The sequence below is a fragment of the Strigops habroptila genome, chromosome 10, assembly GCF_004027225.2.
Source record: "Strigops habroptila isolate Jane chromosome 10, bStrHab1.2.pri, whole genome shotgun sequence".
NCBI classification, from domain to species: Eukaryota; Metazoa; Chordata; class Aves; order Psittaciformes; family Psittacidae; genus Strigops; species Strigops habroptila.
Genome location: NC_046359.1, coordinates 21,403,801 through 21,980,516, shown reverse-complemented (window position 1 = coordinate 21,980,516; position 576,716 = coordinate 21,403,801).

The window sequence follows — 576,716 nt, the reverse complement described above, 5'->3', positions numbered from 1 at the left end:
GTTATGGGCAACATACTTCAGATCCCAAAAGTTAAAAATAGAAATGTAGCAGTAAATGAGGGCAAAAAGAGGAGGAAAAGGAATTAAGATTAGAGAGCAAATTAAAGCTGATAAAATAGGTTTAAAAGGACAATGCTTTTCCGCACTGGCATCTATGAATCTAACCTAAAATAAGCTCAGCAGTCACTGGAGATAAACATTCAATTCACAATGACAAATGTAACTTTTTTTTTTTCTTTTTTTTTTTTTTTGGATTTATTTGCAGCAGACAACAGTGCCCTCCCCAGATTATCTACAATGGGAATGTATTCCATGCATTTTTTAATTCACTTATGGGTCACAAATAATTTGCAGAAGTATCATTATTAGATATTTAAACTATGAGCTGGTTTGCTTATTTCAGTAAGCATGATAAATCACACATTATTCATGTTACCTGATTGGATGAGCATGCAGGCAGTTTTTAATAAATAATGGATGGTCTAAAATATACTTCTATGAGCTCACGCCTGCATTTTTAAAGTTCAGCAAACATGAATGTCAGTAAATTTCAATTGACAAATAAATATGTGCTGGGGCTTTTTTCTTTTTTTTTCTTTTTTTTTAATATGTGTGCTGGAATATTTGTAGAATTTTTGCAACAATATCCTGCCAAGCTTTCATTTGCTACATAATGTATTTTTGCATGATCACTGTATTAGGCACAAGCTCAGTCATTTATGGGGGGCAAAAAAAAAGATGAAGCAAAAAAGAAAATCAGAACACACAGAAGATATGAACAACTTCACACATATTTTAATGATACTTTTAAAGAACAGAAAACAAACTAAATTGTTCAGATTGATACTATATTTTGCTAAATCTGGAAATAAACTAAGGATAGAGAAATTCAGCAAAAGCAAGAAGTTGCTACAGCCTTTGAATCACCAACGATCTGAACTATGTAATTAATGTAAAGTATGTACGCATTTCTGTGGAATGTAAGGACTGAACTGAATTAAAAACGTGGAAGAAAATCTGTGGCAAAAGTTTTTTATTTTTCCTTTGAAAAACTGTAATTTATGGAAGAAGGGTTTTTTTATAATTTCTATTTTATATAGAAAATATTTTTCCTTTCCTGTTGAAACTGTTGAAAGGTGGAGAGAAAAATGCATAAAGGCTAGGAGACCTAGGTACTCCTCCTAATCATCATTCAGAGCCCCTAAATTTGACACCAGCTTTGACTCTCTGGTACTCCTATTTCATTTCTGGCTTAAGCTGATCTAAAACTGCTGCCCTGAAAAGGAGCAGTCCTGCCTCCTCCCTCTCCATCCCATCCCGAACTGCTCATTCCTGCCCTCTCCCTTGCATCAGATATAGTGACTTGTGCAGGCATGGCGAGATCAGGTCAATCCACCGATGTTGCTTAAAACTAGTAATGTTTTTATGGAGTAAACCTTAAATTTACTTAATTTGGTAACAGAAAACCAGCAGCAGCAATGTCATGAAAGCTGGACCATGTATCTTGGCATTAGGCTGGGTTTAGATCAGCTTAAATTGATCATGAAACTGAACTTCACCAAGATGCCTGAAAGAGATGGTATGAATAGACAGCCTTTGGTTTCCTCACTAATGAAAACTGCTGTTAATATGAAATTTCTCAGCCAACTCTGACTTGGGCTTTTATTCACTTTTCTTGCCTAGTAATGTTTAAAGTCAAGGTATACATAGAATATTTTTGCATTGCAGTTTCTGCTACATCTGTTGAACATAAGTTCTAGAGTCATATTTACCTCTTACTTCCTCTGCTACAGTCCCTATTTTCAATCACTCACTTCACTATGGCGTTGCACTTTACATCATTGGTAGATACTACTGTCAAGGCTTATAGTGATATATATATTTTCCTATTTATATCAGAAATCATAGTTCAGCACTTAATAGAAAAAAAGAGATTCCACTTAACGCTCCCAAAAAAACCTCCTGAATCCTCCTCATATTCAGGCTCAGAGGTAATTCTCCATTCTTAGCTGGCATGTTTTCCCAACAAGCAACATTATTTTCCTCAACATCAGACAGGCCTGTGGTATAACTCAAGCATCTCTAAAGCTGTGCAGTAGTGCTGTGCTTAAATCCTGTACATTTTTCCATTATAGTATCTCTGCAATATGCCATTTCTTTGTACCTTGTGAGATACCTGCCATATGTCAAAACTGGGTTTTTTTTTCCCCTCTAAGCTTTACAAAAGGAATAGGATACATCAGAAAATCTGTCGCAAAGACTGTTCCTTGTTCCTGTCTTAAACTTATCCCCTCCTTAGCACATGGCCTCTGTGTTCTTCAACCCCTACAGTGCACTGTCCTGCTCTTCCCACACAGACTTCCTCCCACATTGTTTCTCCCACTCATCTCTTCAGATCAGGTTTAAGATCTTGCCTCTGCTTCCTGTCACGTTAAGATGCTAGCATCTATCATCCACTCGTTAACATTTTGGAATATGCCTTTTTGAGTTGGCTTCTCACACAGTGCTAGGTTTTGAAGGTTTTTCCTGTGAACTTACACAGTTACCATGTCATCCTCCTGTAAACGCTTCCTTAAAATTCTCTTGTGCAAAATTTCCTACGAATCCCCTGAGAGGAGCTACACTCTCTCAACTGCTGTCAGTCCCTCATATTGATGAAACTGTCTTTCCTGTTTCTTACATACATCCCATACCTTCATTAACCTAATTTCAGCAGATCAAAAAGATGCAGAGTCTAGAAAGCAGATGAGCTGGATCCACTGCCACATGTTTATTATTCACAGGGTTAGACCTGATTAGGCTTTTTGGTGCCAGAACCTGGTCAGAGCTGCCTCCAGGCTTCATTCAGACCTTTCATGTCAGGCAGGCCAGGTATGGCCTATGACAGAGAGCTTGGTGGCAAAGTGGTCAACACTTAGGATGTTATATTTTGAAGGGAAGGATAGAGGAATGATTTAACAGATGTATTTGTGCCTGCAGAAACTTATGGGCATGTTGATAATCTGTGCCAGGACTTTTGAGCTGTTGGCTAATATCCTTGCCAAAAGTCATGGAGCTCAGATTTACACAGAGTATATTTGTCATTAGGGTTGGTATTCATCAAATGTAACCTCGGTATCTTGTATTACTAGATGTCTTGATGCAAGTTGTTTTAATTTTTTCCAGAGATAACTCTGGAATTATCTTTAAAGCATTCAACATGCAACCCCTCCCTCTCCTGCTTTGCCTTCGCTCAACTCCCAGCTCTCTGTGTTGAGTGCGATTGGTAACCTTTCTAAAGAAAGGCACCATGACTAAAAGTTGCCTCCCTGGCAACATCCATGCTGTTAGGGCTTGGAGGTAATGGATTTTTTTACCACCTAAAATCTCATAAAAGTTTTGTCTTCATAGAAGATCACTGCTATAACGTGATGTCTGCAGCCTAAGGGGGTGGCCTCTGAGAGCCTCTGGCATATGGGGTTTATGTATTAGGGTCTGTAAAGGAGATACGACTTCCAAAGATTTACAGTGTGCCAGCACTGTGTGCCAGATGGTAAAACCCATATGAGTTGCAGAGTCCTTGGAGATACTTATTTTTTAGTTTGTTTTTGTTTATCATAGAGAATACACTTCTGGGTTTTAAAGTTTCAGCATGTTCTGCCTACTGCGTCATGGAGAAAAATATTAACTCTATGCTGAATCCAGGCCACCGGGAGTTATAAAAATAGTGTTTAAAAAAGGAGGTAGTCAGGCCATTTCCCGGGACAGAAAAAAATAGCTCTTTTAAAATACATTCTTGCTATTTTCATGCTAAAATGAATAGGTTGTTATTCTCTGAAGCAATTTTTTCAGAAGATAAAGCAGAGTTCTTTGAAACAAGTATATTTAAACACTCTGCTTATCCTGCTCACCTGGAAATGCAATATTGTTCTTGCTGTAGAGAATTACTTATGTTCAGGTTTGAGCATATGTTCAAATCGTATCAGAGAGGGGCTTTCCCAGTCTCAAGGACAAATACTTGGTGTAATTTAGTAAGAAGATTTGAGGCCACAGGCCAGGCAAGCCAATGCAATTCGTGGGACTCGCAAGATCTCCATGGGAGATCCTTCATGGGAGTAAGGCACACTGCGTCTGGTCTGTAGGAGAGTGATACGCCCAGGAATTCTAGTATAATGGACCTGCTGCAATAAAAAGGATGCACCATCAAGTTATTTAACTGGACTGTTCATCTTCTTCGAAGCCTGACAACTACTATGCTTGTGAAAACTCATCTAAACCCGTAATTTCTGCATAGGGAAGAAGACATGGGATGCACAGGCGTCCTGAGGAGATACAGGACTGAAGCGACCCTGGGGGCAGTGAGGACTGTGAGGGTCCAGCCCTGCCTCAGGCCGCTGGCGGGCGCCGGGCAGGGTCAGTCTCTGTGCACATCGCTTCCAGCCCCTGCAAACTGGGAGCTCGTCGCCCTCCACCGCGATGCCGGAGGGGTTCCAGCAGCTCGGCCCCCTCCTCAGCGGTCACCGCAGGCCTGGGCGGCGGCCGGCGCTCATTCAGGTAACGTCGGCTCCGCGGCGGGGCGCCGCCAGGTGGCGCCCGCGCGCCCGCTCTGCCCGGCCAGCGGCCTCCGCCAACGTCCGAGGCGCGCTGCGCCCGGGGGCGCGCGGGCGCTGTCACCGTGGCAACCGGCCGGGACCTGTGGGGCGGGGTGAGCCGGCACCATGTTTTCCTGTTTATTGTACCTCAAATAGCTGACCTTGGGAGGGACGCGGCGCCCGGCCCGCCCCGGTGTTATCAGCGGTCTGCTTTGCTGGGCTGGGAGGCCGAGAGCCGCGGGCCGAGGGCTCTGCCAAGTTCAGGATTTTTCCACCAGCCACGCTGGTTTATTTCTAGTCTCTCTTTCTTAGCAGTCTCTTGACGCACGGGGTGGGCCCTGGTTTAAAAATTTACATCGTCAGGGGTCCCTTAGGGAGCGCAGCGCTGCAGAAGTGATCAGAGCTGGCTCCTAACTACGCCCAGAATGCCCCAAGTTTATATGAAAATGAAGTAATCTTAGATTCAGCATGAGTATCCGTATTAAAATCCCCACTTTATGCTTTGAATCTGTGAGTCAGTTCAGCTATGCTGCAGCTACCATTGACATACAGGCTATGGATGCGATCCAGGAAAACAAGATATTTTGAGACTGGTGAAGGGCATCTCAAGTTTGTGTTGCTCTCTGGTAAAATTACTCATTTTTATTGGAACCCACAATTCCTGGCTCAACCACGCTGTGATAAACAGGGGTAAAATGTGTCTTGGTTGAGTATTAATAGTAAGCTGCATACAGCTTTGTGCAAGTGAGAGATCAGTGCTGCTTGTGGAGGCATCCCAGTCTAATCCCTGCCGTAGACAGAATTGACAGCACAGCTACATGGCATACATGGCAGATGAACTGCATGAATGCTTTACATTTATATTAGTCAATTCAAAGCGTAAATTGCTAGCGGGGATTCTCTTGTAAGCAAGAGAAGTTTCTAGGGTGCCGTTGGCTAGAAGTAGCTGAAACTTAGCAGAAATCTTTCCTTTACCCCTTTACTTCCAAAACTTGGGAAATGAACTAACGTCCCATTTACTTGCTTTTTAAAAAAACTAATGCTGTGTGTCATCTGCCAATGAAAATATTCTGCTTTACGCTTGAAGCTCTTTAATCTTGATCCTTGAAGGTGTTCTGGGCACAGCCTACAACAAAGACAGATACGCTAAACAGCTAAAACCCTGTGAATGACACCAGAAGTAACTACACCATGTGCCAGTTTCCGGAATCATCTTCATTTTCTTTCCTTTTAAATCCACTGCAGAACATGGAAGCTTTTAGTCACTTTCTCAGCCACTTCAGGGATTTTTAATTTTTCCCCCTAATCTAGCTAACACAGTCCTGGTTTTAGGCACCTGGGCCTAAGACAGTTCAATGCACATGGGCATTTATGCTCAGAATGCAGTGACCACCCTCATTCTACTTTTTGGAGAAGTAATTCTCTCACCTCAGTTTGCTGACTTAAATGTGCCATTTTACATGCTCCAGTGATTTTTTTTTCTTTCCTTTTTCTGTTTCTTTTTTCTGAAAACAAAGATTTTATCAGGCAAAACCAACTATTGCAGAAAAAGCAGCTGCTGTGGAAAGCACCTAGGCAACTCTCTCAGACACTAACTGCCTCACAGCTCTGAAAGCACGACATGGAAGAGGAGCTCCACACCTGCCTATTACAGTTTATCTGCATTCATCTTGAAATTAAAAGATATGTTTAAAATTGGTTGGGGAGTCTGTAAACCATTCTTGGCAGAGGTGGAAAAGAGGAGTGTGACACTGGCAAAATAAAGTACTAAAGTTAAGAAAATAGCAAAAGGTGGGGGGTGGGGACACTGCCAGATTTGTGGTTACAGAAGAAATTGCTGGCCATGTTGCTTAATACTTATTTTGAGACCTCCTGAAATCAATGTAAAGATTTGCGTGAATGTGGTAGGGTGTTTTTGTTAAGAATTGGCAAATACAGGATCTTACCATAGAACAGAATTCAGAGTTGTACTTAAAATTAAGTAAATGGGCAAAAAACTATTCTGGCATAATAGTGTATTTTGAAACACAGAGAGAAAAAATTCCCAAAGAAGTCAGGGGTAGTAGTTCAGAAATTTACTTTTGAACAGCAGAAATTACACAGGCCAAAGTATAAAGTGTCGAGAAGCTCCCAGTCAGACCCACACTTGCAGCTGCTGATCTAAAGCATTAAGCCAATTTTTGATACGGCTCTGCAAGGCAGTTAGTATGTGGGACAGACGTATATGTGAATGATTCATCACGCAGAAGCCCTTTACAACCGAGCAAGCAGATGCATCCTATATTTCCAGAAGGGAACAGAGCCATAAACAGAGAATCAAAGCAAGTTTATAGAGAGTAGACCTTACCAAACAAATCAGGCTGAGCTTTTTTTGGTAGAAAAAACTTCAGAGCTGTTTTTCAAAAGTTTGTGCAGGTGATAGTTTAGTTGGTTAGAAGGAGATTTTGGCTTTCCATGTAAGGTAAATATTTTCGAGGATCAAAGAGGTGGGAGACGGGGGTGGTTAAGAGGTAGCTACTCAGCTCTGAATGCACTATTATCCAAACAGGTATTGTGTCTATATTTGTGTCTGATACACAACTAATACTCTACCAATGAACAAAAATATATATGGACACATTTTTTGGAGAAGATGAATAAAACACATCCAGAAACCAAACCTTAGAAGTTCCTGGTTTTATGGTCTGCTTTCTTCTCTAGACTTCAAGAGGTATGAGGTCTAGCCTTATGTCTTGCCACACCTTTCTCCACTGACAGAAATGCTTTGAGCTTCATTTGCAGGGATTCAGGTTAACCACCAGCTAGAGGTTAAAAAATTCTACATTCATGTGGAGGTAGGACCCCAGTCTGAGCATTCTCCTTAACCTAGCAGCTGCACCTGGAGATTTGTCTTAAAAGCAGGTAGAAGGATCTGTTGGACAGTGTTTTAGCTGTCTTCTGTTTTGAGAGACGATCTTGGGATCAATGCAGAAAGGCAGAAACATGCATAAAACACAGACTTCTCAAGCAACAAGCAAGAGCAAGTGCCTAAGCCTGAATGCAACTCACTAGGGGTGGAGGCCCCTATGGTGGTGTCTCACAGCCCTTTCCCAACAGCCTGACCCAAAGTGACACTGCTGCACTGTACTGTAGCTGTCCTTGAGTACAGGCAGCCAAGCCCCAGGAACAGGGCAGGGTAGAGGTTGCAGAACATCTGACTGCATTCAGGGCCCTGACAAACTTAATCCATCATCTGCCTTTCCTGGACATGACAAAGACAATAACTGCACTGAGATTTTTACACTGGTCGTCGTCATTTTCTTCATATGTAGCAAAGAGGAGAGGGTGTAAGTTGTCACTGGCAGAAAGGAGGGGAAGAAAACATGTCACTCTTGTTATGCCTGCGAAGGCCTCACAGGGCTTTCAGCCTGAAATCTGACAGTTCAGTGACCATGAGGTTGCAAGGACTATCTCAGCTTCCTGCCCGAACTAAATACTTCCTCTAGATCCCCATGGTTTTTTTGCCTCACTTTCATAGGTGCTTGAGAGTTCCTATTTCTTTTTTCTGTCCTTGCAGCAGCGCCTTCTCTCAGTTTGCATTTGTTAGCCTCGGGTACAGATGTCCCTAAGCTTCATTCTGTGCTGGTCTGTGTTTATGGAGAGCCTCCTTTGAAATGATGCCACTCGTGCTCTTCTTCAGTCTTCTGCTTTAGGATTCCTCCTATTTAGAAAATCAACCAATTACACAAATGATGGCTGACCTGAGGGTCAGGTAGGAAGGCTTTTGAGGAGTTTTTTAGGTCTTGTAATATTTCAATGATAATTATGTATTAACATGTGTTTCTAGAATGGTTTAAACTTTGTATTCCCTTTTTTCACCAATCTCTTACTCCATTTCTTAATTTGTATTGTTACTCTAGATACAATTTCCATTTGATTTGGTCTTAAAAACATTTTCCTTTACTAAATAAAAGAGACAATTAAGAACATCCTAATTGTGACTCTAATTCAGAAAAGAGACAAATTAAGTATGTCCTAAAAAGGAACCAAAATTGCTAATGCTACTTGCAGTATAATTTTTGCCTATATAATTTTGTTACCTTTTTCTTAATTGTAAAAGATTAATACGCTTCTGTGGTTTAAGAACCTGCCACTAGCCTAGCATTTTTTCAGCTAGATATGCCAAAGGACTTGTGTCCAGAACTGGAGGAGTTCATATACTCCTAAAGCATGAAGGCACTGAAAGAGTGTCATGGGTTATGCAGAATTACTTTGAATAAGTAGGGTTTTGAATGAGCAGCCCCAGAAAATATGCCGCTTCCTGAGAATGCAGTTTGTAACTTTAATAATTGCTCTGGGTGCTAAAGTGACAGAAAATGAATGGGACTCAAATCCTTCATGGTGTCACAGGACACATAACTGAGACAGAGGTTACATCTGGAATTTGCGGAGATGGTTAATCAATCATGTAGTTAGCTATAACTGGTGCTTATCCCAGGTGTTCTAAACAGCACAAACCTTTGTTGACTGGAATAGTCTTTGTTCCCAGAATATCAAAAACTCATGGAGTGTTATTGGTTGGTTTTGGACTATCTGAAGAAATTGTTTGATAACAGTCCACAATTGTTTTGAAACAATTTCAGATACATTCACTACAGCATGTTAGAACTGCTGCTTGTCTCCCAGGATGAAGTGGGTATACACATACATTGTGTATACATTTGAAAAGGTACTGGACAAAATAAAGAAAAATTTTATTTGCAAATACAAACTCTGTATTGGAGCTCACCATTCCAGTACCTTTAACTGAAGTCTTTCTGGACTTTATGATTTATTAGAGATATGATTTATTTTGCACAGGAACTGGATGAACGTGGTAGAGGAAATAGAATCTGTAATATAGGCCGCCCAGACGTTCTGCATCCATCAGGAGGATGTGTGTAAAATTACAAGGGATGAAACAATTAGGACAAAGGTGTTGTCAAGAAGGTATATTACTGGGAGCATAGCATGGTTGCTTTTAGAAAAAGGGGCATAATGAAGAAATATATTGACCAGCTGTCACCAGACAAAAAGGTTTAGGAAGAGAAAAGTGTGCTGAAATTAAAGCTGATGGCCATGCAGTTACTGGGGAGGAAAATGATTATGCTTTTTATTGGCCTGAAGGGGATGTAAATGAAAATGTTACAGTAGAATGTGAATCTTTTAATACAGAGGAAGAGCTGAGGATGAACAAATGCCAGTTCCCCTCCTAACACGCCACCTTCAGCCATAGGGCAAATACAGGATAAAACTTATGTATGAACATGTACTGGGAACCATGTTAGGTGTATGTTACATGTGGTTCTCTTATTCGTGAATCCACTACAATAAATTAATAATGATTAATAAACATATATAACATATATTTATATATAAAGCAGACTCCTGATTTATGAAGATTTTTAAGTATGTGCTTAAACAAAGCTTATGTTTAAATCCCACTGAAGTTAGACATGCTTGAATCCTTTCTTGATCTGGGACCTTAGGCAGTTACTTTGCTTTTCTGGGCATCCTGTAATTTCTTGAAACTGGCTTTCTGTAAAGGCAACTCCCATTTTGCAACAGAGTCAATATGATATGTTACAGAAAACTATTTTCTCATGAAGACTTTGTTATTGTTCCCGTTTTCTTTCATCTAAAATAAAAATAACTCATGCTGAAAATGCAGTATTTGTATACTGGCAATTAAAAACAAATCAGGAAATCACTCTGCTGTATTAAATCACATGTGCCTAGTTATGATTTAACATGCTGGGGAACCAAATTGGGAAACCAAATTCCACCCTCCCATGGTATTTTGTGACAGTGATAGCAATGATGTATTTTTTTAGAAAGATTGATTGGAATACGTATTTAATGCCTTTAGTGCTTCAGCATTTATTTTTCCCTGTAAAGGAACATTTTAGGTGAAGTATCAAACACTGCTTTCATAAACACTAGGCTTCTCATTCAGAATATTTTTTTTCCATAATTATACCATTAATGTATGCATCCAGAGATTCCTGTGGAGAAAAAAAAATATTGGGTTGCCGACCAGTAAATACATGTGGTTCCTGTTTAAAACGATATTCCAGGTAACTTAAAGTGAGAAATCTTGGAGAGCATCCAGCTTTGCTTTTTCAAATCAAAGAAAGGTGTCTTGCAATTGGGTATGCTTCTTCAGTAAAAACGCAGCAGGAGGAGACATTAAAAATAAAGAGAAAGCAAGAGAGGGAAAGGGTATGTGGTGACCTAACACAGTACACTGGGTGCAAGTTCTGCCTTTGTTTTCACTGAAGCAACCCTGCTGAAATTGCTACTGCTGGAATTAAGCCTTGCTTTTTCAAGATATTCAATAAACAAAAAATAATTGATGTCGCAGTACCTCAAAGTGGAGAAAATGCCCAAAAGATGCTGACATCGGCCACTCAGACAAGCTTCTTGGTTGTTCGCATCAAAACAAATTTAATTCACTTGTTTTTTTACAGACCTGTTTCAACTGTTTCTAAGTGCTGAGAGAGTATACAGAGTTTGTGCAAAATGTTTTCTATGAATAAGCACAGAGTGATGAGGTTGGGATCCAAAGACCTATTATACATGTAGGCAGTTTGTGAAGTCTGTTATGGAGAATTAATATTGAAAAGGATGATGGTGGTTATTAATACTAACCTCTGAGGGAATACTGAAACAAGCCTAAATGTAGATAGCAAATTCATATGACTGCAATACAATATGACAGTAGAGAAGGGACATTGTAATTTGATGCTGTACACAGAGACACTGTATCAGAGAGGAAGGAGAGAGCTGCAGAAAAGTGCCAGTGCAAACAGTACCTGGAATTCTGTTTTTAGATTGCTGGCCAGGATGCACTGCTAGGTAGACGACACCCAAAGAATGGCAAAATACTTGGGAAATGTTCTAAGGTAAGTCTGCAGTCTTGAGAACATGTTGTTTTGCTGAGAACGGCTGAAAAGAAACATGTTTTAAGTTCATAGATGTAAATGCCAAAGAAATACGAGGATAACGATTAACCTATGGAGGGTCTCAATATGAGAATGAGAAGAAGAGCCTGGTCTCAGGGACATTTGGTGACTTTGTTGATCTTACATGCATTTTTCTGCAACTTTAGACTAGCTGCTAGGAATGATCTGACTGCTGTGAAGTATCTCAGGACACTCGTCATTTGTGATACTTGCAATTAGCCTCATCAAAGTATTAGAAATACAGACTGTAGAGGATATGTCTGGAGGCACAGGGGAATTATAACAAGTGCCATCAAGGCCTGTCTCAGTCAGTGAAGCTGGCGAGACAACTTATAAGCTGGCGCACTGGTGAAGACCCTCATTCTTTGGGCAGTGTCATTCAAGACAGACAGGGCCAACTTGCTGTGCAGGCAGAGTAGGCAGTAGCCAGCAGTAGCAGAGCCAACAGCTTTGCCTATGCCAAAGGGCACAAGGGTTGTTTGTAAGAGGAGTGCGTGCTGCATAAACAACAAATTCCTGTCTCCTCTTCTGCTGTGTGACTGAGAAAGGAGTGAGAGTTTGCCAACAGACAAGCAGCGCTAATCCCTGTTTCATAGACACCTGAAGAAAGCTCCACTGCTCCAACTAAGTTTGACCCTCATCCCCCAGGGCATCTCCAAATCCCCTCAGCCCCGCCGTCTGCTCCCCTGCCCATGAACTGCCTTTAAGTCCTTTTGTTCCGCCAGTGCATTGAGCTGCCTTGGTCTTTTCCCACCACCAGCTTTCTTGCAGCAACCTCCCTAACGCATTTCAGTTCTCTCTCTATAGTAAGTTGCTTTAAGGGATTTTGAGAGGCAGATGATTAGTTACATGAGGTTAATGTTTACTGCCCTAAAAGGACATCATAGCTTATGATGGATAAGTTGGTGTAGTAACTCTCACATGGTGAAAGTGACCCCCAGGCTAGGTCTGTATCAGCTAGCAGAACAGCTCAGGATAAGCAAGTCTATAGACCAAAACAGTTGCAGTTCCTTACGTAAATGCTTCATGCGTTTTGGGGGTTTGGACATACAATCTAGAGGTTAAATAGGCAGCAACATTTGAAGTATGACAGGTCTGCTTTAGGCCTGCATCTTCTGGTTTAGCTCTGTCTGGAAAGAAATCTGTGCATTCTGAGGCGACTCCACAATGCAACCGAAAGCACAGAAAGTGGGACCGTTTGAATTAAAACACTGATTTGGATGCACCCTCAGGCATATATGATTTCCAAATATTCTTAAGAGCCACTTCTAGAAGATTTGGGGCTTAAAAGTCTTCAGAAAGAACAAATAAATTGTATCCATCAGTTTACTTTCTTCTATCATTGTATTAATTCTGCCAAAGAATTTTAACAGGGTAGAAAGACATGTTTACTATTACAGAAGCTGAATTATTTAGTTCTTATCATTTTATATCAATCTGTGGTGCTTTGCAGCTCTCTATTCAATTACTGTTCTCAGCTGTTTTTCTTTGCACTGAAGTAAGAAAACCATAAACAGAGCCCACAAACACAATAATATTTACTGTGTAAAGCATCTCATTTCAGCCTATGAAGTGAATAGAGATTGTTTTATGGTGGAATTTGGAAAGATCACTGCCAGATTTTTTTGCCATCTGAATGTTTGTACCAACTCGAACAGAGAACATATTGCTGAATAGATGGCGAGAAAAAAATCTTTTCTTTCAGGGAGACTAGGAGATCAGATACTAGATCAGATACCATGTGGTGGTGGGCATTGATAAGAGTCATTGATAAGATAAAGGAATGAGCCAGGGCCTATTGCTGAGAAATGTTATATCTGCATGACTCTTGTATGGGCTGAAAATGAGGAGGGAGAAGGGTCCTTGGAACTGTACCACAAGAAAAGACTAAAACTCTGAAGCAAGAACTTCTCTTGAATATTAAGTTCATGCATTCTGATCAGCTTGTTGTTTTTCACCCTTTCTCCGGCTTCTAGAGATAATGTTCAGGTAAACAATGCTGCTTCTCAAAAAGTTGGGAGTTCCCAGGATATCCCTTTTCAACAGCTAGATGCTGGCAGTGCAGGGGCCTTCTGTGTATGCATGAAAACTTCAGATCTGTGACTGCTGGGGCAGCGAGTTGCCACTCTGGTCTGATGCAGTGGGGTACCCTCACTGCAGACCAGCTCAAAGGTATCTGGAGAAGCAGTAATTTCAATATAAAGGAATTTATGATTGTGAACATGAGAATAATAGGGGGGAAAATGTTGTTCTTTCCATGCAAGAGATGTTTTGCAGCACAAAAAAGGAACATTGGCAGTGGGTGAAATCTGAAGTGATGAGCTCTCAATAGATGTGCAGAAAAAGACGGCATGCAGTAGGCCGGAGAAAGAAGCATAGTTAATCCAGTAACACCATCTTCCACATGCATTTTATGTGGGGACTGCTAATTAATATTGATTTTTTTTAGGACTGATAAAACCAAATTCTGAAAGAAATCTGGATCATTTGTACTTTCTCTCCAGAAGCAGGAATGTTCATCTGATTGATAGGATATGATCTCTCTTTGCCATCTAGAATGCGTGATGGAATCCTCTTTAGCCATGTTTAAATGTATTGGTGAAAGCATAAAGACAACTGGAAAAATTGTGAAGAGAAAGTGCCAAAATAAACAGATTAAGTTTCATTAGAAAAAATTCTTAAGCAAGGCTTCAAGTGCAATTTAGGGCATCACACAGAGGAAATAAGATACAGGACAGAAGACAGGCCTGGAACTGTGGGAATGAAACTGTGTATCAGCAAGGTACAGAAATATCGTGCAAATATTTCACACAGGAAGTGCTGCAACAAAGTCCTGGTGAACTAATATAGCTAATTACTTTTATACTTTTTGGATGAACCTAATTTTAGGCCTATTTTAATAGATTCACAAATAATCTTCTGGGAATAGTATTAACAGTTCAGAGCATCTTACATTATTAAAGTTAGGAATCAATAGCTGCATACCAAGCAAATTTTGATATCTGAAAGGAATACCTCATGTATTTATAAAATTCTGGCTTGGTTACAATGTAAGGTGGTATTTTTTTCTCGGACAAGATTTCAGACAAGGAAAGGTAAAATAGAGATGCTTTTTTTGTTGAAGCCTAAGCCTTTGATTTTTGTGAGAGGTGCTGGTCTGTGAGTATGTAGAGTATCTCAGGTCAGAGAAGAGGCTGGAACAGAGATGAAATTCTGGTTTGATTGGAGGGCATTGATAACATGTAACCAATTCCATGACATGGGGTTCAAATGGCTTTATATCACTGGTTGAAACAAGTAATAAAGACAAACTAAGAAAGGGGCAGAAAGTGCAAACAAAATAAGATTTACCAAAACCAAAGCAAGCTCTCTCTTAAGTTTTTTATTTCTCAGTCTGTGAAAAATATAGCAGGCTTCTGGTAATACTGCTTAAAAAATACTCTATTGTCATTCTGAGAAAAACAACTCCAAAAAAACCTTGGACTGTCTAAAGCTGTTTGAAATGAATCAGCTAGCATTCACATTTTGGATCAGTTCACACAAATGTTGACAGGCACTGAATTCTAGCAAGTTTCTTATTTGACGGATTTGGGTCTTTACACGGAGTTTACACAGGTTATAGATTGAAGCCTGTTTGTCTTTTTGTAGCCATCTAAATTGGTTGTTGCCATTGTCTTCACACCTCTCACATTTACAGAGAGAAGGGTAAAAAATGCAAGCCTGTGAACTGAGGAAAAAACAGGCGAGCTAACTTTTCTAGGCTGCAAAGGAGGCAATAACCTAAACATGTTCCTGGTGTAATAACTCAGGCATTAAAATTATTCAGGAAAAGAATAATCAGAGATGTATATTTGTATGAAGGTTTCAATAGGACTTTTAATAATAACAAGAATACAATAATAACAGTAGCAACAATAACAATATAACAACAACAGTAATACTGAACAACTGCTTGGAAGGTGTAGGGTGCTCATATGGCCCACCTTTGGCAACTGGCCTGGATAAAAACACCTCAAAGATAAGGAACTGATGATATGTATGGAGTAATCAAACCTGCTAGGATGTCTACTCCAATCTGATCATCTGGGGATTTACAAAGAGACTTCTGAAACATAGTCAGCCTGAAAAGGCATATAACATAATCATTGTAATCTTCTGTTTGAGAGACCTTCAAGAGGATGGTAGAGACCTTCAGGAGGAAACAGCAACCGACATAACCTGATTTGACGCTGCTAGAAGACATCCTGTGCGCACCACGGCCTCTGTGCAGGACAGGCAGTGCAGCTTCTTCATCAGAGCTTGGGGTAGCCTGCGCCCAGTCGTGAGCCTGATGGCATGGTGTGCAACAACCAGAGGCTCGTGCCCAGGTTGTGCATGTATATATATGCTCCTGGGGTCTTCTTCACCAGCGCGTGCATTAATGGATTGTAGAGAGCACACACATGAAGTGACAGCACCCACATCTTCCTTGGGAGGTTTCTGCAAGTAGGGGAAGCAAGGTTCCCAGGAGAGGAGAGCTTGTAACCCATACCTCCACTGTATGTGTTCCTGTGTGTGTATGTGCATGAGTGTGTACCTCTGTGTAGGGGGGAATAGGCCTTCTTGAGATTACTCATAAAAGGCAGTTTAGACGCTTGTGGGCGTTTATTAGCATTTCATAAGTATATAGTATTATGGTTTGTCTGTTTTACTGTTGATATTGGTCATGAATGTATGGATTCCCTGATTCCCAGTTAATTATGTCATTAACAAATCAGTAAAACACTTTGATTCTAGTTTGGTTAAGCACTGAGCAGTTTTCCTCTCTGACAGGAGAAAAGAAGAGAGTTTTATCTGTTTCAGGATTAGGAGAGGATGTAGGTTGCCAAAGAAGAATGGGGGGGGGGCGGCCCATATTAGTAATACAAACAAAATGGCAGAGGGCTACACAGAAGAAAAAAATCCAACCAATAGAGGGCATATTTATGGTAGTGCTCCCTGCTGGGAAAACGAAGTTGAGGGGTGAGACCTGGAGAACTTTAGGACAAGCCCTACAGAAACACTTTCTCACGCATCTTGCTGGGGATCTGAGTAAAGGAAGTAAAGGTGAAACCAGAAATTTTCCTGGACCAGGCGGACAGTCAGTATTAGAGAGCTGCATTTGAAAGCATTGGGAAGATACGCCCTGAAGAGCTTGACAAGTTTAATAGAGCAACTAAAGTTGTCAGCTGAGGTGATGAATAGATAAAAAGAGCAAAGTGTGGGACTCAGTAAGGCAGGGACTCAGGAAAGATGCCGTGGTAAATTATAGGAAAGAGCAGAGATGGAAAGGCTCATTTCAGAAGTAGAGATGAATCTACTGTTGTTTCACATGGCTTTGGAGAGAACAAATGCCCGAGGAGTGGGCCTAAGCGATAACAGCTATGTTGTTGCAAAAAGAAGGAACATGACTGCTCCATATCCTTTGACTACGGCTGTACCACTGCTGCATCATCCCATCTTCATCTCTGCATGCAAATCTCTGGCAACAAGACTAGGAACTGAACCTTGAAGGAATTACAACAGCATGGCAATTTTCAGGAAAATTAGGGAGTGAATGTTATCACCGAGAATGTACCAGTAAAAAAAAACAAACAACAAACCTACAACTTTTTATGGCCATGTAATTTATGGGATGCTTTAATATTTATGTGGTGATATTGTTTATTATGCTTAGATTGTAGCTATTCTTGCTTCAAAATCTCCCACTTTTAATAACCTCCACAGATTCTTGGCTACACTGAAATATTACATTCTTGGACATTTTTTAGCTTCACCCAACTCTACCCACTGCAGGTAATTTCTGTAAGTTGATGGTTTGTAATTAGGCACTAATGATAGCATTTCGACCAAAAATAAATTGGAAAATATTAGGGGTTTAGTATAAAACTAATTGAAAACTGTTTTATATTTTGTACATGCTGATTTGGAAGTATGAAATAGCATACTGGGACTTTCAGTGTTATTTCTTAGTGTGATAGTATAAATACAGTGAATAATTCTCAACCATTTTTGAGTCATTCAATAACAGGAGAAGCCCCTTTTTTTGTAGTTTAATTTTTTTGACGTTCTGCATTATGAAAGTGTAAGTCTGACTATTTACCGGAATGTTGGTAGCTTTAAATCATGGAGGAAATTTATGGAGAAAACTTTTGAAGGAAAACATAGCATTATGGTATTTTTACATAAAGTGTAATTGGGAAGTTGTGATTAGATAGGTACGATAACCCTTATTAAAAAAAGTTGGCTCTTTCACCTATTCTTAAAAATCTTATGTCAAACTGGCAGTGACTTAAGTATTGTTAGAAGAAGTTGGTTCAGCATGACTTTTGGCACCTTTTGTTCCATGTCTGATACTTATTTGAGTTGAACATTTTTTTCCTTTACCAGTTTTATAAAAAGTTTGTTAGCTTTTATAGCTCTTCCCTTCCTATCATAAATTAAAGGGCTTAGGGAGGAGTTGCTCCCTTGAGTTACTTCTAAAGTTCCGAAAGTTTTGGCACAGCAAACTTCTTAGCATTCAATAACTTTCTAAAGAGTACGAGCTTTCTGAGAGACCTGCAACAGCTTCATCCTGTAACTTGGGGACTGCATTTACTGTTCCAGGGAGGGGTTGCCTTTCAATTTGGCACGAGGACAATGTGGTCTGATCAGTGTTGTCAAGTGTTTGGTGCTTGCAAGTTACTGGAATGGGTAGGTAGCCAAGAAAAGTTGCTATGGCAAAGAATTGTTTTGATTAAAAAAAAAAAAAAAAATAGGGAGGAGGGCAGCACAGACCTACCACCAAGAATAACTCTGTTGTAATGATGTATTATGAATCCAAAAAATGTAAATAACTGGGTTAGTAAACTGGCAGTTACGAAGGCAGTGGTGATGTAGTGGTGAAAAAAGATTAAGATAAAAAGAAATGAAAGGAAGTGGCTTGGGAATTAATAAAGATATGATGGAATATTTAATTTTTAGATCAGAACTTTAATTAATCTTCTATTGGTAGTGACTGAATTGTATCATATGAATGATAGTAGTTAAAAAGGGAGACCAAACACTGGGGAAGAACATAATGAAACTGTCACCAATTATTACATAGGTTTTGAGCCCACAAAATATTATTTCCTGTGGGAATTTCAAAGCCTCATTCTGTGCATTATTTAAATTTTATTTTCAGCTAAACCAGATTGTCTTCATTCTAAAATTGCAAGGTTTCTCACAAACTTACTGAAGCAGTCATCTTTGGGACAGCTGCCCCACACACAGTTACACAGATGTAGCGCTAGCCAGATAAACAAACCATCCTCTTTAAATTCAGTGGGGGTGGTTGTGAATCTTATTGTATTGGAGAGTGCTCTTTCTTTTGAAATCTTTCCTCATGGGGTGGGGAACCAAATCTGATGCAGTGACTGCTTCCTTGGACATCTGTGCAAAGCAGCATTCATCCAGTTTACTGTCAGCAGCTTGAAGTCATGCACATCCTTATCAGATGCTGTGCTTCCAGACAAGAAAATGCATCGATGCTTTGCTATTCTTTGGTTGGTTGGTTGGTTTTATTTTACCAGGCTGTGGCAGCCCTCAATAGAGAAAGTTAGGAAGCAGGAGGAAGAGGTTATTATCTCGGCTGGCATGGTGCAGGTGGTGCACTGGGTGCTGCCCTCTTTACCAGGTGGCACTACAGGGGAGTCAATCCTCTTGTGAGGTGCTCATGTCAGATAATGGAGTCTGGGAGGGAGAAAGGAAGCACCCATGATAGAGGAGGTGGGGGACTGAGGTATGCAGGAGTTATGCAGGCAGGTCCAGCTCTAGAATTGCCAGGAGTCTGAGATGGATCTTCCACCTGTCAGCTGCAGGAGACAGGAAACTTGGAACAAGAGTTTGGGCAGTGAATGCAAGTGAATGCAAGAGAAGTACTTTAGATGCCAAGAGTTTAATCTTTATTGTGATCACTGGTGTGGTGCAACAGTGAATAAAAGTAGACCAGTATCCACACAACTGAACAATAAATAAATAAATTACCAGCAATAGCCTGTACTTACACAGTGGTCTCCACCCATAGATTTCAAAGTTCTTCCCAAAGAAGCCTGACACTATTATTAATATTTTTCTGAGGAGTAAGTTGTGGTAGAAGACAAGGGAATGGCTTCTCCATGGTTACCCAGCAAGGCAGTGATACACATGGGGCAAGAGCAAAGCTCTCCAAAATGCCAGTCTACAACTATGCGCATGAGAAACCTGCCTTCCTGCTTGTGGCGTGTTCTTTAAAAGAGAGTGCAGACTTGCTGTTATTAAGACTCTGTCCTTGAATATTGCAAGATGAATAATAAAAAGTCCTGCTAACCTAAGAATTAGGATGGGCAGATTTCATGCTTGAGCATACAGTTAAACCAACCATCCTCACAGTTACTAAGAACTTGACCAATAAAGATAAATCCAACTTGCTTTTTCATTCTGTGTATCCATGTGATTCTCTAACAACATCTGTAGAGGATCTTTGGTAGCCTACAATCTGTCATTTCAACTTTGCAGTTAATTTACTGGCTTGTTTTTTTTTCCTGAAGTGTTTCAGGAGCAATACAGGACTGTTGCCTTCAGTAATTTTTTGTTGGTAATGTTGCAGGCTAAAAAGCCTGAACCCATCCTGTCTTTCAGTGGAACAGCAAGAAGGCTTTGGGCTTTATTTTTTCAATTGGCTAAGACCACATCCACAAAGGCCACTCCTTCTGAAGAAGTGAGTCAAAATGCTTCTTGCTGTATCTCCTGGCCATAGAGAATAGTACAACCTGAATCAGTATAGGCAACCAAAGATTAGAAAACTATGTAGAATTTGCAATGAACCATTCCAACAGTCATCCTTCTGGCAAAAATAATGTGCAAGAAAAAGACAACTGATATTAATTCATCCAGCTCTAGAAAGCAGTTACTATGTTTTCTTTGATTTAAATCATAACTAAGTGATGTCTATACAAGACTTTGTGTGTTCAGTGGGGAAGATGTAGCCTTGATCTGCCTAGAACCTCTGGTAAATCCATGACTGCCTTAACACATCAGTAACAGAACAGTTTAATACCTATAGTATTAAACCAATCAGATCCTTTGAAAGCCAGCCAAACAACACAGAAACTCATTTCCAGAACTGACTTCTACCTCCGTATAGTTACCCTCCCAGTCCTTTCCAAAAACTCCTGTATCTATTTGCTATGTGGTGAAAGTCTTGAATCCTTACCTTTTTGCTTGAATTCATCAGCAAATTCCCAAATTACTGTGCATATCTTAATTTTATGCTGATGTAGTCTGTGCTTTTTTCTTGTCTAGATGTTATTTATGCACAGTTACACACTTTGTCACAGGTGCAATCCAGGGTGTGGATCAAAATGGTCTTGCATTCTTGTGCTATGTGTCTGCTGTCCTGTTCTGTGCTCTCTTTGGGCTCGGCATTGATCAGCACGGTGTGGCAAGACTGTGCTCCAGATGGGCAAAACAGAGGAGAAGACACCACATGGGGAAAAAATGGGGGAGGCCTGGAGGAAATACGCCCCTAAGAGCACCCAGAAACATAAGCAGGCAGATCGTAGCCTGCACTCCTGCAGCAAGAGGTGTGGGTGCTATTGTTGACGGATTTGGGGAGCAACCCAGCCATTAGGTGTGCCTTTGGTATGGATGGGTTATTGCTGCCCAAAGGTGCTGATGGACAGTGCAGGGCCAGGACTGGTGCTTCTGGAGCCTCCTCTGCTTCAGCATCTCTTGAGTCCTGCTCCAGGCATGGCTTGACACTGCCACGTGTCTTACACAGAGGCTGTCAGCAGCTGTGCCAGTGTGCATAGAGCCATCTGAGGAGCACCAGGAACAGGTGGTATCTGTGTTACCTTCTGCATTGCAGCTGTTGCCACATAAGTGATGGCATCAGGGCAGTTGTGGTTAGTGCCACAGCATGCAGCCACTTCAGGCCATGGTAGGTTGATCTTACCTAGTGTACTTTTACCTCCCCACCACCTCATGCAGCCTCCCAAGACTTGGGGATGATCTAAGCCAAACTCCAATTGAACTCTGGTGACCTGTGTTTTTTAGCACCTGGTCCATTCCCTAGCGACTCATCTGCTTTTAATGGAGCTGCTTTCAATTCATTCCAATGCTAGTAAAACCTATAAAATCTGGCTATCTGAAGCAGAAGTGACAGTGGTTACTAGGGGGAAAGATAAGTGTAGGAGCCATAGACTCATCTGTTTTATTATCTTACCTAAAACTAGAGATAGGTGAATATATAGTAATGACAGTGCAGCTGAATTAATAACTCAGCAACATTAACTAGTGATACTGGTACACATCCGCCCCTGCCCCTTATGCTTCAAGATCTTAAGTCAGGATGTACTGGTTTCCCCTCAGTCAGTTGTTCACTAGCCCTGACCACTTTCTCATACATGAATATACACATGCTTGCTCCCTCTCCATCTGCTTCTCACAAGAACCCCAAACATTTTTCTTCTTTCATAATTTCCTTGATGTTCTATCTTCAGTTTTCTATTTTACCATCCAATTTAATCAGTTATTTAATATTGATGTAATTTAGAAAAATACCATGTATTACAGTGAGGCCCAAGCTAAGAAGACTAGAGCAGGGGAAGTTTCCTGATAGTACAGAAAGTGAGACTGAAGTACAGAAGCAGTGAGACTAATAGTAAAATTCATGCGTGTCTTCTGACAGGTTGCACAAAAAACACACTGAAGCAAGTATATAAAAACACTTTCTTTCCTTCATCTATCCCTAAGTAGTGTTCTGCCTTTCTTCATCTTCAGTTTAATTGACTAGCTTAAAAGCATGAAAAACCTATACTCTTTCTCCTTACACACTTGGGAGTGGCATCTTGCTTTCTCTCTTTCTGTGGGCTAGAGAGAGGTCAAGTTCCTTTACTGAGACATGTATCATATGTAGGAGAGAAGAATTTGGTGCCATCTGCAGCAGCTTGTACAAGAATAAATTATACCTGTATTAGATGGCTGTGAGTTGCTGTCAGATCAGTGGTTCTATTTTCCTTGTCTGTCTTCATTTTGCAAAATGGTAGGTGAGGACGTGAACTGGAAAGCTATTGAGAATCAGGTTCTTTATGCTTTTTGCCCACACATTTTGAGAGAGAGAAAACTATTTACTGAGGAATTTCATCTGAAACCTGGAAAACTGCTTGCCAAAGCACAAGTGGGAAGAAAAACTGAAATAAGCATTTTATATCACAATCTTTAGGAAGCATTGCATTTAGTTTGCTTTAAAAGGAGCTGGTTATTGCTGGATAGTGACAAGGCAGAGGGTGGTAGTGAAGGGGTCACCCTTCCACAAAGCCGTTTACCAATTTCTAATCTAAAAGCAATCTTTAAAAATAAATGAAAAGTGAATGCAGCCTGTATGAATTCAGAGATGGCCTAACACACAGTTACAGCTGCTTAAAAGAGGAGAACTGAGTGTATGTGTGGGATGCTGGAGAATTGCCCTCTGTTTGGATATGCAAAATAAAGATCTGTTTTGTAATGGAGCTGAGCACCTGGAACTTTCTTCTGGTATTAGCCTGCTTGTCAGATAAAACATATAAATGCTAATCTAATCAATCTATTAAATAATTATTTTTCAATGAAATAGAGACTAAAAGAAATCTTAGTAGCAAAGATCTCCAGTCAATACCTTTGCATAAGTAGTATGTGAGTACAGAATGCTAAATAGAGACTACACTGATATTTGTGTATATACAGAATATAAACACACATATACCTTCTCCCACCCATATTTATAGTAGTGAAGGAAAGAGAGGATAGCCAGTGTATGAGCCAAGAAAAACATTTATTTTGGACGATACCTTTTTAGAACTGACTTCTCTGCAGAATTCAGAAAATGTGTTTGAAATTAGAGAGGTCTGTTTATGGAGAATATAAAAAAAATAGATGGAAGAAGAAATCACTTAGAGAAATGCTAATCCCCTCCTCCACAAGCTGCCCTTTGCTATGACCCTGACCTTTATTTCTGTCACTTCAAAAGATCCTTAAATATTTGTTGTGATATTTTGGGAATAGACAGGTACAGATAGAGCTATATGCTGGCTCCTCTGACTCATTCCTTCCCTACAGATGAAGGTATAAGTAAAAATATATGTAAACATGCATACAGCCACATTATTTTTCATGCAGTAAAAGACATTCATGTTTAAATTAAAACAGTTCCTCAAACTTACTGATTTTTATTAGTGCAACACCAATCTCTGAAATAACACAAAGAAGTAGTGATTTCAGCAATCATCACATTTCTGTATTTTCTAACTACATAATCACTTAACTTCCGATACTATATGTGGTGACATGAATACGCACTTAGCCGAACATATTTTTTCTGTCACAGTCTGCAGTCATCTGTACTGTAGATGTCCAGTTTGTCTACACTAAATGTGATATGTTTCACACATGCGGCTGTGAGACATGCAACTGTGAGAACAGTTTCTACTTTTATTAACACTAACTGTTACCATGCCTGCAACTGCCAAGTGCTATGCAGCAATTACAGCAAGCTACTTAATATAGTGGCCAGTGGGAGAGGAGGAGACTCTTTCTCTCTTGGTGGCATAGTCAAATGCAGCAGCTGTTTTAGAGATAAAAACATGTACACAGCTGGCTTCTAGGTAGGTGCTTTTGTTCTCTAAAACACTCGCTGTAACTGTACCTAAGCAAAGCATGGATTACACATTCTTGGCATTATATTTGAAGATCTCTTGTTGATTTTTAGAGTGTGAGTTTCTGTTGTGCACTCCAAGATTTTATTTTATGAACATCAGACAAAGAACGTGTTGATTATGTTGATTATGTTTCTTAAACTCACCATTTCTGAAAACCTTTGAAATCTGTTCCTCTTTGTGATAATCTCAAAACATAGCCAAAACTCTTTTGAAAAAGAAAATACCTTGGAAAGGATATATTTGCCTAGTCCAAAGCATGTTGGCTGCTACCCCTTTGGGAATAAGGCTCCTTTCGGATGTGTTGCTGTTTGTACACCTGAAACTGCTGCTTATCTGTGCAAAAGTAAATCAGTCTGTTTAAATGAGTGACAGAAAACATGAAATTAATTGGATAACCTGTACAGAACACTGTGGGGGTTTTTATTGTTATCATGTCCATGTCATATCAGTAATCTGAAATTACTGGTGAAACAATAGCACTGTGCCACTCTGTGATAAATTTTTACATGATTATTTGGTTTACTGTAGGGATATTAGCTGGCACATAATACTTTCTTTAACTGTTTCTTTCCTTGAATTCAGGGTTAGGTTGTAGTATTTCATACCTGCTTTGCATGACCATAAATGATCTGTCGCACATGTGTCACTGCAACTTTATAACCTTTTAAGAAGGTATTGTGGCCTCGTCTGCTTATTTGTTGTGTTTCTGCAGTTAAAGTCTTACTTATTATAACTAAAAGATAGCCTTCATAAGCTAACTCAAAGCTGAAATGTGACTTGTCTTCTGTGTGTCACATGGAGAAATGTGCTATCTTTTAAAAATTAATTTATCTCGCTTTTTAGAATTGCTTGCAGCTATGCTGTGGAGATAACATAGCAGTGTCAAACATGCCTTCTGTCTCCAAGAGAAAACAAACAAACAGCTGGGAGTGATTCCCCAAACAGTCATTCATCATGCAATATTCGGAAAGTCATGAGTAGAGATGCTAATATAGTTCTCACTTTCAGGGTTACTCTACATATTGTCTTCCTTATAATTGTCTTCCTTACAATAGCAATTGGAAAACTGGAGCTTCTGCAGTTGTTGTGTGCTTATTTTTAACCAGTTAGTATTAACCAAGAATATCAGAACAAGTCTGATTGATAGCAAACAAATACAGTAAAAATGTGAGTGAAATTGTGATGTGTGTCACCAGTTTTTGTCTCTTTTTACACAAAAAATCCTCAATTTTTTCCCATCTCTGTATTCTCCTGAAGCAAGCTGATTCACAGACATCCTGTGCCAGTATCTTAGAACACACACACAAACACACACACTCTCCAAGTGATAAGATCTGGGTTGGAAAGATTGCATATTGATTAATTAGTTCTCTTGAGGCCTCATCTTTAAAGGACAAATGTTGATATTTTGAGCATTTCTTGAATCAGTTCTGGTGTTTTATAAACACTATTGTCAATTTAAAAAACTGAGGTTCAGTTACATAAAATACACTGCATTGAAAAATCAACATGCTGAGATTTTACCAGGAGTGAAAACTTACTTTTACTCTAGAGAGTACAGAGGCTTCTAGCAGTTCAAATAATAGAAAAAGCAGAGTGCTTTACTGGCATTTTTAGGTCATGTTTCAATACATACTGAAATATTCTCTTTTATTCCAGATTTGTTCCAGTTTGAATTATTTTCATATTTCTTCCAGCAAATTCTGTTACGGAGTTTCAAACTCTCATTAGAACTATGATTTATTTTCTCCTCTCAGTTGCGTAAAGCCGCTGGAACTGTGTGGCTATATTGGGAGCTAACTGAGTGGCAGCTGTACAGAGGTATAATTAATATAATACAGACCAAATGCACATCTACTGCAAAAATTATATTTGCCCTTAATCTAATATGTATTCATAGAAGGAGTGAGAGGAGGACTTCTTACACTTTCACCTTCAGAGTTTAAAGTCAGAAAATTCACTATGCGGGAAAAACACAACAGTGAATATAGAGCTCAGTAACATAAATGAAGGAGAATCCCCCTTTCATTTTGCACATCTATATATATATTTTCTTTAAAGAAGGCTGCTATTACAAGTGCTGTTATGTGTGGCTGTAGCAGCTTTCCAAGTGAGTCATCAGCCATGTTTGGATCCAGACACCTGCGACTTGAACGAAAGGATTTCCTACATCAGCTGGCATAAACAGTAGGTTTTTATAGTTTAAGGATCATCTGCTTGAGAAAAATAAGTAACACCCTGAAACAGTGAGTTGCAACCTTAGGAACCACTTTGTGGTTTCGTTTGGCAGAGCCTTTCTCAAAGTGGTGTGGCTGCTTGATCAAAGGGAGGAATGGATGAATTGGTTCACCTCTTGTTCTGCAAAAGGGACAACCTTTGGCTCCCCATTGCTCCTCAATAATAAATGCTGCAAATTGCAAAGTGAGGGGTCACTGCAAGGAGGTGGAATACCTCAGACGACTCAGGATCCCTTGCGTCAGGTCCGCTATCAAAGGCTACCCGGACCTGAAACATGGAGTAAAAGGATCTTTCCCCTATTCATAGAAATTATGTAGCTCGATGCTATTGGAAGTATCATCAGATTCCTACCTGCATATTGCAACACCTTTTACTTCAAAGAAATCTGTATTTCAACATCTGTTTTACCTGTGAAGAGAATCTAAAATAAAGGTAAACCAAGTGTAACCACTACAGAAGAAATTTAGTACTTTTATACAGAAAGAGAGAAGAATCTGGTTATGAGTTTCTCTCAACAGCTATTTTGAAGGATGATCTCTCTTTAGTTAAAAAACAATATAAAACCTGTTTTCAAAAAAGAAACCTATTTGGGTTTTGGCAAGCCTTTTTTTTTCCCTCTGATTTATACTGATTTTTATGTGAAGGGTTTTCTTCACTCTATGAAAAATCAAAATGGAACAAAAAATTGACATAAGTGAAGATGTCAGTCTTTTAATATGAAGATGTCACATGGTAAAAAAACCCCAAGCCACTTTCTGAACAGTTTTAATGAGATGGGAACTGTTCTGTTGATCACGGTGGAGTTTTAGTAATTTCGTGTTAATTTTGTTCATTTTTTTTCCCTGTAAGAAAGGGGATGATTGAAGATCTGCACAATTTATTGTGATTGATATCTCATTTTGGCTGTCAGTCAGCAGTGGGCTGTTCCTGGTGCAGGTCAGTTGTGAGAAGGCAGAATGACCACAGGTATGCCTTTGTCCTGGGCACTGGCCCAGCAGAGCTTGTCCAGCATTTCCAAGCCCACTGGCTTGGTGTCTCGTGAGGTGACTGTAATGAGATCTGGTCCCCTACACTCAGTAGATGGAGTCCTTTAAAATGAACCGTAGTAGCTAGTAATGTTTTTGTGTTCATTGGTCCGAATTTCATTCCTTGCCGATAGCCACTGTGTCAGTACATCTGCTCCTGCAATGTACTGTGCAAACGTAAAATTGCACAGTTAAGTAGTCAAAAGTTAGGATGTACAAGCAGAGCTATGCCTTCACTCAAATACCATTACCCCTGAGTTTTAGTAATTTCTTCATGGTTCTTAATCATACTTGGCTCTGATTGATTGAAGCCTTAAGGGCACATTTCCCTTTGCATGGAAATCTTATCGAGCTTTCTGTTTCATGCTGATTAATCTCATTCAGTTTATGCCTATTTCATTTTGGGATACATATCAGTCTCTGGGAGGGGAGAGTCCATCTGTGCCTATAGGGATTAATCGTTCGGGTACAATTAGTCTATACAATTCATAGCCTCAGATTAGTCTATATAATTCATAGCCTCAGATCACTCTGTAAGACAGTGCTTCTCACAGCTGCCTCTGACTTGCTGGTATGAATTCAGAGTCACATGGAGTTATTAAAAATTTCCTTGCAAGATCTGACTTTTAGCTGCTGGACAGAACCAAATGTTCATGTTTCAATTTCTGGGGCATTCCTCCTGAAAGGTTTGAGAGATTGCAGGAGCTTTTTTTTGGTTTTTTTTCCTCAGCTGTAAATGCAATCGTTTTGTAAGTAAAATGCTTTTATTATCCTGGACTAGGAAAAATTTTGTCAGAAAGCTAGAATTTTTTTCATTTCTTAGTTATTACCATCTTACACATTGTCACAATGTTGATTTTGTGTTTTCTTTCAGAGGCTGAAATCATACCAAAAAGCCCACTTCTTGATAGTATTTGAATTGATAGATACTTCAGTCTTTAACTCTGCTGTTACTGTCATGTGTCACAGACTATTTTTATTCAAAGTATAATATTGCTTATATAAGCAAAATTTTCCCACACTGTCACAAGTTTAGAGTGTGATTTTATCAATTTAGAGGGACCGTTTTAGACTCCTAGGCTAAATGAACCCATGGTCTGACATGCTTATTTTGATATCCATATTCAGACAACTAAAACGACTACGGGCACAAGTCCACCCTTACCTGTGAAATACAGGCTGTTTTCATACTCCAGACCAAAAAGTGTCAGATCTGTGGTATCAGGCTGCACTGATTTATTTGGTTACATGTTCCACTTTATGTAGTCAACAGATTCTGTATTAGGGAAAATACAGTGTGTAGTAGTCCACATATTCTGTAGAGCACCCATTTACACCAGGCACTGAAGTCTTGCATCTTTCCCTTCTTGAATTGCAATAGAGATATTCCACGTAAACCTGTTTTTGAAAAAAAAAATTAAGCTGTATGTCATACACCGATAAGACTTTCCTGCATGGTTATAAATGCAAGTGCTGTTCTGCTTCCTTGTAACACAATTTAATTAAGTTACACATCTGTGTCCATAGCACCAATTTGGCCACTCTGTTAGTCACTAGTTCAAAACCCACTCAGAGGCTTGTGACCCAGTGTAGGCTTGCTGTAAGCCAGTATCTCTAGCATGCAGAGAGACCAGGTTGTTTGAAGAGAAATGCTTTTTATTTTCCCAGAAAAAAGGGCTGTTGTTGAGGCAAAACCTCAAAGTTATACAAACTGTGTGTGAGTCTTGTAGAAAAAAAGTTCTTAGATGAGGATCATGTGGTCTGTGTGTGCTTACAAAGGGGTATGTTAGTGGAAAATATATTGGCAATGCAAGTAAAACACCTGCAAACAAAATTAACTCACAGTGTGAAACGTTAGGAAAATAAAAAGCAGGACACATCTAAAAAGTTGGAGATGCCTATTGGTGCTTCTTGCAAATACTGAAATAAAATTACTAAGAGAAAAATGGAAAAGTTTTTTTTAAATATTGTTTTGCTTTATCAACAGACTTAAGTAAACTACCAAAGAAAAGCTACACATAAAAAATATCCAGTCATAGCCCTGAGTTACCCAAGAGCTGGAAGAAAGCAAGCCAGGCATGTGGATGTTAGAGACTATGAGAAATAAAGGTGGCTGCTGTTCCTTTACAGCCCCACTCAAGGGCTGCAGGGAGGCGTGAAGGCGTCTGCTCCACTCCTGCTCACCAAGAGGGTGGAATGCATGGGCTGAGTGGTCACAGGAGAACCTTATCCTTTCTTCCTCAAACAGAAGTAAATATTCTGTGGCCTTTTTGTGTAATGAATCAGATCTTTGAAACACTGTCCTGAACCGTCTGAAGTATCACCAGACTGGCAAAAATTTCTTTGATTAACTTTTATGTTTGGTTGGTTGGTTGGTTTGTTAGGGTTTTTTTGTTTGTTTTTCCTTTTTTTTTTTTTTTTTTTTCCTTTTACCTAAACTGTTCTTTTTTGTCTCTCGAAGGCTGTATTGGGTGGCTGTTCATCCTGCAACTTTTGGCCAGTAATGGGTTTTCTAATAAAATGTCAGTGAAGCCAATGTAAAAAGAAAAGGAGACAGGGATGGAGGCTGCAACAAGAGGCTGAAAAACATCAGTGAAAGTAAATGGTGGGAGGTAAACTTTTCAGTGCATTTCCACTCCACCCAGCACTTTTGTGAGGCGAGGTCCATCTCACTCCCAGCCTGGAGTGAGTTCCTGCACTCTGCTTCTATTGGCGAAAAACCAATTACTCCTGGCACATCAGGCCCTGAGTGTTTTAAATTCAGAACAGAGTATTTTACACAGCTGCACTGTGAGATTTTCATTCACCCATATAATAGCTATATGCTTTGTCCATATAAAGGTGGTTTATGATTTTTGTCATTTGACACTATTGCCACTGGGCTTTGCAATTCTTAAATGTATTCTTTCCACAATTCCACAAAGCAACAATTATCTAAAAAGGAAAAAAGATACTTGTTATTTCTATTTGAGTATAAAGAGGAAGAGGAGAAACTTGACAGAATTTAATATTTTAATTGCCAAGAAGTCTGAGATTTACCAGGAGCATTCTGGTTTTGAGATTTAAAATCTAAATAGTTGGGAAAGCATAAAGATATTATTTTGACAGAATATTCTCCCTTTCTTATTTTCTCTCAGATATATATTTTTACTTACTTTTTTACTGAAATCTTAATTATGAAACTCATTCTGCCTAACAATAGTTTTAGCAAGTAGGTCATCAGCTCAGTTCTTTAGCAAATCTTATTGCTTACTACCATATTCTAGGCTATTGTGCAGATATTTTAGTGTGTTTAACTGGAGATAAATTATCCTGGAGGACATTCATGGTTGTTTTGGGGTGTGCACTGGAGCCAAAGCAGTATTGCTATGGAAAATCATTGAAACACTGATGCCTCAAACTAGAAAGTCTCCATAGCAACTTAAAAAAATAATGACAGCTGTACCAAGATATTTGCTAATAGAAGCCCTTGACACATTTGTCTAGACTCAGTCATACTTCATACTCATTAGAACCACTACAATGATTGTAAAAAAATGAAGTGTAGAGGAATAAATATGGATTATTGGCTTTTTCTGGCATTTCACACTGACTTCAGTTAAGTTATCTGACCTTGTCTATGTGCAATATAACCATAACAGTTAAATGTAAAAAATGTTATATAACATAGATTAATTACAACTTATTTTATTCTCATATGTACAGCATTTCATTTGTTATGTGCTATATACGTAATGGAAATTTGTCATTTACAAGCATAAAAGCTAGGTCTTCTAAAAACAAACAGGAAGATTCCCATGCTCATAATGTTAAAATTATTGACTGTTACAGTCTATGTTGAATAGATTGAATGAAAAAGGCAGCAGTTCGAGAGACACTGCTGTAAAATGGTCTCACTCAAGTCCAAATTACTGACCACTGTTAAAATAGAGAAGGATTCTGTAGGATCAAAGTCACATTGGTAAAGTGCAAGAGAGATTGCTAGCTTTCATCTGCTAGAAATGTTAAAATGTTAAAATACTAAAAACAATAGAAAAAAAGGCAATGGCTGTGCAACTGGTGAGCTACAGTATGTAGCAAGAACAAATATTTTTATGGGTTGACATCAGTTTGAAAGATGTGACATATGCTGCTGATTTTTAGGCACCCTTTGAATTTTTAAAGTTATACATAAAAATTTGCTATATATAAAAAAATTATCTAATGGGACAGAATTGTATACGGGACCTTATGAAGTGAAGAGTTAATCACAGAACTGAAAAAATAATAGATGAAACTGATTATATCGTGATTACATTTTTATTGTGAGATCTGCCAAGAGTACATATTCTCGGGGGTTTGAAAAGGACGATTTAATAAAGCTGAAAATAATTTTGAGACAATCAACTGGAGCAAATGTAAACAGAAAAATGAGAAATACAATTGTCCATTGTTGAATAACATTTTACTAGATGCCCAGATTGCATATTTCAGAATGATGTTGTTGCAGTGACTTAAGGAAAAAACAGTATGGGTCAAAATAAAATGAAAAGCATATATAAATCATAGTGAATGTAAAAAAAAAAAAAAAGCTGGAACAGTCATAATAACAACTGTCTTTTGGATTTTAGAAAGTAGATAGTGAAAGCAAAATGTTAAAGACAAAATCTATGGTTAGCAGATCTAAGTATGAAAAGGTAGTCAAGAGAGTTCAGTTGTACTGGGAATCCTGATAATATTATTGCTCTGTGACTGTATAATGAAAGCAGAACTGACAAGAATTCGTGAAAAGCAGAATCTCAGTCACTTGGTGTCTGCATTTGCAGAAAGCCAGATAGTAGAGTCATATGACATGATGATGCAGTCCTTTTAATTTTAGCAGTTACACAGCAGTTTATTAAAGTTAGACACTTTAAAATCTGCATGTCTAATTAACTTGCATCTGATAGTTCTAAAAGACCTAGCAAAAGACCCCTATGGGCATTTAATGTTGATGATTACAGTCTTCAAACAGGGGAATTTTCAAGTTGGGAAGAATCTCCTGTTGTGTCAGTATTTAGAAATGATAACAGGACTAACTCAGGAAATTAAGGGCCTATCAAATTGAGATTGCTCAAACACAATTAATGTCCATCAGTATTAGCTTCGCAAAAATAAATTTTGTCAGACTAATTCGATACCATCCTTTGATGAGATTACAGGTCCTTTTCAATCAAGATAAGATTGTTGATGTAGTAAAATTTTGAAAGGACATGCATTCATACCAGAAGACATTATGTTAAGAAAATAAAATCTAACATCTATGAATTTAATTAAAAATTAATAGGTCTTATAACTGTAAATAAGGAACCTTCATGGTGAGTTCGTCCCCTCCTTATCTTTATTAATGAGACAAGAAAACATGACATCTTGTTGGTGAAGTTTTCTTATACCACTAAAACTGGTGGAGAATTAAATGATAAATAAGGCTGGTGAATGACAGAGAAGAATCTGAATTCCTTTACAAAATGGAAAAAGGTGTTTTTCAGAAGTCTGTGCAGTGAAGAACAGTGTGAGCCACGCTTGTAGGATGGGAGAGACTCCATGCTGGGAAACAGGGACTGAAAAGGATTTAAATTTATGATGGATAATCAGATACACATGGACCTTCTGTGGTGTGCCACAGCCAAAATGCTAAAATGATCACTGGACTATGATCAGGAGAATATGAATAAAAGCAAGGAGCTTGCATTACTCAGGTCAAGATCTACAGTGAGGGAAAAGGGAAGGTGCCACACAGGCTGCTTGGTGAGGTCTGGCTTGGGGCTTTCTGCATCTGGTAGAGGAGAAAGTGGGGCACTGCACAGCTCCCTTTGTGTACCTGTGCTGGGATCCTGCCACCTACCACTGCCATGCTTCGTCACTGCTGACGGTACCCTGTTCTAAAGGATTTTTGTTGTCTTTATTTTATCTTTTAAAAATATATATATTATTGTCTTTTTTGTTTGTTTGTTTGTTTTGGTGTTTTGTTTTTTTTTTAAAGGGTTTGACAGGAGCTCTGGATTAGCTTAAAAGACTGGAAAATATGCCAAAAATGAGGGACTAAAGTTCAAACTCTTTGACTTGCTAAGGAACAGTAAAATGGTACAGATATATCTTTAATTTCTCTGACAAATATTAAAAAAATCCATTGCCTGGAATTAGAGAAATTTAGGCTTAAAGTAACTTGCCACAGAGAAGAGACCAGACCACTGGAAAAACTTACTGAAGACTGCAGTGGACTTTGAGCAGAAAATTTGAAACCATGATTGATTTCCAGTCTTGCTTAGCTGTACTACTGGTCTTCATACAGAAATGAATTTGGGGAAGTCCTGTGGATGTGTGATGAAAGGAGTCACATTAGATAATCAACAGATTCCTTCTAATACTAATATCCTTCAGTCAAAAATGTGAAATGGTATATATTATTCTGTTGACATGATCTGTGACAAGGACTTAATGGCATTCTTAAAAGATGTGCTTTGCAAATAATTTTAATTTATAAGCTAAACATCAGGCATATAAGCTATGAAATTTTCTAATTCACTACGTAATAAAAGATTGATTTTTCTGATTGATGTAAAGAACAGAAATTCACAGATTACAAAAACTGGTCTTTCGTCTCCAAGGAAGCATGTTCGGAGATCTTAATTTCTGTCTGTGTAGGAAGGGGAAAGAGTAATGCGCTACAGCTCTAGAGATTAACTCTGGAAGTTGGGAGGGTCTCTCCTGATGTGGGAATACAAACGACAGCCTCAGCTGACATGTGGGCTACCCTTGTCCCGCTTGCATGAGATCATGCAGAGATGTGTTAGGGCACGGGGACAAGGGGAGGAGGGAATGGAGGGGCTGGAGTAAGCGCATGGGTAGAGACTCCTGCCACTACTATGATTTTAGAAAATACTCTCTTTTATGCTTTCAGATGCCTTTATTTGCTCAAAGACTTTTTTTTATTTCTGGTCAATTCTCCTTTAAAGTACATATTAACTCAAGCCGTTTTGTTTCTCCTTTCTTTTTGCACCTGCTGGCACCTCTTTTGCCTCGGTATACCTGCTGGCATAATGTTGCTTACTATTGAGTCATAGCTCTTGTAGCTGATTTAGCCATCCATTCCTGCCATCCTGCCCTTCCTGCTTGGAGTGATTCAGAGCCTGGCCTTCGCACGCAGCCTCCACCAAGAAGTTAACAAAAAAGGAGGAAAACCTTTTAAAACACACCAACACACCCCGCTGCTCTTACAGTCAGTCATTTGGTCTGTCTTACAAGCATGCTATCTGCCCTATCAGTGAAATGACAGAAACCATGCCTTCCTGTACATTGTGGACAGAAATTCCAAGATGATCTGTACAGTTTGTGAACTCCAACTCTGCTAAAAGGGAAAACAGCTGAAGTGGCTGAGGAACAGTATGGAGTGGATTTCGGTGGGCTGGGGAGTAGTGCCGTGGCCCTTGGGAGGGGGCAGTGCTCCAGGTTGCCCCTAGAAAGACCAAACATCCCAAAAGATGAGCATCCTGCAGAAGTGACCAGAGAAGGGCGGGTTTCCCATGGCTTCGTCAGCTATCTGGTAGCATTCACAACCTCAAGAGCCAGGTCCCTTCAGAGGCTGCCTCAGAAAACATATCATATATTTGCTTAATTCTCTAGCTTTTAACTTTTTCCTATTTTTTTTTTTTTTTTGTGATTAATGCCCACCAGCTCTCTGAAATATCTGTAGAGTTCTCTTGGTTTACACTCTGACTTACAGACATTTATATGAAGGTGCAGCCTCAGCATTACTTTGCTTATATGTATGCTTGAGTGTGTGTATGTACTATCTACATCTGGAATGAGGGGCTGTATTAAAAATAAAATAATTATAAAAATAAAATGAAATGGCCTCATATGGAAAGCATTTGGAAGGGAAAATACCAGAGTAAAAATGGAAAAATAAGTACGTGTCAGGCCATCTGCAGGTTAGGAGCAGCTCTCTGAGAAGCCAGTGGGATTTGCTGGTGCCCTGCATGGGAAGGCAGAGGCAAAGTGAGTACAGCTGGCCTGCAGTACTCTGGTGACCAAGGCTTTAGTCATGCCTTCAGGAAGTCTTTTAGCTTTAACCTTGGTGGCCTCAGGAGTATTTCTCAGAAGCTAAAGACATCAGCTTTAGCAAGACTCTGCCCATAGATAGTAATGACCAAAAGTTTGATCCCTGGGGCAGGCAGCAGGAAGCTTTTGAAGGTGCAGGTGCCAGCAGATATCTGGGACATGGAGGAGCATCCATGCCTGCCTTGGTAAGAGGGCGAAGTTCCCCTAACAGCCAAATTCATATATTAAACCCATCTCACTTTATTCCTGCACAGGGGTAAGAGATCCTACACTACAAACAAAGCCATTGTACATGGAGTTATTTGCCAAGCTCTAAGTTAAGAAAGGATTTTAATACCTCCCTTCAAGGGATCACTCAGTTAAAGTTATGCATGATTTTAGGAACCTGAGAAAATCAGCCACCTGATAAACTCTCTGCTTCAGGTTACAGTAAAATACATTAAAAAAGCATGTTTCATGACAACCAACATAAAGAAGAGCTATTGTAGCAACAAAGCTTTGTCTTAAAAATTATTAAATCATTTGGCTTTTCAATAATTGAAGAAGCTTCATTACCATGCAAACAAAAAACAGGTTGGCTATTCACCTTTTGGAAGACAGCATTTGCATTGCTGTAATAGAAGGAAGAACTTTAGAAAAGTAATGAAGGAGCATAAAAATGCAAATTACTGCAGCTAATTGGTTGTGCCTTCTTACACCTTCTGAATTATTAATTTATGACCAAGTAAATCTGTCCCTTTTAAATAATATAATAAAGAACAACATTGTGTTCTATGCTGTTGAGTGGGTAGCGTTTGCTCCTTTAATTTTATGGTGAGTTGCTCTTGTTTGCACTAGCAAGATGCTTGCATTGTTCTGTAAAACTCTGCAGGTCCCGCACTATTCTCATGCTGACTGACGTCTTTATATTTCCTATATCTAATTCTTGACTGGAAAAACAAAATGACAAAAGATGATGCCATTATTACCATAATGCTAGTTTCATCTTGTGCCATTGGCACTAATGTTTAATCGGAAAGCAGGCTCAGAATCCTGCAGATACCTATTTACCTGCCAATATGTGAGTAATTTCATCCATTTCAATGTGTTAACTTACATTCATCATTGGTTGCTACCCAGGGGGTTGAAGAAATCAAAATAAAATGAAATATTTGATAACAGGGTTGATATGCATGCATTTTCCCCCGAATATTATTTCTTCTCTCATGTAGAAAATTTGGGAAGATTCTGAGAAGTTGTTTATTTTATCTGGGATTTCCATCCCTGTGATACCTTTTGGTGTACATGAGCACAATTTTTCAAGTGCTAAATATTCTCTCTGGCAGGCCCATACATTCACTGTGTACACATACTCATGGGGAGGCCCTCACATTCACTGTGTACACTCACCAATAGTCTGCAGGGCATGAGCAGCATGTCCAGTGCTTTCTGAACTTACCTTATATTGCCCAAATGCTCCACAGTTTTCCAAAATATTTTGGATTCACGTGTTTAAGTAATTCTGTGGGACAAGGGCTTAGAAAATAATCTCAGCTTGCATGATTTGCTTTTTCGCTGATGGCTTCACATATATCCCTATAGGATGCCTAAATTAAGCATGTTTTATTTTAATAAGGAATGTTCCAGCACTGGGCGCTTTTTCATAAGTGATGCCTGTGTGACCAAGATTGGAAGAATTTGTCCCAAGGGATGCATCATTGCTTTAGTGGACACAGGCGGCAATCACAGGCAGTAGGTGCGAATGCGTCTCCTTTCCTCCTCCTGTAAGGCAGAATGTTTAGTTTTAAAAAATCCGCCTTTTGTGTTGGAATTTCTCATTCTCCATTTTAGCCCCGAAATTATTTCTTTTTAAAATGTAGCCAAGGCAGGTTAAGTTTTGTTGCATTTACTTTTCTTTATCTGTTAGGATTTTTATAATTTGCACACAAGTTTTGCCTAGATCTCCTTTTATAGCATCCAGAATCCTCACTAGTATCAATGCATTGCCCAGGTGGGAAAGGAACATTATCACCAGTTTATAGAGGTGAAATTTAGAGATGCTGAGTAGGTAAAATAACTGCCCAGGGCTGCCTATGAAAACTTGGGCTGGAGTTTGGACTGCCATCCCACTTGCTGCAGAAGCCACTAAGCCATCTTTTTTGCAGACTGGATTTTCAGAGTGTTTTCTAAACCAAGGGGAAGAATAAAATCCTCCCTCCAGGATAACAAAAAGGCTTCTTGTGCACCAGAAACTCAGTGGCCATTGCATGCCAGTTTTTGTAGAGCTTATTTCCCTATGTCTCTATATATCACTGAGAAGCTCTCTGTAAAGGTTTGTGGAATAGTATAGTTCAGGATCAGGCTCAAACCTACTACTATTTGAAAGGGTCATACTATGCATGAGGTGTATAGTATGCATTACTTAAAATATTAATGGAGCATGTAATAGCTGTTAAACTAAAGCCAATAGGAGCAGTAGAAAAGATACCCTGATATATTACCCAGAACAGCAAGGAGGAAAACACCCAGGGATAAGTATTTTGGTAAGAGTCTATTGGTGGTCATTAAAGGCATTTAGGCACAAAAGGGTTTGGTCCAGAGAGATGTATGGGGAACAAGGCATTTACCTAAAACTTGCTGATAGTGTCTGCTTCAGCCATCTCTGAGCACCTGGAACCTATTTTTCCCTTAACTAGGAAGGAGAAGAGTAGCAGATGTGTTTATGCTCTAGGAGTTATTGAAGAAACAGAAAAAAAGACCAGGAAGAGATAATAAGTATCTGTACATCCACAGAGAGAATGAAGAGGAGTACAGGGACGAGTCATTTTCGTTTGTCAACAAGCCAAAACTAAAGGGTTTAGCCTGCAGCAAATTAGATTAAGTATCAAGGAAAAGTATGAATTAGTCATGAAGGGAATATTTTAGACTCAACATCATTGAGACTATTTAAGGCTAGACTTCCTAAAGCACAGCTGGAGATGGTTTAAGGTCAATTTAAGTCTCCCATCACAGAAAGGACAGTGGAGCTCGCTGGATATGCTCTCCTCTCACGTTCCAGCCACACATGGCCTTTGAACCTCAGCGAGGGTTTTCTTCAGCTTTCTGGAAAGTGACAGCCTAGTTGAGTAGCCCTCTCCCCTCCTTCATGTTTTAGCCCATTAGCTGTACACTTCAAACATTTCCTTATTAGCATCTGAGGAAAAGCAGGCCTCTGGAAATGTGCCATTCTCCTTGCCTTGCTGGGGAGCAGATGGAGATGTTCATTCACAAAGGCACGGCATTTTCTGCAGGATATATGAGTAGTCACCAACTGAGCTGCTTTAAGACTGGGCTTTTGGAGGTGAAGCCAGAGTAATACTGGTTACCCCGTGAGGAAAGAAACCCAGCATGATGTCTGTGAAGTGCTACACTGACCATTCCTTTGGGAAGAACCACATCAATTCCTCCCAAGCTTGCTCCTTCACTGCTAAGGCGGCTATTATTTACCTGTGCCGACAAAGATGTGGTACCATCTGATCGGGTCCTCACCAGCAGGATAACCCCCTCCTTTACTGGGCTGGGCATAGAAAGAGCACTGCTTCTACCATGCCAGGATGGGAAGTCCGGGGCGGGCGCTGGGCGCTCAGGCCGGCCCACGGCAGCAGTGCCACCATGCATCCCACCGGGAATCGCGGAGCGGTGGCGCGCTGTGCCGATGCCGGAGTGCCCTCTAGTGCTGACGGCACGCAGCGGCTCCCGCCCTGCCGAGGCGCGCAGGACACAACATGGCAGCCCTTAGGCATGGCTTGGGGCAGGCTTGCCTCGCTGGAGTGGGAATGAAGACAAGAAAGCACCTGGGGATCCACAGCTCCTTTGCCAAATGTCTCCTCTGGTACCCATCTCTGTGCAAAATGAGCCCGGGCTGGTCATAAGTACTCCTCTACTTGTTCTTTTGCTGTTGGGTATTCCTATTTAACCTTAATTTTCCTTAAAGCAGTTGAATACAGAAGATACTAAGTGAGGGACAACCCACACGTGCCATATTCATGAAGAATAAAACCAAAGCCTTTCAATTTATGGATATAATTTTATATTAAAAAAAAAAAACCCAAAACCAAACCAAAAACACCCATACCCTGGGCTGCATCAAAAGAAGCGTGACCAGCAGGTCAGAGGAGGTGCCCCTCTACTCTGCTCTCGTGAGACCCCACTTGTACTGTTTGCAGTTCTCTTGTCCTCACCACCAGAAGGACATGGAGCTGTTGGAGCAAATCCAGAGGAGGGCCACGAGGGGGCCTCATAGCAGCCTTCTAGTATCTGAAGGGAGTCTGCAGGGATGCTGGAGAGGGACTCTTCGTCAGGTCTTGTAGTCATAGGACAAGGGGCAATGGGTTTAAACTTAAACAGGAGAAGTTCAGGTTAGATATAAGAAAGAAGTTCTTTACTGTGGGGGTGGTGAGGCACTGGAACAGGTTGCCCAAGGAAGTTGTGAATGCTCCATCCCTGGCAGTGTTCAAGGCCAGGTTGGATGGGGCTTTGAGCAGCCTGATCTAGTGTGTGGTGTCCCTGCCTGTGGCAGGGGGTTTAGAACTAGGTGATCTTAAGGTGCCTTCGTACCAAAACCATTCTATGATTCTATAAACCCATTGGAATCTGTAGAGCATATTCACTAGATTTGGACAGGGCAGCTTGCTCTTCATAGTAGTGTCACTGTTGCTCAGCAACTTGTATACCTGGTACTGTTTGACCTAAAAGAAAATGATTTGGCTACATGCAGTGCAAACAGACTAAAAAGGAATAAGAAAAAATTTTTATTTCTTCTCTACCCTCATCTCCTTTCTGTTGTCATTTAACTCCACAGCTGGTGAGAATTTTATTTTTAAAATGACAAATGTGAGGCAATATTGGTAATTGTGAGATAATACTGGTCATTGCAAGGTGACTTCTGATGTCAAATCTCATCTTTCCAATTACCAAATCTCCTAATTTCTTAGTAGAATAAAAGTGAGATTCTCCACTTTGTGTTAAATTTAAGTCTACTACTCCCAGCTAAAAAACAAAATGACAAACCAGCAAACCTATCAGGGACAGCAGGACAAAGAAACCCATGTTTCGTGTGGTACCTGCCACATCTTCTGTGTATTTGTGTTTTCTTTTCAGAGAAGATGATGTTACCAGTTATGACCATTGTGGAGATAGACTTGGGGTGTATGTGCAGATCCTGTTGTGATTTGACACATAGGAAGATGGGTTTATAAGTAAGTTCAAGCAGCTTGGGGAAGTAGGTGGCATGCCTGTCTATCTGTCTGTCCATCATTGAAGAGCCTGGGTGAGCTCATTTGAGAAGAGCTTTAAATCTCTTCTCAAAAGATGCGCCAGCGTCAATTGCACTGCTCTTTTAATGACTGAGGAGGTTGCTTGACAACATGACTTCAAGCACTTCTCTGGTAGTGATTTCCATTCTGTGTTATCTTCAGAGTTAATCTGCTTCATTCCATTTGTCACTTTACTCACTCTTGTGAGTGAGGACTGCAACTGCAGTAGCCATCATAGCTACTACAGGTAGTAACCAATAAATCACTTAGGAGTAGGTGAAGACATGGTATTTTACCCTCACCAGGAACTTGCTTCCATCTGTGTAATTGGTACCAAAGTGTACCCGAAAGGTTTTTATTGACTTGTTAGGAAGCACCTTCTGGAATTTGAACTAGTATTTTAAAAAATTAATTATATCAATTTTTAAATGTTTTCAAGCATGGCATCTCACCACATATTTCATCTTTATAGCAGCAGAAGTTAATTGTCTCAAGTAGGTAAGAGCCTTTTGGGGAAGTAAGCCATCAAACCTGGTAATAATAATGATGAACATTAACATCTTATTGTTGAATTAAAATGCATATTCTTTTTCCCATATTTGAAATAACTACACCTCACATTAGATAACTATCTAATCTGTTACTTGGAATAACAGAGGGAAACTACAGCTTTAGTACCAAAGCATGACAGCACTTATCTTTGTATTGACTCATGGCAGAGCTCTAATTAACCAAATGATTTATTAGGGGAAGGGACTTTAGATGAATGACTTGAGTTACATGATGTGAAACACTGAAACAACTTCCTAAGATATTTTTCTTTGACTTTATCTAAAATTTCTTGAAGAATTAAAAGTTTAAGTGTCAAGAAGTCTACTGGCTTGTGAAATTTGTGAAGTGACAGCCAGAGTGAAGTGACTCAGAACTGAGTTCAGAGATTCCTATTGAACTAAATGTTTAACCTAGTAAAAACCAACCAACCAAACAAAAAACTTTTAACTAAAACATTTGACTAAAGTTAAATGCTTCCCAGGAAAGTATGTCAATCTGTACATAGCTATAGGAAAGAAATGTTGAGGTTACTAGTTTATTTTGGGGGCTTTGTATATGCTATATTGATGGCAGTGCTGTAAAAATGTTTGTAATTAATATTATTTCCAGAGGAACAGATTTAAATTGCTCTGTTATCTTTAGCAATTAGTTAGTGTCCTCAGGTTTCTGCTCATAAAGTTTTGCTTATGAATAGGCCATAAAGCATGTACAGGCCAGACCTGATTTCTGTAATGTTTAGAAAATGTTGCAGACCTACTTTCTTGAATGTTGTTTGCTTGTTTTGGACATTTGGAGTGCCATGTAAAGTTTGCTTTCTTCCTCTGAAATGGCAGAGTTCAGGACTTAGTTTAAAAATAACAGGTATGCAAAGTTTTGCCTTCAAATATCATGATCTAAAAATGCTGAGTAGTTCCATTTAGTGCCCGAGACCTCAGAGCTTTCGAAAAGTCAAATTACTTATTTTTCAACCTAGACACTTCCATTAAAAACCCTTGACAAATGTTCCAAAGGAATAAGTTAATAGAAATTAATTATCACCCTAAGACTTTGCGTTAGAAAAAAATATTTGTGTAATGAGAAATCTGGTCAAAAGAAATCCTACAGATAAAGGTACTTTAAAATGTGAAAATTATTAGAAACCAGTGAAAGCCACCTGGAAGCATTTCTTAACAGAGATAAATACAACCAAAAGCAGGATGGTAAGGGAAAACACCTCAGATTCAGTGGCGAGGCTCGTGTTATTTCCTAAGCAAACAGGAATTCTTTAAAAAATGGTAATTCTGTCCAGCTGAATGAAATAAAGAGGAGAAAAAGATGAGAATTCAGAGAATTCAGAAACTAAGTCTTCAAAAAAGTGGAATCAGAAAACCTGCCCAAAAACCTGTAAGTTTGCTGATAGTTAAAGAGAGTGAGCATTGCAGTATGGTGAAAAATTTGTCTTAATCTTTATCACATGGATTATTGGGGAATACATTTTCCTGAAGCCTGTTCTTTCCAAGGAACAAAAATAAAGGATGTTAAAGGTCAGGGTGCTGACACTTGGAGATACTGAAATAATATTCAGATATTTCAGATTGGGTTTCATTTGTTAAATTATATGTTCTCTATAAAAAAATCTCTATAAACAAGTTAACAAAAATCTAGTGATGAATGGGATGACATGTTAATTGAATTTTCTTTCCAGAAAATGCTTCATCCCTCATGAGAGGGGTGGCTGAGGAGAATAGGTGTTCGTGGAATGAGAACTGAAGTGCTGCGTCATCCTGACTGAAAGACAGGAAACTTCACTAAAGTGGTATGAAATGGTTAATTTTTAGTATGGGCAAAGGTTAATACTGAAGTGCCTCGGGCTTCCTCTCTGAATACGCATGTATTTACATGCATATTTTCTTTGAAAAGAAGGTGAACATCAGGATGAAAAATATGCAGTAGACAAAGTGGTCCAGGCTAGTTTGAACGGGAGATGACTGAGGAACACAGAAGGATGAAAACTAGCTAAAGCATGGTACAGTGGAAGCTGAAAAACATTACTGGGTAATGCAAGGCAAGGCACATGGAAAGAATAATTGGAAAAAAAACTACTCAGCTACTCAGGAAAGAGGAAAAACAAAGCGTTATTGCCATTTTAAGTGGAGGCCAAAGTAAAAAGAAAAATGTTGAAAATCTTAAGGGATAAAAAAATCCTAGGATGAATCAATTCAACAAATTAAGAACAACTTTCAGTCTCAGTTACGGGTGAAATTTTAGTGCTGGAGAAGTGGAAGAACATATCCTGCTGACAACTGTGGTGGCAGGAATTCACTTATTTTCATTTATAGTCATGCTTTAATCACAAGAATATTAAACACAAAGGCCAAGTTCAGTATGCAGCTGCATTAACACTGTGGTTGTTATGAATTTCACCCAGTGGACCCACTGGATCCAGTCCAGCATTATTATTCCTCTGGGAAGATAAACATTTGCTAAAATGCAGTTTAAAGAAAAGAATCTTATGCAAACATGTCACAGTTAGAAATGCTCAGTGAAGGTGTATGATAAATATATTGAAATGTGTGGAAAATGTTATTAATCTGTCACTCAGTTTTCATAACAGGGTGACATCTCCATGTGTTTTTTATCTATTTTTGAACTTCAATGCATGGTTTTACTTGCATTTACCATATTTCTATTGTTTTCTAAAATTGGCATGTTTATAAATAATTGTATAGCTTAATATTTGTGAAGTGTGAGTTTTACAGAAATGCAGCACACTGGTAGCTGTCACTAATATTACCTCAGTGTTAAAGCAGATAATGGAAAGTACTTCAATTTATTTTTAATGTAATAACCATGAGGCTGTAGGTGTGGAGCTGAACACAAAGCCAGTGTGAATCATCTCAGTTCCCCAGTGATTTGTATCATCTCCCTGTTCAATACTGATCCCTAGGCAGACTGTTGCTTTACTTCTTGCTGTTTGGTGCAATAGACACAGCTCATAACAGAGTTCTTAATGACTCTTTCAACTTTTACCAGGGGAAAAAAGGGCACAGTTTTGGCCTTGGTCTTGCCAATGTCACTACTCTGACATGTTGAGTTAAACATAGGCACAAAATCATAGAATCATAGAATGGCTAGGGTTGGAAAGGACCTTAAGATCATCTAGTTCCAGCCCCCCTGCCAAAAGGGGGACCTAGCTGAGACCTAGCTTTTCTCTAAGGTAGCTGTCTGAACAGAAAAAGGAGCATAGCTACCAAGTCACTTTCAGAAAGCAAAAGTGGCTATTCCATTTTAGCTTAAGCAAGAGAGAGATCACACCTTCCTCTTTTTCTTGTGCACGAATAAGAGAGATAAAAGAGAAAATGTAAGCATACGTTGATGCCGCTAGACCTGGGGAAAGCCGGCAGTGCTCTCTAGAGAGTCAGTTCCCTTCGTCCCCGCAGGAGAGCAGCCTTTGGTGCCTACCAGCAGAAAAAAGATGCTGCTCTGCTGCTTCACCAGGTGAAAGCAGTGCTCTGTGGGCAAAGCTTAGCAAAGAGGAGCTTGTTTATCTTAACATGCATTTCAGGCTGCAAGTTCACTGAGGTAATGGCATCTGCTGGTTTATGTTTCTGTAAAGTTTGTAAAAGCTCCCAGTGTGCATTTTTTGAACTTATTTCAATTAGTGGGAAGCTCACTGTGTGGAAACCCAACTCCTGGTGAAGCTGGACAATGCCACTTGCAGAAGTCATGTTTTGCAAGAGGTATTTCGCCTATAAAATTTTCAGTTTCCACTTAATATAATATCTAGCACAGTACAAAGGTTTTTATTCTTTTCAGGACTTAGAGGGGAGTCTGTGGGGTATAATGTACTCTTAGCTACCAAAACAAAACACCTCACTGGTTCTGAGGAGAGGTTTGTAATAGCACAATTTGTTCAAATACTGGAATAAAAGTAAAGCGGTTAATCTAAGGAATACTGACAGACAAAAAGCAGTAGCAATAAATGCTAATTGTCTGTTAGCTGCACGTATATTTTTATTGAGTGTTTCAATCCCAGCCTAAAAGCATATATTAAAAAAAGGCTCTGCTATCTTCACAGACAAGCAGCAACCGGAGCAGACTGCAGTCTCATTTCTCTCTATACTTTCCTTCCTAGCCCATCCCTCCTTCAGCTGGCTGCCTTCATCTAGAGGAGCTTTTAACGCCTCTGTGTAGGTCCCACTGAAGCTCTTCTCAGTCGCATCAACCCACAGCAACAGGGTGATTTCCTTACATTTCCATTTACATCATGCAATGCAGAGATTTAAGGAGGTGGCCACTGTAGTTCATATGTAGAAGGACAGGGCAGCTCATCTTCGCTAGTGTGATTTTTGTCACTGACAGAAAACATTCTTTACAAGGTCAGTAGCATAATCAAAGCTTTCATTAAGTATTTGACATGGTCTGTGTATGGCACATATTAGACATTTGATTGGTAAGCAGAAGACCAGCAGGTTTTCTGATGTACGCTTGTGTCTGATTGTGTTTAATGCAGCCTTTCAGCCTGTGCACCAAGAAATTAGTTGCCCTTTAAGATGAGATGCCGCAAATTATCTCTGATCAGCTGGGACTAGAGCCCAGGAGCTGCAGGTTTATGTCATTGGAGCCTCCTCAGGTTTTCCAATAATTTGTTTATTTGCCCAACAACAACAAAAGCCACAGGCTTCAATGATTTTATACTCCAGCCCCTACCTTAAAATAACAGGGCTTTGTTTTTTCTGGTATATTTATATTGATTATGAATAATAAATACATTAATTGATATTGCCCTCCAGTAATGAATCATGACCAGCAAGACTGTGTGCAGAAAAAAAATAAAATATAATTTGCTAGTTCAAGCAAGGGTTGTGAATCAGCTAACCCTTAGCAGACCAAAGATGGAAAAACTTCTTTTCCTTTAAAAGACTCTTTGTCATAACCCACATTGATCAGCACAGTTGTGACTGTACTGTATTTAGTTATTTTTATCTAACACCTGGCAGCAACTTGTGCATCACTACTGAAACCATCAATTGAGCTAGTAAGAAGGAAGACACATTTAATAGCCCCTGCAGTTCTTATCGCAGCAAGGTTAAGTCTAACAGTGATCTTCTTAATATCAGCACTGAATTTCAGTGCTTTTTGTTACGTTGACCTTGTTTCATTAGAATTCAGCATTCTTCAATCTACGTCCAAAACATATAGTTTGTATTTTGCAAGTTTTGTTGGCTGTCATGAGTGGACTGGTGTGGTCAGAAGACCAAGTGATGGTGTTCACAGAACAGAGGGAAAAATCAATTTAGCTTTAAAATATGAGCACTTACTGAGGGTAGAGAGGAAATAATGGAGGCAGGCTCCTCTGCCTAGCATGACACTAGGATCAGAAAGGAGAATAAGATGCAGAGTAAAAACAGGGTAAGCAGCTGGAGTGAAATGCCATGTTTGTTAGGCAGGAAATCAATAATCTGTGATGGGCAAATCTTATACAAACCTTTATTCTGGGCCTGCTATGTTTGGAAATTACAACAAAAGAAACAAAAGCTTGTTACTTGGAAAAATCCAGCCTCAGGTTACACATGTTTACCAAGCTGAAGGAGTGCCTGGAATCATTCTTTTGCAGAGGAAAAACAAATGAGAAGGATTTCGGTGGTGAGAGCTGAAGGCGTATTCCTCTGGGAACAGAAAACACGTGGATTTGATCACACCTCTTTCTTCTGCTTGCAGATATCTGCACTTGCTTGAAGAACGCCACTCTCCCTGGGATAGCCAAGAAAACCAGCATGGTCATTAACTTTTCCAAAGATAGGGATGGGGAAGCAGTGTCTTAGGCAGTGCAGGGGCTCATTATGTGACCCTCTGGACCAGGGACCATTAGGCCCTGGTGCATCTCAGAAGAAGGGCATTTCAGGAGATGCAGTCTGGTGGGGCCACTGGGAAGTGGACCCCAGAGAGCAGCTGGATTATAGGACGATGTTTTCTAACCTGCTTGGTCACATTGCAGCACTGCCAATCCCAGATGTTCACAAATCACAAGGGAAGTCTGAGAAAGGCCTGAGATTGGTTAAAAACTTAAAAATGAGATTTTAAAAAGAAAATAATTTTAGGGTGTGGTTTACTGCCTTCAGGTTTCTTAGCCTTTAGGGTGCACTTGAGCAATGTTTTGAAGTTTCTGTTTGCTACCACGAGGTCTAGGAAACTTAGTTAAAATCATAAGCCAAGATTCTCACCTAATCATTTGACTGTGGGAGCTTGAAAAATAGAAAATTATTAGAGGTGCAGTACTGACTGGTGGGGCCAGGCATATGGCAAGGGCTTGGAAAAGGCCTCTTGGAGAGGAAGGTGGGGCAGCCAGGGAAGGGAGTGCAGCAAAGAGGCCTGGAAAGTCAGTGGAGAGAAGTGTTGAGAGGCAGCCACAGGGGGACAGAATGGGCTCTCAAGGAAAGCAAAGTCTAGGGTGATGCAGCAGTAGTATGGACATGAGGGCTCTCACTGGGGCTTTTGCCTGTTTGGGTGTGCCAGGTCCAACTTCCAAAGGAAATGGGAAAATGTTTCCTACAGTAACCCCAATGAATTAACCCTTGTGAGTCCTTGGTGCAACAAAACAAACTGTTTACCAGATGAATTTGCTCTTCCGCAGAGACTATTTGGTTGATTTACAGAGAGAATATTGCAGCATAAGTGTTGTTACTTGGAGAAGTGGGTGCTTGTGCTGAGCAGAATATGCTGAGGATGATGAGTGGCAAGATTAAAACTAAGTGACCTGGGCAGCCCTCATTTTGTTATTCAGTATAGTAATAGAGTAAAAATCTTGAGAGCCTGGAGAAAGCTAAAGAGCAACTGGACTGAAAAGATGAAACCGTCTTAAGTTCGTGAACATTTACATTTCACAATTTCCATCTTTTAAGATATCAGGTCAATCCAGGAGTGGATTAGGGTATTGAAAGCCATGAAAGGCTTTACCTTTGAATTAGGCTCACTTTAGCTGTGGGATACTTCTGAAGTCAATGCAGAAGTGGCGACAAGACTGCCTCCCAGTTCAAGCATCAGGCGAAGATTTAGAAATTTGCAATTCTGTTGCCAACTCAGCCACTGATGGGGGAATGAGTATACTTGGTGTGAACAATTTTCAAGGTGAATGTAGGGAGCTATGCATGCAGACCTTAATGACTTCAGTGTCCTTCGCTGCAGAACAAAGAGATGGCACAAAGCACTCCATGATGTGTTTTCCTCACAGTTTAGCAATCCTTGCCTCTCACCAGAAAACCCTTGGCTGAATGCTGAAATTTCAGTTACATTTCTGCATGCTCTGTGAACCATTAGCATTTCCCAACGTTAGGCATATAACTCAATGGTCTGGTCTCCAACAAGCAGAGGAAAAAAGTTCTTGCAGGTGGTGAACATGAGCACGGGCTTCTGTCCCCTCTTGCAGTGCGGGTGGGGACTAGCTGACCACTTCAGATAGCTGCATCTGGGTTTGCAAATACCCTTTATTCTCCACCCAGAAGCATTCTTGGATGACTCTCAGACTATTCAGGGATGCAGGTTCTTTCTGTCTTAGACATCATTAAAAGAAGTGTTCTTAAAAAAAATACAAAAATAAGTAAAAAAGAAACAAAGCCATGCTTCTTTTTCACACAAATACCTACTCCATTTGATGATGCTTTTATTATGCTTACTGCTGTATTGAACAAACTCCCTGCTGCACTGAGAGCTAGTTGGGATTTTGGGTCGACTGGCTGATACTTACCAATGTCTTCAGTGGTGCTGCATACTGAAAAAATTGTGCAGATTAGGCACTTTTGAAAATCCCATTAGAAGTATCATTTCAATACATTTTGTTAAGAAACTTGAACTAAAATAGAACCATGAAATCAAAGCCAATCTAGCACTAATATTCCACGACAGTAAAAGTGGAGCATTACAGCCATCAAATCAAAAACAAGTCAACGAATTGACTGTGGCACTGGATCAAAATGAAATCAAATTGCCAACTGGATGAAAATCCACAGTGTTTATGAACTCTGACAATCTATGAAAGCACATGTCTGTTTAGCTAGAAAGTTCAAAAAGCACATTTTCTCAGAGCTGGACACAAATGTAGCACTGAGCTGGGTTATGCAATGGTGAAACCACCATTTCAGAGCCAATTATCTATCTTCCTTCGTTGGATCCCTTTTCTCAGCAAAGAGTAATTCCTACCCTCACCCTCACCCCCATGTGTGGCATCATATATAACAGAGGCTTGGAAGAGGGTGCTCCTGATAAACAGAAGTTGAAGTTGACAATTTCAGGTTTTTCAGGATTAAAGAGAAGCCTCAGAAAATACATTAAAGAGCAATTTTGTGCAACGTTATATATAATTTCTAAGCCTCAGGAACTTTCCTTCTCACCTCTTCTCTTTCTTAGAGAAATTTGTGCACATCTGGAAACATAAAACTACGCTTTAGCAATGGGAAACTGAAGAGTATAAAAAGACCTGGGTGTCTTCTACCTAACAAAGTAGGAAAGGAGGATAGATGACTAAGACAAATGAGTGTAACTACCTCTTGAACTCTCTCACTCCTTCATACCTACGGAGAGAGGTAAGGACTACAGAGGAGGAATGAAATGGCAGTGATCACAGCCCTTGTTGAGATGAAGGCTTTCCTGGTTTAGGGGAGACTAATGAAATCCTGATGCTGCTGGCCGGTGCCATAATTCCTATTTGGTAGAGATTTTAGAGGATCTGAACCTTCCAGCAATACAGGCTGCTGTCCTATAGTCATGGAGTCAAAGCCTGTTTGAATTTTCAGATGCGCCTCAATCAGTTTTGCAGCACGTTCCCACAAGGATGAGTTTGTGCTGGCCTTGCAGTTTGGCCCAACAGGGCTTGAATTCACTCTTACACAGCAAACTTCATTAAAAAAAAGCTGTTTAAATCACAGGCATATCGTGTTTTGAATGCCACTGAAATGGAAGCCTTAATGGGCTCAAATGCATCACACAGGTGGATTCAGAAGACTAAAATAACGGGAGCACATCTGGCTGCTTTTGAGGGAGCTGCCATTATCTTCAGTGAGGCAGAGGTCCCAAGATGACACCATGCCATTATGTTATGGAGCGTTCAATATTTAAAAGATTTTTTTTTAAAGTAGCTGTTTGGGGAAAGTAAACTACAGAACAACTTGGCAACAAGCAGTGTCAACAGTCTGTCAGCAAAATTAAGAAATAAAAATGTACTGTGTGTCTCATCACCTCAGCTACTTTTCAGAAGCTCTCACTTTCTGTTTTGAAAATGAACTGTAAGTCAGACAGCTTCTCAGCAGGAATCTTCATCTTCATATGCTTTATACAATAATATTTATCAATATGAAAACTTATGTTTTATCTGCAGTCTACATATAAGCTGGGTTTCTTTCCAAAACTGTATTTCAATCCCATATTTTCATAGTACCTTTTTCAAATTTGTTGATCCCCTTCATTTTTATTGCCAGAGTCACTGCTAGATCTTAAAATGCCAGAGGGCCAAACGCATGATCTAAAGGGCAGTATGGTTCTTGCCTGAAACCTAGCAATTTGACATCATGTGTGGCCAATTTTGAAATGTAAAATACTGTGAATTTTTTTTTTACTTTTTTCCTTTGTTTGGTATGGTAAACTGCGTCAGCAATGCTCTGTGGAAAAAAATGTGCAACTCCTGTTTGTACCCTTCTCACAGATAACATGTTTGCACACTAGAGTTGCTTCTCCCTTTGAATGAGCTCTTACACCATAGACTGATGCCTCCTATCTGTGTAACGGGAGTAACAATGCACATTTATTTCATAAGATCTACTGCTTTAATATTTGAGATTTAAGGCATTGTGTATATACCAGTTTCTTAAGAATTAAATTAATGTTTAGATTTGGAGATTTTTTTCCAGTGGACATGTGTATATTGTTTGGGTTTGGTTTGTTTTTTTGAAAACTGTGCAGAACACCGGGGAGGAGGATGACTGGAGAACTGTATGAAGAATGTGCATCTAAACAAGAGTAGCCAAAGAAGAAAACCTTTGGGCCAGTAATCTTCATTCTGATAAAGTTCCTTCAGAGTTAGGAAAGCGTCAAGTTTTCTTTATTGGCTTTAACACTTTAAGAGAAAACTCAGGATTAAAGTCAGCCAGTAAAAGAGAAGCCTGCCTTGAATCTTTTAATTAAGATCTCTTTTATCAACATTTTCACTCTTAAACTGAGTTTACAATTGAAGTTAGAGTGCACTGTAATGTTAAGAAATCTTAAATATATATTATCTCCAACTCAGAAATCCCACATCTAGAGTCGTTTTGAGGGGGAAAGGACAAATATCTGAGATTATTCGCGGCGTGGAGACCTCATAGCAGCCTTCCAGTATCTGAAGGGGGTCTATAAGGATGCTGGGGAAGGACTCTTCCTTAGGGACTGTAGTGGTAGGACAAGGGGTAATGGGTTCAAACTTAAACAGGGGAAGTTTAGATTAGATATAAGGAAGAAGTTCTTTACAGCGAGGGTGGTGAGGCACTGGAATGGGTTGCCCAGGGAGGTTGTGGATGCTCCATCCCTGGCGGTGTTCAAGGCCAGGTTGGACAGAGCCTTGGATCACATGGTTTAGGGCAAGGTGTCCCTGCCCATGGCAGGGGGTTGGAACTAGACGATCTTAAGGTCCTTTCCAACCCTTACTATTCTATGATTCTATGATTCTATTGGAAGTCCAGGACTGACTCCAACTCCAGAACACCAATTTTATATTTTAATAAAACTTGAAAAATACAGAGTTGAACTCTTGCTTTGTAGAGATCAGCTGAAAAAAAACCCCACCAAACTGTGACCAGACTGAGCCTGCAGGTTACAAACACGGTGCTATTATTTCTCCTACACAAAGTTTTGCATAGGAAATTGCAGTTGTGTATAAAATGCAAGTTCAAAAATAGGTTTCCATAAGGGAACATACCTAAGCATAAATATGGAGGAGTAAGTTAAATTGGAACTTTCAGGTTAGCATTTTTGGACTGAATTTCCTCTGTGGCAGAGAGAGGCAGCTGAGATGAGTGATAAAGTGACTGGGTAAAAGCTCTTCTCCCAGCCTGTGAAACCAGTGATCACAAACTAACTGTGATCACATTTGTAAGCCATCACAGCCTTTCCCTGTAACAGCAATTATGTTACATATTTTGATAAATGAAAAATTGCCATAATAGCTGCCTCTAATGAATACAAAGACTAACCCAGTGCTTTCTTCTCATCAGAAAATATTTCCAGCCATTTTAATAGCAGAATTCAGCAGATATTTTCATCAGTTGAAGCTAATGGCAAATTTCCTGTTGGCTGCAGCGAGGACCAGGACTGATTTTTATTACTTTTAAGATTTATCTTTTTTTTTTTTAATTTGTTTTTAATTTTATTTTTTTATTTTTATTCTTAGTTTTATCCTATTCAATGTAAGGAATAGTTAGAGAGGAGCTTTCTTTTTGAAAGCTTTTTCTCTTTTTAGAGAGCTGTGGGTCTCTCCCAGATTTAAACCTCAGGTCTGTCTGTCTCCTGCCTCCCTGGTGTAGCTATCACTCACATCATGTCTCTGATCAGAGAAACAATGCTTGCAGTAGTTTTTCAGGCTTTAACATATTTCCTTAAGAAAGTTCTACACTACAGATTCATGAACGTTTCTTTTGTTGGATGGGGGATGTCAATCAGCAGCATTGCCAATTTATGAACTGCTCCTATTTCCAAAATCGCTTCTATTGTTACAGTCTGACAAACTACCCAAAGAGTTCAAAAAATTGCTGGCTGCAGGGGCTAATTCAGCTCCTTTTTGTGGTGTTTCATTCTTTCCCCCTGCCATGATTACTGTCCTATTTTTTCTGATGGTTGTTAAATCACCAACTAATTATGTATTATCAAAGCTGTACATAACAGTGGAGTTTGTCTTGCTGTTGATGTATATAAAAACAAGCTGGGTGAGTCAGACAGTTGAGCTACAGATGGCTGTGCCACTCCACCTGGTGCCTGTGTAGCACTTATTCACGCCTTCCCTTTGTTCTTCTGGGCTCCTTTTACTTTTTACTGCACAGCTAGAATAGGTACTGACTGCTGCATTATGTATGCTTTAATGTTTTTTTTATTGTTACTATGGGAGAACAAAAGTGCTCATAAAGGTGTGCTTTCTTTCTGGGAAAATTTCTCGGTAATTCGGTAGCTTGTGTGTTGGGGAACTTGAACCTTGAAGAATGTGAAAAAGATTACTAGATGCCAACTTGGTTTCCCTGGTAGTTGCTCAGGCAGTTATTTGGACGAAATAGAAAATCCCTGAGCCTTCTTCCATGCTGGAGTTGGTTCAAGAGTCTGCAAATATCAAGGTGGAAATTTACATGATTATCCCTTGAGAAGCCTGTGCACATATGGTATTCTTTTGCAAATTATTTAATTAAAGCTCAAAAAGCATATGAAATCTGGAATGCTCACTTCCAAGAACACCTACCACATTAAATCAAACTCCCCAGGTTGAAAGGTGGAGAGTTTTTCTAAAATGTAATTTACTTTTCCTTTCTGTATTCTTATTTTTTCCAATCTCTCACCTTAAGCAAGAATGAGAGACCTACATTCCCTTTGGTATCTACTCAATTTCACCTGGTGAACCTGTGGAATACTGAAATTTGGAGGTTGCTACCTTACATGTGAACTCTTTTTTGATATAAAGGTATAAGGAAGGGTTTTCGTTATCTGCAGAGTCTTGTTCATGTTGGTTTATAGAAATTCTAAACTTTCAGGTCTTGATGTGATCTGACAGCATTCCTTCTATTATATTTGTTTAGTACTTGGCAGTTGAGGTAATACACATAAGGGAAGATGGAGATTTCCCGCTCTGGGGTAGGAGGTTTGGAATTGCCTACTATATTCAGCTGCCACTACTTGGAAAGAGATACTGTACGAGCCAGAGCACACTGCCTATGATTATCAAGCCTGTCAGTTTGATTTCTGCTTTGAATAAATTGGGAAAAAAGAAAAAAGCAATGAAAAAGCCCTAACCCTTGGTACTCATATCGTAGCTGTTCTTCAGGCCATATGCTATTTCATTTGACAAGACACTTACCTTGCTGCCTGAGAGCACTGGGAACAGACCCTGGATTTTCCCTAGGCTCTTCTCAAAGGAGCACACATCACCACATGGAGCTATTGCTGGCTTTGAAATGAACACCTGCAACCTTCATGTGAGGTTACCCACTGAGAGTCCCTCTCTCTGCATCTTGGAGGTGGGCTGATGGGTTGCCACATGTCTACACCCCTGTCTGTAGCGTGGTCTGCCTGGCCTCCTACTTCTCTACTAACCAAACCAGTTTGCAAAGAAATAGGATCAAGCCATACCTGCTTCTTCCATTTCATGTGTGGATTCAGTAACTTCTGCTCCTTGATTTTGCTGTCTTTCATATATGGTCAGAGAGGATCAATGTTTTTCACCCTTGGCATTTTTAACTGGGTGGTTTTTATCAAATTGAAAATGCCATTGTGTAGCCACGTTTGCTCTCTTGCCAAAGCTGGTCCTGATGTTCAGATGGACATACCCAACCTGGCTTGAAATGGATGATAATGTAACTATCGTAGCTCACAGCCAAGGTCTTGCCGAGTACTCGGCTTCCTGGGCAGTTGCAGAGCTCGCTGCCATGGCTGCCTGCCTGGCAGTGGTTGAAATAGGTGCCTGTAGACTAGCTCCTTTATGGTACACATAAGCTTTTGGCCAGCAGTAACAAAAGCCAAACCTACATATGTAGGGTTATAGCCATAAATACAAGAAAATGTAACTCATTGAAATCTCCCAATTCCACGTCACCACTTTGTTCCCCCTGAGAGTGTCCCTCTGGAAAACATGCAGCTACTTGTAGCTAGTCAAATTACTGGGGAATCTCATAGCTTAGGCAATTAACAGAAATTTCATTTTGATTACTTTTGTGCAGGTTTTGTGCAGAAAAGATGCTCTGAAGACTTGTTTTAGGGAGAATATTATTGTCTCAACATATATGGCAATTTCTGTCTGATATAGTAACTTTTTTGGTTTCAGTGAGGACACCACACCAAGACCTCCTCTTCCAGCAATGAGATCTGATGATCCTTAAAATTAGATTGGGAATGTGCGAACTTAATGATCACCTTCAGTTGTAAACAGTGCTAATTGTACAAGTAAAGGAATCATTAAAAGCTGTAAACAGAGGGTCCCGCTACATCTTTTCTGATTATACGTGCTGTAGTCAGATGGACCCATTTGGTTCTGGGACCTGTCAGTCAAAAACACTACTCTACAACATTCACCTAAAAGTGATGGCCCAGGGAGAAATAGGTTCGAACTTGCATGGACAGTCCTTGTATTATTTTCATGTGAATGGCAGAATGTAATAATTTGTGATTGTAGATAATGCATGAAGCAATTACCAGAAATATGGCATTTTGGCCCAAGGAAATTCGTGTTCAGGCAATAATTTCAAATGTTTTAAATTCTACACTTCTGTAGTAGGTGACACAAAATCCTGTTTTGATAATGATTATATCACCAAGTCTGTCCTTGCATGCCCTTCCTTGTTAGCTATTCAAGCATTAAAAAGATTTATGAACCTTGTCTTACTTTCAGTAGCCTCTTTTTTCCTACCTTTTTAGTTTGCAGTATTCGACATGTAAAATGTTATGATTTTTTAAACAAAGTGCTCCAAGTTATAAACTGCTGCATTTAAGATTAAATACGTGGCTTTATGTCTGCTCTCTTTGACCTGGAAAGGCTGTGCAGTTACAGAAAACCCAACATTTCCATCCCTGCTCAGACTACTCCAACTAGTAACTTAACAATGAAGCTGATAATATTAGATGCTCCAGAGGTATAAGCAAGATTTCAAAAATCAATTTAAAGAACAGTGAATGTTGAAAAATGCATTAAGTATAATGTGTGAATTTTTATTACGGATTATTGTAAACCTATCCAATGACTTCGTGAAAATTTCACAATCTAAACTAATAAATAACCATTCATCAAATTTTGAAATAAATTCTACTCTACAGTGGTAGAAGCGTATTTCTTTTATATCATGGAAAAAGTAAGTATTTAATTATTTTCTCTAAAAGTCCGTTATTAGATATATAATCTCTTACTCATTTCTCTCTTGAAATCTTTACAGTTTCTCTTCTTATGGATAGCATTCTGGTTTCTTTATCCTTTCAAAGTATATTTTCAGAGTCCTTCCTACCAGGACAATCTATTTTATTTATTTATTTTTTTAAAATAACATGAGTAATACAGTGTTTCATATGCAACACTGGAATGAAATAGAATCAAAATGCCAATATTTTTTCTCATTCCTTGTGCTCTCTGTATTTTGTGTCCTTTCATAGCTTCTGGGTTACACAGATGACTCCTAGATCTTTTCTTTCTGAATACTGCTACTTAATTTATGTGCATAATATTTGAGGAAACCAGAATCTGAATGAATCCAGAGCAGAAATTGAAATCAGAGGGAGAAATAAGTGGAGCTACAATAAATGAGCAGAGAAAATAAATATGAGATCAGCCAACAAAAACCAAGCTTTTCTATTATTTATACCTTTTGGAATAAAAATAAATTGGCTTTGAGGAGACATGCATCCAGATTTTCATCTGGTGTAAATCTTTGCGTTATTGCCTCCATCAGGAATGGGCGACCTGTGCAGTGACGTGTGTTGGAAGCACAAAGACTTTTTATCAGGGCCTGTTGTGATAGGATGATGGGTAATGATTTTAAACTAAAAGAGGGGAGATTCAGGCTGGATGTGAGGAAGAAATTCTTTACAGTGAGGGCGGTAAAATACTGGCAGAGGTTGCCCAGAGAGGTGGTGAATGTGCCATCCCTGGAGACATTCAGGCTGGATGTAGTTCTGGGCAATCTGATCTAGTTCAAGATGTCCCTGCTCAGGATGTATTGCAAGTGGGTTGGACTAAATGACCTTTGAAGGTCCCTTCCAACCCAAACTATTCTATGATTCTCTGATCTATGAAGGATGACTCATCAGTGGGAGAGAAGCAAGCCGCAGCTTCTCGGTTTGCAGCAAGAGGAAAGCCATGGGTAACGTTCCCCTTGGCCAGTTTTTTACATGACATGAGGTGGCAGTTGTCTACAGCAGCTGGTGTGAAGATGCCAGTACTAGTGGGAAGCCCAGCTGGCGTGGGCTCTCTATTGCTACAGGCAGTTTTGGTATACACCGAAACATGGCTCAGGTACAAGCACAGTAATTTTCTTTGAGGGTAGTTAGTGACAACTCCCATGCCTGAGGTTGTGGAAGTCTAATTGGTGCCTGAGAGACTGCAGGTCCAGGCTGCGTCCACACCACTGCCATCCCAGGTTGATGCTCTTCCCATGTGTCACTGCAGTGGGCTCCTTGCCACAGGGAGTGGATGTGTCATGCACACATCTGTGTGTCTGGTGCATATTTATATATGTCTGCATTAACAGGCACTCTTGAGGCAATTTTCCGGAGAGTGAACCTGCAAGTGTGACTCGTCAACATGGGCTGAAGTGCTTCCCTTCCTGGGAGCATGGAGGATGCAGCACTCTGGGGCACACCTGATAGCCCCTACTTTATGCAGTTTCATGTTCTGCCCACGAGCTGCCTGCAAGGTAGAGGCGTGATGAGTTGGGGATCATCCTTCAGTCTGCTGTGCTCCTGAAGGTGGCCTTCAGCAGTGAAGAAACACTGTTTTCGGGTCAAAACTGTGAGATTACTTATTTCAGCTTCAGCTTTGGTGTTAGAGAAATGTAGTGAGCCCACACACACCAAACACATGAGGAACTGGTGCAAAGGAGCCTGCATAGGCTGGCTCTTTGCTGCTGCCCTCTGGAGAGCACCTTACAGTGGAAGGGAGCTCCTGGTGCTAGGCCTTCTCCATACCACTTGGAGCAAGGATGTTGTCCTCGGATGGAGGAGAAACCTTCATCAGGGACTTTTCATCAGGTCCTGTAGTGATAGGACAAGGGGGAATGGGTTTAAACTTAAACAGGTGAAGTTCAGGTTAGATATAAGAAAGAAGTTCTTTACTGTGAGGGTGGTGAGGCACTGGAACAGGTTGCCCAAGGGAGTTGTGAATGCTCCATCCCTGGCAGCATTCAAGGCTGGGTTGGACAGAGCCTTGGGTGACATGCTCTAGGGTGAGGTGTCCCTGCCCATGGCGGGGGGGTTGGAACTAGATGATCTTAAGGTCCTTTCAACCCTATCTATTCTATGACTCTATGAACCCCTCGTCCCTGAGGAAGGTACCTGCCTTCCGCCAACAGATGGGGAGATACAACACACTCCTACTGTCCCCACAGCACAGGGAAAAAGAAATTTGGGAAACCACACACTATGGACACTCCTTCTACCCCAGATGGGGTGCTAGCAAGCATTATAACAGCACGTGCTATAATACAGCTGTCTGCCCCAAGTATATGCAGCATGCCTGGGTAGATGTTATTTCATGCTGACCTGATATCATCTGTAAATTTTCTTTGGATAACAGGAGTCGAGAAGCCATTCTCCCAGCTGTGGATGAAGAAAGAGCAGAAAATATGGCACATATTGCTTATGTGCTGTGGATGCGTTAACGTGATTTCTTCCCTCCCAGGAGTGATGTAGCGTGACAGGTTGGGGGATGTGATCAGTTACTGGTGTTACTGTTAGCTTTACAATAACGATCTTTTGATATTTACTCTTAAATTCTGTCACATGTTTTTATTCCATCTTCAACAGGTGTTAATCTCTTTGCAGAAACAGCTGAGCATTTGGCTTTACTCAGCTGTTTCTAATCAGAGCCAAAGGCAGTACTGAAGCAATCACAGCATTTCTCTTTTTAAATTGGCTATGCATATTTAAAAGGAAATAATGCATTTCTGTGCAGCGTTGGCTAAATGCGTTTCTTCCCCTGCCTTGGTAATACCTGCTTATAATAATGCAGAGCCAGCAGGAGACTGGTTGCCCAATTTTGCTCTTTCAATACACTCTGAATTGTCCAGGGGACAAGAAGGAGTGGAATACCAGCCAGTGAGCCTGCCAGAGAGCTGTGAATTGCTGCAGGGACCCAGTGCTCTACAGGGTGGTGGAGATGGACAGGGAAAGTCCCTGAAAGATGAGGTCATACGTACGCCGGTGGCAGCGGCATGCATGCTGGCTAAAGAGCAGGGTGGCGTCACTGGCTTTGATAACTGGAGGTTAACATACAGCAAAACATCTTCAATATCCTTGAAAACTAATCATCCGGAGAGCAAAGCATATATTGCGTATCTCTGCCACAGAAACACACTCTGTGGGCAGAAGCTGGGGCGATGCCTGTGCTTGCTGTGCTTGCAACTGACCTCAACAGTGCCACTGCCTCCTCTCCCCATCTGGTGGGTTCATCAGAGAGAATATCCCTGTGGGACCTTTATGGGGTGGCCTTTGGGGATTTGGCCACAAGAAGAAATTTCATCAGGCCTCACTGTTTGCTGACAGTACATTAAATGAGTTTTGGCCCTCACGTAGCTAATAACTGGTGGATTTTATGAACCATGGCTATAGTTAACTGACTTGCCATATGACGTCTGTATGTTTGAGCACCATGTTGTAACAAACACCACCATCACTGCCTGAGTCTACTAGAGGGGTATTTGACTATCTGTAAATCTCAAATTGCTTCACAAAGGAAATTCCAGAACATAAATCCAGGAAATTCACAGTAAATGTCAAACGTGGAAGAAATCCAAACACGTACTGGTATTAAAATGTGCATACGTAAAAAATATTATTAATTTGGTTTGCAAAACAGAGCATTCCAGTAAGTGGTCAGTTAGGCATTCCCCTCTAGTGATCAGCAAGCGTCCCTATGGAAAAACCCTGAAGCAAGGCTACCTCACCTAAATGGCTTGTGGTCCTGTGGCAAACCAAATCCTCACTTCTCTCTCTTTCCCACTGCAGCTGCTCTCTCCCTGCCACCTGAAATGCCTTGATTGCTTTCTTTAATGCTGAAACCCTGAACAAATCCTGGATGCTGCAGAGCCCTGGAGCTGCCCACAAGGAGCTGGGGAGGAGGCGGCAGTGACCGAGGCGCAGGAGATCTGGCATTGCTGGGTCACTGCCTGCCCTGAGACTCAGGGGAATTTCCCATTATTCGCCCTTACTGTGCATAGAAAATGTAGCATCCAGGAAATCATGATAGTAAAATGCGTTGTATTTGTGTTGCCTCTCTATGATAGTAGTCACTTGGGGTGGTTGCAGAGTGACTTACAGCAGCCCAAAAGATGTCCTAATGGGTACAACTATTTCTCCACCTCTGAGGTTTTAATCTGAAATGGATATGGCTGCAGTCAAAGTGTCCCCCCCCGCCCTTTTTTTGGTTTTGCATATTTTATATAGCATCTCTATAATCTCTGTGTTCTATATTAAATTGTATTAATCATTTAAAGTATTATTGAAGAAGTCTATTTTAATTTTTGTTACGTTCTGTCACACAGGGAAAATAATGTCTGTTGTTGTTTCATGTGGAGAGCAAGAAGGGAGCAGGGGGAGGATATTCTCGGAAAGCCCTGAGGGACAACTTGGGTATCATGACAAAACCCCTAATAAATCTTATCATTAGACAAGCAAATGTAGAGTCCATTGCTGAGATGTGCTCCACAAAATCAGCAGCGCCCCCACTGAGTTTCTGTATATTTGCAGGTGGGTTGCCTGCTCTGTGGCCACCAGCTTCTTCACATCACCCTTGAACTGGGGCCCAGAGGCGGACTTGGATGCCCAGCACGGCCTCACTGGTGCTGAGCAGAGCAGAGTTGTAACTTCTCTCGACCTGCTTAGCTCCCGGCCTGTTTTACAGTGTAGAGGGAGATGTTTTATCTCTCACCAGAATAAACTCATCCAGTGGTGGTGCCTGATCCTAGTGCCCACGGAGAAGTCTGCATTCTTCTGGAAGTAGGGACTGAAAATAGATTTTCATCGATTTATCCCAATCCTGCTGCCCCGTGGGAAGCTATATCATTTAGAGTAATGTGGTGGCTGTGCTAGAAGGGTTGCTTGAGTTAAGGCGTCAGTACACTGATTATCAATACTGGGGAAGCCTAACAATGCAGAGCAAACTGGTACTTTGCTGCAAATTGATGGGCTCTTTGTGGCTGTGTGGGAAATACAGACCTTTGGGCAGGGCTTGTTTGCCACTGACTGTGAAGCCTGCCCATGTCTAGTCTCCATGTCAACATTTACGCATGAGGATCCTGCTTACTAAGTCATTAGGTAAGGTCTTGAAGGGGCAGGGATAGAAAGAAAGAAAACCTTAACCTTTTTGCAAATGCAGGAAATAACAAACAACTGGTAAAGCTTTAAAGAATTTAACAGTATTTGCTTGTTTTCTTCTTCAAGAATTATTAAACCATCCAGTCTAATTATTTCGTTTTATCAGTTTGTAGGTATTGAACAAATAGGTAAGTAATGAAAATGTGCCTCCCCAATTAAGGCATTTTCAGCAGTATTAAAACAAAGGTTACTTCTGATCCAGTGTCAAGAGAAACATGTTACTGTAATACTATCAGAAAGAGAATTTTCCCATTCTTATTTCTGCTCAGATGTTGTACTTGCAAATGCTACACAAAGTAAGAAATGAAAGTTGAACACCATGGAGAACACATATGGTTACTTTTCTACAATAGGCAGCCTATTGGAAAAATCAATGTCTGAGTTTCTATTTGCCTTTTCCTCCTCCCTGCATCAAATAAAGCTATTAATTAGTGTTATTTGTGGTGCTGATGCCCTTTGCAAAATATACTCATTAAAAATGCTTCTTGGTTCAAATGGGGCTTCATAAATTATTCTCAAACACAGTTTACAAATGATATTGAGTTTGAAGCAAAAGTACATTATGTCCAATCAGACAACAGTTAATAGAAAAAGATTTATTTGTAGAACACGTGTAGCACAGTAGCATTATTATACTTCAAGCCTAAACAATAACATGAAGAAAATCAGTAAGTAGCTATTAGAATTACGTAGAGCAGCTCTAAAGGGTTGGATACCTCGTTTCAAGAAGCAGCATTATAAACCCACATCAAATTCCCCAGCTCAGCCTGAAGTTTGTCATGGGCCTTATTGCATACACCCATCTGCGAGTTAACAGGAGGTCTTATTACACAGCCCTTTGTGCTGGAGGGTTCTGGTCATGCAACACCTCAAAAATGGGGCTGGGGGCAAATTCTCTGAAATCTGTTTCTTTACCGATTGAGCAGCTGTCTTGGGATGGCTAGACACAATGAAGTGCTCTACATAATTATTTTGCCCATGGCTGAACAATGGCCAGCTCTGCCCGAAAGCCAACAGCTGTTTAGTAGTGTATAGTCACATGCCGTACCAGTCTGTTGAGGGAAGGGATAAATATATCATCCAGTTGATGCTTTAGGTCGGAGTTTAATAACCCAATTTGGAAGTGAGTCAGGACAGAGAGCATATTGTGATGGATTCAGAAATACCATGGGGCCTTGAGTAGCACAAGGTGTGCCAAGGTGATGTCCTTCACCCAGGTGGTGCCTGAGGAGCATAGTGTTTTCAGAGCAGTATCATGCTGAATGCTTGGCATCGAGCTGCTTAACAGCTGTGACACTCCTCTGAGCACTCTTTTGATACTCAAACATGTTTCATTCAGGGAGTGTGAGAGGCTCTGTTTGTCTTGCATTGTATTTGTATCCCTAGCAAGGCTCCTTGCTCTGTGTTTTGAAAGTACAAATATGTGTTTCCCAGATCTGGTCAGTGCTTGGTCCTGCCTCAGGCACAAGGAATTAAGGTAACTGGGTTTATTAAACATTTCCAAGTTGCTCTTCCCAGGTTACATTTGCAGTGACCACAGTCATGGGAGGGTGTGAGCAAGTCACATCTATGGCCTTTCTGCAGGTTAGTCTCTGTGCAGGACCTCAGAGTGGACAAGGGCTGAGCCTCTCCACCAGTTGTGCCTCCTCCAAAGGGAGGATGGAGAGGATGAGTGGGGGGCTGTCTGCTGCCCTGTGGCTGCCATAGCTGCCAGGCTGGATGCCCCCTGCCCTCTGGGCAAGGGGCAGTGGTTGGGATGGTTGCTTGCATGCCCCGCAGCAGAGTAATGAGGGGCTTAAAACTACAGCTACCTCTCTGATACTACCATTTTTTCCTTTCCTAAATTCAGTTCTGTATTCATTCATATATCAGATCCTAGTCTTAAAAGTAATAGTGTAAATTAGGTACAGGTACAGCCACAGTACTCTCTCCCCAGGAAATTGAACAGCTTATGGCAGTAGGTGCCAAGTACTACTGTCCTCCTCCTTCCCTTCTCCTGGTGTTTGTTGCATTTGGTCATCAAAACAAAGCAGAGGAAGGCCAGCCAGGTTTCAAACCCTTTTAACAGTGTGATGGATCCTATTTCTAATAAAGCTTTACTATATCAGTAAAGTAAAGGAAGGAAAAACCTGACTTTCTTGTCTCTTCTCTTTTACTGCTACCCATCCTGTCTTGAATTTCCTTTCCAAAGCCAAGGGGCTTGGATCTTATTCCTGTCTTTCTGTTCCATAAGCTATTGGCTTCCAGGAGGGAGACTAGCTTACTAGAAGCTGTATAGTTACTTCTATGATTCATTTACAAGGTGCAATGAGCTGCTTCACAATCAGTGGGTGAATCATGCTATGAGATAGGGTGAAGTTGTTAGCCTGACAGAGGAGCAGGCCAAAAGTAGGCTCTACAAGTGCTGCTTGAAGTTGCTCTTTTTTTTTCTATCAAAAGAAAAAATAAATTAACCTTCAACAAATGAATCTTTCAGAATCCAAAAAATCTATTCATAGAGTAAGAGCCATACACCCAGAAGGTAATGAAAAGTCACCTTTCAGAATTGCCATGGAACCGTAGTACCTTGTAATACATAAAGACTGTGTTTCTCTTGAATGATTTTTTTAAACTGAAACTATGAAATACATTATATTAAAGCAACTTTAATGCTAATCTGAAACCTACATGCATTTGTTCTCAGAAATATATTTGAAAAATAATGGCATTTTGATAATTCCCTGTTATGCTTACCATCGGCTAAGACTATCATATCAGGGTGTTATCAGTGTGAATAAAATGTCTTTCCTTTGAGAGAAAGGATTTCAGAACTATGATTGGTGGTTCAGTGTGGTAAACAATGGGAAAAGACAAGCTTCAGCATTGTCGTTAAAAAAAAAAATCAGAGCATCAAAAAAAAAAGAATTATTATCCAAGGAAAATATCAGGACAAATAGCCATTATTTTGCAAAAGGAACATTTCAGTGAGGTCTGTAGTATTTTAAACTACATTAGCTGATAATAATAGTTCAAAATAATTTAGCCTCTTTCATGTATTCTTTAGTGTGGGGTAATTTCTAGCTCTGTACTTCTGGTCCAGGATCCTGTTTGAGAGGTGATGTGAAAATACAGATTCTTTATCAACAAACAAAACTAAAAAATTTGTCACCTGAGCAAGGAATTGACTAAAAAGAATTGATTAAGATAGTCTAGGACACTGCAAATGTGCATGCTGCTGTAGAGCTTTATGTCAATAGAAGTATTGGTCTGCTTTTAATTGGATGCTATATTTCTATAAGGATCTCTGTCAGACAGATCTTGTGTTGAGATTGTACTCCTTTACATTAGCATAAAAATGGATGACTTTTGATCTCTTTCATGCAGCTTAGAGGAGTATTTTCACAAAAGAAGAATCCAGTCAGTGAATCACAGCAGCAAATAATTAGAAACGGAAATGCCCTGCTGGGTTATTCAGCTCTCTCCTCTTAAAATGCAAATATATTTCCTGTGATACATACTTTTTGGGATGAAGTTCACTCTAGAATGATGCATCATAACTGTTTCATCATTTTCCTGTGTGCATCATCCCACAGATTCAACTATTAAGTGCCTTACTTAAGTCTCATTAATCCTTGTTTTATCTCTTGGCTATATCCTTGTTATCGTATTCTCCAAGAATTAAGGAGAGCTGTGGGAAAATCTGTTTGTGTGAAATGACATTTAGATTTCTCCAAAACCGCAAATGTAACATTTTTGAAGTGCAAATATGTTTTGCTAACCTTTCATGTTTGCTCATCCTTTAAATTTTTTCATTTCTGATCAGCACAAAAATCAGAAATAGCAAAATACATCAAGAGAACTATTCTTATGGTATTTGAGGAAAGAAAAGGAATTAGTATCTCATAAAACTCCCTTTCTGTAAAAGGTTCTAGGCACATTTTGAGAACCAGAAGGAAAATAAATGAATTCTATATTCTTCTGAATATTAGCGGAATTATCCCAAGTAGTGTTTCATTTGGTGTACTGTTCCCCATATGGTGGACACTGGATATTAAATATGACCTATTCTTCAGAGCAAGCCTGGAAAACAGAAATAAGAAATATGCATCTCTAATCACAGACATGAAGATTATTCAAAATAAACTTTGTCCTCTTGGTTTGGAGATTCTCACCTGATAGAGCATTCTTGGAGGATGATGGTTTACTAATAGTCCTGGATACAGTTAAAAGAGTAAGTTAGGAAATTACTGGTGTACTTTCTTGATAATTTAGTAAAGTATTTTGATAATCTTTCTATGTAAGGTAGCTGTAGCCCTGATAAGTCTAAATAAGTTATCTTAATAGGGGAGATCACTGTGGCAGGCCTCAGGGAGATAAGTCCCTGAGGTGCTGTCAGGCACAGGAGTCACCGCCTGCAGCCGAAAGCAGGTTCAGAAGGACCTTGCCATGGAGACCTGGTCTGGTGGGGGGACTAGGCAGATTTTGTGGCTGCTCACTAGGTCACACAATCACTAAGAGTCAGCAGAAGCAAGTGTCAGCTCTGAAAGAGTGTTGCCCATGGAGAGTAAGAAAGGACTGTTGTCGGCTGCTTCGTACACGTTATGAAAGATACAGCTTTGTTTAGAAATCCCACAGCTCTTCTGTGGGCAAAGCAGCTATTCGTTTCGGGTCTGAGAAGTGACACCAAATTCAGGTCCTGCCTCTGAATTATTCATCAATGGTAGCTTTATTTCTCCAGCTCCCTGTGCACATCTTGTGATCCTGGAAGCGAGGGATTTGATATGCCAAAATCCTACCTAGCCGTCAGTGCAGAGGGCTGCCTTTCATCTCCTCTTGTCCTGAATGCAGCAGCTCACCGGGGAAGTGTTGGGACACAAGTTCTTGTCCTTTTGTCCAGCCACACTTGATAGTAAATCAGATAAAATTTAGTGGAGGTGATAATTACTTTTCCCACTCACTGTATTCTTATTTTTAATTTCATTGCTGGCTAATGATCTGTCTATTCTTTCATCTTGCATGTCTGCAGGGCTGAAGAACTGCTCCTCAAATTGCTCCCAGGCGAATACATTGGCAAGTGGCTACTTTCTGGGCATTCTGTGGTACTCCAGGACTAATTAAATCTATTTCAGGAGATGTAAATCAAGAAGGATTTTTATTATCAAGCACTTTACAGCTGCATATCTGAAAACTCTCTACAAACAGAAGGAAATACTTTTATCCCTTTATGACCAGTGAAGCTTCTTTTTTGCTGATTTCGTTTGTATCTCAGGTATGTATCTTGTAGGCCAGATTGATGTCCCTGTTCTTGGCCTCACACACAGGAATTGTCTTTGTCCATGCTCTGGACACTTCTGGGTTGTGGACAGGCTCGGTAAGCAACACAGATTGTCATTATTATGTATAATTTACAGCTGGAGACACATAGCTATTGCTGTTGGACAGCTAGGAGTACTGACTCAGGCTGCACTTGACCATGACAGCTTTGCTTTTGGTCTCAGCTCCTGTACAGACATAGAAAATATGTAAAGCCATAATAATTCAGAGATGGAGAGCAATACTTTTGAAATTATACAAAATGGACTTTTACTTGCAGGTTTGAAGAGGACAAAGTGCTCACCAGTCCAATAATGGTTTTGCTGGCTTTTCATGGAGTAAACCAGTTGTTATGGACCATCACTTTCTCTTTTTCAGTGTTGTGCTGCTTGAGAGCAGGGAGAGAGCAAGCTGAAAACAGCAAATGACAGAAAAATGTGCAGGGGTGTCTAACCAAGCTGCAGAAACCTTTGGAAACCAGAAGAGGTGCTTCAGAAGGCTTTTGAGAACAGACAGGGATTTTACTTGCCTTTTCAAGGAAGATTCTGGTTGTCCTTCATCATTAAAAGGAAAGTGGAATACATATCTTGACAAAACTATTCCAACCTTTCCCATTTCCTGCCTTCCCTATCTTCTAACAAACAGGACTCCATGGCACTCATTCACTATTTAGGGTACCTTGGTAAGGTAGTATAACCCTATGTGGCTATTACAAAATCTGAAAGGCTTATGTAAATATTAGTAAGACACACTTCTCCAAAATGCTGTTAGCCCACTGTCCCAACATGCAGCTTCCTGTTTTCCATTCAATATTCTGCAAGATACAGCCCATTTTTTGTAATTGATCACTTCAAGTTTAGGTACCTAAATGAGATGGGTGTTCTCACGAGATGAGGGATGCTTTCGTACATTTATGGAACCGCAGTAGAGGCTTGCCTTCTATTTCTGATCAATCTTCTGAAGATGAAGAAATGGGAATGCAAATTATTACTAGCATCTTTTCTGCATTTTTATTTTCAGAAAACTGTTTGCAGGAGAATTTGCTTTGATAATGAACTCTGAACAAAACTTTCTGGTCATCAAACAGTAAGGAAACTTGGGATACAAGAGAGAAAGAGACCAGACAATGGCAGCCTGGTTAGGGAATAGGAAGGGCTGATATTAAGACATGGAAAATTTACTTTGCCCTCTAACTTAGCCAAGGGAAACCTCTTTCATTAGGATTTGCAGTAGCAATTCCAATGTGCAAATAGTTTATATTGGTTTACTGCTGTTTTCTTCTAATTCTTTGTGTTCTTTTTCTTTCCTGACAAAAGCTCCCGGTAGATAAGCATGAAGTTCAAAGTCCTGCAGTTATCAAAACTGTGATTTGTTTTATACCCTTTTCCATTGGGCAGAGGCATTTTCTTTCTTCTGAGATTAATTACACAGTTTAACATCCCCTTGCTTCTGCCATTGCAAATGTTAGTGGAATCATGTTGAAGAGTGGATCAATGAAATGAGAAGCCAGCAAGTGCAATACCATGTTGGGAGTTCCCTAGCAATCCCCAAACCAGGATGATTAGTTTCTGCAGGACTAACCCAAATGAAGGGATCAATGATAGTGGGGAAGAAGGTTTTTAACTATGCAACCATCCAGGAGTACAACAGGGTAACTGATGAGATAGAGATGACTGGGAAGACTTGGTGATTTTTTTTTAGAAGATGCAGAAAGCAGAAGAGGGGACCGTGGTTTTAGATTAAATCCTAACCAGTAAGTCAGAGCAGGCTGCAAATGTCAGGGAGGGGGGAAAGGATGGACCTGCTGACTCTTGGGGCAACAAGGAGAAAAAGCAGCAAAACAGAGACCATGGGTGGGCAGAAAGTCAGATTCAGCCGTTTTGGAGGCTAGTTTGCTGAGATCCCTCAGGAAGCAAATCTGGGGGAAAGGAACTGAGGCGAGTTGGCTGCTGCTTGCAGAAACAGTATGAAGAGCACAGCTGCAACCCATCCCTGTGCAAGGAAGGTGAGGAATGGTAGCAAGAGACCCACTGCCTGAATCACAACCTGCTTGCTGACTCAAGCCCCAGAAGAATTTGTGCAGAAATTGGATACTAGGCCAACTTACTAAGGATGAGTATAAGCTTAGTACAGACAAAATAAGAAGACTCTATTATAAGGCTATAAGGTTACAAAGACTGCTTTGGAAATGAGAAAAAATAAAGTATGCATAAACTACACCAGAAGACTGTACTTGCCTCACCCTGTCCCTTGGTTATTTTTTCTGTTGTTCTGGAATATTTACTGAACTTATTTTTTTACCTTCTCATATCCCTGCCCTTTTTAAAAAAAGGAACATTTCCTGTCATAATCCTATATTAGTTTGGAACCAATGAGAGTAACTTTGGTACAGTGAAGGAGGGAAAATAATACAGAAATGAAAAAAACAGTGAGAAAAAACCCAGGATACTTAATTTAAGATCCCAGAGGAAGCTGGGTTATTTAAATTAAGCACTTGCAAAAGCAGTGCTCCTTTATAATCTACCCTCCAAAAGGGTGAAATGTGCAATGTTGACCTCTTATACAATTTCCAAATTTCCCAAACCAAAGCAAACATCTGAAATACAGACATACTTGAGCAACTTAAAATTCCCAGCTGTAGCAAAAGCCTGGGATAGACAAAGCCCCCACCGAAGAGTGCTCCTAAGGTAAATACATGAAAGAAGGAATGGGAAAAGATGTGCTCTAAGGGACTTCTATCTCAGCTGAAGTGTGAACCCTTCTCAAGGAGCAAACATTAGGGTTTCTTAGCCCTATTGCCCAGCCATCTGAGTGACCAGCCCCATAACCTGGCCCAAAGAGGGAATTCAATTTAGACTGAGTTCCATCTTCCCAAGAATCAGCTCTGTGTATTCCCACCTGTTATCTGTGACCTCCTTTGTAGCTTTCATCTACTATCTGGTTATCTTACTTTCGCTTAGCCTTCTACTGCATCCTTTTCTCTCCTGACTTGTCTTCACCCTTCCCCACTGTAATGACTGTCTCCAATGCCATGCTTGCTTGTCACATTATCTTTGACTTGCTTGGACTGGTCTCTCCTAGATGCCTCTTTTATTTTTTACTTCATATTGTTATATATTTTTTCTTTCATCCTTAGGTACATCTTTCTCTTCTTTTTTTTGAAGCAAGTACTTAGCAGGTAAGAACTTTGGTGGTAGAAGTTCACACCCTGTGAAGAGAAGATTGATTCTTTCCAGGTATGACTATGAAATTGGCTTTTAAACTCCAGTTAGGCAGAGAACTTTAGCTGATGCCTTATATCCATCCTAGTTTGGCAACAGAGTGGGTTCTGAACCTCAAGCACATATGAGTATCTGAAGTTGACATAGAAACTTGCATCCTACGCATTAATGATGTTTCAAATTTTTTTCTGCTCTTTCCAATGCCATGCCACCTTTTTCAGTGTTCTGGGTGGAATACGAATTTTATGGATTTTTTAATCTTTTTTTGGTGTCTGTGTAAAATAACCTATTCATGCCATTTATTTGAAGAATTGTGGGGACTGAGAAAATATCTTAAACTATTGTCACATCAATGGCAATGGAACTGAAGCAGAACCTGTTATTGGGAACGCTTGTCCTGTTTTCATGCTGTTTTTTATTTTAACAAGGGCATAAAAGAATGCTGCAAGCACAAGTTGAGTGTTACAGTGGAAGCTCCATTTCTTAAGCCTTCAGAGCTTCTAATTATATCTTTCTAGTAGCACGTGTTAATACCCTGTCATTTATTTCTTGATCACTGTGCTGTATTGTGGGAAGGGGAAGAAAAAGCTCATCAGATGAGTCACACACCCTGAAAACATAACAGTGATTTGAGCTGGGGCAAATGCTTTTTTTAAATGCACCCTGGCCTGCTCCTTCGAACACCTCATTGCTTGCTTGTTATTAGATGCCTGCATGTATGTGACTGTATGTGTATTTAAATAAAGTACAGATGGTTTGTGGAGACCTGCATTCTGTTATACATCCATTTATGCAGATATGATGGTGCTATTTATGTCATTCTTGGCTGTGATAATAAAGATGTCTAAGAAAAATAATAAAAAAAGCTAGGAGGGAGAACCAATTCACAGTTGAAACAAATATAAAATAGTAATTTACTATGTGACTTCAGTTCATACTTTTATTACAATGACATGACAACCTAATAATCTCCCGTTGCTTGAAGGTGCCTGGTCACATGGCTTCTTATAAATTTTGCATTTAGGTATTCATCTGGAAATGTTTAATCATGTTATGAATTTCATATAAAAATATGTATCTTTAAATGGAAAATTAATACGAAACATGAAAGACCCCAAACTAAGCAATCAGTTATCAGTTTGGATTCCTTTTATTTTTTTATTTTATTTTTTTACTTTACACAGTCTTTTTTTACTTTTAAAAATACGTTTGGATCCTGATCAGGGTGTATTTCTTTATGTGTTTTGTCTTAGCCTTTATTAACAGTAGAGAAATAAATGAATTTATAAATTACTGTTACAATAAAAATACTAAATTTTTCCTCCTGAGGCATGGTCCTGGTTGTCTTATGAGTGCTCTCCACCAGATGAAAGATCACACTTTATACCATGTTCATTAAAGTAAGACTAATGCTGAGTTTGAGTTCAATATTAAGCAATACACTAACACATTTTACAAAGTAGTCCTTGTCTCTAGAGGGGCAGGAGGGACAAAAGGAAGGTAGCTTGTGTGAGTGAAATGGCAGCAAGTCTGCATCACAACTGCTGCTCCTACCCCAAAGCCTTGTGTCTCACTACTAGGACATTTAACGTTGCAGGATAGCAGAAACCTGCCAAAATCCCCGAGCTTAATCACAAAATCACACCTTGCAGCAATCTGACTTACTCTCTTACCCAGTCCTGCTCTAAAACTGCCACTCTTCCTTAAATGCATCTCCAGTGTATCATCTTTCTCACCCTTGTCCAGCAATCATATGTATTTCCTCCATACCTCACCTGGTCTAATGTATTCTGCTTCTTTTGTGCCTCTCTGTTGTCTCCCCTCTTACCTCTCAGTTGTTTCTTACTTTCCTCTGCCCTACTGCTGGTGGGACAGTGTGCTTTCAGCAGTATCTCTGTGCTGTCTCCTTGCATAACCCCTCGCTCCCAGCATCTCTAACTTCCAGCACCTCTGTTAATCTTTCCTGACAAATTGGCTTCCTGTGCTTTTTCTCCATAAAATGCTCTTAATGAGGGAAGGGATTGGGACATTTATTTCCCCTGCTGTCAAGTCTGTTGCTACCTCTGAGAGCTTTTCAAGGCTGGAGAGGCAGAACGATACCCCTCTCACCTTTGGAGCTGTTGGCTCCCTTCATGTTTTTCAATTTATACATGATTCTTATTCCTTAGATCCTTCAAGCATTAAAGTGATTTACAGTTTTTCTTGGGAGGTTCTAGGATATTGTCCTAAAACTGAAAATCTATGCACAAAACTGATTGAAGAGCCCATGGGATTCCTTTTGCTCTTTGAAAGCCCTCAAGATCTAGCCCCACGTTTTCCAGCTTTTTGGGATTAAGTTATTTTCAATGCTATGCTGTATCCTCTGGAATATATGTCTTAAAATATGTGGTCCATGTTGTTTACCATAGATGAAAAGGTAAAATGAAAGGAGTTTCAGTCAGCTTTGTGAGCGATGGGGAATTGCTACCAGATCCTTTGGAAACCTGTCTGGAGCGAGGACAACTTCCACATTTTTGTTAATTGTCTTTGCATTTTCTATACAGTTTGCTAATTTCTTAGGCATGATTATTTATTTATTTATTTGTTTGCTTGTTTATTTATTCTGTTACAGTGATCATTTGCTCAAAACTTGGACAAATGACAATAGTGGCATGGGCAATTTAACCACATTATTTACAATGAAAGTTAGAATTTGCTGTCCAGTGTAATACTATTGTAAAAGAAAAAAAAGAAATATTTGAGCATCCTGTTCGTAATGGGTAAACTAATTTCAGCTCAGCTGCAGAAATGCTTTGAAGAATCCTTTTTATTTCATGGGATTTATGGCATGGAAACTCAGGATCTAGAGTCTCTTTCCTAAAAATGAGTCCAGTGGAGTAATTCAGAAACTGGTGTAGCTGAGAGAAGAATCTGATCCTTGTATTTCTGCTGGATTGTGCACTGGCAGAGAAGAATGGGAATAAAAGAGAAAACCATACTCAATTTACTAACAATCTGTGTGACACGATTTCCATAAATTCTGCTAATAGAGCAATTTATAAAAAATTGTGGTAGTATATTAAGGACTGCAATTTACAAAATCCATTTAGAATAATAAGCTAAGCATTGTTGGTAATGCAGCTATATTTTCCAATAGTGTTTATGTATAAAACAAATTGACTGACTGTTCTCATTCACTCTATGTTATGTTAGTACCAAGTATAGACAAGTGCAAATAATGAAACACTCAGATTTTTTGTTTATCTACAGATTGCATTGTTGGTCACCACATATTTTAGAAGCATTACACTTCGTTATGTGGAAAAGATTTCTCAGCTGGACCATCGCTGAGGTTTTCTTTGTGAAAACGACTGAAAAATGGTTTTCTGATATAGCTCAGCATATGAGATGAATACATTAGAACCACACTAAACACCTTTCAGCTAAGTGAAATGCTTTAAACCCCATTTGGAGTTTGGTTGACCCTCCCCACATATCAATGAAGATTTAATAGCAAATGCTACAGTGAAGTTTTGCCTGGCTGACACTGCATAAGGTTTGAATACAAATCCTTAATGGACAAAAGAAATGAAAAAGCTTCAGGATGTGCTGCTTTACCCCTGATCATGGAGGGATAAATCTTTCCCTGCAGTTCCTCAGCTTCTGCGGGTGGACTGAAGAATGGCCACAGTGTCCCAGGTAGTTGGGAGGAGCAGGATGATGTGGAGAAGTCCCAGAGGCACCAGAGTTTGCACCCCAAGTGCAGGGACTTCCATTGGCTGAGCTCAGAGCCACTTGAAGAGCTGACTCCACCCTGTCAGCTCTCTGCTGCCTCCACCTCACTTGCCATCATTTCCTGTAGCACCTTTCTTCAGTGTGTGGAGCCCCTTGGCTATGCAGAATGAAAGCTTTGGCTCAAGCTGGCCAGATGGTACTGTAAAGCCCTGTGCATATCTGGGTGCAGATTTGGCTGACAAAGCCAAGAAGAGGTGGTGGTGGAGACAAATCCATCTGCTACTTTGAAAGCAGCAGTGCACATGGAATGATCCGCCAAGGCTTGTGTGTAGGGTTTCTGCCTTGCTGAGCTCCAGAATGTCCAGAAGTCTCCCCAAGAAAAGACTACCTAATAGATTGAGTTATGTGTTGAAGATAGGTTTGGACTTGTTTGAAAGAAAAATATAGAGGCACTTATGGGATTTTCTTTCATGTTGTTTGAAGAGGGAAAGATAGACAGGAGGGCAGAGGAGCAAAAGTAGGAATTGAGGTGGGTTGGCATGTGCACACGTGGATATTATAAATATGATGATGTGCTCCAGGGGTGGGAGTGACGGTTTGCTGCTTCCCACCCCTGACGCACCAGGGTGGTGGAAACAAGTCCCCAGGCAATGCAATGCAATCTTTTCCTCCCTGCAGGGAAAGAGCATGCACAGACTCTCACTGCTTGTCAGTACAGTTTAACTTGCTCTTAAACATTCTGTCTTGAAGAAGGCTGCGCAGCTCTTCACCGTAATCTGCGCATTCTGCTACCACAAAATGAATAATTTAGTTAGAGCCCTGGAGCACAGAGCAGAGATTCACTATATGATTCTTAGTGGCTTTGTGGTGACTACTCACCTTACTCACCCTAAACCTGCTAAAAACTGTGCAAGGGATATTTTTTTAATAATAGGATAACACTGAAATATTGTGGGAGTAATCTTCCTTCTCATGCTGTTCTAAAGAGCTCTGCATCCAGCCTCGCCAATATCAAACACCTCAATTTTCAGCAGAAAATTTAATCTAATTCTTTTTGAAGACATTGTTCAGTTTACTTTAACCAAGTGGCAGAATAGATGACCAGTCCCTCATAATTCAAAATAATGAAGACAGGTATATTTGCATATTCTTTTAAAGCACAGCTGCAAGTGGACTTTTCAAGATAGCATTTTTAGTATAAATTAGAGAAATCTGTGGGCCAGCACATATGCCAGAAAAAAAATCCTACTAGACAGTGACATGAAGAAATACGTAAAGGCAATCTTTTTCATAGAATCGTAGAATAATAGAATCATAGAATCATAGAATCATAGGATGGTTAGGGTTGGAAAGGATGTTAAGATTATCTAAGGTGCAATGGGCAGGGACACCTCACAGTAGACCATGTTGCCCAAGGCTCTGTCCAGCCTGGCCTTGAACACTGCGAGGGATGGAGCATTTGCCACTTCTCTGGGCAACCTGTTCCAGTGCCTCACCACCCTCACAGTAAAGAACTTCTTCCTTATATCTAACCTGAACTTCACCTGTTTAACTTTAAACCCATTCTCCCTTGTCCTATCGCTACAGTCCCTGATGAAGAGTCCCTCTGAAGAATCCTTGTAGGCCCCCTTCAGGTACTGGAAGGCTGCTATGAGACCTCCACACAGCTTCTCTTCTCCAGGCTGAACAGTCCCAACTTTCTCAGCCTGTCTTCATATGGGAGGTGCTCCAGCCCCCTTATCATCCTCGTGGCCCTCCTTTGGACTTGCTCCAACAGCTCCATGTTCTTCTTATGTTGAGGACACCAGAACTGTACACAATACTCCAGGTAAGGTCTCATGAGAGCAGAGCAGAGGGGCAGGATCTCCTCCTTTGACCTGCTGGTCACGCTTCTTTTGATGCAGCCCAGGATGCAGTTGGCTTTCTGGGCTGCAAGCGCACACTGCTGGCTCATGTTCAGTTTCTCATCAACCAACACCCCCAAGTCCGTCTCTGCAGGGCTGCTCTGAATCTCTTCTCTGCCTGACCTGTAACAGTGCCTGGGATTGCCCTGACCCAGGTGCAGGACCCTTCACTTGGCTTGGTTAAACTTCACAAGGTTGGCATCGGCCCACCTCACAAGCGTGTCAAGGTCCCTCTGGATGGCATCCCTTCCCTCCAGCGTATCAACCGAAGCACACAGCTTCCTGTCTTCAGGAAACTTGCTGAGGGTGCACTCAATCCCACTGTCCATGCTGCTGACAAAGATGTTGAACAAGATAGGTCCCAACACCAACCCCTGAGGGACACCACTTGTTACTGGTTTACAACTGGGCATCGAGCCGTTGGCCACAACTCTTTGCATGTGGCCATCCAGCCAATTCTTTATCCACTGAGTGGTCCATCTATCAAATTGATGTCTCTCCAATTTAGAGACAAGGATGTCGTGCAGGACAGTGTCGAACGTTTTGCACAAGTCCAGGTAAATGACGTCAACTGCTTTGCCCCTGTCCATCAGCTCTGTAGACCCATCATAGAAGGCCACCAAATTGGTCAGGCAGGATTTCCCCTTAGTGAAGCCATGTTGGCTGTCACCAACAACCTTGTTGTTTTTCATGTGCCTTAGCATGCTTCCCGGGAGAATCTGCTCCAAGATTTTGCCAGGCACAGAGGTGAGACTGACTGGTCTGTAGTTCCTTGGGTCTTCCATTTTCCCCTTCTTGAAAATGAGGGTTATATTTCCCTTTTTCCAGTCATCGGGAACTTCACCTGAGTGCCATGATTTTTCAAATGTGATGGAGAGTGGCTTAGCAACTTCATCTGCCAGGTTTTCAATGCATAATGTTTGATTTCGTAGTTTGCAAAACTTTGGAACGCTGTTTTTGAAACTGAATAATGCCAATTTATCTATTAATTATCTCTATACTTACAAACACATGGCTGTCCCGCAACGTCGGTTTTCATGCCAATAGAAATAAAGTATCCATACGCTTTTAAAAGCAGTCTTTGCTCTTCCACTGATTGCAAGCTTATTTGATTTTGTTTACTTTTTTCTTCTGCACTTCAGTGTTGAAGAGATTTCTGGGCTGTTAGCTTTCCTGTTGTTGCCACTGCCAGCTCCTGACAATGACTGATAAGTGGACATCCCTCCAGTCACTGCTTTCTTCACACAGAGGGGTGCATGAGGGGGGAACAGAAACAAGACCACATGCACACTGTGGACATGGTGAAATAGTCTAAAGCAAGAAGGTGTATTCCAACTGCAAAGCCTGACAAAGAATGTGAAAATAAGACGAAGATGTAATGGGATTTTCTTATTAACTAAATGCAAGATGTTATCTCAGTGTAACTTTGAAGAGAACATAAATATATTGCTGAAGGCTATAGTTTTCAAACAAAAAACCCCTCGGACTTATCCTGTCTTTGACTGTCACACTGTCTACAGAAAAAAATCAAGATTTGCTATATGTTCAGTCAGCGTATTCATTTGAGAAAACATATTATACTAACACAGTTAAGAGCCTTATTTTCTCTTTGGTGAGAGTTACTGAATGGTCTGACTATTATGGAAGCATCTGATACAGGAAGGTGCATTCTTCCTTATCATACTGCTTTTTCAGCAGGTTAATAGGCAAAGATATCTGAACAGCCTAAGAAGCTTGGGCATTATAAGATAGAGAAACTATAATTAGTAATCTGTGTGTAAGATTACTGTTAATTCTGAAGTTGTCTTAAAGTTCACGTCAAAGTAACCATCTGAAATAAGTGGAGACCATGGGTAGTTGTCTTAGCATGTCCACAGGTTACAGGAGAAATAAAATGAGGATAGTGCATCTTTTACCTATAATTGTTTTGGGGAAAGGATGGGAATAAGAATATGAGTTCTTGGCTTTGTGTGGGAATGGGCATGGGCAGACAAAGTTCAAGAAAGAGACTATTAACCAGGAATAACGAATGAGATTTTGGGTCCATTGATTTGGTCCATAACCTCAGTCCATAAGTTGGTTGAGGTGCTTGTGATAAATCTCTCTCTCTTTGCTTGGTGTTATTTAATAGAAGCCTTAACAATAAAGTTCTTATACCTATGAACTGAATTGCAGATGAAGCTACATCTTTGCACATACCCTAGAAACTACATCTTTGCACATACCCTAGAAAATTAATCAGATGGTACTGGAAGATATATTTTGATAATGCCATTTGGGTAGAGAACAGAGTATTGAGAATAGGACACTCAGCCAGAAGGCAAAGTACTTATTCTCTATGGATGACCTAAACTAAAGGAGTCGCTCTTTGCCACTTCTGGGTTGAACACAGTCTGTTCTTTCAGTTGGAGATAGATTTTGACCTCAAAATATCCTTAAAGCATTAGATGAAGAGGCAGATTCCTTCACTGGTATAGCACTACAGTAGCCAGGGCAGTCACATTTTCTGGCTAGGTAGCAGGACGTCTGTGTCAGCTCAGAATGTCCTACGTATTGCAAAAAATCCCAAGAATTTGTTGGCTTTTACTATATGAACTATTTACTCCTGAGAGAGGATTGGAAGTCAGGCAACCACAAAATATTAACCATACCAAAAGATAATAATTATTTAAAGTAGCCAAGGTGGGATTTCCCATTTTTAGTGGGGCAATGGACATTTTTTTTTGTAATCTTTTTTAGGGAAAATAGTTGATTCAGGTTAATTAATTTCAATGGGTGAGATGGAGAGAACTGGTAGATGGTGTGACGGGGAGTAGTTTTAGGGAGAGTGACTTGCCTTGTGGAAGCATGACCAGGTACTCAAGAAGCACCACCTCCAGTCTGAGTTTTCAGAGGGCAGGTTGATATCACAGGGGGATAAAGGAGACAAAGAGTATTAAATACTATCCCCGTACCATAGATTAAAAATGGTGAGAGCTCCCGCACATGTGATCATAACTGCTTTCAAATAGTTCAAACCTTTTTCTTGAAGAAGGCATGGAGAGTATGGTTAGGCAGTAGTTTCTCTCAGCTAATGGAGCTGTGAGCCTCTGCTGTGTAGGCATGCTTTGGGAAAGGGATTGTGGATTCATGGGATATTTCGTTTTCCAGTGGAAGCATGATTTCTCCTGATTTTCTCCAACTAAAATGTTCATTTAATGGATATAGTGGTAACTGCTGCTAGCTTTATGTTTATAAATGTTTTAAGAGCTGGGCAAAGTGTTTGAAGGAATTTTTGTCTTATCAAGAGGAATAAAGGACTGCTTTCTATAAAGTCTAATGGAGTTGACTGCGGGGTGGGGGGAGCGGGTGTCAATAGACATAGTGGTGTAGGTGGAAGGAACATGAACCTAGTCATGACGCATGCAGCATGGTGTCGTCAGATCAGAGACAACACCCTCCCCCCGTTTGTTCTTGAAAGAAGGAAACACATCCACAGAGTGTGTATATCCCTAGTTCAGATATAATAAAAAATAAAATGCAGAAAATCTGAATTCTGCTCTCAGCTCTCACAGACTTCTTGAAAAAGCTCGGGGAATGCATTTTTCTGAAGCATTTAGAAAACAGATATCTGAGACAGGAAAGTGTTCTGAGCTTCTTGTCAGATAGAGAGAGTGACCAAATGAAGAACAAATAGGAAACTTCTACTAAATCCTTCAACTTGTTACAAGAACCAATGACGTAATTTATATTTCTGTAAGCTGGTGCTCAAATAACAGTCAAACCAAAACAGGATGGGATTAAAGTGGAAGGGTGGTAGCCTTCAGAGCAAGTATACATACCCAGCTACAAATAGCAAGTGACGAGAGACCGAAAAGCATAAGGCTGTTGTATGCTGAAGACACAGGGGTCTAAATGAACATGCTATCCCAAAACCATGAGAGATTCTTCACTGAGAAATGAGGAAATCACTACAGTACTGACCAAAGCCGTTCAAGGGACACTGGCACTCCTGACATCTCCTGGGTACCCCCTATTCCTAAACTTGCTCCTTTGCCCTGTGGCTTGCTTTGTAGAGCCCCTGCATTTGTTTCTGGGATGGGATCTCCTCTGTTCTTCCCTGGGTGCTCTCCTGCCAAGCCTTGCCATGGGCTGGTGGGGGCTTTTCTGCTCAGGCACTAGGAGTGTGCTCTGTGCTGAGGAAGTTGAGGATGTCCCTGCTGCTGTGAACTATGTGTGCAGTACTGGGAGCTGCGATCACTCATCTCAGATATATCTGGCTAGTGTTGGCTCATGTTTTCTATTAATGCAAAATAATAAAAATATTATTATTACCAAAGTCAGGCTCAATGACAGCCTGAAATAATGAGGGAAAATTCTTGGCTGCCTAGCAAAAAGTCCTCTTCTGAATAGCATAAAAGTATTTTTATTTTAGTTACTGCTTTATTCCGCACACAAGATGTGCCCTGGAATAAAGGGAATGTATTGTTTTGCCGTGACTCAACATCACATTAGCTCAGGAATTCTTTTTAATTTCTAGAAGAAAAATCTCGGTTCAGGATTTGAGAAAAACAAGCTAAGAGCAACAACAGCAGCAGAACCACCCTGAAATACCACACTGTCACCTTCTGGATTTCTGTGGTGGTTTTGCTGAGTACTCAGCACCTTGAATTTAATTGACAGTCGTCAGCAATCTCCCATCCTTCCCCACAGCTACACATGCTCAGTGTGATTAGCAGAGAAACTTTTCAACCATTATTTTTGTCCCCACTAAACAGCATTGAAAGTCTGCCACAGAATCAGAGGTGTTGGATAAGTGTTGCTGTGGCTGGAGGAGGAGCAGGCACTGCTGGTGGAGAGCTTCCACAGAAAGTACTGTCTGTATGCTGCCTCCCAAGGTGATCTTAGCTAGGGCTACATTAAATGCAGAGGACAGCTGGATTACTGTCAGCTCAGACATGGTGGTCTGAACCTGAAATGACTCTGTTGACTTCAATCAGATTTTGGCTATGCTGCTCTGCAGAAAAAGGTACAAAGTGCAGAGTGAGAACAACTGCAGAAGGGCAGTGGGGTAGCAGCAAGTCTGTTTATTAAAGATTATGGCTAGTGTACTTAACTGTTCAGTGCATTTGGTCTGCCCTGTGAATCCTTGCCTGAATTAACTCTGTGCAGAGTGAAGCCCAAGGTGCTGCTGCTAAAAGTAAATATTTACATCAGGACCATGAGTGAAGGAGACTTGAGAGTGATGTTCATGCTCAAGAAGAGATGGAAGTCAACATGCAAAACCACTGACCTGATCTATATGAATGGGAGGTGCAAAATCCTCATTACCCAGTTCTCCCATGTGCTGAACTCAGCCAGATAATGAACTGACCTGCTTCACACTGGGACAGAAGAAAAAGGAGTGAAATAAAACAATGTGGAGTGGAGGAAAAACAGAGACAAACTTCCCTTTCTGTTGCAAATCCCCCTATGTCCCTTCCAGTTATCAGGATTGCCAGCCTTCAGCCATGGAGTTTCAAGTCCCAGCCTGCCTTTTTGTCCAGTTGTGCCCATGTGAGGTAAGCACACGATCCTGGCATCCAGCTACCCCAATCTTCCTCTGTCTTCTCTGTGGGATCCAGGGTGCATTTATCTTCTCAAGTCCAAGCTTCATGTAGAACAGAAAGCTGTGGAAGTTACTGAAGGAACCTGAAGCATAACTTTCAGATAATTAATAGAATCAATAAAAATGAACATTACTATTCAGTGGGTTTCTGAATTATTCCTGCTTGTCGTTAGATGCTGTAGTTTGGTAGAGAATCCTTAGAGAGTATTTTGTGCATAAAAACTCCAAACAGGACTTAGAAAAATTAGAATTTTCTCTGGAATGGTTTTGGAAGCACAAAGGGAAATATAATAACAAAAAAGAAAAAAAAGAAAATAAGAGAATTAAAATTGCTTCTCATATTTTATTTTCAATTAAAGCATAAAGGCTTGGGACTTGTACTCTCAAACAAATCTGCCACAGGACCTGATTAGCATCTTTTGAAGGAGAAAAAAATATCTGTTTCTTAGATAATACAGTCAACACATTATAATTATTGCATTTAAATATGTGCCTTCCTTTAGGGCAGGTACTATGTTAGCAATTAGGATTTTAGCAATTTTTGCAAAGGAAGCTGCGTCTCATTATATAGTCTTTTATACTCACATTATTCTTTCATAAGGAAACCAGTTAGCTTGTTTATGGATTCTTGGGAGTGCAGAGCTGGAAGCATGAAGTATTTATGCAAACGCTTGGAAGTACACTACTGGAAATTCAAGCTCTTTCTTCTCCTTCTTGGCTTATTTCCTTTTATTTTTAAACCATTTTTGTTATACACAGAATGTTACATACATCTGTGAAAAACAAGCCAACTTTTCATTTACAGAAGCTATACACTAAGCCAAATCTTGTACATTTTACTCAGGCATAACTACTGACTTAGAATCTTTCCCTCTCAGGTTTCATAATAAGTAAATTTCAGTAATTAAAATAAGAAATCAAATCATTGGTATAAAACAAAATTAACTTTTTTAATATTAAGCATGAGAAAGGTGCCTCGTGTTACAGTGTTAAATTTGTATTTAGTGTCTTCTGGCAGTTCACAGAACAAAATGGAGAGGATTAACTCTGTTCTCAATTAGTTTAATAGGGTTTTTCAGTTACCTTCAGCTGAAGCAGAGTTAGAACAAAAGGGAAAGGCTTTTACCCATCTCTTGAAGTGCCCAGTCTCTGAATTACATTAGATACATTGCTGACAACTTAGAATTGCATCTGAAATGCTGCAAGTAGAAAATGTAGGGGTGGTGAAAGCTGTTTATACAGAGCAGACACTTCTCTGCAAATTCACACCAGAGTGAGTTTTATACACTCACAGTCTTTGGAACAAATTCAGGAAATGGTCATGCTCTTGAGTGACTGCTGGCACATATATACCCTTCTTTGCCCTGTGCTGGCCAGGTCATCCTGTTTGTTGTCCATCAATCCTTATCTGCCAGACAATATCATGAAGGATCACTGAAAACCCCAAAGTGTCACTGTCTGCCCAGAGATAGGGCACAACTCTGCAATCACTTCAGATTTCCCCAGCTGCTGTGACAGGGCCTGGCTGAGGAGCTTATGTGTGGGGTTTGCATGAGACAGCATAGTGTTTCTTCTCCCGTGTAAAATGAGAATACTGTGTTTTCTGACTTAGTGTATGGCAACTTGGAGCTTTCATTAAATACATTTTAGTTAATTTAAATAAACACACACTTTGCTCTCTATCTCCAAAGGACTGTGTAACCCAGAAGATACACACTGGGGCACTCAGAGTTTCTCAGGGAGGAAGTGGGGGCCGCTTTCCTCCTCCAGGTGAAGGTTTTCCTCCATTCTGAAGTTTTCCTCATCACAGGTACAACTGCAGAGACTGAAAATTCACGTCTTGATCCACACTTGCACCATGGTGCTACTTCGTAGGAAGTGAAAAAATACCAAATCCCTTTGGGACCCAGAGGTTCCAGTTCTCCTTATTTAACTATAGATGTCCATAAAGCAGTCATTTGAGTTATGCTGTGATCACTTTAGAATCAATGGAAAGAAAGAGGAACTCCAGGAACGTGATTTATTCCATCCTCATGTAGAAGTCAAAAACTGGTCTGATGAGACACACCCTAAAGTGTCTGTTTGCTTCTATTGATTGTAAAGACAAAGATTTGGCTGAGGCGTAGATCTCTCTGCTTTAACTGTCTAAGGTTAAAAGAGGTGAATGTGATCCCAAGTGACTTCAGTGGGCATTGGATCAGGGCTGCTATGTGCAGCAAGAACATGCATTTGAGACCAGTATTATTTGTTCAAATTTGCTCTTTTAATACCACTGCATAGCTTCAGTGCTTAGCAGGCTTTTGGAAGGAGGGCAATATAACTGTGACTGCTTCATTGATGAAGCTGCAGAGCAGACTTGGCTTAACCTAAAGGTCCAAAGGACAGAATGCAATTCACTGTTTTCTACTTCACAGTCTGCAGGTTAAATGGTTCCAGGGAGGGAGGAATCAGAGATATTACCATTTGTGATGTTCAGTGACCTCCATGAATAATATAGAGTCCAAATAAAAAATTTTTATAACCACCAAAACAAAGATTAAAAGGTATTTTACTCAGTTTATCTGGTAAATCCTCATGTTGAGATCAAAGTCCTATTACTTAGCTCTTGGACTATTTGAGAGAAAGCACAAATTAGAAACGTTTAAACGTCAGTAAATTTGCTTATGGGCAGGAGAGATAATGTTTGCAGGATCAGGTTTTTAATTTGGAAAAATAATACTATTCCCAAGGAAAAAATAAAATATCTCTACTGATAACATTCTATTCTCCCAACAACTGGCATGTAAATTCCATTTTACTGTGCACATAGCACAATGGTTTTCCAAGGTAGCCATCATAGACTGGAACCTCCCTAGATACATACATAAATGAGGGTTTACCTTAGTTACAGTACAGCAGTTTTCATCCTGCATATAATGTCATTTTCTTCATTCTGTCTATAATTGCCTTTTCTCTTTTAGAGTATGTAATAAATTACTTCTTATAGTCAGGTACTTTCATTTAAGTAAATTGAAATTTTATCATTATATTGCAAGTATTCATTAGACTTTACTTTCCCACAGGTAAGAGTAATTTCTGGCCTTCACTGAGAGAGGCTGCAAGCTGATGCTTATTGATCTAGGCTTTTCCCTGAATTTAGCCCTGCTTGCATACATCCAAATACTTGTAATCAGCCTCCTCCTTTGCACCCGCAAGCAATCATCTTTCACTTATGGCAGCAAGATAGGCCTGGGTCCTCCTCTGCTGTGTGGTAATGTCACGTAGCAGACTTCAGACATGATTTAAACTTAGTGCTGGTAAAATAGCAGAGTTTGTTGTTGAAGGTCTAAATTCTCCTGCCAGTCTGGGAGTATATTTAAGCTCTAAATGTGATCTGGATAGTGCAGCTATGTGAGTGTGTGTACAAATATATGCGTACCTGCAGTATTTCTAAGTATGGAAAATTGTTTGGGAGATATATAAGCACATACATATGGAGATTTTTATATATATATAAGTATGTTACAGAGTCTCTTGTAAAGACGTATTTTTTTGAAATTGTGTATCCCACTCTGCCCCAAAGAAAGAGGGAAAGAGTGATGTTCTGGAGCTATGACTTCCCTGCTATCTGAAGCAGAGCTGTTTCATAGCATCTGTTGCAGTGGAGGAGAAAAGGATTATGGGCAGGGTACGGAGGAAAAGGGGTTAAAAGGGCTGCAGCTCACCCACCGGCCCGTTGGCAGTGCACATGCCCAGCCCTGTGCCACGGTTGTGTTTGCTCAGACTGCTTGTTCATACTGTGTCTTCCCACAAATGATGCCTGTGTTATAAATTAGTATCTTACATATCAAGGCTCCTAGAGAGTCTAGTGACCATCCAGTAGCCTTTATGTATCTCTGTTTGCTAGGACTTTGTTTGCATTTTGTAGAAACTCAGTAAGTTAACACTCCACAAACTATCGAAAGGCTGATTTCTGTGATCATCCTTCGAATATTCCATGGGAATGAAGAAGTAGGTGCTTTTGTTAGTGATCGTCATAGATTTCAGGAACACAGAGTCTGTTCCTGAAATAGAGAAGTACTTCAGTTATATACAGAGAGCTTATTACCACAGCATAGAAAAATTGCTAAAACCTGTATGGAGGTTACAGAGACCAAAGTCTTGATAATCGTCTCTTGTACGTCAGAAGAACAAGGTTCTAACCTGACATTTCTGTTAAATACTGTCTTTATGAGGAATGAGGATATCTGTTTCCTCTAATACTGCCCTGTTTCAGTCTTTGCTCAAATGTTCCTTTACCTGCAAACAGAGAAATGTGAAATAGGATGTGATCATAACACTCCCTTCTGGCCTTAGAAATCCATGAATCTGCTTGACTGTGGTGACAGACTAACAAGGCATACCCACTCTTCTTTCTTGGGAGTACCAATCCTGTGCTGTGCTGGGCAGTGAGTACCACAGGGCTATGTATAGTGAAGAAATCCCACCATGTTGCAGCAACCTGTACTATTGCAGGCAGGCGTATGGAGACATGAAAATGCTTAAAAAACATCCCCAGGAAGTCCCTGTTGGGAGCACTGTTGTGTGAGAGGACATAGTTCATGTTTGCGTTGGAGGGGAAAGGTTCTTGGTTACTGAAAAGGTTCCTTTAATCAAATCCAACTAAATCTTACCTATATAGTCTACTGCATCCCTCTGTCTTTTCTTTCTGTAGGGTGGGAATTAAAAAGACAGATGTGTTTGAATCATTACATGCCAGTTTGGATATGGACTCTATTTATGTGTTTGAGGGAGCTGCATTGTTCCCTTTTAAAACTGCAGAATTGGACACACACAAAAAAGAGAAGTTTTTGAAAAGGTAGGAAGGCAAAGGGCTTTTGCCAGGCTTTGAGATGCTTTGCGTGACCTGTGGAAGTTTCTCTTAGAAGAACCTGTCTGAAATTTATACTTCCATTCAAAGCTCTGTAATCACCTGAATGCAGAGCTGAGGACCTCTGTATTTGGACAAAAAAATAGTTGGCTCTTTCTCCTGTTCTTGAACTCTCATGAAGTACCAGTGATTTTCCTGGAACTAATTTTTTTAAATTTTTTATCCAAACAACTTTAAACAAGTTTATCTGGTTTGTGGAAATCTGTACATTTGCATGCAGCACATCTGAAATTCAGTAGTTGCTTTTAACCTGATTTGTGATCTAAATCGTAGGATGGAAGTTCCTTTTTCTAAGCAGGTGTCCAGATTCAGTGAACAGAACAGCTGATTAAACAAATAATTGCAAGTTATTCAAGCAGAGCGAAAACTGCCTGAGATACTCAGCAAAAGAGACAGCTTGCCTAGGGAACTACAGGTATAGATTTCCTTTATAAATCTTCCCTGCACTTCATTGTAAATGGAAATATTTTTCATGATACTTAGAGGTTTCCATTGTAAGTGACCTCGACGGTTGCTTACCAGTTGGAGATGCCACTGCCCAGACTGGCTGATATCCTGCCTGCCCCTCTCAGCTGTGTGCGTGGAGTTTAGATCTTGTTTACTTTTACCACTATCACAGTAAATAACAATAATTTACTATGGTTATGTTAGTGGATTTTGGGCTCTGACATTTATTTAGCTTGTTCCATGTTATTATGCCAGGACTCTGGCCACTGGAAAAAGGAACCTGCTGTGTACTCCCCATACAACCAAACATGTCTGCCACATATGTGGCTCTAAAAAACCAGGTGACTATTTTATGTCACATCCTTATCTAAGCCTTTCAATTTATTGTGAACTTTATAAAGGGTCTGTTCAAGCACTGCTGTGCCTTTTCATTGAATTCATTGTAATAGAAGCAATGGTCTGTGGGTGGGCCAGCAAGATTTTTGGCAGTGCTGTTTGCTAGGAAAGGTGTTAGAAATACATTTAAAATAATGCTAAGTGGTTTCTTTATGACCAATTCAACAGACAAAACTGAGAATGATTCAGGTAATTGTGGAAAGTAGGTTTTACTCAGAAATAAAATATTTGCAAACCCTTTGAAAACTCTCAGCTGCATGTGAAGCTGTGTCTGCTGCCAGGTGAGAGTGGTGAGAGGGAAGCTTATCCAGGATAGATGTGGCTGGATCTCAGTCACATTTTCTAGCTGCCAGCACTTGTTCCTGTTTTTTACAAATCCTGTAAATTAACACAGGTGCAAGCTGTTGCACCAAATAGTTTTATTAAATGTGTTGCTTACTGGGATCATTAGCTACTGCTGCAAGGTAAAAATAAATAAATAAATGCAGCATGTTTACAATTTACCTTGTGCCTCTTCAAAGAATGAAGGAAGACATTGACCCTTATGCTGACCCCTTCCTTAGACTCATTGATCGCAACTGGAAACTAAAACATCGCAACTAGTGCTTCATAACAGCAGAGATTCATCACCTTCATTTGGCTCCCTTCATCATTCACTCTCTGCAATCTCTGGTGCATGTTCATGGGCAGGAAGGAAGCTGTCAGGAGTAGGACTGCATACCTGCCTGCTTCATCACCAGGCTATTGTAAACTGGGGGCCAGACTGCAGCAGTATCTATTTTGTATGGCTCACTGCCATGTTAAAGGTAATCACATCTGGGATCACACAACCCTATGAGCTCTGGAAGCCCTCATCTATAGCTCGTCTGTGGTTATTTAACATCTCTGCACACCTGCCAATGAAATCTTTGCGTTGGGACGCTGGACTCTTTATCAAGAGCACACAAGAGGCTATGCCATTAGGTAAGTATATACAGCCATGACCACCAAAAGACACAATGAAATATGAAAGCGCAGGAGAGAGCAAAAATAGTAGACATGCAGGCAAATTTACTGCCAGATTTGTGTGACTTATGGCTCTCCTGGTGTCTGTGAGCTTCTGGAAAAGGTCAAAAGGTTCCTTCTGTTTAGAAATTTGGACCTAGCGCTCAGGAAAGAGCTTCACATAAAGACTGCTGTATAAGCAGCATGGAAGGTATGGTATTTTAGTGAGGAGGTAAGGATGTGGGAGATAAGGAGGATGATTTTAGCTGCTAACAGTTAAAATGTTCCCTGATGTGAAAGGGGCCCAGCAATTCCCGTTGTCTTACTTCAAGGCATGGACTGAGCAGTGTAACTGTTGGAATACTTGGGGTGATTCTGGAAGCCAAAAAGCAAACGGATACTTCTGAAAGGCAATGTACACACAGAACTTGCGGGAAAATCTGCCTTGGATAACAGGGCAAATGTGAAAGTTGTTCAAGAAATGCAAATATAAAGCTATAGCTTTGTCACAGTCTTTTCAGCTATGCTTATTTATGTTGGTATAGTGGCACCAGAAACAAACCCTAACCTGAAGGAAATCAGGTAATAGTGAAAATGTATTAGTAATTTTTATTACTGTTGCAATAGATACAAATTCTTCATGCAGGATAATCTCTACTGTGTGACTCAACATAATATGCTGAAAATAAATCTGGGTTTTGGCTAATTCTTGAGCTGAGCAAATATTTTAGGTGATGTGTGACTGGATGCATTTTTTGCAGCAGGCAAAGCTCACAGTTAGCTAAAAAGAGAATTTGAGTAAATTTTGACTCTTGGCTTGAATACGATCTATCCTTTCTGAAAACACACCTGTACAAACTTTATACAATTGCTAGTACTATGAGATCTTGGTTTTTATATATCATCACCATAAAATATGAAATGAAAAAAAAAAAAGAAAGGGCAAGATTTTAGGACATTTTTCCTCACCGCTAGGTGCAAATGATTATTGCTTAGTTTTGCCTGCTCTTCTACCTGTATTCAGAAGTTTTGAATACTCTTATCATAAAAAAACATATCCTAGTCAATCTCTATAAATTTTATATAAACACTAAGCACAGTTATTTAATTATTTGGCTACCATTCAAGAAGTGTCATTTGAGAAGGAGGAAGAGGAACTGGCTGAATGTCCCATCATCTCTTTATTGGCTTACAAGCCGACAATTTGACATGGGCTAGAAAGAGAGCACATATACCATTGTTTTGTAATGGTAACAGGAAAAGTAGTAATAATAGTAATAGCACTGCCACCCAAGAGTCCCAGCTGAAGTCCTGCCCTAATTGTGTTTGTTGTACAAAATAGCAGGGCAGTTGTATACTGCTCAGTTCAGTGAGCAAAAGGTGAATGGCTATGATGAAGAGGTACAGATAATATGATTATCTGCAAAGAATATAGCATAAAAGAGCCTTGCTTGTAATTTTGTGTTGTAATTCTTTTTGCAGACATAGTTTTTACCCCCCAGCTTCTTTATATATTACTTACTTAGTGCTTAAATGTTTGCCTTAATATAATATTGCGTTTGGAATTTTCTGGGGCACACAATCTTCTGATCAGATACTACTGTATTTCTTCTGGAAAAAAGAAATGTAAATGATAATTATAGGTCTTGGGCACATCAGCTGGAACATATTGAATTGTTATCTGAACTTGTAGAGAAGAGTGTAACTTTTAGTATCTACTCTCTGTGGAACTATCAGCGTTAATTAACTAAAAAACCACGATATTCTGGGGAAATTTTCATTATTTGTCTTATTTTAAGGGTAAATTTTATGCAAATACAAGTAAAAACACAACGGTAATAGCTTAAGTGAATGAAAGAAACAACAAAAGAGCAGGAAATTAAATTACACTTTCTAGACCTAAAATCAAGAAAAGGAAAGGTCATAATTTAGCTCGGTTAAATCAAAGACATTTCTTCATAAAGTCATGTACTTTAGAAAAGTAATTCATTTAAGCAATGTAAAAATATGAAATAAGCACTAACATTTATTTGTACAAACATGATCCTAAGCATTTAATGAATGGAAACCTTTCATAAAACCATCAGAACTCTGTGTTTTAAAACTTCTTTATCATTGTTAATGGGATTTGTTTTAAAAGAAACCCCAAAACAAATAAACATGGAGCAAAACTCTGATCTTCAAAAATGTCCAAACAGTTCAGCATATACTTATCTTTCAGCACACAGGACACCCATACATATTTGGCAATGCATTTCAACATGCATTTACTTTCACATGTGTGAAATATCAGCTATATATATGCCATATGGGGATATATGTTGATCTTAAATTTAAAAAATGCATTGAAAATTAATCCTGTGTGTAATGTTTTGTGGAAAAGAGGCCAGTTCACAAGGGAAGCTTTGTCAGCTGTAGTATTAAAATGCTTTTGTTGGATACAAGGAAAAAGAAAAGACATCGGAAAAAACCCTCACTTGCTGGGGGCTTTTGGAAAGCTTTTGAATGGATGAAGTCGAATAGCCACTTACTATTTAGAGGATATAAACTTGGACAAGGGCATATATGAATTCTGAAGATCTAGAGATTCAAGGTATGGTGAGATATATTTCAGAAGGATTTTCTTTGCATGAAAGCCAAACACTCGCCTTTATTATTTGTTATACTAAATGAAACTTCCACGTAAGTGGTTAAGTAAAATGAAAATACTGTGGCTGAAAAATAACTGTCAGAGAGCATAAAATACCTGAATATACAGGTATATAATTGTATTTCCAGTAAATCCAATTATCTTTACAAATTTAATACATTTATGTAGACTTTTTGGATAGTTCTGTAGATTTAAAATGTAACAGAGTAAGCGTGAAGTGCCAGGAATTTCTATTTCACAGCCCCTTAAAAATTGCCTAGAACTATAATTTCATTTAAACAAACTTTCAAAAAATTGCCTTACAGTGCCTATAGCTAGGTAAAACTATATATTATTTTTACAAACTCTTCAGGGACAGAGGATCACTAAGGACTTTTTTTCACAAATAAATGTAACTTACATTTTGGAAACAACTTTTCAAACTTCTAGAAATACTTCCTATAGCATTGCCTCAGCCTTTCCAAAACCCCTACAGTTTTCCACATGACATGGTTTACTAAAAAAGATACTCAAACATTACCTCCATGATGCATCAACTACTGTTATTTAACCAACTAAATCAGGTTTATGGAAAGGGAAAAAATTCAAATTGTCTTGATCAAAATGGCGGTCTGCCCAATAAGTAGCATCTATAAATGTGCAAATAATATTTATGGTGAATGTTATACCTGATTTATATAACTGGTTTTAGAGAGGGTGAGACAATCTAATTCTGGTTCATCATTAGAGACTTGGTCACCTGTGGTGACAATGTGCAGCCTGTCCCCTAATACACCATATGCATATTCAACCATTGCGGTCTCTAATGTTGTTTTGAGTCTGACTCTGTAGCCTAGCTTGAAAGTTTTCATCTTCATCACTAGTACTTCTTTAGGCACGTGGGAGATCTTATAGGGCTGCAAGACAAAGCATTTTATCGTCCTTAGGTCTTCTGTCTCCTGTGAGAGTGCCAATGTGCAACCTCTCCCCTCGCATGCTACAGCAGCTTTGGATCAGCAGGCTTTGAGCTCCTTCAGTATGCATGCCTCAGCAACACATGCAGACTTAATGTACATTTAAGGAGGTGCACAGAGGTGCACAGGATTTCTTGCTTGTTTTTTTTTCTGATGAACCATTAGGATATCTGAAAGGCTGACCAAAGATGGTATCTGTATGAACTGCCTGCATAAGGCTTCCCACACTGCCAGACTCCTATGAGTTCTCACAGAAAGTGTTGTGCTCCCAGTGCATACATTTCTTTCTAAATGGACACGGCACTCCCTTCCTGTGTACGAAAAAGGCTTCCAAAGGACAATTAACAGATTCTTTCCTATGCTGTGGTGTTCCCAAGAACATTCCTGGCTATTCCTCTGCTCGAACGTGGAGTTCTGCCGGAAGGTAAAGGCAGGAGTTTTCCATGCCCAGCATCAGACAACAGAATTGTTTGCTGTGGAGTGTGACTTTCCAGTTCACTTAATTCAGAGAAATTTTGAGATAAGACCATTATTTAACTGAATTTGCCCCATTTTTTTTTTTCCATTTGTATATCCACAGCTAGGGACTTATTCGTCCTTACCTAGATTTGCATGCAAATAATTTAGTGCACAGGTTGTGAGTAGCCACCTGCTACTGAACTATTGCCTTTCAGGATAACATTTACATAAATAAGTGTACAAACCTGATCAAAGAACTAAAATTGAATAATATCAATCACAAGTGGACAAATGCATGTGCCAGTCTTACACAGAAGTCACATACCATAAGGATTAGATTATGTCTTCTGAGGTCATGACGCAGGAAGAAGGCACAGTGGCTGTCTTGATGGTGATATATAAGGGTGGAAGGAAGTGCCCAGATTCCAGCTTCTAAATAGCATTGTTGAAAGTCACACTTTGTACTTGCCTCAGTCAGACAAACTCAAGGTAAGCCAAGTGTGAAGTGTTTGTCCTAGACGACTTCTAGATCTACTGGCAGTGTTGGCCTCTCCTGAGGGAAATGGTGGGTCTTGGTGAGACTGAAACGTCATCCCTTCTTTATCTGAAACATTAGAAAATGCATCCTGTTCCTGTTGCCTTGGCAGCAGGTGCTGGGCGTGTGTCTGCATCCCAGCATATCTCATCTTTTTTTGTGTCTAGCATGCAAATAGGTCAGGCAAAGGGAGGGCCATGTCTGAGGGTAGCCCTGAAATGGTTTTTGGCCAGGACAGGGTGAATAAAGTGGAGAAAGATTAAAGCCTTTAGAAGACACATTCTGAAATCTACTCTTCTGCATAACATTTTTCATAGCAAACTGCAAAAGCTTAAATGCTTTAGTCATCTGAAACTAAATTTAACAAAAAATTGTGTGCATACTGTTGGTGTTAATTTTAAACTGTCATAGCTATGAACAAGATGACCTAACTGGTATTTGCCCTTTGTGGATGTTGAACTATTTGAGATGTTATAGAGAGTTACAGTCTATACTGTAGTATTTGAAACTAAATTCTACCATCCTTACCTTTATTTGGCACTCACCTGCAGTGAGTAAACATGGAAGAATTAGTTTCTCAGTGAAAAGCACTGCTGATGAAAACATTTTTAAAAATTTGCATCAAACAGGAAAATAGGAAGAAAAATACTATAGTTATTCTTATGCCACTTCTTCATATAAGAAACTATATTGTACAGACAGAAGGGGCATAAAGTGATACAGAATTCCATTTACTTAGTTGAGGACACAGTGCCACATAATATTAAGATTTACAAGGGGCGAAGGTTTAAAGCATTAAAACAGAGGAAGTAATTGTAAACCACTGATTGCATTTTTTTAAAAAAACTGGTTTTATATACCAATTCAGAGAAAGAATTAAGCTTCACATAGTGGGATACATGGGCAATATAAGAACTTTATCCATCTGTTAACACTGTTGAACTGGGAAAATAAAACTGTCAAAGTCACTTACAATTAAGGTAGCAAAGGAGCAACTTAATCAAATACAAAGGAACATACCAGCTTAGCTGCTCAAGACAATTTAGTGTTAGATATGGACTATTGAGGCTACTGCCATTTGTAGACATGGCTAACAGGACACTAGAGACCTCCTGAAATTTCCATGATGAACTACAGATAATAAAAAGATGACTCCACTAATAGGATTAGGCAATACCTTAGGTTTCAGCTAGTACTCAGAAAATAATCTCTGTTTCAATTGAAATGGAAGTGGGCCTCATAATTAAGATGGGAAAAAATAACAGCAAAACCAGCCAGACTCCAAATGTATATGTTGTTTATGTTGCTAAAAACAACAGTGGGAAGAAGTACTGCGATAGTAGGCTGTTATGTTCCTCTTTTAATAGAGTACAGTGTGTTTAAAATACAATCAATACATTTTGAAGAGAAGACAGTGTAATTCCTGCTTTGAGAGGCTTCAAATAACAATTTAAAAGAACTGCTGAAATCAAAATGCATTTATCTTATAAATATAATCTAGACTATCCGGAAACAGAGAGTTGATATTACACTGAGTAAATGTGACCCATGCTAAGACATGCAGCAGGATTTATGTCACATCTGATCACCGTTTTACTGGTGGTCTGCAGCCTGTTGCAGGAAACTTCTGGAGGGGTACTGGGTACTGTACTGGGTACTCCCCTGCCTCATGCCCAAAGGGTGGACTGGTGGCAGGGGTGAGCCTTCTTGGGAATGAATGTTGTGTCCTCACCAGGGCCAGTTCTGGATGTCTCATGTCTTCAGCTGCACTGCTTGTCAATCTAGTCTTGAATCTAACTTCAGGATAAACTTTATAGATACTGCTTGGAGTTATTGTTCGTGACAAAATGGCTATAGTTGGTTTAGAATAATGTGGATGTTCTCCAAACAGTCTGATATGGAAATAAATGTCTGTCACTTAAGCTCCCACAGAAAGAAAGGACAGACCTGACCAGGAGGACAGGACAGAAATTAGAGGGATCAAGGGCATAGGTGTCTTAAACCAAGGTTTAAGTAATGCCTAGCTGCTCTCTGGCTCCCCTGCGAGGTAGAAATGGACCTCAGGAGCTGTGATTTTTTTGCATTTTTCTTACTGAGAAACAACTGTATTAATTCAGTTCTGTACAAACAATTTACTGCTAGGGTGGGGACCCACTTGCCAAGATTTAACCCAATATGAATAAAAATGGCCACATCATAAAACACTCAAATAGGCAGGTCTTAATGGGAGCGCTGAAAGACCTTATGACCATTCACTGCAACTGCCCAGCTGGGTACCACTCTCTTAAATAGTAAAAGAAAACAGGCCTTTGGAAAAAAAAGTATCTTTATAAAAAAAGTTAATTATAAAGACACACGATCTAACATAAGTGCCTTTGGAACAAAAAAAAGTCATATTTATTTTTCTTTTAGGGATTCAGAGAAAGGCACCTGAGAAATGGAATTGAACAGAGCTCTCTGGGAGTTAAAATAAACAGCACAACTATTATACTGAGACCTAGATTATACACTTGGAATGCTTATGACTTTCAAGGAAAGTAAGCTCAAATGTGTGCTATTGTAGAAATGTTCAGATCCTGATAGAGGAGAGTAGTAAGATATCAGTCACCTGCAGCTTTCAAAGTAGCACAGTTACCATTGAAATAAGGGTTGCTTTGTTTTACTTTGGTAATTAAAATTGAGACTTACTCATTCCTTCCCTGATCACTGACAGCCATGGTTTTAACATAAATGCAAATGTAAATGTTCTACCGTTTCCCCACAAAGAAACAAATTCTGTTGGAACACAAAATTTATGCAGGAAGGATTACTGTAAAATAGTACCTGAAAAATGAAGTGTTTCAGTTCTATCTGAAAAATATTTGTTTCTCAAAGTGTGAACTTCCATTGGATTACCACTGATACAAATTGAATTTACATATATATATATTCTTCTAAAATTATTAGTTACTTTGGCAATCTTATATATAGTTTATAGTCATCTTACATGGAGCCTTAGCACTAAATGTTAAAAATGTTCAAAGGTTTCAGCTTTAAGCCCTCTTTCTTAGAATAATAAATTATTAAGACTGATTCATCTATGCAGATGATACTTTCTTTTCTTGGCTTCCATCCAAATGTATCTTTTTGAGGCCATGAATAGAAATATTTTTATCTGTTTTTAATCTGGCTAAGGAGAAAAAAATATCATTGTCCATCCTCTCAGCAAAGAAACAAACTCCACAAACCACCATATTATTTTAATACAAAATACCTAGTCAACTACTTTCCAACAGGAAACTTGACATTGGTATCATATAGACACTTCTCTCTGTGTTGTCTGGAAAAAGGAGATAGTGGCTAAAAAAGAAGCTGTTTGGTTCACTGCCCATTTTGAGATAACTTGCAAGAAAAGTTCTGCTGAGAGGGTATTGTAAGTACAGCTGTAGACCCCAGCATCAAATCTGAGCACTGACAATGTAAATTTGGATGACTTTAACATGAAAGTTAATAGAATATAGAAAAAAGTGCTACTAACAGTGGCTCAGATGTTCAAAGGCGCAATAACCAGCAACTTTTCACTAAATAATCACTGAAACAACAAGAGGCAATATTTCTTTTGACTTTATTTAGGTAAGCAGTGAAATGACATTATAGAAAATAACTGTGGAACAAGTGACCATGAACTAATCCTGTTTGAGGTAAGTGGCTAGACAAACACAAGTAAGACAATTAAGACTAGTAAATTGAAAAGCTTAACTTTGATAAAATAAGGCAGATAATTTTCGTGAGACCGGACTGGAGAATATAAGGCTTGAATGCAGAGGAGGCTCACAAAGCTGTTTGTATCATTAATAGTTTGTATCAGAAGTGACATGGAAAGATTTTCAAAAAGAAGCACTGGATGTAAACAGATAAATAACTACCATAAAGATATTGAGCCTAGGTACGCAGGCAGACAGAGAGCCTCTGAGAAATAGAAAAATTTTGTGATGAATGAAGAGAGCTGTGTGTTAGAAGTGAAAAATCGTAGCGCTGAGGTGAGAATTGCGAAGTCAAGTTGACTCATAACTCAGAAAGAAAACTAAAAAACCCCATGTTCTTCAGCAGCATATTTTTTTAAGAAAATAGTGAAAGAGAATGTGAAGTGGATTCAGATTCAGAATAGTCAGGTATTAGTCAAAACTCAAATAAATACTGCAACTCCCTTTCAGTAGAAGTGAGGTAAAGACAAGACTGACAGCAGGAATACATTTGGCAATGGATACTGGAGGCAGAAACAAAGCTGCAAGAGGCTCCTGAAGCCAATGAGGGGTAAAAACTTTCCCAGGATTCTGGCAGAACATGTACGTGAACTTGCTAGTCAAACTATATATTTCTTCAGGAAAGCTATCAAAGTGAGTTAGTATCATAAAGGTGGGTATTATCACAGATGATAGTAATGGAAATACATCAAATTTTGTTCCAAAGGTAACTTGCATTAAAATGGGTACTGTTAATGATTTAAATTTAGAGTGACATACCAGTCTTCCTTGATTCATGACATTGTTCTTATAAATGGTTATAATAATTTTTAATCTGGCATATTGACCATACCAAGTAATTTACAAATGGGCTTAGTTACTGACCTGTGTGGAAGGTTTGCATTTGAAGTGGAAAGACAACAGAAAATAATGTGAACTGTAATTGAATAAATTGCAAAGTAGCAGGAATTAAGAAGTATCTTGTTAGCTGCAGTTTTGGCTTTGTTATTTTTTCATATTTCAATGTATTTTCACACACATACACACACACACACTTACTTTTGTGCGCTGGGGTAATTTAGAAATAGCTAGTGATCTCATCGATCCTGTCAGGTGGTATACCGAAGTCAATAAGGCCATTTAAGGCTTATCTTTAATATGCAATATGTCATTTTTTCTGTGGGTCAAATAGCCCACAAACCTGCAGGGCTTAATATAATTCGAAGCAGGTTTAGTCCTGTCAGCCACTGGCTTAGAGTTTGAATCGAACTTTAAAAATTAAAAGCATGTAAGTCTTTAGAAAAATATTTCACAAGTATTGTATGTATAATCCTGCCACTTTCTACTCGGTTTTCCTGCAATATCTATTCTAAATTTATCTTTCTTTTTTTTTTTTGGTTTGTTTATTTTACTGTTGTCTTTTGATTTGCTATTCTGCAACCAAAACCTCTATGTTGCTGAGAACCCTTGAATCAGTTTTCCTGTATCTCTTGGAAGGTGCTTAGCATTTCTCAAGTTTAGGCTCAGTGTTAAAATCATCATGGTTTAGATTCGTTTCTAAGTTTAGATGCAATACCATCTTTTGTGACATGCTGTGGCAATATTTGTGAGGAAGGGGTTAGGATTTTGTTGGACAACTGTCTTCTCGCTCTCATATGAGAAAATCTTGCAAATCTCCTGAAGTTCAACAAGGCCACGTGCAAGGTCCTGCACACAGGTCCGGGCAATCCCAAGCACAACTACAGGCTGGATGGAGAATGGATTGAAAGCAGCCCTGAGGAGAAGGACTTGACCTCACAATGTGTGTTTGTAGCCCAGAAAGTCAGCTGTATCCTACACTGCATCAAAAGGACTGTGACCAGCAGGACAAGGGATGTGATTCTTCCCTTTTGTTCTGCTCTTGTGAGACCCCACCTAGATTCAGGTCTGGGGCCCTCAACATAAGAAGGTCGTGGTCGTGTTGGATTGAGTCCAGAGGAGGTAACAAAGATGGTCTGGGGGCTGGAGCACCTCTCCTATGAAGACAGGCTGAGAGAGCTGGGTTTGTTCAGCATAGAGAAGGCTCTGGGGAGATGTTATTGCAGTCTTCCTGTATCTAATTTGGTCCTGCAAGAAATCTGGAGAGGGACCTTTTACAAGGGCATGTAGTGATAGGACAAGGGGTAATGGTTTTATAGGGTAGATTTAGAAACAGGTAGATTTAGACTAGAGATTAGGAAGAAATTTCTTACTGTGAGGGTGGTGAGGTGCTGGCACAGGTTGCCTGGAGAAGCTGTGGCTGCCCCATCCCTGCAGTGTTCAAGGCCAGGTTGAACAGGGCTTTGAGCAGCCTGTCTAGTGGAAGGTGTCCCTGCCCATGCAGAGGGGGTTTTGAACTGGGTGATCTTCAAGGTCCCTTCCAACCCAAACCATTCTGATTCTATGATTTAAGAAGGGGGAGGAGAGGAAGGGAAGGGGTGAAGGAAGAAAGGAAAGGTGTTGACAAACCTGTTTCTGTGTGCATGGATGAGACATTTTGTGGAAATGTTTACTCTTGCTGATGCCTTTCAGTTCTGCTAGGTAAATCACCCTTGCTGTCTCCCAGGAGCAAGATGAACAAAAGGGCACAAGTGTCCCTTCTCTTCCCAACAAATAAGCACTCTACAAGATGGAATTTTAATAGTGCTTTAAAAAATGTTGAGGGTTTTAGTGACAATCAGTAACAGTTTACAAAAATGTACTGTGCAAGTAACTGAAGCAAAAGACAGAATATCCATAGGGGAAGGAAAGGTTCAGATAACTTTCTCAAAGCTGGAAGAAAATTCTCATAAGACTCAATAAATGCGAAAGTTATTGGTCTGGAAAACAGGCCAAGAATAAAAAAAAAAAGCTTTCAGTTTCCCAAAGGAGACCAGAGAGGGTTAATCCCTTTGAGTTTATTTGACCCTTCATTAGTGTATATTCCTCCTGTAGGAATTGAATTTTACATGAATGATGAGATCATCCAGAGTAAAGCTAATAGTGGTAATAAAAGGTTCCCACAAGGCCTAAAACTTCACATTTTGGAAGATGAGGAAATCCCTAAGACTTGGGAGCAGTGAGGAAAACTTCCTCTTTGCAGGAACTGAACATTTCAGGGGGCCTCTTGCACTGCTTTCTAAAGCGAACAGCCTGGACTCACCTTGAGGAAGAGATATTGGGGTGGAAGGGTCATCAGGTAATGTGGAGTGTCCACATGCATGTGAAGGTTCCATGTCTCTGTGACTGGTGTGCTCCTGACTGCTATACCTGCTCCACGCACCATCCACGGGGCCCCGTTTGTTTCAACATCGGAACAAACTTGATAGACCAGAAGAGTAGGCAAGGAAAACTTCTGTCACTCTACCCCAGCAATAAAGCATGTCAAATTTAGACAAACTTAGAAAGGGGCAATAATTCCTGCTGTCTCTCAGATTGTAAACATTCAGAGGCAAGGACTTCTATTTGCAAAGAGCAAAGAGCACCTGGAAAAAAGCAGTGTTGTGATCTCATCTGGACCCTCTTTGTGTTACTGTAATACAAATAAATCCTAAATCAATATTTACCATTAGACGTCCAGGAAAAGGTGGCCTCTTTCTATGAGCGACCTCCTGCTGTTTATGCTAAGACAATGAAGTTCAAAGAACTGTGTGTGTGTTTGTGAGAGGCAAAATCACCAAAGCCTAGAGGTCATTTTTGCTCAGCATCAATTGCTACAACACTTTCCTCAGAGGAACTTAGGAGGATGGGGAAAAATTACAGATACTCCAAAATAAGGGACTTAGATAAGACCAAAGGCTGACATTTCTCTTGGCTGTGGAGAAAAGATGTAATTTCCTAAATGATATCCCAACTATGCAGAGGCTTTAAGTCATACTACCACCTGCCTTACACTGACCTTAGCGTAAAGTCTCCTTTTCTCATATATTCTCTTTTTCCTATTCCATTAACTGCTTTTATCTAAACCATCACATGAACAGCTCTTCCCTTCCCTTTTCGTGTTAAGAGCAAGAGGCAGCAGGACAAACCTGGTGAAAAATGTCAAGGAGAGAAACTCAGAAGAGGCTCTTCCTGAATATTTCCCCCCTTTCAGGGTTGTTGCAGTTCTGCGGGCCATGTCTCTGCCCGAATAACACCATTTTTTTTCAAATCACAGCCAGTGGGGATGCAGTCCAGCAGAGAGTAGTAGGGATTTAGGAACTTGCCCATACTGGATGAAAAGGATTCTCCTATCAAGCTAAGGAGAGGCTGAGGTTGAAGATAGGTTTGACCTGTAACTTCAAAATATTTGAGGGAATATGAACATTGCAAAATTCACAGCCCATATGCCATCCTTCATGTCATACATACAGCCACCATTATTTGCTGGGTTGTAATGGAGCTTTTCAATACATTGTGCTACATGGAAACGAGGTTGGCATGTTTTTTGATTAATATGGTAAATAGTTCTCTTTTAGAAAAAATAAAATCCATTGGTAACAAAGATACCTATATTAACACCAGCCAAACAATTCTTCTGTGACACATTACTAGTAATGTTAGCCAATGGTTAAGTTATATTGAACTTTGAATACATTATTTCTTTGGCTTATCAGATTTCCAAAGAATAGCACATCCTTAAATGTTTAACACCAAACTTAATGAGGCAACTCTGTTTCATTCTTATATGCTATGGAGATAATTCAAAATTATATGTATATTTGTTATTCTAGTTGTAATTATATAACAGAAGCTGAATATGTTTTTATTCTCTACTTGAAGTTTTAAGATCTTAGTCGTAAAAGGTCCAGTTTGACAGTGAAGCTGTCACACAAATGTCTTTTGTGATATTTTGCAGCTTTTCTTACACCGACAAACCTGCAGCATGGCAGTAACTGAATTTGTAGGAAATAAGAAAGAAATTTGGTGTAAATTGTATGAAAACCCAGTTGGCAGAATAAAGATGCAGTAGCAATCTTGTCCTTTTTAGGGAAAAGATGAGGGAAAAGAGAAGTATTAAACAGCTTAGTTCAATATAAGCTTCTATGAAAGTAAATTTCTGGGCCAACCTGACATAACCAAGCTCCCTTTTCTTGTAAAACTAGGGATGATTTTGAAGAAATATTTCCCTCCAGGAAAAAAATAATCCTCATGGTTTCTCACAAACTCTTTTATGTTGAATGTGTTTCTGATTTTATCCACTTTCCCCACAGGCCATCCCCTCCCTCTCAGCATGTCTCCCGAGAAGACTGGAATGTGAAGGGATAAGAGGGCAGGAAAAAAAAATCAATTTACTAAATACTTACAAAACCCGATGACTTTTAACAGAAAAGAAATCATAAATACAGAAATTCCACTTCATGTTTCTTGCAAAATCCCCTTTCACACCTTCCTGTCTGATGAAGAGACCCACAGCCAACTGTGGTCCGATGCTTCACGGATGCTCAGGCTGCAGCAAGCTACGTAAACTGTGGGCAAAGTTCAGAACTCAAAAGTAGAAGAAACCCCCCAACCTTTTGATGGGGACCTGCCTCAAGCAGGCTTACCCTCCCACTAGGTGGGAGTTGAACCCTAACTGGGAGATCTACCTTGGCCCAAAGTGCCCAAAAGCTCCTAGGGTTTTCTTGGTGGGTCTTCTCCTCCTTATCAATGGGAACATCTTCATGGACAAGTATCCTAACAAAACACTGCAATCCACCAAAGTGCCAGGTGCCCAAGCTTTTACACATGACCTGTGTCAGGATAAGGTGGATCAGCATGAGAAGGGTGGTGTGTTATGCTCCACTCACTCAGCTGCAGATGAAGATCCAGTTGAGGCAAATTAGATGATGTGTTCATTTTCTGCATGTTTTCCTAATGCTTTCTCGGTTCTGTAAGCAAACAAATGGTGTTTCCTGAGAGTTTAATTTCACTTGGGTATGTTGCTCATCAGAAGACGACTTTTAGCAAGAAGCTGCTGGTCAGTTCTTGGGCATGGTTATGTAGGAGGCACCTCAGGAAGTCCAACTGATACCATTACAGCCCCACATACCCATTAATACCTAGGTGCTTTGAAATGCCACACAGGTTTCAACATCAGCCCATTAAAGGCTGCCTTTTATTCTAGAAGTGCTGAAGAGCAAAGGTTAATTGCAGCTGCTGTAGTCAATTTTCAGTGTGTGTGTGAGTAGCCTGAAGAGTTGGTAGTTGGTGGATGATGGTCATCTTCTTGGGAAAAATGGGAGAGGATGTGTAAAAATATAGCTGAATTACAGCCTTTTTCCTCCACGTCACTGTTATCTGTTACTGCCAGGGTCACTACTGGATCCTCTGGACTAACTGATTTTGGAGACAGTTATTTCAGATGCCTTGGGATGTCAGCTATCTTTATATGTACTCACAGACACATACTGACTTGCTGGTAGCTGGCTACTGCTGAAGGTATATGGGAAGAGACAGCAGGCTGTATTTTTAGAGTTTCTAAGTTTCTCTTTGGCTAAAATTAATTCACACTTTTAAATCTTCTCTTCCTTCTGGCTCTGCTCAAAGTTTGCCACGTTTCTTTAACACTCAGATTGTTCTTGTGTTTATTTATTATTATCACAAATTTAATTTCTAGGACTCTGGTACTCAAGGTAAAGCTAGGGATGGCAGCTAATCCTTTGATGAATAATACCACCATTAAATTAACCTTTATTTTTCCAGCCTGATATATTGTCTTTAAGATTACATCTGAACATCTCTAAGATGAGAAAAAGTCCTGTAATTTAATACAGACATTAAAACCACCAAAAGAGTGTCTAGAAGCTAAGCAAGTGAGCCTGCTCATCTACTGGAGGAATTTAATAACTCAGAAATCTACATAGCTGGCATTGGTTCCAGTTGTAATTAAATCATATTCCAAAATTGAGCAAATAATCCAGCTTCAAGCCTCAGTTACTGGCCGTTATCTCTGAGGTGGGGAGGGAAGTGGTCTCCAAGCTCTCAGATGCACAGGCTCCAACATTTCTCATGAGGGAGATGGAAGTGGTTGCCCTTGGCTGCCTGCCCTGCTACTCTGCCAGAGTAACTGACCCCATGTGGTGGCCAATGAGCATCCCATGGACCTGCCCCTCTGCTGTGGCAGTTTGCCATTCACTGCATCGAGTCAGACCATCATTTAAATATGCATTGAGCTTCACAGAGGATGTAGAAGTCTTTTGGATAGTAGTTTTAATTATTATTTTTTGAAATGGAGGAGAAAAAATTTTATGCAAGGAGTCAGAACAGGGTCCTGATTCTACTGACTTGGATAAGTATTGATTTGTTGGACTCCTTGATGGTACAGCTGCTGTGTTTGAGGTCATTCAGGTACCCAAGTGTGCCAAAGAATAAGTGCATGAAGGATTACAAGGATATGTTTCAGGTACTGTTCAGCTGCTTAATAAAATCACAAAAGGGTTCCCCCACACTCAGAGGACAAAAAGTCCTACAAGAACTGATACATCTGAGGGCTGAAAGGAGTGTATAAGCTTCACCAGTGCATTAGTGGAAGTGCCAGTGGTGATTCTTCTAAATGTCTTCAAACAAGTGCTGCTTTGCTAAGAGTCACATTGTGAATGTAGGACTTTTATTAAAGGCAACATTACTAGAGCGAAACCTGCAAAGTTTGGGATTATATATTTTGCATGAATTTGCTTTTCTCTATTTTTGTCCAGTTCTTTTCCATTGTGGTTTTCTTATAGGTGGCACGTGGTTGCACCATATGACAGACTTCTCTGGCTTTCCCTGGTCTGAGGAAATGTAGTTCTAAATGTAGTTATAAAGGAGGTGAGTTTGAGTGTCTCCCATGGTGATAGAAGCTGTGTGACAGGGGTGAAATAGTGGTCTATCAAAAGATACTGAGGCTGGTATTTGAAAGCAAGAATGAAATGTATGTATGGTAAACCGAAGTGGCAAAGCAATGTGGCGCATACATATGAACAAAATGCCACCGGAAATGTTTGGACGGTGAGAGTGAAAACGAGTTGAGGATTCTGATAGTAGAGCAGGGTATTATAAATCTAAATGGAAAGACTGGTGCCATGCTGCGTTTACCTGCAGGTTTGCTAGGAGATTAGCCTGTTAGTCAACTTGCAAGGAGGCAAGAGATTTGGAGTCTCTCTTGAAATCACTTTTGATGCAAAATAAGAGAGTATGTAAAAAGCCTGACTCTCCAGATTTCTTCTTAGTCCAACATCATTTGCCTTACCTGTAGAGGACACATCTCTCTTTGGTCCAGCTCTGTACTGTTTTCTAAATAGCATCCCTCAGTGGAGGTGTTGCCAATACTGGTGCAGTCTGTGTTACAAGCAGTGGCCATAAACAGCATTTGCAGAATCTTGTTGTGAATCTGCCTGACTGCCATTGGCTAAAAGAATTCACACATTCTCCCTGAGTTTCCTTCCCAGGAGAAATCTCCTCATAACATACAAGTGGATGCTGCAGACAGTATAAGAGAGAGAGACAGAGAAATGCATTCAGAAAAACGTGCATTTTCATGGTGAAAAAGAACAAAGTGTCCCAGCCTGAGTCCTGGCTTTTACCCTGTGTTGATCTCCATTTGCAGAACTGTGCAAGCATATAGGAGATTTGCCCAGACACATTTTAGCCTAATAGCTGTTATTTGGGAAACGGAAGAAAAATATTTGGCTGCCAGCACTAACTAGAAAATTGTAATCAGTAATCAAATAACTACCATCCTCCTCCCCCCAAAGTTAAGCAAGCATTAATTATTAGCTGTAATACAAGGCTGTATTTCATTACAATGACAAATTATTTGTTAATATCCCTAACATTTTGTCATAGCAATTAGTCATTCTTGTTTTACTTATCTGGAATTCTTACAAGACAACCATGAAATTGTAAAACATAATTATTGACAACATTGATAGCTGGATTAAACTTTTATGGTTTGGAGGGCAGGTTTCAGAAATATCACTATTTATTAAATATTATGTTAATAGTTTGCCACCCAAGTAAAAGAAATTCATGTTCAAAACAAAAATATAAATCTTTTTTTTTTTTTTTTTTTTTTTAGATTTTGGGAAGAATTTTGAATTGTGGTCCTTCAGGAAACATCAAAGTTTTGTTCTTTGAAAGAAAACCAAACAGACTATTTTGTCTGTATGGGATTCAGACGTCAACTCATCAGTGACCAACCCACCCCCTCACATGTTGAACTGATTAATTCTTTACCAGGAGGGATCATGAGAAACCTGGTTTTAAATAGCCTTTCAAAATTTCACTCGTCTACAAAGACCGCTGCAGTTGGTTTGGTCAGTCAGAAACCTGATATCTATATTCTAGTAAATACTAAAGAAGAAAAGCTGTATGCTTTATCACAATATGTGGTTCACTCTGATTTGCTCCTCCAGCTTGTGTTTTCTGTCTTGTGTGTGTTTGTTATTCTCAGATACAAAATAGGTGGCAAGGAAGAGCAGGCTTCATGGTATACAGTGGATGGGTGAAGGGGAGCAACTGGCATCTGAAATTCAGCCGAGTATGGGTCTGCTCCTTCAGGTGGCTTATACCCTGTGCTTATTTCTCTGTAGGAACTGGGGAAATGAAATAAGAACATTGAATGAGTGCTTCACATAAAGCTGGTGAATATATTAAGAACTTGCTCCTTGAGGTGACTAATTAGGATCTTCATGTGTGTCATCTTTATTTGTAGCTATTTGTAACATAATTCTCAAACTGTGGCTAGTTTCTTCTGGGGAAGATTTCAGAAGAACCTAAGCAAACTGTGAGTCCAGTTTTAAAATTTGACTTGTAATTCTACACAGAATCAAAAATGCCTAAGGAGGACATTGTTAAAAGTAATTTTGTATTGCAAAAAATATCTTACCGGAAAATGGGAACTTAATACCCGTTGACTTTTAGTGGTACTTTGCACTCATAAGTTTCTAATGTTCAGTGCATAGACAATGTCAACATGGTGCAGATACCTGTGATGGGCTGCCCAGGGGGCTTTCTGGCAGGCATGACCAGTAGCCATATAGCTGTCAGACTGCAGTGGGACAGTTTGCCTTCCTCTCTACTCTGTGCTACTGCAGAGACAGAGGCTGACACCTCCCAGGGACCTTTCCATGACATCCCCCTCATTGGGGTTGAACTGAAACGTATTTCAAGGATATTCAGACTATATCTTGAATTTCCCCATGCTGGCTTGTACAGTAGTCCCCTGCACTCCTGCCTCACCCCACTCCATGCTGGCCCCTGAGCACAGAGACTTCTTAGAAAGATGATGGCTTCATGCTTATCTTACTGGTATTTTTTTTGTGTCGCATGTGGTATGCTATAATATTTCTCTCTCCTGGATAAATGATGGAAGCCCTTAAGCAAAACAAGGTAACGGATGCCTGGTAGGAATATTTTATGGAGTAAACAGTTGCACTGAAATTTTAAGATTTGCAAGGACATGCAGAGTGCAGGCAAGACACCTGAATTCTTCTTTAATATTGAGTATCATGAAACTACAAATCAGGGCAGTTGAAGCCCGTGGTTTTTGTATGAAGAAAAATTCAAATGAGTTCTTATTAAAATTTTCATCCATCTTTAGTTACAGGAGTAATGAATCAGAAACAGATTAAGCTGAAAGCAAAAACTGTATCTCGTCATGTGAACATAACATCTGAGCCCCAGTGCCCATGACTATAACACCTATGCTTTAATTTGGGCCTGTATTTTATGTTTCACTTAAAGACATTATGTTAGTGCCAGATGATACATTTCATTTTTAGATCAATGTTTTCTCACCACATTGGACTCCCAACTATTACCTAGAACTTTTGCAAAAATACAAAGAGTACATGCTAAAGTACAAAACTATGAATCCGCTCCCAGATGCCTTTTATCAGCCTTTTTTTCCTGACATATTGGATGTGATATACACAGCCAGCTTCTCTAAAGGTGGGCTGAGAGCTCCCACACTTGATATTACTTGCACAACTTTTGTGAAAAGTCCTAATATTACTGATTCTCGGTTCCCTGCTTATTCGCATAAAGCCAAGACTTTACCTTAAGAATGTATTATTTCAGTACACTTGCAAAAAAGAAGTTTGTCAGACAAAGCATGTACTTATTCTGAAAGAAAACTGTATTTACAAATCCTATTGTTTCATTACGATCATAAAAGCTGAGAGTCCTTAAACACCATTCATTTTCTTTCTGTCACAATCACGAAAGGGCAAAGAGAATTTGCACTTACCTGTTTCAGACTAGGTTTTGTGAAAGCATGAGGACCTTCTAGAGGGGCTGATTGTAGAAAATTACCTTGCATTGTATGAGCATGAGTTGATTAAGTTTAAAATAAATAGACTCATTTAAGGAGGGCGAATTTGTGAAATTAGAGGAAGTGGTTAGTGAAGTCAACTGGACTGAAGCGCTCAGGGGTTTGAATGTGGAGGAGGCTTGAAGTCTCCCTTAATCAAAATTACAAAACCTAGCAGGAATTTGTCAAACATGCAGAGGGGAAAAATTGTAAGGAAAGGTTCCCAAAGCTATTTAAGTCAACAGCTATCTCCAAATGAGGAGTAAGCACATAGAAAATGAAGAATTATTACAGGGAGATATCAGCAAAGAAATCAGTTCATACAGATCAGAAAGCACAAGACAAAGTAAAAAGCACCAGATATCAGGGTGAAATAAACCTTCTAAAGCAAGTGTTAAGATGTATTTAAAAATTAATTAGCCTTTAAGTGCAGAGCTTGAGAAAAGAAGTAGGGGTGGAATATTTTTAATATGGGGTAGATGTTCAAGTTGATTGAATGTAGCTCAAATACGTAAGTAATATTTTTTTATCAAGAAAGAAAAGTTAAATATCTCCTGGGAATCAGCAGTGGCAGCAGAAGGCATGACAAGAGAGGTGGAAACCAGCTGGGAGGAGGAATTTTTTCCAGAATCCTGAAATAATTCTGAAATAACAGAATTCTGAAATATGCAGAATAACTGCATATCATATGCGGGAAATAACAAATTCAGTGCATATGTTGAAAAGAATGAGAAAAACAGATTCGCGTACCAAACAGCTCGTGTGGGTACATGCTCAGCTTCCAGAAAGCAGCCTGCAAAGTGCAGAACCAAAGAGGGTAATTTCGTCTGGCCTTACTTGTCCAAAGTTGCTGACTGCTTAGACCTTGCTGATCACCACTGCTCCTATAGGCATGGAAGGAGCAGAGCATGTGCCTGCGAGCTCTCTGGGATGGCCTGGTTGAGCAGCTGGAACCTCAGCCTTGGACCCTTCCAATCTCAGACCCTTTCCCAGACTCTGGACTATCAAGGAGGGGGCACGAGCGGGGCTGCTCTGAACTTCTGTTTGCAGCAGTAGCAGGGACCCTTTTTCCTGGAACTAGGTGGAGTGATTGAGAAAGATGGAGTTGATGCACTCCCAGCCCTACATGAGCTTGAGAGCTCTCACTGGAGGGCACTGATTTCTGCACATAAACGGAGGCTAAGGGCTGAGTGATGGATGCTGGAGCCAAAGCTGAGGAAGAGGATGCAATACAAAGACTTGAGCACATGCCACAGGCAAGAACAAAGAATTTGGCATGGGAAAGTCCTAGAGGATGGTTCTGGAGTTTCTCCTGATCTTTCAACATATCCTGTGGTTTCTTTGTGAAAGAGCAGCATCAGAAAACAAAGACAGGAATTGAAATTTGCCCATAAAAGACAGTTTGTTAGTCTCACTCAGTAGAAATTAAGAAACCAGTAGTGCCGAATTTTCTGTATTATAACTATGCTCTTTTTACACGTAGCCTACCAAATCTTTTAGGCATAAAATTCGCTGCTTTTCAGGCTAATGAATCACTAAGTAGCCTTCCATAAACAAAATTGAAGAGCACTCAGTGGGTGAGGAAAGGATTTTGAAAGAAATAATAGTAAAAACCAGAGATGAATGGAACAGAGAACATAATTCAATAAAGCCTTTTAAAAAGCAGTTCACACCAGACTAACCCAATATTTAAATGACGATAAGACTACTGATGTTCTAGAAAAGTGAAAAGCAGTACATTAAATTGAATCCCTATTACTATCAGTAGTATTTTGCTATCAGTAAAATATCTGGCATATGCTACTTGGGAAATTGTTACCTCATCTAGAGAAGATAGGGATTAGGGCAAATACTGTGCGGTAGCTGAAGACCTGGGTTCTGCTGAAAGGGAAACAGCTGTGTGGAAAATAGATGGTGTTCCTCAAGGTTCGGTCTCAGGATTAGTTGGATTTAGTGTTTTCATTAATGGTCTTGATGCAAAGAATAAGCCTGTGCTATTTTGAAAGTTGTTAATGATGCATGGCTGGGAAGCATCACCAGTGCTGAGGAGGACTGGACTATTGCATGGCAAGAAAAATGTCTTTGTGCAGCAACAAATTTGTAGCAAAAGAAAAAGTATGAAATGCAACAGTACAAAATCATGGAGTGAGATCCAAAATATGCACAGATATAACATGATGTCTAAATATTAGACTTGTAATTGAATTAACTTTAGGGTGTCAGGCATGTAGCCTGACTGTACAGTGAAGTGACACTATAGACACTTATATACTGTTGTATAGCTTAGAAGGACTTAGAAGCCATGACGTACAGCCAGGGAACACAAAAAACGAATTAGTAGAAGGTACAACAGATGTATCTGAAATGCTTTTTCTTGACTCATTTTAGGAAATCTATAACTGGGCTTTATGGCATAAATCCTCTAACAAGAAACAATCATCCTAATTAGGATCTGCTCCACTGTTTCAACAGCTCTTGAAAATGCAAAGACAAACCAACTAAATTTACTCAGTCAGAGAAAGAAGCAGAAAAACGAAAAGCTGGCCCAGTCACTTCTGATGACTGCCTTATTGTATGCCTGGTGGTAGTCTGCTGGGCAGGGAGCATTCTGCTGCTCAATTCACATCTGAAGACCCCCTGGCTGCAATGGCCAAAGCTCATCCTTTTGATCTTTTAAATCTGAAATTGCTCAGAGAGGACTGATGATGAAACAGAGAGCGGGGGGGAAGGGGAGGACAGTAAGGCAAGTACTTAGGCAAGGACTTAGATAAGCCCTCAGCCACAGGTCAAAGCTGTGGCTAGTTCTTGCAGCCTGTCCTCTAGTCTTGTAAACAAGAAGGAGGCCCGCAGTAAAGGTCCCCACACATCTACAGATTTATTAGAAATGCCTGAATGTTTTGAGCTGATTCTCTCTGTAAGCCTCATGGCATGCTGGGGAAAGGCACACTGCCACATTTCTGGCCGGAGCTCTAGAGGGGCAATGAATCATCTCAGAGGAGTGCTAATGAGCTGTGGTCTTCAGCTGCTGACCCATCCCTTCAGGACTGGGTATCTTGCATACCTCAGCTGGTTTTCTTGCAAGACCAGCTCAAAGTCTGGGCATCAGAGGCATCTGGGCATCAGACATTGTCTCCTTGTGTTTCCAAGAGGGGACAATATAACAGAAGATGCACTGATTTTCTAAATCCTTTTATGAGTTTAGGAGCCACAATGGAAACTTCTCATATGGGAAATGCTGAAACGAATTGCTTAATCAAGTACTTTTTTCTTCTTTCATCTTCTCTCCAGCACAACTAAATTTAAATTTTCATTTGGTGGTAGCTAAATGTTTTGCTGAAAAATATTTATGCAATCTCTCTGTAATTGCAGAAGAGTGACTTCCCTGGATCATAGTATTTTATTTGCTCTAGGTCAATGAAATTACCAGGTATTCATCTAAAGCTGATCTATCACGTTACCTTTGACTTCTGCCTTTCTTGCCGCTAAGAATTGCTCTGCTTTTCTTTATCAAAAAAGGCCAGGATACAACAAGTTGTAGGCATAGAATCATAGAGTCATTTAGGTTGGAAAAGACCTTTAAGTCCAACCATTAACCCAGCACTGCCAAGTCCACCACTAAACCATGTCCCTAAGCACCACATCTACACGTCTTTTAAATACTTCCAGGGATGGTGACTCAGCCACTTCCCTTGGCAGCTTGTTCCAATGCTTGATCTGATATATATATCATACATATCATATCTATCACACATATCATATATCATATCTCATATATATCGTATATTGTATATGATATATATGAAATATCATATATGATATATATCATATATCATAAAGAGGAATTTGAAGGAGATAAGAAACACCTTTCTGTCTTGATTCAGGGAGTGTGTGCAAAAGGATCAGTGAGGGAAAGTAGCCTGAAGCTTTACAGATACACTGGCAAAAAAGAGAGAAATATGCATTCAAGATTGGCAAAGCTGGAGCAGGAGAGCCAAGAATTATGTGATAGGAGACGTGATAAATGTAACTATTATGGTAATGCTGCTTTGGTCTGCTACAAGAAAATTTAAAGCTGTACATATTTTTATAACCCATTCGCATTACCTAAACTTTTTCAGATATGCCTTGATGTAGGGCAGGATGTTCTGCATAGTGATATTGAGAAATTCTGTTTCCCTGCAGCTTCCCAAAGGTGCTTGTAGATAATTTCTTAATCCATAACCAGGAAAGATGTTTGACACATTCAGTTGCATAAATTAAGCAGATGTAGGAATAGACGGGTCATTTTCCAAAAACCCTTCAGGCCTTTTTGAAGAGTCTGAGTGAACAGTTCCTGTTTGTTGTTTTCTTTTCTTTTTTTTTTTCTTAGTAAATAATAATGGGAAATGAACATTGCTTAGATTATTTATATATTTAGTTAGTTGTCAATTTAAACCCATTTACTCACAACCTTTTTTTTTCTTTCTTATTCCTGCTGATAATAACATCAGCTGTACAGTGGTAAAAAAGTGCCATTTTTGAGGGAGAAAGTACCTACTAAGAGTAAAGACATTTATCCTTACTATGAAATTATTATTTATTATTTACATTTTCTAATATATTGCAAATGCTTCATCAAAATTATTTTCTAATGCTCTGACAGAACCTCTGCATTTCCTGAAAATTATTTCCTTATTTAAAAATTAAGCCTTCCTATCTCCCATATTCTGAAAATAGATTTATTGTATGGAGCAGTATTTTCCAAACCATACAAAATGAATGGTTGTGACAAGCCTGCGCTGTAGTCCCAAAATCAGAACAGTGTAGCATAGATCTGATGCCCAGGTTAATATGGGTTTTAATACAAATGCGGTTGAGGTACCAGGGCTAATTTACTGACATTCGCATGACTGCTTTGATAATGCCATTGTTTAGAGTATTACTTCCAGGAGGGCTCCAGGAAGTACAAAGCTTTCTTACACACCCTTCTTTCAGCTGTCCCCAAAGAAAACCTGTTTTGAAAAACACAGCATACCCCCCAGTTGTTTTTATCAGTAACATTTGCTATTTGAAAACTTCTTATCAAACTGTGCTACAAAACACTCTTGTATATGCAAATAAATCTGGAGCATGACATGTTTCTCAAATGTGATATTGGCTCTGCCCTGAGGAAGTGTAAGGTATCTAAGCTCATAATGAACCATGAAGAAAACAAACCTAGCTCTACTTGTTGAATTTTTTTAGTAGTTTAATTTGAGAACACGTTCGTGTTATGATAACTGGAGCAGAATTTCCTGCATATATCTGCTACAAACATGATAATGTCTTTTTTTTTTTGTGCTGTAAAAGATTTTTTGATGTTGTCTTTTTTTTTTCACTGTACATGCTTTCAAAAAGAGAAGAATCCTTCTGAACTTTGGAATCATAAACTCTCATAGGGCAATGTGTACTAAGGAGAAGATTTTTCTTAGATCCACCCAGATTATCAGATTCGTGCTACATGGTATAGGTGATCTTTGATCCTTTTTAGCTTGGTGACATTTTTTAGTTAGAACCCTTGCTTTTATATGTTGTTTATTAACATGGGACAGTAATCAGAGATTTTTTTCAGCACTTGGCCCTTTTCACTATTTTCCAAGGACTTGCCCCAGATTAATCAACATATTTCCACTTCTCAAGGCCTCTGAGTATCTATTTGAAGAAATGCCTATTACTTTTCTTTTTTTTCTTTTTTAATTTTACTTTTTTGCATGTGGGACAGGAAGGGTTTGTAAACAAATTAAATAAACTCAGTTACTCATCTTGGCCTTATCCTTTTTGAAGATTTTTCCCGTATGATGGTTGGTAAAAAACAGGAAAATATTTTGAAATTTGGCTGCTTTACCCTCTCTGAGGATAAAGGATCCTCTCCAGAGCCTCACCAGGGGCTGGGAGAGCTTCTTTTCCATGGAGACATGGTGGGATACACAGACTGATCATTACAGTCACATTAGCATGTGCTCTCTGTCTTGCAGCTTCATTCTATTTTGTTACTAGTGGACAGCTTATTGGATGGGATTGAAGAGGCAGATGCAGGAGGACAGTTTGGTTCACACTATTTAGGAGCTCATTTTGGCTTTTAACAGCTGGCCTGCATTTGGGGGACCTCACAGCTGCACTGATGTAAACAAAGCCTTTCGCGGTTTTTGGCTGGAGGAAGGACAGCCTCCCCCACAGCTGCAGACCACAGGATGATGCGCACCCTGCACTATGTACAAAGCAGCAGCTTCATTGTCTGTTGGTTGGTTTAGAGAATACGAGACTCCTGTCCACTTTCCTTCTCACTCCCACACTCCCCCACCATGACTGCATGGCAGTGTGGTAAGGAGCAAATCTGTAGGGCTAAATCTGCATTGCCTTGAGATGATAACTTGGGATGACGCTTTGCGTGGCAGGCACATGTGATGCTGCAAGCGTGGGGTCCAGCTGTGCCCCCGTAGCTGGGGTAGCAGCAGGTGGGAGGAGACGGCTGTGCTCCAGGCACACCACCTCCTGCTCTTCGACAGCTCTGCAGAGGAAATCTTTTATGTCTTCTTCCCTGCTCCCTGCATGCTCATGCCATGGCCAGAGACAAACAATCTAACCATTATTGTATTACCCAATACAGAAAAAAACCCCAGCTAATCTTGTTTTGTGTCAAGGGAAAATAAAGTTGTTTTTGTTTTTTTAAAACCCAAATGAAATCATGGTACTTTATGGATATTTGTGTCATCCTAGGAGAATGATTCCATTAAGACTAAAACAAAGGCTTCTTTCTGCTAATAACCTTTGAAATGAAATTTGTTTTCTCAGGAGTCTTTCTTTTAAATAGAAGTATTTTCCTTAACTCTAGGGTAGAAAAACTGGTATTGTTTTACATAATTAATCAACAGAAATATGTATTAAGGTAAATATGTGGCTATGTTTTTTGTAATGAGCAATGACTAATGTAACTGATCTGGGAGATACATGCTTTTAAGTTAATCAACTCTTTGTCTTTAAAAGCTTAAGAAAAGGTAGTTGTTTACAGTTAGAGGTATTACGCTAAATGAACTGTAGCTAAATAACATTAGTGTGTTGAATTCAATGTGATCTTAGATAAAAATGGTAAATAATTTCTTTAAGCTCAGTACAGAAAATAATTTTTACACGCAGGAAATATGGTCATAGATTAAATTAAAAGGTACAGCAGAAACTTTGAAATTTGCTTGCTAAACAGGTTATAGTCACACAGATGTAAAGAACGTAAGAGCTATGTAGCTTTTAATCACCTCTCCTTGTGCTGTTGTTCTCAGTGTAGATGTTTGCTGTGGGAACAGCAGCTCCTTATGGGACTCAGCACCACAGATTACTTCCTGGAAAATTTGGCACAGGATGGCTTAGAGGCAAGTTTGCAAATTTTGGTTTTGTGGTGGTAAGTGGGAGAGAAAGGGAAAACAAAGTGTGTAGTAAATGAAACAAAAAGACAGACAACTTATACATCCCTTGCCAGCTTTTAGAGGAATAAAAACACTTGAGATTTTGCAGTGTCTTACCGGAATAGTTAGAACTACATAATATTTGGCATACTCAAGCCCAAGAAAAGCTTGGAAAGATTAAAGGAACGACATTAAATCCCCTGTCAAGGAAGGAGGAGCCTCGCCAGGCTTTGAGAGGATGCACATGAGGGAAGATCCGTCGTCTGTGCTGGATGCACTGCCTCGCTGCTAACAAATGCACGCAGATGTGAGAAATACAGCATGAATGAAAGCTAAAGGAAGACCCGTCTGGTGAAAAACATTTAAGGGAAAATAAAGTGGTGCATTTATTTGTTTTTCCAGCTTCCTAAAGGTCTGGTGATACAGGCCTCCCAGCTTCCACTTTTGTCAAACTGATTTTGTCACCTGGAGCTGTACAGCATCAGATAAGCACAGTGTGTTGGAATTTATAGGGGAGGTTGTTTGTAGTGTCTCACCTATCTGGTCCTGCTGCCAAGGGGTCAGTGGCTGCTTAATGACAGGAATTCTCATTTTGAAAAGCAAGATGACAGGCCAGTTTCTGATAGCTTTGTTGTATGCTGTGGGACTATTCACAAATGAGATTCTGGTTATGTCTTTAAGTACTACACACCATGAATAGCAGCAGAAACTGGATAGCTGGAAAATAGTCAGATCTGTGGTGGCAACAGTGTGAGAGACCCCAGTGTCTTAAACCCTGTGTTCAAAGATGGGGATGGAAAGACTGCTGGTACCCACAGCTCAGGAACAAGCCCATGTGAGGATTACATTCGAGATTAGACAGGCACTTTTGCTGTCTTTGATCTTGGTTTCACAGATGACAGCGGGTTGCTAAAAGCTTTGAGGCTTAAGAGCAGAGAAGATTTTTTATAGCAGGTTGAAGTCACACCATGTAAAAGGCAGAAGGGATGACTGAGTCTCAGCTGGTTGGCACTGTCCAGCATGGCGAGGGCTGCACTTGAACGCTGTTCAGATTTCAGCATCCCTTCTTTCTTGTGGCTGGATGAAACTGAATACTTTCTGTCTAAAGAGACACACTTTGACCAAGAGTTAGAGATAGGTGTAACTCCAGCAGTGTGTGGAGGGTGACCAGCTCCAAATATTTGCTCTGAAATTTTCTTTCACCCAGAATATGTGCCTTGGTTTACAGAAAATCTGCCTCCTTACATCAACAGTTGCCATCAACAGTTGCACAGGCATCTAGCAGAAGCACATGAGATGCTGATGGCAAACTGGCCCACCATCAGTCATAGCCCAGGCTCTCACCAAGCAGACCCAAACCAAAGTCTGTGATCTGAGTAAGAGAGAGCAAAGCTCGAGATGCTCTGCTGACTATCCTGATATTATTGTGGGGGGCAAACAGAGGTGACCCCTCGCCCTGTCTCTTAACCTAGAAACATTCTTTGGGCCAAAGTGTCAGTTTTTACAAATCCGTATTTTCTAGTCAAGAAACTTCGTAAAAGATTGATGGCCAGTTCCACTCACAGTGTCAAGCCCTGTTTGCCAACATTTAACTGAGACTAGAAAATGTTTGTTTTAGTCTTAGCAGACTTAGCAAGACTTAACTGAGGTGACAGAGGAAATGCTCTGATGCCAATTACCAGCTGTCATCTTGGTTTGCAGGGAAATGGACTTCAGTGGCATCCTTGTTTCTTTTGATGAGGGAAGCACACCTATGTTTGACCTACTGACATTCACTTCTGCAGCACTAGATGCCTTCACAGTGACTATCTTATACTTCTTTGTGCCAAAACCCAACACAACTACTGGAAATACGAGCCATGCTTTTCTGTTTAATGGAAAAGAGAGTTAACTCCTTTTCCCAGTCTCCTAGGCTAGACAGTAAGATATGAACAAATTCCTTAGTGCCCCCACAGAAGTTGGTAAGCTTCATTCGTCTCCAGTTGTGCTCCACTGCGCTGCTGAAAGCAAACCCTTTTCTGTCTGACTGCCCTGGACTGCACTGAAGAACTGTTTCCTTCACCACAAAAGCTTCATCGGAGAGCTTCAGACCTCCACTCTCGCAGTGATCCGAACTAGGAGACATCTTTTCACCTCTTGCTCTTTGTTTGGGCTGGCCTCTTCCCTGTGACACATGTTGAACGTGTGCTGGGTGAGCATTTTCCCTTCTAACATAAGTCACATTCCTGGTTCTGCCGCATCAGCAGCATCTGACTGGATGGGAGCAAGGAAGGAAATGCTGAATGCATTTGAAAAATCACTGACAACCAGGCAGCTCAAGGACATGACATATCAACTTTTCAGAAAATGCTTTAAGGGGCAGATATTCACTTAACCTCATCTGGAGCACATAGCAAGCTGTTTGCCTTTGTTGGTTCCTTTGGACAATTCTATTGATGACAGCACCGGATACTATTTTTATGAAGAATACCACGTGGTGAGCACCTGCATGAGTAATGCTCTCAGTCCACAGCATTTTGTCTTACATGCTCTTTGTAGTCACAGTTTCCATGCTGAGTTGCAGAGTTTTCACCTTTTAAAAAAAGCAAAATTGGTATTTTCTAAGAGTCTGTGTGGCAGGTAAAAACCAACTAAAATATAATAAAAACCCTGAGTACTGAGAGCAAATAAATTCTGCAAAATGTCAGATGAAAATTACTCTGATCCTGACAAATTCATTATGTTGTTCTCCTGTAATATCAAAGGAAGGAATGGTGAATAAAGCTGTGATGAACATCAAAAATATTTGGGTTTTGCCATGAGAGAGGTTAAAATGTGTTAACTAGTTATCAGGTACAGAGAAAGGATATTCTGCCAGGTGCACAGATTGGTGGGTTATAAAGTGATTTGGAAACTGAAGGTCATATAGATGGCATACTGCAAATTAGATATTTAAGCAGATGGCATGGGTATTCACTAGTCCACTTGGCTTGAAGAAGGAATTTTCCAATGCTGTACAAAAATGTCAAAGAAAAAATTAAACAAACAAACAAACAAACAAAAAAAAAAATTAGATAAGTGGGCTAAACTGTGCTAATTACTTACTTGTCATTTTCCACATTTCTAATCTTGGTCATTTTTCACTTATAACAGGTTTTTTTTTCTGTAACATAACCACTAGTCTAGTCATACCCAATACAACAAATCAAAAGCACCGAGGAGAAAATTCTGAGTGAAATTTCACATTCAATTAATATTGTATCTACCTTTGAAATTTTTCCTTTGGGAGGGGGGAAATAATTAAAATTAGAAAGAAAAAAAGAAAATTTAGATAGCTATTCTTGTACCTTGTCACTGACATTAGTGGCAGAGAGGAGGACACGGAAAAGTGAAAAGGAAGAGGAAAATAAGCCATGTGAGAAGGTCAGGATAAGCAAGAGACGAAATAATGATATAGAAAATATGACTCTCTAACTGCAAGCTCTCCCTAAACTCCCTGTGTGGAGTTTGTGCTAAGGGGAAATGCAATTTGGTTTGAAGGCAGAGCTAGGAAATTTCTGGCATCTGGCCCTTCCAATAGAACACACTTAAGATCCATCACTTGTCCATGTCACATATTACTCTCTAGCTGAGAGAAAGCCATCTTCCTCCCACCGTCAGTTCTTGAAACAGAGGTGGCTGTAACAGAAAGGGAGGGAGTTTTCATTAGCATCACTAAGCAATGGCCCATACCCTTTCTGGGGTGTGATTCATTGGCATTAAAATTCAATGGCAAGGAGCCACACTTAGACAGGAGACATGCATAGCTCTATGGGAATGGTTTATATATTCTCCTGTTGGTTGGTTGGTTGGGTTTTTTTGGTGGGGTTTTTTGTTTGTTTGGTTTGTTTTTTTTAGTCAAACCAAAGGCCCAAGAGGAAGTGTATGCTGAAGAGAGACAGTAGTGTCAGAGGGCTATGCTGCCACCAAGCAACACATTACTGAGGCAAAAACAGAGCTTCTTTCTTTGCTCCTTGAATAGTCTGAGTCAATTCCTGATAGCGGAAAGGTCAGAATAATTAGTCGGAAGCACTCAGTTTCCCATTCAGTGGTGAGAGCAGGGAACTCTGAGAGTGTGGCTTTGTGCTAAGAAAGGATGCATTGCTACATGTTCTTGTTCAACACAGTTCAAAATAAATCTCAGCTATAGAAGTACATGTCGTGGCCCAGGATATCTTTTCTTTGTTGAAAGAGTATGCAGCTATGGTAGAGATGAAGGCATTACCTAGAAATTGAGGGGTCCTGCTGCATAAAGGACATGGCAGTCCATGAAGTATGTGACAGAGCTGTTTTCTGCAACATCCTTCTGCTTGAGAGAGAGGTATTTTTTTTTCTCCCAGTTAACATAGGATTACTTCAAGAAGTACTTCAGAACAGCAAATGAAATTACAATGGCTGTTTTTGAGGACAAGCATTAACTTTCACGAGAAAAAAATACCATATTTTAAGGATTGTGCTGAATACTGAAGGAAAATAATCAACCCCTTAATATTTTGCATTTTTATTGAGAAAATTTTTCATTCAAAATGCACTTACATTCTTGAACTTAACTAACTGACTGCTAGCTAGTATAATGTCCTTTTTTTTTTTGTCAGCAACCTGACTGAAGGTGCAGCAGTCCTACTTGCAGGTAGATGGGATTCATGTGTTCTGGGATGTTCAATGTTAGCCATCAGAGTAAAATTTGACCTCTGCCTTCCCACCATGGTGAGATCTTAGAAGAAAAGGAACAATATGTTGGTTGTCCTGGGGCGGGCTAACAGTTCACCTAGTCCACTGCCCTGTCTCTGAGAGGGAGCAGGAGTGGATGCCTTGAGAAGAGCAGAGAGTAAGGGTCAGGCAATACTTTCCCAGAGCTCTCTCCAGCTCCCAGCAGCTTCCATCCCAGGTGCCCTGAACCAGGGACACTGTCCTTCCATTTGATGTCTCTCATTGAGCGCTGTGCTATATCACAGCCCACAGGAATGAATGTGGAGAAATTGCCGCTTTCAGACCAAACTGCCTGCAGGCAAGGTAAATGGGAGAAGGCAGGAGTAGAGGGAGCATCTCCCCTCAATTACACAGCCTACAGGAAGCTAAACTTTTGCTGATACTCCCATGTTCAAAATGTGCATATTCTCACCTTCCCTAAGGGCTGGGGGGTTCCTGGAGTGCTGGGCCATCTCTGAATGGTAAAGACAAAATCTTCCTGTCATCCTTAGAGGACACTCATGGTGTTGGGTGGTCCCAGAGGGGCATGAGGAAACATGGCCCTGCATGGTTGTCTGCCACACACATGGCTCCTGGGGTACATCCTTGCCCCAAGATCTAAAGCTCAGCCCTGCATCCAGGGTTCTGTGTCCATCAGGCACCGCAGAGCTTTTCCTCGGTAAAAACTGCATTAAATGTGTCTTTTGAGCTTTGTGCTTATTTTTAAAAGCAATATCTGCCACCAAGTGGAAAATGTTATCACTTCACCAATATTTATAGATTATTACCAGTAATAATCTCAGCATTAATCTCGTTTGTTACTCTGAAAGAGTTCAAAACAACCAGATAGACAGAAGAATGCAGCGCTGAAACAGCATCAGTCATCTTGCTGGTTCCTTTTCAGCAGGGATTAGAGACCTCGCTGAGGCACAGACTGCTGTGTGCTTAAACACGGAAAAATGACAGAGGGGCTGTGGCGTGGAGACAGCCTTTTGTTCTTGGGCTCTGCAGCCAGGTCTCTTGACACGAAAGACAGCTCTGCTGAAATACATGAACTGCAGAAATTCACATTCAAATTTGAAACTTCTGGAGCCTTGGTTTCTATTTCTTTTGCCAAACCTGGTCTGTTGCCTTGACATAAGCCATTTTCTACTAAACCTAGTTACAGGGTTTAGTTGCAGAAATCTTAGAAAGAGTACTCTGATGTATCACTGGTTGATGAGCACAACGAAGTGGTTTTTTTTTTCCTTTCCCACCCATTCTACTTTCTAGAAGACCTTCAGCAGAGACCAATGTATTGACATAAACACCTTGTGCTGCTCTCTGTGTGGGCCATTTGTCTGCTAATGAAAACTCAGTCTGCCTTGGGCTGAATTTTTCCAGATCAAGTTAAATTTCAGGCTTTCATTAGCTTTGCAGAGTTTTAGTCCATAATGTTAGCAGCTATAGGGGAGATTCTAAGTAGACTATTTAGATTTTTCTGTCCCAGCATATTACATTATCAAACTCAACTTCACAGCCTACAGAAACCAAGCTCTTGAGCCCAAAACTCGTTTGGGCTTTCCTCCCTCAGGTGGTAGTGTACCACCTCTTTCCCACCTTCTTCCCCTACGCTGGTCTTGAAACAGAGCCGAGACAGCTTCAGTTTCTGAGCCAGGATCTTCTTTCTGTTCTGCCAGAAGTGAGCTGAAACATCCCCTGCCCATGCCTTGCTGCTGGGAGCTCCCTGTCCCTCAAATCTTGGACTCCCAGTGTGTCCACCTGTGTGAAACATACTCTTGTATACACATCTTCCCAGTGTGTTGGTCTCAGCTGCAGTCTGAGCACTCACAGTGGAACAGTTTTACTCTGGTTCACCCTTTTTCAGGAGTGCCAGCCAAGCTTAAATCAGAGTTTCAAAATCAGACTTTTAAGGATAAGAAAGACTGGAACCAAATAAAAAAGGAGAAAAATGCAGTTTGGCTTAAACTCAGCCATCAGGTACCTTTTTGTGTTATGTAGTTTTTCCAGTCAAAGCATATCTCGGCTGCCAGATGTCAGCCCTGGGCTTCACTATCCACAGCAACAGTCTCCACACCAGGCAACACCCTCTACACCAGGCAACACCCTCAGACAGCTGAAGTTCCCAATGACACCTTTTTTTGGATAGTTTCACCCTTTTTTGGATATCCTGAGGACTGATGGCTCTTTCTGGAATTGGACATTAATTGGCTGCTTAGTAGTGGCAGTTTCCTCCTAGCCCTGGTTAGGAGATGCCATGAGTCTTCTCCCTGCATGGGCTCCTGGAGCATTAAAGATTATTTCTTTAGCTCTTAAATGTCCTGCTGTGTGATTGGTGTGAGCTGTCACACCCATGCCCTATAATGAAGTTACTAATAGCATTTATTAAACTTTATACAAGCAACAGGCTTTATACACCAGGAAGCCCATGGTCTCTACCATGGCACCTCTACCATGGTAGAGGTGACATAACCATGGTATGTTGTTAGCTTTATTTAGAGACCACACTTGTTACTAACATAAATGGCATATCTCATTAGAAGTTGTTTTGCTAGGACATTTCTGAGGGAATAAGGTTTTATTGAATGTAAAGGTCATATCACTCCATCATTCTTATGGCTCTCTTGTCAGGACCTTCCTACTTCTTAGCTTCATGATCTGGTTCCTCCACACCTTCAGGGGCTTTAGCTGCTGTTGCCTGCTACAGCTGTCCTTTAGTTTGTGAGGTGACTAGGATGTTATTTATTTTATTCTAATTGGTCTTACAGTGGACCTTCACTTCTTCAGGATTTTGAATGAAAATGAAGGCTCCCATCTGTCACAGAAGAGATGACATATTAAAAAGGAGGATACCTTTTTAGGTTGAACATATAAACAACATTAAAAATGAGGACAACTTCAGTAAGTGAAATAGAAAGGTTACAAGGTGGATTTATCTACTTCAGAAAATACTTTATTTCAACGTAAAAATGAATTTGAAAGAAACTGATTTCAGTTGTTTGATTTCAAGTCATCAGTCACACATTCATTTAAAATACTGCAAACAAATAATTCATTACTTGCATCAGAATATATTGATGCTTAAAAAGGTCTTTAAAAATTACCTTTCTGTCACATATTTCTTATGACTTATTCAAGTGTATGGGTAGACATTGTTTACAACATATTCCCTGACAAATTTTGTTTTTCTCTAAATGTTTAAAAACTTAAGGGAGCTCTGTACTGTATATAATAATGTGCAATGGGTAATCTTAAAAATAAAGCATTTTTCTTACCACATTTTGTTTAGAACTGCAGCTCAGTTTATTTAACATGTCAGCAAATCCTTTTAGAGATTATGTAGTAATTCTTATGTTCTCATGAGTAACCCAGAATTGCCATGCTATATAGTACTGGGAATTATGCAGATCTATAGGAAAGAAGATAGGAAAGCGTTACCATGCCAACTGCATATGATTAATGACAACAGTCTGCTATCAACCCTTCTTAGCCCCATGGTCTTTCTTAATTTGTGATATCTGTATACAGGCATTGACTCAAAGAGACTTCCACTCTTTTTTCTGTGGGAAAAGTTTCTTTTAAAATAAATCCCTAAAAGTGTCTTTATGAGTACTTATTGTCTCTCATTATTTTGACATTTGTATCAAGGAGCTGAGCCATCACTGATGGATATATATCCAATACAACCACCACAGAAGGTGTTCTGATTGTCTTTCTATGACCCACAGGGCTATAAGGTGTTTGCAAGAACTGGAGGCTTGAACAAGGTCCCTTATGCCGACGAAGAGTGTGAAGCTTTCAGAAAATCCATCCAAACTTGTGGTTTTGGGGGGAATTTTATGGTTTCTGTTTTTGAAATACAGCAGGGCAGGCTCTAACATTGCCGGGAAAACCACATCTAAGCAGCTGGGTGATTTAGTTATCATTGTTACAGGTTGGCAGCTGGGTGACCCAGAGGCCATCTCAGGCTGGCTAGAGCCAAAAAAATAGTGGCTTCCAGTTAATAATAGTGATAAGGAATTTTCTCTACTCTCCAAAATACTTCTTGCTTTCATCTTCAAAAAAGGCAGTCAAGAAATCGTGTTCTGCTGTGGTTTAAAATGTGACAGTGCATGATGATCAAAATATGACTATAAATATAGATATAGGTTGCAAACAAATTGTTGTCATTGGCTTTGTAAAAGACAGCGGTAACAGAATGAGAAAAAAGAATAAGATGATGGAGAAGACTTGCTTTTGCTTTACTGTTAATGATTTTAATCTTGCTGCCTTCTTTCATCAATCAATTAATGTCTGAGTTTTGTGTATCCTTCCACATGCCAAATCTGTTCATGGCAGAGATAGACTATATTAATGTCACAGATTTTGATAGCATCTCTGTACTCCTGCCAATGTGAATTCAGACTCGCGTTCAGCATAGGAATTCAACTGATGTATCATTATTCTTCATAAAGAGGATTTGGATATGTTTTTATTGCATTGAGCTAGTATTACTTAAAAATATCTTCTTAAGACAAAGAATTTGCTGTGTCACATGAAAATGTAACAGCCATATGTTGTTACATTGTCTTCCAGACCATTAATGAATATAGTAAATTGAATGAGCTCAAGAAATATCTGTGGTTAAATGTTGTTTGACCATGAACTTTCCTCTGCATATGTGACCAGTTTTCCTCCCCACATTTTAGCAGTTTCATGTGGACCAAGTTTCTCTAGCTTCTGTATTATGTTACATAAGACAATGTCAAGAGCATTACAAAAGTGAAGACATTTGATATGTCTTCCTCTGTTCACAGAGTTTCCTGTCAAAGAGGAAAATTGTATGGGTTTGGTTTGATTTGTGCTTGACAAATCCACCTGGCCTCTTACTTGCTTCGTTGTAGTCTTGGTTTTTACAAATAGTTTGTCCGATTTTCCAGCATTTTCTGGGAACTGATGTTAACTGTCTCCCTCACATTCTCTTCTTTTCTACCTCTTTTGAGACAGACTGCTTGTTTGACCTTTTTCAGTTTTCCAGTCCAATCCTTCGTGAAAACTTTCTCATAGCAATCAGTAATGCTTCTGCCACTGATTCACCATATTTAAGAACATGAAGTGAATTCCACCAGGCCTAGCAATTTTGGAAAAAAAACCCAAAACAACCCAAAACCAAAAGTCCAAACTAAAGTGCTCTGTAGCTTGTCTTTCCATTAAGTAACCCAGATTATTATTCCTCATGTCTGATAGCTTTTGATCCCATCTGGCATTATACTGAAGACCAAAGCAATGGAAGATGCTAAGCACCTCAGCCTTTTAGCTCCCTCTGTTTTGTTTTCTTTTTTTCTTTTTCTTTTTCTTTTTTTTTTTTTTTTCACTGCTAATGCACTTTTGGAATTTTTTTCCTCCCTTTTATATTTTTTCAAGTAATATTTCATACAATGACTTTTCTAATTTTAGTCATTCTAAATAGCCAGACTTTATTTCCACTTCTGTTATATCTCCTTCCTCTCTCTGAGGTCCTCATGGTTTACAAAATTGCTTTCTTAGTACCTTTCCTACCCATCCTACAGATTGGAATATTCTACATTTTTGCTTTTATTATCTCCTTAGGATTCAACATTTCTGAACTCTTTTTCCCTGTTTTTCATGAGATCTTATTTTTTAGTTCTTTGAGTTCCTCTTTGAAGTCCAATATCTTGTCTTTGCTTTTTCCCAGTTGTGGAGAATCTTTAACTCATTTCCTCATCTCACTCCTATTTTTACCTTCCACTCTGACATTTTCAAATAACTCTTCCCCACTGGCTATACTCAGATTCAGACCTACTTCCCTTCTGGTTGTTTTCACAATTTTCTGCATGAAAAAAATCATCAAACTTCCTACTCGGGAAGTTTCTGGTGAGGCTGCTGTACTCTGTTCCTTTCCCAAGAGATGCTTGGAGCTTTCAAGCTCCCTATTACTGTGAAGCCATGTAGCTTGGGGTCTTTCTCCTAATTTGTCACAAAAGTGTCTTTTGGTTGATCCTTCTGGTTTGATGGCTGACATTTGCCAGGATAACACCTTTGCTCTTTTTCCTCATTATTATCAAGATGCTTTTATATAGATCTATATCTTTTTACATTCTGCCATTCAGCAGCACCTCTTCCGTCCTTTTCCCTGGCTGAATAAGATGTTAAATATTGCAGCCATGGGAATATTCCCACCAGGTGTTTATTATAGTTGACTCATAATTCTGATCTTGTTTAAGGACTTCCAGATTTGCTAGATAGCTCCTCATGCTTTTCGCATTAATACACAGGAAAGTGAGATGTTCAGAAATGTGGTCTGTTCTTTCGCTTTTTGTTCTTCCTTCAGTGTTGTTCTCCTCTGTTCTGTTACCCTTGTCCTTCATCCAAGTCAGCATTGCTTACACTTAATTTTTTCACTTGTCCCCAGCTATCAAACTTTTGTCCCAAGATGTTGTTTTTCTTTTTTTTTGTGAGACAGATCCCTTTTCTTCTCAGAAACTCTTATGAGACCCTCTTGCCAAAGTTAGCTGTGCATGAAATTATTCTGAGATTGTGTCTGTCTATGTAGCTATTAAAAAAGAAAGAAAATGTCATTAACTTTGAGGTTTTAGCAGTGATGCTGCAAATATGTTTTTGTATTGCATCAGTTCCCACTGCTGCTTTCAGTTCCTTTTGTATTATTTCAGATATTTCCTGGGAATGTTCTAGTATCCTGGAATGAAGGTCTGGTCTGGTTGCATATCTGTAAGAGAGAGATAACTGCTAATAACTGTTCTTTGGAGTATATATCGTCACAACAGATCACTCATTCACCTGCCCACAGAGCTTTTTTCCCTAGGCTTATTTTGCTATAACATATAAGAATTTTATTCTCTTTATCCATTTTGTTCTCTTCACAGCCCTTCAAACTCCCACCTTGTGCCTGGAGTTTTTTCCACGACAACTTGATATCTGCTGTGCTGACATCATTTCGTACCTACCTAGGACAGTTGAATGCTTTCTCTTCTGCAATTTGGGTTCACGTAGAGTCATGGGGAAGTGTCCTCTGTGTTTTGTAGCATGACATGCAATTTTTCTCTGTATTTCTTTACCCTTTTCTATTCTCTTTCATGGTTTGGTTTTTTGATTCTAGCATGATGATTCTTATACTTTGACATGATAAATGTATTCTCAAATCTCTAGTTGTATTGTATGAAGTGCTGTTGGATCAGAACACTTGCTAACTTCTTCGAGACTATTTGTGTTTTATTATTACAATAGTATGCATCTATATGGCCTGAATCTTTTTTTGGGCATCTACAAAAGAAAAATAATTTATTTAGCTTTTGTAATTATTGCAATCTAAAAATGATTGTGTTTTGTATGTTTGTTTGTTTGTTTTCTTTTAAACCAAACAGCTCTTTCTAAAACTGAGAATAGCTTCAGAGAATACAATATTGGGGAAAGATATTTAAAAGATCACTTAACAGTTTGCTGTAGGTGTATTATACTGACCTATAGTAAAAGCAATTTTACTAAAAGGGAAAAAAGTCTTCTTGTTACCCCAGCGTATGTTGAGGTTTTTTTTCATTTAACCTGGAAGAGTATGTGAATAATCATTTAAACCAAGCACTGACATCTGCATGTGCTTTACTTGGCTTCTTTTTAATCAACAAACTGTCAGCCTATGATATTGCTGTAAGTGCACAGTTCAAGTGCCAAGAAATCAGAGGACATTTTAAGTCCTGGGTTTGGGTTGGTTAGTGAGTTAATAGAAGTGCATCTAAGATGTATGCCTCATGCCTGAACAGATACAAAGCATGCTTATTTTGGCTGATGATAGTACATCCTGGAATGTGTTATTCCACTTAGAACAGCTTGTTGAAAAAAAAGGAAGGAAAAAAAAAAAAAAGAAGTTTCTAAATGGCAGTTTTTCTAGTTTAGGTGTTATTAACCCACCAAAGTAGACTGGTACTTCATATACGACGATAAAATATATATAATAAATACAGAAAGAAAACCCAGTGAATAAAGAAAACAGGAGGAGAGATTTACTGCAGTGTTACTGTTGCATTAGTCTGTTTGCTCTTAATTTCCACAAACTCACTGAAGCTGCTCTTCTTTTAATCTGACATCAGCAGCTCAGTTTACCATTTCCACAGCAGCGCTGTGAGGCAAGGTCTGTTCCAGGTCCTCTGACTTGCTTTTGAAAGGCAGAAGCCAGTAGGCATGACTGATTTTGATTAATTGACTGCAGCATGATGGACAACCATGTTCATGAGGAAGTTGTGAATGTGAAACCCTCCCATATCCATCCTTTTCCTTTCTTATAGGTTCTTCCTTCTTTCTCTCTTTTCTACTTCTTTCTATCCCAGAACAGGGGGTTAGCAGGGCTTAGGAGAGTAAGCCTCACCTCTGCCTTCCTAGTCGTTTTTAACATGAGAAAAGTAAGCTGGAGGCAAGGTTGGTGTCAACCTCATTCGGTGCTGATCATCTAAGCAGCAGCAGGCTTCAAAGAAAGAGTCTGCTGGCAGAGCTTGAGTTAGCAGGGCTTGGGACAAAACTCCACCTCTCAGCTGATTGCCAGCAAGGTGTCAGGCCTTCAAGGCAAAGCTGGTGAAATTTTGTGCTAGGTCTTTTCAGATACTTGACCAGCAAGGCAGAATGTTACTAGCAGCATTTGAAATGCCAGATTGAAACTATGAGCTTCAGTAACTCATACCCATGGAAGAAACTGTAGGTTGAGAAATAGAGGACAAATAAAACAATCATTTCACGGAGCTCTTCTTTCATTTTCCAAGAAAAAGGAATTTTTCTGGGGAAAAAGAAATTCCTGAAAAAGGAATTGATTTCTGGGTGAAATATCGAGGGTGTGAATGTGATGCTGTATTGACAGGCACATGTATGCGAATAAGCAGCAGAATGGGAAAAAGATGCAGCCACGTTTCCCATTTAGAGAAGAAACACAAAATTCTCCTAAAATCCTGTTTTGAATTATCACAATGCATGGTTGAACAGATACGTTTCCTTCCTTACTTTCTTGACTAATGAGACATCAGGTATTATCTGTTGTCAGATGCAGGATGCTGGGTTAGGAATGGCACTGCTTGTGTTCCCAGGGGATTGCTCTGCTGGGGGTACCACTGTTTGCATTCAAAGAAGGATTCGAACTGAACTGATAAAGAAAACTGGCACAGAACATACAGTAACTCATTCTGTTAAGGATTTGGCATGGCATTCAAGGGAAACCAATTATGATTTATGTCAATACAACACAGATAATTTCCTATTGATTGACTGCCAGATCCTTTATAAAAGAATGAGTTAGGCCTGATGCCAGCTGTTCTTGGGCACCATCAGACCAGTGTTTCTATTTCAGATGCCCTTGACAGGCTTCTCTCAAAAATTTGTAAGTAAAGTGAGTTTATAAATTCTCTTCAAAAATGCAATCTCAAGCAAACATAAGCAGTGATTCCCTTTAGTGTTGGTGTTTTGTTTGGTTGGGTTTGGTTTTGGGTTTTTTTTAAAATACGTGCTCCTATCTAGGCATTTAGCTACAGGTCTGGCAAAAGTGAGTTTTGCATTCATTACTTAAAAACAAACTAAGGAGTTGCTCTGTTTGCTAAAGATTCCTCTTAGAAGATTACTGCATGCCTGAATTCAAAGTAGTTTTCAGAGAAAAATAAATCATATGTTCATGCCTGAGGTTATCTGAAAGTAAATGGTATGTCTTGAGGACTAACCAGTGGGGGAAAATCCTCTGTGCTTATGTAGGAGAGTCACTTGCAAGCTTTCTACTGCTGCAGCCCTGACCAATTCTGGTCTTTGTCAGTTGCTGTGCAGTGCATGTCCGTTATCCAAGAAACGCACAACTGGATTTTCCTGCCCTAAGGATGAGGAGAAGGGGTGCTGGACACTGCTGGGCTGCTTGTGGTGTGGAATGGGTAAGGAGCAGGAGGGAGAGATGCTGAATTTCCCTTTCCAGAGGTGTGAGTGGGGTGAAGGCACCAACAGCTGCTTCTGGAGAGGACATACCCACCCACCATGGGAGCAGGCTAGGACAAGTTATGTAAAAAAATAATGTTCCCTTAAAGCTGGTTGTTCCATAAGTACACCTGGCTTTGACCACAGTATTGTCCATGGCAGGGGCTGCAGTGACCGTTCCTCACTTTGCCTATAGCTGTATGGCTCAAGTTATTCACTCTGGTGATCCAGACCTTCCTCCAGCCTTCCAGCCTTTTCTTCTGAGTGCTTAATTCCCCAAAGGAAATTCTTGATCATAAAGCATGCTGTTGAGTATAGGTAGATGGCTAGTAGGGTGAGCCTCTTCAGCATTGCTCATACACTTTGCATGGTCTCATTGTTACTCACTATGAATAGCTGGTGAACACAACCCTTGATAGGCTTTGTTTGTGCTAATACTTGGATAATTCTGTTTTCTCAGTGCCAAACAATGCTCCAAAGCCAAAAAAACATGAGCAAGTTAGAAAGAAACAAAAAATGCCTGTTGAAGGATGATCCCCTTGTGCACTGTCTTTTGACTTTTTTCCAGAATTAAGAAACTGTGGGAGAACCCAAACAGGGAAAATAAACCTCTTGCCCAGCAAATGTCTTTTTTCACAAGGGATTCAAATTTGATTACAAGCATATGCACATGCATGCACACACACATGCATGCGTGTGCACATACACACAGACACACGCACAAGTATTCCACCTATGGAAGGAGACAGTTTCCAATGAAATTATTTCTCAAAAGCCACTAGTAAGGCTCAAGAGGCCAGTGCTGCTTACAGAGACCTGCAAAGAGCCCCTTTGCTGATTGTTGCCAGGGTGAAGCTGATCATGGAGCACTGGGCTGTGCCAGGGCAAATCACTGCCCAGGTCCCTGTGTAGGTATTGCAACAAGCAGGAGGGAATGGGCGGACCTGTTCCTGGTTCAGGCCCACTGGAAAAGCACATTAACACTCTGAACATGGTCCTGTTGTGGAAGGCGTGCTTTGGGAGTCTGTCCTTTACTGGCCCAGGAACCTGAGCTTTCAAGCTTGGCATCATTAGATTCTCCCCCATCATATTGGATGAGCCATTACAGCTTTCTCCTGTAAACCTGCTTAGGGCTCATTTAAAACTTCTCAGAAACAAATATCCATCTTTATATGTACCATCACAAAATGGGATCAAAAAAATGCATCAAGAGAACAGTAAATGCATATCATTCTGTTTGTTATACTCCATAACCTCTTGAGTACTATTGAAAAGGCATGTAGCAGATGCTTGCTTTTGCATCATTGGCAGAAGATGTGCTGAAGGCGAGGGCTTTCCGGATGCGTTGGGACTTTATGACAGAATAAAGGTGGCAGTTGTCTACATACACCGTGTCTGCTTAAAAAAAGCACAAAAAGCCAGGAAAGAATGCAAAAGACCAGCAAACCATGCCATCAGAATATTCTGTAAGCTTGTCTGCAGTTGTCTCCTTGTATAGGTACATTTGCATAGGATTTTATGCAAGAACTCTGCTTCATCATGGACTGGGAAAAAAGGTTAGAAGGGGAGCTTTATCCAGTAGCAGAAAGACTCAAATGCATTTCAACTTTTGTTTAAAACACCAGTTACTGCTCATGGAAAAGCCTCCCATCACATACAGTTTGGGAAGCAGATATCCTGAAATAATTGCTACATTTCAGAGTAGGTATTTTCCTGCTCCCCAGCTACACAAATTGCTAATGGGTAATTGGGATGCAGGCTAAGTGCTAAAATATGGTACCATTTCATTGAATGACATTCTATAAAATAACATCTATCTGTGTGTAACACAGGCTTAATTCCTAGCACACTGCCAGTCTATAATTAAAAGTGTACTGTAAGCACTGAACATACTAAAAAACATAAAAAAAAAAGGAAAGAATGAAGTAGAAATAGTTTGCTTTTCTGATAGAATTCAGGTAGGAAAAAGGCAGGCTTATTATCTTCCTGTAGTTTATAATGCATTTTTATTTTGTAAAGTGCATTTATACATCTGTATTTCTATTCCTTTACAGTTCTTATTAGGTCTACAGCATATATATATGGTTATGTAGAAATACACCCATATATGTGAATTCAAATGTGTGTATATATATATATTTAAATGGAGTTAGATCAGAGAATTAAATACTAATGCAACCTGAATTAAAGTCAGTGCAATGATTCCCACTGGATTAAATCTGGAATCAAGATGAGGCTGGAACTGACTCTAAAATATGCTCATCTTTCTTTTGTAATTTTGGCCCAGATCACAATACTAGCCTTGTTTAATTCTTTTTTTTTTTTCTTTTTTTTTTGCTACGCTCCCTCAAAGAGTTACTTAAAGCTTTTCGATATTAAATAGGCCACATATAAAGTACAAATAATATCTTGTGAGTACCATGTTATGGTGTACTTGTGTTTACAGATGATGCACAAATTTTGCAGTTGAATTGATCTCAGCCAGGGAAACCCAGCCTGTGCTGTGCAAAATACCAGCTTCAGCAAACAACTGTCTGAATACATATATTCAGAGATGGGGGTTTTTAGGTCTCAGCAACTGAAACTACAGAGCTGATGAACCAGTGGTGGAACTTCATCTAATTTTAGATGCCTAACTGCCAGAATATTTCCAATGTTGAAGTTCAGTCTCGGGTTTTTCTTTTTTTCCTGATTTCAGTTGACATAAGATAGTTTCCTAAGAATACCAGTACGTGTCCATACTAATAGTTATCATTTTTTCTTCCACTGGTTATGCAGAAGGACAGAAATAATGTCTGAATATATTCCTACATGACCTATCTTTATTTTTCAAAGATGTGGCTGATTAGTACAGCATTATCTTATCAACTAGTAGAACATCATCTAATAATGTGATCAGCTGTGACATATCCATGTTACATTTGAATAGATCTATTATTGCAGTTGCATCTGCATTCACATTTACCAAAAATTCATATTTTTTGGCATGTATAATGGAAAGAAATATTGATATGCGCTCAATGGTAAGGAGTAGAAAATGTTTTGGCACTGTATGAGATTACTGTTGGGAAAAGTTCATTATTCAAAGCCATTATATTAGTTCTGGCATCACAAACACATCGTAAAAAAAACCCCTGAACATATTAAAGAAAAAAAAAGAATGTCTGGAAAAATGATGAGAAGAAAGACGTGCTGTCATGACATTTCTGTATTTTATGCAGAAAAAACTATAATTTCTTAACAGAAACAAATTTAAAGGGAGATTCCCCCCCTAAGTGTTTTTCAGAAAAGTCTCATTTTTCCTAGTATGCGTGCTGAAACTTCTTATTAAGTACAATTTTATACAGAACATTTGACAGCCTCTGCATATACATATATATGCTAGGGAAGGAAAATGTAATTTGTCAGGTAACATGTATTTACTAGTGAAAAATGTTTTGTGAAAATGTATTCATTAGGCATCCCAGGCTCGGTGACACAAGCATGCTCCTTCTGTGTCCTCATGCATACATGTTACATGGCAGTCATTAATCTGGTGATCAAGTAGTATTTTTCTCCATGGGTTTCCTACTCTTCAAGGCTCAGCTGCTTTTCTAAAAGACACACTAAAATGAGGGCTTAAACATCACCCTTTTGTGGGAGGCAGGTCTTTCTGCTGCTCTATCACATGCACTGGCATAGGTCTTCTTCGTTCATGCATTTCCTTTTTGTTTTGCAACAAGATCTTAGCCCTCTCACTTTTACTCTCTGACATCAATGTACCTGGCAGTTTAGCAGCACTGAAGTCATAGTGTGCAGCTGGCCATCTCAGGTATGAAGTTACGAAGGCAGCAAGAGAAAGTTCTTTTGCACTGAGATTTCCAAACTGTTCTTTTAACACATAAACTGGTGCAGGTGATGTTTTTATTATGCAGACACGTACATATCTCAGGCATTAAATGGTCCTCCCTGAAGAAAACTTTAGTAGTCCTTGGTTTATTAAAAGGAATATGTAGACAGGGCAGTGAATGACAGTGTCAGCACTCCATCCTGAGCACTGCAGGTTTTATCAAGTTCTGATATTTCCGAGTCCTCAGAGATTTTAAAATCTTTGCTTGTGATGGTTAGTTTACAGAACTGTCTCATGTTGCTGCACAGACCACTACGGGAGAGAAAGGGAAAAGATTCTCCATCAGGTCACATTCACCCACACATCCCAAATTGCTCTCTCGAAAAAGAAGTCAACAGTAATGAGTCCTTCAGTCATTTCTAATGTGATTCTGTTTTCTCTTTTGACTTGGAAAATCCTGTTTATTTCATGTTTGAAGATTGTAAAAATGATATTTTATAATTTATTTCTCAGATTCCTGCTGCACATTACTATGTTTTCTCCATGTGTTACAAAGAAAAATCCTTTTATTGAAAGCTGCATACTCTGCTTTTCATATTCTTTAACTTGCTGTTTCCACTCAGAGTTTTTATTTGAAAATAAAATTAATTTTATTTTATCCATTCACAGACATATTATTACTGGGTAAAAAAAAAAAAAATCTAAAGTAATCTGAATTTATACCCAGTAACTGCTTAAACCCTAATGCTTGAGCCTGGAGAAGGGATAGAGATAAATTTGGAAAATCCAAGCCGGACCATTGTGTAGACGCAGCTACTTTGAACACTGCAGACATTTCAGATTTTAGAAAAAAAAAAAAAAAAAGCCAGTTTCATAAGTGACAATGAAACAAACAACAAATTCAACAATATTTCGGAAGAGGGGTGCCTGGTTTCTTGACGCAGTGTTAAGCAGATGGGCCTCAAAGGACAATTTATCTGCAGCATACAAACAGGGGTTTGTGTGGCTCCAGTTAATACTGAGAATACCCCAGGGAACTAAGTGTCTTTAAGATGGAAGCAGAATATCATACATATGAAGGTATTTCTCACAGTGGTGGTGAATGATCAGCATAAGACTCCTGGAGAACCCTGGAGCACGGACATCGGGATGGGAGAGGAGGAGGAAGACGAGGTAGAAGAGGAAAGGGAGAAGGAGGAGTGCAAGGCAGAGGGTAGGCAGTACAATACCCATCTGTATTTTTTGCCTAAGAAAGCATGTGTGTTTCTCTGTGACACAGAGAGTAGGGAAGCAGAGTGCTCTACCTTAATGTATTATGGAAGATGCATTGGAGTTTGAAGACCCACAGGGGAACCAGAAAGGAAATAAAAGTGTTATTTAATTACTCAGAGGCTCAATGTAAGAGCTAAATTACTCCGAGGCTTGGTGACAAGTAAAAGACTGAGGGCTCAGAGGTTGTGTCAGTAAGCACTGTACAAACAACCAGGGAGACAGACAGGATTTCAGTGAGGTTTCAGGAACCAGGACCCTTTCATCCTTGCCTGGGGTACTGGGAAGAGCTAACCCTTCTCATATCCCAGAGATTTGAAGCTCCAGATTAGGAGGGTCCCTGGTGTTGGCTGACAATCGAGGCTAGCACCCAGATGTCCACAGTGGTTTGCTTTTGAGCTTCAGTGGTGGATTTAGAGCCCCTGAAAGACAGAGTAGTATGGCATGGCTTTATTTGTTAGGTTTTATGTGCAATCTTTGGGAAAAGGTGATAGCACTTTTTTTCATTCATTTATGTTGGATGGAGGAAAATATTTGCTTAAAGCATATTTGTATTCTGCCTTTTACTTTAGAAATGCCAGAAACGTCAAACCTGATCTTCCTTGTTTGCAGGGTGGGATGGCGGACTTAGCTGTGACAAGTGCAGCACTGAGAGCTTTTTAAACTGCATTTATATCAAAACTTACATAGTTTCCCTAATATTAAAAAAAAAAAAAAAAAAAAGTTGAAGGCATTCTGAAATGTGCCATCAAATTTTACTTCTTCAATTCTGCTGTCATACCACCATTACTACTGATTTGAAGGTAGAAACGAAGATTTTCAGGATAGACTGAGAATGAATTTTGAAGAGAAAGAACCAGATGCTATTTTTGGTAACTGTAAAGCAGCACAGGTTCATATTTCCCCTCTTTTGTAGTTAACCTTGAAATGAAATTCCAGACCTTCTGCCTTAGATACAGAGTTGTCCAGATTTGTCAGTTGTATTTTGAGATTTCTTCCTGTATCTTATTTTAGATAATACTTTCGTTTAACTTGAGTTTTGAGAACAATCTCCTTTCATTTTAAAGCAGAGAGTTTGCTGCCTGCAAGGCTGGATTTGCTTGCCTGGTAATAATATTTCAACCTAATTTTGCTTGGCGGATAATTTGCCTTCATGGTGACAAATCTGTCTTCTTCCAATTGGCTGTTTTTTAAAACCATTGCTTTGATTTTAGCTAGTATGTTTTCAGTCATTCTCAGATTCGTACTTTTTAAAAATCAGTCCATAGCTGCAAACTGAGAAACTCAAAGGTTCCCAGATTTCCCCAGCCACAACTCCATCTTGGAAATTAATTAGGTGGAATTAATGTCCATCATTAATCGGCTTAGTGAAAATTCGCCCTTTAACTATATTTAGTGGACTATAAATAGCCCCTTGTTTTGTCCATTAAACAATGGGGTGTGCTTAACTGACATGAAACCTTGCCATCAGAATCCTGCAATAGCACGGTCTTCCTGATTGGAAAGAGTACTTCCCTTTTTCTCTTTGTCTAGAACATAGTGTGAGTGGATGTGCATCTACACTGCAACAGTAGGCAAAGCAATCACTGGAATTTGGTACGCACAGGAAAAGTAGAACATACAGAAAAAACAGGACTTGCAGGCCTGCATTTAACAAAAAACACCCTGGCTCTTCTGGTACAGGACCAAAGTTGCTAAAATAAAGAACGCACCAGCTATCATTTGATCTTAAAAAAGCAGTTTGCATGTTTTGGGTGAGAATCAGAACTTTTCTGGGGCAACCAGCTAAGCTGAGCACCCAAGTGCAAAAGATTAAGTTGATTGTGACTGGAAAAGCCCTGTAGCTGGGTCTCCCTCAGGACTTTTCCAGAGAAAGCCTAGAGTACAATCTTATGTCTACAGAGAAAGCCCAAGCTTCCTGCCTCCTCTACCTTCCTTCTCCCAGATGCTGTCCTTTCCCAGCAGCAGCAACATTTGCTCCCTACAGACAGAGCTTTGCTGGTCCTTCCAGCAGGAAACTCAAAAGTTTCATAGAGGAATGGTGGCTCTGGTGTGTTTTGGCAATGGTCATGTGTGGAAAAGCTGAAGGGCTGATGAATGTTAAAATAAACTACCATTTGCATAGAAAACTAACCTAAATAAATTGAAGGCTGAGTAAGTTGCATGATTTAATTGTCACAAAAGATGAGTATATCCACATGTATGTGGTAATGGCTTTCACATGCTGGATGTGCACGGCTGCCTACACTTTCAGGAACAGAACTGAGCAGAGGAGTCCCTTCTGGCCTGTAACTCTCTCTGCCTGAGAATGATGGGTCCAGGTCACCAGTGGTGACCAAAAAAGGCACATTTAGTGGTCTTCTGATTGCCAGCCTGCTCAGGGCTATGCTGCAGAAAGCTGGCAAAGCCTATGCCGGGAGCAGCTGGTGGATGCTGCAAACTCCTGCTGGGGTCCCACATGCTGCCATTAGCCAGGGGTCTTGCGCTGTGGAAGCTTAAACGGAACACTGTAAATCCTGCAGTGCTTCTTCAAGGTGGATAAACCAAGTTTGAAGTCTGCTTTATGTTGATGGAGCAGTGTAAAGTGACCATGCCATGGGCAAGGATCAAGAGCAATGTTTCATTCCTGGCTAGGAAATGCCTTGGTAACCTGTCCTACCTGAGTGCATAAAAATAGTATTTCATCATCCAGCATGAATTACTTTCCTTCTGCAAATTTCTATGCCAGGAAAATACATTCATGGTCAGGAAGTAATCTTTTATAGAATAAAATAAAAAGGGGTGAGGGGGACCAAAATAAGCTCCAAAAATAATCTCCAAGTTTCCCATCTCCTACTCACCACAGCTAAACAGCTCTTTGTAAAAACTTTCATCTGAATTATCCCAACTGATACATTGGGATATTTCAAGACCCTTGACCATCTTCACAGAGATGAAACACTTCTACATTTTATTCAGCTTGGGCAAAAGGGTGAGGAGTAATAGTTTCTGAGGGTGTTTGAAGATTAGGCCTCACTACTGGTGATTAATTGTCAAAAGACTATGCACTCCTTGCTAGACAGCTTAGCTACTCTAGCCCTTGATCTCTGTCGTCTTTGATTGCCACTTTGCCTTTAACCTCTGCAAGGACAAGCTCCAGGAGACTGATTTATACTCTTAAAGAGATTTGTTGACTTTTGACCTGTCACAGACTTTATCTGATCTGTTACTTACTTCTCTAAATGAGCCCAGGCATGGCTCTCTGAGGTAAACATGAATGGCATGTTCACAGAAACATGGGTCAAAGACTTGCTACCAAAAAACCCCAGTCATATAAAATTCAAAGAGGGAGAAAAGTAAAAACCTTTCACAACTTCAGAATGGGTTCTAAGAGGAAGCGCAGAGCCAGCCTGCACAGAGGGAAAGAATGCTAGTGTTTCATCTAAGAAAAAGATGCCTGAAAAATCCCATATCAGACTGGATGCCACTTCTGTGTTGTGCTTCAAACCCCTTTTCCATCACACTCTGAGATTGCTTTGCAGAAATTTATGGAGTGAAGGATCAGCTGCTGGTGGAAGGGGAGGGCTTGCTAGCCACATTGCCCTGTGGCTCCTTCAAGCTTCTGCCCAGGCATGGAGGGGAGTTCTGAAGCAGGGTGCTGGCTGGGCAGCAGTGCCATTAAAAATAAGGTCTCCCAGCAGAGAATGCAAGTGAGCTTGAGCAGAACAACCTCAGGTAATCCAGCGTGGCCCACACTCAGCCAAAGTCTGGGCTCAGTCCTGAGTTGCAGGGCAGTAACCGCAGCCTCTGAGCTGTGTGCTGAGAACAGGCTTGAGAAGAAACACTTCTGAGAAGAAACGCAAATTTGTCTACCATCTCTGTAATTTAAGTAGAAGAAATTCTACTTCCTTACTTCATGTACTCCAGCAAGAGTAAGATCTAACATGCATGTGTTTCCCTGTTATGGCTTACAAATGCAGAGCAAGTTGACTTTGTAACCTATCTGTTACTCAGCGGACATTGCATGGGAGCACTGGGCCTTGGGGCTGGCATATAAAAGGTGGAGCGAGAACCTCATCAGGAATTTATTGAAGTATAAAGTGCTTTATAACATTGTGTAGGATGAGAAAGAATTCAGGAACTTTAATAATGGTTCTTCAAGAGTTAGAAGGACTTGGATATAGAAGAGACCTTGAAAACACATGCAACCCATTACATGGATATATGGAACCTTATTTTTCAGCTCTCAGAGTGAGATTAATGGGGTAGAGTGGCAGTGAAAAACAGAAACTGTCATTAAAGGAAATATAAGAGTATTACCTTGCTGCCATGGTACCATTTCACAGACATTTAGGTATCCATTGACCTGCACAGGAAAGCAAATCACTTATGGCTGGCCCTAAATGAGACTGATCTTACACTAGAAAAATATGAAACGGACATCTCGGGTTGCCTCCCTTGGCTACTACAGCCTGAATGACATGGTTTCCAGGAGCTATGAAGGGATTTTCTGAGAACCTGAAATATCCGTCTCAAGGGCTGACTGTTTAAAAACATCTTCTGATCTCTCTAGAAAACTCAGTTCATAGATACTTAAAAGCTGGACATGGAAAAATAATTATAACACGAAGATGAACTGCTAAATGGGCTTGACTTGTTATTTGTCTAGTGACAGTGAGATCTTCAAATGTATTTCTTTAGACATTCACAGCCAATTTCCGTTACATTAACTAGAATTACCTGGGCATTTTCTGTAGATTTTGATCTGTTAAGTTCTAAATGCAAATTTTTTTGAAGAAAACCCCTTGAAATATGAACTTGATTTAAGGAAATCCTACATCTTGGAAGAGTAGTAATGATAGGTGCTGAGGTTGTCTTTGTGTTTGCCACTGCATTTGTCACAGTCATCTTGTGAAATTCTGCTCTATTGTTGCCACTTTCTGAAAACCAAAACTGTCATTTAAAACCTCTTCAAATACAATGAAATGACACAGTGGTCTTTTGCTAGAGTGCCAGTTTTTCTTCAAAAGATTCCTATATTATGAACAGTCAAAACATGGTTCTGATAATTAGTGGTGTGTTTTGAAATGCCACCAGAGGTGAATTACTCTTCTGCACTAACCTGCTCTTGAGTAGGAATGGTTTTAGTACTATTGTTCATACAGTGAACTGACTGTCAATAAACAGCAAATTATGCATTGTAGTGGGCAGCTATGGGAGTGAACCAAACTTCTGGAAAATGATGCTATTCTGACAGACTTTTCAAGCCATTTTTAGATAAATAAAATTCCATGCCTTGAAAAATTATTGTAAGCAGCATAGGCACATATCACTGGTTATAACCTTTTACATTTGCAGTAATACAGTAAGTTTTAGGGAGAGAGGCAAAGGTAAGGAAATGTAAAAGTGCTGCTTCTCCTTAAATTAACCCCTACATTGATATATAAATATATCAGTGCAGCATCTGCTATGTGGTGGAGCATGAAGGCTACACAGAGACTTTTAGTGACATTTAGTCCTGTCATCCCTGCAAACTGACTTGCATATGAAGGAGGTATAAGTCATAAACATTACAGAAGAAGACCTAATGAAAAGTATCCTGGATTATACAGATTGCAGATACTTCTGGGTTTAAAATTCCCCAAGTATTTTTGTTAAAGGCTTTGGCATAATCCTGTCTGCCTCTGTTGTGTGGAGAGGGGATCAAAGGTGCAGACTTTTTAGTCTCTCCTGATTTTCACCCCTCCTGGGGATTAGTTTCCTAGGGAATTCCTGAAAGTTTTCCTCTAATACAAACAAAATATCAGAGGAGCTGTTCACAGGGACTGAGAGTTTGAATTCACGGTTTATACAAGCACATATTAAAGAGGCAATTTATTCTAATGCAAAGTACAGAACCTTAGGTTAAGCATATTTCCCTTGTTATCATTACCAAATGCACATTACACTAAACAAATTATCATGTTAGACAGAAAGGGTATTTGCATTTTTTTAAGAGACAAAAGAAGACAAAGAAATCACATTTCAACTTATGCGATGCCTCTATCCTTTCCCCAACACACACTAAAAACTGCTTCTATGAAATTTCTCATGGGCTGTTGATTGTACTGGGCACATCACCCATTGTTATGCATTGATGGGGAAAGCAAATGTATGTAATATATGTTAAAAAATGCAAGGCAGATGAGATGAATAAGAAAATTATCAGAGAAAAATGGTATGTGCTTTCATAGTGAAATTTCAGCTCCAGAGGTATATTGTAGTGATACTATAAAAACTGCAAAGGGCTAGGAGGAATCTTACTCCTGTTTTCTAAAATAACAACATGCCAAGGAACCATATAGACTATGTCACGTATTACAATTCACAAACTGCACAGTGGGTTTCTGAAGTTAGGATAGCAATCCATTCTCCTGGTGTTCTCTTGCTTGTTTTGGGTGTTGTTTTTGGTTTGGCTGTTTTGTTTTTTTTTTTTTTTTTAATGACTAGTAAATTTATGCTATCCCACATGGCTAACTGATAACAGCAGATTTTTTGCAATCATCTACTACACTTTTATGATTTTGTTGTAAGGAAACGTTAATGAACCTCTTTCAGGTGCGTCAAGAGATGACTGACTCTTTCTGGAGCTGAAAGGGCTGATCCTGGGAGATGCTGAGTGCCTCTAATGCCGCTGAAGCCCTTCAGGTCCTTCTGAACTCAGTAGTGGATGAAGGGGCTCCATGTACTAGATGTCATGTTCTTTCAAATCACTAGGGAGAGGTGGCCCAGCTGTGATCATTGCTCCCTTTGATCATGCCAATAGTCACATTGACTTCATGATACTAGTTCTGCAAATATCTTGCCAGGATAGATTAAGTTTTTACAGGCTTTTGGGAAACTGTCCTTGAAAAGTTTTTCTTGAGTAAAGGCTTTGATTGACAGCACAACCTGTCAATACAATTCAGGCAGAAGGTATTTTGAGCTTCAAAAGATGGTAAATTGTTATTAATAACACCTCTTGATAATTTAACAATACAATGAAAATAATGGGCTATCATATGACATACAGTGGGCTCCCACTATCAATGTTACAAAACTCTGTAAAATCAATGTAAACATGACAAAAGAAACTGGATGATTTTTTGAAACTGCAGAATGAAATTTCAGGCAATTTAAAATGTAAATCTAGACACCACCAGTGTTACTCCTGTAACTTACTTCAGTATTTTTTTTGTCAAAATATTACTGTTTCCAATAAATCCAAAACTCTGAGATTTGGCCTGTAATCTGGTCCATGAGACTCTTGTGGTGCCATCAGGTGGTTACTCTTTGGTTAGTGATGCTGTTAAAATACTTCATACCAAGATAAGATGAAAGGGCCCACTGGGAGCCGTGGGGCCATCTGCAATTGGCCAAGTGGTGAATGAGTTTTGCGAGGCAGAAGATGGAAGAGTGGGGTCAGAAGGACAGCTGTGTCCTTTCCCATGTCCCTGAGATCTTCCCACCAACAGCACAGGGTCCTGGGGCAAATGGCCGGGGAACAACGTGGACCCTGTTGCGGTCTGTCCCTCCACAGTGACAGGAGAGGGAATTGGAGACTATCTCTGTCTTTGGCAAAAGTTAATTTTGTTAATTTTCTTGTCCTCCTAAAGCAGATGGAAGGCCTGTTGACATTATTAAATACAGACTCTTTGGCTAATGGATGCCCTGATCAGGTTTTTCTGTATTTTCCCTTTTCCATATCCCTGAGATGCTAAATTGTGTCTCACCAATGACCAAAGTTTTTCTTCTCAAGGAAGTGTAATTACATAGTTTTTCTTGATGTGATATTTAGGAGACTTCTTCCATAGCCCTCATTAGGTAGTAAATGTGTCTGAGAGTCAGAGATGTCACCCATTTTATTTGGTGAAATATAAAGGAGAACAAAGCATTTAGTTCTGTATTAATATTGACTGCTGATTCGCATTTTTAGCAGGCTATATTCCTGACTTCAGCACTCAGTCCTTTGTTACAGTTTAAGATCATCTGTTCTTTGCTAATTATTCTTTTCTGCTTAAAATGCTATTGTAATTTTTCTTCTTACTGTGACCAGAATCACTGATTTCAGTGAAGGCCACAGTATGAATTATTTTGCTTGCCCCATCCTGAATTATTAAAACCACCTTTCTAAAAATTCTGCCTTCAAAATGTTTCTCCATATTTATCAAAAAAGTGAAAAAAAAAACAACAACCAAACTTATTTAAGGTAATACAAATATTTTCTTCAGTATTTGCAATTTCCCATTTATGTTTATTTCCCCAATATTTCTTACTTTTACTTTCTTTAGTAGTTTCATTTTCAGTATTATTTTCTCAGAAATAGTATTTTTTCTAATACATTTGATACCATTTTAACTCTAAATACTTGTAAATTCATGCCATGTTTGGATTCATTGATTTGATGATAGTTCATACATACTGAAGTTAAAAACAGAACTCTCAAGTGCCAGAAATGTAACATTTATTCTTGTCACTGTTGCTTTATATACTTTTGTTCTTCCATAATTGCCATTTATAATTACCTAGTACTCAAACTAAGAAATTCTCAGTTCACTTAATCACTTCACAGTTCAATTGTTTTTAAATACAGTAGCTGGCCTATCAATCTAGTACTCTATAATTGATTCACTCTGTGCAATTTTTTCAATCCCAGTCCATGTGGATTGCCAGTGAACCATAAATCAGAAATAAATAGCAGAGCAGTGAGTGAGGTGAGTGTGTGTGTGCATGAGGGCACTGCATCTCTAGTGGATATGGCAAGACTCCTTGCATTCAGTATATCAATTCACAACCTGATAGGGAGAGCAAAGGTAGCCAGACAGGAATAGCAGATAACCTCTGTGACACCCACCGCTGCCTTCCTAATGTGTAAACAAGTATGGGTCACTCCTCTCTAGCAACCTAGGTCTCAGTCTTATATACCACCATGAAGTTTATTGTTATGAGTGAATTACCATAGCTTTAGAGTTTCTCTAAGTGCCCCGGCAGGAGGCTGATACCCAAGGGGCTCTAGGTCCATGTTGTCTAGGGATATCAAATGGTTTCTTAAGTGGCAATAATGATCTAGCAGAAGATGCAGCTGCAGAGGATGCTGAATGAGCAGGTACGTAAACGCATACTCCCAACTCTTGATTCTGGGCCAGCAGTGAGTGCATTGGTGCACCTTCCAAAGGACATTGCAGCACTTTGCAGTCCACGTCACCACCAACCAGGGAGCTCAGCAAACCCAGTCAGGACCTAAAGACCAGCCAGACACAAAGGCAGCCTGTCCTGGTCACTGAATTTAACCATATTAATCTGCTGGCAGCCAAGCAGCAGCAGTGTGGAAATTATGGTATGAGTCCTATAATACCAAAAGCTTTGCCTACACTGGAGCAGTGCAATGGACACAATTGCAGCGCAGGGTGCTACCACTTGCTATTCAGATTGGTTTTTGTTTTCTTTAATGCAAGATATTTCTATTGTGTTTGCTGCTACAGCAGCCAAGAGAAGATCACACAAATATCTGTATTATGGATCACTTGATACACCATCTGATAGACCTAGGTGTGTTTTGTGGCTTTCCTGGTGATGTTTTTAGGAAATAATTCCACAGAGCCTCGCTTTATCTTTCCCAGCTATCACAGATGGCTATAGACTCACCCAAACTGTTGTCGTGACCTAGCCAGTCAAACAAGATGAATCTTATGTCGCTCTTCACTGGCACATCATTTTTTCTGTGAGAACCTCAGCAAGAAGAAGGTACCAAGAGGTCAAATCACAAATTATAGAGCATCCTGCAAGCCTTAGGAGTCTGAGTGTATGGGCTATGATTGATTGCCTCATTTCTCTGTTGTCTTCTGCTGTAACACAGAAAGACAAAAGGGTGGATAATTTCCATTGTTTTCTTGAATGATACACATTTCTACATACATTTCTAATGTATATGTTACATGATTTAGTCTGCCACTAAGAAGTCAAGTAGGTGAGAACCTTGTGGTTAAATATCTAATAAATATACTAGTTTCAACTAGTTTATCTGCCTTTTACTGTTTTCTCCAGAAACCTCATTCAACACCGAAACTTTTGAGTTTCAAACTGATGCCTTTTTCCCCTCTTTGTTGCAATCTAAGATGCCATATATTTGTTTTCTTTTCTGAGCAAACACCTATATTTGTCCCTAAAGGTGTGTAGCCCTAGTGCCGGAAGATGAAGAAACAGTCCTGAAAAACTGTCAGATTCCATACATGTAAGAGTTGAATAGTCTGCAGGTCTACAGAAATGAAATTGGATATTTGGTATGACAGGAAGAGGATAATCCCAAAGAGACCCAGGATTCATTTCTAGCCCTAAGAGATCCTGAAACAGACAAATTTTCAGCTCTGAGACTGATATGCAGGCTTAATTTTTGAAGCATGTACTCCTAAGGTTATTTTACATAGCATGGCCTACTTTTGTGGCTTTCAGCATTTCTCTCTCTCCCCAGAGCTACGCCCAAGACATGATAACTACAGGAATCGCCATAGCCCTGCTATGGTTCACTCAGCATTACCTGGTGCTCATCACTACCTCCTGGTGGTAGGAGGTCTGCAATTTCTGCCAGCACCTGGTGGAGTGAGCAGACAGGTAGCCATCCTGTCCTCTGGAGACAAATCAAAGCAGAATCCTGATAAAAAACCCAGTATCCCACCACACTCTTCAGGTTGTCTAAGTGAGAAACACATATACTGGCTATTTCTTTTTCAGAAAAATTTCTTACTATTTTGGTACATTTCTTTCTTTTTTTTTTTTTTTTCCTTTCTTTTTTTTTTTTTTCAGTATAAAGATGTCTGCAGACACACACATACTCCTGTCCAAACACAAATGCACATTTATACAGAATATGCAGAAAACATAGATGTATTGCTTCGACAGAGCTCACCTGGTTGTAACTGTAATGCTCTTAAATCTTTACTGCTTGTGATAAATATGGTATTCCAGACTCTATAGATTGTATCTATAATGTGATGCAATCCATCATTCTGTATATTCCTAAATCATGCTTTAAATACTAATAAATGAAAACAAGTGATCCTTTCTTTTTTCCGTGAGTTAAGAATGTTAATATTACCTCTACAGCAAAACTAAACCTTTTAGGTCTCATTATGCGGTGTTTAGCACAGCACTTCAGAAAGACTTTCCTTCCTAAATTCTAACTTTCAGGATTTATGGATAAAAATGTATAATGCAAAGGCAAGGATTTTTTTATTTTTGTACCTGAAATATTTACATAGCCTAATTTATGAGCAGAAATATTTTCAGTTTAGTTAACCTGCTTCCTTGTTTTTATCAGAAACTAGATTAGATTGACAACTGAATTTTTCCATGCAGGCCAAATCATTACACAGAAATCTTTTTTTTTACCCAGTTTCTTCTTACATAATGTTCTAACAAAAGATGACCTTCAAGCAAGAATGATTATAGGAAAACAGGGGAATAAATGCTTTTCTTCCTTTACATAAGAAAAGAGTATGTTCGTAATTTTTTTCCACATTACAACCCATTTCAAGAAATAATATTCACTAGAAAATCAGATATATAATTGGTGTGAAGAAAAAAACCCTATTCAACTGTGTCTAACAGAGATAATTTTCAGACTTGTATTTTGGCAAAATCACCTTACTTTAAATCCTTGTATAGCTCGTATAGCTTGCAGCTTCGTGTTTAAAGGAATGTAGAAACCAAGCTAGTTTAGAAGGTGAAAGATCAGTACTCTACCTTGTCTGACCTTTGGCTCCCACGCTATCTATTTGTCTCTGCATATGGTAAATTTTCTATCAGTGCTTTGAATTAAATCTGTGCTATTTATGTTATTCTTTTTCTGCTTCAGAAATGATATGTTAGGGATCTGACAGGATTTTGATAGGATCTGTTAGGATTTTCTTTTGCCACTTGTTCTCGTATATTCCTGGGGTGACCTCTGGGCTTTCCAGTTTACCTGTAATTAGCTGCTGTTTGGCTGACCACTAGCACAGACAGGCTGGCCACCAGGTATTTTTCCTGGTCAGTTGTAACACATGAAATACTGTGCCGATCAGATTAGTTATCCAGTGACCTGCTTCTATAAATGGCCATTTTCAGACATTTCAGAGATGAGTGTAAGGATTTACATCCACATGTGATGGATACACGCAAAACAACTTAAAGTCAAAATTTCCCTCTGCCTGGAAGCTGTAGATGCCTAGACCTATTTCAGGAGTGAACTAGCACCTTGTAATCTATTTCTGATTTTTTTCCTCTTGTCCCCTGTACCTGTCTCAAGGTCCTATTTCCAGGAGGCAAACTGTTCCCTAAACAACTGTAGACTGACCCAAAACTTAACTGTCCCCTAAATGAGGACCAGCAGACTCCTCCATAAACTAATCCAGTCTCTGGGGGCAGGTCTTCAGAAATACACCCACCCTTCCTCATAGATATCAGCTACAAGTGTATTTATCCTCCTGGACAGACATGCCCAGTTAATCTGCTCAGCCATGCAGACAATAGTGAAGCACTAAAAGACGCAGACATAGTCACAATAAATAAGGGTCCAGATCTTCCCTGGGTGTAAACTGGGGTTGTTTCTCTGAGATCAAGGCAGTGACAAACTTTTATGCCAGCTGAGAATCTGGTCTGTAAGGGTCCTGCAGCAATATGAATACGGCTTTGCAGACTTCCTGACCAGCAAAACACGACTTGCTCTGCAAGGTGAAGGATTATATTTATTAACAGTATCTTTCCATATAGACTTGACTGGGTTTAATATAATAAAACAAGTCTTGGGCTGTGTAAAAAGGGGAAGCAGTAGTAGTGTGCATCTTTTAAACCACAATCTTTTGTCATCGCTTGAATATTATCTGAATATTATCTTTTATGAGTGTCCACAAGCCTTTTGCATGTTTGAAGTAGTTACTTTTTTTAAAAGGTTTTATATTGACCTAGGAAATGTATTTTTATGTGGGTTTTTTTTCCCTAAGAAGTGAGATCCCCATGAAATGTAACACGATGATTGTATTTTTGAGTTGGATAAAAGCCATTTTTACCTGGAAGAAATCCTTTTAATGACATGCTACAAGCTGATTCATCATTCACTTTTGTAGCTTCAGTGACAAAAGACTTTTCTGAATAGTTTTATCCTTTTTCATGAAGAGTTCCTCCTTTATTTTTTATTTATTCCTGCTAGTTAAATATGGTTTCCTAAATTGTATCTTTTAGGTGCATAATTTTCAGCATGAAACTTAACGCCTCCTATCTATTTTGAGTTCAGCTCTGCCTTTTGTTTTAGATTTTGCTTTCCTGTTATTATTATTGTTCCTGCTGTTATTATTATCACTGAAAATGTGTGGGATGCTTAGCACTCAAGAATGAAAAAGGTAACATATCTTACAGTCTGAGGACTAGATTTTCCTGTCTTTTTTCTTCCAACTGGCATTTTTTTATCCCTCTTGGGATAATGTGTTTTCAAAATCAATGTAATATTTTGCTGGTATTTTGCATGGTATTTCACAGGCAAACGTCAGCTCTCTGTGCTTACGCTCTGGGCCAGCTGGATGCTCCTCAGCATTGAAGGGGAAGACACATATTTGTGAAGAGCGCAGCCCTCAGCCTGCGTGAATTACCAGCCTGATGAGAGGGCAGATAGGAGCTCGTGCACAGCAGACAGCCTTAGGCTGCTATGTGGTTGTGGGCTGAGGCTCACTATGCAAAGCCACGCTTACCTCTGCCTTCTAGTGGCTATATAAGTGTACCCCCAGTCAAGCTATGGCTAGCCCAGGTGTAATAGGCTCAGTTCCGCAGAATAGAAAACTACAGTTTTGCAATCGATTTTGGAAGGCAGAACCCCAAAGGCAAGTCAAGTAGAAAGGCCAGGTCTCTCTTCAGTTCAGGAGGCACCCGGAGGGGTAAGTGATTCATGAGTCTTCACTGCAGAAGGCCCAAACCTCCATCATGTCCTCCACTACTGTTGGTGCAGTGCTTGGGAGTGAGAGGAGGAAAATATGCTCTCCTGTTAATGACATGTCCTGTCCCAACTTTTCCCTGCAATTTAATCATGATTCATTGAATAAACAAATAAGAATCCAGTCATCTGGATTTTTTTTGCTTTCTGTGTTTTTCAAATTATACCGGACACTGCTATATTCCCAGCAAGGCTATTGCCCTAAGGACATAAGCTTTATTTATAGGAAAAAAGCAATCTCTTAAAGCACTGAAAAATACTGTGAGCTTTCATTATTTTGAGGTAACTACGAACTAAGCAGACATCTAGGTTGCACTTGATTTCAACTGTTTTAACAGATTTCTGCAATGAACACCTTGCTAAGTATAGAGGAGTTACCCAGCATTGATGGCTGTACACAGACAATGAGATTTGCAATATTACATTTTTATCTTATTTTCCGTAATGAGTTTTCTTTCCTAATGGAAACACATGCTTACTTAAGCAGATTTTTTGACCATTATTTTGTAATTAAACTATGAGTTCAGCTTATTGTAACTCCAGCCTGAGCAGGCACTAACTTATCTGGAAAGAGTGGATATATTCTTAAAGCTCTTTTAAATTTCTAACCTTGAATAATTTGTCTCTCATGCTTTTCTTAATTATAATCCGTTCAGAATAAAAGAGGATGAATTTCTCTCCTCGAGCAAAGCCAGGATAAATTTTAATGTATCTGCTCTATATAAAGATTTCTTTTTCATTCTGCCAAAGTGAACACTGCATGCTAAACTACTTCATCGTTCATTAGTGTGCAATTAGGCCCATGTTCACTGGTATGTGTTGCCTGCGTTGAACTATTCTGGTAATTCAAACCGTCGTAAACTCGATTTAACAGGCTGGTTAAACCAGGTTTACAGCTGTTTTGTGTGGCTGGCTAGGAACAACATATCTAGAGTGTACTGGTAAATCTGGCCTATTGGAAAAGAAAGAACTTGCATTATTATTTTATCAGTTCTGAAACTGTCTATGTCTTAAAGCAGCCTTTGCTAGTTTTGATTTGCTAAGGTCTGGTTCTTCAATTTGCTGCATAGATTTATTGCATTTTCTAATTACGACAGAGGAAAAACATAAAATTAAGTTTAAATAAGCAATATATTACAGAAATACATTATAGTAGAGAGCATGAATTAGGAATTCTTCCTAATTATGGCAGAGAGGCAGAGAGGTTAATGTCAGAGAGGTTATATGTGGCACAGAGATTATATTATGGCACAGGGAAAAAAAAGACACCATCTCTCTCTCTATACTCCCCCCCAGTTTTACTAGTTTAGCAGTAATCTCCTTACCTGAGAATCACCGAGAACCTCTACTTCACCCTACAGCCCCCAAGCAGGTAGCAGCTCCTCCAGATGGCGTGGTTGTACGGAGGTAACCAAATGGTCATGGTACACCATCAGGGCTGCAACTTCTCAGCCATGCTCATCACACCTCTTCCACCAGAAATGCTTGTCTGCACAGCTCCTGAAAGACAAGCATTTCTGCCTTTCTGCCCAAAGTCCCCTTCCTCATCCATCATGCACCCTTATGGAGTGTTACCCTAGGATTGGGTGATGAGGATTTCAGTAGCTGTCTCCAACCTGATGGGAAATCCCGCTATGCTGGTGTCACAAATAGCAGTGTGGGAAGCTTTAGAGCCCCCTTCCATGGGTGCGACATCAGACAGGACCATGATGTAAGCAGGATGACTTTACATAAACTCTTCCTGTGTGTGACATGATTTGAAAAACAAACACAACCAAACTTCAACTAAAAGCAAACCAAATGACCTCCTTTCATGTTTTTCCTTTCACTTTTTCTCCTTCTCTGCTTGCTCAGGGCTTTGCTACATTGGGTTCCCTGTTCTTCTCGCCATAACGTGTACAGATTTTATTCTCCATCTCAGTCTTCTGTTTATGTCTCCCTTATCCTAGCAAGGAAAAACATCTAAGCAAAATATGAGTATATCTAAATCCAAATCCAATTCAGAACAAGAAATCAAAAATATTCAGAGTTTTTTCAGAAACAAATTGCTTAAAATCAAAGGGAACTGGTAATATCAGTGCATCTATATCAGCTTGACCTTGTATGCCTCGGCTTCTTCAATGACTCTTGGCAATATGGTTCTGGGTTTCCCTTTTCTTCCATTCCCAATTCTAAGTTCAGCTGAAACTCTGAGGATTCACCAGAGCAAGTCATCATCAGTGGCAAGCTCTCGTGCATCAGGGAGATGCAGCTGAAACAAAAAGATAGTTTCACTGGGGAGAATAGCGAAGTGTATTTTCTTGCTTCAATCCCTATCAAGCAAAATGCTGGTCTAATTGGATGCAGAAATTAATGTAAATGTAAAACAAAATATTTAATTGAAATTTTCACGATGGGAAAATTCCATAAAAATTGATAGTTCCCTGGAGATATATTGATTTACACAACCTCTATTTTCCCAACAGAAAATCTTTCTCTAGAAATTATTTCCATCAGCCTTTTTCATGCTTTTTTGCAATAAACAAACAGCTTTAAAATGCAAAAGTCTTTTATTTCTGATTAAGGTAAAAGAGTAATCTAAACCATGATGATATTCAATGCCCACTCTCTCTCGCTATCCTTTTGTGCCCAAGCTTACATAGCAAAGGTGTGAATTGGGCTAAAATCTACCAAAACCCACACTTTACTGATGCATGCCAGTTTGGGTGGAAAAGACACTTCCAGTAGCTTATCATGAGTGATGGAGTGCTGTAAAGGCAGATTAGACTGAAATCGGGCTCTCCTGTTTCGTGGTGTGCAAACAGATGGAGAGGAAGACAGCCGCTGCCTCCGCAAATGGTCTGTCTACACATTCCAGCAGGCAAATAGCATTAAGGGCAGCAGGCACTGAGGAAAGAAGAGGCTTGCTTCCAGCAGATCAGTCCAGAGCTGACATCTGGTAAGAGATGGGGCACTGTCCCCAGTTATCTGAGCACCTGATGACTACCCTCAGCTTGCATTTACTGGCTGTGCTGTGATGCCACCGCAGCCAGACAGCGTGGACATCTAAGGGAGATGGAAGGGAAAATGGAGGGAAAAAAGCTTGTTTGTTTGTTTGTTTCCAGAGTTAAAAACTAAAATGAATGTTTTTGTGCCTACCACTTTTTCCAGAGCCTGTAGGGCTGAAGGGCCAAGCGAAACATCCTGTAGGGCTGTCTCCTGGAAAGTGCATCCTCACTGTAACCGACTATGCCACGGCTGCCAGGGAGGTCATTTGGCAGTGCCTCATGCTTTTGTTCCTCAGCTGCTTTTTGAGATTCACCAGCTGCAGTAATATTTCCATGTAATTTTTTTTTCAAGCCAATAAAAATCATAACCATTTTCATTTTCAGTAATTACATTGCCATCAGCTTTGCTTCCAGTACCTTTTAACCTTGCTGAACCTTTTTCTTTTGGTAGAAATAGTCAATTATCTCTCCCTGTACCTCTACCAAATGTGTAACTACTTCTACCATTTTCCATATCCTATATTTTCTCCAATTTTCTTTGTTTGATAAGGTACCATCGAACCCCTCAGATCCAGGCATAAAATCCCGTAAAAGGAAAATTGGCTCATGTGTAGGTTTCTTTGACAAGCATGTATTTGGTCTAAAAAAAGAAGTTCTTCAAATTAAGTTTGAAATAAAAGAAACACACATTTCTTCTCAGCCCAGACACTTCACTGATGGCTTTTCAGGGTGGTCAGTTCCTACCTTGCACTGTAATGCAAAAGGTGTATTCCTGGCTGAAAATTTTGTAGAAGGAAATGAATCCAAACAATGTTTTTACACTATGTCACAAATATTTGCCTCTGACATCTAACTGTCCTGTCACAGACAATTCACTCATTGAGAAGCAGAGAGGAATTCTCCCCAAGGCCACTCCAAGTTGATACACATACTTTTGTCCATCAGAAGAAAATAACACCTTCTTTCCCTTTTCATCTGAATCCACTGTAGAACACTTCTTTGTCTTCCACTATGAACAAGAGAAAAGCATCTAGCTACCTGGCTGTTTACAGAGAACCAGGTCCTTTTTCATCTTCATTTTACTTCAGTGTTCCTTCAGATCTGATTTAAAATGCTGGTAGAGAAAGGCATAACTGTGTCTGCCATACAACTGAATAAACAGTCTCCCGAGACAAAGTGAAAGGAGTTGTATTTTCACCAGTACTTTTAACAGCAGGACAGGTGTGACGTTCAGTTTTGCCAGAACCCTAGTTCTTAGACACAACACCTTTTCCTCAGGAATGGGAAATGCGGTCCACTCTGGCAACATTGTACTGTGCCAGGCAATGGCACACAAGTATGCACACAAGTTATGGAAATAATGTTAAACATAGTGGAAAGTGGTTGCACACTTGCAAGCATCTTACTGTCCCGTCTGTCCTGACCAAGCATGTTTGAGGGGCAGCATTGCTCTATGTGCTTAGCATGTCTATTCAGGCATTTGCAGCATTCTCCTTTCCTCTCCCTAACTCCGTCTACTTTTTCCCACATGTTGTGTAACACTATGTCCTTGGTATTTTGCTCCAAAGTTTATTGAGCAGGTTGAGACCCAGTCCCATGGCTGGCAAGCGGGACTGTCTTGCCCCAGTGATGCTGACAGGCACACTGGTGTGTTCATACAGAAGCACTGCAAACCATTCAGTTTTCTCCAGGCAAGTATTTACCAGGAGTGATGACAGGCCCAGGAAAAATCTTTCTGTGACAGGAAGGTAAACAGGCAGCTCCGTCTGCCTCCCCGCTTGGCACATGCCAAGGCTGTATTAAAAGCCTATTAAAACCACAACAGCTCTTATGAGGTTTTGCCCTTCTTGCCCTTTCATAGGCTGATGTGTACCTGTTGTCTTTCCAAAAGCCAGAAATAACCAAGAGCTTATCTCTATCACACTGCAGTAGGCACAGAATTGTGTTGTCTGTATTTGCAGCTCTGATAGCAGTTTTGTCACTTTCTGAGGGAACGGAATGGGAATCTCTTTGCAGAAGGAAGGGTGGTATGTTGAGTTCTTTAAGGGTTGGTGATCAAAGGTATCTGGGAATATTAAAAAACCTTTACATGCTAATCTAAAAGAAGGAAGTTTCCTTAGTACTGATCTGTCTCTGATCTGCTTTATGTTGCTCTTTCAGAGATAAGATTTCCAAAAGTTGTGATGACCAGCAATGAGATGTTCAGAAAAGGCTTTCTCTTAACAAATTATAAGTTAATTGTGTGGAGTTTTAGAGGATCCCAAAACTCTGGACATCACAATGGGAAGTACCAAGGACCGAAGACAATGGGAAGAATGGACCCACAGAAAATCACATTGCAGTCAACAAGTGAGTGGTTGATGGCACTGGGATCACTGTTACTTCCGACAAAACATGTCATGTTCTGGAGAACGATGAAAGGCACCAATCCATTTCTAGGGGTTTGCGTTTGCTCCTTTTGTTGCATTCCAGAATTTTTCATAGCCTTATTGAACATCACATTTTTTCCAAGCTAATTTTAATATCTGAAAAAAAGAGTAACTGGAGATTTACGGTAAGGATTTCCTAATTTATACAAAACATTAAATTTCCACTTTAAAGTTTATCTTCCTTCTTTTTTTTTCCACCTAATTCTTCTTTGTATTATTAAGAAAAATGGTGTTAGACAATTTTGGCATTTACACCCTTTTAATGTCTCATTTGGCATCATTCTCTCCTACAGCAATAACTTAGCCAAACTCTGTATGTTAATTGACTACTAGCCCCCCAGCTACATTTGTCATTCTACTCTAATTTCCTTTTTAATTATCCTTATCTTATAATATTAAGAAGCACAGATATTTGCACATTTCTATGTGGAATCATAATAAACAGACTCTGCATTTACCTCCCAGATAACATCTGTAGCTTGATGCAAAATCTGTTTGCCATCACCAGTTATACACTTATATCTTGCTAGGAGCCTGGCCCAAGGCCTGCTGATGTCAGTAGAAATCTTTCTAATTATCCTGTTGATGACCTGTGGTACGATTCAGAAATTAACAGCAGGACATGTTAAAGCCCCATAGCTATTAAATGTTGTGTCACATACCTTTATGTGCCCAGAGCTTTGCCCTATGTAGGGCTGCCATTTTTCTTGCAGGACAAGACACTCCTTCCTCAGTAGAGGTTTGTCAATGAGTTGGAGTCCTGAGTAGATTAAACCTTTACTTCCTTCCCTACTTGCACACACTGCTAAAGCTCTCCTGCCATTGCTGCCACCCAGAGATCTTCCTCTTCTTGAGGATTTTCATTCTTGTTAACCTGCTCCAGCTCACTTGGTTAACTAGTTTGCAATTTTGCTTGGTTAAATCTATTGTGTGTGTGTGGGGGGGTTATTATTTTCTGCTGTTGTTTTCAATATTGCTTGGGGACTGCTTTTCTTCACACTCATAGGAATCCAGGCAAGTAAGAATACCATTTGTAACCCCTCTTAATGAATTTTATCAACATGCGTCCTTTAGGAGAGCAATGAAAGAAAAGCATATGACATATATCCCTAACTTTCATCTAGACACAATAAAGAGAAGACTGTCTCATAGCAAATATTTAAGACTGAAAAGTATCTTTAACAATCTGGAAAATTGCCAGGCTAAAATGAATGAACTAAATAGCATTTTTGTAGAAGACAGTTATATTACCTATTATCTTAATGAAGGCAGATAAAATTCAGGTAAAAGGGAAAGAACAAAATTATTACCGAAGAAATTAAAAGAAATACTTAAATCTTCTTTGTTATGCTTCAGGTTTTTGAATTGTTTATTTTATTAAAACCTACAGCATTTAGTGGCGTCTATAAAAAAGACAGTCTTCAGTGTTGTGTGTTTTTTTTTTCTCAACAGGTAACAGAGTTTTCCACTGACACAGTTAATACCTCGGGATTGTGCAGGAACAGTAATTACAGTGGCCATCAATACAGTTCTTACCTGACAGGATGTCACTGTAATGATCCTTCTGTGAACTGGACAATGCAGAGATGTTAGGAGAGGGCCTGTGGTTAGCAGGTGAAGATTTCTATTGTTCCTATAAAAGTGCAGACAGTACGCATCATTACGCGCAATCTGCCTGTTGTCTCTTAAGAATACATAAATTGTTAGTTCATGAATTTGGATATATGGGTAAGGTGACATTAGTCCTTACAATAGCTATTGGTGGGCACAGAATTGCTATGTGACCTGGTAATGTCACTTTGTCTTACACAAAACATTTGAAGAGCAAGGTCTTCCTTTTGTTTCTTTTTGTTTCATGTGTATTGATTATCTTTCTACAAGCACAGTTAAAGGGCAGATAAAAAGACAGAAGAGGAAAACAAATTCTTTGATTTTGGGATTGTTTGTTAGATGGATGGGGTAATAACATGCGGAGCCAGATTGTGGCCATCGTGCTCAGTTGTCAAAGTCTGACATAAAGCCCTCAATGTCGGTGAGAATTGTTTCATTGATGTAGCTGAAGCCTGGATCAGAGGAAGGAAGTAAGTGCATGGTTCACACCATTTTTACGTAAGAGTCTAATTTTGACCCTAGGTTCTGTGTATAAACCAAAGCAACCAAGCCACCCTTCAGCCTTGAAAGCACCAACGAAGTGCATAACCTACACAGCATAAATGTTGCACTTGTGCCAGAGCAAGTGATGCTGTGTTCGTACATGGTATAAGAAAAAGTGCAGGGAGAAGGAAAGATAATGAGAGAGTATACTCACAGGAAGGCAACCTAAGGATTTAAACAGTTTCTGACACAGGAAGAATACAAATACAAAATGTCAAAGCTTACTTGTTTAATGAACCCACATAAAATCCTTAAATAATTTCAGCAATAATTATTTTGTACATTTTGAGCCAGAACTTCAAACGATAGTCCCCAATCTAACACCTGCAGTTACAATCACTTGTGTATGCAGGTACCTGATTGCATCTGTAAATCAAATAGTTAGATGTTTAAGCAACTTCAACTGCACCTGAAAAAATGCAAATGCAAAAATGCAGTCCTTACTAAGGGCATGCTGGAAGTTTGGCCCTGCATTCCTGTTAGGTGCCTCTAATGAGGAAAAAAATTGCTCACTCAAAAAGTTGAGACACTTAAGAAGGCGTGTGACATCTTTTAATTGTTTTTGACAAACCTTCATCGTATCTAACAGCTGTGAGTTGTGTAGAGTGAAAGGAAAGAAAGAGAGCATGCAGAAACTATTATAATCTTTGGAACTTTGCACTATTTTTATAATCATGTTTTCTCTACATGTCCTCAGCTGATTTTCCAACTTACTAAAGCTTAAATTTTCACTATCAAAAATCAGCATTTGTTGAACAAGTGCTGTTAATTTATATGCCATGTTCTGGAGGATGTACTGAAATTTAAGCTTATCACAGAAAAAAATTATAATATGTTTTCATATCTTACCTAATTTTATTTATTCACTTTTTTTACCAGAATGCGAAATGCTTTTTTTTTTTCCCTCTATTTCTAAAATGGTGCAGGCATTTCTCTTATAACTCATTTTGTGCTTGAATACATTTCAAAGCATTATATGATCTTCATTAAGAAAAAGCTATGAGTATCACAGCTGAAAATGAGGTTTGAGGAAAAGTATTTCATGACAAAATTCATGCACTTTAAAATGCAATTATCAGTAATTAAATTCATTAGTGTTTCATGGCAAATTGATAACGTGAGTTACACGTGATTAATTTGCATGATTCACAAGAAACTCCTCTGAAATCAAAGCTATTACAACAGTGTGAACTTCATATAGGGGGTTCAGAACCAAGCTGATTAAGTACAAATGATGTGCCAAAGAATTTCCAGTCCAGCCGTTTCCGTCTGCAGGCAAGGATATTTTCTTATGGCATGCTAGGATAGAGTGGTATATTTAATTGACTTTCTCTCACCTAAGCAAGATACTGCAGAGTTATTGACATGTTCATTCCTTCTTAAAACGTCACAGCAAATCATTTTTCTCCGTACAATGAAAAGATATTGTTGCCAATATACCCCAGGTTTCGTACTCTGATAGAGATCTGTAATTACAGGAACCTTTACAGGAACCTTTTAATGGTGATGCATTCTTCGTTTATTTTTCATACCTTTGGTCTGCAATAGCTGCTATCAAACTGTCATCTGCAGATCATTAGGAAACATATGGCCCGATATGATTAATTTAGTCAGGAACAATTCTGACTAGTACCAGTTTGGCTGAAAGGACAAGAAATAAGCATTAACACCAGCTGCACTGTATGTCTCTTCCCCCATCTTCTCTTTTCAAGATCATTGTACATCTGTAAAGCACATACAGAGTAGAATATTTCCAACCCATATGCTGTGGGGCTGTATCATTTTTTTGCATTAATGAAAGTTTGAATTAGAAAAGATTGCTTATGCAATTACACATTCCTAGCTGTAGCATGGACTTTAAATTACATGTATTTTAGCATAAGGCAAAGAAAAAGGAACAATTACTTTAAAGTATATGCATCGTATTTAAGTGTTTGTGAAACAGCAATTTAGTGAGGAACAGGAGATGCAATGGCACGTTATCTTAGCTAAGGCAGTTTGGAAGAAGGAGTGATATAATGAGGTTTAATGCATATCCTCTTCAGTCATTTTGATAGGAGGTGACCTTAAAAGCTGGAACTAGGCACATGCAGCGTAATATCTCTTTATGAGTCTACAGACAACCTGAAAGAATAAGCTGAAAGTTGTATTGGCCCCATTCATTTCACTGGACTGTTAAGCTTGAGACATAAAGATGAACATTTGAATGTCATGATTTTTAATTATATCACCAGTGATTATTTTACGAAGAAAACCTAGCCATCTTACATTCCCAGTCAGTTTCTGTGCCTTCTATGTTCTAAAATGTCAATAGTAATCCTTCCATCCATTTGCTGCAATTTAATTTATTAATTTAATTTATAAGAATAACTACAAACGTGTACTTCACTTCCCCATATTTCTGGCTATTAATGTCCTCAAGTAAGGAATATCTGGTAATCAATACAGGAAGTTTTACAAAAATAAATCCTCTGACTATCTTCAGAGATTGTTTTTAGGCAAAAATGTTTGACTTTCACAGTGGTCTCATTAAAAAAATCTGAGCACCAAACCACATATTTAAAAGTTTTAGCAACACTGAAGTTTTACTAACTTCTTGTACTATTAAGCTCTCGCATATTGTCAAGTTACCAACAGAAAGTAGGCTCAATACACAATGGGTTATGGACACAAGCATCCTACTCCCTGAATGAGCTGCCAAGCAATTAGCAAACTTTTTTTTTTAAAACTTCTTCTCTTTGTGATTTTTCATGTGGAACAAGATCTTTAGACCCACACGAGGACGGAGCGATGGCCTAGCAACTTTTGTGGCTTGTAATTCATAAGCATGAACATTTGATTTACTGATGTAGGAAAAGAAAAGAAGTCTGTTCATGACTGAACTGCTTGCACTTTCTCTGCTGCTCCTAGTTTCTGGGACTTCTGTCATTGCCCATGACAGAGAAATACCCATCTGTGCTACTGATGTGAAGAATATAATGTTTAAAAAAATTGAATAACCAAGGTATTTTGAGATTATATCTCACAGTTAGCCTCCTGCTGAGACAACATGTCCTGGAAATAGAACAAAGTGACATCGGCACAGACACTTCGTTTTTATGAGATGGAAGATGAATAAAATAATGTGACTGCCTATTCATCCCAAAAATATGCCTTGAGAGAAGGTGAGATCCTGTGGATCAGTGTCAGAAATTATAAATTTAAAGGTCAGAACTTAACAAAAGAGTTTCAAACTAAGAAAGCTTCCATTCCAAAATAGTGACATGCTCTTCATTCCTTTGGGGTTATTCCAGAGTAATCTTTTAACTACCTCCAATTTTCATGCTTCCTGCTTTTACTTCATTATAAAAGATATTAGCTAACAGCATTTTAGCTAACAGCATTTTAAAATGCATTTTTTTTTAAGGGATTTTTTTTTTTTAATTTTATGGAAAAATATCAACAAAACTTCTAACACAAAAAATGAGAGCAGGTGCAGAAAATAACTTATTCGTGTGAAGTAATACCAAGGACACTTTATATCTGTGCTTCATGCCTGATATTAGGATCTGATATTCAGATAACATTCATCCAGTCACCACTACGAGTAATATGCTACCACCATTGCTGTCACATGGTAAACTTCCATTGATTTTAGTGGGATTAGGTTTTCCCTCTTACAAAACTTTCAAAAAAATTGAAGGCAAATTTTGGACAAGCTCTAGAAATGCAAATTATTTTTTATTTTTTTTTCCCTAAAGAGAAAAATGTTTTAAAAATTAGTCCTTTAAAATACTGTTTGTGAGAAGACAATTGTATTACAGGGCTTTCTTTGGGTTTCTATTTGCAATTTATATACAAAGACACATGAATTGTTTTCAGCCTGCACAGAGAGAGAGGAAAGATTTTTTTCCTGCCACACTGTTAACATTTCTAGTTAAGTGGAAGAAGACTTAAAAAGTACAAGCAGAACTAATACATAGAAATTTTGGGGATGTAAAAACAATTCTATCATTGTGATACTTACAGAAGCATAGAGATGACAAATATGACCCAGCTGATATAACTAATTTCTTACCTATCGCTAATATTTTCAAGTCTTTAAGTTTAGAGCTGTGAGATATTTCGAGAGGTTAAGAAAGGCCTTCTATATCTAAGCTGCTTTTAGAAGACCAATAAAATATTCTTTTTACACATACCTATGAAAAAAATGTGCTGCTGATAAACACAGTTGGCTACAGACATGGTTAGTTGTACATCCTCTTCAACCAGATGATCAAAGTTTCTGACCTAAAGGCTATTCAAAAGAAATAAAAGAGAGATTAGTTACAAAGGCTGTGCCTTTAGAGTTTTTCTCACACATGCACACAAAGGTAGAAATAGCTTTTTTGGACAGGACTGCTGTCTGGTGTTCTGCAGAAAAAAGAAAAAACACTAACTCCATGCACTAAGCTGCAGTGTACTGGATATTCAGCCTGTTCATCAGAAGGGAGTGTGGACCTAATTTAGTGTCAGCTCCTGGTTGGCTTAATTGCATCCGACACACTTAATGTCCCAGAAACTCTTTTTCTCCACTACCAAGTAAAATGTCTCTTTAACTCTATTAGTCTGTACTATCTTTGATTAACTCAAATATCATCACCAGCAGACTCGCAACAGTTGCCTTCTTCAGCTGAATTCCAAGTCCAGTGGAATGAGAAATTCTGCCAGAATTTCTCATTGAGGACCTCCAAGCAGGTAACCACATGCCCAAATATAAATTTCAACTGTTTTTCTGTGCACCGTAAGGAAATCTGTTAATTTCCTCCCTCAAGAGTTCGTCACAATCATGATTCCAGATCTTCTGTATTACATTATTTGCATCCGTGGCCACAGGTGAAACACACTGACAGCTGCTTGATCACAACAAATACATTTTCCGTCTGCACGATTCCAGATTTCCCAAATTCTCCATTGTTTTATGATTTTGGACTGTACTGGGCTGTCTGAACTATTGTCAAGTCTTTGTACTTTATCTGCTAGAATATTTTCTCATTGCTGTGTGGAGCTCCTTTTGGGAAAGCACTTGCTGCCTTGCCTCAGCTCTATAAGAGCTCCCACTGACGCTGTTGCCACTCATGTCTTATGGTGTTCCCTAGTGCAAGTAATGTCTTCCCAGAAATATGGAATGGAAATTTAAACCAGTCATCTTGGTACTGGCTCTAACCCTCATAGGGCAGAAGGCAATGGCAAAGGAGCTATGGGGAGCAGAGACCCCAGTTTTAGTCTTTTCCATCTTTGTCTTCTGTGGTCTGGAGGATAAGTCAAAGTTATTAAAAATATGCAAAAATAATGGTGTTTCATTAATTAATTAAAAAATTCATTCATTATTACTCAGGAAAGTCCCTAACAACACAAAGCTTAAAACCACAATGTGTCCCACAAAATAAGCTGCAGTATACCACCTGATGGTTCTCAGCATCCAGTTACAGGCTCAGACCTGCCTTACAGCAAACACTTGCCCACTGTTGTCATCATTACACCCAGATAATTTCAAGTTTGCCATTTGTAGTGTGCCACAGAGGCCAAAGATCCTGTTATAACTTTTAGTTAAATACAGGCATTTCCAAGGACTAGAATTTGAACTTACATGTATTTGCTTTGGACTGAAAATTGCTTTTAATTCTCATGTACAACTGGCAAGGTCAACAGCAGGAGGCTGCCACATAGAGAAGTCATTATATGCTTTATGGCAATTACCATGCTTATTACCAACTTGACTTACCTTCAGAAACTAATCATGTTAAGAGAAAATTACATAGAGAACATTGTGGGGTACCAGATAACAAACTGATGCTGTATTTCATGAAACAATGGCTTTTTAAATTATTTAATCGGGCATTTGTGGAGAATGGAGAATTTAAAAAAAATTTCAGTAATTCAATGTTTTCACTGACCTTTTTTTAACTGGGCCAAGCTAATACTGAGATTCAATGTCTTCAGTGGGACAGAGAGACACATGGTTGTGGAATAGGTAGGCAAGACTGGTTGATATGACTGAATTGCTAAGCACAGAGAAATAGAGTTAGATGGAGGTAGACTAGAACAGCTCTGGGTGTTTTCTCTCAGGGAGTAGCTGACAAGGCAGTCACAAGATGTAAAACCAGAATAAATGCAGTTTAAAAAAGGAGTTATGGTGCTGGGAACTGCAGTAGGAGCTCTGTAGCCCAGGGGGGTGAAAGAGATGGAGAGACATCTTGGGTATGCTGGCAGAAAGAGGTGAGTAATGCCACTGGGGTTGGCCTGTGTGGATGTTGTGGTTTTCCCTTCTACACCAAAGTCCTTACAGTGTCTTGTGTCACCAGGCAAATATGAACAGGCCTGTTCTGAAAATGTCTGGTCTTTGTCACTGAAAATACACAACCCTGTTAGTAGTCTGGCTTTGGTAAGCCTCCAGGAGAGGGCTTATGACTTCTTGGAACTATTTGAAAGAAGTACGGTGAGAAATGAAGGTGTGGAAGCAAGTGATAATCTTCGAGCTGCGGACTGTACTGTTGTAAAAATCTAGTGTGACTAGTATTACCAGCAGCCTAGTATTAAATGGTCCCCCTCTCAGGGTGAGCACATAAACGCTGAAGGCATTGCATCACCTGTAGATCCAATATGACGCCATGACCTCTAATAGGAAAGATATCTGGTTTTACATTATATAGAATATCTAATTTTCCAAAGAAGTTACATTGTGTGTAACAAGAGTTTAAATTACATACTACTTTGGAAACTGGCTGGTAAAGATGCATAGTGATGAAAACAGACCTGTTAATAATTTTTTAAGTGAAGAACATGTAGGACAGCACTGACTACCTCCAAATTGCTTATTGCACAGCTGGATGCTGATTGTATATGACAAGTGACAAAACCAGATCTGCCAGCCAGATCTAATTCAGTTGCATGCTATAATTCTGGCATTTGCTATATACTTGTGTTTAAAAGTTATAACTTCTTCCACATAAATACATGATTGCATTGCTTGGCATTATAATGGAGAGAGTTGGGGCAGAAGCCAGAAAAACCTTTCACAACTAACATACTGGAGTTTAAAGTTATGCAAAAGATAGCTTTGGAGGCTTCAGGGAATTCAGCTGACATCACGCAGAATTGTAAATGATATACTCTACACAAATAGCTTTGGGCCACATGATAATTAATAACTACTGTATTTAAGTAGCTGGGAACCCAGTTTCATTTATTATTAATTATAGCTTTGTTTAGCAAATGTTCTCCATGGTAATTGCCTGTTTATCTTGTCTGTATATGATGTTAGCTGATAGCTTGGATGGACGAACTGATTAGTAGGAGTCTTAATTGTATTGCAACAGTTGTCCTTATTCTAGCAGATAAAAGAAAAGAAAGCTATAAAGGAGACAAGAAAAGATAAATTGCATATTCCCAGCACTGGCACAAATCACTCAATTGACTGCTGGAGCAGTAAGGTCAGATTTTGTAAGCAAGTAAAAGTAAAGGGTAGGTTTAGAATAATTTAAATAATTTAGTTTTAAAAAACAAAAAAACCCAACCCATAAACTCCCCAGTGATCAGTGGGATTAACTGTGATTATGTAGGAGATGCATACTGGATTTTTGTAATGTAGTCCTAACAGTAACTGATGATCATATCTATAAACCCAGAAGGGATTCTCTGAAAGAGGACAAACAAGAGAAAGCACATTGGTAAGCAATTATTTTTTGATTTGCCATCTCTGCAAATGAGTACATCTGTACTCACAGATAGACTAGTTTCCTTTTGCAATGGCAATAAACCTTGCTGTATGAGCAAAGAGAGGGAATACATTAAAACTGTTTTACAGCTAATCTGGAAAAATAAGTATTTTTATAATCACTTACCAAACATCCACTGCTTGGTGCAGGCTAAAAACACTGATAAAGGGCTGCAAGAAGGTTTGATTACTTAGCTCTGGATCAAACCTGCTTTTCCTACCCAAAATCTCCTGAAAATACATTTTACTGGCTAGCCTTTACTGCCTTGGGATTTTAATTTTTTCTGGGTGGGGATGTTTCAGAAAAATCCTGACATTCGCATGAGAAATGGTAAAAATGAATGTTCTTTGTACCTAGTCAAGTAATAACTTATAATTACCTCAAAACAGAAATAAAAATGAGATTTACCAGAAACTGCAAGTCTTTCTGTGTGCAAAGGCAGAAATGTTGCTAAATGTGACAAATATTTCATTCCACTGGGATTCTTATAACAAGACATGCTATCATAATGATTGAGCTGAGAAATTAAGTTTTAGCAAAAACAGCAAATGGACATTAATCTGCATCACAAAGCACTAAAAAAGTGAACTTTATTTATTGTCCAATAGTATTGTCCAGCCATTTTCTTTAACATGCCCTAAGGGGATTTTCTCTGTGCTTTATGTATTTTTTCCTTTTAAATGTTACTAATGGCTTTGTACTTGCTTTTGAACATATTTTTAATTGTCAGTGACAGCTATTTCTCTCGATCCTGATTCTGCAAAAAGCTTGCATGACATATACCCAAATTTGAGCGTGTGATGAGTCTAGTTGGCTTTGAGGGCACTGTGCTGGATTAATGTAAACTTAAACTGCAAGAAATTCAGTGTTTTAATTAAATAAGTGGTCTGAAAACTCAATCTGCAAATGGACACCTAATTGCCACTTTCAGCACCGTATTTAGGCACCACAGAGCATCTCGAAATCCTCTCTCAGCAGCTACCTAAATACGTGAGCAGTAATTTTTCTGGTAGCTGTGCCAAGATCCTGGTATCACCATCATTAGCTAATATTTAAAGCTTAATGGAAGTCTTAAACTAAGCGTCTCTCTAGCTGCCGGACTGAGGTTGCCCTCAGAAACAGTGTCATCTGTGTGGCACAAGGGATAATAATATAGCACAGAAATGCTGGGAATGGCAATGCTGCATTGCACTGCTGGCTCTCTGCCTCTCCTGGTGATCAGGTTTGAGTTCTGGTTTAGAGAGAAGACTTAAAACAGGTCCCACAGAAACCAAGAGAGAGTACTGGAACACTGCCCTGGCGTTAATAATCCAGACACCTGGGCAGGAAGGGGAAGGTGACTATTTCCCTTTGAACCTATGCCATTCTCCGCAAAGGATTGGAAAAGGGGAAAGAAAGGTTTGACTCTCCTGCCAAGACGGTAGCAAACTGATGATGAAGGGAGGATGTCCATGTGCCTGTCCATGGGGGAATTTCAGCCATGGAGGAATTTCAACCAGGAAAAATCAAGCAAGAGGCATCTTTAAGAATTTACCACTGGATGGCTGAGATGTTCCTTTGGGGAGCAGGAGGCCAAGATCCACGCCCTGCTAGGAACCTGGTGGGCTTTGGTGTCTTCCCACTCAGCTAGCTAGCTGGGGCATGTCACCACTGCTCTCCACAATCTCCCAGGGGAGCCTGGGTACAAATCTTTGAGCTGCACACCTCTTTGGCACAGGGGATGTTCACTTTACAGCATTGTCTGTCTCCTTAAGTGAGTCTGTGCAAGTCAAAAAGTGATGGCACTCTGTTTTGTGACAGACGTTGCTGGCTTTGAAAGGGGTCAGCTTTTATGTCTGTGGAATTAAGTCAGGATCATTCCCCAGACCTTGTTCTGAGAAGTATTTTATATCTTTAATCTTATTCCATGACAAAAACCAAACCCAAACTGAAATTTAAACCACTGCAATTGACTGCATTTGGATTTGGATGTTGAACTCAGAGCCTATGGTCCAAGATTTGGAGCTGACATGTCTGATTTAGGTGAAGGCAGAATGAAGATGTCTGGGCCTACAATTACAGTTCTGACCTGAGCAAGGGTGAGTCTGAGCAGACCTACAAAACTAAAATTCAGCCTTTATTGTTGGCTGAATGAATTTCAGTGCTGTTTGTGCTCTCAGCACCATGATTGGTCACAGCCATCTGAGTCCCACAGATTTAAGCACTGTCGATTTAAACTGAAATACAGACTAACTGGAGCACATTTGAAAGACTCCAAAATTTGTCTTTGCCTCCTGTCTCTAATCTTTCAATCTCTTTTGGTGAGCTTTCTACAGAGTAACCATCAGAGCACCGGAATTTATGTGAAGCGCATCATTATGATTTGAACATCCCTCCTCTGCAAAATTGGCAGACACTCCTTGTCTCTTTCAGTGGTTTTCCTGTACCTCTGAATTTATGGGCTGGATGGCTGCAATTGTAAAAGAGCTTGAAGTCACAAAGTGGCCTTGAATGTCTCTGAAACTGCAAAGACAAAACTTGACTTTCAATCACAGTTCAGTAGCAGCAGGAAAATGGAAGGAAGCAGCAGGTATGGAGGTTATGTAGTTACCTGAGGGAAGTTAAACAGTGTAATTAATCTTGCTGGTTATCATAAAATACATGTAGCTGCTCTTTGAATGTCCATAATGTTTGCATTTAGCAACTCAACACATAATTCGCTTTATGTAGACTTTACAATATTTTATTTTCTAAACTGGTCAGGCTTTTGGCCACATCGCTTTCGCATTCTCCTCTTATCTGCCTGCCATTGAGACTTTCTATTAATTTTAGCAGAATCTAGAATGAACATGTTTCTGTGTAGCAGGGACCAGCCCAGTGTAATGGGCTGGTTTTTGTGTAGTGTATTCCAGCTATTCAAGGCATCAGTCATCACCTATATATATATATATTTTACCCTTTGAACTATAAGGAATGAAAAGGGATTGTGGCACTTCTTTCGCACAAGTACAGGTGCTTTCTGCCTTGTCTGAGCAGAGAATCATTGAAGATGTCACATTCACTGTGTGAACGCCACACAAAGCATGTATGTGAATTGGTGTCTCAGAAATCCTAGACACCTAATGAGCTGATCTGCCACTTTTTAAAACTTGAAAGAGTATCTGTTTGGTGGAAGAGCTGCCATCACCTCCCAAAAATGACCATGGAATAAGGTGCTGGAGGAAGGAGGCAAAGAGTTGATGTGTTCATGGGACAATGACATGGGTGAGATGTCAAGGCACCAAGTCTGGAGCACAGTGAAGAAAGCCAGCAAAACTCTCCTAACGCTTCCGCCACATGGCTGCTGCCCTCCACTTGGCTTTTTTGTGCAGGGACTGAGCCACTTGATGAGGTTCTGAGTAGCTGGGTCATGCAGCTCAAAGCTCTACATACTGGCGAGGCTTAAGCAATGCAAAGGGTGTGCGAAAGTTATGATCCTGGTTGGCAAAAGCTGTTCGGTTTCTGTGTCCTGGTCACATCTCTAATTGCTAGTTACAGGTGGATACTTTTCAGGCACTGACTGAAACATGAAACATTGACATTGATTTCTGATACAGCTTCTCTCCTTCTTGAACAGATGTAGAGGAAAGCCAGTGGAAACATGCAAGCGAAAATCAACTCTTCAGCTAGATCCAAGAAATTTCTAATTCAAGCAATCAGCAAGACAAGGTTATGTTCTTAAAACTACTCAAGTTTTTTATGGTAATTTCTGTTTAAGCATTTATTTCACAGTGTCATCCAGAGTCTCACATAGAATTAAAGTTCCATTATGTTTTAAAACAAATACCAGTGAGCTTATCCTGATTGAGAGGATCTGCAGGGTCAAAAGTGAGTTAACTAAGCATATCCAAATGCAAAGTGGCCAGGAAGAGTAAAGCATTTGAGTAAGCATCATTTACTGAACCATAAATGTCAGCTTACTGTCAGCGGAATACTGTCACTATTTAGACACAGTTTAACCGAAATTCCAGATTATAGGGACTAGTAGAATCTATTTTAAATCACTACAGATAATAACTCTTATAAACTTGCAAATTTTGTAGGTTGTAAATAACAATGGAAATAAATAAGTGATAGGTTTTAGTGTCCGCTCTTTACACTTGTAATGTTTTTTTTGCTTCTTTACTGCTGATTATTACTCATGGGGGAAGTGCAGTGATATAAACATACAGGAGCTGAATTTATTGACCTTTGTTTTAACTGTGATTGTATTTTTTTTTAAAGACATTAAGTGTGAAAAAATAAATGTTTTAAGCAGCATTAAAAATCTTTTCCCAGAAATCATATTTACAATTCAAATGTTTATTACACCATAAAATTATAGTACTCGGAAAATGGTGCTTAAGTTCCTGAAATAAAGTTTCAGGGAGGCAGGTTTTGGGTGAAATAGCTGATTCTAGTAATCAAATTCTGCCTGATGGCATGTAGCACTGTTGTTACTGTTTTGTTAATATATTTGGAAAAAGCTCATATGCCAGATGTTTTACTCTTTTAATTAGAAAATTGTGTTTTAATTACACAAAGAAAATTTGTGAATCTAAATCATATGGCAGTTTTCATTTGTCTGTAATAAAAATTTAGATTCCATAAAATGTGCCTCTATGGACTCAAAACCTCAGCCACTTTTTACACAGCTGGTCTACTGGGTACACTGTTTCTATCAGCAATCACTGTGAAAATCATCACTGTCCTCTATTTAATGCAAAAGCAAAAAGGTTTGTGATATGATAGAGTGTTTCACAAAGCTTGGGAAACACAGATGAATATTCTAGGCATGAAACCTGTATCCTTTGCTGTGGTTTACTAGTATGGCAAGTCTCAGGGCTCACAACAATGAAATGTTTAGCACCTCCTTGATAGTCCTGCTGTAATGTCTAGAAAGCATAGTTAGATCACAGTGGATTTTACAGCGATGTTATTTACTGTGCTCAGCATGTTGATGCTGTGTGACTTGCGTTCCCAGAACCACTTACAAATGCGCTTCTATTGTCCCAGATGCAGTGATTTCCCTCTTGAAGGGGGCCCTTCTGTAAGGCATCTGTTCAAGTTATGACAGCAAGAGGCAGGATGACTGACAGGCTGTCTCTGCCCATCATTTCCTAGGAAGTTACTGATGTATGGCACTGGAGATTGGGAGACTCAATAGCATAATGTCATTTCAAGAATAATAAAAAAATATTTTAAAAGAACCAACAAAACCCTCTGCTTGCAAAATTATGTTTTCCTTTTCTTGAGCAACTGCATCTGCAGAGACAAACCCTCTAGTTCATTCTGTGGAGAAGTATAGATAAGTTATCTATTTATAGAAATATGCAGAGAACAGAGAAAGATAGATATCTGTCTTTAAATGAACAGACATAAAGGAAATAAAATTGTGTGTGGAACTTTATGTTTTCAAGATTTAAAAATATATTGTGTAATAAAACCAAATTAAGTAATTTCATGCTATCCTAGAAACTGTTTTCTCTATCTGACTTCAAGCAGGAAATTCATTATGCTTTGGGGAGAGGCAAGATAGTTAAGATTTGCTAGAGTTGAAGTAATAGTTGAATGACACGGACGACTGTAAAATCATTAGATTATTTTGTAACGGCATGTATTGTGGACTTAAGTAAAATATTATTAAAAAAAAAGAATATTGAAATGCTTTCAATTATTCTGAGGCCCAGCTCATGTAAGACAATTAGTCTGGACAATTAGTAGGCTTAAGGTGTATTTATTATTGGTCGATTAGAGATGGATACTGGATCAGCTGTATGCTGATAGAAACCTCAAGTTCTATTGAAGATTAGAATTCAGGACTGGCTTCTGGTTGTGATAAATCCCAAAGTGTCTTGGGACAAATCTTGTACTCTCAACACATAGGAATAAGGATGATAGTTAATTCTTGCTTGGCATTTTTGTTGCTTAAGTAGTATACATACATTTTTATCCTGTATTTACTGGTCTTACTGTCTAACTTAGCAAAGCAGTCAAGTACTTGAATAGTTTTAGAACCTGATGGAGTATTATATCCAAATCCATCAAAACAATGTGATTGAAGATACATAAACACATGCTACAGTAACTTGTTGAATACATGAGGAAAAGGGGGATAAATGAGCTTCCATAGAAATTGGTGTTTGTGGAACATTCACAAGGAAAAGAATATAAGAAAATTCACATTCAGCCCTGCAATTTATCCTCAGCAGTTTTATTGTACCAAATTCAGGAAACATAGAGAGTAATTAGGGTAGCTACAGTAGAGTTCAGTTCTTTGTTATGAGTTCTATTTTTTTCTGAAATTTCATTCTGTCATAGCTTCAGAGCCATCTATCTTGTATCAAGAGCCTCTTCTCCTTAAGTCATCTGAAAAATACAACAACAAAATCTACAACCAAAGCCAAAAAACAAACCTAGACAAAGCCAAATAAGCCAAACAGACAAAAAACCCACTTCAAACAAAATCAGTGGCAAATAACTGAGACATTAAAACAACTGGGCCCATTGCTAATATTCTAATAAAATACCTGCAAATTAAAAGAAATTCCAAATATTCAAAGCTGTTTTCAGTGTTTTACTGTTTACATGTTTTTTAAGGCATGGTAAATGCCTTATGCTCTCATAAATGCCATTAGGCTTTATCTCCAGGAAAAGAAAGGATATAAACTCTGAACAGGGCTGCGTCAGCATAAGTGTGCAAGAGTGAATGCTGAGTGAGCAGCAGCAGGTTTATTCATAAAGCAATGACTTCAGGCTTTACCTGGAGTTATCATGCTCTGGAACTATTTTCGTATTTTTATGTCATTTATCTATAACTTTCAAACTTCCATAACTTCTCTGATTTCAGACTTAGTAAGTACCTCTGTGATTTACCACAAACTGTGGTACTTTCTGTTCCTTGATACTCCAGGCTTCAGGACATTCCCTATGAACTCTCATGGGATGCCCAGCCATTACAAATGCTTCATCCAAAGTAATATATTTTGGGAAATAGATCTCAAATGTCATCAAGTTGGGTTAAAAGGAAATAGATAAAATTGTAAATAAATTTTTGATTCTTTTTATTTGTCGGGGGGTTTTTTGTTGTAGGTTTTTTTGTTTGTTTGGTTGGTTTTTTTGTTTGGTTGGTTTTTTTGTTTGTTGTTTGTTTTTGGGTTTTGTTTTTTTTTAATGTGTGGAAGCTGCCAGCATTCTGTTTCCCAGTTTTTCCTTATAACCTGTCAGAGTTGGAAACTTCATTCATTTTAAATCTAAATCAAATCTAGGAAGCTGACAATATTGTAAGAATCATTTGCTGAACTAACTTTTTCTCAACAGTACATATTGTGGAAAAGAGACAGGGATAATGGAAATTAAGGTGATGCCATTTCTTGTTGCTCCAGCAGAACTTTTAATTGAATGTGCAGATTAGACTTTAAGATGTCAGTTACAGAAAGTGAATCTATGTACTGCAAACGAACACACAGAACTGTGGCCACCATAATAGTAAGCGAAGTTCTTTACATAAGGTTGGTTCTTCAGCGTACTACAGTTTTTTAATACCTAATATGAGACCTCTTCCTCCAGAAATGTTTTACATGTTTTTAGAAAATAGTTAAGGTTAAAAAAAAAAAGGTAAAACTCCATTTCTTTCTTTTTTATTTTTTTTTCTTATGATTGAAGATTTTATTTATTACAAATAATTATAGTAAAAGCTAGGACAACAATAAATCCATAATTCTAAAAATTCCTGCAAACTACTTTTTTTAGGGATTGATTTGTAATTTAATTTTCCATTTGCATGTGGATACTTTTTAGACCTTCAGTTATGTGATCATGATAAATATTCCTGGCTCCAGACAGCCTGTACAGGTAGCTTGCCAAGTTCTCATCTTCTCTCTCAGCCAGCTCCCCTGTCTGCTTGGAATACTTTGCAATGTACAATGAAGCTACATTATCCTGATTTGGTTCTTCAATATTTGTTTACCCTGTAAACAGATAACCACATTTTTACTTTTTTTCCAGGACCAGCTTCCACCTTTCAAATTCTGATTTCTCAGGAATTCCAAACAGCTCTAGAGAGCATCTCGAGCGTCCTATTACAGAGTGGCTGGAAAATGACTATCAAGAAGTGCTTTCCTGGAGACTTCCCATTGTGGAGGATGTACTGCCTATGAATAAGTTTCTATTGGCTTCAGATTGGGCCATTTACTATGACAAATATGAGGACTGTCACTTGAGTCTTGTATCAAGATACCTGTCAGTGCTGACTCTGAAGTATGAGCTTTTTTGGACTGTCTAGCTAATGAAAGTGCCACCAGTCTTGTGTGCATGATCTGCTAAACAGCAGAAGTAATATATGACACTTGAGTCTTGCAGAATCAATAGAAATTACCTTAATGCACCAGATTCCATCTGGTACTCTGAAGAACTGCTACCAACCAAGCAGCTCATTTCCTTTTACTCAAGCTGTGGAGATTAGTGATCTTAGCACTTAAAGTCCTAGGTTCGGATCCTTGTGGACTGAACATAGTCTGTTATGCTGTCTTTAGGGAAATGTTATCTGCTGACTGTGGCCAGGTAAGAGGAACCCCAGCAAACAGCATCAGGGTTAAACTCTACTGAGCAGAAGCTGTAAGTATGTATGGGTTCGCTCAGCTCTTTCAAGACTAAGCTTACATCAATTATTGCTTGAAATATTCTGCTTCTTGTCTGATTAGTTGCCATGCTCTGGGTTTTATTTTCCTCAAGTTGATCGTAATATACTTAATAATTTTTACAAGGTGTAAACTGCAGGAAGATGTAAATTCAGCCTGGGCAGAGAACTTGACAGCTTCAGTCCAAGATGAGAAATGAAGTAGAATATTTGGGAACAGCAATGATTTCAGAGATAACTGAAAATTTTGAAAGAACCTTTTTCTGTAAGGTTTTTCATGTTGACACCTAAACATTAAAGCTTCTTCCAGCACAAGAACATGTTGGTTTTAACTCTGAGCTCCCTAAAAACTCCCTCCCATAGCTGCCAGATGTGGTCTGAAGTACTTCTGTCTTTGCTAAAACAGTATGGGATAATTTCCCACCTAAGCCAGTCCTTTCCAGAAGAACAGTGAATCCCTCATCCCACCAATATCTCCAGATCTAGACTAAGCAAACCCTGAGGTGTTTGCAACAAAAGCAGCTTTAATGGTGAGTATCTAAAACCCAACAGCTAGAAGACAAAGTTACCCCAGGATCTTTTTTTGTGTTTTAAATATAATCCACAAACACTAAAGTATTTGTCTTCTTTCTTGTCAATATTTGGGAGGATAGACTCATGGCCCATATCTTTAATTAGTATTTAAGCACCTGAATGTCATTGGTTTCTCTGTGAATTAGCTACCTATGACCGTTTATGGTTGGACTTGGTGATGGTGGAATGACAACATGCTGTACCATTTCTCTAAAAGCATCTGCCTCCGTGGTACATGTCTCCTTCTGAGTGGAAGTGGCAGGTACCTAAGCAAAAAATTTTTGTCTTTGGAAATAGTAAGGACTGAAACTACTGAAAAGCTAAAAAGTATTTCTCAATTCGCATATGCATGCCTCTTTTCACATAGCTTTTCATCATCTTGTGATGGATGGCCCGGTTATGGGAACCAATTACTACAGTGTTTAATTCTATTAATGAGCTTCCTGTTCAGGGAGTTTCAAGTGCATGCTTGGTGTTACACATGTTCTCATGGCAAGAAAGGTGTTTTCTGGAAAGAAAGCCAGTGAACAGGCATCTGGCTTTGCCTAGGCAAGCAGTACATACTAAAATTTGTTTTAAAAATCTATTATTCTATAAGAAAAAGGAAAAAAGTTCCTTCCTGAAAGTAGAATTTTATGTTTTTCATCTTTCTGTCTTCTTTCCTGTCAGGAGGTTAATTAACCATCCAAATTTTCTTAGATTTTTTAAAGTCATAATTCTGAAATAATTTACTTAATGGAATCAAATCAAAGCTTTCAAGCTGAATAACAGCACCCTCAGAAATAAAAGCATTTATAGGAAATAAGATCAATCCCAAAGATTGTTTCCTGGATGATATGTTTAGGTATACAACTACAATATATTAAAAAGTAAGGGAAGTAGAAAGAAAACGGGGTGGGGAGGGGGAAATGGTGGAAATAGAAGGAATAGGTAAATATAGCTGTGGCTTTTGCTCCCAACAAAATGTAGATAGAGCATGAAGGACATAAAAATTCACCTTTACTTGTTCTGTTACTTGCTCAATTTTAATAAAGCATGTTAGTTAAATTAATCAAGTAAAAATATGTGTCAATGTGTGTGTAGGTGATGTTTTGCTGAGATATTCAGTGATCATTAATGGAAACTATTAATAGTTGTATACATGTAATTTAACCTGAAATTAGAAGATGTTCTTGGCATGAGTTACAGATGCAGATTTACTTCAGTTTTAATTGTTGAGGTTGATGTTTGTTGGTTGAGGTTTTATATTGTGGTTTTTTGTTTGTTTGTTCATTTTTTTTTTTCTCACTGGATCATCTCTGACTTTATTGTGGGACATTAATAAATTTCAGACTGTAAGGCCTAATAGAAATAAAGAAGAATGATTGGTTAAATCTCTAAGAGTACTATGGAAACAGTTAAAATACAGCTTCTAAAAACCTGACAATAATTTCCTCTGTATTTTTTCAGACCATAATTGTTTATGAGTTTTTCCCAAGAGGAATACTTTGCCTAACATTTTATCATGTGTTTTTTTATCTGGGATGCATGAAAAATGACAAGCCAAAGAGTGGCAATCTGGACCATGACACAGTAATTTTCATTTACGAGCTGTTTCATATTCTTCACCAGACTTTCCATGAGATGTGGGATAGTTCAAATGCTGTGGGTCTTCTGCTGCTGCTCCATCATAGAAAGTATGATAAGTTGAGGGATAATAAAGTGGGCTTTTTTTTTTTTTTCTTAACAAGCTTAATTAATTAGTAAAAATACTAGCTTAAGCTAAGATGTTGATTTCGCCACAGGTCTCTAAATACTACATGGAGGCAGAAATAAAATAACATGACATGCAGTCCAGGAAATAAAGACATAACAGCCTTCAGTGAAGGGAACTCAAAGAAGACTTGTCCTGCTTCACATAGAAATTAATGCCCTGTGATATGTCAGCACTTCAGGCACTTGCTTCCTCTAAGCTGTCTGATGCCACACTCAGAGACTGCAAAAACTCTTCAACCTTTTTCCTCCTCCTCTGATAATTGCTTGTTTTCACTATACATACACTGTTTTTCCATAATTGTAGCTTGACTCCTGTAGAAATAGTTTCATAGAACATAAGACAGCATTATTGCGGCAGTAAGGGAACTAATGTACAAGTTTTCCAGCTTGTGAACTTCTAAGTACCTTTTTATTTTAACCATAAACAGGAATAGAAGACAGAATTGTTTATACATGGAAGGAAATCATCAAAATGTTGTGTTCTTCACAGTGCATAATCAATTAAACACAGGAGGATTACTTCTCAGTTTACTGGTTTTGCCTGCAATTTACATTTTGAAGAAGTAGGGATCAGGAAACTGCACCAGATGTCCATCCTGATGTCTTTTTATTTTTTTTTTTAATTTCTCTTTCCTCTCATGAATTAGGGTTGCTTGTATTAAGCATTAATTGCTTATTAGGCATCCTTGGAGAGCAGTCGTGTTGCAGCCCTCTCCATGCAGGTAGGTGTCCTACTTTCTGGATGCCCATTGACTCCTTTCTAAATTCGAATCATGGAGGCAAGCCTAATCATTAAAATTTTCATGCAGAGTATGAGTGAAGACAGGGCATGGGTGCTGGAGAAATGTATTGGATGGAGTAATAGAGAGCTGCCGGCCTAAATTATCTTACACACAGTTTACCCAGGAAGGTTAGGAGAGTAAGAAAAATGGAGCCAACAAGCCAGAATAGAGACACAAAGTCATTCAAAGAGCCAAAATGTAGAGCATGTACTGCCTTCTGAAAATCACAAGAGAATTTTGATGGAAAATTGGTATCCTCTGGGAAGGATTGTTTATAACTTGGCATGAGTTTTCAGCAGGCTGTTCGCATAACACTCAGTACTGAAATCCCTCTGTTAAAACCCTTGTAAGATAAGTTTTGAGTCATCAGAGATTTATCTGCATTCATGTTGTAAGTACTTTAAACAAGAATATTGAAGAAAAGGAATCGGAGTATTCTCATCAGGTATGACATCTTGGTTTTAAGAATAAGAATCCACAGAAAACAAGCACATATTTTTAAATCACAAATTTATTATAATCTAAAAATTCTGATAACATTCAAATTCAAACTTTAGCATTCATTTTAATTTTAAGTTTCTTTACTCATCTGTCAAATCTAAATAGCAGCAGACAAAATATAAACAAAGATAATGCTTATATCTCACAATATAAAAATAAAATGAAGAAATTATATCAAATATTACATAGTCAGTCACTGCAGTCTTCTTCTCAAATTTACATTCTGCATATTACTTCATTCTGAGTATGTCCAGTTGCTTTATTGTTGCTGACATTAAGACTTAGCTAAATAAAAATATAACCTACCCCAAACAGTAAAAATTTTAATGTAATCAAATTTTTGCTACTATTAAGATAAAAACGTTTACTGAAACTCTTAAAAATGCATTGCAGTGTGATATTCATTTTCCTATAGCAATTTTTCTTAAGAACCTTATTGTGCCATATTTGCTACCTTCACTGAGTAGCTCCACAGAATCCCACTTTGGCTTGGTGCAAAGATGGATGAAGTAATCTCTCAAGATCCTCTTTAGTCGTATATTTGTGCAAATTGCTTTTGTGTTACTTGGAGGGAAGGACTCTAAGAGCCCGTTGCTGAAATTATGCTCTGTGTTACCACTGAACAACACCTATTGTAAAGATCCCATAGTATTACTTTCTAAAGGCATCCTTCTTCTTGTAACACAAGAACTGTGAAAAGAAAGAAATGGACTGGGGATTGTTCCCTTTAGGAAAGTGCCAATGTGAAACTCTGGACTGATTTCAGCTGAGCTAACTGTTATGCTTTGCTGTTGTGGAAGAAGACAAATGTATTTGATGAAGTATTTACTCTGGTTAAAATCAAGTTTGTAGGTTTAGACAGCTGAGAGGATTGAGAAAAACTCCTGAAGTTTTCACTGCTGCCTTGTTAGCTGAAATGGATCCCATGGTTTACAGCAGCAAAAAGTTGTATCTTTGTTGCTCATTTGTCTCTGTGAAGTTAATTGGTGATCTCAGTAAAAAGTCCATGGTGATGACATATATAGTTGGAAAAAAAACCAGATTGGGTATTGATTATCTTCTCAGATAGTTGTTCTCTGTATACATGAATTTAAGGGATGAATTTTATCTTGTTCATCAGAAAATCCAATTATTTCCTTTCTGACCCATGGTTGCAGGGTGGCTAAAGCAGTTAGGGACAACAGTGTGAGAAGCAGCATCCCATCAGTGGTGAGAACGAATGTGCTAACAAAGTGATGCTTCTAATAACATAAATACATATAAATACATGCTTAAACCTTGGTGGCATCTGCTGTGGAGCTTCCCAGAAGCCTGAGAAATAGCCAGTGCCACAGTGAGCAGCATTGAGCTCTTGGTTGCCCCAGGGTTTGGGGCATCTCTGGTGGTGCCAAAGAGGTCCAGCTGCTCCAAGACAGGGGTTGCTTCTGGGATGGTGAGACTCTTGCTCTGTTGCTCGTTGTGGCACCTAGGGCAGCACCACGACCCACACTAAACTGCAGCAATCCGTGGGGAGCTAGAGGGGACTCCGAGGGAGGCAGAAGGTGGCACTGGTGTTGAACGAACTGGACTGGCAAGCTCTGCTTTCTATAATTCTCCCCTATGATAACAAAGGATAAACCCGAGGTATTTTAAAACTGTGCCACTTGTAGAGAGGTTATGCTGCTCCTGCAGGTAGGTCCTCATTGCTTCAAGTCAGATGGTAAAGCACATACAGTATTTTGTGACTGCTGCAGTACTCAGCTGCCTGTGCTGCTGCGCCCAGAGCAGCTGCTCTCAGTGAGCATGGGGATCCTGAGCAGACATTTTAATATGGTTTTTTTTTTTAAGAATGGTGGAACGAAGATGAAGTGTCACAATATGTTGTTTATGGAAGAACATGCACCAATATAAAAATAAATTATTGTTTGGGGATGTAAAAAAAATGCATATGTATTTTGACTATTTTGCTTTATTTTCCCCTGCCAGGGATGAAACCGAGCTACTTTACAACAATAACAGATGGAACACAGCACCTGAGCACTGAGATGATGTCCACTGAAGTCGAAGTCATCAGATTTTCAAGGCAGGAACAGCCATGCATTTGTGCTATAACTGTCACAGAGAAACCCTAGTCCAAGGTCATCATTCCCATGTAGTACATAATGCAGATAATGAGAGGTAATGGTAAAAGTTACAAATCTCCTTGTCTTTGGCAGATCACAATGCTTTTTGAATATATGGAGAAGGAAAAAGAACATTTTAAAATGGATTTTTTTTAACTTCCCAATCCCTTCTGTTAATGTTCTATTATTTCTCTTATATATATTTCCAAATTAGAAAAGATTCAAAAGCCTATGAAGTAAGCAGTCTCCTCAGTTTTAGAGAGACCTGCCTCATTGTCCAGTGAGACACCTCTCATTGTCTGCCTCTGTCTCACCAGCCTATTCTGCTGGTGACTTATATGACCAGTCAGCCTTTGAACAGAAAATGTGAATTAGTTACTTTGGGTGTTTAATTTATCCCTGACAGCTTTTGTCACAAAATTACTGGTAAGAAAAGAATTGATGAAAAAATCACTTTTTTATTAGTGGACAAGTTTTGCATGGCAAAGAAGCTTCGCTCACTCTTGGAATATAGTACTTGTTCTACAGCATTACTGTGAATTAAATAATGCTTTGTGACTGGTTCATCTTTATGGCCTTTAAAAGTACCTGTCTATACAGACAGACAGCTAAGCTGATTTGATATATTTAATTTCTAAAATTTTAACACATACATTCTGGACCTCACCTCAAGTTGAGGCAATCTGATCGATAAGATATCCTTCCAACAGTCCTCAGTGAATAGGGTGATGTATTCATATATTTCCTATGTCTTTAAAGAAGTATCTCAATTTTCTCAGGAAGACCAAAACCCTCATTCTAAGGACATAATAATCCAACTTTAATTTGGCTGTATATGCTTCTAGTCATCTTTACACTTGTATCTTAGTATTATACAAGTAATACCAACAAGTGGTCATAGGCCTGAAAAGAGGGGAGGTTTAGATTAGATACAAGGAAGAAGTTCTTTACTGTGAGGGCGGTGAGGCACTGGAACAGGTTGCCCAAAAAAGTGGTAAATGCTCCATCCCTGGCAGTGTTCAAGGCTGGGTTGGACAGAGCCTTGGATGACATGGTCTAGTGTGAGGCATCCCTGTCCATGGCAGGGCGGTTGCAACTAGATGATCTTTAAGGTCCCTTCCAACTCAAACCATTCTATGATTCTGTGATAATCTAGGTAATAGCTTACCTACTTTCTTACTTCAGCTAATTTACAGACTCCACTAAGGCTTCATTTTACCTCTCAGAAACTGACTTCAGACCACTTTATGAATTAACCCAGGACTCCAATATCCAAGTCTATCATCCCGTTAAATTCTTCTGGCCACAAATTCTCTTTAAAACCAATTGCAGCAAAATGAAAACCCTCCTGAATCTTCCTGAATGCTAAAATCTATAGGTTTAAGTAGAAAAAAGGTGTAGGAAAGAGGGCTTTGTGGATGAAGTTGGAAGACAACTGAAATCCAACAAAAGCAAAAAGAATAGTGCCTTCTGTGTTACTGTCTTCTGTTTCCATGGAAACTGAGGCTAGATTAGCAAAACTGGGTTAAGTGCTTTACAATGACAGAGACTAATCACTGTTATTTTATAACATTACTATTGCCAGTGAAAGGGAGAGCTGCATTTTAAGGAGACCTAGTTTTGCAATAAGTTTACTCCTTGCTGAAACTGTCAGCAAAAAAATGTGTCATGAAAAATTTTGATTAAAAATACATTAAATCAATACAAACTATACAAAAGCCTTAGGAACCTGTGAAATACTGTGTATAAGAGAACATTTAATCCACCAAAGTCAATGAATAGCAAAATACAACTGTCTAACTACTTGACTTTTCAAAATACCGAGAAAACACTCAATTACTTGGTAAATACAAAAAAATTAATGTCTGTCCTCTTTTCCAATGTGTGCATCATTCTCAGGGGGAGTTACCTCAGAGAATCTACAGCAACCAAAATTTTCAGCCTGCATCAATATCTTGAAAATAATTTTAATCCTTCATGGTTGAAAATCTAGTTTTCATGGGATACAAAAGATCAGCATCAGCGTTGATTTTCCAGAGTTTTTCTTATAGCTCTAAAACACTTTCAGGACTTATTTTCGTTTGAGCAAGGTAGATCAGAGGAAAAAAATGAACCTAATTTGCCTCAGAAACATTGATTTCTGAAGCCAACAATGTCCTCAGTTTTTAGGTGGGTGTTCACAACTGGAAAAAAACAGTCAGCAATATTAGTGAATGAGAATGGGTGCTTATTAAATGGAAAGCAAATGGTTTGTCTTATAGGAACACTGCAAAACATTAATTGTTCAATACCCTGTTTAAAAGTGTTGATGACCATGCCAGAAATGTCTTACTTTGAGAGTCTCACTGCGGATATCATCCCATAGTTGAAGTTACTTAAGTTATGCTCTGTCAAGTATCCTTTTGTATCCCAGAAAACAGGCTATTTTTGTGAAATATTCCACATATATCAGGCCTTTACCTACAAGCCAACTTAGTTTCTCAAAAACAACCCTTAAGCACCCTCAGACTCTTTTTCAGCCCCTGTGCAACCCCATAGATATGTGAAGGCTCTGTCTCCAAGGTTTGGCGGATGAGCCCATCATGACAGAGGTTCCCAAATCATCCCCTGTCCAGGGATGTGCCACGCTGCTCTGCTCCTGGCTTGCTCATGGAATTTAACCCAGCAGGAGGGAGGATGAACATGACAGTATGAATGGCACTAGGTGAATGTCCTGTGTTCAGCTGTAACAGCTTAAACCACGGCAGTGAATTTCAGGCATTCCTGCCTTCGCAAAAACCCCAGGGACTGGCAAGATAGACTGAGGTTCAGAAGATCCCCGCCTGATTTATTTCAGGTATCTGGAACAATGTATTTACCTGGGGTTTAAAAAAAAAAAAAAAAAGGCTGCAGGATACCTGAAGGTGGGTTTGCAACTTTGAAGTTGTTTTCTGTGATTAAAATGCTTAACTGCTTCTTGGGCTAGAGAAGAGCCTGTGTTTCAGGAAGAGTAACCACCAGACCAGGCTTGAGCTCCCAGTGCCAGGTCACAGTGCCACTGGCTGGGCAGAGGAAGGACCATCTTTTCTGCCAGGGTCGAGACAGCAGGTTTCTCTGAGAATACGTATTAAATTGAGTGAAATAGGGACAGATATGAAGTCTCTGGCTTCCACTGGGGCTTACGGATGAGTAAAATAAATGTTAACTTTTCATTCAGTCTCAAGTCCAACAATCCCAGGAGAATCTTTAGAGCTTTGGTTAAAAAAAGCCCAAAGTAGAACAAGTCCATTTCTTCTCGGTGTCAATTGTCACTTCATAATCCTGTTAATATGAATGACTGAAGCACCCTTTTTCACAATAAAATGAAAGGATATATCGAAATATCATTTCATCATATTGAACTCCATATGCCTAATGAACCTGTTAGAAGTTAATTCACAGGACGATTTTATTTGAATTATATTTATATGTAAATAACAATGAAAATTATTTTTCACATCATAACTAGTTGATTGAAATATTTTAAGAGGTCGTACAGAACTAAAGATGTTTGAAGTTGGCATTAGGTCACCCCTCTGATGATCCTCTCTGCCCCACAGCTGGATGTGGGTGGGAGGATCCACAGAAAACACCCTACACCCAGGACTACCCCATAGAGGGCCTGGCTCAGCCATCACTGCCCACCTCCTTCTAAGAAACCCCTCTTCTCGGCTCACAACCTCCACAGCATCTCCCAGGCACAATCAAACACAGACACCTTCTGCTTTCACTCCCAGTGGCCTTTTCCCTTTGGATTTTAAATTAGTGGATTATATCACTAATTCCCTTTCCAGTGTGCTTTCAATCCTTGTACCTCCAGTGATTCACTTGTGTACGTCACACTGTAATCTAGTGAGTCTGTGCTGAAGTGGCAAGGTATACAAGGGTGGTTTTACTCGAAAATAAAGTTAAAAAACCACTATATCTGTCTGTCCTGTAGGAGGTAGATGAATCCCATGTGTATTATCCTGAGGTTTGAAATACTGAGCCCATTTACATGCATTACTATCTGTTCAATTGTATGCACAATTGGATTCGTGTATAGCCACCTATTCCTCTGTAATTTTAATTTTTTAAATCTGTTGTGTGTTGGATCATTAACTCAAGGTGAGGCTTCTCTTGCAGTCATTTCCTCTAACCTCACTTTGTAAGCTGGTCTCCTGGGTAACAGCAGTCAAGTTGATCTGAACATCACTGCGTTTAGGGCAGACTTTGTATTGCTCTGCACCTGTGTAGTCACTTATACGAGCACAATGTGAAATTCACATATTGTTTTAAATTACGCCCACTTTAAACGAGAATACGGACTAATAGAGAATTAGAGAATTAGTGGGGGTTTTGCCAAGATTTTTGTTCCTTCATCAACTCTTTGAGCAAAACCAGCAATAAGCAATGTTGTTAGCAGTCTCTTTTGACTCACACTGAAGAAATGGAAAGAGGAAGAAATGGGGGATTTATGAGAGAGGCAAAATGTTGAAAATAAACAAAACCTGAACAAACCCCAGTATTAACAGACACAAGAAGACCTGTAATGGATTATATCTTCTTCTAGAGTGAGGATAACAAAACCACTTCCATCAAATGTTCTTTCATGCTTGTAACACTTGTATTAGAAATGAGAAATACAAGAACTCCCAAGACATACCGATAAAGAGAGGATGTAGGAAAGTGAGCTGAGAGGCACCTTCATGGAAGTTAACATTTCTCATTAACTCAAGAAATGACATGCAGGTTAAGCACTTTTGGGTAACAAAAATATCAAGTCAAGGTAATCCATACTGACCTTTAAATGCACTGCAGACACTGAATTAATAAATACATGAAAGCTTGTATTTGGTGGATGGCTTATCTGATACCTGGCACGGGGCTACCTATTTGTTTACACACGGTGGCCTGACTCTAGCTGAGGGAAAAAAAGACACCACACTCCAGATTACTACTTCCCAGGGTGTCACATGTTGCCTTTCATATGATAATGCCCAGCCATGGTACAGAGGAGATCCTTCTTTCCTCTGCTAGCACTGAGATCAGGGCTGTTTCCATCCATGACCAACCTCCCCAGACCTATCCAACTTGGAAATGGAAATTTCACAGCTTTGCTGGATTTTATGATACCAAATGTGCAGTTGAATTCTTTTATAGAGATTAAGGGCCAGTACTTCAGCCAGGATAAACTGGCTCATTGGCTTCAGTAGAGCTTAGCTGATTGATTCAGGCTTTGGGACTTTCCCTGTTTGGTCAAACATCCTACTGGTCATTTCATCTGAATGAACGCAGACTGGAGGGAAGGGCTAGGAAGCATCATAAGTGCAGGAACAGTGAAATTGTCCTGTGTAAGATCCTGTGTAGACCAGCTTTCTACAGACTGTTTCTGGCTCCTGAAATCTGTGGCCTTCAAGGTAAATACCTTACTGCAATTTCTGAGTTGATTTAGAGGAGTTTCCTGAAAATAGAAAGGGTAGAATCAATGTTGCATTCCTGATTTTTTTAAATAGTAGAATATGGTATACTAATTACACAAATTTTATAGAAATAATTATTTTGGGGGGATAAAATAATTCTCATAAGGCCCAGAAGACTGAGCTCCCATAATGGGAGATGTCAATTTGGCTTTTTGGATGTTGAGCATAGAAGATGATAAAGTAAATTGATGAATAAGTATACTAACTAGTTGTTACCCAAGTCTAACAAATACTGTTAAATTATGGCTTTTATGGATACTGCTTTTTAAAATAAGTGAAAAGTTATTTGGAGCTCTGTTTCAGGTTACTTTCTGACTCAGGAAGAGTACAGATTTTTTTTACACTCAGTTAACCTGGAAGTGTTGTTTTCGTGATAAAGAAAGAAAAAAGTAGTGCTAAAGACTCAACAAGTCTGATGAACATAGACCCACCGACATTCACGATGCTTCAGAAACTGGGAAAAGTGGGAAATATTGGTTCCTCAACTCTTCCTGAATGAATTTCTGCATCCTAAATTGAAGGAAAACAATGTATTTTGAAGTATCTGCTGTAACACCACAGTTAATTCCAGCCCACTTCTTAGTTCTCATATTTGCTTTTTGTGACAAGTCTCTAAAACTGTAACAGTAGCTGTTCTTTTAAAAAGGTTTCTCTCTTGTTATTTAGAATTAAGAAGATCACAAAGATAAATCCAAAGCTATGCCTAAAACCAGTTATAGTCACAATGGTATCATTAGGCACTGGTGTTTTGCAAAACTTGAATGGTCCTATGATAGTACAACCACTTCCTGTTTAAGTGTCCTGGTATATTTTGCACTAATATTAGGATATTATGGAATAGTAAATAGAAGGAAGACAGCTTTTGCCTATAAAATTAAAGAAAATTAAAAATATTCCTTTTAATTATTTCAAGTTGGCTTGTTTTTCCTGAAGAGGGACTTGACTTTTTTTTTTTTTTGGTCTGAGTTTTGAATTGTTATGATATATGTAATTACATTGCACAGGGTTTTGTTATTATTTCATGTCTGTTTTATGCTTCTTCCCTTGCACTGACTTCTAGTAATTGTGGAACAGAACTAGTAAAAAATGTTGATAAAGGGGATACATTTTTTCTCTAATTTTGCTTTTCATGACTGAGTACAATTTCTGCGGTGATTTTTTTCTTTTTTTAACAGAGAGGCAACATTATTTATTTAGAAAGCCACTGCATTTTTTTAAGGGCAAGAACTTTCTCTGGTGTACTGTGAAAGATTCTTAGCATTGTAAGAAAAAGCTGCTCCTGAAAAATAACAAAAATGGCCCTTTTCTTCATTTTCTCTAAATATCTATTGAAAAAGAACTGGAATCTATGAAGCCTTCAAGATTTTACAAAATTTGGTGAGGAAAACGTCCTTTCATAGTATTTTATTGCCTCAGGTATTTCTCCTGCTGTTACATAAAATTATTAGTATTATTCTTTATTGGTTTGGATACCGAGGGAATTTCTGACATTTAAAATCATGTACTACAGTTTGCTCAGTTGTAGCAAAGAATTCATATTCTAAGACAGTAAAGTCATATTATTAACTGATCTGAATCTAAAAACAAACAAACAAAAAAAGTCTGATTTTTTTTTTAATGCTTTTTCTAATGTTATTTCTGCAAGTGATATGCACAATGGGATAAGAGATTGCACTTCTTTTGTAACTGTGCTACCAACCGGGTCAGGATATATCTGTGATAAAGGAGAGAAGTTTTGGGTTTTTCCCAGCTGGCAGTGCGGAATGAGGCACTGTGATTATAGGACTGCAGGCAACTTATGCCCCATGTACCGTTTCCAGTAACGATTCCAGGTTTCTACATTCACATTTTTTATTCATAAACATTAAGCAGAGTGTGGCAAGCTAGATAGTATCTTCATCTTGCACCCCTGCAAAGGAAAGGAAAGAAGTAAGAATTCTTGTTGTGCCCCTGGGACTTGTGCTTGGGTCAGCTGACGTAAATAAATGCTATGAACCTGCTTATTTGTCCTCGCTCAATGCTTAGAAATAGGAATGGGAAAACAAGGGCAGATCAATACACTAAGTAAAGCAGCTGAGTCAGGCAAGAACTATTGATATTTACTGTTGGTTTGGGCCGCAACAAATAATCATCCCTTTCCCTGAAGCTCAAAAAACTAGGTAGGGACTCATGCTGTGGAGGTATGTTGTCTCTTGGGATTTCTGTAGAATTGAGGTGGTTTATGCACTCTTAAAGTTCAGTCTCCTGAAACTTTTTGCGCATTTTGAGTAACAGTCCTCCACAAGCTGCTGCGGACACCTGGAACAATTAACCTGGAGGCACTTTCCTGAGGGAAGTCTCATCTGAAAAGGGATTTGGAGGAATTGAATGCCAAAGTTCCTCACCCTCTCAGCGTGGGCCAGGACTTACGTATTTCCTTACTGCAGGGCTCCTTTGCGTAAAGTGACTTCTCAGAGTGCTCACTCTTGGAGCGGGGAATGACAGACCTGACTGGGGAAAGCTTGGTGCACAGATGAAATTGGCAACAATATCTCTGAAAAAAAAACCAGCACACAAAACATCATAAAGCTGATTTTTTTTTTTTTTTTCCTGGCAAAAGATGGGATGATGTGGAAGAGGCAGGGTAATCTAGACACTTTTGGACCTAGAGGGACAATAAGGGAGTTCTAAGTTTGCGTATAGGTGTGGTTAAACACACAAAAGTCCCTCTCTGAAATTTACTTTGGCAGCTAACCTTCAAAAGACTGTTTTCTTTGTCTGGAAGGTAAACTTCCCCTTCCTGCTGATTGCAATTGCCCCTAAAATTAAGCATTAATTAGTCCAGTTGTTTTCATTATATTCACAAACATTGTGTGATAAATGAAAGCACAAGAAGGGGAGACTGAAAGTAAATGGAATGATGTATAAGTAGCAGCAACAGATATATTTTAAATATCTAGGTCTTTGGAGGCTTATGTGGCAAACTTTCCCTACTTTTAGAGGTTAACCCATAATTTCTATGAATGTTAAAGTAAATCAACCACGATCTAAATCCTGCTCCCATGAAGTCAGTGGGAGTTTTGCCACCAATTTTAGTAGGAACAGGGCTGAGCTGTGTAACTGTTATTTAATGCCACTGCCTATAGGAAAACTGAACACATTTATTTTTATTGGAAACAACATTATATAATAATTCCCCCAAATTCTGAGGTTAGCTGGCAGGAAATATAGTTCTTGGGGGAAAAAGTTGCTCCAACAGCTGTCATTTGCAATATATCACAACGTAAATGTTAATTCTAGTTAATGTTTAAGGGAATGATCTAAAATAATTTAAGATGCAAAGAATTGCATTTAATGGAAGGGAACCTAACATAACATTATGATATACCAACAGGCTTATGTCAAAAAAATTGGCTTGCCAGGGAGTTGCTCACATTAGGCTAAATCATGCCATAGGTAATGCCCAAAATAAAAACTGTGGTGGAAGTTACCAAAACACTGAGCCTCAGAGAAAAGCTTGTCCTCACTGCACACAGTAGGACCAGGAAGTAATTTGTTCTTAATTTCTGTGGTGAAGCACCCTTTGTTCTCACAATGCTCAGGCTTTCATTCCGTTCACCAGTGTATGATGGTGAGTAGGTTCTGCCAGTTCTCCACTCACTCTCACTCTGGCTGGTCCAGAGGGAAACCCTGCTTCAGTGCTGGAACAGACTGTGTCCCCTCCTCCTTACACATGGAGGTGTCTTTCTCCCTCTTGATGTCCAACACAGATGCAAAATGCAAACCATGTAACTTAGAGCAAGTTTTCACTTTCAATATGCTCTCAGGACAAATACACAACCCTATGCACAATATATAAAAATAACTAAAAAAAAAAATAGTCTGAGACCACTCAAAAATGTGCATGCAGCAGGTACTTGCTCCAAAGCAGTATGCATCACATTGTTGGCTAAAGTTGAAATAATTTATTTAAACTGGGACAACTGAGTAGTGGTACGATTGTAAAATTTCTCTTTGTGTCCAGAGATAAGTATCTGACTGAAAGCTAACAGAATTTCAAGAGTGCTCAGTCACGGACATAATAATATTGTGCTTACTTGTGTGATGAAAACTGTTGTCAGGAACCTGATAAATTTCAGTAGATATTAGCCAGGGTAACAATCTTGACCAGTTGACTTCTTTCTAACATGGTGCATTCATATTTAGATGGGATATATCCAGGATATCATTTGTGCTATATTTCTTCACATACTGAGAAATAAAAGTACAGCCTGCTCAAATACTACTTATCTCTTGACAGCTCCATGGACAATGATCTGGGGAAGGTTGGTGATACACAAAACAGATCTGGTTGCTCAAGCATCTAAGCCTCTCCTCTCTTCCTTCTTTCTGACTGTGTTTCAGACCTAAGGCCAGTCTCCCACCATGATGCAGCGCTGCTGTGAGTGGGCTGGCCTTGGTGCAGGGCAGGAATGACTCTCCTTGGCCCCAGAGTGAAGCCACAAACATGGAGCTCCTGGTGTGGAGGGAGAGAAATTTAAGAACTGAAACCCACCTTATCTCCAGTGAGGCTTTATGCCAGTGGATCAGTGCTGAAGGAAGAATCATGTCCTCTGGTGTCCTCCATATAATCTCCTCCTAAGTGCCATGCTACAAAGATGTTTTTCATGGCTATCTTATGATGCAGTTACCTTGGTGAATTACCGTGTCTCAGGTGTTCCCAATTATACTTTTGCAGGTGGTGGAAACTAAAATAGTTTGCTTCTGTGTACCCTGCATTCCCCCAGTCGATATCAGAAGTTCTGAGCTGCACTATTTAAAGGAAGAAGAATTTTCATTCTGTAAGAAAAGGACTAATGCATAATCATACCTGGAAATTTTACTCAGTAGTTGCTACATGACAAAGTAGGTGGCTTTGCTGAAACACTTAGTTTAAATTAATCATATAACAATGATAATCTGAAAGCAATCTTTAGAAAGTCCGTGTATGACAGTCTATATCTATTCTTATATCCACTACCTTTGGTCTCTCTCTGTCTTGCAGAAGACTTACATTTATAAAGGAGCCTGGAGAGTACTGTTTGTGTAAGACTTTATCACAGTGCATGTAATTTTCCAGGTTCTTTGCCATTCATCCAGCAGGTAATATCCTGCTTTGAAAAATAAATCTTCATGCTTCAACACAGTTTTTGCTACACACATGGAAGAAATATTTTACACACACGTGAGCAGCAACACAGTCTGCTTTCCATCATGCTACTTCTCCCACATTGAAGCAGATTATGGGGAAAATGGCTCTGATGCTGGGCTGGGATTCTAACAGAAGATGAAGCTCTACATGCCACCCTCCTATGAAACTGCTGTACGTGTGCATATGAAGCAGCCCCTTTTATAATGTACCTCCTCTGTTGATCTGCAAGGGCTTTACTCAGTGAAGGAAGAAGAAAGATGTCATGTGGGGTGACTGGTGCCTAAGGAAGGGACAGTAAGGCAAATGATCGGTATTGTCTTCCTTGCACACACTTGAGGATGGCTGCCATTAAGCAGTCAATGTTCATTGTGGCTGTGAGGGGGATCCAAGACAAATCCAACCTTGTGCAGAGTTCTCCCTACTTCTGCTGTTCAGTCAGGGCTATTCAGGAAGCAGAAGGCCTTAAAGTCTTTGTTACTGCCAAGGTTTTCCTCTTCCTTCCTTTGAGGCCAGAAAGGCTTCTCTTCTGTAGCCAGTGGTCTTGGTAGGAATAAATGAATGCTTGTGTCCACATACAAATACTTTCATTTGCACATGAATATCATATCTCTGGAAGGGACAGCACCTCTACTATACCAATGATATCCAAAATCTCCCTGCATAAATAATGGCAGAGAGATGATCAAGACAGAGATGCTCGTGCCAAACTGAAATTCAAGGGAGAACATACGGAAGTATTTGTGAGTAAATAACTCCTTTCCTTATATAGCTCAACTGCACAGCATTTTCTGTCATGCGTTTACTATTTATAAAGCTTTATAGAGAATTCCAGTTTGTGTTATGCTGACTCTTCTGTAGCCTGAGAAATAATTTATAAAAGCATAAAGACAGACTATATTTTAAGAAAGAGGCAAAAAGCCAGAGGAAAAGTTGAGCCTACAGCTTGACTTCTGTATTTCATGACACTTGAGAACTTGATTTATCAAACTTAATGTTACATTAACATAAGCGCACAATTTCCTAGGATCTCCACATCGAATATAAGGAGGTGAAAAAAAAAAAAAAAAAGGAAATTAAGAAGGTCTGAGTGTAAAAGCACTGTAAATTCTTTCCTCTGTTTCTTGCATTGCTTCCACAAAAATGACCAGATTGTGCTTTGAAGCTTTATTGTCCTGTGAGCTTGGAAGGAAGAGAAGATCCTCGGTTCAGCTAAAGGCAGCTATTGACCCCAGTCTCAGAAGAATATAGTGGTCTTCTCCTTAGTGCATTGTGACATCTGCAAGGCATAAAGAAAAATCCTTGCTTGCTGTCGATGCTCCAACCAGTTAACGAGAGGAGGTCGACAGGCACTTAGTAGCAAGGATTCTGGGTATAGTGTGTGGCAGGCTTTAATGTACCAGGGGTGTACATGAATGTCTTCAGTCACACAAGTCAGACAGGCTTGCTGTTAACTGTGGTGGTAACTCTTCGTGCACTAGTAACTCTTACAACTACTGTGGTTTTTCACATGGCATCAAAGCTTACATTCAAAACATAGATTCATCGACATTATAATCCTTTGTGATTTTTGTTTTGATTTTGTCAAATTCTTCCTTTAAGAATAAAGCAAAATCACTAAATATAACAAAAATATGTGAAAAAAAAATTCATGTTTCATTTTGAGATTTCCTAGGTTTTGATTTCTCACTTCAAATGACCTTTTTTTTTTGATGTTTACTTTGACTGTATTTAAAAATAAAGTTTAAAAATCAGTTAACTATCAAACAGGCATATTTTCCTCCACAAGTAATGCATCATGGCAGCTTGTAGTTAATCTTCTGGACTACTGATCTTCCCTTAGAAGCAACTGAACATTTTACTCCCTGAGAAAAATGGGATTGCAGGAGGTTAAACACCCCATAGGAGTCTCCATCTTTAGTTCAAATTTCAGCTACTAAACCTCAAGGAGAAAAAACCTTGCCAGTGTTTGTGCCAGATTAATCCACTTATCTTCTAGTTACTTTACAGCCATTTCTTGCTTATTTCCTTCTGATTCAGTGCATGCTCAAGTTTTTCCCGATGCTTTCTTGTAGTTTGAATGCTCTGAAGAAGGGGAGCCAGGAATTTCTGATGACTATTCAGATCCCTGACTGCAGACTCTTCAAGGTAAATCCTTCTATTTTACATCTGCTTTATGAAATTTGTCTCATGAGTAGCATACTCGTTACATGCTGGACTTCTTAATAATGGTTCAGGGAGGAGCTCCATTACGATTTAGGCTGGATGCATGCTTGTAATCCAGCAAATTTTAAAGCACAAAGATATTGCATTTCTATTTTGTTGTTTACATATTTCATCCCCATTTTTTTCTTAAAAAATATTTTTTTGCCATTCAAAACCAACTGCTCCGTATTGGTACTAGACACAGATTATAAATGCGGCATGGTCCGCCAACTGCAAGAAAAGCCCTCTTGAAATCCCCCTGAATTTAGCAGTAGTAAGCTGAGGCCAGCTACGCAAAGCTTCTGTCTGGGACAAGCCAAGGTAGCCATGAATTTCCATTCCATTTCTTTTGTTTTGGAAACTGCTGGATATTTTTGACATATATACAATCTCAGGTCAAAGTAGATATGCTACTGTGAGCTCTAAAACCTGATTATCTCCCTGTCCTATTTGCCACAGTCAAGGTAGACCACCTGTGTGGGCAAAAGAGAGCTGTTGCTGGCAAGAACTGGTTTTAGTGAAAAAGCATTGGTTAAACTACAAGTGCTGCTGAAGATTGATTTGTTCTCCCAAAATGAAGCTAACTATTAATATGTACACATTTTCATTCTCTTCTGGTAGGTTTTATGCAAGTGTGTCTGTACCTTTAGGGGTCTTTAAAATACAAGAGGACCTGTGTTGCAATTACATGTTCTGGAATACTTCTACAGTCACTCTACTATCTTTTAGTAACCACTTCTTTAAATCCTGTCAGTATTCCTCAATATAACCCCCAAAATGTTTCTCACCTTGTCCACCCTGACTACAGAAAATTTTCCAAAATGCTATAGTAGTTCTGGTGAAATATTAAAGCATTTTCTTACCTTATATTGAAAAAAGAACTGGCAGTTTCTCCAGTTTCTCACATGAAGCATATTCTCAATGATACAGATAAGCAGAAACAATGGATGGTGTTACTACTTGATTAAGGAGATAAATACTTTAATTCTATCACCACAGTGTTATTCTCTCGTTTGATATATCAGCCTTCCAGCTGCTGCCTCACCTATAACCTCTTTACTTATTGTCTTCTGGTTTACCACATTGAGAAAAATTACAGCAGAACATCATAGGCTGTCCCTCACTTCTCTTTTTACCCAGCACTACTGTAAAGTCTTTGTGCTGTGTGTGCTGAAAGGCTGCAAGAAGAAGAGGTAAGGGGAGGTATAAAAGTACAGTTCCCACTGCTGCAGCTGCTGTGTCTGCAATAATTAAAGGGTTAAAAAGTATAACTCCTTAATTTCACCTTAGCAGGGTTGGGATAGTGTGCAAATAAACTTGCCTGCCTCGTAAACAAAAATCTGAAGTCTGTATTGTGTTATCACAAAATTCTTTTCAGGAAATGAGCCAAAAAAATTTTGGTAGGATGGTTCCCAAGAATACAATGCAAGCGTAATGGACTGACTTTAAACTTGAAGTTATTAAGTCTATATATTTATTTTAGGCTTTGCCTGTTTTCTGCTTCAGCAGCTTTCTCCTTTCAAGCTTAACTATCAGACACTCTGCTCAGGTGTTAACCTGTATTTTCACATCCATTTTATAGTAGATAGACCAGAAACTTCCTTGCTGGAAAACAGAACTAAAATTCAGCATCCTGGGAGTACAAAGGGCAATGCCATTATCAAAGGATACCTATGAACTTTTGCTACTCATTTTGGGAATCGCAGCACCTCCAAGTGACCCTCTCTTAATATAGCTAGTAGGAAATTATGACCTTCTTAAACTTCCTCTATCCTTGCATGCAGAAAAGCTATTAACTTGCACAGAAAGCAAGTATTTATATCCACAACTGAGGATTTTAATACAGGTCTGTTATTTCAGAGGTGAATTAAACTACTTGATTTTGAACTGAAAGCAGCAGTATTATGTAATGCTTATGAGCCTTCAAATTTGTATTAGAAAGAGGCATTAATGAGAGCTATCCCCCTTTTCTGTGCTCTGATTTATTCTAACATTGGTGTCTCTGGAATTAGCTGTAAATATGTCCTTGGCAGCTACGTGAACAAAGGTTGCTTCTGCAGCCTAAATTGTATAAGTTGCTGAGCACTGCTGGAAAGATGCAGAATACCTTCTGCTTCCATTGTCTTCAGCACAAATTGACAATGATGTGTCATCCCTTGTGTACCATCACTGAGTTGCAGGGCTGGGCTTATAATGAATTCCTATGGTTTTTTTCTGTGCCTCTGTCCAGGTCATTGGTAAGAAAAATATGCTAAATTTTGGCAAAAGGAAAGAAAAAAGCAATAACAATACTACAGGCTAAATCCTGAGATTGCGTGAGTCAGCATGGCACAGCTGATTCCAGTGATGCTGTATCAATCTATGCCTGCTGAGGTTCTGCTTTGAAAATTTTAGTAGCTATCAATTCAGATGAAATACTTTGGACATATTGCTAAATAATGGCTTAGATGCCACAGCAAGAAACAATATCATGCCACTTATTATTCCATTTAAATACACTATAAGCCATGTGTGAGAAATTAAATCTGTCCCCCTGGGAAAGAGTTCAGGCTGTCAAAATGGTAATAGAAGTGAAATTCGATTACCTATTTTTTATGTTACCCATGGTAATTCCCCAGAAAATATTAAAGGAAATTGAAGGGGAGATTATCTTGTAAAGTGTTTTCATAATACAATTATTGTTTTAAATATTTTAAGAAAAATCTGTACAATTCTGCAGAAAACCGGCTGAAAGTTATAAGAACTGCAGTTGTTTGACAGACTAAGATTAACTGTTATTGACCACGAGCATCACTGCCATGTCGGCAGCCACACACTCACTTCTGTAGATTTTCCTCATGCTCAGTCTTGCTGTGGCGATAGTCTTGGAGGCTGAAGGCAGTGGTAAGATTGACGCTAAATTTTCAGAAGCTCTGTAGAAGAAGGAAGCCAGCAGGGAAGTACCTTCAAGCCCTTTTCCTCTGAGCAGCCCCATTCAGCTCTGCACCCTTTCCCTGCCAGAACTGGCCCAGCTCTACCTTAAGTGTCAGGGTCCCTAAGATGGCAAACACTCATTGAAGGTCAAGTGGCTCCTGGACTAGGTAGGAGCTGGCCTTCATTTTTCTGTATGACTTTTCCAGCTTTGCAGAATGAATCTCAGAGATTCTCTTTGGCCCAATTTCATCAGACCATGAGAAGTGGAATAATTCAGCAGGAGGTACTGTGAGATATCATTTCATACTGCAGCTTCAGGGTGAACTATAGCCCAAAGGTTAACACTGCAACCAAACGTCACAAGGACCTGAACTTCAGTGTGTATGCAAATCATCGAGATATTGCATAAGGGGAAAGAAGGTCTCAGTAAAAGATGCAGAATGGACATTCAGGTGGGATTTAGGCTCCTTTGTAGATTTCGCCCTAAACTAATGCATAAATATTCAGAACTAACAGTTTAAGGACAAACTGCACCTGTTCTACAAAGAAATTAGAATTCCTTGAGGCAGAAATTTTTTAAAGTGAATGATGATGTCAGGTGTTTTTGTTAAGGAAGAGTTAAAATTTTTTTGCAGATCAAGTTTATACAGGCGGGAAAAAAAGACAAGACAATCAAAAGGAAAAATAAGATAAAAAAAGGACATTACATGCCAGTGCTCTCAATAACTGATGATGTTTCCAATCCTTTCACAACTAAATAAGTTTATGCCATCACTGCAAACTGATTATATTCTACACATTAAGAAAAATGCCAACAACAATGAATGCTTCACTAAATATGGGATGAAACAGGATAGTGTGAGTTTATGGTTGTGTATTCACAATCTCTTCAACCCACTGCAAGATATTCTACAACCTTCCCAGGTCCTGAATGGAACAAATTGGAAGTTGTGGCAGAGATTTTAAGGGTATGTTGTGAGTTGTGTGTGTAGTCCACTTGGTGGAGAGGCAGTGTTGGGTGGCTTTCTGTTCTCAAGAGTCTGATGTTTGGGGCATAACCTCAGCTGGAGGGGTGAGGTTATGTGTGTGAACCTGACTTGCCTTTGCACTATGGACTGCAGAGCACCTGACCTCTGAATGAGCCCGTGCTGAGATCTGCAGTGCTTGACAAGACTCTTTCTGATACTTGAGCTAAACTGTTTACAGCTCACTTGCTAATTTCTCTACTCCTCTGAAGCCTGAAGCATAGAGATACCCTGATTATTAATTGCCTTCTCATCACCACCGAGAGGTCTTGGTGGTACTTGGAATAAATGAATAGTGTTCAGGGAGCCTGAGCTGTCATCAAAACTAGGTGTGAATGACAGGAGGAGTCTGTACCATGAAATGAAGCCAGATGCATCCCGTATCCACCCTGAACAGGCCAGCCCTGGTAGCAAGAGCAGTGTAGCTACAGCACAATGTCCTAACTAACTAGCCTATGCTAGTAAGCCTGATCATAGCTCTGACAAGGCTGATTTCAGGTTCACAGTTAGTATTTCTGAGTTCTGCCACGCAGTGCTCTGTAGATGTATTGCTTTCCTGGGGCTAACTTGGGGCAATCCATATGAGACTGCACTGCATTAGGCAAGTACTCCATCTCTCTCTTTGTGGAAGTTGCTGAATTTCTCTGTATCTTAGTCACTTCACGGATGAGTTGGAGGCCCTTGAAAAGGGTCTGATTTTATCTTAGGCTCTTTCTCTAGGTGCTGTTTGTGTTTTCCTGTTACCTGGTCACATGGGAACTCAGAGCACAAGCGCCATTCAGGGATGAGTTAGAGTAGCCAGTCAGGATAAGAAAACTTGCATGCTGACAATGTAGCTATAAAGAAATAATTATATAGAGCTAGATCATACCCTGAAGGCATAGACTTGTATTCAGAAGAGTTTTCCTGGCGTGAATTGGCTGTACTCTGGTACCTGGCATGCACAGTCATATGGGAAGTGCTACAAAGGCTGCTGCATCATGCCTCTGGCTGAACCCTCCCTCCTCACACCACCCTGGCTTCCCAGCAGAGCAATTAGGGTGCAGTGCTTGCATTCCCCTAGGCACCTGGACTGTGAGTCAGACCAATGAATGTGACACAGGAGAAAGCTCCTTATTCCTTCCCCTTTTGCTATGTCCATGTAGACAAGCCAGTGCAGAACTAGCTCTGTGTGATCAGTCAAACCATGGTGCTATGCTGAGAACACCCAGAGGAAAGAACAAAGTATATTAATTTCCTTTTCAAAATAAGAAGCAAACTCAAGATTATGTAAATAAAGCTACATAGTTGCAGCTCCCTTGTTGTCTAACTTCATAGCAATGAAGTGTCCGAAGAAGTTAAACAGGAAAAAACCAAGAACTTCAAAGAAGTAAATCTAAGGTAGATCCCCACAGCTGAGAAGATGTGGTCTTCACAGTGCAGTAAACCTGTTTCCAGCTTGACTCTTCAAAATGTCATTTTTGGTTTACATTTTGAAAAATAATAGCTGTGAGGCTTTTTGAAGACCTCAAGGAAGGTTTTAAGCATGGCCAAGGATCCTGCATTTTGTACAGCAAGAGTCAGGAGTATTGAAGACTGATTCTATTTTCTTAATATAAAGTTAGTGCAGCTTTAAGTCCTCAGCTCCAAGTGAATGAGCAACTCTGAAAGACAGTTATTTAATGCACCAAGAATTACGGGAACAGGAGTCAGAGAATAGCCTCAGCTATCATAAAGAAATGGAGAAATACATTAATTAGAAGTTAAAATCAGTCTAAGTTCATATTCTAGTTTATATTTCAATGTTGAATTTCACTCAAGAGTTTCACTACTTTCATTCTGGGGTTTTTTTCATGACCTTGGAAGGTCCTTGGAGTTAGGCAAGTTCAAATTAGATTTAAAAAGCTTTTAATTTCAGAAACAAGCATGATGCACTTAGGTGATATTATGCATTGAATGTGCTATTCATAGTTACATCTGTTTATTTGGGTTTGATTTTTTTTTTAAGGTTTCCTGGATATAATTGTATTTCTTAGGTGCCTACCTCTCAGTTACTATTATGAGGGTGCTATATGATTTCTTTTTAAAAGAATTTTCAAGTAGAGATTTTACCTGTCTGTTTTTTCAAATCATAATTATGCTGTGACAACTGCCAGGACATTGCAGTACGTGTCATGCAGGCACACTTCTGTGAAATCAGAGCAATCATCCTTACATCTTACACCTGCAAATGATAAAAAGTGCCAGAAAAGTGGCATCACAGTGTACTTTGATAGAATATTCAAAGCAAGCAAATCAGCAATATACTTTCGCTTCTGGCTGATCTCAACTCTGTTTTCTAGTGTTGATGCAAATTTGCCAAGTGATGGCCTGTTCATCAGACTACATGAAAGGTAACGTGACAGCCAGCATAACAAACTGTAGCAGTTTAATGACCTGTACTAGCACTGCCATTTTCTTTGTTAGCAATAGTTCAAGTCACCCTTTCACTAACACTCTTTACCCCTACAGTTAGAGGAGATCTTCCAGTCTACACATTGATTTTCTTCTTTGCCATTTTAGTATTACTGGGTTATTCCAACTATCTAAGACCTTTAATAATACCCAGGATTTCATTAGTCCGTCTTTTTATGTATCCCTTCATTTACTACTGTAGTCAGTTATTCACAGAAACACACATACAGAGGACCAATTCAAGAAGTGAATGGTTTCCACCATGAGGAAATTATTAAATCAAATTCCAGAAATCTCACATATGAGAAACATATGGACAGAAAAGTGAGAAGGTGGAAATTGATACAGAAGAATTGCAGGGAAGACACCACTTTCAAAGACCTTCATGGTGTCTTGGTGGAGTAACAAATAGATTTTGAAGGTTAAGATCAGGATAAGTGCATCAGAAGTAGTAGACAGGTGCGATGAAAGGCATGATTTTAAGGGTGGGAAAAACATTAGTTCTCTATGAATCCTGTCTCAAAGCACAATTTTCCACTAAAATGCTTACATATTCTGTCAACTCTAAAAGGTAAGGCTAACAATGAAATTCCTATCAGTCAATTATTTGCAATATGTAGAGTAAAACAAAAGAAGGAAAGGAAGACGTGGAAGTTAAATTCACAAGCAAGCTTTACCATCTGTAACTCAGCCAGATCATCTACTGTATGGCTTGTCATCAAACAAAACCGTATATGCAGTGTAAGTGCAACGAGGGCTTTACTGGTAATTATTAAAGATAGATCTGTGTTTTGTGCTTTGTACACAGATATAGACTTTCAACTGGAGTGATTTTTCAAAGTTGAAATTATATTATAATTTGATTCTAAGTGCTATTTTACGACAGAAATGTGCTTGCAAGGAGAAATACTTCATCTGTGTATCCTGGTTGGTTTCAAGTTGCTGTGAAAATGTGTCAATTTCTCGATTCACATTTAGTAGCAGTGAGTGAAATAATCCACAATGAGTAATTTATTTAAATAATTTTCCAGTCTTTGCTGCTAAGAATCACCACAAATATATGAATTCTAAAAAAATTTGTGATTTGAAACTATTTGCAGATTTCAACAGTTCACATAAATAATTCTCTGTATATCAGTAAAAACGAAATGGCAGTATGGATTACAAGTGACATCTGTAAACAGGAGTTAATTAAAATGTATTGGTCAACTTTTTTTTTTTTATACTTGTATGTATTTCATAGTGTATATTTATATCTTTTCTACTTTCTAGTGAAAAATACTAAATACAGTCCACTTAACCTGAAGTCAACTCAGGTATTGCTGCAACAGTGTGACTGTCATGGAGGCAATGCCAACAAAGGCCAACAGCCCAAATATCCACAGAACTCTTTTACCTTGCCCTTGGCAGTCAGGCTGGGTAAGGCTAGTTCAGATAAATAAGGCATACCCTTCATATCCACCAGTTCACATAAAGTCACTCTGGGCTACATTTGAGATGAAGCAAGAAGAAAGAAATGCTCTGAATTGCTCTGCCCCAGAAATAGCCCTGTGTCAGTGCCAAACCAGCTGGAGACAAGACCAAGCTTGTTTTTTGTGCTAAGCTTGTCTCTTAGTCACATTGAAACTATCATTGAAAATCATAGGCTTTCTTAGAAAGAAGTGCAGTTAATATTTTTATGGTTAAAACTGCTATTTACTCTTACAAAGCTTGGCAAAAGAAGGGTAGCACAGCATCTGGAAGCATTCCTAAGGTAAGTGCTCAAGGAGCCACCTCCTTGAACATGTATTCTATACGTCTTGTTTAACTGCTTCATATACTCATTTTCCAGTAATCATAGCCACATTAGTTAATAAATTAAAACACTGGCAGCATAGAAGACTTCTATCAAACTTGTACAGACAGTTATTAGTATATTCACCACTGCCAATTTTTTCACTTGATTTATTTCTAAATTAGTTTCAACAAATACATCAGCATTCCAGATACAAAAAAAAAAGTCTTTATTTCCTCTTCAGCGAAAACCCAAGTTATTCTGAATAATACATTATTTATATCCATCCATCCATTCACCCAGAACTCAATCGTCTTAGGCTGAGCAGGGCTTTAGGTTTAAGTTTGCCTGTTCACATTTCTTCAACGTTAAAAAGGATCTTTACAAAACACTGTAAGTCAAAAGGGTCTGTTTTTATCCAGCATTGGGAAGGGAATTCTTGTTCCCTTAAGTACAGAAATTTGTATATATTAATTTACCACTTAGATCTGTGTCCCCTAAGCTCTTCTTGCAGTTACTCTGGCTGCTATTTCAGTATGAATCTTACCACTTGCATTTTGCCTGCTAGGCTTCCTACCGCTTAGCTTTTACAGCACTTACTATTTTACATATTAACATCAGAAATTTCTACTGCCCCACGGTGCATTCAAGACTTTGGGTTTTATTTCACTAATGGGTCCTTTTTCAGAGGAGGATATTATTCAACTTTTAGCTTTGTCTATTGTAGGGCAATATGGTATTCTATTTTCACCTATGTAAGTACATGCAATGATGAGGGTTTTTTTGTGTTGTGGTTTTTGTTTTGTTTTTTGACTAACAGAGTTTACTAGTGTTATTGGTCTTTCATTGCTTCAGAGATTACATTTCATCACTGAAAAGCAAATGCAGCAACCTGTGTAGAAGGTATATAAAGCAGAAGGAGAAAGTAACAAGATGTGGGAAGGAAAAACAACAAGCAACTCACAGGACAGTCAAGACCTTGAGGGAAAGATTAGGGGGCAGATAGGAGAAGTGAAAATAAAGGGGCTAAAAGAGACTTGCCTGGGGGCGAAAAGAAATTAAATTAAAAAAAAGTATTGAACCTCCCTGCAAGGTGAGATAGTTGCTTTACCAGCAACCATGGCTGGTCCTCTGATCACCTTCAACATATACTCCATAGCATCAACATTAGAAACACATTCAACTGTAGTCCCTGTTCAGACTGGCAACTTTCCTTGTGTTTTGAGAGGCTTTTTTCTTGTGGTTGAAGCTAAGCACAGGCACAATAGCTTTGAATCTGAAATTCTGAAAGGAACAACATTCCTTTTATATGCAAGTAAGCTTGAAAAGTTAGGACATACCTGTTATCTAGCTTAGATACACAGACAAAGTCACTACTGCTGAAGTGCCTGAATTCCTCACACTACTGCAAGAAGGGTTCCTCACAGGGCAGTGACAGGTGGAGAAATTATACTACCTCCATTGCAGCAGCAGAAGGCTTAAGTGCAGATAAACACACATAGTCCCAGATCTTATTTTCTACCTTTTTCTATGTTTTTCTTCATGGGAGTCTGGCTTTTCTTCACTTTTCATGTATTTACAATGTGCTTTGGAAGGAAAAAATATGTGCAGGTGGCAGAGGCAACTTCAAGATGATCTTCTCCATCCAGACCATGTGAGGGCTAATACATCCTTCTAAGGTGCCTGTTTCGGCAGCATGAGCAGGAGGCAAGTCTGGTCTTGGGGACAGGTTTGGACCACACAGGCAAAACCAGAAAGGTCAGTGAACCGAGATCTTCCAGGATATCTATACCCCATTACTCTTGGATTATCCTTGCTTAGTGCAACAGAAGAAGCACCAGGGTCTGCGACTCAGAAAGCATTCAGAAAGTTCAGAGACTTAAATTATGTGTCTGTTTGTATGCATAGACATATCTTTCAAAAATTACAGAGGTAAGTGCATATAAATTCCTATCTTCTGAGAAAAATTTTCTGAGAAAAATTCTCATAGAAGAAGAGCACATAATTTTTAAACTCCAGTTTTCTTTTGTTTTCTGAAGCTAAATGAAAACAAGCTAAAATGTAACCATGCTGCAACAGCAAAGAATTTACATCCAAGGAATGCATTAGTAAGTGCATATTGTTTTCATGTGATTGAAGTCATGATGAAGAATAAAGCAGCGTGACCCTATTGTAGTTTATTTCTGCAATAAATCATAGGAGCAGGTTTTCCGTCTTTATCTTTCCTAGACTTTGGGGTTCTCTAAATCTTTGGGAACATTGTACATGTAATGTGTAAAATGTATCTACATTTACCAACATAACTTTGGAAAGCTTTGTTTTTCATCTTTAAACAATGCAAATCTGGTCATTTATGGAAACACAATGTGTGAGTCATGCTCCTGAGATGCTTATGAATTATATTGCTACTCTCTCATAGCTCTACTAAAACTCTTTACTGTCTTACTTCACTGTGCTCTGTTCTGCAAATTGTAGCCAACCTCAAATTTTATAGGTATATGTTTTTATATTTAATGGTAGTTTTTATTCTTCTGTTTATTTTATTGTTACTCTATATTAAATCTTACTGTACTAAATTTTTCAAATGCTGTTGAAGCTCATCTAAAACACCTCGTTCAATTACTGCTCTTATTTGATCAGGGACTTCCATTGTTAGTGATCAGCCTCCTCCTATCCATGGTTATTCACGCAGTCCTATTTGATTCTGTGAAGGAAGAGAAAATACCTACCCCCTGCAGGTGGAATAAAGAAATTCTAAAATTTCAGAGCTTAAAAAACCCCAACAAACTCAAAACCTAACAAAAAAATGAAAGAAAGCATATGCTAAATTTTAATATCCTCATAAGCCTAGTAAATTTACATCTCATCATCTTGAGCAAATGACCTCTCTGGTCTGCTAATGGCAATTCTGGAGGCAGTTCGAAAAACCAGGAAATTTCCAAAGCAAAGGAGAAGTATCTGCCTCCTTCCAGTTTTTAAAAAAGGAAGAGGTGACATTAGCAAATATAAAGAAGCGGACTTGATGTTTATCTTTTGCAAAATAATGAACTTATTTGCAACCAAGTTGCAAATTTGAACTTATTTCCACACCAAGACTACTATCTCACTCTAAAAGTGCCCTACCAAAATTTGAGGAACTAATGGCTACAGAGTGTAGTTAAAGCAAAAGTAAGTAGAAAAATATTCCAAGACAAAAAGGTGTTAATCCTAGACAATTTTAAACTAAGGAAAATTAATTTTCACAGATAAGAGCAATGGAAGATTCATCTATTTATTCATTCATTCATTTAATTTCCTTTTGAATATTGAAGCTGTGACAATGAATTTATGAGACTGAAAAGGAAAAAGCTTTCTCTCTAAAACCTGTAAATTCTGAACATGCATCAATTTGTGTAGACAAAGCTAGAGGATCTTGCACACATATACAAGTACGCAAGTATGCAAAACAAGCACTGGCATCCATCATTTGCCATTTCCATTAACAAGTGCTCAGAAGTCCAGTCTGAGAGGCCTTTGAAGATTCAGTCGTTCCAAACAGCAAATAAGTAACAAGTGTGACACTAATTTCTAGAAACATGCAAAGCTTCCCTCTGTCTCATCCCTTTCCAAGACATGACGAAAAGACTTTCAAGGCTTTAAAATGAATGTGTTTAAAATGTCAGAGAAACTGGACTGTTCAATATGTTGGATATTTCATTCTAATAGGGGGTGTAGACTTATTTATGGATAAAGGAATGTAATCAGAGCAGAATTAGTTTTATGTGTTTGTACATATACATAAATTGGATCTCTCAGAAGCTAGCAAAGCTAGACACTTCCTCTAGTTTCCATGTCTTTGTTTGGAATAGCCTCACATCCCAGCTGTCCTGCATCAGGTCTCTCTGCTTTCCCAATAAAAAGATATTGACAAAACCTTCCTTTCTTTTGTCCTTTAAACCTCTGTCTTTGCCCAAGGCAAAGAAGCAAGGGCACAATGGTACATGTCATCCAGTACATCAAACAATACTGTTGCGTTTTCACCCCCTCAATAATAATCACTCTTTTACTATTTAAAAATTCAAATTAATTATAAACTTTTGCAAAAGATTACATACATAGTACCTGTGTCTGGAATCACTGAAAATCTTTATTTATTTTATTTATTTATGAAGATAAACGCCAGTTTTACTTCTCTCTGCTTCCCCATGCAGAAAAGAGGCATCCTGATTCATGATATTTGTGTATATATCCACTAGTATAGAATTCGCAAATAGTTCAGAAATTATCTCCTTCTCTCTGCTAAGCTTATGGGAAGGAAGGAGTGGCTGGTAAAAAAGAAGTGCAGCTTGAATCATAGCTTTCCATTTTGCTTGATAAAACATCACAGGATATGAGCCTAACAAATGAGTGGCCCTTTGTGTGGTAAGCACACAAAGTTGTGAAAGCAAGATTAATCTGTTTCCCATTCATCACCCCTTCACCTCAGTGTGGGAGCTCAGAATTGTTACATATATTTAAAGCAAGCTTTAGGCATCAAGCTGGGCACATGCAAACTAAGAGACACAAAATGCAGGGCTATTCCCCTGTTGAGCACTTTTGCTGCCTCTTCCTTCCCCCTATCTTACCAGAAGACCTGTATGAGCGAGCAAATACCCACCACTATTATTGCATTCCCCTTCTGCTCTCAGCACCCAAGCAGCACTTGCCAGGCACCTGGTTAGGGGAGCAGCATCCCTGCTGTGCATTTCTGGCTGTGCTGCTGCTATTACCCAGCATATCTGCAAAACTACTTCCAGGAACCTGGCTTCTGACAGCTAATTCGCACCAATTACATTATGTCTCACTGCTAATCTACAGCTTGATCTATTTATTTGTCCATTTGCTGACTCATCTCATCCCACTGATGCCTGACATATTAAATAACTTAGCTAACTCTTTCACTGATATGCTGCTGTCTGCTACTTATCTGATGAACCAATTCATTGCTGCTTGCTTTTTTGTTCCTCTAGGTAGCTGACTTGGATGGTAACTTAACTGACTGCCTTCCTTTTAAACAGAAGCTGTTGCCAACTCTACTCCCCTAGTTAATAATTTAATTTAATGTTAGTTCCCTTTTTGTCAGCTTCTAAACCACACTCTTGACTGCAAACTCACTACCCTGTACATTTGTTCTCCTGTCATCATTCCTGTCACAGTTCTCCTTTCTAATTCTTTTGCCCTTCTACTTGGTCCTTTGTTTCCTTTCCTTTCCATACTTTTTTTCATGTCATCTGTTATTCTCACTGTCTTTTCATTTTCTCCCTTTGACTACCCCTACCACATCATACCCTTGATTACCATTTTGTCACCCAAAGCAGTCCTTCCTCTTCTTTTATCATCCCATTATTTGTCATCACCACATATAGAGATAATTCAATTACATAAATTGTAATTACACTTTAAATATTTTTTTTGATACTTGTAATTGTCACCAATCCAAAGGTTAGAAAGTTTGCAATGTGACCAGCAGCAACTGTACAACACAGATTAATTACTAAATCTAGATTGGAACATCATTTGTATGAAGCAGAAGACCTGGAAGATAATAACAAGTCAATGAAAGTGTATGAATCCTTAGTAATAGCATACATAAAAGCAAAGCAAAAGCTAATTGCTAGAGCTGATGAATAGATAATTTTAAACTTATCAAAATATCCTTTTGCACCCAGGCTGCAAGACAAGCAGTTTTTCTTTTTGCAATAATATAGAAAAATTGAAAGCAATGGCACTTTCTCTGTGCCCCCCTCCTTTTCTTTTTAATCTTTTTTTTTGTTACTGAATGCAAATAGAGTTTCTCCCTCTCTTTCCAATCTCTGTGTAATTTTGTAAAATGCCTATAAATTTTAAGTTACCTTAAAAAAGAGGTAAGAATAAAGATTAGGTTGATAATCTTCCCACTTCATGACTTTTCCAAAAGTGGAAGAAAAATTTTGAAGTTAGGAAACCCAAAGGTCTGGCAGATTCTGAAGAAAACAAAATAATTATTTGTGAAACTCAATTTATTTAACATAAATTCACAATCTTAAAAAAATAAATACCAAAACTATAAGAAATTCTCCTTTTAAAACTATTGTTCCTTTTTTTTTTAATAATTCATTACTAGATGCACTATTTAGAAAAATGAAGACAAGCACTCTTTCGAACTTTTAAAATCTTGAATAACCTACTCCAGTTTTATTGAAATTTTCATTTCTAAAGGTTTTAAAACAGAAAAGATTTCTTTTTTTTCTGGTGCTGCGCCAAACTTCGAAATCTCAGTAATCTTTCCACTGTACATCCTTTTCACATATATTATGATGCATATGTTTTACAGGTCATCCATTTGCTTTCTCTTATTCCAATGCAAATTTATTTTATCCGAAATAAAGCCTTTATTTTTCTTGGAAAAATAAATATACTTTTCACTACTTAATATTCTATGCAGATTTGAAATTTGTATTTTTCTCTACTTTCTGAAACTGCAAAGCAGAATAAAAATAGTTGAAGATGATCCAGAATAGTTTTTATTTTCAGTTTTATTTTCGGTTCGGTTACCTAATGAACATATAAATGTGACAATAATGTGGTGGGACTGTTAAAGAAATCAATCAATCACCTGCTTTTGTGATTCTGTCTCTTCTTACTCTCAGTCCGTATCCTTTTTTCTTGACAACTCAAATTTATTGTCATGATAATTTTGCTGGATGCCCCAGCTACAACCACTTAGATGAAAAATGGGTTCAATTTTTACTTCCTAATTATTTTCAAGGCTAATAAAAGTGGCTGATAGCTGAAAGGAGCTGAAGTTCCAGGTAACCAGTATTTTCCCACAGAATCAATAGCTTCTTAACAGAGCATTAATATTGCTCATTCATTGATAACATTTTGGCAAAGATCAGCATTTTTAAATATCTTGTTCTGACATTCTTTTGTTGTGGCTTTTTTGTGTTCTTTAAAAGGGCCCACTCTTAAATAACACAGAAAATATGGAAACACTTAAGGAAAACATTTTCTTTTATCTCCCACAATTGCAGGATGTTTAATGACGGCTTGGGTAAACACATGAATGTCTGTCTGGCTTGATGTTGATTTTTATGTGTGAAAGTAAATTGAAGAAAAACTGATGTAGTGTGAAGATATCCAGCAGAGCAGCCATTAATGCAGATAAGAAAGTCTATTATTGTACAAGGGTAAACCAAAGAAATGAGTGATTCAAATATAAGTAACAACATCTGAGTAGTAATAATGAGACAAAATTAATGTGTATTGCAACTTGGTTCAAGATGCTTTACTTCAGGATACTAAATCCTGATTTACCTATACTAGATCCAGTATAGATTTGTAATTGATAACTTATAGGGTGCGATACAGTGTTTTGGAAAGGATGAGTTAGAAAAGAACCTGGTGGTTGTGGGGGATTGTAGCTGAACATGGATTCATGGTGACAGAGCAGAAAAGGTGCCTGTGGGTGCTCAAACAGGTGACTGTGAGTAGAATTGGAAAAGTTGCAGTTATTGTGATAGCAAGACCATTGCATTCTGTCGTATACTGTGTACCCTATGGAGTCTACACTTTAGAAAATAAGTTAGTAAACAGGAGTATGTATAAATACAACACACAAGAATATTTGCAATTAGTTTCTGTTCCTGGAAGATGTATCTTCCAGCTAGGCACTCAGGAAGTTCTATGTGTTTAGCTTAGGTTAAGGTTAAGTGCAAAATATGGCCTCATTTGTCAGTACCCTCAAATCAAGATAGGGTGTCTTCTCCAAAAAATCACTTCTTTTGTTCATCTGAAATATATGACCTCAGTGGAAGAATTGCTTGGGAAATTTTGTGTCCTGTGTTATAAATGTCAGACAGAAGGGGTAAACAGATATAGAACAGATATAGAACAGATATAGAGGTAAACAGATATAGAACAGATATAGCCCCATTTTTGCACTCTTTACTAACATCAAGTATTATGTGTATATTTAGTATTATCAGCAAAACAAATATGCAAGCCTTCTACGTTCCTGAAGTTTCATCAGTCTTGTGTACTGGCTTCTACCTTTTTCATGATTCTCTAGTAAAGAACCTTCTCTGATGCTTTCCTATCATTTCTGTATGAACAAAAGCAGAAGTATGTCTATGAACATGCAAGTGAGGAATGTGAACCCTACCACATCAGTTAATGAGACTGTGGCAGAGCCCCTGATTCTGGGATCCTGCTTTGTGACTCTTTTGCTGTTAAAACTAATTTCCACTCCAAGTTACTACTCCACTTGAAATTATAACAACATCCAGTCACCGAGTTTCAAGTACAGAAATACCTTGATGCGCCTGTAACTCAAGCATAGCTTTTGTTTTCAGATATTTTAGTCAGTCACTGGTGGGGAGGTAGACCTGCAATCTGGCCAGCAATTAATCGCTTTATTTCTTTCCCACTGGGAGTATAAAAACCCAGGGAAAACATGTACATATATAGACATTGTTCTTTCTCTGTAATGTCATTGATACTCATGTGCAACAGGCCTCTTCTGAGAAATGGGTCACCTGTTTAATATGGTCATTTCAGGCTTTCAGGCTATGTTAAGTTTGTTGCTGTAGATAAAATAGGGCTACTCTCTGGCTCATAGGACAAATTGTCGGGCACAGCTCCCATTTGCAGAACCTAAACTACCTTCTCTCCAAAAATACTCAAGAAACTTAATCATGCAGCCCACTGGGAATGCTCCTGCCACATGCAACTTCCTGAATGGTTCCTTGGTGCTGCCTGGAGGACTGGCAGTAGACAGCTTACTGTTCCAGTATTGCAGCCCGTGCCTTGAGCTATTATAGTAAAGTTGCAATATTGGTGTCTTTTGATCTTGGATATTCCTAGAAGCTTTTTTCCTGGATTTTCAGGTCACTAAGAGAAAGTAGATAAAGACCTGCTATGATCTGGCCTATACCTTCAAAGCAAGGAAGAAATGTATTCTGTCAGCTGAACTTGTGTCTGAAGAATTGCAATAAATAACTATAAGGCCCTCTTGTATCCTCTGCTCTACAGTTTCTTGAGCCTGGACTTTGGGCTATGTGCATCTCTGAGTTCATTAAAGTTTTTTCTTGTTCATTAGATGTAAAAACACCACCTATCCAACTGCACAAAAGACAAAATCAAAAACTGAGGGAAAGAAAATACTATTCTTTCCATGCCAATCCTGCAGGCTTAACTCATCAAAAAACCTCTCCTACTGGCTTCCATATTCAGCTTCTCATTTGTCCCTGGCGTGTGCTACAGCCGTATCAAACTTTTGGGGCTACATGGATCTACTGCTGATTATCAAGGCATTGCAGCTGCTTCTTCTTTATAGGATGGGATCATAACGCGCCCTCAGAATCAGCATAACGTTATCATTGATTGTGCCCCAGAGGAAGGGAGGTCTTCAGACCTGATGTGCCTGCAGTGTGATAAAACCTACAGTGACGTGGGCCTGACGCCATTTTGACACAATTTTCTTCAGAATACTCTTTAGTTCCCTCAGGTGTCTTGGAGTGTGATTTGCCAGGGATGTGAGTAGCAGCTGCAGGTAGGGCTGTACAGTGCCTCAGCACTTCTCCTAGGCCTGAATAGTATGGAGTCAGAGATGTGCTGTCAAGGATGCCTGTGGCTGAACTATAATAGCTGCTATCAATGATACTTTGAGGTCTTCTGATGAGAAATACTGCACAAAAGCTAGGCATTATTACTGGTTTTAGCTCTGTGAAGAAATGTGCTCTGTTAAACTGTGATGGTGTGATTGTAGTTCTGTATTTTAAACACTTATTCCAGTCAAGACACACATCGTCCTTCCTTTTCTTCCTCCTTTCTTTCTTTCTACAGTTTTCTGGCATGCTCATAGGTAGCTCTGTAGGAAAACAGACACATTGTTCTCCAAGTACTGTAAACTCCCAACATGAATTCGAAGTGTTGGGCTGAACTACATTAAAAGGAGAATCAGATTTCCTTCACTTCATGATCTGTCTTGTCAAGAGGGGCTAGACCTTTCATTTCTACTTCATATCCTCCCAAGCTCCATAGATGAACAGAGCAGACTGAGGATTTCCTGTGGGTAACTGCAACCATTTTCTACCTTTCAGCTTTCCATGCAACCACAGGCCTGCCCTGCCAAGCAGGAAACACAAGCAACATGAGCTGTTAGCCAAGGCCCAGAAAACCTTCCTGGGTGATGATTTGGGTGGCCTGTGGGTCATGGCATCCCTCAGCACTAGGTGTGAACAGGTCATAGAATCATAGAATCATATAGAATCATAGAATAGTTAGGGTTGGAAAGGACCTTAAGATCATCTAGTTCCAACCCCCCTGCCATGGACAGGGACACCACACACTAGACCATGTCACCCAAGTCTCCATCCAACCTGGCCTTGAACACTGCCAGGGATGGAGCATTCACAACTTCCTTGGGCAACCCATTCCAGTGCCTCACCACCCTCACTGTAAAGAACTTCTTTAGATCTAACCTAAACTTCCCCTGTTTAAGTTTGAACCTGTTACCCCTTGTCCTATCAGTACAGTCCCTAATGAAGAGTCCCTCTCCGTCATTCTTGTAGGCCTCCTTCAGATTCTGGAAGGCTGATATGAGGTCTCCATGCAGCCTTCTCTTCTTCAACACTTTTAGGTCCTCCTAAAAGTTGTAAGGACTGGTGGAGTGGGTGCAGAAAGGGCACTGCAATGTCTCAGAGCAGATCTTCAATACTTTTGAAATACCTGTGCAGAAAATACTATCATCTGGCTTTTTGACTCTGCTAAAGCTGTGCAAAAGGATCTTCACATAACAGTGTAATATCTACTTCAACCCCAAATTTCGCCGTGGTAATATCATGTGTCCTTATAGAATACCTAACCTAAAGTAGACCAAAAAATGGTGGCAATAAGTCTGGTAGCCTTGTGAGTAATCCTATGATCCTGTACAATTTAGGAGTCATCCTCAACACTGTGGAGGTGGGAAGCAAAAAGCAATATTGAATTAATTTCTAACAACTTGAGAAGTCGTTTGGTAAAACAAGGAGAAACTGTAAAGCAAAAGACAGTGACCAGAAGTTGGAGCTTGGAACACTCTGGATGGAAGGAAAAACACTCTTGCAACCATGAAGTACAGCTTTGGGCCAGGTCACCAGGGAAGTCACAGACTCTCCATCCATGAGTGTTTTCATATGCAGCTAGGCAAAACCTATGTGACTTGGTCTGTTGACAGCTTAGAAATCTTTTGACTCTAGTACCTTTCACTGCAAAAGGTCTACCTGGAATCTGCAACACGTTTTATTGTGTATTTCTAAGTATTGCTTTTCTTGCTACATGTTTCCAGATTCCCCAAAATATTCAGCTGCATATGGCCCATGTTTTGCTCGCTATATATCTGCAATTTATTGAAGAATCTGAGACAGGATTCAGAAAAGAGATAGAAAGCATTATGTCACCTTTTCCTTTGAACAGATTTGAATTACTTTCTTGTAATCATTACAGCAGATTAATGCCATCAAAGAGCAGTTCTGCAGCAGATAAAATGAACAGCTTCTGATAAATTTATCATTATAGCAAATCACACCAAGTAGGATTTCTTTCCTCAGCTTGCAGAACATACAAATGATTTTTCTCCTTCAAATTTTAAAGGTTTCCCTAGCAGGGAAAGGTAACCTGAAACTCACTATGAAAGTCTTGAAGGCATGCTATTCTGGCATGCTGGAGGAAACCTAATAACACATATTTGCTTAAAAACTGGACTTTTGAACTGTATCATTGTGCTGAAAAGGAACATCATAAGTTCGACCATAGAGAAAACTTTAGTGCCTAAATAATTATATATTTGGGAGAAAATACCATTAGGGAATTTTATATCATTTTTCAGTTTTGTTTTGCTTTATCCTAAGTCATCATCACTTGCATTAAGTAGGATTTAGAGGGCTTCCTTTTTGCATAGTGAAAAAAACCCAGAGACACTGTAAGAGTCACCAGGTTTCTCTGCAGAACAAAATCTGCTGCACCTGCTTCTCTGTCTTTTATCTTTCACCTGTTCCTCTAGCCATTAAACATTAATGACTATTGAGTGACTCAGAAGAAGGGCAGGGGGTGCTTCTGGAAGAAGTTCAAGTAGTCTGTTGATGAGAGCAGTACTAGCACCTGAGCAGCATAGAAGATATGCTAAGATGAATACCCAGCCATATTCCTCCTGCACAGAAAAAGGAAAAAGAATATCAATGCTAAATAAAGGACAAGGAGTGATCATTTAGGCCAAGGCAAAAGTACAATGCAATCAATGCGATTGCACTATTAAATTCTATGGATCTACCACTGTAAAGACAAAAAGAATGTATAAGGAATCTGAACTGAAAAAGAACATCCAAACCAGTTTTTGTGTCTGCTTCTTTGCAGTCTCAGTTATATGACATGTTTCTTGGTGACTGTGGGGAAGCTGACCTGAATCTGAAAGGGCCTCCTGAACCTCATGCTCCAGCTTTCCCACCAGAAACACACAGCAGCTCCCCTCACCTACCATCTCACTGTTTTCCACCCTCCTTCTTCATAACTCTCTTCTTTTTTTACTGATATGATAGACAAGAACGTACCATACTGAAAAGTTTGTTAATCCATATGGCTGCCAAGTGATATAATGATTATTACAACATATGTACAGAGTCATGCTATGTTGCTGTATAGTATCATTAAGTAGGCATTAATTAAGCAGCATTTAACACCCTATTATAACATCATAATTCTACATTTTAATTCCAAATTCATTTTTCAATTAAGTATAACTCAAAATAATTCTCTTTAGGTCTGACATTGGTTCAATTTTATCCCTGTCTACGACATAATTGAATTGGATAATTCTGTCAAAAATCTCTTAGCCATTTTTGATCTATCCTCAAACATGGTTAATCAAAGCATACTTCATTGGTTTCAGAGAAATAATCAAGTAACTGCAAATTTTGTGATTAGACCACTCAAATTCCTTTCATAACTGGCAGGTGTATTGTCTTCAAAGAGTGTATGTCATTTTTACACGTCAGAAGATAGTTAAGCTGCAAGGTGCTGAGGGAGGAAAATATTTCATGTGCATTCTTGTTGCTACACTTCTCATATCTTTGAGAGAGGCACTGGGAAGCAATGGGACTGAAGAAAGTATCTTGGTGTTATAAGACTTGGAGTTCTAAATCCTGGTTTGGGCACCAACTCAGCATACAGCCAGGAACAAATTATTTACTCTTTGGTCTTAATTTCCCTCTGTAAAACAGGGATAATAGTATTTACAACCCTCGCCTGACTCTTTTACAGGAATCCTGGGCATACTAATAAAAAAATATACAGCAAGACAGCATACCATGAACAACAAAGGCATTGTAACAATGATATTAGAATATTTCTGAAAAGAATCGCACTAGTTTCCATAACCGAGTATGCCTTTCCAAAGATCACATTTTCTTATTAACTCCATTTCTATAGATGGACATTCTGAAAGCATGAGAGTAAATAGGTGAAAACAGGTAAGGATTTTTCAGCTCCCAGAGTAATCCCAGCTTGTCCCTCTCCCTCAGATCAGAGGTAACACAAAACTCTGAAGCCATGCTCTCCACCATTCTTGTGTTTCTCCATTGCCCAACAACATAAGGCTAAGAAATCTGTCAGGGTAAAAAAGGGTTTGCAGTAACTGTGTTTGATTAAATTCATTTTCAGTTTATTTTTGTTTGGCTAATCTCTTGGCATGTTTATATCCCAAGCGTATTTATCTCACAAAACATGGCCCAGACTGGGGTGGACTTATGAGGTGGACGAAGTTCAAAACTGCACATTTCTTGTCAGGTGCACAAGTTACTAGTTAAAGAATGGTAAACTTATAATTTGCAAGTATCTGTGCTCAAAGCTTTGGTATGTTTTCAATGGAATTTATATTGCTCTTGGGGCACTATTCTCTCCCAAAGTAGTGTCTTCCATGAAATCAAGATCAAGCCACTTTCAGTGACATGAGGTGACATGGCTTGATCTGCTGTGGTATCTTTCTATCAATTCCATCTTCTTTTATTAATGCTTTTTGATCATTATCTTTATCAAAAAAAAAAAAAATTAAATTGAGGCAAGCAAAACTGAAAATAAACCATAGTTTCCTATTAAGGTAAGTATGAAGTAGATTTGCAGGGCTGACTATAAATTGACTTTAGGAACAGACCATTGCATAAAGAGATCTTCCTCAGAAAACTGGATCAACATTTTTTTCAATGTGGTGAGGCACAACTCCATGTGAGCCTGGGTCATATTTCTTTGGTTCTAACAAGTTTTTTCTTAACAGCTCAGGAAAACCACAAAAGGGTATCTGCAATGAAACATCATCCCCTTCACAATTACACAGTGGGCTAAACGTGACATATCATTGTCTGAGGGCTAATAACTGCAAATAGCAGAAAGAAAAAGATGGAAGGGGACTTTATTTGTGTTGCTTCACACAAAAGACAGTGGTCTGATGTGGGTAAAGTATTAAGAATGAGGTACTGATTTCCTAATAACTCTTTTGCAGAAGTTTCTGTGGTAATGAAATAAAGCGATCCTGAATGGTCTTGATCATACAGGGCTTCCTGAGGAAATTAATAATTCACAGAGCACTGGAAGCTTCCCTGTTGTGGGCTGTTTAAGCATCTGCTTCTAAATGTCAGGACAGGACAGCTGTCATATTTTATGAGTGTCCTTAGAATATATATATGTATTAGTTATTGCCAGAAGCTGCCATCTCAAGTGTGGGAGCAACTAGTTTCAGCATTGATTTGTGAGGAGTCTTTCTTGTTCTCATACTATTTTTTAGCTTCTGCCTTAATGATGGGCTTTGTTCAGAAAAGCATAGTGTGAGAGTGTATTTTCTGTAGGTTCAATATGAATTATAAAGAAAGAATGCAACTGTTCTTCATCCATCCACCCACAGGTCACTGACGAGCTATCTCAAAATCAGGTTGAGTCTCAGATGACTTTTGAGGTCATTTGTCGTGCATGTGGGTACAAAGTATTTTTTTCATCTCCCATTTCCAGAGGTGTTTTTCTTCTCTCCACATTAGTCTCAGGAGGAGGTCATAAATGCTTCCATTTTCTGTTCTTAAGGGAGACTATGAAAGGAAGACTTGGTTATTTTCCTACTGAATTGCTTTCCACAGAGGTGAAGGGAAGGCAGAAGGAGACACAGAGAAACACCTGCTCACTTGAAGCATGAAATTTACCTTTTGGTTACATGCTTCTGGACTATTTCAGACCACTTGTCCATTCAGATGTGGATGGCTGTGGGCAGCTCACCAAACAACTCAGAGAGTATAGTACGAAAGAAGTGGGAAGGGAAGGAGATCTGCTCGCTTTACTGCTGGAAGTCACCAACTTGGGTGGCATGGCACCTTAATCTGGGATTGAACAATTTTGTTTCTCAGTGCTCATGTCACTGGTGTACATATTAGTTCCTGTTTCTTTGATTTTTATTCTCTTTTATCTGTCAAGATTGGCCTTGAAACTTCTTGTTTAAATATGGGACTGAATTGTAGCAAAAGTTGAGCTCTGTTCCCAGATGACTCTTTATTTTGTGGCCTTACAACAAGCAGCTGAATTCACATCATTAATATGCCCACCTGTCATGGCACTATGGTGGCTCCCTGTGACCACAGTGATGGAGCCCAGGCCTGTCCCCCTGCCCAGCCAGGAGCAGGGCAGCCAGGAAGCATCATGGGCATCCTCAGCGCCAAGCACTGTACCCCTCTCTGAGGTCTGGGATGGGCCAGGGCATGGGATGGCAGATGGTCCTAGCTCAGTGGGGCCCATGGCCACTCAAGGTAGGGCTGTGGGAAGGTCAAGATCACCCATGCTGCTGCATCACTGGGGCAGCAGCTGATGGCCCTGGAGGGCTGAAATGGGGTCCTGTCTCTGAGAAGGTGCGGAGAGGCTGTGAGGGCCAGTGAGGTGTCTAAGTGCTAGGACACCACTGAAAAAATGCAGTAATGTTATATAAAGGGCTCACACAGATTGATTGGGTTCTAAGTGTGTTTATGGTCCTACCTCTCCATGAATCTGGCTGTAGTGTTAGAAATTCTGCCAGGAGTCCTGGGTGTCAGTCTGGCAAATCCACAAGCTGTGCCTGGCTAGAGCAGAGAGGGGAATGTTGTGTGAGATCATTCTCAAGACCTTGTCACCCTGTCACGCACTGCTCCCCATGCCAGTCCTTGTGCGCAACCAACACAGCAGCATGTTCTGGAGCTGGGGACGGGATGGTGGGGTCCTCTGCCTGCTCTCCTGAAAGGAAATCTGCTCTTTCCGCCCAGCTTCTCTTGTGTGAATGATGCAGCACTGTTTGTCCAGCAAGAGCAAATATTTAGCCAGTAAGCTACAAAGTTGCTCCTCCAGCGTTTACAGCTTCTTTTTGCAGAAGTGCTACAGTCATGGGAAAGCTTACTGTGAACAAACAGGCTGTGAGTACTGACATGAATAACCTTGTGAGGTGCACTTGAAGTTAAGCTACAAAACACTCATTTTATTATTACCACGAAATAGTCATTGTACCAGTAAGCAGGCTTGTATGGAAATTACTTGGACCCAAAAAAGAATTTGCCTCCAGTTATTATTATTCAGTCTTCCACACTGGAAGCAGAAAAAATGCCATGCCATTTAGGTAACTAATTATCAGTCTTCAGTTATGAATAAAAAGTAGCCACTGTGGCTGCCTTAAGATCAAATCACAGTGTATTTGTAAAAAAAGAAGTAATTAACATAAACCAAACCGATTATGCAAGATTGGTTAGTGAAAAAGATACCCAATTCATGTCAATAGTGTTTTCACAATTAAATATATGAACCATGATTCACCTGGGTCTGTACTGGAATTTCCATGGGGCTGGACCACTGAATCCATTATGACTAATGTTGGGAACTTGGGAGTTTGTAATCCTCCTGTTTAGCTTAACTTTTGTAAGGGTTGGTGTTCTTCTATCTCTGAATCTTTCTCAATTCTGCAGAGGTCTGGAAATCAAGGCATGGGGAGGTTTCCTGCCTGAGTTTGAACTCTGACTCAAGTCACTGCTCTTAAATGTTATCAAGCAACCCCCTGTTTTTATATTAAAACAAAGTTCTTTCTTTTCTTTGTCAGTAATATTTCATATCCTGAGAATGTTCTTTATTATTGGAGTTTTCTTTACAATCTTAGTCATTGTTAATGTCTCCAAAAAAGAGGCAAAGTTGCGCTACAGAGGACAAAACCGCACAAATATTTAGCAGCAAGTTTATAAATGTTTTCTCCTTTGAAATTACCCTAATCTGTCAGAAAAAGTATATAGTACAAATGCAACATGGCTTTGGCATTGGATAGCTGAATTCAGAAGATGCCTGTGTGGAAATGTGTGAAGGGTTAAGAGTTTATTGGATATCATACTCTTCTGGAAAATATTGGAAAGAAAAGAAGATGCGTGCAACTGACCTTGTCTTTTACTGATAGACTCCAAACATTTTATTTTTATTAGCTTGTTAGGACACCGGGACTCAGCTAATGGTTTTATAGTTAAAAGGAGCGAGTGTAGTATATTAATATTCCACTTGTCCACACCAAATTAATGGCCTGGAGACTGTGAAAGCTTTATGATAGATCTGGGCTGTATAGTGCAATTTAAAGCTCCCTTCTCTTCAATATTTGGTATGGGTGCCTTGGCTTTCAGAGTGTCTGAGGACTCTGAAGTACCCATGAACACATAAACCCGAGTGAGAAGAATTAATTGTGGTGAAGTAACATATGACTATGCTGAAATGTGTGATCCTGAAAAACAGGAGGAGTGGTACTAAAGACAATTTTCCCTGTGAGACACGTACAAGTTCACACTGTCCTGCAAGCACTGAAAATGAGCTGTTCCAGCACCTGTACGAAAATTCAGATTTCAAGCTCATGTTACACTTGGATGAGGTCCTTCATGTTCTGCTGCAAGGCAATTATATCACTATGAGTTTTGGGGATTTTTTGAAATATGTACCCCTCAAATGAGAACTGAAACTTTTCAAAGTGAGAATATGAACCTTTGAAGGTAAAGGTGGAGACTTATAAAAATGACATGTTAGGAAAATGGAACTGTCTTCACACAGTTTTTAATAATGCACTTGCCTTCCATGATCTTTTCCTACAATGCTGTTTATGTTCAAACAAGTTTCATTCACTAGAGGAAACAAACCACAAAGTGGCTATGACAATGCACCGCTATGTTGTCTATTGATTCCCTGGCTCCAGGTCCTTTGTATGAACAAGACAGGATAATGGAAGACTGTATCATCCTAGTAGCCAAAGTCTCAACATTAATTGGTAAAATAAATCAGTGCTGTGCAAGGTATAATATCATGGTCCTAAGTTTTGAGCCAGCCTACACCAGTAATGATTTCTTCACACTCATTTCAAGACAGTTTATATTGGAGGTGATTGTCCCCAGTAAATAATGCAGTTGCTTCTTGTTTTAACTAAGTAAGTCTAGGGGAAACTACAATGAAAAAACTACATTGCTAAATTAAATGGACAGAGCCATCTGTGTTGTCTGAATGTGATACCACAAAGAGGATATAAATCTGCTATAAATGTAAATTCCTTTGCTGTGCTTCTTTTTCAAGATTCTTGCTTGAAATTTCTGGTTACTCCATGCTTTTGTGGACCGTTAAACAGATGTAGACGCATATAAAAGCAGATTTTAAAAATAAGAAAAAAGATTCTCGCCTTGAACCCCGGTTTGACATGTTCTAGATTTCTCCTTCCCTTTTAATTTTTCTCAGTTACTTATTGTATGTTCTTACTGATTTTTAAGGAGAAACAAAATGAAGAGGTCCAATGTCCACATGGGGCAGATTTGTTTTCATATGGTGCCATCCTTATTTTTTCTTTCCAGAAGTACATGCTCTAGAGATAGAGGAAATGGATCAATTAGTTAGAATCAAACTACTCTATAGATGTAAATCAACATGATTTTCGTATGAACAATGAGGTGGTGGAAACTGACCTTTTTCAATCAATTTCAATGAGAAGTTGTATAACTATTCTTTTAATGTCCTTTCTGTTGCAAAATTTAGGCTTCAAGCTACTTACACACACATGCCTGCACATGCACACACACATGCACACACACATTTCTCTATGTTTCAGTAGTACAAACATATAGAATGAATGAATTTCTAATAGAAAATTCAAACCCTTGTTTTGCATCATGGTATGTAAAGTATAACTATCATGTATATAATGATAATGACAGTCAACCACTTATGACAATTTCAGATGCCTGTAAAATGGATTTTTTTTTTATTTTTTTTTTTCCCCAGTAATTGGCATGGAATACATTTTGGCTTCTTGAGAGGCTTTTTATTTCAATAAGACTTTAAATTCATAGCACTTTTAACAAACTCAGACATTGTATGCAATTGTTATTTTGACACAATAGAATATAGATGCAAACTATAAATATATAAAAGTAAAAAAAAAAAGTAAAGTTGCAAATTATAACACACATCATTGGAATTTAATTAGAGAATCTCTTTCAACAAGGTTGTGAATCCCATAGTGTTGTTTGTTAACTCATCATCTGTTTACACAGACTTAAGCACAATATTTTACAGCTCAGCTGCTCAAACAATTTTAAATGAAATAAAGTAAAATTGATCACATAAGTCTTTCTTCTGGGACTCAAAATGCTTTATATATATTTTGGTACTGACTAATGGTTGTCTTCAGCATTCTTTTGTGTTAACATTCTTCTGTATGTGAATCTACATTTCAAATGTAATTTCAAAAAGGGTCATTCCAGGAAAGATCCTGGGCTACAAATTAATGAGATATTAAATATTATCAAGACTTTTTTCTGCAAAATTAAAATTAGACATGTTGACTGCATCTCTTAGAGTTGGAGGAACATTTTGCCCTTTCAAAATTTTAGATGGAAAAAAAATTTGTAAAAAAAGAAATTTCAGTATGTCCTTGGTTATCCTTTCTGTGACTTACTTTTATAATGTTTATTTATTTATTTGCATATATGTATAATATACATATATGCACACAGAGGATCTATAGTGAAAAACACAATAGGATTTCAAAATTTTCATGTTCTGAATCTTTTTGTTAATCTTACCTGATGAGTTATTCAGATATGGCTTCTAAATTGCTTGTCAATCCCATAATATTCATTCTGTATCTCTTCTTCTTCACTGGATGAAGACAGTGTGAGATGGTTTGGGTGTACAGTTTGTTTGGATATACAACCTGTTACCCACTTCTTACTTGCTGCTTTACTTGCTACTTCTTTATTCACTACTACTTGCTGCTAAACACTGCACAGCTTATCTTCTTTTCCTTTTTGTTATGGAAGTGATATTTATACACCTCACAGCGGAAAATTTGAAATTATTCATAAAATCAATTGATTTTTGAATACTGCATTAATAATTACCTGTATTTCCAACATGCAAAGACATTTAACAAGCTAATGACTTCTCTGCAAAGCTATATAGGATCTCTGAGCATTCGCACAGAACAAAAGCAGAGTCATGACTCTTATTTATCTCAGAATTGTATTTTCATTTTTGAAAAGACACTTTTCAAAAGATTTGAATTCATAATCCAGGCTTGCAATAAAGAAAGAATAAAAACCCATGAGACTGACTCATTGAATCACTGCAAAATATCACCCAGTGTCTCTGTGGGGATTTTCTGAGAGAGAAACAGCAAGGTATAAAAAATCTGCTTTTTTAAATTGGTTAAATTTCAGGCCATGATAGAGTCACTCTGTTCTATTTGAATGTACATGTAAACTCAGAAACTTAAAGTACTCTGGTCAGCTTTAAAAAACAGTTCAATCTGAACAAGATTCATAAAACTTGAATGATTTGGTGTCAGTTGTACATGAGCTTGTCTATGACAATGTACATTCTGGAATAGCTAGCAATGTATTATACAGTCAGTATTCAAATCCTACTGAGGGAACCAATCCCCTGATAGCACTTGATGTTTGCACTTTGTGTTTCTATAAGGATGCCACGCAGATATTAATACATATGGAGACAACATACTGCCCTATGTAAATTAAATTGGCTCAGTATATAAAATAAGGAAATGCAGCCAAGCATTCCATGGCTACCTCAGAAATGTTCACACTAGCCTTAAAAATACAGTTTCACTTGCCTTGAAACAGGACGTGGTAGCTGAACCTCTGAGTGTGTTCTGAAAAAGTTAAATATATGTGAATGAAATCATCCTCCTCATTTGGAAAGTTTCACTGAGGAAGATCACTCTCATGTAAACACCTGGGACCACAGAATTTTCTATCAGTTGCCACAGGCTATTCAAAGCTGAAGAAATCAAGGGAAGTTCTCATAGGAATGAACCAAGAAGTGAAGGACTGCCATTTATATGGGTCCTGAAAATGGAGGTAATTCTCCTTCCCAAACAGAATACAGGGAGACTGCAGTGTTCTCCTGCAGTGGTGGTATGACAAATATTGTCACCAGAAGGAAGTATCACTACGTGTGTGCTCTGCTTTTATAGTCTTCCCCAGGTTGCCACGGCTGGTCTCTGTTGGAGATGAGCTGGTGGGACGAGGGGACCCTTGGTCCCACCAAGCTCAACTTATGTTCTCATCACTAGTGCTGCTCAAACAAATTCACAATCCAGGCAGGAGCACTTGGAATCTCAAACTGTTGTTGTGACAGAGCTCTTACACAGAAAGCAGCTGGGTTATATAAACAGCACTGAAGCATGAGCCATAAACATCAGACTATCATCAGTCCATATCTGAGGGGCCATTGGGACTGCAGGCCTGACATCATTGCCTGATTGGCCCTGTTTGTTATGTTCATTGTCATTCAGAGCTATTGTCAGTGCAGGATAAATTTTTAGTGCAACATTGCCCATCATGATAGATTTTGTAGCAGACGCCAGTGCTTTTTTTCCCTGTGCCTTAAAACACTCAGAGTGAGTCTTCATTCATCTTTATGGTAAATGATGAATCCAGCAATTTTATGTTGAAACTTTGCTGCCTTTCCATTTAAACTTTCAGAAATTGTGCATGAGTATTTGAAATGTGTCAAAAGCAAGGCAAACTCAAACCGTAAAACAGTCATGACCTTGCACCAGATCAATATATTCTAAGATAAGGTTCTGCAGCTGGATCTGGTGAATCTTGGGCTCTGCTAGTCAGGAAGGAGGAATAAACTGCCCTAAAGATTATGCAGACATCCTCTAACTGGCTTTTCCACACCTTACTAGTGACAGTCCACCACAATATTGCCCAGTTTGAGAGAAAATAAATGGAAAAAAAGTGGTTTCTAGATGTAATTTCAATCTTCTGGTTATAGCTAGAAAAAAGAATAGCTGAATAACTTTGGAATAGGATTAAATAGCAGCATGCTTTTAAAGGAGGAACTCTTCTTCAGCAGTCCTGGGGAACAAGCAACATTGTTTTCTGCTTTTCCTTGTCCAATAATTACAGCATAATCCATACAATTTAATACTTTGCTGAATGTAAGTCTAGTACAAAACAAGTAAATATGTTTCCTTGGCTTTGGATTAACTATGCTCCTTTACTATGTACATGTGTGTATCTAACAACACACATCTAAACCTGTGGTTAACAAAAGTGTGGTGACTGTGCTAGATCCAGACTACACTGCATTAAGTGAAACTTAAGTCTTGTAGCTAACAATTACTAAATACCTCAGTACTAATCCTTAAGATCCTGTGACTCGATAGAGAAGAATTTAATGGGGAAAAAAAAAAAAGCTGTGAGGTACTTGGGGTTTATTCCACCATATTAGCTATGAACTCAAAAAAAAAAAAAAATCCCTTTTATTCTCATTTTAACTGTTCAGTATTTATGATAGATTGATTTTCTACCACCGTAGCAATCACTGAACAATGCGATGGCATTTAAAGAATATTAACATTTTTCTGCATGTAATGGTTTATCTGGAAACCATAGGTATACAGAGAAAAAGGATCAACATGTTTGGCTATTTATTCAAGATCTGTGGATTTTATTTTATTTTATTTTATTTTATTTTATTTTATTTTATTTTATTTTATTTTATTTTATTCTATTTTATTTTATTTTATTCTATTTTATTTTATTTTCTTTATATTAATTTTTTAAATTGGTAAGTGTATTGATATGTTATAGACTCAAATCGTTTTTCACTTACACCCAGGTAGCTGAAGTTCTGTGTGCATTTTTTTTTCCTGTATTGTTTAAACCATTTTAATCTGTCTGACTTTATTAGACCCAATTAACATATGTGAATTTCTGTTATCAACCCAATATGAAGCTTGGATCCAGATTCTGACGTGAACTTCTCCAAGGGATTTAACTTCTAATAAAAACTGAATGGATTATAAGCAAGAAAAAATCAACATGATTCTCCTGTTATATTCCTAATGAATCTTGCCTAGGGCGTTAGGCAAATGCTTCAGAAACCAGACCAATTTTCTTGCTTTCTCATTTTATATCTTGCTGACAAATTCTGCCCCAGAGTGCCTGCATCTCATTGTCCATTTTTCTTCAGTTCAGGGCATCCGACGTGCTGTATGTGTTGAATGATTCCATGAATGAACTGAAGGATGAAATACAGAGAATGCCAATCATATTGTATGATGACACAAAGCAGGGAGGAATTGCAAATTCATGGGAGAATAAGAATTGTCGTGGTTTGAGCCCAGCCAGTAACTCAGAACCACACAGCCGCTCGCTCACTTCCCCCCCCCCCTTTCTTCCTCCCCCCGCTCCCGGAGGGATGGGGAGGAGAATGGGAAGAATGTAACTCCCACGGGTTGAGATAAGAGCAGTCCCGCAACTAAGGTATAACACAGAACCACTACTGCTACTACCAATGATAATAACAATTAGTGAAATAACAAGGGGAGAGGATACAATTGCTCACCACCCGCCGACCGATACCCAGCCCGACCCGAGCAGTGATCTGGGCCTTCCGGGTAACTCTCCCCGGTTTATATACTGGGCATGACGTGCTGTAGTATGGAATACCCCTTTGGCTAGTTTGGGTCAGGTGTCCTGTCTCTGCTTCCTCCCGGCTTCCCCTCCTCCCTGGCAAAGCATGAGACTGAGAAAGTCCTTGGTTGGAATAAACATTACTTAGCAACAACTAAAAACATCGGTGTTATCAGCGTTGTTCCCAGGCTGAAAGTTAAAAAACACAGCACTGCACCAGCTACTAAGCAGGAGAAAAATGACTGCTATAGCTGAACCCAGGACAGTATCCACCCCTTATTCCATACCATTCACGTCATGCTCAGATCCCACATCTCTCAGCACACCATCACCCCTGTCCCATATATACACATATATATACACCCACACCCACACACAGAGAAAGATATCGTTCCCTAGTCCATGGACCAATCCCTGTAAAATTGCTGAACTCATCCAGTCCATGATGTCAGGCTCCATCTCTTGTAATAGTCTTTCAGGGCAGGAGGGACGGTACATAGTGTTGGGTTGTTGCCTGCTGATGATACCGCCAAACTCATCTGGTCACTGCTGAGCTCGTCTGGTTTCCTCAAAATTCATTCTTTGTTGAGGTGATGATCGGAGGGAAGTCAGGGTCAATGGCTGGTGACCTGAAGATATCTAGCTGGTGGGCTATAAAAGTGTTATAGAGCAGGCAACAGCGTACAATTGAGTTCATTGGCTGTTGTGCTTGTCACTGGGGTTGATGTAGCTGCTGTACTTGGAGTAGCTGTGTTGACTGTTGTGGTCAGGGTCTGAGTAGCTGCTGTGCTTGTAGTTGGCATAGCTGCGTTGTCTGTTGCTTTGCCATCAGATCCAGAGACTTTTTTTTCCCTTTGAAGGTGCTGGATAGTGTTGAGCAGGGCTCTGTAGGCATAGGCCAAGCCCCAGCACGTTGCCAAAATTTGTCCCTCTCTGGTATAACCAGGACGACAGCACACCTCGTTTAAGTGTTTTACTAGTTTTTCCGGATGTTGCACTTGTTCAGTGGTGAAGTTCCAAAGCACTGGAGGGGCCCACTGGCCTAGGTACTTGCCCATACTATCCCACACACCCTGCCACTCATAACTGTCCAGCCTCAGGGAAAATCTCCTGGTGGTCCTCCTATATCGTCGTCTAACCCTAGACCAGATTCGAACCTGATACTGCTGAATTTTTGACATTAAACGAAATAGGATGTTCCTACGACGGGATGGCCGTGGGTAAAACACACTCCGTATGTTTGCCAACATGCTGATCCCCAGCACAATCAGCAGGCAGGTTTCAAGGGTACTCAAAGGCCATCTAAAACCTTCAGAACTCTCAATTGCTGTTGCAAATAGGCTGGTGGGGGAACGGGGGGTGAAAGAGAATGCTTCCTTCGTAAGTTTACCCCCCGAGGAGAAAAAAAAAGATATGCAATTGCTAAAATATTTCATTATATACCTCCCAATGTATAGTGGTGATGGCCACGCTGGAAGCACAAACCAGACCAGTTTCATGATCAATGAGTCTATTGTATTACAAGTCATTACCATGAAGTACAGTGAAACAAGAACCTTAGCCCAGGCCCCCCAGCCGATAAACGCTAAAACAGCAAATAGTGGCTGTAAGTAAGGTACAACATGCTGAAACTCTGAGATCAAGAGCAACACGTCTGAGAGCCAAATAATGACCATTGTGACGAGTAGTAACAATGAATGCTTATCACAAACATGATTAAACACACTCTGGTCAGATCTGTCGTTATCTCAACCTTTCGAGCCCCACGTTGGGCGCCAAAAAGAACTGTCGTGGTTTGAGCCCAGCCAGTAACTCAGAACCACACAGCCGCTCGCTCACTTCCCCCCCCCCCTTTCTTCCTCCCCCCGCTCCCGGAGGGATGGGGAGGAGAATGGGAAGAATGTAACTCCCACGGGTTGAGATAAGAGCAGTCCCGCAACTAAGGTATAACACAGAACCACTACTGCTACTACCAATGATAATAACAATTAGTGAAATAACAAGGGGAGAGGATACAATTGCTCACCACCCGCCGACCTATACCCAGCCCGACCCGAGCAGTGATCTGGGCCTTCCGGGTAACTCTCCCCGGTTTATATACTGGGCATGACGTGCTGTGGTATGGAATACCCCTTTGGCTAGTTTGGGTCAGGTGTCCTGTCTCTGCTTCCTCCCGGCTTCCCCTCCTCCCTGGCAAAGCATGAGACTGAGAAAGTCCTTGGTTGGAATAAACATTACTTAGCAACAACTAAAAACATCGGTGTTATCAGCGTTGTTCCCAGGCTGAAAGTTAAAAAACACAGCACTGCACCAGCTACTAAGCAGGAGAAAAATGACTGCTATAGCTGAACCCAGGACAGAATAAAATACAGTTTCATCAAACATGAGAGAAATGGTCTGAAATCAATTAAACTGGATTCATTAAGGACACTGGCAAAGTGGCTCACATAGGAAATAACAATCAGAAGAAAAATAATGAGATCAAATACAACATGGAAAACTTTAAAAAGAAGAAGAAAAATATAGGCTAAATGGTTTCTTTAGATTTCATCCAGCTACTGAAAAAAAAAATAAAAAATCAAACAATAGATATTTCCAATGGAAGTCATGGACTCCCTAACATCATCTAATAATTTTTGAAATACAAAAGCACTTCAAGTTTTTAATCAGAATTTACTCTGCTGAGATCCCCAAGTACTAGCATAGTGAAAAACTTTGGAAAAAAATTAAAATATGTGTGACAGTCCTTTCCATTCTTCTTCCTTTTTGAATCCTTTCAATAAACTCTTTTTACATTGGAAACCGCATAATTAAACAGGAGCTAACTAACCCAAAATGTCTGCCTTTCATCCCAAAAGACATTTTATGAGTGGGAAACACAAAGCCTAATTCTGTACAGTGTCAGCATATTACAAGTAGCATTCTTCTTTCATCATTCACAGCCGCAGAGGACTCCCTGTCAGTTCTGCGTCATAGTCCTTTCTCACTGGAATTATATCTATGAATTAATTGAATTGGAGGTCCCAATTAAGCTTTCTTGTACCACAAATACTAACTGGAGTGGTATAAATAGAGAAAGCTTTATGCACATTGAAAAATGGTCACTAGAGCAATGAAACGTGTTCTAGGAGCAGATTTGCCTCAGAGCAGAGGAAGAGAGAAGGGCAGTAGGGGATTCAGCCTTTCCATTACCACTGCTCTGTGTGCTCTGTGTACTCTGTGTACCACGGGTCACACAGTGAAGTACCAGCTGTGCAAATGTTGAACCTCCTTATTCATCAATTGTCTGAAAATAAGCCTTTCTTTCAGAGAATCTGTTTGGAAAACCGAAGAAGAAATTCTCATAATAAAATATTAAAGTTCTAAAAAATTCATTGAGGTAGGTACTTCCTTTAATTATTTACTAGATTATGTCAAATATCCAGGCAGGGTTTTATGGCAGAAGACCTTTTGCCAAATCTAGCTGGAGAAGGCTTGAAAGCATAATATACTGCTATCATACAACACTAATTACTTTTTTGAAAGTTATGGTATAACATGTTTGCATTCATTAATTATATGAGAGCACAAAACCTACTGCTGTAACACCAAGATCACTAATTGTGGCATTTGGACATACAGAAGTAAAAACATCCCTAGTTGTTCTGTCATAATTTTTAAGACATTCCAAAAGCAAAAGCAGCACCCTTGCCCCTGTCTGACTGAAGTATGGGTAAGCCTTTCAGAAAAGGTTTTCCTCAAGGAGGCACCAAGTAATGCTGAGCATGCTTGATACCTCTGAAGTTCAACTCTATTTTAGGTTGAAATTTTCTTTCTCAAGGTCAGCAGGAAGTACCTCTGACCATCGAGGATCCAGGACATCAAATCTTTTCCTGAAGCTAATCCCTGTGGTTTTAAAACATTGAGTAAGGTCAGCGGGGAGCATCCAGTTCACATTGCTGTCAGGTGCTGGTGGGTACACTTAGCCTGAAAGGTGCTATATAAAACAAAGCTTCTTTTGGTTTTTGTTCTTTTTTTCTTCTTTTTCTCAATTTCTCTCTTGATATGGGTAATATGCACAGGAAAAAATAAAAATTAAAAAAAAAATCTGAAAAGCAGTGATGCAAAACTGAACTTTCTACGGTCTGTGCATATGGATTCCTCATGGGAGAATCCCAGGAAAGTAAGATGTTAACTGAAACTATATAGGGCTTAGCATTTAAGAGGTACTGTTGCAAACAAAACCAAAAAGAGTAGATGAATAATGGTATTATGTCACTGAAGGTAAAACTCCACCTGGTCGTCTTGACAGAGAAACTAGAGACAGAGGAGAGGCACTGATTCACTGGGTTATGTACACAGGTGCTACAGTCCTGTGTAATGGCATGCTTGGCTCTGAGCTGGCATTATTTGCAAACAGAAGGTCCTACTGGCAGAAAATATGGCACTTGCTGTGTTTGGTAAGATTCCTCTCTAAGCTAATCTTCAATTGGCTTTTATGCCCTATTGAAACTGGCCTATCACCTTGTTAGTTGGTATTATTGTTCGCTTAACAGATGGGAATGAATATAGCATGCTATACTGAATCAGCCTATAGATCTATTTTATTTGTAATTGCAGAATCTTTTTTGTGCAGGATATCCAAGCATAAGGTTAAGGGGAGAATGCATCATTATGACTCTAGCAAGAGAGTGGAAATTAACCTAGAAAAATCAACTAGACTTCTAGAAGTGAGGAAAGAAATGGACAAGGCTTCTTCAAAAGGGGATTACATAGAGCAGGTATGAACTGGGTTTCCTTTCTTCTCCAGGGTAAGATCACCAAAGTCTTTCCTGCAACCTACCAAAGTTCAGTTGAATGGCTAAGACAAGTGCAGAAATAGAATGCACCAATTAACATAATTAGCATAATAATACCCCTAAGCAGATAAACTGGGTTTCATGATGCTGTTTCTGCAGTAAGATGTCCTTCACTGTGTTCTCCAGAAGAAGAAGGAGGGAAAAAAGGAGTGAAGAAAATATTTTAAAAGTTAAGAGATTTAAGGTACTGCTAGTACTGAAATGCCTTTATTTGTTTTGATTTTGTTCCAGTACGGATTTGCATTACAGGTTCTGGTTTTCAGACATGTCTCTCATAGTATTTGTCTTACTTTTCTCATTCTCTTTTCAAGTCTTCCTGGTGGCACCTTGTTACATACCTTTTCTTTGGAAGAACATGTTTCCCCTATGTTTTAAAACATGTAGTACTAAAGTAAACCAAATTACATTCAGCCTGGAGGCTGAAAGGATAGATGGAAGGGAGGTTAGTCATTTCCTTAGAAATGAGGTAGAAGATGAAGACATGCAAAAAATAAGTAAAATAAAAAGTGAAATATATTTAGGCAAAGTTATATGACTTTTAGTTGGCTTGTGGGAGGATTTATGAATGGACCAATCAGAGTCTGAAAATCAGACTTTAAAGCCAGCTTCAGAAGTTACTACATTTTTTCCCCCTTTGGAAATATGTCCCAGAAAAGAAAATATCTTTCATTTTCTCCTTTATATTTCCTTAAGGAAAGTTTGATTTGTCTGGGGAGAAAAACTACAGCTTTAGAACTAAATTTTAATTCTCAGTAGACTACTGAGCCAGGCTCTATATGAAAACTGCCCTGAGAAGGAAAAACCTTTAATTCATAATCTCTCTCTGCTCCTTTTGCCTCCTGAGAGCAATAGTAGTTCACGGCTAAACCAGTGCCCGAAGTCAGCTGGGATATCCCCCTTACCATTTGTTACCTCAGCACCAGCCACCCTTGAGTGCTAGAAGCTTTGGACCCTTATTCCCATGGGAGCAGTGTGAGTGAGCAGCCCTACTGATGATAGCCCATGTGTGTGCAGCTCAGGGCTGGGCAGTGTTGCCCACTGCATCAGCCACACAGGAGCATCTTCAGTGCTTGGCAAAGATTCTCCACCTGCCCTGCTCTTCAGTTTTATACCCACTTTCCAAGTCATTAAGAGAGACAGAGAGAATAGGAAAAGTTTTAAAAGGAAAGCAAAGGTGAGCAAAGTAAGGCAAAGTATAAGTTTAGCAAATGAGCCTTATAAAGAGTACAGCTTCCAGTAAACACCAGAAAGAAAGCAAAAGTACCTGGTAGTGTACTGCAGTTAGAAAACATAAAAGCAATTTAGTGGAACAAATCAAACCCCAACAACTACTTACCCACCTGTGAAGGCAGTAACAGAATCAGCAGCACCTGAAGGATTGCCTTTATTGTTTGAGGAATACAGCATCTCCTGTTAAGGAGCACACAGACAACTGGAATACATTACAGGGTAATAGTTAGGACAGCCATTAGATATTCAGTTACCCACAAAAATATTTCAGTATTTTCTAACCAGGTAACTATTAAAAATACCTCTGCGGAAGTGAATTTCAAGTTAGCAAAGTAACTGGTCTCCTCAGCATGTGATGGTTTTATAGGCATAACATCTGAATTTGAAGGTATGTTCATAGAAATATGCAATTACTGAAAGTGGCAAACAGCTTTTAGAAGGCTTCATCTTTATCCTCTACTGAAAGCACATATGAATGCAAAGTAAAACACTGAAACAAAGAGGAACAAACAGACGGGGCTAATAGTTGTGCTGTTGAAGTCTTGAATACCTAATTAAGATGAAGCAGCTTCTGTAGAATGAAGTTTAGGGTTTTTAACCCATAAAACTTTTCCATTAAAGTTCTGTTGATGTAAGACTTTTAATGCCAGGTCACAGACCAAAGGTGAATGTTTCTGGGAAAGATTCTAGAAAATCAGGCAGAGTACTTCAGCAAAGCAACACCGAGCTATTTTTGCTGTGTTGAGAGTATTGTGGTTCAGGATTGTTTTCCAAAAACTCAAACACAGTTGCTTTAACACTTCAAAGTTTATGTGCAGTTAATCTTCAATGAGGATGAGTATATGTAACACGTCTGGAAAAATCCATACTAGAAATGAGAGTGTAAGGCATGTATAAATTTGTTAACCTTTTAAGCTGCAGCAGCTCACAGCAACGAATATTATACGATGTGCCAAGTGTTCTTGAAGATTATAATACTTGCCAGGTACAGTTGTATTCTTCATGTTTATCAGTCTATCTGCTGATCTCTACGTCAATTTTTACCTGCAGGCTAAAAGGGGATCTTGCAATTTATCATGCTATTTAGATATCTTCTACAGGAAATCCTGAGCTAGGTTTTTAATCATACTGAAGTTTGCTCTTTTTAACATTAAAAATGTGTAAATTCATGCTGGGATAAATATGAGTCACCGAAAAGCACATTTCAACTGTCTGCTTAAGGAAAAAAGTAGTCTTACACTGAGAAAGATGTCATTTGGGCATTTAGCAGATGAGGTAGGTAGGAATTTTCTGGCTATGCCTTTTTGTCTGAAGATGTTGACTCATAGATACCAAACTAGTTGGTATCAAAAGATTATTTCACTCAATTTTTGCCTATTAAAAAACATAAACCAAAATTGATAAATCTAATATTTTCTATATGAAAATTTGCAGCTTGAATTGACATGTCTTTTTTTTTTTTTTTTTAAAGTTTAAACTAACAATGAAAAGCAAAATCCATGAAGATTTTTGCCTTTAACTGATTTTCTGAGGCTTGGGCTCGGCTTGATGCTGGATGGAGAAAGCTTTCAAAATTTCTCTTGTTCTGGTTTTTTTTTTTTTTTCTTCTTCCCCTTCCCTTCCCTCCCCCTCTCCCCCAGTAGGAAACCATTTTTTCACTCATCTGTAATTACCATATTTTGCTCTTAATTAGGTGTGATATGACAAAGAATTTATCAGATATTGGGTTCTTGGACTGTAATGAAATAGTAGATGAAACCATAGTTCAATAGTAGATAAAACCATACAGATCTATGTAGCTATCTGTAACTGTCTAACTATTTCAGTTTGGAACTCAGAGCCTGGGAACAGCATTTTAACACTGAGCCCCACACTAAGACATTAAAACAGGAATTCCAGGCTATTCTGAGAGGGGGAGATCTTTAGGGTAAAAACCCAAAGGTAAGTAATTAGTAACTTGCACCTTTTGGTTTGTTTTGTTTTTTCATTTCCCTCTTCCCCTGTATTCTAGCCCATTTCTATTATTCAGGATGCTTCAGTGCCTTTTCTGAGGGTACAAAAGATAGGAAGGTATTAATCTCTGCTATGGCTACCAACCTAACTACTAACTATGGCTCCCCGTGGATTTCTCTCCTCTCTAAAGTCTCACTTTCAGCACTTTAGGTGATGTTTGCTCAGTTCTGTCCAAATTTCAAAAAACCCTGCAGCCTTTTAGCCTCCATAGCTCCACACCTTCTCACATGTAATATGGGAATATGTCCATATTCCTCCTGAAGCTCACCCTGTTAGAGACCCCTAGCCCCTGCCTACTTGGGTTCCCACATCTCACACTTGCCCAGCAGTGCTGGGTGGCACACAGTGGGGCTGGCACAGTGCAACCATGGGGGCTCCAGCTGCCACAGTTGGCTGAGGTGTCCCCATGTTCCCCTCAGTATGGTCACTAGCAGTGTGACCTGCCCAGGCTTTGGCACCTCTGCCAGGTCTTGCCAAAATTGCCTTAGTCTTACTAGTGGAAGGCAATGGAAAACAGGTGAAGGTGCCTCAGCAGTGAGACTGTTTGTGAATTGCTTTGTTTGGCTAAACACAAATCTCATTCTTCTTTGCATGTAACAAAGCATGTCTTTCATTTGGAAGGGAGGGATAATCCCCTTCATAAGGTTTTCTCTGAGACTGGGAGAGCCTGGGCCACTTAAGCAGGATTCTGTTGTTTCCTTAGACATCCTGTGTTTCTTTGCTGTGCTCAAACACTCACCCACTTACTGTGGCGGCACTGCTGGGAGGTTGTGCCAGCACTCACCCTCCCCATAGCTGCTTCCCATTAGTTCACTGCTTTAGGGCAAAAAACGTGCTCAGAGCTTTTGTGTGTGCCCCAGGGGATCTCATATTCCTCTCCCACCCTGTAGTGCGGGAAGGGCCCATGACCGAGGTGCCTGCACAAGCCCTGGCTTGCATGCCTGCCTCTTAGCATTTCTTGGTCCAGGGCAGTTACACAATCTTGTCTGCAAGCAGCTGTCGGAAAAATCTGAATCTGCAAGTCTTTGTCTGTAAGGCTTTGGAGCTGCAGGTGACCCATCACTTTTGATCAGCCAGCCAGAGTTGTTTATTCATTCCTTTCTTACAGAGGGTTGTGTCTATGTGGTACTTTTCAAGTGGATGTGAGCTATGTTTGCTCACTCACCAAGCTGACTTGCAGAATGCAAATATGGCTGGCGGCATTCCTGGCACAACTGAGGGGCTAGGTCGTGGTCACCATGAAGATATTTGGATCCTCGCTGGGACTCTCCATGCCACCTTCAGCACCTTGTTCCTGTTTCTCCACTCAGCTTGGAGCATGGCCAGGGCTGATGGCTCTCACATCGCCCTCATGGTCAGCTACCTTTCTGCAGAGCAGAGCAGTGGTGCCCTGCAGCCTGGGTGCTTGGGGCAGCTGGAACACAGCTCCAGCCTGTGCTGTAGTCTGGATTTGAGAAATGGATTTTGGTAATCTGCCTCGGCTCCTTATGTACCCCTGCACCTGTGGAAAAACACTTGAAAATCTGAGTATGGTATCCACCTCTGTGAGCAGTTCTGGGTTGATAACACTGTTTTTAGTGTGATTACGATGGCTTTCAGGAGCCTCAAGTCCCTGTAATATCTGTATAATCACAGCCTGGTCCTCGCAGAGTCCCTCAGGATTAGATTTTTGGGCCTGAGTCATCTTCAGATTTGATTTTCTTCAAAGTTCGACCTATTTCTCTTCACATAATGTTCACTCTGTGGACATGTATAATTTCTGCAGGCATTGCTATTTTCTTCTAAATACTAACAAATATGCAAACACGATATGATGAATAATGCCTTCTTTTATACTACACTACTAGGGAGTTTAAACTTGTCTGAAATGGTTTAAACTTTTGATGCATTTTATTACACTAGAAAGAGAAGGAAATTGGCAGTTATTCATGATTTAGCCTAATCCTCTTACGTATGTTTTTTCCATTTAACAATTGGATGGCACAGTTGAAAAAAAATCTTTATGAAAATGTTCACTTCTTTTAAATCACTGCTGTTTCAAGTCATAAAACTCTTGCAAACTGTAATAAATTTCAGTTCCTCATAGTAAGTGTTGCTGTATAGAGTGTAGTGTTAAAAAATGCAAAATAAGCAAATATTCAGCCAGCTAATAGTGCAGAAACTTTGTCTTTAAAAGTGACAATAGAAGAAGCACTCATTTGCACTGATCCAGGCTAAAATGATCCTTTGTTCTCTAGAATTATTTTTTTTTCCCCTGCATAACCATTAATATTCTTATGATATCCTAAAAGCCTGAAATGTGTTGTCCCTCTTCAATATTACATAAAGAGTGTATTCTAAAGGTCAGAACTTATTATTTTATGTATAAGAATTCACCTTCTATCTGTCTTCATAATCTGTCTGAATTCACAGTGCTGGCATATCCACATCAGAAAATATGGTGAAGGTGAAAATACCTTCATCTAGCTTTGTGGTTCTCCTTCAGCTATTCCTTTTGAACAAGATCTCAAGAGAAGAACAGGTATGTCTTTTTGGTGAAGAGCTTCTTACCACCTCCTGAAAATACTTCTGTCTCCTTTTATTTGAGAGAGCTAGTGTTACAACAGCAACAACTGAGGTATTCGATAACTTCATGATCAGTTTACTTTATTTCTGACCTGCTTAGCGCTATTGAAGGAGCGGGGGGAAATTCTAAGGCAAATTTCAGAAACTATGAAAACTGAAAGCCTAACAGGGCATGGGAAATGTACCATATGCACTTTCTAGGATTACTAAGGGGCTGTCTCACTTCAAGACTAAAATACCTATTCCTTTTTATGAGCACACCTGATCATGGCAGGGGACCTCAGAGGAGGTTGCCTTCAAAACTCAGACCCAGTCATAGCTGTGCCAGGGATGTGTTGCCTAAAGGTTCAGCTGGAAGGCAGTACCAGAAGAAGATTGTGTGTTTGATTCAAAGGGAATCCCTGCTGCTTTCAGTCCCTCATCAGTATCATGAAGTCTTTGGGAATGACAAGCGCTTTTTCTTTCAACATTATTTTGATGGGCAGAAAATTATTCTGGGATGTAAACACAGCTTGCTTGTCAAATGAAGTATGTATCTTAACCCTATCTCCTCATTCGGTTGGCATGTGGTTGCTGCAGAATTTTAATGAGGAAAAGGTGTTTTAAATCTGGTTTTCTTTTAGCCTATGGCAGTTATTCCTTTCTTATAAAACAGCAAAAGTATCTGACACTCTGACACCCAGGGGTGCCCTGTCAGAGGAAGAAGCTTCAAAGTCATAAATAAGGTTCAGAGCCAGGTTGAAGGTGGGACCAACTACCTTGGTGCCTTTGTCATTTAGAAGAAATTATGAGAGCTACATGTGTTATTGAGGTTTAATTCGTACCACACAGTAAAAACCTGAGGACCTAGTCTGGTATGTCATGCAGCCTGCAGCAAAGTCAGAAATCCCTTCAGGAGGTGGATATGTTTTGGACGTTTTCTCTTTCTCCACGAATTTTTTGTTCCTTTGTGATCAAGCTGTAGTCCTTGGTTGTGTTTAAGCAGAGAACAGGTACATTACACAGTGTGCTCTGTGGTCCTGGTGACCAGCTTCCCTGAGCAGGGAGGCAGCAGCTCTGTCCCCCCTGCTTGCCTGGGCTTCCTCCTCACTGGCCCCCTTGCCTTAGGGACCTGGATGTGGGGGGAAAGGAGTGTGGTGCTGCAGGACATGGAATTTCAGATCATTCCTGAAATCGTAGTTCAGATATAGTCTCTGAAACTATGCACAACTCTCAGGTCATCTCGTTGTGAATTTAGAAGGAATACCATATGCAGGATGCACTAAAAGCTCACGTTCAGTTAATATTTCTTTTGTAAAAAATCTAGGCAGGCTGCTAAAGTTCATTGTATCTGTACTTCCACTTTCTACTGAAGTATCCAGAGAAAACTTCTGAATTTACTGCAGAATAACTAGAACTATGGGGAAGAAAGCATATGTTATTATGTTGGTTAAGGCTTAGTACCCAGTCCACATACCGCCAGAACAAAATGATTTTAAATCCACTCTCCACAGAAATTCCAACGGCAGGTGCAACTAAGACAAGCATGGGACTCTCCTTTAATTAGCAGAGTAATTAGGGATATGGGACTTATGAAAGTCATATAAACTATAAGCATACAAGAACATTAATTCTAAACTAAGACATTCTTGAAGGATACAAATTAGGGTTGTTGAGATAAGTAACAGAGATCAATTACTCCATTTAAAAAATATGGAAATGGTCAAAAGATAGAACATTGGAGAAGATTTGGCCACTTTGTCTTTCCACTTTCAACCACCTTTGTCCACAAAGGTTGTAAGTTGTTAACACCAGCTTCTTCAGAAAGAGCCAGGGAGAACACTGACTAGTCTAAAATTGAACAGGGTAGGAAATGTATGAACAAAATAGAAACTTTCTGAGCCCAGTTCCTCAGGCTAAGTGTCCAACTCTACTCCTTACTCTGTCACATTATTGTTTTGCATTTAGTGAAAATGCATTGTATTAACATACATAATGCAATGTGTAATCCTTCATGGAAAAACAAACAGGAATCAACCTGAAACAGTTTGCATACAACTTGGCAACACTTTATTTTCATTCCTTAAAACTGTTTTGCATTTGTTCCTCTTGGGCAAAATATTGTTTTGACTGCATAACTGCGAAGTGTTTATCAGTAATGAAACTAACAGCATAGGTGATTAAATGAGTTTATCTTACAATAAGGGATTAAATTCTGCATTTATGGAAAAAGGTCCCCGTCCCCTTTCTCTGCCTGCCTTTGGTTAATCTGGATTTCCATTCTCCTGCAGCCTAACAGTGCAGTTACAGCGATATACTACATGTGGTACTGAGGGCTGATTCAAACACACTTTCCTCTCCAACCTGCTCCAGCTGCTGACCGCAATAGCAAAACAGCCTCTGGCTCAGCCACATTTCCCTGTTGTTCCTTACCCCTTAAGCTGATTAAAAGGGTTCTTGAATACTTGCTCATCAAAATGCCCACTGACTCCAACTGGTGTCTTTTGTTTATACAAACAGTTTGAGGTCATGCCACAGAGCCACAGCATCCTGAAGCGCTATTAAGAGAGTACTCTAATTGCTAGGAGAACACATGCCATTAGACTTTTTAAAGTACAGCAATGAATTGTCAAGCAAAATGGGCCAAAATCATTAATTTTTTTAATGGGAAGGTGAGGACAGGGATTTTGTAGCTTAGTGGTTAAAGTTACATAAATAATTAGAATTGCAAAGGTTCCCCCTCATCTTTTTGAAGTACTGTGCCCCTTTTCTCTTCTGTATATTTTTTTACTTTGCCTGAAAAAGTAACATCATTGAAAGTCAACGGATTGTAGTTTCTTAGTACTCAAATGAAGAAAGACATATTTCAGGATCCCTTAGTTTTGCCTGATGCATTTCAGAAGTTTACATTGCATCAGATGGTGCTGTAAGAAAGCCAACAGACATGGCAAAAATATGAACAGGCACAGTTTGCAGTATTTCTAGTGGCTTTCTGGCATGTGTAGTCATGTGAAAATCTTACACAATTGTGGGCCGACTCCCTGCAGAATATTTGGTCAGTAGTGCCTATCAGGTAGGAACCAAATAAGTGTGAATGGGTTTGAATGCTTGGAAAAATTATGAATGTTTTGTTCAGCTTCCATAGCATTAATTAGACTTCTTGGCAATACCTGTAGCATTGGTTGGACTCAATAATCTTAAAGCTCTTTTCCAAGCTAAATGATTCTATTTGTGAATTTGTAAAAACTTCACAGTGGCCTGAATAATTTGAACAAAAAAATGCATAAACCAAAACTATCTAAGATAGAAAATCTGCATTTTGCACATAGCATCCACCAGGAAGAAAAAATGTGCATAAAATATCACTGTCAGGTACTTCATAAATAATCCTTGGTATCTCATGTGTTAGCTTGTAATGTACTTACTACCGAGCTCGATTCCCAAGGATGTATTTAAGACAAAGAAAGAAGGAAGAATATTCTATACAGTGGATACAAGCTAGAAGAAATCACATGAAATGAAAATGGCTCTGTCTGAGTGTAACCACGATACAGGACCTTGAGAAAGCTGAGTGATGCCATACAGCTCTGACTTCAGAGACGCTAAGCAGTCATTGAAAAGCAATCCTACTACACAGGTATAGCACCCAATCCCTCCCTGTGCAGCCCTGTGCGTGACAAAGGGAACTTGGAAGGGATAATAATGACTTTTCCAGTGCATTTGTTTTCCTGGGGAGGATGGAAACACTGCCGGGCAGGCTGGTTCTTGTGTGCCAGTCATGTGGAGTGGGAAAATGGCACCCAGCTGGTCACTTGCAGAGGCTGTGAGCTATGCTCTTGGGCTGAAACATTACCATGTTTACCTTGCCCACAGTAACATTACAGCAGTGTAAACCATGTGGGAATGCAGCCCAGAATTTTTGTTCCATTTCAGAGGTTTAAGCACTGGCTTTTTTAGAGGGCTTTCCCTGCAAGAAATTGAGCAGATAACTTCAGTCCAAAACCTTGTATTCACATGTAGATGAGCTAGATGTGTGTGCACATGTGTGCAATCAAGATTATTCAGTTTATTAAAGGTAATATAATTTCTTTCTTTTTGAATTGTAAACTTTATTAAATCCTGGGTGCGGTTTCTATAAGAACAAGTTGACCAACCACATTAATAAGTCTCTGGGGACAGCTTCAGAGTACAGTGTAGCTGGAGATGTATTTTTGCAGAATATTCCACCCACATCTGCAAATCAAAAACACATTTGCAAAATCTGAAGTGAGAGTAATTCACTATTTAAAAAACAGGCTAAAGCTCTAAGATTATTTATTCGCAACTTGAAATTAAATCTGCGGTAGGTGATATTCATTTAACATAGACGAAACTATTGATTTAAATATCAAGGGAAAAAAAATCAAGTCAGATAAACTGCTTTACTGCTCTGTAGGAGAGGAAGGTGAAGCTGAATATCATTAAAGTGATTTTATTTTTAAAGATGTGTTATAGCCTGCACTAGGTGCTCTCTGAGTGGAGAACCATTTTACAGGTGGGACAACAGGCCATGGGCTGTAAAGCAAAATGTATCTGAGCTGGCGAGCACACTGCTCCCGGCAGGGAGAGCTTTGGGCCTGTGGGTCCCAGGCTGAGGCTCATGGAGGGGGCACATGGCAGAAGCAGGTCTACAGTCACTGTCTCCTTATGAGTCAGCAATTTCTGTAAGGGAACACCCATGAGTAAAGTCTTTTACAGGCCACCCAGACAAGCACTGTGGGTCCCCAGTGACCTGACTGCAGGGCTGTCTGGTATACAGCATGTGCATTACTTCAGTCATGTTTTGAGGAGCAAACTGTGATTCAGAGGGGCTCTTCTTTTTTGGGTGTTCACTCTGTCAAAATCAAGATAGCATGAGCAAAAAGTGACACATCAAAACTGTGGTCTTAAAATCAGAATGCAAGAATTGCTTCAAGCCCATTGTGGAAATTCTCAACTCTGTTTTTCTTCCAGGCACAGGTACTGACTGACCCCAAAGGCAGTCCCAGAAATCACAAGTCTGTATTCCCATGTAATTCTCAAATGTTTCCCATTGTGAGCTACCTTTTCATTCCAGTGAGAGTTATATGATTAAATCCTAAGCAGTTGCATTTCTATCGAAGTGTTTCTCATAACTTTTAAATGTTACCAGGTTGGCAAAATCTGTGCTTGGTGGGACAAACGTACTCCTCAAAAAAATATAAACATGTTTTTGAGAAACAGCATGGTAAATCAGGCTTCTCTACAGTGTGTTCTGTAGCACAATCACTCACTTCATGTTTCTGTAGGATTTCCAGGGATTTAAAACCAAATTTAATTTTAGTTTGGCACCAATGAACTCTAGTACCAGACATCATACAAGCAGTGATCATGAAAACAAATGAAGCTCTATGGTTAAATGGAGATTGAGTAATAAATTTAAGACAGAAATTCGTACAGGCTGCTATACATAAGCATTTCCTTGGGTAGGTGCCTGAGATATATTAATGGGTGATTGTTAAATTCAGGGAGTCTGGAAACTTCTCTGATCTTCAAAATGAAAACATCAACAAAATCCATCAGAAAAACAAGAAAAAAAAAAAAAGGTAATTCATACATTGAAGAAGTGAAAAGGATAAGCAGTACATTGTGAATTTCCAGTGCAAATAGGTCAGCTTTTCTTTTTCCTCTTGCAGTCCTCCTTCTCCCTTTCACTTCCGAGTGACTTGAAAGGCCTGTTTACGACCACTGCATTGATTTCCTTTCCTCTGACTCATTGCAATCTGGCTCCAGTCTTCTCCATTCAAACTAAATCACCAAGGTCTCAGATGACCTCTTTCTGGCTAACACCGGAATCTCTGTGTCCTCTTTGACCTTCCTGTCTAATCTGATACCCTTGATCATTCTTCTTGCTTGGCTTTTGTGGCAGTACCCCCTTGTGGCTCTCCATCTACTTTTTTTTATTGCTCTTTCAGTATCTTTAAAAGCAGTTCCTTCTCCCTTCTCCATGGGACTTTTTCAAAGCCACTACATATTCCTGTACACTTTTTTTTCCTCCTGTTTTCTGCTATTATTCTCAGGCTGGATATTTTCATGCCACTGTCCTGTCTGTTTCTGTTCTGTGAGTTGAATTGACAGTTTGGTGTATTCAGGATGACTCCTTGTCACCTGAAGTTAAAACAATCACAGGTAATTCTTTAATTTGAACCTGCCTCTGTTCCTCCTCTGCCCATTGCTGTTGACAGCTTCACGATTCCCCTTCAGCTCTCAAACTCAGGGTCAGTTTTGACATTCCCTTGAACGTTCCTATGCGCTTAGATAATCATAGCAGGCTTACTGCAAGGCCTGTGGGAATTAGGGGAATCTTTATGGTATGGTCACAAAAGCTTAGGCAAAGTTCTAATTACCATCTCTCCCCACCCCTGCCCACCCACCCCCATCTTTTAAAAACCCTATCCCACATTTCCTCTCCAAAATCTATACCTTGGCCACCTCTGTGTGAAATTTTTCTTCTCTGGATGATGCTCTTCAAGTATCTAATATTTCTCAAGAGCATCTCTCTGATATTCCCTTATAAGTCCTCTCTATCAGGGTTGCTCAGGGTTATGCCCTGCCAGCTGACAGACCAGCTGTTCAATCACTGTAGTGCCATGGACTTGGCAGTTCAAATCAGTTAAGACAAATCTCTGGTTCTTGTCATCCTTTGAAACCTGATATTAGAGTTTTCTGCGCCCTTTGCCCAGTCAGAAGTGGTGGACTGAACGTCCTGTAAGTGTCTTTCACAGCCTGGCCTCATGTCACAGAATGCCAGTTGTTGTATTCTTACACAGAAATTCCCTAAACCCCCTCTTCTCTCATCAGATGAACAGTTATCAGGAAGGAAACAAGTGTCCAAAAGAGTCTTCCTCTGAGGACTTCACTATAAACATTTTGGGCCAGAAAACTTTATATAGCAGATAATCATACAAAATAGGGATGGCTGTGAGCTCTGCAGTTCAGGTTTTAATCTAGCTGCAGACCTCAACAGTCCTTGAATTCAGAGGTGTTTTTAACATCCCTGAATGTACTTAAGATAGTGACTCCTGTCCCAAAGTGATATAAGTATTTGTTATCCTTTCTATACACTAGTACTTTTGATTAAAATAAATACTGTATGTGAAAATTTTAGCACATCCCAGAGCAAAAAAAGTGTATCTTTCAAAAATGTGCCTGTTGGGATTTTTGTGTCCAATTTTTGAGCAATTAAAGACTCTACACTAATTTTACTTTGAAGTACCTGGGAAAGGCTTCCAAGGCAAATGCTCCACAGGGATTTTTGGTGTGCACTTGTAACACTGGAAGGCAAAGTAAAGAGTCTTCTTTCTAACAACTGGGTGCAAATAAATCAATGGATAGTTAAAAGGTCAGCCCTTAGGATCAATATAATTAGTACCTTTCTGTAACAGAATTCACTCCATGTTGACTTTCCTTCTTGTAGACATACACCCGCATTTTGCCAGTGGTTACCCACACCTTAGCAATTTTTATTTCCAAAAGGTGCACACGAATTCCCATGGAGAAATTCATTGGCTGAACCATGATCTCATTTCCCTTGGCATGCCACAGCACCAGACACATCGTGTTTTCATTGCTGCAACTTAATTCCCCAAAGTACAGCGGCTGGGAGATGCTGCCAGAAAAAATGTGACAACCATAGCATAATTTACCAAAAGCCAGCAGTGACATGAGTATTAAAATATACCACCTACGTTAACTGATACCATGCAGCCCTGTTCTAAGAGAAACTCTTTTTTATATGAATCATATTAGTGTCTCTCTTTTTTTTTTTCATTTTTTTTTTTTTTTTTTCTTTTTTGGTTGTAATTTACTCTAAAGTTTGGTAAAGTTTGACAGTTTCCAGAAATATGTACGAATATACAAGAGGCAAAAGAAAAAGAAATCAATGGATGAAGTTGCTCACAGATCCTCTGATGCATTTTCATAGATTTTCCCAAGATGGAGACATATTTGCATTAAAGACTTCAGTGAAGTACACTCAAAGATCCAATATATCTTAAGCAGGGCTTTGTTCAAACCAGAAATGATTTATTGTTCTGTGCTTGAGTTAACAAAAATCAGCAATTAACAAGCAGAAGAGAAAGAATTCAATTCATAAGAGGAAAACTAATTAAATCTCATACATTATACCTATATGAAAAGATTTAAAAATGAAAAAAAAAGACACGTTAAAAAATTTCCTAAGTAATGATATTGCATATATTTCAGGTTGGACATACACATTTGTGATGGTCATTTTCCTGTCCTAGAGCTTTTACAATGAGGGTGGTAAAATACTGAAACAGGTTTCCCAGAGAGGTGGTGGATGTGCCATCCCTGGAGACATTCAAGGCTAGGCTTATGTGGATCTAGTTGAAGATGTCCTTGCTCATTGCAGGGGGTTTGGACTATCTGACCTTTATAGATCCCTTCCAACCCAAACTATTCTATGATTAGTAGCTACAGTCATTCACAGAGGGAACAAGTATCCAAGAATAAGACAGAGCAGCAGCTGAAAACAGCAGTGGAAAATAGGTGGCATCCTGTCTGCTGCATTTTGCACACACTGGACAAAAGCAGAATAGCTTCCCAGGTAAGATCATATAAAATAGCAGTAGGTTGCAATTGCTTCAAACTAACACTGGTGAAAAGAAAAAAATAATACTAGAGTTATTATCCTTTATGGTATAGTCTAGTGAACACGTTTCTTTTTGAATCATTAACCCAATCTACACCTCATGTATTCTCTGGACCTCTCTAGGTTTTGCTTACACAAACGCTACAGCTCTCCTGCTGCATATGAACAAAATCGTTCATGACACCATCATAACTTTCAAGACTGATTACTTTTAACTAATATAGTAGTGCAGAAAATCATTGCATTGGAAAGATCTACCTGGCTAAGGATGTTAATGTTTATTGATTCACAGCATGAACTCATCTCTGCTGTGTCCACTGGCTGCTTTTGAATACCTTTGTACCCAGGAAGCTCCCACACTTGCCTTAAGAGCCCTGAAGCATGGAAGAGATACTTCCAGGGCACCCAAAGTATGGGCTGTTTCTGAATGATCTTAACCTTAGCCCTGAGGTCATGATAGCCTGTGGGAGTTATCAACTAACAAAGGAGATGGATATGAACTGACCATCTGCTTTTGTGCCAGTCCTCACTTTAGGAAGTAGTAATGCAACAGTTTCAGCTCCTGGGTAAGAATCTGCAAAGATGAAGATTCAGAACTTGTGATCTCAAGAACTCTCCCTGTTTATGGTTTCTTAGTCTCTCTGTCCTCTTCCTGTGCATTTTATTAACCATTTTGGGCTGCCACTAGCTTCTATCAGGGATGAGGAGACAAGGAGGTCAGGTTCCTCAGAGAAAGTGCTAAATAGGAATATATATATAGTTGCCCAAACTGGGAGATTGCTGAATTAACAGATTGCTGGGATAACAGCAAGCGAATGGAAGGAGTGGAGACTGGTGAAGGAGAGAGGGAAAAAGAAGGGAAAAACTGTCTGAGCGATGACTTTGTACAACTCTGCCTATATTTCTCTCGGATCTCCACCTTCCACACAGAAAGAGGGTAAAGGATTAGGTCAGTATGAGGTGTTAAACTGAGAGTTGTTGTAAATACAGAAATAAATAAGAAAGATGAGAAAACACTTTTTTTCTACGGAACTTGCAACCTTTAGCTTCTCTGAAAATTGCAACTGAATAATAGTCACTGTGGAACAGCCTTGCATAAAAATATCCAGCAGGAGCAAAAGCATCATGATAAAAATCACCATTATTATTCATAGAGCTGTCATGAACAGTCTGCTTACTCTACACAATTCACCAAAGAAATACTGGTTTGCCATAGATTGAACTGTGCATTTTAAAACAGCAAAGAGCCATTCATTGCCCTGCCCTTTCAACCATGCTGTACATACACACGTAGCAGGGAACTCTCAAGTTATACTGTCTTGAAAGGCAGTTGAGAGAGTGAGAGAGACCAATGGCATTATAATTTTTGCAAGTCTGTACTTTTTCCCACACTGAAGAACATCACTGGGTGTATTTGTGTCCACTGAGCATGCAATCATTGCTCTGGAATCACTTTCTGATATTCAACCTCATTAGACAGAGACAGGAATTTCCTGATAAACCAGTTTTCATTGCAAAAATGCAGATTCACTGAAGCCTTTTGCAAGAATGGGCCACATTAGATGGATCTTTCATTAGGATAGATGCGACCATGGCAGAATTGTACAACATGGGTCTGTCCCAGGGAATGCACTAGTCCCTCATGGGGAGAATATCAAAGCACTGCTGAAACCAAGGAGCCCCAGCAGACTAACACTCACAACCTCTCCCTGCTCCAACTGGTAGGCTGCTCTGTGGAGACTATTCCTGTTCGATTCCTTCACAGCTGAAGGAACATCTGAGTGTGGTAACGTGCCCATTCTAATTCTCCTTCTGTTGCAAAAGAGATTATACTAATTCAGTAGCTGGGGAGTCTCTGCACCACCAAAATGAGGACTGGCTTCGTGTTGTAAATTATTCTATGGGTCAGAAACCTGGTATGTTTGAAGTGACTGGTTGTACCATCATCTTCATTGGAAGATGGATTGGCTCAGAGTTAAAAAATGGGGAATTCATATAAGAGAATTTAGGAAATATCAAGGAAAGAAGAATGCAAAACCTTTTACATTGAGGAGTTAGGTTCAATATTAGCAATACATGAATACGTAAAAACACGACTCAATTCTTACATAAAAAAAGCAAAGGTGCTGTCCATAGGCTATCCTCTACATGTTGATTTTGGAGACCCTAAAGACAACTACCTGTCTGTGTAGCTTAAAGTAACCAGCAGAGACCAAAGGCAAACCAAGGACCAGAAATTCAAGTGGTGCTAGAGAAGGCTGGTGAGTTGCTAGCTACACAAAAATATTCCCACCTACTATGAAATTAATTTGAAAAATGTGTAATTTTACAGAAATATTCAGCGAAATACAAAAACTTAGCTGGACAGCCCTTTGAGACAAACAGATGCCACCACCCTCCCACAGTTTTTGCCCCAGCGTACCAAGCCAGGCAGAAAACGGAGTTCAGAGCCAGCAGCACAGTTGCTATTGGAAGAAAAAACAGTGGTGGGAGCAGGATCTTTCTAGAGCAAAAGCTATTCATTACTGGGTGGGTCACGTACACCCCACGTTCTTCCCACAGTCCCACAGGGCTGGACGGTGAGCCTTTCATGTTTTCGGCAGCAAACAGCTGTCCTGAGTATTTCTCTCCTTAATTCAGACTCTCAGTCTGTCTTGTTTTATATACAAACCCTCTGCTTTCTCTTTTGTACAGCAAAGTCATGTCAGTTGAACACTCGGGAATTCACCCTTCCATTGTACAAGTATTTTTTTAATAATGTACTTTTTTTCTGTGTGTTTGCAAGTTAAATATTTTGATAGGCTGTGCTTGTCATTCATAATACAAGTTTCTGCATGCTGCTTAGCTATAGCCAAGCATATTTGTTATTTCTTCTTTTAGTATCATTGCAAGATTATTCCAGTAAACATATTTATTTCCATGCCCTCAAGATAAGGGTCTCTTTACACTAATTAATTTATAGATAGAGCGGTAATGAAGAGTTTTCAAAAGGAAGATGGGAAACGTGAAGAAAAAAAGAATTGTTATATCCATTTTATAGTTGAGCACAGCTATAGAGGGTATAGCTACAAAGCTTTTGGTAGCTTCATACCTTTTTAGACTGAAATCCAAATTACCCAGAGCCAGCTGTGTCCATATTACCTGTAGGAATCATGTTGGACTATAAGCTACCTCAATGCTTCTGTGTTTTCTCCTTGAAAATCCAGCTAGTTCAATCCAAACTAGTCAGAACATGAGTAATCTGAAGATGTATAACTGACTGGGGATCTTTGAGTCATATGTGGAGCTACAATCATGACAATATGGATGTAACTAGAGACCAATTAATTTGTAGACATATTCTTCAACTGCAAAACTCAAGGATGTTTATAGTTTATATTCAAAATACACTTGCATGGATTAGGTAAGGAATGGATCAGTTTCACTCAGCCTTATATACATATAAAATGCACTGGGTTACTCTCTTATTATTGATGAATTTAAAAACTATGAGGAATATGCTAAAATACTGAAAACCTTCCCTCTGAGCCTTCATAAAGCATAATTTTGGAATCATATTAATGATATCTCACAGTAAATATTTGTTGTGCTATACACACAAACTGAAAGCTAGCGCAGTTCTAAAAAAACTCCAAGAAAAACAACACACAAACAATAGTAGCTGAGATACTGCAGAGGAAAGAATATGATAGACACTGGTGTTTATGAGTGTTTTCAACTAACAGTGACTGGGTCTGACAATGCAAGTGTCCTGTAAACAGTGAAGCTAATTATAGTATATTTTCAAAGGTCTTTCCCAAGGAACCAGATGTCCTTGAAACATATGAAGAAAGGAATGGGTGAGCACAAGAAGAAAGCTGGCAGCATAAGGAGCTATATATGCTGTACAGTGGGTGTCAATAAAACAATATTTAGGATTTCAGCTGCACAATCTTGATGAAAGCTGGGGTAAAAAATATTTCTGTCTCGTTCCCATCCGGGAGGAGGATGCTAAGGCACCCCTTGCTGGGCAACAGCAGGGTCTGGGGAGGGGGTGGTGAACAATGCAGCCTGCCTGCACATAGAGGGCAGTAAGGAAGGGCAAGAGACCTGTCTGCCTCTGATATATCTACCAACAGTGGGAGAAAAGAGAAAGGATCCTCCAGCCATATCATGCAAAAAGAAAGGAGGGTGGATCTCGTTCTCAGGTTTTAAGTATTTTATGGCTAGAGCTATGGAGTGCTTCTCACTGCCTGTCCTTTAATTTTGCAGCTCCTCTACAGGCTGATATTTAAAGTGTTCAAATATCTAACTTTGCACCAAAATACCCAGACCTCTTTTGTGTCTTCCATTCTTCATCTATAAAACAAAGTTGATGATAATAATGGCTTTTTGTCATCTTCTGCCTATCTTGTCCATTATAACATTGAAAAGATCCTGCCTCTTATCAGGTGTCTAGAGAGAAAATAACATGATGGATTCCCAGTCTTGTCTAGGACCTATAGACATTGTTGTGACAAAAGTAATCACAAAACTAAGGGGAAAGAAAACAGGACATTTACAAGAGAATACTTTTAATCAGAAATAAGAAATAAGAAAGTTTACGGGCCTGACTGTAAAAAAAAAACCAAACCTTGCAAGTTACATAAAAAAAATTCCCACCTAGAATATTAACAAAAGATGGAAAGTGAATGGACACTGTTTCTATTATAAATTACTAATAAAAGGCTGGAGAAAAAGATCAGCTAACACACGTAAAAAATGAAGGAAAACAGGAAGTGTAAGAAATGGCTGGCCTACTGCAAAGCTTTTAAAGAGAACACTTTAGTCACAAAATTAATGTGCAAGAAGTAACTTGCGCAAAGATGCATATTCAGCAGATTTTCTTTTTTATTTTATTCACTCTTTGGTCAGTTTAAGGCCTGGAGGCAATAAATTCCACTTCTACAAAATCCAACAGTGATAAATAGTTTGGAAATCACTGAACCTCTAGTTGTGCTTGAGGCATTTGCATTTAGATGTTGTTCTGTGCTGGAAAGTAGGGGACGACACATGAGGACATTTTCTGTGAAAGTAGGTGAAAGCTGTTTCTCTGAGAATGATGCATCCAACAGGATTATTATTAATCCTTCTTGCATTTTCCTCATTATCATATTTTTCAGTTTATAACATTGTATAGAAGAATATGATGTAAGACAACCTGCTAATAAATTTACTATACATCCATCAATACTTATGAAAATACAATACTTATGAAAATGTGGAGGCTTTTTTTTTTTTTGTGGGATTGATTATAAAGATGGGTTTGTGAATTAGTATCTTTTTGAAATTAAGAAATGCCTTATATTTGACATATATTTTCAGATACAGGTAGGTTACTTGGAAGTTATATGTATAATATATGCCATAGGAAATAAGTGGTATGGTCAATGTAATAAACAATAAAAATAAAATAGAAACAATTTATATATTTACCAGGTAACTTTTAATGTATTATAACATTGCAGTTTAGAATTTATATATTAGCTGTCATGTTAACAGCAACAAATATAACAAAGGATAAAATGGTAAACAGTAGACATTTAGCTACTAGTCTTTATTTCCTCTGATTTTTTATTTTTTTATAGTCAGATTTTAAAATTATCTAATTTGTCAGGAATTTTTTTCCTTTTAAAGAATTACTATTGCAATAGGTGGGAATCAATTGGTGATAGCAGGGCAGGCAGCCTTGTAAATTAAGAATATGGAAGGGTGGAAAAGGGAAGTGGTTGCTATCCTGAAATGTGTATTGCTTAGCTATTTTCTATCTATCTTCAAACGTTAGCAATGCTGGGGTCTGAAGAAAGTGCTAACAGTCCGGCAAAGTGATCATCCAGCAACAGAAGAGATGACATGAAAATGGCCCATAATATAATTTAGTTATGCTTTTTTGTTTTGTTTTTGGTTGGGTTTTTTTGTTTGTTTGTTTGGTTGGTTGGTTTCTTGTTTATTTTCTTAAGCCAAGAACATTCTGTTATGTTAAAAGTAAGTTAATGCTGCCAGGCCAAGTATTCAGAAGTTAGGAAATGAAAATGAATGAAATTTTAATTCTTCCTGCTTGTGCATATGAATTATGATCTGTCCTTAATGTGATTGGAATAGCTAGTCAGACGTTTTTCAGCTCACTAATATGGTCTGAGCTATCAAAAAGATGAGCAGGAAATCAATGTTAAATGCAATGTTTACTTAACAATGCTGGAGAATCATGGGAAGTGGCTTTCATGTCTTTTTGTATAAACAAATCTTGTGAAACAAAAATTAAAAATCAAACAAATATATCATTTAAGGAATCCTGCAACACTTAAAGAAGTGGGAGTGTTTTAAATATTGGATCAAGATGAGCAAAGCTGAATGATGCAGTGATCAAGTGAAAAGGAAGAAAAAAGAGGAGAATATTATTATCATATAATTACAGGCTACATCATTATGCTCAGAAAAACTGTTGGTGAGCCAATCTTATTGCTGGCATTTCTTACTTCTTAACTGCTTGATTTGGCATCCTTAACAGCAGCCTTTTAACATCTTTTTTGATAAACTCTACCCGTGTTTCTGGGCATGATAGTAAGCAGCAGTTCTATATGGCAGAAAATTATTTTATCCACAGAGCCACAGGCAGAGAACAGCATATTAAAAGTATAATTCTCTTACTGAAAAATTCTCTTGTTGTTTTTTGTCACATCTGATCTCAGAATTAGCTTTTCAGCTCTGAGGCTCGTGGAAGTCTAATCTAGCAGAAAACACGTAACTCTTGTCATGGCCCCTGCTGAATAGCATTTTCATACTGTTGGGAAGCGGTGTTTGGGCCATATTGCCCAAAAGCATGGAAGTAATTCAAAAGTTGTTTAAAGAGGCCATTTGGAAACCTCCCATGACTTGTTAAAGTCATGTCATGTTAAAAATCAGCCATGTCAGAACATTACTTGGTCCCATCCTAGCTCAGTGCCTGGTTTGTAGCTAGAGCACTCCTGCTTCCCTGAGCCCTGAGTGCAATTTGGAGCTGTTCTAAAAACTGGAAGAACACAAAGGTGTTCATATTCTGACTTTACACTCTCTGTACTGGTTATGCCCTCAGCTGGCCATGATAATACAAACTGAGCTCGGTGTTGTTGTAGATAGCTCTTTACAAATGTGTGAAAGTGTACAAAACCTACACAACTGCTCAAAATTACAGCTAGACAAATGGAAATGAGCAAAAAGCTCTGGTAAAACCAAAGAAAAAGCTAATTTAGGAATGTATCTTATAACTAGTAGGGCTGTAGATCAAAACAGTGAGTGGCAGAAATAAAGCATAAAAATGAAACAAAATAAAAAAAGAAAAATATCTTACACTTTCATCCTGTAAGTAGGTTATCACACAAATCACCACACGACGAAAGAGACGGGTGCAGGATTCAGGAAGGCACTGGGACAATACAGATCTTTGCTGTCTGATTTTGAGGCCTTCACAGGGAAGCGCCAGAGAGGACTAAAATGATCCTGAAGTTGCTGTTTTCAGCTAAACCCTGATCTGCCTGAAAGGTGAGACTCATGTTACTGCTCTAGTTCCCGTGCACCGTTACCTGTTGACTATGTCATTCCTTGTCCTTCCTATTTCTCTTAATTTAGTTGTTTTTACAAAATTATATTAATAAACTTCATCTTAGCTGCTCCAGACTGCATTTTTTGCTGTCTTATGGCCATAAACATTTGACTGCTCAGATGTAATGCTAAAACAACCCTACAGTGGTAAACATTTGCTATATACTAGCACTGACTGTAAGACTTTGTGCTGTGAAATTCTCTCTTAAGTAAGAATTCAACAGGAAGAAGCTTCATTTTCAATCTTTCACTTGCCTCTTGTGTTGGGTTTTTTCCGTATTTTCTCAAAGAATATGTTTTCAGACCTTAACAGCTACAAACCCTCTTTCATATCTCAGCTAACACATTTTTTTTCCTCATAAAAATGACTATTAAGATCTTTAATATAATTTCAAAAGAATATCAGACAGAGCTTTCTCTTGTTGAAAGGAAAAGAAGAAGGAATATCTTTAAGTTGAATTTGTCCTTGCTACTTCATGGTGAAATAGCAACGACTAAAATTTTAAAAGGACTATACACCAGTTACTATGACATTGTATAGAACAGGCTGCCATCTCTCTCTGTAATGAAAAAATCCCTTGTTGTTCAATTCTTTAGTGTTTGGGTGGGTCATATCAATATTTTTATCTGTGTGGAGACAAACTCCACATTTACTTGAACAAATAGAAATTAGAAATAAAAAAAAAAAAGAAAAAAAGGGGGGGGGGGAGAGATGGGTGCAGCAGAGAAAACCTGTAAGAACCCTGCAAGAATGCTGCTGGGTTGACCTTTTCAGAAAATGCTCTAGTTTTGTTGATCTTTAACGTGTCCCAAGAAGAAGTGCTCCGAGCACTGGGAACCTACAATTAAAGAACTTTACATCTGACAGCTGAGAGCAGTGGGAGCTGGGGAGTGCAGGTGGGAGGAACAAGTCACTGTTTCTAATAATATTACGGCAAAGTAGACCTGTAAGCTAAAGTATAAAATACAATCCCAGATCTGCAATTTGCAGGTAGATTAGTCCGAGAGGATTCAACAGCAGGATCATTATTTACTTCTTATTTTTTTGTAAAGGATAAGGTTAATAAAGTCTGTGCTCTGCTAAAGGTACTGAGGGACACATTCAATGTGGGAAGGACTGCCTGTTCCCTGAAAATTCAAGCATGCCTTCTGGTTAATATTTTCCTGTAGAAATAGTTTGCTTCACCTGAGAAGAATGATTTAGAAAACACCTGCTGTGAGCTGTAATTATAGCATGAATCTGTGCAAAACTACGAGGCTGTTGAGACCTCACCAGGAGCAGGAGGCGTCAAGTTCCTTTGCGTGCCTGCAGAGGTTTAGGGCTCAAAAACGTTCTCTATGACTCACATTCCACAGATGATTATATGCATTAGGGCTGTAAATCATTGCCCGAAAAAGTGGGTGGCAACCTGATTCACACACATTGTGTAGAGAAGGACGCATAAATTACTTAAAAACTCTTTCCCGAGTCATGTATGCTTAAAGCTACAACTGCAGCAAGGTTGAATGTGATCAAACGAAAGTTCCATTGTAAGAGCTTTGTGAAAATTGTTTTAAACTGTTTAAATGATTTCTGAAAGAGAATAATAAAGATTGTCTATTTGGCTACCTACAAACATAAAGATAGGTTATTTAATACAGAGTTTAATTCACCAGTCTTTACCCAACCTACACAGTTTCACTTATGAAAAAAAAAAAAAAATCCGGGAATATCACATTACTTTTATTACCATTTGATTAAGACATGTCTGAAGTCTCATAAGAAGTAAACCTGGGTTTTTAGTGAGCAGCAAAGACATGAGTTCCTGAACTGTGTTTTTCCTCCAAAAAACACTCTCCAAGCTCATTGAACCCAACAGTAATATTACCTAGGCTGAGAAAGAAAAGCCAGCCTTAGGCACGTGTAGTGTAAATTTGGAGTTATGCTTCATCCATGAGCCTGAAGAAGTGATTAATTGACTTTACTGGCCAGATCCTCAGCCCTAGCTAAGTCCTTAGTATTTTATCCTGCATCCAATGAAATCAGCAGGAAAGTTACTGCCGCTTTAAACATGCTCAAACATAAAACCCAAGGGTTTTCTTGTTTAGGGTGGTGGATATTTTTTTTTTTTTCTGTTTACTTATTATTTTTGTTGTTGCTTTGTTCTGTTTTGAAACGATTCAAACAATTCTGAGACCTAAGGAGCAACCTGGTCAGGAATAAGCTAGGGTGGAAGTAAAAAGATTTCAGACCAGCAGAGCAGTGAAAATAACCTGGACACATTGTGAAATAAAACCTCTTGCTTTCAACACTGAGCTTGAAAATGTAGAAAGGAATTTTAAGTTTCAGTTCCTCCAGAAAAAATGAAAACAGCTTGCATTACTCAGGAGTCTCCTACAAAGCAATTGTTTTTAAATGTTGCAAAGAATTTTAAATTCTAGGGAATTCCACAGTTTCCAAGAGTCCATGAAAAGGGCTCTATTGGAAGTGGGTTTTGTGGGGGCGAGCCATGATATTTTAAATTAATTTCATTTTAGAAGTAATCTATATGTTTACAGTTCTGAATAAGCTATATTCCTCTTCCAATTTCATAATTTCTGCAAGATTAAAGATAAGAGATAACTGTATTATAGAATAGAGAACAATTGAACTAATCTTTTTCTCAGATAAATGATTGTTCAACATCATCAGTGTCAATTAAAGCTGTTCTGAAGGAACAAAACTAACAAGACTTAGGTACTATTGAACTACATTCAGTGCTCCATAGTAAAGAACTATATAAATGTTTGAATCTTCTAAATGAGCTGTTTTATTTCAATCAGCCATGGGAAAAAAGATTTAAAAATAAGAACAAGAATTGGACACCTACCCAGGTTTCAGCCACTCCTCCCTGCATGTGCTGGAGCACCTCTTTCACACCCTTTTTTCCAGACCAGCTAATTAAATGCAGGTGCAAACTCAGATGTTTCTCTCTCTTTTGACTATTGTAATGCATTCTAGCTGACGAGCACAGTGAGCCCTTGGTGTTGCAGTTAACCCATGGGCAATTGACAGAGATAACAAACACCTAAGCTTCCAAACACTTAAGCTTCCAAGCTGTGCAAAACACACTTAACACCTTTTTCTGGTAAACTTACAGTTTAGGGATCATGCATTGCCCTTTCTCACAAATTGGGATACTTCTTTCTTTTCCTTCTGCTCTTTTTCAGTCTTAGTCTTATGTTTTGTGGAAAGCTTTCAATTAGGTTGAATCATTCACAACTACAGAAGGCAGAAGCACTTTAATGCCTGAAATAGATCAAGGCCTCCACAACCTGCAAGTGTATCATTTTGGTCTCTTCCTCTGCCCTGAAATTCCCTCCACATGTAGTGCTTCAGATATGAAAGACTGAAAATTATTTACATGTTGTCTAATCTCTTGACCACTTATAGTCACAGATGCAGGAACTCTTTTATTTCAGTTTTGTTCTTGTCTTCTCCTCTTATCTCTGCCTAACACCTGCTTGAGAGAATATATCCTATCACTTTTTATTCTTTTGCTTTCAGGGTTTTTCACTTCTTTATCTTATCTTTTTGTTACAAGTATTTTTCTATTGGGGTCTTAACTCTTGGAAAAAAAAAAAACAACCCCTGATTGTGAGAAAGTTTTTCTAAAAGAAGTTATCTCCTCTTTCCTTTCTGGTTTGAAAAGCAGCATAAAATGAAAACAAATGCTTCCTATCAAACGGCTTGTTCACATTTTTTTAGTATTTTGTTGTCTTCTTTTGTTCCATTCAGCAAATTAGATGTGGGTTGGCTCAGGAGACACAAACATTTTACAGCTTGTCATTAGGGACCCTTACAATGCCTGAGATAACTCCAGTTGGTATGTCACGAACACTCTCATGACTACATTGCCAGATAGCTTGAAAGCATCCGAGTACTCTGAGCGTGAATCACGCAGTATAGAAAATACTTCCCTTTTCTTCTGCTACAACCATTATGAGTGTTATGTAGCATAGTTTGAATGAAAGAAATGCAACAAATTACAGAATGAAGATCCTACAATTTTCCACTTACCTTGTGTATTCAGTAATTCTTCATTCTGATCTTAATAACAGCTTTTCATTTAGTCAAATGCAGTTCTGGACATGACTGGGCTCAATGAAACTTCTGTGTAGCAAGGTGAAAGTCTGAGAGAGACTCCAACAAATCAGCCTGCTGTGAGCAGGGTGGTTGGACAAGATGACTTGCGCTGTTGTTTATGACTCTATGAGTCTTAGCCTTGTATTTCAGACAATGCACCTGACTTTTTCTAAATGCAGCACTGCATTTTTAACAGGCAACTGTTTAGCATTTTAACAAGTGACCCGTTAAATCTCCATGTCTGTGAGAAAGCCCCTACTATAACCTTGCTTTTTAGAAGAAGGACAAATACTAATTAGACTGACCAAAATTAATTTTAAAAGATGTATAAGATTCTAATTTTAAAGATGTATAAGATGTAAAAGATGTATAAAATGAGAGTTTTTCCCTGGGTAAAACCAGAAAACTTTTACTTTAAATTTTCAGCTCAGTCTGAAACAAAAAGTTTCAATTGCCTCTTGGCAAAGTTAAGAAACAGAAGCAAGATGACGTGTAGTCCTCAAACAGCCTGAGTGGGTACTTCCCCTGTCCCAAAGACAGGGGATCAACGTTTTGTCTGATGAACTTTGCAGCTTGGAGAAACCTCCCTAGTGGTGCTAGAAAGCATTCTCTAGTGGCAGACTTCCATTAGGCATTAAATTGTAAGATATATTTCTGTATTATGGGCTAGAGCTCTCCTTGGGGTGTATTAACCCTTAGGCTATACAATCATTCTCATTTATCAGTATCCTACCAGATTTATTGTATTGTCCTAAGAAGGGCAATCTATGGAAGAAAACTTACACTCTGGTGATACAAGTTTGTATCCATTCTGCTAACGCTAAATGGATCAGAAAGTAAACCCCCTACTTCTTCCTTCTATTCTTCTTTGATTTTATCTAGTCTTCCATATATATATATCTCCTTTCAAAGCATCAGAACCATTTGGAGAATTTAATTCAAATTCAAGACTATTTACTGGGCCAACACACTATTTTGCAGTGAATGAAATACTTGCTGAAAAACTTTCACCAGCCTTTACCTGTGGTGCATGGTATCTAAGGCTAGTTCTGCAAATTTCCTCATATCCGTTGTCTTCATCAGTATATTTTAGTAGCTACCAACACATACTTTTCTTTCAAGGTCTGAAGAATCATGCACAAGCATGCCAAGTCCTTTCCTCTTTGTACCCCTAACTGATCCCATTCCTGCAACTATTGCACCAATTGAGATGCCCATTGATAAAAGTTCATTCTACATGACCTGTCAGTTGACCAGAATTTTTATAGTCATATTACATATGAATGGTTGATTGTAAGATAATGTTCTTTGTGTCACAGCAAAGGTGGTGCCTGTCTGACAGAATCATGCATCTTTAGATTCTGTATCTCAGTTCTTAAATGCATAGAATGTATAAGACATATGGAGATGTATAAATGATGTTGGTGTTAAAGAGGAAGAAGGTAAAGTAGGTCCAGAAGTGTAGCTATTGGGAAAAGCTCCTGCCTGCGGTGATTATAAAAATTCTGTGCTAGCAAAAAATCCTGCTGGATAATTTATAGCCCATGATGGTGAAGAATATCTGAGTTTAAACAGCAAAAATAACCTCATTTTCACACAGCAAGTGTGTGATCCAAAGAATATTAAATTCAGTGGGCATCTTTCCATTGGCTTCAACAGACTTTGTCAATGATGTAAAAGTGGTTAAAGGGATTTTACTCAAATGTTCCAATATTTACCCTCTGGACTTGAAAGCAGCTGGAAAATTTCAGCCTAGAAAAAAGATTTCTTAAAAAAAAAAAAGAAAAAAACCCCACCATTATGAGTAGGTGAAAAAAAAAAAAAGTATGAAACAATTATCTGCAGCTGAAACTATCATGACTGAACAGAAGTAACAAGAGGAGTAGTCACTAGCTTTTTCAGAAAGACTCACTACAAGCAAATACGACCAAGTCATTGTTACCCAAAGATGACAAACACCGAAAATCACTCAGGCCTTGATTGTGCGAAGATCTGTGTGGTGGGACAGGAAGGATGAAGGACAGCTAGCTTCAAAGGTGCCAGAAGCTGACATTATTTCTGTTATTTGGATGTTTAGATTTCAGCATATTCTTCTACTCCTGGTAGTTGGAGGCTGCATGTTCTGCTATTGTCCGTGTAGACTGATTGACTTTAACACATTTTGGATTAGATTCTGAGTTAATTGTCTTTATGAGAGTTATTATGTGAAGAAGGCAGATATTTTCCTTTATTAAAGTAGCTATGACCATAAACATTCCTTAGTAATGTGTATACTTTAGGTGAGCTTCCAATTTACTGTAAGAAACCAATAAATAAGCAGTGAAACAGAAAACACTACAGCCCACCTTTTGCAGATAATATAAATACTGCTTGATATACCTTTCAACAATATAAGGAAGAGTTAATTAAAATTATAAAAATATTTTCCAACCAGCTACATGATACTCATGGTCGAAGCATGGCCTTTAATAATGGTTTTACCATACACATGAAAGATTTTGATTCAGCAAAATGTGGTTTATTTTGAAACCACTTATAAAATCGTTCTCTGAGTGCTAATAGGAGAAAAATCTTCTCTCTCTTCCTTTCTTCCTTTCTTCCTTTCTTCCTTTCTTCCTTTCTTAATTTCTTCTTCCCTTCTATTCCCTTCCCTTCCCTTTTCCCTTTCCCTTTCCCTTTTCCTTCCCTTCCCTTCCCTTCCCTTCCCTTCCCTTCCCTTCCCTTCCCTTCCCTTCCCTTCCCTTCCCTTCCCTTCCCTTCCCTCTTTCCCTTTCCTTTTCCCTTTCCTTTTCTCTTTCCCTTTCCTTTTCCCTTTCCCTTTCCTTTTCTCTTTCCCTTTCCTTTTCCCTTTCCTTCCTTTCCCTTTCCCTTTCCTTTTCTCTTTCCTTTTCCTTTTCCCTTTCCCTTTCCTTTTCTCTTTCCCTTTCCTTTTCCCTTTCCCTTTCCTTTTCTCTTTCCCTTTCCCTTTCCCTTTCCTTTTCCCTTTCCCTTTCCTTTTCTCTTTCCCTTTCCCTTTCCTTTTCCCTTTCCCTTTCCTTTTCCCTTTCCCTTTCCTTTTCTCTTTCCTTTTCCTTTTCCCTTTCCCTTTCCTTTTCTCTTTCCCTTTCCTTTTCCCTTTCCCTTTCCTTTTCTCTTCCTTCCCTTTCCCTTTCCCTTTCCCTTTCCTTCCTTTCCCTTTCCCTTTCCTTTTCTCTTTCCCTTTCCCTTTCCCTTTCCTTTTCCCTTTCTCTTTCCCTTCCATTCCCTTCCCCTTTCCTCCTTTCCTTTTTACCTCCTTTTCTTTTTTCCTTCTTTCCTTCCACCACAGCTTCCAAAACACCTTTAAGCAAATTTTCAAAATGTCCATACAGCATACAGATTAAAAAAAAGTAAAGTATCATATAATTTTTTAATATTTATCTCATTGGATTACAGAAAGTAATACAGATACCTCATGTCTTCACCAGCAGAAATAAAAACAGTTCATATGTACATTAATGGGGCTGTTCACAGGATTGGACTGAGAGGAAAAAGAAACAGAACAGTAATCCAGAACAGCAAACAAAACCCCTCCGTTGAGGGAGAGTGGGAAATGACAACATACTTTCATTTTCCTGCCTCTGGGGAAAGACTTTCAAAACAGTTCTGGGCATGACGTCCAAAAACTACATTCAAAGTAAAATATATAAACCACTACATTCAAAGAGCATTAAGCATCTATGTTAAACTCACAAAGGTAAGGAAATTCAGAGTTAAGACTGTAACTCCATACTTAACTCACACCTTTGTAGACAGCCCATATGGAATGACAGATCACTCACTGTTAAGAGACCACTGCGATTCCAGTTTTAATGTTGAATGTCTTTGGTCTTTAAGTGCTGAACTGGATCTGGAATGTCAGTTTTCTTTTTCTGTCAGTTTTCTTTTTCTTTCCTTTTTTTTTTTTTTTTTTTACAATAATGTGAATTAAAAAATGAAATGTATGAAAAGTATGTTTTGAAATATCTTTTCTTTTAATATTTGTAGTCTATATTTTTTTCCAGCAATCAAATTTGAAGAAAAACTAATTATGGGAAAAAAATCCATGCTTCTTTACTATGCTCTTATGCCAAGTTTCAATACAAAGCAAAATTTTACAGTCATGTGAACCCCTAAAAAGAGAGGTTTATAATGGAAGCATTGACAAACCCTTAAGTACAGCATGGCAAGTAGGTGTCTCTATAATATTATTCAATAAGAAGCTTGTAATTACAGCTCTCAATAGATGGGGGGAGTATAAGGAGAATGAAGGATTTTCCTCCATGTGATATTTCTGTCATAATTTCTGCTATAATTTCTGCTGAACATTTTCCAGGGTCTGTTGAGCCATAACCACAACTCACTTCTCCAATAACAAAATATTAATGGCACAACTGTTTTTCACTACCCTTCGAGAAAAAAAGTTCTTGTTTTCTTACCAAAATTATATTTTATTGCTTAATCTCCAATTATAGCGAGAAAACAACTTTGAAAATTCTCTGATTTGTGAAAATGGTCCCTCTCTTGTGAGAGTACAATGTGACATTTCAGCAAAATCACACTTCATTCATTCCAAGGAAATGGATTTTGTGGGCTTTTATTGTGTCAGTTCAAAATCTCCGATGTCCAGTCCTTTGAAACTATTCTTCTTTATCAAAATTTAAACAGGCATAAAAACTCTTCAGTGATTCATTCAGTCAGGCTACCCAGCAGCAGATTCATCTTTAAAACTTTATGGCTACTATCTTCCATCTGTAACTCTTTCTATGCAGCATTAATGATCATCCTTGTCTGCTTGGATGTGTCACTCTTCCTTCAACATCAAGATGGTGCTTTTGTTGCATCCTCTGGGGAAGAATAACCACAGAACAGCCCTTCCAAACATCTTTTCAGGAGGGGACCACATGGAAGAATACTGTAACTGAGATCTCCTGTGGGATATCTATCTCTAGGATTGGCAGGACAGGAAAAGGAGAGAGATCATATGGTAATTTCGTATACAAAGAGACATGGAAAGACAGGTTAAAATTAGCAGCATGGTGGAAATGGACAGAAACATAAGTTAAGACTGGTGAGGTCAAAGACTGTGAAGGAAAAACATGTAGGCTTTTGGTAACTATTTCTGAAGATGAAGGTCCTTTTTGAATTGCACATTAATGGCCACTGTACTTGGGCCCTGCTAAGGTCACATTCCCATTAACCTGACTTTGAGCTGTTCTTTCTCCATATTCCTTTTGATTTACAGCACTTTAAGTAAACTGAGATTAGCTCCCATGAAACCAAGAGAGCTTTATGCCATCATAAATCTGGTGTAGCTGAGAAGGCAGCTTAACTTTGGGGACATTAGAATTTGGCTTAAAATGGCAGTATTAAAACACCCTCCCCCCTCCTCCCCCCCCCTCCAAATTGAGTCCCTTCTATCAAACCTTGTATGGGAAAGGCGAATAGTACCACTTCAGATCCTGCTATCTGGCTCATTGCACTTCCCATTGCTAAGCCCTACAGTTACTCCTTTTTCCTCGCTGCTGAAAGACTGATTTCCCCTGCTGTTCTTCTATGCTGGATAGAAAGCTAGCAGTGGTGTAAAATGAGGACTAAATGCCTTTAAACCAAATGGATTAAATCCGCTTGGTACAGGTGCTGAAGAAAACATCTCTCATCAACCCCAGTCCACAAGGGGCACAGGAGCAGCCACACAGGGTGAGGCTTTAGGAAGCATTACAGTTGCCTTCAGAGCTGGTAAGGTTTTGCTGGGCAAAGTTTTGCATCAGGGAGCCAGGATTGAGGCTGCCCCTTGATGGTTTAACATCCCCTTCACCTCCCAGCCTCATCAGGGGGAATATTGTGGTCTGCAACTTGCACAACAGCTGCATAGTCCTGAAGCCAGACAGGACGGACAGATTACACTGACCCAGCTGTACTGACTGCTTCTGGCTGCATCGACATTGAGGCCACAGCTTTCCCCAGGGCTACCCCATATTGTTGTCCCAGTATTATTTATCCTCCAAAATTGTTGCTGAACTACAGCATGTATTTTACTGTCCATATGTTCTTCTTTTGGGATAATAACATAAAAGCATATAAAACTCACATATGAATCACACACTTGCAGGGTATGTGGAAACATGCCAGCTGTATTATACTCAGAAAATAATGAATGAACATGCTATCTTCACTTGCCCGTGATTAAAGACCCATCCATATTTTTTGTTTGCTCTTCCACCAAGCCATATATATTCCTGTATGTAACAGTATATGGAATTTCTTTCTTAAAGGCAGAGGCTTTCTAGTTCACACTATTCCACAGTTGCAGATATGGTAAGCAGCTATGTAACTGTGGTCTAGCATCTACTAAGTGTTTTGATATGGGTTCAGTTAAAGCTTCTAGTGAACAGTAATTTTCATAATGTTGAAAGTATGAACAAAATGGAAAAAAATGGTTCTACCTCCATAAGCCACCTGAGAATCTACCCATATGCTCACAGGCATAGTTACATTTGGGGTCTTATGCTCATTTACCTCCAAAATGGCTAATACTATTTCAGTACAGAAATGTCAGTTAGTTCTATGACAAATTCAGGTTGGGTCCTGTGAGTTTAAAATGTCAGGCAATAGAAACGGAAAAGGGTAAACTCCTGAAAATTATTTCAACTCAACCAGAATATAAAGCCTGTACAATGGTTGGCATTCATGCACCAACACAAATGTTTGTATATTTACCACAGTGGAACAGCAAATGCCATGTATGTGCGGTTTTGCCTTGAAAAGTTATGTTAGTGATGAAAGAATATTTTTATGTTGAGGATTGAAGTTTATGACCCTAATACCATTTAGATTTAAATTTCTAAAGCTGTAATTTCTCCTGAGTGTTTAAAAGAGAAGGAAGAGAAGGAAGACAAAGAGTAGCACTGATAAGCACATCCCACTATTCACAGAACAGAGCAGTGGTTATTTTGCTGCCTGCCTAGACTCAGGCTCTGGCTTTTCCTGAAAATATAGGGCTGCTGCAGGATTGTCCTTGGTCCTCCAGCATGCGTGTGTAATGTTGCTTGGTGTCCTGCTGAGCAGCAGTCCGTACTGGCTCTGCTCTTCCTCAGCTCCTCTTGGGAGGCTTTTGCTTAAGGATTCCTCATGACAGATAGTGCATGTGTCTGTAGGGGAAGCTTACAGGTGCTCTTACAGGTTTGCAGCAGTGAGAACAGAGCTGCAAGCAACAGACCCAACAAAGTGTAAGAGCCCTGATGGCTGTTTTAGTGGCCTTGAGAAGAAAAAATGCAGGAAAAATCAGTCTTAGCTGCTTGGACTTCTGAAGTAGTAGTTGTGCTTATATAAAACACAGATACATATATATTTCAGATACATACTTCTCTAAATGACAAGAGCTGTTTTACTGTGCATAGGGACAACTGTCTTTGATGGGCTATTTCTTACTTCTGTGCAAGGCCATTTTGGATCTTGTGCCCAGAATGCGACAAAATCTCCGTTTACTACATTTGCTCAGTCCATTTCTCCCTTGGACATACTCCCTGGGACAGTACCAAGTCCTGCTGAAAAACTGACTGGTTGGTAGTGATACCTCTGCCATGTTTTGTATATTAGCCTAATTGTCTAGGAAATCATTGCAGAACTCCCGGCTTAGTGTACAAATCACTGTGACATAGTTTAGTGGTGGACTAGGTAGTTTCAGGTTAACAGTTGGACTTCACGGTCTTAAAGGTCTTTTCCAACCTGAATGATTCTATGATTTTATTTTGATTTTTTTTTTCTTTTTGGGGGGTGGGGGTGGGAGGGGGGCAATCAGCAGCACCTGAAAAGGCTACAAAGTACTGTATCCCTTTCGCCTTGAACATTATGTGCAGTTCTGGTTTTCTACAATAAAAAGTATAACTAGAGGGGGAAAAGTGACAAGTATATGGGAAAAGATACTGAAAAAGAAACAGAGAAACATCTTTAGGAGCACTGAAAGAGCTTTTCAGCCTAAAAGACATATAGCACATACATTATTAATACATGTGCTAGAAGTCTAAGAAGGCATAAACAGAAAATACGATTAGGAAAAGATTGTTTACACCATCTCAATGAAAAACGGGACATATCAACTAAAAAGATCAGTTGTAAGGGTGAAAGCATACTAATGGAAATATTTACTCCTACACAGAAAATCTTTGTGGAAATCATTGCAGACATTGTGCAACTCAACAGTTTTTTGTGATCGGTGAAACAGTTGGAAATACTATCCACCAAAAGCTGTTAAAACAAGCCTCCTATCTCTGACTCAGAAATCGCTGAACTGCATGGTCACCTAGATGAGGAAAAAAAATCTAGGTGAAACATTGTCTATCACACACACTTGGCTGGTGGAGGGAGAAGCCAGGGCTAAATTCCTTACAGATTTATAAGGGATTCCTAATCTCTCTGGATGTTTCTATGATTAACAGAAAGACCACTCTGATGGGCCTTACCTCAAAAGTAATATTAACTGAATTTCATATGAAGATGATAAAGCAATACTGAACTAAACCACTCCATAAACATAGCAACATAAAAAATTAAATTAGGACTCCATAGTCCATAGAACTTGCACGGATTAACCTTTGCATTTCTAGCAGGGAAGAAGGGAAGTTTATTTGGAATCTCTGGTGAATTTTTATATAAAAAAGCTATAAACCTTGCTAAATTTAGATGATTCTTGAAATTAGTAACCTGGAAGAGTCCATGGATATCCAGAGACAAAGTCCGCAACAATTCCAGCTCCTTAACTGCAAAGTTTCAAATATATCAGCACAACATTTTATTTCATAAAATAGCAATAGAGACTTGAATCAACCAGCCACTGATAATGCAGAGAGGATGAAGTGTAAGAAATTTAACACCTTTAAACAGGGGAATGGCAAAGAAAAACTTCCTTATTTGACACTCGTCTTTCTACAGAAGAAAAAAGCTCAGAGAGTCACCACAGCACTCTGTTGCCTGCCACATTAATTGTTAGTGCAGGAAACATCACAAGGAAATGTGAAGAGCCAGAAGCTGCACAGGCATTCTTGAAAAAAGCTAGAAATGAAATAGCATTAAACGTTGGACTCCAGCAAAGATGAACTCATTGAACTTGGAGAAATACCTTAAGACTGCTACCCAGTAATGAAAAAAAGCTAACTGGAAAAAGATTTGAAGGAATAATCTCTGGAGGAAAAAAAGAGGAAATAAAAAGATAAAAAGCAGCATAATATGCAATGGGAAAAAAAGGAAAGTATTCCAGGTGAAAGAAAGTTTCCACAGTCAGTGTAATTCATGGTATTATTGTTATTATTATAGTAACATATTGCACCCTTGAAATATCTGTTCCTCTAGGGTGACTATAAAAGGATTCTAGTCGGCTATGTCAAATGTAGGTATTTTTGGGTTGTGTCTAGAGTTAGACAGACAAATGCTATGCTGGGTCTTCAGCACCCTTAAAAATTATAGCCATTGGACTCTAGTCAGATTCTGCAGCCCTAGGATTTCTGCTTCTAGCTGTTTTTTTGCTTTTTACTCTTTCTTTACTTTTTGATGTGAAAAAAAAACACCCAACCCAGAAAGATGGCCTGAAAAGCACTGTACTAGGTGTAAGTGTTACTCTGTAGGTGTCATACCTTACTTTATGATATAGAAGATCTGAGACCAACTCTTTAGTCTATATCAGAGGACAGACTTGAATCTTGTTCTTTCATAACCAAAATCTGTGCCCTCACTGTTGGCATGTCTATGGGCTTGCTCATTCTGTCTTCCATTTTGACTGGAAGCATCATTCTGGAGATGAAAAAACATGTACAAATAATTTTCTGTTAAAGTGACATCAAAACTAACACAACCTCACCAAAAAGAACCCAAAACCTTTCAGCAAAACAATATGTCCCACAACAACAACAACAATTTGTTGGAAAATCCACTCTTAGACCTATAAAGACATTTATAAGACAAACCATGGAAAGTCACGTAAGAAGAAACATATCCAAGCAGAGAGAAAACTGCTTAAGTTCATAAATTCTGACGGATAGTCCAATTTTCTGAGTTTAATTGTGGAGCCCCTTATGTTCCCAGGAATGGATTCCTTGCTGTTAAGACATCAGGTGGCATCTTTAGCAGCACCTACCCCCTATGCTGGAAAGGGAACTAATCACTTTGAATCCTAAATCTCACTAAAAGTTGTGTGATTGGATTTTCTATGTGTCATGAAAGAAATCAGGTTTGGCTCCCAGAAAGGAGAAACTGCTGCATTGCTAATACGGTAGTTGGCCAGATCCTGTGATCGTTGGAGGCACTCTGATAGAGCAAGCACTTCCTGATCCACACTGTCCTGAAGAAATTCTGTATTTACCTGTGAGAACAACTGTTGTGCATTTAGTGATATGAAGTCCTTCTTAGCAATGTTGCTATTAATATGTGCTTTTCTGGGAGTATGCATTGTTTTTCCTTTGGCTTCATGATTTCTCTCTTCCTCTCTGCAGATAGGCTTTCATTTCTCCTACTGATTAACCTCTTCTTGGAGAAAAAATGTATTTCATTAAAATACAATGCATTACAGGGGAGGAATGAAGATTCAACTGATCAGGAATGATTATATCATGCTGTTTTTAAGGGGACATGGTAGACTTTGTGATACGTCCAGTCTCAGACTTGGAGGTGCAGAGAATGAACTTCTTTAGGTCTCCAAATCAAATAAATAGTAATAGCTCCTCTTCTTGTCTTCCAAAACAAATGCTTAGTACCTGAAAGAAAGGTAACCATAAAAGGTGCAGGACTTACCTTTTCTTGTTGGGGTTGTTGTTACAGCAAAATAGTGATCATGTGAAGAAAGAGTAAATTAGGGCAAGGAGACCAGAAAAGGTAACAGCTTTGTGAGCCATGTGGATGGGTGAATGTGAGCCATGGCAATACCTTTTCAGTCTGGTGGAAGGGATATTAGTTATGTGTCTAAAAATCCAGGATTTCGCAGCATGAATGAAAATTTCAGATCAGCAGAACATTAACATGGAACTGTCATTAGAAGTTGTCCTGATTTTGGTTGGGATAGTTATCTTTTTGATAGTTTGTTGCTAAGTAGTGCTTACTCTAAATCAAGGACTTTTCAGTCTCTCATGCTCTGCCAGTGAGGAGGGGCACAAGAAGCCAGGAGGAAGCAGAGACAGGACACCTGACCCAAGCTAGCCAAAGGATTATTCCATATTACAGCACGTCATGGCCAGTATACAAACTGGCGGGAGTTGACTGGGAGCCACCAATGGCTACTTGGGGACAGGCTGGGCATTGGTCAGGGGCTGGTGAGCAATTGTATTGTGCATCACTTGTGTTTCTTGTGTGGGGTTTATTGCTCTCTCTCTCTTATTATTACAATTACTATTACTATTACTATTACTATTACTATTATTATTGCTACTGCTATTGCTATTGCTATTGCCATCGCTATCGCTATTGCTATTATTATTATTATATCAACTTTATTTCAATTATTTAACTGTTCTCATCTCAACCCATGGATTTTACCTTTTTCCCAATTCTCCTCCTCATCCCACCAGTGGGGAGGGAGGGGGAGTGAGTGAGCAGTTGTGTGGTACTTGAGTTGGTGGCTGGGGTTAAACCACAACAGAGGTTAAGTAACAGAGTTTGACTCAGTGCCTTTTACTGGTGCTAGAAAGATCATGCTCACTCTATTTTGTTCCGATTTAAACCAGATAATATTTTAATATTTTGTCCTTTAATTCTACATATTTGGAGGATTGTGATAGGTTTTTTGTTTGTTTTTTTGGTTTCTTTTTTATCTGTGGGCAAATGAGTGCGTGGTAATTAAGAGTCTTGCTTGTTTATAAATCTTCTGGCTCAGGTTTGAAGAAGTTCTAAGGAAAAGTATGTTAATTTCAGGTTTTTAATGAGATTACTTTTCTTACATTGGGACAAAGGCTGTAACAAGTAAATGAGAAATTGAAAAACTGTGATTTCCAAATAGAGCGTTACAAAGTACCTGTAATACGAGACCTGAGAGAAATGCTTTGAAAAACACTTGTAGGATGTTTGAGAATATGAATCTCCTTCTGAGTGCCTAAGTTATACTGACTTCTTGCAGCCATGATAGAAAAACAAGAGGAAAAGTCAGATTTATGATTTTCCTAAAAGGAGAGCACAAGCATAACTGCCATATGGGAACAAAAATGTCAGACTGAAATAATTCAATTATTTGTCAGTTTGTATCATCTGAAGGCTTGTCTATACTTGAATTTTTTTTTTCTGGTTAGTTTGTACTCTTCTGTGTTATAATACCTAGTGTTCTCAAACAATATTCTTGTTGCCAGTCCACTGTTTTCATGTACAATAATAAACCCATGGTGAAAGTACCTTTCAATGACAGGTGGTGTTTTCCACAACAGTGAAGTTTATCTGTAACGGGTGGCTGAGCATGTGCAAAGTCCTCTACTGTGGTCCCCTGCTACTGCCAGATCATGCTGGCCAGACCAAACTACGCTATTCAGTGCTACTTCACAGCAACAGTCTATTCTGCATGAGTTCAGGCACCTGAATCAGATGCCATGCCTCAGCTTATGCCTGAGTTTGTAGACTTCGGTTCTCATATGCAGTCACGTCAGTGCTCAGCTTTCTAGGTAGCTCTCTGAACAACACTGAGGTCAAGACCGTGCCAAAATAAAGGCACTCCAGATGCATACAGATGTGTTAAGGAAAACAATGTTTTGTTTTCAAATTCAAATTTTGTATTCAAATGAATATCTACTATAAGGAAATGGACTGTAGACTTGTGTGAGATCCCATTGCTGAGGCATTGCATTTGGTTGACCCCATCCACACCTTTGTGGTCTCCACCTTGGACATGGGACAGACAGTTTGTCATTGAAATCCAGGATCTGACTTGAGCACCGCAAGTTCAGATCATAGCCTGCGGGTCTTGCCTGAGGTGCCAGGGTAACCCTGCCTGAGTTACCTGCAGGAGGTTGTGTAGGCTTGTGTAGGGGGACAAAAGGTTAATACACTTTGGTGCTGTGCTGTCAGGTGTCTGCCATTGTAGGATGTGTTGCTCTGCTTCTTTTTATTTTCTTGCCTTTTTCTCACTAACATTTGTTTTGTAAAATAGAGGCTATGCAGGGAAGTGCGGAGTAGAAAAGGAGTCAGCTTCATTGCTTAGTGTATGTAAGATATTAATGTGCTCTCTATTGCCTCAAACTGATAGGAAGAAAAACCTTTTACCTGCGTAGTCCCTTGGCACTACATGGACATATCCAGGAGCTGTACTAGAGGTGTACAGGCTTCTCAGTTCTTTTCTTCATATAGCTACATCCAGACCCACACCAGTGTCACTTGCTGCTCCTTGCTTACTGCTCCCCATACTTTGACATTTTCTATTCTAATGCTTCCTCTTCCTACCTCCAAAAGCTCCAAATTAACCTCAGCCAAAATGGTGGCGCTGTTTGGATTAAGTATGAAGTTTAAAGGAGGTACACTTGTCCTTGTGTGCTACTTCCCAGTAGTTGCAGGGGGAAAAAAAAACCAAAACTGTTCTAAGCCTTCAACCAACATGAAGTATGATATGGTAAACCAGCCAAGTCACACAACACAAACTTTCCCAGCAGAGAAAGGTATTTTGGTTACTGCAGAATTCTAGCTATTTTGCAGCACCCATTATGTTGATCCATGAGTGTTTTCTTTATAGAAAAACAAGCCAAAGAATATGCTTTAATTTGATGCAAAGATTGCATGGCAGTGCAGTTCACTTGGCACTTTTAATAATGCCTATGATTCTCTTTTACCCTCTTCCCAGCTCTGAAAACACAATTCTGGCAAATGAGATCACTACATAGTTTCTCAGCTGAACTGGTATCTCTTTGATAGATGATGTTTTTCTTGTTGGAGGACACACTTAACATGTTTCATTCTCCAAAGCAGGGACAGCCTACTGGAGTGATTAGCCTCTTTCAATGGCACTGCCTTTAGAAAAAAATGCTATATTCACCCTGAAAGAGCAAAAAAGATTTGGAAGAAGGGAATGAGGGAAAAAAAGGCAAAGACACAGTAGAGTTGTCACAGACACAGCTGAGGAAGATAATGAAAGGGTAAAGAGGCTCCCTGGGAAGCATGTTAGATTCCATGGCAGGGCACTGTAAAAGAGCCTATATAAACCTCTCTCCTGATTAATTTGTACTTAAGGTTTTAACTTGGCACATGATTGCATGTGTTTAATAATACTTTTTACTGGCCACAGTTGTTTGCTTAATTCTTTTTTTTTTTCCCCTACTGTTCACAGCATTAATTTGTCATCCTCATTGTTATTTGTTAAAAATTCATTGAAAATGTCTTTGCATTCATGGGTTCTAGTCTTGAGTGATTCATTAAAATGCCCACCTTCACTTCCCTAATTCATTAAACAATTCATTAAAATGCCTGCTTTCACTGAACATTCGGATGCTCTATTTTAATCTCCAAATGTGCACAGTGTTAAAATCCTTATACACAGTACACTAAAATCCCCACATGAAGAATGATAAAAGTTTTATAACATCGTACCTAGCCCTCAACATGCATGTTAATGACAATTAAATCTTATATGGAAAGTTGTGCACATTGTTCACTAGTGGCCTTTAAACTTTGGAGGAGGAGTGGAATACATTTTGTTCCTACCATTAAATGTAGCATCTCAGAGTAAATCTTCACTGGGTCTCCAGTCCAGCCATCTGCTGCACTCCCTTCCTTAATTTCACAAAAGTTGAAACAGTCTCAGCAAACAGATGTTATAAGAGCTTGGATTCCCTTAGCAGCTTCTTCCTCTACACCTCATATATCCTTACTTCCTGTGATCTGAAGTTAGTGCATATCAAAAACCTGTTTGCATCCAACACTACAAAACTGCTCACCAGGGTTTCTTAAATGCTGCCTCAGAAAAGCCAGTAGAGTGGATTGGATGAAACATGAGATATGCATGGTTTGGTGTCCAGCCCTCCAAATTTCTTTGTCTTCAGGTCTGCCTTCCAGAACATGTAGTATGCAAATGCCACATGCAAATGGAACATGTGTACACCACAAAGGTGGGACGAGGGGGCTTTGAAGGCATGACTAGAAAACGGAGGGCTGATTTCAAATTGTCCCAGTGCTGGTGGATGTGATGACTCCAAGTGAAAGAACATTGGCTGCAGGACAGCATGGCATGCACCATGCATGGAATTGTCCTTGTGAGTCACTCAGTAGAGATTTGGAAAAGCTGGACCATGTTTTGATTATAAACATGTTCTAAGACTGGAGATGTCTCCTCCAGATGAGTGCCTGAATAATTTACAGCTGTTGTCTCAGTGAGACTCCCCTGTAATGTTTTCTTATACAAATATTAGTTTTTGCAAACATAGGGATTGAAAACCATCTGGCCAACTCTAAATTTCTTTGCTTAGCAGCGATGGTAGTATAGCACTTCTTACGAAGGGCAGTAACTCATAGTAAGAAACACAGGCGTGAGGTGGAAGGCCGGGCTTTCAACATCCATTTCTGCTTTTGTCTCCATTTGTTATCTACTAGAAGATGTTGTAAAGACTTCAAAGTATCAAGCCACACAATATGATGACGATAATATAATTGGGTTTGAAAGTCTGATTTTAAAGAATGCAAAAGTGTACCTTCATAGGAGAAAAAAATAGATAGGATTAACAAACTTTGGTCTGAGAAATGAGCAGAGTAAATAAACATCTGTGGTGTATGAATGAAGACTTGATTGTATTTTCTAGCTTGATGGTGAAATAAGAACAGTTCTGCATTTTGAAGGAAAAAATCTTTTGTGTTATCAAATAGACATAAGTCACAGAAATAATTAACATCCTTAGATTCAGACCAGAACATCAGGAACCAAAGAGTAAAGAACAAGATTTTGTGTTTATATATTCTCTCGGCAAAATTATATGCTTACTTTTCAGATTTATAGACTATAACTATGACTGACAACTGGAGAAACAATTCGTTCAAGTGGTTAATAGTCGTTATTCTCACATCATTGAAAAATATGTGCAGTGATCTTAATTATTTCCATAAATGTGAAATCTGTAACTGTTTAACAAACTTTTCAAGAAATTATTTCTGTTATCGATTTCCACAGAGTATGAAATCTTCACAGCTGTAGTTTTTAAAACCTATCAGCATCTCAACATTTGGAGAATGGTGTCGTTTTCTGACTTCTCCAAGCTGTGAGTGTGTGGCAGCATCCTTTCTGGGAAGCCTGCGAATAAGTTATTCCCACTGGATAGAATTGAGCAATGCTTTTGAATAGTCAGTTCATCAAAAATGCAATTTAGAGGATACTGAAATGATTTGTTACAAATCAAACCATAATTTCAGCCAAAAAGAAAAAAAAAAAAAAAAGGGTGGGGGGAAGAAAAGAGGAAAAAGGAGCTGGAAAAGTTGAAAAATAAACCACAGATTTTTATTTTGAAACGTATCAACAGGTTGGGGAAAAAAGAGTATAACGGAAAGAAAACAAAGGAGATGTAAAGAACCCCAAATGCATCAGTTTGACCTAATGCAATTTCTCACTGGTGCTCAGTTAATGAATGAGAAGATTCAGATATTTATGTAGCCCTGTTGCCGAGGGGCTGGTAGCAAGCAAAGTCTAGAGGCAGCCTGTTCCCCTGCACAGCCATCCTGTCCCATGTGCTGAGTAGAAATAGAAAGTAGAGCTATGGTAACACTTTCTAACATCACCTCCTTTTAGTTTCATCTCAGTGCTTCATTCCTGAAATTTTTCTAGGGGACAGGATTACACCTGTGACTTTTCACAAGTAAAGAACACGCTTTTTACATAAACTGCAGTGCTCCTATTCTTCTCTTTCCCAAAATCTGTTACAGAGCCTGTCCAGATCTGTGTCTTCAGTGTCAGAGGATTAATCTAACCAGCACTACCACCTCTACGGACCTGGACCTGGAGAGTCACATGCACTGGACATTGTAATCTTACCCTGAAAATATACTTCTTTAGAGAGGAAAAAACTGCTGCTGGTCTATTACACAAAACAATTGAAAAAACTCACTGTGCAAACTTGGCTAGTGAGCAGCTATTTTGGCAAATGTGTTTTTGAAGATTGGGATTTTTTTCCTACATAGTTACTGGTATCTGTTCAGCAAGCTGAGACATGTTTACACCATTGACTGTAGTAACTACTTGTAATTTTGACTCTGCTACTTCCTTTGGTGGCTTGAAGGATGCAGATAAACTCACTCACCCAACCCTCTTCTGTGCCAGATTTGACAGAAACTAGTGCTCACTTCCCCCACCTTTATATGGGCAAGTGTCTTCTTTTTTATGCTAAAAATAACGTCACATTTATAATGTACCTTCATTTTCATAAGGTGGCCTGTTTGTGGCATGGGTAATTCCTTGTTCTGCAGATCAGCAGCTCTTCATGATTTCACGTTAACTTTCCTGCTCAAGTGTCCCTGTTGAATGTGATGGTATGTCATGTCCTATGTTCAGACTCCTCTCTTTCTGCAATTCGTCTGTATAAGTCGAAAAACCATTGCATGTATTATACTTCACAGCACTATGCAGAATTTCCTGGCAGCTAAATTCTGTTTTCACAGCATTTTGCAAATCAACCACAATTTATGCCCAGCAGAAGACTGATGTAAAAAAATATCTTGCTAGTGATCACATGCTTTTAACAGTTCTTGCTTTCACTCATGTCCAGCAGGTTATCTTTTATCCTGTCTGGAAGCTTATTTGTGGATAACCACTCATTCAGTTGTTTATGTAAATATAAAGTTCAAATTCAATTTAGAAAGTAGTTGATTTCAGGAAAAAAAAATCAGAGCTAATAAGAACTATGAAGGTTTCTATTAAATTATATTTTTACCAACATATCAGATCCTGAATCTGAATGTGAGGTTGCTTGTGTATAGCAGTATCTTGCATACTAATTTCCTCCAGACATGCCCTTAGAGGGATAATAAATCTAGTCTTTCAATCCATCCAGAACCTTTACTTTAAGTGCCTGCAATTATTCGTCTTGATGGCAGTGAGTACAATCCAAAGCCAGTGAAGTCAACAGGAGTTTGTTCATCAAGCGTTTGGAATGTGGGCCAGGGACCTGTCTTGCTGTTTATTTCTTTTTAGGCAAGCTACTCATATGATAACCAAGCAAGTCCATCATCATTATTTTGCGTTATGAGTTTCAGTTGCTGTTGTGAGAGCATAATAGTTGGGCTTTGTTTAAGCAGGAGAATACGCCCTATACAATGTGCCTTTGGAATGAATGCACAGTGTCATTTCTGTAAACACAAATTTCATCACAATTTCTTGAGTATGTTGTGAGTGTATGGAATGGATGGCAAGCAATAAGTGAGAAATTGCATCTCTAGTTGCCCATTCTGCAGTTTCACAGGCTTTTTCTGATGTCAAAATTATTGGTCTGTATAAGAGAGATTTCCATTGCGCATGCTCAAGACACGTTGAATGGACAGAGAATGTTTATGGAAAATTTTCTTTAGAAAAATCTTTCTAACATGTTACTGAAAAACAGTGGTTCCCATAGTTTACTGGATGTTGTATAAAAAGGTTGACTTTGTTTTAATATGGTTGTCATTTGCACAGAAAGTCTTTGTAAGTTGTCAGCTCCTCTGGGCAAAGAGAGTATGGTATTTCACAAACTCTCAAAGTAACATGCTGGATGAATACTGCCAAACTGAGACAGAACAATCACCTAAAAACTATTGCAGAGCTTCACAGAAAAAAGATTTACTAGGTCACCTAGTCCATGTTTTTATCCCTTTCAGCAGGGACTATTAGATATCATGAAGTCCTATTTTAAGTGTTCAAACCAACAGATTTAAACAGCTTCTGCAGCTTCACAATCTTCTTTCATTTATCAGTTTAATTTAATCCTATTGTGCCTAGTTAATTCTTGCTGTAGCATCCAGCATCTTCTTGCTTCTCTGGATACTTCGTTTCAGCACATGTATTTGCCAAATTTTGAACTGCAGTTGATATTTATGTAGCAAGGAAAATAATTTTGAGATTATGATCCTTTAGACTATCCACATTCTTGCTCTCTAACAGCTGGATTTTTTTCACTTGCTTTCATGTTCTTCACCTCTCTGCCCTTGTCCTTGTCCTTTGCCTGCTGCTCAGACTCGCTTGCAGCTTGCATTATGTTCATGTAAGGGAAAGAAATTCCCCATGACTTGATACCTTCAGATCAGGATCTGCCTAAAAATGTGTGCTATCCAGATACTATGTTGTATAGACTGATTTTTAGGTTTCATGCAGAAATCTGTGTGAAGTTTTGTGTCTTATGTTATGAAGGAGAAAAGGCAGAATAATCATGAATGGTCCTTCAGACTAAAATGCTTCAGGGCTTCGTATATTTTTATAGCACCTTACAAAATGAAATGGATTGGTTTCCTTGGCCAAACAGCAGAACTTACTAAAAATATTAAAATTAACAAATGAGTACCGTTACCTGTGTTCTAGAAAGGCCTTCAAGCACTTGATAAAAGCTGTTACTACTCATGTTCTCCTAAAAAAACAAAACAAAAAAATTGTTTCTCTGAACTGCATGCTGAGCCTTACTCCCTCCACAAAAGAGTCCAGATGTTGTCATGTAACCATTTTCTTTGTTCAATTTTATTTGTCATAAGAGATCACCAAATAGAAGAGACATTAGCTAGATTTGAAAATATTTTTCTCTGACATTGTAAACACTAGGGCTTTCAAACTGAGTTTTCAACAAGGGCTGATCATATCTCATCTTGCCTGGCTTCCTAACTTCCATCAGGATGTTTTTGTGTCAGTTGGCATTGGGACATTTTCTATCATAATTTAGCATGAAAGTGTTTGGTTTTGTGTTGAAAGATGTTGATGCTGTGAAGTTTTGTGAGGACAACAGCAGCCACCTCTGCTTCCCCACCAGGAGACACATGCCCAGCAGGTGCCCAGACCCTGAAACATATTTCAGGGCTAGAGAGTTATCCAGAAATTTTCTACACGTCAGGGCAGTGAAGTATTGGGTGATTTAGCCATTTCAAGCCATTTCAGTCAGAAATAATTTCTAGAGCTGCATTTACTTTTTATGTGAATTTTCTTTTCCTATTTTATGTTAATTTTGGATGGGAAAATTAATTTTCTTTGTTTCAGCATTGGCAAGGGCCACATCTTTTCAGCACCAGTTCTGCAGCTGACATTTTGCATATGGCATATCTTATCATCTTCTTCATGAACTGGGCCTTTATCTTTGGGAACACAGAAGAGAAGAAACTATGCCAGTCTGCTAACTAAGTCAAGGGCAAGTGTCTGTAATAGCTGACTACTGTGCCACGTTGTGCTATATGTTGTTGTGCTCTGAGAATATTCTTTATTCAGACAGTCTAAGTGGGTGAATTAATAAGGGCACCTTTTCTTAAAAGATAAACTGTAGAGGAAAATATTTGGATAGTTGTAGGTAGATTAAAAAGCAGCATGCTACAAATTAAGCAAAAGAGAGTCTGTAGGACCTAATAGGATTTTGCAGTTACCGAACTAATTGAATGAAACAGAAATATGCCATGCGGAGTTCAGGTGCTATTTTGCCAACTGTTCAGCCTGGTACAGGATCCTTGACACAAAAGTCTTACATGAGACCACAAATGTGGCATATGCTAGGGTGAGATTTTCTAGAATGCCAGGGTTCTTTCATAGTAACAGCCAGTGTCTTTGCTTTGACCATGTGATAGCTTGTTCCTGCACCCAGTTTTCTATGAGATATTTGATGCACCCTGAGAGTAGCAGCATAGGGTAGCAATGAGTTGCTCATTATTAGGGTAAGAAGCAGAATTCTAGCACAGCATTCCCTCCTCCTTGCTCTTCCTTTCCAGGTTTCTGCTTAAGCTTCTACCACTCCTGTTTATGCAGGAAAGCACCCTTGCTCTCCAAGTAATTTGGATAAAAATAGAGAGAGAGGAATGTGATTACTGCAACTATAATTCATCAGGAGCGATAGGAAGAGAACTGACCACCCAGCATAGTAAAAGGCAACTGCCTTTTCTTAGTTATACAATGTCCTAGGGTAACTGAAAGTGTTTCCTGAGTGTCTCAAAGGTCTGGAGTATACTGTATTTTAGAAGTCTTCTTTTCAGCTGTTTTCAAATTTTTCTTTCCTCCGCCTCCGAGTGAAAAATAAAAATAGGTTAGAGAGACCTTTGCTTTCCATGGGGGTTGGAACTGGAACATGCTAGCATGCTTTTTACCCACTCCTAGCATTTCTTTCATTCTTTCCACAAGTCCAGCGCTTTCTCTGCTTTTCAGAGTGCTTCAGACTGAAGCTACTCAATGGTAGATGTTTTCGTACTTTAGGGCTTAAAAATAGAAGCAGCTTTAATGAATCCAATATGCTCAAAGAGCAAACATTAACTTTTCTGATATCCTTAGGGAAAGTATACTAACTTTAGGTTAGTATACCATTTGTTAACAATCACATCCATTGCTTTGCACAGAGTAGTTCACTTTCTGGTCAAAACTCCATAATGCAGTTGTGGAGGAATATCTACTAACTTCCAAAGTCACTTTTGAAAGACTGTATTATTACCACTTTATGCCCATGTCCTACATATGTCAAAAAAGAAGTCACGTGAGTCACAACCACCAGGTCACTGGTTATAAAGAACTGCCTGATAGGGTGTTGCTTTTGACAGCTGTCTGAGCCTGAAAATGCAAAGGAGAGCATGCTGTTGAGAAAAGGAAACATGAAAAGGAGACCAATAGGAACTGTGTTTGTTAAATTAGGGACTTGGGAAATAAGGTGCTGCTGGACATCACCAAATGTTTGAGAGTCAGAACTCAGAAGAATTAAGTGTAATTGAAACATTTAAGAGCTGGTGTTAAACTGAATCCAGCTGTCTTTGTGGTGAAGTCTATTTTGAAATTAAAGGTCTACGGATTTTCAGTATCGCTCAATTCCAAAAGTTCCAAAAGGGATGTTGATGTAATAAAAATATTAAAACAAGATGGGAATTTCTTTAAAGCTTATTGTTCAATGAGAAATTTTGCTTGAAGAACAGGATGTATAGAAATGATTGATGTATTTGGAGTGTAACACCAAGGTGAGGTTGAAAAAGTCCTTCTCAGTGTTATCTGGGATGTTTTCAAAGCAACTATAGCAAACTGCATATTGGCCTAATGCAGAAATATGTCCTTTCTAGCAGATTACATGGAGAATCAGTTGCTTATTGCTGTTGTAATAGGATTTGTGTCCCTGTCCCCTGCTCAGAAGTGTGTTGAGAGGAGTATTTTCTAACATAAATGCTGAAGAAGTTACAGAGAAGAGTCTGCCTTAGTCTGCAATCATCCTGATGCAGTAGACCTCAGAGAAATCATTGTCATTTTCATATTTCCTCCAAAGAGTCGCTTAAAAAAAAGGAGAACCTACAAAAGGGTTCCTTATTATGTTTTTATGAAGTCCCCGATTCCTTTAATTAACCACTGCATAGATCAGGGTATATACGAATACGATACGTGGAGAGCCAAGGCTTGGAACCTACACAAAGACATTATTCCTGTACGTATAGGAGCCCAAAACTGTCTTATATGCTTATGCTGTGTTTATATGTTTATCCAGGGTATTTAGCACTCAGGTAGACTGGAGCTTACTCAGAAAATAGTCAGTTGTCCATGTCATAATCAAAAAACCCCAAAACTAACTGACATTAACTAGATAATTACATAGCTAAGTTCATGTCATTTCCTTAATGCAGCAGTATCTCCTCTGCCATTTCTACAATACGTAACCTGAATAGGTAAGAAAAAGCTCCCATGATTTATTTCAAAATTTGGAACAAGAAAATGACTGTTTATGCTAAATTGAGCCTGTTACTGGAAAAAGAAAATGATAACAACAATGTGCAAACTAGATAACTATTCCTTTTAATACTTCTGATAAATATGTATTAAAACAAAGCTACCATAATAATTAACACTGAATATATTTATCCCAATTAAATGTAGATTATGTGCAACATTCTGTATATATTACTTTTGAAATTTGGAAGAGTATTTATATAAAAACATAACATTATAATCCTTCCTTCGGATATAAGATGTTGTAAATAATTTTCTGAATTAAAACCTTTGCCTGCTACATATTGAACAAAGCGTATTCATCCATGGGAGAACTGGCAAAGGGGTTTTCCATATAAAATAACTTTTTTTGGTTTTCATCTGTATTTATACCTTAGTCAGATTAATAAAGCTGTATAGATGGTCAGTTGCAGAGGTTCAGCCAGTAATTTCTTTGGGGAATGGGCAGTTTTCTTGTGATAGATAAACCTATGATGGTATCCCACATTTCTCACCAACAGTGATGCAACACTGGTCTGCAAGCATGTGAAGGAGAAGGTGTTCAACTCCTTGGTCTGCATTGATATGACTTCAGACCAAGTATCCCTGTGATCATGGGCACCACTGATCTTTAGAAAAAATTAGTTTGGCAAAAAGATAGATAATTGTACAGACACAGTTCCCCTGACACATTGTCCTAGTTGCAGATGAAGAGCACTCCTAATCAAAGGTTGTATCCAGATGATCATACTTTAATAGACAGCTGTCAATTGGCCTATCGTCTGTGAATATGCCAAGTCTTCTTGTGAGCTCACTTACACTTTCAGCCTTTAAAAATCCAGTGGCAGTGTTCTTTTGAAATTTTATCTCTCTTGGAAATGCATTTTCTTTTGTTGGTTTTATACCTGCTACCTAAAAAACGTGTTGTGTAACTTTAGCGCTGGGGGAAATTCTAAATTATTACTGTTTCCTTTCTTATTCCCCTACCATGCATAATTTGCTATTACTATGCTTGTCACTGATTTCTTTCCCAAGTAGAAGAAACTGCTCCATACTCAGCATCATGCTCATAACCGTTTGCTCTAACGTTCCAGTTTTGTTTTCTTGCATACTGCAGTAAACAAGATACAAGTACAAGAGAGCGTTATACAGTGGAATATTGATGATTCCTGTTTTATTTTCTGTATCTTTCTTAATAATTTGAGACATGATTTTCCTCATACCTTATCCTCTGAATTTCATGTTTTTACTGTTTAATTTTAGCCTACTTCAAACTTCATTTCAAATTGAATATTTTGGTCTCTCTCAACACTTTTCTTCTTAAAGTTAGGAAATTAAGATATGCAAATCAGGAATGTCTAGGTATGACCATTCTACGTTCAGGGTACAAAGAAACTGCCCACAGAATGGTTACCACAGATTGTAATACACATGTTGGTTCAGTGCTATATCACTGAGACTGAGTACAACACTGTCCCTCTGTGAGTGTCCGAAACAAGAAATCTTTCATAGGACCAAACTGTCATATGTCAAGACACTGAATGAAGCAGCCCTTTATTAATGTTATTGATTGAGTGATTGTTGACCTATATGTGACACTGGAAATAAAGCAAACTAAAAAAGTAAGCAAACTAAAAAAGTATGTGAAAAATGCAATGGTTTGTAATGCTATAAGAGGTGAAATACAGCTGGATCACACCTTTATCTGCAAGCAACATATGTTAGTCAAAAAGAACTAACAGCCAGGATCTGGTTTTTGTTTGTTATAACAAACTTCATGTTTTAAGTCCCTTAAGGCAGTAAAAGAAGCCAATTGTAATACTGAACAGTGATGTACCTCATGAATACCTGAAACAACAATAACACGTTTTCAGAGTGGACCAAAGAAGATGGACAACTGAAAAGGCTTTGATTGATCTGAGATGGAAAGTCAGTCTTCCTTGTACTACTAGAGGCTGAGTCCCTGCAAAAAGGTCAGATCGTGGCTACGACCTTGGTCAAACCAGAAGAGAGATTTCTGGAAACTGAGAATTGTTCATTTCTTACAAAGCAACTGAGAAATACAGAAGAAAAGGCAAATCACAATCCAGACTAATGTGTATGGAGTGCAGATGATGCTCTTGAAAATGAGGAGATTGTATAGAATTTAAAATATTTCCAGTGAAGGGACCTGTAACAGGACACTGGCAGCCTCAAAAAGCAGCACATGAACATGTACATCCTGTAGCAAATAACACTCACCACTGTAATTGATAGTTTGGGGAAGAAGATGTAAAAGTGCAGTGGATTTTATCATGCTGCCAGAGGTTGCAAGTACCAGCAGAATATGAATAGATAGCAAGGACAAAGAGGATGACTACAGAACTGTTAGCTCAAAGCTGTTCTTCGCTGCGGTAGTGGCCACGGTAGCAGCAGAAAATGAATGAACTGTCATCCTGAGAACAAATGGAACACTTTTTAATTTTAAGTTGGACACAGGTTCTCAAGCCAAGGTGGTACCCAGAACAGTGACATTAGATCTGCAAAAAAAACCCCAGAGGTTGAGTTTACAGCGCTGAATATGTATCTGCTGAAGGTGCCCAAGTATTAAAAGTAAAGAATAATCTGTAAGATCCATGAATTGCAACAGTACATCAGAATGAATGCATATCCTTCACTTTAACACATGCTCCCCTGCATTCTCAAACGGGAGGGTGCAGATATTAGAAGGACAGTAAAAGATGTCTCTGCTCATTGCAGGGTGGTTGGACTAGATGATCTTTAAAGTTCCCTTCCAACCCAAACCATTCTGTGATTCTATGATTCTATGACAAAAGACCAATGTAATTACATGCCATCCATCTTCCAGAGGTGAGAAATACAGAGCTAGATTGGAAGAGGTTCATCACTCCATACCCCCAGTGAAAGTTTCTGTCATCCCAAGGCACATATTTCTTGGAGTCTACAGAGGCCAAAAAGAAAAAGAAAAAAAAAGGAAAAGAATGAAAACAAAGGAAAATAAAAAAAATGAGGATGAAGTCTTAACTTTATACATAGATCCACGCATAGATATTTATTAATTAAATTAATTATATAAATAGAAATAAGAGTGAGTAGATTCCGGGCAAGAATCAATCTCTTGAAGATGAATCCAATAGCAAAGATATATGTATAAAGATCTTACACATACAGAGTTTATATATGTTATTTATCTTAACAATAGGATATTTGCAGATTCTTTAGATTTATAGAAATCATTAAATGCATATATTTATATATTATATAAGGTTTATATTTGTATAAATATCAATGTTTATCTAAATAATCTTTATGACATTGTATTGTTTAACATTTTGTTAAATATTTATATTAAAATGTATGTGTGTATATATACATGGGATTCAGTTGTAGATATCATGCAAGAGATTTATAAAGGAACAAAGAAATAAAGAAATTAAAATGTTTAATATGGAGAAGAAACGGGTTTGGGGAAAAGGAGTCAGTAAGATTGAAAAGCTGAAATAATATGTTCTCTAAGAGCTTAAAACCAGGCTCTCCAATCATTTTGAACTAGATCCTAAGTCAACATTCTTAGAGAGGTTTCCTGTAATTACAGTTCCAAGAAAATAAAAGGGGACAAAAAAGGTACTAGATCTAAAAATGGAAGTGACTTAGAAAAACAGTAATTTTCCAGACCTGCAAGCTACATATACTAAGGCATCACTAAAGCATTTAATGGCATAAACGGGTCTTAGTCTGCGTTTAAACTGTGATAATGCCCACTTGCAAGTACTTTGTACTTCCTTTATACACCATCATAGTTATACTTTATACTGCATGGCAAGATCTCTAAAGGTAAAGGATAATCAGGCCCTCTTACTTGTAAATATGGTTTCTGTCCTTCTGAACTTCTCCGCACTGCATGTTTCAGGTTAAGATAAGATGACTGAAGCAGGAATCACACAAGCCCAGGTGATAATGGTGGACATATAATGAAATGAATGGTTTCCTGTTTAGTCAATTAATGAGAAAACACTATACATTTCTTGTTCGAAGCTGAAAAATAAATTATGTTGACAGAGGATTATTTCCCCATATTTGTTCCCTGGGTACTGTGACTATTTTGGGTAGGGCTAATATGTAGGATTCATCTGTGAAGGCAAGTTCATAAAATCACAACCTGGATAAACAGGTAGAAATCTGGACTGAGTTTTTGAAATATAATAAGTAAGTTCAGATGTACAGCTCCCACTGTGAAGATAACTAGATTTAGATAGCAGAGTGGATTGAAAGCCACACTCAGGGGCATGAAAATGGTCAATGTTCAGTATTCAAATGTACATTATAGTATAACTGGTTCAGTATCAAATTATGGAAAATGAGTCAGAAAAGATATATTTAAGTATAGAGATATTGTGTACATATCAACAAAAGTTATATGTCATCTTAAGAGTGAGATATTTGAATATATTTAAGATTTCCCTGTATATATGTTAAGATTCTTATTAAATAAATGATGTGAAAATAGTTCAAGGGTATCAGCAGCCACTGAGGATATACAGGGTTTTTTCTAAAATGGCAGCGAGAAATAAAGCAGGCAGAGAAAGAAAGGAACAGAGAAAAACTGCAGCAATAAACAGAAACTTCACAGTAGGACAGATTCAGTCAGTGGTTGTAAGTATAATATGGGTTTTTTTACCATAATAAGCTTTGTTTCATGTTATTACAATAAAATGACTCTTTACCATCACCCTAAGCCACAGTACATGTTCATTCCCAGTTTTGTCATTAGTCTTTTTAAAGCTTATACGAGGAGTTTTCAAAGTCAAATATAATAAAAACTATAAAATTTCTTCACATGAGACCGAAGTGTGAGCAAGATTTAAGTATAGGCATCATTCCAAACATATTTTTACTTTAGAGAAGGAAGACACCCCTTTCTGCCTATAACTCTGTAGGTAGTGTATTTGTTAATAGATTTATGCATTAGTATTGAAATGTACTTGCTCCAGTCGGCGCTATAAATCATTCCCAGACAATTTTTAAGCACATTTTTAAACATCCAAGAATAAAGTTTTCCAGTTCTAAGACAGTTCAATTCAGTTCTGCAGCTCTTACTGAGAAGGGTCCTTTCAGCAAAGTCAAAATAAAATGCTGCAGGTTCCAGTTCACACAGACTAATTAACACAGGCTGAGTTGTCACCAGTTCTGTAAGGTAGCAGTAAACAAAATTTGCAGCAGATTTATGTGAAGATAGAAAGATAAACTCCTCTGACCTTAATGAAGAACAGCTCTGGGATCTGGCTGTGGATTTTGTCCCATGCTGCTGTGCGGGACCGCGAGGCTGGGGCACCCAGGAGCCAGCACTCAGCTGCCATTCTTACTTGTCTGGTAGCAGAACAAGGCATACCGACTGCTTTTTAGGCCCTATCTCTGTGTTTTTCCCTTCAGGAATTTTGTAAAAAAGTTCTCAGATAAGATGCTTACAAGGACTGAGACACACTTGTCAATGGTCAGGGAAGAAGCTGTCTTCAGGTCATAGTCATCTTTGTACTGATATATTTCGGGTTTTTTTTCCAAGTCTCCAAGAAAGCAGGGTGAAAACTTATTCATAAGCTATTACTATTACTGAACTTCTAAAATACCAAAGTGCTCCTCCAACACAGAGACAACACTGTGGAGCAGATGTAGGTAAGCTAGATGGCATAGATTCACTGCAGGGGGTCCTGTAACCCCCTTCCACGTGATATGCTTGGGCAAAGCCTGTCCTGTAGAAGAGCCATTCTGTCACCATCAGAGCATGCCCCATACTTTCTTGCATGTAGAGCATCCCAACAGCAGTCCCTAAACAGCAACAATCTCAATTACCAGGGACATTTTTGAATATGCAGCGTTAGGGAACTGCTGTAGTTAACATTATTCACAAAATAGGTAGCAGGTAATCCAGCAGAAATTGAGAAAGGGACAAAAAAAGAATTTAATGTGTTTAGTGTCCCACCCTACCTCAAATAACTAATGAAACCATGCTGTGATTGCCTTTTGTCATATGAAGGTGTTTTTCCAATAGAAGGATAAAATACAGAACAGGGCACATTAAATGTCAGAGTTCTTTTTGCATATTTTTTCAAAGCCATTTAGCAATGATACTGAAAAAGTGATCAAGGTTGGTCAGAAGAAAATGGTTGCAGACCCATATTGCATTGTTTTATCCAGTTCTGACGAATGTGAAATGTTTGTGAAACTGGACATTTTGAAAAATTGCTTTGGGAACAGAAGTAAGAACTCTGACAGTCTGTCTAACTACACTGTTTTCATGAGAAACAAATAAATTAATCTTTGAATTAGATGTTTAGATGGAAATGCTTATTTATATTGTTTTATAGCATAGTATGAAAATTCCAACACTGAAACACTTCAGACATTTATACCAGTTTGGGGGTTTCTGTTGTTTTGTTTTAATATACTGGCAACAAGATAACTTGTTTTCACAGATTTTCTTTTTAACCATAAATACTGAAGGGGCAATTAGGAGACAATTTCCTGAGGGAAGTTTGTCTTGTAATGTTATGTTTTCTCTTACGCTTTTTTGTATTCTATTTGCTATTGGCAGGACAGCAGACAACCAGTCAAACCACTGATCTGATCCAGGACTGTCGCTCTTGGTCCATACCCAGATGGATAGTTCGCATGACCACATCTTAAAGAACAAATTTCCGTATACAATTGCATTGACACAGTTGTCAAGACACAGATATACTACCAAGGCATAGACATACTACCATGATCTATTAACTCTGCTAAATGTGCTAAAGGTGCTAAAGGTGCTAAAGGTGCTAAAGGTGCTAAAGTTGCTAAAGGTGCTAAAGGTACTAAAGGAACAAACACACCTCCCTGGAATGCTTTAGAGATAGACAAGGGAAATAAAAAGAGAGAGAAAAAATAAAAGCCAGAAACCTAGTGTCAAACAATGGAAGTAAAAATACAACAGAACGTAGGAAAGTATCGTCATCAAAAGATGAAAAATAAGTGAACAACATACCCTTTATCAAGGATCTTTTCTAAATTTCTCAGGTAACGGAGGTCAGGTTACAGCCTCAAACCACAGCCAAGAAACAGTCTTTGATTGACTTCCGCAAGAATTCCTTACAGTGTGAAAGTAAAGTATAACTAGATTACAGTACAATTCTTCATTTCCCAGAATAAGAATCTTACGGGGTATGAGCTCAGACATAATGTGCTTTCCTGAACTGATTGCTTTTCCAATATAAATGGAGGAATGCGTCACATTGACTGTGGTAGAGACACTCTCTGTACAGTGTACAAATTCAGCAGCTTGCTTTGGTCTGTTCACACAGAAGCACTCTTGTTTTCTTTAGTTTTTCAAAACTTCAAGGGCACAGACTTCATGGGCTCCCTCCACTTTAGACTACTGCTGATCTAAGGAAGATATTGCTTCCTTCCACAACTGGAAATTTCTTATTATGTTCAGTGTTCCCTTCAGCTTTCTGTGCTATATGGGTTTGCAATTCATTGCTCAGAGACTACTCATACTTGAAGCACACAGATAGACAGCTTTTGTGTGAATTCCAAAAAGATCTTCAGTCTACTGGAGCCAGGGTAGGAACTACGGAAGTCTATTCAAGATAATAAATGTCAGCACACATTTCCTCTCCCCGACATCCTCAATTTCATTTGAAATAAAGTCAGATGCTTCCAAGAAGTCAAAAATTTTCCCAGGTGGCTTTTTCAATAAAGCACACTTTTTCTCTTTCCTCTCTCAGTGGATTCCTTCTTTGTTAACTGGTCCCCCATTTGAGCCTCTGGCAGAGAGAACTGTATGCTTGCTGTTTTGACTCACCCACATTTCTCATGTTTCTGAAATAACCCCCTAAGTCCTGGAGTATCTTATATACAGTGTTTCTTAAACCCACCATTATTACCTAGTTTCTTTATTTACACTTTCTTAGTTTTCTTCTGTCCTCCTTCTAGTCCGGTATAACGCAAGTGAGCTGGCTACCTGTAGGGTAAGCCAAGTGATAGTCATCTCTTGGATTTGACACAATTTCATCTCAGTGGCACCCGTCAGTTTTCCCTTCATCCTTGTTTGAGAAGACAGGTAACACAAAATACTGCTGTCCCTACATGCACTTATATACCCAAAGGTACTGTAACTGTACAAGCGCTAATATGTTGTGTATGCATAAAAATGTAGGAAGTCTACTTCTTGACAACTTAAATGCAAGCCTTTAGTACTCAAACAAAACTGAAGATCCAAGATTACTGCTGCTAGGCTCACCCATCCCTTCTTCCTCAGTCATGTCATCATAGCAGGCTCTCCAGTTGGCCAGGCATAATTTCCCTTTTGTAAATCCATACTGACCACTTTCAGCCACTCTTGTCCTTAATATGTGTGGAAATGTTTTTCTGAATGTTTTGCTCTGTTGCTTTCCATGGATACAGATGAAGCTGTACAGGAATTACAGACCTGTAATTCCCCAGCTACTCCTTCTTTCCCTTTATGAAGATAGAAGTGACATTTGCTTTCTTCCAGCCTTATCTTATTCCAACTTATCCTGACTGCTAGGATTTTCAAAGATAATCAAGAGTTGCCTTGCCTTGATATCCACCAGCTATGTGTGTATCACCTCAAATTCCATGGTCTTGTTTATGTTCAATATGTTTAAGTGTTCCCTAATCAGATCCACCTCTACCAAGGGTAAGTTTTCCTTGCTCCAGACTCTTTCACTGGTCTCAGGGACCTGGAATTCCTGTAGGCAAATCTTACTAGTAAAGATTAAGGCTTTCCAAAACCCACTTCTGTACAGTCAGGCAGTGTCTATATATTCCTCTTAGTCTACCTGATCCTCCTTCCATGTCTTTCATGCTTGTTTTACATGGGTGAGTTTAATCAGGATCAACTTGCTCATTCATTCAGGCATCCTACTACCTTTGATGTCTGTTCATCAGGATGGGCCATTCTTGAGCTTAAACGAGGTGATCCTTAATAAACAATCCGCTAATCTTGTCCCCTCCTCCCTCTAGGACTATCTCCCATGAGATTCTTCCTTGGGATTCTTCCAAGCAGGTCCCTGAACAGGCTGTCTACTTGTTCTGCTATTGTTGTTTTGCTATTTGCCTTGTTCCCTTCCCTCAGGATACTGATCTCCACCATCGCATGGTCATCGCAGCCACAGTGGCCCGCAGCTTCCACATCCCCAACCGTTTCTTCCTTGTTTGTAAGTATTAGGTCCAGCAGAACACCTCTCCTAGTTGACTTCTTGGTCATCTGTGTTAAGATGTTATCAATGCACTTCAGAAACCTAATGGCAGATACTGAGGTTGTTAAAGTCCCCTATGAAGACCAAGGCCTGTGATCATGAAGGACCAAGGCCTGTGAATACAAAGCTTATTCCAGTTGCCCAAAGAAGGTTTCACCTAGTTCTTCCTGATAAGGGTGTCTGTAGGAAAAACCCACAAAAATGTCACCCATGTTGTCTTTCTTCTAATTCCAATTTACAAGCTTTCAGCAGATTCCCTGTCCATTCCTAGGCAGAGCTCCAGGCAGTCCTGATGCTCTCCCCTGCAAAGGGCAACTCTCCCTCCTTGCCTTCCCAGCCTGTCCTTCCTGATTTGTTTTGATCGGTTTACACTGATATCAACCAAGGTCCCAAATCTGCTAGATAATGAGATCACGTAGACTGCTTACTCTGCTAGGAAAAGGCCAGGTATGATACACAGTGATGACATTTGAACACTGATGTGTCTATCTTTGGGGAAAATTGCTTATTTTGTCTTGTTGAAAAAATCTTCTAATGCTGCTAGGGAGCAATTTCAGTGAACTTCAAGAATGACTTTTAGTAATATATCAGGATTCAGATTATATAGAGTAAGGATGCATTAAAAAGTCAAGCAAAAACTAAACATAGCTGAATGAGGCAGCTCATATTACTCAAGTAAAAGAGGGCAACAATGTCTGTTAAAGCAAACCCAAATCAATATTTCTTCACCATGGAATTCATTACCAAATTAAGACATATGTCTGGAATTTAAGCATGACCTTCAAAATGCTATCAGGAATAACAGAAGATGTTCTTGGCAAATGTAGTGCTAATTGTACACAGAAACGTATTTAACTGCTCTTTACAGTGATAATGATTAGGATATAAGCCATTTTCAAATACAAACCATTTCCAAAATCAGATTTTTGGCCACGATTCCTGCCATGGGTTTAGGAGATTTAGATTTGGATTTAATTCCTTTCTCTGCCATTAACTGTATTTGTGAACGTTAAATAAATCAACAAATTTCTCTTTCACTGTAATGAAAAGTCCTCATTCTTCCTCTGTTTTGGTCACAGGTTATTTACAGTAGAGACAATCTATTAGGTGAATATACTCTGTTCATATCAATACAGTCATGATCAGATCAGAGGTTTTTCCAATATGCAGTAATGCATCTGAAATTTCATTTGTCCAACAAAACAGTGAAATCCTACAGGCACATTAAAACGATTATTTTTGAAAGTTGGCTAATATAAGAATTTGTGATAAAATGGTGATTTGGAAAAAAAAATAGTATTCCAAATAACAATATGACACAACATCCTAATGAGTCATTATGCTTCTCTGATTTTATCATTTGAATCATTCGGACCTACCAGACTATAACAAGCTTTGTTCATCCTCTCTTTTCAGTGAAGAAATGCTCCTCACTGGCAGCTGGATAGCATATGTTTATCAGTTACCTAATGAATGAGGATAAACCCTAAGTTCTTACAAAATGATATTAATCAGTTTATTCTCCTATATATTGGAACAAGACTAGAATTACCTTTACTGGGTGACCTATTAACAGGAGATGATTCTAAGTAAAAAGGGGGAAAAATACCTACAAAAAATTAAAACATTTTCCTTTTAAAATGATGGCCCGTTTCTGATGTCTTCCTTCTCCAGCCAGTATAAAAAGAGATGAACCGAGTTATCTCCCTGTAATAAAGTTTTCTTAGGGTTTGTCTACCAAAGAACTCGAAGGAAAATTAATCTGACTTAAGTAACACATATTAAAATTGAAATATGTCTGCACAGAGCTTTAAAGGGTTTTAACTAATTGTCTTTAAATCCAAAGAAAATGAATCCAGATTAACTAAAGATACAAAATTAGTCTATGTGTAAAAAATCTGTTAGGCAAATTGCTGTGCCAAGCCCCAGGACGTCACTTCCAAGTGAGCAATCAGAACACACAAATAGTAGAGCCAAAGACCAAAAAAGTCTCCAGCATATAAACAACCAATATGGTATTTTGGAATCTCAAAGCAGGCTCTGTATCAAAGGAGAGTCCTCCATGCAAAATTTCACTTGGGAGAAACTGAGTGTAAGGAAAGTGGACTCATTTCTTTCTGTAGGAAGTAGGCTCTGTTCCAAGTCCATGATTATTCTGAATCAGATCTGGAAAGAGTCTAGGGTATTAAGAGGCCATTTCCATTCAGATACACAAATGTGCTAATTAACACTTTAGATCATTTAAGTCTTCAGACTTTAAAGTCCAATATTTAGATCTCAGAAACTCAGCTGCTTTTAGGGACTCTAAAACAGTGCAGGCACCTACTGAGATTTTTTCAGGAAAGTTCTGCTTGTTCTGGAAATCCTTGAAGCTCTTTATTATTGCTAGTGTTGAATGACTCCATAGTTCCTTCATATATCTACTCAGTTTGGATTGACAGTTTAGGGCTTTTTAACTGCCTCGACTTTTATGATCCAAGGCAGGACACATTCTCAGAAGATGTCTTATGGAGAGAGTCAACACAAAACATCTGGTGGTGGGTTATAGTCCCTTTTCATCACCATTCATGGAATATCATTGTCTCAAATTTTAAAGGTTCAGTTCCACTTCTTCTCGTATTAATTTGATATGAAAAATATTAATACCAATAATCACAGTGACTGGGCCTTAGGTCTCCCACTCATTCTGGTCAGTACTGGTAAGATCAGTCAATATTTCTCAGCTTCAAATCTAAAAGGATCCATGGTGTCACTCACTCTATTTCTTTCCATTTCCTGTCTCCTGGCTGAATCAATAATAACTATACCAAGTAGCCTGGAACATCTTTAACATGAAAGGCTGGATGCATTGCCTACTTATTCCTTATACCCTGAGGTTTAAGGCTCCCTATATCTTGTGATAAGATAGCTGGAAATGGACCTGTGTCCCCTGCAAGAGCTCAGTGAGTAAGTGTACCACTGACAACCCATACAGGAGAGAGACTAATCCCACAACTTGCTTCAGTGTTTTGGTATAGGCACCTGGCTCCAACAGAGGTTCAGGACTGTGAAACCCAAGTTGGGTGATTCCTGAAGAAGAATACAGTGTAAGAGAGTGGTCTGCTTCTTCACATGTGCTATTGGTCCTCTTGCTCACAATGTTACTCAAGGGACTGCCTTAGGCAAATAAGTGCTCTGTAGTGCATAGATATTGTAGGAGCATTTTACCAGATACAGAAGCACTTGAGAGGTAAGCGCGTAAGTTAAGTCCTGCAATGCCTATCACAAATTCTTACGCCTTAATGGCACAAAATGGTCCTAAAGTATTTCCTCTTCTGACCTACTGTCCTAGTTTCATCAACCATAGACTGGCAGGCAAACTGTCAGGCAAAATGGGTTGCTGGGGATGGGACAAACACTTCTCTACAAGGAGAACCTGCCTACTGAGAGAAATGGCTACATCCTCTCACCCTGCTCTTTAACTAATTTTACAGATGTGCTGACATGGAACCAGTGATTCCCAGAACATCACCAGCCACCTAGTGCAGTGTACGCTAACCAGGCCTATCCTTCATCCTTTTGCAGGTCAGTTCAGGTGGGTATTCTAATTTTCCTTTGCAATTTGTTTCTCTACTATTATGTAAGGCAGGGAATAAGGCAATCTGCAGACTGCCCCATGACAGGTTTTCTGCACATTTTGCAGAAGCTATCATACTAGACTATCATTTGCAGCTGCCTTTTGCCCTAATGGCTAGATTACTTTGGTGCATGCAGCTAATTATCTACAAATACATATGCCAAGGGAATGACATCCTGGAGGTGATTCAGAATGAGGATTCTGATATATTCAGTATCTCAGGACTTGCTCCTTTTGGAACGACATGGTTAATATCTGCCTGTTAATGGAACAAAAACAGGAACAACTGCAATAGAGAATCAAAATATTTTTTCCTCCATTTTCCATTTCGAATGGGCAAGATAATACCATTAAAAATGGAGGGGAGGAAAGGGGGAAAAGAGGGGGTGGAGAGCAGAGACCTTTTTCTGTTTTCCTTCCTTGATCTTTCTTCCTTCCTAATAGGATTAAAAGCTGATATGTTTTGCAAAGAAGAACCCATCACTTGTGGCAAGCATGTGCCAGGCTTGTCTAGCATGACAGCAGGTTTTTCACTATTTTCAGCACCTGCGTGAAGCTATGAATGATTCATGGTTTAAATGATTCACTATAAAAATATGGCACAGTCTGTCAGCTTATTTTGTGATGAGCTGATATTACTTCAGAGTTGGTTTTATGAATTGGCAGTGCACTGACAACTCAATTTGAAAATAAATATCTCTGAAATTCATCCACTGCAGCATTTCAGAAAATCAGTCAGTTACTAACTCTATGCATATCTGAACTTTGACTTTACTGAATTGGAGATTTGCATCAATTTCTTATTTTCCCCTCAAAGCCGTACATTTATTTCCCACAGAATTCACTTCTATGATGTGTCTGTGTAAAGAAACAGTTAATTTCTAACATTACCAGTTATTTTTAGCTTTAAATAAATTATGTGAACTTTCCAAATATTCCTTTACCTCATTCCAGTGCTTCGGGCTACACAGATGGACCAATTCAGAATTCAAGAAGTAACAGCTTGTATCAATCACTTTCTTTCTGCCCCTCCTTATGGGCTTTCTTAAATTCAATATAATTTTGTCCTTCTTGTGCCTTTTTTCCTTGTGACATGTAGCTCAGTCAGAAATGTAACAGTGAGTTACTGCATGACTTTCACCATATCTTGGTAACTTACAAAAAAAGAGTAAACCTAAACATCCTGAAGGAAATAATTTTCAGACTACAAGGCATTCCTGAGAAATTAGAAATGCTGGTAAAGATTATTGCAGAAAGATTTGAGTATTAATTCTTGAGGGCCAAGAAATGAATAAGTTTTATTTTCTAACTTTTTCTTGAAAACTTCAGAAGTAAACACCTTAGTTCTTTAAATATATGTACATATGTGTACCTGCACAGTGCAAGAAATTCCACTAAGATCACTGGAACTGATTTCCTGCATTAACATTTGCAATCCTGGGGCGTAGGCAAGCCAGAAAATACATAAACAATGACAATAACTTGTGGCAGGGGAAGCAGGGTTGCCAAATGCCAAAAGCCAGGGCAAAAATTAAAAAAGCACTTCGCAATATGTAAGAGAATTTCTAATAAAATCCTATTTACAGTGTAGTCTTTGTTTTTAAAGATTAATCCCTTGAAATAATTGTTATCTTGTAAAAAAAAAAAAAAAGAGGTGTTAGAATGCAGGAAGTATTGCAATAGCAAAACTACTATGATCAGTGCCCTTTTCTGGGTTAAATGAAAACAGAGAGATATGTATTGGATCAAGAAGCTCAGTTGTAGTTTACCTCATTAAAAATGAGGTTTCACACCAGCTGTAAAAAGTGTTAGATAACGTGTCTCCCAAAAGTGAAAAACTGTGATTTTTGTTTAAGTATGGCTGCTGTCTCATGGATCCAAAATCAGGCAAACCACCCTAAAAAGCAGTGAATCAAAGTGGAGACTTTCAGAGAAATGATTCAGGGGCTAGTCTTGAGGCCAGATGTTTAAAACTATTGCATTAACAGTAAAAACCTGGTGAAAATGCTTGCAGATATATGTTAGGGAAAAATTTTCCATTGACAGGGAAGTCAGTAGGATGAGTTTGCACTACTTTTCCATACCCAACTTCTAAGGTTCATGTACAGTTGTCCTCTGCATTGCACAATCATAATTTACTATAAATTTGGACTGTATCAAAAGCCACAAGCAATTAAGTCAGATTGTTATGCAGTACTGTAACATTGCCTAAAATCACCAGAACATGAAATAATGCAACGGAAAACCTTTGTCTTAAAAGACTGCATTACTGGAAAAGTAGCTCTTAGCTTTTAGCTTGAATCAGAATTCTAGGCTCAATTTCTTTATGCAATGCCAAATACTCTATTTACATCCTCGGACAATTTTAAAAGTGTTGTTATTCAAAATATTCTTAAACTATACTTTTAGAATGCTCATCATTCAGCTAAATAGAGACTAATTTTCCCTAAGAATCTGTAAAGCATCTCTCATTCCCCAAAATCTATCCTCCTCTCAAATTTCAGCTTTCTACTCCAGTCTGTTAAGGATGTGCACAAATTGGGTCAATGTTTGCTTTTTATTGTTCGTTTATTTGTTTGTTTGTTTGCTTGTTTTTTAAATAAAGGGGGAAATGGATTCTCCCCTAGAAGTAGTCTTAAAAATCAACATGTTGAAACAGCCATCTTTGGTAAATTTTTTCTCCTACTGAGAGAACTGTGCCTCAACAGCTGAAAGTTTTGAGAAGTTTAAAGTATAAATTTTAAATATAGATGTCTGTTTAAAATACTCTTCTCACTTGCAAATATTTGCAATGCAATACAAGTTATCAAAGTGTTACTGTCTTTCAGACTTAGGTGTTTTATATTTCATATTCTCTTGCCTGTGCATCTTGCCCAGGCAATGTGGAAAGCTTGCTCTCTGATGTTTGATGTCAAGTTTTCCGTGTGGTGTTTCTTTGACATTTTACAGCAAATAACTCAATGAGACCACAGTTTGCCTTAAAGTGAGCTAAACACACTTCTGCCAAAGGTTTAGAGGCATTATTCTCTGTTGTGCCACATTTTTATTCTGACTTGGTGAACAAATGAACTCTTAGCTTTATGTAATTGTGCTAGAGATGCTGAGCGTCTTAAATCAAACAGAATATTTTGTCCTTATCAGAAGGCACAGCCTGGAATATGTTCCGTAAATTCTGAATTCGCATGTTCCCACAGCTCCATGCATGATGTCTGTCCTTAATTCATGCCATTTCTTCCACATTAGTCATTAAGGTTTTAATCATCATGAAGCAACTTCTACCCCCTCTCCTCCAATTAAAAAACAATAAAACTTTGTTTTTCTCTTTAGGCAATTATTTCCTCCATGTTTCAGATGACAAATGGGGCCATAAATTGAATTTAAAACCCATGGGCAAAATGTATAAATTTGGAATCACTTTGAAATAAAATAGGCAATAGTCATTCTGATTAGATTGGGTATTTGAGTTCTTCAAGCAGATTAAAGTAGATTTTTCTGATTAGAATTGATGAAAATTTAATATCTTAAGAAGCATCTGGAAGTCATATTTTGCTGGCAATGCAGTTAATGGGTGATGTATCTTTCACGACTATTGTCCGTAAATGTCTACATTGTAGTATTCATTATTTACTTATCAAAGTCAAAATTATGTTGACTGAGTGATGTTAATAATATTAATTCAGCAATATACTAGGGATTATTTCTCTTTCTCTTAGAAACCTGGGCAGTTGTTAATGCAGCCTTCATGATGTTTCTCTTGCTCCCTCCTTTCCTTCAAATGATAGGAGTCAGTTATTTGTTTTCATTCTCCCTTTCATTAAGTTTTTTTCTGTTTACCTGCCTTGTGCTTTATGTCGAAAAGTGCTGCAGAGGCCAGAGTGGTGGGGGCTCCCTGTGGCTGCAGAGGACAGGGCTGTGGGGAGCTGGAGACCTGCCAGCTGCAGCATCACTGGTGTAGGGACTGACAGCCCCAAGGGCCTGAGAAAAAGTCGTGAGCATGGACAGGGTGGTGAGAGGCTGTGATGGGGGGCTGTGAGTTCCCTCAGGACACTGACACTTTAGCACATGTTCACCACATTATATTGAGGCATTACAAAAATAGTAATTAAAAAAGTACACATAGTCTTGTTCTGCCTGTTCTGTGACATTTAGTCTTCTCTTCAATCTCCTTCAGAACTTCTTTGCACAAACTAGCACAGGCCTGAAAATGGGATTTCTGTCTGACCATGTTGAGGTTAGTGACATCTTAATATTTCCAGGGACATTAAGTGAATAAAAGTGATTTGAAAGAATCAGCATTCTTGCTATTGATAACAACAAAACATTGTCATATCAGTAATATTTAAAGGTTGGACTTGATGATCTTAAAGCTCTTTTCCAACCTAGTTGATTCTATGATTCTAAAATAAGATTAAAAAATGAAATTAAGATTAAATACTTAAACTAAGACTGTAAACATGTATATGAAACTATTTGAGTCTTAAATTCAAAAGCAATAATTTTTTTTTATGTCATCTGAGATCAGGATGTTGAGACATCCTTAAACTGGGAGAACTATTTGCAGGGAAAAAAATTCCAAGTCTCATAACACATTTTGGTTTTGATGAAGCTGCATTCTCTGGTGCAAAAATACTAGTATCCTGATGATACTAGCAAAGGTGAGTAATAGGGCAATTGGGTATAATCACAAGGCATTGGTGATGAAATTGAACCATCCCAAAGATGGTACTGAAGATCTGAAGGAAATCCTGGATCCACAGAAGTACAAGACAGTTCTGCCACTGACTTCAGGACAGGCAATGTTTCACCACTTCTGTGAAGCTTCAGCTACCTATCCATAGCTAATGGATTAGAAATAAACAGAAAGTTTCTCATTTATTTTTCTGGGCTTCGAATGAGACTCACAACTTTTACAAAAACACCTAACGATGGCACATGAGCATAATTTCCCATTAGGAAACACCTAAACTTAAGGCACAGTGTTGTGAACAATAAACAGCTGAGGCACAGTTTGGAGCAAACATTTCATGCTGAAATTCTTGATTCTGTATTCACAAAATAAGCACATTCTCCTGGCATCCGAAATGTCACAAATAATGATATTTCAGAGGAAACAACAGCTCCCTAACCTTACTTTAACAAAGGAATAAGAAAAGCTCTCTTCTAAGCTGAAGGGGGAAAACAAGGAGCACAAAGAAAACGTTCACAAAGACAAAAGTGAGCACGACAAAGAAAAGACCATCTGCTTTTGTATAAATTTTGACCATGATTTGATGCAACTGTAACAGAGAGTTCTTTCTCTCAGCAGTGCCAGAATCTCCTAGTATCTAAAGTTAATGAAAACACAATTCAAAGACAGTCCTGAGGTCAAAACTTGCTACATGTTTTTTTTCTTTTCTGTAGCACTTTCAGTTGCTGCACAAAGGTTTCCCAGAAGTCATTAGTATTTCAGCATTCAATTTATACAAGACAAAATAGAGTAAAAGTTCACAGTCAAGTGCTTCCTGTAGCTTATGACTAGTTCAAATACCGCTTTTATTAAAACAAAATTGATCAAGTTATGTTACTTCTACATAGGGCCAGGCAAAATAATTTTGACAATTAGCTAAGTTATTAAAGAATGTGCTTAAATTCATCTAAATATTTGCAAATTCAGTATTTTCCTGGAAAAAAAAAGAAATATTCAAAGAAAAAGCCTAAGTAATTCCAGTAAAACAGATTGAAGAACAAGTGATAGAGAGACTCTTGAGGAAAGATGGGAGACCTTGGGTCATATATTGCAAGGCGATCTGACTTCTAGCCTGTTACCTTGTAGTTCCTGACCATGCAAATATGATTTTTTTTCTCTTTTACATTTTTAATAAAATGTGCAAGTAATTATTGAAAGACAGTGAGGTCTCATTCATCTGGGGAATTTGAAGGAATATCATGTCAAAATCCTGTTTCGATCAAGTATATGGTGGCACTCCTCAAATCTTCCAAGACAGAAGTTCAGATCTCCTTTCCCAGGCTAGGCAACTGGAAAAAAACAGTTATATATTAAAAGGATTAAAAAAACCAACCAAAAAAAAAAATTAAAAAACCTGCCCCCTCTTTCTTATTCACAAACTTCAGCTTTTGCTACCTTTGATTTCTTAAAAGCAGCTGTTAATGCAACATTTTCTTTCACTTTAAGAAACAGTTTTTCAAAAAAGAAAATGAATGACTCTGCTTAATTGTTTGGGTTTTATTTCAGTCAGACAAAGAATAAATAATAACTGTTTGTTTGGATCAAACCCATTTCCCTCCTTCTACCCACCCCTTCCCAAATATTTTGATTTCACTGCTGAAGTGTTTTTCACATAACTTTATGTGGTCTATAAAGTGTTCAACTGGACATGCCTTGAGTTTATTTACCTGAATTTGAGTTAAAAGTTCAAAGGATGAGTCTTGACTAGGTAATTCAAAGCAGATATTCATATTTATTTCTGAATCAATTTTCATTCCATTCAATGAACCATGGAGAAAGGTGAAGGTCTTGAAGAAGAGCTGGTTTCAAGCTTTTAATTACAGCATTTTCTGCAGTGGGAGCAGAGGAGATTTGCTGCATGTCTTCCCACTGGTTCTCCAAGTAATATTTCCAGTATTACAGAATCATGAAGTCTGTGGCCAGCCCCCTGCTAGGGCTGATGCAAGCAGCACTGATCCTGTGTAGGCAAACAAAGGAAGTGGGACACATCCCCTACACAACCAGTTGGAAAACCGTTCCCTGTGGACATTGCAACTATTAGCTCTGGTCTTCAACACTCCTGCACACTTGCTCCTCTCCCCTTCTAACAAGCACAGCCTGCTCAGTCATTTAAGTGCTGTGTACATTTGAGGATTTCTTTTTGCAAAGCCACTAATATATTTGGTAAAAGCCCAAGGACTCCTTTGCAGAGTGGGCTCCGCCTCTCAGACGCAGCCTTTCCAATTCAGCTTTTTAGCAGGCTGTTGTGCCTAAGGAAAAGCTTCCAAAAACTGCATCTCTTTTCCCTTCATACACCCCACCATTTTTTTACTCTTGTCATTTCAGGAAAGAAGAAATTTAGCTCTATTTTTTTTTAAGACATTCATTGTAGTCCTTTCAAGATGCATTAGAAGATGGCTCTTGAATGGGAAATGCAAAGCCTGTGGCTTTTCAAATGATGAATTTCAGCCACCAATTACAGATGATTCTGTATTCCTATTACAGACAGTATACACATATTTTAAAAGACTAAGGACCTTCTGGTTTTGAGCTTCATTCTACTCAAGTGTACCAAACCCATGCTAAAACAGACAGATGTGGCAAAGCTGTCAAGAAGAGAGGTTTGATTTACACAGATAAAATTTATGATTTTATATTAAAGACTGAGCAGTAAAAGAGTTTTTTGTCTTGGGCCAAATTAACCTTTCATTGCAGCAGCATGATTGAAAAAAACCTAGAAGCTATTTCACTATTTAAAACAAGACCTCATACAAGAAATGTGGGTTTTTTTCTCCTATGAAACATCTCCCTTGTAATGGTGTCTGATGTGATATTTAGTTTGACTTAACAATTATTTAGAGGACAAGTTTCAGTATTTGGTACACAAGCCTAAAATAAAGCTCTAGTATTAGGCTGTATAACAGTGTGTAATTGTAGCGGTTTAACCCCAGCTGGCAAAAAAGTACCACACAGCTGCTCTCTCACTCTCCACTCCCACAGTGGGATGGGGAGGAGATCTGGAAAAAAGAAAAAAAGCTAAAACTCATGGCTTGAGACAAGAGTTTAATAATTTAAATAAATTAAAATATAATAATAGTAATAATAATAAGAAAAATAAAGAGAGAGCAATAAACACCAAGAAACACAAGTGATGCACAATACAATTGCTCACCACCCACTGACCAATGCTCAGCCTGTCCCCAAGCAGTCATTGGTGGCTCCCAGCCAACTCCCGCCAGTTCGTATACTGGCCATGACATGCTGTGGTATGGAAGATCCCTTTGGCTAGTTCAGGTCAGGTGTCCTGTCTCTGCTCCCTCCTGGCTTTTTGCGCACCTGGCCAGTGGCAGATCATGTGAAACTGAAAAGTCCTTGATTTAGAGTAAGCACTACTTAGCAACAGCTAAAACATCAGTGAGTTATCAACATTATTCTCACATTAAGTCCAAAACACAGCACTGTACCAGCTACTAAGAAGAAAACTAACTGTATCCCAGAGGAACCAGAACAGTAATACAGTGGGGATTTCCTCTTCTAATGAAGTACCAGAAATTCTTCCCACAGCTCTAGCATGAGCTGTAAATTCTTAGAGGCTGTGGTAATATTCAGTTTAGAGGTAGAAAGACTTCCTTGACTGGAATCATGGAATAACTTAGGTTAAAAGGGCATTCTGTACATAATCTAGGTCATCTTTCTACTCAAAGCAAGGTGAGTTTCAGAGTTAGATCAGGTTCCTCAGGGCCACATTCAGTCAATTTTTTAATACTGCATGCATCATAGTGTTCCCTCATCTCCATTTTTGGACACAAGTGGATACTGACTTAGGTGAAGGTTTCGTTTGACTCAGTGCATCTGCTTTTGCATTCTTACTCAAAGAAGTGCCATTTTCTTGGTATTCTTAGCGCAGCAGTGTTCTCCTAGGAGCAGAGAAATGGTACCTGACTTTGCTGGCAAGCGCTGTTTCTTTTTAAAACCAGCAGAGCAAGGAGACTGTGCAGATTGCTTGCTCTCAGGGGGAGTACTATCTGCAAGACATCGTTTTTATAGAATTCATAGATCAATTCATAGAATGGTTAGAAAAGGAGCTTAAGATCATCTAGTTCCAACCCTCATACATGCTTTGTGACAAGAAGGTAAAAAACTGAAGCATAAGGTTGTTTGTCATGGGTGAAGTAGTGGGTGGTAAGTGGGCTGAGGCAATAGATGATCAGTCTGTAGTAACTGAGGAAGTTTTTTCCCCGTTCACTTAATGTAAATCTCATATTCCTGCTTAAAAGGATTATTCTTCCTACTCTCTCTTTCAGGAGATGGTGTTTGAGAACAGTCCCCTGAGTGGTAGGACTACTTATGTGAAACCGTCTGGCTGATTACCTTGTGAAATAGAGATGAACATTGCAGCTGGACCCCAAGTAGGAAATAGCATAACTCTGTGGTTGTGAATGTGCCAAATGGTAGCATAACTCTGCGGTTGTGAATGTGTCAAATGGAGAGGAAGAATAAAAACTATTAATTGATAAAAGCCATAGTGGCTTTTCTTAATTTCCAATTAGTATGTAGAATATAAGAAAATTCAGGTCATGCTGTTATTTTATTCTACCTTATCTTTGACATTATAACGCATGTTTATATGTGCAATATGGTGACTCAGTGTCATCTCCACGCATCAAGCCATATCTCACCTTTTTACTGCATGTAGGTGGCATAAATAAGAAATTATTTTCCCTTATTGCAGGCTTCAGGATGACATTTTCCTGAATACAGCTCCTGGATGGCAGTGCACACTAACATTCTACAATGTCTACAGTTCATCCCCTCACTCGTTCACAAAATAATGAGGCCAGTAAGAATTCCCCAGTCAGCTGCTGCAGGTTAAAACTCACAGTAGGAAGCTTCCTATTGCTAGGAAATAGGTAGTTACATAGCTACATACATATTCACAGTTGCCAAATTCCGACTAGGAAAACCTTTACACCGTGGACCTGTAGATATGACATGCATTGCTGAGGTTGTAAGTAGAATGTTTTTTAGAATTTAAGATATCCAGCAAGCTCTAGACATAGGTCGATGGATGAAATGGAACAGGACTAGAGAAAGCAAAGCAACCCAGGGTGAATCTCCCTTCCCTCCCCATTGCTTAAGCCATGCCTTGGGAAGGAGAAAATATACTCACAGCACATAAATGATTGTACCAACAACGTGTGCAGCTCACATGGGAAGTAGCACCTTGCCTTCAGCAGGGCTTCTTCCACAGTAGAACCCAGCACTCAGAAATCAGATACAAGAAGAATGGCTACTGTGCCATTGCTTTCCTTTTCTATAGAAGGCATTCACACTACCAGAGGTTGTTTAGCCTGTAAAATGGAGCTGTGACAAAGACATCAAACTAGAAAATGACAGAACCTGGACAGTGGAGAGAGATACAGAGTTCTGTATGACTTGTGATCAACAGTCATGAACTTGCATTCTCAAATCCAGGATATACTTAAAACTCAACTTTAGCTATCCACATTGCTCCTTTAGATTGTTCTGGAAAATGTGCCTATGAATCCGATCTGCTATGACAGTACCTTCTGTACCAAGGTTCAACATAAAGGTCATGCATCACCCATTCTCTTCATTCTGTCCTCTGTGGTATAGCATCACCTCTATTCACAGTCTGTGGCTATAATTCACATTTTTTTAAAGTACAAAAAAAAATAGTAATTTTGAACATGAGAAAGGGAAAGAAGGAGTGTGAAAGGAGAGCAGATTTAGATTCAAATGTTGCCACATTCTCTGTAGAAATAAGGCAGTTCAGCTACAAAAGCTCATGGGCTCAAACCCAGCAGTAATTGCACATAATCAGGCATTGCTTCTGAAACTGTGTGAAAGGCTCTCCACCCATAAGCACACCACTGCCAATCAGATATAAATTCTTACAGACAAAAATGACAGCTCAGCAGCTGGTAGATGCAAGAATGAGATATATATGCCATGAGAGCAGCTACCCACATGAAGGGAAAGCTGACAGACTTACTTCTGTGTCACTCATATGCAACTGTCATTGAATTCAGGAACTGGATTTCAGGCAGTACACAGCAGGATCACTCTGTGAAGACTCAGTAATCCATTCTGAAGGAATACATAGGAGATGAGAGACAGTAGAGGATGCCATGAACAATAATATAATATAAACATTATATTGAAACCTTCTTTAAAAATGAAGTTAACACTAGAAGAATGGCCAACTGGATGAGTACGCGGCTGCTGAAGTCACTCCTCCTGAAGCAGTTTCTGGTCCACAGGGAAGATGGTAAAACCTGGCTACATCTGCACATGTTGGGAATAGAATCATAGAATCATAGAATAGTAAGGGTTGGAAAGGACCTTAAGATCATCTAGTTCCAACCCTCCTGCCATGGGCAGGGACACTTAGCACTAAACCATGTGGTCCAAGGCTCTGTCCAACCTGGCCTTGAACACCGCCAGGGATGGAGCATCCACAACCTCCCTGGGCAACCCATTCCAGTGCTTCACCACCCTCACTGTAAAGAACTTCTTCCTTATATCTAATCTAAACTTCCCCTGTTTAAGTTTGAAGCCATTACCCCTTGTCCTACCACTACAGTCCCTAAGGAAGAAGTCCCTCCCCAGCATCCTTATAGGCCCCCTTCAGATACTGGAAGGCTGTTATGAGGTCTCCACACCGCCTTCTCTTCTCCAGGCTGAACAGCCCCAACTTCCTCAGCCTATTCATATGGGAGGTGCTCCAGCCCTCTTATCATCCCTGTGGCCCTCCTCTGGACTGGCTCCAATAGCTCCATGTCCTTCTTGTGTTGAGGACACCAGAACTGTACGCAGTACTCCAAGTGAGGTCTCATGAGAGCAGAGTAGAGGGGCAGGATCACCTCCTTTGACCTGCTAGTCATGCTTCTTTTGATGCAGCCCAGGATACGGTTGGCTTTCTGGGCTGCAAGCGCACACTGAAGCCGGCTCATGTTAAGCTTCTCATCAACCAACACCCCCAAGTCTGTCTCTGCAGGGCTGCTCTGAATCTCTTCTCTGCCCAACCTCAGCGCCTGGGATTGCCCTGGCCAAGGTGTAGGAGCTTACACTTGGCTTGGTTGGACTTCATAAGGCTGGCATTGGCCCACCTCACAAGCATGTCCGGGTCCCTCTGGATGGCATCCCTTCCCTCCAGTGTATCAACCGAAGCACACAACCTGGTGTCATCAGCGAACTTGCCGAGGGTGCACTCAATCCCAGTGTCCATGTCGCTGACAAAGATGTTGAACAGGACCGGCCCCAACACCGATCCCTGAGGGACACCACTTGTTACTGTTTTCCAACTGGACATCGAGCCATTTACCACAACTCTTTGCGTGCGGCCATCTAGCCAGTTCTTTATGCACCGAGTGGTCCATCTACCAAATTGATGTCTCTCCAATTTAGAGACAAGGATGTCAGGCGGGACAGTGTCAAACGCTTTGCACAAGTCCAGGTAGATGACGGCAACTGCCCTGCCCCTGTCCATCAGTTCCGTGGCTCCATCACAGAAGGCCACCGAATTGGTAAGGCAGGATTTCCCCTTAGTGAAGCCATGTTGGCTGTCACCAACCACCTCGTTGTTTTTGATGTGCCTTAGCATGCTTTCCAGGAGAATCTTCTCCAAGATTTTGCCAGGCACAGAGGTGAGACTGACTGGTTTGCAGTTCCCTGGGTCTTCCACCTTCCCAGTCTTGAAAACGGGGGTTATATTACCCTTCTTCCAGTCATCAGGAGCTTCACCTGACTGCCAGGATTTTTCAAATATGATGGACAGTGACTTAGCAACTTCATTCACCAGCTCCTCCAGGACCCACGGATGGATTTCATCAGGTCCCATGGACTTGTGCACATTCAGGTTCTTAAGATGGTCTCGAACCTGATCCTCTCCTGCAGTGGGCCTAAGGTCTTCATTCTCGCAGTCCCTGCATCTGCTTTCCACGACTTGGGTGGTGTGGTCAGAGCATTTGCTTGTGAAGACTGAGGCAAAGAAGTCATTAAGAACCTCAGCCTTCTCCAAATCCAGGGTAACCAGTTCTCCCGATAGCTTCTGGAGAGGGCCCACATTGTCCCTAGTCTGTCTTTTATTTGCTATGTACCTATAGAATCCTTTCCTGTTGTCTTTGACAATCCCTTGCCAAATTTAATTCTAACTGAGCCTTAGCTTTCTTAACCTGGTCCCTAGCTTCCCAGACAATGTTCCTATATTCTTCCCAGGCCACCTGTCCTCGCTTCCACCTTCTATAAGCTTCTTTTTTCCCTCTAAGTTTCCTCAGCAGCTCCTTGTCCATCCATGGAGGTCTTCTGGCCCTCCTGCTGCACTTCCTTCTAGTTGGGACGCAACACTCCTGAGCATGTAGCAGCTGATCCTTAAATATCAACCAGCAGTCTTGGGCCCCCCTGCTCTCTAGGACTATATCCCATGGAACCTTACTAAGCAGGTTCCTGAAGAGGCCAAAGCCTGCTTTCTTGAAGTCCAGGACAGTGAGCTTGCTGCGTGCCCTTCTCACTGCCCTGAGGATCTCGAACTCAACCATCTCGTGATCACTACAGCCAAGGCTGCCCTGGAGCGTCACATTCCCAACCAGTCCCTCCCTGTTGGTGAGCATGAGGTCAAGCATGGCACCTCTCCTTGTCGGCTCCTCTATTGCTTGAAAGAGGAAGTTGTCTTCCACACAATCGAGGAACCTTCTGGATTGCATCTGCCGGGCCATACCGTCCCTCCAACAGATGTCAGGATGGTTGAAGTCCCCCATGAGGACAAGGGCCTGTGAGAGTGAGGCTGCTCCTATCTGTCTATAGAGCGCTTCATCCACAGAGTCCTCTTGATCAGGTGGCCTGTAACAGATCCCCACTGTAATGTCCCCCATTGCTGTTCTCCCTTTTACCCTGACCCACAAACACTCTGTCTCAATAGTCCGTCTTAAACAGAGCCCCTTCACACCACCTGACTCAGGTCTTCCTTATGGTCCTCACATGCTGTGTTGTTTTGGAAGGAAGGTCCCTGGAGTTAGCTGCCCTTTTGTCCACACCCATCTTTCATCTCAGAGGAAAATGTCAATCTAAAAGGTTTGAAACAAGCCACTCTACCATACCTGCTGTTTGAACAATGAGGGATCTGGATCTAAGGTGGGGTTAATTGCACATGTAAGGCACGCTGTGTTTGAAGATAACAAGCAGGGTTGCTCTCTCTCGCCTCATAACTGTCATTATTAATGCAGTGGGGTTTATGTATATAAATCTACATCAGGACTTATTTTACTATATTATTTTTTATTTTCTTCTCTTTTTGGTAGGTAATGGCAATTATTAACACTTAATTTTCAAAATGTCATATACAGAAGTTCTGTGGGAATCCCACTCTTTCAATTCTGCTCCAGCAATGAGCTACATTCATGCAGTAAGAAGAGGGAACTAGGTATCTTAAAAATTAACATATAATGCTGTAATTCTATCAATATTAAAACCATGGTTGTGCAGTGCCTGTAGCTGTATTTCCCCATCCTTGGCTGGGAATGTACCCTCTCATCAGGGACAGGAATCATAACAGTACATTTTATTCCATTTGGACCTCTGTAGACTTATAATGATTGAATGATAATGGACTCTCCTCCATAAACAGGAAGATAAAGTTGTATCTAGAGTGGTTTGAAAGACGGCTTTTTAAAATGAGATAAATTCTTATTAGTAGTTGAAGGACACACACATGAAGGAATAGGAAGATTATATTTTTTAAAAACGGTAAAAGAGCTTCAACTTGAGTACACGATGAAACTGATGGGGTAAATATTAAGCTGAATATTCTGGGAAAAATTCCTATCAGTGGCTTATATGAAATACGTTCTTCAGAGATAGTGGTGGGATACCCAATACTTGTGCTATATAAAGTCAAACTCACTCTCCCCCCCCCACTCTGAAAACCCCTAGGAAGCAGTCTAGCAGCCTTCCCATCTGTAATTGCTTTGATTAATGTACAGCTAGTCTCCATCTTCTAGAGCCACAGAGCCTGAAAGCAAGCAGAGGCTCTTTCATGCTTACCTCGACTCTGCACAACACAAAAGGCCCTTTGTAGAAAGACACTGTACAGTGCTATATAACCTAAGGCACTCATGAACTGCTAGGGAAGCAAAATGTCAACTTTTAAAATTCAAGAGGAGTTTTTTTTCAGGCCACCCTATCCCCATAACAGGTAGTTCAGTAAAATACATTTTCCTAAACTAAAGTATAACTTGTGGCAGATCTTCCAATCTCCCTCTAACATTTTTTTTAGAGGGATCAGAAGAGCCAAAGGGAGTACTTTCAGCATTCCTTAAAATCATAGGCATTTCCCTCGACTGAGAGTGACATAGATGTCTCCTACTACTGAGAACAGGGCTAAGGGAACGACATGTTTCTCTAGTCATGCAAAATATACTTCATCTGTGGTTGATGCATCTGTATTTATTTTAGGGAAAGATGTAGCAGTCTTGATGGCTTTTCCTTTCCTTCATCCCAGAGATAAATGTTCTTTAACTGAAACTTCACTGGCAGAAGCAAACTGATTCATGAAACAGCATTACCAGAATCTAAACGAGAGGTCTGTATTTGAGCTGCAACTTAAACTTAGCTGGAACAGTTTACTTTGGATTTAGCATGGTACAGTAAGTTTTTTAAGCTCTCAGCTGAGCTAGGAGATCTTTGCATGCATAAAGTGGCCTGTAAATGCATTGTTGAGTCTTTTCTGAAGGAAATTAAATAAATTACTTCTCAATATAGTCAATATAGCACAGTGTGAAAGTGAAATACACACTGTCAAGATTGTGTGATTCATTATTATGCCAGGACATGAGTTTTTTGTGTTTTGTTTTGATTTTTTTGTTTTGTTTGGGTTTGTTTGTTTTTTTTTTTAATACTGTCCTTATTTATCTAACGGTAATTATACAGAAAAATATTCTTAGGTGTTGCCTTTAAATCATCCTTGAACAAGGCATCACTATACTTGACAGTAGGAAAAAAGAGTAGCTTGCCATAGCAAGAAGGTATCTTTCTTTGAAAGCAGAGTCAGTAACTGTCCCACTGTTTTGTTATGCTTAGCATACTTAAAGAAAAAAAGTATCCAAAAATGTCACATCCACCTGAAAAGAAAAAAATGGGAAAAGGAACAACTGTCCTACTAATTACTGTTTTCTAAATTTAGCCAGAGCAGCATCTTAAGTAGCACAACTGGAGAAACTGGAAAAATCCCAGATGTATATCCAGTGTTCAATTACATGGCAACTCCAGTAGCTTCATTAACACAGCTGTGTCAGTACTGGGGGGAAAGTAGGGAGAAGTATCTTTTGGCAATGCTAGCCTTTTGGAAAACTCTGAGAATCTTTTAATATCTAGATGAAAATCATATGCTAAGTTTAAAAAAGGTGAAGTGATATTTTAGAATAATTTGTCTTTAAGGAAGGATCTTGAAAACAGTGCAACATCATATATCATGCTATGAAAAGTGGTTATTTAGGTTTCTGAAAGAGCTGTGGCATCATTTTGTCAATAGTTACAAGGGTTATGCTTTAACATATTTTTAATTTCTGAGATTGAATGTACTATTGGAGAAGGAAAGATGAGACAAAAGCTTGGGTTTAGAAGCATGCAAGCCTGTTCATTCTTCTTGAATATAATCTTTAGAGCCATTCCTTCTCTCTCGTCCTCTAGATTACTCCAAAAAAAGATACATGCCAGAAGTGGGAAAAACTGTCTGCCCGAATAGTTTTCCATGTCTGATTCAGTCACTAAATGCCACTGCCATGTACAAAGAGCAAAACGTAAATAAGAAAAAAAAGACCACCTATAAATAAGGACTATAAATTTTTTTGTTGATCCTACTCAAGACAGCATCAACACCCATTCTGTGCTCTATGCCCTTTATGGGAACATATATCATAAGAGCAAGGGTAATCAATGTCAGACTAGTTTCTAAGATATGTGCGCTGCCCAGCAGAGTGGAGAGGCAACACCCAGAAGGTTTGGCTTCTTTTCATTGCAAGTCTCTCAAGAATTAACTGGGTTGCAAGGCCAAGTCCTGTTAGCTCTAGGAGGAACCCTACAAGTTTTCTGAGTCCTCTTCCTACTCCATGTGGATTTTATCTTGGATGGAAACATTACAGTCTTTGAAAATCATATCCCTAAAATCCCAAGTGAGTGTAAACTACAAAGTACCTCAAGTTAAACAGATTTATTAGATTCTTCATCAACAAGAGGAATACCAATTGGTTGGCATAGACCCTTCTCCACATCCACATTGTGTCCACTAACTGGACAAAAATAGTTGAATGCATTTACTCAGCCTTCAGAGTTCAGATTTTTATGATTGTCTAACTGAGTTTCTAATGTTAGAACAGGCTGGACAGAAGATATTTAACTTGAAAATACATTTTAGACTCCAGAAAGATCAGATTTATTTAAAGAATCAACTCTTTCTTCTTTCCTTCAGGTCTAAGAAAGTGCAAACTAAATAAATCTTAGGAAAAAAGTGGCATACAAGATTCTGACATACCATGGAAGGAGGAGGTTGGCTTGGACATCTTCTGAGAGATACAGCCTAGTACCATTTCTACACCATTTTCAGGGAAATAATTTCAAGGCTTTTGATGACTGAGTTGTTAGGTTTGGGACTGCAGCCCTGGATGAAGACAACGGTAACTTTGTCAGATTCTGGCCAAAATAAATGTACTCTCAGTTATCTGATGGCAGATGGGCAGAGTATAGATGTGTACAACTGCAACTCAAACCATAATCCAAAGCCTAGAAGGAGCAGTAATCTACAGAGAAGCTGCGTCTGTCACAGCCCTAACTCCAATAGGCTGGGAAAACCATAGAATAAAACAAAAAATACCAGCTTTCAATAAACCCTGTACATTATGGATCCTGAAGGAAGTTGATAAAACTGAAGAAATCAGTGAATTCCTGGAGAAATGTGGGATTCAAACCACTTTATTCTACAAAAAATATAACTTTATTGTTCTATTGATTAACTATACCTGGTTCTCTCATTAGAGGCTTGAAATTTCAGCAGCTCTTTCTTTTTTTTCATACATTGTGCAGTGGGCCCAGGCACCTGCCCATTTTTCTATCATAACTCCAAATAGCAAATGTCTAAAAGATGAAAATTTCAACAGTGCTTTTATGCCAGTGCTTTTCTTTTCTTCCTGAAGATCTATCCAGGACAGTCTTGAGGTCTGCATGTTAGAGCCAGCATACAGTTTTTACACAGTGGTCACTTCAGCTTAGTCTACCACAGCCTTCACTTGTGGTTAAGAGCTTGCAGCTGCTAACAAAACATTGCCTTAGATCTTCCTTTTTTTTTTTCTTGTCCTTTCAAAACACAGAGGGGGAATGAAATTGCTGATTTTAATAAGTAGTCAATAATTGTCCAGACTCCAAAGAAACATAAATCTGCTAAATAATAGAATTTAAACCCGTTATAATAATTGTTCTAGTTATAAACATTACTTTTTTCATTTGTAACTCTCAGTTGTTTTTCACGTGTTGCTCACTAGAAACACTCACTAGAAACATTCCAAATACATTGGAATGATGATTTAATGGAACTGCAATTAAGCAACTATTGAAATGGCTTATATACCAACTTTACCTGCTCACAGATGACAGTAAGTCATGTTACAACATCTCACTTTAAAGCAGAAAGCATTTTTAATGGATGATAATACTATGGTAGGAACCAACAATAGAAATGGATTTAAATATCTTAATTATAAATATTGAAATTTTAAAGCTATTCCTTTGAAAATTTGCATTCATTTGTATTGTGCAATGCTTTCAGAATAGCCTGCATTTATAGCTAAAACATATCTGAAAAGAAAAGTAATCCTAATTGTATAACATATTTCAACACTTCCCCACCCATCACAGCCTTTACAGAGAAAAGGAAAAAAAAAAGCTTTCTTGTTTGTTCAGCAGCACTTTACTCTCTTTTGTATTGTATTAACATAAATAATTTGAAAATTTGTCCTGAACATGACTGATCTACTATGCTTAACAACTCAAGCTCATTCCAAAAGTAAACTCATATCACCATTCCTCCACTCCTCCTCCTATGAGTAGAAACACAGACCCTCTCATTGGAGAACAAAGAAATTAAGGCCTAAGACAAAAACAAGGCAAGACCCAGCCCTTTCCTTCATTCCTGTATTGAAACTATGCTGTAAGTAATAGGGAAATAATATACTGAAAACAATATCTTCATTTGACAGCAAGAATCAGACATGAGCCTGAACTTTTATCAGTATGAGTGACATAAATGACCTCTATGAGAGCAGATAGAGATTCAGGCCGGTGTTTTCAGAAGATAAAAGGGAAAGTCATTGGTCAATGAGATAGCACAATACGTATCTAATAGGAGTTATATAGTACAATAATTTACTGTACAGGAGCTTAAAATGCATAAACCGGAAACTTATAAGAACTAGGTAGGTTGTTTTTTCTAAAGCAGTAATTAATTATCTTTCACTAGAAAGATATTTGAAGTGCCTGTAACTTCAAATCATGCTTTGTTCAGCATGTAAACAAAAAGAGTTATTCCTGATTTCAGCTGCAGCCCATTTCTCAAATAGTTGTCTTTGAAGTACTTGCAGCTGGAGATGAAGCGGCTCTCAAAAGAGAGAAACAGGATGTTTGAAAACAAATAACCTTTAAATCTATTTGCAGTTTAACACCTCGGGCAGCAGCATCCACATAGCTGTAAGCAGATTTAAAAGGTATTTTAAAAAATAATAAAAAGAGGGCTTTATGGTAATTCAAAGAAAAAGATGCTATAAGAAGTGTGAAGCATGTTTTATCTTTGAGGTGTTTGATTCTTCTCTGGGACTTGTTCTTAAGAATACCCAACACTAAAAATTAATTATATTTTCTCTTGAATTGATGGGAAGATAAACTATTGTAAATTAATTTTATCATAAGTTTGAAAGAGGCCAGGTTCTTGAGGATATTATTAGCAATTTCCTCTATATTCTGAAACAACTATTGCTGCTCTTATGAAAGTAATATTAGGGCATCTTTGGGACAGAAAAATACTAACAAATGAGTATAATTTGTTGCTTACCAAAGCATTTGAATTCTGAATCTTTGAAAACATTTTCTAACAAATCAATTGTTAATTTGGTGGTTGCAGTTGTTCTGAAGAACAATATCACAGACATGAAGGACTGGTGGATTGGATGAACTGGAGGGTTCACCATTACGGGTGAAGTGGTCAGAAGTAATTTTGCAATATGCTGTTTACCCTTTTGTTTGCTTTTTCTGGAGTCATTCACATTGCAGGTTTCCTAGGTGTTAATATACATCCCTTCCTATGAAACCTATATTTGCAACCCAAATTACATTTAACTCTTTGTAGTGGAGGATAAGAACAGAAAATCAGCATAGCATTTTTTGGTTTAGTAAGATTTAATCAATCAGAAATGAAAAGTTGTAGGCTTAAAAATTAAGAGAAGAAAAATAAAACAGCCAAAAGACTGTTTTATTTTCCCAAATGACTCAAATGCTTAGGACTAGAATTTTTCCCCATATCACATTTTGTCTGTTAAACCATCTACTTGCTTTCAGAAGGACCACTAAAGAACAGACAAATCAAGACTGTGAAGAAAAGTAACAGGAGCTGAATCAGAATGACTGCTTATTTGCTTTCATATTGCCTTTCAATACACATTTCCCAACTACCTGTAATGGCAAGTTGTGGGTGTGGTAGCTGTGTAATGGGGTGTGGAGGGTGTGGAGGCGTGTCCCCACATGCGTGTGTCTCTAGCTCAAGAACTGAGACCTGACAATTGCCTGTGCAGTTCACCTGTCCTTTCCTGGGCAAGTGTGAACCATTTTTCCAGTATTACATTGATAATGTGTATCTGCACAGAACTCATCAAACAGCATTCAGTCCATTGTTTTTAATTGTATTTAGATCAAGATTTTGAATTTATCATTCTATTTTTCTAGGTGTCCTATGTCTACATCTACAGTAAGTACCTTTTTATTTATCCATTTGTCTTGCTTTTATTAGCGCTGGTTTAATTCCATCACTGCCAGGTATACAGTTGAGGCAGTATTAAACCCAGAGACACATACACCCTTTTACTAACAGAGCTGCAGAGGGCAGAGCATACAAGCTGCTTATAGCTTTTAAAGTTAGCCCCATTACCAGAAAAGCTGAGGACTCCAGGTTACACTATTATGGTGATCTTGGAGGAATATATCATCATTATGGAGGGAAGCCTAAAAGTGGGGCTGACAGAATGTCTTGTCAGCAGAACTTAAATGCAGCTTGCAAGGGCTTCACTTGGGAATGAACTTGATGAGAATGCACTCGATTTTCAAAGGCTTCGTGTTGTTAATGGAAGTAAATGTCTCCAGGATAAGCACAGAGGTAATAGGAGGCAGGAAATGCTGGTTCTTCAATGTCACGCATTTGCAACATAACTTGCAGCTTGTTCTGAAAAAGAACCTCTTAAAGACTCGGGGACAGTGCAAAGAAGAGCTCTGCGTAAGCAGTCTTCCTAATTTCTGAATGTATGTGAAGACTTTGGGAAAGAATAAAAGCAGAGATGACCCACAAGAGTTTGGCTTGACATATAGCAGGTTGAACTGTCAATTTCAGACTAAAAGTGTGGAAATTATCATAAAAGCCTGCAGATGGACATGGGCTGGACTAAACGTAAGCAGTAAAATAACTTCACAGAAATGAGGAATGAATAATATCCACCTGCCTAAAGTGTCATAAATTTATTCGTGCACTCTTTCAGCAGACAAATTGAGAGCTCTGCTACTCTCAACACCTATTAGCTTCAGCATATATATTTATATGTACCTGAAGAATGGAACTGGCCTGCTGCTGGAAGCCAGATGTGTTTGGATGGCTGCTTACCATTCGTAGTTTCTGCACACTTCAGATCAGAAGTCCAGGTTTAAAACAGGCTGTTCATATTGGTGATCTGGAGGAGACTGTTTTTTAAAGTCACCCTTCCAAGACCAAAACAGTTTGAACAAACCGTCTCTGCCCCACAGTGAGTGACATCTCAGGGCAGATGTGCAGGCCTGTGTGCACCCATTGGTCCTGACTGCCCTGACCAGTGCCAGCAGGGTCCCCCACCCAGGAAGTGTCTGCCCCTCACCTAGGAGCTCTGGTGGGGTTTCAGCTGGGTCATGGGTATGCCTGTGGCCAGACCTGTTCTTCAAGCTCTTGACAGGGATTTCCAGATTGTCACAGAACCTGAGGTACCACTTTGCCTTCATCTGAGGATGATTGGGTGGTTGATGGGACTGGTCACCCAGACCACTCAGCTGTTCTGCTGGTGGACAGTAACGATCCATAAGGAAGTTTCTACAGCCCATGCTGTGGCCAGTTGTAGTTCAGATTCCTGTCTGGGGTAGCCCCATGAACATACTTCAATTCCTGAAGTATGTGGTCCTTCCCTTCACCACAAAAACATTAATTCTGTAGTAAAATAAACTTCAGTGGCTGGCTGTTTGGTTGCCACAGTGGGTCTTTCCTCAATGGGTGACATTGTGTAAATTATTCATAGCATTGCTTACCATATGGCCACAGCTGCTTTCCAATGCTGCAACAGGCTGTGGGGAATGTACAGAAGCTCTTTGTTAGCAGACAAGACAATGGCAGGAAACAATGAGATCACTGATGAGTCTCAATGACAGCACATCACTTCTCTTGCCTTAGTTTTCTAAGTTTTCTCTCTTTTTCCTAAATAATAATTGTGCTAGATATTTTGAGTGACTGTATCTGGTCTCCTAAGGTCAAGGGCCCTGAGAATGGATGGCATGCATACAGTTATAAACTTTTAAACAAAAAAACCTAAACATTTTTGAGTCACAAGCAGTTTTCTCAGCTGGCTGCACAAGCTTTCTGCAGCACGAGAGAATATGTGCTTTTCAACTATATTCATTTTAAATGGATTTATTGTACGTTATCCCTCTCACAATGGCTTCCACATATTTGTCACTCTTCATACTATCCACAAGGATATTTATATAATAGATCATCGTCTTCCAGTCAAGGACTTTGCATTTGAAACAGAAAATAAAAATACTTAAAAACAATTGGGGTTAGGGAGATGACTTGCAGCTCTACATGATGCATTGTAGCAACTCATTTTATTTTGGGAACAAAAAACAAACCTCAAGGTTTGTTCTACTTGGCAGAAAATAACCTTTCATTCCCAAAACAATAGAGAGTTATGATTTTAATTTAGTTCTTCTGTTTTACTTCTGTTTCAAACCAGATCTCCAGAAAATAGGGTATTTCTAAAATATACTGAATATTTTCAACTGAAAACATATGCTGGAATATTGGAAGAGATTACAGCACACAAATGCAGACTCAGTTCTCACACCTGCACACCACGGAAACCTCAGCCGAGACTCTTGTAGAAGTTTAATTCCATGTCCAACACAATGATTAAAATGAAAACTCACTTCTGAACATCCCCCTTAGACACCTTATACATTACTGTGCTTGCTAATCCTCCTTAATGCTGTTTGTTGGCTTCCCACCAGCACTGTGTAATGCTCTTCTCACAGTGTTTTGCCTACTTTTCTGCCTATTTCCTTCTGAAGTTTTTTTTCTTTTTTTCATCCTCTCTTTATAAACCCAGTCTTCGAAGTAACATACTTCTCATGTGCTTTCTAACTCTGCTTTTATGCCCTCCCCCTGACTCTGTGGAAGTCAATGTCCGGGATATACTAGCTTCCCATAGTAAGCAGGCTAATATCTTGACCTAGTGGTGTGTGATTTTTTAAATTATTATTATTTTAAATGCTATACACTGATACAGAAAGCCAGAGAGCTGACTTTCTGGATAAAACTAGGTGATGGTGTTATCTTAGAGGAAGCAATTCAGAGAATCATAGAATCATAGGCGAGGGTTTCACCTTAGAGGAAGCAATTAAAAGATGTAGAGAGAGCACTGTCCCTTTAAATGAGCTGATACGTTGTTTATGTAACTTAATAAATACCTGTAGACTTGAGAGCGCTATGCTGATACAGACTGTATGAATTTGGTCTAAAAAGAAGCCATGTTTTCCTGTATATTTTTTCAAAAAGCAAAATCCTTTAGGAGTTCTTTGTTCACACTGTACATGCAATGACAGATAAACAGATTTCCTTCAGTATTTCCATCTTTCTACATGCGTCTCCTGTGAGCTTGTCCCAGCTGAACACACTCGTGGTTTAGCAACATGAAATACGTCCCTCCTGGCAGAGGAAGTTCTTGCAGATACTTTGCTGCAGCACAGTAATTACCTTGGAGACACAGGCAGGAGCTTCTCCAGCTCCTTGCTGAATTCAGTGTTTCATCATGTACGCATCTCACATTTAATTATGACTTGGGTTTCCATTTTGCTACCAAAGAACTAAGAAACATTTTTTGAAGAGTTGCTGGGTAGTATACAAGAATTGCCTATTTATCTCCTTCATTTTACTAGTGTTGCAGACTGAGTTTATATCATGATCATTAGAGCAATACCAGATTATGTACAATCTAGACACGGACTTTTTTGCTGCTTCACCTGTGGAAAAATATGCTTTCATAATTACTTCATCAAGCTTTAGCGATTTGTCTACCCTGGACAATCTTTCAGTGATTTGCCCCCTAAAAAAGACAGTTAGAAAAAAGTATTTGTTGAACAATTTATGACAAGGATTTCTTATTAAAGTACAAGCACTTTTCTACTGCATGTCAGGGCCACAGTGAGATGCTGTTATGAGTGAAATGCACCTTGGTTTTGATTTTTTCTTCAAATTGGGAGATTATGCTTATTTTATGCATAGGTTGTAATTCAAGTTTTGTCTAAAAATAAGAGTTAATAGAGTTAGATTTTCAATATAGAAAACTACTGAAACTGATCAGTAGCTAACTGTTTGCACCTAGTAAATGTGTAACAACATACTTAGTAGGTGCCCAATTTTCACTGATTTCTCTTTTTTAAAGGACTCTTAGAAGTAGAGTCCACGTGGTATAAAGAACTACTATTAAGCTGGATATTTCGGTAGTTTTCTACTCCAAAAAATCTTTTATCTCAGAGAATTCCACAAAAAGTGATCTTTGAAGCTTTCTGTTATCATCCATACTTTTAGCACTGGTATTTTTTCACTCACCTCAGTGACATGGGCCTCTTAAAGGACATTTAGAAATTATTCTCTTAAACAAAATCCACATTCCTAGGTGAAATCAAAGCTGTAGTAAATCAACCTGTTTGCTTGAACCTGGCGCATATCACAAGGTACACCATGAAACCCTGGCTTCTCATGGAATGTTTTACCCAAACTTGTGGATCCAGCTGGATAAACCACAATTAAAACACATAGTTAACCATGTTTGAGCTTTTCTAGCTGTGCCAATCAGCTCATTGGCTTCAACACTTTTTTATTCTGAATTACATCAGTTAGTGTAAAACAAGCAAGTTTTGGCCTGATTAAAGTCAAGGTCAATCAGAAGTAATTTCTGAGCATCTGTATTACACTGGGGGCACATAAAGCTGTTTGTCCCAAAGTGGTATCTTGCTTGATTGATCGAAACTTTCTCCTCCCACCTTGGGAAGTGTAGCCTTACAGGATCCTGAAGCAAGCTAAAAATTACGGTACTGTCTGGTATGCCATTAGGATTATGATTGCCAGTATGATAAACTTATTTTCCTGACATTTTAACAAGAATTTGTTATCAAGTTTGACTCATTTAACACCAGTATAAAAATTTCAAAACCAAAAACTATAACCCATAACTATGAATTTGTCAGTTTAAGGAAATTGGATATATAGAGTCATATTAAAAGCATAATTTCAATATACCTACATTTTCTTATATAGAAGAAAGACATCTTAATATAACCAAACATAAAGTTTTGCAATTTTTCTGCAAAAGAAAAGAAACTGAAGAAACACATCTTCCTTAACTTCTGAAAAGCTAAAAGCAAAGTTCTTCAGTCAGCTTTTACATGAAGTGACATCAGCTGTATCTGGCTTTAAAATTACCTTCTCTACATTGTAGATGGAAGTACCATATTGCATGAGAGCTCCAGAAAGTAGAGTACAAATTCCACAATGTCTTCTCTAATCTCCAACAAATCGTTCACAACAGAGCCAGGTTATCATCCACAATACTTTCCTGGGACCTTTTTCCTCTTTCATGAAAACTCCCACAGACATTTCTGTACACCTTCATTGTTTGGGCATCATGCTCAGTCTTGCGGCTTCTTCAGCCCAGTGACCTCAGGCTTGGCTCAGGTGTAATTCCTGATAGCAGCACTGGTGTAACCTAAGCTAAACAATTTAGAAAAGTCTAACTTTCAAAAATCAGAGCCTGTGATTGACTGAATAGTTACAAAAACTGAAACACAAGCTGGCTGAAAGACCTTCTCCAAGCAGACTTCAGGAGACTAGATAGCACTCCTTTTTCCATACACTGGGATGAGTGCTAGGAGAGATCCCAGAAAACCACCAGAGGCAGGAGCCATCATGGAACACAAGGTTTCCAGGCTGATTAAAGTGTAAATCTTGATTTGTGATACAGTAAGAAAGTTAACAATCTTCTGTCTGACCTGTGATTAAATTGAAACTGTAGAAGGTAGACTGCAGATTTGTGATATAACCTGGAGAATAAAGGAGAAAAATGCTGAAAATAATAAAGGTGAAAAAGGAAATAGGACAATAGCAAAATATTTGAAGTAACTGCAATTATTTTAAAACATCAGTAAAATATTAAATCTGCCATCCACAAACGAGAAAAAAAAAAAAAAGATAACTCATTATAACTGAGCTAGGCAGAACACACTTTTAATCTTTCTCTCCAGTCACATACCTCCTATCTTTTCAGAAGTGAAAAAGAGCAGCAGCATACTTCAGGGTTTGTGAAAGCCATATTAATAACATTCACTACTCAGTAACTAAATAATTATTCCTTTACAAATGTGATTTTAGACCCAATTTTCACTTTTAAATGAGAAGACAAATGTTGCCTTCAAGAAAAAGCTCAGTTGCCAGACAAACTACCAGAGAAAAAAAATACTTGATTTTGTCTAAAACTGTTCCAGGAAAACAAACTCTACTGTAGCACAATGCTGTTTATGTAATATCTACACTTCTAATACAGTTATAAGCGATATTTTATTATCTGATGAAAACAAGCAGAGAGGTAAGCTAGAGGTTCTGGTGCAGAAGCCTGAGAACAGATTTTCTAGCATAGTCCAAGTCCAAGAAGACATAATGAGGTCTTCACAAGGTCTCCCCTGAAGATCTCTGATGAGCCTTTGAGAAGAACATCTCTCACTGACCCCTCAGGAAATTTGATAATTCCAAATTATGTTTTCTTTTTCTGTATGCTAGCTAAGGCTTTTGGGAGGTAAAAAGGCACTTTTAATTCTATCCCACTTATTTCATTGATTTGAGGTGGGAAACTGACAGTTGCATGTGTTTTGTGCCAGAGATAAATATTGTGCTTGGCATATTACTCCATGTTCATTATTTATTTTAATTGAAGTTTTGTATTACTTTTGGGACATTAGATTTAAATAAGGACTAATTGAAGGATATGTGAACTATGAAATGTCAGGTCTAGCTGTACGAAATTATAGGAAGTAGAACATTGGGTATTAGCACTAGTTGCTAAATGTCTCTGAAAACATATGTTAGAAAGAGATACGATAATATAATAAATACCAGAATAGATCTAATCCAATAAATTACACCTGAAATTTCACTGTGATATTTGCATATGATGTAAAGTGAAAACTCATTCTTTTTGCTTACAGATCATGTCTAATGCTGTGAAACTGGACACTGGGTGGTTTTCTCTGAAAACACTGAATAAGAGATTATGCATCAGCTATATGAGTCAGATATCTAGCCTTTTACCTCTCTTAGACTTTCCATTAATTTAAGCCACTTCTCTCTCCAAGAAAATGGCCCTGACCAACACAGGTTATACTAATTGTCTGTTCCATGGTCAGACAACGAGGATTCATTTAAATTTGAATGGTGGGAAAATTCTTGTTAGTCAAGAGTCTTCTTGGCTGCAGCATTTGTGCTGGCTGCAGTGGGATACAGTACAGCTTGATATAGAACCACTGCAGGGTGTTCTCTGCCAAATTTGTGCTGATTTGATGCACTTGTAATTTAGAGAAATTTCAGGACTCCAGCAAACCAATGTTTAGCTTACTTCTGCCAGGTGGATAGTCTGCACAAGAACATTAGGTGGTATTAAAGTGTACAGTTGTAAGCCTTGAAAGGCTACTTGCTGTGGTACTAGGATCTTCTACTAAAATAGAGGCAGAGAGATTTGTCCCTTTGGAAAACCAGGCCCTCTGTGTGTATAATACTACTAACCACATTTATAATTTCACTCTCTATTTAGTGTAGGTCCAGCTGTTCTACTTCACAAAAAATGTTCTTCCCACTGTGTAGCCAAAACTTTTCTGCCTCTGTATTACTGCTAAATCTAAGCTGGTATCTCACACAGCTTTATTTATGAAACTAATAAAGTTTTGTTGTTTTTGGTTTTTATTACAGAAGACAGTTCTAAACATTTGCACAATAATTCTCTTTCAAAATAATCAATATTGCATGTAGGGCTATGCTCTTATTATTCTGCAAAGGACAATAAGATGCTGTTATATATACGTATCAAATCTATTCTATAATTATGAATTACGTTAGTGAAATGATGTCTTCTAGTAGTTAGGAATGTGTAAGATATGAAAGCAGAATTAAGTTTGGCTGGCTGGCCTTGGTGCATGCATTCTCGTATGTTCTGTAATTACATGCATAGCTGATAATTTTCCCACAGTATCTCCAAGCCAGTGGCACAGGTGGTTACACCTGTGCTAGTGGATAGAAGATCCAGTGTCAGCCTCTATCCTTCCCAACTTCTTGTTTCTGTCTTTCCTCTGGTTCTTCTCAAAACTTACTTCTCTTATCTTCTGCAGCTCCAGTTATCCTCCCTGTCTTTCCACCTTCATGGCAGCTTTATTTCTTATTCCTGCATTACAGAATTATTACTATGTTGCTGGCACATGTGTTTGACCTATTGCAGATTATGGCTCTCAGAACAGCCTTTTTCCTTCCTCATCAGCTGCAGATGTTACAGTCAATTTAGATCTTACACTATATGTTATAAATGCATAGAGATATGGAAATCTACATCTTTCAGTACAGCAATCTTTTCAGTACTTATAATTTGCTTATAATTTCCTGTGAACACTGAAAGGAACAGAAAACAAAGAATGTTTTATGGCAAAATATGAAGCACTTGATGAAAAGCCCTCAGAACTATATAATGGATGGAACACAACAGTTATCTAATTTTACTTGATTTTACTTTAAATTGGACAAATGACAAGTCGTTCTTGTAATGTTATTTTCAGAAGCAGCTGAGCAGTTTTGTCTGAAATTTTTCTCAAAAAGTACAAAAATCCCAGAATCAAGGGAGAAAGTCTGGCAAAATCAAGAGCATCTAATAGTGGGAGGAATAGCTCTATAACATGTTGTACCAACACTGCAACTTGTAATATGTTTTCTTATGATCACATATATGTTGAATGCACCCCCAGTATTCCATATGCATAGTGAGATAAAGATAATATTCAATTTTTAGCAACAGTAGTTGAAAAATAATAAAACTAAAAAATCTTGTTGGAAAATATCCCCGCAACTGTTTAAAAACCTCTCCACCATTTAGTTATCTATCAATGTTGGTTTTGTTGTTATTGTTGTTTTTATGAGCATGCTAGAAAAAAACTAATCTTGCCCTGGAGTGATTATTGCTTTACATCCATAACTTTTGAAAAGGCTGTCATGCAAAATGTTGAGTGCATACATGAATGATGATAGGTTTTTCACATACACACACACTCTCCAGCATGAATGAGAGAGCACCAAAATCTGGTCAGTCATATATTTATGTCATGCACATTTTTTAATTGCATGAAAAATAGCTGTATCTTAAATCATAAGGTAGCTTTAGTGATTCACTTCAGCTGATAGACACAGCTTTTGCAACACTGCAGCAATAACAATTTAAATGTGTATTGGTCTGCTCATGACTAAGCTCCAAAAGCAGTAGGCAATGGAAAAAAAAACCTGAATAAATGAATGCTGAAAAAAGAAACTCCGTCCTTAAACAGGACTGTAGCTATGAGCTCCCCAGGAAGCATATTTAACAGTACCCACTAAGAAGTAAAAGAATTTACAACGTCTGAGACCTGAATGCCTAATCAATAAGACAGCAAACAAGTCCAAGGTAGCTGACCGCAGTACATACCACCCACCCGTGTGTACAATATAAGAGTTAAATTTAGTAGAGCATATTGCAGTCAGTTGGCTACCACACTGTTTTGCCCTACATAATCACTCAAATGTTGCTATGTGTTCTCTGTTTATTGGTATAGTCCACTTTAATTGTACTCATTTTCAGTTTTTATCTGTGCTGCTGAGAGAGAGTATTTCCAGCAGTGGGAAAGCAGGATTAGTCATACACCCTCCCACTCCTGCTTCCAGACACTGTGCCCAGAGCCTACCCAGAGGACAAATGTGGGCTGGGGATCATCTGGGGTCCTTCAGTAGAAGTTCATCTGAGATGAGTGGTATGAAGAAAAACAACTAGTCTCAGATCTTCAAAATAAGGAGCGTCAGGAAGCTAAAGAAAGAACTTTTCTGTATCTTGTACAGAAGATATGATGAATACATAACCTACTCCATACTCTGTTTTGCCATGCTATACCTTTCTATATGTTTAGGATGCACCAATGCATTCTTTTACAAAACAGTCCTGAGTAAAGCTGAGGTTAGACCACATGCATAATTCTACAGCTATCACTGGTGTTAAATGGGAGCCTAACTGCTACAATGAGCTCAATAGTTTCTTGGCTCAGTTGCTGCAAAGAGGCAGTCATCTGTATGATCAAAGATGATTTCAAACTGCAGAATGATAACATATTTATCCTTTTCCAAAAACAATGTCCATTTATCAAGCTAAGGAACACTGCCTGCCACTTCCGGTTCCCTGCTTGTAAGTCCTTGTCTGACATTTGTGATAGAGCTATGTCTCTCATGGATGCCACCATTTTTGTCACCATGCTTTACTTCACTTAACAAGTCCAGTCTTCCTGCATATGTGATGTTCAGCCTTTGAGTTTGCGCTGAGCTTTGAGCTGCTCCTGGGACCTCCCTATTAGGACAATCACGCTGATCCAGCAGCTATTCCAAAGCCCAGTCTCCTCTGTGGACAGTCCAAATCTGGTCACAGTGCTATTTCACTTTCACTTTTGGCCCTGAATATTTGATTGCATTTCTTTGGTGGGAACAAAATCAGGCCTCATTTCATTTTCATAAAGACTTAATGTTTCAATGTCTTAGACTTATTGTCTTAGATGTAATACTTTTTTAGCTGAGAATTCCCAAAAGAATGTATTTCCAGCTATGTGTAAAATTAATATCCAAGACATAAGGAACAATATAGCTAAGCCAATCCGTTAGTTACAATGGAGGAAAGTTAAACACAACAAATAAAGAAAGTATTTATAGAACCAAGAGTGTCTAATGAAAAATTTGAAATTGTATACAATAACAAATACTAGCAAAACACAAGTCAGTCAGAAATACCTCTGGAAACCTAGTAGTACATTAAACCAGCTAATTTACATTCCCCCCCCCCCCCCCAAATGAAGACAAATGATCACTAAATATCACAAACAGTGAAAAAGGACAGTTTCTTTGTTCTCTTTCCCCTCTAAAGAGGAAACAGGAGATTCTTCACATGGTTGCTATGTGTTGAGGCTGAGAGATAAAACAGCACAGGCTTGGGGTGAAGGCAGGAAAGATTTTATTCTTCTAATCCTCTGGTAGTATTGTTTTCTTTCTTTCACACCTGGTCTTAAACCTTAGTTCAAGAAACCTGTATAATTTAACACTTTGATCAAGAAAAATGGGCCCAAAAGTGCTTTCTGTTAATAAAGATATTGGGAGCCAGAAGAGACTTCAAAATCTTTTATTAGCTTCTCACCGTGTTCCTTCTGGGAGTCAGATCTGCAGTAAATTAAATAGGGTGATATTCAGATGCTTGGCAAAAGCTGAGTAAGTAGCCATGCACACTACTCACCATAGAACCACACATCTGAGAGATGTCTTAAGGAGAAGGGGTGGTGAAGAGCTGACAATGGAAGACATGTTTTCTTTGCTACTGGAAAATTTCTGAAGAGTGCTCTTCCTTCTTGGTGCTGCCACAACAGAGCAAATAAGGGAGCATGAGAGACTGCATTTGTCTCAGTACAGATAGCAGAGTCTGATTGTGCCTTGGCAGTACCAAGATGGAGATATTTATAATGCAATATAAAAATATTGCTCTTATCATTGTGTGTTCAACATTGCACCCCTCCCTAGAAATCAGCTGTCAAAAAAGCAAAATTGTGACAGGCCTGGAGAGAACAAAAGTTTTATATGAATGACTTTTATTTTAAAGGAAATCAGAGAAAGAAAAGGGGTCAAGCAAAAAATACAATACATTTTTCACAGATTGAGACTACGTTTTGAGATCAATAGCAAACATGGATGATTATAAGCCATCTGACCATTTGTGCGTGACAAATCATTTTACCAGTTGATATATCCATGACTTCAACACCTTGTTCTTTTCTTTACTAAAATCTGTACCAGTAATTGGCGCCACGCCTCAAAGATTCAGTGTAACCTCTGCAAGATTACAAAAGGCACCTTCTCTATTTATATAAAAGAATGAATCAGAGCAAATCAAATGGCTAAGCCTTTTGAGGTAAGTTAAAATTTGTTCAATTTTTTTTCTGCAGAAACTTGGAGGGAAGTTCTGATCTCTTATGTAGCGTGTGATGAGGCCTTTAACTTCATGTTTCCTGAAGGTGCTGGAAAATGGTATTTAACCTATCCATCTACTTACCTCATATCCAGTTCTCTAACATAAGACAACTGTTCATTTACAGTACCCCAATAAACATCCAGTTCAAAACCACACCTGGGGTCTGATCAGCTTCTGTAGCAGGAGAATGACCTAGGAACAGTCACATGTGCTCTCTGTTTCTCAAATGGCTTCACAGAGTTGGAAAAGCTATCATGTTGGCTCAGCTACCTTCAATCTTCTCTCCTTTTCCCCTTTACCACTCCTAAGTGGCCTGGAAAACTGTCCACATCCAAAGTGCATATTTCTCTAGATAAGCATGTCTAGCTCTTGGCAAGAAAAACCTAACTTTGTTTTCTATGACACAACTGTCTTTACTAGAGTGCTTGGGTCCAAACAGTGTATCTTGAATTCTACTCAGCACAAAGAGAAATTATTAATTTGAATGTCAAAGTTCCTTCTGCAGCAAGATATTTGTGCTGCATCTATAAAAAATCCAGACTCTTTCTGAGTGACAGAGGACAAACACGGACATAACACTTCCTTTTTATTGCATTTAAATACTGTTGGTTCTCATGATAGTTTCATGAACCTAGGTATAGTAGGGCAATGTTTGGTTGGGTTTTTTTTCTCTGTGTTTCTTTTAAGCTATAAAGTCCTAGATGCATGTGAGCATCTGTCTTCATTGAAAAAGAGCAAAACGAACCAAAACTCTCACGATTACTCGGGGAAGATTGGACCAAACACATGTAGTTCAAAATCCAAGAGACAGCAACAAAAATTTTTAATGTTATTTCTTACTGATGTCTATAAGTCAGTTCTTAGGATTTTTGAAGATCTGGTGTGTATACATTGAATTATTAGATTTTCCAATGCAATTGGTCAAATCTGCACCCTCGATATATTAAAATATGACTTTTGGGTCTAGTTCTACTACAAGCAATGGGAATTATCAATATTCCCTGCTTTCATATGCCTGCATGTAAGTTAGGTCACTATTCCTTGCTTACGATTACTGGTAAAAAAATGATGATCACTGTGGGTAAGGTGAATACTAAAACCTTATTAATGCTGTAACCCATGACTGGCCATAAACTGCAGCCTAACAGAAAGGGGATACAGAACCTTTGGAAATTTTTCAACTATATTTACAAAACACTAACTGATATCAGCATTGATAGAGAATGAGCGCTCACAAAACCCAGCAAACATTCTTCATGCTAGTATCTTCTAATACAAGTCTTTTTCTCCTGTGTATAAACAAATTCCTCTACAATACATCAATTTCTTAAGGTTTTACTTAAAGCACTTGTTAGCATCTGCTCTTGAAGGGATTAGCTTCTCATACTTGCCAGTTGTAACTAAAATGTCTTTTTATACTTATTATTTGATATAGCTTACAGACTGCTTAAAGAACTATTTCAATTTTTTTTTTATTTTAAAATTTTCTTATCCTTTTCCCCCATCTACTTCAGGATACGTTCAAGTTTTGATCCAGTTCCATACCTTCAGGTATTTAACCTAATCAAAGTCTGTACTTATATACATTTTGAGTCACTGGATTAATAAGAGAGGCAGTGAAGCACATCTTCCTCTCTAAGGGTGAGACTGAAAACCTGAACCATTTATGCTCGCTTTTCATTAGACATAGGAATAAGTGTATGAGTCCTTTTTTTTTCCCCCATACTGGTCTTTTCATCTTTTCCGACACATGGACCACCTTGTTGACTCATCTGTTCAGCTACCATTTACTGTTGCTTATTCTGTTCCTAATTGCCCTTTCCCGTTCTTCAGTAATAATGTGTAATGAGCAAAGAATAACTCAATTAATTTAGATTAACCAAAGTCCAGATCAATTAGAAGACTGTAACAAGACTGTATGACTGTCTTGTTCTTCCATCACCCATGACTAGCGCCGAACAACAGGAAAGACCACGCTGCTGTTTTCAAGTCAGGGGTGGTCCTTTATGGTTTATATAACTGCTTGAATCGAATGATCATCTTTATGCACATTTCACAACTCACTTCACCACCCACTGTGCTCCTTTTCTCTGGGGCTAGTGTATTAATAATTCACTTCTCACTGAGAACAAAGCTCTTGTAACTTAACTTCAAGTGCAGTTTCATTGAATGTTATAGCAAAAGCAGTGAAAGGGCATGCCAAAGAGCAGTTACTGTGTTCCAAGCAAGCAACTACACTCCCCATCTTCCACACATCTCATAAACAGCGGAAAGGACTGTCAAGGATGCATGTAAATGCGGTTTCAAATCTCCAGCAAAGGAGACAGGAGTTGGAAAGGAGTATCAAAGAAAATCTGATGATTACTGATAAAACAATTCTACTTTTGAATTTTGAACTTCGCTGCCCCACAAAATTCACTAATCACTCATGTAAGGTTTCCCAAGGAACATTCCTTGACCAAAATACAAAACAAGACAACTAAGAAAAGTTTGCATGACTGGAATGAGGAGGAAAATCAAGCCTGTTTTTTTAGGCCTCAAACAAAAATGAGATGTTTATACTGTAGTTGGAGATGTGTCTGGCTGATCAATTTTCAGATACTGGCATAAACTAGGAGTCTTGTTATCACCCTTTTTACAATAGATGCACAGATCCTAGCCCTATGTAGCTCCCTCTCCTTGCTGTGAGATGAACTCAGATCAGAAGAGAAATATATTGATCCTTCAGAGAGATGGATATGCTACTTTCTCAGAGACTTTTATGAGCCCAAGGGCCTTCTAGCACAGAAATAATCAAATGACGATGCATTTAATGATTAATTGAATGTGCTACATCTGTTCAGTTTTCATAGGTAAATATTGTAAAAAAATTCTTGTTTCTAATGCACAGTTTGACTTATGCAGTTTGAGCTAGAAGACGGCGGAATAATGTGTATAATTCATGACACAATACGAATTTAACAGCACAAACCCACATAAAATAGATGTGGCTGATAGGGGTATTCTAATTGGAAAAACATCTCTAATATGATCCCACAACCTGGGCGTCTAAGCACTGTTGAAGTGGATTCAACAGTGCCATTAGTCCACCTCCAGGACTTGGGGACCAATGTGACCTTGACCCATGTTTCCTCAGATGCAGAAATATGAGCTTCTGTGGGACCATTTAGTATGTTGCCCCCAAGACATGATGCTGCATTAGCGTACATTTGGTTCTATGTACAAAGCATTTTCCCCGCAAAGACTGCTGGCTAGCATGGTGCCCAGCCCTGTGGGAATGAAGCTGGTGCTCCCAACTGGAACATACCTGCTCTTACACTGCAGGTGCCCAGGTTAAGGGCTGTCCTTTTAAAACCTGGGTGTGTAGTCCTGGAGAGGAACTACAGCTAATTAATAATAAATTGATGACTTAGCTACATTTGGTGGGGAAATTTTCTCTCACTTGTTAAAACCTGTGACTATAATCTTCAAGCTGTATTTGTAGAACTACTGACTGTGATTTTCTAAACATAAGTTTATTCTGCTTTTATTTCCTTCTCTGTATTTTTAATTTTTTTTTTCTAAGCAGTAACTTGACTGACTTGAAAATTGTATGCAACCTTGTACAATCCATAATGAAAAATGCTGTGTTTAAATCAATAGAGCAATGCTTCTTCCTCCACCTAAGTAAATTTACCAATTTCTTTGGCTTTAAAATTCTCATTTTATTAAGACCAAACTCTACATCAGCTGAAAAGTTTTGATCTCACTTACTGTAATTCATTTCCTTCAACAGGAGGCCATTGCTGTTTATCCATCATAGCATTTTATTGCATATACATATGCAATATTTTGTGAGAGTTTTTTCCTAGAAGAAAGATGTTTATTATTCAGTGAGTATAAGGAGTCTGAAGTTAAATACGCAGCCCAGTTCCCTGCTCTCATGAATACTTTAACATGGTTGAAAGCCATGAAATATTTTGGAATGCTTGTCATAGAGGCAGTACAGGCATTATCTTGACCCAAACTAGTTTGCTTTTTATCCTCTGCAGCATAAAAGATATTTTTGACCCGTTTCTGAAAACCTAGGAAATAAATTCACTGTCTGTGAAGCCTGAAGGTCAGGATGAACAAATAATAAATCAAATGCCGGCACATGCCAAAAGTAGGCATGCTCAAAGCTAAAAATGCAGGCATTACACTGATATGTAAACAGCAATTCTCAGGGAGAAAACTATTATATGGAGGAAAAGAGAAAAAGAATGAAAGCATATCTTTTGGAACACAAATAAAACCAAATTTGGGGTTTTTTTACAAGTTCATTCAAAATACAGTATGATATTCCTGAATATTGATTGAAAATTTCCCAGTCAACAGAAAAAACCAGCGGAAATCCATCTTCAAGTTCATACCCAGAAACAGACCTCCTTAAATCCGGAAGGACTGCTAAGGGTAAGCACATGTGTAAGTAGTTTGTTGAGTGAGATTGCAGTTTGCCTTCTAAATATCTTTCTAAGACTGATTGCAAGGCCCAGCTTGAAAAAAAGAAGCCTTATTCCTTGCAAGGAATTTTAGGTCTGAGGTTGGGGGGATGGTGGTGGTTGTTTTTGTTGTCATTGTTGGTGTTAGTTGTTGTTGTTGTTATTATTATTATAATAATATTGAGTTATGAGACTAAACCAGGGGTATCACATCCCTGAACTCAGAGCCTATGTAGTCATTTATACTATATCAGTTTATAGCAGAAGTGCAAAGCCTGTGCAAATGCTGGCAATCCAGAGTTGGAAACATTTCACATATGCTTTGCACAGATAGGAACAGAAAAGGGCAACAGAGATTTGAGTCATTTGTGTTTTGTAATATCTCCAGATTTATGCCTTAATATTAAGAAACTGCATTGGGAAATTGCAATTTTGTTAATGCAAAAAGAAAGACAATTAGTTTGGAAAAAAATATGAGCCCTTTAAAATTATTACAGAGTGAAAATTACATGTTCATTATCAAAGATTAGTAAATTGTTAAGAACAGGAATAGTTTAAGTGTGACTTCAGAACAGGAAAGTTCTCTTGTGGGATGTTGTACTAAAATGAACTGAATTATCACTCTGTCTTAATTTCTTTCTATTCAGTAATTTGCTACTATTGTTGACAGCAACTTCCTAAAAGTGTACACGGGGAAAAATTAAAAAGAGATTTGATTAAAGAATCCCTTAGAAACACAACAAGCCTCAAATGACACTTCATATACTTAAAGCTTTCCAGTCAATAGGAGACTTGCAGCTTCCATATTCAAAATTATGTTCCATAGCCAATTGTTTGGCACAATTATCTCTCTGAGCAAGGTGTCCTGTTACCAAAAGAGATCTTGGAAAAGTCAGGAAAAGCAGAAAGGTTCACTTGCCAAATAAGAGTTGCTCCATTCTTAAAAACAAACAAACAAACAAACAAAATCAATCTGAAATCACTTTCAGTGGAAAAATCTTTGCTCAGTTTTCTAGTCAGTTTTTCTGAGAGTGGGACAATGAGTTTAGGGGATTACAGATGAAAATAGAAAGATTGATAGTAAGGAAGAATTAAACTTCACAGAAGACATTGGACTTCTACATTGGGTAATTATCTTCTTTAACACATTTAAACTTTGTTTTTCAGACACTTTCAAGAAAAATCTTCTCACAGAGATCCCCAAGAGCTAAGGCATTGCTAAAAAAGATTTTGCTCAGACCTCTGGAAAAGGCATCTTTCAACATTCAAATCTCAGGTCTGTACATTGCTTACACTACTTTACCTGAATATTGGGAGTATTAAAAATTATCAGTAAGGTAGTACTCATAGTTACTAGACATGGAAAAATCTCTCTTGCTTTCCAAAAGCTGACTTTATACTGTGTGGTGCATAAGCCTTGCAAGGTTGCATCATATACGCTAGTCTCAGATGGTCTCAGACGGTCTCAGACAGTGCTTTAGTCAACAGCATTAGTAAACAAAAAGTAGTTTCGGCTAGAGGCAGAGAAGATTAAAGTTAAATAAGATGAGATGACCTTAGAAATTGTCTCCAATGGGCATTTTGGCTCAGCCTTTTGAACTTATAGCAGATAAATATTCTTCAGGATGTTTGGAGACCTATTAGGTCAACCACTTCATGTAACTCAATGGAACAACACTACCCTGCCCAACAGCGTGTGCTATTGTCATTGAGATAAATAGTCTTGCTACTGGTACAATGTTGTAAGGATATTATTGAAGTAATATTTGAGGTCTGAGTGTCTTAAACACTTGAGTAATTCTTGAGAATTAACATAAATGAAGAGACACGAAGAAAATCAGAACAAAAAATAGACACCTTCCTTTTTTTGTAAAATTCAAATTTCTATCAAAACACATACACAATAAAATGAAAACAAAAGTTCCCTGTCTTTCACTGAAGAATTCAGAGAGTAGTCTCAGTATGACAAAAGTTTCAAAGTAAATGCTTTTATCTCAATATTTGGGATATTTCACAGAAAAAAATCAGAATTGTTGAGAAAAGGTAGGTTGTGGTAACTGGAGATCTTTGCAGGATAATAGGAGGACCCCAAGAAGTATCCTGCTGAATTGAGTTAATACTCTGTCTAGCACAGGATCTGGTTTCTGGCCATTTTCTGCTGTCCATTCTTCTCATTTCCTAGGACCCACCACCACTGAATTAGGGATATTTGAGGCCATACTCCTGCTTGTTCCATTTGCTACCTGTTCTTCAACATTTTTAACTTGCCAATACCATCCGCTATCTTCAATCTCCTGTGGCAAAAAGTTCCCAAAGTTTACCACTCATTATGTAAAGTACTTCTAAAGCTTTTAAAGCTGATTTCAGCAGCATCCAGGTTTCTGTATTATGGTATTTGGTGAATCATAGATCTGAATTCAGCTTACCATCACCTGCATGATTTTCTTGATCATGCCTTCCCTCAGTCTCCTCTTCCTCAAACTAAATAATCTAGACTTTCTAGCTTTTTCTTCTAAGGTATCTTCTGCATGCCTTGGGTCATTTGCACATTTTCTAGTACCTCTACACCTCTCTTTAGATGCAGAGACCAGAACAGCACACAGGCTCAAGGTGTCACTACACCACAGAGGTTTTATAGTGGCAAAATGACACCTTTCTTTTCCTAATGCTCTCAATCCTCTGTTGTGTATAATAGAGATATGGAATATAATTTAATGAATTTTTGCCACACAATGACAAATAACTGTTACACATACTCCTTACACAATGGCTTTCACACATGAAATCACATGCTGCCAGTTCAAAACATCGCTTACAACAATTAATCCTCCAATCAAATAAAGTCACAAGGGAATAGACAATGAGACTAATCTTCTGCCTGTTGGAGCTTGTTGTCTCTATGCTTTTTTAATGAGTGAGCACACAGCCAGATAGCTACTTCGTTCTGAATAGAGAATTAAAAAAAAAAAAAAAAAAAAGAAAAAGAAATAAAAAAGGGAAACTAAGCCTTTGCTATGATCATCACATTTTGGCAAACTTTTCTGTAACTTGGAGTGAAGAACCATCCTTCATCTCAGTACTGGCTGGGTGAAAATGCAATTGCTGTGCTCAAGCATAGACTCTTTTCTTCATATTTCCTCAAGGTGAGCAGGGATGAAAAGAACAGATAATACCAGGATGTACCTGAATCATTCCAGCCATGCAGGGGAAAAGGTGTGCTGAAGTTACCTCTGAAGTGGGGTAGCTTTGGACTTTTCCTTCCTGGATCTTCAAAAGGTATTTGTGTTTCCCCAAAGTACAATGTGCTCAGGGATGATGGGCAGAATGAGGAAGAAGGCCATGCTTTCCCCACAGCCCCACTGCAAGATGTAACCAATCCCTGAAGCATTTATCCATTTCCAAAAAAGTGGCTGAAAAACAGACTCACTGGAAACTTACTCATATATGTAGAGTCACTGGCCATTTTCTTTTCTCATCCTTGTTATATAGCCTAGTTAAAAGGAAGATGTATATCTAATTGGTCTTACTGGGGCAGAGATTATACCAATAAAATTAGTTGTTTCTATTTCTGCCAACACTCTCTGCATGTTAATAGTTTAATCTCTCTAATTTCCATAAAAGAAGGATTATGCAGTATGCTTTCTCATCTCCCACACACTCAGGTCCTCTCTCCTACCTTCATGCACTGCCTTCATGCGCTCCCTGGAAATAAAGATTTCTCTCAATATGAATCATGTTGATGAATGTAGCTAATAATGTCAGATTCACAGAAAGCAGAAGTAATGACTCTTATTTTACTACTGTCCCAAGGACATGGTTCATTAACTGGGTAAGAGTATGTGGGGGAGAAAGATTTAAAAATCACTTATAGTGCTGAGCATAACAAAGACAAAAAAATAAGGCAAAATCTGAAAAGAGATTTCAGAAGTCCAAATATTCATCCTATCAACACACTGCATACTGTCAAATTAGGGAACAAAAATATATTAATTTTTTGTATTCTCTCCCCACCTGTTGCCACATATGTTGTACTTCTACATTGTGCTAACCACCCATATAGCTCTAGTCACAGCAAGGTTTCCTTTTTCCAAGTCCTAGCAGAACAAATCTTCTCAAAAGATAATTTGATTTCAGTAATGTGGTCCATTTTATAATTATATGTTTTCTTACAGTAACTAAGGTGAGCAAGGGCAATTTCTAACAAAACAGTGATACTTGCATCTTTTGAATATCGATGAAATAAAAAAGAAGTTTGGAATCTAAATAGAAATTGAGAGTAATTATGTGGTTGACACATCTTTACACCGGACAGAGTTTTCTGATGGTATAGTCTGTGATTAACAAGAGCATGAATATGGAAGTGACTTATTTTTAAAAACAAATATTTCTTTTAGTATGTATGTTTCCTACCATAAAATGACAGGAAACACAAGATAAAGACCTAAACTTTGCACTTTTGTAAACCGGGACAGAAACAAGCAACGAAAATCACTGCTGAAGGTTTCAAAGCATAAATCCAGCTGTGAATCAGCTCTTGATTCAACATTTGAGAAGACTATTTTTACATGAGCAACTATTAGCTTCACATATGTATACAAGGTTAGGTAATCCAAACACTACTAGTTTTGGAGATTTTTTAATTCAAACCATCACTAGTATCCATTAGTACATATGGAGTAGAGATGAATTACTGAAACAGAAAACAGGAAATCCACCACCCCTCCCCCCAAAAAATCAAACCCCTCCAAAACCCCAAAACCATAACAATAAACAAACTCCACAACAAAACCAAAAAGAAAACCTTAATTTTACAGTTTGAGGATTTTAATTCCAAAATCTACATGAATTCATTTAGGAAATGAATTAAAATTTTGCAGGTAAAATGCAAAAGGTAAATTTTCTACCTAATTCAGGTACTTTTACATTTATTGAGAACATGCTGGAGTAAAAAATTTATAAATGCACTTAATATAAAGCATATTAAAGTTTATCTTCTTTTGGTTTTCTGCAAATTTTATCTGCTTATTTGAGTTATTATAAGTCACCATGCTGCTTAGTAATGTTTTTTCACATAACTTTTCCAACAAAGAGAAGCATATTCAACATGATATTTATTCACTAAAATTTTGTTTATTTTCTGAATCTCATTCTGAAAATGAAAATTTCTCTGTATATTTGTGGCATTAAAAAAACCCTTAATTTTCTTTTCAAGCTTGTCAGCAAAATGTCAGTTTGGCTATATGACGAGCATTGCTTTAGAGAAAAAACTAAAAGCAAAACCAAAATACATTCAATTTATTCACAGCTTTTGTAGAAAAGCTGTAATAATGCACTTCTGAAATTATTGTATTAATGCAGAAAGCATAAATGGTACAGGTAGTTTTAAAAGCAGCAGGTATTATGCCAATTTAGAATTGCTTCTTGCTTTCAAAATAATGTTCTTTTAGAATTGAATGCAATGTTCATTGGAATCAAAATTAGTGTCTGAAAAGCAATTTTATTTCTTATAAATGCATGTGTAGTATCTATGGAAAAAAATGAATACTAACACCCAAAAAAAAGCAGTCTTCTCTTTCACAGGCATTCCAGTAGTAAATAAAAATGTGGTTTATGACATTTTTTTAACCTGAATGCATTTTTTTTTCTCAGCAGTTGATAACACCTTCATGTTTGATCCATACACTCTTTACTGAAGTTGGAAATGTCTGATCCTCTAGATATTTGATTATCAAGGAGATATTAATTTTATCATAATATGGATATTTTTTCCTGAAAAAATATATACAGGTGTGTAACTAGTTTGATATTAATACACAAAATAATGCAAAATATTGTTTTAGCAAAAAAAACCTGCTATACTTAACCCCAGAGAGGTTGAATTTTCTTAAATATCAAATTAACATTTAATTAGCAAATTGTTACTGTGCATTCTTAAAGAGAAATTCTGGTGAGATGTGTAACCTTGTGATACCACAGTGAATGGGCACTCTTGCAAAAGTTGAAAATGTTGCTTCATTTTTTGGGCAAGGCTAAAGGTTTTACCTCAAGGCTACATTCTTATATATTTGGTTTAGTTTATTAATTCTGCTTGATTTATATACTTGCTCTTAGGTCCATTTGTTTAGCATTTATATGCTGTCTTGTGTACTTTTTTATGGATAGAAAAGACCCCAGCACGATCTTGCCATAGACTCTTCATAAATTATTTTGTTGTGGATGAGACAATACAGTATTTTCATAATTTAAATAATGTGTCTAAGCTTTCTGTATCATTGCTAAATAAATTACAAAGTAAATTTTCACAACAAGAAAATCCATACAATTCCAATGGCTACTTGCCTTGTTTTACATACGAGTCTTCTACCTCATATTATTTTTCAAGTTCTAGAGAAGCAAGAGAATAAATATCTTCAGGTTACAGATATGCTTTTTTTACATCCCTTTAAGTTTTAATAAGATGCACTTAAATGTGCTTATGGCCAACACTGTAATGAGGAATTAATTTTCCAATTTATTTGTCAGATTTCATGTTTGAATTTCTTTCCCTGGGAGGGGAAACACGTCCCAAAAAGCAACAAAAACCCAATAACTGTATGAATTTTAAGGTATTTCATAACATAGATAAGGATAGTTGTTCAGTTACTTACTTAATGTTCAATTAAGCTGTGGGCAGGGGAAGAAATACATTCAGATATGCTTGTGCTTCTGTCCCAGGTGACAGAAATATTTTATTTTAAAATAGGTATAATAAGAAAACAATAGAAAGAATCTGTTGGTTTGCAGAATGAACCAGATGTAGCTTCTGAGGATGTAGGCCCCTGGCTTGATTTGTTTATTCAACCAGAATGTTCAATAAGTACTAAAGAACAAGGAAAGATGAGGATAACAGGAAATTATTCATATACTTAGAGGGGTTAGTATGTGTGTATATACATTTTCTAAATCTCGCTGTCCTGGGTTCAGCTATAGCAGTCATTTTTCTCCTTCTTAGTAGCTGGTGCAGTGCTGTGTTTTTTAACTTTCAGTCTGGGAACAACGCTGATAACACCGATGTTTTTAGTTGTTGCTAAGTAATGTTTATTCCAACCAAGGACTTTCTCAGTCTCATGCTTTGCCAGGGAGGAGGGGAAGCCGGGAGGAAGCAGAGACAGGACACCTGACCCAAACTAGCCAAAGGGGTATTCCATACCACAGCACGTCATGCCCAGTATATAAACCGGGGGGAGTTACCCAGAAGGCCCAGATCACTGCTCGGGTCGGGCTGGGTATCGGTTGGCGGGTGGTGAGCAACTGTATCCTCTCCACTTGTTATTTCACTAATCATTATTATCACCGGTGGTAGCAGTAGTGGTTTTGTATTATACCTTAGTTGCGGGACTGCTCTTATCTCAACCCGTGGGAGTTACATTCTTCCCATTCTCCTCCCCATCCCTCCGGGAGCGGGGGGAGGAAGGGGGAGAGTGAGAGAGCGGCTGTGTGGTTCTGAGTTACCGGCTGGGCTCAAACCACGACACTCGCAAAACCAGTTGCAGATACAGGGAGCGGTATTCTTGATACAGATTTCATTCTTAAATTAATTAATAGTGTTGCTATCATAACAAAAATAAAGAAGACAGAATTTGAAGAGGAAGGTTGTTGCAGCCTTACAGATTAGTCCAGTGCAATGAAACTATGCATAATGTATTGGCAGGAAAAAGTGTGAAGTCAGTAACAGAAATCAGGCACCAAATAAGCCTTGAAATCTTGATATATTGGTATAAAGGGTCAGAAAGTTCACACAAGAAGACAACTGCACCAGCTAAGCAGCAAGAAATGGATGTCTGCCATATGTTGAAGGTTGGAAGAAAAACCTGTGATTTCTGTGAAGAGAAACACAGAAATGATTTAAAGTGAGATTTGTCAGTATCACTGGTAAGAAAGAATTTTGACAAATGTGAATGTAAATGTGTATGGACAGGAAAAGAATCTATGACACAAGTTTTAGGTTCCATTAATTAATTAACTAGGTGCAGTAGTCAAGTTCTTAGCCTGAAACTCATGAGCACACAGTATTACAGCAGAGAGGTCATGGAGAACTGGACAGAACAGCCTGTACAGGTGACAGAAAAGAAAGTGCTGAAGAGGAGCCTCAGGCTAGGACTGGGAAGGAAGGTAGTGGGTAGAGACTGTTAAAGTCCTGGAAGTAGCACAGAAGGAAAGCCAAAACAAATAAATCAGTTGATCTTTCTGTTCTACATGATATTTAAAATGGCTGACAGACTTTCAGAAGAGAGACTGAAGTGTATCTGGTGAACTGAAGATGGGTGAGTCCTCAAAGGTAACTGTATGACACCATATTGAAGTTGTGAGGAAAAACTGGCCTCCTAAAAAGGAAATGCAAATTGGCAGGAAGAGAAAAGGTGGAAGATCTGAGGCGGATAAAGAAGTAGGACCAATGTATGCTCAGTGCTGACTGAAGGATGCTATTTAGATCAAGACAGGGGAGATACAATATGTCAAGAAGACATAAAGTGGTTTCTACTGCAAATGAAAAATACATGCTAAGATGGTTTGCACAATCTTGCAAATACTGGCAAATAAATTGTGGGGGAAAAATATACTGAATAAGCTTCATGTTCTTTTTTAATTGAAATACATATACGCGTCCTCACAGAGAACATATTCAGAAATGCAACATTTTTCACAAACAAGAAAATAAGAGAATAAAGGACCTCATCATCCTACACCTTGAGTAGGTCTTTCTGCAAAATGTTTGTGCTGATTATGCTTCATCCAGGTAGACTAGACATCTTCTATCTCAGCTGAAGGGGAAATGAAACTTTTTTGACTTGCATGATTTCATTTCCCATCTCTAGTCTTCTGTGACCTGCAAAAATTATTAACAACAATACTGACAACTTCATAAAAAAATAATTCAGTTGCTACATTGTCAGAGCATTGGTATTTATAAAGCAAGTAGATGGAATACTGCTATGAAAAATATTGTACTGAACGTGGTGGACTCTTGGATTTAGAAAAGCTTGTGACAAACAACATGTTTAAGATTAAGAGACTAAATTACAGTTAGGCCAGTGGTTTCAGAGACTTCTTGGACTAAGATCTAGTGAGGTACAATGTAGTGCAAAGAAAAGCTGAAACTGTGGAATGCAAAGTTTTGAAAGATTTTGGAGTGCTCACCTGTGTGATTCCATACAGGTTTTAAGCCAAGCCATGTTTCTCCTCCCCCTTCTCAGCTTCAGTTTTAAATGATTCAGTAGATGTAGCCTGACTTTATAGCATTTAATTGAACTCTCCAGGGACACGATACAACACAGAGTACAAGGTTTTCCCTTTGCCAGAAGTTTTCCAGGCATTCCTGGTCCCAAGGAAGAAATATCTGCAAAGGGATCCCTAACTGTAGGACCTGTGCTGTAGGCTAGGAGTCACAAATCCCTCCACAGCTTGGTAATTGCCCTGTTCCAGCACACAGGACAGCCTGGCCCCTGACTCTGTTGAAGCCCATTGCACCTCCAAGGTCTGCCCTTGCCCCGGCACCTGCGCAAGGCTGCCGGCTTTGGAACTATTTTCATTCCCTTTACTGCAGGAACAGGCAACACACTGGGGTAACAAACTCATTCAGACACCTCTGCATCCTTGACAGGTGAGGCAGACTCCATGAGAAAAGTTTGAGCTAAAAAAATAAAGCCTACTTTTTCTTTCTCTTTTTTTTTTTTTTAATTTGATTTTATTTTATTTTAAAATAGCATATGCTCCTTTGTGTTGCCTGTTTCCAAAAAGACCAGAAGCCAGCACCATTCCTCTCCCATTTCTCAGCCTGGCTTTGGGGTGGCCCTGCAACTGTATCCCAGCAGCATAAACAAGTTTCCGTTTGGGTGCAGCCTAGGCAAGATGCTGGGCTGATACTGCTCTAAAAGACAGGAAGACTCCCACCTTGAATCCAGTTCACAGGAAAGTTAGATGTAGAGACTGAGACTCAGCATTAGTGTGGTGTCTCAAAGTTGTCATTTTTAGATACAGAATTGACATCAGGAAACCTCTGATTAAGAAAGGATAAGGTTTAATTTTATTTTTTTTTTAAAGCAAGACTTTGGCCTTTATACTCACAGACCAAAGACTGAAAATAACACTGGGACAGATGCTAAGGACTCAGTTCAAACAGAACGCTGAAGTTTTAGGACAAGAGCTTTCCTGCAGCAGCTGCAAAGAATCACAAAGCATTTCTCCCAGCCCTCTCAAAGATTATTGTTAGAATAAAGAAAACAATTATTGGCCCAAAACCCTCTCTTCTTTCATTTGATTTACTACTACATCTTCACCAGGGCTCCTCCTGCCTGGTTTCTTTCTACGGCTTTTAAAGAAATTCAAACATCTCCATAGATGCCCTCCTTAAACTAGCTCTGTCACTGCTTATGTGTTACAGTTTCAGAGGCTCTCCAACCATGGCCCGGGATTCAAGAAGATACCTGATTTTAAATTGTTCCAGTTCAGTTGTTGCAAACTGCTCTTTCTATATTCACTTGCCTCAGTTTAAGCTTTGGTTAAAACTTTCTCAGCTTGCATGAGGAGATTACTAAATTACACTAAATTTACTAAGCAGGGTATAAACCGGCTTATCAGGACTGCCTTTGAGTGGCCTTAAGTAGACCAAAATCAATTTGGATAGCTAGCTATCTAAATATTTCAACGAAGAAGAGCATAAGTAAGGATATATAGTAATCTTTCTATTTTGAGGTTAAATTCCTAGGGGACTGCTAAATGCCTTATTTTATCAAAGTAGGGACACAAAAAGTATTCTCCTATTTGCCTCCTTTAAATAACAGAAATGTATAATTCCCTAATTAAGACTCTGCAATTTTTTCTTGCTAGCACCAGACCCAAGAAAGTCTTCACTTGCCCATATTTATCACACTGTGACATACAGTATTTATGGAAAGAATGCTGTAATGATTATGGAGAAAAAAAAAGGGGGGGGGGAGAGTGTTCTTGGAATTGGAGCTGATAAAATATGTGGGGAAAGGTGTTAAGGACATACACCACTGAAAGGAAAGAGCAAGTCCCTGAGTTGAATAGAGCCTGTGATGGAGGATATATAACAACCGTGATCAGAAAAAAAAAAATGGAGAAACATTACAAGAGATCTCTGGGGTAATACACATTTTACATCATCTGTTGGTATCTTAGTGTGTCAATATATTTCTAATAACATCTGTGTCTCAAAAGAAAATAAAAAGAAAGAGAGAAAGGGTAAAAGTCTTCCTTGTATAATAATACATTGTATAATCTCTGCCACTCAAGCTTGCAGTACTAGGTAGCAGACACTTATTGTCGACCACTTTTAATATTAGGAACCAGTGTGAATAAGGTAATTGACTGAGGTAGTTCTGAGTGGGTCAGCTTGTTTTAGACAAAAAAAAAATGTTTTTTTCCTTTTTACATGATGTCACTTTGAATATGAAATGAAAACAGTGTATAGCACTTACACATTTTCATATAACCGTAAAATTAATGGTTACATCAGGGAAAGTTTAGCTCTCCAGACAAAAAATATACATTTGTTTTATCTTAAATAAAACAGTGCTTGGAATTTTTTTTTTTTTTTTAAGAATGAAAAAAAACCCCTAAAACCCAATGATATAATTCATTCACATTGCCTATAATCTAAAGAGAATTTGTGATACAAGCATTCCAGTACCTATCTGTTTAAAATTGTGTCCCAAACACTGGAAGAGTGATATTTTGCCATTTGTTGCTGACTGGCTCGCTCATACCAATATCTTGTTCATCTTTAGCTTGTTACATTACAAGATTTTACAGAGCAAGAGTCAAACACCATCATCAACAACCAGAATTTCCTTAAGGACACTGGGAAAATTTCACACAACAGATCTTAAGTATCTCATGCTTTTCATGGAAATGACTTTGTTTAAATGCAATGTTAGTGTTGTTTATGAGACGATCCAAACTTTGTGTCTGGTCATTCCGGCTAGCAGATAATTTCCAGTGATTCCACTTAGTTTTCTGCTGGCTGCTGCCAGGAGGTCCTTCACTGTTGTATTGCATCAGTGTATTGTATATAGCTTTCACAGAAGTTTCTTCACCCATTCTACATCCTTCAACTACTTCATGCAAAATACCTAACTGTGCCAGCTATAGACTCCTGAAAACAATAGGTGACTTAATCTGTGCTTTTTTTTCCACAGATTGCAAGTTTGACCTCACAGTATTTTGCTTTGCTGCCAGCTATATGAGTGCAGATTTTTTGGATGGACTCCAAGCAATAGGCTAAAAGCTGCAACATGGTCTTAGTGACTGAGTAGGAAAAAAACCACAGCCACTGGCACATCTTTTGCTTTGTTTTGCCAGGTAGCACCTGGTATGGCATCTACGATGGTCAAGAGACCCTTTTTGTGTTTGTCTCAAGACAATTAAAAGATAACAAGAACTGACAGCTCGTTATAGCTCCGACAAGCGGCGGGGGGCCAGAGCAAGAATCCCCCTCCATCAAGGTGGGGGATGCTTTCCTGTGTTGTCTGCCCCGAGGCCTAGAATTTCAACTGCCCCGGCAACGAGTTGCCTGGAGACAGCGCGACAGACATTGTGGAACTTGCCAGGGCACAACGTGAACTGGGCCTGGGGCTCACCAAGTACCCCTGCAAATGAGTCTCCACCTGTGGGAGGGTTCCAAGAGAGCCTGACCCTATAAAAAGGCAAAACCGGCCTGCAGCTGTGCAGTGTTTTTCTTCACTTTGGTTTTCAGCAGGTTCTCTGACTATAAGAATCACAAGGACTACTACTGAAAAGACTACAGCTGAAAGAATTTCTACTTTCTGATAGAGAAGATGTTTCTAGATCCATGGGGTAGTGATTCTATTTCTCTGTTTTCTTTCCTTCTTTCTTTTATTTCTCCTTTTCTTCTTCCACTTTGTGTCTTTTTTAAGAATAAGAACCTGCCAAGAATTTTGTTTCTCCTGACGCAGTTTTAGGGAAGTTCATAATAAAATTAATTGTTGTTTTATTCAACCTCTGGAGGGCCTATGGTTTCTCCCATGAGCCACTCAGAGCATTGTAAAAGGTCATCTCTTCCCCACCCACCGAGCAGGACAGGATGGCATCCTGTCAGACCAACAATGTTCTTGCAGGGGACCTTTCACATCATACCTTGGGTGATAATTTTTCCAGATTTGCAGCACACACTTCAATGCAATATATAAAACTGGAAATCACTGTGAGGTAGAAAACATCTTCTGACAAGTACCAATGCGATTTTTGTTGGCAGTACACATGATACGTTTCACTTATCTCTGTGAGTAACAATAACCACTAACATAATCTTTTTATGATTTTCATTGTGATGTATTTTATGCTTTCTTAATATATCACTTTACCTGAAAGCTGAGAATTTGAGGTATTGGACTTCTATGAAAAGTAACAGCTGCAGTGTGTCATGAGCCTGACTTTTTAATTTGAAATGTGAGTTAAGTGAGCACTTTTCTGATTTCTTTCTTGTACCTGGGATGATCCCCACTGAATTCTGCAGAATTGTGTGTTATCATCACTATAGCACACAGTATTCCAGTGAACCTCAAAGAGCAGATAGTACAGCCAAGGCAAAGCAAGCCTGTGGTACCGACAAACGTGTGCTTCTAGATTAAGAGCCAGAAATGACAGGGGATCACCTGAGTGTTCCTTGTTGTACAATGTTTCACTCACATTAAAATTACTAGAGAGGAAAACACCAACTTTTTGGGGTTTGTTTTGGGTTTTTTGTTTGTGTTTTTTTGGTTAGGTGGTTGGTTGGGGGATTTTTTGTTTGGTTTTTTTTGGTTGGGTGATTTTTGGGTTTGTGGGGTTTTTTGGGGGGTTCTTTTTGGTGTTTTTTTGTTTGTTTGTTTGTTTGTTTTCCCCCCTGAAGGCAATCACATTAAAATTTGAATTGGGATTGTTTTACTTTGTAGATGCCTCTACATTTGCAGATGCCTCTTGCTGCTCAGACGCAGCTAGGAATGTAAATCTCGTTGACTTCAAAGAAAGATAGGCACCGAAATAACTTTGCAGATCTGAACCTCCATACCTTTTCAACAATGCTGTTTGAAATGGATGGAAAAGGGTGGAAAAGGCCACAACAAAAAGCAGAATCTCAGATGGTTTAAATGAGCACTGCTAAATCGTTGGCAATTCACACCAAAAGAAAATGTGATCCTTTGGACATGAACTGAGTCTTTCACCCCAAGCAGAACTTACTGCTTTCAGTACACAGAGTAATAGGAAAAAAGCCACACAGGAAACAGAAAAATCTTGGTTTTAAGTAGCACATATTTCATTATAAGAAAGCAAGCCTTACAGTATTGGTTGCACTCACCAACTGTTTCCAAAACAAATGTATGCAATTAGATCACTAACAACCTGTCATTTTTAGGAAGGATAATTCTTTATCCTGTTGTATTATGTATCAGATACTTAAAATCTTAAAAATATTTATCAAAGAAACATTTAAAATGTATTTTTTATCTATGGGAAGTTTCAAATATTATAGGTAGTGCAACAGTAAACTGTTATTTCTCACTCAACTTAATCTACATGTTAAGAGAAAAGTAGAAATTATATTGAACCAGGAAGCAGTTGGTATGTGTGAAAGAGAGAGAGCAAAAAGTAATTAAAACCCATTCCATTGACTTCCCTTTCCCCCACAAAAGTAACAACTTCAATTCTACCACATAATTAAAAGTATGTTTTCTGGTTTTTTTCAAGTGTAATTAATTTAAATAACCATTTTGTTAGCCCCTCCAGTTAGCACCTAAAACCCTATTTTAGTGAGCACCCTGAGATTAAATTGTAAATGAGTGGTTGAACAGTCCACAGCACTTGTCTGGGAAAGGGTGATCTTCAGTAATTACTTTCTTATCCCCTATGTGACAGCATATGTAGAGCCACCAGTCCAGAGGGAATGTAGTATTCTGCAGACTTCAATTTTCAAATGAGCTGTTTTATAATGGATAATTCATCAAGCATGCTGTAGAAGAAAGATTTGCACTGTGATTTTTTACAAGGGTGGGTATTTTTTTTTTTTTTTTGTCATGACACTTTCATAAACAATGAAGTGTTAATATCACAGAAATCCTTCATCCACCATCTCTTACACTAGCATTGCCCTGGTTTATATGGAAGCTGTGGATTTGCTCACAGAGAGGACTGGGGCTTGATTTAAAAGCTACTAAATCCAAAAAGATTATTAACCTCAGCAGATCCCAGGTAAGGAAAAATACATATTATAAAATCACTCTACAAAATTACTCCTGCAGATAAAGGCACTAGCAGAAAGCAGTTTTACAGCTTCACCTCTCCAGGGAGTACAGACAGCTTGAGGAGAACTCCTGCTGCTTTTCTCTAAAGTCAGTGGTCAACATCTAACAGAGATTAAATCCTCTATTTCTTTGAGTTCATTTTAGTGGCTGATACAGAGATGAAACCTTGTAAAAGAATCACATTCTGTTCAATTTATATTTACAGCTGAATGCATCTGCAAGTAAAAAGTCCTCTGTCCAAGAACCTTTAGGCAAATCCTCCTTGAGTCCTGCTCCTTCAGGCCTCTGGCAACATGCTGACATCTGATTTCTGTACTCTTTGACACCACTTCTGAATTTGTCATTGACAGCTGAAGGTGACATAATGTACACACCAGGGGATAAGTGAAAGGAATCTAATAGTGAAAGAAGCTTGGAGGTAATATAAATAGGAGGCAGTAACCTGGCCCAAAGGAAACAGCAATAATTTCATGAGTATTTGCATCAGTATATTATTGTCAGCATCCTGGAGGTTAAATTCTCCCCCACAGGTTGCAAATTGCATTAGGAACTCCCCTGCCATGATATATTGTGGCTTTCTCTCACTTCTAACAGCAATGCTGTAGCTTTTGTGCACTTCTGAAGATTTAAAAATCCGAATAAACAAACGAACGAAACCATCAAATGTTTACTGAGATTACATTTGACTAGGAAGATAGAAGGACACAGTGCATCGTGAATGAGGGTAATAACTCCAGAATGTACCTTTGCACTGAGCTAGCTCCTGTTTCAGCTGTGCTCCCCCACAGCCAGCTTAGATACTTATCAATTTTGGCTTTAAATCTTTTGAGGATCTTAACTTTGACTATTTCCCTTGGCAGCCTATTTCCTAGGACTGTATCACTCTACATGACAATAAAGTCTTCTGAATATCAATTCTGTATCTTTTTCCTCAATTTTTGTTTCATTATCCTATGTTGAAGAAATTTTAATTCCCAAATTTGCTACTGGTTGCCATACACACAGTATTTTTATGCCATTGCTAGGCTTCCTCTCAGGTACCTTCACTTCCAAAGGGTCTATATACCAAAAGATATGGAGAAGACCTTTAACTTGTCTTACTTATCTCTTAGGCCATGCAAAAGTACTCCTTATAGTATATATGCTGGTGCTCTGTTCAGTTCAATTTAAATTGTTTCACACAATAGGATTTCTGTTTGTTCCCTTGGGAAGCTATTTTACCACCTAACAGAGCAGCACCTCCCTTGGACCTCCCAGGGAAAAGTTTCTGTTCTAAATGAGGGGCCCAGTTCTTTGTTATGGCCAGGCAGGGTTTGCTTTCTCCTGTTTGTTTCCTTATCTGTTCTTTCAGGTAAAGAGCAGAAGGAACTTTACAGAAACATGAAAAAAGCACCCCTACCCAAATACCCTACTATATGTGAGTGCCTGGAAAGGGCAAAACAACACAGACAATGAGAAGATGGCCAAAAGGCAGCTCTCGCTAACCATTTCTCCAAAGTGATAGACAGGAACAAAACCCAAACAAACTAAACAAGAAATGTAGAATGAAGAGAATTGTTATTATTAAGGGCATTATGTTTTTGAGATGTCAGATCTAAGTGTAAGTATACAGCTATAGACCATGCATATACACAAAATAATGCTAAAAAGCCATTTAAATAAGAAAGTTCTCAGGATATCCTGAGCATTAATTTGACGGTCACATATCCCAGTTGGCTAGATCCATACCTGTTTTAAAAAAGGCTCAGTTCTTCACCTTCATTAGATTAGCCATCTCTTTAGTGAATGATGAAATTCAGTCCTATGTTACAAGAAATATGAGTTAAAACTCAGCTTCAAAACTAAGTACACATCAAACTGGTAGATGTAGTTATAGATAACCCACACAATAATAGCAGTTTTCCAACATAAGTAGCTCTAAGTTTATGACAGCAAATGTGAGAACTGTCTTGAAAAAATACTATAGCTTATCTCTAACTTTTATGTGGTTGACTATCACTTGTGTTCACCTGTTCCTCTATATCTAAAACATATATCAGCTCTGAGTATGCAAGTGAAACTTCAGTCTTAGTCGTAAAAAAAAGAAGTTGTTTATGTTTCTCTTGAAGCCTGGACTTAAGACATGAGGATATTTTTTGTCTTACAGTTCAGGCACAACAATCTTCTCTGCTTTGCTAATTAATCTTGGCCCAGCTGCTGACTTCACAGGTGATGAGACTCTCCACTTGTCACCTGGGAAATACAGCTTCTGTAAAGAGAAAAGTTTCCAGCTGTGAGAGTCTTAAGATCTCTATTAAGAAGTTTAAAAAAAGTTCTGGGACCTTACCTATGTAATTGAAGGATATTGGGTGTTTAAAGTTTTGAAGTATCAATTACTAAAATCTGGGGTATGCATTTGGGGTTTTTTTTAGGTTTTTTTTTGGTTTTTTGGTTTGTTTTTTTTTTTGTTTTTTCTTTTTTGTTTGTTTGTTTTGGTGGTTTATTTTTGGTTTTTTTTTAACAACAGCTCCCTTTTTCAAAGCAAGGTAGAAACAGCTGCTTGATAAATAACTTTTTTTTTGTCATGTGCCATGCAGTCATTTACCTACAGCATGGTAGTTTTCAGTTAGCAAATTGTCCAGCTTCCTGGAAAAAAAAATCACTTTCTTGTTATCTCCTAATTGAACAATAAACAATGAATATGGCTGCATTACTAGATACTTGTTATTTTTCCTATAGCAACCAGAGGGAACGCTTTCCTCAGAGAAATACCGTAAGGATTATTTGCTACTCTCATGGTGAAAAGAGAGAGTATGTGGGATTCACACTCAGCCATCATCAGAGTTGATGATGAAGCTCAAATAAGACTTCATGACATTTTGCCAGTATTGATAGGATGTTTTCATTTATCTTCCACCTGCACTGTTCATTAGGAATTGATTTCTAGCAAACACAACTTGGGAAAGCAGTCTGAATTGCCCACAGTTAGAGTAAGCAGTATTGCTAGTGTTTATTACAAGCAGACCACAACATAAGCATGTTTATTCCATCAGCTGCTCACTTTGATGAGGGACAGTAACACAACCTGGCTGAATCACTGAAAACCTAACAGTGACAGGGCTGCTAGTTGGTGGTGAGAGCTGTTCATTATGTTGATCATAGCTGCAGCTCTCAAATAGGTGCTTCTTCCTCCCAGCTGTAGCTGTCTCCACCTCGTACCCTCCCATATTGTTTCTCATGTTCACTACAAATTCCTGTGGCAGTCCTTCTGTTTCTACCATCCTGGGACAGGGGGCTAAGAGTGCTGTAATATTACTAGTGACTGCCTGGCTTTGCCTTTCTGCTTTAGCACTGCATAGCAATCTGTTTTTGCCAGCTGAATTCCAATGTGCATAGGCTGAATCAAAAAAGAAGGAAATAGGAGCAAATATTCTTAGTTAGATTTGGAGGTTTTTGATTTTGAAAAGGTTTTTTGAGGATAACTAGGATAATTTGAGAATAATTGGGGAAATTTAGTTGGAGCCAGAGGAAGAAGTCCAAGGTAGTCAAGAGCAGCTCAATGACTGATCTAAATGAGTCTTACAGTTACTGACATTGGCTTGGAGGTCTATTAAGACACCATGCTATTGCCTATGCTAATAGATACACCAGGGTGTGGGCTGTTGTTGTGTCCCAGAAGAAAGGAGCATAGCACAGCCATGCTCCTGCAGCTGAGCTTTTTATCCTCTCCTTCATTGCCCCCTAGGACAAGGTGGCCTTGTATATTCAGCTGGGCTTGGAGCAATCCCTGGGACAGATTTATATCCCAGACAATGCCTTGGTATCACCAAAACCATACCAGGGCTCATGCCAATAATTGAGTAGATGATCATGTATCGAGACCTGAGCCTATGCCCTTTCCATATTTAGTTTATTACTATGTGTGTAGTCAGAATTCAGACATGGGTCCTTAACACAGAGACATTGGGGTAAGATTGCTAGTTTCTTGGAATATTCAAGGCAGAAGAGTACTCAAAAAATTGTTTGATGCATTCTAGTGCTCCAGAACAGACTCTATATCTGTATTTGTCACATATGTTCTCAGGAACAAGATCTTCGGTGTTGTCATCAATCCTAAATGATATAGAAAACATAATCTCAAGCTTTCTTCCCATATCAAAATTTCTAAACTATTAACTATTCTTGTTGCTTTCCTTCTTTAACTGATATAAGACCTTCTCAAGTTGCAGTATCTAAAATTGTCTGCAGCACTCCAGCTGGTGTCCTTACCAGTGCTGAGTAGAGAAGAATTCTTTCAGTGTTTTTTTATACTACATTCCTGTTTCTGCATTCAAGTAGATTTTTTGCCTTTCTTACAAGTGTAACAATATTGACTCCCATTTAATTTCATATCCAACCCCTTAGATCTCTTTCTTTCTGCAGAGCTGATTTGCCACCAGTTAATCCCTGACTTGTTTTTGCCCAGCAGATTATTCCTTCCTATGTGAGGTGTCTCCCTCGTGTCCGTATTGAGTAGTATATGAGTTGTTTTTTCAAAGCAAGTTATCAAGATGTCCTGGGTTCATGCTATAGCAGTCATTTTTCTCCTGCTTAGTAGCTGGTGCAGTGCTGTGTTTTTTAACTTTCAGCCTGGGAACAACGCTGATAACACCGATGTTTTTAGTTGTTGCTAAGTAATGTTTATTCCAACCAAGGACTTTCTCAGTCTCATGCTTTGCCAGGGAGGAGGGGAAGCCGGGAGGAAGCAGAGACAGGACACCTGACCCAAACTAGCCAAAGGGGTATTCCATACCACAGCACGTCATGCCCAGTATATAAACCGGGGGGAGTTACCCAGAAGGCCCAGATCACTGCTCGGGTCGGGCTGGGTATCGGTTGGCGGGTGGTGAGCAACTGTATCCTCTCCACTTGTTATTTCACTAATCATTATTATCACCGGTGGTAGCAGTAGTGGTTTTGTATTATACCTTAGTTGCGGGACTGCTCTTATCTCAACCCGTGGGAGTTACATTCTTCCCATTCTCCTCCCCATCCCTCCGGGAGCGGGGGGAGGAAGGGGGAGAGTGAGAGAGCGGCTGTGTGGTTCTGAGTTACCGGCTGGGCTCAAACCACGACACTCGCAAAACCAGTTGCAGATACAGGGAGCGGTATTCTTGATACAGATTTCATTCTTAAATTAATTAATAGTGTTGCTATCATAACAAAAATAAAGAAGACAGAATTTGAAGAGGAAGGTTGTTGCAGCCTTACAGATTAGTCCAGTGCAATGAAACTATGCATAATGTATTGGCAGGAAAAAGTGTGAAGTCAGTAACAGAAATCAGGCACCAAATAAGCCTTGAAATCTTGATATATTGGTATAAAGGGTCAGAAAAGTTCACACAAGAAGACAACTGCACCAGCTAAGCAGCAAGAAATGGATGTCTGCCATATGTTGAAGGTTGGAAGAAAAACCTGTGATTTCTGTGAAGAGAAACACAGAAATGATTTAAAGTGAGATTTGTCAGTATCACTGGTAAGAAAGAATTTTGACAAATGTGAATGTAAATGTGTATGGACAGGAAAAGAATCTATGACACAAGTTTTAGGTTCCATTAATTAATTAACTAGGTGCAGTAGTCAAGTTCTTAGCCTGAAACTCATGAGCACACAGTATTACAGCAGAGAGGTCATGGAGAACTGGACAGAACAGCCTGTACAGGTGACAGAAAAGAAAGTGCTGAAGAGGAGCCTCAGGCTAGGACTGGGAAGGAAGGTAGTGGGTAGAGACTGTTAAAGTCCTGGAAGTAGCACAGAAGGAAAGCCAAAACAAATAAATCAGTTGATCTTTCTGTTCTACATGATATTTTAAAATGGCTGACAGACTTTCAGAAGAGAGACTGAAGTGTATCTGGTGAACTGAAGATGGGTGAGTCCTCAAAGGTAACTGTATGACACCATATTGAAGTTGTGAGGAAAAACTGGCCTCCTAAAAAGGAAATGCAAATTGGCAGGAAGAGAAAAGGTGGAAGATCTGAGGCGGATAAAGAAGTAGGACCAATGTATGCTCAGTGCTGACTGAAGGATGCTATTTAGATCAAGACAGGGGAGATACAATATGTCAAGAAGACATAAAGTGGTTTCTACTGCAAATGAAAAATACATGCTAAGATGGTTTGCACAATCTTGCAAATACTGGCAAATAAATTGTGGGGGAAAAATATACTGAATAAGCTTCATGTTCTTTTTAATTGAAATACATATACGCGTCCTCACAGAGAACATATTCAGAAATGCAACATTTTTCACAAACAAGAAAATAAGAGAATAAAGGACCTCATCATCCTACACCTTGAGTAGGTCTTTCTGCAAAATGTTTGTGCTGATTATGCTTCATCCAGGTAGACTAGACATCTTCTATCTCAGCTGAAGGGGAAATGAAACTTTTTTGACTTGCATGATTTCATTTCCCATCTCTAGTCTTCTGTGACCTGCAAAAAATTATTAACAACAATACTGACAACTTCATAAAAAAATAATTCAGTTGCTACATTGTCAGAGCATTGGTATTTATAAAGCAAGTAGATGGAATACTGCTATGAAAAATATTGTACTGAACGTGGTGGACTCTTGGATTTAGAAAAGCTTGTGACAAACAACATGTTTAAGATTAAGAGACTAAATTACAGTTAGGCCAGTGGTTTCAGAGACTTCTTGGACTAAGATCTAGTGAGGTACAATGTAGTGCAAAGAAAAGCTGAAACTGTGGAATGCAAAGTTTTGAAAGATTTTGGAGTGCTCACCTGTGTGATTCCATACAGGTTTTAAGCCAAGCCATGTTTCTCCTCCCCCTTCTCAGCTTCAGTTTTAAATGATTCAGTAGATGTAGCCTGACTTTATAGCATTTAATTGAACTCTCCAGGGACACGATACAACACAGAGTACAAGGTTTTCCCTTTGCCAGAAGTTTTCCAGGCATTCCTGGTCCCAAGGAAGAAATATCTGCAAAGGGATCCCTAACTGTAGGACCTGTGCTGTAGGCTAGGAGTCACAAAATCCCTCCACAGCTTGGTAATTGCCCTGTTCCAGCACACAGGACAGCCTGGCCCCTGACTCTGTTGAAGCCCATTGCACCTCCAAGGTCTGCCCTTGCCCCGGCACCTGCGCAAGGCTGCCGGCTTTGGAACTATTTTCATTCCCTTTACTGCAGGAACAGGCAACACACTGGGGTAACAAACTCATTCAGACACCTCTGCATCCTTGACAGGTGAGGCAGACTCCATGAGAAAAGTTTGAGCTAAAAAAATAAAGCCTACTTTTTCTTTCTCTTTTTTTTTTTTTTAATTTGATTTTATTTTATTTTAAAATAGCATATGCTCCTTTGTGTTGCCTGTTTCCAAAAAGACCAGAAGCCAGCACCATTCCTCTCCCATTTCTCAGCCTGGCTTTGGGGTGGCCCTGCAACTGTATCCCAGCAGCATAAACAAGTTTCCGTTTGGGTGCAGCCTAGGCAAGATGCTGGGCTGATACTGCTCTAAAAGACAGGAAGACTCCCACCTTGAATCCAGTTCACAGGAAAGTTAGATGTAGAGACTGAGACTCAGCATTAGTGTGGTGTCTCAAAGTTGTCATTTTTAGATACAGAATTGACATCAGGAAACCTCTGATTAAGAAAGGATAAGGTTTAATTTTATTTTTTTTTAAAAGCAAGACTTTGGCCTTTATACTCACAGACCAAAGACTGAAAATAACACTGGGACAGATGCTAAGGACTCAGTTCAAACAGAACGCTGAAGTTTTAGGACAAGAGCTTTCCTGCAGCAGCTGCAAAGAATCACAAAGCATTTCTCCCAGCCCTCTCAAAGATTATTGTTAGAATAAAGAAAACAATTATTGGCCCAAAACCCTCTCTTCTTTCATTTGATTTACTACTACATCTTCACCAGGGCTCCTCCTGCCTGGTTTCTTTCTACGGCTTTTAAAGAAATTCAAACATCTCCATAGATGCCCTCCTTAAACTAGCTCTGTCACTGCTTATGTGTTACAGTTTCAGAGGCCTCTCCAACCATGGCCCGGGATTCAAGAAGATACCTGATTTTAAATTGTTCCAGTTCAGTTGTTGCAAACTGCTCTTTCTATATTCACTTGCCTCAGTTTAAGCTTTGGTTAAAACTTTCTCAGCTTGCATGAGGAGATTACTAAATTACACTAAATTTACTAAGCAGGGTATAAACCGGCTTATCAGGACTGCCTTTGAGTGGCCTTAAGTAGACCAAAATCAATTTGGATAGCTAGCTATCTAAATATTTCAACGAAGAAGAGCATAAGTAAGGATATATAGTAATCTTTCTATTTTGAGGTTAAATTCCTAGGGGACTGCTAAATGCCTTATTTTATCAAAGTAGGGACACAAAAAGTATTCTCCTATTTGCCTCCTTTAAATAACAGAAATGTATAATTCCCTAATTAAGACTCTGCAATTTTTTCTTGCTAGCACCAGACCCAAGAAAGTCTTCACTTGCCCATATTTATCACACTGTGACATACAGTATTTATGGAAAGAATGCTGTAATGATTATGGAGAAAAAAAAAGGGGGGGGGGAGAGTGTTCTTGGAATTGGAGCTGATAAAATATGTGGGGAAAGGTGTTAAGGACATACACCACTGAAAGGAAAGAGCAAGTCCCTGAGTTGAATAGAGCCTGTGATGGAGGATATATAACAACCGTGATCAGAAAAAAAAAAAATGGAGAAACATTACAAGAGATCTCTGGGGTAATACACATTTTACATCATCTGTTGGTATCTTAGTGTGTCAATATATTTCTAATAACATCTGTGTCTCAAAAGAAAATAAAAAGAAAGAGAGAAAGGGTAAAAGTCTTCCTTGTATAATAATACATTGTATAATCTCTGCCACTCAAGCTTGCAGTACTAGGTAGCAGACACTTATTGTCGACCACTTTTAATATTAGGAACCAGTGTGAATAAGGTAATTGACTGAGGTAGTTCTGAGTGGGTCAGCTTGTTTTAGACAAAAAAAAAATGTTTTTTTCCTTTTTACATGATGTCACTTTGAATATGAAATGAAAACAGTGTATAGCACTTACACATTTTCATATAACCGTAAAATTAATGGTTACATCAGGGAAAGTTTAGCTCTCCAGACAAAAAAATATACATTTGTTTTATCTTAAATAAAACAGTGCTTGGAATTTTTTTTTTTTTTTTAAGAATGAAAAAAAACCCCTAAAACCCAATGATATAATTCATTCACATTGCCTATAATCTAAAGAGAATTTGTGATACAAGCATTCCAGTACCTATCTGTTTAAAATTGTGTCCCAAACACTGGAAGAGTGATATTTTGCCATTTGTTGCTGACTGGCTCGCTCATACCAATATCTTGTTCATCTTTAGCTTGTTACATTACAAGATTTTACAGAGCAAGAGTCAAACACCATCATCAACAACCAGAATTTCCTTAAGGACACTGGGAAAATTTCACACAACAGATCTTAAGTATCTCATGCTTTTCATGGAAATGACTTTGTTTAAATGCAATGTTAGTGTTGTTTATGAGACGATCCAAACTTTGTGTCTGGTCATTCCGGCTAGCAGATAATTTCCAGTGATTCCACTTAGTTTTCTGCTGGCTGCTGCCAGGAGGTCCTTCACTGTTGTATTGCATCAGTGTATTGTATATAGCTTTCACAGAAGTTTCTTCACCCATTCTACATCCTTCAACTACTTCATGCAAAATACCTAACTGTGCCAGCTATAGACTCCTGAAAACAATAGGTGACTTAATCTGTGCTTTTTTTTCCACAGATTGCAAGTTTGACCTCACAGTATTTTGCTTTGCTGCCAGCTATATGAGTGCAGATTTTTGGATGGACTCCAAGCAATAGGCTAAAAGCTGCAACATGGTCTTAGTGACTGAGTAGGAAAAAAACCACAGCCACTGGCACATCTTTTGCTTTGTTTTGCCAGGTAGCACCTGGTATGGCATCTACGATGGTCAAGAGACCCTTTTTGTGTTTGTCTCAAGACAATTAAAAGATAACAAGAACTGACAGCTCGTTATAGCTCCGACAAGCGGCGGGGGGCCAGAGCAAGAATCCCCCTCCATCAAGGTGGGGGATGCTTTCCTGTGTTGTCTGCCCCGAGGCCTAGAATTTCAACTGCCCCGGCAACGAGTTGCCTGGAGACAGCGCGACAGACATTGTGGAACTTGCCAGGGCACAACGTGAACTGGGCCTGGGGCTCACCAAGTACCCCTGCAAATGAGTCTCCACCTGTGGGAGGGTTCCAAGAGAGCCTGACCCTATAAAAAGGCAAAACCGGCCTGCAGCTGTGCAGTGTTTTTCTTCACTTTGGTTTTCAGCAGGTTCTCTGACTATAAGAATCACAAGGACTACTACTGAAAAGACTACAGCTGAAAGAATTTCTACTTTCTGATAGAGAAGATGTTTCTAGATCCATGGGGTAGTGATTCTATTTCTCTGTTTTCTTTCCTTCTTTCTTTTATTTCTCCTTTTCTTCTTCCACTTTGTGTCTTTTTTAAGAATAAGAACCTGCCAAGAATTTTGTTTCTCCTGACGCAGTTTTAGGGAAGTTCATAATAAAATTAATTGTTGTTTTATTCAACCTCTGGAGGGCCTATGGTTTCTCCCATGAGCCACTCAGAGCATTGTAAAAGGTCATCTCTTCCCCACCCACCGAGCAGGACAGGATGGCATCCTGTCAGACCAACAATGTTCTTGCAGGGGACCTTTCACATCATACCTTGGGTGATAATTTTTCCAGATTTGCAGCACACACTTCAATGCAATATATAAAACTGGAAATCACTGTGAGGTAGAAAACATCTTCTGACAAGTACCAATGCGATTTTTGTTGGCAGTACACATGATACGTTTCACTTATCTCTGTGAGTAACAATAACCACTAACATAATCTTTTTATGATTTTCATTGTGATGTATTTTATGCTTTCTTAATATATCACTTTACCTGAAAGCTGAGAATTTGAGGTATTGGACTTCTATGAAAAGTAACAGCTGCAGTGTGTCATGAGCCTGACTTTTTAATTTGAAATGTGAGTTAAGTGAGCACTTTTCTGATTTCTTTCTTGTACCTGGGATGATCCCCACTGAATTCTGCAGAATTGTGTGTTATCATCACTATAGCACACAGTATTCCAGTGAACCTCAAAGAGCAGATAGTACAGCCAAGGCAAAGCAAGCCTGTGGTACCGACAAACGTGTGCTTCTAGATTAAGAGCCAGAAATGACAGGGGATCACCTGAGTGTTCCTTGTTGTACAATGTTTCACTCACATTAAAATTACTAGAGAGGAAAACACCAACTTTTTGGGGTTTGTTTTGGGTTTTTTGTTTGTGTTTTTTGGTTAGGTGGTTGGTTGGGGGATTTTTTGTTTGGTTTTTTTTGGTTGGGTGATTTTTGGGTTTGTGGGGTTTTTTGGGGGGTTCTTTTTGGTGTTTTTTTGTTTGTTTGTTTGTTTGTTTTCCCCCCTGAAGGCAATCACATTAAAATTTGAATTGGGATTGTTTTACTTTGTAGATGCCTCTACATTTGCAGATGCCTCTTGCTGCTCAGACGCAGCTAGGAATGTAAATCTCGTTGACTTCAAAGAAAGATAGGCACCGAAATAACTTTGCAGATCTGAACCTCCATACCTTTTCAACAATGCTGTTTGAAATGGATGGAAAAGGGTGGAAAAGGCCACAACAAAAAGCAGAATCTCAGATGGTTTAAATGAGCACTGCTAAATCGTTGGCAATTCACACCAAAAGAAAATGTGATCCTTTGGACATGAACTGAGTCTTTCACCCCAAGCAGAACTTACTGCTTTCAGTACACAGAGTAATAGGAAAAAGCCACACAGGAAACAGAAAAATCTTGGTTTTAAGTAGCACATATTTCATTATAAGAAAGCAAGCCTTACAGTATTGGTTGCACTCACCAACTGTTTCCAAAACAAATGTATGCAATTAGATCACTAACAACCTGTCATTTTTAGGAAGGATAATTCTTTATCCTGTTGTATTATGTATCAGATACTTAAAATCTTAAAAATATTTATCAAAGAAACATTTAAAATGTATTTTTTATCTATGGGAAGTTTCAAATATTATAGGTAGTGCAACAGTAAACTGTTATTTCTCACTCAACTTAATCTACATGTTAAGAGAAAAGTAGAAATTATATTGAACCAGGAAGCAGTTGGTATGTGTGAAAGAGAGAGAGCAAAAAGTAATTAAAACCCATTCCATTGACTTCCCTTTCCCCCACAAAAGTAACAACTTCAATTCTACCACATAATTAAAAGTATGTTTTCTGGTTTTTTTCAAGTGTAATTAATTTAAATAACCATTTTGTTAGCCCCTCCAGTTAGCACCTAAAACCCTATTTTAGTGAGCACCCTGAGATTAAATTGTAAATGAGTGGTTGAACAGTCCACAGCACTTGTCTGGGAAAGGGTGATCTTCAGTAATTACTTTCTTATCCCCTATGTGACAGCATATGTAGAGCCACCAGTCCAGAGGGAATGTAGTATTCTGCAGACTTCAATTTTCAAATGAGCTGTTTTATAATGGATAATTCATCAAGCATGCTGTAGAAGAAAGATTTGCACTGTGATTTTTTACAAGGGTGGGTATTTTTTTTTTTTTTTTGTCATGACACTTTCATAAACAATGAAGTGTTAATATCACAGAAATCCTTCATCCACCATCTCTTACACTAGCATTGCCCTGGTTTATATGGAAGCTGTGGATTTGCTCACAGAGAGGACTGGGGCTTGATTTAAAAGCTACTAAATCCAAAAAGATTATTAACCTCAGCAGATCCCAGGTAAGGAAAAATACATATTATAAAATCACTCTACAAAATTACTCCTGCAGATAAAGGCACTAGCAGAAAGCAGTTTTACAGCTTCACCTCTCCAGGGAGTACAGACAGCTTGAGGAGAACTCCTGCTGCTTTTCTCTAAAGTCAGTGGTCAACATCTAACAGAGATTAAATCCTCTATTTCTTTGAGTTCATTTTAGTGGCTGATACAGAGATGAAACCTTGTAAAAGAATCACATTCTGTTCAATTTATATTTACAGCTGAATGCATCTGCAAGTAAAAAGTCCTCTGTCCAAGAACCTTTAGGCAAATCCTCCTTGAGTCCTGCTCCTTCAGGCCTCTGGCAACATGCTGACATCTGATTTCTGTACTCTTTGACACCACTTCTGAATTTGTCATTGACAGCTGAAGGTGACATAATGTACACACCAGGGGATAAGTGAAAGGAATCTAATAGTGAAAGAAGCTTGGAGGTAATATAAATAGGAGGCAGTAACCTGGCCCAAAGGAAACAGCAATAATTTCATGAGTATTTGCATCAGTATATTATTGTCAGCATCCTGGAGGTTAAATTCTCCCCCACAGGTTGCAAATTGCATTAGGAACTCCCCTGCCATGATATATTGTGGCTTTCTCTCACTTCTAACAGCAATGCTGTAGCTTTTGTGCACTTCTGAAGATTTAAAAATCCGAATAAACAAACGAACGAAACCATCAAATGTTTACTGAGATTACATTTGACTAGGAAGATAGAAGGACACAGTGCATCGTGAATGAGGGTAATAACTCCAGAATGTACCTTTGCACTGAGCTAGCTCCTGTTTCAGCTGTGCTCCCCCACAGCCAGCTTAGATACTTATCAATTTTGGCTTTAAATCTTTTGAGGATCTTAACTTTGACTATTTCCCTTGGCAGCCTATTTCCTAGGACTGTATCACTCTACATGACAATAAAGTCTTCTGAATATCAATTCTGTATCTTTTTCCTCAATTTTTGTTTCATTATCCTATGTTGAAGAAATTTTAATTCCCAAATTTGCTACTGGTTGCCATACACACAGTATTTTTATGCCATTGCTAGGCTTCCTCTCAGGTACCTTCACTTCCAAAGGGTCTATATACCAAAAGATATGGAGAAGACCTTTAACTTGTCTTACTTATCTCTTAGGCCATGCAAAAGTACTCCTTATAGTATATATGCTGGTGCTCTGTTCAGTTCAATTTAAATTGTTTCACACAATAGGATTTCTGTTTGTTCCCTTGGGAAGCTATTTTACCACCTAACAGAGCAGCACCTCCCTTGGACCTCCCAGGGAAAAGTTTCTGTTCTAAATGAGGGGCCCAGTTCTTTGTTATGGCCAGGCAGGGTTTGCTTTCTCCTGTTTGTTTCCTTATCTGTTCTTTCAGGTAAAGAGCAGAAGGAACTTTACAGAAACATGAAAAAAGCACCCCTACCCAAATACCCTACTATATGTGAGTGCCTGGAAAGGGCAAAACAACACAGACAATGAGAAGATGGCCAAAAGGCAGCTCTCGCTAACCATTTCTCCAAAGTGATAGACAGGAACAAAACCCAAACAAACTAAACAAGAAATGTAGAATGAAGAGAATTGTTATTATTAAGGGCATTATGTTTTTGAGATGTCAGATCTAAGTGTAAGTATACAGCTATAGACCATGCATATACACAAAATAATGCTAAAAAGCCATTTAAATAAGAAAGTTCTCAGGATATCCTGAGCATTAATTTGACGGTCACATATCCCAGTTGGCTAGATCCATACCTGTTTTAAAAAAGGCTCAGTTCTTCACCTTCATTAGATTAGCCATCTCTTTAGTGAATGATGAAATTCAGTCCTATGTTACAAGAAATATGAGTTAAAACTCAGCTTCAAAACTAAGTACACATCAAACTGGTAGATGTAGTTATAGATAACCCACACAATAATAGCAGTTTTCCAACATAAGTAGCTCTAAGTTTATGACAGCAAATGTGAGAACTGTCTTGAAAAAAATACTATAGCTTATCTCTAACTTTTATGTGGTTGACTATCACTTGTGTTCACCTGTTCCTCTATATCTAAAACATATATCAGCTCTGAGTATGCAAGTGAAACTTCAGTCTTAGTCGTAAAAAAAGAAGTTGTTTATGTTTCTCTTGAAGCCTGGACTTAAGACATGAGGATATTTTTTGTCTTACAGTTCAGGCACAACAATCTTCTCTGCTTTGCTAATTAATCTTGGCCCAGCTGCTGACTTCACAGGTGATGAGACTCTCCACTTGTCACCTGGGAAATACAGCTTCTGTAAAGAGAAAAGTTTCCAGCTGTGAGAGTCTTAAGATCTCTATTAAGAAGTTTAAAAAAAGTTCTGGGACCTTACCTATGTAATTGAAGGATATTGGGTGTTTAAAGTTTTGAAGTATCAATTACTAAAATCTGGGGTATGCATTTGGGGTTTTTTTAGGTTTTTTTTTGGTTTTTTGGTTTGTTTTTTTTTTGTTTTTTCTTTTTTGTTTGTTTGTTTTGGTGGTTTATTTTTGGTTTTTTTTTAACAACAGCTCCCTTTTTCAAAGCAAGGTAGAAACAGCTGCTTGATAAATAACTTTTTTTTTGTCATGTGCCATGCAGTCATTTACCTACAGCATGGTAGTTTTCAGTTAGCAAATTGTCCAGCTTCCTGGAAAAAAAATCACTTTCTTGTTATCTCCTAATTGAACAATAAACAATGAATATGGCTGCATTACTAGATACTTGTTATTTTTCCTATAGCAACCAGAGGGAACGCTTTCCTCAGAGAAATACCGTAAGGATTATTTGCTACTCTCATGGTGAAAAGAGAGAGTATGTGGGGATTCACACTCAGCCATCATCAGAGTTGATGATGAAGCTCAAATAAGACTTCATGACATTTTGCCAGTATTGATAGGATGTTTTCATTTATCTTCCACCTGCACTGTTCATTAGGAATTGATTTCTAGCAAACACAACTTGGGAAAGCAGTCTGAATTGCCCACAGTTAGAGTAAGCAGTATTGCTAGTGTTTATTACAAGCAGACCACAACATAAGCATGTTTATTCCATCAGCTGCTCACTTTGATGAGGGACAGTAACACAACCTGGCTGAATCACTGAAAACCTAACAGTGACAGGGCTGCTAGTTGGTGGTGAGAGCTGTTCATTATGTTGATCATAGCTGCAGCTCTCAAATAGGTGCTTCTTCCTCCCAGCTGTAGCTGTCTCCACCTCGTACCTCCCATATTGTTTCTCATGTTCACTACAAATTCCTGTGGCAGTCCTTCTGTTTCTACCATCCTGGGACAGGGGGCTAAGAGTGCTGTAATATTACTAGTGACTGCCTGGCTTTGCCTTTCTGCTTTAGCACTGCATAGCAATCTGTTTTTGCCAGCTGAATTCCAATGTGCATAGGCTGAATCAAAAAAAGAAGGAAATAGGAGCAAATATTCTTAGTTAGATTTGGAGGTTTTTGATTTTGAAAAGGTTTTTTGAGGATAACTAGGATAATTTGAGAATAATTGGGGAAATTTAGTTGGAGCCAGAGGAAGAAGTCCAAGGTAGTCAAGAGCAGCTCAATGACTGATCTAAATGAGTCTTACAGTTACTGACATTGGCTTGGAGGTCTATTAAGACACCATGCTATTGCCTATGCTAATAGATACACCAGGGTGTGGGCTGTTGTTGTGTCCAGAAGAAAGGAGCATAGCACAGCCATGCTCCTGCAGCTGAGCTTTTTATCCTCTCCTTCATTGCCCCCTAGGACAAGGTGGCCTTGTATATTCAGCTGGCTTGGAGCAATCCCTGGGACAGATTTATATCCCAGACAATGCCTTGGTATCACCAAAACCATACCAGGGCTCATGCCAATAATTGAGTAGATGATCATGTATCGAGACCTGAGCCTATGCCCTTTCCATATTTAGTTTATTACTATGTGTGTAGTCAGAATTCAGACATGGGGTCCTTAACACAGAGACATTGGGGTAAGATTGCTAGTTTCTTGGAATATTCAAGGCAGAAGAGTACTCAAAAAATTGTTTGATGCATTCTAGTGCTCCAGAACAGACTCTATATCTGTATTTGTCACATATGTTCTCAGGAACAAGATCTTCGGTGTTGTCATCAATCCTAAATGATATAGAAAACATAATCTCAAGCTTTCTTCCCATATCAAAATTTCTAAACTATTAACTATTCTTGTTGCTTTCCTTCTTTAACTGATATAAGACCTTCTCAAGTTGCAGTATCTAAAATTGTCTGCAGCACTCCAGCTGGTGTCTTACCAGTGCTGAGTAGAGAAGAATTCTTTCAGTGTTTTTTTATACTACATTCCTGTTTCTGCATTCAAGTAGATTTTTTGCCTTTCTTACAAGTGTAACAATATTGACTCCCATTTAATTTCATATCCAACCCCTTAGATCTCTTTCTTTCTGCAGAGCTGATTTGCCACCAGTTAATCCCTGACTTGTTTTTGCCCAGCAGATTATTCCTTCCTATGTGAGGTGTCTCCCTCGTGTCCGTATTGAGTAGTATATGAGTTGTTTTTTCAAAGCAAGTTATCAAGATGTCCTGGGTTCAGCTATAGCAGTCATTTTTCTCCTGCTTAGTAGCTGGTGCAGTGCTGTGTTTTTTAACTTTCAGCCTGGGAACAACGCTGATAACACCGATGTTTTTAGTTGTTGCTAAGTAATGTTTATTCCAACCAAGGACTTTCTCAGTCTCATGCTTTGCCAGGGAGGAGGGGAAGCCGGGAGGAAGCAGAGACAGGACACCTGACCCAAACTAGCCAAAGGGGTATTCCATACCACAGCACGTCATGCCCAGTATATAAACCGGGGGGAGTTACCCAGAAGGCCCAGATCACTGCTCGGGTCGGGCTGGGTATCGGTTGGCGGGTGGTGAGCAACTGTATCCTCTCCACTTGTTATTTCACTAATCATTATTATCACCGGTGGTAGCAGTAGTGGTTTTGTATTATACCTTAGTTGCGGGACTGCTCTTATCTCAACCCGTGGGAGTTACATTCTTCCCATTCTCCTCCCCATCCCTCCGGGAGCGGGGGGAGGAAGGGGGAGAGTGAGAGAGCGGCTGTGTGGTTCTGAGTTACCGGCTGGGCTCAAACCACGACACTCGCAAAACCAGTTGCAGATACAGGGAGCGGTATTCTTGATACAGATTTCATTCTTAAATTAATTAATAGTGTTGCTATCATAACAAAAATAAAGAAGACAGAATTTGAAGAGGAAGGTTGTTGCAGCCTTACAGATTAGTCCAGTGCAATGAAACTATGCATAATGTATTGGCAGGAAAAAGTGTGAAGTCAGTAACAGAAATCAGGCACCAAATAAGCCTTGAAATCTTGATATATTGGTATAAAGGGTCAGAAAGTTCACACAAGAAGACAACTGCACCAGCTAAGCAGCAAGAAATGGATGTCTGCCATATGTTGAAGGTTGGAAGAAAAACCTGTGATTTCTGTGAAGAGAAACACAGAAATGATTTAAAGTGAGATTTGTCAGTATCACTGGTAAGAAAGAATTTTGACAAATGTGAATGTAAATGTGTATGGACAGGAAAAGAATCTATGACACAAGTTTTAGGTTCCATTAATTAATTAACTAGGTGCAGTAGTCAAGTTCTTAGCCTGAAACTCATGAGCACACAGTATTACAGCAGAGAGGTCATGGAGAACTGGACAGAACAGCCTGTACAGGTGACAGAAAAGAAAGTGCTGAAGAGGAGCCTCAGGCTAGGACTGGGAAGGAAGGTAGTGGGTAGAGACTGTTAAAGTCCTGGAAGTAGCACAGAAGGAAAGCCAAAACAAATAAATCAGTTGATCTTTCTGTTCTACATGATATTTAAAATGGCTGACAGACTTTCAGAAGAGAGACTGAAGTGTATCTGGTGAACTGAAGATGGGTGAGTCCTCAAAGGTAACTGTATGACACCATATTGAAGTTGTGAGGAAAAACTGGCCTCCTAAAAAGGAAATGCAAATTGGCAGGAAGAGAAAAGGTGGAAGATCTGAGGCGGATAAAGAAGTAGGACCAATGTATGCTCAGTGCTGACTGAAGGATGCTATTTAGATCAAGACAGGGGAGATACAATATGTCAAGAAGACATAAAGTGGTTTCTACTGCAAATGAAAAATACATGCTAAGATGGTTTGCACAATCTTGCAAATACTGGCAAATAAATTGTGGGGGAAAAATATACTGAATAAGCTTCATGTTCTTTTTTAATTGAAATACATATACGCGTCCTCACAGAGAACATATTCAGAAATGCAACATTTTTCACAAACAAGAAAATAAGAGAATAAAGGACCTCATCATCCTACACCTTGAGTAGGTCTTTCTGCAAAATGTTTGTGCTGATTATGCTTCATCCAGGTAGACTAGACATCTTCTATCTCAGCTGAAGGGGAAATGAAACTTTTTTGACTTGCATGATTTCATTTCCCATCTCTAGTCTTCTGTGACCTGCAAAAATTATTAACAACAATACTGACAACTTCATAAAAAAATAATTCAGTTGCTACATTGTCAGAGCATTGGTATTTATAAAGCAAGTAGATGGAATACTGCTATGAAAAATATTGTACTGAACGTGGTGGACTCTTGGATTTAGAAAAGCTTGTGACAAACAACATGTTTAAGATTAAGAGACTAAATTACAGTTAGGCCAGTGGTTTCAGAGACTTCTTGGACTAAGATCTAGTGAGGTACAATGTAGTGCAAAGAAAAGCTGAAACTGTGGAATGCAAAGTTTTGAAAGATTTTGGAGTGCTCACCTGTGTGATTCCATACAGGTTTTAAGCCAAGCCATGTTTCTCCTCCCCCTTCTCAGCTTCAGTTTTAAATGATTCAGTAGATGTAGCCTGACTTTATAGCATTTAATTGAACTCTCCAGGGACACGATACAACACAGAGTACAAGGTTTTCCCTTTGCCAGAAGTTTTCCAGGCATTCCTGGTCCCAAGGAAGAAATATCTGCAAAGGGATCCCTAACTGTAGGACCTGTGCTGTAGGCTAGGAGTCACAAATCCCTCCACAGCTTGGTAATTGCCCTGTTCCAGCACACAGGACAGCCTGGCCCCTGACTCTGTTGAAGCCCATTGCACCTCCAAGGTCTGCCCTTGCCCCGGCACCTGCGCAAGGCTGCCGGCTTTGGAACTATTTTCATTCCCTTTACTGCAGGAACAGGCAACACACTGGGGTAACAAACTCATTCAGACACCTCTGCATCCTTGACAGGTGAGGCAGACTCCATGAGAAAAGTTTGAGCTAAAAAAATAAAGCCTACTTTTTCTTTCTCTTTTTTTTTTTTTTAATTTGATTTTATTTTATTTTAAAATAGCATATGCTCCTTTGTGTTGCCTGTTTCCAAAAAGACCAGAAGCCAGCACCATTCCTCTCCCATTTCTCAGCCTGGCTTTGGGGTGGCCCTGCAACTGTATCCCAGCAGCATAAACAAGTTTCCGTTTGGGTGCAGCCTAGGCAAGATGCTGGGCTGATACTGCTCTAAAAGACAGGAAGACTCCCACCTTGAATCCAGTTCACAGGAAAGTTAGATGTAGAGACTGAGACTCAGCATTAGTGTGGTGTCTCAAAGTTGTCATTTTTAGATACAGAATTGACATCAGGAAACCTCTGATTAAGAAAGGATAAGGTTTAATTTTATTTTTTTTTAAAGCAAGACTTTGGCCTTTATACTCACAGACCAAAGACTGAAAATAACACTGGGACAGATGCTAAGGACTCAGTTCAAACAGAACGCTGAAGTTTTAGGACAAGAGCTTTCCTGCAGCAGCTGCAAAGAATCACAAAGCATTTCTCCCAGCCCTCTCAAAGATTATTGTTAGAATAAAGAAAACAATTATTGGCCCAAAACCCTCTCTTCTTTCATTTGATTTACTACTACATCTTCACCAGGGCTCCTCCTGCCTGGTTTCTTTCTACGGCTTTTAAAGAAATTCAAACATCTCCATAGATGCCCTCCTTAAACTAGCTCTGTCACTGCTTATGTGTTACAGTTTCAGAGGCTCTCCAACCATGGCCCGGGATTCAAGAAGATACCTGATTTTAAATTGTTCCAGTTCAGTTGTTGCAAACTGCTCTTTCTATATTCACTTGCCTCAGTTTAAGCTTTGGTTAAAACTTTCTCAGCTTGCATGAGGAGATTACTAAATTACACTAAATTTACTAAGCAGGGTATAAACCGGCTTATCAGGACTGCCTTTGAGTGGCCTTAAGTAGACCAAAATCAATTTGGATAGCTAGCTATCTAAATATTTCAACGAAGAAGAGCATAAGTAAGGATATATAGTAATCTTTCTATTTTGAGGTTAAATTCCTAGGGGACTGCTAAATGCCTTATTTTATCAAAGTAGGGACACAAAAAGTATTCTCCTATTTGCCTCCTTTAAATAACAGAAATGTATAATTCCCTAATTAAGACTCTGCAATTTTTTCTTGCTAGCACCAGACCCAAGAAAGTCTTCACTTGCCCATATTTATCACACTGTGACATACAGTATTTATGGAAAGAATGCTGTAATGATTATGGAGAAAAAAAAAGGGGGGGGGGAGAGTGTTCTTGGAATTGGAGCTGATAAAATATGTGGGGAAAGGTGTTAAGGACATACACCACTGAAAGGAAAGAGCAAGTCCCTGAGTTGAATAGAGCCTGTGATGGAGGATATATAACAACCGTGATCAGAAAAAAAAAAAATGGAGAAACATTACAAGAGATCTCTGGGGTAATACACATTTTACATCATCTGTTGGTATCTTAGTGTGTCAATATATTTCTAATAACATCTGTGTCTCAAAAGAAAATAAAAAGAAAGAGAGAAAGGGTAAAAGTCTTCCTTGTATAATAATACATTGTATAATCTCTGCCACTCAAGCTTGCAGTACTAGGTAGCAGACACTTATTGTCGACCACTTTTAATATTAGGAACCAGTGTGAATAAGGTAATTGACTGAGGTAGTTCTGAGTGGGTCAGCTTGTTTTAGACAAAAAAAAAATGTTTTTTTCCTTTTTACATGATGTCACTTTGAATATGAAATGAAAACAGTGTATAGCACTTACACATTTTCATATAACCGTAAAATTAATGGTTACATCAGGGAAAGTTTAGCTCTCCAGACAAAAAATATACATTTGTTTTATCTTAAATAAAACAGTGCTTGGAATTTTTTTTTTTTTTTTAAGAATGAAAAAAAACCCCTAAAACCCAATGATATAATTCATTCACATTGCCTATAATCTAAAGAGAATTTGTGATACAAGCATTCCAGTACCTATCTGTTTAAAATTGTGTCCCAAACACTGGAAGAGTGATATTTTGCCATTTGTTGCTGACTGGCTCGCTCATACCAATATCTTGTTCATCTTTAGCTTGTTACATTACAAGATTTTACAGAGCAAGAGTCAAACACCATCATCAACAACCAGAATTTCCTTAAGGACACTGGGAAAATTTCACACAACAGATCTTAAGTATCTCATGCTTTTCATGGAAATGACTTTGTTTAAATGCAATGTTAGTGTTGTTTATGAGACGATCCAAACTTTGTGTCTGGTCATTCCGGCTAGCAGATAATTTCCAGTGATTCCACTTAGTTTTCTGCTGGCTGCTGCCAGGAGGTCCTTCACTGTTGTATTGCATCAGTGTATTGTATATAGCTTTCACAGAAGTTTCTTCACCCATTCTACATCCTTCAACTACTTCATGCAAAATACCTAACTGTGCCAGCTATAGACTCCTGAAAACAATAGGTGACTTAATCTGTGCTTTTTTTTCCACAGATTGCAAGTTTGACCTCACAGTATTTTGCTTTGCTGCCAGCTATATGAGTGCAGATTTTTTGGATGGACTCCAAGCAATAGGCTAAAAGCTGCAACATGGTCTTAGTGACTGAGTAGGAAAAAAACCACAGCCACTGGCACATCTTTTGCTTTGTTTTGCCAGGTAGCACCTGGTATGGCATCTACGATGGTCAAGAGACCCTTTTTGTGTTTGTCTCAAGACAATTAAAAGATAACAAGAACTGACAGCTCGTTATAGCTCCGACAAGCGGCGGGGGGCCAGAGCAAGAATCCCCCTCCATCAAGGTGGGGGATGCTTTCCTGTGTTGTCTGCCCCGAGGCCTAGAATTTCAACTGCCCCGGCAACGAGTTGCCTGGAGACAGCGCGACAGACATTGTGGAACTTGCCAGGGCACAACGTGAACTGGGCCTGGGGCTCACCAAGTACCCCTGCAAATGAGTCTCCACCTGTGGGAGGGTTCCAAGAGAGCCTGACCCTATAAAAAGGCAAAACCGGCCTGCAGCTGTGCAGTGTTTTTCTTCACTTTGGTTTTCAGCAGGTTCTCTGACTATAAGAATCACAAGGACTACTACTGAAAAGACTACAGCTGAAAGAATTTCTACTTTCTGATAGAGAAGATGTTTCTAGATCCATGGGGTAGTGATTCTATTTCTCTGTTTTCTTTCCTTCTTTCTTTTATTTCTCCTTTTCTTCTTCCACTTTGTGTCTTTTTTAAGAATAAGAACCTGCCAAGAATTTTGTTTCTCCTGACGCAGTTTTAGGGAAGTTCATAATAAAATTAATTGTTGTTTTATTCAACCTCTGGAGGGCCTATGGTTTCTCCCATGAGCCACTCAGAGCATTGTAAAAGGTCATCTCTTCCCCACCCACCGAGCAGGACAGGATGGCATCCTGTCAGACCAACAATGTTCTTGCAGGGGACCTTTCACATCATACCTTGGGTGATAATTTTTCCAGATTTGCAGCACACACTTCAATGCAATATATAAAACTGGAAATCACTGTGAGGTAGAAAACATCTTCTGACAAGTACCAATGCGATTTTTGTTGGCAGTACACATGATACGTTTCACTTATCTCTGTGAGTAACAATAACCACTAACATAATCTTTTTATGATTTTCATTGTGATGTATTTTATGCTTTCTTAATATATCACTTTACCTGAAAGCTGAGAATTTGAGGTATTGGACTTCTATGAAAAGTAACAGCTGCAGTGTGTCATGAGCCTGACTTTTTAATTTGAAATGTGAGTTAAGTGAGCACTTTTCTGATTTCTTTCTTGTACCTGGGATGATCCCCACTGAATTCTGCAGAATTGTGTGTTATCATCACTATAGCACACAGTATTCCAGTGAACCTCAAAGAGCAGATAGTACAGCCAAGGCAAAGCAAGCCTGTGGTACCGACAAACGTGTGCTTCTAGATTAAGAGCCAGAAATGACAGGGGATCACCTGAGTGTTCCTTGTTGTACAATGTTTCACTCACATTAAAATTACTAGAGAGGAAAACACCAACTTTTTGGGGTTTGTTTTGGGTTTTTTGTTTGTGTTTTTTTGGTTAGGTGGTTGGTTGGGGGATTTTTTGTTTGGTTTTTTTGGTTGGGTGATTTTTGGGTTTGTGGGGTTTTTGGGGGGTTCTTTTTGGTGTTTTTTTGTTTGTTTGTTTGTTTGTTTTCCCCCCTGAAGGCAATCACATTAAAATTTGAATTGGGATTGTTTTACTTTGTAGATGCCTCTACATTTGCAGATGCCTCTTGCTGCTCAGACGCAGCTAGGAATGTAAATCTCGTTGACTTCAAAGAAAGATAGGCACCGAAATAACTTTGCAGATCTGAACCTCCATACCTTTTCAACAATGCTGTTTGAAATGGATGGAAAAGGGTGGAAAAGGCCACAACAAAAAGCAGAATCTCAGATGGTTTAAATGAGCACTGCTAAATCGTTGGCAATTCACACCAAAAGAAAATGTGATCCTTTGGACATGAACTGAGTCTTTCACCCCAAGCAGAACTTACTGCTTTCAGTACACAGAGTAATAGGAAAAAAGCCACACAGGAAACAGAAAAATCTTGGTTTTAAGTAGCACATATTTCATTATAAGAAAGCAAGCCTTACAGTATTGGTTGCACTCACCAACTGTTTCCAAAACAAATGTATGCAATTAGATCACTAACAACCTGTCATTTTTAGGAAGGATAATTCTTTATCCTGTTGTATTATGTATCAGATACTTAAAATCTTAAAAATATTTATCAAAGAAACATTTAAAATGTATTTTTTATCTATGGGAAGTTTCAAATATTATAGGTAGTGCAACAGTAAACTGTTATTTCTCACTCAACTTAATCTACATGTTAAGAGAAAAGTAGAAATTATATTGAACCAGGAAGCAGTTGGTATGTGTGAAAGAGAGAGAGCAAAAAGTAATTAAAACCCATTCCATTGACTTCCCTTTCCCCCACAAAAGTAACAACTTCAATTCTACCACATAATTAAAAGTATGTTTTCTGGTTTTTTTCAAGTGTAATTAATTTAAATAACCATTTTGTTAGCCCCTCCAGTTAGCACCTAAAACCCTATTTTAGTGAGCACCCTGAGATTAAATTGTAAATGAGTGGTTGAACAGTCCACAGCACTTGTCTGGGAAAGGGTGATCTTCAGTAATTACTTTCTTATCCCCTATGTGACAGCATATGTAGAGCCACCAGTCCAGAGGGAATGTAGTATTCTGCAGACTTCAATTTTCAAATGAGCTGTTTTATAATGGATAATTCATCAAGCATGCTGTAGAAGAAAGATTTGCACTGTGATTTTTTACAAGGGTGGGTATTTTTTTTTTTTTTTTGTCATGACACTTTCATAAACAATGAAGTGTTAATATCACAGAAATCCTTCATCCACCATCTCTTACACTAGCATTGCCCTGGTTTATATGGAAGCTGTGGATTTGCTCACAGAGAGGACTGGGGCTTGATTTAAAAGCTACTAAATCCAAAAAGATTATTAACCTCAGCAGATCCCAGGTAAGGAAAAATACATATTATAAAATCACTCTACAAAATTACTCCTGCAGATAAAGGCACTAGCAGAAAGCAGTTTTACAGCTTCACCTCTCCAGGGAGTACAGACAGCTTGAGGAGAACTCCTGCTGCTTTTCTCTAAAGTCAGTGGTCAACATCTAACAGAGATTAAATCCTCTATTTCTTTGAGTTCATTTTAGTGGCTGATACAGAGATGAAACCTTGTAAAAGAATCACATTCTGTTCAATTTATATTTACAGCTGAATGCATCTGCAAGTAAAAAGTCCTCTGTCCAAGAACCTTTAGGCAAATCCTCCTTGAGTCCTGCTCCTTCAGGCCTCTGGCAACATGCTGACATCTGATTTCTGTACTCTTTGACACCACTTCTGAATTTGTCATTGACAGCTGAAGGTGACATAATGTACACACCAGGGGATAAGTGAAAGGAATCTAATAGTGAAAGAAGCTTGGAGGTAATATAAATAGGAGGCAGTAACCTGGCCCAAAGGAAACAGCAATAATTTCATGAGTATTTGCATCAGTATATTATTGTCAGCATCCTGGAGGTTAAATTCTCCCCCACAGGTTGCAAATTGCATTAGGAACTCCCCTGCCATGATATATTGTGGCTTTCTCTCACTTCTAACAGCAATGCTGTAGCTTTTGTGCACTTCTGAAGATTTAAAAATCCGAATAAACAAACGAACGAAACCATCAAATGTTTACTGAGATTACATTTGACTAGGAAGATAGAAGGACACAGTGCATCGTGAATGAGGGTAATAACTCCAGAATGTACCTTTGCACTGAGCTAGCTCCTGTTTCAGCTGTGCTCCCCCACAGCCAGCTTAGATACTTATCAATTTTGGCTTTAAATCTTTTGAGGATCTTAACTTTGACTATTTCCCTTGGCAGCCTATTTCCTAGGACTGTATCACTCTACATGACAATAAAGTCTTCTGAATATCAATTCTGTATCTTTTTCCTCAATTTTTGTTTCATTATCCTATGTTGAAGAAATTTTAATTCCCAAATTTGCTACTGGTTGCCATACACACAGTATTTTTATGCCATTGCTAGGCTTCCTCTCAGGTACCTTCACTTCCAAAGGGTCTATATACCAAAAGATATGGAGAAGACCTTTAACTTGTCTTACTTATCTCTTAGGCCATGCAAAAGTACTCCTTATAGTATATATGCTGGTGCTCTGTTCAGTTCAATTTAAATTGTTTCACACAATAGGATTTCTGTTTGTTCCCTTGGGAAGCTATTTTACCACCTAACAGAGCAGCACCTCCCTTGGACCTCCCAGGGAAAAGTTTCTGTTCTAAATGAGGGGCCCAGTTCTTTGTTATGGCCAGGCAGGGTTTGCTTTCTCCTGTTTGTTTCCTTATCTGTTCTTTCAGGTAAAGAGCAGAAGGAACTTTACAGAAACATGAAAAAAGCACCCCTACCCAAATACCCTACTATATGTGAGTGCCTGGAAAGGGCAAAACAACACAGACAATGAGAAGATGGCCAAAAGGCAGCTCTCGCTAACCATTTCTCCAAAGTGATAGACAGGAACAAAACCCAAACAAACTAAACAAGAAATGTAGAATGAAGAGAATTGTTATTATTAAGGGCATTATGTTTTTGAGATGTCAGATCTAAGTGTAAGTATACAGCTATAGACCATGCATATACACAAAATAATGCTAAAAAGCCATTTAAATAAGAAAGTTCTCAGGATATCCTGAGCATTAATTTGACGGTCACATATCCCAGTTGGCTAGATCCATACCTGTTTTAAAAAAGGCTCAGTTCTTCACCTTCATTAGATTAGCCATCTCTTTAGTGAATGATGAAATTCAGTCCTATGTTACAAGAAATATGAGTTAAAACTCAGCTTCAAAACTAAGTACACATCAAACTGGTAGATGTAGTTATAGATAACCCACACAATAATAGCAGTTTTCCAACATAAGTAGCTCTAAGTTTATGACAGCAAATGTGAGAACTGTCTTGAAAAAAATACTATAGCTTATCTCTAACTTTTATGTGGTTGACTATCACTTGTGTTCACCTGTTCCTCTATATCTAAAACATATATCAGCTCTGAGTATGCAAGTGAAACTTCAGTCTTAGTCGTAAAAAAAAGAAGTTGTTTATGTTTCTCTTGAAGCCTGGACTTAAGACATGAGGATATTTTTTGTCTTACAGTTCAGGCACAACAATCTTCTCTGCTTTGCTAATTAATCTTGGCCCAGCTGCTGACTTCACAGGTGATGAGACTCTCCACTTGTCACCTGGGAAATACAGCTTCTGTAAAGAGAAAAGTTTCCAGCTGTGAGAGTCTTAAGATCTCTATTAAGAAGTTTAAAAAAAGTTCTGGGACCTTACCTATGTAATTGAAGGATATTGGGTGTTTAAAGTTTTGAAGTATCAATTACTAAAATCTGGGGTATGCATTTGGGGTTTTTTTAGGTTTTTTTTTGGTTTTTTGGTTTGTTTTTTTTTGTTTTTTCTTTTTTGTTTGTTTGTTTTGGTGGTTTATTTTTGGTTTTTTTTTAACAACAGCTCCCTTTTTCAAAGCAAGGTAGAAACAGCTGCTTGATAAATAACTTTTTTTTTGTCATGTGCCATGCAGTCATTTACCTACAGCATGGTAGTTTTCAGTTAGCAAATTGTCCAGCTTCCTGGAAAAAAAAATCACTTTCTTGTTATCTCCTAATTGAACAATAAACAATGAATATGGCTGCATTACTAGATACTTGTTATTTTTCCTATAGCAACCAGAGGGAACGCTTTCCTCAGAGAAATACCGTAAGGATTATTTGCTACTCTCATGGTGAAAAGAGAGAGTATGTGGGGATTCACACTCAGCCATCATCAGAGTTGATGATGAAGCTCAAATAAGACTTCATGACATTTTGCCAGTATTGATAGGATGTTTTCATTTATCTTCCACCTGCACTGTTCATTAGGAATTGATTTCTAGCAAACACAACTTGGGAAAGCAGTCTGAATTGCCCACAGTTAGAGTAAGCAGTATTGCTAGTGTTTATTACAAGCAGACCACAACATAAGCATGTTTATTCCATCAGCTGCTCACTTTGATGAGGGACAGTAACACAACCTGGCTGAATCACTGAAAACCTAACAGTGACAGGGCTGCTAGTTGGTGGTGAGAGCTGTTCATTATGTTGATCATAGCTGCAGCTCTCAAATAGGTGCTTCTTCCTCCCAGCTGTAGCTGTCTCCACCTCGTACCTCCCATATTGTTTCTCATGTTCACTACAAATTCCTGTGGCAGTCCTTCTGTTTCTACCATCCTGGGACAGGGGGCTAAGAGTGCTGTAATATTACTAGTGACTGCCTGGCTTTGCCTTTCTGCTTTAGCACTGCATAGCAATCTGTTTTTGCCAGCTGAATTCCAATGTGCATAGGCTGAATCAAAAAAAGAAGGAAATAGGAGCAAATATTCTTAGTTAGATTTGGAGGTTTTTGATTTTGAAAAGGTTTTTTGAGGATAACTAGGATAATTTGAGAATAATTGGGGAAATTTAGTTGGAGCCAGAGGAAGAAGTCCAAGGTAGTCAAGAGCAGCTCAATGACTGATCTAAATGAGTCTTACAGTTACTGACATTGGCTTGGAGGTCTATTAAGACACCATGCTATTGCCTATGCTAATAGATACACCAGGGTGTGGGCTGTTGTTGTGTCCAGAAGAAAGGAGCATAGCACAGCCATGCTCCTGCAGCTGAGCTTTTTATCCTCTCCTTCATTGCCCCCTAGGACAAGGTGGCCTTGTATATTCAGCTGGCTTGGAGCAATCCCTGGGACAGATTTATATCCCAGACAATGCCTTGGTATCACCAAAACCATACCAGGGCTCATGCCAATAATTGAGTAGATGATCATGTATCGAGACCTGAGCCTATGCCCTTTCCATATTTAGTTTATTACTATGTGTGTAGTCAGAATTCAGACATGGGGTCCTTAACACAGAGACATTGGGGTAAGATTGCTAGTTTCTTGGAATATTCAAGGCAGAAGAGTACTCAAAAAATTGTTTGATGCATTCTAGTGCTCCAGAACAGACTCTATATCTGTATTTGTCACATATGTTCTCAGGAACAAGATCTTCGGTGTTGTCATCAATCCTAAATGATATAGAAAACATAATCTCAAGCTTTCTTCCCATATCAAAATTTCTAAACTATTAACTATTCTTGTTGCTTTCCTTCTTTAACTGATATAAGACCTTCTCAAGTTGCAGTATCTAAAATTGTCTGCAGCACTCCAGCTGGTGTCTTACCAGTGCTGAGTAGAGAAGAATTCTTTCAGTGTTTTTTTATACTACATTCCTGTTTCTGCATTCAAGTAGATTTTTTGCCTTTCTTACAAGTGTAACAATATTGACTCCCATTTAATTTCATATCCAACCCCTTAGATCTCTTTCTTTCTGCAGAGCTGATTTGCCACCAGTTAATCCCTGACTTGTTTTTGCCCAGCAGATTATTCCTTCCTATGTGAGGTGTCTCCCTCGTGTCCGTATTGAGTAGTATATGAGTTGTTTTTTCAAAGCAAGTTATCAAGATGTCCTGGGTTCAGCTATAGCAGTCATTTTTCTCCTGCTTAGTAGCTGGTGCAGTGCTGTGTTTTTTAACTTTCAGCCTGGGAACAACGCTGATAACACCGATGTTTTTAGTTGTTGCTAAGTAATGTTTATTCCAACCAAGGACTTTCTCAGTCTCATGCTTTGCCAGGGAGGAGGGGAAGCCGGGAGGAAGCAGAGACAGGACACCTGACCCAAACTAGCCAAAGGGGTATTCCATACCACAGCACGTCATGCCCAGTATATAAACCGGGGGGAGTTACCCGGAAGGCCCAGATCACTGCTCGGGTCGGGCTGGGTATCGGTCGGCGGGTGGTGAGCAATTGTATCCTCTCCCCTTGTTATTTCACTAATCGTTATTATCATTGGTGGTAGCAGTAGTGGTTTTGTGTTATACCTTAGTTGCGGGACTGCTCTTATCTCAACCCGTGGGAGTTGCATTCTTCCCATTCTCCTCCCCATCCCTCCGGGAGCGGGGGGAGGAAGAAGGGGGGGGGGGTGAGCGAGCAGCTGTGTGGTTCTGAGTTACCGGCTGGGCTCAAACCACGACAGTTCTTTTTGGCGCCCAACGTGGGGCACGAAAGGTTGAGATAACGACAGATCTGACCAGAGTGTGTTTAATCATATTTGTGATAAGCATTCATTGTTACTACTCGTCACAATGGTGATTATTTGGCTCTCAGACGTGTTGCGCTTGATCTCAGAGTTTCAGCATGTTGTACCTTACTTACAGCCACTATTTGCTGTTTTAGCGTTTATCGGCTGGGGGGCCTGGGCTAAGGTTCTTGTTTCACTGTACTTCATGGTAATGACTTGTAATACAATAGACTCATTGATCATGAAACTGGTCTGGTTTGTGCTTCCAGCGTGGCCATCACCACTATACATTGGGAGGTATATAATGAAATATTTTAGCAATTGCATATCTTTTTTTTTCTCCTCGGGGGGTAAACTTACGAAGGAAGCATTCTCTTTCACCCCCCGTTCCCCCACCAGCCTATTTGCAACAGCAATTGAGAGTTCTGAAGGTTTTAGATGGCCTTTGAGTACCCTTGAAACCTGCCTGCTGATTGTGCTGTGGATCAGCATGTTGGCACACATACGGAGTGTGTTTTACCCACGGCCATCCCGTCGTAGGAACATCCTATTTCGTTTAATGTCAAAAATTCAGCAGTATCAGGTTCGAATCTGGTCTAGGGTTAGACGACGATATAGGAGGACCACCAGGAGGTTTTCCCTGAGGCTGGACAGTTATGAGTGGCAGGGTGTGTGGGATAGTATGGGCAAGTACCTAGGCCAGTGGGCCCCTCCAGTGCTTTGGAACTTCACCACTGAACAAGTGCAACATCCGGAAAAACTAGTAAAACACTTAAACGAGGTGTGCTGTCGTCCTGGTTATACCAGAGAGGGACAAATTTTGGCAACGTGCTGGGGCTTGGCCTATGCCTACAGAGCCCTGCTCAACACTATCCAGCACCTTCAAAGGGAAAAAAATGTCTCTGGATCTGATGGCAAAGCAACAGACAACGCAGCTATGCCAACTACAAGCACAGCAGCTACTCAGACCCTGACCACAACAGTCAACACAGCTACTCCAAGTACAGCAGCTACATCAACCCCAGTGACAAGCACAACAGCTACTCAAACCCTGACCACAACAGACAACGCAACTACTCCAACTTCAAATACAGCAGTTACACCAACCCCAGTGACAAGCACAACAGCTACTCAAACCCCGACAGCAACAGACAATGTGGCTACTCCAAGCACCGCAGCCACACCAACCCCAGTGACAAGCACAGTAGCTACTCAAACCCCGACAGCAACAGACAATATAGCTACTCCAAGCACCACAGCTACACCAACCCCAGTGACATGCACAGTAGCTATTCAAACCCCGACAGCAACAGACAATATGGCTACTCCAAGCACTGCAGCTACACCAACCCCAGTGACAAGCACAGTAGCTACTCAAACCCCGACAGCAACAGATAATGCAGCTGTTGGTGTTACTCAACTCCCAAGCACAACAGCTGCACCAACCCCAGCAATAGACATTGCAACCACTCCAATCCTAGTGGCAGACACTGCAGCCACTCCAACCACAGTGACAAACACTGCAGCTAAACCAAATGTCCAGTTTGTGACAATGTCTGTTGCCCCTGTAAGCAAAAGCAAACGAAAGGCACAAAGAGCAACCCGTGAAGCGAAGAAAGATGAAGACCCAGTGCCATTACTATATGCAACAGCACCTGAACAAGAGTCACTACTATGTGGGTCAGAGGAAGAGGAAGAAGAAGAAGAGGTCACTTCTCGACCCCGGACCTCAACCGAACTACGGAATATGCGAAAAGATTTCACCCGTCTTCCAGGGGAGCACATTGTCACCTGGTTGCTCCGGTGCTGGGACAATGGGGCCGACGGTCATGAACTAGAAGGTAGGGAAGCCAAGCAGCTGGGATCACTTGCTAAGGAAGGAGGAATTGACAAAGCGATTGCAAGAGAGAAGCGAGCCCTCAGTCTTTGGAGGCGGCTCCTGGCAGCTGTGAAGGAAAGGTTTCCCTACAAAGACGATATTACGAATCGCTCAGCCAACTGGACCACGATAGAGAAAGGCATCCAGTCCCTGAGGGAATCAGCCATTATAGAGATGATCTATCGTAGGCCGGATTCCAGGAACACATCCGTAGACCCAGATGAAGTCGAATGTACACGACCCATGTGGCGGAAACTTACACGGAGTGCGCCATCATCATATGCCCACACATTGGCATCAATGACCTGGAATGACGGAGTATCACCAACAGTGGATTTCCTGATTCGTCAACTCCGAGAGTTCGAAGACAATCTCACCCCTTCCATCATTTCAGCTGTGGAAAAACTGTCCCAGGAGTTCAAACAATTGAGAGACGATTTATCCGATCTATCCAGCTCTCCACGCGTACCAACCCATGTCTCAGCTATCAACAGAAGGCGCCCTACTGCTCGAGAAAGAAAATATAGGAGGTACACGCCACGGGCCACCCTATGGTTTTACCTGCGGGATCATGGAGAAGACATGAGAAAGTGGGATGGAAAACCTACTTCAGCTCTGGAGCAACGGGTGCGTGAACTGAAGAGGAGAACAATGGTCAAGGATGATCCTCCCAGGAAAGCTGCTGCTCCAGTCTCTGGCGAGCAGTTTCCCAGATGGAGCGAAAGAGCTGATTTTACTCCAGCTCCTGTGATAAGGAATACTAATCCCTTTCTACAAGACAGAAGTGGAGAATTTTGTGATCACTATTAGAGGGGCCCTGCCTCCAGCCAGGTGGAGGAGAGGGATAATCGGGTTTACTGGACTGTGTGGATCAGATGGCCTGGCACATCAGTCCCACAGAAGTATAAGGCTCTAGTAGATACCGGTGCACAGTGTACTCTGATGCCATCAAGGTATCAAGGGGTGAAACCCATTTCTATTTCTGGAGTGACAGGAGGATCCCAAGCGTTAACTATGCTGGAAGCTGAAATCAGCCTGACTGGGAGGAAGTGGCAAAAGCACCCCATTGTAACTGGTCCAGGGGCTCCATGCATCCTTGGCATAGACTATCTCAGGAGAGGGTATTTCAAAGACCCAAAAGGGTATAGATGGGCTTTTGGTATCGCTGCCTTGGAGACAGAGGAAATTAAGCAGCTGTCCACCTTACCCGGTCTCTCAGAGGATCCTTCTGTTGTGGGGTTGCTGAAGGTCGAAGAACAACAAGTGCCAATTGCGACCACAGCAGTGCACCGGCGGCAATATCGCACCAACCGAGACTCCTTGATTCCCATCCATAAGCTGATCCGCAGACTGGAGAGCCAAGGAGTGATCAGCAGGACCCGCTCACCCTTTAATAGCCCCATATGGCCAGTGCAAAAGTCTAATGGAGAGTGGAGATTAACAGTAGACTATCGTGGCCTGAACGAAGTCACACCACCATTGAGTGCTGCCGTACCGGACATGTTAGAACTTCAGTATGAACTGGAGCTTTGACCAGCAGCCAAGTGGTATGCCACAATTGACATTGCCAATGCATTTTTCTCAATCCCTTTGGCAGCAGAATGCAGGCCACAGTTTGCTTTCACTTGGAGGGGCGTCCAGTACACTTGGAACCGACTGCCCCAGGGGTGGAAACACAGCCCTACCATCTGCCATGGATTGATCCAGACTGCACTGGAACAGGGGCAAGCTCCAGAACACCTGCAATACGTTGATGACATCATCGTGTGGGGTGATACAGCGGAAGAAGTTTTTGAGAAAGGGAGGAAAATAATCCAAATCCTGCTGAAGGCCGGTTTTGCCATAAAACGGAATAAGGTCAAGGGACCTGCACAGGAGATTCAATTTTTGGGAATAAAATGGCAAGATGGACGCCGCCAGATCCCCACAGACGTGATCAACAAGATAACAGCAATGTCTCCACCAACTAACAAGAAAGAAACACAAGCTTTCTTAGGTGTTGTGGGGTTCTGGAGAATGCACATCCCAAATTACAGTCTGATTGTAAGCCCTCTCTACCACGTGACCCGGAAGAAGAATGATTTCAAATGGGGCCCTGAGCAACAACAAGCCTTTGAACAAATTAAACGAGAAATAGTTCATGCAGTAGCCCTTGGACCAGTCCGGGCCGGGCCAGATGTGAAAAATGTGCTCTATACCGCAGCTGGGGAGAATGGTCCTACCTGGAGCCTCTGGCAGAAAGCTCCAGGGGAGACTCGAGGTCGACCCCTTGGCTTTTGGAGTCGGGGATATAAAGGATCCGAGGCCAGCTACACTCCCACTGAAAAAGAGATACTGGCAGCCTATGAAGGGGTTCGAGCTGCCTCAGAAGTGATTGGAACTGAAGCGCAGCTCCTCCTGGCACCCCGGTTGCCTGTGCTGGGCTGGATGTTCAAAGGCAGGGTCTCCTCTACACATCATGCAACTGATGCTACATGGAGTAAGTGGGCCGCACTAATTACACAACGAGCTCGAATAGGAAATCCCAGTCGTCCAGGAATTCTAGAAGTCATCATGGACTGGCCAGAGGGCAAAGATTTTGGGATGTCACCAGAAGAGGAGGTGACGCGTGCTGAAGAGGCCCCACCATATAATGAACTGTCAGAGAGTGAAAAGCAATATGCCTTGTTTACTGATGGGTCCTGCCGTATTGTGGGAAAGCATCGGAGATGGAAGGCAGCTGTGTGGAGTCCCCTGCGACAAGTTGCAGAAACTGCTGAGGGAGAGGGTGAATCGAGTCAATTTGCAGAGGTGAAAGCCATCCAGCTGGCCTTGGACATTGCTGAACGAGAAAAATGGCCAGTACTTTATCTCTATACTGACTCATGGATGGTGGCAAATGCCCTGTGGGGGTGGTTGCAGCAATGGAAGCAGAGCAACTGGCAACGCAGAAGTAAACCCATTTGGGCTGCTGCATTGTGGCAAGATATCGCTGCTCGGGTGCAGAACCTGGTGGTGAAGGTACGCCACGTAGATGCTCATGTACCCAAGAGTCGGGCCACTGAGGAACACCAGAATAACCAGCAAGTGGATAAAGCTGCTAAGATTAAAGTGGCTCAGATGGACTTGGATTGGCAACATAAGGGTGAATTATTTTTAGCCCGGTGGGCCCATGACACCTCAGGCCATCAAGGCAGAGATGCAACATATAGATGGGCTCGTGATCGAGGGGTGGACTTAACGATGGACACTATTGCCCAGGTTATTCACGAATGTGAAACATGTGCTGCAATTAAGCAAGCCAAGCGGTTAAAGCCTCTCTGGTATGGAGGACGATGGCTGAAGTACAAGTATGGGGAGGCCTGGCAGATTGACTATATCACACTCCCACCAACCCGCCAGGGCAAGCGCTATGTGCTTACCATGGTGGAAGCAACCACCGGCTGGCTGGAAACATACGCTGTGTCCCATGCCACTGCCCGGAACACTATCCTGGGCCTTGAGAAACAAGTCTTGTGGCGACACGGCACCCCAGAGAGAATTGAGTCAGACAATGGGACTCATTTCCGGAACAACCTCATAGACACTTGGGCCAAAGAGCATGGCATTGAGTGGGTATACCACATCCCCTACCATGCACCAGCCTCTGGGAAAATCGAACGGTACAATGGGCTGTTAAAAACTACACTGAGAGCAATGGGTGGTGGGACTTTCAAACACTGGGATACACATTTACCAAAAGCCACCTGGTTGGTCAACAGTAGGGGATCTGCCAACAGGGCTGGCCCAGCCCAATCAGAACTTTTACGTACTGGGGATAAAGTTCCTGTGGTGCACATAAAGAATTTGTTGGGGAAGACAGTCTGGGTTATTCCTGCTTCAGGTAAAGGCAAACCCACTCGTGGGGTTGCTTTTGCTCAGGGACCTGGATATACTTGGTGGGTAATGCGGGAAGATGGGGAAGTCCGATGTGTACCTCAAGGGGATTTGATTTTGGGGGAAAACAGCCAATGAACTCAATTGTACGCTGTTGCCTGCTCTATAACACTTTTATAGCCCACCAGCTAGATATCTTCAGGTCACCAGCCATTGACCCTGACTTCCCTCCGATCATCACCTCAACAAAGAATGAATTTTGAGGAAACCAGATGAGCTCAGCAGTGACCAGATGAGTTTGGCGGTATCATCAGCAGGCAACAACCCAACACCATGTACCGTCCCTCCTGCCCTGAAAGACTATTACAAGAGATGGAGCCTGACATCATGGACTGGATGAGTTCAGCAATTTTACAGGGATTGGTCCATGGACTAGGGAACGATATCTTTCTCTGTGTGTGGGTGGGTGTGGGTGTATATATATGTGTATATATGGGACAGGGGTGATGGTGTGCTGAGAGATGTGGGATCTGAGCATGACGTGAATGGTATGGAATAAGGGGTGGATACTGTCCTGGGTTCAGCTATAGCAATCATTTTTCTCCTGCTTAGTAGCTGGTGCAGTGCTGTGTTTTTTAACTTTCAGCCTGGGAACAACGCTGATAACACCGATGTTTTTAGTTGTTGCTAAGTAATGTTTATTCCAACCAAAGACTTTCTCAGTCTCATGCTTTGCCAGGGAGGAGGGGAAGCCGGGAGGAAGCAGAGACAGAACACCTGACCCAAACTAGCCAAAGGGGTATTCCATACCACAGCACGTCATGCCCAGTATATAAACCGGGGGGAGTTACCCGGAAGGCCCAGATCACTGCTCGGGTCGGGCTGGGTATCGGTCGGCGGGTGGTGAGCAATTGTATCCTCTCCCCTTGTTATTTCACTAATCGTTATTATCATTGGTGGTAGCAGTAGTGGTTTTGTGTTATACCTTAGTTGCGGGACTGCTCTTATCTCAACCCGTGGGAGTTACATTCTTCCCATTCTCCTCCCCATCCCTCCGGGAGCGGGGGGAGGAAGAAGGGGGGGGGGGGTGAGCGAGCAGCTGTGTGGTTCTGAGTTACCGGCTGGGCTCAAACCATGACACAAGATTAGTTTGAGTTCTAACTCTGTTCTTCAGTGTAGAGAGATTCTTAAAAATACACTCAGGAAGCAGTTATCAATGGATCATTGCTAAAATCAGGATATTTCAAGTATGAAGCTACAAGATAAGTTGTGTCTGTTAAAAGTTTACAGTAGTTACTATAGAAAATGAAAAGAGAGGTGAGAGAAAGAACACGTTTGAACTTATCCTACCCATATACAGAACACATTTCCTTATTTGCTTACAATAACATCATGTGCGGTTTTCCTGCCCATGAGACCTCATACTCTGCTTTCAGTTGAAATTAGATCAGTTCAACATGGTGTGTTCACACATCCATACTGGCTTTTACCCATCTCCTTGTTTTCTTTTCAGTGGTTCTAAGTGGCCAGTTTGATTATTTATTCCAGAACTTTTCTGGGGAATTAAAATTAAGCTTACTTGTATGAAAAATTCCCTGGCTTCTCCTTTGCTTATACTGTTTTGTTATAACTGGCAAAACAATACCAGTTAAACAATCATGTTTTTTATTCCAGAACAAAAGTAATCAATCAGTGAAAAAGCTCATCAAGCATAAGAATTAACTTTAAATTAATGAAGATCTAATGGGTGAGCCATCTAAACCTGTTCAGTTGGGATTAGTTTTAAACAGAGGCAACAACTGAAATAAACACAAGAAAGGTGGGTTTTTTTCTCTCTCTTAAAAATGTTCCCATACATGAAACAGAAATCAAAACTCTGTGCCTGAATGTGACTAGCATAGATGATTTAGAAAATGATGCTGCTATAAAGCAAAACACATTTCATTTTGGAAAAAGCAATAATTCAAAATATCCTGAGAAATTAACTAGATTTCTGGATTCTGAATGAAGATTATGAAATAACACAAAATATACTGTCAAAAGATGCAGAAGTAGTAAATAAAAATTGTGCCAGATTTTCCAGGCACATAGGAGAACAGATTGAAGGCACAGGGATTTTAGGAGAATTGATCATACTACATTTGAAAAGCTTCATAAAAACGAAAGCATGTAGAGCCTGTAGGATGAGACTGTTACTCTAAGAGAGCTTAAATGTTAAATGTGCTACATAGAAGATAACACTGTTCTTAATGAAAAGCACAAGTTGGAGGTTCTGTGGAGAAAATAACAATAAACCTGATAGAATAATACCCCATTGGCTTACAAAGTGTGCCCAAAGGAACACTGACCAGGCTAACTGAAATTAAGGCAGCCATTAAACATTTTTTTTCAGTATTATGTATTACTCCCAGATAAACAGAGCTCATATTGGTGACACCAACTGCAAATTAAAGTTCCCTGTTTTCATATCATGATTGTAAATTCTTATTTTTTATTTATTTTTTTTTTAATTCTGCTGTTTCTCCCTATTTATTTGGGATTCCAGGAAAGGCAAATCTCCACCTTCATATCAGATCCATTTCAGTAAAGCAGTAGAGTAGCTAAAAGGTAATTGCTCTGTTTCTGACTTTCTTTTAAAAAGGAAAAAAAAATAATACTTATCATTAAACCTATGTGATGACATTTCTTATATATTGTATTAAAGTATCTGGCTTCCTGAATGTGAGAGCCTGGACACCAAGCTTGTCTTAAACATTAAAAATTCAGGTCAACATTTTAAATTAATCAAGGTGAAAGACAACTGTGCCTGTTCACAGTAAGAGAATGAGACATGCATAATTTGACCAGATGGTCGTATTTTAGCAGCAAAAATAATTGGATTCTTTGTCTGGGTTTTAGTACACTCACAGGATGGGTAGATGTGGGAGATGTGAGTAACCACAGGAAAAATACCAGAGACCTATTTGTACAAATAATGATTTAAGCATCATAGACCTTTTCATTCTCACACGCTCAACCTCTAAACCTATTACAGGCTGAAAGGAGAATATAACCTGTGTACACCATCAAACCATAATGAAAGCCAGCTTTGGGTTGACAGGTGAGAGAGGGCAGGGGGAGCCTCTTCAGATGTGTGTATGAAGATTGTCATGGCTGCAAAAGGACAGGCAACGGCAAGCACCAGAAGCTGGCAGAAACTGGTTAAGAAACTGGTAGAAACTGGTGGAAATTGGTAGAAACGTGGTTAGGGTTAGGGTATGGGTAAGAACCCATAGGGATTTTTCCAGTCTAAAGTCCTAGGAAAGGTAGTTAATTAATCCTGATAATTGCTTATTTTCACAAATAAGAAGCTCAGCTTTTTTCATTTGCCAGGCCAAAATCACATTTTTCTAGATTTTTTTATCCCCCATAAGAGATTGTGAGCCTCAAGTCTTATTTGACTACTGACAATATTGCTCAATTGTTAGTTTTTTAGCACAGTAAGATAAATACAATATAAAGTATTGCTTCTAACGAAATAATTATGAAATAATGAAGATCAGAAATATCAGAAGTAAAAATTTTCAGAAATCTCGCACTTTCTCCTCCTGAGAAACTATAAGGACACAGCATTTCACTTTGCAAATTACTCAGTTCTTCTGAAACTTTCTCGTAAGTATTATGTGTCTATTTTTCTTGCTTATCGTATTGGTACAATAAGATAGAAGGATGAGAGAAAATGGTTAAAAAAACCTGAAGGTGGTTTTTAGGGATCCAAGGGAGTCCCTACAAAAGGAAAAGATGACACATGGAAGCAATCAACTTCTGTCCACTGCTCAATACTCTTGGTAATAATTTTTTACTAGCACAAGCAAAGTCCTCTGCTAGGGAGGGAAAGTATTAAGTATCGGGCACTTAGTACTCCCCTCCTTACGTCTCTCTTCTTTTATCATGTGGGCCACAGAAAGCAAACAATATTTTCTCTGGTTTACAGAAGATACGCGCATCTAAAAATCCATTTTTCTATTAGTCTTGCTTAAAATTATACACACATTTAGTATGCTCACTTCAATATTCTCTTGGAGCTTTTCAATGACCAGTTTCGCATTTGGTAGTTTACCACTAGAAATAAGAATGGCACATGCTCTGTAATGCCTTAAAATAGCTCTCTATTACTTCAGGCCAACACTGACATCAAAATTGTAATACATTAAAACAAACCATTAATTATTATTTATTCACTGGCAACTCTGTAGTGGAGTGTAATTACTTCATATACCACTATTCCTGTGGAATACATAACAGAGCTCTAATTTGCCATTAGCATTTTTTCCGCAATTCAAGTAGCACTGCTAATGTAAAAATACAGATGGGATTACTCTTTGGCCATTTCAAATATACATATTTTCCATGTTTCTTTACTGCTGAAGAAGAGGCATTGTCTGTGGCTCACTCCTGTACCCAACCTGCTCTTCCTACCCCAAACTACTTTTCCTCCATCTCCAGTGCAAATACCACACATACAGCACAGTCAAGAAAGCCCCACTACTGAATATAATGTGGATCTGACTGCAACATGGAGCCATGCAGTGGAGATCACTCTTGCTGAAGCTACCTGCTTCCTGTAACCTACTTAATGAGGTTCATTAAGGAGAAGGTTAATCTGCTCTGCATATTTCTGAATACGATTTTCTTGTAAACTGAATCAGAGGAAGAAAATCACCTTCCGTGTAGATTTTTGTAAGGGGAATGATTTCTATCTAAAATCACTATTTTTGTGCTTTGTTGGAAGTGGCTTGCCTGTTTGGAGAATTAAATGTAAAATGGACTTGTGTATATGCTTTGCAGTTTAGAAACGTGTTTCTCTAATGGCTTTGGCTTATGCACTTAAAAACTGTATAAAGATTGAATCAAGCTCCTATTCTATTAAGATATTTGTTAAAAAAATATCTGCAGCAAATATTCATTTTCTAGAGCATGAAATTGTTATTTTTAAAGAGATGGCTTCAGGTCAAAGTGTATTTGTAACCTAATACAAAACCACCCCCTTAGTTGACTAAGAAGGCAGTATTTTAAAAATCTATCACCAGATAGCCCAAGTACGATCACTGAAATTTTATGGGTGTAACTATAGTCAGAATTTGGTCACCCATTTATTTCTCTGCCATACATATGTTTTGCATTTCTCTTAGTTTGAATAACAAGCCTAGACTTTGGAGTTTCATATTCTCATTTGTTGATGTAGTCCAACAATTTTTTGCTTACATTGCAAATCAACATTTCTTTTAATTCTTTTTGCATTAGAATGTCTTAAAAAAGGAAATACTTCTGTTGGTTCTAGATTTCATTAAAGGCTAAGTTTATCCAAATGGTTAACCAAAACTGACCTTGTGTTCCTACTCAAGGTTTATACATACACCTAGGATTGTTTATATTTGCTATTCACTTGCTCCCTTAATTGTACATCTTAGAGTTCTCCAGGTTGCAATGCTTGCCTCAATATCAAAATGAATAGAAAGGTTAGCACAGTTTTATTAACTAATGATTTCCTGGGGAAAACAAAATAAACCAAAACCAAAACAAACAAATAACAAAGCAAAAAAACTAAAACCAACAACAAAAAAAAACCCCAACCAAAAAACCAAAAACAAAAAAACCAAACAAAACAAAACAAAAAAAACCCCAAAACAAAATGAAACAAAAAAACCAAACCCAAAACCAAACCAAACCATAACCAAACTATAATATGAATAGTGTTGCAATAGCTTTAGGTGGTGATTAATAAGACCTTTGTCTGGCATTTTAAAAGTCACATCAGGTAAATCCTTAGAAGAAAGGCAGGAGGATTTGTGTATCTTCTAGTCAGGTTTTAACACTGACATCAATTGTTTTTAAGTAGAACATTCAAGGGTTGCTGCATTTCCATCTGATCACCTTCAAAGGTAAGTTGTCTTCACACAGTCCAGATTCCATTATAGTTTTTAAGGCAAGTTAATTTTCTCCAAATTTGAAAAAAACCCCACCCAAAATACCACCAACAAAAAACCCTGCTGCTTGACACCCTTCTCCCTTCTTTTCCAGGAGAATCGTCTTCATGGTACTTACATCACCCTTCTTTATGCAATGCCTTCAAAATTTCAGGAAGTTAAGCTCATACTCTCTACTTTCCTCTCCCAGTTGTCCAGCCCCTACAGGCTGAGGCCTCCTTTTTAGCTATCAGCATCTGGGGTTGACAAGGAGCTAGATGTATTTATGTCTTCACAACAAAGGTGAAAATAAGCTCTTCATTTTGGCCTCCAAATTAGTCCAATTTATAATACTGCAAAGAGACATGAGTGTTTATGACAACACCTATCATGATCGCATCAAAGAATTTCATAATATTATAGATATATCAAATGAATTGCTAGGAGGAAGATCTTCCTTTTCTTGTTCTTTCAATCCAATTTGTTCAAAGAAAATGAGCTGCTGGCAGATACCTTTATGTTCCATTGGGCTATTAGTTGTCACATACTTATTTTAGTAGAAGACTTTTGCTGCGCACACTAAAACTGGGAAGATTCAGGCTCAACCAGATCTGTTGTGGAACACTGTTCCATAAAAATCCTATTTTGTTTGGGGTTTTTTCCCTCCCCAAAAAGTTTCCACTTGTCTCTCAGCAAGATAAAAACTGGACTCTATTAGACCCTGTTTTTAGTGATGAATAAGAAACATGGATGGGAAGGCAAAAAGAGAAATAATTCTCCACAGAGATCATAATAAAGAGCTTGACTAGCTTGAAAATCTGATTGGCAGCCAAGGCGGGTGCTAAGCATATGTATCACAAATTCATGTTGGGTAGCATCAGCACACATTTGCTGGCAGAATGCTCCATATTGTGAACCAGATACAGCTAGCGCCCATCTCTGGCCTGGCTGTAAGTCAAATGCTTCTTTACCGTTTCTCATGGGAAAACATAAATAAATGAAAACTCGAGACAGATGATAACTGGAAATTACTGCATCAAAAGGCACGAGAAATTTAATTGCACAGAAATGAGCACTCAGCTTCCTCTTGTCGTGAAGTTTCAGACTGAACTGGAGTATAACCTTACTGCTTTTTTAAGCATAGGTTGTAAGCAGCCATGGGAGTCTGTTCTTCCTCAGAAATGCTCTTGCTATGTGAACTCAAGGTTTTCATGTGGAATGGTTAGATGTTTACGGCAGTGCAAATATACATATTGTTATAGCAGACAAGCCTCTAAAGTACATATCCTGGTTGAAAAGAAAGCTGTTCAATTTGGTCTTTAAGATCAATCCAGTAATTTAATGAAACCCAGTGATCATCACTTTCGTTGCTTTTTACAGCTGATTATGCTGGAACCAACAAATGAATAGCACATTATATGTGTGTTTTAAAAACAATGATATTATAAGTAAAAATATCATCAAAGATATAAAATCAATACGGAAGTCAGAGAAAAGGAACCACTATAATTCTGTAAAGAACTGGCTAATTTCATTCTCTAAGTACAGAACAAATAAATGAAAAACGCTGGGCCATGTGTTAGATTTGTAATATTCTGTAATTCCTGAAAGTTAAAATACTTTAATGTTCAAATGTATGAAATTTTGTTTAACTTTTATTAACCTCTTATGTACTTGGAAAGAAGCTTGGTGTGTCACCTCAAGGAAACAAGCAGTTTTCTAAAAATAAATGTTTTGGGTTTGGTTCATTTTTTTGTTTTGGTTTGATTTCTAGGAGGGTTGCTGTTTGGGGGCTTTTTGTTGTTGTTAAACCCCCTATTTTTCTCTTTGTCTCATCCGATACTTAGGCTTTGAAATATGATGTTAAGCAGCATCAATATTTACCTTTTTGCTCATTCTCCTCTACAAGGATAAAAAGGCAAGTTGACTGTTCTCTTTTCAGATTTCCAATTTTTAACCATGCATTGGATCAGATCCTGTTTTAGTAAAACTGTTGCTTTATTGTATGAGAAACTGTAGCAATGCCAGTTCAGTGTGGTTAACTACAGAAATACAAGGCTCACAAGGGAGGATTAGATGCTGAACTATTTAACACAGAGATGTTAAAAATTTTGGCCTCTGGCTGTATGGGGGGATTTTTAACCCCAGATTTGGCACCCTATCTGTTGCTTGGAGAGTGGTGTGGGCTTGTAGAAGCAGGTACATAGAAGCCAACAAGCTGGCTGCAGAATCAGGTAACTCCAGCCCATGGGAAATTGGAGAAGAACAGAGACTAGGAATTTTTCCTCCAAAATGTATTACGTGTCTAATTTTAGACTGAATAGAAATACACCTCTTTCACAGCCATGTCCCCCTTCTTGGATTGAAGTGTCCAAGTTGAGTCAATGTTTTTTTTTTCCAGAAACAGTGGAAAGAATAGTGTCTGTTGTCCTTCCCCCAAGCATAAGTTTAAAAACTCATAACGCAGGTAGAGCTTGAGAGCATTTGAAATACATGATGGCCTTCATATTAACATGGGATACGTAGATACACACCCCTTCTCCAGTGAATATATAACATATGAACAAAAAGGAGAAACAGGAGAGATGAAATTTAGCCTTTCTGCATCTTATGGCAAGAGCGAGAAAATGCTGCTTTGTAAATCATGGGTATGAGATAAATCTTGCTGGTGACACTTTGTGCAGCATTTAAGTGCCTATGTATATGTTCAAAGGCAAAAGTGCAGTTGTTGGAGATAAAGTGCTGATGAAAACCAAGCTATCTGTGCATTTAAGTGGCCGTAGCGTGTGGGTTAGCAACTGAACACCTATGAAACCTAATGTTACATTTGGGGATTAGAAGTGGTGTTTAGACTCTCAAATCCCTCATTCTCTTCTAGGTGGTTTGTTTTGGGTTTTTTTTTAATGAGAATACAAATCACTCAAAGTAGGTCAAGATTGAGATTTTCGGAAATGCCCTTCACTGACTTGATAAAAGATGATAACTAGCACATCAAACAACACAAAAAAGAGTAGGGATATTGGCCTTTCTGAAAATCCCATCTTCAGCAAACTGCAGAGACCTAGTTTTGGTATCACTCTGCATTTCTGTGCCTAACAAGCACACCTGAAACATATGCATAAATGCCTTCCTTTTTGCTTGTTTAAAAGCAATATATCCATATTTCAAGATGTTTTTCTTCCAGTTTTCATGTAACTTAAAGTCTGAGTTAGAAAGTTGTTCTTACATTAAACATTGAAAGTTATTAATCACCCAACGACAATTAGTACAAGAATATATATATTATTAATTATGAAAATTAATCCTGCCTTCTGAGTGCTGAGCTGTTCTGTTTCCCAGTGCTGCCAAAAAGGGCTGATAGTGAAGATTCTCCTAGCAACATAGTGGACCAGTTTCTGGAATTACAGATTAGAAAATACAATCAAAATCAAAGAAGCTGGCAACACTGGGAATACAACTTGGAGTAATGAATTCAGTTACGGCCTGCAGGTCACAGTGTATCTTCTTCCCGTAAAAGAAATATATAAATAAACTGTTTTCTGGGTTGTTTTTGTTTGTTTGTTTGGGTTTTTTCTGGTTTTTTTTTTTTTTTTATTTTTTGTTTGGTTGGTTTTGTCTTGTTGGGTTTGGGGGTTTTTTTGTTTGGTTTGGTTTGGTCTGGTTTGGTTTGGGGTTTTTTTTGGTTTTGGGGTTTTTTGTGGGAGGGAGATCTGCAATCTATAAGAAGTTAAAAGGTAAAGATTATGAACTCAACACATGGGGATAGAAATTCCTGGGTTTCCTCCATTCGAATCTTTCAGCCTTTTGTTTTTGGGATGAGAGCATGAAAAAAGAAACCAACACATGTTTCATTCTCATATTCCAATGAGTAAGTAAGTTCTTCCTAAAAATGGATTGTTAAACCCCAGAAAAGCTGTTTGCATGACAGAAGACATGCTGCCTCTAACAGGTCAGTGAAAATCATGGGATTCAGTGCAAATAAGGTGGCAAAATCAAATGCACAAACAGGAGTCAAGTCAGGCTGCACAAAGGAAGAGTCTAGGGAAGCGCATCTACTACCATAGGCCAAATAATTCTCTTTTAAAAAACATGTGAGAATTAAAAAGACATCAACAAAAAAAGACATGGATGAGAGAACTGGGCTTGTTCACCGTGAGAAAAGAAGGCACAAGGGAGACCTTGTCAACATGTTCCAGTATTTAAAGGGTGGCTACAAAGAGGATGGAGACTCCCTTTTTAAAAGGACACACTTGGAAAAGATAAGGGGTGATGCGTACAAGTTATTCCTAGGAAGATTCTGACTGAACACAAGGAGAATTTTTCACAATGAGAACAATAATTCCAACAATTATTGGAATAATCTCCCCAGGGAAGTGGTGGACTCCCCAGTGCTGGACACTTAAGATTCAGCTGGACAGTGTGCTGGGACATGTGGTCTTGGTCATGCTTGCCTGGAAAGGTTGGACCAGATAATCCTTGAGGTCCCTTCGAACCTGCTATTCTACGATTCTACGGTCACAGGCAACTGGGTTGAGACTTTTCCCATATGCCTACAGAATGGACAGTTTTCAGTTATTCCTACTGGGGAAGGACCTGTTCCATTGCCCCTTGGGGATGGAAGTTATTTCACCTACTTACAAAATTGTTTTTATTGTTAATGTGTTGCATTATATATAGTATATTCTATAATCACGTTTTAAAATTATTCTGTTTTGTCATCCACTGGAAAATGTCAGCTCTGAAAGAGAGGCTGATTATTTGCCTGAGCATAGGAAATTCTGGTAAAGTTTGTAGGGATGTTCACAGTAAGAAGCAAGATCCTTTTTTTCTAGGGCTACTTAGAAACCAAGACTACCTACCAAAATTACCTGATGTCCCATCAGACGACCTCAGTCACCAGTTGTGTGAAAGTTTTTGCCACCAACAGTCCTTTGACCAGTCTGTAGTGGTAAGTAGCTTTCATTACTGAAAAGAGGGTTTAGAGTAATTCTCTATAAAGGGTCCAGATCCTAAGCAATTCCAGCCAATCTCAGGAGATAGATAGGTTTAAAAAAATGAGCAGTCAGTGCTTTAGGGTGATCTAGTTCACAATATTTTTTTAATTTGTATGTTGGCAATGTTGCATTTTAGCAGTTCAACATATATATGAATTTATATACTTTTCTACTTTCATGTACTTGTGACAATATGCTCAGGACCTGCAGTATAGCAAAGTGAGGGTTTTTTTCCCGATAGTCCTTCATTCAGCTTATTTTGGGCCATTAAAACTCTCCAACCTGGAATTCACAGTTTCTTTCCTTTATATATTGTGGCCTTGGAGTTTATTCAGTCCCAGGTTGAATCAGTTCCTTTTTATAAATGAAACGCTCTTGGCTAATCATTTACATAAGCAAAAGGCCACTTGAGTGTACAGAATGCATTTCCAGCATGAAAGCTGATGGAAGTTATTCTTTCTGAATCTCTCTTAAGAAGATGACTCAGAAGATAAATAAGGCTATGAACCTGCCTGTGGGAAGGCGGGTAGAAGGGGCCTTTGTAATAACAGCATTAACTTCTGCATGGGACTAAAGAAAGAGTCCAAAGTGGAGGAACTGGGATGCTGCTATGAGACCTGCTTCCACCTGCCCTGACCTGTTTCTGACTAGATTATTACAAGGTATTACGGTTCTAGAAATCTAATAATATCACCAAGACAATTAATGTAGTGGGTTTGTAAATTACTTTTTTTAAAGGCAAATTTTTTGTTCAGGCAGATAAAAATGATTTTTTTTTTCATCAAAAACCTGTTCAGGTGGTCAGTGCTGCAACTGTGCTGTGTTTCATCTTGTCTGGAGGACTAAAAAGACTAGAAAATAAGCAGGAGCTAAACTGAGGACAGAACAAACAGCAAAACACCACAAAGAAAAAATTTAATTACAAGAGCTTAAAGCCGAAGCCACAGAAATCAAGTGTCTGTAGCATCTTGACCTCTTAATCTGCTTCTAGTACCAAAGCCTTAAATTGTAGGTATATCATACACGTGAAATTTGACATTTCCAAAATAAAAGCCTTCAGCGTTTTATTTGTAGATAATGTCCTTTCATGGCATTCCAGTGCCTGTTCCTGACTGACATTTTTAAAAGCTTTGTTTTGAAATTCTAAGAGACCTTCAAACTGGACTTTGGTCAAATGAACTGAGTTACTCTAGTTCCTCGTACATACCAGCTGATAACTGAATACTCACTTGACTGTATCACAGAATATACGTAATTTTGTTCCTTTGAGCAATTTATTTGGTCGTCAAAGTCATTAGAATATCCCTGCTAATAAAAGATGTATTCTCTATTGGATATGCAATCCTATTGTTTGAAGTTAATACAAACCTGTTTGAAAACAGCAGTTTCCATAGAAACAGTTTTCCCAAATAAATCTGACATGGAGAAGTATGTCATAAATAATTGGTCCTGCACTAAGGGAACCATTAAACACCCAAAGAAAATGCATAGATAGTCACAGAGAAAATAAAAGCTATAAGAAAGGCATAAAATGATGGCAAATTGGGAAAAGTACATATTTTTTGCCTATTCAGAGTTCTTTTCAAAGCAAAAAAAAAAAAAATAAATCTTTTCTTTTTTTTGAACTTTGATAATACGAAATAGGAGTCCATATTTTACCTCTTAGGATCTTAGTTGTGTTCAACGTGTACTCCAAGCAAATCTCCTTAAATTATATTGCGGTGATATCTTGGCTTTAGTTTACCTGTTTATATTGCACAGTGCCTCTTTAACCAACAAGAAGAATGTACACCTTCTTGAGGTACATTTTTAGAATGTAAATTTTAAAATGTATAAATCCTATGTAACATCTTACAGAAAGGATAAACATTATGTCTAAACGTCTTCTAGGACTACAATACCTCAGGAAAAATATGTGCTGGCATCCAATAACTAACTAGTCTCCCTGGACAACACAATATAATGGACATTTTTGTTCTTTAAGACCTATGTAGGAAAACTGGAAAACATTGTTTGCTCCCCTTTTAAAATCAAAGAGAGTTCAGTGGGCAAGTACCAAAACCAGAGACACACAGGTATTTGATAATGCCTATAATATAACAGGGGCCCTACAGGGCTCAGCAAGCAGGTGTTAGGTGCTATTTATGGACAGGGATGTACAGGAAGGGCCTTAGGCACCTGTTTCAAGTGATGCTTCAGTATTTATGGCTTTGGTTACTTTTATCTGTATGAATGGAGGTAGTTGGGAGTTTCCTCTTCTCAGCAGCAGGCTCAAAGAGCCTTATCTGAGTCACAGTTTCCAAACTAGAAGAAAACTCGAGCATATGTTTAAGCAATTGTTTGCTTTGAATTATATTTTAATTCTGGTTAGTTTTTGACAGTTAATTATAAGCTTGGTCTGGAAGTCTGAGCAGCTATGGCCAAAGCAAAATGCTGCCAGCTTGACTAAAAGCTCTGGGTAGGATCCAGATCCATCTAACTTCTGTAGGCATGTGATTTAATTTCCTGAGCTTTTGTCCACTGCCAGGACTTCAGGGTGGACAACACAAGGGTATCGCTTTGTAAAGATGTGCAGCTTGCAGAATCCCTGTCTGAAGAAAAGAGCTTTCCCATTAAACGCAATCCCCTGAGTATTCTGTTTCTTAATAATGAGCTAAATTAGGTAGCAAAAAATTTAGAGATTAAACAGGCGTAAAAATACCATTTACCACAATATCTATAAGGGCCAGCTGCCAAGGAAATGGCTTCTATTTTGCTGCCATTTATAATAGTGGGTCAGCTGGCTAAGCTGTCTGACTAGGTAAAAGAAATTCATCAGCCCAATTAAAATATATAACTAAGGTATAAAGTATCTGAAGTGATCTGTAACATCTTTGTGAAAACCTTTTTGAAAACTCATATGACAATGAGTAACAATCCTAAATTGTTGAATGTCTCCTCTACTTATGCAGCTGAGGCCTTCGATTATATTCTTTTCATTCGGAAACTTGACATATTAGATTAGCCACAGCTTCAAAAGAAAGTTATATCTAATATAAAGTTGAACTGTGCTGTTCAGTAAAGAACTGGCCTCCAAGAACCTCATTCAGTATCCCTGCACACTGAACCTTCACTTGTACAAGGCCAGATTGACTTCACTGGACTTACGCTGATTGACACCACACAAGAGTTTGGTTCCATCTGATAATAATTGTCAACACCTTTTGGTGAAAAGAAATCCAGATAAGCCCCAGGGCAAACTGGATGTGTGATGTTGGTGGCTAACCCCAGCTGGTGGTACATAGGACAGTCAATGACTGTGAACTCAGAATGGAGTATGGATCAGTTAGATTATGTCTTTAACGCATTGTATTCTCACCCCTGTATACTTCACTATATATTAAAAAAAAAAGTGTCCTTTTTTCTTTTTTCCCCCCCCAAACATGGAATTGCTTGCAAGCCCGCATAAACAAATGAGGATGACAAAAGTCTTTTTAAATATCATGACTGGTTTTATTTGTACTAGGGACATACAACACTGGCCACAGAGAACAGCACTGGAATGCACTTAAGAGGCAATACATGGCTATCTGGAACTGTTAAGATTATTTCTCATACATATTTAATTTAAACAAAGAGGTTAGGTTTGAGAGAGTAATATCAGCTTCTGGGAGTGCCACTGTCATAGTAGTCCTCCCCAAGATTTTACATGGGACATTTATAGGTAAAGACATGCAGTCTACACAAAATCTGGTAGAAAGATGGTGTTTACAACTATAGGTGTCCACATTTCAGCACTGTAGAATCAGATTCACCACTAAAATCATAAAAGCCTGTGAAAGCAATGAGATCTCATGGTACCAGATGATCATAATGAACACAGGAAGCAGTGCTATCACCTGTAATTTGATATAAATGCAGTGCAAACTCTTATGAGGATTCTCTTATAGTCTTTTCAGATTATGGGCAGTGAAATTGCAATCTCATAAGCAATGCTGGAGAAAGTGTAACGGAGATGGAATTTAAAACAGACAATTTGGTTCTGTCCCAAAATGCAGAATTGCTGATAGGAAGCAATAAGTTGCTAAAAAAATCCAACTTGAATGAGAACAATGGCATTTCCTCTGCAGGAAATTATCTTAGGAGTAGAAAAGACCTAAATACTAAATGACAAAACCCAAGTCTGTAAAAAAATGTTGTTTGTGACAGGGAAACATTCCATAATCAAGACAGATGGTGTTCCCATAGTCACTAATGAACCGGTGTACTATGTGCACACCTAACTAAGATGCAGGTTTGAACTTACTCTTTTTGGAACAGAAATTATGAAAAAAGAAGTTGCATGGCCTTTCTTTCTTTTTGCTTATTCCTTAATTCCCTTCCTCAAAAATTTTCTCTTTTTCTCATAAGTCACATTTGTTTTACATCCAGAATGGATATTCCTGCTCTTAAGTGTGGTTAATTAGTTCTGTCACTATAGCAGTAAATGCCACATTCAGAAAAACACTGAAGATATGCCACTTCTCCCATTCAACTGTTGCCATCTCTAAAAACATTTAAAAACCAAGAGTCACACTCTTTCCCTCCCCTAGCAATATGATGGTTAAATAATAATAGTCATGCTTTAGGGATTTCTATTTTATTTGCCTTCTGGTTCCTTACCTTGGACTCACTTCACATAAGAAGCCTTTTTTCTCCATAACCACAAAAGTCAAAATCTTTCTTTAAAAGTAAGATCTACCGTAAGATCCTTATTCCAGGAACTGGGGCTGTGAGAACTACCCTGAAGATGTGAAATCACAATAAATTCACAAGAACTGGCAACAATGAAATTCCTCCAAGAGGATGCTTTAGTTTTATTGTTGGTTTCCTCACTGTAGGGCTAAGAGCATGGTAGAGGGGACAGTAGAAAGGGGCTTCCTTTTCCCAAGCCTGCAAAAGGGGGAAAGGTGCCCTGTAGATCCTGCCTCTGCCTTCTCCTTCTACGTTCATGGGTAACCAGAGCTGTTGCCAGGGCACCTCTCGCCCGGTGGTGTGGGAGGTGAAGAGCATAGGGAGATGGAATGGGGAGTGACACTTTAAAATGCTAGGGGAAATAAGAGTCATGTTTCTTACCTCTGGAGGAGGGAGACAAGAGGAGACTGACAGTTTGAGATGAATTCCCTGCAATTTAGCCAATCCAGGGACAAGCAAGGTCCCACACTGACCTTGTGCTTCAGATTTACACAGAAACCCTCAGCTGTGGTCTAATACCACTTGGAGAAGGAGAGCCTCTTCTGCTCTTTCTCATGTGGTTCAGCAGGCTCATTCAGTCAGAATGGTTTATTTTAAAGCCCGCATATAAATTAAGGGCTCAGCAAGATGCTTTTTTCCTCCTCTTGAAAGAAAGAGATGTCCAACTCAGCTTTCCTGGCATAATTGCTGAAGAAGAAAATTATCTATAGAAATTATGACCTAAACAAAACCTTCGCATTTTTTAACAAAGCAGCAAGGCTGAGAGCATAAAGTTTTATAATTTCTGGATTTTTTTTTCTTAGCAATAACAGTTAAACAATAACTTAGCACAATTGACCAGTACTAAAGATGTAATTACAGAAATGGGTTTTTTATCGTGTAATAAGTGAAAATATAGAACCTCTTGCAACTTCACTCCCTATCCTTCTCCTATTTCTTTCTAGACTGAGTTATTTGATGATCATACTGGCACTGAATGGTAAAATTGTTGTTAAGCTATTGTCATTTCTTCTCAGTGAGCAGGACAGACTTTATGTTCACAAAAGCTATTTAAATTCAGTTGCCTGAAAAGTTTTGTTATACTCAGTGACTTCAACATCTATACAGAAATATTCTCTAGGTGAATTTTGCCCTCTGAAAATCCAGATGTTTATATTTAAACGCCATTTTTTACAGGATGTTTTTTTTCATATTGTTATGACTAATCAGAACTTTGAATTCCTTTTTAACATTAAGGAAAAAAAAAGGAAAATAGTGTATATGTTTTTTGACTGTACTGTGAATTTCTAGTAACACTACAGGGCATAAGAAAAAACTACTGAAAGAAATAAAACTGCAAAAAGTAATCTGGTAGCCTAACTCCCTGCCTAGATCAGAGACCAGTGGATTTAGGTAGTGTTTCAGGAGATTATAATTCGTTGCGTAAATCTGGGTAAGAGTTTTAGCCCTTCTGGAATGGGAGCTATGGGGGACAAAGAAAAGCATGAGAGGACTTCTTCTATTTGGACATTTTCCAAAGGAATAATTTAAATTTTTTTCATTTCAAATGACATTTTAATTTTAAAGTCAAGTATTTTTATATCATGTTTGAAGGTCTGAACAGATCATGAAATGAAACAGTCTGTGGTTCAGGTGAAAAGATTCTATTTTTATATCATCAGTAAACAGTGGGGAGTGGGGTGGGGATTTGACCAACCAACCAGCCAAAAAAGTCTGTCACTTGTTTACATCTAGCCAAGTTAATAAAAAGGTTTTAAGTAATTTCTTTTTATATAACAGTCCTATGTAAATTTGTTTGAGCCCTGTTCTAGGGTTAAAAGACATAATTGTAGGCTGTTTGCTCAAGGGCTTTTGATCTGTTCCCAGCTGTCTGAAAAACAGAGTGGGGATGCCTTTGCCACCCCTGGCCTCCCTCTTCCCTCTCTCCCCCCCTCAGTATAAGGTATACTTTTTGCCAGACTCCTATAAAAACCCAGAGATTCATTCTTTTCCAGATCCATTTGTTATGCTGCTCCACCTTCATTATTTTAAAAACTCCCAAATGCAGTGACAATATATTGAATTTCCTAATTAAAAAAAAAAATAAATATATTGCTTAAGGTAAGATCATGCAGTCCATGGAATCACACCAACATTTTACCAACATATTCCCTGAAGACCAGGAACAGCTGCAGGATGTGAAATGGTTTTGACTTTCGAGGAATTGACAACTGCCCTTGATGTACTAAAAGGGAGGGGAGCAGATGACAATGCATTTGTCATGAATAGTTTTATAAGGCATGCTTCTGTGATTGGTTCATGATCCTAATTCTCTAGGTCAGCATCAAGGAGGAAGAGTTGCTTCTCTCCATCGCCGCCAGGCTGTCATCACATTATAACCTAAGTGGTGGAAGGAGGTCAACAGCTAATAAATCTCGTGAGCAGACACACCACTTACAGACTGCAGTCCCTTTAGAGATTGCTGCTGTCTTTTTCACTTTTCTTCTTTTACCCCAGTGAACCTTTACATCCTCAGAAGCATTTGACTTTTCCTGGCCTCTGACAAATGGAAACTACTAGGCTTTGAATAGGGAGCTTCTGCTGTTGGCAGTTAGTCTTTGTAAGAACCAGAGAAGACAGACTAGATCTTTCTTTTTCTTAAAAGCTCTGAGATAAAGAGCCGTGCAATTACATGAACTTTTTGAACAGCATTTTTTCTCCATAGCTTTGATTAAATTATTGAAAGGTTATTACATTAAGAAAATGGTTCCTGTCCTCTATGGTTTAGCTGTCCTCTATGTGCTTTAAAGCTAGTTGTGAAAGAGCTGTATTACAGAGTCTCTTAAAGTATTGATGGATATGTTTGTAATGTCAGGTTCACTGGTAACTCTGCTAAGACCCAGCAGAAAAGCAGCCTTTCACTTTACTCATTCACCTCCTGTGCAAAAAAGTGATTGGGAAATTGCAGATGAGAGGTTGCATGGGGATAATTAGCACAAAGGTATTTGTGAAATCTGAATCCTGAGTTGTTTATGCCTTGATGTATTTCATAGCAATGCATTATGTTTCATAATTGCTTAGATTTCATGCTCTCTTGCTTGAGCATTTCCACTTCACTTTGCTATTTGTACTGCAGAGGCAGTGTTAGGCTGTTTCTTATTCCATAACAAAGACCCTGGACAGCCCAAGGAACCACTGTATTCCCAGAAACATATATAGCTAAGTAACATCCATCCACCACAGATACTGTTGCCTTCCAGAGAATAGTGGTGACAGGACAGGACAAGACTTCTGTGCTTCAGACAGAGCTCCACAAGAAACAGGTGTCTGAGTGGCTGGAAACCAGACTGTGACATATCCTAGGGCAATGTCTTGTACTACAAGACATTGTACTTGACAAGACATCTTGTACTGCAAACCTGAAGGCTGGCTTAAGAAGCCATGTTCTTTATTGAATAGGAGATGTATTGAATGTATACTATTCATTGTAGTTACAGAACTCCCATATTTTCCTATATTATTATTTCTGGAGTACAGAGCCTCCATGATGTGCTATAGCTTGAAAATCAGTAGGAGTATACTGCCTTCTGAATAAACATGGTTCTTAGCCAAAAGTAAAAATGTCTCAAAACCAACTTCAAGTGGCCTCACATAGCAGCTGTAGGTGTCATGATGCAGACTGAGGGCAGGGAAGAGAGGAGAGAACGGTACTCTGTGTTGCTGTTCACCCCAACACAGCCACACTCTGAAAGAACTGCATTTCTGGCCACATCAGGTTAACGAAAACAGTGCAGAAGCTCTGGTGCTTTGATGTTATGTCTACAAAAAATAAATGAAGTAGAGGAAAGTTAACATTTATCCCATTAATTTCCCTAATGGAAGCAAAACATTCTTTTCTCAGTCCCAGGCCACATAATTTTTGGGGCCATTTCTTAAAACTACATAAACATGAGAGAGCGTTAAAGTACAGCTCTCTTGAATATGTTTTTGAGGACTCCTTCAGTTTATCATCATTGAAAAAAATGTCTGTGTCTGTGGAGCACAGTCAAAGCTCTGCCACCAAGATCCTCAAAACCAAGGTTGTGAGGCTATGTGGTCCCTTTCATGTGAGTCCTCTCTACCACAGTTAAACATCCAGGAGGCAGAAGCCTCCCAGGCTACTTTGTCATTGGTATCTGACTCATTTCCACAGGACTGTGGAGGGTGCAGGCAGCAAGAATGAGGAAGGAACACCAGGAAGACCTTCAGCATCTGTGCGTGGCACATCCTGTGGCTATCAGGCAAAAAGTAGCAAATAAGGTTGGCAAAGGAGCTGTTTGGCCTAAAGTTTTGTGGAGGAGGCATGAAGGACATCTGAGAGCCATGGAGAGGAAAGGGCAGACTATAGTCAGCTCCAGTTGATACTAAAAGTTGTGAAGGTGGTCTTTCACAACAGGGTACAACACTAATCATGCTGTATCTGAAAACCAGTGAGACCTATTGGTGTCCTCAAAGACCAGTTCGCCCCTCCCTTAGCCCAGGTTTTTTCCAAAATCCCTGCTGTTCAGAGTTACACGGTTATGGAAACTTCTCCTGTAACAAAGCTCAAGTGGATGCTCTAAGGCCAAGGCAGGAGAGTCCCTGCAGGGGCTGGCCTATAGGAGGAGAAGAGGGGTTAGGGGGAGACCAAATCCTCTAACCTGAAGTATGACTTGACATTTCAAGTTTCAGCAATTTGTCTGTATGCAAGGCAATAAAGTTTTATTGGTGTGCTGTACTAAAGGGATGAATCAAGCACCCATTTAGTGGGTGATAGATTATACAGTATTACCAATTCCCTTGCTAAAAAGCCATGTGGGGAAAACAGAAGTAACGTTTTTGTTTTGCAGGTATATTTTCTGCTTCTTATGTTGTTTTTTAATGGAACTTCAATAATTTAAATTTAAATATTAGGAAATATGTTAACCTCATTTATATATCTGATATGGTCTGAATTGTGTATAATTCCTTGCTTAAGTTTTTGGCAAATTCACTGCTGGTTTATAAATACCTAGCTCTAGCTGAAATCTGCTTTAATTTGGAGAAGATGATGAAAGAAACCAAGACTGTAACTTTAGGGGTTGTAAGCATAACCCAGTGACTGCAATGGCTGCCTCAGGATATTGCAGAAGTAGAGCAAGCGATGACAACAGCAATTGTCAATACTGCCAGCCTCAGGGACTCCAAAATGAGTACGTCTGTTGCTTAAATAGGACAGTCATTGACCTAGGACAAGGATTAGCTAAACTCTCTGGAGAAGGCAAGACTGGCTTCAGATGTTTCCAATCAGCTTGACTGTTTCAAGGCTTTGTGTTCATTGCAAGCCCATTACTTTCAGCATCCCAGGCTGCAGCAATACTGTAGCTGTTTCCTGACTCTGTAAGTCTGTGTGTGTGTGTGCTGTTTGCATAAGCCCCTGCTTGAACCTCAAATCAGACCTATGATAATATATCTAGTGTCCCTCTGGATTCACGAGCATAACCTCAGTTACACACTTGAATGCAAAAATGACGCCTTTACTTCCATACTACGTAGGCATAGGCTAATGACAGATAACGGTGCGACGTAGGAGCATGATGCTCTCAGAAATAATCTAAGTATTCTTGGATACTCTGTGCTTTTATGTTATTTGATACTAGATGTGAGAAAATACTTAAAATAAATAAAAAATGTGTCCATTAAATGACAACTGACTGCAGAGGCAATTAAAAGCATCCTCTGCATCCTTCTTTCCTGCTGTGTGCTTTAAAAAATGTTCCTGTGGCATGATCCAGACCCCAGAGGGATGTGATGTATATGACAAGTAGTTCATTGTGAACAATGTGTCAGGCAGAGTTCAGAGCTCTGAATCCATTACCTTTCAGGGTCACTGAGCTGCAGGTTGTATGGAAAACACCTTGCATATCATACCACTGGAATTATAATAGGAATGAATAGAGGTGGAAAAGGTACATACAAAGCAGACAGATACAGTATCCAAGTATTAAACTTCTTGCTGAATAGGAAAAACAGAACAAGAATATAAAAGCCACACTCTGGAAGTTCTTTTACCACTAAAAGCATACGGTTCTTTGAATCACTGTTGGCTGCGGCAGCGGAGGAAAACCTGTAGATAGGGGGAACAAACAACCACAACTGAAAAGAGAAGAATCCATATTTTCTTTGCTTTATGTGCTTTATGGTCCACAGAGGACACTGCACGCACTCCAAGAACATCATTCACATCTCCTAGTTCCCACCCCACGCTGGAACAGTCAGTCAACCCTGAGCAAGGGAAAACGATAATCAGAACACATCAGCTATGAAAATCTTTAGCAATGAGCAGGCAGGTGCACGGTTTGCAACCAAGGAGCATTGGTGCCTTGATAAAGAGTGTTATTCTCTGCACAGTCACTGACAATGCATTTATTGGGTTGAGGCAGTGCTCAATACATGCTATTAATACTGTTTAGGCAGTGGAGAAGGGCTCTAGCAGGTCCTGTTCTGTATTTTCCTGCCGGAAACATGGTACTAAGAAGGTAGCTGGCCAGCTCCACTCCCATGATGTCAATGGAGGTCTCAGAGTTTTTTAACTGATTAAGTTTCAGTTCACCATGGCTAATTTTAGGCAGCTATATAACATGCCTAACAGTTCCCATGTTATCAGATGCTCTGAGTCACTTTCTGTGGTGCTTCAAAACTGAATGACCTCTGGCAATATCTATCCGTCCCTACTGATTATAGAAAGCTAGTGAAAATAAGTCCTAATGTGAAGACATTATTTTAGATCCCTTATGGCAAATATCCTGCTCTGTTCTACTTCAGGATATCACCTCATCAAAAGTTTCTGTGATATCCCACTCCTATTCTTACTTGCTTACTCTTAAAAGAGCAGCTCCTCTGTCTGGGATTCTTTACTCTAAAGGATAACAGAAAAGTTACAGTTGCAATTTGCTTAAACTTTGAAGTTTAAGCAAGACATTCTCCTTCTAACTATGCTTTCAGTGGGTGATTATGAAAGCTTTTTCATCTTAGTGTCAAAGTATTAATAAATGGGGGTATCAGATACTGAACAGGTGTTAGCTGAAGGCCACACGTGAAAGATAAGGCCAAAATCAAGGAACTATTAACACTTCAAACTTTAAGTCGTAACACTTTAATAGGTGATTAAGTTATTCTACAAACAGGTAAAACATAGCAAACACACTTGAGAGCACACTCAAGACACACCTGTACCTTCTTTCCATTATCACATACTCCATTTTCTGATACCCAAACACTCACCTCTGCAGGTAGGTATGGCAATACTTTTCTGCTTTATCCTTTTATTAAGTCCCTACATCTCCTTCCCATGTCCCTCTCTTTCACTGGTCAAAGCTTATGTCATTGTAACCCATACTTTGTCGCACGTCCTGATGCTCTTCTCTTCTGGGCATAACAGGGGGTGCCAAATTCCCCAGTAATCTGTTGCCCGCTTTCCAAACTGTGCCTGCCATGTCGGCCAGCATGCCCAGTTGAGCACGTGCAGAGTGGCAGTAGATATGAGTACTGGATCAGAGCAAGGCAGGTCACCTCTTCTTCGTGATGCGAGCCATTGCCTTTGTGCACCAGAAATCCAGTGGCTATCTTTCAGCATCAGCCTCCAGCTATAATACAGACATCCTGCGGAGCGCTCTGTGAGATCTGAATTAACTCCTAATCTCTGCAAAAAGAGATGATACTATTAAAAAAACCAAAACAAAATCCAAACAAACAAAAACCAGCAACAAACAGAAAAAAAAACCCAAACAAACAAAACAAACAAACAAACCACAGTTCCCTAACTCAATACAGCTTCTAATGACATCTGTCCATAGCAGTTCAGAGGTACCCATGTGTGTGTCTGACCAGTGATGTAGGGGCTAGTAAAGAGAATAACTCACTTAGCACCGAAGGCGATAGAGCTCCCCTAGAGTACCTGGGAGACAGACAGGGAAGCAGATAGAAGAAATACAAGACAATCCTCAAACTAATGATAAGGAGTCAAACTAGACTGGTTTGGTTTTGGCTTCTTTTTTTCATTAACTATGTTACCAATATACGTACATTGCCAGTTACTGTCCACAAGTTGTGATTGTCATTGCTAGTCAAAAGGATCTTTGACCATTGATGTTTGATGTTATTACTGTTATGGCCATTCAGAAGATCTCTGCTACAGATATATTTTGACCCAAAACACAGCTAACATTACAGCTTGTGCTTGCCACTTTCCAGGGCACCCAAGGTGCTGTTTCACCAAGTTTTCTATGACATGGTAAGAGCATCTCAGCTTAGTCTGTGTCCTCCTCTCACAGGCCAAAGACAGTAATCTTCCATGGCTAGAAGCACACCATCAGGCAACCTGTTGCAAGTATCTCTTCAACATTATGTACAGCACAAGGAAAAATCTATAATGCACTATTTTGTTTTTTCTTTAAGTATGATTTATTTTCATTTAGAAAACATTGAAATATTCCCATTGCAATATTCCGAGAGCACATGAAACACAATTGATATAGCTATGCCTCTGAACAGAGAAGAAAAAACTAATTTTATAGAACAGTGAATATCTTTTGAGCAAGGTAAAATTATATCAGTATATTTTGGTGGAATTCAATAGTAATCCCATCTGAACCTGATGTTTTACTGAAATGAGATCCTCAATTACTGTCTGTGTTTCCTTATGAGGTAATGTTTTATTTAAATTGTTTCTGATTTCTTCTGACAGTTTAGGCAAATGTAATTTTCATAAAAAGAACTTTTACTGCTTTCAGCTTGTTTCCTCAATATATAATTTCTAATAGAATTTTTGAGGTACTGCTGATTGTCTATTTTAATCTCTCTCTGATGTGGATGCATGCATAATATGGCACCTCAAACCTTTACCTTCTTGAGTTGTGATTATATGTGGCATTGATCACCTACATTATTGCAAATTCAGGAAGGCTTTTCGGATATATCTATATATCTACCTATATATCTCTATGCAAATTCCTCCTTCACTTCTTTGCCAAAGAAAACGAATTACTGTTTTGTTTCCCAACTCTAGAAGTAAAGAATAACTCCACCAGCTATCATCACTGTTCTCCTTAAAGCATGACTTGCTTATAAACTGAGTTAATATCCCCTAGCAGTCTCTTTCTCTGGTACCTAACCTTGGACAATGTCCACAAAATTTGTGGTAATGTCCAAAAAGTACATGCACACCCAAAGCTTGAAGAAGCAAAGGCCAAGAGGAAGGGTCTCTGTGCTGGACTTTATAATTATAAAATAACCATCATCATCATCATCATCACATATTTGATTTCCAAGTGAGAACAGGTGATTGAAATACAGCAATTTCTATGCTGAAAGCAAAATAGTGTAAGACCTAGAACAAGTCAAGTCACATATTTTGAATTTTATCACAGTATGAGTACAAGAAACCCATAAGTGAATGCAAGAAACTGTGCCTTCCAATAGCTTATGTTCCAGAAAAGGCCAGAATTTAGGGCTATTAAAGGTGTATTTATCATATACTTGGTTACAAGGCAGGAAAATATTATCCTAATATACTGCAGTATAATTGAAGAAACTTTCACTGGAGGTAACACCGGAATCATTGCAACTAAGGAAAAATGAGAGAATCTGTGAATAAAAAAAGATGGAAGCCAGGAGGCAATCTGGTGGTATCATTTATAAACTCCCCTTTAGGTACAGAAGCAAGGAAACAAGTGAAAAATTTGGAAGGCAGTTCATATAAAAGCAATATAGACTAGTGATACAGATAATCTCCTGATGACCAAATGTGTTCTATGACACCCATTGAATCACACCTTTTAGTTACAATGAAAATCACTTCATGAAGTGATTCCTTGATTCCCAGAAGGATAGGCCTTGACCTTTGACCATTTTCTTAGATGCTAGCTGAAATCAGGACTGCAATATGCTTTCATGACACACCCTCTACAATTCCCAAACTTTTCTTTCACTTTCTGTACTTCTATATCACTTTTCACATATTCATAAGCTCCATTCACAAAATAGGCTTTTAATTGCTCTTGCTCTTTCCATTTCTCCTGATCTGTATATATTTTAAAACTCAGGAAAAAAATTACACCCTAGAATCAGTTCTTCTCAGCCTATGTGGAAAACGGAAACACACAATACTATGTGTACTTGGTAGGGAGAGTCCACAGTGTCACTTGTTTGACCACTTCTGTTTTTCCAGATTTAACAGTGGAGGAGCTCTAGGAGGGAAACACTTTCTAAATAATCAGGATATATATATTGATCCTACCTCCACACCTACTACCATCTGCCCATCATTCATTTACACAGCAGCCAAATTACAAATAATTTCTCTGGATCCTGGCTTGCTTCATGAATTCTGCACCACACACCATCAGTATACACGGTAGAAGGGTGCTCCACTAATCAAATAGGAATCTAGTAATGCTAATGCTAGAAGTTCACCAACCTAACAAAATAAATAAAAAAAACCCTAATAAAAAAACACCAAAAATGTCTCAACTACACTTTTATTCACTATTAACTGAATAAACTGATGACACTCAGGGTCCTTTTTGAGTCCTGGAAGAGGTAGTTTTGGGACATACATGACAAAACACTACTTGAAGTCACACTTCATGAAGATAAGCATCTACTTCTCTGAATGGGGGAGTACCCTCAGATTGATGATGTTACTGCCAGGAGAGCTCCAGGTCTCAAAACCTGATTTTATCACAACTGAAGCATTCTTCAACAAGAGTATGAGGGTATTTGGAGGGGGCGACAGAGAAAGTATGTAGATATAAATCTGGTGAGATGATGAAAGAGGAGACAACTTGACACCTAGCACCTAGGGATGGCCAGGAGAGGGTGCTGTGGCAAAGAGCCAAACACAGAGCCCTATGTGGCTGAAGTGTGAGCAGAGGTTGAACTCTGATCCATCATGGTGACTTCCAGGTAAAGATCTACACGTCCTACTCTTTTTTTTTTCTAATTTCAGCATTATTTAAGATTTGAAATTAATAATAACTAATATGTAAATTTGTATTTTAATGACGAATTATAGCATACCAAATCTGTCACTGAAACTGCCTCACTGCCTTCTTACATTTGCTTTGTCAACCAAACCAATGCCTATTTTGTTTGCGAAATACACAAGATTTATAAACATGATGAGAGCATTTAAATATCCACAGATGTCAGAAAGCATTGAAACTGGTTCCCATGCTACCTCAGCAAATCAAATATGTTTAAATACCCACAGATGTCACTGTGTTGCAACAAGTCCTCATGCCTTCTCAGCAAATAAAATTTAAACAGTTGCTTTGCCGTGGATGTTTTGGTATAATTAGTGCCTCTCTCATGTTTTCAATAACTCTCTTCAAGCAGGAAACCAGCCATACTCAAGCTCCTCTATCAATTCCCTATTGGTTTCAGTCTTAGCTGCTCCTTTACGACTGAATTTCACTTCTCAGAGATGCTGGGGACAAAATAGATATTGACTTGTTAAAGGAGGCTTCTAAATCAACTCCAAACATTCTTCCAGTGATAATTTACTTGTCATTACTGATATATACTATTCATTTGGCAAATTTAATCAATTTGCCAGTAGAGCAATTACACCAGGGCTTTATCTGAGAAGTGCCCAACTGAAACAGGTATGTTTTTAGCAAGCTAAAATTAAGGGGCCAGAAAAATGCATGACATATAAAAATGGCATAGTTAGTTTGGGATTAGAGATATGTAGGTTGTTCTGACAGCCCATAGCCAGCACATACTAAAGAGGAAATTTAATATCTTTCAGTACATATATGCCTGAATGCAGCCACCAAGATGTCATGTGTGAATTTTGAGTGTGTGTGGATAGGGATGGCAAGGAGTCAAGAAGAGCAGTAGATGTTAGTGGGAAGTTAAATTAATCACACCCTCTATCTCTGGAGGTATTTATAAGACACGGATATGGTGCTTAGGGACATGTTTTCATGGTGGATTTTGTAGTGTTAAGTTAGTGATTGGACTCACTGATCTTAAGGGTCTTTTCCAGCCTAAATGATTCTGTGATTCCATGAAATGTGCATAAGCACTTTGATTAGGTGTTCTGTAATATAAATAAAATAAATGAATTATAAGATTGATGATTTATACCTTAAGTTAGAAATAATAAAAGATATTATTCATCTGAGGAATACCAGCATCTTCAACGAACAAATCAAACCTTTATATTCCACTACCAAGAAGAGCTACAATGGCTTCCTAATGGATAGGCAATGCGTATATTAACGTTTTTATTAGGCACAAGTCATAATCTTTTCATATCCATAAACGCGGTGGACATGCATGAAATTACTACTTTATCAATAGAGTGAGTGATGTTTCCTGTTGTAAACACTTTTAAACTATCACTTAACTGCTGTGTGGTTTCTGCTAACAAGGTTCTTTGGGACATCTTTTCTGTTGGTCAGGAACCATATGGTGACAGAAAAATTTTAGATAACTCATTTGTTTAACTAACAGGAAAAAAATAACTAATAGTGCAATCTAGCCTGGAGGAACTGTCATGCTCCAGTACAACAGCTTGCTTCCCTTTTCAGGTATCTGAGAAAAATTAGAATACTGTCTCTTCCACAGTATGTGGAAGCTTAACACTTATTCCTGATATTTTGAATCCTTTACAGAGCAACTATTCTTGCCTTCTCCTGGTCTATCAATGTGCAACTGATCTTTTTGTTCATTTTCAGAAAAAATTTATGACTAATTCAGTGCAGCTCATGTGCTTAAAATAAATTAACTACATTAATATGAGTCAAAAGGAGAAGAAATAATGAAATGAAGGGCCTGGTTGCAAGTTCTTTTCTATGGTAGAGTCCAAAGTTAGGCTAAATATTTCTCCTGAGCTAAGTATGCCCATGTGATTCAACTAATCCCCATTAACATGGGCAGCAATTTAGCAGTGTAAACCATCATCTGAAGCACTGTCACCACAGTAGTTCACCTGGATCACACATCACACAGATGAACAGCATGTGCTGGTGGGGTGGACACGAGCCAGCTGACCAGCAGAACCTTTCCTTTGCCCTTGCCTTGATATGTGCTTCCACCCTACATTGCTTCTCTCCCTGCTCCCTTGTGAAAAGCTCATGTACATGCCTGTTGCCTCCCTGGATGCTGAGTTCCCACTTCTCACCAGTGCTTGCACTGGGAGCAAAAGCCCCACCAGAAAGAGCTGAAGTCAGGGGTGCAGATTCCTACATGGTGGAAAGACCTTGAAGACAGTGGAGGCATCACACCAGCTCTGTGGTGAGCACCAGCCCCTGGAGAGGGCTGGCATGGAGGGACACAGTGGTCCATGCTTCTCACCTCAGCCACTAACTTCTGAAGGGCAGACATGATGGCATGGGTGATGTGATCAGTAATTAGCTGATGCAGAGGATGGAAGAGCAGGAAAATGCTACAGAGGAGCAATGGGAAGCAGAAGGAAGGGATTGCTGGAGGGAATCAGTCTGAGATAGCTGAGAGCAGACTTGCACAACTGTCCATGCCCCTCTCTGTCCAAACTCTCCCAGAGCAACATCGCTGAAAATAAACATTCTTTTCACAGAGCAGTCATGGGATTATGTAGTTCATTTTTTTTGGTGTGCAAAATAGGAGACAGGTATATATTGTATTTATTTACTAATACAGTGGTTACTGCTATAAAAAAAAGTTTTAATAACTGCTGGGATAGTGATCAAAACACTAGAGAAGAAAATTGAAGATATAGGGAGATCTGATTGAGTAAATCTGAAGGACATGCTCTTTTAAAGTCAGAAAGAGCCTTTGGTGAGTTGTACCTGTAAAATTTGATGTGGTATCAAGTTGATCAGTTCTGATTCTGAAAGATTTTGATAACTGCAAATGTACCATGACTAAGTCTATTGTAAAGAGGTTAATTTCATAAGCACTTACTCCTGGAAAGTGCAATAAATCCTTATGACAACATTATTTGAGGCACGAGGTGGGTTTCAGAACCTACATTCTTCCTTCAGGGAAAGAGATTGCAAGCCTTGGGGAGCACATTGTAGTGCTATTGTGAGATAGCTTGATTCAGTGTCTCACAAACACAATTTATTGATTAATATAGTAACATTGTCAAGGTTTTAATTAAGACTGTACAAAACATTTGGAAAATGGTAAAAAGGAAAAAACAAAACAAACAACAAAAACCAACCCCACAATATTGCAATTAAAGTCACCGTAAAAGAAAAGAACCGATGTCTTCACTCCTCTTCAATTCAGCTCTTGATCAAGTTATTTTTTATCCAGAATCTTTATGTATGAGTTACTGTTTTGGTCAGATGAGAGAGATTCCCCATTCCTTACCATGCAATTTGGTCTCCCTGAGCAGTTCCTGCAACGATACAGAAAAAGTGTAGAAGCATTATTATACAACTGTTTTGCGCATTCCTGAGAGTACAAAACCTAAGCCAAAAAATGCTGTGTTACTCTGAGGGACTGACTATGATTGTTGAAGATTATCTGAACAGATCTGAAAATTATGGGTGTATAATCATACACCCATTAACAGGACCTGTAAAAACAGATTTCATTTCACATCAGTTGGATCACTTTCAAACAGTTCCAGAAACCTGAATAGCTATTTATCAAAGATTTTAAATTTAACATTTGCAAAAGGCAGATTTATTTTGCTGTCAGGAAGGACTGAAGAGAAATATCTTTGATTAGGTTATACCTGTGATAACAGCTTGCAATACTTAAGCCCTAGGAATGCTATTTTATGCATATGAATACCCACCCGAATTATTTCCTTTACTTGGGCTTAGACAGGTACATCAGTTAACCTATTCTGACACCCTCATGGGTCATCTGGTTGCTTCAGAAGCATGTATGGGAAAAGCAATGAAAGAAATCGTAGATTTTGGCAAAAAGTAAAGGAAACAAACAATAAACTCAAATATATAAAAAGCTCACCATTTTTATATATTTTTCTTCTTAAGGATTCTGGTGCTAGGGCAATCAGGGATAATCAGTGTTCAGTATTTGTATAATATAATATAATATAATATAATATAATATAATATAATATAATATAATATAATATAATATAATATAATATAATATAATATAATATAATATAATATAATATAATTTGTTTACAAGCCTAACTTGATTTCTGTGGGTTGAAAAAGATTCAGAATATTTTTATTATTGTAGCTTTGTGTGTATGTGAGTTTATTTGCTGTTCTTAGTGTTTTGCTGTTCTTTTCTTGTCTTTGGATTCTTGTAATGTTAATATAGATTCATCTATTCATCACAACATTTTTGGTGGAAGAGTCACAAGAACTATTTTCACTAATTTCTGAAAGGTTCCCCATCAGGGATTCATAAACAGCCAAATATCATAAATAGCCAAACATATTCTCTGACATACATAATCCATCAGGTTTTTATTACTGCTATCTATCAGGTGCAACAGCAGACAAGAGAATTGGCCTGACAGACTGGGATTGTTAAAGGAAGAGAGAGGGAGGGAAGGGGGAGAGAAAGGGAGAAAGGAAAGGGAAAGAGAGAGAAAGGGGAAGGAAGGAAGGAAGGAAGGAAGGGAGGGAGGGAGGGAGGAAGGGAGGGAGGATTAGCTATCTTTTTTATTTTCTTGGTCAAGCTGGCTGAAAAGAGGTGTATGAAAAACATTCTACAAATTTTTAGAAGTGGTATTCAACATTGGTATCTTCTAGCTTTCAAAGAAAAATATCCTTAATCCTTTCTTTCCCCTGTATTTTCTCTTTATGGGCAACAAAGTGAGATACAGTAAGTGCTTTCTCTGAATAAGCAAAATATTGTAAGAAAACTAAAACAACAATTGAAAGTGAAACATATTTGTTGTAAAACTTAAAAATCTTAAATACGTTTTACTCTTTTTTCAGATAATGAAATTTTAAGGAAAATTTTAATCAAATATTTTGACTGGTTGAAAAGTCATTTCCATCTTTTAAAACTGTTTTGAAGGGAAGTTTCTGTTAGCTCTGACCAGGTCATTACCCTTATCAGGCAGATCCTGATGTAGAAGAACATGTAGCAACTGGTGAGAAGAGTTCTCATTCACTGTCTAGATTTCTGAGTGTGAAGGAAACAGAAGTGCAGAAGAATGGTTGGAGCTGCTCTGTTGATTTTTAATTCTACCTGTGTTTGGGAATAAAAAGCTGATATAGGAGGAAGTGTTGGGAGCTGTTGGATGAGTATTAATCAATTCTCTCAAGTGGGAATGCTGGAGACCAAGACTCAGGAGACTTATCCCCTTCTTCCTGTACTCTGGAATCAACATGCTCAGGTTCCTGCAAGGATTGTTAAAGTGTCATGCCAAACCATAATATCAGCAGCAATGTACCTGTCAGTGTCCATGTGAATATGGACCACTCCTTCTATGTAACAGGCTTGGAAGCTACATATCTACAGCTCAGAGTGCAAGGCAATCTGAAGACATTGTCTGAAATCCCTTCAGCCAGAAAAACTGCCATTGGTTAACAAAGTGAATATAGCAGCTATGATTTAATTCTTTCCACAGGCAGCAAGTATTGATTTTTTTTTTTTAAATACTAATCAAATGCAGTCATCTTGTGACCACTTTGCCTAACTTTATTCCATTGACAACAACGATGTTCTTCAGAGTAATAGCAGTTGAGCATATTGGCAAACACAGCAGTATCCATAATTGTCACATCACCTCATGCCATCAGCAGGCACTGGAGATAATTAATATTTAATAATTCGTTAGGAACACACAGAGACAGAAAACAATATGACTTGCCTTTGAATGTATTGGCACAAAGCACATGGAAAGCTGCATGGTCTATGGGAACCTATTTTACAAATCCAGTAAATATATTGTAGGGGTGCTATTATATAATACCATACATCTTTATATTTATTATGTACACATCCTGTTAGGAGCATCTAGTCTGCAGCATAAAAAGCCAGCACATAGTAAAACCAAAGATCTTTGGGGCTGATTATGGGACGTATACCAGAAAGAAAACAAACCTCAATTTTAGGGCTTGTATGGGCTGCTACTGGACTTTATTCTCCACTGTTTAAGTTCACAGTTTCAATCTTTATAAATTGACATATACATGTGGGACTTAATATCTTTGTAACTAATTATACGCACCAAAAGCCACCTCCATTCAAAACACAATAACCAGAGATCTGCAAAGCTTGCTGGGCTGCCAGTGACTGTGTTGCTGTAAATAAAAACATTGAATGGGTAGTTTTCCTAAAACCTGTAACATACAAACCCTTTGGTGATATTTCTAGTGTCCTTGCAGTAGATCTCTGAAACTGGAAGCTCACTGAGAACATCCAGAAAAATTCCCCTCCACCCACACACCTGAGACTGCCAGGGTACACATGTGAAAAATACACCAGTCAAGGAATTGACAGAGCATAACAGTATGCTTTGAAGCACAGACTGCCTCTGTGACCACGTCTTTAGGAAGGGAGCATGCAGAAAGATTATGATCTGTAACAGATATGTGGACTGCAGCTATACTGCATGCTTGCCTCCCCTTCCCCAGAATAGAAATGCGAGCTCATTCACACAACATCACATTCTCACCCTGACAGCAAAGCCATTGGCTACACCTATTTCACATTTGTATCATACTTGTGTCCCTTAGACTGGTTCGACCTTTATTATGCAACTGCCAGTGATATTACATTTGGCTTCTCACTGTGGACTTCTGGTACGTGCCCAATGCAGAACTGTGCTTTTGTACTTTACCATCGGCAACATGGTTAATCAACATTGACATCTAAAGGACATAGGGATGTATATGTGTGGGAACTCAGCTTCACAGTTTTTGCAGAGTGTTTTTCCAGGTTAGGAGAAGTCACATTTGTTTTAAATTTCCTGGAGTGAAAAAGAAATTAATATTTGGGTTTAAAGTTATTTGGGATACTAATGAGATATTAGTGGGGTAAAATATGGGATAAAAAATGGGATAAAAGGAGAGTGGTTATAAGTGACGGAGTCTCTGAATGGTGACTGTGATTACAGGTGATACAGTGGTTGTCAGCCAAAATAACCACCAACACCTATTTCAGGAGTGGAGGAGTCAAGGGAGAGTTCTTGTGTGACATTGTCTTCCCATCACAACTTCTACATCTCATCAAATGCAATACATAACAGAGTTTGAGTTCTGCAGAATTAATAGTGCTATTTCTCTTTTGCTTTTATTTCAATGCACCTAATGTTTACAGTCTGTTTTCACAATACAACAAATTGTCTTCGGGAATTTGACATCACAGTCACTAAACTCCAGAGCCCTAGTGACGAACCTGACTCTCCACCTTAGTGTTGTTGGTTTTGGTGGGTTTCACAGCAGGAAATAGTCTCAGCCTTTTTTAAACCTTGCATTTTCCAAAGCTGGAAAATTTCAAAACAATTTTGTTCTCTGCCTCTTTTGAGTCTTGCGCAGCTTTTGCCTGTGAGTTCAGACAGTTCCATCACTTTTGCTCATTAACTGCGCTTTTAGGCACCATGCAGTTGTCCAATTTCCTAAGTTACTTAAGGCACTTTCTCTTTGCACCTGGATGACTCCTAATTGCTTTTCACCTGTTTTGTGGATTTGAGTTAGAACTGATTTATCACTTCCTTCTCAGAAATGTTGCTTTCCTGTGGTCATCAACAGCTGGTCCCCTCTTGCATCATTTTAGCTTTTCTATTACCTCCCAGGTGCATTCTTGTAATGTGAGTGAAGTTCAGTCACTAAAGGAATACCAAATAGCTATTTAGCTACATGAGGGATAGTCACCATGCAAGAAGAAAACTAACTGTGGAATTTGAACTACAGCAAAACTTGCTTAAACCCTTAGATTTTGAAGGCAGGAAGAGGAAAGGAACAGGGCAGGACAGGTAAACTTCTGCTAGAAAAGTAATTTCATAAAAAGGCTCTGAAATTACTTTAATTAGTATGGGTAATGCATATGCCACTCAAACATGTAGGCTTTAAGAAAATAAGTCATGGCAGGTAGACACACACAAAGAAATTAGGAAACAGGTGTTTTTTTCTGAGTAATGCTGCTTTTAATTCCTGACCTTAGTTACTGTTTCCCAACTTGTTCTAGATTACCTACCAAATGTTTCTATTTGCTTTTGTGTAGCTATATTACTATTACATAGCAAACATTAATAGTAAGTACTGCAACATATGCAGCTGGACATCCTACTGGCACGCAGTAATCAAAGCTAAGTTATACGAGGAGCATGAAAATACCTCTTCCATGATATGGGCTAAAGCACAGTTGTTTAACACAGTAAGACCTCATTTCACAGCAAAGACAGTCTTCCATCTATATCTCATAGCTTGCTAGTTGGTGTTATTTACTCTGCTTAATGCAGGTGAGGGAGTCAACAGTTTAGTTCCCGCTTTGCCAGATGGTATGCTGGCCTCTAATATGTGAACTGGATGATGCCAAACAAAGTGCCAACAAAGGTGTCTGCTGCAGGGCTCAGGAAGTCATTACAGATCTTAGCATCCTCTGGAGATCTCAGCTAGGAAGTCAGACTAATCACACACAGAGCAGATGCTCAGAGTCACACTGACAGAAAAATTCAGTTCTTACTGCTCTATCTACTCTTGCCCGTGGCTCATCCCAGAGTCAGAAGAGATCTCTTGCTCATCTCTCCAACATCAAGTCAACTGGAATGAGCAAAGACTGAGATACCCTATTTCTCCATGCTGAGAGTTATGCATTTCTCCAGGAGCACAGAATTATTCCATGATGTCAAGGGCTTTTTTTTTTTTTTCTTAATGGCTACTATATAGCAAAATCTAGGGTCCTCATACGGAACAGTGACACAGAACACCACTTATGAAGTGTCACACGTTGCTTTGGTTGTGAAAAACTCATCAAGGGGCTTCTTACTGTTTTAATGGACCTGTTTTACATGAAAGAGAGCCCCATTTTTAAAAAGAAGAAATTCAGTAGCTGTTTGCTGAAGTCGGTATTTCATTATGGATAACTATGCTTGTACAAAACAGGTGAAACTGATTCCATTACAATTTTTCAGGGACAGGGCGATGGGAGTCAGTCATTCTGAAAAGATGAGAAGCCAGGGCTCTGGGAGAAGGACTGAGTTTTTAAGAAAGGGAGACATCCTTGTTTCTGAGATGCTGTGTTCATTAGCACTATTCCCATAAACTAGCAAGTGAAAACAGCTACAACTAGTGGCCCTCTACAGGGTTTTCCATGCTGTTCTTGTTGCAGTCTACACGTGTTTCTGTAACACTTTTCTCCACAGTTCCCTTCTGCTCTCCAAAAATTTTCTTATATTTTCTGCATACATGATGAAAGAGATATCTCCTTTACCAGCTCTGTACAAATTTGCATGGGCATTTCTGCTCAGGAAAACCTCTTAAACCTCCAAACCAGTAAGAAGACCAACTTTTTCGTATTGGTCCACCTTCTACAATTTTAGAGGAAAACCTTCTGTAGGGAAATATCTTCCTAGAACCATTACTTAGTAGTGATGAGAATTTTTAGCTAAGCCAATTTCACATGAGTTTCTCTTGCTCCAGGGAAGTACTAGTTGTTTCTTCTCCTATCTTAAGCATATACTAGGTCTGATCTACAGTTCCAAATTCTCATAAGACACCTGCAGAAACTGTGTGTTATACCTGTACCCTCACAAAGTTCCGATTTAAAAGCATCTTAAGTACAGACACAAAAGGAAGATGTTCTCCTTTTAAAGCCCCAACTGAGGTTTTTCTATAATGTCTTACTAAACAGTACAAAGTAATAGAACAGAATCATGAAAAACAGGTATGTATTTCCAACTTGCCTTTTATTAGTCTACAGAATTTAGCAGTAGCCTTTTACTCAGCACAGGGACAAGATAGCCTTTTACAGGTTTTTTAAACTTATTTTAAAGGCTAACATAAAACCTTTCTGCCTTTCGTGAGTGTCCTTCTATGGACGATAGTCCACAGCAGTTCAAAACGGTTCAAACCTACCATTTCTCAGCAGAAGTTTGCTTTTGCTGAAATGAAAAATCAGAACTCAGTTCAATCAACTAAGACACAAAACAGGCTAGTTTAAGACAGAAGGCAGTCTCACTACTCTATGTTATTTATTCTGGCCCAATGGGAATCACACATCTCAGAGTTTAAATTATTGCACTGAATCTCAAGATATGTGGCAAATTCCCACCCCTACTATTTGATATTTCTACTATATTGGGTGACTAGCTAAAAATCCACACACCTTAGCACTTACAGTACAAAATATAGTCACCCAATCTCTCACAACATGCAAAATTACCAGGGTTGTTCAGAGGATGCTAAGTTACTAATAATATGTACCATGCTCCTCACAGTGTGACCTGTGATTGCTGGGACAGGCTGCTAAGAAACAACTACTCTGTGAAGAGTTGAGAGAGTAAAGTAGGAAGTTTAAAGGGGGCTGTTGCAAAAATTTCCGGTCTATACTCCTAGACCCGAGAAAATTTTGCCTCTCAAGGACGCTTCTCAGCAATTTGTATCACATAACCTCTAAGATTTAAAAAAGTACGTAAATATTTTTACAAATAAATTTAACATGCAAAGTATTATTATTGTTCATATTTTTTACTCTTATTTTTGTAGTCAGTATGATCGAGTAGTGAAAAATAATTAGCAGACCTAAAAAATAGTTGAAGATCACAGAGTTCCCTCTATTTTTCCTTTAAATAAATACATTGAATTAAATGTCCTTTTCCCAAACAGCTTACAATTATCTATTCATCTACGAAATAAAACCACTTCTACTTAATTTTTAATATTACTTTATTCAGAGTAAGACTTTGGCAAGATTCTAGTCATGTTTAGAAAAGACAGCTTTAGAAAATCATTGGATGTCTTTTTTCTATTCTTCTCATCCAAAATATTTTTAAAACCTTTTTATTCAAGGTATAGTAATATTGTCTTTGGCTACTAACACCAGTATTATCAGTCCAGACCAGAGAGAATTTGGTGGTTGGAGTTCAATGCACATATATTCCTCCTAATTCCCTATCAAAATTAGCACCGAAAAAATAATCCTATCCTGGGGCCTAAACTCTGATTCTGAAAGATTGTGAATCCTGAGTGCAGTGATTACTGGTTGAAAAATCTGTGTACAAAAAGCTAGACTGAATAAAGCTAAAAGGCATTTCACTCCCAGGAGGCAATTAGTACATGGCCTTGAATACTCTTTGTTTACAAGGTTATGTTTAACTGGTAGTGATGTCACAGTGCTAGGTAAACGTTAGAACTGCATTAATGGTCCCCAAACCCCAAATCTCAGCACTGATTAAACCCTGAGTCATAGATTAATGAAGAGGGATTTATACTTTCAGTCCGTGCCATAAATAACTATACAGCACTAAAGTCAGCTAATAAAGAGACAGAAGATATTGCCTTACAACTGCAAGCACATTTTGGAGACATTTATTGCAAAAGATATTTTTTTCTCAAAGGATACATTACAAGTCACACAGAGGAACTACACAAAAATGTCAACAGTTTCTTCTGGGAAACTGTCATGTACACTGTAAACAACAAAAGTCTTCAAACAGAGAAGTTTGGCAGAACATATGTTCTTTTAGTAAATGACACACTTTTAAATAGGTAGAAAACTCAGCAGCAAACATGACCTTTGACCAGAAAGAACCTTTCAAGTTTAGTTGGTTTCCTTGGCAAATTGGCAAAGAGATGATACAGTGCACCCTACTATACACATTCTTCTTCAGCTATATTTAGTAATAAACCGTCAGATACCCATTTCACTTTTAGTAAAAGATGCTGGGTTTTCAACCATTTCTATACAAGAATTAGCTTCAAAAGTTTCCAGGGCTTAGAATAATGATTTTGCACTAAAATGCCCCCAGAAGGCTCTACCACTCCAGTAATGCAATATTTGCAGTGGCTGTAACCAAAATAAGTCTAGCAATGAACTCCAGCAGCTATGTCTACCTAGTTACATTCACTATACTTTTAACTATGTACAGTTTTGAAGCTAATAGTGATGCTGGGAAGAACCTAATTATAATAAGAGCTGTCATTTATTCTCAAGGTGTCATTATTTAATCTCAGGCTATTTTAAAAAATCACAGGTTTACAGAAGTGACACAACTATGGTTAAAAACCAGAGATTAATTAAACAAGAATATAAGTTTTGTTTGGATTATAAATAACCACTCCTTATTCTACACAAATATATCCAAACATGAGTGTCGTTAATAGAGTTTTATTTGCAAACAAATTATTGATGGTTGAACAGAATTTTTCAGCCTTTAGTATTTGTTGTGATTTGCTAGCATTTCCAGTCCTTGACCACTTGACTTTCATGATTGATTAACTAGGAATTTCGTTCCATAATCAAATATTGATTGGATTTTTGCTTAACTTATGTGTAAATAAGGATTATTTTATAATGTGTCATCCCAGAAGGGAGGACTTCCAGAACACTGCATTTTTGTGTATTTTTTATTTAGTGCATTTTTTCCTAATTAGTCAAATATCCTTAAGACAGCCAACCTGAATTTTTGGATATAGCAATAGCAAAGAAATGTATTATCCTCTATCGCTCAGAGCCACTTACTTGCACTTTTACAGAAGGAGCTGGTAAAATTGATGAATAGGAGGCAAAGTTTACATGTTACCTGATGCAAGAGTTAGATGTCTGCTGGAGCAAATCTTTTAAGACAGGACAATGAAAGTCTTTAAGTTACTTCTCTGGAAAGGACAATTGGAATTGACAACACAAGTGTTTACAAAGAGGATGTGTAAGGAGATACAAAAGCAAGGATGAGGAAAGAAATTAGGAAAGGACAGCTTCCCTGAGAGTTTCAAACAAGCTTCTAGAACAAAGTTACAACATATATCTTTCTTTCTTTCTTTGTAAAGAAGTTATCATTAACCTCCTTGTTTCTGTCACACTCAGAGTTTGGTGAGAGGTTGGCAGGGGGTCTTGGGATATCTGATATCTCACATAGACTTCTAGCTCCCTGTAGAAGTTCGTCAAGAATGGTTATTATTGTTTTAACAACTGCATCCCAGGTTTCAGAGTGCTTACTTATGAACCAACTGATGAAATGTTGCTACTATTAAATCTTCACTATATAAGTCTGTACAGTTATCTAGGTGGCAAAGACATTTTGAAATTGGAATGCTGGTTTAATAGATCACTTCATCTACCAGGAAAGTGCAAAAAACTGCCAAGGCAAGATCACAGCTGTATGAAAATCAAAGAACTGAAGTCTTTGAAGAAAATGAAACTAATCTTGACAACACCTTCTGCCTGAAATGGCAGCAAAACCAGTAAATAACCCTCTGTCAAGGCACCACCACAGCTATAAATAAATGTCAAATTCTTGCTCGAACAGTGAGTTGAAGAACTTCAATTAACCAAGTTATATTTTCCCTCCCACCCATATGAGTCAGTTGCATACATACAAACATGATCGGCATAGTTCCAAGACCACACATTAAGGGTCTGGCTCAGTCCAGAAGAGATCAGAAATTCTTCTTGGAAAGGGAAGAGCTAGAGGCAGTGCCATATCCCAGCACAGTACGCATTAGCTGTAGTATATATATACTGTGCAGTAAAGTGCCTTGTAACACGTTCAAAGATCAAAAGTCCTTGACCAAAGAGGTTTTCAGCATTTGATGTTGTTCATAAGCACCTCTCAGATAAAAAAATTTACTCCCATTGGGTCAAAATTTGACCTCAAGAATTGAGCATTGTACTTCACATAGCATCAGTCAGCAACTTTGTTCTACTATGAGGAAGAGCATCAGGCTAACAGGAAAGGTTCATAGCTATTAGCTTAACTAAGGCAGGGAGAATTATAAAGGCAAAGCCATTAGACGTACTAAGTAAACATAGCCAGAAAGACCAATTCACAATGTTAACAGCAAATTACTTAACAGGCTATTTTGGAAAACTGCTAAGATTATTCCTGTTAGTTATGATATCACATTACCCAGCTCATTTCAATATGCATGAAGCAAGACACATATTACTTGTTGCTTCTACTTTTTTTTTTTTTTTTTCCCCCAGCAAAAACCAGGGATAGTCAATCTCCTGAAAAAACAGGTGGAATTGATGATGCAAACCACTGCTTATGAATAAGGATCACTAAGACAACAAGAAGCTCACAGAAAAGAATTTGAAACATGGAACCTAATTTTATGGTTACTGAATTTATATTATTTATAAATTACCACAGCAACCTGTGGCATCTGGGACAATATCCAAAAATAATTCAGATAGAACTAGGCCTTATGGATGAAAGGGAGAAAACCAGAAACTAAGTATAAAGGACAAAAAGATTTAAAAAAGTCAAAGTAGTGTTGTGTGTGTGTGTGTGTGTGTGTGTGTGTAGGGCATAATACACGAAATCTTCTTGTAATTTCCCCTGTGAATACAAAATCCTGCACACTTCATCCACATCCATACTAAATATCTGCTAATGTCATTAGAACTTCAGCATCGTTATTGTGTTGTACTAGAAGGAAAATCAATGCATTATGAATAGCATTTTCTTATCTATTGGAGCAGGAGCATGCTGTTTGTGGAGCTGCAGAATAAGCTGTTTTATAAAACCTAGTACTCTCTCCTTCTAATTGTGCGACAGAAGACAGGTCACATTTAACAAACTTTGCTCTCAGTATAAACTATTGCTGAGATCGAGATAATGCATTTCCCCTTCCTGCAAGGTTTGTGGTACAGAATAATAGCATTTTAAAAAAATGCCTTTGGTGGTGATGAGCAGCATGATATACCAGGTTGTTTTAAGTTCAGAGTCAAGCTTTTCCTCTTGTGCTAAACCAGAAAGGCCGCAGGTACTTCACAATCTCAGGTGATCATATTTGCTCAGCGCTGGCTGACACAGTGATAACAGATTACGTGTGGTTTCTTCTATGGACCGAAAAAAGACCAGATGGAGTTTTCTAGAATTTCAGCCAATCTTCCCATATTTCCAAAAAGCACCTGACAACTGCAAATTGAGTTTAACAGCAGCAGTGAAAGTCGATGGACTTATTAATAGTGACTGCTGTTCAAGAAAAAAAGTGCACAGACAAATGCCAACACATTTAATCGAATAACGGTGACTTCTGGACCAGAGAACCAATTCTTGATGGTGATTTTTTTTCTGCTTTTAAAAAAATGGAATAACAATCTTTTAGAAACAACTGATGGTAATATACAATCAGATATGTTAGAGGTTTTTCATCCTAGTTTCTGATTTGGATAGAAAATAAGAATTATTAATATTAACAGTTACCTAAATATTACAGAAAATGGTGGCAATGTTCTTCATTGCTGTCCGTGACATGATACCCATGAAGTCCTGTTGACAGCTACAAGACCAGTACAGAATAGGCTGAAAAGGACATGTTTGACATATCTTTTCCATTCTTGATGAAAGAAGGCCATTTCATATCACTCACATCAAGTTTCAAATACCATTTTTTGACCTTGTATTTATGACAGCAGACTGACCAGTGACAATCAGCTGTAGCTAGCTGTTAGTACCAAAAAATGCAGTTACAAACTCACAGAACTTTTTCCTTATTTCTGAAAAGCAAAACAAAAAACAAAAACAAGAAGCCCCCAGCAGTAATAATTGTTTACAGAAGGAAGTAGGCTTCAGTGAGATGAATTTAGAAGACAGAGTATTATGGTAGAACACATCTGAAAGAACATATCCAAAACATATTATCACCTGGCTAGCTTAGAAAACACCTATCCTCTTCGTGACAACTATCATGCAAGGGCCTAGCTGCCTTCGGCTAGCACTCTAAGAAGCTGTTACATGAGACATTGTGCTTCGAAGACGTGAGTCCTGATATTACATAACACAACCCCAAATTAGTTCCATAGAGCTTAGGAAAGGAAATGAACATGCAAGTTTCCCACAGCCCAGCTCCATAGATCTTCTGCTATGAGCATCAGTAGTGAGATGTCACCTAGCTGCTATTGAAGATCCAGCTTCTTACAGCCCTTCCTAGCTCTCAGACCTTCCTGACATTCCAGATAAAACAGAAACTGAATTCTTGTTTTAACACAGTGAAAAACAAACCCCCTTAGACCTTCTGCTTTTTCTGTTTTCCTGAAACGAGAGAATTTACTGACCCCGTCTACCCATCATGTACAAAAACAAAGTATCACCTGTCCTTTCATTTTCATTGTGAAGCAAATCTGGCTGCAAGTGGAAATCACCAATGTGGTGGACAGAGACCTTCACCCTGCAGGGTGCCATAAGTACGTTTCTAGGAGGACCTGTTGGCAGCTTCCTTCATCAGCTCTTGCCCTCGGGTTTTAACATTCCTTCCTCCTCCCTCCCTTCCCCAAACAAGCTAATTGTGGTGAAACTTCCCATGATTCTTGGTTGCACTCGCCTGCAGCTAGAAGTTAAGATAGTTTTTCAGCTAGAAGAATAATATCTAACAGAGAATTAAGGTAGAATTAATTTTCTTTTTAGTTTTGGCGGATGGTTGAAAGGTTTTATGGGGCTAGAAAAGGAGGATAGGAAAAGAAAAATGTGAAATTTTACATTACCAATATTCAGACACTGATGTCAAAACAAACTGACTATCTTCAGCCAGGCAAACTAGGATGAATGGCTGGAACTTCCAAGGCTCCCCAGTTTACTGATTTTAGGCTTACTGAGTCACAAGACAGTAAGATCTTCCTTTCATCCAAGTTCTCCAGCAATAATATCTGAAAAATAGCATTGATTCTAATGAAACATCTATCCTATATTATATGGCTTGTTTCCTCATTAAAGCCATCTCCTCCTGGTGTTGGTAATCACATAAACCTAGTAAACTCATTTGCATTAAGATGTGGCACTACTATTCTCCCTCGTTTACTCCTACCCAGAAAAAATATTCTCTCACAGTGAACATGCTGGAGCTGTTTAAAAGCCAAAGGAAAATAATCAGTAAGTTAAATCATTGATCTTATTGTCTATAATAGAAAGCTATCAGAAAAGACTGATTTTGGTGAAATGAAAGCAGCTAGAAAGAAACCAGCAGACAGATAGGGACACAGCTGGACAGTCTATTTTCATTGATTTTACCTGTGTGGTCTATTGGGAAAGCAGTTGAACTTGTTGAGAAAGTTCTAGTTAGATATTGAGCAAAAGGGGAAGGAATTTACAAAGCGCTCCTAATTTTATTTTGCAAGACTTCTATTTACTCAGTGGGGAGCAATACACAGGGTTGACATGACATGAATGGACTGGAAAGAAGGAGAGAACAATTGGCTGTGACATCTTACTAAATTCAAGATCCTAACTACAGTATGAATAATATTTTTTGAGATTTAACTAGGTCAACATGGTTTGCCAACTATGAGGCTCTTGATTGTTCTGAAAATATTTGCTGAGATTAGGAACCAAAATTATCATTCTGGTTCTAGGCTGAAAACACCATGTTGAAAGAGCTATGTACATTAGATTCAGCCGATACTTCACAGATAGATGATGCAGGTGATACAATAAGGGTCCAGATCTTCAGTAATAAACATGAAGAAGAACGGAAATAGATCTCAACAAAATCTAAGTTCCCAGAGAGATTTGAAAGAGGCGGTAGATAATGAAATGTATCTGGAAAGAGAGGATATAGGTTTCTCTGAGTCTGTTCCCTGGACTTAAATCCCAGCTTCCAAGTCATAAATCCTATATGCACACGAAAAGAGCTGGATCTCTCAAGAGGACAGCTGAAAAAGCCTTTAAGCTGTCTAAGAAGGTCAGTAGAGGTATATAGTATAATATATTAATAATGCTGAACACAGGTATTATTTAATTTTTTTTCTTCTCTCTAACTTAACACTGACTCAGAGTCATTTTCTGTCCCACTCAAGGTCAGCCTGCCCTTCCTGGAAGGTAACTTTCCATTTTCTTTCAAAAAAAAATGTATGGGAATATGTTATTCAGAGAGGAGGTAGTAGAGGTGCACACATGGGGATTTGAACATTCAACCGAGTGGGAGACTTTATCTGCCCAGCTTAACAAGTTGACGGCCACTGCTACCACAACTGTTTCCCACCTTGCAGGCTAAAAATGTAGCTTTCTTAGGCTGGCATGAAACTTTTTTCCAGTCTTATCAACACAGAGTTTCTGGACAGACATCACCGCAAGTGTTACAGGCACAAAGCAAAACAGGCAGGCTTCTGGAGTTGTTACCTGTAACCTGTTACCTTGTTACAGAAACAACTATTTCTAACACAATTTCTCCTTGTTTCTAAATCTAGTGAAGCTTCAACAGTAAAGCTGAGAAAAGCCCTCGTTAGGTATCCAAGCCTGCCAGTGTTTTAGGTGAAGATTATCCCCACTTAGCTAGATTTGGGCTTGTCCTGTGCTGGGTTGCAAGGTAGTATTATGTGGTCATCTTTGAAACAGAGTTGTAAGTGTTTCCAGGTTTGGACCTTGTCTGGACCATTACCAAGTTTTTAGCTGATCTAGTGAAGTAGAAGTGAAGTGCATCCTCCTGTGTACATCTGGATAAAATTAACTGTTTTTCTAAATCACTAACTTGGAGAACTTAAAGAAGACAACTAGTCTCCAATGAAATATTTTTGTGGGCTGTGCTCCGTTTGACATAGTGACCTATTGCAAGATGTAGTATAATTTCACAATTTAATTGGACTTTTTTTCCCTCATTTTTCATATATACAAATAAGCAAGATCACTAATTTAAGGGATTTTAAGAGACAAGACCAACTTGTAGATAAGAAGGAAGAATGATTGGATTGATGATATATTTAGCAGACCTGTTCTTGGAATTTTTGACAGATGGCTTTCTTTATAGGGTATTTTGAAGGCAATATGAAAGGACAAAGAAAAAGAAACAGAATTGCATTCTTAGATTAGAAATGGATGACAGCAGAATTACTAGAATGTCTGAAATGCTATTGAACTCAGGTGATATCCTTAAACAACTGCTTTTAGCAGTGAGATGCTGATAATACATCAAGCCCAAACACATTTGAAAACCATGACTTCAGGAAGATTAGGGCTCTGAGTAGAAGGCAGTTTCCGTAATCTGAGTGCCAAGTAACAACGACATCTTTTGGAGTTTTCATATCATACAGCAGTTGTCTGGACAAAGATATAAACTGGTTAATGAAGCAGATAACAGACTGAGCTGCTAGGTAAAGACAACAGCAAGCAAGGAGAGCCAGAGTGTCCCAGACCTAGTCCCCAATGCCACAGACCTAGTCCTCAGTTCCTGAGATAATGTGTAACCATCTTATCACACTTTTGCTTTATCAGGAACTGCTTCAAGAAGAAGCTGCATGAAAGATAGGAATTATTATGATTTTTTTTCTTTTCCTACTTAACGTCGGAAAGTTGAGTGTAAACTAAACTGCAAAATGGGCAAAAAGGGGAAAGTAAAAATTGTTCTAAGCAGGAAAAGTACATTTCACATGCAGCAGGGGACTGAACACTAAGCAATAAGTCTACATGACAAGCCCTTACAGAGTACTCCTATGCTACTCCTGACTATGGACTGGCTGAAGATAGGGCTAAAGCTTCACACACTCCAACTTTCCTCATGTTGGAGTCTGCTGTTTAATGATACATTCTTTCTTCTTTTATGAAAAAAGACGGAGACAGGCCAGGCCTTCAGGCTTTTCTTAGACTGTGTTCATGTGGGCTACCTCACTGCAGTAGCATCAGTCCAGTTGCCTACAACTCCATGTTGTCTTACGCAGCATGTGACAGTCTGTATGAGACAGGGAGCCCTATGACCCTGCTGCAGCAAGATATTGTGATGTTCGAAATGGAGAATCCACTTTGGCAAGTACAGCAATAACCCGGCCTATCCTATCTGAAATGCAGGTATTCAAGAATATGGTTGTAAACCTTGGTTGTTTAAAGGTGGACAGGCACACTGCTTGTATATGCTTCTGGGAGCTGTGGACACAAAGCAGGTCTGGACTTCTGACAGTCCAAAATCTATGTTTGAAAAGAAAAGCAAATGGGGCTGAAAAGGTGGTATGACTGCTGTTGTTCCATTAAAGCCCATGTTCCTTCTTTATTATCACAGAGATCCAGGATAGCAGGATGGATGAGAGTCCAGCCAAGGCCATGAGCCCCCTAATCTTTCTTTGATGCTAAACTGGCTTTGAGCAAACGCTAAAATTTTCAACCTCTCTTTTCAGTGTAAACTTTTCTATCATTCAATGACCCCTATGATTATGTGGATGGTTGGTCACTAAGTTATGGTCTTTATTATGGCACAATAAAACTCTGAAATCCTGTTTTTTTTTTTTCTCACCTAATGGGTTCCACATTATGGTCAATATTATCTGAAATCAGATTGATTAAGATCCTCCCCCTGTGTGCTCCAACTGATTGACTGCAGTGTGAAAGTGTCAGAACTCATAGGAAAAACAAAATTGCAGAGGAACTTCCAGCAGATGTCACTTCAATGGGAGCCACCAATCTCCAAAACAACAGGAAATAAGTTATTACATGGTCCAGCCAAATACACACAACATGTTGATTAAAGTGATATTATCCAGCATAACAAACAATACTCTCTGTAAATTAAATACAGTATGAAAACTAACTTCCATTTCCCTTGTGTGGGAAATTAACTTTCTAAGACCTTAATGGAAACAGATGAATGGCAGATGAAAACAACCAAACCTTTCACAAAACTGTTTAAGGTCACCTATTTTTCAATGATTATTTGGTTTTTATCACTGTACTTCCCTTAGCAGCACCATTAACTATTTGCTGAAAGATTCCACTGTTTTTTCCTCAAGAGCTTTATGTGCCAATCCAGTCATTCATTCTTAGCTGGCTGGGATCATGCTTTATGGTGTTTAAAGTTTCTGTTTCTCATTTTTGTTCTAGTACTCTGTCTTTCAGTTAGAATTAGCTAAGACTAATATCCCACTATAAATAACACACTGGCTCCTTTGATTTCTCTCTGGTCATTTCTTAGGCTCTGGGATGTTGTGTTTTGGTTTTAACTTCTCTTATGTTTGCATTATTATTTTTTTAATAACAGTAAGAAAAAACACCAGATCAGTTTCCATTACAAACACAAATTGATAGCACAAGTGTTTTGCACCTTGGTACCCCTTCTATTTCAAATGGCTCCCCAGAAAATCAAGTGATCATGCAGCTGATCAGTCAGACTAGGCAGGATAAATTTTAAGGATGTGCAGAGATGAAAAGAATCAGGTATATGTACTGAGCAGGTGTAACTGTGCTTTAGGGTGTTTGACATTCACTACTAACCTGAACAGGAAAAACTAAAAGTGCTACACTCCTTGGCACTTTTGCATGTGTTACTGCTGACACCCAGAAGTAATAATAATACTAAAAAGGACTGGTTGGAATTCTGTGCTGTTTTGAAAATAGTTAGAGGGCAAATTCAATCATGTGTGGATGGTGTAAGTTCATTACATGACAATATAGAAGTGGAAAACTTTGACAGAATTTTTCATTGATTGAATTGTTTTTAGGTTTTTCAGGTTTAGTTTTCTTTCATTTTATACTTTAAATAACACTAACAGACACATACACACACAACCACACACATTTATGTATGTATATGAAACAGATAGACTGGCAGTTGCCTGGAGCAGCAAACTGCCACAGGCACAAAGATATGCATAGCTTCTGCAAGAGCACTGCAAGCCAAGGGCTGGCCACTGCTGGCAGTGCCAAAGGCAGAGCAGGGGCATGTGGGATGGTGCCTGCTGCAGCTGCAGGACTGTTTGGCTACAGCTGAGTCCATTCTAACTTCCCTCAGCTCACATTTGGTCCCTGGTGCTACACTCTTCCTGCAGCACAAGGCTGAGCCAGTGACCTCAGTACAGCCTGGTGTGCTCCTTGACACAGCTCCATATGGCCGCTTACAGAGCTGGCAGCTACATAGAAGTCTGTTGCCTTGGTGCCTGTAGCTCCTGTACTGCTTTACAGATTCAGCTGGACTGTCACAGTCCTAACTTCCTTCCACAGTTTTATTTCTCTGGTGAGCTCTGACACTTTCAAATTAGAGTCAGTCATTTGGAGCGTACAGATGGAAGGAAATTTAACCAAATTTATTTGCAAGCATACAGACCATAAAGGCATTTCCCATTAGGAAGGAAGCTTCAGGATTTCAAACTCTCCTTTTGTAACAACCAGGACCACAGTCTAATGACCATGCCTCTCTTCTTCCCAAAGCAGGACTTGCTCACCCACAGTTCAAACCAGAAACCTCATTTGAGGAGAAAAATTCAATTTGCCTACATTTCTGAGAAGTCTTGCTCCATCTCTGAATTCATCATCCCCACATACATTTTGGTATTAAAGGCAAATGATGGCCAGCAATGAAACGTGATATTTTGTGAATAAACCATCCCAAGAACAAAACAAAAGCAAAACCATCTACTCTTTCTTCCTACTAAAAGTCCCTTTATTTCGCATATAAGCCCAGTTGTATGAAACACATATACAAATAGTAGTGCAGAAATTATGTTTAGGGGATTTTACTTCTTGGAGACAAATTTTGTGAACAAACATAACAATTTTAAATCAAGTAATGTCTCAGCTTCATAAGAAGACTTGCTTTCCCAGGCTTGACAGATTTCCTTGACTTCATCTATAATGTTGTTATGCAGCTTGCCTTGGTACCGTTCATCTTTCCAGACTAACCTTGTCCTTTTAGCACAAGTAATCTGTTACACTAAGGGGAAAGCCTCAGGAGACTCCAGCTGCCACAATGCTCAACAGGACACTTTCCCCTTCCTGAAGATGTGAAGCAAGGCAGGGAAGGAAGAAGAAACAAATAGAAAAGCTAGGATCGTCAGCTTGACAGAAAGCACCGTGGGTACCACCAAGGGTTTTAGAAGAGTGTTCTTCTATCCTGTGGTATTTTCGCATGCACCAGCAGTTGCACTTACTATGCTGGCTACAAGCAGCATGGAGAAAGAAAACAGGGCACAAAACTGTCACTAAAAGAATGCTGGTGGGGGTTGAATAGAGTTTACGCCCAAGGCAAGGTATGTCAGAGTACATATTTGGACTGGGTGGGGTAAGAGGCTGTGGGGTACGTGCAAAGGGTGTCTGCCCCACAGCTTAGGCTACCCACGCAGCCCCCCAAAAGTGGGATTAGCCTTCCTGATGGGAGAAGCTGCTAAAAGGAAAAGTGAGGACAACTTTAAAAAGATTTTCTAGCTTGGTGGTGTTTGAAGCAAGTGGATACTCCAGAGGAAAGTTGGGGAGTTCACAAGCATAATGAAATCCTTACATACTTAAAGGTTTTGTACACAGCAAAAAGGCATTTAAGGTTTGGTTTAGACAGGTGCTCATTACTTTTCTCTCTAAGAGCAGCCCCTTACTTTTCCACCCTTTGTTGCCTGTGCTCCCTGTAGCCCTTTGGTTTGCTGTCCCTTTAGGCAATGTCTAAACCTCAAAGACAAGGAACGTCACAGCAAAAATGTAAATGAAAAGAACAACAGATAAAAACCAAGACTTTTAATTGAATTATTCTTCATGATGGTTTTCTGTCATGTGTAATAAAGTCTGATGCATTCCTTGTCATCTGGACATGTTCCAGGGAAACACAAGTCGTCACAACAAGTAGAAATTGCAAGAAAATGGTCTTTCCAGGCCACTTCCTCTTGGGATGTCTCATTCAGTTGTTTCACAGTGTGTTCCCTTTCAGGTAGGTATGTGAAAATTTGTTTATCCCTGTATTGTATCTCATTGTCATAAAGAAGTGAGATATGACATGGGAGAGCCACTGGTAAACTTTTTGCTTCTAAAACAGTATCAAGTACTTCATGATAAGTGGTGGATTTTAACCCATGAGAAGCTGAGAGATGACACCTATGAAGCTTGGAGGCAGAGCAGGCTTGGGTCTACAAGATAAAGCTAGACAGGTCCAGTTTCCAATTTTGCTCCATCCTTGTGTGTGCTCCTGGGCAAGACACTTTGCTTTCCATGACCACAGGTTTCTTGCAATCCCCTTTTCTGGGGGGAAACTCAAGCTCAGAGATAATCTATTGGCAGCTGTGTATAACACTTAGGTCTGTAGGTCCTCAGAGATATTGGGTGCCTCTTGACATTGTCATAGCACAAAACATTACCAATAAATTAATTTAATGTCCAAACAAATTGTCATTGCACCTATTAGATAAAAGTGTGGGTTTATGAACCTAAATTGAGAATGTGTTTTCTTATCCAGCTAAGAAGCTAGATGTCTTGAAGATCTTTCTATGCTTCAGATGAAAGTTTTTGTCCTGGATGTGGTTACTTTGCATTCTCTAACAACCATTTATTGCTATTTGTTGGGCATTTCTGAGGTTCTCTGCAGTTTGTAACAGCCCAAGTCATGGAAAATTAACATGCTTGCTCAGCATCCATACCAGAGAACAGCAGAATGAAAGAGGGAACCTGCCATTACAAAGCTTGCAGCTTGGAAGCACAGGCAGATACAGACACCATCTAAGGGAGCCCAAAGCCAGTATGTGTCATCAAGGCAGGCAATGGTCTCCATCTTGCCTCTGGGGAAGAAAAGATAAGCTTTCAGACAGTGGCCACTTTAAAAAGGGTCATTGGTGCCTAAGAACTAGTGCCAAGCCAGACTTCTAATTTCCCCTCCCCTGTCTAGATATCTACCCCTTCAAGAAGCCACGAGAAAGATTTTGTGTGAAGTTTTCTTCTGCACTCTCTTTTTTATTTCAAATACTTTCATAGCCCACTCAGCCTCAAATAGACTGCGAGTGATCTTGCAACATGCTAGCAAGACCATTGCTTCGTAACAGACCCTCATTGCCCTACTTTTGCCATTCCAGATTTTAGTGGCTTGGAAAAATCAAGAAACCCAAAAACCCTCAAGCCATGGTGAACATGAAATGCCTGAAGATCCAGATGCTGATATTGCTTGTGAGTCACTTGAGTGATCCACTGGTGTGACTTTCAAGGGGCCTTGAGGCTGCCTTGACATTTTCCACAAACAAGGTGTAACAATGAGGAGAGGCATGTGCCTGCCATGAAAGCAGAGGCCAGGGAGTATATTACCTAGAGTGAAGTAAATTAAGATAATATCAGTAACAGCGTTTAAAAAGAAGCTATTAAGATTTCCTATTCTGACTTGCACAACACAAAGCACAGAATGTAATGTAACAACCCCTGCACAGGGTTAACCCTTTACTTAATGCTCATGGGAAGAGAAGCTCAATGGAAACGTTTAGGTGGAAGCTGGTCTAGACAACCTGCTAAGCTACGTGTATAACTCCAATCAGACCCACTGAAGAATTAGCTTAGATGTGAACAAGGAGCTACAGACCACATCATTTTTCATAAGCTTTATAAGGAAATCACTGAACTTGGATTTATAAACTACAAAACCAAATAGCTGTTTTCTGGAATTAATGGCATTGAGATGTGGAACTTGTACAACCAAGACTGATAGATTTAAGAGTAATAGCACCAGAAAAATCAGGGGATCACAGAAAATAAAATGTTTAGGTAAATTTTGGTTTATATGCTAAACTAAATAAACCTTTGACATTGTATGTGATGATGAAGAGGGAAATCAAACATGGGAGAGAGATGAATACAGTATAAATATAGAAGATAGAAAAATACATACAAATTCAGAAAAAAATCAGAATTTGTTTGATAACATATTCAGATGGCTAATTATCCAATATTCCACTATTTCCACTTTAATTTTACTGACATCAGATTTCAGCCATAAGCTGTTGAGTTTTCCTTTTAGACAAAATACAGACTTTTTTTCTTCTGTTAATTGTGAATAATGGTATTGCATGAAAACCTTTCTAGAGATGCAGACTTCCCTGACAGTGACAGAGGAGACATTATGGTATTAAAAGCAAGGACCTTCATTTTAAGCTTGACATAAATGATCTGGTACCATGTCAGGGAAGACACCGAATAACTCTGAAATGTCCTTCAGAAGTGCAATAGTGATGAAACCAAACCTCATGGAAACCTTGTTAAGAAAGAAGAACAAGCTCCTATGGATTTAGATAGGGGAGGTAATCATGCTCCAGACTTGATTGACCCAGGAGCTGGAGTGATCCTGCTACAAATCCTCCTCAGTAGGAGCCTGCTTTTTTTCCCCTGGCTGCAGAGGGAGCTCAGGCTCTCAACAATTAGTTGCCAGACTTACACTCTTAAAGCTGCCATGGCGTGAACCCTCCCTGTGCTCTAGCCCTGTGGTTGTTCAGGGCTAGCCTATGCTCTAGGAGAGCCCAGGGACATACAGGCAAGCATCAGTTCAGAGCTGGAGACAGGTCAGGAGGAGGCATAGGACAGAAAGTAGGAGAACTTCAGCAGGCCTTCAGCTTTGAAGGTACTGAAAATATAGAGACTTTGCAATGTGGAAGCCTGGCTTAGATACAAGAAGCTGGTCAATGCTGCCATAGACTGTTCACCATGACTTGTGGTCTTGTCCCTGTTTTCATTTCCTAGATACAACCCTACATCACTTAAAGTTTTATCTTCAGCAAGACTTAAAGGAAAGGCATTTCCCAGAAGAAGTGAAAGGAGAAAAAGAAAGTTGATATTGCAGATTTGTCATTATTTGCATTCAGAAATAGAAAGGCTGTGACACTGGTTATTTTACACTCAATCTTCTAATTTAAAATATGTTTTCCCCGTAAAATTCAAGATTCTTCCACCAGAGCTATGCAAAGGGAGAGGGATGGAAGGGAAGCCCTTAAAGAAAGAATCACTGAGAAGATAAAAATGAGCCTAAGGCTTTTCCGTGATGGCCAGTGAGTCAAGTCCCGCTGGATCAATTAAACAGTGTAAGTATGATAAATTCATAAAGTGGAGTGAATAAAAAAACCCCAAAACCACAACATAAAAAGGAGGATAAAGGGGAAAGAGAAGATACTATTTAGGTTGCTGACGAGCATAGTAGGTGGATACAGAATGTAAAAATCAAGATTAATAAGTTAATTGTCACAAAACCAATGGCATCTGACTCAGGAGGAAGCACTCATTAAGCCATAGCCCTTCTCCTCCCAACAGACTGCAGAAGCTGGAGCTACATAGAGGCGAGGTGGGCTTTGCCTGCCTGCTCATGATTCACAGCCTTGAGCTGGGCTCAGGTGTCAGCACACCGCCGCAGGAGCAGAGCTGTCTGTGCATGCCAAGAGCTGTTTGAGAGAAAGGGTAATCGTGCTTTATGTTTTTTCGGGTGGGTTAGCGATTTCTGTCCCTCAGGGTCTCTGTTCCCGGGTTGTCGCTCCCCACCTAGTGACCTGCAGCAGAATTACAGGAGCCTTTTTTTTTTCCGGGAGGAGGGTGCGTGACCCCTAGCTGCCTAAACCCTGTCTTTTATTTAGGCACTCATTTTGCACCTAAAATACAGTGGTTGAATAACTTATACCCTGAATTAATTAATCTATGTAAAAACTTTACCAAGCATTAATCAGACCTTGAGAAATAGCCTAAAGAGACATCCTGTATGCTGCTGCTTATCCTCTGCTTTCACCATCTGTTTAAATGAAACACAGCCTTCTTCTTCACCAAGCATAACACTGAATAGTTATAGTTCTTACTGGATGGGGCCCAACATTTTGCTATAGTGGATCATAAAGAAGATATGGATCAAATTTCCAACTTGACTGCGACTCATCCTTCACTTTTGTCAAAACAACTGTGCAACAGAAAACATATCTACTTACTTTGTTTTGAAGACATGATTAATCAACAAATCTGAGGCACAATGGCAAATGGGATTTTCAGATGCCTAACTACTACATTCATAAAAAATGCTGTTTATGAGCAGGACCAGTGTTGCATCTGTCTGACAGTGTAAGTCACTTATGCATAAATGGAAGTTGTGCTTGAAAGCATGAACCTCCATTTGGCAGTTGCTGCTTCACAAAACAGTTGGCGTACCTTAGATAGCTGCTTTACTGCTCTCAAGGTATAATAAAGTATTACTTTTCAGCCCATAAGCATCTCGTGGGCCTAGAATACCCTTTTAAGTCTTCTGATAGCTTTCATAAGGCTTACTTATATTTTAATTAAGTTGAAACTCACCTTACTAGTTCAGTTTAGTTGAACAGATAGTTATTCCCTATTCATCTATGCAGAGAATTTTTCATTACTTCCTTTCTGCCCTCTCACCCTGAATCTCAAGTCACATATCCAAGCAAAGTTAAAGAAATGCTGAAGGAGTTAGCAATAAATCTGCACACCAGAAATATGTGCTGTAAGAAGTATATGCTATTCCTTTTCTTTGCAAGCTGTAACATTGGATATTCCAGAAGGTAAGCTGTATAGCTCAAGAGGTCATCAAGGCTCCATGAAGGCTGTATGTCTGCTAAGCACTCCTTCTGTTTTTTTGCTAAGGGTGGCCTTTGGCACTGCATTGAGGCAATGCTCAATCTTCTTTTGTGAGCATGAACTACTTTATCTGTATCCCAAGATCCATCAAAAGCAACAATACTTTTGGATATGAACTGCCCTTAATGTTGGAAAGGGAAAAGGGAAGGGAAATTGGAAGGGAAAGGAAAGGAGACTTTAGAGACTTCCAAGGCAGTGTGCTTTTCTTTCTGATGTAATACAGGGAGAAAAGGGTCCTTTCTGGGGTTAGAATTACATGTCTTGTACGCAAAGTGACAATTTCTTTCAAAGTGTGAAAACTAAATTCACACTTTGAAGATCCTTGTTATACATTTTTCTGCCTCTGTGGTTTCCCAGACTTGGTAAACGAGATCAAGAAATATCAGAAATTAACAAACCTAAGCCTACCAAAAGATCTCTCACATGCTTAGAAAATGTGGATTATAAACCTAGTCCTACTAATAATAGCAGCAAAGCTATAAAATTGGGTTCGGTTACTTCAAGGTCCAGGATTTTTTCTGCCTTATAGTAAAGGTATTTGAAATTAAATCTTTAGGATTTTAAATATGTTGGAAAATGACCCCATCAAATACAAAGCAATTTAAATTTTGGAACCCTTAAACTAAGCCAAACTAAGCCTAACTTCTCTGCTCTTTCAAGGACAACTGTTTTTTAGATGCTGTCTGTTCAAACTTGCTCAGGTAGATCATTTTTTGACTGGTGTCAGTTTGACACCTGCACCACTAACAGGCAATATTTACAATTTAGAGACACAGCATTAGCACTTCTAGATGTTATGTTATGTTACTTTCTGTCATGTTTGGGTTATGTTATTTAAATAAACTCTTCTAATCTTCTACCACCCTAGCCCAAGGTTTGTAAGAAGCATTTATAAAGCTTGATCTCAGCATGCCAGTGAATTAGGACTCAGTCATCAGATACAGCTTTGCAATTAATTTGCCCCACTTGTGTTTAGTTTTGAGATAAAGTTCCAAGAACTAATTAGTTACAAGGCAACATCAGCACCTGCGTAGGTTTGCAAAAATACTCAGGAGCAAAATAGACATCTGAAGGACTTGGATATCTGTAAGTTACATATCAGCTGAAGTGACAGCCTTGAAAATGCTGGTATTTTATTAGGTGTTTAACTGAGGACACAAACTTATGCCCAAGTACTTACAGAGATGGGCCTTGGAAGCTGGAGTCTAGCCAGGTTCTTTGTAGAAAAAAATAAAACATAAAGGAGGGAAAAAAAGTATGTGATTTTAAAATACAAGTAAAAACTATAGGGCACAGATGGCAAGGTTATAGGGGGCAGACTGATACTTCCTACTGTCTGCATGCCAAGGAATTTAGGGATTGGTATGGGCTTTGACAAAACATCCTTGACGAAACAGGAACAATATTCACCAACTTTCTAAGGCACACATTTTAGATATCGGAGTATCTTGCTTAATTGGAAGATTAAGTGGAAACAGATGAAATACTTGGGCTTCTTGGAAGTTTCTGACATTGGAACAAACAGAAAGAACTTCACGAGGTCAGTTAGCAGAGTCAATAGGACAGGAGTATTACCAAGAGGTGAAACGTAGAATACCTGCAAACTGCCACTATAATGATGGAGGAGAGCTGGTCTGCTGTGTAGTGTTCATCTGTGAAATCTCTGCTTTCAAAACAAATTCAATAAGCATAGGCAGTGTAATTTCAGTTGGTGGTGCTTCTCAGTGAATACCCGATTTATGTAATTGTAGAAAAGTGAGAAATAGGAAGTAGAAAGCCTAGGAATCAAAAAAAGTAACGAAGTTACAGTAAGATTGAAGTGCAATGCAAAATGTCAGTGGCAACTGGAATGTGTTACTTCATTTTGTTTTCTACTTTGGTGACCAAAATGTGCTGAAAGAAAAAAAAAAATCTGTTATAAAGAGAGGTGACATCTAGTAATACTGTATATATGCATTGATAGTTTGATGAAATACATTACTCATTGGGTACACTACATGAACAAAGAAACTGAGGTTTGTCTAGTTTAATATTCACATTAGATAAAATTATGAAGAGTATACAAAACTGCAAGCATGTTCAGTAATGATAACAAAGATCTGTTATCAGCTTCTCATGTAAATTTAGAGGCAGATGAAACTGGTAGTTGTAGATGATAAATTACAGTCTTTTACAAAGTGATAGATACCATTTCTCCTGGATAAATTAGAAATAATATTTGAATGTCCTAAGAAGGTGAGAATGACCATTTTCATCCCTTCATTCTCCTTTCAACAGATTATGTAAAAATGGGGAAAACCACTGCATTTAAAACTTCTAAATTAATTAGTATAGCCTACAGAGATTTCAGTCAAGTCTTAGTTCAACATTTCTCTTCTAAAGTGATGTCTTTTCTGTTGCATTTCTCTCATAACCAGTAAGAGGTCTTTTAAGGATCTCACATCCTGTCACCTTTCTGTTTTAGGAAAGATGAAATTTTGTTTTTCACCTTTTGGCACTTACACAGAATCACAGAATAGTTGAAGTTGGAAGGGGCTTCTGGAGGTCATCTTATCCTGCCCAACCCCATCTTATCTCAAGCAGGGCCATCTAGAGCCTTTTTCCAAGGATCATATCCAGATGTCTTAAATATGTGCCTCCAAGGATGGAAGCTCCACAACATCTCTGGGCAACCCACTCCAGCACTGAGTCAACCTCACAGTGAAAAAGTCTTTTCTGATGTTCAGAGGGAACCTCCTGTGTTTCAGTGTGTGCCCATTGCCTCTTGTCCTGTTATGGACACCACTAGAAAGTACCTGACTCTGCACTGTTACACTCTCCCTTCAGGTATTTATATAGAATGATAAGATCCCCCCTGAGGCTTTTCTTCTCCTGGTTGAACAGTCTCAGCTCTCTCAGCCTTTCCTCACAGGAGAGATGCTCGAGTCCACCATATGTTAGTGACCCTTCGCTGTACTCTCTCCAGTAAGTCTGTCTCTCTCTCCTGTTCTAGGGAGCCCAGGGTTGGCTAAGGGTGTTCATGGCCATGTGTTGCTAACCTTCCATGGTGGGTTAGCCTTGGCTGACACAGCAGATCACATACTCCCCCTCCTCAGGGGAAAGAGATCATTTACCAGACACCATTAGGGGTGAAACAGGCTCAATATGGAGAAAATTAATTTAGTTAATTGTCAGTTAATATAGATTTGGGTAGTGAGAAACAAAAAGACAAACATTTATACAAAACTTTTCCTCCCTCCTTTCCTATGTGCCATTGCACTCCCTCACTCTCAACTCCTTTCCTTTCCAAGTGGGGATGGGCTTAATCGTTCACAAGAGCTCCTCTCTGTCACTCCCTCCCGTGTGAGCTGCAGTCCTTCAGGATAATCTAGCTTCAGAGTAGGTCCTCCACAGGCTGCAGGCCCTGTCAGTAAGATCTGCTCCTGTGCTTGAAGCACCTCCTCCTCTGATCTCATTGTTACCTCTGTTGGTTTTCACTCTTGTTTCTCCTCTCCTCCTCTGCCTGTCCATCATTTTTTGTCCTTTCTTGAATATGTTTTCCCAGAGGCACTACTGGCTTGGCTGATGGGCTCAGCTTTGCCCTAAGTGAGTCTGTTGGCTGGCATGGCTGTATCCTGCATGGGACAGCTGAGACCTCTTCCCACAGAGGCCACCCCTGCAGCCTCCCATTGCCAACACCTTGCCACAGACATGCAATACGCCTTCTATGGTCTTATGTAGCTGCCATGTCAATGTTGTCATCTCTACTTTTCCACCTTCCAGTCTCATGGTTGGTGTGTAATGGGGATATTTCCTCCTGCTGATGTCCTGAGGTTGGGGCACCCAGCCAGTCATGGAAAGCTTCCTCTGAGCACTTGCTGGCTGCCATTCCTAGTCACTGAATTTAGGCACTTAAATACTTTCTGAGGGTTTGGCTCTAGATCATTTATGGAAACTTCACCCTTACTAAGAAATTGCAAATTATACCCTCTAATGACTTTGGTTCACTCAGGCCTAGGGAGCTCTCCTTTTCATTTTAATAGGAGTTTGCTCAAGTAAAATGAGAAACCTCAATATATGACCCTGTGCTTCTGTTTTTCTTTCAAGATTTCCAGTGAAATGTCCTTATTAGTAGCTCTAGCAAAAGATTTTATTGTCCCTCTGTTGTTAAACTGAGAGGAGAAGCTTGAGAAGTGTCTTTCATTTACTTATCATTTCAGTTACAGAGAATAGTGCAGACTTGGATGACTCAGATTAGTATTAGGTTAAACATCTTTGATCTTCATAGTTTCAGTTTTATTTCTTGCAATTAAAAAATAAAAAGCCAGACAGAACCAATCAGAAAAATCCATCAGTTTCTGAGTCTGGTGGTCAAAGGATTTGAGGATAAAGTGAAAACATAACCAGAATTTCTTGAAATGTCATGGACTTCAAAATAAAAAATACTGAGATAATTCTCACTCTGGATCAAAAGCAAAGACAAACTTGTTTTTCCAGTGAATCCCACTGTGATGACTGCTCTTTATAGGACTGAAATATATAGCAAAGAATTGTTTTATAGCAGCTCTACTATGTATTACCTTTTTTTTTTCTTCCTTTGATTGATTCTACAGCACTGAGGGTAAGAGACATGATTCAGAAATCCTTAAACTTTAAGTGTTGGAGGGGTTATTCCTGTCGCATGAACACAATTACTGCAGAGCTCACAGTGTGAAAGTGAAGCATAAGGAGCTGCCAGTGGTGAAGACCCATAAGTACATGGTGATAAAAGCATACTACAGTCTAGGGCACTGCAGTGTCAAAGAGAAGAGTCAAGGGCCCTGAATTAGGTGCCTGTAGCCTTGTGATTAAGGCAGGCTTCTAGAGCACAGCAAGCATGGAGCTTAATCTCTTGTATATGGTGGAGAAATTTAACCCAGGTCTCCCACCTGCTGAGAGAGCATTTTATACAAAAACAGATTTTCCTATGCTCAGTTCTTTAAAAGAATCGCTCCTGGCTTCCAGATAGACAGAAGCATCTGCATGACACCTCAAGAGAGATGTCTAAAGTCTAGGTAAAAGAGAGGAAAGGGAGGCTGTGAAGTCTGATTTCCATTAAGGTGGGGGTTCGGGGGTTTTTTGATGCCTGTTTCTAGATGTTTACCTGCTCAATCTTGGTTTTTAAAGACAGTTATTGTAACACACCTGCATCTTCCATTGCATTGCATTGGTGTCTATGGCTCTGGCATCTACATAAGTAACCAAAAGGCCAGTGGCGGGAGGAAATTGAACAGGGAAAGCAGGTACCCAAAAGATGTTTGCTGCAATTCTGACATTTGCATACATATCCTCTTCATTAAATCTAGTTAGCCCCATTCTCCCAAAACTGAAGCAGAAGCTCAGCTGCATGTTTGAAAAGTGGCCAAAGAAAGGGATCTGAACCATCCCTGGGAGACTGCTACTGCCACACAAGCTGTACTACATTTACAGAGGAGGGATCGCTCAATCTCCCTCTTGTTGGTTCTGTCCCATATTTCGCAAAGGTTCACCACATTGAGAACAGGGAGCTAAACAAGTGATGTCTCCCTCACCCAGCAACTGCAGGGAGGGACCCATTTCCCTGTTTGCTATGAGACCCTCCCATAATCACACTGTTATTCTATCCAGTTAGTGTTTCATGTAAAATGCACACAAAGTCCATGTTCAGGAAGTAGAGTTTGGACTATATCTCAGTCACCATTTCAAAAACATTGTACTTGCTTTTGCATTCCCCACCCTTCTTATTATTCCATGAAACATGGCTTTGTTTTCATAGAAGGAAATGAATACTTCCCTCCTGCACTCCCTTCTCTTCCATCTTGTAAATAGATTTTTTGCTTGAGCACTTTTGTTGCAAACGTGGTTAAAGCACCTCTGAAGTTTGGAGAGAAATACCCCAAGCATTACTTCACAGCCTGAAGAAGTAATGCTGCCACCTCCTCCAGCGACTGCTGATGCACAGAGATGTGCCTATGTATTGTGTTTGTGTGGCAAGTTCTGGTAGCGGCAGGCTACAGGGGTGGCTCCTGTGAGAAGCTGATGGAAGCTTCCTGTGTCAGACAGAGCCAATGCCAGCCAGCTCTAAGATGGGCCCTGTCCTTATCTCAATCCACAAGCCTTTCATTATATTTTCTCTCCCCTTTTCAGCTGAAGAGGTGCGTGATAGCACAGCTTTGGTGGGCAAGCCACCACAGCCTATGAAAGCACCCTAAGAGAAAGTAGTATGAAGAACACTTTGTGGGCTCCTGCATCAGACCTTGACAAGACTAAGGACACTTTAGACAGGTGAAGATTTAAAAAGAGGCAAGTCAGGGACAATAACATTAAAAATTCAGGTGTCTACAGGTACTGGATGACTCAAAAGATAGTTGTCAGATTTTGTGATGATTTTGAGTACTAAAGTTTTAGATTTAGCATATAGACCCCACCTTGGACAAAGGGCACTAATTACACAAACCATGTAGCTGACATTTGCCTTGGGGGTAAGTGCAGAGAGAAGTATAAGAAAAGAGACACTTGAAATAATGCCACCTACTTGCTTTGAACATTAAGATGAAGGAAATGCAAGCTTCACTGAGCTTTTGTATTTTACTTAAAAAATTCATTCTATTATCTCTTTAAAATGTGGCAGTGAAAATAGTAAATGTAGGAGTAAAAAAAAAAAAAAGGTGGAAAACCCCCCCACATACGTCCAGAGTCTAAATCAGAAGTGCCCAATTACTGCTGTCTACAACTTGTAGATCTATGTGTATAAAAGATAGCTAGATGCACAAATGGACTGAATTAAATATGTATAAATACATACATGCTATAAATACAGATGAATTTGTCAGAATTTGCACTTTTAGTTTCCTAACTATGAAGCTGTTACTTTTGATTGTTGCCTGTTTAGCTAAGGTACAGGACTGTTTTCTCTATGTGCTATATTACCTGTTGGCCACCATCATCGTGAAGCTGTGAATAGATAAAGAGTCCATGGAATATTATAAAAGAAACGTAATAAAGAATATAGGTCACTGTAAGCAGCACAGGTATCCCAGCAGCTAAATAGCAGCATGTTCATTAAGTCTCTGGGTTATATATTCCCTGCTTCTTCAAATTAAATGGAATAATTACCAAAACCACATTTCTACCCCAGTCATGCCCCAGCCACAACTAAAACATAAGGTTCAATTTGACAGGCAAAGAAAGTTGGGGCTGTTCAGTCTGGAGAAGAGAAGGCTGCTTGGAGACCTCATAGCAGCCTTCCAGTATCTTAAGGAGGCATAAATGGGTGATGGAGAGGGACTCTTCGTCAGGGACTGTAGCAAGAAGAAAAGGGGGAATCAGTTTAAACTAAAGCAGGAGAAGTTCAGGTTAGATATAAGGAAGAAGTTCATTACCATGAGGGTGGTGAGGCACTGGAATAGGTTGCCCAAAGAAATGGTAAATGCTCCATCCCTGGCGGTGTTCAAGACCAGGCTGGACAGGGCCTTAGGTGACATGGTCAGGGTGAGGCACCCCAGCCCATGGCAGGAGGGTTAGAACTAGATGATCTTACAGTCCTTTCCAACCCTAACTACTCTATGATTCTATGAACACATTCACTTCACAAAATCCATTTCTGGATCAGCCAGATGGCATCCCCCCAGTCCATGTGCAGTGGTGATCAGAAGACCACGTTTTTAGGTACAAACCATTTAGGCAGGACACAGCTAGAAGAAATCAAAAGCCTAGGGAAAGTAAGCATGTTGCCATAGTGAACAGGTAGTATGATGACTAGTGTCAGTCACACCAAATCAAAACAATGACCAAAGAGGTAAACATGGCTAAAGGAAATGGAGTAGAAAATAATACTGCCAGGTGTGATAATGCCTTTGTGCTCAGGTGGACTGTTGTGTCCAGTTCTGAACAATAACAGCATGACAGGTTCATGCGCAGGAAAATTAAATGCTGAGACAAGATAAATTTCTATGTAAAAAATAAGTAATTTTAGAAGAGAGAGACATTTTAGCAAAGAAATTGATAACATTGGCACACTGTGAGTAGGACTGAGGAGCCTGATTTTCTTTACCCTGGCCAGAGAACAGCTCTGGAATTTTCTGCATTGTCTGAAGGAACTGCATTGAGAGTAAATACTTGGTTTTGTACAATACATAATCCACTCCTTGTTGGAAAACAACATTATGCCCAAGAGGTTTGTAAGAATTAAAGTACATGTTGATACGGGTAATTAGAAACACCATAGTAGCTGAACATACCTTCACAAAAAAAATGGAATAAAAACCTTCATGCTCCAGTGCTTCTGCACTGGATAAAGACTAATGAGTAGAAACCAGGGAGAAACTCACTTTAACATGTAAGGACAGAAACTAGAATATGAATTTTTACAACTATGAGGGAGAGTTGATGCTAACCTGTGTGGGGCAGTGCTCTAAGTTCCTACATAAAAATGACCAGGGTTGTGAAAGTCTTTCTGTTTGAAGAAAGTACATATGAAGATACTCAGCCTTCAACATACCAGAGTAACCCTTAGACTCCTGGATCTGATGCACAATTAAGGTTCAGCTGTGCTTGAGCAATGGCTCTAACCCACTAACGAGGAGGAAAAAGCTCCGGTGCTGGAACAAGGAAGTTATGTTCTGATCAGATGGTTTTGCATTGCAGTATTTGTATTGGCTCCAAGCCAAGAGTGTTTGCAGTATTATATATCTAAAAGATATTTTTAAAAAGCTGTGATTGGTTTTTCTTTTTTTAACATTACTGTCATTTTCATCAGATCTGCCAAAACTCAGCTAGAGGAATTAACCAGACAATTTGTCATAAGAAAGAAAGTGGACCATGATGTGTCTAAAATTCATCTCCCAAAAGTTACCAAGCCAACATTACTAATGCTAATGTTCCTTTCCCAAATGCTCAATACTCATGAAAAGCATAAAGGAAAATGACATCTGGTGCAGAAAATGTACATTTCTTTTAACAAAAACTACTATCTCTATTTTTTTATATTTTTTCATTGCTTTCTACTGTATCCTTACAATGTAAGTCACATATCAAGGATTTTTAAACATCATTATTTTGAAATAAAAATGCCAAGTTGCTTTTCTTAGCAGATATAAACTAACAAACTTGCAATAATTTAAGCTGCAAAATTAAGTAATTTTAGTGGTATAATACATGTTCTGTTTTATATTTAGAGAATAGATTTTCAATACAAAATAACATCCTACATTGCAGAGCTTAAAGTATTTCAAGGCAGGAGTTTAAGCCAGAAATCTCATTACTAGGGGCTTCTATCTCTTCACTACTCATTGCTCTTTCACATTCTCTGTAAAATCATCCCTGACAGATCCTAGAATCATAGAATAGTCTGGGTTGGAAAGAACCACTAAAGATGAAGGTCATCTAGCTCAATCCCTAAGGTAACCAGACAAGATACCTAAGATATCCACCCTTCATGCAGTCCTAAAGCAGTCCTTAGTGACAACTCTCTTCATTCTCACAAGACTGGCGGTCCCTCTCCTGGGCAATATATGCAGATAGTCCCAAAGCTGTGCATGTTCTTAGGTCCCTAGGACAGCCAGAATTTATTTGCCCATCAGGCTGGTCTTTTCTACATACAGACTCATTTACTAAAAGAGAAAAGGCTTCTGTGTATATTCCTATGGTTTTGGAGTGAACGTCCCATCATTTTTTTCCTAAAAAAGATAATGAGCAGTTCTGACACTAAAAGAACATCTTTGTAAAACAACAGGTCTTCAGAGTAACTTAAAATTAATAATTAGCACATTAAAAAGTATTGATGCTTTCTCTTTTATTTCTTCTACTCCCCCCGCTCAGTTTTATTACCTTTGAGAACTGTGCTGTTCATGAAATTGTCCCTTTTGAAAAGTTAGGGGTTCCTTTTGCCATCTAAAATTTTTATCACTTAATAACTCCTTGTGCATCCTTTCTAGCTACCTTCAAAGATTTTGCAGGGCTGTGCTGAATATAGGGTTTGGGAGATGCCAGTATTTTCTTTCTTTCTGCATGAATGATGTGACTCTAAAGCAATTCTATTTGTTGCCAATACCGGTTACATGTTTTTCTCTGTTGCAACCTTTTCTCAATTCTCTCTGTGTTTATAGAAAGAAATGTGTGCTTGGTTTACTGTCACTATGTTTGGTTTTTCCTTTCACTTTTTAAATATAGATTCCCCAAATCAATTTACTTCAACCTTTTCTCAGCATGTGAATAAGAGTAAAACTCTAAATTGCTTTTCATTTAAGTTAACATCTTCTTTTCTGTCTCAGTGTGTGTGCTTCAGTCTCAGAAACTAGTCTCCCATGTTTTCATTTGCTTTGCACTTTATTCCATATGCTGTTCTGGTAGGCTCTGTATTGTTTTGGAATAGGCCAGAAGTTCCTCACATCAATAAAAATCACAGGAAGATTTCCCTTGCTTTTTGAGGGATGATTATGATCACTCATTTGCATCTGAAGCTCTTAAGACCTTTATTTGCTCGTTTAAAAGATAAACCAGGACTTTCTCTAGCAGCTTTTTAAATGGCAGACACGTTCTTCAAATGAACCATTTCTCTTTCAATGAGAATATAAATCCCTGACACAGCTTGGGCGTCCTGCTCGGCGCGGTTTACAATACTCTGCGCGGCTTGTGGGAGAAACCACAAGCCCTCCAGAGGTTGAAAAATGAAACAACAATTAATTTTATTGTAAACTTCCCTAAAGCTGTGTCAGGAGGAACGAAAGTCTTGGCAAATTCTTATTCTTATAAAAGATATGAAGTAGAAGGAGGAAGAAAAGAAAGAAAGAAAGAAATCAGAGAAATAGGCTCACCACCTCGTGGATCCAGCGATGTCTTCTTGGTCAACAAGTGGAAATTCTTTCAGTTGTAGTCCTTGGATTCCTTGTGGTCCTTATAGCCAGTAAGTCTGCTGAAGCCGAGAATTAAGAGGTGCACAGCTGAAAGACGTTTGCCTTTTTATAGGGTCAGGCTCTCTTGGAACCTTCCCACAGGTGGAGGCTCATTTGCAGGGGTACCTGGTGAGCCTCAGACCCGGTTCACGTTGCGCCCTGACAGGCGCCTCAATGTCCGTCGCGCTGTCTCCAGCCAATTCGTTGCCGGGAGAGTTGATCTTCTTGGCCTCAGGGCAGACAACACAGGAAAGCATCCCCCATCTTGATGGAGCGAGATCTCTGCTCTGCCCCTCTGTCGTTTGCCGGAGCGATAACGAGCTGTCAGTTCTTGTTATCTTTTAGTTGTTTTGAGACAAACACAAAAAGAGTCTCTTGGCCATCACACAGTTATCCAGAGTCTTTTCTGAGCTGGGCACTGATTTTTCTTAGTTATTTTTATGTGGGTTTTTTATGATATGGTGATGACATTATTTCTCCTACTTTCCTTGAAACACTGGGAGTCTTTAGTTTGGAAAAGAGAAGGCTTAGGGGGGACCTTATTGCTCTCTACAACTACCTGAAAGGAGATTGTAGTGAGGTGGGTGTTGGTCTTTTCTCCCAAGTAACAAGAGATAGGACAAGAGGTAACGGCCCCAAACTGCGCCAGGGAGGTTTAGCTTGGATGTGAGGAAAAATTTCTTCACAGAGAGGGTAATTAGGCATTGGAACAGGCTGCCTAGGGAAATGGTGGAATCACCATCCCTGGAAGTGTTCAAAAACTGTGTAGATGAGGCCCTTAGTGACATGGTTTAGTGGTGGACTCCTCCTGGGGTAGAGGTTGGACTTGATGATCCTGAAGGTCTTTTCCAACCTAGTTGATTCTATGATTCTATGATTCTAATCAAAATTTTACATCACTACACTATTTACTGTTATATAGTGGCACGTATTTTAAGAATCTGGAAAGATCGGAATAGAAAAGTTGGTTGGGATGAATTGCTCTTCCAACCCAGCATCCTGCATCTCACAGCAGGCAGGCTTTAAGGAATATTCCTTTAGGAACTAAAGTGCAAGAATATTCACAAAGGACAATTATGAAAAAACTTGCCCACAGTGAGGAGTTTGTCTTCACTAGTTAATAAGTTAGTTTGCGATTGGAGATGGTGATTTTATAGATAACTGGTTTTACTCCAATAGATGATATTGCTTATGTCTAAATGTACATGCTTGCAGACTGTTGTGCTTCAGCTCCAGAATGGCACATTATCACTATATATGTCCAAATCTTATATCTTTGTGTGCTAAGCCTGTCTTAATAGCAAGTGATAAAAATTTGCTTCCCTTCTTTCTCTCTGCCTCCACAATAAATCTGTCTGCCTCTCTCTCATCTGAACCAAAGCACAGCACTGAACTTGGGAGCTACGTCTCACTGCCTGGGATAGGAGGGCCTGGGCTGCGGGAGGACCCACTGCCCTGAGGACACAGATTGGGCCCCAGGCTCCCTGCGTTGGGCACTGTGGGAGGGGCAGCAAAGACATCCAGGGCCTCTCTGTAGTCTGAAAGATGTCGAAACCATCACAGAAATGGTGTCTGTTCTCCTTACCTACATATGTGCTTAAATGATTCCAGATTGAGCAAAACTTTAAACATCATTGGCAGTGAATTCTACTATTAAATTTTGCAAATTCCACCCTCTCATCCCCCACACCCTCCTGGGTTATGTCTGTAGACTTTCAGTTTCACTGAAGACTTGATTTTTCCTGTTTTAAGAGAAAATGTAACTGTAAAGTAAAATACCTGGTTTTTTGGTGTTGGGGTTTTTTTTTCATATAGCATTTGGTATTGTATATAGTCTTGTCATATCCTTTTAAATTCATCTCTTTCCCAAGCTAGACAATCTCAGTTTTGGCAATCTCTCATCGTAGAAATTGTGCCATGCTCTTAGCAATTTTCATCACCTATTTCTACATCTTCTTTATTCTTTTTCAAATAGATTGACCAGGATTGAGCACATACGGTAGCTAAGGGCACATCATTGACAGCATAATACTTTCAGAAAGACAGTCTGTCCCATCCTTTTATGTGATAATACCTAATTTGTTGCTTTGGTTTTTTTAACCACTTCTGTACAGATCTTCATTCCATGGCATTCACCATAAATTAGGAAAGCAGAACCCATATGACTTGTTCAAATAGCTGTTTAGGATCTGCAGCATTACCTTATCGACAATACAGTATTACATCTGTCATCATGTTGCTCATTTGACTTTAGCAGTCCCTGCCCTTTCATTTATCTTAAGATATATCTTGGTTTACAGATTGTTATTTTATTCTTCTCCATTTCAAAAGTATGCTCCATACCATTAATACAAAAAAAGCCCTGCTTCTGGGCTGTTTGTTAAAGGGGATGGTCAACATAGACAAGAATTTGTGGTTCAGCATTGCCCCTCATAAACCTATTTTATTTCAGTGGCTCAGGTGTGAAAACCTGATGCTATCCAGACACCTAGGAGCCTGCCAGACCCTGTCAGCCTTGTAGCGCACTTGTATACCCAGAGGGATAGCCTGGTGATATGTGAAGATATTGGTGACAGTGCCAGATAAAGCATCTGCTTTTCATGTTGCTGTGAGAAGGTATTCCTGGCTCACTGATAACCCAGGAAGGACTACATGCAAATATTTTTTTCTATTCAGTGTCTGATATGGTATATCCTCTTTGATTCATACATTGCAAATTTTCAAAGCTGCTATCAGGCTGGTTCTTTCTTTTCAAACACTTTCTGAGCTGTCATTTCTTTTTCAAAAGCAATCAATTTTTAATAAAAATTCTTTTCATAAGAAATCAATATGAAAGTAACAAAATGTCTCTGCTTCTTTAAAGAAAAAAAAAGTGTGTGTGTTTGCATGTATAAAATTTTTGGTGTTTGCCTTATTCATCTTGATTTTTTTTTCAAAGAAATAAGAAAAGATTTTCCTTTTTTTTTTTTTTTTTTTGTAGGGACAGTTGGTATTAAGGTTTTTGCTATACAGCACTGAATGCTGTTAACAAAACCTGACAATGTTTTGAGTTTCTAGGAAATGTATTGTGACCTTCATGCTTGGATATCTGAGGCTAGATATTTTCTACATGTAGCTGTTATCCATCCTAAGGGTACTTCTGTTGTTGGTTTTGACATCTCTCTTGTAAGTGCAATTCTGAATCAATGGGTCTTAACATTTTACCCATGTTACAGGATGGTTTGACATAGTTGATGATTTCTGTGGCCAAAACCAAAAGTCAGCCTTCAGTCATGTGCTTTCTTGGACACTACAAACAAGCATCTTGTTTTGACATCCATATTTGCAAAAGGAGAAAACATTCTGTTTCAAGTGTTTAGTTTCATTCTCATAATGAAACTAAAAGCTTATCCTAAATCTGACTTTTCACTGAGTGTATTTCATTTAGATAGAGTATTTGTCATGCAGTAAATTTGAAATTCTAAATTCATCAAAGGGAGAAGGAAATTTTATATAGGATATCGAAGCAAACAAAAATAATCTCTCTATTGATAAAAAATCCTAATTATCTTTGTATTGCCACCTTCAAACAAGAAGGTTAAAAAAGAGGGTTACAGAAATGATCTAGACCATGTAGGCCTCTTTTGCACTCCTTTAATTAATAAAACATTATTGTGAAACCAGAGTGTTCAGGATTGCTAAAAGAATCACTGTCAAAGATATTAGCAAAAGTAATTTTAATAGAAATTTATAAATGTATGATTCAACAGAATTTGATGGCAAGGTCCACTCTTACATAGAAAAAGAGCTTGTGTCAGAATTGGCACTGATTTATACAGGATTGGGTTAAAGTGATTTATACAGAATTTATGATGTATATAGAAACAAAAAATACAAAGGAATAAGGGAGATTGTCAATTGAGTCACAAGGCTCAGACTATACTCCCTTGCTTTCTAAACTCCTGATGGAGCCTAGGTGCAGCTGGATCTAGTCCTAGTCTCAGACTTGGACAACGGTTAATACCTAATGGAATGTAAAAGGAAATCAAGGGAGAGGAATTAAAGGTGAAAGGGATAAGGGAAGTACTCCTTTGAGCCACGAGGTTCAGATTGGATCCCCTTGCTTTCTAAAATTCCTCTTGGAGAGGAGTCTAGATGCAGCTGAATCCAGTCTTAGTCAATGGTTTATGTCTAAAGGATTACAAATGTAATTTAGCAGCAGTTTGTATTGTTAAAAATTAATCACAGGACTTCTAACATTTGATTGTTGAAGCTAATGTACATACATTTACAAGTACCTAAACTAACACAACACACTAAGATGAGATATATGGATTTATAGATGTATATACATATATACACACACATATGTTAAAAATTTCCCTTGGGTGCAGTGAAAAGTAATATTTTCAGCTTCCTCGGCACTCCTCAGCAGGTGAAGGGGTGAGGGTCAGTGAGCAACAGTAACAGCCTGGGCAGATGATCCCCCTGTTTCTTAAACTTTGAGAGTTTACCGGCTCTGAGAGGTGTCCCACTCAGAGGGAGATAATTGGTCACAGCCTACTGCAGTCCAGGAGAGCTCAAAGGGACTCTCTCTTGGGACCCCTATTTGTAGGGTCGAAAGATGATTGGCTTTAGTCAGTGAAATTTTCATCCTGGCCTCCATTCTTCATCAGGGAATGATTTACCATCTCAAAAGAACTCCTGATATGATAAGGGAGTATCTTTCCTGTTGTCCATGTGGCCCTTCCTGCCTTTGTTAAGCAATTGGAGTTAATGGTCAGAGAGTGCCCTGCCATCCAACTTCTTGCATTTGTGCAAAGTCTAACAGGAATTCTTGGGGAAGCAGAGGGGTCCAGGAGGGAGAAGGAGGGATGCACCACTGCAGACATGCATTGGCTTTGTTAAGGCTGACATTGGTACAGATTGTCCATGTCCAGTCTTGGACATACAACTCTGACATGCTAATAGAATCCTGATTTCCCCTATAAAGCTGTAAACTGTTTAAAGATATTCAACAACTAAATCCATAGCTTTTATGGTGCTTCCAATATCTAGATTTCCCTTATTTCATCTGGCAATGTTTCATGATTAAAATAAAAGCAACATTTAAAATGAAAGAATAGTGGTGCTCAAATATGTCTTAAATTGAGAACAACTGGCATTTAGAAGAGAAAAAAACAGGTTTTACTTTCACTTGCAATTGAATTAATGAAGGGTTTTTTTCTCTATTTTGGATTGTTGGGTTGTTGGTGGGGGTTTTTTGTTTGTTTGTGGGGGTTTTTTGATTGTTTTGTTTTGTTTTTTTTATTGTCTTTCCTTTCAAGCACCACTAAAAAGAGAACAAAATAAAGCACAAAGAATAGACAAGAGTGAATGACGGATACCAGAACCTCAATCCCTTTTTATCTGTGAGTTTTAGTTAGGCAAATGCTTTAAGATCTGGGGAGAGAGTATGTCAGTCTTGTTCTTCTGTGATGACATTTCAGAACCTGTTCAATGGTTATTCTTCCATTTCATTTTGCTACAATTTTTATCAGCAACCAGAGCAGCACTGCTCATTTGCTACCTTCTGTGATGCTATCAAGATCACATTATCTTTTCATTGATTCTATTAATCAAATACAGCTATAGACCAGACATTAAGAATAAAAGCCCTTTTTCTCTGAGTTTCATGGAGAGCTAAGTGTTAAATGTGAAAACCATTCTGATTTTTTTTCAGTCAGGTTTAAAATTCAAGTGAAGGAATTAACCTATCCGCCTCGATGCTCCACAGGGATTTTTATTATTCAGATTTATTCATTAGAAGACTTGCTATTCATGTTTTTTCTATTTGCTTTCATTAAATGTTTGGCATTAAACGCCTTCCTGTTGCATTACTGTCTAAAAAAATAAAATAAAAAAGTCTGAGTGCTGTGATATTAAATTCATATATCTTGACCAATATAAATGATGTATTCTTTTAATAGAAAATAGTAGGGAGTAAACAATAGCAGGCAAATACAAATTAAAAAAAAAACAAACAAAACCAAAAAAAACAAACAAAAAACCCACAACAAAACCAAACAACAAGAAAACCTAAACAAACAACCAATAATGAAGATGTTTATAGTCACTGAAGTGTAAATTTCTTCTTAGCAAAACACATATGTTGCACCTGCACCAGGAGTAGTATTTTGAAATACTGCAATTCTAGTGTTTTTCATTCATTAAGCACATTTTAAAAAAACCACAGTTAATTCTAAGAGATATAAATGCATTCTTCTTTCACAGGCAACAGATTGAATGCGGTTCCCAGCATGATACAATACCATCCTACACAATGCTTCTATGTACTAATTAAAAAAATCATGAAAAACAGTTGTTAGTGAAAAAAATCCTCCAGCTGTTGTTCCCTCAATATGAAACTAGTTCTTTGAAAGTAATTTGAAATTTTGTTGTTCTTTTCATTTGAACTAATTCCTGCATGGCAAGGGGGCTCTCCTGAACTGTCACTGGCTTCTCCTGGGCTGCCTGCTTTGATCTGTCAAGCCGTGTGACCAGGTGACCCCTCTTTTGGCTGAGGTTAATCCTTAACTAAACACTTGGGCTCTGACCTCAGAGGTTTGGGTCTGGCTGTTGTATGGCATACACCTTAAGGCACGCTCCATGTCTCCTTTTCTGCAGAGGTGACCTGGATGCTGGCCTGAGTATCCCTGGCATCCCTGTGGAAAGTCTTGGGTAACTCCAAATTTTCAAATCTCTTTTACATGCCCTGTGGGCTGTTCCCAACACTCTGTACTCAGCACCACCACCTTCATCGGAAGAGCCCCATATTTTCCTGTATCATGGGAAGGCAGGACTTACTGTTAACAATATGGACACAAAGCTCCAGGTCTCAGGACCAATTGGCACTACCAGCCATTTCTAGGGTCGTTTGGCAGCAGTCACAGGTGCAGCCTCTGCCTTATCTTGCCTCATCCTGGACTGCATAGAGCAAAATCACTGTCATGAAATAATAAATTACAATAATCCAATTTCTGTGGCAGTGATATCTCTGGTAATGTCTGACTCCTTGATGTGGTTTAAGCCCAGCCAGTAACTCAAAACCCAGAACACTCCCTCAGCCTAGGAGGTTCAGCAATTTCAGTAGTTATCTAACCCTGCATCACCACATCATTCTCCCATCAGACTTTTCTCTTACATTCCACAGCCTCACAGTGCCATGCTGTCAGCATAATTAGAACTCTTCAGTCAATCACAGATGATGCTTGAACTCCAGGGGCCAGCTGGTGCACTCAAATAACAACTCCTGGTCAGCAAATACACGTGGGGCCAAGTTTAAAGTGCAATTCAGGAAGAAGAGACATATCAAGGTGAAGCTGCTTAACACTCATTAACTCCCCAGCAATCTCCAGGCTGAGTTTCTCCTCATAAAACATAGGTCAAACCATTTCTAAGCAGCTTTGTAAGAACTAAGGCTGTGTGTGGGGAGCAGCCAGCGCTCAGGTGGAGCCCTGCTGGCACTGTGGCAGGGGCAGCAGCTCGCCAGGTCAGGGCTGTCTGAGCTAGCACTCACCCTCCACCTCATCTTAATACATATGGGTTTAAACAATACAATTGGATGGTCTGTGAGTCTTTCTTTGGAGCTCCTATTTTCCTAACCCTTTGCCCTGGTGCTTTCTTATGTTTACTTGCTCACCAGTGAGATATATGTAAGAGCAGCACTGTCCAAAGACTTTAAATTGCTTTTCCAGGGCAAAGAAGGCTGTAATGAATCAAGCAGCAGTAATGAAGGGCAGTGAAAAGACATAGCTCTCACCCCAGGGTAGTCATTAATATTAACAGGAATTTCCTCTCTGCCCCTCTTTCTTCCATGTGCAGAGAGCTAACAGCATGGGAAGCCTCAGGACAGCACTCCTCAGGGCACTTGCAGCCAGCTTCCATCCCTCTGACATATTCCCAGCAGAACAAAAGTTAGTGCAAATCGAAAATCTCTATTAGTTACTTCTTAAGCATATATTCACAACAGTCATTGCCACCTATTTTGGTTCAATAGCATGAATCCAGCAAGGCCAGCTAAAGTGAAGATGTCTTCTTGAAATAAAAAAAAAAAAAAAAAAAAGAAAGAAAGGCTAAATTATTCTAAACCCAAGATGATAACGGCATGTTTCCTCAAAATAAAATTGCTAGTGCTTTTATATAATGAAATGAAAAAAAAAAAAAACCTTAACAGTCATCGAAATATTTGTGTAAGAGAGGTCAGATATTTTGGTCAATTCATTTCTGTTATTTTGTCACCTTTTTTTTTTTTCTACTTTAAACAAAGTTGAGGGAATCACTAGTGATTACAGAAACAGAAGTCTGTTTGGCAAGAGACAATGATTCTAGTCACATGTTGAGCTATTATTTTCTAGGGAATTTTACACATGAAAATATGAGGCTATTTAAATGCCAGGACAACCTCACTTATTTTCTGTTGCTGTTCGTCTGAATTATTGCCAGCTTTTGAACAGAAAACCCATAAACCAAAGACCACACTGAGAAAAATAAACAAGGTAGTGGCCAAAGCCATTTTCTTGTGGAGCTAATATGACTCAGAACCCAGTGCAGTTCCAAAAGAAGTGGAGCAAACCTCTGGCCCAGAGCAGCCGATAATGCTGACACAATTTTGCCTTACAGACCACATTTGTAAATTGGATACTTCCCACCTTACTATAGTGTTTCTTCAAATACAATCTAAAGGTAAAAGTTTTATATGAGGGGAACTAGATGATCTTAAGGTCCTTTCCAACCCTAACTATTCTGTGATTCTATGATTTTATGATTATTACTTCCCAACAGAGGAAATATGTCCAACCTGCTTGCATTTATGTGTGCTTGGTCTTTATAGCAGAGATAATAATGAAGAAGATGGTGGGATGAGTAAGAATAAGGTTTCCAAAGGGTTAGGAGGAAAGAAAGAAAGAGGATTCCTGGCAGTAAGTGCAAAATGCAGATTGCGACTAGGAAATACAAAGTCGAAGCAAAGAATGGGAAAATTAGATACCAAAGCCTGATGTAAGGAAAAGGAAGAGATGCCTTAGAGACTTGCAGGTGGCATAACAGAAACACAAGAACAAAACAAAACAAACCCCATATGGGAATCATAGGGGAGACGGAAGAAAGTAAAAATAATGGTGACGACCAATCAGTATCAGCAGAATCATGAGTTACAGGATCTGTAAACTGGTGCGGCATCAAATCTGCCAGGTGATTGCATGATCAGTAAGCATCTTAATGAAAGTACTGGCAGGAGATCAGTATGCCAGAGGAGCCAGGTTCATCCTTTACATGACTGCAGTGAACTTGCTACATTTGTACTCAGGATGAAATGCATCCCTGGAGATCAGCTGCTCTGGAGATTTCAGATCAATAAGCAACAGGGTGGATAATTGATATGGCAGTTAATAAATGGGGATTTTATGGTAATAACAATGATCTCTAGGTAATGAAATCATCTGTATGGCAGCAAATCAACAGCAACAGATGACTAGCAAACCAGAATGGATTATGTTAGAATGAAATAGAAGAAAACCATATTCCTTTCAAATTCTGTTAGCCACAAACAATTAAAATGACCCCAGATAGAAACTGGACACAGATGCTTCAAACAAATTAAATGGCAGGGTAATTAAAAGCAAGTGGATGTAGCAGTTGTCGGGTTATCAAAAGTGCCAGACAGAACAAATGGTGTAATAGGAAGCTTGAGCAGTTCACAAGGGAGAGGTCAGAAGAGCAAGGGATGGAGCACAGTACATCCTGAAGAAGGACGCTCCCATGGTACAGTGTGCCCTACAGGACCCTACAGGCTTGTGTGCCAAGGGCTTTAGAAAAAATATTGACCTTGTTCTCCTGCAGATGAAAGAAAATCAGGTTGGGTCATTTTTTTCACTATCTCATTTACAATAGTAGAGACTGCTGACTGCTTCCAAGTCACTTGGTTGCCAGAGGTCACCAGGGGGGTGTGCAAAGGTAAGGGGTTTTGGTGACTCCTGGCAGGGTTGATACAGTATTTGTTCCAGAATGATTGCCAGGGAAGGTGATGAGGCTGGCAAGGGCCTGGGGTCCTTCTGCAGCTCCCCCTGCAGTGCCACCATCCAGCTCGGTTCTGGGTGCACCCAGTGCCACGACTGGCAAACCTAAAACAATTTCTGGGAGGGTAGGGAAAACACTGATCTCCTCCCTCCCCTTTTTACTAAATTAAGCTACTATTAGGGCAGCTTTAACAACCCGTTGTTCCCACTTAATGATTTTACTAAGCATATTTTCTGAGAGCCTTGTGCTCTACTTCCTCAGCACAGCTAACAATATATTATTATATTCTTATGTGAATATATTCTTATGTACAACTTGAAAGCTGGTACTGTGGGAACTGCACGGTTGCCCTCAGTGAAGGTCCCATAGTACCAGTTTTCAGGCTGTAGGCTGCCGCAGGGAGGTACAGACGGGCTCTGAGGGAAGCAGATGCTCTCAGCACTAGCCCTGGATCCACACTGGAGCTGCCTGCACTCACACTCAGGTACAGCAGAAGCAACCATCCTGCAGCTCCCTCCTCTCTCAAACAGGGTCAGGGTGTCATTTCCAGCTTCCTGTAAATGTGCCAAGTCACCAACTTACTGAAAACTGACAGACATGTTCATTGCCCTAGTTAGTACCACTCTTGTGTGGGATGGAGAGCCATTCCTAACACTTCATCCCAGTAATTACTGAAGAACATTAAAAGGCTGTCAGCACTGGACACCAGTGTTAAAATACCTCAAAGTAAAGAGACTCATTTGAAATTTGGAGGATAAAAGTTACTTTTGCCTCATTCAGAGCAAGGGCTTGCTGAATGTTTTACTATCATCATTTCAATCAGGACAGTACTCTCAGCAAGGGTGTGAGTAGAAGAACAGCTATTCCTTTCCTCCCGACTAGTATATGAACTGAATTATAACTGATTCATATAATCAAATGAATTATTTAAAGCTACCTGCAATGCTTTATACTGAATTACATCCTCATATTGTTCCTTTTTGAGATAACGGAAAGGGAAGGGTCTAGGCTTGGAAGGAGGGAGTGGAGAAAAGGAGATAAAACCCCGCAAATATCTACTGTTGGTTTGATCCAAACAATATTCCAAAGAATGTTTTCTGAGGTAGCAGGCAAACTGAAACATTTTCCTGTGTGTATGTTTTTCTTCCAAATCACAGGTTGAAATTGATAACCGTATTGATACAAAGTGTAATAATATTTTTATAAAATGTATTGCCTAGCATTTTTCATGAAAAATAGAAACATCTTTAATGTTGGAAATTTTTCCAATTTTTTCTTTTTTAAAGGATCATTTTTCAGTTCCCATTTTTTGTCTTGCTCTTTTACTTCCCCAGGAACACTTCTGTATTTCTTTCAGCTTTTCCACCATCTGAACCCAGAAACAATCTCCTACGAGCTAAGGAACCATAGACCACCCCACTGGCATGCTGCAGGGCTTCCCATGTTTGGTGTGCTACTGCTGCCAATCTGCAGGTCACCGGCTGTCTCTGCTGCTGCTCACGTGTGTGGCAGGCACGTGCTCTGCCCTCAGTCATGGGGTATTTGCAGATGCAGGCAGCCAGGTGTTTAACATGGTGCACAGTCGTGGTCCTCTGGAGACTCAGACTGGGGCTGAAAAACAGGAAAGAAGAGCAGCCAGAAGGTGGATGACACACTACTCCCATTCCACAATGTGGTCCAGCTGCCCTACAGTCCTGAGAGAACATCCATACCGCCTGGTCTAGCGTGTTCAACACAGACTGTGAGTAATAGGACATATTAATAAAGATCATTATTTTTTAAGCCCATTCGCTGTATTTCAGTTGTTTTCTGCTAAATACTCATGCAGTCCACTCCTGTCGTGGGCTGGTCTCACTACTGCTCTCACACCTTCATCATCTGCTCCACAGAAAACTTCCCAGAGTCCAAATCCCCCAGTGTAACTGGGTATTGCCTGTATAGAGTGTCGTCTTGATGGAAAACAGTATACAAGCAGCACTATCTGGAAGAAATAAAGGCAAATAAACTGCTCACAACAGCAATGAAGATACCTTTTACTCAAATCTGAAGAAAACTTCGGCAAAGGCATATCAAAGGTTGGGTCTGTCCTTGCCATAACAGCACACTGTATTTCACAAAGACAGCAAAGAAACAAAGCTGAAAGTCTAACTATTTCTCTGGTATCTTTAGTAGCTTTGAGCTTGATGGCACATTTTGATTTCAGATCCCTAGAACATAGTAGACTCTCTGCCAATTTATTTCGAAGTGATAAAGGGAGAAAAATCAGGCAGTTTAGGTGCTTACAATTAAGTGACCTACTAGAACAAAAACTCAGAAGTGTTAGTCTGGTAGGACCCTCTGATAGGTTAACTTTAAGAGTCAAACCTGATCAGGTTGTGTTTGAAACTTTCAATATTCAGTTGTAACCTTCAAACTTGCCCAGTGATAGCTGGACTTTGCTCCCACTGAAGTCAGTAGAAATAATGCTGTTGTGTAAGGCACTTCTGAAAATCTGCAGCCCTCTTGCTGCTTTCCCAATAAAGACAAGCAAATTTAAAGTAAATTTTAAAAATCATTCGCATTTAATTTAATAGGAAAGGATGACCTTTTTGGAAGCAACCTAAAGAATCTACAGTAGATGAACAATTCTACAGGGCTTCTGTAAAATTTCATAAGCAAGAATGTAATTGTTTTTATTTAATTAAAACCTACTGCTCTCTTCTATATGGACATAAAACACTAAAGAATCCTGACTGCACAGCTGAGAATAATTTAATTCCCTCAGATAAAGGCTGTCCTTTTTTGATTTCCTTTGAAAACTTAAGAATCACTGACACCGTTAAAGCTTGAAGAAGGCTGTTGACACTCTCAGAGAGAAAATCACATAAATCTACTTCTGGGTGAAGTTGTACAGGTCTCCAAATCATACAGCTTTTCCTCCCTTATGTGACAGACACCCAACACTAGGCACTCTTAATGGAAAAGAAGGATTAAAATTTCATTTGGTCCTCCTTTGCTATTAAATCCATTCCTCTAGCTCCCATTGAATTTACAAGTATTTGAATATTGCATAATGGAGAAAACTAATGGTTTCAGCTCTGTTTGTTTAATCTATGTTCTGTTTCTAGGACTGATGGGTACAACAAAGGAGGGAATAAAACTAATTACTAATAAATGGACTCTTATTATTTGGTTTAGAGGAGTCCATTTGGTTTAACCTGATTATTTTGAAAAATGCCAAGTGCAATTTTTGCACCTGAAGTGATAAAAGGAATATTTTATAAACTTGGTATTAGAAGAAAACTACAGTATTTTATTATTACTATTTATTTGAATTGCACTTGCGCCCAGTGGATTCACCCAAATTCAAGGTTGCATTATATGCTGTTCAAAAACACAAACACTAGTTCAACCTCTTATGGTCTTGGTAGAGAAGATGGCTAAACACAGGCTGTGTAAGTCAAGTTCAGAAATATGATCAAGTGTGTCTATAATCCCACAGCAGATCACCAGTGTTGTGACGAATACACCACAGGTTTTGTGAGTTTGAACTTGAGGGTCTTCCTAGACTACTTGGTTTCCATTTTCACTTTCATATGCCTGTTTGGTTTTGGGATTTTTTTCACATGTCCCCCAGCCCTGCATCTTCTCTTCAGTCTAATTATGTCTTTGCCTTTTTTTGTGCATGTGTATATCTGTTTCCTTCTCCTATACTGTTACAGCCTTTATACCTACCTTTCAAGGGAGAGTTGTTTTCACACCTCAGTGAAACACAGAAGACTTCTCTCTGGGTGCCATTTTTAAGCATGAATCTTCAGCTTGAATAGAACAACTTCTTATATTATATATGCATTAGTAGCAAGTGAGTTCCTCAACTAAAACCTGAAGACACAAATGAAGGAGCAGTAGCTTAAAATAGTTTAAGATGAAGACCCAGCAAATTCCCTACACACACACACACTAGTTATTATTATCATAAATTATAATAAATAATAACAATAATGACAAGAACTTGGCTATACATGCAATTTTCTCATTTGTGATTCACAACTCAGTCACTGGATGAATGATGCAGATGTAAAAAGGCAAATCTCAGAGCAGGGATCTTGATAGGACTTATACCTATGCTTACAGGCTGTTCATCCACGGTACACCAGAGGATTTAAACTTTCATAAAAATATTTGTGAAACTGAGGCCTTATTATGAAAGTTCGTGATTACTGAGATATTTATAGGTGTTAAAAAGTCAGAGTTTAGCAATCTGATATACTATTTCTGTTCATAATAAACAACTGAGATTGTTTTTTGTAAAGCTAGTTAATGCGCGTTTAAATCCTTGGAGAAAGATCGAAATACAGTATGCTATTTCCTCTTGAATTTAAGCTGGTTCTAAATCTCCAGTCAGCTGGTGGGACTATTCCAGGGAGAAATTTCAGGTTATCTTTCTTTTATGAAAAATTAAGCTCAAAATGCTCCACTTTCAGAGAAGCACTGTGGAAAACTCCTTCACTGATTAACCATTCACATTATTAGGTCCTGGAACAAGAAATCTTTTAAATACAAACTGGTCTTTTACAGGAATTCAACATATACTTGAGGCTGATTGTATAGTTATGTGGTTTCTTAAAGAATGTTTTCCTGAATAAGAATTTATTAAAGGACAAAAGAAATGCAGATGCAGCTTTCTGTAAGGTGCTTTTCTTGTAATGGCAATAGCATAAGTATATTCTGAATTGTTGATTAGCAACACAGTGCTACGGAGTAAACCACCTTTACTGCTTGAAGGGATCTGTCCAACTTTCTGTAGACAATTTATATAACTTTTATATTTAATTTAGTCACCAAACCAATGAAAATGTTAAGTGCCTGTGTGATATTTGCAGAATCCAAGCATGAGCTATGAATTCTAGTTGACATTATGCAGTACTACCATCTATATTGCTGCATGATTAATGACACCCTCTAGATCTGTATGGACTTACCTGCATTAGCAGCAATTATCTTTGCAAACTTGCTGCCAGGAGGAAAGATCTCAGAAAACTGAAATGTGAAAAAGGGGTCCATTTGCATTCAATGGAAGCTCAAAAGCTAAGAAAAATACTAGAAAAAGTAAGTAAAAGCTATTTTAAAGCACCTGCAATGTAATAAAGTGGTAAAAATAGTTACTACAAATTTTTGAAGACAAATAGTGCCCAAGAAGTGTTTTGCCAAAGTAACTGTCCTAGTTGAAAGATGAGAAGGCAGATGTGATGTGTTTGTGCTTAATAAGGCTTTTGACATAACCTGCATGACAGTCCCAGAAATTAATTCAGTAAATATTATCTAGGTGCCATAGCATGTGTTAATGGGTGGTTGAACCACGGCTTGTGCAATAGCCAGCTACGGGCCAGACATTTCTCTTGGGATTCCATAGGTAACTTCTTCTGTTTTGGAATGGTCTTAGTCTGAATGATATTTTTACATGACACCAGGCTGCAGAGGAGGGCAAAATGTAATGGTCCTTTAGGACAGCTGAGTCTGACTTTAAAACTGTCTTCATAAAGTAGAGACATTTTTCCAAATCCACAAGCTGAAAAGACAAAATACGGCATGTAGGAAATAGAAACATGAAGAAATGCCCAACAGGGAAATATGGCATGGCAGCACTACTTCAGAAAAAACCTCCATGGTCTTGCTATTGAAGCATCAAATGGGTATGATTCAGGAATATGAAATTGTCACCAAAATATGTGCCAGATTTTGTTCTTGCATATATTAATGGTCAGTGTCGTATGGAAGATTATTTTATGTTGCAGCTGAAGGTGTAGTCTGATGTCTAGTTCTGCGTATCAGATTTCAGGAAAGGGGGAGTTAGATCAGAGATAATCTAGAGGAGAGACACAGGCACTGCATAAGGTTTAATAATTTCAAGGAAAAACAGAAGGAGGTGGGGTTTTTTAGTTGAAAAATAAGAAGAATCAAAGCAAACCATCAGACCAATCATCAGTCATCACACATAAAAAAGAAGAGAATAATAGATGGTTCTTTTTGTATACTTGGGACCGGAGAATAATCTTACTTTCCAGGACAAATCATTTTTGGCATTCAGGAAAGGAGTGCACTGTAATGGGAACTGTGGGATCGCCTGAATTCAGCATTTTGGAACCATTGATCAACAGCAAGGTACGTGTACTTAATCTTTCCTAAAAGGAATGGGCTAGTTGACCTTTCACAGTTCCTTACAATTATACTTTACAGTGAAATATTTCAAATTTTACAATGTTAATTCCGACCAGTCTCCTTTTTTGTGTGTGTGTGTGTGTGTGTGTGTGTGTGTGTGTGTGTGTGTGTGTTTTGATACCCTCTAGTCTGATTTCCTAATGAAACGAGGCTCAGGAGACCATGCTCCCTGTTTGCCTATCTACGTGTCCTACAGTTCCTTCCTTCTCAATGACTTTCTGAACTCTGTTGACCACTTCAAAGCAGATGAAAGAGGAGATGAAATCAGTACCTGGACAGGAGGCAAAGATCAAAGCCAGGCAGGACTCAGCTGCTGATTGCTCCACGTGGCAATACCTGGCTAACCAGTTACTTGTGTTTACTGGCCAACTAGTTACCATGCATGTTGCTCCAGGGTGGCTCTAGCATGTCTCTCTTGTTTAGCAATGGCATCACAGAGAAGGGGGAGGTGTGAGAGAACCGGGTGAGCCAAGCCACTGCAGGGTGAAGGACGAAATCTCAGCTTGGTCATGCCCAAGTACCCAGGTTTCAGGGTTTCACATCATTCTTCCCACCCAAACCCTCCAGAATCCTCTGATGTGACCCAAGGGGCTGACATCTGGCTCCCTGCCTGTTGGAGAGGCAGGTGCTTGGGGCAATGAACAGTGACACAGGCCATCACGGAAAGGCTGAAATACCCTGAGCAGTACAGAAAACGACAAAAGATTCCCATTCTCTGGCCCACTTCAGTGAATAGCTGTGGTCCAGCTGGCAGGAAATGTATTTGTGATTAAAAAGAGTGGGATCTTTACAGAAAATTACAAATTCTATTTCACAGAATTCAAACATATTAGCAAAGCTGGATTCCTGTTTTTATGACAATGATGAGAATATTGAATATCTGCTAAAGGAGATCAAAAAAAACCCCGAAGTTGCAACAACAGAATGATATAGGAAAACAACTGCATGAATAGAGCAGGCCAATTATTGTAGAAGAAAATTGTTTAGAGAAGCACTGTCTCAGCAGCTTAAATAATCACCTTGGAACAACTAGCTTTACAGTATGTAAGAGGTAATTCTTCTCTTAGGCCAAAATGATACAGAGACATTGATTCAAGAAGCAATTACAGCTGAAATCAACAGTTTGCATGAATTTGGGGGCAGAAAGGGATAAGGTAAACTGTATCACTGATTGTGATCGTAGTCCTGGACACAGGGAAGCAAAAAGGATGAAAAATAACTGAATCAAATAAAATACAAACCAGCACTTAACAGTATTCTTGAGATTTGCTGTGGGAATTGCATTAGCTGTAAAGTCTAGATTTAGGGAAGATGCATATCCAATTTCTTCAGAAAAGCATATAAAAAGCTAAAAAATACTAGAAACCTTTCAAAAACCCTGGAAAAAATAGGCGCAGACTTGAAACTTGGTTAAACCAATTCAGAGATCCAGATTAGGAAGGGCTACAAAGAAAGAGTGTAAGCAATAGTAAAGTGTAAGGGAAAAGCAGGAAAGGTAGGAAGGAATTTGTAGAGAAGAGACTGACAGTGACAAAACAATTACAAAATAATTTAAAATATGAGAAATTGATGGCCTGAGGGAGAGTAGGTGGGGTTTCTGAACTAGTCAAGCTTAAAAGATGCCATGGAGAGGGTGAGGGCATAAAAAATAAACTAATTACTATTTTTGTATCAGTCTTTACCTCACACTTTGTGGAGAAATGTCTTCCATTAACTCCTTTTATTAAGAAATAAGGTTAAAGTGTTATTACAGTTTAAGGCATCAATAGAAAAGGTGCCAAAACAGACTTGTCCAGAGAAGAACATGTCACCACGCGGTATAATACATGCTCAACAATTTTTAAACAGGTTTTAATTAAGTGGTTCATCTACAAGTAAAATTTGCCAGACAACCATTTGAATCATCTACATTATTTTCTTTGAATCAAATCAAAAGATGTCATTTGTATATGGGTATCCTTAGAAACTTATATAGCTCTGTGAATTTTTACAAACTAAAATACTCCTTTCCATACTTTATGCAAAAAATCATTTACTATTTTACTTGCTCTAAGTAGAATAAAATACATTCCTTGAGAAACATTTCAAAGAAAAAATTGGTATTTTCATAGAATTTCATTGTGCACATCTTTAAGGTTTTGCCCACACAACATGGGGTGTGCATATGTGTGACAGAAATGCAGTTTTCAACAGACTCTGTAAGTCTCCATTTCTGTAACCCTATGAATAACCTTGTATTCCACCAAAAAGCAACTTCTAATTAAAAAAATACAAAATAAACCCAAACCAAAACAAACCACAATTATTAAGCATTTCTGCTATATTTGCTGTTTCCTTGTCTGTACAAAATAATTGATACATTTTTAGCACATTGTATAGTTCTGTACATATAGGAAGTTACATGAGTGTTTGTTATGAGTATCAGATCACAGAGCTCCTTCCCAGCTAAACTAAATTCATGGAAGTGCTCCAATTGTTCTTAATTCACTCTGAAACAAATCTTACTAATAGGTGTTAAATTTACATTTCTTTTTAAGCTTTTCCATTCCCATGATGGAGATAAAAGTTTGATTCTGCATTTCCTGATTAAGGACTGTCATGAATAAACTTGGGCACTAAGTATGCTGGGGCTGGGATGTTCTGAAGGGAATTTAAACACACAAAGCTGCTATTGTAGACAGTGTGAGTATAAAAGAATTAAAAAAAAAAAAAACCTGGCTAGAAAGCAAATTGCCCTGTAATATATTTTAAAGTGTACAATGCATAGAAGTATGGCTTCAGAGTTCCCAGATTTCTTTTCATGGTACCCTACATGCTTGAGACTAGACCTCTTATATTACGTGTCATTTCCATGATTCTCGAGGAATCAAGTGGATGTAATTCCATGATCATAATTGACAGTTTTCCTTTACCAGAGGTCCCTTCATGAAGGCTTTTCTAGAAGAGAAAATATATCTGGGTCATATTATATAAAACTGATTCCTGTATTAAATCACTAATAAAAAAATCCAAAATCTTTGTACTAGGCTGGTGTTTCTAACACGCAATTTACTGGCATGCAGTGACAACACCAAATTTAGGTTTAGCAGAAAACTAGCTATAATGGTAAGAAAATCCTTCACATGACAGCAGAATTACCAGTTTCCTTTAAAAACCTTGGTTCTGTATAAACAAATCTCTATATTCCTGCACAAAAAAGTGTTCTTTCAGTTTGATATCCAAAAACATATTATCACAATGGAATGAAAACATTTCAATTTTCTTACCAACACAAATACTTGAAGAAAATGGTTTTATATTAAATTAAATGTTTTAAAGCAAAACCAGCAGAAGTTTCATTTTAAAATTTTTATTTAACCTTCTGAATCTAAATTTAGGCAACGTTAGTCTTAAAAGAGGAAATGAAAAATCAGAATGTTTCACTTTTAAAATGCAGGAACAAATAGTTCCATACCTGGTCATAAAAGTAGTTCTTTATTTGCATGGGTTCTGTTTGATTTAAAATGCACTTTCGGGTGAGCAGATCATTGAAATAATAATTAAAAAAAAAAAAAAAATCACCTAGAATTACTACTATCAGTCATGAAAAATTTTACATAGACTAGTTTTTTAAGAAATGTTCATGAACCTTATGAAGAGCTTCCACATAATGATTAAGGGATGATATGGATATTTTCCCAGTGCAGGAAAGTAAGTGACAGTTTTTCCAGCTCAAAAGTCATAACTTATTTTAAAACAACTGAAATCTAATTGCACTAAATAAACTTCATGCAAATATTTGCATGCAATTTTTTCAAACAAATGGAGTGTAATGGCTATAATTAAATTCAATGCAGAGTAAATTGGAGATAAAAATCAATAAGTGACTCTGAAATCTTGTCACTTATTGATTCATGAGCCATTTATCTCCTTCTGCATTCCACATCAAAAGCAATTATCAGTTAATGAAATCACACAGATGCAAATCAGAAATAAGAAAAATTAACAGTGCCCCAAACCTGCTGCAAGTATATTTCTTCACAATCTCCACAAATTAACTAAAATTAACTCCACATATTATCTTCTTGTGACTAGCTGTGGTTAGGAATTTTTTGATTAAATATTTGGAGTTCTTTTCCTGTTAAAAAAAATAAAAAAATTTAAAAAAAGTTGACTTGGTCGACCAAAGCTTGTTTTGTAAGAATAGAGAGACTTAAATTAACCACTACTCCAGTAAGACCTGTCTACCCTATCAGTGATTTTCTGGCCAATGTAGTAGAAATGTATAACCCACAAAAAACAGCCAGGCAGAGCTGGAGCTGCTCTGGTTACCTCTGGCCTCCTCCTTGCGAGAGCACAGGTAAACGGGAGGCAGTGTCAGTTCAGCAGGCTGCCAGGTGAGCCTCTTTCTCCTGTCTTGATGTAGAACAGAAACACTTCCTGAAGTCTTGAACCTGGTGAGGAAAACCCAGCACCAGCAGCAGCAGATGCAGGTGGCAGTCCTGGCAGCAAAAAGTCTGAAAAGTAAAAAATGGATAACATTTTTTCCAGAAGGAATATAATGACTTCTCCATTTCTATATGCATGGTATGGCCTTGAGACTGCTAGTGGGAAGTAAGCGTATTTGTAGTCCCAGACGAATTTCCTGAATGTAATGGAAAGTGGATGCTTTCTGCTGCATTCAGCGTGGGGTTGCAGACAGTCTGCATGCCTCACCCGGTTCCACGCTTCCATGGCTGAGACCTTGAGGCTGTGCCTGATGTGAGTGCCTACCCAATGTTTGTTGCCCTTCTCGGTCAGGGTAGCAGGTCTGTGGGCTCATCGCCACATTCAGCAGGGCATTCAAATCCATTTTTATTATATGTATAACTATAAAAGTGCATATGCATATGCATAGACGCATAAGTACTATATAATGTAAAATGTATTCAAGTTATAAACACAGAGTCAATATTACTTACCCGCTTATGATTGTGTTTCAAAACTTGTGTCATTTGCAGACAGAACTAAATGCATGTTCAATCAAAATGAATTTAGTGATAATATTTACATCTATTTTCTAGGGTTTATGTCATCTAAGAATAAGTTGTTACTGCAATTACAAAAAGAAACCCATCAAACCTTCAACATGGTTAAGCTTTTAAATATCTTTAAACTTGGAAAGAAAGCATTTTTTGTGTATCGTTCCATGCCTCCTGAAGCAGAATGAGGGAACTTAACCCTGGCATTTACAACATAGCCTTCAGATATTCCAGGTATATGCATGACAAGAATTGGAGAAGAAAAAAACCTCACAGAAGTCTTGATCTTCATTCTATGTCAGTGTTTGTGTCTTGTTTAAACATATGCAGATCATGGGTCTGCTTTTGTTTCACATTCAAATCCTGCATGGTTACTTTTTTTGAAAAAAACAACCCAAAACTTACCCTGTAACTAGTCAGGTTCAAATAGTGTCTGTTACATGATAGCATGAATTATTATTATTAATACAGATAAAAAAAAATTGGTCTAGATTTCAATCAATTTGAAAAATCACAGCTTTAATATTTGTAAGCTGGGTGTATGTCACATGAAGATTGTGATAGCCTTTTAACTTGCATCAAAAGCTAACATTACAAATCATTGGCAGGTCTGTATGGCAGATACCATATTTCAGTGAAGCCAAGAGCAATTAAAAAAGAAGGTTTGGGTTGGAGACAGAAATTGCAGTGCTTATGCCTATCAATGGCCCTGAAATAAGAAGCATAGCTAGAGCTATTCTCTCTGGTCTAATTTAAAGATAAAAGGTTACTTCTGCAAAAGTCACCACACAGATAGAACTTTATAAAATCAGATGTATCTTATATAAATATTGTTTGGCATGTGCTCCTCTGGCCTTGGCTTCACAGCTGCTTATAGCACAACATAGAAGCAGCATGCAGAACAGGAAGCTTTTCAGGGCAGGCAGTGCATGATGCTTGTTTGTAGGAAAGAAGTATGGAACATTTTGTTCCTGAGCAGCAAAGAGAAGGGGTGTGTGTGTGTCTGCTTGGGACAGCTCCATGCCATTTCCAGTTACATCTTGCTGAAGTAAATGAAGGAAAATGGCAAATCATGTAGACAAGGTTCAATATCAACTTCAGGACAAACCTGGTCAATCTATCCTGGCTATGGGATCCTCAGCCCTAAGTCAAGGCAATAACATAAGCGGTTTTTGAGAGTATTCAACACATCGTCCAGGGTGAGGATAGAAAAATGAGAGAAAATATTATATTATATTTGTGTTAATCTGGAGTAACTCCAGTGCAAATGGCAGAGAATCAGCCAGAAATTTAATACCCCACGCATCTAAACAAGGCTAGGTACTGTGTGTGATTGTATTTCTGCATGTGGCAGAATTTCAAAACAAGGTGATTATTATTATCATCTCTGCTTCTGGACAAAAAGAAGAAATAGATAGTTGTGTTGGGTTAGGTGTCCACAGTAGAATAATAAGCCAACATAGGAGATCAATGAGGTTTTTGTTCAACTAATTTATTTTTTTTTTTAATTTTTTTTTTATGACTTCAAAAAGCTACAGTCCTTAGTCAGAGAAAAAAAGGAAAGAGAAAACAGAGGTGACTGGATGTCAGTAGAGAGGTGAGGCAAGGTTCTGAGGGGCCTGGACTCCCAGACCTAGAGTTGTACCTAGTGCTGCTGCTGCATGGACCCCTCCTATCCTATACAGGAGCACTCAGACCCAGTCTGACCATTTGGAGGGCAGCAAGGAGGAGGTCCTCCTTCAGGAACTTGCAAAGGACCATCTTCCAAAACGCGTAAAAAGAGGTCCCAAAAGAAACAAGACTTAAGAGGAAAACCATAAAAGACAGAAAAAAAATCTCTATTCAGATGTGTTTCTCAAGTTTTACACGTTCTGCCACCATTAACAAATACTTCACCATCACCCAGACCTATGACAAAAATACTTCCATGTCTTTGGAAAGTGTACTTTAATCTAGTTTGAAAAAACATCCTTAAACTTTTACCCATTTTGCCAGGCATAGAATACTATTGTCACCAACTGGGTTCAGGGGGCAGAGAAATATTTCACTATTGCAGCATTGAAACTGTCTGACCTGACCTTGTGCTGAACTGACAAATTCAAGCATTTCTAAAACCCCTCAGATTTCAGAGCATGGAAACTCCCCTTGGCCCCATCCCCCACACAAGTAATTTTTGGCTGTGTTTTTTTTTCTTTCACAGCTGGTATTTGACAAGTAAGGATATAAGAGAAAGTAAATCAAACTATTTTTCACTATTACATTTTGGTATTATAAAATCAAAAAATAGTAAAAACCCACCCCATGAAAGTGTGAAATTTCTTGTCTGAAATATCTGCTTAGTTTCTTGAGCTCACACCAATAATATTGAATTAAGGCCTTGACTTCAGCAAGATTTATAAAAAATATATTAGACGTATAGTTATTCATCATAGAGACTTTAACACTTTCTTGTGAAACACCTGGCATTGGTCAGACTCGTAGATAGGCTACTTGGCCAGACACATTGCTAATCTGATCTGGTATGGCAATTCTCTGTTACTACGCTATCTTTTTGATATAAACTGAAAGGTAAGAACTTCACAATATTTGGTCTCCAAGGCAAAAGATATCTCTAGCAGAGGAAGCAGCTGCCCTTCCCCTTGGTTCCTTTTCCGTTTTCCACACACGCTGAGCCAACAGCTTGTACAGAAAGAGAGGTGTTAGATTTAACTGACAAGCCAGCAGGGATAGGAGTACATTTCTTGTGAAACTTGGAAGGTTTTGCTCAGAGTTTCTGGTATATTTTAAATCCTTCTCTGTATCTAACGTAAGTTCATTGTTGCCATCTCCATACTGCAAATTGTGACATTTGTAAACTGTTCTACTTCTTGATGTCTTTATTACGCTTTTCATATTTAAAAAGAAATCATTCAGAGCATACTTTTGATTACAGAATTGCAGAAATAATGGTATCAGAAGCCCTATTAAAAAGCCATTCTAAGTATGCCGTGTGAGAATGAATTTAATGTCAAAGAATAACTAGAACAACTTCATTACCTTTAGTATATCAGCTGTCAGAACTGTTGTTGGTATGCCTAACACTTAATTAGGAATGAGTTATGATTGATTAATGGACCCAAAAGAGGTTTAATCTCAGGCTATGTAAAGCGTATTAATAAAATGAGAGGGGTCTGTACTTTCACCGACTAGTTAACCTTTCAGAGATACAGCTTTCATTTTGATGTCCTCAGAGGTCAGAGGACATCCCAGCTGCTTTTACAGCACAGCTCTTCATTTATACAGCCAGCAAGAAGCAAAGATTAGGGAAAAGTTTTATTAGAACCTAGTAATTAACAAACCCTGCAAATATGCATTCTCATTAGACTGAAAATTAATGTGTTGCTGTGTCACGTTACAATAATTAACGTTAGATAAAATTTCAAATGCTTTTAGATATTTTCCCCCTGCTCTTTCATTTGGAGTCAGATTTCTGAAGCATTTTTTTCATTGGTTCAAAAGTATAACTTACAAGGTTCCCACATAAAGCTAAATTTGAGTGTTGAGCCACTGATGTAAGTAGGTCGTGCTGCCAAGCCATTTGCTGCAGTCTGGCTGTCTTCATTTTTCAAGGCCACAAGACAATACAGGAGGACAGTGTCAGAGCTGGTCAGTCTACCTCAGAGAGAAGGTGGCAGCAACAAAACAGGGTGTGCAAACGGGCAACAGAAATGAACAGAAACACTAATACAGCTTTTGTTTGAACTGAAAATGCCTAGGTCTTTCAGCAAGATACCAATGGCCTGGTAGAGTCAATCAAACTGAGCCTGCTAAACTGATTCTGATACACTCAGTTTGAGGATTTACAGACAATTTCACAAGTGACTTTTCACATATAAATCCAGGACACCATCTCTTTGGATGTTCCAAAGAATGAACAAACAAATGGCATTTTGCTATACTTGCAAATTCTTCTGTTCATTACCTGTAAGTGGAAGACCATTTTTTGACCTCTGATGGATGAATACTTTTCAAAATATTTTATTACCATATTTTTGTGAGATATTTCAGAGTCATTTAGGCTTTGAGAATACCATCCACTAGAACCAAAGACCAACTCTTTTCATGTTCTTAAGTAACTTAGGCAAGTTTCCAAAACTGATTTTGTTTAATGATTTGGGAATTTTCCATTCTGATTCAGGTAAGGTATAGAGTTATGAGGAAAATTATCTTGTCACTGATTTTCTGTGTTTGATAGAAATGGGGAAAGATATAGCTGGTAAATGCACAGAAATGCTGAAATATGCCAAGTCTCAGAAGAAAAATGTTAAAGTACAAGAGTTTTGTTTTTATTTTATTGTGATTGTAAAAGAAAATTACAAATGCTTTAGCAAAAGTATCACAGAACAATGTAAAGAAGTCTGATTGGTTTCTTTAATGAGGAAATCAGAGTGAACAAGGGTATATTACATTGATTTATAGCTGTTAAAATACAGTTAGCAAACCATGAACACATATCATCAATAAATCAGTCAATCAATCAATCAACCAATCAGTCCTAAGTTGAGGTGTTCTTAAAGCCTGAATACGTTTAAATTAGAATTTGACAAGATATCAAATAAAGAAATAGAGCCATTGCCTTTCACCTTGTACTTGGCTAGAGAGTGGCTACATTTACCTGACACTCAACAAGGATGGGCACTAACTTTTTGTAGTACAAGAGATATAAGTCTTAGGTTGGCTAACCTCACCCTTAAAGAAAAACTTAATAAACTCCAGCTTCTCTCCCTCAGAACTGTCATGTGTTCATTTTTAAGATAACAAGTAAAACTAAGGAGGCTAAACAACAACATACAAGCCATGTAGCCAAATTAACATTTTTACAAGAAAGCAAAAGCTTTCATTTTTGTTTTAAACCTGGTTTTCCCAGAGTTATGAGCTATAACTGTGGACATATGTGGAAAATAAATATGGCCAAATTCTGACCTCAGTTACACTTGTACAGTCCCATTAAACTTAATAGTTCTCTATGGGTATAAGTGATGGGAGGGCCTAGATTGTAACCAGAAACCTTGTCCTTAGCTGGCAGAGAATGAAATAAGGAACGTCTTGATGCTAGTTTCCTGTGCTCAGTGAAAACTTTATGGAATAATTTTATGGAACAAAGCATGTCTGGAAAAACAAATCCCACAGATCTTTTATAATCCATACCTTGCATGTGCTTAAGCATGTCATTCACTTGCCTCCGTCCCTGGCCCTGTGGAGCTGAGAAGAAGTGTCCTGGGACCACTGCTGGTACCACATTGGTGCTCAGGCATAGCCACTATTCACAGAATGTCTTAAAATCACATTTTCAAAAACAGTTCTTTCTTTTTTTCAGAGCAGTTTCCACAGTGTGAATTACATCTCTATAAAGCACATTAAACTATGGATATCCTGTGGGGTTTGGGAGTGTTTCTCAAATCTAAGGTCTGGACCATCAATTGTTTCAGTGTAGGAAGAGACATGGGTATTCATGTCACCTCCTATCACTCTCTGACTTACATGGGCAGAAACTGTACATATATAAGCCACAGCATACTCCAAGCAGGCCTTTTCTCAATCCTCTAGAAGTCAGGAGTGCAAAACAAAGCTACCCCACAAAAGAGACTAAGCTGAACTTCTGTCATATGTATGATTGGTGCCAGGGCTCGTAGTTGCAAGCTTTTGTCATCTGCACCTGTAATTCATTTTAACAGTGCATATATCACAGGGTATGGTTGTACAGGCAGAAAAGTACCCCACCCCGGCAACTACAGTCATGTGTCTTTGGGTGAGATAGATACCCCTAGAGCAGCAGCAGTCAATATGGTTTCCTTCACACCCATATTGGCTTGTTTATCTTTGGTGAAGTCTATGCAGCTGTACCAGTTCTGATTTCTGGTTGGTAATTCTGGATGACATCTGATCCAGCTGGAATCAGTCCTCCCTGTCAGCTTGAAAAATGACGAGATAGCATGGAGGCTCCCCACTGTCATTCAAGAAAAAAAAAGTAGCATCTGCTGTTGTTTACACCCCTATTTCTGTTTAGTTTTTGTATACCCATTGGTTTCTGCAAAATATTGATATTTTGTCTTCTAGTACAATTCTGATACTACTCCCCCATTCTATATTTGACCTCCTAATACGTGTATTTTTAGCAGACATGGTTATGTATTTTACAAACATGGCATGATGCGTCATGTATGCATGGTATAGGTGCATAAACATGTTGAAGTGGTGCAGTTATATCTTAACAGTTATATGTTAACAGTTATATCTTAACTGACCCTCTCAATTGGGCTAAGGTTGACTAGTCAATCCTCTCAATCCAGGCTGAATTAAAACAGAACTGAAAATATGGAGTGTCCTTTACCAAATTTGAAAATATCTGAGATTTGTCCTGCTCCAAAAAGCAGTGTAGATTTTCAAAATCTTGCCTTTTAGAAGCTCAGAGGGTTATATCTCCCTTTCATAGTTTGAGTACAGCTGTGACAGATTATGCCTTTGTTTACTCAGAAACATATATTTTTGCTTTGTTTTCTACTACTCTAATATATATACATTTATTCTCATATTCTGTCATACAATATTTATTTGTTTTTCTATTTTAAAAAACAAAATATTCAAACATATTTGACATATTTTACTGCCCCCTTTGAATTGCTCTATATCACTTTGTTTTGCTGGAGTGAGCCCATGCAGCTCTGCTGCCTCCTGCCCCTGCGGCTCCAGAATCTGTCCTGAGGTTTCTGGAAGAAGGTAGAGGAGCAGGGGCTTTCAATGCCTCTACCATATTCTTTTTCTTGTTGGCATCTCAGTCCCTAAAACAGCTAGAGGGGTGAATAGTTGCTGTATGCTTTTCTCCCTATCACTCCTACTTCTATCACTCCTTCTTCTTTTTTGGTGCTCAGGATCCTCAGTATCTAATCATACATGAACTCCTGAGGCTCAAATGTGTCTTATCCCTTGATTTTCTGTTTCTCCCCACCTTTTCATATGAGTTTTATGGCTGTCTTCCACATATGCACTAAATAGTCTTTCTTATCATTCTTCATCCTACTTTCAATTACACATTCCTTCCAGTTTCCGTGGTATATATCTCTTTTCTCTGATGTTCCCATTGCTATATTCAAGCTCTCAGTGGACTGCTTTTCAGCACACCATGAAAACACGCACAGATTGCCACTCTCCCTTCCTCCTCCTCCCCCAAAGTAAAAAGAAACAGAAGGTGGGTGAAATCCACCCCTTTGGCAGTGTGACTTTGCCAAGCAAAGTATCAATATCAGCAGCCTGATTCAGCCACTGGATGATCTGTCCACATTAACCTTACAGACATGCAAAGGGACTTGGGAGTAACTTGATATTAAAATAATCCTCTTTAAATTTAGTTCAGGGCACTAAATATGTGTATATATACTTAGATATACAGTCATTCCAATGTTCTTTGGCTTCAAATGGGAATGATAACAATGGTGGCACAGCTGAAGTGTGTCTCCCCACCCAAAACAGAAAAACTGATGCCCTCAGAGAATCCTCTCCCAACAGCATACCAGCTTTGTTGGAACATCTTTTTCCTCTAGCATATTGCTTTTCAGCAATCTCCAGTTTTTGTATTGGTCTCCTTAGCTGTACACTAATGAAAACCTCGCATACTTTAGAACGACTAGTATAAATCTTATTACTAAGTACTATATTATAAGACACCCTATAGGTCATAACCAATGTCATATCCCCTTGTGCCACAGACTGCACAAATCCCTAATAAAACGTACTCATTGACCCTGAGATTTTAAAAAAACAAGGTACAGGAGGAAAGCTATATCAGCCCTATTCATGTGCAAAGAACTGAGAAATTAAGAGGCTTAACAAGATGGAAAGATCATCCATAAAGAAGCCTGGATTCAAAGCAAGTTTCAAAGAAACTGCTTTTCTTCTTTCTACAGCTATTTAACAAACTGCTCCCCAAATGATATTTCTCTCATACAGATGTAAATAAAATGCTGACTTTTATTATGCTGCACTGAAGAAGGCAATGCGAACAAACCTATTTAATAGCTAACTGTGAGTTGAAACACCCTCTACCATAAATTCTGTCCATTTTTACTGCGGTTTTGGGTGTACTGATGCTGACCACAACATTTTCCAGGGTTCTGTTTGTATTAAGGATCCTCCATGGATTTCATTGAGTTATGCGGCTAACACAGCTTTGAGTGCACCATTACTTGAATGCTTGGAGGCATCAGTTAATTTTCGAAGGCTGTCATTGGGATAAAATAGACCACTAAATAATCACAGGAATATTCTATTTGGTTTTGAGAAGGTTTTTTTTCCCTGCTGTGATACAATCTGCTTGTCTTCCTCTCTTTTTTGAACAAATAAACTACTTATCCCAGGCTGATGCTCGTTATATTTCTTTAATATTCACAGTAAAATCTCTGACACCATACAGCTTCACTGCTCAGCAGTTCCATGGTTTTTAACAGCCAGGCCTCCTGGTACCAGTACTGAGGAAACTTTGCCCATTAGCATCAGAATGCAGCCCTGGGAGGTGCTGGGCTGATTCTGAAGAGCTTTGAGCATCCTTAGCTCCTGGGGGCTCTCATGGGCCGCACAGAAGATGCCTGCTGCACATATCCCCCTAGATTCACGGTCTTATTCTGCAAAACAAAATTCCCACTGACGTCAGCCTGAGCTACTAGCAGACACAGTGAAAGCCTGTTATCTCTACTTAATTACCAGATGATAAATTACAAGGTACCACACTAAAATCTGTGAGTTACATGAGCTTAAGATTAGTCTAAGAGGTTTGAAAAGTGATTTCCGGGACCATTACCAGAAGAAATGATTGTTCTTCTTAAAACTGGACTTCCAGTATTTAGGTACTTTTGTATGGTCAAACGTAAAATAAAGCAGGAAAAGTAAGTTCTGCTATTATGGAAAAAGTACTCTCAAGTGCTGTATCTTCTTCAGTATTTCTGATAAGAGTGCCAGTCTTCTGATTTTTGTTTGCTTCCAGCATTGCATACAGTTATATTAAGTCATGTCTCTCATTTGGCAGTGATGTGTGAAATTGTTCACGATGATTAACCTCTGCAGGGACTTTAGAGAACAGAACTACTGTAACTTACACAATTTTTTTGAGTTCCTAGGGAAAGTTAATGCCTCCGAAGAAATTTCGCTGGGGTATTTTGCCTGATGAAAGATGTATCTTTTACAGTACGCTCCCACTCCCAGACATCTTTTTTACCACAACAGTGGGAGATAAAACTTTCTGTACATGCTGTAATCAATGTAATTTATTTATGTCGCAAAATGATGCTGATTTATAACTGTTGAGTATCTGACATTTTTCTTGTATACAAATATTCTGGAATTTCAATTAACTTCATTAACTCTCTGGTTGCTTCCCTTGTTTCATTTTCTTTGGCATCTTTCCTCTTCATTCTCCCCTGTGGAAAGCAAGCAAACATATCAACAAACAAAAACTGTACTTGTTGGACATGGAACGTAGACTTCTGTGCCACAGAGCTCTGACACATCCAATAGATGTTCTCTAGTAGCTATTTACATCCTGAATGTTCCCTTCTTAAGAGCACATGTACATAAGTGAGGGGTTTTATGTCAGAATAATGTAGAACAGTATTTACATTAAAATAAAAGACATGAAGTGAAAAAAAAAAAGAACATCACAGACTTATGGTACACAAGGATACTGTTATCAGATATATTTAAGCTTCATCAGGGCTATCACCACAGCAAGATTTTAGTGTGTTTATTAACATCCCTGCATTTTGTCATGTATGAATTTTATCTCAAGTAACTATTTTCATGTCAGTTTCAAAGAGTGCCTATTTCCTCCTGCAAACCACTTCCTCCTTTTCACTATCAGCACCTGTAGCAAAATATAACGGATACTTTCACAATGCAAAGTAACATTTCAATAAAATGCCAATATTAAGAACATACCTGAAATCTAAAAATAACTAGGCTGAGTGGTATAAAACCACCAGTCTCAGAACAGTGCTGCCATTATTGTTAGTGCCATAGCAACTGCTTTTTGATGATCATTTCCCAAAGAGTAAGTCTGAGATAGATAATTGGATAAGCAGCTTTTTAATAAGTTCCTGAAAGTGGGACATAAGCAAATGCCTCTGTATGAATATCCACCAACTCCTCCTCTCCTCCTAATAGCTCAAACAATAGAAACAAAAAATTCACCTAGATTTCTTCCCATGCACAGACCTTGTGACTCAGAACTTCACCATCTTGTGTTTGTTCAAATGTAAAGCAGATCTTTGAAGCAGTTCCCTGACATCTGTCCTGGGCTCAGCTATAGCAGTCATTTTTCGCCTTCTTAGTGGCTGGTGCAGTGCTGTGTTCTTGACTTTCAGCCTGGGAACAACGCTGATAACACCAATGTTTTTCGTTGTTGCTAAGTAATGTTTACTCCGACCAAGGTCTTTCTCAGTTTCATGCTTTGCCAGGGAGGAGGGGAAGCTGGGAGGAAGCAGAGAAAGGACACCTGACCCAAACTGGCCAAAGGGGTATTCCATTCCACAGCACGTCATGCCCAGTATATAAACCAAGGGGAGTTACCCAGAAGGCCCAGATCACTGCTAGGGTCAGCTGGGTATTGGTTGGTGGGTGGTGAGTAATTATATTCTCTCCCCTTCTTATTTCCTTTATCATTATCGTTATTGGTGGTAGCAGTAGTGGTTTTGTATTATACCTTAGTTACTGGACTGTTCTTATCTCTACCTGTGGGAGTTACATTCTTCCGATTCTCCTCCCCATCCCGCCAGGAGCGGGGGGAGGAAGAAGCAGGGAGAGTGAGCAAGTGGCTGCAAGGTTCTGAGTTACTGGTTGGGCTTAAACCATGACACATCTTACTGTCTTTTGTGGTGAATGAACTTGAACTGCATGTGTAGTACCTCCCACATCTATGAGTTTGTGAAAGACTGAACAGGAAATTGATAATAAAAAGTCTGAAGGACAGCAGTGCACCATGGGATCCATATTTCCCTTCATATTAGCATTTCTAAGCCATCAGTAGGCTTCTCGAAAAAAAATGCAGGCCCACTTTGACAAGCAAACTAGTTGCACAAGAACACTGATGGATGTAAATCAGAGGTGAAAATGGAGATTGATAACTTAATTTCTATATAAATGGAGATAAAGCAACTTCCATCATCTTGTCTTCAATACACTTCACTCCCCCACACTGCCAGTCAAAAACAGAACACGTTTGCACCAAAGGCTTAAAAGTGTTTTTGAGGCCTTTCCCAGCCATTTGTTTGCTTAGCGATGGTGACACTTGTTCACATCAGCGATCATTACATTTCAAAACTCTGTAAGCATAAGATAAATCATCCCCACCAGGCAAAGAACTCTGTTTCACTTCCTCCAAATCTACAGCAGAGTCACAGGTTCAATTAGCTAATCCTATCTCCAAGTTCACCAATCTAATTCAGAAGCCCACTGAGCAGAGCTAGAAGCAAAGACCTTAAAGTACCAACTAAATTCCTAAAAGGAAACAGCTGTGTCCAAATCAGAGTAATATGCTCCACAGCGAATATGAAAAGTTCTTAACAAGATGAACAGCAGCTATAACAAATAGCTCAGTTTGGATTTATTAGGTGATTGATTTAATTTGCTTAAATAGAGTTTTGTAGCAACCATAAACTCAAGTATTGAAACCTATTTGCATGAAGAACGTATCAGAATTTCAGATATATGAAATACTGGAAAATTAAGGGTCTTTGACAAAGTTTTTCACAACATTTCACCACAATTTCATATCTTGTTTTCATCTGAGTCTAAGCTCTATCTAAATAGCTCCAGCCTTTACTTCTCTTTATCATATAGAGGTTCTTCTTGATGGTTGAAGGAGTGATAGGTAGTGTCCCTGCAGGCTGCTAATTGGGTACACACCTGAAGATACCTACAAAAATGTTTGTGAGCTAGTGGAAGGAAGTATTGCTTGAAGCATCTTGAACTGATAGAAGATTACCTTACAAATACAGGTAAGAGTTGTATAGCAAAAGACGCATATGATCCCAAAAGAAAATTCAACAGTAAGTTAATGGATTTTAGTTTAATGACATGATTTTTCTTGGTTTGAAAATATTGTATTGTCACAATTCTCTCATTAAATATTTTATTTCAGTGATATTAATACCAGATTAAATCATAAGAGTTTTTGTGTTGGTAAAGGGTCTCCAAATGTTCTCTTTTTTTAAAGAAAACTTCTTGTTCTAAATTTGACTTTCACTGAAAGGTTTTGAAATAACACTGAAATTAGTGCTTTAAAAATATTTGAAGTGCATCATTTGAGCAGATATATGTATTTTTATTATATTCACAAACATATGAAATTATTAGTTGTATATAATGGAAGACTTTTATATTTCTTTTTTGCTTTAGGTACAAATAAAACTAAATTACTTAAAAATCTAATGGGACCAGAAATTAAAAGTAATACCATTAGGTATGTATAAATAAATGAAATATAGATAGTAGGAATTATTTTTTTCCTGTGAAGTAAAGATGGATATAATAGTCTTACTAGAAAAAATTGCTTAAGATGCGTTTCATTTAATTGCTTTTAATGTTGATAAAAATGTCTCATGGGAAAGCTTCTTCAAAGGAAAAAGTGAGCTGAAAGAAGATTGTATAGAAAGAAAATAAAATGTTTCAATAGCTATAAAACTTTTTCTTTTTAAAAAATTGTGAAAAACAGCAACAGTTTTATGTTCCTCATGTTCTGTTTCAATCTGCTTTTCAAGGAGCTTGAAAAGCTAAATATTGTTCTAAAAATGAAGAATATTTTTTAAAGGATATTTTGTTCAGAGATTTCTTGCAGAATTTTTCCTTTTGTATGTATGAAAGCATGAAGATTATGTAAAAATCAAAAAATATTTTCTTAAGTATTTTGAATTGTAACAAATTCCTATAGAAGATGAATTTCACTATAGTAAAGAGAACATTGTTCTGCTGCGCCTGCCTTCTTTGCACCATCAGATAGAGGGCCTATGCCCCTGAAATTTGTTATCTATCTATCTATCTGCAACACTTGCAAATTGATCAGTCATGCCCAGAAAATGTCTGGGTGTACAACTTAAATACTTTTTATTCTTTTTAACGCATCTGAGCATAATAAGTCATTACTTTCATAATTTCATCAGACCAAATCCTTCATCTATTATGAATGCCAGAATAATTTCTACCATTTGTACATTTCCTTGCCCTTCTTTAGAATTGGAAAGATTATTTGCCTAACTTGCAACAGTACAAACTATTAGGTGATCTTAACTAGGTAATAGTGCAGCCAGAATGCTGCAATATTGCTCTGGTCAAAGATACAGAAATAAGAACTGCTTGGCTTCTGATGATAATTACAAATAGGAAAAATAAATGTTATTACTATCAAAAACAAAATTACAATAGTTCATCTGAAAGGTACTTGATGAGACGGAGTTTTAAATATATTCCTTCATCTATTTTTACTGGAGTTTTTGAAGCCTGCGATCTCTTTCTGGCAACATTGTATAAAGTTTGCCCAGCAAGGCAGACAGATATCAACTATGGGAGGGGTGACGGGGGTGTGTGTGTGGAGAACACCATAAAATTACTTTTACAGAAAATCTAATCGACTACACAAAGTTTTCCATTTTATTTTATTTATCAACTGCCTTTTTTTTAAAAATGCATCTATCAATATTTTGTATAATCCTGTTTGTTGAGATGTTAGACTAGGTCATTTATACATATGAAATAAAATACTTCAAAACACTATTATGTCAAATTAATTTTCTTTATCTCTTTTGAGACTGCATATCATGGAAGTGATATGTTTTTAAGAAAGATATTGCACTGCTAGAATAACTTTGTGACCATATCCTGCCCAGGTCAAACATGGTTGCTGATGGTAACAAGAGGAATGCCTGGTGGCACAGTGTATGGTTCCATTATTAGGAAAAATGTAGGAAAAACTATTCTCTGCGGGAAAGTAATTTACTTTATTACCTGTATTATATTAGAAATATATGAATAGCTCATCACAAAGAATTCCTCCTTACAGGTGATTTTACTGTATACTTAGATCTCTACTCTTTGTGCAAAGAAATTGAAAGTACCTTTTTACATGCTACAGGACAAATACTCAAATTCCTCAGCTTTTTTTCAGTTCTTGCTCAGGCATATCTCCCATTTAAATTGATTTTGTTGAGTGAATGACTAGAATCGACTAAACAGTTCAAGATCTTTCTATCACAGAGCAGATTTCAGTTTCGAATGCTGTTACATTAAAGAAAAACTGATTAAATGACATCATAGACTAAGGGATTTGAGTATCTACCCTTCTCCCCTTCCCCAGGAAAAAGCTATAACATGACTTTATATGATGAGAACACACTATGTCAACTTATACGTAAGTTCTAAAGTTGGTCTATCTAAAGCTCTGGATTTAGGCTGAGATGCAACAGGTGTATTTTGCAAAAGAGATAGGCCTACTCACTTCTTTGGGTTTACTTGTAATTGGTTTATCTCCTAGCAATTGAGATGTGAAGCCTTTGCTAATTTCAATTAGTAAAGGTTAACTGAAACCTTCACCTAACTTATTTGCCATTTTTATATTATGCAGCATTAAATAAGCAGTACTCAGGATTCATCTACTCAGTTGCTCCATTCGAAATGCAAAATAACAATTAAAAAAAAAAAAAAAAAAACCTATTGCTTTCAACTTCTGTTTTTTGCTTAATAAAAGTTTCAGATGAAAAAAAAAAATACCCAAACTGAAAACACCACTTGTGCTTTGGAAGTAATTACTTCTCCTCAGCATATTGGAAAAGCTGTACAAGACCAAAAGATTTAATGTAGGCTTGTCAGGGATACAGTAGTTTTTCTTAAAATTTTATGGTTGGGGGAGGGGGGAGGGAAGCCAAAAAGCCTTTATTGAAGTCAGCAGAAATATTCCCATCAGCTTCAACCTGGACTACATACTTCAAGCTCTACAGAGTGTCTAAGGCAGACTTGGTCCATGAGTCATATTTGATTGAAGACTAGGAAGCAATTCAGAACTCACTGCTGAACTAAAGAAGCTATATATTACGCATCTAGGACTTAAAATGGGAGCAAGAAGCTGCTAGACTTCAAACAGCAAAAGAATCCAGTTATCTAATAATCTAAAAGATGAACCTGTGTCTTGCATGTCAAGCATGTTAGAGAGATGTCACTGAAATCGCTCAGAAGTGCATTTTTGCTTTATTCTCATGTGACATTGCCTGAAATATTACTGAAGTGTGAAATATTAATGAAGTTACCTTCATGATGTCCATTTCAGGCAAGATTGCAAGAAGGGGATAGAATGCATTATTCTACTGCTTCTGATCAGGAATCTAGGAACAGGTATTTTACATGTTCCTTCAGCCCTCCAGTCCTGGAGGCTTGAGAAAAGTTGGAGATTGTTTTTTATCCTCAAGCAGAAGGAGTAGCCTGAAGGCAGTCTGGGGCCAGAGGGTGTGTATGTATTATGCAAGGAAGAAAAAAGAAGACTCTCCCTGTTCCACTGTACAGAGCCCTAGCCGGTACTGTACGTACCCCTTTGCAACAGCGGTATCTGTGTGGCCGTTGCCTCTGTCTGTGCTACTACTGTTCATGGCTGGGAGAGGCCTGGGATAGAGACATGCTGGCAGGCTAACACAAACGCCTGGGGATAGGAAGGACACAGACTTTACACTCTTTAAAGCTAATGCTCTGGCTCTGTATCTTGGGAGATCTGGAAAACCCTATTTTTTTAAGACTCTATACTGAGTCTAACATAAGGATATTGAAAAAAGTGTTTTCACAGAGCTTAAAGCTTCATTTACTTAAGCTTAAATAAAGTTTTAAAGCATCCAGATAGACTTGGCATCCAGACTCTGGAAGAGCATGTAAAAATGCCAGCCTAACACCCTTCCACCCATTTCCACTAGTTTCAAAAATTCTTGTTTTCCTCAGTCTACTTCTCTCCCGTGCACAGTGCAAGACATCTAAAATGCCTTAGCACAAGTCTTTTGTATTCCAGGTGATGCTATTTACCTCCATGTAAATATTCCTCAGAAATTACAGTAGATATTACTCTAATTACCTTTCCCTAACTTTCATTGCAGTCAGTTTTCTAAAGCACCATTTCATATATTGTAAATTGAAGGAACCTAAGCAGATTTTCAGCTCTTCCAGCCAATAACCTTACCATTGCTGGATGGGACTTTTTTTGTTCATCTAACTCCTTCACTTTAGTTCTGAAGAATGTGCCTCTCTTGACTTGAATCTGTGCAATTCTCTGCAAACAATCACATTGTACAGATTCATGAAATCTCAGGCTTGCGGCCTACAGACAGGTGAAATAAGACTAACAGAGAGTGAAGCCAAGGTAAAAGCCCCACAGGATAGCAATTTGGAAAGACTGCTAAATGGACTCGTTGTTTCCCATAGCTCTAGCTAACCAATTAGAAATAGCCTCCACAGTGGCTTAAAACCAAGAGAAAATGGTTGGCTGGTAACGAGGATGAAGAATATTGTGGAGCAATTTCAGGCCTATAGAAGCAGTAATGTTACTGGTCATCAGAAAGCAGCTTGTAGCACCCAGAAAGAAGTATATTCTGCAAACAGGAAGGCGAGCTGAGACCTCATTTTCTTCCAAGGAAGAGATGTATGCGAAAGGCCTGACAAGGAAGAAGCCTAGCCTGAAGCTGGCCACTGGCCCACTCAGTGGAGGAATTTGAGCTGCTACCTCTGAGGGGAGCCAACTGCATGAAAAGAGAGGAGAAGTTTGATTAAAAGCACCATTTCACAAATAGTACTCCAGGGTCAGAGAAAAGCAACAGAGAGCCTGGCTGACCCCCTTTGGCAGGGTAGCTATCAATGCAGGATCCTCCTGAAGGAGTTTGTCCCGGGGGTGGACAAGTAAAGATGTGGAAGAAGCCCATGGCATTGCAGATACGTTCATTAATGTCTCATGTCCTTCAACAGTTTGTCATGAGATTTTTTTTTCCTCTGGTTTCAGGACAACTGTGGGTTGAAAATAAGCCACCATTTTCACACAGGGCAGATACTGTTTTCTCACTGGGACAATTGTAAGAACTTGGAACTATAATTTCTGCCTTTGTCCCAGAGATTTGTTTTGTTTTAGTTTTGTTTTATTTTTTGTTTGTTTTGGTCATGGTTTTTTGTTTTGTTTTTTTTTATTATTATTTGTTTGGTTGGTTGGTTGGGTTGGTTTGGGGTTTTTTGTTGTTGTTGTTCTAGCACCCATTTTAACATTTCCTGCTTTCCGAATTCCAATGCTCTGATCATCCAGGTCTATTTAGGAAGAAGAGCTACTGCCAACAGATGGATCACAAAAGCTTATGTGCCTTCTAATGAAACCAATCTTTCTAATTTACTTTTTCTTGCAGAATGTTTTTATGCTTTCCCCATTTCTTTAGAGTGCAACTCTCAAAATCATCTGTTTGACCACGTTCCCAGGGTAGTATTTGTGATATAATAAAATATAAACATAAAAAAAGATAGCTATGTTTAGTTCAAAAGTCAAGCAGGTTTCACAGGTGTTGATGAAGAGCCTTGAATTATTTAGAAGTGACACAATAACATCACAATTACTTTAGATTAATATTCATGAGTGGATTAGATAGTGTGGTACTGCCGAGTGAACTTCAAAAGGCTTTTAGATCTAAGTTCTGATGCAGAGAAGCATTCAAAGGTTTGGATGCTTATCTGAACCAGCTAACTTGCCTCGAGGCATGATGTGTCAGGCATGAAACTGAGAGGTGTGAAATCAGTGCAAGTTAGACGTCTGACACCAAGATCTAGGTGTCATTGCCTACTTCATTAAAAAAAAAACCAAAAAACAACAAAACGGCTGTAAGGTGTAGATCCCTTAAACCAAGAAATCCCTGTAAAACAACTACATGCATTTTCAAGCCTTCACTGTACCATAATTCAAAGACCTGTCTACACTCTTCAAGCTTAATGAAAAATTTCCCTCCATGGTGATGGAGCTTTCTAGACATCCTCTCTCCTGTCTCTTCTCAGGAACTTGTGGATATGTTCCTTCTCTGTCATCTTGGAGAGACAAGACAATAACCTACATTTCTTCATCTGTAAGCAGCATTGGATTGTTTGTCTGAATGTGGTGGAACTGAACATCTGTTTTACCCAGAAAAATCAGTTCATGAAAATAGTTGCAATAGGATGACTAGAAAAACATTAAGTCCATCTGTTTGATGCAACTTAGTTGCAATGGCAAAAACCAGCTCTTATTTGCCTTTGAAGCAACAGCAATAATGTAATCCCTTTCTCATCTCAGACCTGCCCGGGAAGTATTTATGAATGGATACTGGCTGTGGTCAGTGCATCTGAATGTCAATGGGGTCAAGTAGGATGTTATATTCCTCTCCAATGCAAGCTATTTCCACTGCAAACAGGAAACCAGATGTGCTTCCACTGAAAGCATATCACTCTTCAGGTTTCATAATGGGAAGCTATAGAAGATAAAACAGCTCTGTAGAACTAAGACTTTGCTGACGCTCCCTGTATTATTCGAACTTGGTCCATGCCAGACTATCTTGAACCTATTTAATTAAATCTGTAAAGTATGGTGGCTGAACAAAAGTTTTTATCTCCAGTCTTCTATATCAGCCATATGTCTTTGATTGTGTCCAGAGGTTGCAGACATTCCTTATTTGTCCTGGATGTATTTTTAAAGAGACACCAACCTCTTTTAATACTTTTTTGTTTGGAGTTTTTATTTTTGCTTTTGTTTTGTTTTTTTTTCCTAAAGCGAAGACAGATTTCTTTTGTTAGGCAGACCTTCAATGTTCATGAATGTTCATGTTTCCATTTTACCCCATGAAAGAAGACAACCATAAAATTTACCATACTTGATTAAGATCATTGGTGTTGGTATCCTACTTCAGAAGATGGCTAGGAATTGATACTTCTTCAAAGAGGTGTGGAACCAAAAAAAATAAAATAATGTAATTATCTCAGATTTGCAGCTTAGGAAAGGAGAAAGTTAAGAATAATTTCCTATCTTTAGGTAATTGATTAACATAATAAAAAATTATTTATATCTTTAGTTTCAAAAGTACCAGCTGAAATCTCTTCTCCACTGGCTACATGTAGGATTTGACATGTAAATAGGAGTTCATTGCTAAAAGGAGTACCTTAGACTTTCCAAAAACACACTGAAGGAATGGGGAACTGGTTAGGGCTTTTTTGCGGTGTGAATGCTGAAGTGCATTCACTCAACAACAAGAAAAATAGCAAATCACCACTCTTGGGTTTTTAATACATTAAAAAAATCAAAAGTAAAATGAAATGTCAGACTTTTGTTCATGCATAGACAGGCAAAAAAAACCCTGTTCAAATTGTAGAGCGTAAAGTCTGAATTTCCTTCCAGAACCGCAGTGTCACAGTGGCTTCACCGCAGTCAAAGGAACAGCTCTGAACTGACACACAGGGAAAGAAAGATCAGGATCTCACCAAGGATGAATGATGCGTTTTCAACTTGGAGAGCTGCAATATGAACTGACAGCGGTTTTCTCAGATGAAAATAGATAAACTCATTGAACCTCCTGGCAAGGCTCTGCTGTTTCATCAGTTACGCAAATCATTGTGTTATTCACCAAAATGGAAAAATGCCAGCTCCCCAATGAAATTTTAATATGCTACACATGTATTCATAAGCAGTAGAATCATTATTAGGTTTTAGTGTTTTTTCCAATGGCTTTAGCTCTTTTGATAAGGTACCAGACTGACACAAATTTGTGCATCACAAGTCCAGTGAGGAATTTGAACCTTACATCCCCTGGAGTTCCTGGCCTCCTTGTGGGAATCCTTCAGCTAAGGAGGGGTGACATATGTGAATCCCTTAGGAGTCTTGAACTAAAGGAACTTCCTTATAATTTCCAGCCTGCATAACACACTTTCTACTGAATCTACCTTCAGATGAGGCCTTCTCATGCCCTGCCCTAACTTCATTTTGTAGCTATATGTTTCACTTGAATGCTCCATTTTACAGTTCCTTGGATGCAGCAATGCTGATTAGTACACACTTACGGTGTTACAATTTTTTGGTGTTTTTTTATTCTGATAGGAATAAGCACTTCCCTGCTATTCAACTTTTTCACTGCAGTCTCTCTCAAGGTGAACCACTGTTTCCTTCTGTTCTTTACATTTCACTGTCTTCCCACACACTGCTTGGCCTTTGCATGTGTAGCACAGCACTGCCAGAGTACCTGGTAAATGCAGAGATTCTCCTGTGGGAGGTAAAATGGCGCCTCTCCTCTTGGGCTGAGGGAGAAACCTCACAGCTCACATTTCTGCATTGCATTCACTGGAGTCACTGTGATAGGGCTCAGTTTGAAGCATTTTGATGTTTCACAAGATATTGAAGTCTCACTGCATCCTCTCAGATAAGACAGCAGACAAGTCACACTTGCAGACTACTGTTTTGTTTCCTTATGTGTGTTCAGTTTGAAGAGGGCTGCAAAAAAGATTTGTGAGGTACAGGCCATTCCAGAAAATCAGTTAGAAGCAATGAGAGAGAGAGGCAGAGGAAAAAGAGAATGTTAAAAAGAAAATAACTAGAAGGCAAAGCTGAAATGAAAATACCATCTCAGTCAGAGAGTAAGATAGAAGATACTGTGCATGTAATCTTTAAGAACAGAGGGTCGATGTTTGCTTTACAAACATGATTTACATTTGTAAACCTGTGTTAGGTGGGTCTGACACTGTGAAATTGGTCCATGGCGGACCACCCCGATCATCTAGAATGAGTGTGTACAGCAAAGGGCCAGCAAGGCCACTCCTCCTCGCTCAGACTGGCCCCCTGCGTTAGAACGAGTGTGCGCGGGGAAAAAGAGCCAGCAGGGCCACTCCTCCTGACACAGGTTGGCCCCCTGCATCAGGATGAGTCTGTACTTTTGACATTTAAAAAGCCCGGGGTTCGAGAGAGATTGAGAAGGAGGTGGATCCAACTACCTTTTATGGTCGACTTTACCTCTGCGGAGATGTCCACGAGAGTAGTGCCGGCCACCCCATCTGGTCATGATGCACCCTGGAGTTGGCCTCTTGGTCATTGTATAAGTGTGTGGGTCGGTAAGAATCTGTGCTTAACCTAGTTTCTGGTAGCCTTTAAGTATCTCTCTTTCTAGCTGGTAATATGTCTGGATTTTATATCTATTCTGGAACTTGTAATAAACTTTCTAGCAGTTTGGTGTGTGTGCGTGCGTGGCTTACGTCATTCTCCACCCGGAATCCTTCGATCCCTGGAACAACATGTTCTTTGGCCCTAGAAGGTTCATAAGCTACTTCTAAGAAACAATGAAGAAAAAGGAGCCCATATCTGTGATCTTAAATTTACTATAAAGAAGTCTGCAACCCACCCTGAACACTTTGTGTCTCATGGACAAGGGTGCTGGTGAAGATTCCCTTTGGCCTTCATCCAATAAGTATAGCAAAATGTATTTTTTCAGAGGAAAGCAAGGCAAATCACAAGGTGGTGTGGGTTTTGTGTGCTGTGGGGTTTTTTTGTAGAGTTATTTCATTTGTTTTGTTTTTTTCCTGAACAATGTATAAGGTAGGTGGAAATACTATTTAGCTGAATCCACGGTTGTCTGAATAAGGCATAATGATTGCCAAGAAAAGTCACTAGAAACCTGTCTGTTTGTTGTCTTTCACCTGGAGTAGTTTTAAAGTGATTTACAAGTACTTTGCACCTGAAATTTCCTGGTAAAATCATAATCTGTCTGCAATGATTAGCAGTATGCACCTCTGAAATCAGGCTGACAGATATATGCAGTCCTTCTTTGGTGTGCAAATTCCTGCTGAAAAATCCAATTTTGATGAAGCAGTAAGGGAGGAATCTGGGGGTTTTCTAAAAAACAGTTCCCAACTATGGACATTCAGCATAATTACCCAGAGAACCAGCCCTGCTGTCATGAGATACACCAACAGTTAAACACCAGCTGATGTTCAGGAAGCAGCTCTTCAAAGCACAGCTTGGGGATGAGCTTCTATCACCAACCGTCACCCCATGCTTCATAATGCATGATTCTAGCAAGGGACCAAAAAGCAAATTTTCCAGAGCACCTAAATTACTTAGCTTTCATAGTCCTTTCAAAAAGGTATGAGAGGGAGACTTTGGGTCACTTGTCTGTTTTAAACCTCAACTCTAACCCTAATGCCCTTTAAATACATAGCCACAACATGTTTGTACATATATGGACATGCATCCTTATATTTACTTTAAGAGCAATGATAAAAGGAACAAAAAGAAATAATAAGCCTCCAATTTTGAGGTTAAATATTCATTTTATGTTCAAGAGAGAACAAATACGGGCTTTCATACTTGAATATTTGTCTCTGCACTTCTGTATTCTCAGCCTCACACTGCTATGAAATGCTTACGCAACTACATTAAATTTTAAAGGTAATTGAACGTTATTTTTCCTTGGTTATATGTTTTAAATTAATATGTAATTTCACTGGAGGCTAAGAAAAGATGTCTCTTCATGTACCTTGGTGTACCCGGGCTGAGAGGTAGGACACACCAAACAGTAGGTGGGACAAATTTTCAGGAATTTAGTCTATTCTCTTCAACAGAGTCCATTACAGGTGCAATTCAAGTTAATTCTTAGTAATAAACATCACCTTTCACAAAAAATTACATCAGGAAAGAAACTGCATTTGGAGAATAATATGTATGTTTCCTGCATTTAGCTTTTTTTTTTTTTGAAATTTTCGTTTCCAAACACATTATTATGCTGTCACACATGTAACTCCTGTTTTAGGATGCATAAACATAATTATAAATTCCTGAAAGAGAAATGCCAAAATACTGCGCAGCAGACACAGCTTACAGGAAAGGGAATGGGAGCAGAAAGCAAAAAAATGGTTGGGGATGGGAACTTTTGCAAGTCTTAGAATTGGGGATCAGGGAAATTTCAGGAAAGAAGGCACTTTTAGGAGCACTTCCAGGCAGATGAAGCTCACATACAGAGCCTCATTAATACTCTGTTTGTTTGCATGCTAAGTCATGCAATACACATACCAAAACATGGATTATTTTAGTACATATATTTGGCTAAATCTTCAATAAAAATGTTACTGAGATCATCCAGACAGATCACAGTGATGGTCTTTATGGCATCTGGTGGGAGTGAAAACGGTAAGGGAGGCAGTCAAGGTACAGAAGCATTTCTAACATTAGCACCTGCTGATTTCTCAAATTTTCTTCTGTAAAATTTGAATATCTCCTGGATCTGGTTCCTTTTTTTCTCAGAGCAGAGGGAAAAGGAATGCATGCTTCAAATTTAGCAATATTTTATAGGCATAAATCAAAATATTTGCGGTAGGTGAATAAAGTCTCTTCTCACTAGATCCCTCCTCACTGTTAGTCATTTGTTTCAGACATACATATATCTGGAAATGCAGCATCTATATTGATAATCAAATGGACATCTGTTTTGACACTGATTAAACATTTTGTTTAATTTTTTAGGACAAACATTGCCTAATAGGGTGCATTGTCACTTCTACAGGGATAGGGAATCCTCTTAACAGATGGACAGAGTTCAGTCTGTCGGTGACTTGATTACATACAATTTAATGGTTTAACAGATGTGTAGAGGCTTATGTGAGTATTTGCATGGGAAATTTGTCAACAAGGTAGCCTAAAAGCTGTACTGAAAACTTCTCACAATGATGTTTAAGAAGGTTATTGATTTCAACTGTTATTAGTAATGCTTGCTTGTATCACAATGACACAAGCAACAAGTTGGACTGTAATTATGTCACACATTTATCTAGCTATTCTTCAACAGCATCTTCAGAAGGAAAACCTGGCAGGAGAAGGCTGTGTTTGTTTTAGGCTGCTCTGTGGAAGCGTACCCCTGAAGGGAGAAAGGAGCTAGTTCAGGAAACTACCGACGGGTAGAGAAGAAGCTCCTCAGGATACAAGAGATTAAATCCTTGCTCCATTGAAATAGATTATAATATTTCCAGTGACAACAGTACTGTCAGACTTTCACTCAAAACACTTTCTCATGCGTACAAAACCGTGGTACATTTGGTAGTGTTTGCTAGTGAAATGGAAGTGCTTAGGTGTAAAGGAGATCAGACTGGTGTCTTTCGTGGATGGATGGTGGATGCTTTACTCTTGTTGACCTTGTGTTACAACTTTTGCAACACACTGAAGAACAGAGTTTAATATCAATAATTGCTGGAAATCGAAGGATAGCATCCCACTTTTCACTGGAAACCTACAGGTCTGGGGTTTTTTTTGTTGGGGTTTCTTCCTTTTTATTTAGCCTGTTGAGAATATAAGAAAATTCAGCTGTTATACTCAGGTTTCATTTTTAAATACTAAGAATCCTTTGCAGCCTGGCACAGGGGAATGTGTTGCAATCTGGCACGGTAAATATCTTGCACCAGAACTAATCTTTTACTTGACTTATAGAAAGACTTGATGAGAGCCAGGTAGAACAAATCTGCCACATGACACATTAATTCTTGAGTTCATTCAGACAAAACACCATCTCACTTTTACAAAGTGAGATAAAAAACACATCCACGAAAATCAGATTATGAGCCTCACCGAGAGGCACCACTGATCTGTGCCACAGGGACTATTCTGTAGATTACCCTAAATCAGCATCTTCTCACAGTGTTGTGGGAAAATGCAGGAGAAAAGGTAATACTGCACAGTCCTTCTCCACACCCAACAGCTTACCACAGCCTCACCCACCCTTCAGGAGGGAATGAATGAATGAAGGCAATGTATGCTAAAAAAACAGATATTACTGTTTCTTTAAAACCAAAGAAAATAAGAGAATAGCTGCTGTTCCCAAGCCATCCTGATATTTTAGAAAGATCTGAACTCTCTTGATGGCATGATTCATGACACCAGAGCTCTTCTCGGCTCTCACTGGGTGGAAGTACCTCAGAGAAAAATGGTAACACCTTCCTACAGCATCATGGTCATCGCAGTCTGGTGGAGATTTATGAGACAATCCGTGGTGCAGCCACCATTGCTGAAGCGTTACCCACACCACTTCCAGAAAATGCTGATTTTTTTTCCAGTTCATCACTCAACTTGACAGCTGGTTTCTGGGTGCTATCTGGCTACCTTTTACACAGCTGGACTTCCAGGTCCGTAAGTGGGGCTGAACTGAACATTTCTTCAGCCAGGGGCTCAGGATAAGCTGTATGACCTAGCTTATCCTTAGCCATACAGTTACAAAATTCAGCACCATCTCTCACCTGGATTATTTTGGGATACTGAACACTTTTCCAAAGTTTGGGTTTGCTTTTTCTCTGCCTCATTTTCCACAAAGGTTCTTCCATTTGACTTTTTTTTCTGCTTTCTCAGCTATCTTTTCTTTTCCAGATGCACTTTCCTGTCCCCCGTCACCCTGCGAACCCTGCTGCCTCCTTACCTTCTCTTTCTGCTGAGCTACTGCCTCTTATTTCCATTCTGCTCTCCTCACTCTTCTTGCCTCACAGACCAAACGAAAACTTCAGAAACAAACAGATGAAAGTACCACCCAGGAACTCAGCTCTCCACTTCTTTCCAGTCCCCTCAGGCTGCCTCCATGGGATTTTAGAGGCAGGAGCACGGCAGGAATAAGAATCTTTCCTGGGATTGCTGTGCCTGTGGAGCACCTCTGGCCACAGCAGCCCCTGGTTTCATATCACTTGGAGAGGGCCAGTCACGGCTGGGACGCCTCCCTGGTCCCAGACAAATACACTGCAGCACTCTCAGATGTCTCCCATGCTTGCTCTGCATGGAGATAACTCTCACCAAAGGAAGAAATGGGGAGAAACTGGGACAATTTCTGCAGACAACCACCCATAGCCTTCTCACAGAGGTTTTCCACATGGGCAAAATCTGGGATGTCCAGCCTTTCACTCCTCCTTCCCCAAATACCATGTCGGTGTGGTTAATGAGTGTTCTGGGTTCAGCTATAGCAGTCATTTTAGTCCTCCTTAGTAGCTGGTGCACTGCTGTGTTTTTGACTTTCAGCATGGGCACAATGCTGATAACAATGATGTTTTTATAGAATCATAGAATAGTAAGGCTTGGAAAGGACCTTAAGATCACCTAGTTCCAACCCCCCTGCCATGGGCAGGGACACCTCACACTAAACCATGTCGCCCAAGGCTCTGTCCAACCTGGCCTTGAACACTGCCAGGGATGGAACATCCACAACCTCCCTGGGCAACCCATTCCAGTGCTTCACCACCCTCACTGTAAAGAACTTCTTCCTTATATCTAATCTAAACTTCCCCTGTTTAAGTTTGAAGCCATTACCCCTTGTCCTACCACTACAGTCCCTAAGGAAGAAGTCCCTCCCCAGCATCCTTATAGACCCCCTTCAGATACTGGAAGGCTGCTATGAGGTCACCACGCAGCCTTCTCTTCTCCAGGCTGAACAGCCCCAACTCTCTCAGCCTGTCTTCATACGGGAGGTGCTCCAGCCCCCTTATCATCCTCGTGGCCCTCCTCTGGGCTTCCTCCAACAGCTCCATGTCCTTCTTATGTTGAGGACACCAGAACTGTACACAATACTCCAAGTGAGGTCTCACGAGAGCAGAGTAGAGGGGCAGGATCACCTCCTTTGACCTGCTGGTCATGCTTCTTTTGATGCAGCCCAGGATACGGTTGGCTTTCTGGGCTGCAAGCGCACACTGAAGCCGGCTCATGTTAAGCTTCTCGTCAACCAACACCCCCAAGTCCTTCTCTGCAGGGCTGCTCTGAATCTCTTCTCCACCCAAACTGTAGCTGTGCCTGGGATTGCCCTGGCCAAGGTGTAGGACCTTACACTTGGCTTGGTTAAACTTCATAAGGTTGGCATCAGCCCACCTCACAAGCGAGTCCAGGTCCCTCTGGATAGCATCCCTTCCCTCCAGCGTATCAGCCGAACCACACAGCTTGGTGTCGTCAGCAAACTTGCTGAGGGCGCACTCAATCCCACTGTCCATGTCGCCGACAAAGATGTTGAACAGGACCGGTCCCAACACCGATCCCTGAGGGACACCACTTGTTATAGGTTTCCAACTAGACATCGAGCCATTTACCACAACTCTTTGCGTGCGGCCATCTAGCCAGTTCTTTATCCACCGAGTGGTCCATCTACCAAATTGATGTCTCTCCAATTTAGAGACAAGGATGTCATGCGGGACAGTGTCGAACGCTTTGCACAAGTCCAGGTAGTTTTAATTGTTGCTAAGTAATGTTTACTCCGACCAAGGACTTTCTCAGTCTCATGCTCTGCCAGAGAGGAGGGGAAGCTGGGATGAAGCAGAGACAGGACACTTGACCCAAACTGGCCAAAGGGGTATTCCATACCACAGCACGTCATGCCCAGTATATAAACCGGGGGGAGTTACCCAGAAGGCCCAGATCGCTGCTTGGGTCGGGCTGGGTATCAGTTGGTGGGTGGTGAGCAATTGTATCCTCTTCCCTTGTTATTTCCCTTATCATTATTATGATTAATGGTGGTAGTAGTAGTGGTTTTGTATTATACCTTAGTTACTGGACTGTTATTATCTCAACCTGTGGGATTTAGATTCTTTTGATTCTCCTCCTCATCCCCCAGGGAGTGGGGGGATGTAGAATTAGGGGAGTGAGCAAGCAGCTGTGTGGTTCTGAGTTACCAGCTGGGCTTAAACCAGGACAATGAGCTAGATCAGAGGTAACTGATAGCAGACTTCTGTCTATTGTTTTTTCTAACATTGAACATAATGAACTGTGTTTTCATGTGTTACATTAGAGTTGATTTTGCTTCTGCTGACACTCAATATCCATAGATATCAGACAGCAGAGGTAGGATAATCTCTTGGGTAATTTACTCTATCTGCTTGCGCTACTAAAATTTGGTATTCAGATTCCTACACAATCCCCATTAGTTTACCCTGATTACATGCAATGATGGTGATTCTGTTCCTTCCTTCATCTGACTTTATTATAATGTATTATTTATAAGACTTCTTCAGTACCGATGGTATGGTATAATCAAAGCAGGGGCACAGCACTGCCATAGAAACCCCTAACAAACACAGCAGGTACCAGTGGTGCCTCAGCACAGCAGGAGAAATGCAAGGTGTTTGAATGCTATGCCGGTTTAAGCGCACTTCTGTTGCAAGCTGTGAAGTGTATCTGCAGACAGCTTTATGATTTTCAGGTTTCAGATTGCAGTTTGATCAATTAAACATGATTAATTAAACAAAAATTATTGTATTTTTCCCCCCATCTGCCTAATTTTCACCCCCCAAATGTGTCTTTTAATTCTGGGTTCAAACACAGGCCATGGCCCAAAAGCAAAACCTATCGACAGCCAAATCACAGGTGCACACAATTCAGAAGACTACATAAAGATGTCTGGTGATAGGTTTTATCTTGAAAGAGTGGGTTGGGAATCCCCTGTCAGATCCAAAATTCCCTGTCTCCACAGAGGCATTGTAAAGCCCAGCTTGCCTCCTTCCTCAGATGTCGGGTCTCAGGCTGGGCCTCAGCCCAGAGCTCGCTCAAATTTGGCCAAGGTGTCTCTTCAATGCTGGGATCCTGTTTCTGATACTGAGCCAAGTGTCATGTTCTCAGTAAAGCACAAAGACCCAACGTACGTTTTGTACAGCTGTGTTGCATACCTGGTTGATTCCTCAGTGACAAAAGCAAAATTCAAGGAATACCCCTCTTAACCAAATTGAAAATGAATTCCCTCACATATATCACTATCGCATTTTTCCACCTATTGCTTCTGTGAAAGGAAGGTTAAAAATCCTTTCTTTAGCTTGCATACAGCAGTAATAAGCCTTATCACAGTGAATATATGATGAAGGGCTGCTGACAAGGGCAGAAACTTTCTTAATTTAGAGACTATTCGTTCAAGAATCAGTTCGAGACACATGTGGAGGCTTGCTGAATACGTAAGTTATCTGTTTCAAACTCAAGCAGCCCTAAGGTAGGTGTAAGATAAGCCTGTAGTCGAGAATAAAGCAATAGGGACAGAAAGACAACCAGACTTAATAGCAAGTAGGAAAGACAAGGAAAACACAGTCATATACTTGGATCCTGATCTAGGAATAACTTTTTTATTGAGGCCAGATTTCAGATTAAGGTCTTCATTCTTCAGAGGAGTTACATTCGCCAACTGCATCTAGAAATTTGTGCTTTCAGGCAATGATTTGCACATGCATTATGTACTACTCATGAAGCCAATGTTGATACACTAAAATTAACTAAAAACCTCATAGCCATTATGAAACATGTCGGGATTAACATCAGCAAAAGCCTGCTGCCGATTACTTTACAGAATTCCTCATTATTTTCTGAATCAGCAATTTCAAATGTAACATTAATTAACTTTTCCCCATAGTTTCAAATAAATGAAATATGTAAGTAAGAAGATTACATGATGATTCCTTGTTTCTGACACCTCCCTCTGGCATTTCTTACCTTTTTCTAAATGCTTTCCAGGTTTAACTAGTAATTATTCTGAATGCTTAAGAGCTTTGAAATACCTGGGCTCAGCATTCTCTCAATTTATTTGCTCATGCAGACCTCACAAGCCGTATATTTTATAAGCATTTAAATAATTAAATTTTGAACCTTCAGGGCTTTCCTTGCTGATTTTTGTGAAGGAGAGAATTTAATGGGAAATCAACTTTAATTGCATTATCTTAAATGGAAAAATGATTTGTCAATGTGCATTGCCAGATTTTATTTGACAACACAAATTCTTTCAGTGAAAAAATTGCATTGACTGATTTAACTAGTCATACTGCAGTAAACATTAATAACTTTTGAAGCAGATAACGTGATCATCTTGCATTATTGACACAACAGCTTTTCATGCTTTGTTTAGACTAAAGAGGCAAACGTAAACCCAGCACTCTCAACTATCATTAATTTGTGAGATTTTTGTCAGACGGAATTGCACTGTTCTTTTGGTATCACTACATCAACCTAGCAACCCAGGTAATTAGATTTCTAATGTGTTTTCACTGAAGTCTCAGCTGAAAATCTAATCTTGTGGGCTTTGGTAAAAGTATATTGCCTTTTTTATCTATCTATCTTCATTGTTCTGTTTACCTAACATCATCGTACTTATGATAAAACGTAAAAGTTGCAGGTTTTGGTGTACCGTATTGCTGAAAGAGATCAGTTGAACAGGTACTATATATCCTAGCAGACATTAACTTCCAGAAAATTAATAGCAAATGAGTTTTCTTGGGTCTCTGTCATTGCAACGAAGGAGAACCCAAGTATTTCCGCCCCATGGTATAAGGAAATATAAAAGCAGAAAAAAGTGCACTTCTGTAAATGCATATGCTGGGGATTAGAGGGGGATGAGACTAAAAAAACAAAACAAAACAAAACAGCAAAGCTGGAAGAAAAGAGAATATCAAGTTAAATTGATTTAAGCAAAGACAGGCATAGTCATGTCATTAATTCCTCATATATACTTTATATAAGAAATTGCCACAAGCTACTCTTCATTGTTAGTTCCTGTGAGATACTTCACTGCAAAAAAAATCAGCAAGGCTACACTGATGTCATTGCACACACTTCGGTTCCTGTCATCCAACAGCATGGACATGTTTATAAACACATGGCCACGTTTCTAACTCTTAACATCTCCTGCTGGTTTGAAGTACTTTATTGCCTTTAATGAATTTATACAACTTAAGTATATGGAATATCTCTTACATTAGTGTAATTTTCAAAGTAAAACCAATATTTAGAATATAACTGGCATACATAATTTTATAAAGAATGCATTTCTCATTTAAAAATTATATTTCAGTGTTAATGAAGGCAGGATGGGTTTTACACTAATACAGCAGAAGCAGAGATTTCACCAATTTAAATTAGCAGAGATCATCATGTCTATCAAACATTTATTTTTTCATTTAATTTTCAAAAGAAATGAAAAAGGAAGAGGAAATTTATGAAGATAGAATCCAAGCAATGTGTGTTTTTAAATTGCAATCTGTCCCAGAAGAGTACTTTTGTATCAAATTGGGATTGCAGTTATAGAAAAAACCCAATGTTTCCTCACTAATGTTTCTGAACTTCTACTTCAGCTGTAAATCACATCTGCTGCCATAGAATCTGTTTTTAACGGTGTATAAATGATTCACTTAAGTGCTTGTGCTAGAAGATAACTTTTCTTAAGCTTGCAAATTGCCTGAAAGCTATATCACAAAGTGGGGTTTGTCAGCGTATATAGTTGGAAAATGTGTAGCTATAAAATACACTGGCAGACTCGATTTTGTATAAACACTTTATATGAAATTACATCTGGCACAAATCATATCTCAATCACATCAGAAGGACACTCATGCCCTGTCAATGACACAAACACAAAAGAGCAGAGACGTAAAGAATGAGTGTCCTTACTTCATTGTGCAGTAGGACAAGGCGATTAGGGAAATTTATAGAAAGATTTTACTTTTGCCAGTGTTGTTGAAAATATTGAAAATATAAACATGATGTGGGGGGACTTCAGACCATCACTAAAGTGCTAATGTGCAGCTGTGGGGGTACTTTTAACAAAATATGATTGATTTGCTTTTATTTAATCAAACTTTTTTCTTTCTGGAATGGAAAATCTTAGAAAAGAGTCAAGAGCTTTGATTAATTTTCCCTTTCAGAAGCATTTGGAGGAAAAAGTATGGAAAAAGCTGGCGCTCAAAATCCAAATGTGATACATTTTTTTATCTCCAAGAGAGTGATACAGGAAGCTGACTTGCTAACACTGCCATTCTTAAGGCCTGAGAAGTGGCATGAGATTTTTCTAAACACCTACTTGTAGCTATCTTCCTGTAGACTCAATTGTACTCTTGTCTGTGGCACATAGGCCCTACATTCAAGCCAAGCTTTGATGTCATCTGGAGTTCAGGTAGCCCTCTAAATTCTTTGAGGGTCCCAATCTGGGTCCTATGCTATGTCTGTTTATTCACAAATTATTACACGGTGGTGATTTCTTACTCTCTTATATGCATGCAAGCAAAGGACTGGCACTAGATGGTTGTCTGCTCAGCACATAAACTTCTAGGATTACCTTTCAGGGAAACCCCACTGTATCTGCTAAATGCAGTGGGAATCCAAGTGATCAGGCAGCTCAGACTGGCCCAGTGAGATCAGGTATCTGTATTTTAGACTTTTTTACAACTAAACAGTGAGACACTGACATATGCTTGTGTTAGATGGAAAAAGAAAAGATGTCTTATATACTAGTGCAGTTCAGAGGAGGAATTGTGAAGACAGATTTTTAATCCACCATATTTTCACTGTTGCTCACTCCTTCTCCTAGGAAGCACAAGACTTTATTGCAAATATGCAGTTAACCTAGCTTCAGCCTATTAACTTCTATTTAATGCTAGTCATGCTCAGATGCATACTGCAAGTGCCCATTTCCCAGTGCTTTTGGGGCACTTGTTTATAGGGGACAGAATTCCAGGACAACAGATTACGGTGGATGCACTACTTATTTTAGAGCAATGTCTCCTGCACTCTGTACAAAACACAGCACTATTCCCTAAAATCAGAAGGTGCTAAACAGTTCAATATAAAACTCATGTGAAAAAGGATCAAATTAAATAATTCACTTCAGCTACTCAGTTCCCTGTGGCCCTGGGCAGTGTTTCAGACATCTATTTGAACTTCAGGCATGTACTCATGAACCTATGTTTCTCCTAAAGGTTTGAGCAGCCAAACCAGGACATGAACGCATATTGCATGATGAAAAAGTCACTAAAGAAAATTCAGAATTATTTGTATTTTTCTTTCAAAGAAAGATCAATAACATGACTTTAATGATGCTCATTACCACACTGTTTAGATGCATGCAATCAGCAAATTCAGTCCTCTACTAGTTCATTTAAACATATTAATAACTTTGATTCAGCCTATATTTCTGGGCCCTGAAACAGTTTCATATTAAGTATAAGTTGCCAATGTCTAATACTTTAGGCAATACAGAATGTATACAAGAAGCCAATTTTAAGAAGGACACGCAACTTGTACTGTTGAATCCTCATCTCCTATCAAATTTGCTAAATTATAGAATTCTAATATTCAACACAGTTTTCCACTGCCTTGATGTTTATTTTAAGAAACCAGGTGGCAATGAGGAAGACATAAGAATTTTATAAATGGAGGATTTTCAGCTGGCTTGTTTTCTGTGTTGTGGAAATTCACAGTTCAGGAGCTCATAAAACACTTTTGCTTTCTTCTACCACCTCTCTGGGAAATGCAAGTAAAGAATCCAGGTGGCCTGGTATGGTTCTCTATTTCCTTTCCCTGCCAAACTCATTGTTATGCTGTACCAATTTTTTGATACTTTTAGTGGAATAAAACACTAATTTAATGTAGATTTCCAAAATAAGCAAAGAAAGGCAGAGTTGTCCTTATATCCAAAACATAACAATAATCATGAGTTTTCTTTCTGCCACCTATGCAAGAGCATTTGATGTGGCAATGCAAAGCACAAAAGATTTTCCTGAAGGAAAGAGCTTGCATGCACCTCTTTCAACTGCCTCAAGGTCCGAAGTGCAGTTTGGGATCCTGAACAGGGGCATGAAGTACTTGTGTACTGACAGTTCATGCTACCAGCTATGTTTGGTTCCCAGTGATGCTTCATTGAAACCCGCTGAAGTGTTTTTTACTTCAGATTTAAATAGTGATCTCACAGCAGCAGTGAAGGTTACATAGTACTTGAAACAGCTCTATGCCAAGCCGTGACAGAAGAACAGATGATGAACATTATCTTGACAACTCTGTCAATTCTTAGGCCCAAATTTTGTTGATGGTGCCTCCTTGAAAGACTCCTCCTGAATTGTGAGGACCAAATCCTGTTGTCATTTACACTTCTGCAGCTTCCCTGAAGCCAGCAACCTGAAACTGTTTTTACTCAATATTTAGTCTCACTGTCACAGCAGTGGCAGGGGTTATGCCTTCTTTGGTTACAAATGAGCTGATCTGCTGAAGGGTGACAGGAGCCAAAGGACTGTGGAGTAGCACCTTGACACCCCTCAATATGGAGCTAAACAAGAGCCGACAGCTTTTCGCCCCAAGACTTCTTTCAAGTCTTTCAAGACTTCAGATTCTGCCCTCACGTATACCTCTTCACCCAGTGAAGGTAAACAGAGCAGAATACAGTCCTTAATACACAGAGCGAGTGACTCAAAGAGGAGTTGTCAACTCTGTTTCACCAGATGGAGTTAAAACTATTCAGCCAACAGAGATATCAGCTGGCTCAGCTAGACAAGGAGATGGGGTCTGACTACTAATGAAGCGCAATAGTCATTCAGAGCACATAAGGAAATGACAGCAAAGCTAAGCTGGTACTGTTTGGGATGAACTGTGAGCCCCAGGCAGCACATTTTCCAGCTGGAGATAGAAGCAATAAGTATTAAATTGCTACAACAGAATTATAAGGTAGTTAAGACACACAGTTATCATTAAAGTAGTCCTTTTGTCTTTTGCTTTTAGAAAAATCACAAGGAAAGTTGTTTAGGGAAGATACCTACATCAGTGTTAAGTGCTCAGTTTTATCCCTTGTGGTTTAAGACATTTCAAGTGAAATCATCTATAACCTTGCATCAGTAGAGATCTGGAGATAGATAGAAGGAGGAGTTTATATTTTTAAGGTAAGTAGCACATATTTAACTAAGCTGTTTTCAACAGATTCCTTTATCTACTAATGTAATAGTCACTCCCCTGAGTTTTTTGAAGAATTTCTTCAGAATATATCCCACATATTTAAAATGGATTAATTTAAACTTAATACTACCACAGCAGCCACCGTCTTTCTATAGCCATATATACCTAAACAAATACTAATGAGAACAGGCCACTTTTCAAATCAAGTTATATGAGTAAGCAGAGCTTGAAAGAGTAACCAAATGTACTCTTGTGAATACAAGAACAAGATTAGACCAGAATTTTATATATGTATATCATGTTCTGGATTTATCTACTTTCTGGAATTTGTATAACACAGTAATAGATTTAATATTCAAAAAGTCAGTAAGCTCACTTTTAACTATCAATCAGTAGTTAATTAAACATCATGTAAGACTTGGCAGACCTATGCTAGGGTGTTTGAGAAATTAAGTTGAATTTTTTTTTTTTTAACTAATTTTTTTCTATTTATTTTTTCCATGTTGATTTCATTTAAAAATGGGAGAGTCAAAAGAACTCTAGAAAGACGTATTTTTGTAAAGAAATAAAGAATAACTGATAAGCTCTTTGAATGTTAAAGTCAAATCTGAGAACCCATTGTCCAAATGATTCTATGGTTTTTGGTTGGTTTTTGGGTTTGTTTTGTTTTGTTTTGTTTTAAATCTTGAACAGAGGCAAAGATCAGATTATTTCTAGTTATAGAAATTAACTAAGAATTTCAATTTCTTTTGTAGCACCCATTCTATTAACTATGCAATTTTAATATGACATTTGAAATTTAGTTTGGTTGCATGTAAGAGCACAATGTTGGACTGGATGGCAAAGGGTCCCTTTTGGGTACAGGATTCTAACAAGATGTATATTTTTTTCACACATGTACATCAGCCTGAGGTTTTAAGAGAGACATGCATCTTAATCTATTCACAGTGTTCCTTCATGGCCATATGCATTCTCTGTTGCTGGGGAATATTAAAATAGTAGATCTTTTTTTCTACAACGTATGTAAACTACTCATTATGGCCTTTACCCATTCCCTTGCTTATGGGGCTAAGACCATCAATGACTTTATCTCTTGACCTCTGTTAACATTCTGTCGTGGTTTGAGCCCAGCCGGTAACTCAGAACCACACAGCCGCTCTCTCACTCCCCCCCCCCCCCCTTCTTCCTCCCCCCGCTCCCGGAGGGATGGGGAGGAGAATGGGAAGAATGCAACTCCCACGGGTTGAGATAAGAGCAGTCCCGCAACTAAGGTATAACACAAAACCACTACTGCTACCACCAATGATAATAACGATCAGTGAAATAACAAGGGGAGAGGATACAATTGCTCACCACCCGCCGACCGATACCCAGCCCGACCCGAGCAGTGATCTGGGCCTTCCGGGTAACTCCCCCCGGTTTATATACTGGGCATGACGTGCTGTGGTATGGAATACCCCTTTGGCTAGTTTGGGTCAGGTGTCCTGTCTCTGCTTCCTCCCGGCTTCCCCTCCTCCCTGGCAAAGCATGAGACTGAGAAAGTCCTTGGTTGGAATAAACATTACTTAGCAACAACTAAAAACATCGGTGTTATCAGCGTTGTTCCCAGGCTGAAAGTTAAAAAACACAGCACTGCACCAGCTACTCAGCAGGAGAAAAATGACTGCTATAGCTGAACCCAGGACACATTCTTAACATGTTTTGGCTTGACATTCTTAATGCATTTCATTCCTTTTCCATGTTACCATGCTACCCAAAAGATGCCTACACTTTGTTGTACATTATTCACACCAGGTTGTGCTCTCAGCTGCTAAATACACCTTGCATTTGTAATTACACTGAAGTTGATTGTTCTTTGCCATTTTCACATGTTCTGTTTCGCTCCCTCAAAAGAGGCTGGCAAGTTTTTTCTGTGTTGCACAACCCAGCACAATTGTCCTGTTCATTAAGTGCAATATGAGCAGAAGAGTGATCAGTATGACCCAGTGGCTGGTCCCATTTATACCACAGAGAAGTTCCAAATTCACTGCAACTTCTTACTAAAACAAAGAACAAAATCTGGCATTTTGCTGTACAGTGGGATGGTCTCTGCCATACTCTCTCCTTAGCAGCTCAATTTAAAAACACGTATACTGTAACAGCAATCATTCCTGTTTCCTCATAGGGGATTCCAGGCTAATCTTCCCGCAAACGCTCACGGAAATTCTACTCTCCATTTTCTGGGGACAAAATTATGGCACAGTTAATGTAAAAGGGGCTTTTACCATAGTGTTCAGTGGAGCAGGGCTTTCTAACTTCATCTTACACTACTCACAGTAGTGCTGTAAAGTCTCATGAGTATTTCTAAAGATGGATTGCACTGAGCTGTGAGGATAACTGCCACAATCTGGCTTTTTTGGTGCAAAAGTTTTATACTGGAAACACCTACAAGAAGACACATTCTGTAAGGAAGAATAGACAAATATTCTCACATAAGAGAGAAAAGGCAAAGCTCCATGGATAGCAGAATTTACGAAGACCATTAGGGTTTCAAGGTGCTTGTTGCTATTGTGATAGTACCAATGTTTAGGGTAGTATCAGATGCTTCCCACATATGTTGCTTCCACCTTGTGCCTTTCCTCAGGCAGAGTTTTCCGCAAACTCATGAATAGTTTTAGGATCTAGTTACTGTATAAAAATTGGTTAACCCTGAGTAATAGCTTCAAAAGTGCTTTGATTTTTCTGTCCATCTCACCTTCAAATCCACACACTAAGAAATGATCATGTAAGCTTTACTCCCTTAAAAACCAAGTTACAAAACCCTTGAAAAAAAATAATTTTAATTCTAATGTATCTAATTAAAACTTTAAGACTTTAGAAAACCATTGAGACAAGAAAGGTAAACCATGTACTGTAATGAATAAAAAAAAAAATGCTTCAAAGTGCAAAAGAGAAAAAACAAGACTAATTCATTTCAGTACAGGTTTGAAAATAGCCAATGTTGTAAACTCTTTCTGGTAGGTATAACACAATATTTATAATGGTTTCAGAGTGCTGCAAGTGGACAAGGAAACAACAGAGATTTAAATATATTATAAGCCTATTTTATTAATATAGAAAATTCTCTTTGCCTCTGTAAATTTAATTCAGCTAATCCACTACCCTGTCCCTAGGTGAATTAGCAACTCCACTAAAATATAAAATATCTTCTAATCAGAGAGATCCAACTTCTTCTCTCAGTCACATAAATAAAACACAGCAAATCCATTTTTGAGGGGATAAGGACTTGTAGGGAAGTTGATTTGTACTGATGAAACAAAGAATACATTATCCTAAATTTACTCTGAACAAAGATGAATCGGGAAAGTATTTGTTCTGTTGGCTGTTTTTCTGTTTTTCCTTTTTTTCCCTTAATATAGTTTGTGGTTTGTGGATACAACCAATAGCAAGGCTTGGAGATACATTGAGAGGTATAATCCCTCTAAAGCTTCTGAGATATGCAGAGGTTGTATGTATTAACTGCCCAATTAACTGCACCTTCATGGCCTCACCTCTTCCTGACTACAGAGGAGTTGGAAAGGAAATCACAGAGTGCATGGGCTGCAATTATATCTGTTCTTTGAAAAGAATAAAGCTCATCATCTCCTTCATAAAATCATAGAATCATAGAATAGTTAGGGTTGGAAAGGACTTTAAGATCACCTAGTTCCAACCTCCCTGCCATGGGCAGGGACACCTCACACTAAACCATGTCACCCAAGGCTCTGTCCAACCTGGCCTTGAACACCGCCAGGGATGGAGCATTCACGACTTCCTTAGGCAACCCATTCCAGTGCCTCACCACCCTCACTGTAAAGAACTTCTTCCTTATATCTAGTCTAAACTTCCCCTGTTTAAGTTTGAACCCTTGTCCTGTCACTACAGTCCCTAAGGAAGAAGTCCCTCCCCAGCATCCTTATAGGCCCCCTTCAGATACTGGAAGGCTGCTACGAGGTCTCCACGCAGCCTTCTCTTCTCCAGGCTGAACAGCCCCAACTCTCTCAGCCTGTCTTCATACAGGAGGTGCTCAGTCCCCTTATCGACCTCGTGGCCCTCCTCTGGGCTTCCTCCAACAGCTCCATGTCCTTCTTATGTTGAAGACACCAGAACTGTACACAATACTCCAAGTGAGGTCTCACGAGGGCAGAGTAGAGGGGCAGGATCACCTCCTTTGACCTGCTGGTCACGCTTCTTTTGATGCAGCCCAGGATATGGTTGGCTTTCTGGGCTGTGAGCAGACACTGAAGCCGGCTCATGTTAAGCTTCTCGTCAACCAACACCCCCAAGTCCTTCTCTGCAGGGCTGCTCTGAATCTCTTCTCCACCCAAACTGTAGCTGTGCCTGGGATTGCCCTGACCAAGGTGTAGGTCCTTGCACTTGGCTTGGTTAAACTTCATGCCAAACTACATGTCAATATAAGAACGAGGCAAGAAATAGCCCTTGGTTGGAAGAAATACCATGATTAAATCTTCTGGAACAGAACTTGGGATGAGTATTGAAGAAGATATTTGGAAAAGGGGGCTAATTAGCAATCCAAAGTCCAATCTGAATCTAAATTTTACGTCTTGATCGTGAACTGTGTGCCACATCCGGGATCCAACACTGTAACAGGCAGCATCTTCCTTCTCCATTGATTTTGGGGTACCTGAAGCTTTACAGCTGACCCCAAACAGTAATTTCCATAGTCTTGATATAAGTTATGCACCTCAGACTCATACGTAATGTAATGACTGATAGTAGCACATCAGACAATCAGTAAACCTGGACAAAATGTTTTGAACAAAGGAAGATTTGTTTGGAAAATAAAGTTTCTTCCGTGTAGAAATACTCTTGCGGGAAAATGTCAAATATCACTCTTTCCTTACTCCCTACATCCCAATTAAAGCAGGAAAGCTAATTTGTTTTCTTAACAAACTTTAAAATTATATTTTAAAATGGTTACAAATAGCTCAAGAAGCTTCACAAGACCAGAGACACCCCAGCTGAGCCTCCTGTGATGCCACTATTGCCAAGCTCAGCAGGCTTGCTTTCCCAGCTGTAGGGCCGCCATCACCATATCATCCCCTGCAGCTTGAGAAAGGTGACAGGGATGTGCTGTTACAAGTGGAGACAGTGACAAATGGGTGCTTTGTTTTATTTTACTGACATTCTTGCAGTTCTCAGGTTTGACAGAAATGAAGAGTAAGTGGAAACAGCAATGAGACCTAATGCCAGTGTTCTTTAAAAGACAACCTGCTTTCAGAAAATCCACAACACATCCAGCATAGTAAGGTAGGCTGTTTCTTTCTTATCAATACTTTTTCTACATTTGTTAGTAACTTTTTATAGATTATTGCTTTCTTGTTTATCAGATATAGATCTTTGAAAGTAATTGCCTAAAGGAAATCTCCCTATCGTTCCTGAGTACATATAGAATCTCAGAGGATGAGACAGAACAAAGACAAGAGCAAAATGAAGAAACCTCCTCAGAATAACATGGAGAAATGCATTCCAGTGTATCAATGGGTCTGATTCTTCTAAGCAGTGAATGACCCCACTGCTTAAAGAAGCTATGTCCAGAGGTGCTTCAGGCTTTCATAACACAGGCACCAATATAAGAGGATATACTGCACTTCTAATAATCTGAGCAATAAATGAGTACTAGATATCTAAGTATTCAAGAAGCTGGATCCTGTTGCTTAAGTTCTGCATGGTAAAATGCAGTATCAGAGAAATATGCTTTTCCACAATGTATGCTTGAGAGAAAAGGAGGGATAAGAAAGGAAGATAAAGCATTTAGAGTTGTGTTTCTTATTAGCAAATACTTTCTGGTCTGAGGAAATAATTCTTCTATAGGTATTAGACCAAATTCACACATAACCAAAAAATAGAAAGATCTTTGCTGAAAGAATAAATTATAAATCATAAAATATAATTCATGTTACCTAACAGGAAGAGAAGTTTTTTGTTTCTTTATATACTGGTCTTTCTTAAATACAAGATTATTTTAAACTAAGGGAATATTTTAAAGCAGCGGACTATCCCTTTCCTCTGGGGTAAATACATGCGTTGCTTAGCAACCTTTCATGATCCATAGACCAAAATATCTTAATATATAAAATACCACTATAAAAAATGATCAGCATGAGAAAAGAGCCAGCAGCCAAGTGGCTGGATATTTTGAATGATTCATTAGATTAAGAATTATTAACAGGCTTTCTCTTTTGAAATCCAACTGTAAAATGAGTAATGAAGCAGAGCAAGCATGTAAGGGTCATATAGGCAAATAATAGGCAATGACAGTTGTCTCTGAAAAGAGAAGGAGTCAGAACTGCTATTCTCAGGGGGTTTATGTACAGGAGATCAGAAGAAATTGCTGTGTAACTAATATTTGACAGGGGGGTTAATTGCAGCTGAAACAGCCTTGGAAAGAATTACTAATGGAGAGGAAGTACGAAGGAGTTCCCTCTCCTTTGCTCTCACTTTCAACCGTGAAGACCAGAGCCATCTCAACGTCTGGCTGGACGGGTCCAGGCATGGATGTGATCATCTCCACTGGTTGTTAAAAACATAACCTTTCCATTTTCATTAACAGGCAGTGTCCAGAGGGCCAAAGAGGATGGAAAAAGACAAAGAGATTAAACTGCTTCTTGCCTTCTGTATGGATTACAAGGCAGGTATGACAAGGGAAGAAGTCTGGTTTCTTTTGCCAGCTGGGAGGTATTTAGGATGATGCCTAGATAACATGTCTCATGCTATGACTCAACACTTGTAGAGATGCGTAAGTTTTCATCAGGACGATCAGGTACTTGCACATGTGGAAATGTACCTTTATATTTGGAAAAACACATTTGTATGTTGATTTTTGCATTTGAGTTATTTTCTTCTGTATAAAAGACATTCATGTTTCTGATTTCCTGGAAGACATTGATAAAAGCCCTGGAACCTAAATGTTAAAGTGTGAGTGAAGGCACAGACTTAAGCACTGATAAGTGTGGTAAAGCTGTGCCAGACCAAGGAGAGCTTCACCACACACCAAGCACCGCAAACATGCTCTCAGCATACACTGTGAGATACTTGCTATAGATGTAGATCTGGCATGTTAAGGATCTAATTTTTCTTCTTCTAAAGATTGCTGCCCACAGAGCTAAGCTGGTTGCCCGGCCTTACGCTCTGGAGCTCCATGAACTTTCTGAAGGGACTTGCCATCCTGTTCCCCATTCATCTCCTTAAACAGGCAGGAGGAACCCTATGCAATACACAGGGTTGTCTCACAAAATAGCATTGATTTTTTTCCTTGATTTTCTTCGCAGGATAAAATAATCGGGTAAAGATTCACCCATAAAACATTCAGACACTACAATAGTACTTTGATTGCTTCTTTTCATATGTGAAAAAATATCCTTACAATACCTTAATTTCTAATAAGCCCTAAGATCATGGGTACATTGGCAGTACCCCTTAGCAACACTTCTGCCTGATAACAAAACTGGACACTTCCTTGAGAAATTTTCAGATTCATAATATGAAAATTAAATTCTGTATGGTTGCTAGGGACTGCAATGATGTTTCCAGATTTGTGTTTGGGACAGAAGGAAGGTAATAATGGTATAGGTATAAGCAGCACAATACAAAGACTGAAAGCACAGTTAGGGTTTTAATTTACTTTCTGAGCAGCTTCCACTAAACTCGTCACTTCTCCACCCATGTGCGTAGCCTCCCCAGGGAAGTCACTGCAGGGAGCCAAAGCAAGCCCAAGAATTCATTGAAAGGAATCCTTCATGTTCTATATTTTCCTCTGAAGACTGTTGAAAAGGTAGAGTCTGGTGTTGAATTATAAAGAAAATTTGAGACTACATATAGCAGAGGAGATTGCAGGGGCAGGTTGAGTTTTGTGGGATTTTTAAATTAATTTTAAATATGTTACTAGAGCTTTTGCTGATGTCAATGAGAGCTAAATAGGCTTGCCATAGTGCAGAATAAGTTATGTTCTCTTTCCTGGATTTCATAACAGGAGACATTTAATGGGCATCATGAAATTTGTAAACACACTGTATCAGTGCAGGAAGGGGATTTTCTGTTTTTAAAGTATAGATTTTTATTGACATAAAACCAGAGAAGGAATGTGTGAATACTTGTGAATAGCCTTAAAAGAATCTAACAGGCAGTTGTAAGAGTTAGAGAACAGAGACATATCCACAAGTGTTCACAGATCAGCTTTATCCCTTCTTTAATGTAACCACCTTCATTTTTCTAATTTCAATCTAGATGAGACATGCCTTGTGTACTTAACTGGGGTCAAACCATGGTATTACACATGGATCATTTCCAACATGAATCTTTATGCTGGCATCCCCTTCATAAATCTGGCCCTGGCTAAATAGAGCTCCTCCCTTCATCCAAACACTCTAAACCAGCTAGATTTCCTCTTCTTCCTGACTGCTCAACTGTCAAAAAAGGTCTTAAAAATAAATATTCACCTGTTTTTCATGTTAAAGGATCAAATCAGATGATTAGCTGGTCTAAGTGCACTCAGCTGTGATGAGTGATAACTCTACCACGAAAAATAACTAACAAATATTAAATTAGTTCCATCTAAAAACTCAAGGCACAAAGTTATGTACTGTACTTTCTGGACCTTTAGTGAAGTGGAAAAGGCTGCAGGTTAACCTAATGTGTGCATAAAATGAAAATTTTTTTTTGCTTTTATACTGCTTTTATTACAGCCACATGGCAAATCAAGTTATGCTGATGCACTTACTAACTAAAGCTTAACTTCTCATAAAAATAACACTCTTTTCTATAGACAAGAAAACAAGAACAATTAGCAAGAAAATGGTATGACTTAATCTGATTATTAAGATATTTATTCCTGGGTATTCAGAACTGGTTTTTTTAACAGTAGCGGTAAACATTTGAGAAAATGGCTTTGAAAGTGTATCCTTAACTCCGACAAAGCACACAACCACAGCATGAAGCTGAAAGTTTTACAGCTACATGGAAACTTAGAAATGAGTACAGGCATCAGTACAGAGACTGAAACATGAATGCAAAAACGATCAAAACTTTAAGCCCCCACTGTGCCACCTTAGGCTCCAGTTCTTGGAGAGCTGTGTATTCAGCTTAATTTAAACTGCCTAGAAGTGCTTTCCACATACAAATGCATCTTTTAACTTTAATAACTCATGAATATATTAATTAATAACTCTGCATGTTGCAGAAATGAGAGGTAAGCAGACAAAGAACCACTAGTGAGTGGTAAAAGTTCTTTCATATTTCTTTCCCACTGCAAGTTATTCATTTGTTCAAAGGACCAAACTGGACTTGATCTTCCTTCAAATCTTACTGTTTCGGTGGTGTGCCTAGTTTCTTCACACATTGTGACTTCCTTGGCCTTTGCAAGTACTTGACTCTGAGAAAGTAAGGTGCCATTGGTCCCATTTAGACTAGATGATCATTTTCAGTCCCTTCCAAAGAAAATTTTCTATTATTTTCCATTCCATTCCATTCTATGTTATTTTTGCACATCCCTGGTTTCCTTCCCAGAGAGGAGAACTATCATAGGGAGTAGGGTACGTAGTGACCATAAGGTGGGCAAGTCATATCCTACTGCTTGTGGGACTTTCTTCCATCAAGGGAGGAACAGAACAAACAAGGAAATTCACCAGTCCCAGGAGGGCTATGCAAGCTTTGTTCTCCATTGATTCCCTGAAAACAGAACAGAACCTGACTGAAAGCTCTGCAGAGGTCACTACATGATGGCAAATATTACTTTACAGGACTGAGGGAAATTTTTTTTCTGACCTATTAGTGCAATCCTCTACTCATTTTCATTAGCAAATCCTGATAAATCTGTTCATTAGACAGAAATGTTTATTGTATATCAATAATAATTCTTTCAATATCTGTTCTGGGAACAAAGCTTTCAGATAACAGCCCATCACTGGAATGGCAGAAAATGTCTTTTTTTGAGCTTTCTGTTTTTCAGACTGAGACAGTAAATACGCTCAGCTCCATTTTAATAAAAGAAAAACACATTTTTTCTTTCCCTTCAGCAATTAATCATATTCTTGCTGAAGGGAAATTTAAAAACAAAACAAAAAAAGCAACCCAAAAAAACCACCCACTACCCTGGAGCAGTCGTGATAAAGGAAGCAAACACAGCTTTCAGAATCATAAGCTTCTTTGTTCAGGCTTGTTTTGCCTTAGCGAAATCTGGAGAAACATGTATTTTCCCCCAGATATGAAATACTTCCTTTATGCTTCCTGATTTCGTTCATAATGTGGTCCTTATCACCATCTGAGAAAAACAGAAGGATCAGAAAATAACAAAGCCTGCTTCTTTGGAAAAAAATCTACTAGCAATAAAGATGGGAGTAAGCTCTGTAAGCAATTCTAAATTCCTCTGCTATCTGAAGTGGCAGATCAAGGTTTTTCTGCAAGTGAAACTTTTTTATATTGAAAGTGAAATATTGCCTTTCTACCCCATTCAGATCTCAGCTGTAGCCTTCAGGAAAATTCAGTGTTCAACTATTATTTCTCTTAATATTTTATTTTTTCCTTATCTTTAATAAAATCTGTGCCAGGAGTTTTGAAGAGTTCTACTTAAAGCTGTACTTTTCTCTCCTCAAAATATTTTCACATCCAGCTGCAGAAATTAGTGTTCCTCTACACTTCTCAATGAGAAACCTGCTGCATGTGCTTATCCTACCGGATTGCTCCAGTATTGTTTTTGTTTGTTTGAAGCATAGTAACATAGAACCAGACTGGTGAATCTGGGGCTTTAAAGGAGGAGGCAATCATATTTAATATGGTCTGTTATCAAGAACTGAGCTGGAAATCTAACTTTATGAAAACCCCTCTGCTACTGTAGCACTGACTGGTAGTCATCCACATAGAGTAAAAAGGCTTTCTATTTTTTAAAGTCCAAATTAAGAAGTTAATCAAGAATTAAGACTGGTGAAAATTCTATGCTATACAAAATTTAGCATACAGGATTAACTTTAACGTTTTTTTATGTTCCTGGGGTAAAATAAATAGGGATTAAGATGAGATGATACTAGGGTACAAATACATTGGACTTTAAACAGTAAAGCCATGTATTTCACACTGCTCAGAGTATTCATGGGTTACCCAAAGCAAGTATATTCTTGCATGACAGACATGATTTATCACTTCTGCATTTATGTCCATATATTATAGCAAAGTTAGACACAGTAGAAAGCTAGAGTAACATGGTGGAAAGTCAATGCTTAGGGTAATTAGATAGTGAAATGGAACACAAAAACCTTACATACCTTCAGTGTGAGAGATAAATAGCTAAGAGAAATGCTCTGGATAAAATATATAATGAAGTGAAGCAATGGAGTAAGATTACATGTCTGTACATGCCTAGTTAATGCATCCCAACAAACATTCACCCCCATTTGAATCAGTCAGCCATGTTGAAAAGAGAGCTTTGAATTAGAAGAAAGATGATGGCATTTAAAATACATTTGAGAACAACCCTAAATTTTCACCCATATATACCTTGAAGAAGCAGATTGCGGCTCTGCTCTCCTATGTCAGCATGATATTGGTGTAACTGCAACAAAGAAATAGCCAGTGCTGTAAAGCTGATGTATACTGCAGAGTTGTATCAATCCGATGAACTTCAGCCATAAACTTGCTAACTGCTTTTTAATTGTTCCTCATGACTACTGCTATGGTTTGGCATTAATTTATATTTACGTAAATGTTAGAAAGGATGATTCCTACCAGATCCAGCTCATGGGGAAGGAATACAATGTCATTTTTTAATGCTAAATCTATTCAGGTTTTTTTTCCTAAAGGCAAAGTTCATGATATTCACATCTACAAAGGCTTCAACTTCCGTACAAAATATGTGCTTTTGCATTTGTAAATCTATCAGGACAGCCTCTGAAAAAAAGATTTCATGTTGAAATATACCACTGGGCAAGCATTATGCCCAGTGGTATATTTCAATTTTGTATAGCATAGAATTTTCACCAGTCTTAATTCTTGATTAACTTCTTAATTTGGACTTTAAAAAGTTTGTCTTGCCTTTTATGTTTATAAGAAGTAATAGCAAAGACTTTCACTCCTCCTCTGCTTCCCCACAGCTATAAAACTTCTCAGAAGTCACATAGTTTTTAAATTGCAGTTTCTGCTGGTTTAATGTTCAAAAGTACGCTTTGTTTGACTGGAAATGGCCAAAAGGTAATAACTTGCCTGATTATGGATGCCATACATTTACAAGTTCTTCTTCTTTTTTCAGTGGCTTTTTTCTTCCAAAAAGCACTCATTAAACACTCACAGACAATAGGTAATTTATTTATTAATGTTAGACAGTCCCAAAGTGGCCAAATTGGAGAAGGCTAAGTTATTAAATGTTAAAGCTCCTATAAGGGTGTGATGATTTCCACAAGTATCTGAATAGAAATTTAAGTATCCAGATTTAGAATTAAGGGTTGGTGTTTTTCAAGTATTATTGAAAAAAGCTTGTGCACAGTAGCTGTTTCTCAGAAACAAATGCAAAAATCAATTTATTACATGAAGAAAAAATGCCTGCCACATACTTTGTAAAACACTTCAAGGCCAGGTTGGACAGGGCCTTGAGCAACCTGGTCTAGTGGAAGGTGACCTTGCCCGTGGGAGGGGGGTTGGAACAAGATGATCTTTAAGGTCCCTTCCAACCCAAACCATGCTACGATTCTATGATTCTATGCCCACTTGGAGACTCATCTTGACTGTCTCTGTGTTAAAAAAAAATCTCAATCAGTTTTTTCTGCCTAGTGCCCCTCATTCCCTTCCTCCTTTTGAAGGATACCTGACAAGATGATAGTGTTATTTTCATTCCAGAATAAGAAAATATATGATGCTTGTATTTTTTACAGCTGAATTCTCTTCTTCAGACAATTTGCCTGATTCTCAGAGATTCCCCAGTGCCATGGCATACAGTATCTAACATCACATCTAACCGTACCTAATAAATATCTTATAAAATAACATAGAATCCTATTTGCCTTCTTGAATATTCCAAAATACTCAACTTCCAGTAGACAGACTACTCAGTCAGGCATTCCTCTGCTCTTCCACAGTGCTATCATTTCTGCCAGTATTAGGCAAGTCTGTTATAAATGTTAAGGATGTAGGACTATCCTTTCTATAGTGCTTACACCTACAGCTAATTCTTAAAGAATTCATTACCTATAAGAAACTAGGACTTGTTGAATCCTTTTAGTAATTTGGTTTAGCATTTATCAGCAAAGTCTTTGTGTTATATTTATACTCTGTTTCTGCCTTTCCAGGGTTTTTCTCTGCACATAGGCTTTCTCCTTCCTCACTGAATAGCATGAATAGCACAATGATGATTTATGGCGACTGCTTGGCCTTATGCTTTGTGCCAACCCATCAGAAGCTGACCTCTGCCAGAAGCTCCTCCGCTTACTTAGAAATCTTAGAGTCACTTAAAACTGTGGACAATCACATCTACGACACGTAGGGGAACCAATTATAACCATTTGCTTCTGCACAAACAGCAGACTCGGTGTTCAAAAATAGCCTTCTGTATTGGAAAAACAATGAGTGGTCATGCACAGATTATGTAACAAAATGCTCGAAAGAGTGCAGAAATAAATTAATTCTGTTTAGGATAATCTTATTCATGACATCAGTATATAATTTAGATAATGTTAAAGGGGAAGGTGATCTCCTGAGTCAGCCCCTCAATAGCTGACTTCAGTCAGGTTTGTGAAATTCTCCTTGCCAGGGAGGACAGCCATGGGTATACAGGACTTTAAGCCAAAAAGCCTTTCATAAATTACAATTGAAGAAAAGAAAACATGGGTTTGAGTGAATGGTCTGTGAGGAAATCTCAGTTTTTACCTGGAGTTTATTATCTACTCTACTTTTTCTCTTTTTTTCTTCCTTCTTTCTTTTTTTTTTTTAATTTCAGCATATGTCCTGGAGGATCAATGAAGATGCTTTTTTGCTTTTGTGGATCTATGTCTTTTAAATCAGCAGAATTATTTGATCCTTTGAACAGATTTTCTTTCCAGTCAGCTGGCAAAATGAAAGTCCTCTGCAAGAGATGATACAGTAATGTCTTCCTCATCACAACAGGCTACAGAGAAAATACAGACAAGCAGTTGCCCAGCTGCCTTAAATATATCAGGCTCACAGGAAAAACTAAACAATCAACTAAACAATAAGTTGAAAAATATGCTGTAACAGTCTGTATCTGTGTGTGTGTGTGTATAGTAGAATCAATAGTGCCTGGAAAAAAGCCTTCCATGTTGGAAAAACAATGACTGTTTATACACAAATTCTGATACAAATCCACAGGAAGAAGCACAGAAGAAAATTACTTCCAGTTAAGATAATCATATTGATATAAATTATGTCTAATTTGCTTAGTCTAAAAATAAGAGGATAAGAAACAAGAGGGGGAGTTCTTTTGTTCTTTTTTCCCATTTAATTGCCTTAATGCAGCCCCTGAAGGTATATGAGATATATAAATTGGACTTTGTAATTCATTTAAATTAAAAGCTCTACCTTTTATGAAGAGATTATTTACTGTTTGTTACTTGTGTCTGCTTCAAGACAACCACTGTGATGAAAAGATTTTATCTGTACTAAGGTATGCATTTTCTGAATCTAAAGCCTGCTGGTATTCCTCAATCCTGACAACTTGTCAGGCTGTTGGTCAGGCATTTGCAATTTAGAATGAGAAACTTCAGTGAAAATACACAAGCAAAATGTATTAAAGCATATGTTCCATAAAAGAAGAAAAAGAAAGAAGAAGAAGAAAAAGAAGAAGAAAGGAAGAAAATGACGTAAAAAAAGAAAAAGATAATGGAAAGAGAAGGGAAAAAAATTTAAAAAATTGCTTTTTTGGCTTGAAGTCCACAAGCGCTGGAGAACGTTAATAGAAGTTCTGTTGTATCTGAGACTAAGCATATGGTAGGGAAAAGGTCCTCCTTTTTTCTTAAAAACTGTGACAAAATATTTTTCCTGCTTTCCTAAGTTTCAGACTTAGTACCAAAACATGTTCTTTTTCTTTTTTTTTTTCTTATATGAGACTGTGAGTCCATAATGAAATGCTTATATCACTGACGCAGGAGTGATCTGATCACTTCTTATGACTTTGAATAGCACATAATATGAAACTATGAGGAAAGGCCATAGCTGATAATGACTCCAGGCACAGAGTAACCATGCAGAAGATAAGAAAATCTTAATTTTGTCAGGAGCATTTTGCTCTAAACCTTGTAAGAATCTTGCTTCATTATGATTTCTAGTAACAGGAAAAAAAGAATTGAGTCTCATCTTGATAAAGTATATCCTGCTTCATTCAGTATAGTTCCAGTGATGTTTTCATTTTCTACTTTGTCAGGTTTTTTTAATGAGTCTGATTTCCCTCTTAATTTGATATACTCTGGGAACTTGCCATATATAAAATATGCTTTTGTACTCTTGGTGTCTATATATACTGAAATATGTTATATGTTAAAAAAATCTCAAGTAAATCAAAGAATACTTAATAGATGAGTACCACCCTAAAATAGATCATAGGATTCAGTGTTCTGATGCATATAACCTGTGAAGGTCATAATCTGCAGGTTTATAAATTAATTTGTAAGAAAAAATACTAGAAAATTGAATCTTTTCTCAGTTTTTCACACACATTGGTGGGAAGTGTCAGGATGTACCTAATAAGTGTCTCAGTCACAGAAGGAGACAGAAATGTAATCCGGATGAGGTAGCTCAGGCAAGGTGCTGACCCGCAGCAGGGGGAGGGAAGCAGGAGGTGCAGACAATAATTTCATTCATGAGCAGAGGTGATTGGATTGTTTTTCTTTCAAGGAAGAGTTTGGAAAAAAAATGAAATTATTTTTAAGGTTATTTATGACAAAGGGACAATCTGAAGAATCGCTGATGCTCCAATACATCCCTGAGCTTAATATGAATTACCCACTTGGAGTATTCTTGGTATTAAAAACAATAGGTGTGAGACGGAAACAAAGACAGTTTAGAACTTCTTTTTCTTCATGGCTTGCTAGGTGCTTTACAGAGCAGGAAATATCATCCCCACGGAAAACATGCTCAGGCTAAGACATGGAATGGTGAGAAACTTCCTAAAGGTCATCCAGAGGACTAGCATCAGACTATGGAATATGACCTAGGTCTCCTGGGTCTCAGCACAGTGCTTGACCAACCACGTTATACACCATCCTGTCAGATTACCTCTGTTAAGCAGACAGATTCTGAGACAAGAAAACTAAGAAATTGAATACATGATTTTCCTAGGAGTGAACTTTGGAATCTGAATAACAGAATGATTGTGTTTCATTAACTCGTTTGCAGAGAATTTCCCCTGTGATGCATTGTTAGAGTTAGGAAACATGTTCATAGAACCTAACTTCAAGGAACAGGACATTTTTATAGAAATTAAATTCACATCACACACCTTGGCATCATTATTCTACTGTCAGAATTTGACATCCAGTTTCTGGAGTTGTTTGGTAGCTTATTCCTTGTTTTAATTCTACTTCCTGGGTCTTTCTTGCTCTTTGTTTTTATTCTCCCATCTTACCTGAACTGTGATAAAACAAAGCATTTGTTAGAGTTTCCCAATAAAGTGTTTCACAGCTGAAATATCTGTTTTCACCTGAAGAAAATAAACTATATTTTGCCTGACATTAAGAACAGGTGTGTTAACTTGTGATATTCCATCCAACAGTGGAGTCTTCCCCAGAAGAAGGGTTAACTGGAGAATGGGACAACATTTGTTGAAGAAGATTTAACAGATGTCCTGAGTGCAGTAATAAACTCTGATTTATAAGCAGCTGTTACTAAATTAAAAGAAATTAAAAGAAAATCAATTAATGTCACAGATGAATTAATAACAGAAATAGAGGACTGGTTTGACCAATACAGATGACATTATGAACTGACTATTGAAAAACTGAAATTCATTGAAAGGAAAGAAAAAGCATTTGAGTTAAGGTATCATAGTCTCAAAACTGTGTGAGGAAAAATAAGCAACACAGCAGTAAGTGGCTGAGAAAGAAGAGTGAGAGAAGACACAAGGAAGTCTTCAAGAAGTATTTCAGAGACGTTTATTTTGGGACCTGCCTTAGATCAGCTCCACTCCCATAGGAGTGGAGCACAGGGAACCAGCAGAAAAGTTATCTTCAAACTTGTTCATGCCCTCTTGCCTCGCTCCTGAAAAAGGCTTTGCTTAGGGACACACTTGGCTTACAGAAGTGAAAACAGCTTTATCAAAACCTTTCTGGTGATTAACTTCCAGCTTTCTGAGTTTCAGCAGCTGCTTCCCAAAGGAAGCTGGGCAGGAAAGCAGAGAGGGGAGCCTTTGGGAAGAAGTTCTGAACCTTTAGAAGAGGAAGAATTTATTTTACAGGTGCAGTTTTTGAATGAAAATGTGCACTTCATAAACCTGATGCAAGAAAATGGTATAAGCAACTAAGAATAAGTTACCCCAATATAATATTTACTTGCATATGAAAAAGAAAAGGTGTCAAAAATATTTTCAGAGGTATCAATCAGAAAAATTACCAATAGGATAGTCCCAAGAGGGATTGCCAATAACAAGAAGTTGCATCCACCATGAACTGTCTCTAGAGTCTTTTGCTTTATGTGTTCATATAGAGCAGTAGAAATCAAAGTGACAGTTCATAGGAATATGCCACATCCAAACTATTATTCATTATTTATATTCTGCATGTAAAGCAGGCAAGTCACTAGGCAAGGTATTACATTGCTAAATTTTCAATATTTCAACTATGTGTTAGGATTAAACTGTAATATGATAGCAGATTCAAAAATTCATTACATTTTTCTTCAGCATCAGCTCTTATTTGCAATTACAGAAGTAGCTGAGAGGCCACAGAGGTTAATTTCAGACTCACTTTTCCGCTGAAATTCAACCTTTATGTGTATCTTCTCTACCTGCTCCCACTCATTCCCCAACACAGAACGTTGTTAAGGCCGCCCTTGAGATGTCATTTTTCATGTCCATTTTTTTCCCTGTCTGGGTCAGTTAACATTGTTCCTTCCATTCACAAAGGTTTGTATGGGCCCACAAGTCACTTCAGGCTTTTTATCATACACTTTATCCACCACTCGAGCTTCAGAATTTCTCACCAGGTCTAACTGGCCTGACAGTGTGCTCTCAGGGGCTTTTCCAACCAGAGCACACTTTCAGACTCATCTGTCTTACAGAACTCTTCTCTTAAGAGCTGAATAACAGCTACTGGAATAAAAATCCTCAGGTGAAATGAGATTTCTTTTTACTTTTTCAGAAAAGATATTTCTCAAGAGCAAGATTTGTTGAAAACATGACAGATTTTTAGTTTAAATCTCTGGGGCTTTGCCTCATGCTAGTTTCCTCTGGCAGGTCATCGCGATACTGACGAAAGCACTCTGTGTCTGCACCTGCACCATGTTGTCCATGGGTGGATCTGATCAACAAAGCCAGAGACGTTGATTGTTTCAGAGGAGTAGCAATCCTACAGAGCTGAATAGCTAACACAGAATGAATTTCCTGGATACTGCTCACATTTGCCAAAGTAACATACGAATGCATGTGCCTGAAAGATTTTCTAGCTTGCTGACCTTTCTTGGGAGTGAGGAGCCTCAGCCTGCTTGATGAGGTTTGAAATGCTCTACAAAGAAGCTGTCTCAGGTTTTTCTCACAATTTTTTTCACCTGCATAGATACTTGGAGCATTGCTCCTTTGTAGTGCTTGGATGTCACCTCTCTTTTCTTCCTGATACATTTCTCTCATGTCTTGAAAGATGCAGGTTCTCCTTGCGTTACACACTCCCTGAGCTCTGGACAGGCACCGGAGGGGGCTCTTCTGGCCTCACCATAAACAGCTTTTTTAAAGGACCTGGACATGGGAGTCCTTACAGCAGGGCAGATAGCTATCCTGGCAGCCATGAGACATCAAAGCAGAGAATCATACACCCTGTTACCACTTGTCAAACACATGACTAAAAAAATTTGCATTAATCTAGTTTATATTATCACTCACTTCAATGCAAAAAACCCACGTCCTTTGTTACAAAGACAGTGTGTTCACAATTTATTGCTTGTCATCTTAGCAGTCCATGTTGTTTTTTGGGTCTAGGATGAAAGGGGAGATAGTTTATGTTTTCCAAGTTATTTTACATTTTCTACTAAAACATTGAGATTCTTAATATAGCTTAAGAAAGATTTTAAACTATTTTCACTATAGCAATATAGTTTCTTTCTACTCATCTTTCCAGTCTCCATATTCCTTCAATAAAACAGCCACAGCCTAGTTTGTGGTGAAAATAGGAATTAATGAGATTACCTACTGAAAAGGTCCAGAGTTTCCCTCTATGAACTTCCGTTTGAAGAAATCTAAAGTTTTCCTTATATTCAGTTACTTACAAAATAGCTGATCTCAATTAGCAATTTATCTTTCTAACACTGTTCTCTTGTGCTTCCTCTTCCTACAACTGTAGATGTGGATTTAAAGCACTACAAAGAAAGCATAGTTCTCTGCTGTCCAGGTAGTCCTTTATCTGCAATAAATAAATAAAAAGTTGATCAACAAAACATTTTACATTTTCTCTTTCTGTCACAGGAAGATGCATCTTGCCATCCAGACATGTAGCCGCATAGTTTAATAAGATTGTTTCCAGTTTTAGCATAAAAGTTTTGCATCTTTTATCACAAGATATAAAGTTGCGAGTTTTGGCCCCTACCTGATTTAAGTTGAAATAAAAATTTCAGCCTCTTTCCACTGAGAGTGGTGAATCCTCTCAGTATAGCAGTGCTAATTAGAGTAGGATGAATTCTTCAAACTAAATGAACTTGTGAAATGCATTTAAAAACTTAGTGCTGAGTTATTTTTTTCTTTGCAAAATTCATAGTGAGAGCCTAAGTATTGTTTCAAAGCTCTTTTCCCCCATGAATACCTTTCTGGATAACTGTACATGAAATAACCTTCAATCTTTTAAAGTATATGATTATACCTTTCTTTATTGCAAAATTCATAAGTATGTGGGATAGAGAAATTTTGGCACCAAATACTAATTTTTCCCACATTGCATATTAGTTGTTTTGTTTTTTTTATTTAAGAAAAAAGTTGTGCTTAGAATCATGAGACACCCTACAAATAAAACTCTAAGGAGAATATATATTTTGGCAAGCACTAATGTGCACTAGAATTTCATTCTGGTACAATCCTGTATAAAGCTTTCAGTTGCATTTCTTTGTAGTCTACTTTTGCTAGGGATAAAACTGGTTCACATGAACATATTTACAGGAAGGTGGGAGAGTCATCATAGAAGGTATTTAAATCTAGCCACCAAATGTACCCACGGGTGTCCTATCATCCTAGTGCTGTGATGACTTGTCTCACTGTGTGGCCATTGCCCCTTCTGCCTTTGCTCTCTGGGCACTGTGTCCCCACAGCCTGGGAATCACATGTTTCAGTCCACAGAGGGAGTGAAGAATTCACATACAAAGGAAGCAGTCAAAGCTTCTCCCAAATTCCAAAATGCTTTTTTTTCACTTAAAAAAAAAAAAAAAAAAAAAACAAAAACAAAAAACCCAATAAAAAGAGCAACCAAAGGCTAGTACGATAATCTCAAATAGTCTCAAATTTAGACAGAAGATGACTTCCCAAGAAAGCAGGTTACAAGCATTTCTGGCTTTCATTCCCCAGCCCCACAGCTCTGAGAGACATGTGAAACTGACTTCAGAGAAGGGAAATGTTGGTATCTTGATGACATAAATTCAATCCAGCTTTGGCAAAGCTGGCTTTAATATCCCACTGGAGTCAGCCTCTCTTGCAATGCTGTGAATCCCTCATGAGAGAAGTGTCCAGAGTTTTCAGCTCACACCTCCATGAGAAAGCACCTGGAAATTTAGAAAACCCCTTACTCCCCTCATTACATCTTCCTCCTCCTCTGCTCCCCTGGCTCTCACCACCTTGCTCCCACAGGGTGGTCCTGGCAGCCTTGTGGACCCCAAACCCAAGACAGCAGCACAACCAGGCTGCCTCACAGCTCCGTAGTGTCACAGTCCTGTAACTGTAAGCAAAGGCTGGCTGTCCAAGGGAGAAGGAGAGAGGCTCAACGGATAAGACACAAGACCTGAAATCTTTTTTTTGCTCAGAAGATTCATCAAAAGCAATATAGTTTGGCATGGGTTTTGACAAGTTTGCCCTTCGAAATTAAAATTTCGCAGGTGATTTTTTTTTTTTTTTATAATCTGTTCTAATTTGCTGTCCTGGGTTTTTGAAAGTTTTTGCAACAGAGTAAACTCAGTCAGATAGGGCTTCCCTAAGCATCAGTAACACTGATAATAACATTGCTTATATAGTAATAAGGGCAAGTGGAAAACTGTCATCACTGTGGATGTGCTGGATGGATATTCTGGAAGGGAAAAAAGGTACTTTTTAAAGGTTTTCTGTACATCTAGCATTGTACTTAATTGATCATTTGTGAAAAGAGCAAACCACTGTTGATATTCATCCACAGAGAAAAGTTTAAATTTTATACTCTACTGCACCTATTATAGCTCAAACAAAGTTCGTGTTCTCAAGGCCACCCTTCTTTGTAATTCAGTCAACAAAATCTATTTTTTGTCTTGCTTTTCTGTCATTGTTAGTTTTTTTTTTTATAACAGAGCTCAGAATTAGTGTAATGAAATCTGCTACAGGCATGAATTAAGATAGCAATTTGCTCTTTCTCTTGGTCGAGAAAAAAGGTGCAGAGATGGAAAAGACTAAATGGAAGAGCTAAAGTGGATGAGTCTGCTAAAATAGTCATGAAAAATAGATATATGCAAGGCTAGCTTTTTTCCCTTAGCATGAACCTGAAGTAATAACCCTTAACGCCTTAAACAGCAGCAACACTGCTATCTCATTTACAGGTCTACTTATATAAAAATAGTAGATTGTATTTTCAAAAGTAACCAGTAACTTTTATCTTGGCTTTTAAATTTAAACCCTGATTTTCAACAAGCTATGCACTGAGACTTCAAATATTTGGCATGTTGGAAGGCACTCTCCATGGTATTTTTTTTTCTCTATTGTACTTTTATTTTTGTTAGTGCATAAGATATTTAATGACAACTAGATAAATAATAATATGAACACAAAGGTTCACCTTATCATAAATAAAGATGATTTATAAGGAAAAATTAAGGCATAAAATAGGCAGAGCTTGCTTAAATAACTCTAACAGCTGACAAACGCAAAACTGGTGCGAAAACAAAGGAAAGATAAGAATTGCTCAAGATACTACGAGAAGCTGCAAAATGAAATCCAGCAAAGTATTAGTTAAAACTAGATTTTGTGGAAATTATCTTAATAATAGAAATTGATTAGACTGACAAATAGTGTCCTAGCAGAAGTAAGGACAAAGCTGATAAAGCATTGGAGAACTTACTACGGAGAGCAGGCCTGCCTTGCCAGTGTAGCTATTTTTTTTCTTCTCCACAGCTTTTGTGATCCTGCTTTCTGTGAGCCTTTGATATGTCAATTGATGCTTCTCACCAAGTGCAGTTTAAAAGGCTTCTAAAGTTTCATGATCCTGCCTTTAACATCTGCACAGTTGTTGCCCACTTGACCAATTACCTCTCAAGATGACTTTCTAACCAAAAGACATTGACCCAGAGTCTGCTATCTGGACCATTTGTACCTCAGAAGGGGCTATCTCAGGGGCATCCTTAAGGCTTCTTTACCTCACAGTCCAGACCCTGTGGAGTAGTGGTCATGGGGGCCAGCAACAGGCAGTGCAATAAATCAGCACATCTTCCAGTGACATGATTTCATGTAGTGGTGTTTTGGGAATGGGAATAAGGTGAATAGAAAGTCAATTAATTTGCCACACTGATTACTTTGATTTTTCCCTAGACAAATTCATAAAAGAGCTTCCTGGGAAAGGCCTTTTGACATGAGCTGATGGACCACTTCACTACTCACCATTACCATCCCAAGTAAACACAAAAACCTGCTGTTCATTGCAAGTCTTCTTAGCAAGGAGACATTGCAAGCTAGATACGTTGTGGACATATAACTTTGTCTCCTTGGTTAAGGCTTCTGTGAACTTCTTTATTTCAGACAACCTTGAACGCCTGAATATTCACAGAATTCTTTTGGAGGCCAAGCTTCTTTTAAAAACTCTTCTTAAAAATAGCTGGTTTGGGGTTACCAGTTGTTAAAAAGTTATGCTGGTTGTGGCACATTCATGGTACCACTGTAGCAATGTTTGCAACTGGACTTTCTCTGAAGGCTTCATTTTAAACCACTCCAATACTGTAACAGCAGTAGTCATTGGAAGAAAAAAAAAAAAGTATTTTTGTGAGAATTTTCCCAAAAGAAGCCTTTGATTGGAGATTTCTAACTTCATCATAATTATCCAGAAACATTTTCAGAACTTAAAAACATGCAAAAATATTATTTTTTTATTGGATTCTAAATTTTGTCAGTTTGAAAACAGTAACTTATTACAGGACAAAAAACAGCAACTTATTTTCAGAATCAAAACTCAAAATATTTTATATCTCTTGCTATTACTCCATGCCTAAGACAGCCAGAAGCAGCCTCTGGGGCTCTGAGGTGCTGCAGGCCCTACAAAGCCCAGCTGGAATGGGGAGCACCGGATGAAGCCTCCCTTTTTGACACCATATGCTGCTGCTCTCACGTTCATTCCCTTCTTTGTACCCAGCACTGGCTGTTGCTCTCGGTTTGGTCTCTTGGTTTCAGAGGTTAGCTCAGGAACAGAGGGAAGCAAGGCATTTATGCTTCCTTGCTTTTACAGATGAGAGATGAAGGTTGAATTCCAGTGGGCTTTGGCTTGCGAGAGCCCAGATCAGAGCAAGGCTACTCCAGCAGCCATGCCAGCATTTACACCCTCAACCTCCCTCTTCAAAAGTCCAACTAGTGTCTGATAATTGTGGGGAAATAGGCTGATTTACCTGAGTCCTTTAGCTGCAACTAAGAACAGATCCTTTTTGCCATTTGCCATTTGCTTTGCCATTTTGCCATTTTTTAGCACCTCTACATCACCTTTGTTTGAGGCGCACTTTGCAGCACTACCTTCAATCCTGTGTGCCTTGATCTGGACAGCGCAGACACAGGCAATGGCACCTATTGCAGGAGCTGCTTGAGACTTTCCATCCTATGACTCTGCTTTCCATTGCTCATAACTTCACAAAAATTACAGATTTAGGCTGAACTTTCCATGCCTGGTATCTGCTTTAGGCTGTGTTTTGGTTTTGTTTGTTTTTTTTTTTTTCCAAATATTTCAGCCAAAATAAAGTGGCTGTTTCTGAGAATATATATAAGGAAAAAATACATTATTCCTTCTACACTTTGTCTACACAAAAATAAACAAAACCAAATCAAACAAAATACTCAAAACAACAACAAAATCCCCACACCTTTGTAACTATTTTGTTGATATTAAAGCATTGTTTTATTTTGGAGAAGGAGTGTCCAGGTGTGCTTGTCCTTCAAAATTCTGTGGGATGGATACACAATGGAAACATCTCAAGCCTTGCTTTTGAATTAAAACTTCTCACTGTGCTCAAGCCAAGAGATTTGAGCTCTTGCGCGTATTCCATCAGGACTACAGAGTTAGGAGTATCTTGGGGTCCATCAGTATAGCCAGACGGACAGCAGATGGGGGAAATCCCAAATGTAGTGGGAAGCCAGGGTGCCTGCGTCTGAGTCTGTCTGGGCACTTCTCCAGTGAGGTTAAACTAGGAAAATTCCCCAAGATTGCAGGTGTGGGGCAGGAGGCTGTTGTGTAGGTGAGGGGATTAGGCAGGACCAGGCAGGTACATCCCCATGGGTCTCTGACTGAGGATGGTGCAACGAGCTTAGGCATTACTGACACAGTAGTGCTCATGAGAGTGTCAAAGCAGTGTGTCAGGGCTCTTGCTGGTTTAAGGATTGCATGGTCAAGGAAAGGCATACTGAGCATACAAGCCGTATATGGGTCTCATACGCACACCTGCACGAGTGAGTGCATGCACACCAATACACATAGTGCCCCAGCTGGGAAGGCAGGGAGGGAGGGAAGATGGTCTCAGGAAGGGAGGGAAGGAATATGGTCTCAGCAGCCATCACGTCTCCTGGACAGATGCTTCGTGTTCCCAGCTGGGAGCCCCTGCAGATGAAAAAGCTCCCGCCTTGGACAGATCAGTATGAGCAGCAGCACTTTCCTTCCAAAACCATGTCGGGATCTGAGTGTACCTGCCTTGGGCAGTGGGGGATTCAGCTCCATGTGGACCAGACAAGCCTTGCAGCATGCAGGCAGTGTCTGCTGAACACCACAGCCCTGGAGCGAGCATGCTCAGAGTAGCAGATTTCTGAAAGTGGTATGGTTTTGTTTATTAAAACACCACCACTGGAATAACATATGGTTGGTCTGAGTGGAGCACATCAGGCATACATACAAACTAAGGGGACAAAAATTTGCAAAGGCAAATTCTCAAATACTAGATGTGGTCCTAACAAAGGCAGTTTGTACATCCTTAATGCATCTTCTTTATGCATACCAGTTCTTTGATGTAAGCAGTATCACATCCAGCCACAACAATGTGACAAAATCCATTCAGTTCTCCCAGGGCTCTGGCAAGATTACCAACCCCAGGATGTCTAAGAAAAGGATGATGCTGAAGCAAAGTGAATTCTCCACTTGAACACAGAGAACAGAATTTATCACTGTGCAGAGGATTTGACTGGCAGACTGAAAAATCCTACTCTGCATGCTTTAGAGAAGTGACAGAGAGGGAAGATTCTCAGGCCGCTGCTTTCCCAGAAAGCAACACAGAGATCTAAAGTCAGTGCTCCTCAGCAATGAACAGTAGGGGACTCTAATTGCATGGTGGTAATTAAAAAACTGGACCTTAGTTACATTTTCAGACTGTGGGGATTCCTTCAGCACATGGATCAGTCCTTGCTGAGCTGCCCAGGTTGTCGCTTCTTTTTGGAGTGCTCTCCATTGGTTTTTCAGGTTCTTTGATCCAAATCATCAACTGGTGTAAATTGGTACTGCTCCCTAGGGACTTAGTTTTTACAGGTGAAAGAAAAAGTGCTATTTAAAAGCACTGCTTTGTCAATCTGACTGTGAAAAGATAAATAAAAATGGCTGCTGCTTGCAGTACAGAACTGGTTGCCTGAGTAATAAAGTCACATTTGGGTTGAAGGGACCCTGTGTAGGACAACTAATATCATTAGAGAAGTGGAAAGATAACCCTGGCAGAAAGGTTCATGGCAATTAGATTGAAAATAGGCATTGACAGAACAATTAACAGGCTCTTTTGCTGCTCTTCAATTATGATTGAACAAGCACAACTCTGGCATTTTATATTGGACTTGCTGAGTAAATTTGTTTTACTCATAACAAGAATCTTCTGATCAGGTAAAGCTACTGCCACTTAGTGCAGAAAGGAATGCAAGGAATGCAATGTAGATAGGTTTATCTCAATACCTATGGCAGCTTTAAATTTGAATCTCTTTTCCTTGTCATGGTGCAATCACAGTTCTTACCAGTACTGTAGCAGCATCTTTCCCTCCTTTACACATGAAAACACATTGTGAATCATATTTCTCCCCACACCAAAAACAAAAAAAAAAAAAAAAAAAAAGTAAGGGGGTAAGATTTTATTACAGTTTCTGGTAGAACTGTTTACTTATTTATGTTATTTGAAGGTATAGCCACTGATTTTTCTTCTGGCATAACCTTCGTCATTTACTATAGACCTTCTACATATGCTTAGGCTGTCAGGAATAGCAATGTTAGATATACAAATACACTTACAAATCCAGAGAAGACAGGTGAGCTAGGGTAGTAGCACAGTAAAAAACTTGCTTCCTGTGGCCTAGGCTGTTGCAGATTCACCAGGTTCCCACACAGAAAATTTTTAGGAAATTTACATTCCGTGGGAAATGCATAGTCCAAATGGGTGTCCTTAGAGAGATTTGGTTTATCAGTTTAGAGATATGCAAGTGTCAGACTTCTTTCTTTTGTCCCCAGATTTCACTGCTCATAGATTTGCCCTGCCAGAGTCACTGTGTGCCTGTGGCTCCTTCTGCTCTAGTGAGGGTTCCAGCTCTTTCAAAGGCCCCCAAATCCCTTTTTTTTTGTTAATTAAAACAGAAAATTTCTATCTCTACCCACCTGAAGTCTTGACCTAAACCAACACCTATAGTGTGCTCTGGCAGCATCTCCACTTGGAGTCCTCCCTCCCTCTCCTCATAGTCCAAGTAATTTCCTTGGAGGGTTCCTCTTGGAGTCACCCCATCAGCTCTTTCAGCAGCAGAATCATGTAGCTAACCAGCAAACTGCTTTCAGAGAACAAACACTTGCCCTGATCTATCCTAATGATGGGAAAAAGGAGAATGCTGTCAGCAGCTTTGCTAAGGTCCAAATAATGCGCAAGGAGAGAACGAAAGGGGGCAGAGTGGGGGAAGGATTCGCCTATGCATGTGTGTGGATGGATGGAGAGTATAGGACTACGTCAACAGTACTACTGCTCTCAAGAGGTGGACTGCTGCAGACTTACAGCAAACTCAGCACTTCTATGTAATGCATTTTTTCTCACCTTAGGTCACAGAAAGTCCTCATTTCAAACAGGTGCCTGATGGACCTTGTGCCAGAGCAAACTAACAGGTATTGTACGACCTAATTAAAAAATAAAAGCAACCTTTGCTAATTTTCCCTCCGAGTACTGAATTTTGCTTTCCTTTTCCTATAGTGCCTCAGTCAAGGGAACTGAAAGTAGTCAAAAGAAAAATTACATGCAAATAATGCTGACAGAGTTGCAAACATACAGTACAGCTGGGTACCAGTGCAGTTTTCCCTGGCTTAAAGACACTCTAGAAAGAGATTAAACCTAAGCAGTACTGAGGCTCTTTAAGAAATCACAATTAAATGTTGTATCAATTATTCAGTTAAAAACATTATAGTACATAATATTTATACATTTATGCTAAAAATGATGGCCAAAATACAAATTTTCCTAGGCACAGGAGATAGAATTCAAGATTTCTGACTGCTTCTCTGTGTCCTCTACAGTTGCTGTTCATCCTCCTTTTTCTCCCTTCAGTTTGGTGAAGTTTGTCTTTCTTGATCCAGACAATACAGAAGAAGAGTGTTCTCACACCTTGCAGTTCTGTAGCTGGGGGGCTCAGAAGACCTGGAGAGGTAGGTTTGAGCCCTATGAGGGTCTTCACACCCTGAACACATGTGCTCACAATTTTATTATCAATCTACGAACTTAGTGTTCTTTTGGAAAAGACCAAAAATCAAACTCCACATACTGAAGAACATAAATTACAGATTGTGTGTGTCTTGTGTGTTGCATCATAGAATTCTCTTAATATGTCACACATTTCCAGTTTGAACCCCTGACTAGAAGCAGTGGCTTCTTCACAGGAGATATAGATCCTTATATCCTTATATAGTCAAAGATCCTCTTGGATCCAAACTGAAGTACATGTTCATTTAATTCATAAAATCCTTTCTGTCCTGTCCAGAATGAATCAACATTCCCCTAAGAGAGAATCTTATATTAGGAACAAATAATGAAGTACATCTGGGAAGATTTAGCCACCATATGCCTTGGCATAATCTGAATAAATATCAAAAAGCTGTGTGCATTCTAGAATTTTATGGAAATTGTGTGCTTCCATTAAACAAAATCAGTACTTCCCAGTTATTTTATTAATAAAGTCCCCTCTAGTCAGGAAGTTTATTTTATAAAAGAGATATTTAAATAGGTAAAACTGTTGTGCTTATATTGTGTTAGCTAACCAATTCCTACCTATACAGTGCCTGAAATACATTATTACAGAAGTATTCAGATTAAAAAAAAAAGGAAGAAAATATTAATTTGTTATTAACAGTATTTAAAAAAAAAAATCCAGTAAAAAAGTACTAAAGAAAACATCCTTTAACAGACATTTTGCTCTGCTTTATTTGGAAGGATTAACTCCTACACATTCCACTTTATTGCACTATTCCTAACACATAGGAAAATGTATCAACTATTTTACCTTTAGTTATCATGAAATTAGTTCTCTAAGGAGCAGGCAACAGCCTTAAAATATCATGTTTTAAAATTATCTTCACTTTCTGCTGTTATCCCACAAATAATATCATATTAAACTTGTTTTTCAAATATCCATTAGAATCAGAATGTCAAGTGAGTCATTCTTTCAACATCATGGGAAAAAGTTGGTCATTTTTATTCATTGAAATTATAATTATTTACATATACAACCCTATTACTAGTAGTCCAGGGAAAAAATGGCTTAAGATGTGAATGTGATTTTAGACAGATTGATTAAACACTGCATTATAGCAGACTCAGTCAGTCAGAGCAATGTTGCAATAGATGGTACTGCTCATGACTCCATACACAGTAATTTCAGTTTACAGATGGTTTGGTTCTATGAGCCAGGTGACAGCTTCTCAGCAAACCCAATGGATCCCCTGGGAGGTACCAGTGAAGTTCATATAATTTTTTCCCAATTCTTCTAAAGATCACTAATTCAGGTAAGATTATACTTGTCTTTGAAAGTGATGATGATACTGTAGCTGCTGATAGTAATAAAGGCAGGAAGAGAAACTCCAGTCATTAAACTTATACCCTAGCTAAGTTTACTACTGTGAGCTATTAAATACCTGCATGACAGGGACTCTATTAGCTTCACACTGATTTTTAAGTGCTTTTAATGGAAAGAAAAATACCTCCATAAATCTGTATCCCAAACATTCTTAGAATCATAGAATCATTTGGGTTGGAAAAGACCTTTAAGATTGAGTCCAATCAGTAACATAACACTGCAAAGTCCACCACTAAACCATGTCCCTAAGTCATTTTTTCATGGAGCTATGGAGCAAAGTGCACATGGATCCACACACTCCAGGATCTGTTCTTCCTCTTCCTTTATAGAAGACTTTAGAAGAACCTTAAGATAATCTAGTTCCAACCCTGCTGCTGTGGGCAGGGGTGCCCCCCTCTAGACCGTATTGCCCAAGGCTCTGTCCAACCTGGCCTTGAACACTGCCAGGGATGGAGCATTTACCACTTCTTTGGGCAGCCTGTTCCAGTGCCTCACACTTATATCTAACCTGAACTTTTCATGTCTAAGTTTAAACCCATTCCCCCTTGTCCTATCACTACAGTCCCTGATGAAGAGTTCCTCTCTAGACTCCTTATAGGCCCCCTTTAGATACTGGAAGGCTGCTATGAGGTCTCCACACAGCCTTCTCTTCTCCAGGCTGTCATTGTATGGGAGGTGCTCCAGCCCCCTTATCAACCTCGTGGCCTTCCTCTGGACTTGCTCCAACAGCTCCATGTCCTCCTTATGTTGAGGACACCAGAACTGTACACAACACTCCAAGTGAGGTCTCATGAGAGAAGAGTAGAGGGGCAGGATCACCTCCAACCTGCTTCATGCTTCCTTTGATGCAGCCCAGGATACGGTTGGCTTTCTGGACTGCAAGCGCACACTGAAGCCGGCTCATCTTAAGCTTCTCATCACGCAACATCCCCAAGTCCTTCTCCACAGGGCTGCTCTGAATTTCTTGTCCGCCCAACCTGAAGCTGTGCCTGGGATTGCCCTGACTCAGGCATAGGACCTTGCACTTGGCTTGGTTGAACTTCATGAGGTTGGCACTGGCTGACCTCTCCAGCATGTCAAGGTCCCTCTGGATGGCATCCCTTCCCTCCAGTGTATCAACCGAACCACATAACTTAGTGTTAGCAAATTTGCTGGGAGTGTACTCAATCCCACTGTCCATGTCACTGACAAAGATGTTGAACAGGATTTGTTCTGACACTGACCCTTGAGGGACAACACTTGTTACCAGTCTCCAACTGGACATTGAGCTGTTGACCGCAATGCTCTGCGTGTGACCATCCAGCCAATTCTTCACCCACCAGGTGTCCATCCATCAAATTTATGTCTCTCCAGTTTAGAGACAAGGATGTTGTGCAGGAAAAATTAAATGAAAGGCACAAAACCTTGTTGACTTGTTTTTGGCTACATGTGAATTTCAGATGTTAGTAGTCTACTAGAAAAAGTAAGTTGACAGCAACCGTTTTCCTTATTATTTCCTTATTATTACACATAATAAGCCAACCATGGCACATCAATTCCTCTTCCACTGTTTCTTGTTATATTTGGGGATTAGGAAAAGAGTTAAGTGCTATCTAGGAATTCATACATTAGACAGGTATGCATGATGGGCTAGTATTTTTTAGTCATGATTGGGTGAAGAACATCATTGGGATAGTCTAGGAGCAGATGGCAGATGTATGAAAAGTGTCTCTCTCAGATACAAGAAAATACTTTCTTTATCAATACAAAATTTTAGCAAACTTTATTTACATGTAAGAAACTGCCTTGTCACTTTAAAAAAAAAAAGAGATATTTTATCTCTTGTAGGTTGTAGGTGGTGTTAAAAATTTAAACACCAAAAGAAAAATTCTCAAATAGAAAGCATGCCTATATCATATACTGTTGTGCAATGGAAAATGCTGTAATGTTATTTTTATATTGCTCATGAGACCCAGGCTTCTCCCCTCTGCTTTGAGCCAGGGAGCCTTCCCCTGCCCCAAGAGGCAAGGGCCAGTGTTCACTGACGTGCAGTAGGTAGCAAGAGGGAGGTAAGCAGCACCTTTGGCATTCCATCTTTCGATGTGGCTCACCTCCCCGCTGCAGCTTCAAGGAGGTGGGCTGGCATTTCTTCATCCTCACCACATTACAAGAGGCAGTTTCCAGGGTTTAACACTTTGAATGTGGCTAGGTCCCAAACCTGGACTTTGATCCAGGATAAACATATTGTGAAATTTAATTCGGGGCTGCAATTTTGCACTGTAGCTATGGTGTGCTCCAGGTAGAATTTATGTCATGTCTCTGTATCTGTAATCCTCTACAGCATACCCACTGAATTTGCCAAGGGGCTGGCAAATTCACAGTGCTGTTAGATTTGTCACACACAGCATGAAACTCCCTTACAGCAGGCTGGGTTGTGGATCCCTGCCTTACTTCCTGGTTCTCAGATGAAGGGGGTTGCCTTCTTTTTTTCCTGTCTTGAAGAAGTGCTGTGCAAGAGAATTCACTAGCTGCATCATTAGCGTGATAGCATCATGTAGCAGTTGCTTGCACCTCCAAAGCATGTTGCAAGCATTAGTTTAATTGATCTTTGCATGAATTGAGAAAAAAGTAAAAAAATTTAAAAAATGGCAGAAATTACCATAATGAGGATTAAAAAAGCAGTTGATATCTATAAAGTGTGTTTTGAGATACCTCTGTTATTTCCTAATCAAGGAGATACATTGTCCTATTTCCTTTATCGAGGAGAATAATAGTTCCTAACTATTGCTCTTTATGTTTCTGTAGAATTTAAAGATTGGAGTTTCAGACTACAAAGCTTCATCATGTAAGAATACACAATAAAGTAAAGCTCCCTGTCCAAAATTATTTCATGTGTGGAAAATAACAGGTACCAAACATACGAAGGCATAAAAAGATAGCAAATTTTTTGCACACCACTGTAAGCAATGATCATCAAACATGCCACCCTTTAGAAGAGTTATTAGGTGTAGGCATTGATGCTATTAATAGGGTTCAGAGTAATATCATATTTCTCTATTAATTTAATATAATTAATAGAATATATAGATAACAATATTCCGATCCTCAGTAGATTCATATTTCTCAATTGACTGAATATTTAGTTCCTATTTCAGTCCTCCAGCATTTGTGGAAATGGTCTGCTAAGGAATTTTACTGAGAAGTAACTACACACATTTCCAATACTGATCTAATTTCTGGTATTTAACTTCTTACTTCCCTAAATTACAGATTCAGATGGGAAATCACTGTGTGTGACCTATAGGGAAATTCCAATATATCTGAAAAATAAACATCTCAAATATCAATATAAAGGAATATACGGATGAGAAATAAAAATTACTGAAACCATTGCCTAAAAACCACCACCACTTCTGAGCATCAGCAAATGCTCTACCTACCTAAACAATGTAGCTTAGTATCCGAAGACATTATATTCTAGGTAGGTAATTTTTCCTGTTCTCTAGTCTTAACATATTTTTATTTCATTCTATTTAACAGACACGGGCAAAATCAAGATTGGTGAGCTAGTTTCATATGCTATCAACTGTCTTTTCATATGTTGTCTCTTTAAAAGAGTTGCAGGTACAGTGAACAATACGTGATTGATAGTCTGGAATGTATTACTACTATTTAGATTTAGTCTTTTGTTATGCAAATTGCATGCTATTGCATTTCAAACTGAGAAGTAATCATGGACAGTTGAATGAAGAGGAAAAAAGAAAAAGATGGACAGCAAATGAATCTTCTTCATTTGACCAAAGGCTGAAAATACATAAAGAGAAGTAGGTACAAGGATAGGACAAGGATGACAATCCAGATCAATAAAGACTAAAAGTAAAAAAAAGTAGAAGTAAAACAAGTAAAAGCATTAATCAACACGGTGTACACAGAACATATTAAAGAGTTTGCTTTTGCTTTTTGTTGTTGGTTTTTTTTTTTTTTTTAATCAGATAAGTCTTCCTAGTTGTAACATAATAAGGTAGTGAAAGGAAACTTTTCCACCTTTCCTTCATTAGTTGTTCCAACTGGTTCTGACCCGTTTGCCCTTCTTCACTACAATGTCATCTAAGTCCTAATAACTTAGTAATTGCTGACTTTCTTGGTTGCCTAAGAATAAATTAGTTCTTTAATTTGGATGCATCATTTATTTCTACTCATAAATAATTACTAGTATTGCTGAAATTATTATTCTAATTATTCTGTTTATGTAGAACATAATAATCCCCAGCTTCTAAAAAACATTTTTATAGTGTTTAACTGACTTTCTTTGTCACAGATCTCCTCATCCCAGGTAGCTGTGAGAGTCCTTTTGGCCTTTTGTAGGATATTCAGTGAAACACTGCACACCAAACTGATCCACATGTGAGATGTGCAGGGAGAAAATGACAGACAGAAGCAAAGCAGGAATCTTTCGGTTTAAGGCTTGATGGCCATTTTCCTAAGCTGCCCCCGCTTGAAAGTTTACCTTGTTAATATTTACAGTGCAGCAATGATTATCTCATTCCTGGCAGTGCAGGGGGAATTTATATAGCTATTCGTTCTCTGAACACTCCAGGCAGTACAGGTTTTTAAAGCAGAGATTCTATGGAGAAAACTCAAATCACTCAATGCTACAAAATTAACATAAACCTTTTTATTTCTCCTGTATTTTCAGATCTGCTTCTTGCAAGCAGAAGATATGAGTATATATCCTTTGCAAAGGAAACACCATCAGGCCTGCATCATTGATCTGAAGTTACTAGTTCTCATTTTTTTCTGTTCAATATTCATTTCAAATCCCGTTGTGCCAGCTGGCATACAAGCATGCAGTAGAGCAAATAGATCCTCTTCTTTCACTGTAAAATCCTCGCTGTTCCTCCATGAGATTTGTAGTCACCCCAAATGGAGTTGCACCCTTGGCAGTGTGGAAACAGCGAACCAGTTCACTGTACTAATCACTATATTCTTTTCATTAACATAATCTTCAGCGATAACCACTATGCTACTGAAGGCAATGTAGGAGGAAAGCTCCTAAGAAAATCTGATTTATCTACTAGATTCAATGCTAGTATGTCCAAGTGAATACTTATTGAAATTAATTTCAATGGCCTGGGCCATTTACAAAGTGAGATTAAGAGACGTAAAAGTCATTTCCGGCCTTAAAGGTCTCTGAATCTATGGCACTACTGAAAGGACAGTATGTTAACTCTAGCAACTAATAATGACAAAATAATATTCTATCTATCTCACTGGGTTTTTTTGCTGCTTCTACTGCCTTTTGCACCTTGGAAAAAGATCAGAAAGCAGGATGTACCTCTTTGTCCAGAACTCTTCTGTAATATGCAGTTCTCTCGAACCCTCCACATCCAACCCTTATCCTGCAGCATCTTGTTACTTGTTTCCTGAACAAATTGGTCTCATTGCTGAACTTCTGACACAGACCTGTATTTCCACACAATGCCAGGTCTCTTAACATGGCTAGAATTTTGAGACAGTTTTGTTCTTCTGCTTTCACCTTCTTTCACCTTCCACTGAAAGACAATATCTTTCAGCAAAGATATTTCCTTAAGTGAATATCAGCTTCACCACAATTCAGCAAGAAGATTAAATTAAATTTTATCTTGTTTTTCCAGTGCTATGAGGCTTGGCAGCTAAACGAACATCTGTTGTCTAGATACAACCAACACCTCAAGTCTACAGGAAAAAGTGTGCAAAATCCTAAATAAAGTCAGTCCTGAAAGAAAACAAATCAAAAAACCCACCAACACTCTCACTTGATTTCGTCTAGAGCATATTTTGTACTCCAACCTAGAGAGTGCCAGCTGCCCTGGACTTTTTGCCGCAGTGTAGTTTTCTGAAGAGGCTTATCAGTCAGTGTGAGCATAATGCAATTGATGTCAGTGGAGCTCTGCTCATATACATCAGCTGAGGATATATATAACCTGGAATATTAAAGTGTACAGACACTCTCTGCTTTTGAGTATGCTGCTCTGCAGCTTTGCTGAAAACACTGTAGGTAGATGGGAAAGTATGTAAATTAGAAGTTTCTGATACCGTAGCTTTAAAGTGTATAGAAACAAAATTAGAAACATTCTGGCATAAAATCTCTGCCACTTAAAGGAAAAAAAAAGAAGTAAAAGGAAAAAGTAAAAGTAAAAGGAAAAACATTTCACTCTTCTTCATTAACAGTGAAATGTTTGTGATAGATTTCCACTATCCTGACTAAGTTAGTATGTGAAAATGCGTAGGCAACATTTCAACATGACTATTCATATATAGTTTAAAAAGTACATTAGACAGGCAGCATGTTTCTAATTTTGTTTCTATACAGAGCAGCATCTGAGGGTAGATTATGTTTTATTCAAAATTTTCTTATGATGGCATAAATTCTGTGACACTTAAAAGAAAAAGCCTTTCTGCATCAACAATAAAAATTTTCTGATGGGTTTCCACTATTCTGACAAAGTTGATATGAATCTTTTATAGACCTACATCCAAATTGGCTGTATTATTGTACGAGTTCTCCTAATAATATTGTTAGTGATATTTTAAATCATGGGTCATATTGTAAACCATGGCTTACATAAACATTCACATGAACTTCTTTTTCAAATCAGTGATTTAGGTTCATACTGATACATCTCGTCTCACTGTGGAATCTGAAGGAAGCTTTGTAATGTAACATTTCTAGCTACATTTTAATCTAATTCTACTTGAGAGATTTTTACAGTTCTCATAATATGCTATTTTTGTGTATGCTCTTATGTCACATCCCTCACTGGAATATCTAAATGCTTCTCAGCTGTACATAGAGCAACATAACTAGCATTAGCACTATGCTATCTATTCTCACATAGTCTTTCCAAAGGGTGCATTGGAGTGTCTTATCTTGGTTGGTTCTTGAGTACTGAGATTTTCTAATGTATTTGGTGGACTGTTATGCAGTGTGAAATTATATTCAACCTTATGGCATAGGAAACTGCTAGGTGAGACACTTAGAAGCTTTTTCATCCAAACTGGCCTCCCTGTAGAAAGCACCTGTAAAAAGGCTGAAGTAGGGAATTTCATTTTCATTCATGTGTGGCATATCTGAGTTTCTAGACCATGGGGTGAATTACAACACTGAAAAGCAAGTGTCATTAGTAATTTATTACAAATAAAAAGGCTTATTTCCTTCCTCTTTCTCTCTATAACCATCTTTCAGATTGATGAAACCATCCCAGGTAATGTATTCTCTCTTACATTTATAATCATGGTTTGCAACTGAATTCATACATTCTAGAGATATCAGAATTGAAGCACCCTGGAGTATCTTCAGGGAATTATGAAATATCACATTTATTTCAAGAACAAGATGTATAACATTAAATTAAAGCTTTTTTTAAGTTAAAGTTTCTTTCTTTGATGAACAATCAACTTATATTTTCCCTTTTAATTCCCTGTCTACCTGTAAACTGACAAATACGTCTGAAATACTGTTGATATTTCAGTTGGAAGATTTTAAGTAAAGGAGAGCATACGATACCTTTCTCTAACATTATGCCTGACCCTCTTAGACTCATGGCTTCTGAGCAAGCCTTGCTCCCACTTGCAGGTTCATTAGGCCTGAGGCAGAAGTATGTACATATAATGTAGTACTTGGGGTAGGTGTGAAAATCCAGTTGAATCCAAATTACATTTTTCATCTATTTAGCTTAGCTCACGTATTCCTTGCAGCTCTGACAATCCTTAATCTTTACTTCAAATTTTTGATGGGCTTGAATCTTCTACCCTTTTATCTTTTATTGCCTTTTTTTTATATGGTTTCTCAGAAGAAATTAGTAGAGATGATCGATGGCTGGGTTGCTTTGAGTAATTCTGCTGCATGCAAGTAATCAGATGTGGGATTTCAACAGGATGCTCATTAGGCCAACATGAGTCAATTTAACAAAAAGTAAGAAATTTTAGATACATTCTGAGAGAAGGTGGCAGATCAAAGCACTCCCTAGACAGAAGAGAATGATATTTTCTGTGTGCCATTGTGCACTAACAACAAAACTGAAGCTGGTGTTTTTGAAAGACTTAGGATCCACAGGAGTAACAAACAGCAAAAAAATGTAATAGGATCTTCTTTGTAATCATCTTAAATGGCTGACAGATTTTTGAGGTTTGATCCTCAAATACATGCAAAATGACACCTGCTTTTAACTAGAGACAGACTGGAGTTTGTCTGCCTGTATTTTGTTTACGGTCAGAAATTTTTTTCAATGCCTAGAAGCTTTTTGACACTGTGTGGACATAGGCAGATATTCATTGCCTCATCATCAGAAACACTATCCCTGCTTCATTTAAGTTTGTTCCTAGAAGTAAAATAGTGTTTCCCTGCACCCCAAATTTCTTTATCTTACATGTGATCAGAAAGATGGTTTTATCAAAAAGCTCTTTTAAATATAGTAAGTATACTTTATAGTGTCTGTAGTTTTCCTGAATTATTTTTTTTCCATAAGGTTTACATGGTTATGTGCCCATAATGGCTTTCTCTAGAATGGTTCAAAAATCTATTTAAAAACATGAGTATCAAGTGCAAGTTATGAAATGTTTTCTAGTATGAGAGAGCAAAAGGAATAAAAAAGTCTGATGGTCCTTAAGTACATACTTAACTGTAAGCATGAGATTCAGCATTTTTATCTTCTGTTTTGTTTTTCTTCTCAGCACATTAGTATGACATAAAAGTCATAGTTTAAATGTCTTGAAGATAAAATAGCCACCATTTGAAAATAATAATAATCATTGGTATTTGTTTTCTTTTTAAAATAATACCCATCATCAAGTGTCTGTTAAAAACAAACTAAACCAAACCAAACAAACAAAAACCAAAAAAACCACAAAGTAAAAAAAGTCTGTTTTTTTGAAATAGCTCTGTTCCAAGACAGAAATTACTGTTCTGCAGTAAAATTTACAACACACTCTCAAGGTTACAATTGCTTCCAGGCTTCTAAGCCATATAGCAAGGAGCTATGGCCCTGTTGAATCAGGCTCCTGGCTCTTCCTGAAGGAGCCCAAGGAGACTGAGAGTCCTACAGCTGTGCATTGGCTGGCACTGGAGCTGCCTCTGCACTGCCAAGGGTATTGAGAAGTGGGGATTGCTGTTTCTCAAACGGCAGTGTGACAAAGACTTGCAGTGCCCCTCCTGGGGAAGATGGTTCAGCCAGAAATATCGAAGTGAATTGGACAATTAAATCCCTGGAGGCTTCATCCCCCTGGAGCAGAGCAAAGAAATAAAGAATGGTTATTTCCACTCTATGCATTAGAAAAACCCCTAATGGATACCTAACACACTGTGACATTTGGAACAAACTGGTATTTTTTCTGAGACACCATACACACAAATAATGTCTGTATTTCTGTAAGATAGAGAACTGTCATGGACCTTGGTAAATTGTCTGAAGAACAGTGAAGAAAGAAAAGGACATCAATGCACAGACAATACTTCAAAATCTGGGTTGTTTTTTGGGTTGTGGCTTTTTTTTTTCTTCAGAATTAACATGCTATTAATGAACCACAGACTTACTCATTCATCTTGCCCTCAGGCTTATTAGTGAGTCTGGTCTGGAACCTGGAAAGAGCACTGACATGGCGTCCAACCTAAACTGGTGTTCAACCAGCAGATGATACCTACCCCCATCTTTGTGGCCTCTGGCCCATCCATTTCTGGCTGAGTTGGCCAAGCGCCCTTGGCTGAGCCAGGCTGGAGGGATGACCCTCCTCTGGATCGGCTCTGGATGCCACTTGGGGACATGTTTCAGAGTTGCTGGACAGCTGGCATGTGTTACCCCTTCAGGAATGTTTTGGTCACATTTCCAAGCTCTTGCTTGAAAACAGCAATTCCAGGAACTTTTTATTTTAATGAGAATTTCACTCCTGAGTGAAGCAAATATTGTAAGGGATTTGAGACCCTAGGCATGGGCTTATAGTGCTTCTGCTGCAGCCCAGCCCTGTGAGCATTTGTAAATGCATTAGCAATGCACATTTTACCAAACCTTGCCTGGGGGTTCTGAGTAAGATCCAAGAACAGAAAAACTGGGTTAATCTAAACTCCCAATTTATTTGAACTTCAGGGCACATAAATCCATAAAATAGGTAAGCCGAAAAAAAAAAAAGGGGGGGGGGGAAGGAAGGGGGGACCCAAACCAACTGCTGCTTCTAATGGGGAAAAATAAATATGTGAACATGTTAATCTGAACTTGGAAGGAATCATGTAACTGTGAAGGAGCAGAATTCTACTTGTGCTTTCAGACCTAGCAGGACTAAGCCTCATACCATTAATAACAAAAATATGGCTTTAGCTCATTTTTCAGGTTTTTAATTAAAATGAGAAAGCCCTGCAACAAACAACAGAGGCCAAACAGCTTTGCCTATTAATTCAGTTTTAATAGGGATTGTTCTGTACTGTAGCATTGTTCTCTGTGCACACTGATGTTCCTGTTTTCTCTCCACTCCTCTCCTTAGTGTGAAAGCTGTCTCTTCTCACTAATTAAATTTCATTACCTCCCACTGAAGTGAAGAGACTGAGAGATTGCTGGCTGACTGCCTTTGACACACTTAATCAATCCCTAGAGAAAAAGTAATGACCCTTTTTTGTTTCTTTTTAACTAGTAACCTTTTTTCCCAGCCTGAGACACAATTTCCCCAGTCATTTGAATTTATGTCCACCTTCAGGTTCGGGACCCTAATATAAGTAATTCTGTGGTCATGTAAGTAATCAATAAGAGGATAGTTATTCATCTCATGTTTGGCATGAATTTGAAACTTGCAATGTCATTTTGCCGTTAAAAACTCACTTTAGTATTATTCATAGAAAACTCTGGAATTTTGCTATGTGGAGACACCACCAACTGTATTTATCCAGTCTTACCTAAAAAGTTATTTATGTAAAAGTTGGATTTCAGTTATGGTGTTTCTATTACTTGTATCTCATTTTTTAATTATTAGGACAAATCAATATACAGTGGAGCTGCACTGATTTAAAAGTAGTGACATCACACATGATTCCTACTATAATTCTCAATTTACGACAAAGAGAACTGGGTACTAAGGACACTTGTTATCAAGTAGTAAATCTGACCAGTACAGAAAAAACAAGTGAAAGAAGTTTCTTACAGAAACTTGTAAGAAATAATTGCCTTTACTACTTTTAGGTATGTGCATATAATTGGAAGGGGCACATGCATTACTTTTTCCAGCTTCAAATGGAGCAGAACTTCTACCTTCAGACAAGAAATGGTGAAAGAACAAAGACTAAATTTCCTCTTAACTAAGTAGCATTTCAGCTGCTATGTAAACTGTGACAACCCTAACCTAATGAGTCAGGATGACAGCTTCATTTGTACTTTAAAGCACCAATACACAGAACATTTACATACATGCCAGTATAAGTATGGGTCATTTTTAGTCCCTGAAGTAATTTCTTTCTGTCCCTAATTAACTTCCAAAATGAAGTCTTTAAAAAATTTCAGTTTGTCAGCTGGCTGCATGAGACCCTATCCCCATAGTGAGATTTTGTAAGACTCAATTACATTTATGTGAGCACTTACCATGTGTAAGCACTATCCACAGTCATAAACAACCCAAACGTGTAAGTCCCCAGAGTATACAAGTTGTCATGGTAGGACTGAGGGAAAGTTTATATGTCTGTCTTGATATACAAAACTACTGCTGTACCACTCTTTTTAAACTTTTCTTTTGGTTTAGGGCAGCTTTTCCTCTCTGGTCCACTTTCTTTGCCAGGATATATCCTTTGTACACAAGCTATCATTTCCTTGCTATGGAAATGAGTGTGTTAGAAATGATGGACTTTTTCTTTTATGATTTCTTGATGGGTTAACTAAATACCTGCTGGTTTATGGAAGTCTCAGCTGTGAAGATCCTTCCATGGTTTAATGAGATAAGTATCAGCATATTTTGATTTCCAGAGCTGTCTAAATCCTCTTCTTACCATGACAGGTGTTACCCACACAGTGTGAACCACTCTCCAATTAACTGTAAGATGGCTATGTAACCTGATAATTAGAAATTACAAATATTAATTTAGAGGGTTTTGGAAGACAGAAACACTCACTTTCAAGACTATCTAAACTTCTAAAAATAAGAAGCAATATCTGAAATCTTTTATCCACCACAAAAGGGTAAATGAAATAAAGTTTGGTGGTTTGTTGGGGTTTTTTTTAATAAACTACTGTGAAGAAATTGATGAAGTGAGCTATGCAATGTTGGTCCTACTATTTGGAAAACCAGCTTGCTTATATTATGGGAAGAGTTAGCAGAAACCATGTGAATCCATTCTTTCAGATCTACAATTACTGAGGACAACACAAGGTCATCCACAACTAAGATTTTGATTTTAGGTCTCTTTCACAGACATTCTGAATAAATTAAGGCAATTTTCATAATGTCTCTTTGGCAATTTTTTATCACCTGAACATGGATATTTAGAAACAAAGCTTCCCTCTCTCCCTATTGCTATGCTGTGGGATTTCAAGTATAAGAGACAATGTAATGTTAAATACCCTGGTTATGTAAGAGATACACAGGTATTGCTTGGCTGAAATGGGAGTGAGTATTCTTCTTCCCATGAAAATTCTAGGGTATTTCTTTTGTCCTCATAATCAGACCTTCTTATAAAATCCATACATATTATTAATTTCATCTACCAATACAGAACATTAGTGCATGCTAACCTTATGCAAAATGAGAACACTACTTCCCAATAGAAAGTGCAGAGCAGCATGCATTTTTTCACTTTTCCCCCACATGCATAACTGCTTATTTTTTTATTAGTTTGTTTCAAAGAACTCAAAAGTTAGTTTAAGTATTAAACACTCCTCTTGGTTTGCTAGATTCCAATGCAATGTAATTGGATCTACATCCTCAGATACTTATACCACTGACATTTACTTAAAAAATTATTTTCTTTGTAAATGCTGAGCTGAATCAAGTTCATGGTGATTTGTTTTCAACATGCTCTAGAAGAGTGATTGTGCTACTGACCTCTGTGCTGATAACCACAGAGCACTATGGAAGGAAGGCAAAGGTCCTTCACCCCTATGCAATACATCATCATGAGATGTTCTCACCCACTCAATTCCCTGAGACTAGATGATAGTGACTTCCGCAGCACCTGCTGGGTGATCTGCTGGTTGAATAGAAAGAGCAGAAGCAATACTGAACTGTAGGTCACCACAGCCTGTCTTCATCCACTCAGATGTGATCAGCAGCATCCACACAGCCAGAACTGATGAAATGCAGACTGGCACATGGAAACACAGCCCTCCATGTTCTGCTTGAATCTCTAGAAGGGTGTGTTGGTAAGTATGGGTGGATGTAAACAAATGTATGCCTGGGTCTTCAAAACATACAGGCACAAACAGCTCATTTTTCATTTGGAAGTCAAATAACAGTGGAGAAAAAAAAGGCAAAAAAGGAAAAAAAAAAGTATGGGGATCACATTTTTCTGGACAGTGACAGTGAAACCAGTTTCATGTTCCAACCGTAACCAGTTCTAAATAAAAAATACTGCATATATGAGGTCTGTAATAAATTTCTTATTTTCAGTATACTTTTAAGAGAAAAATTTTCAAATTATTTTGAAAGCCAAATTAATTATAACTTAAGTAGAGCAACCTTTGGAATCTTTTTATAAATGTTACTCTCTTAATGCCTATGGTAGAAATAGAAACACAACCCCCCACTCCACTGTTTAAGTCAGTGGCAAAACTCGAACTTCAGCAGGGATGAGGTTTTGTTTTAGCTGTTTCTTCATTATTACACACTAATTTTTACACCTTTACTATGCTGCATCATTACCTCTTCCGGATCAGTTACAATACTTGCCATTTAATACTACTATGGAATTACTATCAATAATTCATTAAACATAAATTGGAAAAAAAAGAGCATCTGTTTCATACAGTGACTAAATGATACCAGTTCGTCAAGTCATTCTGAGTAAAATTTGCCTGTTTATGTCCACTTGCTATTGTCAATTGTATTTTTAGGTAAAAAGAGCCGTTCTTCCCTTGGTTAAAGCTGCATATGAGCAGTTCTTGGCAATTGTGATCAAAATTGCTGTTTGATGATGCTTGAAAGATTATATTATCTTTTATTTTAAAGTCTTGTTCTATGCGACTATTGCCAAGTTATATTTCAGTTTCATGAGATTTCTGGGATAGAAAGAAAATGTAGTAAGTTAATATATAGCACACTCTGACTTTTATGCCTAAGGAGATGCAACAAATCATATGACAAATTAAAAACAAAGATAATTCAAATCCATAACAATACTGATTTTGTTTAGCATTCATATTTGAAGGAATTACAAAATGTAGAGTTTCTGGGGTCTGTTTTGTTTTTACTGGAATGGCACTCCTTTAAAATAAGTGTTGCAAATCACTTTGAGTTTGTCAGTGACTAAAGTCAAAAGATAAAACCCTGTGGATAAACGCTGAGCACAGTTCTATATTCCCAGTTCAGACAAAAGATCCATTGAATTAATGAGTGTTGTTTACTTGGGGAGGAATTGCAAAAGCACTGGTGATAGCTACTGGCTGCAAATTCTAATTATGTATATATTTGCAGAAGAGAAAGGAAACAGACTGCAGACCTGACACATACAGGTAGGTATGTTACTATTAACTACCTTCTGCTTTATGCTTGTATTATTCAGCGCGATTCTGTATACAGTTTTTAATCCTTTTAGAACCCAATAAGGAGACTTTTTTACCTAACTTCAAACTTCTAAATACGGATGTCAGCATCAGAGCTGATTGCCTAGACCCAAGATTTTGGGCAGAAAATCAGGCAATTTTGAGATACAAATCATCTCAATTTCAGGCAGATACCTGAATTAGATAATATCAATCAATCACACATAAAATGCTTTTTTCTCTTCAGTCATCATAAAAACTGTCTAGACCACTGTTCCAGATATAGACAAAGCATTATAGTTTAGGCAGTTAAATCTCTCTCTCCAGGTGAACCAAAAACTTTTATTACAACAGCAGGTCACAAATGAAAACTGAAATCCCTCATAAAATGAGGAAAGAAAAAAAAAAACATTTAGCTTTTGGACAGTAAACATTTCTATTGCTAATACCTCTTACTGTGTCTCCCAAGCTACAGAGGACAAGGCAAGGACTGGTCTAGAAAGACTACACAGTTAGACTTTGTAAGCCCCATATGCAGTGGGTACTAGAAGTGCCATAAATAATTACAGTTTCGCTTTGTACCACAAATTCAAAAATGGTACTGCACTCCTGGGGCTGCTTATGCGAGTGAATGCCTGGAGAGCAACTATGTTGCAGCACCTGCGTAGCAAGTGATGTGGGAATGCCTCTGCTCTGGGTGGTAAACAGCTAATGGCAAATGTGCAGGTACACAGTCAGGATTAGCGGTTGTGAGCAACGGTGTAAGGACTTGGTTTTGATTCTGGTTTCATCTAGCCAAACATATTTTACCCACTCTGGTAACTGTGGCACTACTAGCAATGTTGTTTCTTGCAACTATCCTCACAAACTGTCTGGTCCTGGCATGTGCAGACATTTCTTTCCTTTACAGTTAGGTTAAAAAAAAAAAAAAAAAAAAAAAAAAATCTTTAGAGAAGTGTATAAAATAAATACTAGTCTTAAATAACTTAATACACAGTGTTCAGCTATACAAAATCATCCTTGTCGTAAACATGGAATAACATGAGGTTATCTCAGGCCTGTCAAGTCATAGCATGTTGTGTCAGCGGTGATGCAATATCTTTGAGCTATTATAATCCAGAATGATTTTATGGCACACATCATGTCTGAACAATGTTGTTAGAAAAAGGGAAAGATTTAAAATCTATAGCTGTGTTAGCATGTGACTGGTTCGTATCTACTTGTACCACATAAGTATTGAATGCTGTATACAAACTTTCTGTGATTTTCCTCTCTGTTTTTTGAAAAGAGACTGCTACTTACTACTAGAGTGCCTGTCTACAAATTTTTACAAAATGTCATCTGCAAGTGTTGAAATACAGCTCTCAAACTGCCACTGGGCAAGTAATATCTATTTATGGTTCCTTATAGTCAGATCTTCTTTTGTAGGGTTTTTTTCTTGTTGAAAGAGAGCAACTAAATCCCTTTGGCTCCAAGATCCTGTCTAGTAAACCATTTTGTGACAGTTTTTTCTATTAGAATTATTTTTAAGAGACTGAGAATCAACCCCTTTAGCCAGCTCACATTTCTGGTTCTCAATTAATCCTAAAGACAAGACTAAGAAATGGTAAATTCAGTCTGGATGCAGTCCGTGAAAGAACTTCAGCCTTTGTTCTCTGTAGGTCTGGCTTCCAGTTATTCAGACTGTTGTTTCACCCTGTCTAAAATTATAATCTGGACTGATAAGATAGTTCGTAAGAGGCTAAATCCATTTCATCAGATATGATGCCTAACCATGGACCCCAAAGCCAGTCTTTGGCACAGAGAGTTTACAACCATTTTTTATCATAAATGTATTGTAAAAAAAAAAAAAAAAAAAAAAAAAAGTGTAACTTCCAGAAACCATGGTAACAGCACAAAGTTTCCCTAGGTAGATGCTCAAGTAGCACAAACTGCTGTAGCCATTATCATTGCTGCTGACTTTGACACAAGTCAGTAGAGGCACCAGCCCCTGTTATCAGCAGGATCACAGCAAAATCACAGCAGCCAGCCCCTGCTATAATGACCAGCCTTGCACATTCTCACATTGTATGACCTCAAATGCTCATGAAGATCGATGAGCAGAAGAAAAAGTAAAGTGCTTAGGAGCCATAACATGTTACATGCTTTCAAGTGTGTGGTGTCCCTGCCCATGGCAGGGGGGTTGGAACTAGATGATCTTAAGGTCCTTTCCAACCCTAACTATTCTATGATTCTATGATTCAAAGATTTCCTAGCATTAAGAAATCCAAATCTGCCACATTCATATTATCTACGATTTTGAAACAAGCTAAAATAGAAGAGTTGGGAACTTAACTCTCTATGGCTTCTGTGGAAATCCTTCCATTAAGTAGTTACTCTAGTCCCAGTTTAACAATACAATTATATGATCTTTTTACACTGAGAGGTACTATTCAGCATAAATAAAGGTAACACCATCAAATCCACAGACTTACTTTGCCATCTAACTGGACCATGAAGTAAACACACTATACTTTAATCCTTACCGGAGCCTCAGAGCCAACAACCATTTCTGTTAGCACAGAGGAGCACAGTGAGTCCCTGATGGCCTGTTCTAGTCTGATGGCTTTTCTGTTCCTTGTTGACGAATTTGGCTCAGAAGCACTGCAAAATCGCAGGGCAGTGCAATGTATGGTGCTAGACAGCTGACTGTCACAAGGGTTTGATCTGAGGTAGATAATTCAGGCTTCAGGTAAAGATTTCAAATTTATTAGGCATAGGTAAATAAAGATAGACAAAAATCAGTTCACGAATAAAGAAGTTTCTGTGTCTCTTTCCCAGCTGTGGCTCTGCTCCATGTTGTTAAAACAAAGCCTGTGAAAACAACGATCCGTTGCACACTTTTCTGAAGAATGGGATGTGACTAAGTTTAATATAGGTTAGTATGAAAGGTACCTATGTGAGATGGAACGTTTCTGAGGTTTACTGGGTGGAAGATCAAGCAGGTGAGTAATCTAGGGCTACAAAACAGGGGAAAGGGAGTTTAAAGAGCCAAAATATAGACCTACATCCTAACTGGGTTGTAGCTATAACCCCCTTTGCAGCTTCTGTCTCCAGCAGAAAGGTCCATAGCCAGCAAAGACATAAGAGAAAGTAAATGCTTACAACTGCAGTTTATATATTTCTTGCCAGTCTTTCCAAAGACCAAGTTATTGATGCACTGTGGAGGCAAAATGTTACAATATGCTGTAAAAATTACCGATTTTTTTGGTGATGGGATAAAGAATATGGCAAAATGTTTTCTTGTCAAGCTGTGGGAACAGGGAACAAATGGCAAAAACATCAGACTCTTTCACAGTGTTATTATAAATGTTAACAAAAAAGCCTGTAAAAAGAGCACTAAAGTGCTCTATAAAATACACTAGAGTAAAAGCAATGATAGTTATAGTAAAATAAAATGGTACGACAACAAAGGTGAAGTTTTATACCAAATACTCTAATAGTGTATAACAACAAGATTTTTTTCCCTTCCAAATTTCAACCAGAGATTTTTTTTTTCCTTATTACATTGTTTTCAAAGAATAAACCTTTTGGAGTCCCTACACCTGACATTTGATCATTTTATTGTGCATGGTAACAATTTTAAAACTCATGTTCAAACCAAACTCTTTGGTTTGTGATTATAGAAGTTCATTTTGCATGTGTTCTCTGTGTGTTATTGTATGTTTAAAGCAGTGTCAGTGATGATCATTAAAAAAATCCAATGACATTATACTTCCCTAAATGTCTAGGGGGCTAATGCACAGGGTCACTGTTGATTCGTGTGATCATGAGAAAGGATTCTGTCTAATTTCTGTTTGATTCAACTTTTAAATTGCATTTGTGCCAAGAGTATTCTTATTAAGAAACTTTGTCATTTGCACTGTTTTCTCTTGTGCAGTCTTACAGTTTGCCAGTTTGGCCATTAATGAATCTTCCAACTTTCAGGATGAATTAATTATTCTTTGTAAAGCCTAACATCTGGAGGGTGAGAAGTATTTCAGATATGCCAGACTGAGCTTACTTCTTTAAGGGTAGGAAAGAGAATAAACAAGTCAAAATGCATTAAGTTCCTAAGCCTGGAACAGAAAACATAAACTAGTTTCAAAGTCATTGGCCAGAAGGATCTAACATCAGGAATTCTATCTGCAGATCTTAGTTTCTAGACTGATCTCCATTATGATTAAATCTAGAGAAAGTTCTATTTATAGGCATTTAAAGTTGGCTTATTAATATCTTTTAGCAGATAATTATTTGAACGCTGCTAATAAATTGTGCCTGCCTATGGTCAACAGTAATTTTTTTTAATTTTTATGAGGACAAAATATGTCTTCATTAAACTATTTCCTCCACAGTGCAAAACTATGTGGTATTTCAGCCATCAATAACCACTAGGTAAAAGCTGTCATTCACCCTCCCTCTTCAGCCCCACTATACAACCTACCAGGGGAAGGCATCCTCCCTCGCTTAGGTGGCATGAATGTTACAGCTACACTGCAGAAGCAGTTGCAGGGCAGGAGCCCATTCTCTTCCCCACTGGCCCCTCTGGCTTTTGCTAGTCCTGCAGGCTGAGCAAAACAAGGGAAGGAGAATTGAGTCATAAAGCCAGAGGAAACTTGCTCATTGGTCTGCTGCTTCCAGAATGACTTGTTTGCATCTTTCTTATCATAGAATCATAGAATCAACTAGGTTGGAAAAGACCTTTAAGATCATCAAGTCTAACCATTACCCCAGGACTGCCAAGTCCACCACTAATTATCCTCCATCAGTTAATCCCCACAGTAAAATACAGGGCTAAAAAGTTTTCTGTAACCACACTGCTTCATCTGCTTCTCCCATTTCTGTACTTACCCCAAGTAGGTACAGAAATAAATCATTAAGGGCAAGGCCAGTGTACAGCTGGGCAGGTGTGCAATGCTTGTCAGGCTATATCCTTAGGTATTGCATTAATAAAAATGGGTAATATAAGATTACCAAACTCATTATACTACTTAAAATATGACACAGAATTTGTAAAGCATCAAGATTCTTTGTCTTTATAAATGCCTTGATTACATTCTTGAAATTAAGTGTTTAGAATAAATAAAAATACACCGAAAGTGGAAGCTTGCGTACGAGCTATGGAGAGAATATGAGCTATGTCCCTAAAGAATCTGAAATCCTCAATAGTATTGTTATGCATCAAACTGAAGAAAATGTAAACATTTTAAATATATTTTTGTCTTCTGAGAAAAGTCATATTTAAAATCATATTTAAAATCCACTGCTAGTTTGCAACAGGAGAAAAATTGATATATCTAGAAAGGTCTTTTGAGCAGAGAGAAAATTATTCAGATTAATGTTATTTAGAACACTTAGTTGTTTTCTATAAAACTGTTACCTTTAATTTCCACTTTCTTTATTAGAATAAAAAAAAAATCATGCACTATTTTTTCTTAACCTATTAAATTTTGATGCTTTTTTGGATAAATACAATTCACAGTTTGTCACATAGGTAGGGTGAGGTTTCCAAAAATACAGATATTTTTGAATACATACCCATGATATAAACTTCAAGAAACAGTGGTGTATTGTTTTTTACACATGATAGTACAATAGTTTACATAACAGAAAATGATTTAATCTACAATTTGAACTGGATTGGGCTTCAATCCTGTAAGGCACATTATTACAGTTATGAAAGTAAGTAGTCTCACTGAACCTGCATTTTGGAAAGTAAGGCCATGTTGTACAAACCAACCCATTGAGATAATGATATTCTTTTTGACAAGAACCTTTTAAGTGCATATCTCATAAATGTGTAGTTAAAAAAACAAATTCAGGTTTTTTTTCTTAAGATACTGTTTGCCTGCATTTCCATAACATGAAACCATGGAAAATCTAATATTTAATAAAAAGAGCATGAAATGCCTTAATGAAAATCTTCATAGATGAAATCACACACAAAGGATGGCCTCAATAAAATGTATTTAATAAAATATATTACTACCCCGTAAGACCTGCTATATTATTTTTAATTTTATTCTGGAAGCATAGAAAACATGCATAATTTGAAGTGATGTTATAAAATCTCTAAAAAATGTTGCTTCTTTGTGTTTAACACAAGTTACTCCTTGCTGTGCAAACGACAATATTTATATCTGAAAGATTTTAGGTTTAGCTTACATATATTCCAGTCAGACAAATAGATCTCAAGATTATGCTTCAGCAAATAAATTCTTTGTAAACATAGTTTCAGAAAAGGCCTTTATGGTTAGCTCTTCCCACCCTATAGCATGTTGCGTGACTGTGAAATCCTTAAGCTCTGTATATTCACTAATATATGGTGGAAATAGAGGGTGATTTTTTAGGCTGTGACAAGAAATCAGGGAGTTTATTTCCTGTTTGTTTTGCTCTGACCTTCATTAAGCTTTACATGAACCAGCTATTTGTTTCAGAAACAAGATGCTTTGTGAAAATCCAGTTCAGAATATCTGAATATTCATGACTGGAAAAAACATGATGGTCTGACTTCTGCATGTGTAGTTAGTTATTGGCAATATATCTGTGCCATTCAGTTTTTATTATGTGTAGCTCTAGCTTCCAGTAGATTACCCGGTTAGCTAAATCTCTGTCATATCTTGTTTACGTGTGGATCCTGACTATACAAAATTTTGCATATGGCACCTCCGCAATATTTGGGAGACAAGAATATCTCTGCATGCAAGTCCACCACCTCATGGCCCCACAGCTGTTCTTCCCTGCAGGCTGGCTGCATGGCGGGTGCCCCGTGGTCTCTGGATTGCAAAGAGCTATCGACAGCTGCTGCCCTTGGGGAGAATAATTGCACATAAATCTCTCCCAGAAGCAGCAGGGAGAAACTGGGAAGTGGCTATCAGAAATTAGGATCTTCTGTGTGCTCACAAGTTTCATTCCAGCTCTGCAGATTGCCATTTTGATTCACGAGATCTACACCTGCTTACGACAGGCAAAGCTTGCCCTCAGCATGAAAAAGCCCTCTCATTTATTTGCTGATTTTATCTCAGTCAAATAAACACTGTTAATGTAATAGCACCCAAGTGCTGTCCCAGATGAAGCTCCCAGTCCTCTTTCAGCACCCACTCGGACACCAGCAGTCTGTGCTGAAGACTAAAAGTATGGCTACAGATATGCTGGAGAGATCTTCTGGATATAAACACTATCTCACACTATCCATTTGCCGAGGCGAGTATCTCCAGAGAGGATCCTTCAATGCCGGAGCGAGGGCAAACACCGCGTCCAGGAGCCTCAGTTCTGAGCGGCGAGAGTCACCGAGGGAGCCCCGAGCCCTCGCCAGGCCTTGCGCAGGAGCCGGCAGCTCAGCTGATGCAAGCAGGGACTCACAGGGGGTGGTGCCAGGAGGGATGGCACCGCCCGGAGCGGAGCAGGAGCGCGGAGCGGCAGCTGGCGCCGGCAGCACGGGCGGGCAGCGGGCGGGATGGGGAGCGCTCGGCTCAGGGCCACGGCCCGGTCTCGAGCTCTGCTCTGGCTGCCCCCGCGGTGGCAGCGTCGGCACCGGACAGAGCCGATGAGAGGAGAGGCTGCAGCGCAGAGCTCGGAGCGTAGAAAGTGCTTCCGCCGGTCTCTGGAGGCGAGGGTGCACAATGGGCAGCGCTGCGCTCGGTGCGCCCTGGTGGAGGTCCTCCTGCAGCAGGGCCTGCGCTGCGGGACACTGTCAGTAGCTAAAAGCTGTCACGGAAGCTGAGAGGGAGCTGGACTGCTTGCCCCAGGACCAAACTGCGCAGGGGCCACATGCGTCTACCGTAGCGCATACCGAAAAGGAGGAGGGCATTAATCCAGGAAGCTGGGAGCTAGTAACAAAAAAAACCCTAACAAAAAAAGTAGTAAGAGGTGATTGTCCTGCTGTAGCCAGCGCTGGTGCAGGCTGACCTCGAGTACTGGGTGCAGTTCGAGGCCCCACCGTTTAAGAAGAACGTGAAGGTCCTTTAGTGCACCCAGGAGGGCAACAAAGCTGGTGACAGGGCTGGAATTCATGTCCTGTGAGGAGCGGCTGAGGACACTGCGTTTGTCTAGTTTGGAGAAAAGAAGGCTGAGGGGTGACCTCATTGCTCTCTACAGCTCTTCCTAAGGAGGGGAAATTGAGAGAGAGGTGCTGATCTCTTCTCACTGGGATCCATTGATAGGACATGTGGGAGTAGTTCAAAGCTGCACCAGGGGTGGTTTAGAGCAGACATTAGGAAGCGTTTCTTTACCTAGAGGATGGACAAAAACTGGAGCAGGCTTCCTAGAGAGGTGACCAATGTCCTATGCCCACCAGTGTTTCAGAGGCATTTGGACAACACCCTTAATAACATGCTCTAACTTTTGGCCAGCCCTGAAGTGGTCGAGCTGTTGGACTTGATGATCATTGTAGGTCTCTCTCAGTTTCCAATATTTTTCTTCCTACTTCCTTCTTTCGCTAACGGTAAATGCTGAGGAAATACTGGATGATACTTCTTCCCAGCCCTGCACTAGCAGGATGGATTTAATGGGAATCATGTCCCATCACAGGCATTGGCTCCGTAACTTTGTGGGAAGGAGGCCTGTGCCTTCTGATGGGGTGAGAGGTGTGATTGGATCGTTTGAGCATCTGAACAGATTTGCAAAAAGCATGTAAACTGGTTTTTGAAACTGTTCTGTGTTCATCCAGTTTATTTGGGTTTCCACAGGGTAGCAAAAGATCACATCTCTGACACCAGTGAGGCTCAAAGATCAAGCCCTCAGCCTAAATGGTTGCAAATCTTTTTTACGTGGGCAATACCTGCTCATTTCCTTGTGATTTCCCCCTACTCCCAACCCCACCCCTCCCCCAAATACTGTTTTTTAAAAATGCCTGAGTTGTTTCTTTTGGAGAAACAGAATAAAACACAAGAGCCTGAGAACAACATTACTCTGTCAGTAGTCCATCTGGCCCAATCCTCACTCTCCAGTGGCACCCCATACATGTCTAAAGGAGAGTATATGAGGAGTGCAGGTTTACTTCTGTCAGGGTCCAGAGGGTGTTCATAGGCCTCAACGCCTGGGACCGGTCTCCCTTGGGACTGCAAATAGCCCCTCAGACCTATGTCAGAGCTTGTCATGCATAACATGTTATAGCTGTTCTGTTCTGTTCCGTTCCATTCCATTCCATTCCCTCACAAATAAGTTGTATAATAATGAGACCATTATTTACCTGAAATGCCACGGGGTTTTCAGCACCAAAAACACTTTCAAAGACACAAATTAGGAAGGTTACAGGTGGAAAGAGTATTTTTTTTTTTTTATAAAGTTATTTATTGTATTTTAGTTTAGTTTTAATCTGGTTTAGTTTAGATTAGGTTACATTTTCTTTTTCTAAATCCTCCAGGGCTGATGCTCACAAGCATTAACACAATGCATATGCGTAACCAGAAGCAGGCTGACGCATCATTCAGTTTAGCTTGAAAAACCATCCCGAGCAGCCTGATACAGGGAAGCTAGGGCAGGAGTGGTGCTATGGTGGTGTGAGAGCAGTGCACGAACCCAGCCAGAATGGGCCAGGGGAGACCTGAGAAGGGCAGGTGCTCAATGCTACAGAGGAGAAGCAGCAAGTCCTGAGGCCATGCTGGGGCCACCCTTGGAGTCCAGAAGGCTTCCTGCCCCTGGCTGCAGGGGACGAGGGCCTGCATGGAGCATGAGCAGCAGCCTTTGGGCCACAATAGCCCAAAGGAACCCCATGGAGGGGCTGTGCTCGGCTGCAGAGGAGGCAAAAAACCCCGGGGACACTTGCTGGTCCACCCTGGGGGGAAAAAAGCCCTTCCCCCCACAGCTGCAGGACATGAGGGTCCACCTTCATGGTGCATGAGCACCAGGCAATAACCCAGAGCACCAGGACCAGAGGAGCCCTGACAAGTGGTCATGCTCAGTGCTCAGAGGAAAGCGAAAAACCCCCGGGGACTAGTGCCAATCTGCCCTGAGGGAAAATTCCTTTCCGATCCCAGTGCTGGTGATCGGCTACTCCCTGAGCACATGAGCAAGACCTGCTTCTGGTCCACAGGCTGGTTATGCCTCTAAGGGGACACTGGCACTGCCTTTTCTGCCTCCACCTGGAGCCATCTCACGGGCTTCCAAGAATAGCAAAATGCCGCTGGCCTGATCAACGCCGGGGGCAAGAATCCTTCCTGTGCCTGGCAGTGGAGCTGCAAAGCACTGGGGGAGGGCACTGGGCCATCTGTGCATCCTATTGCTTATGGCTACTGCCACTATCTTCCCAGAAGATGAGGACGGCGGGCTCCCCAGAGACTGAAGCAAGATTTCCATCCATCAGATGAGCTACAAGTGTGGCCCCTCCAGGTGCTGGAATTGCAGCAGAGAACCTTCCACAGCTTCGTGCAGCTTCAAGTGTTCCCCCCTCAACCCCTCCAAGTAATTCCACTGGTGCTTCAAGGAATTCCTCTCGGGTGCCTTCAGGCTGCTAGCTCTGTCCTGGTGGCAAAGTCAGGCACTCTGGCAGTGGGACACGGGAAGATGCTGCCTTATACTGCCCCAGAGCATTGTCATGCTACGTTGGCGGGTGGTGACACTATGACAAGGGGGTGACAGGGCCCCCACAGCCCTGCCCACCACAGCCATGCTGCTGTGCCTTCGCCCAGCATGCCTTGGAGAAAGACCTTTGGGGTGCTGGCCCTGAGGCAGTGCCTGTGCCCAGGAGGCCCAAGGGGATGTCCCTGCCCAAGGCAGCCACACACGGGGCACCACTGCAGGGTGTCTCTGTAAATTAACCTGTATGTCCAGACTGTATCAATAAAGGCTTTTATACCACATACAGTCATTTGACTGTGGTGATCCCAGAGGTGAAAGAAGGGGGTTTTGGTTCACTCTGCATGAACTTTGCAGAAACATAGAGAGCATACAGGATTTCCTCACCATTCCTTATCAATACACCAAGTGGCATTTGCTACTGTGCTGCTTATGGTCTTCGTCTTGGAAAGAAGAAGAATTTAAGAAATCTCTCCTGCGTTTGTTACGCAGGGCGTTTAGATATTTGCTTGTGTTTATTAACATTCATGTGTCGAGTTTGGGGGTTTACCTCTTGTATTACTACTTGAATGCAACACTTCACTGACTGCTGCCTAATTCCATGTTCTTGATAGCTCAATAAAGTGTTTTGATCCCAATTCGGTTTAAACCGCGTGGACTGAGCAGCTTTTCCTTGCAACTCTCAGGAAAAACAAGTAACTGACTCAGTTGTGTAGAACAGTTTTAAAAACCTCAGCGAAGTGTGATGTAAGGGTACTGTATAGAGGGCAGAGGTTTAGAGATTGGCAACAAATGCCCCCAGCACATTTGTTCAAATCCTTGAAATGCAGAATGACCTCTGGTATCTCTCCCATAGGCTTATTTCTTGAGTGGTCTACTGGGGGGAAAGGGGAAAGTCACCCAGTTTGTTATTGGAGATGTTGGTGTAGGCTGCAGAAGACAGCCCCAGCTGGGTTCCTGTCTGAAATGAGAAAATTTTTCTGTCTGAACAAACTGTTCTTTTAGGCAAAACACCTATGTTTTTCACAAACAATAGTAGAAAATGCTACTGCCTCTGCCCAGTTCTGGTAGAAAGTGAGCATAATCACCTCTTGGAAACAACAAGGAAAAAACAATGTACACAAACAGAAACACACCCTTCTCTGTCTATAGCTATATCATCTCTACATCTCTACATCTATATCTACATCTCTATTTTTCTCTACCCATCTCCTGGGTAGTGCAAATAAATCATCACATCACAGCAGTACTGGTAAGTGCAATGGAGGGCACGTGCTGAGGACACTAGTGTGAAACCAGAGCTGCAGCCAAGGCAAAGGGAGACAAGCTGGAGGGAACTGCAGCAGTGATGCTGTTGCAAAAGCTTTCATAAGTGAAGGCAGGAGACAGGAGAAGCTGTGAAGGGACAGCTTGATGCCAATTCACATGGTGTCCAAAGGGAAGGGTGGGCTCTGGAAGGAAAGGATCAAGAAATAATGACCTCCCTAGATGGGAAAAGAGCAGGGCCATGGGGAAAAGGAGATCATGGATTGAAATCTCTTCTCTGTGTTACAGAAACACATTGCATGCTCAAGAAAGGGAAGTACTGACGAGTTTTGCTCTGCCAGGCAAAGGACTGGTGTCCTTCGGCACAGACTGGCACGTCCATTCATGGGCCCCGGTGTCAGCCCTGTACCTATGGTCCATTACAGAAAAATTTCTCCTTTCTAGTTTCATAGGTATATGTCTGTTTATGTCAATAAATCAGATAAATGGAAACTAACTGAAAACCCAAACTGCAACTCTGCTCACATAATCAAAAAGAATTACTTAATAAAAGTACTATTTCTTAGTTATGCAAAGAGGTTTCCTTTATATAACTATGATTTCACCAATAGACACTTCTCTGAAATATGAAGACCTAAAGTTTGTCTACAGGTTTTTTGGTTTCAGGTTAATTGTATGAAACAATGGCTCAATATCCAGTTGTAAACCAGTAATGAGTGGTGTCCCTCAGGGATCGGTGTTGGGACCGATCTTGTTCTACATCTTTGTCAACGACATGGACAGTGGGATTGAGCGCGCCCTCAGCAAGTTTGCCGACAACACCAAGCTTTGTGGTTCGGTTGATACGCTGGAGGAAAGGGATGCCATCCAGAGGGACCTTGACATGCTTGTGAGGTGGGCCAATGCCAACCTCATGAAGTTCAACCAAGCCAAGTGCAAGGTCCCTGGGTTGGGACAGTCCCAGGCACAGCTTCAGGTTGGGTGGAGAAGAGATTCAGAGCAGCCCTGCAGAGAAGGACTTGGGGGTGTTGGTTGATGAGAAAATTAACATGAGCCGGCTTCAGTGTGCGCTTGCAGTCCAGAAAGCTAACCATGTCCTGGGCTGCATCAAAAGAAGCATGAAGCAGGTCAAAGGATGTGATCCTGCCCCTCTACTCTGCTCTCATGAGACCTCACTTGGAGTATTGTGTACAGTTCTGGTGTCCTCAACATAAGAAGGACATGGAGCTGTTGGAGCAAGTCCAGAGGAGGGCCACGAGGATGAGAGGGGGACTGGAGCACCTCCCATATGAAGACAGGCTGAGAAAGTTGGGGCTGTTCAGCCTGGAAAAGAGAAGGCTGCGTGGAAACCTCATAGCAGCCTTCCAGTATCTGAAGGGGGCCAACAAGGATTCTTCAGAGGGACTCTTCATTGGGGACTGTAGTGATAGGACAAGGGGTAACGGGTTCAGACTTAAACAGGGGAAGTTTAGATTAGATATAAGAAAGAAGTTCTTTACTGTGGGGGTGGTGAGGCACTGGAATGGGTTGCCCAAGGAAGCTGTGAATACTCCATTCCTGGCAGTGTTCAAGGCCAGGTTGGACGGAGTCTTGGATGACATAGTTTAGTGTGTGGTGTCCCTGCCCATGGCAGGGGGGTTCGAACTAAATGATCTTAAGGTCCTTTCCAACCCTAACTATTCTATGATTCTAAAGGTCCATTAGTATGTTGTTCTTTAAATAAGTAATTCAAATTTCTGTGAGAAAGAGAAATGCAAACTAGTGGTGGAAAGCGAATATATACATGACTGAGCTGCAGTGAGCTTATGAGATTCAGGATCTTTTTTGCTACGTAAGAACAGGCTAATTTGTATAATGTCGGAAGGAAAAATCAAGCTGTGACTCTCAAGTGATTTTTTTTATTATTATTATTTCAGTTGGCTTCTTCAGCTTTTCCTTTAATAGAAGCTGAGGAGAATAAAAATTAAACAAATGTCAAACTCTGTATCAAGCTGTTACAGCTAATAGGCATAGCAGGAAATTTTGTAGTAGTAATACTTTAAATCAAACTTATTGGCAGAAAGCAAGCAATCAGTGTCATTTGAGAACTTCCCATGGGAAATGTTTTCCACTACAAAAATATTCTTCACACAAACATGAAATTTTCCCAGGGAAAATTTTAGTTTTGTCAAAAAAAGTGTGATTGTCCTTCATAAAAATAAAAATGTCGGCATCTTACTACATATGAATCCTTTCAAATATCTCATGACCCTGTATGTTATAGGCTGAAAACTTGCCAGGTGTAAAATTACATGCCAGTGTTGTTTACATTAGATTTTTCTGCATATTTTGTGTATTTTTCAGCCTGAGAAAAGATGGAAATTCATTTAAAATTTTGAAATTTTCATGAGAAGAAAGAATCTTCCCTTCTAAACAGATACAACTCTCTGGCCAGAAATGGTAGATTTCATGATCATTATTATGCGCTGGAAATTTATTTGATGTATACTTTAACATTTTTGCAGTTTTGATACAATCTGTCAAAAATATCTGTCAGTATTTTAGCTTAATTTTAGGTTTTATCTTTTACTTTTTTCTTCTTCCCATTTTGTCCTTGACACCCTCCCCCACCCCAAAAAAAAAAACAAGGGGGGGAAATGTTATCTTATCTTTCATGAAAAACAAAAGAATATAGACAAACCTTTAAAATAAACATGCTTTCTGAAATGAGAATAAAATTATGATCTTTGAAATGTTTGTAACACCTTTGCTTTTTGATGATTACAAGAATTGCAAGGAAAAAAAACACTGCTTTCAACAAGGATGGAAAAGCACAAAAATGATTTAAAAAATATTAATTTTTTGCTGTTTTCCCAGCTCCACCATGACTTAGAGTGGAACTCTAACCCCATTTAAGTCAATGTCAGCTACACCGAGAATTACATTCTTGGTTTTTAAAATATACAAGAACTGCTTTCTTATCCCAGAGCTATTTCCCAAAAGGTAGGCTATTCATTGACTTGTGTGGGGTCAAACATGCCTCTCACAAAGGTTCACTCAGCACACTCAACACAACTTCATCCTCAACAATGAAATACCTTTTTAGTGCCGAACAGCACAGTGAGGCTTCATTAAAAAATTTAGTTTTTAAAAACCTGAGGCTTTGAGCATCTTCAAAGGATTGCTGTTTCTATTCAGTGAACACTTTAATAATAAACAACAATCCTGCCTTTAGTAGAAGCTTTACTGCAGAAATTAACATCTCAACAAACATTACAGTGTATGTGTATTTTCATTTTTGTCATCTGAAGGAAGTAGCAAATGTGAACTTGGCAGTTGCTATCTGGTTAATTCAATTACAATCAGTAATGAAATAATGTATAAAAGGATGAAGAGGAAGAAACCTATGAGCATCTTGACTAATGGAAATCTGAATACAAATTGCATCAGCCACATCCTTAGTCAAGTTGCAACATCTGCAGCTTTAATAAAAGAGGACATAATTTGGCTGGATATATATCAGCATAAAAATAACTTAGTTTTTAAAAAGAAAGCATAATGAAATAATTTTATTGCTTTTCTGGGTAGAAATGAAATGTGGAAAAGAAAGAATACCTTCACAGAGTTTAGATCAATTTTGGCATTTTCTGTATAATCTCATAAAATATTCTGTGAAAGATTTAAGTTGTTTTGGACACAAATGCCTAAGAAAAAATGAAACTGGCACCTTCTGTGCACGCACAAGTTGTGCTTTCTACTTTATTTGAAAATTTGTTGCTTGTGTGTTGCTAACACATTTCCGAAAACAAGGTCTATGTATAACGGTGCCTGTTCTGCCCTTGATAATGCATTTGAAATAAATCCTTGTCACACTCTGTAAGGTACTTTAGATCAAATACATGCTGCTGCTAAGCTGATGGTGGCAGTTTTGTAGCTGTTTATGATGTCTGCTCTGTTTTCCTGCTTTGAATTAAGCATCACCATCTTTGCTCTCTTAAATCCCTACGTTTTCTGTCAACAGTGTGCTGGAAAGTACTGTGTATGTTGACCACGAGTGCTAGCTAATTGATTATGAATTGGCCAAGGGACCAAACATTGAACAGTAATGAAAACCGTGACTGAGGCTTAGCTGTCTGTGAATGCTCCGTATTATTTATAAAGATGTTAAACAAAACAGACTGCCTCTTGCAGCATTGCCCATGGGAGTACGCTGCGAAGACTGCTAGATCCAATCCAAGTGTTTCTGTTAATTATCACATGAGGGAGAAACACAGAGCTCTTTTAACATACAGGTAACAGCAAGGACAGAAAACTTCACAGGATCTGGAGAAAGAGCAGTAACTTTTGCAGTCTCATTTATCTGCCTCCTTCACCCACTTTTCTCTGCCCAGACCTGCACCCAGTCAATGTAGCTTCCAATACCTAGTCTGTGCCTGGGAGCACAGCAAGGGCCAGACATTAACCAGCAGCAATGTCGCTGGGACGCTGAGACATATCCAGATGCAGTGGCAGCACCCTCATGTCTTCCTCAGCTTTGGACCACCAGCACACACCACCAAGCCAGGCCAGGCCAGGCATAGGCACCTTCACAGCTAGTCGCATACATCATAAATACACTCGGAAAAAGACTTATTTTAATGTTTTGAAATGGATGGATTATAGCTGAGCCCCTGCCTCATTCGCTGGCTTCCCACTGTGTATTATTCTATGGGCATCCCTTTGCAATCTCTAAAACTTAGTTTTCAAAGAAGAATCCAGCATAAGTCATCGCTGTGTCATTTACTGTGAGCATACAATCTTTTCTGATGCTGCCTGTTAAACTATTTATTAAGAACTCATTAATTTACTTTTTCTCTAGCAGGAATGGCTTAATTCTTTATGCTGGTGAACTGCTCCCCGGCACAACAACAAGGCCTGGAATTCTGTTTGACTATTTCTGTTCTTGATGATGGCACTCATTCTCTCATCTCTGTGCATGAGAAGTCTAAATCTAGGCTCTGGATGGACAGCAGTGAGCTAGAGAGTGAAGGCTGGCTTTGCATGTATACAGACTAAATGTTTAAATATGTTTTGTAATACTGGCAATATCTAACTTGGTCAAGCTATTGAGCACACGGCAAGACAATACAATCTTTGGAAAACATTTCTGTAAATTTTATTTTCAAAGTAGGGGTCATATTAAAGGTTGTTTGACTTCTGCGTGTGTGTATTTACTTGGGGTATTTCTCCAAGACAATCCCCAACAGGGTGTACAACAGGAAAGGAATGTCTTTGAACATCTCAGTGCACCAGAGGGTCATACTGATGCAGATCAAACAGATAGGTATGAATTCCTTTAAATTTGTTCTTGGTTTTAGTCATTTTGCAGTAGCTCTGCATATAAAAAAAATAAAAAATTATTTAACCCTCAGGCTAGGAATCTTAGTACACAGCAAATACCATTTGAGAAAGATTTTTCTTGCTGTCAGTTCACCCAGGAGAAAAGTAAGCTGAAGTACACTTCAGAATTTAAATTCACAGCATTTTTGCCATTTTAGTAAATATTTTCTTAGATATTGCAGATGTTTCTTACTGGGGCAATGTTTTATATTCAGCCCATTTGAGAAGACCAAAAGTCACAGAAACATGGCTAACTATGTCAGTTTTCACCTTTTATCTTCTTGCCTGTATTGGGTTATATAAACATGATGCCACATCCTCATCACTCAGTCTGCACAGATCCCGTTGACATCAACAGGCAGAGCACAACAGGTCTGCTGAAGTGACTGGGTTCCCCCAGGATGTCACTAGCAGCAAGCCCAGTTCCTACCCTTTAATTTTCACTGCATGTGGGCAAAAGCCTCCCAAACACCAACACAGGAAACAAATGAGTTCCCACCACAGTGCAGAAGAAACACCATTTCGTTATGAAAAGCTTCTGGTTTTTGCTTTCAATATTTCCTGTTTGTTCAAGAAATCGAAAGACACCATTAAAATTCAAGACAGATCATAACTGGTGGGGATACCCATGCACTGAACTGAGCAGCAATATGAAAAAATGATTGAAACTTTGACCACATCTCCATCTCCTGCCCCCTAACCTGCCTCTCCTAGGATTGTCCTGATGTTCCAGATTCCATGGTAGCTTTGCTCAGCTGCAGTATAATAATACATTGTATACTACTAATAAAAAAATTATGAAGAACATCCTGCAAGGATGCATTTTGAACTTTTTCTCAGCAGTAGGTGCTCACCCAAAGTTATGCAGGCCTGATGTCTGGGTTGGAGTGTATGGTGGAACTAAGTTTAGTCTCTGAGATTTTACAGCCCAAAAAGGAAAGAGAAGGTTATGTTTAGAAAAAGTGCAGGAACACTTCTTATTTCACTGTATGTTTCTCCCTATTAGGAAGCAAATTAACTGCAAAGTGTGTGAAGCATTTTTGTGTGTACAGCAACATTTACACACGTATACATAAATACACACACACATATATAAAGTCCCCTGCTCAGGAATGTCCTGCTGTTTTACAGACATCGGGCACACTTCTGCGATATCTGCCAGGACACATTTTGTTTAAATACTTTCCTGAGGGAAAGCCTTGACCTGTGGCTGCAAGCTGGCAGCTGAGGAGCTTCCCCATGCTGCTGTCTGCCCAGGCTGTAATGGTAGAGGGCTGGAGGCACAAACAGACACATCTTCTCGCACAGGCTGTGCTCACCCATGCTCTTCCCCATATTTGCAACACAATTTCAGCTGCTGGGAGCCTTTCAGCACCTCCTACATAGGCAATGGCTACTCCAGAGAGTAATCTATAATGCACATTGTTGTAGATCTGCAGTGCTTGTATGTGTCCCCTGCTCACCCAGCTTGATTTTAGGCCATTTATTTTGGTGTTTTGAAGAGGGTGTATACTATTGTTCTTCTCAGTCAGCTGGGGTACTTTGCAGTGTACATATGCCCTCAGACTGGTGCAGAGTAACCACATCAAAGGGGAAGAGCTGTCCTGTAGTTCCTACATGAGCGAGGGATGGTTATCATTACAGCAAAAAACCCCTATTTGCATCATTACTAAATGTATACCCACAACACTAGTCTTATAGCCTGATTTTTAGAAATGTGTTTGCTATTTGGAGTTACTGAATGAAGACTCTTTGGAAACCTGTTTCAAACTATGAGACACTTGCAAACCCTTCGCTCCAGTTATTGCTTGCAGTGATTCTCTTTTGTAACTGCTCCATTCTTCATGTTGTGCTATCCATCGCCTCAGTCAGACAGTATTGATTTCATCTCTGTGTGGATGGGCCCGGGACCACAAAGAGCTTTGAAGATAGTTGTGTGTTTTCAGAGGGAATCTGCATACAAAAAATACTTTTTTTTCCAGAGTGTGTATATTGTTATCCCTTCAATGGAAAGTCCTAAAGAAAAAAAATTCCCTCTGGGAACATGTGCAAGGCATGAATAAGAGGGGCCAGAAATACCACTGGAGTGTATTTTATATACTGCATTTAAATGAGGTAATTCTTTTCAGCGTTACCCTAGTTTTCAGTGTTTGCATCATCAGAAAACGGTTCTCAGATTTTAGACAATCCTTTTCTGAGACACTTTGTTGTCTCAAACCCATACCCACTCTAGCTTTCCAACATGTCATGTTCTGTTCTCCATAGTGGCTAACTTAAGCTGCCTGCCCAAACTGTTTCTCATCTGCAATAATATTTCTGTGAAGAATTCCATGATTCCATAGGTTTTTCCAAAGAAACTCTTCCATAAAGCTATCAAAACTTTCAGTAGAGAAACATTTACATGTGGGGGTTATTGTCCTGCAATGCTTTTAAATCTTAAAATAGATGGCATTTTTTCTGTCCCCTATCTATCCTCCTCTTAAATTTGCAAAATAAAACCTAAGTAGTTAAGTGATTCACCCTCTACAGAGGTTGAATTCTGTGCTCTGTGCATGAAAAGCATATTCTATTATACCTGTTAATTCTTTTTCTACACTAATTTTCTGAAACCCACTTTTAATCAGTCTTTTTCCATGGGGACATGTACTGATGACTAATTTTACACAAGTTCCTACCGTAGTGTGTATCTGCAATTTCGTTTCCTTCTTGGTAATGCCTACAAATATGGGTCTCTTTATCTGCAGCTCTCTGGGAATGCTTCAGAAAAGGATTTGTGGCATAGTATCTCAGCTGGAGATATTGTAAGATAATACTTTTTCTATAGCAACAAGGAAGAAATTAGACCATATATCCTGTGGGATGTTGTGAAGGCAGTTGAGAGGGACAAACTAATTACACAATCTTCTCAGTGGAAAAGAGACAGATTAGAAGAGCTACAGCAGTCTAAAGTTGTCCGGGAAGCTCACACGTAATTATATCCTTCTTATAAATACAATGTCTTCAGTTAAATTGATAAATCTAAAATCAGCATGCTTAGAATCAATAGATCGGAAAGGACTTGTGTTCAGAAATCACGTAAAAGCTTCTTGGAAATTTCCGACCTACATTACAAACAGTCCTGCCCAGGTTGTAATATTCCGTAGATTCTTTCAAGTACGATTATACTGAGTATCTTCCAGTCTGATGTATTCACAATCACTCGATGTTAGCAAGTGCTTGACAGAATTACATAAAAAGCAAGGACTGGAAGTATTGCGGAGTAACCATTGACATGTTGATTTTAAATGTATTTTAACTCTCTCTGTATATCTGCTTTCTTTCGCTGTGTGTAAATACATGTGTTTGCATAGATAGATAAAGACATTAGGAACATACTAGATTTCCATACATATAAATTTACAGGTATCTCACTTTCAGATCTCTCTCTCTCTTCTCCCCAGAAGCCTTAATTGTTAGAGATTTCAATTTGGTGCAGTAAGTCTCTGTAGTAAGTCTCTGCATGAGATTGTAAACTCACTGGATTCTTCTTGTTTAAACACACACAAAAAATTTTTTAATAGAAACATGAAAAGGTAATCATGTCTGAGCACTGCTGCGTTTCTCCATCTCTATCTTTTACTTGTAGTTAATGACTGCTACAAAAAGGATATTTGAGCATTTGCTGCAATTAGTCCCACTGTACTCAATCAACTTGGAATAGACAGATTTTCATTACTGTCTACATGCCTGGTGTTACTTTAAAATTTCTGCCATTGACTTCAGTGGAACCCCAGCATTATTATGTATGAAGCCCAAAATATCAGTGGCAGAAGCTGGGTTGCTCCAAGTATCTTGATTTCACGAGCTTCTGGTCTAGATTTCTTCTGCATACTGTGGATCACAGAGTAATTTGGGTTGGGAGAGATCCATAGAAGTCATCACCTGGGCCAACTTCCAAGTGGGTTTCAACTCAGATCAGCTTGCACAGGGTCTTTGGGTCATGAGAGATCCTCGTCCAGTCAAGATCAGCTCAGGCTGCTTATTAGAGCACAGGAGTTGTTTGGTATTATCTATGTAGCACAAATAAACACTGTTAAGAGTTGAAACTGAGCTACAAGTTAAAGAAGCCAACTTTTCCAGGTTCATACAAGAAGCCTGAAGATGATATAGTAAAGATGCTTTTCTCTTCTATGTTAATGGACTTTTTCAGTGGTTTATTCCTATGGATATGAACCTCAGACATTTTTATCTGCAGAAGCAGGGAAAGTCTTTTTCAAAGGGAAGAAGATATAAAATGAGACAAAGGCTGTCAGCATAAGGCACAGTGGCTTTGCCACACCAGCACATACTAGTGTGTTGTGGTGGTGGAAGTACTGGTGAGACAGAGGCAGATCTACCCAGGTGCTGGACAGCATGAGACAAAAGTGCTCATGTTGTCTGGAAAATTTCAGAAACGGTGGAAGCTGTTGGTGTCGCAAACTGTGCTACAAGAATAACAAGTTTAGCAAGTAGAGTCAGAGGTAAGGGAGACATTAGACAGGGTATTAGAAGTGAAGCCAAGCACTACAGAAATCAGGAACAGAGACATAATGTGATCAGAGCAAGATATTGCTAAAATTATCTCCCTTGCTATTTCTTCAAGTGTATCGCTAAATATAATGTTTTGCTTTATATTATTTTTAATTTATTCTCTCTACTTTCTTTTGATTCTCCCAAAAACAAAGGTTTTGATTTAAAATTAACTGTGTTTTAAAACTCTGCTCATACAATTAGCAGAAATTGGAGAAAATCAGCCCGGTTATTTATCTGATGCATGATTGTTATGAAGACTTCTTCCCCAGAGTAGAGAAAAACTCTGATCCTTCCATATCTCAATCTCCTATGGGCTTAATCTGCCTGAAAGGAGCAATAGCTGTTTCCATTTCTTCCTTTTGATCCAGGAAAGTCTAGATCTGCAAAACTGCCAGTTTTTTCCTGTAACTCCTGATAACAGGAGCTTTGACAACAGTCCAGGCCAGCTGGGACTAATTTAAACAGTTTTAAGGCGGCAATTATCAACTAACATAAGATGCTGTGTAGAAGGCCAGGAGCAGAATAGCCTGCAGTTGGCTTCAGGACTTTTGTTTAGGTGGTAGTTAAAATGTACTCAGAAACTTTGGGTGGCTGCTGTAACAAGGCTGGAACTTTTTGGTTGTGTTTCAGTTGTCTTGTTCTTGAGATTCAATGAGAAAGAGCACAAGGCAAGGTTCACAGTAGCCATTTTTATAGGACCCTACAACAGCATCCCTGGCAATGGTGTTCATTTCAAATTCTTTGATGGTACATATGATATGGTCCTGTAAGTTCCTTACTGGGCAGCCTGAGCATGTCCCAGTTGTAGTATCTGAGGAAAAACCTTACAGTACGTGGGCTTCAGAGAGCCCCTCAATTCCACCATCACTTGCCAGCTGCACCAGCTACTTCGAGGAACATTTCTGGTCTGCTCACAAAATAGCCCCTAAATCCATTTGCTTGCGTCTGTGCCAACACTGACTGGACATTTTTCTGCCAAAGATGAAATTACATTGGTGTAGCCCATTTGCATGAAGAATTGATGCAGAAATAGCAAGAGACATGAAAAGCATGCAAACACCTGCCAACATGGCCACTGGCAGGTCTCACCTTGGGCTTCACCCCATCCTCCTAGCAAAACATCCTCTGAGATGGAAAGCAGTGTAGTTCACAACATGGTAATCCTGCAGCATGGCCTTTCCACAAATGTGAAGTACATGGAAAGGATTTATAAACTGGCTAAAAGCTCCCAGACAAACAAGCAGTAAGAAATGGTAAACTATGGGAAGTCCTACACCACAATGTACTGATGTTCCCTGCCTTCACTAGAAGTACAGATTATTTTGAAAATATTGAGAAAATAAGATTGATGTCAGACAAAAGGCAGCTGTCAAATTATATTTGCTATGAAGTGATAGTCTTTGTTCTCTGTTCAGGTGTCCTCACAGCTTGCTCTTGGCTGAGCAGCTGAGCACCACAACTATTCCCAGAGCAGTACACTGCCACAGCCTGTCTTCCCCCATGACCTAGCTCCTGCATACCTTAGGGGAAGCTGGTCACTGGCCAGATGGACAGTGTCTATACACAGTTCCTTGGGTCTGGAGAGGGGCTGTGGCATGGTGCTATGAGCATACAAAAGCCTGACATTGCAGCAGGGAAGCATAGTGCAGGAGCCAGAGGTCTGAGTCTTCCTCAGTGGTTCTGAGACTTGGAAGACTAGGGCAAGCAGGGGTGAGCTTTTGCAGGAGGAAAGAGTGGGTAGTCCCCACTGTCCTGTAAATCAGTAAATGCTAGTGGGGCAAGAATTCTTCTCACAAAGCTCTGTTACCTGTTTGGAATCTGGCCCAGAGGCACTGGTTAGTATCTATCCTGAACAGTGAGAAATGATCTATCTCACTTCACTGATTCAGCCTCCAAATATCCCAGATCCTTGATAACTGACTAATGAGTTTAAAACTTTGGAGAAAGCTTGGTTCTTTTACATTTAAGCAGCTCCTGCTGAGAAAACATCCCCTTTGGTATGCAGGCACCAGCTGCTCTGAGAACAAGCAGCTATGGGATAAACTGGATTTAAGGATACCAGTTTGTTAGATTAATTTCTCCTTTCATGGCACTCAGCATGCCTCAAAACACTGTTTGAAGAATTTTTATTTTGTTCAAGTTTTGGGCTTAGCAGTTTTTATGGTTTTTCTCCTTGGTGCTCCTTGCATCACTACTGCTGTCCAGTTAACTCATAGCATTCCTCCAGTCCCACCCTGCCAGTCCCTCCTCCCCTCTGTCTGCCCCACAACTCCATGTTTTAAGGAGATTTCACATCTGGAAGAAGCAGAAAACTCATTTCTACTTCTGGCCTACATCCTAATATGTTGAAAGCATCCATCTCTTCTGACCCCTCTGTACTATAAGCCTGTCCTTTCCCAAGGCTGTAGTGATCAGGGACCTTGTCTATCACTGCCCTGGAGCAAGCCTCCTTCAGCACTGCCTGCAATGCTGCCCTTCCCTGGGTACCACTTGACAACACAGCTGTGTGATGAGAGGTGAGAGAACGAGTAGCAGCATGTCCAAACACTCTGTCTGATCTAGGCATCAATAATACAGGGACTTCCCAAATTGCAGGTAGAAAGCCAATTCTTACCAAGAAAGCTGTGAGTGCTGGGCTTTTGGCAGATGTTTTGTGAAGTTTCTGCTGGAGTCTATTGCACTTTCTCCTCATATCCTCAATGATTGTCACAAACAAGAATATCATCCTCTCTGAGCAAGGCCTGTGTTGTGGTTTAAACCCAACCGGTAACTTAGAACCATGCAGCCGCTCACTCACTCCCCCCCTTCTTCCTCCCCCTGCTCCCGGAGGGATAGGGAGGAGAATCGAAAGAATGTAACTCCCACGGGTTGAGATAAGAACAATCCAATAACTAAGGCACCATACAAAACCACTACTACTACCACTAATAATGATAAGGGAAATCAAGATTAAGAAACAGATAGTTAATCGATTCCCCTGAAACAATGGGGCTATACAAGATTACATTTGAAATGGAAAGTGGTTATGAGAGTTAGGCAGGTGCTCAAATCTGTTAAGTTCTGTTCTTCATTAGTAAAAGAAAGTGACATAAAAATATGAGCACATTTATGTGATTATCTGTCAACTAGTTTTAATAAATATTCACAAAATAAAATAGGAAAAAAAGAGATCTTTCTAGAACATCTTCTGTTGTGATTTTAGATTGCTATTTAAACTGAGTAACAGATAAAACTGTTTAGAAAATGTATTATTGTTCAAAGTTTGCCAGGCTGAAATCCAACACAGTGCTAGAAACAACTTGTAAGAAAAAAAAAAACTTGGCAGGCAGGTTTCAGGGATACTGGTTTAAATTTGTACCTTATGGTGTCCTGAGATGTAAACTCTGCCCCAATATCTCAGAATTTAGAAGAACAAAGGCCTTTTTCCCCACATTCCCACTGGCATTTTTCTTGACCAAACACAGAACACCTTCCTTTTCTCACAAAAAAAGTGTAGGAATCACATATGTCTGAGCAGAGCTGTGGTAAAAGTTTTAACCATAGCATGGTACTCTTATTTAACATGAGTGAAATAAAAATTATTTGCTCTGTTTGGATAAATCCCAAAGCCATACAAATCATTAACTCTTGTAAGCCAATTATTATTTTAAAGTTCAATTAGTTATATTCTGACCTTTCCACAAATATAATTCAGGTAAGGAAAGAATGTACAGCACCTTGATTGCATGAATGATCAAAAATGTCCCAGTGTTCTCACATGACGGCAATGTTATAAAACTGAAATAAGTACCTAGAGGACTACTTGTCTGCAAATGTGCATAGAGAAAATGTGAAAAATAAATATGTATTGTATTGCATTTATTCTCATGACACCCATTCTCTTAGCTCAAAGACCAATTCCCATGCCGTAGAATCATAGAATTGACTACATTGGAAAAGACATTTAAGATCACCAAGTCCAACCTTTACCCCAGGACTGCCAAGTCCACCACTAAACCATGTCACTAAGGGCCTCATCTACACGTTTTTTTGAACACTTCCAGTGATGGTGATTCCACCATTTCTCTGGGCAGCCTGTTCCAATGCCTGACCACCCTCTCTGTGAAGAAATTTTTCCTAATATATTCATGCTTTCCACTCTGAAACCACTCAGCAATAATCAGCTTCCAGGGCACTGTTCTTAGACTATCAATGTGAGGATTCAGAAATGTAGTCACTTTCTTAAAAGTCTTCTCCTCTGTTTTTATATCTGTAGTGATGTGAAATAGCCTTCATGCAGATGGAAATCTGGCTCCTGGCATAGAGTCTCCCAGATCTAATGCTCTTCAGTGAACCCCATTATGTACTATTAGAAGTTGTGAAAATCTGTGGATGTGCCAAGGTCAAAGCCAAAGAAATAAATTATTGAGTTCCGTATAAATCTGCAGAAAACAATACTATATAATTTGCTACTTCAAGCCTTTTCTTTTTGTCTCATTTCGTTGTCCCACCAGCATTCATTACAGCATTGCTCTGCTTAATTTTTATACAAGTTTGCAATTGCACCATATATTTTACTGGCTTTGCCTATCAAACCAATGCATCATTAATCCCACTCACACCTACGTTACTCTCTTGGAATAGCAAGTTTAGAATAGGGCCAGATTCATTACCAAAACCACCATGAAAACTTTGTGGCAGTTGCTACAACACCTTGCCTTCTTGATATTTATGGACTGAAAAAACACATACCCTAACTGCAGCATTTGTCTACTTTGCTTGAGTTAATACAGTGTGATGTAAAAAATAAAACTAGACAATCAGTTGTTCTTGTTTCATGTTTACAAGAAAAAATGAAAATATTGTGGGGCAACACCCCAGCAGGCAGGAACTAATTTGGTATGTTCCCATCTGATTATGCTTATCACCTGATATTTTCTCTTTCTGTTCTCATTATCTTTGATAAACTCTACCTCCTGTTCCGCTTGCTGAAGACTAAAAGTACCTTTGAGCTAAAAAGCCAGACTTGTTAAATGAAACTGCTACCAAACAGTCAGTTGCAAAGTACTTTTGTTAAACTTTCTGCCGATTAATAATTCTGCTACTCATCTGGGTTTTGATACCTGAAGTAATTTCTCCATTTGAAAGACCAGTTTTCAGCTTTTCCTTTATTAAACTCAGGATTTCTCAGCATCAGTCTTGGTGAAGAATACTTTCTCCTGACAAAACACAAAAAACATTGCACATAACTAAAAACCAAAAAAATTCACAGAATTCACGCCAATGCTCAAAATACAAAAAGCAATCATCTATATTTTCAGCTCCTTTGTATTAACACTGCTTAGCCATCCTTCTATATTTTTAACATTCCTGTTTTTTGCTTTATGCAATCAGCTGCAATACAAAGAAATCTTTAGTGAATATAATTACCTATATCAAGAGTGATAAACAAATCTTAAGAGATTTTGCAATCATGTCAACACAGAAATTCAAATAACAGAGCTTTACAAACTGTTTATATCTCATTAACATAGGCAGAGGAATATCACCAGCACTATGGATTTTGCAGTTTCATCGATGCACTTATGTAGTTTGTTTGCATTTATAGATTACAATTTTAAGAAGTATGTCATATTTTCTTTTCCAAGATGATCTGACAGTTCAAATCAAGCAAGTACTGTTTCCAGTCTTGATAAAAGAATATCCAACTAAACAAAGCCTGTAGCTATTTGCATGTAGGGACATCAGAGAAGTTTATTTACAAATACATGTTCCATCATGATAGGATATGGGACAAAATGCTTGCACTATGTCACCAGAAAGTTTAGAGATTAGGTATGAGAAAGAATTCCGAAAGAGTAATGCCAGAAATAAAGTTGTCCCTTTATGTCTAAATAAATAATCATGAGGGTTTTTTTATGGAAAGGTCTTTAGTAGTGACATTCCTTTCTGTGAAAATGTGAGAACTAGCTTGTATCACTACTAAACACTATGTTAATCTATAATATAATCTTCCCTATTGCTACCTAAGTATTACAGCTTTGCTCATTCCTGTATGCAGCAGCATATCTTGTTCTTTTTTACATTATCCAATTTTCCAGATTCTAATAACTATAAAACTTGTGCCCATAATTTTTTCCTGAAATAATTAAAATGTATAAATAATTTTAGATATACAGTTTAATCTTATGGCTAAATAAGTAATTTCTGATCAATTCGGGGGGGGGGGGGGTTTATGCCCATAGTTAACATATAGATTTAAAGCCCTATTTTCTTGTCTCGGTATCACACATCTCAGATTTTGTGCTGTTATGAGCAATACATATACTCTGCTTTTTTCAAACTAGAGTGGAACTAGAACACTTGACCAAAAAAATGCTTATTTTTGGGTTTCACTTGAGGTCGTTTACTGCAGAATTACCTTTTGTTTTCCTGCTCCTTAGAAGAGTTGCTTAGTATGTTATCAGCTGTAACAATTTAATGCTACCCATACTCAGTCTTGTTTCTGTAGTGGCCGCTATTCAGCTCAGATTCCCCATCCACAGACAAAGCTAAGAAAACCAGTTAAGCTATGCAGGAGGCAGAGAGAGAAAAGGATGTTCAATGAGAGCGACAGCTCATCCAGCCTTCATGGCTGTACAGAAAACCTTGTCTATCTCAGTTTTAGTGGCTCTTAAGTGAAAGAACCCTAAAGATATTTTAAAAGTGACATTTTTAAGCCCACTTCATTTTTTACGGAGCTTGAGACCTGACATCTGAACAATGGCAATGAACCAATGCTCCCAAGCACACATTGGTGTTTTAAATTGCAGCTATGGGTCTGACCATTTCCTTCAGATTTCTTAATCTATCATGGCACAAAACCGAAAGAGGTGTGTGGCAGAGGCCCTGATTAGAAATACAGATGGTGACACAGGCAGAAGTCTTAAACCACAGTGGAATTCATTTCTTTCTGAGGCCACCATGTAATTATTTATTTCTGCTGGCATCGAGAATCTTGTGTAATAGTAGTAATGAAGACATCAAATATGTGAGGAAAAAATGGTCAGCTTTGAGTCTACAATAAATAACTGATATCTTTTGCTAAGGAAAAGCATCTCTTATTTTTTAAAATCTAGCCTTTAGCATGTCCCTATTTTTCCTCCATTTCAGTATGATCTATATGCTTACCCCGGATTGTCCAGTCCTCTTTAATATAGTGTCAAATCCTATTCCAAATATTGAAGTTTATGCCTCCTCACATTTCTTATAAGGCACCAAAATGATATGACTGTCAAGGGGAAATACAGCTTAAGGGCTGGCAAGCAGCTGCTGGAGCAACCCACAATGCATATACATGTATCTATTCCCACTGACAGAGCTTCATCCTGAACTGCCAAACGGGGCAGGAAGGTGAGGGCATTGGTGTTATTTATGTTCATGTAAGTGCTCTGTGTGTCTATCTGCCTGTGTTGATCTGTCTGTGTGTGTACGCATATGTGTTGCTTGCCTGCATCTGAGTGCCTAGGCCTGCTTAGCATAACTACCTCTTTTTAAGCTTACAAATTGAAAATATTTGAATGAAAGTTTTCGCATACGACTAAATGAACTGAGTATAATTATCAACAATATAAGTATTTGTATAGAAAGATCTTCATGCTTGTATTTACTGGAATACCATTAAAAGCAATCTTATTTTTTCACATAATTCAGCAGTACAAATTTTACCCAGTGGCTTTTTATTTATATTTTTAAATGTATTCATGGAGGAGAGGGTCACAAATCAATAATCCAAAGCCAATGATCCAAATAGGTAAGAGGCAGAAAACAAAAGTTCAGCAGCCAGATTTTGAAAAGAATTGCATTGATGCTTCCGTCATTTCTTTTGCTCATCACTTATATTTATGAGCTAGGTGGATCAAGAAAAAATGGCTTTTGGTCTTAATGCAAGCTTAAAAAAAAGATTCAAGGGCAACTAAACATATGACTGGATATTTGAGAAAACAAATAGACTGTGTGGACAGTGTGGTGAATTCTAAATAATTAACATAAAAAGCTTTCTGACACTGTGAGGGTTGTTGGCCAAGAACAAGTTACTTACAGCTGGTTAGCCAAAATAAAAATATTAAATACTCTGCTGTGGCTCATGAGAGTAAGAATATAAAATACTGTGTGCTCTAGAGCTCTTTGTGTGGCATTAAATTAATGCCTGAAAACACTCCCTCTATGGTGTTCTGATACTTTATCTGTTGAGAAAAAAATTACATGTATAATTTCTCCAAGCAGTATTTACTCTCTGTTTCCCCTAATTGTCATCCTTAATTTGTTTCACTTCACTTTCTCCCAGTCCTCACCAAATGTCCAGGCAATAATAGGGACCACATCCTTAACTTGTGGAAGCTAATACCCCTCCACTAACGTTTGTGATACACCCCACAGGGGCGACTAGGGTCTCTGCACTCTCAGCTCTGCTTTGGCTCCTGTTGGCTTTGCTTTATCCTAGAAAACTTTTTCATACTTGGTTTGGTCCCCTGCTTTTGCCGTCAAATGGTCTTATAGTAGAGCAGGGGATGACATAGTTTTAAGCTTGATCTCATTACAAACTTTTCAATACTCTTTACTCACACATTTACAGTTCAAACACCCATTAACAGGGAACAACCTCCCCACTGTCACTTTTAGCTTTACCCTTTTACCTTCAAGTGCCTCTGTTTTTTCTTAATGTGACTTTCCAGGAGCTGCTTGGCTAATGCACCTTTGTCCAGCCTAAAATAGTGCTTCACTTTTCAAGCCAACAATCAGGCCTGCTGCTTCTCTGGGGATGAATTCCTCTGAGCTAAGAGCTTTACTGCTGTCCTTCAACACCTGCTATGTACATACTGCTGGTGAGCATGCATGCACCAAGCAATGCCCTCCATCTTCACTTACATGTCTTTTCCCAAGTGTTCCCAGTGTATTGGCAAGTACCACTCACCCTGTGCTTTCTGCAGGCTCCAGCACTGACCTCTGTGTGCCTTCCTTTCCCAGGTTTCCCTCTGGGGTGTTTTGGGTTCCCTGTCACACCTGTGGGGTTAGGACACTGTCTGTCTTTCCTTGGTGTCTGGAGAGAGGCATCCATTTGCTCGGTAAAGGTCACTGGCTAAACTCCAGGGCTCCTGGTGCCGCACCCGTGGCTTTTTGCCCCCCAGATGTTAAGAGCATTCTTGTCTCTTGAGAGTTCATTGCTGCTCCTCCTCATAACGATGAGATTGCAGCTTTATTTGTGACAGCAGAATTAAACTCTTATGGGAGTTCATTTATTTTGAACTTTGCCTAATAACATATTGTAAGTACACATGCACTTTGCAGTCATTGCTGTGTTTCTCAGATTGCGGTGCTACCAGTTCATAGTTCAGCTGTTCTTCCAGAGTTAATTGAAAACTGTTATACCCTTAGAGCTAGCCTTTATTGGGAATAAGGACACCTCTCAGTTTTTTCTACTCCATGTCAGCCACTGCTCAGAGGCAGAATATGAAGCTCTGATTAAGCCACATTTCTAGACTTCAAGCTCTGCTGAGTGTTTTGGTAGTTATATTTTTTTAACTCAAGCAATTTTCATAGTTCATTTTACTGCTGGTACCAGGTGTAATTCAGCAACCATTAAAAAAGGAGGGCTGACAGCCTTCTGCCTCATTAGGTGCCTGGAGCGTCAGCAGTCTGTGGCAAGCCTGCCTGTGCCAGCTGCAGGAGCTTGG